At 42.5% G+C, this 425660-nt stretch overlaps 1 protein-coding gene across 1 annotated transcript; it reads right to left on the bottom strand.

The window, feature by feature from the left end:
- Positions 1–942: 942 nt before the first annotated feature.
- Positions 943–289015, bottom strand: fbrsl1 (fibrosin-like 1). Its single transcript, XM_034594905.1, is given in 23 exon segments — positions 943–3426; positions 3889–4159; positions 4951–5034; positions 6278–6355; positions 7080–7212; positions 7993–8064; positions 8372–8401; positions 8625–8696; positions 10288–10383; positions 10596–10646; positions 14060–14310; positions 15977–16236; positions 17102–17217; positions 17278–17642; positions 37169–37217; positions 94948–94977; positions 107589–107618; positions 156624–156659; positions 161088–161189; positions 205562–205786; positions 287707–287802; positions 287804–287840; positions 287842–289015. Coding segments are annotated over 23 exon segments (3945 nt in total). The 5' UTR covers positions 288015–289015; the 3' UTR covers positions 943–2138.
- Between the last annotated feature and the right edge of the window lie 136645 nt (positions 289016–425660).

Genomic DNA, 425660 nt, shown 5'->3' with positions numbered 1-425660 from the left:
ACCCGTTGGAGGAATACGAGGCTCAATTACCGGGGGGCTAAATTGAAAGTGATAGTGATTTAAGTCTTCCCAATACGCCAGCCCCATTCTGGAAAACAGTCTTTTTGAGAAGCCCTTAAAAAAAAAGCCAGCTGGAGTGTGTGAGACAGAGGCGTGCCATTGATTTTCAGTAACATCCCCTAATGACCTGGCCACGGTTTGATCCACGCTGTTATTATGGCCTGATACCGCGGGACAGGATTGGTGGGTCTCACAGCATACAGCAGCGAGATGAGTAGTTGGGGCATTATCAAGATGAATTGGCCGTCTCTGGACAGGCGGCAGGCATAGCCGAGGTCTTGTCAATATTAGGACGGGGCTCCTCAGGGCGCCCTCCGTGGCCCACACCAGAGCGCCTTCCGGCCTCATTAGACAAGCAGATGAGTGTTGTGCATGAGGAGAGGAGGCGTACGAGAGGGGAGAGGAGCCTCCCCTCACCACCCGATAGCCTGCCTCCAAGGCATTGCTCCTCTTAATGAGTCCAGACCACGGGTCAATATGCCACTGGGCTGCCAGTCAATACCGGTTACCTGCAACACAAACACTCAAAACCTGCTTTCATACAAAATCAATGTCCTATTAGTCCCTCCCTGTATTGCCTTGGCCAAGTCTCATCGATCCCCTCTGAGAGCTCTGCAGCCCATGTATGACAGATTATGGTCAAATGATCTGATAGCTTAGGCTACTCTGCCGGCCAACTCTGTTGCCTTTATGATTTCAAAGTAATAGCTTGATATCAGATGAGCAAATACTCTAAAAACTGAAAAATGAGGCACAAGCATTATTGGCAAACCCATCAACCCAACATCAACATTCCACTCAGTAGGTTTGGCTTACTGACAAATTCAGTTCTTGGGAGTCAGCACTGACAATGAGTACCAGAATTAAAGACAGGCAAATGTATGACATTAGGTCCAAACTTTATTCCGTACATTTTAAACCATGAATGTTCATTTTCATTTTTTGCAGGCCTAAAACTCTACTTGCTTTGTATACAACAGTCTAAGAAAAACAACTGCACAACACCACAAGGTTGACAGAGAAAGTCCTTTTGCCGCCCACTAAAAAGTGTCCTTCTTTTCTGTCCGGGGCTGGTCCAGTTTGTGACTTGGAAGTCTTTCAATAATTCGTCATTATTTCATTGGTAAATATAAACACATGTTAATCCAAGTTTCTCTAGGTATCCTCCACTATCGTCCGCTCCCTCCAGGTGATCTCTTCATTAGGGTGCTGTGTGCTGCTTTGCATAGATTGCAGATGATCCTTGTAGGCCCCCTTGCAACACCCTCCTGTCGTACTTCCCATCCATTGGCCAGGCTTGTCTGTCACCATGATATTCAATGGGGAAATGATTCCCCCATGTTTCATTTAATTTTGTTTTTCTAGAAATGGTTAAAAAGCCTAATAAATTTACACGGTAATTTTGCAGCGAAGGAATATCAACAAGATATTTACATCAGTTTTCTTTACAGAGACTGAACGAAGACCTCATAATATATATTTATCTGCATATCTCAAAGGCAAAACAAATGAACAAAATTCGGTAATGTAACATTGTACATTGTCATCATTGAGGATATCCTGGTACCATGAGGTTAAATTACTGAGGGTTGAAACCAAAATCCAGTCTTTACAGTGGGTCATAATGGATATGTCTCACAATCAACTGGGATAAATATTGTAAAAGGTGTGACTTATGCACAAAATACATAAAATTCATAGAAATGATATCTATACATGGAACAAGGATAGGAAATGTACAAACTCATTTCAGGACCTCTCTTTTCGCACAAAGCTGAAAAAGATATTGGATTAATATATTAATAATTATCAAATATTTAAGTCGGATATAAACATACACATATTTGTGTTCTCTGCCGACATTATTGAGCCTCCAGTCCGTTAAAAGTAAAGTCATGGCATGTGCTTGATCGGCCCTACACACCTTTACTTTTACTTTACAATCATACCCTTTCCCTTAGGGAGTTTTGCTCTCCTCTGGTGAAGAGCAGTGCATTTTGTTCACAAGAGGATTTCAGATTAGGGGAGTGGGGTTTCTTGAGTGCGTCTAGTAAGACTTTGTGCACGTTTCTAAGAAGCTACCGAGCCTCTACCTCTTTGGGGTTGCGAGATGGGGAGTAGTCCCGTGGGTCCTGTGTGTTGGTTAGGGGGGTAGTCCTCCTGGGTGAGGCTGGCCTGGCACTGCCGGCTGGCACAAGGGGTGGGGGTGCACTGAGTGCGGCAGTCGGGGGTGTTCTGTTAAGAGGGCCGTTGTGTCCTGTGGAGGGGCTGAGTCTAGGGTAGGGCATGCCGCCGAGGTGGGGCATAAAGGGGGGCATGTGGGGTAGATGGCCCTCCATGGGGGACTGGTGCAGCTGATGGAGGCGTGCTCTGTCCAGCTCCTCCCGCAGGTGGAGGCGCTCTCGCTCCTCCGCCTGCTGCCTCATTCTCTCGTGCTCCCTGCGCACCTCCATCAGGTGCTCGTGGTGAGAGTAGTCATGAGCCTCCCTCTCGCGGTAGGCCCGTTCCTGTTCGTACATGCTAGGGAAGCGATGTCCTTGCTCTGCCCTGAGCTGGAAGTCCATGCGCCGCTGCAGGTCCAGGCTGCGGTAGGCCTCTCTAAGAGGGTCCCAAGGGAAGGCCTGGTGAGGCAAGCGCTCTCTACCTGCCAGAGGGCTCACACCCATAAAGGGAGCCATACGAGCCCGGTCTAGCACGTTGAGACTGCCCATCTGGGGCATGGCACTCATGGACAGGGGCAGAGAGTGTGCCATGGGGACACCGTGCAGCCCAGGTCCTGGGATGTCACTGCCACGCTGTGAGGGAAGAGTCTGCTGAGACAAAGGTGGGTGGTGGTGGTGCGGGTTCATATGTTGGCCCATGGGAACAGAAAGACTTTGGGCTGGTGGGTGGGGGGCCGGCTCAGAGCTCACCACCATGACCTCCTGCTCCTCCTTCCTCTCCTCCTTAATCTTCATGTCATTTTTCACCTTGTGGAGGAGGTCTGCAGGTGGGGGCTCTTTCTTCTCGCTGTCCTTGAGTGTAGGTGGGGGCCCACCTACCATCTTCAAGTTCTGCTCGTTGATCATTGCCTTGGAGTATGGAGAAGGAGAACGTTGACAAGGTTTGATGGAGTCTTCTGAGGTTCTCCTCTCCAGCATCTCCTTCCCAGGGGAGCGGCTCTCTTTCACCTTCACGTCCGACTCTCTGTGGCGCTCCAGCAGCTCCTTCTCCGCCTCACGAACCCGGTCTACGCTGCCGCTGTGATGCCGTCCCGAGTCACTGGAGTTCTGGCTGTTTGAGCGAATCAAGTTGCTGATCTGGTAGCCGACTGGTGCAGAGGCTGGAGATGAGCGGTTGGAGTGTCGGTTGCGATCCACAGAATCCCTGTAATGACAATATAAGACAATTCTGTTGGTGCTAGTTAAAACAAGTATCATGTAGAGGGGTTGCATGTAGGTTACCATGCTCTAATCTTCCTGTGTTCATGGTTTAAGCCTTAATTCTGATAGAAACTCTTGTGTGCTGCTTCTAAATTATCCACGGAGATCCTTCCAATTAATTTTTGACCGATAGCTTCCCTCATAGCTTAATTTTTCCTGTTTGATTTGTGTCTTCCGATTGGATGCATTTTAATTCAGTTTCCAAGGATATTACTAATGCCAGAGGAGTTGTTTCCTTCTTGGGGGAAGCATATAATACTTTGAAATAACACACTGAAGTGAAATTGTAGATACATTTTTTTTTAATAATTGCTCTTTTGGAGAAATAATAATAATTTTTACTGACTCATTTGAAAGCTGAAATCCTATAAATAATTCTAAAAAAGCTGAAAGACCATAAACTCACCTGTCTTTATCCTTCTCCTCTTTGCCGATGGACGAGTCTCTTTTCTCTCTTTCCCTCTCCCGCTCCCTCTCTCTTTCCCGCTCCCGCTCTCGCTCTCTTTCGTGGCTGTTGGCCGAGTTGCTCCTCTCGGTGTCTGCGGTCTTGGGCCACTGCGGTGGGGTGGGGAACGAAGGCGGGGTGCGTCGAAGTCTGTTCCAGGTGTCGTGGTGGGGGCTGCCAAACGTGGGCAGTCCTCCCGGCCCCTCCTTGGTGCCAAACATACTGTTGGACCCTGGAGAGAAAGGGGAGACAGGCGTGGGACCCACTGTAAGTTAATTGGGCACAAAACCTTCTTGAGGACACATAAGATGAGAAAGACTCAACAAAAGCTGCTTTTGTCTTTGTCTCTGGAGGTTCTCTCACTGACGCTGTTTGAAAGAGTTAGAGGTTAATGGCTCCCCCCACCAGTGGAAAGAAAATACTTCATTTGCTTTTGGACTAAAGGGCTTCTCCCCCCCTCCCCTTTTTGCACGGGATGAAAAGGGGAGACTCACTTGCCCTCTGGAGTTGAGGGCTGTGAAAAGCCAAAGGGAGACCTTAGCATTCCACGGCATGTCTATTTCAATCACATCCATTTTCACAACAGGAGTTGGCACACAAAAATAGAAGCGGGAGAGAAAGGCACAGAGAGGAGGATGCATGGGGAAAAGAGAAAGCCCTCCACGGTGGTGCAGAAGGGGCTTGTCAAATAATTAATAGATGAATTGCCACCAAACGACAGACCTGAGAGTGCCTGTTGGCAGTAGTGCAGCCAGATTAAAGCCAGGCTGTTGGGGACATGGTTGGTGGATGAAGTGGAGGCAGGGAGGAGGTCTGCTGTGGTGTGTTGTGCTGCCTTGTTGGGCCTCGCTGGGCTAGGGGCTGCTTTGCCACAGAAACTAGAGCTAAGTGTCTTAATTTTTTCTTTCCTCCCCTCCTGGGCTCTCCCTGTGGTCTAACTCTGTCCTGCTCTGTTATGCCACTGTCCACAGGGGCCAGACTGAAGGGGGGAGCGGTGGAGGAGGAGAGGGGGCCAGCGCTTACCAAGCGAGGGGTTGCCTAATCCTCCGAAGGCACTGCTTGAAAGGTTGCCGAGGCCGCCAAAGGAACTGGAGCGACTGAAAGGATCTGCAAAATGCCAAACAGGGATTAGCAAAAGGGGGGTGGCTGGCTAGCAGTGCTCACCCCAACACCAGCCCATTCCACTCGGCTTTTCTCTTACAAGCGAGCTGTGGTTTTTTTTAGCGCTGCCACCCTAGCTCCCTGCCTGATAATCCTGCCAGGCCGTCTCGATGCTGGGTTCACTGCCCCTAACCGGAGTGCAGCGTCTCTGACCCTGCTGGGTGCAAGTGCAACAACATTGCTTGATGGGGAAATTAGTTTTGAGTTGTTGGAGCAGATCTGAAAATGGACTGTGGTAGGGCAGGGGAATATGAAGCTGTGAAAATGAGGCTAGACAGAGTGTAATGAGTTAACTGGAGAAACGGTGTCTGATGGGATCAACTGGTGCAAAGCCCAGACTCCACAGAGATATAGTAACCGGAATATCAACCCTGAGAAGTCAGTAAACAACATTCATCAACTAATAATTTGCCGTGCTGTTTTAACTAAGCAAAAATCCTTCAGGAAATGCAGACGGTATCAGCAGATTAGGGTTTAAGGATTTTCATCTGTGGGGCTTGTTAATGTATCAGGACAGACAACAATTGAGAAATCTCCTCTGCCTCACGCGTGAATTCCCCGGACAGGAAAATGTTGTTTGCCAAGTCTTCCTCCTCTGTGCACCGTGCATTCATGGGCACAAAATGGATTGACTCAAGGGCTTATTTCATGAAATCAACTTGCCACTCTGAATCCAAACAGGGTCTCAGTGATTGAGTCGTGGTGAATACATGAATGGCTACAAATAATTCCATGCATAAATAAATACAGCAACATTAACTTTGAATTACAAACTTTGCAAGCCAATAGAAAATCAAAATAAGTATCATCTATGCAGCTGCACCGAGTTCAGTTTCCCCCAAACAAATGAGGGGTGTGGAATACAGCTGAAGATTCAACCCTTGGCTCGCTGTCTTTTTAATAGGAGTTATTTAAGGCTACGTTATGAATCATAGTGTCCGATTATATGATGGCTACTGCGGCAGCCGACTGACGGCACTGGCCAACTGGATTCCACATTAACCCTCGAATGAATCTGAGGTCAAAATTGGAAATATCTTGGTTTCACGTTACACCCCAGTGGCTTGTAATGGTTTTTAAAACAAGAGTGGTGCAAGGGAGACAGAGTGAGTAAGTGAGTGAGAGAAAGAGCGAAAGGGGGGGATACATGTATCACAAAATGTTAAAACGTGGGGTTACTTACACTTACCTGCCAAATGGCTAGGAGGCAGGAAGCCGCTGGGATGTGGGGCGTGGCCATAGGGGGAAGGAGCTGGGTGGCCAGAGCCTATCAGAGGAGGAGAACAGCATTATTAGGATCCAATCAGGCATTCAGGCACGGAGGAACTAAATGTATTTTCCACAACGACAATCTCAGCTCTGACCCCTGTGATAGAGGTATTTTTCTTCCTGCAACAGCATCACTAACGTGTTGGATATACCATACTAGATGAGATAGACACAGCTGAGTAATGATAATTCATATTTTGACTTTATTGCAGCTGTTGCATGTCAGTGAGCGATGCTATAGCTAGAGCTGCTTATTGGGGTCACTTGCCAGAAGCTCGCATCTCTCACAAAACGCTGTTACCATCATCACCCACATTCCATGAATGGTTAATGAAAGAACCAATTAGAGGAGTGTCTCCTACACACCACTGCATAATTACCAGTCAAAGGCTGTTCGCCTCTCTGTTGCCCTTCAACGCAGGGCAAATCAGTCAATTACCTAACCGAGAGTCATCCATATTCATTTCTGACTTTACTGGCAAAACATTTGCTACAAAGCTGCTACAATTAAGTGAACATTATACAAGAGGAGGGGTTGGGGGGTGATGCCATTTTGTTACAACGGTGGAGGAACGATTTCGACATGTGGCTATAAATGCTCATCTCCATAAAGACAGAAACGGTGTTGGATGGATCGCAGAATAGAATAATTTGAGTGTTTTTAATGATTTGTCTTGGAAGGTTCATCGCCCTTGCATTGGATGCTGAGAGACCCCACTGACCTGTGGTAGAGAAAAGGGGTCGCGCCAGGTCATGGGGGTACGGGAGCCCTGGAAAGACGCCTGGACCTGGGGGTCGACTGAAGAGGTCCAGCTTCCCATTCATGTCGAGTTTGTGAGGATCCAGCTGCATTTGCTATAGTCAAGAGAGGAAGAGAAAGGGAGATGGAGACATACAAAGGAAATTAGGTCGGTAGGCAACAGTACCAAACATTTCCAACAACAGAGTGAGAGGGATTTATGCTCAGCTACGCTGGGTGAGAGATCAGAGGAAGACAGATACATCAACAATGGCTCCATGTCTCCAATTCTGGCCAACTGTGTTATAACAAATATATGTAAGCTGATTAGGGACACTAAATCCTTGCTAACGGGCATTCAGAGCCCGAGAAGAGCTGACACCACAGGGCCAGTGGCATTAGCAGAGGATCTCCATGGCGAGGCCACACTATCCTCGGTCAGTGAGAGGAGAATTTCCACACAAGCTTTATTTTTGTCTGTGCTCACATGTTGCATTTTTGTCAACACATATTAATTCAATTGTCACTCACTGGTGCAAATGTGATGGTTTATGATCTGCCCCTTTCTCTTTAGGTGGAGTGAGCCATGCACAGAACGTTTAATGAGCTTTAGGGAAAACTTAACAAGAGGAGACAGCATTTTTCTTGGATTTTGTGTCGTTATTAACTTTAACAGCATTCTGTTCCTTTTTCTGCCATCTGACTTTTCCCAGCAACATGATCTTTCTGAATCCAGTAACACGATTATATTATTTAACAGGTAAAGATCCAACTGTGACATGATAAGACCTATCTGTAAGAATGTTATTTGGGGCATTATTTCCTTAACAATATAATGTATCTGGGTTTACATGACAGCAAGACTCCTGAAAGACATCAATATGCATCTCACGCACCTTCATTTTCTGCTGGTGGTGGTAGATCTGCCATGCGATCTGGACATGCACTGCACACCACTTGCCAGGTTTCTAAAAATTTAGAGAGAGACTGAGGTTAGCCTGCTGGCTTTGATACGGGGAGCTAAAAGTGGATTCTGGCAACACGATTTTTCTGGCCAAACTACAAAGTGGGAACTCATCCGAATTTTCAACCAGGCAACGGATTAAGAAAATCTAACCCTGACTTTAACCCAATCGAGACCTCGAATCTAACTGTAAGTGCAGCTGCAACACGCTGCAGAAATTTGAGTGAATGAAGAATTTGCAGTGTTGAGACTTTGTGGCCTGGCCAGAGAGATGACAAGTTACACAAAAGATACACATGGCAACAACTTACCCTAACAGATGTCCTGAATGGATCTGTTATCTGTGTGAATAAACAGACGACCATTACCATCATCAATAAATAATAACACCTGGATAAATGCGTTTATAGGTAGGCACGAGGAGAAGTGTCTCAAAAAGGTGATAATGCAGAGACATGCATTCACATCTCTTTGAGACACATGCTGCAGTGTACATGTGCGGCTTTCACTGGGAGGGACAGAGCAACAGGAGCCTGGTTGGGACGCGATCGGCCTCGTGCTTACCCGTGGATCCTTGTGTAGGAGTGTGTGAGGTACTGCTCCAGGACGTGCGGCTACGTCGATGGAATTAGATGCCTGACAGAGAGAGAGACAGAGAGACAAAGACATACATGGTGATCAAGGGGATCTACTGTCGTTAACACATTTATAGAATATTTAGATCCCTGTTACATAGCTACTCTATGCAGAATAATTCAAAGACAGTACGTTGACCTCATAGAATAACCCTCAAACAGGGGTCTGGCATCCTAAAGGCTATTTTCTTTCCATGTAAATAAGAATAAGTAACATAAGGACTAAACCTTGTGTCCATGTTCTGCCAGTAACTCTTCGATCCTTCAGCTAGAGATGACAGCATCACTGTAACCTTATATCCTTCCTCAGCAGCACTACAGCTACTATATAGCTGATAAAACAGGAGTGATGCTGCAGGCGCTGAGCCGCGTCAGAGTAACGCACCTCGTCTTTAACTCGCTGGGGCACAAGTGCTTAGATCAGCCTTATTAATCCTTCCCTATATCAGAGACTGGAAGGATCCAGCAGGGTGACCAGCCCCCACAAACAAACACACATCCCAAGCTCCTTTCCAAGATTACTTAGCAGGGTCTTTAGACACATAAGATGGTTCCTTGAGCCACCTGGAAGGGCCTGCCACAAAAGGGCCCCTCCATGACAAAGTCCGCTGGGAATAGGGCCAGCGGATTTAGGGCAGCTTTGATTAGTGGCTTACACCGGGTCACAGCCGCTGGGCATCTGCCAGACGGACTAACACCCTCATTCTCCTTCCCATCCCTCACGTCCCTAACTCTCCTGCATCGTCTCTCCTTTGCTCTCCTGAACAGATTTTTGCCTTCCTATCCCTGACATGGCAAATGTCAGAGCTCGGGTCATCACACACTCTGACCCTGGTTCAGGTCCAGTCAAGTCTGACAGTGTATTATCATAACAGATTAAAATGTGATGAGGTAAGGGTTATTAGAATCCTGTTTGATATCTTCAGCAAAGAAAGCTCTGCTGCTTTGTCACATTCACGACAGTATATCTCTTATCAACAAATCTAATGTAATGTAAATATTCATTCTGCATGAATATAACGTTTTTTATTTGCCATTTCTTTTATTAATATATTCTTCAAGGATATTTCTTTAATGAAACACATATAGAGCATACTTGCAGAGCATACTTGCACATTCTGCTTTTTCATCAAAAACTACAGCACCATGTTTCTGGTTACATTTGTGCTTACCATCCATAATAGTGGCTTCTGTGTTTGGTGAGAAAAAAAACTACAGAAGTTGGCTCAGAGAGCCACATGGCTTAGAGCTACTGACACAGTGTATGTTACTACACATCTGATTAAAAACTTCAGAGTGTGCAGAGTCTATTTATTATCCCTTTCATTAATTTCCTTCAGTGAGTGTGTGAAGACATTTTGACTCATGCAAAATCTTGGCACTCTTTATATACAGCAGGGCATTTAAACAGCTTTTTTAAACTGACAAAAGTTGACTTATCCTTGCGTGCACAAAAAAGTAAACTTGCATCTTAACATTGTGGTTTTGCCTTTGGTGTGCTATCAGTGAGCTGTTGTTTTAATGGTGTACAAGCCCATGCAACTTTAAACTGTTTGTAGATCATGGGTTGAGGGTGGGGACGTGGGGCTGACCTTGGGCTGGAAGGCTCCTTGCAGCGAGCTGAAGGGTCCTGAGTGTGGGAGCAGCGGGGGCATGCCTGGCATGGTGGGGGGGTAGGAGGGGAAGAACTGGGGAGAAAAGGGGGGAGGATGGGAAACACAGAAAGACACAAAACAAAATCATACAGAGATACGTACAAGGACTCAAGCGTATGCACACACACACACAAAACCACAGCCCCGATAAATGCTGTCATGGCAACATTCAAATATGTCAAATATTTGATTTGCCAAATGCAAATATGAAAAAAGAAATATTTGAATAACAAAGAGAGACTCACGTTTGAATGTCTGATGAATGGATTGTCCAGTTTGGGGGCGTATTTGTCGAACTGGAAGAGAAGACAAGAGAGAAAAGAATTACAAAACATGCCGTACCTAAATCCTTCATGCAAAAGCCTTTTTAAATAAAACATCTCATTATTTTTACATCATGAAAACATAACATGTGATCAACATCTGTAACTGGTAATAAGCAGGATTTTGATCCAGAGTAATAAGCCCTGGAGTAAAGCAGCTGGCTCGCACTGGTCATGGGTTTACTTAAACTGCATGGTCAGATAGGCAGTTAAATTACTAACAATACAGCCGCTTTAGTAGACTGCCAAGATGAAGGCAGCCTGCATCATTTTCCAATTGAGCATACAGAGGTTGGGCGTGGAGGCCCAGCTTTGGGAATCAGACCATTTTAAAACCAGACCAGTTGTTTCTATTCACTGGAAAATTGGTAGAAATGTGAATCTAATTGCCTTTGACGGCAACGTTTTTTTTGCAACTACAAATCCCCCATAGTATAACTGGGAGGGGAGTACATGGAGACATATAGCTTGAATTGGGTGTTAGAAAACCAGACTTCTAAAGCGATTTAGTCAGGAAAACAGGCCAATTCTCTGAGCATAAAATCATGGAAATAATATATGGAACCTCTTGTGTGAACAGTCCGTCTTTTTACGACTGAAACCGAATCAACTAGATGTAATTTGCAATGGTTAGGGGCTAATTCAGGACAGATCAGCATGAAACTGATATAACTTTAAAACGCTGAACTGATGTGAGGAAACCGATCCTGTGGCGGGCCTTATGCCTACCAGAATAATCTTAATTAGAATTTGCCAGATAAAAAGCAGTGTTGTTTGATGAAAAGAAGGTTTATGATCATATGGGAATCTAGTCAGTAAACTGAGAAGCAGAGTAGGGAGAGGCAGAACGGAGAATGTTTCTCTGTGTATGAATAGGAGCCTTGTAAGTCTGTTCACTGGCTCTCTATTTTGAAACAGGCTAATTACAAGTGACAGTAACTTATTCCTATTCCGCAAATTCGCAAACCATTTGCAGGTACTTTTTGCGAGTGTTTTCACAAAGCTCTCTTGGCAGGCGCAGACGTTTTTTGGGGTTTACATAAAACAAGAAAATGAGTGGGTATGAATCAGAGTTTCTGTGTGGAGCGTGTGCAGCGACACGGGTGGTTGAAGGGGGAGCCGGTGGAGGGTTGGCTAAAGCTGCTGGTGGGGAGGCTGGGTTTTTGGGCCAGGGGCCCTTTTAGTGAACCTGGGCCATTCAAATTTGCACACAGAACGGCAGCGGCGGCAGCGATGGTGTTGACGGCCCTGTCTGTGGGCGATAATGGGCCCAAATCAAAGACAGACAGCCTATTGAGGGGAAGCGGCGATCCAGCTTCCGAGCTCATTAAACGGCTCCTCTGCATTTCTGAAGGCGCGGCCTGTTTAATGTCCGACACTGGGAGAGGGATTTTGGCTGCTTTATGGCCTTGTAAAAAAAACGGAGAAAAAACATAAAACTCTTGCCCTTATAATTTATGGTGCCTGTCACGGTTTTATGGTAAACAGCTTTGGCTAATTAAAGATTAATATTTCATCTTATAACAATTAAGAATATTCCTGGTCCAAAGACAAGGCAGGGGCAAGGTACCAAAGACACTCAATGCTGCCATTTGGCAAGCCAGCTGCTTGAGGGCGTTAAACAATAAACAAATATAGAGGTCTCATAATTTCATTAATTACAGCCATTAGCCAAGGGCTGTTATAGAGTTGAAATGACACGGGGCATCTAGAGAGCAGGGGAAAATAAAAGAGAGAGAGAGAGAGAGAGAGAGAGAGAGAGAGAGAGAGAGAGAGAGAGAGAGAGAGGCCTCATATAGTTTGCCTTTTCATGACAAAACAGTAAGTCAACCACAACATCATCATTACCAGTGCTCTATGAGCTCAGCACAGAGGAGAAGAAAAACAGCATAGTAACAGAGGAGATGAAGGGAGGGGAGAAGGCACAAGTTAAGTATTAACACAGTTTCAATTAAAAGGAACAAAAAAGAGCAGAGGACATAAATAAGAGCAGAATCCGATTGCATCACCACAACAACAGAGGAGTGAGTGGGGGTTACGTACATGATGGGCTACATAATGCCAGCATTAGCAAGATGAGGGCAAATCGCCTTTTATCTTCAAAGAGAAGGACCGTGAACTGTGTATAAATCTGACAATGTCAGGAACTGACTGCTGACCAGATAACGACATGTGTGTCGGCTAAAGGACCGCTCTAAATGGTCTCTACACTTATCTGAGACTGTGCCATAAATACCAGAGCTTTGATTTCAGATGTACAGGATGGGGATAATCTTGGGAGCAGGGGCCTTAATGGGAACACAGGCTCTCGATCGGAGGTCATGACATGATGGATTAGATCTATTAGACTAATGCCAAAAGCTACAAATGGGGCCCCCGTCTGAATCGACTGTCAGCGATTGCTGTGCATTTAAAATAATGATGGATGAATAGTTATAACCTTTTTTCTTCTGAACTAATCCCCCCCCCCCGACTTAATGGCAGTCAAAGCACGGAAGCAATTAGAAACATTATCAAAACAGTACTGCAGTGATGTCATCCCCCACTCATCTGCCACGAAGTTATTTGACTGGCTTTGAATTTGTCATTGGCAAGTATGGTTGCTGTTGAGCTGTGTGCACACACATACGCAAATATACAAGTCTACAGAAACGCACACGCACATCTGTTTGACGCTGCCTTTGTTAACGGGCAAATGAAAACAGTCAGAACCATTTAAAACACATCCATCTGCAAACAATTGAGAAGCCTGCCTTCAGGCAATTCCCCTTTTTTGATCCTCAGCAAACACTGAGCAGCAAAATCTGTGTCAAAGTTAAGAAGAAGAGGAATCATTTCAATGAAATTTGGTAACGTTTGCTGGTTTGGCACACATGCCATGAGTCAGACAAGGGCCTCTGTGGAAAGTGAAGCATATTGTGGATGTACAGTTTCATATGCAATTCCTCTGTGGATGAAGCAGTTGCAGATCATGGAAATAAATGTGTACTTGATCAGGTTTAAGCAACCTCAGCAGCAACTAGCATGTTTGTGGAACTAGTGCTTGTGTGTGTGTGTTAGTATGTGTGTGTGTAATGGGAGGTGACAGTCAGTGGGTCGTATCTGCCTAGCGTTTGTCCTCGTCTCAGTCGTCCCAGTGGAAAAGATGTGATGCTCTCAGACTCTCAGGCAGCAGGACAATATGTAGACATCAAAAAGCAAAATTCAAACTGAATCAGTGTTACATTCTTGAAGGGAGGGGTTCCTACAGCTACTGGACATATTTGGTGAATTTGGGGTAAAGCAAAAAAAGGGAGGTATTGATTGAAGAGGAGATTTGAAGGGGTGACAGCTGGGCAGGTGGGTGGTAAGTTACGGGAGCTTTCTTGTTTTTTACTTATCCTCACATTTCTGGCTTGGTTACGCACCATGGGGGGTGCGGTGGGCGGTGTGAGGATGGCGGCCGGGGGCAGACTGGCGGGAAAGGGCGTGAAGGTGTGCTGGTGGGTGTGTTGGTGCTGGTGCATGTGCTGGTGTTGGTGAAACTCGGCCCTCAGGAGCGACACGGGGGCCAGCGGTGAGGCGGGCGGCCCCCGGCCCCGCTCTGAACTCTGAACCAGGAAGCGGTTGTTCAACTCTTGCCTCAGGAGGTCATGCTCTGCAAGAAAGGAGAGCGAGGAAAACCAAAACAAAAAAAAACAAAAAACAAAAAAAAATGGGGTGGGGGAGGGAAGGACACAAGAAAAAAAAAGGCACGGGCGCCCAGTCAGTCTTCACAACAAGGGTAGAAGAGAAAGAAAATAGTCACCTGGCATTCTCTGTTTCTCCAGCTCATGCTGTGAGGGTTTTCTACGTGGGGACTCATTTGTGGTGGTAAGAGAGTTGCCTGTGACAATGTGCCAATCAGAATCCCCGAATGAGGCTGGCAATACATGATTGGTTGGTTGAATGATATCAACAGGCTGGTATCTAAAGACAAGAGAGAACCAAGAGTCATCCCAGCAGAAAACACACACACTCTTGCCCTCAATTAGAAAGTCAATGCACAACTGGCATATAGAAGACATTTTACTACACTCATCATCGCTGGAGACATGTGCTTCCTTCTACTGCTGCATGAAATCACTGGTTTTGATGAACTAGTTGAGCTTATTATCAAATAGCATATAATCACATATTATTGGCAAGAGAAATTATAAATGGCTGTTAAGACTGCATCAGATTACTGACTGAGTGCAGAAAGCTTTAACACGTGACTGAAATACTTATGTCTATATGCTCGAGATGTCTCCAGCTGTGATGACAGTGCACACTGACCTTTTTCCTGTGATGCATCTAAGCCCTCATACTGTGACCTCATCACACTTGTAAAATGTCTACTACTATTAAAAACGTCTGATGTGTCATAGCAACACATATATGATGTTTGTCACCAGTGAAAAGCATGAAAACATGTGACTATTTAAATCTGATTTATTTACATTCTCCTTTTTCTATTCTCTCTATTTGTTGTTACTCTTCTAGCCCCTAGAGCAGCTTGGGGAAGTAATTGCAGTAAAAGGTAATTCCATATGACTGACTTTATAGGAAAAACTTTGTTTTACATCTAGCTTTAGCATATCCTGTTCCATAAACTTTGGTTTTGAAATAGATAATAATTTACTAGTCAATATTTAGTGTTATTAAAAATAAAGTTAATCCGTTTAAACCTTGTCTGTTCCATGTCTAAAGTCAATCAATTAAGGAGAAAATAAACCCACATAGGTTTAGTGATGAAACACATGTATTTTTTGAAATAAAAAAGTGTCTATTTATATATTGTACTGTGTGGAGTACAAAAGATCAGTATTTTTAATAAAGGAGCACTTACCAGGTCAGCAAATCATAAATGAACAGTTAAACACCATATAACACATATCATCATGTTAAAGACTAGTTTTCCAGTAAGTTACTGTAGCATGTATACGGTAGTTTTATTCTCAGACCTGTAATTCTAACATGAAAAGTTAGAAGAGCTGTGCAGTTAAGTCCAGTACAAATGAACTAATTGGCCACATCATGATATAAACTCTTACTCTGCCTCCACTGAGTATGTATATATATATACAGACTTCGATATATGTGTAAAGAAATGCCAAGAATGAGTACATTAAATTCTACCACTGCAGATTTCATTATTTTGTCCAAATGTGATATAAATATTTCAATTAAATAAATAACCAGCATTGAAATCCAGTGTTGTTTTTTTAAAGCTACCATTTGCCAAAGCAGTCTGTGTTTGCACTGGCTAGCTACCATCCAGCATGCGAGGTGCACGGCTTTACCTGGGTAGGGGGTGCCGGCGGGGTGCCCAGGCACCACTAAACTGTTGGTCGGTAAGGTCGGTGGTGGAGGCAGTGTGGCTGGGGTTGCAAACATGGCCGGATGGCGATGGGCCGGGCTCCGTAGAGAGGAATAATGCGAGGTAGAGAGATTGGCTATGGACAAAGGCAAGGCAGGGGCCGAGGACGGGAGTCCACTGAGGTGGTGGTGAGGGGATGGGGGCAAGTGTTGTTTGGGAAGACCCACTGGACTGCTCCTGTGGCTGAAAGAGACAAACACACACACAAAAATACAGTTCTGTGTTAAAGAGATTGAATACATACTATTTGATTCAGTTAGAATGCAGTAGTTTGATACATTTGATCAAAGTACTACTAACTGCAACTTCCATGTGTTGTATACATGTGTTCACTTGCTTCATTGCTAACTCAGTATTAGTCCAGCTGTATTGATGTTTGACACTTTGCTTTGACATGAGAATTATTTTACAATAAAGCTTCTTACACTGAACTAAAGAAAACGAGGTGAGGGCAGAATCTGAGGGAATGAAATGAAACTGGAAGAGGCTGAATGTGTTGTATCTAGTGAAGTGTTGCTCAGTGAAATAGAGTGAATCTGACAGCTGCTTATTGCAAGTTTGTGAAGCGGAAAATCAATATCTGCTTGAAAACAGTCAATATTGTGTAGAATATCAACTCTACAGTATCTCGTCCCATCGGATTATATTATATAAATTTGGAAATTGCTGCAGTCGATTGCTGTCTCCACCAGACAGGCAGGGAGGCGTTTAAGTGTTTGTGGTGACAATGTAATACTCTGATCTGGTACATAAGGGGAAACACAGCTCCCTGATGAAAGTGAAGACGGCTCCCTGGATACTGAATATCTGCTTCCTTATTGTTAGTCAGCAGCTCTGAGGTCTCTGGTGGTCTTACACAGACATACCTCCGCTGGCCGACTGAGGTTGAAATGTTGCTGAATACACCAATAACCTTACATCAGTAAGATATAGTTATAGCACGAGAATACTTGTTGAATTACACTGCTAATTCTTAGTGGTTAGACATTTCTAATCAAGCACAAGCGCCTTCTGTCTTGTTCCCAAAAATGCCCCTGTAACAACATACCTGATATCGTGGAGGCTGTTGTACTGTAGCGGGTGATGCAGCTGGTGGCTGATTACTGGCCGTGTGTGGTGCTGTGGGGGCAGAAGAACACGTGGCTCCTGGTGCGGGTGAGGGTGAGGCGGGTGAGGGTGAGAGTGAGGGTGAGGGTGAGAGTGAGGGTGAGGGTGAGGGTGAGAGTGAGGGTGAGGGTGAGAGTGAGGGTGAGGGTGCGGGTGAGGGTGAGGGTGAGGAGGGTGGGAGTGGGGATGGGGATGGGGATGGGGTGGCGCCCTCAACAGGGGAGGGGTAGGGACAGGGGGCAGAGGCTGCTCCTTCTTGACGCTGAGAGGAGGTGGTGTGGGGAGGCGCGACCTGGGAGGTTCTGGAGGGGCCGCCGCTGCAGCGGGGGCCGGGGAGCCCGTGGGCGCCGACGCCGGGGTGGGGCTGGGCACGGGAGGCGCGAAAGGCACCTCACTGTTGCTTTGCTCCTGGCTGCGCTGGAGCCCGGATACTTTGGCTGAGCTACAAGTCTTGGACTCGGGAATCTCATTCGGTGGCACACCTGAGGAGAAAAGGAACAAGACAATGTAAGAAGAAAATCGGAAACAGTTGGACCATCTCAAATGTCAAGTAATTTCCTGGTTGGAGTCAAAAATAATGGTTCTAATGTTGGTGCATGATCAAGCAAAACATGTCTCCCTTTCCTTCTTGATAATGTTGTCTCCACATCTTTTGCCTAAGGTTCCTCCTGCTTCCGTCTCCCTAGGTTCCATTAAGTGTTTAATCAGGTCATTTTCATGCTTGACTATAATCAGATGATCCAATTTCTTCTCGCGATCCAGTCAGTATGAATAAATCACAGCTAATTAAAGTTAAATGTCGGCCCCTATTCAGGGCTTTGCTGAGCACACAATCTGGCATGAAATAATTATGTTTCAATTCTGCTGTGAAGAGAGATCATGGCCTCTTATCTTGGCCTCTCTGCCACTGTGCATTTCTATCCCCCCCTTCCTGATCTTTCAGGGGATTTGGGGAACCGCAGCAAAGCACTCTGAACTTGGCCACTTTGTCTTCACCATTCATCAGGGGGCTTTTCAAAAGACAAGAAGCTTTTATGATCACCATTCCACCGAACAATGACTTTTCATACTTGCACTGATGCAATTTAATGACTGCAATTACATGCTGTTGTGGCAAGAAAATGAAAGTGGCAGAAAATGCAGCATCTCGACACCTTTCACATACAAAGAATCTCAAAGCACTTATGAATCTTAATGAAAAAGAAAAGATGTGCGATGATCTTCCACTTCTCTCGGAGTTAAAAGAAAAACAAAATGAGCCACAAAGAGATTGAGTCTGAGGAGATGGCAGTGCTACAACTACAATAGGGAAAACAGTGCTACAGCTTCTGAAGTAATCAAAGCTGCTGGTGGTGGAATTCGTTTTAAGCACAGAGGCATCACACGAAAAAAATCAGAGAAAGAAAATGTTCACACACGGATGGAGACAGATCGAGACAGAGGAAGAGAGAAGACAGGCTGGTGCAGATGAGGCTCTCCAGGCGGCTTTAATCTACAGCTAAGATGCAGCAGTACTTCAGTCACAAGGCTTACTTGCGCCGCAATTAAAAAAGCTCCATGGGCACTCTCAACGGTAACAAAAACTGAGAAGTGCTGGGAGCCGCTGTCAGGCCGGTGAGAACTCGATATGGAGCCTACTAATGGAATATCCAGTCCCTATTAACAGCCTGCTTAATCTTTCAAGGATCCTAACACCCATAAAAAGACCAATAAAAAGGCAGGGCAGAGCTTTTATTTTTTTATTTGTTGAGCTCCCTCTCACTTGCTCCCTGCGTTTTATGGGAGAACTGGGCCTGGCTAAGGTGTCACGATTTTCAAATGAATTCTGGGGTCTGTGTGTCTATAGACCTCCAGATTTATAGGGGTCTGGTATTTGGATTAAACTGTCAGGCTCTCCTCCTGCAAGCGAAGGAAGAATGACGGCAAAGACGGAGAGACGGGCACAGACAGGCAAACAGAGGCGAAGAAGCAAATATCCACAGTCAAAATGTCGCCGCTGGGTGATGTTGCCGTGGCAACCTGTTCTCCCAGACACAATGTGAGGCGAGTATTACGGAATGAAGTCTCGCTACGACCACTAGAAGATAGAGAGGGGCTTCTTATACTAATGCTGGGAAGCCAGGGCCACAGCGAGCGGCGGGTTATCTTAATGATGATTCTAATGGGCTCTAATGGAGGCAGGGAGGTATCAGCTCAAACCAACCCCATCCCTCATTAAAATCACACACACACACACACACACACACACACACGCACACACACACACACACACACACACACACACACACACACACACACACACACACAAGGAGATGGACACTAAGTTGTCATTCTGGGCACATTACACAATCACAAACAGACACAAATATAGTCGTCATTATAGAGTAACAGCAAAGCAAAAATATTTGCTTACTCCAAAAGTATTTACCTCAATTATGTCTTTGCTTCATGTTTATGGCAACGTGCTAGTATGTATATAGAGTTATTGTGTGAAAGCTCCTTAAACTACACTTTCTTTAGCACAATGCAGCAAGTCAAGAGAAGTGAAAAAGTGATGACAACACTCTCTATCGTACCTGCTCACTTACGCAATTCATGCCGCAGCAGCCATTTTGAGAGCAAACGAACACACAGCGATAACAAGTTGACAGGAATGCCTCTCTGACACATGTCACCTAAGGGCTATATGTAGCAAAAAAATCACTGCTGTTTTTCAACAAACACCGTCCCTCTGCCGCAAAACCACACATAACTGTCAGCTGGAGTTACAAGCATTTCAACAAACTGACAAATTTGGCATTGTTTTGTTCTTCTCTTCCTTAGTGCACGTTGCCTGCAATCACACACTGAGGAGAACAGTAGGGAAGCCACAGGCAGTCATGTGAAACAAATGCCATAGTGTCTGTACAAAAAAATGTGCTGTCCTGAAGCCTTGCCCCACAAACCTGAGCAGATGGTGTGAGTGAGTCAAGCAGGTTGGAGTGCAGCCCGGTGGTGGGGGGTGGCCCCCACCACACCCCAACCTCTCCCCGTTAGCTGGGTTAGTGCACCAGGGGGACAGGGACGTTCCCTTGGGGGGTGTTGGCAGGTCTGCTCACCAGATGACATCTCATCCCACTATTGATCTTTTTATAGTTGTTCCTGTGGCCCTGCTTACTCAGGGGAATTGGGCCTTTCCCCGTGCGCACGTGCCTGGGTTTGCAGCAATACAGGGTGGGGGATTGGAGATGCTAAGAGAGGAGGGGCACGGGGACTGAGGTGGCAGACGAACAACAGGCCGCTGGGATTGACTGGTGATGACTGATGTGTCCAGCTGGAGAATCTGGGGTGAACGGAGTGTCACTACACAGCTGTTCCTGCCTCTGATATCCTTCACTTGTGACCCTGTTTGTCTCTGCGGAACATCTGGAGAGCTGGCACAGATCTGGTCCTCTGTGGCCCTTATGCAGCCAGATGGCCCAGCTTGGAATGGCTTGGACCCAGTCTGGAATGGCTTGGCCCTGAGCTGGACAATGATGGGCTAATTGTCATCACCCAGGGGACTCAAGCAAAGGGTAAAATGGCTCCTTGCAGTACCAGGATATTGTTCTAAAGCATGGTCTGATGAGTGATGCTATATCACATACAGAAGCCGCGAAATACAGCACTGTACAATTTTACTTTTACGTGCTTTGAGATCAAAACTGTAGCCTGTAAAAAGCATTCAAGTTGAATCAGTTTTTCTTTAACCGCTTCATTTTAAACACACACATGGCTACCTGCAACTAGTCCCAACAACCACATGAATGAGACGTGAGCCCAAAAGAAAATTCTCATCTGGCCTCAAACTAAACCAAAATGCGAACCAACGCTGCGCATGCAAACCAGCGTGTGACATAAATTACTTGCTCAATGCCAAGACTGATGCCAGTATATACAACTGCCAGAGAAGCAGAACTTGTATGCAAAAAGCTTTTTCAGATTAGATATGAGGGTATGTAAATTCTCTCGGTGACAAGGGCAGGGGGGGAGGTTGGGTGCTACGAGAAGCTTAAGGCCACTGGATGATCTCATTTACAAGGCAAACACTGCGGTTCACTCCCTTCATGGCTTTGCCAAAGCATAAACAGTCAAGGCACTGATAAAATAAGGACACGGACAGATAGATATATAAATAACGTGGCATATCTGCTGAAAGACGTTGGGAGGATGCAGAAGGTATGTGAGAACGCACGCTGCCTTGATCCGTCTCCTGCTGGCTCTGGTTGACAGAATATTCCGCTGCTCTTGACGGTTGAGCTCACAATGATTTGGTTTTTGTACCTCTCTAGACAAGCAATCTGCACAGAGCCAAGGCTTACCTCACGAGTGAGTGACTGCGGAAGATGGCTATAACAGATACTAGCAGAAGGCAGGAAACCGCAGTCTTGCCAATCAACACTTCATTGCCGTGAGGTACTCAGTCATGAAAAAATAGAAGTCGCGGTTATTTCAACAAAACGATTTTGAACGTGCGGAAAACAAAAGGCTGAGCAGTGTTGAATCACTGAGATAATAAAATCATAGTAGAAATTTGCAAATGCTTGCTTTCCCTCACATGATTTAATCTGCCTTGAGCATCTTCAAACTGGTAACGAGGGGAGCCAAGGCGACGTTTTTGCAAATCACTCAGTGTTAATGGGGAAGTGGACGAGGAGAAAGCTGGCCGAGATAGCAAAGGAGTGGGGACAGCTGGCACGTTTCAATTATTTCTCTCTGTCTCTTCGCTGCAGCGGACAAAAGGAGTGGATGGCGGCAGAGCAGTGGGGAGCGGTGTTAAGCTGTCACACGTTTACAGTCAGAGCTCAGGCATAAATCGAGAACCTAATGTTCATTTCAGAGAGCTGGCAGCTCAACAGTGAGATGAGTCAGTTTTTCCTGTGCATATCAGACCTTAATTCAAACTCCAGCCATATGGTGCAGGACACATGCTGTTCACCTCTCATGACACATTTGATAATGATGCGGATGGTAGGTGAATGTTGGGGAGCACATATTCAGGTGAGAAAGGACAGGGGTCTACATGTTGATTGTCCAAATGTTGGCTGTAATGTGCTGCAGAGAAACAAGAGGCCTCCACACTCAGGCTACATCCATACTACGTTTTCTTTTCTAAATATATCAACTCTACTACGGATACGCCTGAGGTCCACACTACTCCAGAGTTATAGAGCTGCTAAAACAGAGAAGCTTGGAAATGTTTGTAGCTTTGAAAACTCTGGCATGTTATTCTGGACGGGCAGAAGATAAGATGTTTGGAATCAATGAGACTCACAACCGCTTGATAATTGGCTATTATGGGTAACGATGTAGCCTTTGCTGATTCATCAGGCTCCTATCACATGATAGGAGCCTATACCAGTTGCTGGAATAAAACAACTGGCATGAGCCTTGGCTACCAACGTATAACATTACATGGATAATCAATACAAGAGATGCTGACCCTTTTGTGCAGTTAAATACTGTATTTCACAATGATACAACTGCTTACGTAGCTAAATAACGACCAAATGCTTCCTGTGTCCACCAGCACACGCACCAGCATGCCCAGTGTGAGTGGTCATGTGATATGCGTTTTCAGGTGTGTTCGTATGGACTGGGATTTAAACCGATAGAAATAGTTTTGTCTGAAAACACTGTTTTTAAACAAAAATGTATTAGAATGGATGAGGCCTCACACTTCTCCCTTCTTCCCTAAATCTCTATCGGGTCCCATCCCCCTGTGGAGCTGCTTCAAGCAGAGCTCATGTGCTCTGGGACAGCCATCAGTCCCAGATTCTTATGAACACAACCGGGTCGTCTAAGGTCAGTGCCACCGGGCCTTCCTAAAAAAAAAGGAGGGGACATCTTGGAACTTTCAACAGAAAAGATCAAGTCTAATGGTTCCTCTGACATGGCCCACCCTGCCAGCCTGGAATTTGACCCCTTTCCCTGTCACTGACCCTGGCAACCCCTCTTACCCTGAGGCCACTGTGGAAAGACAGCCAACAGGCAGAGAGAGAGGGAGGTGGAGTTTGAACTTTAGGGATGAATTTTGTGCTGAAAGGCAGGGGAGCCTTCAGGAGTTATTTGTGCATTACTGCAAGCACTAGCCTTATCATTTCATTAATTAGCATGACACGCCCGCCTTATGGACTTGAACGCCGCAGTGGCAGCTGTCTCAATTGATTACGGCAGTGGACGTGTTGCTGCAATTATCGAGGTGACTGGAGACAACGCCTGCCACTTCTAATAAAGGACTTAACTCCTGCTTCCCACATCACAGCACAGTGGTGAGTGGACAGTAGCAGCCTCCCTGTGTCTCCCATACCTTTAAAACCTTTTCAAAGTCTCTCCACGGGCTGCTGTGGAGCTCAGTGTGGGCTGTAGTTCTTGAGCAGCGAGTCAGCTTTACTTAAGCTTGCATAATGCCTGAACAGTATCACTTTGGTGCCCCACAGGAAACCATCCTCTTTTAGCCCACCAGCTGGCTGAGAATCCACGGAGAATGGAAGGAAAGGAGGCAGCACCGAAAGAGAGATTGAGAAAAAATGAGATATAAAAGACACAAAGGCAGGGAGCTTTTGCCAGGAAGCCTCAAGTCCAAGCAGAGATGGAGGGGGAGAGCGCTAAGCAATGTAAACAGAGGCACTGCTCTCCAGCTTCGTTTCATGTATGAACATGCATGAAGCCCACATGTCTCTAAGTGGATATAATATTATCTTTCAGTGGCGTACTGATTACTCCTCAATGGAAGGGAAATGGCTGGGTGAAAATCTCTCAACAAATCCTAAGTGGCATGACAGTGGGCTGAAAGAGCCTGCATGTTTTTCTTTTCCTCCTCCTCCATCTCCATTTTCACCCACCCCACTCTGAAAGCAAAGCAACAATTGGAAGCTGACAGCTCCTAACCGTTCACCATACCTCATTCTCTGTTTTGACATGTGCAGCCATTGCATTTTAGTGCCATGAAAGGGGGAGGACAAACATCTTTGCAGACGTATCATATTTCCTCAAGTGTTTTGCAGATACAGGGGTTTGTTGGCATGTGTATGGGTACAGGGTCAAGCTGTAGTTTAAACTAAGACGTTGCTTGACCTGCTTCAGGCAAATATAGCAGCCCTATTCATAAAGTCATATAATACCTGCTGATAGCCAAGAATGCTAAGGCAGCTAGCTTTTCCAAGTGGTGGTATTCAAAAGCGGCAACAGCTCAAATCAAATATCCATTCATCAACAAGCTTCCTAAGAGCTGGATCATCAATCAGCCACATTTCTTCTTCTTGTCATGTTTACACGTGGAAGCGTCCTGTTGGTACAGGCCAGAGCTGCTGATCCTCGCCATGCCGATCAAAGCTCAGGGCTACTTCTCTTGTCATTCAAGAGTCTGTCAGTGTACCATGTCTTACACTGTGCATTACAGCACGCCACAGGAATTTCACTGCACAGGGCTGAGCAAATAGTAAACTCAAAACAATCACTGTTACCAACCCATTTGTAACCACAGCATTAGCAAACAGCTGCAGCAAAAACACTAAAGCCTCCCTAGTTTCCAACTTTCAGCCAAAAACGGTTCTGTATAATGTTTTGTTTAACAAAGATGACCTCCCTCAAATTGCAATTTCAATTGTACTCAAAACTCTGAGGCACAGCCCAAAATCCAAAGATATTCAATGTAGAAGGATGTAAAAAAAGGGAAATATTTAATTAGAGAAGCGACAATCAGTGGATGTTTGATGTTTTTACTTGCAAGATGACTTTAATGATTAAAGAAATCAGTGATAATTACCTCCACCCAGGAATCCCCCCCCCCCCCCTGTCCATTTTGTTTTTTGTCATCAGGATTAGACGAAAACGACTGAACGGACTGAGGTTGGGACATGGACCAAGAAACAAGCCATTACATTTTGGCGTGGATCCGGACAATAGGGAAGATCTTGTTCGTCATTTTTGTTTGATAAAAGACAGAAATGATTGACTGATTAACAATTACAACAGTGTTAAGTACCTCCTCCAATTAGGTTATGTTTTCACCCTTATCCGTTTGTTGGGTGCTTTGGCAGGGTTGCACAAAAACTACTGAACTGATTTCCAAGAAACTTGGTGGAGGGATGGGACACGTGCCAAGACAGAAATCATTACATTTAAATGCAAATTCAGACAAAGAGGTGGATCCAGGATTTTTTAAATCAATTTCCGTAACATTGTAAGATAGGGTATTTGGGGCGATTTTCACTGATTTCCCAGAGAATAATTCATGGGTCTTGATGAAAAAAATAAATCATATTTACAGGACTGATATTTATGAGTGACATTTTGTCACATGATTGAATTTAAGGTGGCTGCCTTGGCAAAGGTATGAGCTGTACTCAGTGACATTCTAGTTATATTCGTGATCATATCGATTATTCAGTTTATAATTTTATCAATATTCAGGAAAAATGCATACTGATTGGTAATATAGCTTAACCACTTCAACGGTTGTTATTTTACATTTTTTAAAGTCGATCGAGGATCTCAGAGCATCTTTAAAAGATCTACAGAGGATGTGAATTTTGCCTCACAGAGAGGGTGGATGTGCAAGAGCAAGATCTTAGTGGACTATTTGTCTAAAGATAGATAGCACCCCAGTGTGCATTGAAGTGCTTGGGGTTAACGTTTCACATATCTGTAGGCCCCCGGGGAAACACACTGTCCAGTATAGAGCTACTGATGTAATCAATGCCTCTTCTATAGGAGGATCCTGCTGCTGAGCTGCTCCTGGGGTGCTGCTGGGTAATTAGGCTTACAGATGGAGACCCAGCAGCTGTCGAAGACTAGACTAGAGCTGCCATTTTCCCCTTCTAATGGCTACATGCCAAAAGAGCTGTGTTTTTATGAACTACAAGACTGTTTTTTGCACAGCAGTCGAGTTTGTGATATCTTAAAGTGGACTTGCACTAGTCTGAGGATTTTTTGGGGAGTAGTGCGATGAATTACATGTCAAGGCTGATGACACACTTAGAGGACCGAGGTGGAGATGTTTGAAATAGCTCTCACAAAGAGCTTAGTTAGACAAACAGACACAAAAGCCTCCTCAGAATCACTCCTCACCACCATGTTCTCTCCCAGTGCAGCAAAAAAAGGGACAATTGGGGGGTGCATCAGGTTCACAAACATTCAGTATCCTTCCTTGCACCCCATTCATCATTCGTGATTAGAGAGAGAACATGACAGAGAAAGGGGGGATAAAGTGGACCAGACAGGGGGAGAAATTGGGAGAGAGAGGTTAGTTAATAAGGGGAGAGAGAGCAGAGGGCAGGGAGTTGTGTCAGGTAAACTAATGGAGACAAGGCCTGGATCTTGACCTGTGGGGTGGGGGGGGCTGCTGCCAAACACACCACTGTCTGCTCCTCTAAGCCGTACCCACCCACACCCACACACACACACACACACACACACACACGAGAATCTGGGTCTGGCCCCCTCAGGCTTTAGTGGACAAGGAACATAAAAACAGCCTGCACATTTTCAGCATTTCGCTATGGCGTTCCAAGTGTGGCAAGTGAAGGATTGATTTGTTTGGAGTGTGAAGGCGCCGTGTCAGTTTGGGGAAATGTGTGAATGTGAGTACGTCTGTGAGCAGAGGGGAGAGCGTGGTGAAACAAAATTGGACTCCGAAACGAGCCAAATTGCTTGCGAGATGAAACAGACTACACCGGGAAAAAGAAAACAACAAAACAACAACACAACACAAGGCCCCAGAAAAGTGTCAAGCAAGGCAGCCTGGCACAAAAGCAACAAAAAAAAGAGAAACAAAACAAAACAAACACCCATTTCTTTCTGCTCGACATATTTCAGACTGCAGATGACAAAAACAACACCGAAAGAGTTAGAGGAATCAAAATCAAATCGCCAAGTGTGTCTGGCTGTTTCATGAATCCATGTCGAAGCGAAGGCTCCACACCACATCAAACCCTGTAAATTCTCCTGAAAGCCTCCTCTCTCCCTTTAGCAGCCAGTGCTTAGATTATTGTGTGCTGCTAAAAAGTAAGTGCTGGGAGTGTCACACTTGAGAGCGTGTTTTAAGCACCATAAAGCATCAAGACCCAGATGGCTCATCCTCCCTGAAAAACATGTCCACTCTGCCTAGGCCCCAGCAGCACCTGCTACCAGGATTAGGTCAGTGCTACGCCTGCCCGGCCGGCACACTAATACGGTGTGCAGCAGCTGATAAGAAGCCCTGGGCACTTCAGCGCTTGCCCCGCACTTAACAGCTGATGAGTCAATACCTGTATCATAAGTGATAGCAGTGTCTGTATATTGATCTTTTCCAAAAAACACAGGGAGCCATCATTTTGATGCAATTTGTAACTATTCAGCTTCAACAGATGTGGTCTTTTGATGGTATATCAGTGATACATTTGTACTGAGATGGCTTGACCCAAATATGTTTATATGTTACATTTTTGTGTATTATTTATTATAAGTATTTAAAGATTTCACAAGCACTAAAACAATAAAATTGACCCTGTTGCGAGTATCAATACTAATACAGTCAGTAAAAGTATTATAATCAAAATACCCCAATGTAGGTTAATGGTTTTTTAAAAAGAGACTAAAGAGGAGTGCTGCAATAAAAAGTGAATGTAACCAATAGAACTATTATCAAGAGGTAGAACAAATATTTGAACAAACAGAAAATAACAGCAATACAATGTATCAGTCAGATCCTGGACGATATTGCTGCTGGAGCTCTGTACACACTCCTCCGTGGGTCATGTGGCTTTGGAGCAGCCTCCCTCGCTCCTTCCCAAAGCAAACAGCAGTGAAATCCCAGTCCTGCTGCTCACCCCTCCACACAGCAGCACTAAATTAACAACCAGGGAGGTTGGAGCCAATGCTCTGCTGAATGGGGTATTACAGTCAGTCAGAGGCCATTAGGGGCCCCACCATGCAGGGCCCAGAGCAGGGAATTCACCAGGAGCCAAAAACAACAGCAAAACAGATGACCGCTTGAATATTGGAAGAGACACAACTGTGTGTGTGCTTAAAAAAAAAAAAAAAAACACACCCTAAAATGGCCAAAATGCAGGCCCCTGTGTCTAAGCAAATTACTGCCTGTCCGTTAACAAACACTGGGACGATTAATGGATCTCACGCCCAGTGAAATTCAGGACAAAACACAAGCCGTTTCTCAGCAGTGTGTGTCGGGTTACTGCTTTCACCATGTGTTGAGTTCAGGGCTAATAGCTAGGCTCTATTGCAAACCTCTCCAAAACCCAGCCCTCTGTCAAACATACTGTACTAGTCCAAGCCTGCGGTAATGCTCCTAGACAGAGTGTCTCTGATAAGCCACTGATAGAAACATGGATGCTAATATGCTACCGCTGGAAAGATCTAGGCCTCAGAAATACTGAACAAACAGTGGAAGGCCACACATCTAGAAATACTTGGAAAATACTTTATGGAGTTGATTTTTCTGTTTGATTTGGGATCTTGGGATCTCCTGCGTTCATCTCCCCACAATCCTCTCTGGCACATTCTTCTAATGCGTGGATTTCCTTGTCCATCAAGGAATCTTAGGCATTTTACATCTGCTCTGTTCCTGGCGATGGTTTACCCATCTTTATAAGCCTGTGTGAAATACTTCCCAAAATGTCCAACCCATTACAAGCATGTTTGTAATATCCATCTAGGCTGACGACTGTCCCCTCGCCAGAGATTGTACTTTATCCAAGTGTCGTGTTTGGCCACAATCGGCTACCATCTGGCTTTGTCAATGAGCGTTACAGCCTCATCTGCAAACAACATTGGCTCTGCACCGCACAACACAGATGAGCTTAAAATGCACATAGAGGGAAACTGGGATCTTCAAACAAACGCAGGGCGGGGGAAAAAAAAAATCACTCTTGCTGGCAGGATGACTGGAGCTGGGAATAAAGGATTAAACACAAGAAAACCTGCAAGTGATCACAGGCGACACGCTTTACATTTCAGGCCTGACAGCAGACAGCAGATAAGACGCTGGTCATGTATTCTCACAAGTAAACAATGAAAATGCTTTCCACGCTGCAGCTGGCTGGGCCTTCGTTGGAGGAGGAGGAGGATTAAGATTAGACAGAAGATGTGATGAGAGCTGCTGCTGCTGCTCTCTAGAGTTATCCTCTCTAAATTCTTTTCTTTATCCCCTCTATAAGACAAAAATAAAGAAAGAAATAAAAAATAAGAAGCCTACATCCATTTTTCACCACTGACGCTGGAGTCAAGTTCTCACTTCAGGGGGAGGAGATCATCTGCCAAAAAGTCTTCCCCTCATCGGGAAGCTTCTTATTTCCTCACTCACTGGTGAAGAATGAGCTTCCTACACACGCCTAAAACATTGGTTTGGAGTCAACTAGACCACAGTAACACTGCGGCTCAGAGGGGCTGGGTTCGACACGCAGTGGGATTTCTGTGCTTACAATAGTCATATATTGAATTATCTTTTCTCTGCATACCTTGCAGCTTAGCCAAAAAACCTCATCATATCAAACACTGCCTCAACCTTTTGTCTTGGTTACATTCAGTTTCAACACTGAGGGATGCCCTCTCCCTGCAATGTGCATATGCAACTGAGAGCTTCACAAATAGCAATATGAGCTGAAGGTGCAAGTGTCACCTCTGAGCTACAGTCACAGCAAAGATGCCAATGCTTTTTCTGTGGTGTGGTGTGCACTGCAGCTGTTGGTGTGGGAGCTGAGGTGTAGTAGGTGAGGGTATCGTGAGCATCGAAAAGGCCGTACTGAGCTGGAGAGACAGCACTGAAAGGCCCCAGGGGAGAACTGGTCTCTTTTGTGTATTGAGTTGCGTTTGGACACAATTTTGGAAACTATATTCAGGTTATGTTCCTGTACATTCAAGTTGGCTGCGCTATCTACTTGATAAATTACACTGCACATGCCTGTAATCGGGGAAAACATTGGGCTTGGGTTTGGTTTGAAGCCAAAGAAAGAATGCCTGTCATTTTAGGGTCAGACTTGAATAGTTTTCTCAAGAGCTTGGATGGGTTCGGACAGAAACCAAGCTGCACTCTACTCCGTTTGAACTCTGTAATGACGCCGGTGTCAATGTGCTGTAGACAAAAACCTCCACAACGAAATAACTACATTACACCCTGCCTCTGTCGGCTGCACCACCCCTCACCCTAACATTTTGGAGATTTCTTTGCTGTTGTGAGCACATCTGACCAGAAACAGCCCAGGAATGACACAATTCTGCAATTGTAAACTGAAGATTTATAGTGAAAGTTCAGTGGACAAAATGCTGGTCATGCCCCAGACAACTTCACCTAAAACTCCCTCATGGCCTGTAGTGATTTTTGTAATTGCTCCCTCACGGAAGCTAAAGCTAAATCCATATTCAGTCAATGAACACTGAGCCGCACAATGGAGCCTAATCGCACAGCCTTCAGTGTGACTCCCATTTTCTGTCACAATAGATGATCACCACCCATGGGCTTGCTGACACAGATGGCAGCCGCTGATAAGAGTGACTGACAGGTGTCAAGCGTTCTGACGTCTAATGGCAAACACAGACAAGAGGGAGAATCACATTGACTATCTAACACAGTTTCTATTTCAAGATTAAAGCTCAACCGGGGGTAACTTAATACTCCTAACAGTTAATATTTCATGCACACTGGGCCCTCTGCACTGAACAGACACTTTTCTAATGGACATAATAGTGCTCTAAAGGGGCCACAGAGTGCACAAGGGGATAACATGACATATCAGCAATGACTTTACAAGCTAGCTAATTGCTGTGCATAGAAAATCAGCGCCGTCTTTGAAAACAGGCAGCTTGTAAGAGCTGGTGCGGTTGGAAATCACTTCCTGAATCATACAAAACCAAACAATTCCCTCTGTCAGCTTTTTAAGGTGCCAGCCCATAGAGGGGTTGTGGGTAATGTGGCTTGGTCTCTTTGACTGTCTGCCACTCTACATAAATACTACATGACGCTGTAATCGTAATTTAAAACGCTATAAATATTGAAGAAGAATTAAAATAATTTATGGAACACTGCAGTGTAACAGGATGTGTGTGTGTGTGTGTGTGTGTGTGTAGGAGTGTTTTGTCTCCTTTCAGTCCTCTCTCGCAGCGTATCGTGAAACGATGGGCAGCAGCGGTGCAGGCTGGGAATTCTGTAATTGCTTTTTCTGTCCCTGAAGCAGGCCTTCCTGCTTTAAATCAGAAAAAGGCAATCTCTGTCAGTGATGGCTCAATTAATAATTAAACACATGTCTTATCTCCGCTGAGCTCCCCCTATTTATTTTCATCTCTTCGACAGGGATGGCTGCACAAACAGCATTAGCACTATCAATAAAGGGAGCATTAATATCAGCCCCTTTCTCCAAAAACAAATCACCCAGCTGCCCCAAGTCTGTGAACAGTTATAACCCCAAGATTAATAAAGAAACAAGCCTTTTTCTTTGGTTTCCTCCAATTCCTCACAAGTATTTCCTCTCCCTGAACCTAGAGTGTTAACTAAACCATCTGCCGCCCGTGTTCTGCTAAGAGTTTGTACCTTTTTAATATTTAAATCAAATTGGGAAAACAAATGAGCAAGGGTTCATGCTCAGTAACAAGTTAGCTGGTGTGAGCAGGATGATATCTTTTATGCATCCAAAACTAACCTCCTGCTCCCTTTTGTACACAGTGTGCCTGTCGAATATGAGAACCTCAAAAGAGCAGAGCTTTGACCATAAGTGTTGTGTCAATACACTAACACTGGTCTTCTTGATCAAGAAAGCATTTCCTGCAACCTGCCTGGACTTTGTCAAATAAATCACTGTGGGAGCTGGAGGTGAGATTCACCAGGCTTAGATTCCACAGCAGTGATGGCTGATTCCAGCGCTCACTAATCTGGCTGTGTGAAGCCTCAGCAGCTCCTTTGTTTTCCCAGCAACATATCTGCCCTCCAGTCATACTATAGCCGGCCGGCCAGCCAGCCGCACTCTCCATCAACCTCCACTCTATCCTGATTCAACGGCGGTGAAAAGCTGATTAGTTGGTCAGAGGGTCAACCTCCATTCATTATTTAATGGGTGAGAGGCTGCAAACAGTCAGGCGGGCCGCCGAGGTTAGTGATACATTACACTGACCTGGCCAGAAGAGAGCTGCTTGGCCGAATACAAACATGCTTTCTCATCTACTTCACTATGCCTGAGCTGCCCTCAATCCCCCCTGCCCCTGACCTTGCCGCTCCCTCTCCAATCACCATCCGTGCTCCCTTCTTTGGCATTCAGAATCCAGCAGGTGAGACTGTGTGTGTTTCATTTTGCTGTAAGCCTGCACTGCAGGAGGAGGCATGTGGCTATGGCGGCCCCAGGTAACGGAAGAGGAGGAGGTGGAGCAGGCCATAGCTCTTTTATTGACACATAGCAAACAGCAGTGGCGGAACAAAGGCCACTCAGCACCTATTGAGAGAGTGGGCCTGCAGACAGGGTGGTTGATTAGTGATTCGACACGGGGACCCTGGACTGTGTAGCACATAATGAGAGCTTAGGAAGCGAGCCATGAGCCGATGGGGGGAATGAGGTACGGTGGAAGCGGGATGGAATAGGGGAGAGGCGTGGTTCAACCATAAGGAATTGATTTCCCACAATAGCAGAGATGGATACATAAGTAAAAGAGAACCCATAGAAAAAAAAAAACGCAAGGATAGGGCCAGATCCTAAATCCTTAAGCTACAGCATTGGTAATGTGTTTATATATAAACAGTTAGAGGATAAGCCCTAAATCCACTGCCAAGCTAAATGGTTTATGCATCTTTTTTGTTTGTTTACTTCTATGTCAATTAAGCAAATTGGTCCAACATCCCTGACGAGCAAGGGATCTAAAGTGAGTGGATTTTGCATTCATGTCCAAAAGCTTCTATCTCCCCGAACACCACAGTAACCCTGTCTTCACCTTTCATGTGGCCTCAGAGAGATGTTAGCAGAGTTAGTCGTGCACAATGGCAGTTGTGTGTGCGCGTGTGTTTTTCTCCTCTTCGTCTGCACGCTCTCTCCTTCCTTTGTTCCACTGGTCTAATCCAGTATGTGTGGGCCGGTAAGTTTAATGGAAACAATTTATTAAGTCCGGCTTAAAATGCCATCTGCAGCTAAGCCTCCCAAAGCCGCTAAGCTCCTGGTTTCGCCCCGGAGCTTGCTGTGTTCACGCTTACTGTAATGCTCTGTTTAAAATGAGCACAACGGGTCAAAATTAATCAGGATTACAAGGGCACAAATCCACTTCAGAAATGGGTTTTCTACCAATCTTTCTCCTGCTATCCTAAGATGCCCCAGGTTTGCTGGTAGGCAAACCGCATGGGTTTACTCTCATCCCACGGCAGGTAGCATATAGCACAGAACCGCAGAGCAGAGCAGAGCAGAGCAGAGCAGAGCAGAGCACCAGGGTGCCTTGTTGTATATAAAGCATTTACCTATTGCTCTAAAACCCACATATACAACATTCAACATAGCCACTGCAGATTCCAAAGTGCTCCTCTGAAATATTTCTAACCGCTGGCAGCTAAGTGATAGCTCCCCACCACATCCATAGGCGCAGCATTGTGAAATGTCATAAGAAGGCCTACGAACTAAGTGTTTATCTGAGCCCCGTGGAGGTGCCCTGTACTTGCTCAGCAGCTACATTTAGCTCCTCATTCGCCTTCAAGCAAGTGACAACAGCAAACTCTGACCTGCAATTCAATAAGAGTAGCCCTGAGTGGAGCGCGAGTCTTCACAGCCGCTTTTACTTAAACATGCCATCCTCCAGGAAATCAATAATTGCAGGAGGCTTAAGACAGGAAATAAACAAAAACCAATAACTGTTAGATAATGCCCGCCCTTTGCTGAACCTTCCTACCTTATAACCACCAACACAGGCAGACATTCAGCAGAACTTGTGCAAGCTTTTGGGAAACAACATCCAAAGACGATTGCACAGTGTGCGCCATGTTATTACAGATACTATTAGCTCGGGCTATTATCAGTGCTGTTAGCTTGCATCTATAACAGGTTGTCAACAGACCAATGCAGAGATGATGAAAAGTAAACATGAGAGAAAGACGGCAAGGGTGTCTGGGTTTTGCCCAAAACCATGTTGTATGTGTATAATTACAGCACTCTGCCTTCACTGATTACAATGTTGGTCTTTCTTCTCCTCTATTAACCCTGAACCGTTTCATTAACATGACAGACTGCAGGCCTGTGTGCAATTTGGATGTAACCTCAACTGTTTGTACCCGTAACTGCTCACTAAAATAAGGCTCAGAGCGCCACGTTGAAAAGAAAGGGAGAGGTAAAATAAAATAAAACAACACTGACGATCTGGACAAATGTGCAAGCCAAACATCATCACAGCATTGTATATTTATGTGTGCCATAATGTGTGTGTGTGTGTGTGTGTGTGTGTGTGTGTGTGTGTGTGTGTGTGTGTGTGTGTGTGTGTGTGTGTGTGTGTGTGTGTGTGTGTGTGTGTGTGTGTGTGTGTGTGTGTGTGTGTGTGTGTGTGTGTGCATATGTGTGTGCATCTGTCTGGATGTCTCCCAGCCAACAGCTCGACAGGCCTGGTGATCAGAGGAAAGCGGGCTTTTCATTGATCCCAAAGGACCGCGAGCGAGACCGGTAATGGGACACATACGCTGCATTCTAAACCAGAGGAAAACAGCCTGTGGGCTGCTCTGTATTACACACACACATTATGTACACACAGAAAAACCAGTCTAGGCCAAAAACAAACACTGTCCTGAATCCATTACAGCTCAAAACAACAACATTGGAATAGGAGATGAGAGCTGGATGTTGGGATCTCTGCAATTGTAGCGTGATAACTTCTTTCTTCACGTCCCCAAATCACTTCATCCAACTGCTGAGTTCTTTGCTGCTTTGCCCTTTCTAACCTCTTATTCTAATCTGGTACCCTTCTTCTACATTACCCAAACAGGATCTGCTTGATCTGTGTGATAATCACAAGAGACTGATTGGATTGTCTGGATGTAATTCCAAGGCCCTAATCCTCAGCCCTGTGTGCACATTAGCAAGATCCACAGAGGCCTTCTTTCACCAGCTGACATGCAAGGAGTGTTTGAGTGAATGTGTGTTAGAGACGGCGGCTGTGTATGTGCCTGTACTATCAGCTCTCCACGGCAGTGAATGTTTATATGCAGCCATGTTCTGTACGGGCATGCGGGGGAAAATAAGTCAACACTCTGACAGCTGACAACAGCGGTAGTCCAGCAGCCCGGTGGAGAATAAATGGAGTCAGACGCGGTCTAGTTGTTTTCTAAACCATGCAAGTCTGGAAGTCATTGTCATTGTGAACGCTGGTTTCATGAGGCCGACTCTGGTCACAGGCCATCTACATCACACAGCCGGCAGGCCTGGTTTCTCTCCTCGTTGTCAGCCATGCTTTTCCACTCAGCAGTCACAGCTACTGCACTCAAGCAAGCAACGCCTTTATATGTTAAGAGGGATTCTACAGTAGCTTTCACAGCGGATGTTCTGATCGAGAGGTGAATAAAATGGAGGTTAACAAAACCTGTTACTTGTGAAAAGGCAGGAGGTGGATTTACACTGATGCTACAGCTCTCATAGGCTACATTCATACTAGTACATTTTCCTTTGTTACTCTGATTTCAAACTAAAACAATCTCTGTCCACACAAGTGTTTTGGCTCCATATCAGTCCTAATCTCCCTTTACACTAACATGCCTGGAAACCCATATCACATGACATCATACGTATTCTGGGCATGTGCATGTCAGTGTAAACAGCAATGCATGAACTATTTATAGCTCGTCTCCGACGCATGTAAACAGTTGTATCATTGTAAAAAGCTGAATTTAACAGCTTGACAACTGTTAGTAAAGACAACAGGATCAGCACGGCTTGTAATTGATTATCCATGTTGTGTTCTGCACTGGTAGCCAAGGTTAATGCCGGGTGTTTTCTCCCCCGGAAAGGGGTCATGTGATAGAAGTCTGACAAATCAGCTAAGGCTACGTTGTGACCGATAAGACCCAATCAGCAGTGTTTCCACACATATCAATAGTGTGGACGCCAGGCGTATCTGTGGTAGACTTAATACATTTTCAAACGAAACGTAGTAGTTTGGATGTAGCATTAAATTTCGAAAATAGAGCGGTGGTCCACCAATGTCTTATTTACATATCCAATCTGTCCTGCAGAGACCCCTACCCCTCGAAAAAAAACCTCCTCATACTGCCATATTTTACATTGTTCTGCACTTCCACCTCCTGCTCCCTCTGCTTGTGTTAATAGCCCTCCTTCTTGGTTCCTGCCCTGGGGGGACGTGGTCTGCATGCTGCTGTCTGTCACTAGTAGGCTGATAGCACCTCCCCTCCCCTCCCTCCCTGCATAAACAGCTTGACACCTTTCCCCCTGTTCTAACCAAGAAAGCACACTTCATTTAGTGAATATACAGGTGCAGCTGAATTTCTGCACCTGCATGGTATCTGTGACATGCGAAATATACTTAGTCCTGGGCACAAAAATGCACAAAAATCATGTAAAGTCATATAGCAAAGACCCTATAATCCACATTTGTGTATATGTGAATTCAGACACACAGAGTATGTGTTATCTGGGGGGCTGACAAAGCTCTTTCTCTCTCTTTCCTTTGGCATCCATTATGTTCCAGGCCTGCTGTCAGAGAGCTTGTATTGCCTGAGGGGAAGTTCCCATTTGTGGGAGCATGTGGCAGGGAGGCTCTAAATCCCCTCTAATGAACCAATATGTAGGAGGGCTAAGCCTTTGGCGGGGTCGTCCAAGAAACGCCACTCGGGCAGCCAGGCAAAAATGTATGCATATGTAGTCACCAGACCTTGTTTATGTCTGCTGACATTTAAATCTGAATGGGAGTTGCAGGATTAGAGCAGGGCACATTTGGTCTCATTCGTAGAAAAACCCAGTTGTTGTCATGTGTATAAATGAGGCAGAGGGAGAGAGAGTGAAGGGGGAGAAGAGAAAACAGGGTGGCTGCTTACCTTTGGGTGTGGTGGGGGAAAAGAGCTTCTCTGATCCTACATCAGACACCTGGAAAAACAAGAAGACAGGTCTTTAGTGGAAATGTCTGATGAGGTGAACTTTAGATAATCCTATTAAAAAAATTACAAATACAACGTAAGACTATTTATTTAAACTGACACAAGAACCTGACACATAATGGGACTACAAGCTACAAGTCCAGCTCCCATACACACATTATAGAGTCAATCAACAGCTTCCTATGAGCCAACAGGAGGAGCTCCCGCTGTACCTGACGGTCCCTGTCTGACTTTTTACTGGTGAAGTAACATTAGGTGGCACTGTTGTGCCACCTGAAAACCCTCATAAGAAATGCTGTCAAAGTCAGAGGAAGTCAGTGAGGTGGCTCTGCGGCGTTAGAGCACAAAGGCTCCTGCCTACGTGCTGCCACTCAGAAATCATATTAAGCTTTGCATGGATACGTTGCATGAATAGAATATTGTTATATTCCAAAATAATAATTATTTTTCAGCAAATTGATAAAAAAACCCCAAAAACATTAAGAGCCTCTAATGGAAGTAATCAGATGATCCGTCAACAACACCAGCATTTCCTGGCTGAAAAACAACGATTTGGCTGATGTGACGGTGAGCAGAGGAAACCTGGTAGACTACAAACAGAGGTTGAGTCAAATACATGGGGCAGAAAGACATCTGACTATGAAGTGATAGTGGAGAGTCTAGACTAAACACTGCATGGTATTCTCCTCCCTCCTTTAGATGGGATGTAGATTCTGGCAGGCACCGCCTAAATCAAAACAAACCATACGTTTTTACAAAAATACACGCTCACTGGCCACACAGGATTTATAAACACTGTACGACCCAAAAACTGTGAAATCCACACAAAACCGAGCATTGTGCAAAACACAGTAGCAAAAGGTCGGTGTGCTTGGGATATAATATTAACAATAAAAATCCCCCTCAGCCTGTAATACCAGCCCATGTAGGGCCTTTGTTTCTTTGTCTTAAAGCCTCAATTTTTAACTCCTCTCATTTGGGCTGCGCAGACGTGTAAAAAAGCTGCAAGAGCTGAACATATGTTCCACCCAAAGGGTCTGAGTGTCCTTAACTGCGGCGCTTGTATTTTATGCAGCACAAAGGGAGCATATGTAAAGAATGAACAGTGAATCAGAGTGAGTGAGAGACAGAGACAGAAAGAGAAAGCAAACGATTTTGTAAACACAGATGGCTGTCCTTGGCACCCCTGTTAGTTCTTCACAAGTGTTTTGAGGACGTCCTCTTCTTTCCAAGACCTCCCAATTTCTCCTTCACTGCCACTGTGTTACAGTTCTCCACAGTGTTTGTCTGTCTGCGCTTGATGTCTCGCTTCAGCTCTAATCACAACAGCCAAACAGGGAAAGTGACAACTCAACAATGTGCTTTGTTCTCAGCAGCCATTTAAAACACAGGTAGGAAACCATACAAGGCAGATGGAACCACGTCAAACAACTAAATACAATAATTATATATTATCCTAAATAAAACTCTAAAACATGACTGCAGATGAAAGTGAACGGAAAGTCAATGATGGTGAAGAATTAAGAGGTAAACTGTATAAAACTCTGATGATACAAATTACATTATGAACTTTAGTTTTCTGCAGTGGCCTTGGCTTCTGCTTGAGCATATGTGGCCATGTTAGTTATTAGATTTATATATAGAAAGACTAGAGAACCAGTGCGTTTCAGGTAGTTCAATGGCCGATGTAAATGTGAGACAGGGTCAATAACAACTCTTTAGTTTTTATCTCGGCAAGAGGAACATTCAGAGAAGGGCAAACACTCAGCTGAATTGAGATGCTTCCTGTTTCCTCTTACAGTAGATGAGGTGAAAGACTATTGAGGAAACAGAGTGTTGCGCATTGCCCTCACTCAGTCTCCCAGAACCAGGGCGCCAGGCTACAACACAGGCTCTTTGTTAGCTTTGGACGACATTAAACGCTCCAGTACCAAGCCTCAGCGTAGCGGCAGCACAACCTCAGCCTTGAATCCCGGCCCTGGAGGCCCTGGAAGAAAAATATGGGCTCAGAATGAAATGAAGCTTGTCAAATGGACACGGGAGCTGGCTCAGGGACTCGCTCAGTGTGGCACGGGGTCACAAAAGCAAAAGAGACAGGTTAGGTCATGCCATAACTCACTATAACAGTTAAAACAATTGTTATGACCAGAGTGGTTATCCAGAGAGCAGCGCAGACATAACATGTTACTGAGAAAGAGAACAGAAAATGCTGAGTTTACCATGTGTTGACCTAGATCTCTTTATTCCTTTCCTGGCCATTTTGAGTGTGCAGCGATCTGTTTTATATTCCGAACGTATTCCAAGGAACATCAGCAACCAATATTTAGCTTTTAATGCCGTGTTTTGCACCTGCCAAGTCTGCATGAGTCAGTCACATAATCCACAATTACAAGGCCGGCTTACAAAAGCACTTCTTAAAAAGGCATGTCAAAGCAGAGCCCTGATTTGGCTTGCTGTTGTTTTTGTAGAACTTTCTGGGTTTTGCTGGTCAAGTTGACATTTTTTCACGGGGCTGTGCTGCTGGCAGTCTGAGCTGCCTGCGGTTGTGGTGTGCAGAGGTCATGTATAACAAATTCTTCACACTCTCTTTGTTGAGGCAACCCTGGGTGCCACTAAAAACAGACGGGGAAAGACGAGAAAGAGGGGGAAATATGTATAAAGAGAAAGAAACAGACAATGAAAAAAAGAGGAGCAAAGGCCAGGTTTTCCAAAGGAAACAGGGAAATTTAACCATTTAAAAAAATAATGGGGGAAACTCAAGCCACATTGCCTGGGAGCCAACAGCCCTTGGAGCAGGCCGCAGGAAGCCTGACCTTTGTGGGGGCCGTCTGCTATTTGAGCCTGGGGCTTCAGGAGCCTGGCCTCATCTCTGGAGGGCCGTCAGCAGGCCTCAGCTTTCCTTCCCTATTCTATTCATTAGCCATGCTTTATGATTCAGCTTCCTCTGAGCCACACAAGAGCTCCCTGAGGAAAGAGACTGCTGGAGAGAGGGAGAAAAAAGGGAGTGAAGCTGAGGGAGGGGGGAAAAAGCAAGAAGGAGGTCATAGGGCCCAGCCGGGACCCGGCTCTCAGCAGCTGTGAAATCCTCCCGTTTCCTCGGCAGTCGTAAAAGGAACAAGGGGGAGAAAGAAAAAGAAGGCGGCCAGGGAGGGAGCTGGGCCAGTAAACCCACCATCTGAGTGCTAACTCCCTAAAGAGCCACATGCAGAACCATAATTCCCAGATTTAGGGAATGCCAAATTACAAATTACACTGCTGTTTGTTTTAAAAAGTCCCCAACTTCCCTGAACACCAATGACTTATTGGCTGCATAAATCTCCAGATAATAGCAGAGCCGCAAAGGGAGAGCAGGGAGGCAGAAACCCTTTGCGAGCAATAAGTGAGACATTTACTGCGAGGCGAAAAGCATTTGCTGTCACAGCAGAGAAAAAATATTAACAAATTTTCCATGTCCACATCACTTTTACTTAACAACACACCAAGCTAATTAATTTAGAAAATCTGAGACAAGCTTAATTGCATTTTTTTAGTGTTAAAAAGCTTCCACGCTTAATTTTTGCACAATGGGCCGACGGAGCGAGGCGATGCAGGCAGCGAGGGAGGGCGGCATAATAAACTGGATGACCTTCGGGCATAAATTTATGAAAGGCATTGATCAGTTAAGGCTGTGATTTCAACGAGACAGGAAAGTCAGCAATTACCCAGATTCAGTTAACCTCATTAAGTTAAGACTGCTGAGAGACCAATTTCTCTCCCCACAATCCCCCACCCACCAATCCCCCTGCTTTATATCAAACGATCCGAGCGCTGCCCATCTACCTTTGATTACCTCCTATTGAACGTCCTGCATTACTTGGAGCTGAGCAGATAATCTACAAACAGCAGGAAATCATGCAGCCATAGGTTAGGTATACGCAAACTAACCAAAACCAAATTTGGTAACACAATCCCATCCTGTTGTAGCAAATCAGGTAAAGCCCTTCCCGTCCCTGAAGGGAATATAATTTAGACAGACTGGCTGTGGTATCACAACAGCTGTAGTATGAAAACAAGGGAAACCTGTTCATAGTGTTTACCATCGGCTATACTTAAAATTTACTTGTGCATCATTTGGCACATCCCACACTCTTGACAGACTGAAGAGGCAAAGCGACAAATTTTAACAACATACCACAAACTAAACAAATGTGAGACAGCTTCGTACACATTGGCTTCACTTAAAAAAGGAAAACAAAGGAGAAAAGAAAAAACACTAAATAAATCACTCACAGCTTAGTATGAAAAAAACCATTCAAAAAACAATCCATCAAGACAGATAAAAATGAGCTTGACAACACTGCAGAAGTATGTTATCCTGCAGTACAAAGGGACACAGTATGTTACTGTGCATGCTTCCTTGACAGCCAAACAAGTGGCTCGAATGTCTCGGTGTAGGCGAGGACACTTGAAGGTCCTGTGTAAGAATACATGGTCACTCTGTGCTGTGCTGTACTGATGTGACATGATAACGTTACAGTCAGGCTTTGTCAGGGAGCATGAAAGACAGAGATAAAAAGAAAAATATGAGAAGGAGAAAGAGAAAGAGAAGAAGGGACACGAGCAGGAGGGCATGTGTCCTGGCACGGACGATCAGGCTCTCAATTACCCTGGCTGAACCCTGGCCGTGGATCCACGCCTCACACACACACACACACACACACACACACACACACACACACACACACACACACACACACACACACACACACACACACACACACACACACACACACACACACACACACACACACACACACACACACAGTTAATCTGCTTCCCTACTTGGGTGTTCTATCACTGTCAACTTCCTGCTTCACTGTCCTTGTTTCCAATTTAGCATTTAGCTCTGTTTTACATCTGCATACTACCAATATATTTTTTCTCTCCAGGCAGGTGAAGATGATGTGGATTGTTTCACTACATAATTACTGTTACATTGTCTTAAGGAAGTCCTCAAATGATTTTACATTATAGTTTATGGTTGTTGTTGCTGTGTTAAAAAAAGAAATGGAATGTTTTTACGGTCGCACAATGATCTTGAACAGGACACAAAGAAGGTTATCATATGGTGGGTAAAAACAAATCTTGCAAACTCGATAGCAAGGGCCTGATTTTCTCTGCTCATGTGGGAGTAGCTTGGTGCTTCAATAAACACAGCATCAGCACCCACTCAGGGCGCTCAACCGTTGTCACCCTTTCACCCCAGAAGTCCGCTAATGCTACTTTAGCAATAAACGCTGCATTAGCCTTGCACAGTGGGCCTACAGCTCCCAGGCTGCAACGGGAGACACAAAATTAATTATCTCCCCGCATTTGTCCTCGCGTTGTTCCAGAAACTTAATGACCTCCCGAGCGGTCGTTTATTATAAGCCGCAGCAGTGCCATGCATTCCCAAGGCAGGGAACAGCCACCATCTACCTTACCTCCAATTCCCACCCACCACTGCTGCTGCTGCTGCCACCGCCTGCTTGTCAGAACAGGTGTGGGCCAGCAAGACTGCGAAACCCCCAGCGAGCATGATGGGATATACAGCATGAACGGAAAAGAGAAAAGAGAGTAGAAACCTCCCACGCTACTGTCAACCAGCAGATACTCGCCTCAACTGGAGCATCATTAAGATGATAATGAATTCCATAGTGACCGTGTAGAATAGAGTGGTCTCCCCTTGCACACACACAAAACACACACCTCTTTATGCTTAGCCCTGAGATCCTTTTTTTACAGCCACGAATAATGCATGTGTGTGTATGACAGTGGGCCAGGGATGACGACTCCTGCTCCCTCTCCCCCTAGCAACAGACGCAGGGAAATGAATGCCAAGAGAGGAGCAGGGGGGGCTTGAGCTTTGTGTAAAATATTACCCTTCGTCTCGCTTACCGCACCCCACACCACCTCTCCTACCTCCCCTCCGTGTGCTGCTGTGCAGCAGTTGCTAGCCCTTATCATGGCTGCCTGTCAGTTTAGTATACAAATTAGCAGTCTATCAGGGGAATGCAGGAGCCTGTTTCATCAGTAGGGAGAAGGGCAGAGGCACGCATTGCATTAAAGCCTCCTGCCGCCGCAGACAGAGAGGGTCACAAATCAACGCCGCAGCGGGCCCACAGCCAGCACTAACCAGATAAGGAGAAATGAAGGAAAAAGGACAAGGCATATTTCACCGGAGAGGATCCAGGCCTGCTCCAACTCCCTGCAAGGGCCCAGGATAAAGGATGGAGGCGGGCGGGTGGTGGGGGGTTATAAGGATGGAGGAGGTCACAAATCACAATTTCAACCCCACAGATTACAAGGTAACAGAACGAACATGAAAACTAGTATTGAATAAAAAAAGGAAAGAAATCCCATCTGTAAAATGTCCGGGACAGAGTCAGAGTAAGTGCTTTCAGTTGATTATCAAGTAGGAATTGCAGGAAATTAGAGCTAGCACATTCTCACTTCTTCTCGTGAAGTGAACCTGTGCATGTTAATACCAGCGGAGACAAAACGGCTGCGAAGGGTTCTCATTAAGTGGCATAATGCAATGAGGCACAGTCTAAATTGCAGCAATAAAAGCCGACAGACAAATCATCTCGACCATCGCAATCCATTTAACTCAATTAATGCAACACCAGATCTGAGCTCAGTGGTTTAAAAGCATGCACGGCTCTCCTCCCTCGTCAGGCTTAGGGGGATTGGAGTAGTGGGGGTGGGGGACTGCACCTGAGAAAGGTTAGTGGTATCTCTTTTAGGATGAGTATCTCTTTGAGGTCAGTGTGGCACAGCCGTTGCACTTTGATTAAGCCCAGCTTAAGACCAGGGAAATGGAGAAAGAGGGCGAAAGACAAGAGAGATAAAGGCAATGGGAGACAGGAAAACAAAAGCAGGAGATAGCAGTAGCTCTGCTCGGCTCAGCTCGGCACAGCTGAGTGTGGAACGGGGTGTGGCCTCCTTTTCCTTTTTAATGTCAAAATGTGTGCCAGCAGCGATAACGACCGCAGGTAATCTCCCGCTGGAATCAGGGGGGCTGTTCGTCATTACACTGTGGCCCTGATATAGATCAGAGCACTGGTGGCTTCTCCTGGCTCTCCAGGCTTCTTGGCAGCCGAGATAGCAGATAGCCCTTTAAGACACGGCTCACCGCTCCCCGATTGGCTGGTCAACGGCCACAACCAAATCCTGGCTCCCTCAGGGCCGCTATGAGGAGGTGTGATAGGACAGGTCACGGAAACTCACTGTCCCCATATCCTTTTGTTGTAAAGCCTTTACCCCATTGTCAGTGTGGGTGGTGGAAAGTAAAAAAAAAAAGCCTTTCTGGATGTTATTGTCTGAGAGGCAGGATAACAGACAGGCGGATTATTTCAAAAACAGCTTTCTCCAGAGCTCTCACAATGCGGCACTGTTGTTGCTGTGGAGAGGATCCTGGAGGAGATAATAATAATATTCCTAGTCAGAGCCTTTGCTGCAGTCGAGCAGCCTTCTAACAGATAGATACACACAATTCTGACTGGCCCGCCATGACATAATCGCCCTGCAGAGAGCTGCAGGCAAGCTTGGTAGGCAAACCACCTCTCACTGCAGCTTGTTAAGAGAAAGGTGGCTTTAAGCACCGCTCAATAGAAACTCCTATTGAACTTGTTTTTTTGTTTTTTTTGACTCCATCTGAACAATGTCTAGGTGAGTCATAGCCCACCTCGGGCTACACAAGTTACAGTCTTCCTTTCTTCCTCTCTCTTAAGATTGTACTGCGCTTTTGACTTGGACGAATTTGCTAAGAGGGGGAAAAAAACAAACTCGGCAGGATCTTAAATAATGCAGCGATAAAAAAAAAGAAATTGGTGACCCTTTCCCTTGCCTCAACCCACACACGCTGAATTTCTTCTGCAGAGAAAGCCAGCAGACAAAGAGAAGAAAAGGCAGAGCTGGCACTACATGGAAATGTGTGGTAGGCATCAGGTTTTTTTTCCTCTGGGCACGGACACCTCTAATGAGAGGGAAAAATGCACAGCAAAAGGCAGAGCTCACCCGTACAATGTCTGTGATTTTGAGTAATATGAATCACCTACCCTCTAACACAAATAAATATTGTTCTAATACCAGTGGGAGTTTAAGGTTGACTTTGGGTTAGGGAAACTATGGGGGATCCAGGCTCCACACACCAGCCTCCACACCAGTCATCCCACGGCTTCCTAAACCCTACACCGTTCACACACTAGATGCCCGTGACCCCTGACCTTTAAGCACGGCTCTCTGCTGAGCTCACCACTTATCAGTGTGATAGGGGGTGTGAAGTTGTTGATGCTGGTCTAGTAACAGCATCTCTCCCAAACGACAACAGGAGCAGAAATGAGGCAAAGGGAATTCAGGAATTCATCTGTGCATCCTGCTCATGTGTCAGCTGCACCCATGAAAGTCAAACAGGCTCTCAGGGTCAACAGAGCCACTTGTCCTGCGGAGGAATGAAAGGGGGATTTAAGGAGGACAGGAGGTCGCAAGTGGAGGAGTGGAAACTGGAAATGGGGCTGAGAAGACAGGCACTTTCTGCCAAATGTCCCATTGGTCTTGCACCGACATGCCCTTGTCACTTTCAGGCACACTATCCACCCTGCTAGCACAAACAAACATGGTATGCGCTATATAAAGGAGTCTCAGACCCCCAAAGCCCCCAGGTCATGTTGGAAAGGGATGTGGCACGTTAAGTGGAATTTACTTTTGATGCAGACATCGGGCCTCAAGTTTCTGGCAGCTGTAACCCTAGCTTTTCCCAAGGGCCCCACTGCAGGGTTGGACAGGACATCCAATGCCCAGGCAGTCACCTTTAGAAATACCTTCAGTGCTCAGCTGCCGTTATAAAGGGAGACGACCGGTGGTGGTGGATGTTCGGGGTCACTGTTTCTAAGGAACTGTTTATAATGGACAATTTTATTAATTTGAATACCAAAGAGAGGGAGGAGCGGTTGCTATTGGAAGAAAAGAGAAACATGTTTATTTTTCTAGTATTTACTTACTTCACATATTAGTGGGTTGAGTATTTTGTGTTCTGAGGTTACAGAAATAATTAAATATAGAAGACGGACTCTAGCAGCCTACAGCACGCCCACTGTTTAGTAACAGCAAAGGATCTTTTGGACTTTGATTCTCATTGAAACCTTTGTTTCACCTCATAAATCCTTTTGACTCAGGCATGTCATGTCTCTTTATTACGGAAAAGTGTCGCTCTAAACTGAGCTATGAGCCCTCTGCCCACCCCCCCACCCTTACATCCCTTTCATGACATGGCATACGGCTTGAGCTCTTCTGTCAGCGGCGGTCCAGATGTGTGACTTAATGCGGGGTGGGTAGGAGTGTATAAATAACCATGATGACATATCAGCGAGACATGCCGGGAGCTTTGCTCTGTAAGGGAGGAGCTAACCGCGTACCTCTAGGGAAATCCAGCTAAAGCTAGTTGAACGCCAACACGACAACTGCAGAGGCCTTGTGAGAGAGCTTATGGCTTTAGACTTCACACTTACTGTGTAACTTCATTCTAGCAAATCACACTGTGACCTGACCTTGACAACGACCATGTTGCTGGCAGTTTTCCATTACAGTGATCATTGCTTACTGTATCTGCGTGGGAAAGAGTAATGAATTGCATAGATTGATGATATCTGTGGCTTATATTGCCACGCACAGAGTGGTTACAGCCTGTCAATAAGCTACTTGAATGGGGGACAGTTTTTAACATGAGTTCTGGATCTACATTTTCAGTATTTAGCAACATCCTAATGTGTTATAATTTACCATTTTGTGAGCTTTGTTTCTTCTCATGAGCCCCCGTGAACTCTGTGTAAACCCACTGGCTGTTATCTCTGATAACAATAATAGCACCTGTGGAGGAATTTGATCTGGCATCCATCTGAACATTAAAGCCTGGATGGTGGAGATAGCAGGATGTAGATACATTTGATGTGTTTGCATTGCTACAGCTGATTTATGAGCAATCAGAGAGAACTATTAAAAGTTGCTGGCCATGCCAAGTGTATGCAGAGCATCATTTGCTCTGGATTAAAATATAATGAAGCAAGTGAATGCTACTTTGTCTTACATGCAACTCCTTAAATTATTCAAGTGGAAAGAAAAAACAACAGACAAGGAATGTTCCCTGGAGCACTGATACCCTTTTCTGGTCTTGTTCATGATGGCAACAATGAATATGTTAGCGCTTGTTAAAAGCTTTGTTTTCCTTGGGAGTCTCTGAGCATATGAGTGGACTAAATGAGCAAAAAGAACGCTGAGTCACATGCAGAGGCCAGTCTTCCTCACCTCAGATACGGCTTCAGTGATATTATTGGAGTAGGTGTACATAATGCATTAGATTTATTGTTTTGCGATGCATGGGAAGAGGCAAGGTTAAACAGCTCATTACTGCACCACCACGTTGCCTTAACAAGTCGGTTTCCTGTCAATAAAACAAACCTTACAGTTACACCCCTCAGCCAACCCTTACATGTTGAGAAGCTGACTGTCAATGCTTTCCTGATAACTGGTGTAATTAGCAGTGTCATTTAAAAACCTGGGCTTGTTTTTCCGAGGGTAATTCTATGGCAACCTCTATTTCCTTGAACTTCATTTCAACATCCCCACGTCCAGAAACACTCAGCCTGGCTCAGGTGGCTCCTGTCTGTATTTGAATAAGAGATATGCAAACAGATGAAGTCAAAGCAGAAGCTTGTGTGCTCAAGCAGCCTTTTCTCACATTTGAGAGAGTCCTTGGATTAGTTAGTTGAGGCTCCAGGGCCTTTATACTGCATGCTATTCATTCAGCAGAGAAAGAACAAAGTGTGTTTGCATTTCACGTCTGTCAGTGGCAAAAATGTGTGTGGTTGTACTGTAGAGGCCAATGTAAGCAGTCCAAAATGAAAAAAGGTGAACTGTATAGCCAGCTGAAACCAGATTGCCCATCATGCAGGATCCAGAGGAGAAGCCCTTGGAGCATCTTTCCCTTACACTTATTCTGTCAGTTCAATTAAAGATTTGACTGCTGTAAATGTAATTAGAGACCTTTACCTGTGACCTCTCTCTGAATACTGAGGACATCACCCACGTCCATGACGCCAGTGTGGGGAGGCAAGAACTTCATACCCTCAATAGATCAATACCCTCTGTGTAATTAGAGTAGGTAAAAGAGATGTGCTCTCAGGCTCAATCACCTGACATCCCCTGCTTCCCAACACAGAAATACACATGCAGATATGCTCACAAACCAAAAACAGGCAGGAACCTTGTAGTTCACCCCCTTACTATCCAGACAGATTCTACACTCGTTTGTTTGCAAGCATAGCATGGCTTCCAGCGTACTGGGTCACAGCAGGGGAATGCAGGGGGCATGTGTGGGCCAATGTAGTGGTGACGGGCCGGTGGAAACAGCTCTTCTGTCTCCCTCCTCCTCATGCTGGGAGAGACTTCAATCTGCTTCCCTGACAGTTACACTTGTTCTGTCAGCTCAGCCCCCACCCTGTCACTAACAGGTGGCCTGTCCCTCACAGCAAAGTCATTTGCCTCGCACAGCAGTAGTCGTGGGTAGCCCCAGCCAAGCTGCATTCAGGTTTCCAGAATTACAGCTCAGGCCAAAGAGAAAGGCAGCGGCAGAATGCAGAGGAAAGGGCCGGGGGGAGGGAAGGAAGAAAAACCTCCTCCGATCAAATAAATGCCACTGTAAGCACAAGTGACAAGTCTTGTTTGGGGTTGTCTCTGCTCAGGGCCTGAAAGGCCAGCACTGCCTCCTCTCTTCAGATATGTCTGCAAGCAACGTGGGTGGGTTAGGGAGGGAGAAATGTCAGATTGGTGCCATAGCCAAGAGTGAGAGCAGCCCAATTATATTTCCTATCCCTCAAGAGCCGGTCAGCCCCCTCTGGTAGAACGAAGCTTCTGCCATCTCTTCCCTCCTCACCTCTCAAGACACTGCAGATAGATAAATAAATGACAGCCCCGCTGGGGCTTGGCCCAGCCTCCCAGAATACATTGCAGAGGCTGGCTGACTGCCTGTCCGTTTGCCTTCACCTGGCATTACTGCAGATAGACATTTTTCACATTATTATCGTTGCATCGTCTCCGTTGCCCTGTTCACTCACTGAGTTGTGGTTGATGATGGCGGCAGAGGACCTGAGGAGACTGGAAGGAAATGTCTCTTGTCAAAGTCAGCATAGCCTAGCTTAGCAGAAATTTAACAAGTTCCCTGGGCTCTTTCCATTCACTCTCTGACGGAGCACGGAGCCAGGACATGGCCTGCTGACAGCCCTGGGCATGTCACTGTCACAGACTCTTGATAGGCTAGAGAGAGGAGAGGAGAGGCAACAGGGCTCAACCCCTACAGCACTCGCATTTAACTATAAACTATACAGCTCCGTATTGCTGCTTTGCCTCCAGCCATAAAAGCCCTGTTATTTTGGAAATCTGACTTTATCCAATATAGTGCAAATACAAACTAGCCTTAATCACACACAGACAAGTTGCCTTCCTTAGTTCAATGAGTATGTCTGGGCTGTCACAGTAAATTGCTTACAACTTGACAGAGAGCCAAATATCCCAGGATGTTTGTGTTTTTACAGTAATAATCAGGTAGAAGCCGACAGTGAAATACTTGAGCTTAAACTGCGTGTGTACGAGCATTTTTCCCCCCACACTCTCACCACTCCCCGATGGTTAAACCCAAAACCAGATGTTGTGGATCAGTGGGGATAAAAAACAAGGCGAATAAAAGCGGAGGATGGAATGGTATGCATTAACTATAATCAAAAAGAAACAAAAAGGAGACCAGGATGCTTTAATTACTTCTCACATGTAATTTGGTTTTGTGGGGGCAAGCCATGCGCTGCCAAGAAAAGAAAGATGAAAAGCGACTTAAATTACATGGGGAGAAAGTGCAGAGGCTTTTTACACACGGTCCATCTATTCTCCACAGCTGTAGACAAGGCTGATGACTAGCCCCAAAACCTTGCTGTAAATTGTCCATGGGTATAGGACTCAGATGGAGCCGCACTGGATTTAAATTGTTCAGCATGGCCGTGACTTTAAGAGAGGTGCTGAAATATACTGACTGACAAAAAAAGTCTAAACTGTTTCTCTTTAAAAAGAAATGTGCTTTTTTATGGCATGCACGAGCCTGCGATAATCCACATTAAAATCATAGATTTCTGTTGTTTTGCTTAACTAATAATCATCTAAAAATTCCCTCCAACAATGTCGTTTTAATAATTTCTCGTGCCAATCTGCCAAAGTAGCTGAGGAAATGCGTTATGCTTGGCCACTGGAGAGAGCTTGGATGAGGCCTGAGTGAGGTGCTCCATGAATCTACTTCATAGCCGTCCTCTGTTTGCAGAGTCTCTCTTGACTCGCTGGTGTTGCCACAGTGCTAAATTGCACAGCTGTTCCACAATCTGTGGTGGTGTTAATTACCCAAATGTGAGCGGCAGCTCGTCAGTTCCTCACTAACGAAGGGGCCTGCTTTCCAGCGAGGGTGCCGTATGTTTGGTATGTAGGCCCATTTCCACCCAACGCTCCCCAGGCTGCGCGCGGACCACCCGACACATCCGCATCCCGGAGAAGATGCATCTAATTAAAGCTCAGGACTCAAATCTGCTTACTACGGGGGGAAAACACACGGGCTGGATTAAAAGACGGGGAGAGGGGTGGAGTGGGATGGCGGGCTTTAATAGACTGCAAGTGAAAGGGCTTAGGAGGAAATATGAGAACTCTCAATAGTAAGATCCCAGGCATGGCTGGAAGGAAACGCTGTGTAAATGTGAGCCGATCAGTCAGCGTTTGTCAGTCTGATCCCTTAGCACTTCCAAAGCCTCCAGGCAGAGACAGACAAGCAGGTTGTTTTCTAGAAAAGTGGCTTCTCAACTCCTCTGGTTGGCCCCTCTTCCAAGGACTTGTACATCAATTCTCAACTACTACAACACAGACTGACAGAACTCAACAGCCTCTACTGAATGCCAAAAACACTTAGTGATCCAACAGAGATGGAATACAAATAATGATGTACAACTTTGGTGATGTGTTACAGCAGCTGCATATCAAACATGTGCCTTTCCTTCCTCTCACTCTCTCGCATGATGGCAGTACATGACAATGAAGCCCTCTCCAGTCAGACACTGTAAACTGTTAATGCACTGCATTACTCAGTACATCACCCCACTCCTTGCATGAGATGTTCAAAACAAAGGTGTTAAGAACTCCCCTCATGAATCATACTTGCTGGCTAAAAGCCTAGCTGCAGTGTCCCACCCACCTCCAGTTATACATGAACACCACAGCCTGAAGTAGCACTAGGAGACTACATAATGAATGCATGAAGCTAGGTGTCACGGGGGCTCGCATGGTGCACAAAACGATGGGGCAATTAGGCCCACACGACACCTCGGGATGGCGTGATGAAGGACCCCTGGGCTTGTCTCCTCCGCCTCTGTTCCTCTATCATTAAGGATTGAGCAGCCACATCTGGCTAATGGCACGCCTGGGGTTCCTGCTCAAACACTGTGCCACGCCGTGCACATTTAATTATGCCTCATAAAGGTAACAAAAGACATGGCTTGCTCACGGGGAAGCACTGTTTGGAAACCGGTAAGGGAGACGGAAAGAGAGGGAGATGAGGGGAAGACGAAGAACTGGCCAGCTGCCAAAATTACAGGTTGACCCAGGTCGGCAGCTTCAAAAGAGGGGGAATTCACTCGAGTGTCTCCACCTCTCCTTGAGATGGGTCCCAATGAGCAGGCTGAGAGGAGGAGATGCTCTGTGTGCTGAGAATCAAAGGGTCTCTAGTTTGTCTCCCCGTCTTCTATTAGATCAGCGACTGCACTGGTGCTGCTGTCAATGGCTAATTGTAGAAAGACCGAGAGGATTAAAGGGAGCGCTTCTTTGAAATATGCATTGGTTTTAGCAGCGGTTTGAGCTGAAGAGGGACTTCTTTGTAAGGAGGGACGGCGAGAACAACAAAAACAACATCACAGGAGAATGCGTGTAACAGCGCTGTGGCCTAGTGTTGTGACCCACATGACTTTCCTACCTCTTAGGCATCGTGTTGTTCAGCAGCCCCTTGCAAACAGCTCACCAAATTCAGCCGAGAGCATGAAACACATATTACCCCCTGACTGAGTGACTGGATGACCTATGACTTCAGTAGCACCTGGAGGTATTCAAAAGACCATGGATGGCTGCTTTGTGCGGCACACAGTTGACATTTTGAGCCGAGAGAAAATATTTTTAAAAAAGGGAGAAAAAAACATGAGCGGGGACACAAACCCCAGGTCTCTCTAAAAGCAAATGCCTACATTTAGGAAACGATATCAGATAGGAAGAAATGAGGGACAAAGAGCTGCGGCTCATTGTCAAGGCACTCCGATGTCTGGCAGTTTGAGAACTGGCTAACGCCACAGGAAAGGTCACTGGTCACTTCCATTTGGACCTGCACATAAATCCCCCGCTGTCCAGTGCAGTTAATAACACAGCCAGCTCTGAAGGAGCTGCCATGCAATAAAACGGGGAGGAAAAAAGATGCATTTTGTTTGGCCAACACCTCCCTGTCCCTTTACAGCCACTGGCCTTGTGCAGCCCTTTGCGTTATTTATAACTTAAACGTTAAAAACAGAGACATCTCTGCAGTGTGCATTAAAAGACAAGCCTGCCAAACGCCTTGCTCCACGGCAGCTTCCTCCTCTGTAAAGTCTCCCTCTGCTTTTGGTGTAGAGAGAGTGTTTTATGGCAAGTCCCTTGTCAGGATTAAGATGTAGATCCAAGTGCCACAGGGACAAGCATAAATTCTCCATCTCCCACTGTGGGCCCACAGGTGGTGGAGCTCGGGGAGTGTCCTTGAAGTATGAATAACATCACATGCTATGTGTCATCTGTTATACAGTAATGACATGTCCTCGGAACAATCCACATCTCCTGTGGCCCATAAGTCTAAGAATGCGAGAAATACTCGCTTCCCTGACGGCGAATTTTGTCAGAGGCCATAAACATTATAACAAATACAGTTCATGTTCCTGTTGTAATTTGAACACTCTATTTGCAGAAACAAATTAATATCTAGGGCAGAAGCTGTGTCAGTGGATCTACAGATATCAGATTGAGCACCAGGGAAACATCAACAATATCCTTTTTAATGCAGTGGAGCGGCTATTGTCAAGGACCCGGGTTGAAACTGTTCTGCTTCCAGTAAATCAGAAGGAAACACCAAGCAGAGACACGAAAACACTGAGTACTGTTCCAGAGGTACGGGCCTTAACGGACGCACGGAATGATTGGTACGTTGTTTTTCAACTCTACAGAAAAACACACTTTCATACTAGCAGAGTTTCTTGCAGAGGGCAGCTTAAGTCTCAGAGTATAAGCCAATTTGGATTAGCTCCACATTTTAGACCGGTTCCAGTTGGGATTTACTTACTTTTAGAACACGTTCCTCCCTAAGCACAGCTTCAACTCTAAGTGCATCAAAAACATATTTAACTGACATCTTTCCCCCCTTTTTTTCCCCAACATGATTTCACAGATTGTTGCATATTCAGAGCTTGACTTGACTCTGTTGAAAATAATTTAGCAGGCTTCAGTTTACAATACACACTGATAACATTCAGAGGTTTTTACACACTGTCATCACTACTGAGAACATTGGTGTTGCATTCAAAACGCTTGGGCTATTTTCTTGAATGTCTTTTTGCTCATTTTTCACATCTGAGTTCATGCACGGATCCAGAATAAATCTCCATTTCTTCTTCTATCTCGTAACCAGGCTTCAGGGGGCACAAGGCATTAGTCTCATGATGCTGGGTTTGTCATGTCTTCCCCAGCTGTGATCTGCCTGAACTCTTACATTACAAATAGCTGGAGGATTTTTCACCCTCTTATCACATTTGGCAAGCAGGCCTGTCTCTTATCAGCTTTCCTCTAGAGATAAATGGGCTTTTGAAGATAGGAATAAGAGACGTTTTTGCAAGCTAATTCCAGAGACCCATCTGCAGTAGATTACAGATAGGTGCTGGGGGAGCGGCGAAAGATACATATTTTAATATGTAGGTGGTATAAGTATCAGGTTGAGGAGCGACTGGTATTACAATGTCATATTCGCTGCAACCCAAAGACAAGCAGAACTAACAGGAAATAACAGGAGATAATGGACTGAGAATATTTTATGGAGACTTCATCATTGACCGCATCGGTTACACTGCTGGGTCTGCACCAGCCCTGATGAGAACAAAATGACATTTCCAACGAAGCCTATCTGGAGCCTGCAGCACAGTGAACGACAGTGATTGGCAGGCATAACAATGAATACGCAGACATATTTTCTGTGCGTCTTATCAGGGGAAAAAGGTTCGGAGCATTTAGCAATCAGAAAATGGGATTAATTCAAAAAATATATATTCGTCTACATTTTCTACCCACAGTGCATGGAAGTCAAGTTTGGACTAAAGCTATACCTCCATCTGCCTCAGCGACAACTCATATTTCAACTTGACTATTTATAACCTAAATATAATATATTCAACAATTTACCCTATAGGAAAGATCGCTATTTTATCAATATATTGCAAGAATACAAAATATATAAAAACATGCAGCGTAATTTTATACTATTCCAACTGATTTTTATAACAGTACCACCACCTTAAATCAGTGAGTGTAAACTAAAATTAAATACAAATACCACAGTGTTAGTGTACAATTATTATTAGACATGGTTTTTTAAAAAAAACCATTGTAGGAATATTAAAAGTGATATTAAAGAGAGAGTGAGAAAAAATACACATTTCACAGATTAACGGGGGATAGTGTCACCACTGAACACAACACTCGCAGGTCCCTATGGAAATATTATAGTAATACCCCGGGAGAGCGTAAAGTAGGGCACATCACTATAAACTCACAATTGGGACGCGCGTCTAAGCCTCCATAGGATTATAACGGGGGATAGTGAGTTCTTCTCTAAGGGACGGACTAATAAACAATAAGGCACTTTGGATTTCCAAGAGCTGACTGATGGACTCGCTGGTGTCACAAGTGTTGCACTAATATTAACAGGCGACATGTGATCCAGTCTGACCTTCATGGCGGAGATAGTTGGGAGCGATGAGGGGGAAGCAAACCTAATTAAACAGCTCCTCCCGTGGCTGTGGAAGTCAGACACGGGACGTGCCTCGCTGTCCTGCGCGGCGTGGAAACCGTCCACAACACAGCCTGCTGCAATAACAAGACCTGGGAATAGCGAACAGCTCCAGATCGGACTTTTCTTATTTAAAAGGGTAATGCAGATAATTTGTGATGTTGTATTAAATGATACAATTGTAAATAAATCCATATATATATGTGTTTACATTCTAAAAGGACATTAAGAGTCACAGAGCGGAGGATGACTGATAATATTTTCCATGTAGTATTATTTTTGTCTTTATATAACCTGACTTCCATCAGTTTCAGTGTGCCATGAAGTCCATAATGGATTGTTTTTTTATCTCGCACCAACTGCAAACGTGAGTAAAAGCGAATCTAACAAGGAAAAATGTGTAAAATAAGTTTGAATTAGATTCACGCTATGACTCCATCCTTTTCGCTCACAATACGTGCGGGGCGTCTCGGTGGAAAATGCGCCTGCCACCGGCGGAGACGCGCTACCAGAGGAAAATCCTAACAATGAGGAGCTTATTCACACGGTAACAATGGCCCGTTTCGACGGGAACTGTGCGTTTTATTTTTTCAAATTCACCTTGAGTGAATATTTCAGCAGAAGAACAATGAAAGCAACAAAAGCATCGGTGGAATTTCAGGAAAGCTTACCGAGTCCAAATGCGCTGCGATCGGTCGCGGAGGATATCCAAATCAGCCAGGCTGGAGCAGACACGCGTTCATAAAGGTCTGTGAGCGAGCCTTACTGCGGTTAAATCCAATTTGGATAATAATACAACAATATATAAAAAAGGATTGTTCACGGGTTGGACGATGAGAAAACTCTCAACCTGCCAGAACAATAAATCTTCACTGAGGGGTTGTTTTTTTTCCTCCTTCGTCTCTCGAAAGAAAAAGCGGCGAAACCTTCAGGAAACAGTGAGAAAATGCAGTTTCTTTCACTTGGCTAAAGTTCAGCAGGAAACGGGGGTTTGCGCTCCTGGAGAGAACACGGCGGGTCTTTGTCGAGCAGGAGCCCCGCTCGTAGGATTCCAACTCGGATACGGAGAAAGCGCCGATGACAGATCGTCCACAATAGATTCCCCCAAAGTATTTGTCGACCTCACGCAGAAAACGCGACGAAATACAAATCCACGAGCCGTGCGGCTGCTGGGGCGAGCGTCAGGGGATCAGCTGACGGTTATCCACAAGATCCCGGCGCCGGTTCGGTAAGACGAGAAGTCCCGAAAAACGCAGTGCGCTCCCGCTCCTCTCCGAGCTGCTCTCCGTGCGCAACAGAGAGAGAGACTGGGCTGCTCTGCGCGTCAGCCAGGGTGTGTGTGTGTGTGTGTGTGTCTGTGTCTGTGTGTCTGTGAGCGAGAGCGAGAGAGTGTGTGTGTGTGTGTGTCAGCAGCTGTTGAAAATGAGGACAGGACGAGACCAGAGCAATCAATGTACGAGGGCTTGATCTGATTTGTTCACACTATTCCCCATAACGTAGCCAAGGTTTCTCATCTATTTCAACCCCTTTGTGTTGAATTGTCTTATTTCCTTTGAACGACATGTTCAAGAGAATATATTATATATAATATTTTATAGGAATTATGGATAAGACCTCTTTCAGCATGTAAACATAGTTTTTAGGATTGTAGTAATTGTATACTTAAACTATACATTTGGAGAAGAACTGCACATACAATGATTGAATTGAATATCATTTGAAATTACACGACTGAGGTATTTCCGTTCATTCACGTAATATTGTACCGATTTTTTTATAATATTCATAACCCTATTTTTATATTTATGCTTATGCACAAATGCACCACAGCATTCACAGTGTAAACACACTTGGCAATAAACTCAGATTCTGATTCTAAGTGATATATTAGCAGTAGTTAACCTAACTAATCTTACTTATGAGTCAAATCATATCATCAATCATTTTGCTGTATTAAATCTCTGGTATTACATTACATTACATTACATTTAGCTGACGCTTTTATCCAAAGCGACTTACAATAAGTGCATTCAACCATGAGGGTTGGTATCAAACTCGTTGTATCAGGACTTAAAAATTTAAAGGAATAAAAGAAAATATGTTGTATGGAACATCTATTTTTAAACTGATCATGAAGATGATCACTGAAGTGGATGTAACTACTTGGCAGTAACATACACTTCAACCATGCATTCAATGATTCCCCCATATTGACCCTTCCAGACTGCAACAATTCCCTAAAACTCGGAGTAGCCTAGGGAGTATGGATTGGCATCAGTCCTGACCGAAGCGAGGCTATCCATCTGCTCCCTTTTTCACAGTGAAGATGTTATTCTTAAAATGTACTTTAGAGGAGAACTCTCTGAGGCTAAAGAGGAGGAGGATAGGGCTTTGACGTCTCCAACAAAGTTAGCCCTGTGGTTATACTCTTCACTCTTATGACCTGCGTAACGTAACTTAACTTGAAGTCAGGTTAAAAGAGGCTTACGCTTGCAAAATGCCAAGGCAGAGTAAAGGGCTCCTTTACAACTCTGTCTCCCTCTGGAGTTTTTTGGAGACAAGTAGAAGATTGGTGTTTACTTTCTGCCATGGTGCGTTATACTCCACGGATACCCCTGAGAGAATGGCAGCTCTGTAATGTGTAACAAACCCATTTTTTATAAAGAATGATAAATACGGTATTGTGGATGGATAAATAATACACCCCAAACTGGGCATCTACACATTTTGCCTGCAGGTCAGGCGCTGTCTTGCATGAAACAACAATAAGAGTTATGGCCGACTCTGTGGGTTTGTGTCAGGAATGCAAGACTTGTAATTATTTCCCCGCTGACTGTGATTAAAGGTCATCCCTGAGCCTACAGACTTCCCTTAAAAACAGTCGGTATTACACACACAGACACACAAAAACACATCAGCCCACCAAGCTCCACACGCAGGTCAGAGTAAAAGGTGCAGGAGCATTTGGAATTCTACACAGAAAAGTTAGACGCCACTAATATGGACCTTGGTCAATTGAGCAATTGGCCGTGATTTTGTTCATCCAAGAAAATAACAGCTTATTAAAAGCAGCTATATATCGTATGTGATGTTAAACCATGGGAAACGTTCCAGAATGACATATGGAGCAAAAAAGCAGATGTCGGATGAGCAGGGCATCCTGGGAAACCGGCATTTAGATACTAGGGAAGGACAGAATAGATATTTAAGCCGTAAAGGCATTATCAGTCCGAAGAGTCATATTATATCTGATTCCCCCGTCTCTCTTCCATCCCAGTGAAGAAAATCTGGAGCACACATTTGGGATTGGATTCTCGGTTTTTGTTTCGTAAGGACAGTCTGCAGTTATTTCCCCTTTTTTTCCCGAAACAAAAAAAACGTGCCTACAGCGTTAACTACAGCATATTCACCAATACATCTGAGATTCCTTGGGTTTTCCTCAGAGTTGCAACATTTTGCAAAGCTGGAAACAACATAACGTGCACAGGACTTGTGAGATGCTGTGCTCAGTAACGTAACCCAGCTGTTGTTGGTCAGTGAACAGTTCCAGCTAATTGCACAGTAAACCACAGAGTCTTGTTGTGCATTCCTACTCGTCTGAAACACAGAATACATCGCGTACGTATCACAGTTTTAGAGACGTTGGAATGACACCATTCATGGAGCTTATGATGTATGACAACAATCACAGTAAAGAGTGGATTTTTCAAAGTAACCCTTAACTTTTATTTTGAAAGCTGTGATGGGAGATGAGAGATGCTCAAGTAGGATTCATTCCTAAGCTTGAGAGGCCACAAACAGTTCGACAGGTAGGGGTCTAACCACTACATCACCCCTGGGAGAAAGGTTGGCTGTATTTTCTGTCCTTTAGCACTTTAACAGCCAGCTTTCGGCTTCACGTCCATTCAGTGGTGGGCCGCTAATGCTGCCAGCCTCAGCCAGGAGTACAGTTAATCTCAGGTAAGCCTGTGCTGACTGAGTGGATCTACAGGCTTGGTCAAAATATCTGCCTCGTGGAAATGGCATCTGCCATAGAATACCCTGCTCCTCAACACCTTCCTAAAATAGGTGCACATAGAGTTAAAGCTGTAATGTAAAGAGAGAAGCCAGGGGTGTAAGCAGAAATATTCCAGACCAGATGTTGACAGGAACTATTAATATTGAATACAAGGAGAAAACCTGATATATATTTATTAACCAAAGATATCTGAGGGATGGTATTTTGCTGGTAACAGCTAATCAATGTGTCTTTGAAATACAAGTTAGCTCAGCAGCTGATTTCAGATTTCGAAGAAACAAGGATTCAGTCTATGCATTTCATAAGGCTACAATATTTTATTTATAGTTTTTATAATAATTTTTTGTAGGAATGAACACTCAAGCATGAAGCATTCACTGAACTGAAAGGCCTCATACTGTATCATATGGTATTTATAGGCTCAGCTAATTTGGTTCATAAAATAACCCCTACCTTTTATTGTTCAGTTAAACAGCAGCACTGGGCAGTTATTCTAACTAGAGTTATAAAACTACAGTGTGAGTTTGAATCTCAGCTAGCGCTACTTTGAATCCTCACCATTACTAGTAATGATGGTGGAGAGGCACAACATAGACTGTCACCACCGAAAACGGAACACAGTCATGTTTTATTCGCTTTTATTTCTGCTGCTGTACATTGTAATTTCTATCTGGAGAGCGCCGTGCAGAATCCATGATTTATTCATTATGGGGGGCTCGAGTAGCATAGACCAACGATGTGAGAATGAGCACCTTATTCAATGACTCCCATCTTTCAATACGGACAACATTTCTAGGTCATCCATTTAGAGCACCGGCGTACTCCAGAATACAAGTAGTGCTCCTGAGAACAGAGGCCACAGGATGTCAGACACTTTGAATGACTCTCAGGAGACCCAACTAAAAGTAAAGGACTTTACAGTAATAGAGGAGCTCTAGAGATGCACAAGCGATTGAATAAGATACAGAGACAAAATACTCCATAGGATTATATGTAGGAATGCATTACGCCACTGGTAATGGATTTTAGCTTATGTGCAGTCTCTTTGCAGTCGTATTTCTCCATCTATTGCATGTATAGGGCTTGTCAGGCAGCTCATTTTGAACCATCTTGAAAGTTGTGCTCATCAAAGCCCTCGTGGCAAATGTTTCTGGAGGTTCCTGTTCGACATGAAAAGTCGTCCTGATTGATCGAGGCGATGTAGAACAAAAAGCACCCTCCGCCAGGCACATTAAAAATGAATTTTCTCTGGGATTCAAAGGGCTGCGCTGCTAGGGCAGAGAGAGATGAGAGCTGGTAACTCTGCTAGTTTGCCTCAGGAGCCCCTCTAGCAGCTCGTCCCAGCTGATCCATCCATCAGCCTTCAAGCCCACAGAGGTGAGTGACTGTTTGAAGGCTCTGCCGGCTACCTTATCCTGAGGCTTAACAATCCAATATTGGTTGTTGCCGAAGATAATTACTCTCTATTGATGGTAGAATACCCAGGGCTAGCTGCATCCATTTGCATTGCCCAATAGCACAGATCGATGAGGGAGGAAAAGCAGTTGGGAGCTGATAACAGTGTTACGTTAGACTGGCGTTTCTAGGAGGGATGTTATGCTCTCTCTGGCTTTTATTCTCCTACACCCCCACCCTCTCGTGGCCTTCCTCCCCCACTCCCTCCTCTTTCAGTGAACAAGGCAGAGAATGGCACCCACTGATAGAATCAGCAAGGACATTGCTGTCTTTATTCTCCCTCCAAAAGCATGCACATGTCACCTTGACATTCTTTATCTTCTTCACAGTGCTGGCAGAGGAAAATGTGAAAACTAGATCTTGCTTTTGATACACAATTGTTTATGGACCCACAGCATTCATTTCCCCTCCTCCTGAGCTGTTTGGAAGATTGACGGAAGCACAAACTACACTTTGCTGCTCTTGTCTAGAAAACATGAAAACAGAAGGCGCAGCCTTGTGTGGTCTTGTTGCTGATTTGTCTCCACCAGGGTATAATTTACACCAAGAAAAAAAGATGGAAATTGGAGAAGTGAGATTAGCAAGTAATTTATGGGCACTTAGCAGGGTGCCTGCAATAACAACCTCTGATATGCTTCGCTGCTGTGTTGCATTCTGAGAGGACAGCCATGCCACTTGCTCTTGAGTTATAGAGCCTACTACATACAGGACGACCAAACCCTACCAAATTATGCGTGAACACAGTAATCAGAGCTATCTCACGTCTAATCCCCTGCTTGGGATGTGAAACGGAAAATGAAAAACAAGTGGTGTTATTTTCCCTTGTAATAAAATTTCCATTTCTTTAACAAGATAAAAGTGAATTGTGCTCCGACTCAGAAAGTGTGAAAGACGTTTGGAGATGAATTTTTCATGCACATTGATAATTTAATACAGACTAGCACCAGTTTATTAACTTTCTATGACTTCTCTTGTGCTCTGAGAATAATAACCATATCATCTGAGGCACTTTGGAGGGAAACGGCATTACCGCCTGATCAGGTGGTCAAAGGTTGGGGCTGGCAAATAAAATACTAACAGTCTGAAGGCAACACTGGGAGCTGTAAGTGAATATGATTTTCTAATAACCATATAAATGTTTTGAATTATAATAACACAAAGCTGTGATGAATAAAAAGAAAGATTGACTACATCGTCTGAGCTACTATTATGGAGTATTAACATTCTCTAAAACATGACAATGTGCAGAAAGTAACTAATAAGTGGATGGTGTTGAGAAAAATGGGCAATGTCTGGGCCAACGGAGGCCACTTAAAAGGCATTAAGGCACAGCAAGGTGAGCGATGATGTCCAGGTGCTGGCTGAGAACAACTTGCACAGCCAGACAAGTTTATTTGTTTTAGTGCAGCCAAGTTGCAGAGATAACAGACGCTCTTAGAAATAAGTATTCTACTCTCCATTCCTCTTGCATTAGAAAACAACAGATAATCGAGAGCAGACAAAGAATTTGCCGAGGCTCAGGTGCAACAACGGTTTAAACATAAGAGGGAGAAAATGACAGTTTATTTGTTACCAGGAGGAACAGAGTTGCCTGCAGACACTGGAGTGAGATTAAATATAGGGTTACCACAGCAAAGACCTAATCCATTCAGAGACAAATGCAGGGTCTCTGAAGCACATTTGTTGTGCGGCCTGGGGTTTAGCAACTGGCATTATAACTCCATTCCTCATCATTACCTCCCTGTACTGTAGCACTGCGGAAATGGGGTCGGTCAGGGAAAAAGAACAGTGTGAGTGTGTGAGCAAGAAGCAGCATGAATAAGAGAGGACATACATCTATATATTCCATGCAAATTCTACTTTCATGTTTTGATAGTAAATGTTTAAAAAAACCCTGAAATTTGATGTGTGTGTTTGTGTGTGTGTGTGCGTGCATAATTTGTGTTCGTGCATGACTGCTGGATCACAGTTGTGCACATGCGACTTCTCCCCGGCCACCATATGCTGCCACATTTCTTGGTTGGAGGATTGAATGTGGACACAAGTGCTCCCAGCAGCAAGTCAGCGTCGTGTCAGATATGGAAATCCACCAGCATTCATGAATGATACAAGGCCTGCTCTTTTGCCCCACACGTCAAAGGGTGGATGAGGCAGATGCTTTGACAGATTTAAGGGAACTGGGGGAGGGTCTTTTGGCTTCCCACTGCGTTGCACACTAACTCTCCAGTGTTACAGAAGTGTATAATAAGACCCCTTGAGGAAAAGTGTTGGGGGAAAAAAAGAAGCACCCAGACTTAAAAAGGACAAAAACAACAAAATCTGATTGCATTCAAGGCCTTATTAACATATCCTTTCACCAGCAGAGGATGCCACTGGTTTTAATTCAGTAAGACACAGCTGCTGGGGTCCCGCAATTTCTATTATGACTCTATGATTCAATCAATTATGGCTCTAAAACTATGGCTTAATTAACTCCATGCGCAGGCGGCTGCTTTTTCACAGGAGCCATCAGGAATACAGGGAAACAAAATGGCTGCCGGCTTCCCTCATGCTCCAAAAAGAGGGTAAGATGGTGGTGTGTAGATTAACTATGCACTGTGCAGTTTTATTGATTTACAGTTTTGTCTCATAGGCGATGTAGAACAAGAACATTATGCTCCTCATTGGGAGTGTATAGCCCACTCCTTCTACAAAACAATGATATGCTGCAGTGTACTCTGAATGGCTGTGACCTTGGCCCATTTTCAGACTTGTAGAGGAGTGTTTCTAATAATGACGCTTAGGGCTAAAGATGGTTGATAAAGTTAGTGAGTCTTATGAAGCGATTACCAAACAATGTTTTCAACTATGTGGTGGGTGCAGACTGTCACAGAGTAATGTTTCAATTACATTCTCATGATAGAATCCACGAAGCTGAGTGTGGCATAGACAAGAAAAAGGAAAAATAAAAATACAATAATCTGAAGTAATCTAATATTAACTCAAGTCAGGGGGGGCAACAAGCCTCCATCAAAAAGGAAAATGGTTCGAAAAAGTCCCCTCGGCGAAATCCAAATCAACAGCAACTAAATGAGTTTAAATTGAGTTAGGAATATCACATTATCATGCAAAATAAAATTTCCAACAGTAGATTTCAAATTTAATTATGGACTGAGACGCCAGCTGTTTACACTGATCCCTCTGCTTAACTGGTGGCAAACTTCGTAGTTGCTCAAAACTCCTGTCTACTTTGAAGACTCAAGGAAAGCAAACCACAAGTCGACTAATTGCAGTCAGGTGAACTGAGGATCCCAACACTGGCAAACCATGAGCCAAAGATGGAGCCAATGAAAATCTTCAAAGAGGCTCGGCTGGAATATTGTGGCCGTTTCACAGGCCGCGAGTGTCTGACACCACACACATGAACTATGTTTAATTCAATCAACCAACAAATTGGCATTGCACTGAAGAATACCCCCTTTATACTGGAGGCAAGAGCAGTCCTCTGGAATAGCATCTATATAATGACAATTAATGATGAAGAGACCAAGAAAATTACACAAACAAGATTTCAACCATTTACGGCACATCACCAGAAAATTCTCTTTATTCAATCACATCTCATTATTAGATAAAGTGCAGTCTAACTGAGGCCATGCCCAAGACCACTTTGCTACTCAATATTGACTTCCAATGTGAGGACTTTGGGAAGTAACAGCGAGACAAGAAACACATTTTGCTGCTCTCCGAGTTATCAAACCTCAGCCTGAGTGAAAAAGAGTCACCACAAATGGGTTAAGACATTAACTCCAGTCAGATGGTTTCCATTTTAGCCTGTAATTGTGTGTGTCAGTACCTTAATTCCCATATTTTTAGCCTGAAGACCTATGCCCCTCCAAACTAATGGCTTCCACAGCAGAGGTTAAGGTTCTCAACCTGAATATCTTAACCTAGAAAGAGCCTTAGAGGATATGTCTTCTCAGCATTTCTTGGTAAAAACCCATTTTCTCTCTAGGTCCTTATGCTCCCCCCCAAACTGATAAGTTTTAATTCATTTTGATGAAGATGTCTGCTAATCTGCGGGGCCTTTTTGCATGTAATATGGATTAGGCACATTGGCTGAGGGAGCTCAGTCATGATGCCAGAAAAGCCTCTTTGCTTCACAGCCCCCTCGTTCATCTGGCCACAGGCCTGCCATGACTTCTGACCTTGCCTCCCCTCATGGGGACATACCCTGCACAACCACTCCTTCCATTCCCCCCATGTGAGCTGCCCTGGCTCTCCTAATGCCAGACCCCAGCGGGGATAGGGGGGTTGGTTGATAGAAGAGTGGTGCAAGGGCAAGGGCCTTCCTCGCTAATTACACCAATACAGCTCCAGAGACAGAAGCCGGGAGCCTTTGACATCAGTTTCATATTGGTCTTTTGTTCCTTTGTTCCACTGGGCCTTTGCAGAATTGCTGCAAGGGTGTCGATCATGACTTCCTGCTCCCCAGAGCTTCATTTGATGCACTGACATGTAACTGGGTCCATAAACTCAAAAGAATTCTACTGTATTGGTTGTGAAAACATAAAATGAACGTAATATATAATTTAATATATTTGAACTAATTACTTCCTTCCCCTAACACATAGCACACAGAGACATGATAATGCAGCTCTGTCCAGTAAGACTTTCTATTACAGTTTATCTACAATCAGCTGCACAAAAATCCCCAAACAACTAAATGCATGCTTGCTGCTCTGCATTAGAGTGATGTACACAGAACAAAAATAAAAGTAAAGCAGACATCTTACTGTGCAGCCACAGAAAACATATTTAGTCTGATGAGGAATAGATCACCTAACTATGAAAAAAACTAATCAATATATCAAACCAGTGTAGCTTTTAAAATACAAAATCTTTGGTTGGACTTTGTGTCTTAGTATTTAAGAAGGTCGGCTCAAATCTTTTTTCTTCCACCTTAAAGCTTTTGACTGCTCGTTCCCTTAAAGCCTATTTAATTTGAGCAAGGCTTTTCAAATTCCTGGGATTCCAGAAATGGCTTGATTCATTAAAGAAAACCTTCAAACATCAGGATGTCTCATGGCTCATCATGAGACCTCCATCAAAGAGGGTTGCTTTGCAAACGTATTCTGATTGGCAAAATCAGTTAAACAGCAGAGACAGTTTACTTATTATAGCCTGCAGAAGTTCACAGAGGTATGCTATTTACTACCTCAAAAGTCTACAAAATCTGGACTTCCTCCCCTCTACCAGTATGTATTTCAGCAATAAAAACGGTTGTTTATACAGCAATCAAGCCACGAGCTGGAAAGCAGGGAAAATCTGTGGAAGGGGGAGGGAAAAAAAACTCTACACAAAACCACTCGATCCCACTTTAATAGGAAGCAGAGCAATGGCGGCTAACTGGGTTTCCATCGTAAAGACAAACAAGCATTAACTGGGATGTTTTAAAGGCAACAACAGAGGGTTTTTATTTAATGTCTTAAAGCTTTAATTGGCGCCTCTGTTATTTCCTCTTCAAGGGACTGGGGGTAACAGTAAACCCAGTGTCAAGGAGGAGGGCCTCACTGGCTGTGGTGACCCAGCAAGTGGCTACCCTCATTGGGCCTCTACATCTGTGATCTTTACCAATTGAGCTCAAGAGGCCGTGCTCCCCTGGTCCCCAGCTGCCAACAAGGCAGGCCTCTCAGCCAGGGCTTGGGAGCCTAATCGGCCTGGAAAGGCCCTGTCAACCACTCAGCCTCAGGGTCACATATGGAAGTGACTAGAGCTGTTCTAAGTCACCTGCGGATATTCATAAATCTCTAGACTGTTTCCTGAAGCTAATAATTGACGAGAGCCACCGCTACCCATGAGTTGTGTCTGGCAACATTATGGCAGCAATTTTGCACTTTCCACTTGCTGTCTCTCTTTCTCCCCGTCAGACAGGAAGTAGAAATCTATGGTAATAGTGTTAACTAAATTGCTGCCTAAACAGCCCCAGGTTTAGGTCCCCTGGAGATTACATTTTGGGGAAACCCAACTATTGAGTTCCAGAAAATGAAGACCACCACCTCATGCAGAGGTTCATAGATGGATGTCAAAGCTACTTCCCCCAGAATAGTTTTTGATACATAATGAAAACATTCCAGTCAATGAACTTTATGTACACTGACTGTGTCTTCCTTGTGTTAATGTGCTGAGGGTGGGATCCGGTAGACAGACTGTGGAGCCAGTAAATCTGATACTCTCCTCGAGGAGAACAAGCGCTCTTTTATGCAAACGGTTTACAGCTCCATATGTATTTTCGATTCAGATTTATTTAGTGAGGGGCTCGGTAAGACCCCTGAGGGATCCATAAGCCTTAGTGCTCCATCCTCACCTCTCTTGTTAGATTTACATCCTACAACAACACAAACAAAACTCTTGTTTCTCCCCCAGGAGCCCAGTTGTGAATCAGTGCAGCTTCTCTCTGAGCTCAACATGCAAAACAGGAAGAGGGAGAGAAAGAGAAAAAACTGGCTTCATACCGTCTGGGCTGAACAAAGTAGGAGGAGGTACAAGAGTTGTTGGATGGGGGTGGGAATCGCTGCACTGCAGAATGCACAGATAGTTTTATGGTTGTGACACATGCAAGCCAGTCCATAATCATTTCGAGAGGAGACACAATTGAGTAGGTTCGGCCAAGTGAGGCTAAGCGGGATTGATGGAGCAACACTTCGGCAGTTGCCCAGACTGAAGACACATTGAGGTCTACTATGAATACTGAGCTCCAGCCCAGGCTCACATACAACATGATCTGGGCTTTACACAGTCAAAGCCCTCCATCCTTCCTTGCATTGTCTCGCCTGACACATTGAAGGATGTGAGGGAGTCGGGTGCAGACAAAGGCATCTCCCGACTGGCCCATTAGCTGGAGAGAGCGATGTCCAGGGCGTTGGAGCATGTCCCCTGCTCTCAGGTGGGGGCTGTTTTATTAATGAGCCAATCGAACGGGTGCAAGCTGGGGGCTGGTCGCCACTGACTGTATGAAGCACCTTGGGCGGCCAGCCTGGTGGGTGAGTGTGGCTGGGAGTCAAAAGACCAATCCCTGCATGGGCCCCAGCCAGTAATGTACTCCCTGGCGGCCCTCGGTGGAGGCACATTTGACAAATGGACTCCTTTAGCAGAGCTGTGCTGGGGGGATCTGGGTTCTGGGTGTTAGCTCATGGCTGGTTTACCTGCCCACCGCCATGCTCGCTTCTTCATCTGACCGCCTCCCCTGAGTACAGACAGCTACTGGCTGATAATGAGGCCATGTACACATGAATGGATGGGCCTGGCTACCAAAGACACACAAATGTGCAAGCACACAGACACTGAGCCTGACTGTGCTGAGATAGTGCTGATAGGCTGATGTTGTTAGTAGCATGTGGGAATAATGTAGTTTGAACCACTGCTATGATTGATTATTGTGGAAAAATGTAAAAGCAACCTAATGTAAAATGCAGAAATTAGTATTTGTCATATCTGGATAAATATTTGATAAAAATAACTCACAATAACAGCAATTTACAAAGATTTGACACATTAATTCACATGTGTCGCATATTGTTTTTCTAAATCAGACACAGACAGGAAGTTGGTGCTTTGGCATTTGCATCACACTTCCTTTCCACAGATTAAGCTTGTGTTGATATTTGTCGAGCACAAAGAAAATTAAACAAAAATAAAAATCTTTAACGGACGTTCTTTCTTTTTGGAGGGCAAACAATCTCTTGTTTTCTAGTTTGGTGGCAGATGCTGAGGCGGGAGACAAGCAGTACGACAGATCAGGATGTGTGCATTTGTGTTTTCTTCGTGTGGTGCAGGATTGTGACAAATTCCAGAGCAAGTCTCTAGTGAGTCCCACTGCTTTGGTGTCAGCACTGAGCGGCTGTCTGCGCGTGATGGAGCCGAGAAGCGCTGAGCACCGCGGCCTCCCTTGGGATGCGTGCCGAACAAGATGTCGCCTGTCAAGCGGGGAGCATTTGAAAATAAATAACATCAATGATGATTTCAGTTTACTTGTCACGAGCGTGTGCGCTTTGAGAAGTGATGCCATCACTCTAGCGGGAATGCAATCCCCCCCCCCCCCCCCCCCCACCCACCCACCCCCTTTCTTCAGAGACAGGCCTTGGCTGCTAGACGCACACTACATTTCCTATTCAGATTCAACATCAATCTGTTGGAGGCTCCAGATATCAGTCTTAACAAGCTGCTGGGCGAGACGTGTGCAGTGATCATTCATTAGAGTCACCATAATAACTGTGTGCATCACTCAGTAGGCTCTTTCTAAATCTTTGAACATATCTGCTTTCAAAGGGCAAAGAAGGTTATTTATTTTACCTTGGATAACCTGGATACATATGATAATATACGGATTATGTGCCCTATATCACGCGATTAGAACATAACATTTACGATTTACTTGAAAAGTGATACAAATGACTCAATGCTTTTTGGGAATGCGTATGTCTAATCTAATCAGTGCTATATTGAATTTTTAAGGGAAATTCAAAGCCTGAATGCTCTCAAATCTAAAATGTCAAATGGCAGGACAAATAATTACAGTCTGATTCCAGAACAATTCCAAGGACTATTTATTAGCCTTGACTGGAACTCAGTTTGTTCAATAACTCAAAGCGATAAGACAGGTGAGACCATTCATCACATACCCAAGTGTGTGTGTGTGTGTGTTGTATGTATGCATGCCTCTGCACTCATTTGGCCTCAGTACTTTGGAACGAAGCCCAGCAGGCGAGCCTGAACCGATTGGAGTCTCAAAAAAGACCAAAGAGCACTTGTAACACAAAGAGTTTCATCTCAGCTCCTTAAGGAGAACCATCTGTTGTAAGGCAGCCTTTCTCTCGCTCTCCCTCTCTCTCCGCAGCTCTACAGTCGATCGTAGGTCAAGAGCAGGAAAACAAATGTGCACTGTGCACATGTGTCTGTCTGTCTGCCGTTCCTCCAGCCAGAGATTACATATCAGAATGTTCTTTTGGCAGCCGTGCAAAACAGAGAGAGAGGGAGAAAAAAGGTCCCCAAGGTATGGAGGCCAGATCTGACTTCCTTAGAAAGGCATCATAAATTGTTTGCAATGTGTTCATCTTTTGAAGACTGGGGCTCATCTCAAGTGGAAACTGTGAGGAGGGGAGGTGTTGGAGAATATACAGAGGGACTGGATGAGGTGAAGGAAAATATGGGAGACTGAGGGAAGGGGGGGGGGGGGGTTTGAGCATCTGGGTTTGGCTGTTGGGTAGAGGGAGCGTCTGAACAAGCTTGTTCAAGTCTCGTTTCTGTTGTTTTGTGGCGCTCTACTGTCAAGGTCACCAAATCCCACCTGTCCATGAACACTGGGGCAAGTCGCAGCAGATGTGAGGAGATGAGGGAGCTAAGGCATATTCACCCTTTCACACACATAGATACAAACTGCTTCTATAGTACTTTTCTATCACATCCCATTCAGACAGTAATGGTATAGCCATCTGGGTTCGGTGACTTTGGCCAAGCGGACTTTGACAGGTGGAGTAGAGAAGCCAGAGTTCTAACCAACTACCTTCAGATTAGTGGATGACCCACTCTACCTCCTGAGGCACAGACGTGCATTTCTACCCATCAGCATGTGAGTGTGTGCCAAGGTCTTTCATCACCCCACGAACCCCTCCCCATCTTCTTTTTCCCTAGCTGGTCTGCACAAAGTGAATCAACCTCTTGCTGTGCACCTCAGAGCCACAGGCTTCTAATGCCTCCATGTGTTTCCCTCTCATTCAGCACATACAGTATCTGCCTTTGATTTGAGGCTGGTCTGAGGGCTGATCGATCACAGTTTAAAGGCCCCTAATCAGCAACAGGAAGGAGGAATGAGTAAAATCATACATCATGGCTCTCTGGCCGGCTGCTGGCCTTCTGCTAGTCTCTCTGTTGTACTTTCTCTCTCTTTCCCCTGTCACTCTCATGACTGGGTTTGATGTCTAGAAACAACCAGAGGTGCTAAGAGAAATGTACAATGCCTCTCATGCAAATGATGGGGTCCTGTTACAGAGCAATGTGTAAGATATATGTCAACTTCATTTGACCTACAGTAGCAGTTGCACTATTCACGATACCTAAACACAGATGTGACATGTATCCTTCAGATGAATGGCCTCTGAGATACTGCATGCATCGAACAAGCAAATGAACGAGCCAGTGGAGAAGGGTTGATCTGTAGTTTTCCTCATAATGAAACCATCAAGTAAGACACAAGAAGAAATTTAACATAACCCGTGTGGTGGACCTTGCTTCCCCAAGGCAACTCACCTCGGAGAAATGGAGCATAATCCATGAAAGGCAGAGAATTAGGGGAGTGAAAGAAAAGTAGTAGTGAGAAAATGGAGCCTAAACCCAGAAAACCTTCTGTCACTTGCGGCCCGGCTGAGCTTTTTATCTATGCCTCCTTAGATGGAGTCATGTCGAGAGCAGAGAGCAAGAGGGAGGGTTAATGAGCAGCATTGACTGCTATCAGCCTCAACAGTGCCCGGGCCCTTGGCCTTTATAAAAGAATCATATCCTTTCACCCTAATTAAAAGGCAATGGCTTTACCTGGAGGGTGACCCCTCTGAACCTGTCTCCTCTCTCTCTTTTAACAGCCCCCCCATCCCTCTCCTCACTTTCAATCTGTCCATCTGGTGATTTCTTTTCCTCTGGGTCCAGGTCCTGAGAATACGGTGGACTGGAACTACACTTTCATTTATATTTCTCCACCAAAAATGAAGAGAAACAGGGGCCGCAAAACAAACATGCTTAACAGTCACAGGAAGGCGCAGTAGATCGATCTCTTGGGTAAGTCCATCTCACCATCCTCCCTGTCTTGTTATCAACCCCTCCACTGTGTCCGATCATTCTCACCCGTTGTGGGATTAATTGACTCTGTGCTGTGGTGTTGTGGACTCATTGCTTTGGAAGGCCATCCTATCGGATTACTGGAGAGAGTGGGGAAGTGGGGCCCTCTGTCCCTGAATTCCCCTTCATCTTACCGCCATCTTTGTGTCTCTCCTTTCTTCAAAACACGATGCAACAAAATAACCACAGCAGGCATTATTAATGAACTGGAATGGGTGAGGAGGGAGGAGCTCATTTCTTATTTATGAGACACTAACCAACTGGCAACCTCCCTGACAGTCCTATTAATGATCTTTAGTGGCCCTCAGGCCATTCCATCTCCCTCTCTCTCGCTCTCTGTACCTGTCTGCCGCCCTTGCTCACATCCTTCCAATGTGCTTCCCCCTCTTTGTGAACCCCCCCCCCCCCCCCCCCCCCCCCCCCATTCTGGCCTTTCGTCTCTTAACATGGGATTGAGGCGGGGAGGGGGACTGGAGGGTGAGGATGGGAGGTGGTGCAGACCTGTAATTTGTGCAGGGGATTTAGACATTACAGGGGGAAAAAGGGCTCTCTTGGGACCAGGCAGTTGATCAGCCGTGGCCCCGGTGGAGCAAGCCAGACAAATAACAAATGACAGCTCTGTGATTAAATCAAACCTTCTACTTTAAGTGTTGAAGTATCTGCCTGTCACTAACAATCTAGGGCTTGTTAAAGCTCCCATCCCCTCCTCCCCCACTTAAGAGCCCTGCATCCCTCCTGCCGCCGAGTCACATCAAGCTCCCATCCCCTCGTCGTTCTCAACCCCCCCTCTACCTTCCTCTACCCCCCAAAACACATCAATCACACAGCTCCCTCTGGACACCCTCCCATCTCCTCCCTCCATACTCTTGGCTAGCCATCGCTCTCAGGAGAATGCATGAAGTGACACACACACACACACACACACACACACACACACACACACACACACACACACCTATGAGTGAAAAAAAATCTCCACATACTGATAAAAGAAGTGCTTTAGCCCGACATTTAGAAATTCATGCAAAATAGATGCAATGGTTATTGCAGCAGAATAAAACAATGAAATTATCACTATAAATCTGAAACCCACAGTCAAGCTTTATTGCACCATTGAGAGTCATACCATGCAAACCAAACAGTATGGTTATGTAGTTCAATAGCTGCATCTTCTACGATCTCACAATGGCTCTTTTCTTGACAAACCAATGTGAATATTCATCAGACTAAGTGCTCATTAGGGATGGCCACTAAAATGATGCCTGATTTAAAAATCTTTTCTTCGAATTACTGGCGTATACTACAGCAATTTTTAATCATGTTGTACTGATGAGATGCTGTACATTCAGTTGCCCGGCTTTGGACTGAGCAAGATCAATGATGTTTCTGTTTATACTCTGTAGTTCACAGTGATGGGCAAAAAGTGACGTCTTTAAATCACAACTGGAACTACATATATTATGTTATCAATGAAAAAGAGGTGATAAAACTGAGCTTCAGGATAAAAACTATAACACAACCATGGTATATTTTTGTTTGTGAAAAAGACAAGAGAAAAGATCACCCTGTGTAATTTACCCCTAAAAATAGAATCCAAATAATCTTCCTTTAATGGCTGTGCTGTACACCCAAATCATTTACCTCATGACTTCACACACACATGAATGCAAAGCTAACAATGGACCTAGCCCTGCAATTCAAAGATATAGCTGTAGGAGCTTAGCATATTGTGACGGGAAAGGAAAATGATGGCAACAAAACAGGGTGACATTTGGACCCACATCAAATATAATGCCACTGAGCGAAAATGTGCGTGTATGGTACTGTCGGCTGAAAATAAATCACAGGGAAGAAATCAAAAACCTTTTGAGACATCACAAGCACCAAACAGAAAACTTGGACAATGTTATGTTATTAAAGCTTTATACTTAAAGCTTTAAAGATATTAAAGCTTTTATACTTTTAAAGCAGGACTAAGCCAATAACTAAAGGCAGTGGTGTAACATGTATTAGCATATGGGACATAGTGGTTTACCTCCACTGAACAGACAACAGCTAATCTGGCTCAGCTTTTGCATTTTTGTTTGTGTTTTAAACACAAATGTGTGTTTAATATGCTGCCCGTGCCAAAGCATGCACAAATTATTCGCCATGCACATTTGATAGTCAGGTCTTGTGGATTTTGGGCCCATGCCAGCTACATGTAGTCTGTTTGCAATAGTGATTGGTTATGAAAATGCACAGCATATTTATTGCAGGGTTGTTGGGTTGTTTTCATACCAATACCATACATATTAATTCATACCAATGATTGGCATGTATTTCAGGAGTTAAATGTAAATTGTAACTTCTCAGGTCCAAAAACTAAACTTAACTCCACTAAAACGGCATTTTCATCACCTAAAACCAGGCTAAAATAATTATTTATTTCTTAGACTGGACTGTCCAGTGTTCAGAAAAATGGACTAAAAATCAAAAGGATGAGGTTAACTTAATATGACTACAACTAACAAAGACCATAGATCTAAGAGAACTCATGAGTGAACTTGTGGACAATCAGTGATGCTGTCTTTGTTTCTTTTTTTGGATCCACGTCCTCTATGATGATTAACTACACAACCTGTTGTGGTGAGTCACAACAGAATCTGATGACATTAAAACATGGCACAATGCGCTGCTCTCGTACCTATCTCTGTGACCTTTTCACACAACATTAACATCATTGCACCTTGCAGCCACAAAAGCTGCCTACATCAGGGACCAACGTACTGGAAGTCAAACTGGGGCCACTGGGGGAAGGGTTTGGGGCACTGCAACATTTATGATTTTCATCAGACCCAGCGCTGCCGTCACTGCTGGCCTGACTCTATTAGTAGTTTTTATTGTCTGCTGGGATAATGGAGACGACATTAACCCCTGTGGTGGGCCCATATACTCTTAACAGTGAAGCCAACAGTCCCTGGAATAGCAAACATTTACAAGTGCCATAACCAGCTCGAATGAATGAAGAACGGGAAGAGCTCGCCCAAAGAAGTTACCTGACCTTATAAAATGTCTGGCTGCTCCGCTGCCTGTTGGGCAGGTTGTTGATGTCGGAACAGTGACATGATTTAAGGCTAAATTAGTATTCATCACACCAGTCACAAGCCATTAATCTAATATCCCCAACATGAAATGATATGCAAATTGCTGCCCATTGTAATGCTGCACCATGTGTCAGTGCTTCAAAATGGCCACTGCTGCATTTGCATCGTAAGTCCTGCACAATGAAATAAATATAGGTGCCCTACCTCAGCTCCCTATAAAAATGTAGCTGATCTCAAAATGTCTGGAAACACTTTGAATTTGATTTGACAGAGATGGATATGTTCAACATCAGGAGACAAACTGTATCTGGTAGCTGCACAGAAGCAATCGTCAACTAAGGTGATTTACAAAGGCGTGGGCTGGAAGACACTGTTCACATACTGTATATAAGTGGTGTGTTAGTATAGGTGACACCCTGCCCACATTGTATAAGCGTTAAACACCACAGACTTGAAATATGTCTGTGTAATGGTTTGGACTTTGCTCCCTGATGGAGAACAGTGGCTGCATTCAGCTTGAATCCAGCTGGTTACATTGAATTCCAGAGGTCACAAGCGGATGAGAGGTTTCTCTGTATTCTTCAATCATTTTTTGTTATTTTGTGAAAGTCTACAGAGGACGAGTGTTTACTGTAACACTACTGTTAGCTCAAGCTTTGAGAGTGGAATATCCCAATAGCAACCCTAGCTGCCCATATTCTTAGTATTCACCATGTTTTTTCTATTTATAAGTTGTTTCCACTTTGGGCCCTGTAAGACCATTACGATTTCCAATATGGCTAAAGGACTTGTGTTACTTCTGAAAATTAGTTTTTCTTAAAATCCCCACTCTTCATTGAGCACACTTTCTTGCTATATGGACTGTTTCTCCAGTATGGTGTGCATATTGCTTTTCTGCTTCAAAAAATGTAACCAATTTCTGGTGTGGGAGTAATTCCACACTTCTAATATGCATATAGGATACTGTATGTTAATGATTAATGACCACACAGAGAAAAATTACTTCTGATAAGCCAACTTTCGGCCTGGTTTCTGGAAATATTTGTGTGATCTAAGTGGCCGGTTTAAAAAATGTTTTAAATGTTTCGAAGGCCTTGTCTACACCACTGATATTTCCCCCTTTTTTAAAAATGCCTCTGTCCACACGACCTTCATTTGACAAAATATCTCAGTCTAAACACAAAAAAACAACAAACACTCAAACAAGCATGCCGGGGCCGTAGGGAAGTCTACATCATTGACTCATCAAATATCAGAGGAGAACATTGTCGTCCAAGTAACATCGGGCAAGGCAAATGCCTGCGAATGGCGGTAATGTACAAATTTTAATTAACTTAGTCACACTAACCAAAAGTAGCAAAACCGGTATATAGTGTCTTTGTTGTTTCTGGCACATGCTCATTACACAAAGCAACAGGGGTCATGCGGAAACTAAGCTGTGACGTCATTGTTTCCCCAACGCTCAATTTCACACGTACACAAACGTACGTTTGAAAAAATCTCTGTTTTAGTGACTTAAAACACGTTTGTTTTGCAAAATATCAGCATTAGTGTTGACAGGACATAAATCTGTTCAATAAACAGAATCAGGACTGGCCCCGTTTCAGAGGAAAGTGGATCAGGAGATGTCAATCACTCACACCTGCTCCATTGCACTGATATGTGCAAATTGCAGCACCTGGGAGCCTCTCACTAACCAACGCCACTTTGAGAAATCTGGCAAAACAAATTGCAATTTAACACATTTCCACCCACATCATATAATGTGAATATTAGTGCTGTCAAAAATGGCCAAAGATTAAGATTGATTATTCCTCCCCAAAAACACAAACTGTAGGTTTAAAATATTCAAATATCAATTTTGGCACATTATGAAGGCCGATCATGGCGTGTGTGGAGTTTGCATTTTCTCCCCACGACTGCTTGAGTTTTCTCCAGGTAGTCTGACTTCCTCCCACAGTCCAAAGACATACAGTTTTGATTAATTGGACACTTAAATTTGCCCATAGGTGTGAATGTGAGTGTGGTTGGTTGTTTGTCTCTGTATGTTGGCCCTTTGCTGGACGGGCGACCTGTCCAGGGTGTACCGCACCTCTCGTCCAAAGTCAGCTGGGATGGCCTCCAGCTCCCCTGCGACCCTCACATGATACGTGTAGCGGTAATGGATAAATGGATAGATAATGGATAGATAGATGGATAGATGGATAGATGGATAGATGGATGGATAGATGGATAGGTGGATAGATGGATAGGTGGATAGGTGGATAGGTGGATGGGTGGATGGGTGGATGGATAGGTGGATAGATGGATAGGTGGATAGATAGATGGATAGGTGGATAGATGGATAGGTGGATAGATAGATGGATAGGTGGATAGATGGATAGGTGGATAGGTGGATAGGTGGATGGGTGGATGGGTGGATGGATAGGTGGATAGATGGATAGGTGGATAGGTGGATAGATGGATGGATAGATGGATAGGTGGATAGGTGGATAGGTGGATAGGTGGATGGGTGGATGGGTGGATGGATAGGTGGATAGATGGATAGGTGGATAGGTGGATAGATGGATAGATGGATGGATAGATGGATAGGTGGATGGGTGTCCTTAAGAGGGCCAACCAATACAAGAGACACAATGCTTGTATAGATATATGTATTTCAACATAAAAAGTGCCTACAGATTACTGTGTAAAAGTCAAGGTGTGGTTGTATGAGTGGAGTTCTTGACATTAGGCCATGCTCATGGTTGAATGCAAATTCATGGGCTGGTGCCGGAAGTGTAGGCTAACTGTAGTTTACTAAGCCTGAATATGACTTTACCTTCAGAGTCTACAAATTTCTCATCTACTGAACAATATCCAAAGTATTTTCCAAAGAGGGGTTTTAAAATTGCTTGGAGTGCAGATCATTCTCTCTGCTTCTGACTTGGGTTGTGTTCCCTCTGCCATCATTACCGCACTGATTATTTATTCACTCATTTCAGCTTGACCTACATTTACTTTTCAATCAATGAAAGTGACATTGAGTGACTCCTGTCCATCATGCAGTGCAATCAGTGCAGCGCCTCAGTCCCACGCCAGAACTCGTAAGGCAGACAGCTGCAGCGGGGCTGCTTTTTCTTCGGCAATCGAATATTACTTTCCACAATTGATTTTGTTTTTTACATTTCGATTATATTAATGAATTTATATCAGTGTATGGCTCTGTAATGAATGAATGGACAAGCTGGTTCATCAAGATATACTGATGATTGTGCGAATTCAACTGTCAGGTGCCATTCAAACCATTGCAGAAGAACAGTGTACAACAAGATTGCACAATTAAAAAAGCTCCAGCCAATCAAACCTCAAACAGTGAAACACAATGTAGAAAACACAATGGAAATATGGCATTTATGTTTGTTTCATGTATTAATTTAGGGAACATAAAAGTCCACACAAATACTTGCCTCGGTTTTAAGTCTCGTCAGTGGAGTGGAAGCTTCAGTGAACGACGATTGACGTCATGCTTTTATTTACCGTCTGTTTTAACTAGACTTTGTTAGATTTTGCCTTTATTCCAACAACAACTTAAAAATGTTTCCACAATTAAAAAAAAATCTGAATTGGAAATTGGAAATTGAAAAAGTGCATAGAAATCCAACAATAGTGTGTCTTTGTAATGCTGACTTTGTCTTATATCTACTTTTATGGGCATGAAACCATCTGATATAAAGTGGAGAATATCATTTTGTCATGTAATAGACATTATCAGATGTACACAATAGTAAAACACATACCACATAAGTTCTAAATGTATTTATAAAAAAAACATACAACATAAATTGTATATAAATCCAGTAGTCTGCACCTCAAAGTATTACTATTTTGAGTATTAGCTAGCTAATAGCTACACTCATTGCTGGGAACTGAACCAGGATTCAATCTCGCCAGACAATACATTGTTGGCTTGGTTCGGCAGTTTTTTGATACTTTCCACAAAACAATAAGAATTTTCTAAAACGTGGATGTGAGATATTTGGGTCAAAAATACTCGCACTACTACTCCGTCTATTTTCACTATGCCTATAGTAGCTGTTGTTAGTTTTCATCGACAGTTGTATTGATTTGGCTGTACACAGAGCATCGATGTGCTGAAGATGAGTGCACATGCCTACGGGTGAACTCATAAAAGAATGCATGGTCTTCAGAGGTTACCAATAAAGTCAATATTGCCTTCAATGATGATTAGCTATAGACAGTGAAATACCAATACTGAATTATATTTAGACTACCCCGGTTGGAGCTCTTCATCCGCAAATGGTCCGGCATGTAAATCTAGCAAAACAAACAATATACCTAGACAAGGTCTTTTCACACCTCACTGTAGTAAAAGGACACCAGAGGACAATTGTTTCTGGCGGTGTGCCCGGCTCTGAGGCTGGGGCCAGGGTCTGAGCTGTGTCGGGGAATATGCCTGGTGACAGATGCTCGGGAGACACGGGCCACGGCAAGGTCCAGGGAGAGCAATTAGCACAAACAAAGCGGCTATGTCGTTAGCTGGTCTTTATTAGCTTCAGTGATCAGTTCAGAGGCCATTAGTCTCCTGTGATCAGAGACTTCCCTGGTTGGCTCAGCCCATTACTGGTGTTTGTGATCATGAGTGTACAGTGTTTCATTGTGGCGAGACCCGTGATTATCATTAAAAGCAAAAATGAGCTAGTTACTGGTGCTCATTTCTGATATTATGGATGTGATGCAGTTTAGTGATTACACGCCGAAGAACATCATAATATTGGGTGACATTCGAGAGCTGATAACAAATCACGTTAGTGTTTGGATTCCTCGTTAATTGCTGGTCTTTGATGATTCTGGCATATAAAAGATAGACACATGGCATGTATTAGCATAATCACTAGATTTATTGAAATGCTGCATTTTTATTGCTTCCAATTGTTATCATCCTTTCTTTTGATGAATAATTTTAGAGCAGCTGTGGCTCAGGAGGTAGAGCGGGTCGACCACTAACCACAAAGTCGGTGGTACATTCCGCTAAATTGATCTAGACAGTGTGTGTATGGTGAGTGATAGAGGTGCTGTGTATAGAAACATTGTATGATTATGTGACTTCTACTGAAAATTGCTTTGAGTGATTGTTAATAGTGGAAAAGTGCTGTATATTGTTAAAAAGACATGTTTTTTTTAACAAAATAACGTAAATAAAAAAATACATATACTAAAATCTCCTTTACACCAAAACAAGCAGATACACACAGGTTTTTGAAGTGCCACTTTCAGCCGGATGTCTCATTTCTGTCAGAGCTGATAAAAATCTGTGTCTACTACAAAGTCATTTGACCTGGGAGTGGACGCTGATTGAATCCATTCCCATTGCAGACAAAAGCCAGATGTTAGTGAGCCTTATTGGGTTTTTTGATTTTAAGATTGTTTGCAAATCGTCACAGTTGTGGCACTAAATCTTTCCTGTCTGCCACTTAAACCTCTCCACACTTGTCGTGGTTGGTAAAATCTTTTTTTTATATAGTTTAGTGCTTTGTCTCTGAATTATGTGCTGAGTTAACTGTCTCACTTCTCTGGTTGTTGCTGTGACCTGAAAAAAGTTATATGCACATAGTGGGCAAAGAGAGCCATGATGATTAACCTTGCAATTTATGGTTAACAATCAATAGCTAACTACGCGTTAAAAATGACATTGTATATGACAAAATGCAGCAGTCGCAGTCTGTTATTCTTCTTTTTTTGCCTTTGCTTCATGTTATTTATTTTCACAACTATTTGAACTACCTTGTCTGCTCAAAAGCACCTAACCTGGTGGGAATCGTAGAACAGAACGTCTTGCTCTGTACCTTGTGTGAAATCATGGGCTGGTGGGAGGCTCCGAGAAGTCTTCTTGTGCAGCTTTCTTCTCTGTCCTGAGTTGCATGCTGGGAAATAGCTGCCCTGTGTGCCGTTCCTCTCCTTTGCATGGGCCCTGAGAGACTTCCCTGCTAATGTTCCCCTCCTGTTTTACAGCAGTACTTCCTGGAACAGCCCCCCTACTAGTCATCAGATGCTACATTAAGGGAGCACTCTGAAGTCTTCCTTCACCACTAAGGGCCCCTGATAAATAACTTATGGGGAGAGGATTCAAAACATCTCTCCTATTACTAGACTCGATTCATTTTTTACAGTCCCCCGGGCCCCCCATCTGTCCTGCACTTCAAACGCATCTGAATGCTCTGAGATACTTTTCCTATTTCATCCTATGGGATCCACGTGAAAGAAGGTAGAGAAGGAGGGGAGGTAGGGATGCGAGGGGATCGTGTGGAAGGGAAAGAAAAGGAATATGACAGAGCCAGGAGCTTTGAGCAGCCGAATGTGCCGAAAGCATCTCTCCCATCACCTTCCCTTCTGACTATTCTCCACGGAGGGGAGGAGAGAAAGCGTTTCAAGGAGAGGGACAGGAAGGAGGAGGGAGCGAGAGATTTGTGGTTGAAACGTCATGGTCCGGCTCAGAGCTGCCACTCTCTGTTGAATCATAACGCATCCAACAACTCAGCTTTTTCTCATTCACAATTACAAATTAGTCAATTAGGCTGTCGGCTGCCTGTCCCTTCTCCTCTCTGTGCTGGAAGGGGATGTGTGTGTGTGTGTGTGTGTGTGTGGGTGTGTGTGTGTGGGTGTGTGCGTAGGCCCAGAAGGATGGGCAACGGGAGGAGAGCAGATGGGAGGGGACCTTTCCTGGGAGGGAGATGGCAGTTTTCAAGTCACATAATGAGACAAACAAGCAAACCAACAGTTGTAATTTGATGTGATGTCGACAGTAATTGTCTTTGATGCTGCTGATAGGTGTGAGGGTGGAAAGGGGACAGCAGGTTGGCCTTGAAGTGGTAGTTATGGAATATAAATTGGGGCTGCCTGTTCGCTGAAGGGAGCAAGAAAAAAAAACACAGGGCGGCATTTTTGTGAAGCCGTCACAACAGCGTTTTAGTCAATCAGCCTATCAACTTAAATGGATTTTAAATTAGCGCTAAGAGCAGCGAGAGCCAACAATATATCTCAGCTGAAAGGAGCCCGCTCTGTGGGGAGAGAGGCATATGTGTGACATGTATGGATTTTGATGGAGTCAAGATGGCTTTTCACTGATCCCTTTTATTGAGACCATGACTTTTTCCCAGCTTTAGAATCAGGCCTATTCACATTTCAAGCAAATTCAATTTGAGCTCCAGATCAAAGATGTGCGTGAGACCAATTTAGTGTGAGGTAATATTAACTGGGGGACAGTTATTCAAAAAGTGACAACTTGATTTTACTGCTGTAAATCACTTTAAAAATGTAATTATTGTGCCCGTTCCTTTAATGAATCATCGGGACTTCTATCTAACATGTGCGTTTCTCAAGCTTCCAGCTGGCACCTCTGCAAGGGAATTACTGAGCAAACCCTTGTCTTGCCACATCTTCTCCAATGGGCCTAAAATGACCTCTCTTATTGCAGCATATTCTGTTGCAGATTACTATTCATACAATTCGGTCTTTAACTTGGTAGTCGACTCACAGCTAGTCCAACTGTTTCTCCCTTCTGGCCGCTATTGCAGCCAGTTACTAAATGTCAATGCCCAGATGAGTATTCCTGCCTTGAACGGTACCCTGTGGATCTAGGTGGAAAGCAGAACCTTGAATTAATAAGGCTGGTCTCATTTTATCACTGGGAGAGTAAAGCTAATGAAATCATGCAGGAATTAAGTTGTTTAAGGGCTAAGTTCTGGTTCTTGGCAGACGATAATGAGCATGCTATGTGGGAAGCCCCCTCCAACCCTCCTCGGCCTATATTGAGCTACTAACATTGCTTTCATCCAGACGGTCTAAAAAAAATAAAAAATAACACGGACACAAGCGAGTCTTTCAAAGGACAAATACGGTGTGGGGGGTTTGGTGGAGCAAGGGTGAACTTAACAAGCAGGGTTCTTACAGATTTAAAGGTACAGCTAAAAATTTATGGAGGCATGTTTGGACGGGGGCCATGGCGAACAGCTTGGCCAGCTGAGCAACATCACAGCGGGACGCCTAATAAGCCCTATGCAATTTTTCACCCCATATTTTATCAATAAAAAAGCAGTTTAAACAGCCTCCCCCGAACCGCAGCCGCTGCACTGCCTGCCATCTGGAGCCCTCTTTCATTTTATAATCCAACTGTCATTAAAATGCTTCTTGGCAGTTTACAGCTCGTTCCCCCTGTGCAGATGTGGAAGCGATCTTCAGACGGGGCCCTCTGATCAAAGTGTTTGCTGCTGTCAGACAGAACACTTACCACCCTCAGGCTACCCTCCAGCCCTATCCGGACTTAATGCCCCTCATTATTTATTTATTTCCACACTTCTGTATTTATCAGGTGCACCACTCCCAGCAGAGTGAGGGTCAGCACCAGAAGCTGGCAGAGGTTGCCTCGAGGTTACAGAAGCGGGCTGGTGACTGGTGGAGGTTGCAGGTTAGAAAAGCTGTTAAGGTGCTGTTGGGCAAAGCGAAGCAAACCTTTCCAAAATAAGTAGTGGAGTTCACATCAGCTGACAGAAGATGGCTGAAAGGAAAGGAGAAGGAGAAAGCCAAGCCACTCAGTCCGACTTCCCCCCCCCCCGACTGTAGTGGTATTATTTTTGGTGACTGGCTGCAACTGGGCTAGATTTAACAATTTCAAGATCCAGACACAATAACAGATTACGATCAAATTTCACCTCAGAAGCAGCCATCTATTTCCAATCCAAAGCAGTCACCAACATTGTGAGGATGAATTGGCACCACTCGGGCCTATTAAGAAGCGGAGTATTGTATCTATTAATGTGCTTATTAGAGTGGCATGTTTTCAACACAATGCAATGTTTTTCTGTCTGCCTGTGATTTACCTGATTTCATTACCAGCAGGAAGTACAAACACAACAACACTCTCAGACTGAAGCATGGAGCAGTCACTCAGCAATGATAACTAATATTAAAAAATATTGTGACATATATTATTGCCAGTCAATAACAGGAGATAGATACGAGCTTTGTAACCTAATAACATGAGCGTTTCTGGCAGCAGTCACAAAGGTGATGGCAGTGAGTCAACCCTTTGGCACCGTCTCTGTATCATATCACGCTGCCACATTCACTGTGTGCACACGCATGACTTGCAGGCTGCCCGGCGACCCGCGGCCTTCTCACTGATGTGGCGTGGCGCACATGGCGTTAATGCTCCGACCGGGTGTTGATTGAGCTCCCCTAAAGCCAGTGACGCATGTTGCCTTTGTTTGGCAGCCATCCCGGTGTAAGAACTGGAGCCATATTCCGCCTGTCAGTGCCATGTGTTCGCTCTCCTCACAGCACAGCGGCTGATGCCACTCAACCACCGCCACCCCCCTTCCTCCCACCCCCTGGCATCTCTGTGGGCACCCAAGGCCTAGCAGGTCTGCACTAATGAAGTCAAATTAATTTAATGGATGCCCATGCCGCCCGCGTCTGTAGTGCTTGGCAGGGGGACAGTTATAATGCTGGTCTTTGTCTGTGGTTCCAGACCTCATACATATCCGAGAGCTGCTGCACTTCTTCTGTGTGTCAGGCCGAATCTGACAAGCATGACACCGTCAGTCGTGCCACTGTGCCCCGCATGACTCAGACTTGATCTTCAGTGCCCATAAAAACAAAAGTGGCAGGGAGAGTTCCACGGTTAACTTCGGAGAAAGGCCAGGTGTGTCTACTAATTAAAGCTTGCAGAAAAGACGAAGGGAAAATAACTGGCAAATGAACATGAATGACAGCCATCGTTAATACCTGCTTCCCGCTGCCCCCTGAGCCTAAAAATCCCCCTGTTAACTTTTATGAAGCAGCCTTTGATACAATAATTATTTTTTTTCTCCTGTAATCTTTCAAGCTCGGTACCTTTTCCCCTGGCTGGTGCACATCAAAGCAGGATGGTTTTGTGCATAAGGGACGGCAGAGGCAGGGTTTCTGGCTTAATTGAAGGCAGCTGGCCCCTGTGTGTGTGTTTGGGCCTGATCTCAGCGTGCTCTCCAGGGTTCTCAGCTTTCCACATCACATACACATTCGCCCATGGAAAGTTCCCTCCAGAGCCCAAGTGGGCCTGCAAGGCTTGAGGTCTGGCAGTCGCAAGCCCGTCCACAGGCATCCGAATGTTTAAATTGACTTGGAGATGCTCAAGTGGTTAGTGAAAGAAAGATGGAATATGCTTCTCTCGGTGGGTGGGAGAGCGGCTCAGACTCAGAGCTCACTTCCTTTATTGTCCATCATCACTATTATGAGCACCGCTGATGATCCTGCCCAAAAAGACGCAAGGTTGTGAAACTTGGCTGCAGTGGGGCATTTTTAGAAAATGGAGACAAAATACAGAGCCTCAAGAAATAACAAAGGCCTATGACTTCATGATTAATGTGTGTTGATTTTCCTTAAAAAAATCTCTATAAAAAACATGAATGGTGTTCTACATTGCTGACTGGCTTCTTTGTCTGAGCAGGGAATTGAGGCTCTCTAAACATTCGTGTTGCAACCACAGTGGACCTAAGCTCCATTTAGTACTGATGTATTCACGGCCAAAGAGGAAGCAACGCTTCTTCAGGGAAATATTATCCACAATGGCACTGATTCCTAATAACAACAGGGAATTCTATATTTATCCCTGATTGCATATGCCATTTGTTGTGGAGGAAAAGCAAGTCTTCTTGCATTAGGAAGTCTTGAGCAGACGAGCCAAGGCTGGGACCGACACTAGTCTTGGTGAGCCAGCTCTAAACGCACACAATGTCTGTCTTGCATTTCCAGCCAGAAGAAATGTGTAAGTAATTACAGTCCAACCATGTTTATTGAATAAAAACCCACTTAGGCATTATGTTTATACACAATCAGAAACACTCAAATCTTACATCTTGCACGTACACAAAAACATTTGTGTCTTTTTTCCCCCCGTCTTTAAACAGACCATATGCACCCAATATGGAGTTAATTTTACTTTTATTACTCATGTGGAAAAATGTACATAGTGCTTGGGTTGTTATTCAAACACAGGCCACATGAAAACAATGAATGGTGTGCCATGCTGCCTTGGAGCAGAGTGAACACACGCTGAGAACAGGGTTCATCAGTTTACTTGCCTGTGTAACTTTGTGTCACACAGTTAGTCCCTGGGTTACGGGTTATGCTTTACTTGCTATTCAGTATTAGCGTTCATGAACTCCCATCTTCTTCAACCCCTGGGCTGGAAAGTGTTGCATGCGGAGTCAATGTGTACAGTTAGCGTGGTCACATATTTTGGGCTGCACGTAAACGTCAACATCGGAGTCTGTGCGTAATCTAACTGACATGGGATGACGACTACATTTTCGTCACGAGATCCACAGCCAACCCCAGTGGACTGGTGGACACCAAAACTATGTATTCGCCTTCAGAGTCCATCATTCAAAACATAGAAGTTAATTCAGGTTGACTACATAAATCACGTTTTATGTTTAGTATTAATATTTTGTGATATGGTTATTTTGGAGGGTAGATGATGTTATACACAGGAAATGTATTCTATGTTCATATTAAAAAAAGAGTAGAAAGAGAGAGTCTTTCGCTTACAGCAGTACCATCAAATATATTGTGAAAATAATGAAATGTACTTGTGCAATAATTGTCTACAATACAGTGCAGTATTCTACAGATACATCCAGGACCAGTCAGATGTAATGTGGCACCACACTTACACTTCTCAAATGGTCCGGTTTGATATGGCACGCCACACTTTATCTATCACTGTATCACTGAAGTGACGAGCTCTCGAGCAGAAAATTGTGCAATCGAGCATTTCACCTGGCCGTCGCTGAAAACTCTCAGGTGAGAAAAACAGTGTTTGAGGGCAGCCGCCTCTAAAAATGGATCTGGTCGAGGCGGAGGAAAAACACATACCGAAACGTGGTGTTCATCGAGGCAACAATAACTCCCTCAATAACAATAATGGCACGCTGTTAAACATGGCTGAGTGGTGACAGGATTTTCTCAAAGAGTTCGCAGAGCACTGGTGTTTCAGAGACAGATGGGTGAGGGTGTGTGTTATGATTTTAACAACAAAGGGACAACTATTTGTTTTATTAACAGGCCCTGCCAACACCAACAGCTTCGCAGAGAGGAGGCAGTAAGTGAAAGAAGATTACAGTGTTGATGCCATGCTATGTTTTCACACCTCTGTTCTGAGTGGCTGCTGTGGCTGTGTTTGCGGCAACCCTTCTATTTTCATCTGCCATGCCAACATCATCGCTAACCTTTAAGAAAGAATCTGGACCAGGCTATTGTGGTGCCACATCGATGACGCCACGGCGATGTCGACTGTCCCTGCTTTGCGGTATGACATGCATTGCTAGTGACAAGCCATGTTTGCTGATGTCAGTGGGCTGTCTGCTGGCTGGCCCCGCAGAAGCTCCAAGTCTTTCTCTGTCATCACGCCTCTTCTTCCCAACATGCACTGGGGCTGGGTTTCACCGCTGAACATGCCCTTACACTCTCTACCCTCCAAGCTCGCACACACACAAACACACACAATACAAACTGCTAAGACTAAGGGCGTCCTTCTTCACTACAGAGACAAATCCACACATGCTCCCTGAACACCGCATACTTGTGTGCTTAATGTACAACAGATGAATGGCCTCACGACCATGAAAAGAAAGAGAAGAAAACATTAGCCTTCCCACACAATTTGAAGCTGACCGGAAATGTTGCAAACAGCTCAATAGAAATTAAAGGGATAAATGTTTCCAGGTTCATTGTAACAGGCAGATGTGCAGAACATCATAAGGACACCTGATGGACACATGTTTATTTCTGGCTAATCTAGAATGCCACAAGTGCTCATTACTTTCTTTTAAAAGGTAATTACAACATAAACCTGACTTTAACCTCGAAACTTATTGGAGGCCTTACTTCCGAACGTTACCAAAATCAGGTGGGGATGATTCATCTTTTAAATTGTAAGTTTCTTCAAAATTTTTCCCAACCTTTTTTTCCCACTGTTGTTCTTTCTTTAACCAAAAAGCAGAAACTGCAGTAAAAAGATGAAGTGCCATGACTGAGAAAAAGAAAGAGGGAAGGAGGGAGGGAGAGAGAGACAGAGACAAAAGCAAGAGGAGAAAAATGACATATCCATATTAAGGCCTGTGTTGCCGGTGTCAGTTCTAATTTCACAGTGCCTGTGGGGAGCCGAATGCAACCAGTCAGCTCTGGTCTCATCTCGTTCCCTCCTCCATTTTGACTCAGGGCCGACGAATCCCAAGCTGGGGGGAAAGGAATATTACTGGCAAATTGGTTTTAGATTAAAGGAGGTGGCGAGGCATTCTGCTTTCTCAGCTCTTTCCCAGGTGCACTTAATCTAATTTCATTAAAGAGATGAGGACGGATGATCACTTGTGTCGAAACATTAAGCCCGTCCATTTTCCCCGTCCATAAAAAAAAAAAAACGTTGGGGTTGTCAGCGGCCTGGTGGGTGGCCTGTTTGTTATTGAATATGATGATGCTCAGAGACCAATCTGGATCTTTCAGAGCAGCAGGGGATGTAGCAGGGGTGGGGGCATACCTACATGAATAAATATATATATGAATGACAATTTTTTCTTCCTTTTCCAAGATGCGACAGAGGAGGAGCAAAGCCCGACAACACTGGTATTAATCGATAGAAAGCAGGTAGTAATTAAAAGAGTAAAAGAGTGGTGGTGTTAACGGTTCCATTTAAATCTTCACAGCAGGCTTGTTTTTTTTGTTGCAGATGCACTGCCGGCTTCACAGGGCGTACCCGCCAATACATCAGCTGGGAGGATACCACGAGCTGACGAGCCATTACCGATAAGCCGGCAGAGACGCTCCGACGCAGTGATATGGCATTCATTCTGCACACAGCAGAGAGATAAGGGGGTAGAGGAGGAATTAATGTGTCAATCAGAGCCTGTGCGCTGCCCTGGCAGATGAGTAGACCCAAGCCATAAAAGAGCTCATAGACAGGATGTGGTAATGGTCCTCGGAGACTCCCCCGGAGACAGATACACTCTGCTTGGCAAATATGACCCAATAGAATTAACCGACCTGGGTGTCCTCCGCTGCGGCTATCGCCATGCAGCAGTGGCGGTGGTAATGCACCTTACACGAGGCCGGCGTGTTAAGGGCTGCATGAAATACAGGCGGCTCATGGTAATGTTTCGCGCTCAGACAGACCACGACTGTATTATTTGCACAGCAGAAAGAATATAGAGGTAACTGGATGAGCCTGCGAGGACGGCAAAGTGGGGCCTAATGGAGATAGGATGACACTTCAGGAGAGTGTATGAACAAACTGAGGACAGATAAATTCCACTCTGTGTCTGTCTCTGCCTCTCCAATGAAAGAAAATGACCGTCTTGACTTGGAGTATCTCAGACATGTCAGAGGTTGACAGGATTGGGTGGTTGATAGATGACAGGTGGAGCAGGGAGGGCTGGAAGCTGATTTTCAACAATTGTAGTAGCTGAATAAAATGCTTTGAATACTTCCTGGTGTTATGAAACAGATTGTGGAATTTTTAGGGCAAAATACATTCTGATAAAACCAAAGTTCAAAAAAATAAATTTTAAACCAACAGTAGGTCATTTTTATACTATAAAATAACAGATTCTAAATAATTTAAACGTTAAACAAACTGGTCTGTCATTGCCACAGCATCCCCTGGAGGCCTGGAACTGCACTTAGTAATAACTCTGGCGTATCGTACTGGAACATTACTACCTGCTTTACAGCATACGTCACACACCAACAGCCGGAGCTAACAGCTAGCTATAAGACACAACAAATCAGGGCAGTGCCACCAAAAAAACCTAAGAGGACATTGTCACAGGAAACAAAGAAGAAAGCTGAGAGAGGCCGTAGGATGCAGGACAGACCTGGTGTTGTTATTGGACAAGTAAGACTTCACTTTACGTGTTTGCTTTGTCTTGTGCTGTTCTGCTTGCTAGACATTTGGTTGTGTAAGTGAAGTTGTGGACTCGCTAGATCGACCCTTTTCAAAGAGGTTTAGCAAGTTAACCAAACAATTCGATGTGATTTGATACACATCATGCTCGGACATCGATAACTGCGTCGGCAACTTGCTTGCTGTGTTTCACACAAACCTAGTCAGTTGACGTGTTTTTTTTGGCTTTTGAGGTTGCCAGTTTCTTTTCCATCAGCTTTAATTTCAAGTATAAACCAAAAGAAGAAGAATGAGCTGTTGCCACACTTTTGAAGCAGTTAAACCATAACATTTGACATCGACTCTAATAAACATTCAAAAGACGAATAATACCGAACCAGGCTGTATATTCAATAACACGTCGTATTCACAAATATGTGAAAAAGTTGTGATATCACCATTACACAAGCATTCATATTTGTGAAGAGCTGAACAGTTCACACCTAATCTGGGGCTTGTAAGAACATTTGAATCAACTGACAGTCACACATGAGACATGAGGTGGCTCAAAGTATTTGAATCAAGAATAAAGAATAAATGATGCTCCCAGTGTTGCATCATGGCCTCAAACAGACACAGCCCTTGTATTGCAAGAAGTAAGTTTCTTCATGAGCATCTCATTTAGCATGGCTATTTACAAACACACCAAGTGCTGCTTCAATAACAGTAGAGACAGCCCCAGGGTACAGACGATGCAAAATCAAGGCTGTTCCTTCTAGAAATGAAATCACTTTCTGAATACTTGTCATTGTCAGACATCATGCAATCTCAGACAACAGTCGAGAGTCCTCCCAAGAAGAGATGCCAACGATCAGGACGCAGCACCCAGATTCCCATTGCCAGTTTCTTGTAGGCCGGGCCGACGTTTTTTTTCCAGCTGAACTGGAGGTGACCCGGTAATCTCCGAAGAATTCAAGTCTGACATGTTGTGGAGACACATCACTGCGCGCCATCTCCGGCGTTGCCCTGAAACAGGCGGGCCTCGCGAGGTGCTGCCGATCTGCAGCGACTCCGCTGTCGCAGCGAGACGCGTCACTTCTGTTCAAACACAGTGTAACTGATTGCACCCCGAGGGCACACCTGGAAGCAATATTCTAATTACGTTAATCTGTGAAATCCTGACAATGTGGGTGTTCAGGTGGCTGCTAATCTGATGTGAAAGGACGCTTTGTTTTCATTGGAAAGATACGGGAGGAGCTGGCACCTGTTTCGGCAAAAACGCTGCCGAAAATTATCGCTGTCGAGTTCTCCTGAGTGCGGGCAATTACAAATGACAGTGTTTGTCTTCCTCCTCGTGGAACCCAATCTTTCTCTCTCTCTCTCTCTCTACCTGTAGTGATGGCCTGTCAGAGCATTTCTCCCCAGTCCTCTTGTTTCCCCCCGCAAATTTGATATGGATGATTCGTAACTCTCATCACCTTCATTATGATAATATGTGTTTCGGAGGAAATGAAAAGGTCGGCGGCGCTTCAGCCTTTATCCAGATGTTCTTTTTTCCGTCTCTCTCTTTCCGCGCTCCTGCCAGATAACACGTGCAGCGGTTTTCCAAAAATTCCACAACAGTGAAACTTGTTTTGGAATCGTGCTGTTGTTCGGCCCTGTTTCCTGTCGGCCACGAACGAAAGCTTTTCTTTGTTCAATACCGCTCCTCCTGGGAGCCAAGCACTACCATTATAACAATAGAAAATATTAATACTTACCGTTGGGCATCTATTTTTACTTTGATAATAAGCTGTCAAACAGGGTGTTCACGTTTCATTTGACTGTTGACGTGTTGCTATGTAAGGTGTGGCACTGTTTCCAATTGAATTTAAAGATGTTATTTTGAAAGTGATATCATATTGGCTGCTTTGTACTGCCTCTCATAATGTTTCAAAATAGCATTCTAAATTTGTTATTTAAAGGGTTTTCTGAAGTCTTCTATGATTTTACAATCTTTGTGAGTGTTTTCATTGAGGTTTTTGTGTTCCAGTGTTTGTGTCTTGTCACATGCTGCTCTGCTGATTTGAAGATAAATTAAGCAAATTAAGAGGAATATTTGGGACTATACAGTATTTCTTTTCTATGATAGTTCTGTAGTTAGCTTGTCTGAGATTTGTTACAGACCTGTACTCAAGCCTTGAATCAAAAAAAGGTTCAAGACTGAGCTTTAGAACGTAAGAGTTGAGAATGGAAACTAAGAACTGAGAGCAAAGCTTCAAGAGACAAAAACTAAGTAAAGGATGTAGGAGTGAAAGTCAGTATATTTACACACTGTAGCGAAGGAAACAGATTCTCTGGCTGTAGCCTTGGTTACATCTTTCTTGTTAATGTCCGCAAAATGGCGTCCAGACTTTCCCAGCACTTTGATTTTCACATTTGATGAACAGGGCAGGAGATTCTCTGGTCACATGCTTTCACAACAACAGAGAACTCTCTCGAGTGTTCAGGCCAGGGGTGTTGCAGCAGGCAGAGGCAGGACGTTATTATTAATTCCACTGCAGAGATCACGTGTTTTTGTCTACAGCACATTGACACCGACATCGGCCTGCATCACCAAAAGCTCTTGAATCTTGGTGTCTTTCCAAGTAGACATCTTTGCAGTCTTCTAAATTTATGGCACTCTTTTTCTTTTTCAATCTGACATGTCTGTTTTCTTTTTTTCAGTTTTGCTTCCTTCGCATGTTAGAAACTTCATCAACAGGCCCACTTGCTGGCGGTGAATCCCCCGCATTATCTCCTACTTTATTCTCACATGGGCTCACTCTGACATTTTCTGAACTACTAGTTCTAGGAGGATGGAGGGAGAAACTCTGGAGAGTATCCGCAGCAACTGACTCAGACATTTGTTAGGACATTATCCAGAGCTCAGTACATGTCTGAAAGCAGCTCTGGTGATTACCTTTTTCATTTGCATAGTATTTTGCTGCCTATGTTTTTGGAATTCACATCAATGGTTTAAGTGTCATATGTACAGTATTATAAATAGTTCACTTACAGTCCACTGAGTCCATGTTTCCCTCAGCCTCAATGCATAGTAACATGGAATAAAAGTGGGGTTAGTAACATGACCTCGGTATTTTTCATGTATTGCATATACTGCAATAACTCTTATGAAGCTGTCATATATTTACAATGTAAAACTTGTGTTTGACAAGCTAAAAAAAACACTTCAGGACTTAAGTGTGTGAGAGGAGAAGGGTCTCAATAGACATCTGGCTCTTGACAGTGGGCTGTGTAATAATTGGTACAAAATTCAACAAACATCTGAAAACTTGGCAGCCACGTCTAATAGTCCACCATGTCTTGAACTATATCCCAGTCCACCCAAACAGCCAAATATAGCTGCTGCCAGGCCCCAAATATGGAGCTGTTTTACTGAAGAGAGTGAAGCTAACACCTCAACAGCAACGTCTCCACGAAACTGCCAGCGGATTGCTTGTTTTGTTTCTCTCATGTTTCTTTTAGTTGTGTTGTTTAGTGTAAAAGTACCAAACTTTTACACATTAAATGTCAAATTGTATGACATTTTGTAGAAATGTTACAAGTCTCTGATAACTAATAAAGCAGTAAAAGAAAACAAGGCCCTGCAAAAGAAACACTGCGCGAGCTTCCCTCTTGCTTTCCTTCCCTCTCTACCCCCCACAGTGATGCCAGGGAGCCGTATGGTGACTGACAGGCCCGCTACGTCTCTCTGTCGTGTCAGCTAGCTAGCGCCCTCGGTTCCTTCCCGCTTCAATGAAGAGATTAAAGCCTATTGACTTGCCAGGCTACAGTTAATGCAAATTGGGCCTGCTATCAATGTATTATTTATAGGGAAGAGCAGCAGACATTTCCACAGAACTGGGAGCTAAGCTTACAGGAGATTAGGCATGCTATCTCATTCATTTACCAGGGAGTAATTGCTAAACTGTGGAGGAATTAGGAAACGGTTCCCCGAAGGCGTTTCATCTTGTAACCAGGTGGCTGCCATCAGCCAACCACCTCCAAGTCTGTGATAAACAAACACACAGAGGTGAAACTGATAGACTACATCTGTCCAATTGTCAAAAGCTTAACTCCTGATGACATCACGGGTAGGACATAAAACACTGTTATGCCTTTTTTTTTCTGAAGCACACGCAGGTGCTGGTGCAACCTGCAGTTCTCATTTTCCATGTCCACTGACGACTTCTGAGGAAACATTAAGATTACACTCAATCACATTTAGCCACTGAGTAAAACTAAGAAATGCTTTCAAAGCTCATAGACCTCAAAGAGTGTCTCATAAACTGATTCTCAGTTACTTCATCTCAGCCAGAACGGAAACAGCACAAGTGAGCAGCTGTCCCTACTGGTTTCCATCTCTGATTAGGTTAAGCTTGTGGAACCGTGTTGTAAAACACTTTCTAATCAACTTTGTTAAACAACCGGCTGTGTTTTCAAGATTTTACCTTCATTTTTGTAGAGAAACAGGAACGTGGTAGAGTGACTGAAACATAATCATCATCGCAAAGCTCTCAAATGATGATACTCAAACGATAACAAGGTCAAACTGGAGATACAGTATTGCTGTTAAGTATATGACAGAACCAAACAAATACAGGTGAGTAGCGATTAAATTAAATAAACAAGCATGCACACACGCACAGACAAATGATCCACACCAGATCTATTACGTTTTGCATTGACCACTGGTAATCGAGTCATAACTTAGAAGAACCAATCAGGTCAGTGAATACACACTTTTCAAACTAAATCGGGGCCAACAGCGTTTCCAAACTTCTCCGTTTTAGGCGCTCAAAACCACTGGGCTGTTTTAAAACTGTGTGGATGCAGCCTGAAGCTCAGTTTGTTGCATCTGCTGCGATCAAGGCTACAAGGCAGATTTAAGACATATTCACACATAAAATGCTCCAAAAATAATAGGTGGCATGTTGCTTTATCTTGTTATGCTGCAAAACAAAAAACTAACACTGAAAAACCAGCTTCTACCTGTACCACCTTTTCCTTGTCACTTTCTTTCTCTGGAAGATGCAAATGATCAGGACGGCAAGAGTGTCTTTTTACCCCTCGTCTTTTTTTCCCTGCTAACAGCACACTATGACTGTCTCCCTCCTTTATTCGAGAGCTCAAATTTGTTATTCACATTCTCAGCCACTTCATGTGGTGGGTGAATAAACACAGGAAAAGCAGCCTTACCTTGTCGTCAATGTCACTCTCGCTGTCACACTGTAAAAGAAACAGAGACAGGAAATATAAGGAATTATTCATTTGCCCCCCCACCACCACACACAAACACACACACACACACACACACAGTAGCTCATAATCAGTGCAGATGTTATTTTTGTGTGCAACCTCTCATTCACTGACAGCTTTCAGTGCAAACGGCAGAGGATGAAGAGGGAAAGGAGAGTGTGGTAGTCTAAGAGAGTTTTTCAAGTTTCAAAAGCAGCACACAGCCGCTCAGAATGCCATTCTGGTCTTTCTGTGGCAAATTCAATGCTGCAAATTTACAAAAGATTAGAAAACGAATAATACTATACACTGGATATATTATAAAGAGCCTGTTCAATGACTTTTTGTATTCAGCTGGAGCTTGTCATTTAGCCTTTTAAGGGTGCTTTAAAATTGGACGATAGTAACTCAAGGACACTGAGTGCTTAGTCTATTTGAATACTCAACACGGTGCCTATTAAGTGTGGCATTTCAAACCCGCCTTGTGACAAACTAGTCTTTAATTTGTATGTCAGACTTCTGCAGGGATAAAGGAACCAAATAACAAAAGAGGTTGTATGCTGAAATATGCCTTGTCTTGCGCGGTCAAAGGCCAAATCACCCTGTATTCAGTCAAGAAGTGAAATGGTTTTTTTCTCAACACTTCAAATTTCACAAGTCACAGTACAGAGCGATCAGGCTCAAATATCTTGAGAGGAGGTTCAGCTTTTAGAAAAAGAGAATAAAGTCAGACCTTGTAACTAACAAACAGATGATGGGAATACTGCAGATACCGAGGGCCACAGCCTTTCAGAAATCTCTTTTTAGAGAATAATAAAAGAAAAAGAATAAAGAAAATGATTAGACTCACACACATACTGGAAATTACATTCACTAAGTCTAAAAGAATGTGTGAAGTCAAGGTAAATTCAATAACACTGCAGGCCTGGAGTTCTTGATTGACTTTTTTTTTGTCTTTATGAATAAAGGTGAAATACTGTTACTTTTATATTTATTGCACACATCACTGCATTCCTTCACTTAAATCCGACTCATGACATCTTTGCTTCCGTTTCTCGCACTGCCCTTGGCTGGTAACTCTCCCCCCGCGAGACAGTAGTTGGTGAAGTTTAGGAAACAGGAGTGGACCAACTGCAGGCCGGTCCCTCTGGACCTCCCAGCAGGATGCATGAGTTGCAGAACAATTCAAGCGAAGAGCCAAATAGAGAGGGAGAGGCCCCCGGTGAAAAAACTGCCTTCAATCTGTCAATTAAGTCCCTGTGGCAACATATTTAAGTGGACCCTCTTTATTTTGTTTGACTCCCTTTCAGAGCTGGGCACAATGAAAAAGGAGCTGGGTCAATGGAGGCATAGCGGCCCTTTGTTGCAAGTGCGGTGGGTCCAAATGTATAATTAAGTAACGAGAGTAATCAGTGCAAGGGCTCAGTGGCCAAGTTCTCTCAGGAGAGCAGAGTGGAGGGGGGGCTACGATGCACAATGATTCATCCCATTCCGTAGAGACAAGGGATACAGCAGGAGTCCTCCATGGCAAAAACGTCTGAGTAAAAACGCCCTGACTCGACCCCTTAGGGGGGTTTGTTGTTGTGTTTGCATCTTTATCTGCAGAATAAGAAGAAGAAATGTCTAAGCTCCCACTGTTCACACTGAAGCAGTCTTACACTAGACAGAGAACAAGAATATGCACCTGTCACAAGAAGAATACTTTCGAAATGATGCTTGATATAAGGCTTTCTACTGGCTGAAGAAACTGTTGTTAAAGCTCCTTTCAGACGTGCACTGAAGTCCGGATTATCTCTTGAAAATATCCCAGGAGGCTGTATGTAACAACGCAGATGTCTGAGTCAGTTGCTGCAGACATTGTTTGGAGTTTCTCCTGCCAGCTCCCAGGTAAAAACTCTGGATAATGTCCGAGCGAGCCCATGTGGCATCACAAGAGGAGATTCTCCGGAGGAGCCACCGCGAGTGAAAGATAGCAAGAGCCGGGGTCAATAAACTCAACACAAAAATGCCTGATTTCTGCAGTGGTATTCATACATTATGTCCTGCTGCATTCTTGATTTCCAGAACAGTATGAAAATTGCATTTTGCATGTGTGAATATTATGAAATGTGTGGTTATGTAAGAAAATGTTAGAAATACCATACAACACTATTTAAAAGTGTTTGCTTATTTCAATATCTATTAAAATAAAATAAAATATCTAAATATTTGGCCCATAATAGATTGATGACAAATAATAATAAAATGAGGAAATAAAATTCTCCCATGTTGAACTGCAAGTAAATACCCACATGCACTCGTAATGGGAAATTAGAAATATCGGCCACGCAACATGTCTCTTTTCTTCTGGGGAATGTTTGCAAACCCTAATTTCTGAGATTTCGCTTGTCAAAAGACCTTCATTACAGAGTGTAGGGCATTAAGAAGAGAAAGTGGCTTAGGCGTCTTGTCAATCAATTCCCCATTCACGCTGCAAAGCCTGGACAAATTAATTGTCAGCCATTTCTATAGTGCTTGTTAGGGCCACATCACAACCTGTAATCACCACCCATTTCTTCCCTTACCACTCTGGCATTTTATCTGAAAGGAATCACAATCAAAATAATGTTTCTCTCCATCTGGATCCATCTTCAAATGACAAAAAAAGGGAAAATTGATCCAATCTCCCACTTCGCCCAGCCCCCAGGAAACCGGTGTAAATGTATTGTTAGCATGCGGCTGAACGGATGACAGCGATTCACAGCGGTTGTGAGCTCCTCTCTATTACTAGGGACGAGTTTAAACCCCAGGTGATGGAGATGAACAACTGGCTCGCTCTATTCCCCCGGTGCAAGCTTGGCCTTGTTGTTGTTGCAGTAACCATGACACAAGAGATGAGGCCTCACAAGGCTGGAGCTGGCGAGGAGGAAAAATAATATCAAAAGAGCACAGCATGGTGCTTATCCTTTTACAAGAAGCATACACTGCAGCGGAGCATAAAGAGGAATACTAGCTATGGCTCAGACAGAGAGAGACACAGCACAGCAGGGGGGAGAGAGGCAGGTGGAAAGGGGGAACAAAACAACAGAAAGAAAAGGCAGGGGGGATGCTATAGAGATGAGGGGATGGATGGATGTAAAGGGTGTTAGAGCAGGTTTTGTCAGTACTGTACGTGACTGCCCTGTTGGACTATTACACTTGGTTGAGTCAAAGAAAGGAATACAATGAAGCTATGAAAGTACAAAATTGGAAGAGTGCATGGGTGTTAGAGGAGGACCACGTCACTTAGCACCCAATGCTTCTGCGAATATGTTCACCAGGGTGAAGGCTCTCAGCGAGCCGACACAAGAAAACCAAGTGGTGAAAATCAAACCCCAAACTGAAGCCTCCCTACACAGCACGTCTGGTGGTCAGAGGGGACATTGTTAAAATCGTAGAGATACGCTCTCACTAAGCAGCCTGACAGCAGCCGAGCCCCTTGTGGTTTGTTTCTCTCATAGATGTTCACAAACCCCAAAAAAGAAAAAAAGAAAACTGCCTGGCTCTTCGGAGGCAGGGAGCAAGCAGAAACATCTGCACCTGGCAACCGCCAGCTACGAAGTGTAACAGGGGACCAGCTTCAGCGAATGGCTCCACAACCCTCCCTCCTGGCTCCCCACCTTCTCTCCGAACCCTCCTCCCCACAGCCAGCACATCAGACAGATGCGTTTGACATTTACATAGCTTTCAACACTTCAGAGACTGGAGATTTATTCCAGCGGCGGTCCTGGCAGGAGCCGGGCCCCGACCTGGGCTGGCCCCCTCGACAACCCTGTAGCTCAGCCCTGAAATGAGGCAGGGCTGAGCAGTGAGGAGGAAGAGGCGGAAGAAAAAAAAAACTCAGTGGGAGGGAGGAATGGATGTCTCGATTCTCCTGGATATTTTCTCTGGCAGATTCTGATAGACGTGCAAGGGGAAGACGATAAGCGTTGTGCATCCCGGAGCACATTAAAACGACTGGCCAAATTAATCACACAGTTCCACTTGTCACACGCGGAGGACAGTCTGCCATGAATTCTCCTGGAGAGATAGTGAGAGGGGCCGAGGAGGAACTTGCCCAGCTACGCAAATGCTGGCATGGCGGCAACGACTGTCTGTATGAATACTGATCTCCAACCTGTACTTGCTGCAAGATATCTGGAGTAAAAAAAGTATGTCACTGTCAGCTCCTTCTCAAAATAAACGAAGAAAATTAATAAGATGAGAAAAAATATTTGTATATTACATTTGTGTTTTGACAATACAATTTGAGAAAGAAGGTTATAATCAAAGTCATTGTAAATTGTGTAATCACCAGATTATATTGTAACATTTTGGATATAGCTACTACACCATGATATATGAAACAAATTTACATTGCTTTGTAAATGTTGTAAGTGAGAGAAAAAAAAAACACCATGAAGAATTGAAAATTGGCCACAAAAAAACGTGAGACTGCAGCTTCTTTACTTAATCCCTTGTCCAAGCGAATATGGTGTCGGACCAATAATGCAAAAACTTCCTACTGAGTGGGGAGAAATGGCTTCAGTTTAGAAGACACCCCTCGGGGGACGTAGACTGAGATACCCCTGATGGTAAGGGAGAAAGCACTGACAACCCCAGATCTCCTAGTGAGAGAGCACACAGAGGGGGTAATGGTCCATTTAGATAGTCGAGGACCAAAGCGGTGTCAGCTACAAGTGGAACAACACCAATTTCCTCCTCCAATTTCCCTCCTGCAGAGGCTGGGATGAGGTGCAGGGACGTAAGTGCTGTGGCCACTCTGATGGGGCGTGGAAGCGGAGCCTCAGGTCCACTGGGGGACCTCCTGTCTGGCCCTGAAACATCAGAAGGATATCTGAAGTTTGCTTTGGCCTCGTGGTGAAAACTGAAGCCTTGCCTTAACTTCAGCTTTCCTAATATATCAATTAGGTAGACGGTTGGTTGCTTCCTCTTATGTTTTCATCCTTCCCGGAACAAACTTCAAAAGTCATGAGTAACAAAGGCTGAGGAGGTGGAGTGTGTTTGTACATGTGCTTACATGTGTGTAAGCGTGCACGTGGGTTGGAATCGAAATTGCCACATAAAGAAATAAATATACTGTGCACATAACTGGGGCAAAGAGCCTTTGGAGTACGAGTGGTGGGGCTGTATTAATATAAGGGTTTACATGGCTTACATGTCACCACTGCATATGACTCTCTCAACCACAGAGAGAAAAAAGTGATTGCTCTTGACCCCACTAGCTGTATCTGAAAGCACCACCTAGCAAAGTGATTTGATCACAGGAACAAATCTATACAGCCATTTGACCCCTGACCTCCCCAGCAGGCAGCATGGGAAGTCAGCTGATTACCCTGGGTCAGCCTAGGAGCTCTGGATTAGGAAAGTATTGATCTCAGTGAAGATGTGGGTTCTAGAGGGAATGAGATTGAGAGAAAAAGCTCTGCTGGGTAGAAATGATATCGACCAGTAGGAGAAGCCGAGACAGGCTCGCACGTAAAACCATATTTGAGCTTGGGACCTAGGAGGCTGTGCAAACAGAGAGACGGCTTCGGCAAAAGCTCCTTTCACCGTGGCCCATTGAAAGAGGACAGAGAGAGAATGAAAGTGAAGGAGGATTGGAGAAGACAAGCTCAGAGAAATGCTCTTTGCATTAGCCAGACACAGAGGCCTCTGGTTCAGGGCTGACACACTTCAGGGAAGAGTCAGCAGGGGCCATGTAAATCAAGCCGGGGTGAGGAAAGATATAGTCCTGACTTGGGGCCAAGCTAAGCAGAATTTAACATTACCCAGAGTCCATGTAAACAGCACTGGGACCTGGCAGGACTCTGTTTCACTTCCATGCAAAGTATGTGGCGAGGTCGAAGAGGAGGAAGGGGAGGGGGTCCACGGACAGATTGATGGTGATAGCGGTGGAGGGTAAACTTGAAGAGCTGTCCCCCTTCTTCACTAAATCAAAGGACCGCCTTGTCCTTTCCAACAAGAAATCCCTCAACCTTTGCCTTCAGCACTCGCTGGGGGAGTGACAGAGCCGGCTGGGCTGCCGGTGCGATCCTTGGAGGAGTTGGGCGAGGGAAAAACAGACAGTAATGGCAGATGTACGAGGGAAGAGGGAGCATTTATTCAGCTCAGAGAGAAAGAGGAAAACTGGAAGAAAACCTGAAGGGACAGGGAATATACAACTGTGTTATGAATATAGTCATGGAAGAAAAATGGAGACATAGGTAAGAGAGAATGAGAGAAAAAAAACAAAACTCCACTGATTTATTCTCACATCTCTCTTTTATGAGACTCCCTTCAGCTTCATCTTGTCCCTGTTGACCGTGTGACTGCAGCTAGCTCGCTCTCTTGCCTTCAGAGATGAGCACACACACATATGTACACGCATATACAACCCTCAGCACCTCCCAGTGTTTTGACATGGCCCCGGGCCCAGTGCGGCTGAGCTGTAGCAGCAGACACTGGGCATTGGAAATTTAAGTCGGGGCGTAGGAGAAATTAGGCGAGGAGGCAAGGAAATGGGATGTTGACTTGAAGTGGCCCCGGGGGCAGCTGAGAGTCTCCCTGTGCAGCTCCGCTGGCTGCCTGACAGTTTGATGGAGCGAGTGGAGGCTTCCCCGCGGCCCGAGCCACCGTCTCTAACACTGATGTAGCTCAGTGAGGAACAGATTGAGCCTCCAGGCATCGCTCTGTACTGCTACTCCCCTCCTCTCTCGCTCTTTCTCGCTCTCTGTACTGCTACTAGTAGCTCTAGTCGCACTCTCACTAATCCTGTCAAGCCAACACAGAGACTCGTGTACACGCAGCACATATGCATGCATGTACATACTATATGTGTTCACACAAAAATCACAAACTGTATGCACGCAAAGGTACACAGAAAAAAAACACCCACTGAGAGCCTGGCTCCTTCCTTCCTTCTCTTCCCCACGACAGTAATGTGATGAGCACTACAGATGCTGTTTACTAAGCTCTGGCCGGCGCACAGGGGGAAGGAGGCGGAGAGGGAGGGTGGGATGGAAGAAGAGGCAGAAGGAGGTAGAGTCAGGGGGCTGGCAGGCCACAGCCATAATGAAAAGAATCTGGCGGCAGCCCACTGTGTGCTGGTCATGAGAAGCATGTGCTGCCGGGGGGCTCTACTGCTAATTTCAGGGGGCAGCCAAGCGTTTCACGCTAGACTTGTCATCGGGCCAGAGGGGGCATTCATACTGGGTGACAGCAATTGCGAGAGGGCGGGTAGAGGGGTTTGGGGAGGGGGGGGGCGGGGGGGGGGGGGGGGGGGGGGGGTGTAAAATGAGAGGGAGAAAGCCTCGGCTCCCATCCCCCTCCCTGCACCTCCTGTCCCCTCTCTGCAATGATCAAACGTTGTTGAAGGCAGCGTACAGAATTACAAATGAGTGTCCTGTGGCAATGGCTGGAACTGGATTCAACTCTCTCCACTCTCTCTCCTCAGGTGGCCATAAGGGGCACACCTCATCCTCCAACCCCTGCTGTCCAAATGGGATTTAATACTTGTATTTTCCTCGTTAACATGACAATAATAATTGGTTACAAAAGCAGGCTGTTTATCAGCCCACACACTCCAAAACAGAGATAAGACTTATTCATTTGGCTACGCCCCATCTGGGGAGTATGGATACTGTCACTTAGAAATTAAATTTGATATCACAATTTTAACTTATATTGTGATATAGTAAACATTTTGGAAATCTCTAATGGCTGACAATCTACGATTATCTTATGGTACGTATCATCATTGACTAACCCAAGCCCGACCATGCCCTTGGTTCCTAGCATCTTCCCCTATCTTCACAGGACTGGCAATCTGTTAAAGGTGAAATGACTGACGGACACATCTTTAATCAGTGCCATCAACTGGCCTGAGGATTTGGTGAGCACTCAGGCTTTATCTCTAAACTCGGCTAGATAAAATGAGCACAAAGTCACTGGAAATCGTTAAAGGGTTGAGACCAGAGGAAGAAAAAACACAGACGGGGGAAAAACACCCTGTCAGCCTGACCCCTAGATTGTGGATCCAATGGAATGAGAGAGAGAGGGAGGTAGAGAGATGCAGAGGAAAAAGCAGGGGCTACAGAAGAGTTGATGCTAACAGCTGGGGTGCCTCCCCCTTAAAGAAGAGGGGAAAAAAACTGTCTCTAGTCTGGCAGCCAGGAGATGGAAGCGAGGGATGAGCGGGGATGAAAGGAGGAGTGTGAGATATGAAGTCAGTGATGAAAGGTGGGTGGCTGATGGAAGATGAGTGGATGGGGAACAGGGTGGGGTGTGTGTATGTGTGTGTGTGTGTGTGTGTGTGTGTGTGTGTGTGTGTGTGTGTGTGTGTGTGTGTGTGTGTGTGTGTGGGGTGGGGGGGGGGGTGGGGGGGTGGGGGGGGTTTACCAGCTTGCGAGGAGAAACTTCTGTTCATTGACTCTGAAACAAGCCGTCACACAAGAGAGAAAAGGAATGGATGGGAAACAGAGAAACAGAGACAGGGAGCAGTGTAGAGTGAAGGAGGAGTGAGGGAGGGAGGAGGCAAGCCACATTGCACATCTTCAGGCTGTGAATAATTTAGAGGAGCACTGGGGAGACGAGACGAAGATGAACACAAAACACTGGCAGCGTTTGACCTAGAGCTGCAGCTACATCAGTGCACATCACAGAGCGGAGAGCTCTCTCCCGCTTCCTCCCCTCCCTCTCTCTTTTGCTCTTCTCCTGCCTCCCTCTGTGTCAAGGAGGAAACAGCTGTACGCTATTCTTGTTTCGCCTCACATTCCATGAAACTCAACAGAATGGCTGACAACTCCGTTTCACGAGGATCTCTCTTTCTCCCAGCCTGCTCTGGGCACATCAGACGAGCTGGAGGAGGCTCGCAGAGAGTGGATGTGTGTAACTCCAGGTGATATGGGACAGACACACCAGATACACGCGTGTCTGCACATCCCCTGACACAAGCAGGACTTTAAATGACATCACATTGCACGAGAAGGAACATCTTCAAAAACATCAAACATGATTTTAGCCACCTCGCTGCCATGACTTACGCAATTATCAGTGTCAGCTTAACACTCCACTGGTGCTAAAACAGTTAATTTTAGCTATTAATTGAGCTTAATCAAGCAAAATGTCTTATATTCACTTTCAGCCTCTTATATGTGAGAAAACACTAATCAACAGATTATTATCGCAAAATATTCAACAAGGAATAATCATATACATATGCAATACTTATATTAATACATTTCAAAGCTCAGACAAATTATTCACTTTATTAATCTGACTTGAAAAAGAAATGAAAATAGTATGATAGTAAATAATGTATATGTAATATTAACCACCCAGTACGTGACAGTACTTTCCCATATCAATAAATCGATGTCAGGAGACATAATGCAGTGTGAAGTGAGGGACAGAGCTGTGAGCAGCCAAGCAGTGGAGACTGTGGACAGCAGCAGTAAATAATAGCTGCCCTGTGATTAGGCACAGAAGAGGTTAAACAGAGCTTGTTCACGCCGCCTTTGTCAAGGTGCCATGAATCATCTGACCTACTGAAGTGTGTGGGACTGTGTGTGTGTGTGTGTGTGTGTGTGTGTGTGTGTGTGTGATGAAAGGACCACTGGGCATCTGTGGTGGGAGTGACAGTTGGGCGGACAGAGGGCGGTCTGATCAACCCAGAAGGGAGGGGCCATTTATTACTGTAATTAAGGAACCGTGGGAGGAGGGGAGCGCAGAATGTAAATGCACACTGATCTGCACGTCGAGTAAATCTTTTTTGGGATAGACGTGATCGTATCATGAGAGCGGAGAAGTGGTGTGGAGACGAGGACCACAGATGGAGACCAAACAAAACACGAGGTACCTCGGTTTTCTCTCTGTATTTGCTCGCCCCCTCCTTCCCTCCAACACTCTCTCGCTCCCTCTCTCACCGTCTCCTGCTTGGTCTGCGTGGCTGATATTAATGGGACGTCCCTTGTTTGTAAATGTGCCAAGTTGTGTGCACCACTGCGGGCTGTCTATTATAGCAGGCCTCTGGGGCAGCTTTTCCATATGGCATCACATATGGCACTCAGCAGCATCAATTAATGTTGTTATAATACTGATTTTTATGAGCTCGGGTTTCACTCCTTTCCTCTCTTCTCTACCCCTGCATCACCCCCCCCCCACCCCCCGCCCTCCTACCCCCCCACTGTCGCTGATTCTTCAAACTGCCTCTCTTCGATTCCCGAAAACCTTCGACAACCTGGCTTATGAACGACGGAGCATCTGAAAAGTTTTCCTGTGCCAAATTCTGAGAGCTCCTAGCAGCTCCACTGAACCCCACTCAAAGACCTTCAGAACGACTTTGTTCCTGCTATGCCGCGGAAGAAAAGGTAACGCTATTGCCAGCGTGTCAGAATCTTTGCATCTTCCATGAAGCTGAGAGACTTCGATCAGTGAAATATGAAAGAACACGCGAGAGACAAAAACAGCCATTACACAGACCGAAGACTGTGTGAGATAATGTAACATATTTGCAATCAAACACAGATTTTCTAGCACCGATTGTACTTTTGGTCACATTAGCCCAGCGCCGGGGTCTATTAGCGTGTGAAAATAGGCCTGAATTTATGCACAAAACAATAGGCAGATGGATGTAAGAACAGAATCTGAGGGGCCTTTTTGTTCCCTGGTGCCTTTGGTGGTGGATGTGACAGGAAGGGAACAAGAGCGTAGCAAAAAGCCCCGCTTAAAAAGCTCCGCTTAAAAAGCTCCCAGCCACACCAGCCTTGTCAGCGTTGCCACAATTAGAGACTAGATCACTGGCGCTTCCCAGCGAGAAACATCTCACCACCACTCCTCAATGGAACTCTTTTGTTTGAGGAACACACTCAAAGCAGGGTTTTAAAACGTTTCGGATGGCTAATCACTCTCAGGATGAAAGGCCCTGGCGTGTTCGTTTGTCTCAGCGTGGGGAGCTTCCCTTGCCGTTTCTCTGTCTCTGATTCTGACTGTTTTTGTTCGTTTCTTTTTCAGCAGGCAGGCGAGGCAGGCGAGCTGGCAGGCAGCGCTGTTTGAAGGTGCAGTCAGACCTGAGTGCAGGCCTGATGCTTTGTAGTGATATTTCCAGCAGCACAATCTCATTACTTTTTGACGTGGGAGATGCGTGCAGGGGCGGATTGTCATTTCACGCTGTCAAAAGTTCCGTGAGGGAATGGAGACGGGAATGGAACTTCAATGACCTGCATGCCTCTGGCTCATCAAGACTGAATATATTAAACCAAATAACACAGATAAAAATCCAGTGAACCAGATCCTTGAAGATTTGTGTAAACTTAATGTCCAGTCCCCAGGGGTGCTGAAGGAATTTCTCTCTTTATCTATAATCTATAATCGGATCTGTTTCACAGCCTCCTAAACCTGTCGCTGTACATCCCCTGAACCTAATTAATCTAAATACAGCACTGCATATATATATATACACAAACAGGCCTTTGTGTCTTGAGAGGAAAAGTCCTGAGGGAAGCATCCCACACCTCTCAGAGATGGTGAGAGCTCCTGGACGTTTTCACAAGGGACAATCATTGGCAGCTCCCTCCTTTAAAAAAAACTGGGGGGTATCCCTCGAAGTTGATTTCACACTGAGTTCTTTCAATGCAGAGAAAAACTTTGCTCTGTTTAAGAAGCTGCCAGGCACTGATTGAAGCGCCTGGTTACCATGCGAACCCCGGCCTGTTGCTGGGGTTACTGTCCCAAAGTGCTTCCTGGGTAATTTTCGAGGTCACTGGTTTGTGCACGCCTATGTGGTGCAGATGCGCCCACCCTCATTCAGGGCCCAGCAGGAGCTCTTTCATTAGGCCCAGTGAATGGCCTCATTCATCCCCTTCACCACAATTGGTCACGCTGCGTCTTCGCAGAGGGCCCAGGACAAACTTTTCTCTCTTTCCACCCCCTGATCTTCCATGCACCACCCACCTTAGTCATGCTTCACTTTTGTTTAGAAGCATGAGGTGGCTGGAGCTTCAGGGCTCATTTTTGACTGCAGACTACCATGGAAGGATGATGAAATACTTTTTTTGAATTTTGTAAAATGTACTCAACGCTTGAGTCTGGCAACGGCAATGTAACATGTCTTTAAAAAGAATAACCTTTTATATTTTTGAAGGTGCACTATTTTTATGACTCATAACTACATTAATCCCATTTTCCAGACTCCTACTTCTATCTCAGTTTTGCACAAAATCCCAGAAGATCTGTTCTAGAAGAACTCTGAGCAATTTCAACACTAAGTTGCTTCTCTCTCCACTGAGTCACTTCTGTGACTGCAGTGTTAGCCATGCTAGTGGCTCCTCTACACCATGCCTCTATTTAGTCCTCAAGCGAGTTTCAGCTCTGCCCTAGTGAGAAGTGACTAATTGTCTTGAGTTGTTAGTGTGCCTGGAATGAGTTCCACTCCAATTGCTGACAGGGGTGCGCAATAATTTTGTTACTCCCTTCCTCCTCCCCTCTCTCTCTTTCTCCTGTTTGCAGCAGATTTACCCCCACTGCTTCTCAACCTACTGAGCTGTAAAATTGAGTGGACGGCAGGCAGGATACAGAATGAGACCTGGCATCGTGGACACACTAACCTTGAGGAGGGCCACTGCTGCTGGCTGCACCTAAAGAGATGGAGACAGAACGTCAACCATATTGGAATGAGGACGGTTAAAATGAGGAGGGAGGAAAGTCCAAGGGTAAAGGGAAAGGTGGAGACCCTTTCTGAAAAAGAAAAGCAATATGACAGGCTTGGTAAAAGCAGGTCTTAATCAGCACGAGGATGGAAAAACACAACACATAGATGACAGGATGTCAACCACACAGAGAAAAAGGAGAAAGCATCATCATCCAAACTGACCTTGTCTATCCTTAAATTCCTTGTTCTTCCCCACTCCTTTCTTTAAGATATATTAGAGTATGTTATGCTTATCCCAGTGTACACCTCAGCTGCTGTTGTGCATATCGTTTATACAACATTTGCAAATAGACATCATTCTGAAAATTTAAAATTTCTGACAACATGAACATATTTTGTGAATAAAGTGTAAATTACAAACTAGCCTGGAACCGTTTATGTTTACGAGCAGCTCCAGCTAAACTATCCTTGGTAATGAAATCAACTTGTATAGCTGCTATTGGAACGAATCTGGGCAATCAATTACTACGAATCACAAATATACTAGTTGCGGTTTAGATGTGAACAAATGGAGTCTCAGTCCCTTACAGATGATATTAGTGCTCTGAGCTGCTCTCTCTCCACGAGAGATTAAGCAGGTTTGTACTCTCCCAGGCGGGCAGCGCTCCCCCCCCTCCAGGGTGCTGCACTATCATTTGCAGGAAAATTACTTCAGTAATGAAGAATCCAGGCCCATAAATCCTCATGGCCTTACCTTCCTTCGCCGCCCAAGTCTCAGTGAACAGCCAGTACAAATTCCCTTTAAAAAATTCATAGTGCAATTTTGCTCAAATCCCTCCCAGCAAGCACAATTATGGAACTTTCATCTCAATTGATTTATGTCCTGGGCTACAGGGGGAGGGGGTGACTGGGAGGGGGTGAGGTTGTGAAGGGGGGGAAAAAAACAAGTGGTAAATCATTGTTTTTAAAAGCAAAGGCATAAGGCCTTTTGTCACGTCCCCCTGCATGTGTTTTGTAGTGCAGGAGATAGTGGGATAGAGAGGTGCGTGGATGAGGGGAGGAGGAAGAGGACAGGCAATGTCTGAAGGGTTTGAAAGCAGGAGTGAAATGGCTGGAGGAGGAGGAGGGGAGGGAGATGGGGGTGAAAGGAGCGGTATTCCACTTGATTAATAACACTAATCAAATTATACAGTGTTCCACTGTGCCCTGAAATCTGGGGCCATAATGTCCTCTAATGGCGAGGTTCATGGAGCTAAACTTCAGAGGGAAAACACGGCGCTGACTGCTGCATGCCTTAATGAAGGCAGTAAAACATCCATTTCCAGAAGCCATGAAATGAAAGGCAAGATTGTACTGTAGATGTGCACCCAGTGGCTCCCCCACTGCAAAAAAATGGAAGGCTGTTAACACAAAAGACAGTGTCGGAAAGAGAGAGAGAGAGAGAGAGAGAGAGAGAGAGAGAGAGAGAGAGAGAGAGAGAGAGAGAGAGAGAGATGCAAGGCTTTAAGAAGAGAAATGAGGGGAGAATAATACAAGTGAAGAGATTTAAAGGGCAAGAACACCAAGAGTATGAGGATATAAAAAGAAAAAGGATGATGAAGTGAGGATGGAAAAGACCGATTGGTGGATGCACTCAGTGCTTTATTTCCAGAGAAGTTCTCTTCTGGCATGAAGACAATCTCTGTCTGCTGATTATGGATGAGCCAGCTTGGTTTACTATGTCTGTTATACTTAGTGCTGCTGACAGGAGCCACAATTCATCACTATTTAGTTGCTGATGCACCTAACCACAGCATCCTCCCCCTCATCTATCTCAATACCACTCCATTAGAGTATTCCCTCTGTCCATCCGGGCATGCATTGTGTTGATCTATCCACCCATCTGTATTGCCATCTATCCATCCATCCATCCGTGTGCTCGTCAGTCCGTCCATCATACATCTGTGCGTCTGTCCATCCTTCCGTACATCCATGCATCCATCCACCCATCTATCAAACCATCCAACCTTGTGAAAATATAAAGATCTGACACACCTTAGCTGTCAGCTAGATGCTCAAGGTAAGAGGTTAGATTATGTCTGGGCATTACCTTATGCCAAAAGGCTGTATGACTTCTGTTGGCAGCGGCACACTACTTGTCTAACGTCAAAATCTAAGCATAACACATTAAGATCACTATTGGCACAAAGTGCAGTCTTGCAGAAAAAGTCTGCTGCATTACAACAAACTTAGACTCCAGACACTTATATTTTTACAAAAGCATTATGGTTTGCATTTAATCTACTAAATTGCACATGCTACAAACAATCAAATCAGCCTTTGAATCTTGAATAAAGCAAATGTTGTTAGTAGTCCTTAGGGCAAAATTTCATCTGGAGAGCGAGGGGAAAAAACAACAAAGCTGAGAAAACACAGATTGCTATTGTTATTATTATCATAATTACAGCTGTGCTTATCGTGCAAGCCGCCTCAATCAGGATGAAATACAGTTTCATTTGATGAAGCTTCCTGTTTTGACTGGCTTGAGTTTGGAAACCACACACTTGGCTGGCGTGCCAAAAACTCAATCAGGCGCAATTACATAGCCATCAGATAGAAATGTAATTGATTTGAAAGCTGACATGAGATATAACTACATTACAGTGGAGGCACAGTGGGGAGCCTCCTTGGGGACAGGGCCTACGGGGAGCTCATTACAGCCAAGCTTTGAATTATTGAGTGCTATGGCAGTGACATTGAGGAACAGAGGCGGGCGATTGGCTGTAACAACTCAGCAAGTGTTTATCTCAACTTACAGCAACCTAAGACATCTGAAGGAGTGATCTGCCAGTGCATGCATATTGCAGGGGGAGAAGTTGTAATGGTTCATAACTGGAAGAGTTGAGGCCAAGATAAGAGTGTGCATGTGTGCACATCATTGCTCCTATTTCCCCCTGAACTATTTGTATAGAGTGCAAATACAGTTGCATAGCAATAAACCAGCTCGTCGTCGGGTCACATATTTAGTGGCTTGGTTTGCACTTAGTTTGTGAAGGCATCACATGTCCCCCCGTGTCACAATGACAGCTGTGTTGACTTAGCATGGTGCTTTCCGAAATGTACTCTCACTTAAGTAAAATCTGCTTAGCTGGTTTTAGTGTTGTCTTGTTAGGTTGTTGCTGAGCTTGCTGTTTAGGTTCATAGCTAGCAGGAAAACAAACATAATGCCATACATGTGATAGTTTGTTAAAGTCTCATACTTGTCCTTTTTGATGTAGTGATTCGTTTGTTATAACCAAAACATTTTCATTTTTCCAACTTATTCTTAGCTTTACAGACACAAAGAGCTTAAATTAGGTGGCAACCTCCCTGGAGTCAGGTTTGAGAGTGGGGGAGTGAAGTAGCACATCTCCCTGACCCTGACCACCAGCCTACAGGCCTTCCCTGAGGTACTAGGGGGGACTATTGAGAGGATAAAGATATAAGTCAGTGCAGAAGGGCCTCGGCATCCCTAAGGAACCTAGTGACTGCCTACCTCTGGGAGAGCTATGCCCCCTAGGCTTCTGCCACTGATCTCCCTCTGTCTCTCTCATTCTTCTATCACTCTCCTCTCTCTCCTCACACAGGCCTCCTGTGAGCTTTCTCACAAAAAATGAGAACTCAATTAATTCAGGCGAAATGAGGACAAAAGAGGAGGAGGTCTGGGGAGCCCAGGGAGGCAGAGAATGAACGAGAGAGGGAAGCCTGACAGAGCTGCTTGTCAATCTGCGGCCTGGAAACGGCAAACAGAGCATGAGGTGACTGTGCATGTGCATTAAGTCTTTAGCCAAGCTAATCCTGCCTGCAGTTTAAACATGGCTGATGAACGAACGCTCCTCATTACAGAGGGGGCTGCTGGGTATATAGACAGGTCAGAGGGAGGCAGACAAAGAGAAAAGAGCAAAGCCTGGAAGAGATGAAGACAGAGAAGACGTGATTAAAAACATGCTGACACTCCCTGACAATCCCCTGCATGTTGTTTATTACATGGGTGCTGTGGGGTGTCACATGTTGGCCCTTTATTAGAGTTATCAGTCATCACTTGAGTTGACAGTGTTACTATTATGACACCGTGGTGACAGAGACTGGAGATCTAAACCTAGAATTACCACCTCTGACAACCTATAAAGTTGCAGTTTACATCAATGTCGATCCAAACATATAGTCAAGACTTGTGTGTGTAAGTGCATAGTGTGTAAGTTTATTGAGAGAAACAAAATTGACCAATAAAGCTGATTCTGATGGAACACAAAGTTGTAGCCGTGACAGAGGACAACAGCTGAAGACCAATTGCGTCACGTTGGCATAACCAGGCTGTCCAATTTCAAAGGCTCCTTCAAATGCAGTCTACAAATGCGTCATTTCATCTCAGAGCAACAACGGCTGTGATGGGAGGATCCTTCTCAGGCCAACCTATACCATGATTCACTGCCCTTCAGTGAGGAAACTGTTTTTCTAAGGAGGCAGCAAGTGATGAGACCAAAACGCCCAATGCTTACACTGCACAAATTTAAGTATCAGGCTTCAATACAACCGAACAACTAACAGTATACAAGTAAAATAAAAAAATAAAAAATGTCTTGTCATGTCCGACTACAGCTCTGTTGCTAGGCAACAGCGGCAAGAGAAGCTGGGGACTCAAATTGCAGAAATCCTTACAAGACCACCGACTCATTTCGGTTCGGCCTTCACAGGTTACATGGCTCAAACAGGCGGCCTCCTTTGGTCCATCAATTAAGACACAGCTAATGTTAGATGTAAGGCTGTTGCTGCAAATAAGCTTAGAAATATAAAACATAGATGCTTCACACACACACACGCACACACACACACACACGAAAAATGTATGATTACAATCTCCCCTTCTCTTCTGCAGTCATGACAGTGAATAGTGGCAATAGAAAAGTGTTTTTGTAGAAAATTACGTCGACTGAGGTTGACCTTAGGCATTTAGGTTACACAATATCATTAGTTGTAATATTTGATCCTAACAGACATATACGTGAAATTTTGCGAAAACATAGTTTTTTTAAAGTTCACATTGACCTTGACTTTCGACCTTTAACCTCCAGATTCCAAGTGAGTGTTTGTGCCAAGAACAAGAAACCTACATAGCACCATTATCAGAAATACTTCAGCCTCTGTTTGACCTACTGTAATGACCAAATGTTAATGTGGATGTGACCTTTGACCTGTGACCTTGAGAACATGGGTCCCTTGCTAAAGATGCAAAGTGTGTTCAGATGGACAACAGTCATCAATCTTGCATGTGCCCGGTCACCCTGCTTAATGCTATATTAAGGTGCCACAAGCCACCACTCAGCTCAGCTAATTTTCTCATAGCGTTGCAGAAAAACTGGCAGAAAACCAGCTGTTGTAGGGGGCTGTTGCCAGGTTTGAGGTCACTAGCACACACAGACACACACACAGACACACACACACACACACACACACACACACACACACACACACACACACACACACACACACACACACACACACACACACACACACACACACACTGCAGTATTTCCAAGAGCTACCTATGCTAAATGCGCTAAAAACAAATTGACACTGCAGACCCTTTTTTTTTCATCTGGTTTGTTGCTCAGAGTACACAACTGTTTTCTGTTTGTGTCATAGACAACTAAAACAACAAATAAAAATAAATGACCCATTTTTACCCTTCGACTACTTGTAAACTGTGAGATGTTATCTCCATGCGACGGTGTTATGAAAGTAACCACTTCCCTCTGACAGAGAGTAAATCTCACCGTATTCTGGGATATTTTTATGTTCATTTTTGACTGCAGCGCATATATTACAATGTTTTACCAGTCCCAGCTCTAGGACCAGGCTTGTAAAACAGGCAAGTCAGACAGAGCCAAATTCTCATATGATAAATACCTTGCATGTAAGGAGACAAAGGGACTGTGGAAAATGTGTTTCCAAGAAAATCAGTCTGCCACTAGTACTTATAGTGATTGAACAGCCTGTAAACAGAAGCAGCTGACTTACTTGACGCTCTCTGGGAGATACGGATATAGTGGTGCTTCGAGGAGCTGAAGGGAACGAAAGAGGTCGGGCGTTGAAGTTCATGAACTGAACCGTGGGTGCAGGAGCTTTTAAAATTACCCTGTCTCCGGACTTGGCCTGGTCTCCTAACTGAAGCTGCAGAGTAAAAGCACAAGACTGTTGAGCGAAGTACGTCAAGTCAGTCATAAGACACAGTCGGTCAATGGCCGATAGTGTTCCTCGGATTAGCCCAAATTAAAATTAGATCTATCTTTAACAATCTAATAAAAAAAGCCATATGATGACACTTTGCCTCATTTATGCTTTCCATCTTCTCCTCCGCAAACCTCCGAGGAGAATAAATTCTCCTTTGTTCATGGTGCTGGTAAAAAGATCTTTATGCTAGTGTGCCAGCAACTCCCAATCTATGAAATTTATCACAGTCAGAGATCATTTTCTTCCAGATCTATTTCCAATCAAGAAAGTGTGGAGGCTGCAGATAGTCTTGTTGATGTTGCAGGTCCAATTAGTGGCAATATGAGCATGAAAATGAATTAAGCACACAAGTTAGCACTGCAGATGAAGGCATGTCTTTGTGTCCTCACCACACATCAGCTGACACTGATAATGCATTAAGCCTAAGGATATTACACTAATAAACAACCTAAAAAGAAAGCAGCGTTCTTCTACGGCATGAGTTTGGGGCCTGCTTGTAATGAGGCGTGAAGCTTTTTACCACAAGGTAAACAACACAACATGTTTGTTATGTGAATAAAAGTATATCCAGTTATTCTGCGTCCTCCACAGCAAAATGACTCAACTCTAGTGGCTCCAACAACACAAATGTTAAAGATAAACTGCATGTTAAAAGTTGTTTCACTTTCTTGATGTCAACCATCTCGTGAATAATTTATATTTTCTGAGACAGTGTCAATTTCCAAAGAACTTTGAGAGGGAGGAGGGAGGAGAGGCACCGAGAGTTCACAGTCTGCAGCTACAGCAGTTTGGATGCGAGCCGTTGTAAAAATGTGAGAAAAACCACAACCCATGTGACTATTGTGCAAACATGTAAAACCCACAAAGGATGCTGTGAGTTGCTAAAAGCACAGGTACATCTAAGCCACAGCCCGAACCAGGCTGAGGCTTTTGAAACTGAAGTTTTGTTTTGTAACTGCTGACACGGGAAGATACATGAAGAGAAGAACATAATGACTACACATGTATAAAATGGTTGAATGACTATAAGACTGAATCAAATGATACGCAGTGGTCACCAGATCTCAACCCAACGTACACATATGAGAGTTTTAGGGGTTGCATGTCAGACGGTGCTCTCGTCCACCACCTGCAGTAAGGAGTAAGTCATGTCACACAACACGATTTTAAAACTGGTTTTCCAGCCGAAAACCAGTTTTGGAAGTTGCCAACACAAGCCCCAGATCGAGGCAAAAATCGGTGGTGACCCCCTGTCCCCAGTCAGTCCTGTACAACTCACAACGACTGCAACACTCGTGATCACACAAAACCAAGTTGTGTAGTGCACAGAAATCCAACAACTATGAAAGTTGTGTCTTTAAGATGATCCAGACAACCAGTGGATCAATGATTTCCTTTGGAGGCTTGTATTGCATGTAGTGCAAAAACGTTTTGAGTTAAGTTGAGACAAAAAAGAAACAACCCAAGAAGGAATTAACATTTACTCTATGTTTCTAAAGCTTTTAGACTAGTCCATAGATACTCACTTAAATCGCCAGACACCTGCCCCCTTCTCATCTGACCGGAACCAGAATCCAGGAAAAGAAACACTATGAAACCATTTGGTTTTGTCTGTCCTAATGGGGTCGTCTTGGCTCAGGGAAACCTTAGCCTGGCATTCACTCTAATCCACAAAGAATGCAATGCAGGGCCAGCAGCATACAGATAAGGCATCAACTGATTGCATATCTGAGACAGACCACCGTAGAAGTTTTCAAACGTGGCCTCTGTGACACTGCTAATTTGACGTCCCTTCTCCTGTTCTGCATTTGGCCTCAAGGGTAGCCCCCTGTATCAATTTACATCCAGACGGTTACCTTCAAATAACAAGAGCTGCATCAAGTTAAACGGATTCAGTTGAGCAGAATTGCACACAGTTCATTGGCTATTGGCTGGCGCTGGCGGGGGAGTAAATGACAGCGGTGTGTAGAGCTGGAGAGTATCAGTTGACCCAGACTAATTATTCATAGGGCCTTGTTGTGATGGCTGCTGCTCTGGTGAGGTCAGGCAGGTGCAGCTAAAGGGAAAACAAAAACATTTCCATCGAAAGCAGAGTTGACACCGCTGGGTATCTACAGGAAACTATGAAAGAAAATCTGATGCCTCAAAAGGGGGAAAAACAGATCACCAACAGCGGTGAGCTCTGTGTGTTGTAAATGGATAGCAGTGTGACAGCTATACGTTCCCAAATGGTTGTATTTGATGCAATGGAAGATATGATTTAAGAGGGGTGGCTCATGCATGGTGGATAGAACTGTGGAGCTCTTTAAAAACACTAGTACACAACGTGTCCTCGCAGCCACAGGCAGCATTGCCTTGAAATTTGTAATTACTGTAATTGTGATTTCAACAAATGGGCCTCCAATACGCTCTTCGACGGCAAAAATACAGGTTGCGTTACCCATGGGGAGTCGACCAAAAGCATCCGCCGACAAAGCTTGGATTTAAAAGCTCTTGGATAGAAAGCATTTAAAATGTCCAGATGTCTGCAAAAATATAAAAAATACTTTTTAGATGGGTCTTTGCCTTAAGCAAAGAAACTTTGTGACTCCCACAATGAAAACAGAAATTAAGCTTCACCTTTACATCCATCGGAACTTCTTTCTAACCTCTATTTACGATTAAAATTAAGCACAGAGATGTGTACCCACAAATACGCACACTGAAGGCCCACTTATAAAAAGCACAATAGTGTGGCAATTAGCGGCTAGAGAGGACGAATGCTGGATCTGTTACAGTTGTTGAATGTTAATTACAGCGTTTTACGGTGCTGAGGAGATAACGAGTTAGCGCCTGGTGACAGCAGCGACACGTCCTTTAACGAGAGCCGTGGAAATTTATGAAACTTGAGATCAGGGACAATGAGGCGTTACTGGCTTGTCAGACGCGCTCCTGCTCACCCTCCCTTTGTCCTAATGAAAACAGACACTTGTTTCTTTCTGTTCTCTACTCCTACCAGCGCTGTCAGCCCGGAATGATAATTGTTCATCGAGGAAAGGTAAAAATCAGCAGATTGGGATTCAGCCCATGTCCATTCTAAATACCTTATCATCTAACATCACCAATGCCATTGTCTAATCAGCTTCTGTCAAGATTTTACATCAGGAAAAAAATAACCCGAAAACATGTGGACACATACAGGCCGTAGATAAACATGGGGTCATATTACAGATAATTCCCTGTCTGGGGCAGGAAGCATAGCCGGTAGCCAGACAAATGTGAGTGACCATTCTTTCCCGTCTGTCTAAATAGTGAGGGATCAAGAGCTTGGTGAAATCCGAGGGGTTAATATGGTCATGTTGTGAAGCCTGGTTTGGAATTTAGGTTAATGGAATCATTGATAGGGCTCAGCTCTCATGCCAGCCATGCTTAAGAGGATCCATACTTCATGATTTAGACAAATCCTGGGACATTCTTCAAAGTTTCCCCCACTGACCCTGGCAAGACTCTTTGAAACACACGCACACGCACAGAGAAGTCTGAGGATTTCACTGGGTCTGCACAGCCACTGCTAACCAGAATCCCCCAGGCTGTTTCAACAGCCTAAATGGCTTTTATCGGATATTACATCAGTTACACTGGGGCAAACATGGCCCCCAATGGAAATATAAGGCATAATAAAGAAAAGGAAAGCCTGTTTTCTCTTTTCCCTGGTAAATTACTCTCTCTAAATTACTGAAATGTGAGCAAGGAAGTACAGTAAAGTATAGTATTCTTGAAATTGTAGCTGATGTCAAGACTAGTACCCTGGCAAAACAAATAACTAAGCACTTTATAGTTAAATTCTTTTACCCAACCCTCCTACTCAAATTACAAAGCATTTACTGGACTATACTGAGCCCTTTGTTGAAAAAACAGCTGCAAGGACAAATCCTCAAAAGTGTTGGTAGGTTGGTAAAAGTCTATAAAAGTCTAAACTTTTATATTATATCTATTTTGAGATAGACAAACAATTAGCGCACATTAATGGCGCTTGTAATGGCGACAGACAGCAACAGTTGTGTGGTGCGCTGTGGAGTGTTGTGGTTTTGACTTGGTTATTGTGTTTTTTGTCTGTTTTTATATATATATATATGTCCTGGTTACAACAAATTGCCCCTCGGGGAAAATAAAGACACTTTGACTTTGACTTTGAATAGTGTGAATCAGAAGGGAAACGGCAAAAGTGTATGCGATGCAATGTTTCACATCCAGCTTTGGATTGCCACTAAAAATGTTTGTTGCAACATGCTTCCTCGTGTATTAATGAGGCTTCAGAAGACATCCTTTTCAACAGCACTGTATGGGTGCATATCCTTGAAAATAGTTACAGACTCAGGTATTTTTTGGCCACACAGGGAATTGGATGGTAACGTCAGGGCAAATGCCTTCTATGTTGGAGGTCGTTTCAAATCAGACATTTCGCAGATTGTCTATTTGGGTTCAGGGGTTTCAGAGATTTGTGGTATTTCCAAAGTATTTTACCTACATTTTGCACATCTTGCATATGGGTTTGTTTGTCTACTTCTTCACTTTCTGCATATTATTTCAATTATGAAAATGCTGCTAAGACTGACTCTCACCTGGTCAGAGGGTCACTCGAGACTAGCGGGGTTACAGATGAATACATCCATATTAATAACTTTCCAGCTAAGAATTTTATGAATCAATACTGGATCATTCAAATAAAGATCAAATTGAATATTCATTTTATATCACCCAGACCTACTCATAAAGTTAAAAACATATTTTAAAATCAGTTTTTGCCTTCATCGTGTGCCGTTATATGCCATGTGTTTTTAACCCTTGATGTGTTGTTGGGGCTTAATCCCATTTGTAATGGAGTTTTTTCATCTAATTTTGCAGCCTGTCTTGACCAAGACTCCCTGGCAAAACAGATATATCTCCAAGGTATCTTCCTTGTAAGATAAATAATAAATACAGACAATTAAAACTAAAACATCACTCTGAGTTCACCAGAATTAACAAATGATATTAAGTAATATTAATATCAAAGTTCCTTAATTCTCTTTTAATGTAGCGATTTAAAAATAATCAAGGTGCAATAACAATGCTTGTGCAAATGTAAATTCACTGATCCAACTCCTAATATCCTCAGTGAAGCTGCTGACCTGTTATAAATACATGTGGTGGGAAAAACAGTAATTTATGCAGCTGCAGGAGGAGTGACGAGCCTACTGGAGAGAGCAAGAGAAGATCTTTTAAAACCACTGAAGACGAGGCGCCGGGGATGGTGTTCAGATGTCAATAAAAACAGGTGTTAACCAGCTTAGCTAAGATGTTAAGAGCTTAGATAATCCTAGCCTGGATCCAAGAGGGATCCGGCTCTGGAATACTAATGCTTCGGATGCACTGTTAAATCACACTGAGTTGATTAGGGGGGTAGGTTTGAGTGGTACTGCTGCTAAAGGCTGTCAAAGTTGAATTTGCATCATATGGCAATTACCAAAGATTGAAGAGTAAGAGATGTTCACATATAGAGAACACTTGGTTGTGAGAGGGGTCATCGAGGTCCACACGCAACAAACCTTCTTTTAAAACTGAATATATAATACAAGAGAAAAAGCCAATTATGTAAATTATCATAGATCAAGATATTCAGCTTTAGCATAAAAAACATTTTATTGTTCTCTCTCTTAGATTTTAGTCATGTTCTGCTCATCCATCCATCAAACCCGAACATGTCCAGTTTTGGTGAGCTTTGTCCACTGCAGCCTCAGATTTCTATTCTTGGCTGACAGCAGTGGATCCTGATGTGCTCTTCTGCTGTTGTCCACCGTCCACCTCAAAGTTATACGGGTTGTTCATTCTGAGATGCTGTTTTGCTCACCACAGCTGTAAAGAGTTGTTATACTGCAGCACTTTTGTCAGCTCCAACCAGTCTGACTGTTCTTCTCTGACCTCTCTGACCAACAAGATGTTTCTATCAAAATAACTGCTGCTCACTGGAATTTTTTTTTTAGAACTCTGTTCGGAAACGCAGCTGCCTGACTGGCACCAACAATCATGGCACAGTCACTGAGATCACAAGTTTTCTTTCTGATGTTTGATGTGAACATTCACTGAGGCTCATTGGCTTGCATCTGCAGGATTTTATGAATTGAACTGCTGCCACACGATTGGCTGACTACTAAATATGCAGGTGCACATTTAGTCCAAATAAAGTACTCGGTGTAAAGTGTATGATTACTAAATTTGTCTTCTTGGCTTTCAGATATGTTTTAAACACTAAAAGGATTTTGTTTTTTGTTATTATTACACTGAAGGACACATAAAACTGAACTGAACTAATGAAGATGCAAATTTTCCGCAAGACTTATCTGAACACAAACAGATAGCACCAAAAGCGAATGTGCAACTGAAACTAAAACAAAATAAAAAGCAGCTTTGCATGAAAATGCGCCTAAAGAGGAAACAGCATCAAATTAAGTTTCATCCAGAATATTTAACTCCAGTGTGTAAACACACCCCCTCTCTCCATCTAACCACTCCCACACTGTGAAAACCCTCATCAGTGTCAAAGATGACACCTCAGTTTGGATAAAAATCTAAATAAACGTGACACTCTGTTTCACTTAATCGACTTTGAATGCACCACCTTGCCTGCTCCATACGTTCACACACTCTCTTTCATGCCACCCCATAATCTAATCAGCATCTGGTGTCAGGGTAGCTTGCAGTTTGGGGTGTTCTCATTTGTAAACACCACCTGCCAGTTCTCACTCTCCCCGGGTGACATTAGCGCAAGCGTGAAATGTGATTTAGCGTTGAGCAAACCTCTGCACCGCGCGCATCTGAGTCTGCCCACCTGGAAAGCGGGCATGAATAATCTATGGTGACCTGAGTCGGAGGCAGATTTCATGCATAAGACACCAGCCAGACAGCGGCAGCAACGCAGTCCAGCAGGATAAACTGTGCTGATGAGCCCATTTCATCATCGCTGATGGGAGGGGGGGGGGGATTTTGCTACGCTAAGTCTGTCATTTCTTATATCTCCTGTCATATTACATACAGTTACAGAGGGAAATGTACAATGGAAATATGTGTCATTCTTATCAACGGATACTCTGGGCCTGACTGTGTCCTGGTGTCACCCTTAAAACTGGGATCGATCAGCGCTCCTGCATTTCCCCCTGCTGACCACTTTATTTGCTCCACCACAAAGCTGTAAGACAAGGTCCTTGTTAATCACACACATTTAGCTATTGATGCAAAGCCTTTAAGCGCCAGGAAAACTAAGAAGATCAATCATAAGACAATTTATTTTCATTGGTCAGGTCTGGTTAATACGAAGCCGCTTCACGCCTTCTGCATGATCACACATAATGTAATCAGATTTCCATTGATGGAGTACCGAAGCTATGATTAGATTTCCCAGTGGGGGTAAAGATATACATGTAGACATTCCCTCCTCAGCACTCTACACCTGCTATACAATTGGTGCCAAGTGCACTGTAACATGGAACAGCCGACATATCACCTCTATGCTGCCAGCATCTTGCCATTTGATGAATGTCAACAAAGTGGTTAGCAGGGGAGGAAACGAGAAAAAGAGAGAGAAGAGGAGAGGAGAGGGGGAAAGAACACACAATTATAAAAGCTTCATTTCTTCAGAGAACCATAAAGTCTCGTCCCAGAAGGGCAGCTGAGCACAAATCAATTTCTTTCAGTCGATTACAAGCACTGAGGTTCTAACCTTCATTTGTGAGTCTAATACTCCAACAGTTATGTAGAACACATACCAATTAAGCAATTCTGCTGGAATAAGAGGGCCGTGAACTGACGCGATTATGGAGGCCGGGCCCCTGGGGAGGTCGGGTTATCGGCGCAGGAGCAGGGAGAACGAGGGGAGCAGGGCAGGAGAGAATGGGGGAGAAAGAAGGCAAGGAAGAAATGGAAGCCAAGGAAAAAGCCATTTATTAAGTCTAATACTCTGTGAAATGTTCCCATGGTAATAAGGCGAAGAGATTGCGTTAATATCAGGGAGCCATGCAGAAAAGGTCACTCGATATCTGCACCGCCCACCGGGGTCGCACTGATGGGAGCTGCTCAAACACATCTGATAATGCTCTCAGCGTCGTCGCTCGATGCCAGAGGTCGAGAGGATGGGAGCTTGGGAAAAGATGCCATTTGTGGAAATTGCACTGATGTACCACTGTGCTCTGACACAATTCTCACTGCTGGCTTTTTATGTGCAGACAGCTGTGCGACAAGTGAATGGAATAAGCATGATGACACCCAGTCAAAGATTATCAAGCATAAGTGTACGGCTCTGTGGTGCATTATGTTTTCCGCTAAGTTTTGATTTTGCAATCATTCATCTGCACAATGACATGAATATACAGGCAAGGCAGCCAGCATCCGCATTCTGATTTTCAATATCTGTTTGCACACAAGCTCATGAAAGGAAACGCATTAGAGGCACTCTCCATCTTTCTATTGTCACAAGGTAAATCTGATGCCATTTTCCTCTTGATTTTAAGAGCCTGGATGCATCTCTCCAGATATGCGGAGATCAACACATTGTCATTCACTGCTGCGGCGCACCTTAACCACCGCCCTCGCTGCCAGAAGATTTATGGTAATTCCTGATAGCATGTGATAGGATGCAGCCCATAAACTCATGTGAGGTATGTGTTTCTATGGTAACCCTTCCCTCTATTCTCCAGCCCTATGTGCCTCGGTGTTTTACTTTTTTCCCCTGCATTGTAGGCACTGTCTATTTGGATACCAGTGGTAGGAATGAGATGCAGATTTGTGGCAAAGCAGAGACACAGATGTTTCCTCATTGCCTTTTAATCTCCTATTCCCCCAGCGCCTGGTGAGAAACACTCCCCCTTTAGAATGGTAATTGGACGAGATGAATAATAAACAAAATGAAAACAGGCCGATGTTTATAAGGAGCATTCTAACACTTTGGAATGATCATACTTTATGGCTATTATTAGACAGAGACAAAAGCAAGTGTTGATCCTTCTGGGAATAATAAAGGATGGAGCTTTAACTTGTGTAATCAGTATGAGACCTATCAGGGTCTGGCAGAGGACGACAATGCTTTGCTCATTACGGCAGTGCCGCTCACACTCCATCACTAAATCTCATTTTGCACTCATATCTGCACTTTGTACAACCAACCAGTCTGAAAATACACAGCAGTATTCATGCATGCATACAAACCACATCCACATCTCCTCTCTCCTCCCACATGTCTGACATACTAACACTTAAATCACACTGAACTGAAATCACAGCTCCATAGATTTATTGCTTCTAAATTTAAAATACTGATTTCATCAAGTCCCACCTGACCCAATGTTATATGGTGAACAATTTCCCTCCGTCTCACATCGTAGCCAAGCACCCACCTTAATATCTGGAGGTGCTTGTGTGGTTGTTGACAGCACTGAGATAAATGTGGATATTTCAACACCATGTGAAAAAACTGCTATTTGCATGAAAAGCCTGTCCCCCTCTCTCCCCGGAGAGCTTTATTACAGGAGGATATTTCAAACGCTATCAAATGTGCCAAACATTTACTTTGATAACTCCATCAGATGACTCCCCGGGTTTAATGGCAGCAATCTGAGAGTGCTGAGGCACACACCTACAGCACAGACAATAATGGCGGGGAGAAATACGAGGAAGGGATGAATAAAATCTCTTTAAAAAGTTCATAAATAATGCACCTCGCTCGCGAGAGAGTTGTTGCCTATTTAACTATACATGCCTCTTCCTGGTTTCTGTGCTGGCAGAAACACAAACACAGCATGTATTGTGGGTCAACATGACAGCACAGGAGGAGCACAACCGAGGGCTCCATCAATCCTCTCAGCCTCGGCCTCACACCCTCGTGGAGCAACCCCCCCCCTATGACAAATCTCCTGCCACAGTATGACTGCACCACCTACTGTATTTTCTTGCTGTGCTGAAATACATAATGACAAAAGAGAAATAGCGAATGGCCGACCGCTTGCCAAAATGAGGGAGAAGATTTGAGGAAATGGGAGAAAAACAAAGTGCAGGACTAATTATCCAATTAATGCGCAATTAAGCCCATGCGGGCTAATGGTCTGTGTTGGATTTGGTAATAGCTCTACCAGACTGAGGAGATTATTAAACTCACTGTCAGCTGTTGTACACAGCAGACAGACTCACACGCTGTCTCAGTGAAACGGCCCGATCGTAGGATATTATGTCTCGATTATAACCCAATAAAAAATGCACATACATTGTATTTTCAAGCTCAAGAAAGCTGACTGCAAATTCAAAGGGAAAGAAAAAAATAAAAAACCCAGACACAAAATTCAACAAAGCATTTCATTAAGATTTTCATTATCGGCCATAAGCAGAGTTTGCTAATAAATGCTAATTATATTCAAGCTAATATTTAATCACACACAATTTCTCCAGTAAACTCGGTTTGAGGAAATACTAATTGTAATGAACGCATTCATACTGCAGTTTATGAACTACAGCACGGGCAAAATGAGAGAGGAAACGTGAATGATGTTTGAAAATGCTTTTTTTCAACTGAGTGTTATTAGCTTTGACTAATTTCCAACCCTAATGGGATCCTCTTGGAGGGGTGTTTTTGTGCAATTAATAATGCACATAGAATAATTAGATGATAAATATTTATCATGTTGTACTTCTGGTGAGTATAGGGTATGGTGAGCACAGACAAACCTCCAGACAGAAGCGTTTATATAAGTTAATATTATATGCTTGTTATCATTTGAGTGTCGCAAAATCAGGTGCACGTTTGGAGTATTTCTGTTATCATTTGAAATCAGTTCACATATATTTCATATTAAACTGGTAGTAATCTAGAAGTGTATAGTTGATTCATATTTGCTATTTGCCCATAATAAATTCTGAGATTTACATTAGAAGAGTGTATTCCTCTATTCCTGCCTTCTAAAGAGTAGCGAATGTAGCAATTATGATTTGAGTCGGTTTGCCTTTGCGTATGCGTGCCAGAGTATACAGGAAGCAGATTGTACGAACAAGGAACAACAATGGTGAGAAGAAGGAATGTGGATTTTTTTCTTGGACCGATAATGTCAGTCAGTGTTTACAACATTTTGCTTCACCAGGAAGTGAATGCGGATGACTGTCATCATTTACAAATGTCTCTGTTTTTACCTGTCCAGACTACAATGCAGCCCCGTGGTATTAAAACTAAACCAGGGACAACGATGTCTCCGAACTTCAGCTTTTGTAAACAGCAGGCGTAAACGAGCTACATAACTAAAACATGGTAGTGTGGTTGTAGTCTGAATTCCTCATCTCCAATTGTGCCTGAGAAAGATATGTGTTGTCACACAAACATGTTCAACTGCACAATCGCACAATTGACCAATCTAAACATGTTTCTGTTCATTCAACTGCTTACTGTGCTTGTGATAGAGGCTACACTGCAGCAGGACTACTGATTGGGGGGGTTACTGTTGCTTATGTAGCTTTTGTCCGCCAGTGGCAGCTGCTGAGGAGCAGCTCAGTGACGAGGAAGACATCCAGGGCCATTGTTGATATTGGAATGGTTTGTGTTCCCTGTCGGTGACTTTACATCCACCTGCCAATGATTTTAATCTGCATTACAAGTCACTAAGAAGATTAGCTTTCCTTTGGGGAGTAAATATTGTCAATGTTCTTGCTGTAACACATTTAATAAAAGCTTAAGTGACTGAACTGTTTGTGTTCCATTGGGTAGCCAGGCTTGGATTTGGTCCATGAAAACAGGCTGGTTAATGTGAGAAGACTTTTCTTCTTTTTTTTTTACAAATGGTGAATCTTTTAAATGTCCTGTTGTGTGTTGAATCCATTAGTTAAAAACAGGAAATTTGATTTCCTGATGAGAATGTGACAGGGGTTTCTAGATTAATCCTCACTGTCTGTTGGAGCTGCCAAAGTCCAAACCTACTGTAAACTCACTGAGACAGTTCTTCCACAAACATGAGAAAATTCATCTCAGACATGTTTCTTATGCAACAGAACATCCTGTCCCTGGAGGTGCCCTTGCTTTAAAGACCAAACATACTGTTTGTGCAACAACAATTTGGTCTGTTCATTGTTATTCTGCGATCCAAAACATTATTTCAGTTCGGAGTTGCAGATGCTGGCTATCAACTTGGCACACTTCTAAACACAAACGTTGGCCATCTCTCAAGTGAAATAAGATACCAGCAAGAATAAGTACAAGGTACAACTGAGACAAGGGTGAACTCTCTTTGCCCTTGAACAACCAACACAAAAGGTAAATATTGCTAGAACACACACTCCAACATGAAAATGTAAACACATGAGGGTATAATGTGTAGCCAAACCCAGATAAGACACTCATATAAGCAAAGCATTACTCAACAGCCCTCGGCTGATTATGAACCTTCACAAATTTTATCATTATGCTGGGACAACTGTGCAAATACACTTAAAGCTGCTAGAGATCTCTCAGGGTTTAGTGCAATCATCTACCCCTTAGCTCACTTTTTGGCTCACTCGGGCTAATCCTCCAGGACCCGGCATTCTGGGCTGTGACTCAGCACGAGCCATCAGGTATAGAGCTGCCTCCTCGGCCCAGGGAGGCCAGTGTCAACAGGATTGAGAAGTGGTGGAAAGACAATCAGGGTCGGAATGGGATTTAATCCAGGTTCAGAGCCGGCGTAATGGAGAGTCTATGTCTGGGTGAGCGATGGATTGCGAGGCAGCGGCGTCCCCTGAGCCCCAGGCCCTCTCTGACTTCAGCCATCTGGAGTTGATCTTTGTCTTGTTCACCTCAAACCCAGACATAAAATGGCAGTCATTTGTCCCCTTCTCTTTCTTTTTCTCCGGGTGCCAGGTATGTAAACAATCAGGCACACTTTGTCCAGCCATGTTTCTTTGATTTCTTGTCTCGCTGCATCTAATCAGACCTCTACTGGTTTAATCATCTATTACTTGTGGTATTCGGCCTACCTTGATTACACTCCCATAGGTCGTGTCAGAATCCTGCAGGGCCCCTTTATCTGTGGGTTGCATTTAACCAAACATCAAACAGAGAAAGTGAACTTTCATCCAAAATGTCCTGCAAATCCACTGCGTGTAGCTGTCAAATTGGAGTGAGTTAATTGTGCGTTTAAGTGCCCCGAAAGGAGGAACCCATAGAGGAGAAGGAGGTTAAAGACCTCTGAACCCACGCTGACTGACGGATTTCTCGTAATAACGTTCCCTGAGGTTAAAAGCGAGCTGCTTGACATAACTGTGCTCTGCTGGAGCAGGGCTAGACCAATAATGGTGACTGGGTCACAAAGTGCCTTGCAAAAGCTGGCAGCTTGTGTTAGTTATCAGACTGTTTTAAATACCTCTTTCAATGTGAATCCAATTACCGGCGGCCTTTGTTTGTTCAGACAAAAGCAGCTATGTTCAAGGCCTGTCTCTCTCTGATTTTAATCAATTCTCTGGGGAAGTGTGTGTGGGAGATACAGATCAGGTCTTGCCATACGTCACTGAAAGATGTGTGTGTGTGTGTATGTGTGTTGGTTGCTTGTGCATAGGCTTGTTTGTGTGAGAATGTCAGAATAGCTGAGTGATAGAAACTGTCAGAGAATAACAAGCATAAAAGCTTTTCATAACAGAATTCATCAAAAAGGAATCTGATTCCGCACCAAACTCACTTCACTTTATAATTCCTAAGATGCTCAACTTTACTCTGGTTTTTACGGCAACTTGTGGTTTTACTTAGACACATAGAGGCAAGGTTTGCTGTAGACATCATTTATATTAGATAATTATGACAGATCATATTGTCACCATAACTCCAACGTCTGTTGCTAATACCTAAAGGGGTTAGCATGTCACTTAGCTACAGATGTGCTCATATGCTACGACATGAGTGCAGTTGGGCACAATCCACCTGCTCCAAATTGAAGCTATGCAGCTATCATGCCTGTTGACGACATCGACATTCACAAGAAGAATTAGAGGAGGAGCCCATCGCAATAAAATGAACAAAGTCAGAAGGTCAGACTCATTTCTTTCCATTCCCTTTCAGGGAAAGAATTTGATCCCCCAACCCCCAGACCTCCCCCTTCAACAATGCACGTAGATTTTTTTTTCTTCTTTTTTCTAGTTGTTGTTCCAAAGGGCCGTGTCAACCCTAATGAATACAAAAATGGTAAGATTTGCATTTCAATTTGGTAACCTCCCTCTCGAAGGCGATAAAGTCTCCCGCCCCAAACCCCCGCTCTAAATCACATTAAGCATACAGCTATCTTTTGTAATGCCCCGCAACAATGTCACTGTGGTTCTCCCTCACCATCATTATGCCGGCTGCTTTTTGTCGGCCTGTTTACAAGCTAAATAAAAAGCTACGCAAAACATCTGGAGCCACAAAAGAGAACTCAAGTGAGGCTCTTAAAAACAAACCGCCAAGCCAGGGTAGACCAGGGCCTGCTTTAACCTTTCCAATCAAACCACCACCACCAAAATAAATAACACAAAAGAAAGTTCCATTGTTTTGTTTGCAATAAAGGCGGTTAAAAGACAAAAACACATTCTATCCCTTCTCTGCATATATGCTGCTTTAACAAAGAAATGTCCACAGACAATTGTGTTTATTTTAACGTTTATATATCACTCCATCTGGTCACTAAGTGAACAGCCAATCTTCATATGAGATCCACAGTGTGATACTAGTTACCCCCACTTTTCAGGGTTAGGGTTTATAGTTTGTGCTGTATACTGTGTATAGTAGTATGTGAAGCTGGGTTCTTTTCCAGGAGCCTCAAACAATATCAATAAAAACTGTAGCCAACTATTAAATCCACATCTCTTTGGTCAGTGGTGTGGGTCAGTGATTTGGTGTGGCACTGCCACTGCCCCTGACTACATACAGTTTGAGCAATGAAATCTAATCTGGATGCCGTGTGTGAACTTAATGGTGCGTGGCCCATTCAGCCTCCTCATCCTAGAGGTCAAGCGCACTTTATGAGGTCACCATTCCCGCTTTTACAACCTAAATTTCCCATGACAGCGGCCGTTTCTTTGTGCATCCAAACAGGGCGGCTCGGAGAAATGTGCTCTTTCTGTTGGTTTGGATTGTGACCTGGAAATGTCTCTAAGGGTGCACAGCCAAGTAGGAGGCAGAGGGGAATAGGGGTTGTGTAAACATACCATCAGCTCCAACGGCACCCAGCACAATAACTTACGGGATGTTTCGCATCTCCATCTACGCAGGATGATAAGTCATGTTGAGAGGAGGTGCTGGTGTAATTTGTTATGGGCATACTGCTTGCGTAAGCTGCGCTTCACACAGAAGATTCAGCCCAGCAGTTGGTCACTAAACCAAAAGAGATAGAGTAAGAACCACACAGCATTCTGCAGACGGATCAGTGTGTCTGGTTGGTCATGATTCAGAGCCCTCTCTGAAGACATGATTTGAAGCTCTGAATTTGGACAACAAACGCAATCTGCACTGCATTAATGTTGGTCCAATTTTCTTGCTGAACTACATTAAATGAGTGGGAAGGAAAAACAACAAGCACAAACCTTCCTGTGCCCTCAACAAATGCTTGCTTCTAATAAGCTGTTTGCGTAGGAGCGTGAGATCATTTCAACCCTGACCCTGTGTGCCTATTTTTCACATCTCCGAGATGCAGCAATTGAAAGTGAATAGTTCTTCCAGCCGCTTCAACATAGTCGTGGTGCAGGACGCCACATGGAATTCTGTTAGCAGAAAAGAAGAATGCAGTAACACTCGTAAATGCCTTTAGGAAAATGGTCAAAGTTCAAACATGCAAATGAACAAGTACAACACAATGTCTCTGGCTATAATTCTTAACATCATCTTCAATAAGACTTTCCCCAGACTACTTCCTCGTGATTGGATATCATTTTTAAAGCAAACATGCAAATATGAAGGAGAAAAACACAATTAAGTAGACACCAGACTGCAGATAGGAAATCTCTCTGCGTGAGGCAGAGACATCATCTTTCATGTCCACAACAAAAGGTCAAAGTCTCAGGCAACCCACGTTTAGACCTAACAGCTAATCGCCTCACTCCCCCAACCCATCTGAGAGAATTACAGTGGCTGTTAAGTGTGCATAATGAATGCCATAAAGTTGGCCTATAAAGCAGGCTTTTGGCCAGCCCCTGGCAGTGAGTGGGAGCAGGTCTGAGCATGGATCTGACTCTGCACACCCTCGTGTACAGAATGATTGCTGATGGGTTTTTGCGAGGAGGGGAGGGGCAGCTTCCACATCATTAATGAGCGCTAATATTTCAAAGAAGGACGCAGGGCCTGAGCACTGACCGTTATATTAAAAATCAAACGGTGTGACCTTGTTAAGATGGATGCCTTGTTGCTCTGTCCCCTTGGTGCAGCTGAGCTGCAGACGGCGTACCACATTAAAAGTGGCTCTTTGCTTTTTAAAGCATCAGCTATGGCTGCAGATATACGGGGTGCACCGGGAGCATTACGAGTGGCATTTAATTAAAGAAAAGTAAGCTGTGGGATTTTATAGACTGGCTGGGGATTGCTTGATCTGGTAAGTAAGTGGAAATGAAGGATGCTTGAAAGGTGGCATAAATCTAACACAGTGCTAACTTAACCTTCCTATCATTGTAAAAGTCAGGGCGAGGACACTTTCAGCCCTGCCTGCTGCAGAGAATGTTATCTCATTCAGCTTCTTTTAGCTGTAAATGAGTTTGCTGGATGATAAAAAAGGGAAAATTAGGGATCATACAAAAAACAATATGATAAATTTGATTAATTTATAGCTGAAAAAATTATAGAAAATAACACAGAAAATGTGTATTATTTTAATAATAGTCAAAGCTTAAATACATGAAACAAGAGAAAGCAGCCAGGAGGGATTGAGGTCCTGATCCACCTTAAGAAAACGTAGTTCCTTTCAGCTGCGGCTGGTCCAGGTTGGATTAGTGATTTATAGGCTGCTAATTAGCCCCAGATGACAATGATGAATGTGCGACACTAACACCTTTGTAGGCTGCCTTGTTTGGTAACATCTGAGAAGCCTGACAAAGCTATCACTTTACAGAAAGCTCTTAATTACCCCAGCACAATTATGAATGGACCGCAAACAGACACCCAGCTGTTTTGATGCATTGCGGTGGGAGGAGATGCGGCGTGGAGGGAAGGAAGGGAAGAATGGAATGAAAGCTTTGAATGACAGTGCTCGGTGCAGATGTGCTGCAAGACAAAAGCAGCAAGACAAATAGCTCAAGGACATTTTTTGGTTTCTACACGCTCTGGGAGTCAAAGAAGCCATTTTTCTCAGGGATAATCAAAGATGGGCTGGGTCAAAAGGTGGGAGATAAAGCAGAGGGAAGGGAGGGAGGGAGAGAAGAACAACTCGATTTGTTGCAAAGGGAGAAAGATAGAAATAACCACAGGCCCCATACACCTCTGGCCAAGCTTCAAGTCAAGAGCTATACATATTTAAGACATATCTGAAATCTATTTTCAGACAAAGAAAGGTGGACTACCCAGGGTTTCCAAATCAAGTTTCTGCAATCGATTTCGGGATATTCCCCCATTAATCACAAGTCCTAATATCACAAAGTCAATCTCCTTTAATCAATGACTTATTGGCATCTTACTAATGTCCATATTATAGATTTTGCCACACAGATAATGCTTTATATGTTATAGCTATAGGACTCGCTGGATTGACTGTCCAGCTCTGATTCATTACACAAGAGGAACAAGAAACGACGTGCGTCGGATTGCTTCCCTATCACAGGCCATCGTGCAAATACTGTGAGTGCCATAGAGGAGACGCTTCCTCCTCTCTGAGGCCCCAGGTCCTTGTTGGACACATGGCATCCTGTGCAGAGAGCCAGACCTGCTCTGAAATCAAAGAACACACTTCCATAATCGCCCCGCCGTGTCACAGAGGTCAACAACACGGCTGTCTCCCCCCCACTGCCACACATTTATTTTCTTTTTCCCAGCTTTCCAAAATTAGAGTTTCCGTGCAGGAAGCCGGTGTGGAAGGAGGAGGTCTCCAATTCATCTCGTTCCCTAAATATTTGGATGACTGGTAATTTGCTTTTTGTGATATGAAATGATTTCCTTTCGAGTTAAGAATCAAATAATGGTTTCCATCTGTCTGGGCGCTGTGAAGTGACGCTGCCGGGTTTGTCTGGAGTATGTATGCCCATGTGTGAGCATGTGTGTGGTGTCTGGTGGTGTGTGAATAAGAGGATGGAGTCAGGCGGAGGGCAATGTGACCTGTAACTCTGTGAACTGAAACAGACACAACATGGAGCGAAAGAGGAAAGAACACCAGGGACTAAGATGGACTTTTAACCAAGACAATTTTCTAGGGCGATTCCTATAGCTGCACTCGTCTCTGAACTACATCTTCAATGGTTTAATGATTTTCATTTTTAATTGAACTTTTTGATTTACTTGACTGATGCCAAGTGTAATGGCTCTTGACGCAATAAAATGAATCCATAAGTTATGCTGAACTGTCACTTAACTGTAACTTTTGATTAATGTCTGATAAACTGATGATTAAATGAATCAATGTCTGACTGAAAATAAGATCGCGACACCGTTCATTTCTCAGAGTATATTCTGTCGTGGTCACATTTGGCTGCAGTGCATCCAGTGCGTTGTGTGCCATGTATAAATTCAGACTGAATTCAGTTACTTACATCATCAAGCTCTACAACTACAATGATGTCAGTGACTGCACAAAAGCCAGAGATGATTCTCTGTGAAGAGCTCTCCAGGGGATTCTTTCAAGATATACAAATATTGAAAAGAACATAATTACATTATGTTTGACAAGCATTTAAAGCCATATGTTGGACACAGAAATGTAAATGTATGGTAATATGACTATTCATGGCTCACCATACATGCTGCAGCCTGTGATTGTCATGGGTAACATTACTGCGGTTGTTTGATCAGAAGATAAAGAGATAAATCCATCGGCAAGCACACAATCCCCTAATCAGTACGTAAAAGGCTAAGAGCCCGTAAACAGACTTCCTCATAATGGGTTCTGCTTTATTAGACAGCTCCCTAAGACAGACACATGCACAAGAAATATGGAGGCACATGACAACAGTCATGAGGGGGATTCAAATATGTGGCGTTGAGTCACAAATCTTATCGCCCCCTCAGCTTTCAGGGCACCCTTGGTAAGGATTAACTTAGAGGTCATCAGACACTTTCAAATTCACTCAGTGTGCCGCCTGTACACGACACAAATGTATTTCTCTAGAGTGTGTTCCACTTGAAATCCATTTTCATTTATTCCTGCGTGGGGTCTGTTTATAAAGATATAACCTACAATAGCCTCTATATGCTGCCATTGCCAATTTCATCTCTTTGTGCTGTGGGACAAACTATCGATGAGCTGTTGCAGGCCGTTAAATTAAACTGAACCCCATCCACGGTAGAGGGATTGCTCCTTCAACATGAGATGACACATCCCAGGACTAGTTCAATAAGTCACATCTTTGAATGAAGCCACCGAAAGGCACAATTTTAAAACACAATCTCAGACTTGTATATGAGGGTTCAAGACTGCGACTTGGTAACACGCAGTTCATATTGTGATATCAGAGCAGGTAGTGGTACTTCATTTGTTTGAAGAGTTACCCCATGAAGGGAAAGTCTGTAGTAGTCAAGGCAACACCTGAATTAACAGGACTACATACTATCAGGGTAGAACATGCAAATAAATATTTTTAAAAGGTGAATGCAGATGACATGTAGAAGACACCAATGATATTTCTTATTAAAGACCAGTTTATTCAGAAACTATATGACTGAAGTCCAACTGCACTCAGTTGCGCACAGCATCGCACAGGGCCGGCAAACAACCATTCACACACACGTTCACACCGGAGACAATTTAGAGTCTCCAATTAACCCCAATCCTTATGTCTTTGGACAGTGGGAGGAAGCCGGAGCACCCAGAGAAAACTCACAAAGACAGAGAAGGAACATACTCCACACAGAAAGACCTTGGCCACGCAGGGATTTAAAACTGAACCTTCCCCCACTTAAAAAGCTATTTTTCTAGTAATTGTTCCATTACTTGGATGTTTGACTTTCTCTATGCAGAATCATGTAAGTGGTCTGTATTTATATAGCAGCATTTCTAGTCTTGATGATCACTCAAAGCACTTAACAGAACAGTTTTGCCATTCACCCATTCACACCCATTCATACAGTGCTTCCATGTGCCGCACTTTCTCTATCATAGATCACACACAGCCGTCAGGGTTCAGTATCTTGCCCAAGGACACATTGGCACATGGGATGGGCGATTGAACTGCCAACCGTCTGGTTAGTGGACAACCCTCTCTACCTCCTGATCCATTTTGCAATTACTTTTGGAGACACTACTAAACTAAGAGCACCAGTGCAACTTGCAACCCTCCCTTCTTTTTACATTGATTAAATCGTCATTGTATTTCATGTGAAACAACATGAGGGAGAAATAATTGGTGTATGTGTCAACGGGAGAAAGAGTGTGACATGGGGAGTGATTCAAGTCAAGAGCTAACACGAGGTTCCTTAAAGCATCGTGGGATGAGGATAATGCCGTACAGGATGTCATCTACCTTTGTCCGTTCTCTCAAGCACTATCGCTCTCGCTCGGTCCTTTTGTGCCAATGAAATGAATTATCGATTCACTTTTTCAAAAGAAGCGATCACGCATCCCTTGTGCTCCACAACAGTCCCACATTTCCAATAGGGACAAAAGATCTTGTGTCGAAAACAGCAACAACCTGTTCTTAGCGACAGGAACGGCTCATAGAGTTCACGTGGCGGAGATGCTACAATACAATCACCATGAGGTTTAATGTACTGATCTCTGTGCGGCCCGACATTTGTGCAAACCAAGCTTGATGGCTCGATGTTTAACTTGTAAAGAATGTAGCATTATTTATGCCGGGTCAGATGCACTGAATTGCAGCGCTTCTGCCAGCAGCATTTCTAAGGCAGGAGTCAATATATCAACATTTGCACATCTATAACATTATTTATTAATTTCTATAAATTGTCAGTATATTAAAAACATTTATCAGTAAAGCAGTTAAGATGGAAACAAATATTTAACCATGAATTTAAGTGGTAATTTGTGTTGGTGCTGTATTAGTGTTACTGTTTTCACATTCAAATACGGAAAGTGAATATGCTATGTATGCTATGTACCCATATGTGTTCCCCTTAAATGTGAGATTTATCACATCACTACCAGTGTGGAAGGCAACCATGATAAAATATACAAGATGAAAAATAGTGTAGCAGAAACCTGAATCTTCCGTACGTTCAGATTGGACTTCTGAGTGAAGTAGGGCACATCTTGCATCTGAAGCAGTTCAACTTTTGAACCCAAACATATTAGCATATTTGTCGATTCATGTTTTTCCAGGAACTGTGCTTTACTTTTTTCGGTGGAAAACTCACAGACCAAATATAATTAAAAGCAGAGGATTTTTTTAGATGTGTTAAAATTAAATTTGTCTTTAACATGACAACATGTTAACATGTGAGGCATGAAATGAATGTCAGTTTAAAAGCAGGGACTCTCAATGTAAATGCCTCCGAGAAAACACATTAATTTGTTTAAATTAACGGTTTATCCAGAGATTCTTAACCTTAAACACACTGTGTGGAAAACTACCAACAAGATGGAAGGAAGACAACAACCACTACTGCAAGACAAGAAATAGACTTTCCCACCAGTATCACAAAGAAGAGCACAAAGGTCAAAGGTCAACATCCATGTGTACTAACTTGGTGGGAGCTACACTATATAACTCGGTTGTCCACAGAGAGGCATGTGCAGCTTCTCAGTAATCCAGGTCATGATCTCAAAGTGTCTACACCCAACAGCAAAAGCCATCGATCAAACTCCTTTTTGCCTGATAAGAAGTCAAATATAAGAAAAGTGAAAACAAACCGGCTCATTGATAAGGATGCTTTGATTGTCGACTGTTTATAGTTGACCCACAAACAATTTGAAACACACACACACACACACACACACACACACACACACACACACACACACACACACACACACACACACACACACACACACACACACACACACACACACACACACACACACACACACACACACACCTCCATGTCAAAATGTCAAATTTATGAACATGCCAGGGAGAAAAAGCACAATGCAGACATGTTGTAGCAAGAAAACCACATGGAATAAACAGCCAGAAACCTGCAAGTCCTGTCACAGCAGTCACAACATGAAGAGAGGGAGAGAGAGACAGAGAGAGAGAGAGAGGAGGGGGGGGGGGTTGTTAGATGAAGGGATGCTCCACTCTCTAACCTGCCCGGTGGCAGTAGCTGAACTGTCATCGCCTGGCCCTGTCATTTGGAAACTTTGCTGTTTAGAGGTGACAGCCGCCCACGGACACACACAAGCGCACGCGCACACATGCAGCATATACTGAGGAGAGGTTCGGGGTGGTGAGTGCACACTGTTTGACACTTCCATGTTTGACACCTCCACATCCCTCCGCATGTTGAGGCCTCCGCAGGCTTCTCTTGCTGCGTTGATGTGTCCCTTGCTACTATTAGAGGACGGGGGATCCATTCGATTGTGTGTATGTATGAATGTTGGTGCAAGAAGAGGATAATAGAGCTGCTGGTGTTTGTAAGTCTCAAAATAAATAAATTAAACGTGCGCGCACTTTGCAATTCAGACATTTTATTTTTCGCTCTAAGATATGTTCATAAAAAAATGTTGATAAGAATAACAAAATTTGTACATGTGTTGCAAGAGCTTCCAGAGCAATTGGAGATATAGATTGGACATTTGAGTAACAGGAAAATTAGTATTTGTGTGACACTTAACTGTGTAATTACAGGTGTCCTGGGGGGTGTGTGTGTGTGTGTGTGTGTGTGTGTGGAAGAATATGTGTGTGTGTGTTTGGGGCGTGTTGAGGGAGACAGACGAGCAGGAAGGGGTGATGAGGAGAACAGCGGGGTTTCTCATCAGCAAGTTGTAAATGGTCCCACCACCAACACACCCCCTCCCGCCCCCACCCAACCAACACACCCACTTCAACACACACACACACACACAAACACACACAAACACACACACACACACACACACACACACACACACACACACACACACACACACACACACACACACACACACACACACACACACACACACTTATTCGCATGGCGGTAATTGCCGCGCCGGCTCATTTGAGCTTGTCATTTCTCCCGATAAGACTGCGGTATTAAAGATGACAAAAGATTGATACACACTCTATTTCACACACACACACACACTCACACACAAACACACAAGTCACACAGCGCATCTCCCAGCGTCCACGAAGCCAGGCAAGTAAGGCGAGGGCGGGGCTGTTATTGCAGATTCTACAGGCGAGATAGAAGGGAAATGTGATTTCACACTTTGTTTTTCAGAGCTGTAATGACGAGTCGTTGCGTAAAAACAAAAGAAGAGTCTTGGATGAGAGATGTTTAGGTGCAAATAATGTTGTGAAACCAAAAAAAAAAGGTTTAATCGTTTTTTTTTGGATGAGATAAATGTGGAAAAAGTGCCGTCTGCCGAAAAATCCTAAAGATACCTCTGTCTGTCTGTTGCTGTCTATATGGTCAACAGCAACTTGTTACAAAAAGCTTAACAACCACAGACAACAGCAGCAGGAGCAGCAGAGGGGCGTCATAATGTCACAGCTTGTCCATAACCAGGCATATGATCATCACCGATGTGCTGAGAAAATGGAACAAATAGTCATTCTGACATTGGATATCAACAAAGGCAGGATGAGAGAGCGATACCGGAGTTAATTGGGAGCGGCGTACGGACAGAATAGTAATACGGCGTTTGGCAGCGAGAGCAGAGGAATGAGCTGATGCCTAGTCTCCAAATGGAAGGAAGCAGAGCGTTCACAGTTCATTACCACTTCCCTTCCCTCGCTAATCAAAACGCAAAGCACTACAACGTGTCAACAAGGAAGTGTTGGCTTTTTTACTGAAAATATATACTGTAGATGTGAGTGTGTTTTCTTTGTGTGTGTGGAGGAAGGTGTTGGCTTTTTGCTAGTATGTGTGTGTGTAACTGTGGGAGGGGGTATAGACAGTGTGTGGTTAGGTGTTTGTGTGCACATGTGCAGGAATATACGTGTTTGTGTGTTCGTGTTCCTTAACAGGCAATTAGAGACAATGTCAAAATCTTAAACAAACAAAGCAAAAACACAAAAAAAACTAGAATAGACTTAAAGTAAAACTGTGGCACATACTTGGAGTGACAGATATTTTTTTTGCCGTTGTACAATAAGCTTTTTCTTGTGCAGCATCACCCTCTAGGAGAACATCCATATTTGGGCCCTTATGACACAATCAGCCTCCATCCACTGAGCCGACTGGCTGAGAGCCTCCAGTCGTCTCACACTTCAGACAGGCAGCAGGAGGAGCCCAGGGAGGCCACTACTCATTTATGCCTTTCTCTGGGCAAACTCCGGTTATTAGCTGGAATCAAATGATCCAACATGTCTTGTGCCACAGGCAGGCCCCGCTCTGAGAAGCTCACTGTGTGTTTGTGTGTGTGTGTGTGTGTGTGTGTGTGTGTGTGTGTGTGTGTGTGTGTGTGTGTGTGTAGCATGAGCGAGAGAGAGACAGAGAGAGGGAGCGGAAGACAGAGAGAGAAAAGGAGGACGGGAAAGGAAAGAGGAAGAAAAACCAACAGAGGTGCAAAATTCCATTAGAGGAATCTAAAGGCATCATGCAGAATGGATGGGCAATGATCCACGCCTGAGAAACTGTGACGCTCAAAATTAAAAGTATTTTTCAACTCAGTTTGTGCCCTCGGAGGATGTTCATGGCCCCTGCGAGTTTTCCCTATTAAGATGGCAGCTGATTGATTGTGACTGACCCCGGTGTTGTGTATAGTGGTGTCAACTCATGCTCTAAAGACTCACTTAGAGGTGAATAAGACCCTGGACAAATACTGTATGTAAATGTATTTTTTAAAAAAAAGGTATTTCACTGGACTGTCTCTTTACTTAAAACACAACGCTTAACCCCACCCAAGGAGGAAAAGAAGTATAACAGTATGGTTTCAATTTGGAAAAATGTCTGCAGAGACACCTCTGTGAAACTATATGTAGACAAAGAGGTTTGTGCTAAATGTTTAATGTATAATATTATGCATGTCCTTCATCTTAATTTACTGCTCTAGCATGCGAACAATTACTAATTTAAACTTAGTTCACTTAAGACTTAAGACACTTAAGATGTATTGGGTAAATTAAATATTTGACGTGATGATGGTGCGAGATGAAGAGTGATTAAATGTCACCCGGAGGGGAAGATATATCTTTGAGCCAAATTTGTAAGAAGCTCTGAACAGTATTTGACTTAAGACTTAAAGACAGTTTGGAAACACACTGGACAATTTATGGCTTTTTCTGTTTTGACATCTGTATTTTCATTGTTCAGTGAAGTTGTTGATGTTACGTTTTACATAATGTGGTACGCCACATTATAAGAAAGCCAAGATGCCATGTAATCATTTTGACGCAAGTACATAATAGCGTACAACATATACTAATTTCATGACCAAAAGTTCAAGCATTCCCGTCTGGTGTGTAATTACGCCTGTCCCAACGGATTCCTGCGCCCAAAATCAAAGCCACCTTCGAATTTCTTCCTTGTCATTTGTGCCTTTTGTTTCCACATTCTACTATGTCAGCCACTAAGGCGAGGCGGCTAATTTGCCCTCCAAGGTTGTTATTCCACCTCTCCTGCTCCCCTTTCCCTGCTCTCTCCGGCGGGTTTGGCAGTATCCTCGGTGAGAGCTGGCCCTCATTACTCTCTGCTGAGTCTTTTGGCCTTAAGGCTGCGGTGTCTTGTCCTCCATTCCCCAGACGTCCCGCTCCCCCCCTGTCACGCTGTGGGCTCCAGCCTTATCTCCCTGGTCCACAAAGCTCCTGTGGATGTGTGCTGCTATCCACTTGCAGCATGTTGTTCCCAATCATCTCCTTCCCCACGTTGGGGAAGGCAGAACATTGTGCCGACTTGCCCCCATAACTAGGACAGAGCGACACTATGTGATAGCTGCTGAGCCTGCGAGAGGTTAGGTCAAATGGCAGTTCCCTACATGCAGCAGCTAATTGTGTTTTTTATATTTTCTTTAGCTTCAATACGTCCAGTTTATCCGTTTGACATGTTAAATATAAAATTATTATAATAATAAAAACATATTTTAAATACCATTTTACACAGAATTACATGTGGTAGATTCTGCTCTAAGAAGTGTCATGATGTATTCAATACACCTAATGATAGCTGCTGAATGTGATGTCTTTCCAGATAATGAAAAATGTTATGAAATATACAGGTGTAAAGACATGGCTTAGTGCTCAATGTTGTACTCAAATAAATGGAAAATGGAGAAAATCAATTTCTTGCTGCACATCAAGACTTATTGTAACAGTGAAAAGCTTGCAGCCAATTCATATTTGAGAAAAACACTGTCACAAATGTAATATGGACACATACAGTAAATAGACAAATATATTCTCTCACAAGTTAATCTGCATTTTGCTCGGTCATTTCCGATTTGGCATTCAGCCCCCTCAATCCAATTTAAAGAGAATGTCTGGTGTCAGAGAGAAGGGGAATTTATTCCGAGCCAATAAAAAAGAGGCGCTTGGTGAAAATCACCATCGGCAAGTCATTAAGAGTGGGAGAGGAGCGGGGTGTGTGGAAATGGCTCATCGGCTAACCGGGTGCTACTCACAGCAAGAGACCTGGACACGTAGTCCAGGGCCCTGATGAATTGAACCATAAAGGTGATTGGCTGGAATGAAAGTCTGCGCCTCGGAGGCAAAAACACATCCGTGTGATTTGAATACATGACTGTGCTGAAAGGACGGTACGCGCTCAACCTGGAAGAAAATGATACATGGGCATAAACAAGAGATTTGCACAGTGGCTCAGCGTGGGTTCGAACATCAAACCTGGCTGGCAAGTAAGACAAACCAAGCCTGTGGGATACATAAGCCTTCATTACTGCACTGTTACTGGTTGTCAGGTTACGGATGCAAGGCCTCGGGTGCAATGTGTGATTTTGGAGCAGCGGCTGCCTGCTAATTACCAACCTAGGCAACACGCAGCCATTAAAAAGGCAACCCTGAGTGTCTGCTGAGCTAATTTGTCTAATTACATCTTTGTAACTTATGAAAAGACCTAACATTACCCTGAAGGCTTGCTTTCGGAGAGGGAGCTGTGTAGATAGTAAATGAAAACTTTGCTGTCTTACTACAGCGACACAAGTGCCTTGATAGCTGCGAGGCACAGGGAGTATAGGAACGATTGTGAGGGGGAGGTGGTGGAACCCCTGTTGTGTGATGCTGTAACCATTTCTATATCCCCTCAAGATTCCTTTCCCACGGGACAGCCACCCACGTCCTGTCGACAAGCCGCCTGTTTATTTTTCTCATTATTAATGTGGTGTTTTTTTTCCAGAATTTATCAGCAAAACCAATATTTGGTGCCAGTTAGAGATGCACAGGCACCCAGTCAGTGTAATAGATTGTGACTGAGCCGTCACAGCAACGAGGGCCTATGGCAGCTCCCCTAACAAGCTCCACTAATAGGAGGAGGAAGGGGGAGTAGGGCATACCCTTCGTGACATGTGTCACTTTGGTGAAATTTGAGAGGTTTAAACAAAAAAATATCTTCCAATTATAGCGATTGTGAAATGCAAATATTTCTCCAAACCGAGCGCTGTATTTGGGAAAAATGTTCACTCAAAGAATCCGGGTTTGCCGCGTTTCACATCCCACATATGTTGTTAGGCAAGTCGGATCAGCTTGTTTGTTTGTTAATAACTCAGACACTCCGTCATCTCACCTCCTCGTGAATGACAGCGATGACGTTCGGAGCACATTCAATCAAAGACGAACAGGAAAAATAAATAAACGAGCAGACATGCCAGGCGAAGTCAGAAAAGGAACAAACAGAAAGATGCCATCTACCACCTTCCTTCCCTCTTCCTCCTCTCAGCAACAAGAGCGGTTGATAACATCAGCAGAGTAGCTCCCAGGAGCCAGGCAACTTGGACATTTTAGGGGCAAGCCCTCTTGCCTACGTGGGATCAGGCTCATCTTTCAGCCCCTGGAGTACCCCCTGTTCTCACATGGCTGACCGAAGTAGGCCCGTGTGCCAGTGACTGTAGGAGACTAGTGTCAAGGTGGCACATGCTGTGTTTATGTATGTAAGAGTGTATGCTTTAATTAAGCTTAAAGGGTTACGCTGAGATAAGATTTAACCTGTTTTCAGATATGAAATTCTGAAAGAATGTCCTCACAAATTGGTCAGGAAGTTCTTCGGAGTTTGCCTTTCACATATAAAGAATGCAGCAGGAGATTCTCTGGTCAGTCATGTTCTCAACAACATAGAAATCTCTGGGGCATCCAGGTGAGAAGTGGCGCAGCAGACAGAAGACAGGACATCCTGGATAAATTCTGCTGCGGATTTCACATGTTCTTTTTACAGTGCATCACGTGTCTTCTGTATGTGTGGTATTATTTGTTTATTTTCCAGTTTTGCATCTGCTGTATTAGATACGTCATCAACAGACTCGCAGTGAATCCTTTGCATAATCTGCTGCTGCATTCTCACATGTGAGAACGCAAACTGACCTTGTTTGCACTGAATGAATCAGAAAGGAAAAAAGTTGTTATGATACTTGAACAATCTGTGCCTAAAATTTGCAATCAGATGATAAAGCAAAGCCAGTGTGGTTTGTAATCCGTCAGTCCTGACACAACCCACTCATTTGTTGAGAGCGTGGTGCATTCGGGGCGAGCCAGAGATATGTGAACTGAAACCTAGACACAACCTCAGAGACCCGACGAGGCCCGCTATCTCCTCTAGTTTTTCCTCGCCTTGCCTCAACGCTTTCTCACTGCCTCTCTCACTTTCTTTTTTCTAATCAGGTGAGATTGTATCAGGGCCCCTCCGACAGTAACCGCTATTGGTTGTGAAATTTCAGAAGGCGAAGCGTGTGGGAACCACAGTATCGGTTGTGCTCATCGCCGCCCAGAACCTTTACAGACACGCGGGCGGTTTCTGAAAAGGCGAGAAAAGCTTCACAAAGGGCATATCGGAGGCCGCTTTAAACAAACCGACAGTTGAAATACTTTCATATCCTGTTCAACCTCTTCTCTCGGCTTCCTCCCTTTTCTGTACTTGTTTTCTTTGTGTATCACCTCTGTCACACTGCACTGGCTCATTGCAAGATCAATTTACAACATTGAGTAAAAAACATCTGAGGAGAGACCTCCATTTGCCTGAATCTGCAGATTTGGAGAAGAGATACCAGATGCAATAGTCTGCTGTTTTAGAAATCCCTATCAATCAGACCATTCTTATACATGAATACAAACACCTGAAGGACTAAAATGGAGCTGAATGATGGCCTCTCCCTGTGGGCCCACATTGTGCGCACTATGGCACCATTCAGTGGAAGTATATTCTTTCACAAGCTGAACTGATGCTCTACATTCAATATTGCCATCAGAGTTAATTCTTTGAACCTACAATTGAGCTGGCTTATTGAATTTCAGGGTTCTGATAAATACAGTACGTCATTAGAGCTTGCAGCATGGATGCACCGCAACACAAAGTAATCCCCTGGGCGCTACTGAGACGCACTCTCTCAGTGAGCAGAAAGGTAATCCAGCTGAGAAGCGAGGTTGTGATCAAAAACCTTCAGTCTCAGCATGAGCTGGAAAACTGCGTGGGGCGGGTACGAGTGAAACTTATTCACTTGCTCAACTTAGCTTGTTAAGAATATATATTTTTTAAAACAATCTTCGAAATGTTGGAAAACATTCTCAGCATCCTAATGAATTGTGCAGACTAGTAGTGTTGGGTGATAGAAACAGCTTAATATTTATTTAATCTTGTAAAAAATTCAAACAAATCTTTGGAATAAGCATTTTTATGACCGAACATGTGGTCATCAGATTGAAGTGGAATTCTACTATATAGAAAGAACCCTTTATATTTTGGCACGGATCTGGACAAAGGGCTGGACCCAGGAGTTTTTTTTTGTATAACATAGTAATGTTTTCTATATTGTTTTTAAATTCACCAATTTCCCAGGGAACCATTCATGGATCTAGTTGAAAAAATTCAGGGGAATGATATTTATTGAATACTACATACTAAAAATCTTTCATGACGGGACTATTGGGACTTGGTAGAATTATGCGCATTACTGAGTGGCATTCTAGTTTTGTAAAGTCTTTAATTGTTCATAAACTGAACTGTCTTCTGGGAATTGTATGCCTGTATTAGATCAGGACTGCAGAGAGATGACGTGGATGCAAAGAACTCGAACAAGTAACATTGCAGTTCATGGCCGGTGTCTTAACCCTTAAACCACAGAGGTGACACGTATCCTGACAACTTTGATTGTGACGATCAACTGATTGATTCAAAGCCCTGGAGCAGTAACATTATTTTAGTTTCCAAACCTTCATCCTTAGGATTCATTTTGGAGGTAAGAGAGGAATTTTTCAACTGGGACTTGGCCAGACTTTCAAGTACTAATTTCTGAAAGGTGATCTGTTCATGTCCTCCTGATCCCCAGAGGTGTTGCCACCTCTTTCCTTTCCTCCTTCCAAATACATTAGCATAGCTAGCAGTGCGAGGGCGTCAGTGGCTCCATCAGTAATGTCATGGGCACTTTAACATGATGAAGCACGCCGTGGCCCCGCTGGCATGAATAATTCACATTACCATGCACCCAGAGAGAGAGAGAGAGAAAGAGAGAGAGAGAGAGAGAGAGGGAGTTTGACTTTGCAATGAATTGTGGGAACAGATGTGTGAATTTTAAGGCGCATGGGTCTCTGTTTTGGGTGAGCGGGCAATTTTAATTCAATTTGATATTTCTCTTTTAAAGTGAGTGGAGACCTTGAGCTTGGGCTGGGAAAAATAAATAAGGTGGGATCAGAAGAGGGAGCTGTGGTTACGGAGTGGGAGGGGAGAGGGGAGGAGGTCCCCCTCGTCATCCATCACTGTGGCACTTCAATGATTGTCAAATAAGTAGCCCTGTCCAAACCCATCTTTTATCATTATGTATGAATGAATCTATCTGGGGATCGCATCATCCAGCACATGGGAGGGCTCCATCTCATATACATGATAGGGAGACGGTATGGAAATGGGATACATGATAGTAGAATGGCTTGGATGGGGAGATGGATTCACATCACTGGATGGGAGAATGGACCGCTATCTGATCTCTGTCTATTCCGTCACACTTGGAAATAGCAAACGTACAAGATACTGCCTCCGTTACAGTAGGCACACTCTCAATGAACTGCCACACAGTTTTTCGGGGGGGATGGCTAATATCGACAGCATAGATCCTCAGGTGGCACTGAAAAACCTCTCCCTTCCAAAATGTCTCCCATTAAAAGTCTTGGAAATAACTTAACATAAGATTTTCCATGCTACTAACGCTCTGACATTTAGGCAGTTTGAACACAGAGTATCTCTGGGCCTTGGCTCCAAAGCTGACTTGAGAACTTTAACGTAAATAATTCAGCAAAGGTGGGTGAGAACTCCTGGCACGAGATTAAGGAGGCTGCGCCTGCAAAAGCTGCTCTCAATCCATTTCCAAATTGTCACGGGGGCCTTCTAAGAGGCAAAACAAACCCACCTTAATCTCTGCTAATCATACTTAAGCATGAATGTTTCATGTGGAAATGCCTGGTTACAATTTGCAGGCTTTTTCCTCATTCCTGGGGTAACCCCGCTACAATCCAGAAATCCTTTTGGCCACAACAAAGACAAAATGACATGTAGAGACATCAGATGTGGTACGGTGTACACAGCATGTTAGTAGGAGGCGGCAGATTCCCACATTACAGACACCATCTTTGTTGACTACATGAAACACTGCAGATAATGAATTCAGGCTGCCAAATTTCAAGATGAGCCAAAAGATAAAGCTGTTATAAACAAAGACAAAAAAATAAAAACAATGATAACACCAGTGATTGGCTGTGATTAACATCAGCCTCCTTACTTGTGTCTCAGAAATTCAAATTACAAACCTGATGTAGGCTATGCAAGGGACCAACCTAATATTATTATTATTCGAGACGGAGTATAACCCAACGGCGGGATGATTACATTTGACTTGCAATGATTTCCCCCCCTCTGCATGAGAAAACAACAGCTTGGAAAAACTAATAGACATATTCCCCAAAGTAGCTTTGTTGCTCCTGCCTTGCTTTAAATAAATCTCATCACCGCAGCGAAAAATGTTTTGATTCCTCCTGCATTTAGAGAGCGGAGATAAAAGTCCAACCCATCTGTCCCTCAACTTCGTGGGGTGCAGTGCAGCGGAGGGAGGGATTCATTCGCACGCAGCACGGTAAAGTGCATCTGCATCCGCCACGCTGCTCCCACTAGCATCATTATCCTCGTCGCCTATCACTTCCCCAGCTGAGCCCCCTTTTGGAAACGGGGGCTGACACGTTGACGACGGGTAAACACCTTTAAAAGGATCTGACGCCGTGTAATGGGAGAAAAAAACACTTCCGTATTGTGCGGGACCCCTGGCGCTGTGCTGGGCTTATGGAGGAGTTAGCCATTGTCTGGCGTCACCTAATTGGATCAAGTTTGTATGGAGAACAGATGTGTACGGCTGGCTGAGGTAAACACCGGTCCAGAAGATGCCAGGGCTGAAATTACTTTGAAAATCGTTTCTGCCTCCATAGAAGGAGTGAGAATAACAGAGAAAAATCCACTATAAAAGAACATTTGCAGTGCACTCTGAAAAGTAATAAACACTTTCCCCTTGGTGTGGATTCATAGAGGTCCCTATTTTCCTTTAGTCATCCACGGGCCCAGCCATACATCTGTGTGGAAGAGAATGTGTGGTGCACTGAGATTGAGAACGAGACGGAGGCAGTTAGCATGGCAGTGCTCATAGCGCGAGTGATGATCCTTGGCGGAGGACAAATTATACCTTTGAAACCGAGGATTGCTGATCTAATTAAGAGCTGGCAAAAGGTGTCATCAGGGTCTGACAGATTTCAGCCCTGAGCCTTTACCGCCTGCAGTGAGCCGCCGCAAAAGTGAGAAACATCGGCATGAACAAAGAGAGATGAAGAGAGACAAGGAAGCACTATTTCCAATCAAGCATCTGCCTCCCCTCTGACACAGCTCGATTTAACCTTGAAGAGTAATGAGATCTGACTTGCTTAAATGTTAGCATTCTTAAATCATCAGGAAGTGCCTCCAAGGAGACGATAATCACTGTGCCAAATTGCTGTGCTCGCTAATTTCATTTCTCCCTAGCATTTGCTTGCAGTTAGTGTCGATTATTCAAGAACAGGCATTTAATGCTGCCAGGTCCCAGGGGTATTACATTAAAATGTAATAACTTGCAACATAAATGAAAACAAAAAACATTACTTTCTTCCCCCCGCAACTTTCTTCCCTCCTCCCTCTTCCTCTGCCACCTCTCTCCTCAATCTCTCTACACACCCTCCCTCCATGGTGGGAGTTCGAATCTAATTCTCAGCCCATCTGGCAGGCGTAATGAAGGCGGGCCGGGTTTGTGGTGCCCTGCTGCCATGGCTCGGCAAAGCAGGAGGCTAGCTGGCAGATTGGGCCAGGATGAGTGGAGGGGAGTCGGGGAGCCTGCTGAGTGAGTAAGCCAGCCCAGTTAATCTCCCATGTGCCCCGATGTGATCGGGGCCAAGGCCAAGCGCACGCTGAGGGCACAGCGGACCGGGTCTGGAGTGTGGATGGTTGTGGGAAGAAGACTGGAGGGTGAGTCTGGCATTCATTTACATTTCCTGGCATTTAGCTGACTCTTCTATGCAAAGTGACTTTAAATTAGTGAAACAGCATTCATTTTGAAGACCGCCATAAAACAAAGATCTCGTCAGGGAGAGGGCACAGATATACAGAATTAAACTCCAACCCTAACCCTGTAGATGGTCCAAGGGAGGTTTTGTATTGTTTAACAACTCAGCAGCAATAAGGGACATAAAAGAGAGAATCACATGAAACAGCCGCGTGTGGATGTGACACTGAATATATTTTAAATATACGTATCATTAATTAACACGTCGATCCACAGCTTCTGTAAGGTTTCTGCAGTGCTGAAGAGAGTGTAAATGACATCTTAACAAATAGGGTACGGGCCCAAGGTTGGTCAAACATATGCCAAATGGATACAGTCAAACAGGTAGACTCAACCCCAGCAGGTACAGCCTCAGAGGCTACGAAAGACAAATAGTGTGTTAGCACCATCTGCCACAGACAGAAGTGCATTAGGATTTACATATGGTCAAACATGGTAAACAAACAAGTGTGGGGTTGGGCTGCACAACACATTTACAGCTACACTGGGTTAACAAAGAGATGCGAATATACAAGACAATGTTGCATTTTAACTTAAATGTATTTAATATACAAACTAATGTTATTATTTCAGTCTTACCTTCACTTACAGTGACATATTTGATGATATACTGTATTTCCACTGTATCTCTCAGGACTGCTCCTGCTGCCAGCCAGGACCTACCAAGAGGGACAGCAACTGGGAGAGCGCAACTGCTCGACACTGGAGACCCCATGCAATTATGATTAAGCTCCTTTATCTAAACACAAACTCCTCTCAAATCGCTGCGATCTGTCTGCTGTGTGTGAAAGCACGTAGAGGGGAAGTGGCAAGGCAGCCGGAACCCTGGCACGAGACCCGCAGTTGCAAATACCAGCCTGTGTATGCGTATCAGTATGTGAGTATGTGTGTTTGTGTATACATGTTTACCAATGTGCTTTAACAAGCCAAGCTGCTGTGACCTGCAGAAGCCATCGTTACTTGCAATCCAGTCAGCACCTGCTAGCTGAGCACATAACAGGAAATCTCTACCTGCTTAGCGCCTCTGTTTGCCCAAAAGGAAATATCACAGCATCGGCAGAACAACGCAGACGCACGGCAGCTCAAAGTGAAGGCTCTCAGTGTCGCCGAGGCGTGGGAGAGAAAGAAAAAAACTAAAATCTGATAGGCGGACAGAAAAAAAAAAAGACACTGAAAAGGAAGCAAGGCTGACAAAAACAGCAGGTTTCCCAAAGCTGTGCTCCGGCCTCTGGAGAAACCGCAACACTGTCATTAACAGTTACTCTCCTCATAAACACACCAGCATCAGCTGGAGGTATAATTGCCCCTGCTTCTCCTGTAATCTTATACCTTACCTGCTGTTACTGTCAGACACCTTCTCCACCGAGAGAGACGGAGAGACAGCGGTGAGATAGAAAGATGGGGGGTGAGGAGGGTGTGTGGTGCGTGCATGTGTGTGTGGTGCAGTTGGAGGCAGGGTAGGTGTTGCTTATGTACTGTCAGATTCAAGGTAAGGAAAGTAAAAAGAGGGGTGTAGAGAGAGAAAGGAAAAGGAGAAAACATATGCCAGAAAATCAAATGAGTGTGCGTTGCTCACTGAAATCCCAGGAGCAAGGCTCAGGGGCTGCGATGGAGGGAAATCGTGTTCTTTTCATTGAGTGATTAGAAGACGAGTGGCAGAACATGACCTACTTAGTATAACTTTCTTTTACAGGTTTCGGAAAAGGTACTCGTGCGGGTAGAGTTGGAGAGGTGGGTGGGGGCTTTAACCCGAACAGATTCATAGAAACATTACAGCTAGCAGGAATAACTGCTAGAGGGTGTTTGTGAATATAAAATAAAGTCTCTTCATCTTATGACCTCTCAAACTCAAAGAGCTCACAGTCATCCTCCGTGCTCTGGCATTGCAGCCAAAAAGCAAAGATGGATGCGTTTGATCCTGCAGATACACAAGGTTAACATGCAAAACAAAATATGAATTAAACATCATCTGACACCCTCTAAAGGCTACAAAAGGAGGTTTTAGTACCTTTAAAATTAAACCCAGAATGGGTGGTGGGGGGAATGTGAATGTTAAAAGAGCTGGAAAGGAGAGGAAAACATTTTTGAAAAACCGGCTTTCTCAAAATCTGTGACTGAATATTCCAAAGCGCTGCTTCGTTTCTCTTCCCCATTACAATCCCGTATGGGAAACTCAGCGAGGCCATGAAAAAGGAACACTTTATCTCTGCTGCAGAAATGGGCCTGCCTCTGGCTCCTCTTAATTTCAGGCTTTGTTTGCGCGGTGTCGGGGAGCTCTTGTGGGTTTGCGGGAGACCCGCAGGCCTTTTGTCTCATCGGTAGAGGTGGTTTCTGCTTTGCGCCTGCAGCAATATGCTGTCGTGCGCCTTTTATTCTAACTCTCCATGCCAGATTTGGCCACAGGTCGCAGATAACAGGTAACACAGCCATCACAGGAACACCGCTGTTTGTTTACCCCACAACCATTGTGGCAACACTGGATCATCAAACCAGTCGGAGAAAGAGATGAGTGTTATGAAGAAGCAACGCTCGTATTGGGAAATGACAAGTCTCGCAAAAATATACTGTTTTTCATTAGGTTCTGCCAAAAACTAAAATGGCTTCCTCTGCATTCTTTTCGGTGACATTGGCAACTCTGCAACGGCTGCTTCTTTAAATGACACAGACTAATATTACACTTGTGGCAGTGAATTAATAAGCTGCAGCATGATAAATCTCTATGATTTATCATGTTCCCTCCAGTGTATAATCAAGTTGAATAAGAGAGGGAGAGAGAGTCGAACAGAGGGAGATTGGAAGAGACAGCGACATTGCTTGGTCTGAATTGAGACACAATGGACGAGGCCCTTCCTCTGCACAGCTGAATGGACAGGATCACAATGAGAAAGAGAAGTGTGAAACAGTCAGCTATCGAAATCAGTGGGTGTTGTGCTTAGCAGAAGGAAGGAGATTAAAATACCAAAAAGTTCAATGTGCAGCGCGCCGTGAAATATGACATACGGAACTGCCAAAACAGATATAGCAGACGTTCTCTTCTCCCTGAAAAGGGTCTCTTTCTTTTGGATGCATGAATTCCCCATAAGGACGGTTTATGAGAATATCACACCTTTATCGATGTCTCGTCCCACAATCCACAGGAGGCTTTCTCTCCCTCCTGCCTGCTTCTGGTGGGTGCCATCGTGTTCATTCCCTGTTCCCACATAGATGTTTGTAATTGGAGCTCTAATTTATGATCGGGCCTTGGTGCAGGATAATGATATGGAGCATTGTAATTTGCTGATGCAAATTGTACGTTATAATGGGGAGCCATAAAAGCCCCAGCAACATCTCGGAGACTTGCCAAACACCCTGAGCGTTCATTACAGCCCTCATTAAAACATCCACGTCGGCACTGGGAGCCCTTACAAATGGAAGGAGCATGTAATTGCTGCTTGATTGTGGTATATGTAACATATGATAAAGTGGAATTACCACTTTATTTGTCTACAGTGTCCGTGAAACTTAATGGGGAGAAAGCCTGCAGTAAACAAATCCTCAGAGCATTGTTTGATTGTAACATTATAGGGCTATTTGTTTAAAGTGGGGCAAATGTGAGTTAGGGGACAGTGCATCCAGGACAAACTAAGAGTGATGATAATCAAGGCAGGGCTTAGGGGGATAAAACTAATGCTTTTACCCAGGAGAGCCTGTGTTTCATTTGGACTTACTCCAGCGTGGGTGATAGCATAGAGCTCCATCTGGGAATACATTAACTGGATTTAATATAAGAAAAGATCAGTATTGTTCTTTTTCATTACCAGGCCCCAAAGTCATCACCATACATTTGCTTTGAGGGTGGTGGAACTAGATTGAAAAAAGGTGAGAATGAACCATTTAAGTCACCTCTGCTGAAAAAATATTTTTCTACTAATGCCAATTTGGGCCTTTGGGGCATGGCTTCTAGCTATTTCCAATCGTTGATCTCAATTCAGTCCTAATAAACGGGGTATGTGCAATGCGGCGAAGCTGAACGTCCCAGCTTTTAAGCAGCCTTAAGAGCAAAGCCAAGTGGCAAAAGCAATTAAGAGTTCATTTAGAACAACTGAACTATGCTGGGGCTGGTTTTTTGAGGCGCGGTCAACACTAATTCACAGTGTCGCCTTTTTATTCAAATGACTTCTCCCAGAGTCCCCTTTGTGTTGGTGCCGTTCTAATGCATCTCCATTAGAACAGAACCTGAGCTGCATTGCTGAAAATGAAGTTTGCCTCCTCGACTCTGAATGATAGCAGGCCTCCACCATCAGAGCTGTGTGTGCTCAGCCACTGGAAAAGGATTTTCAACCATGCCATTCAGCCGGGGCCCCTGAAGCCTGCAGCCTTTATCTGCAGACCCGTTGATTGATGTGTTGTGGGCCCTGCTGTGGTTAACAGCAATTTTTATCTGTTGCTAGCGGCAACAGCCCAGGTCCCTGGTGTGCAGAGAGCAGCAGGGCCTGGATCTGAGGCCGGACCGCACACGGGGATAAACAAATAGGTTTTTCAAGGCGGACAGCCCCCATAGAGAGGCCCCTGACAGGCAGAGCCCCACCCAAAGGCCAGGACAATGTCAGGCCCCCAGCCCACTCCAACTGGGCTGGTGGTTTCCTTCACTAATTTTCACCATGTGCCGAGCTAGTGGTACGGAGACACCTGCACACCCGAAAGTAACCAGAGCCAGATAAACAGAGAGAGAGGCAGAGAGAGAGAGAGAGAGAGAGGCAGAGAGAGAGAGAGAGAGAGAGAGAGAGAGAGAGAGAGAGAGAGAGAGAGAGAGAGAGAGAGAGAGAGAGAGGCAGAGACGCTCAGAAAGACGCAGTTACGAGATTTCATTTACTGTAGAGGAACAAACCAGGGTTTTCTGTGAAAGTATAGGATATAATTTACACTCCATTTCTTTCAATTGCTGTGTTTAGCATTTAATCCAGTGAATCTGTGTCGTTTTGTTAAATAAAGCGTGAAGCTTTTAATGGCTTCTATTGTAATTAAGTGACATAATCCTTGTATTCGATAAAGATCTTGTAAAAAGCCTCATCACTCAGACAGGGAAGTCTATTTGCCACAATGTGGAGGCCGTGAATGCCAAATCAATTAAAACAAGGCTGTTTAAGAATGCACAAATGACTCTGAGACTGCTCTGTGTAGAATGTGGAGTCATTTAGCGTTAAAAGTGATTTGGACAGCCCGAGCAGGGGAAATGAAAAACGGGTGTGTCGCAGAGCTCAGAGCACTCTCGCTCAACCCAAACACTCTCGCGAAGGTTTTACTCCCTGACATCAACGACATAAACCCTCCCAAAACAGACCAGTCTGATTATACTGTCACAGACAAAGCTCTGTGTTTTTACCGTGCGTGAAAACATCAGCCGTAGGTCGGCCTTGGGTGGTTAAAAGATGAGGAGTGGGGTGACAGAGGCTCAATCACTTCATCTGGAAAGAGAGGGAGGTGTGTTGTCTTTTTCGGCTCAGCTAGAACGTCTCCTCCTCTATACAGTACATGCAGCCAAGGGGCCGTGACGGAATGGGCAGAGTTGCGGTGAGATTTTTTTTTGTTGACATTTTCCGCATCTCTTGCAGCCCGTATCTCCCAGGCGCAGAGGGGGATGCTGGGTTCTTTATCAAGGAGCCCCTGAGAGGATGATAAATCGCCAGAGCCTGGGCCCATCTCCGCTGGAACAACAAGCAGGTAGCAGCGCAGGAAACAAGGCAAAGATATCGTCTCCCAAACATAGCTGAGGCTATAATGAAGCCTGCACAAAGCAGACAGGAGAGCGTCTGCCTGATAAACAATTCCATACCCAGTCTACCACAGAAGGCGAGATAGCGAGTCTCAGTGCAGCCGCTACGTATCGCTGCTGGACTCAACGGTCCAGAGATTAGCTCTCGCCCCTGAATGGGGGATGAAGGGTTGGGTGGAGGGCGGGTGGCTGGAAGTGATTTCACATCTTGCAATGTCATCAACTGAATCAACACACCATGCTTTGAAAGTATATATTACTTAGGGATAGTTAATCGTTAGCTTACAATGTAAAAACATTTTTTTGTGAAGAGGAGGGATATTAAGGTAAGATATGTACACACACATTTTTTACCTTATCTTTTATAAATGTGCTTTTCTTTATTTTGATTTTTTTTTAATTTTCTTTAGATTTTTGATATCAGCACATCATTGCTTACAACTTCTGGTGTGGTGCAGTTTGTTTATATTTATTGTGGAACTGGTCAATATTTCACCAGGGGTTTTATATATATATTGTAATACAGACCATCAAATCCCACCTTTTTATGTTATCTTTTGCTGTGTGACCCTGCCCTGTATAAGGTCTTGTTTTAACTATTGTTTAGCCTATCATCGAATTATGTTTTATTGATGTCCTGACATTTTGCTGCTTTTGATTGTTGTTATAACTGTGTGTCTTGGAATGTGCCCATAAATAAAACACATTATTATTACTTTTATATCACTGCGTGTGCCTTAAGTTGGGAATGTGAATAGTTTTAGTTCCTTTGTCTGTGTTCACCTTAACGAGAAGTGAAGTAACAAGTATTATTCAGAAAAAAGAATTAAGAGCAGTTTCATTTAATAAACGTTGCTGAAACACACATTACTTAAACCGCTTTTGTAATCAACTAGTTACAAATCAGAAATTAAACCAGGACACAATGTGTTGTGTATACTACAGCCAAGCACTTTAACACACTATGAGGGGATCTGCAGTGTCCAATATACTCTGAGGGCTCCAATTTCCCTTTTTCACGAGTCTGGCACTAAAGCCAAGAAACTTCTCTATGTTCTTGTGTAAACCATTCAAATGAGGCCATTCAAGCCTGGCAGGCAGCATACAGTAAGAGGGGGGACATATGGAAGCATAACCACGAAGAGGCGTCATCTCCCATAGAAGAAGAAAACTAACTGTCAGGAGAGATTGTCTTTTTTTTTACCTCTTAGTGCCTTGTGACAGATAACCAGCCTCTATTCAGCCTCTGGATTTTTTTTTTTGATTGTAAGTGGGGAGGGGATCAGCCCCAGGGGCCACCAGCACATTCATAGTCCTGTCTGTGCTGTTGGTGGCCGGTGGCGCCGACTGGGCCGTTGTGCCTGCCTCATTGACCCTCCTACACCCCCTTCCCACGTTACAACCAGCCCTCCACCCACATACACTGATCAGCCAGTTACTGCTTTAACACTATCTCCAGCCCCTAGCCCTTTCCTCCCCCCCGCCCAATGCCCGCTCAGCCTCTGCCTGGCATTTCCCTGGAGCCTCCCAACCCTGCACCCCCACACCCCGCTTCAAAACCATCATACTGTAAAGCCTGAAGCACTTACAGATAAGGAGACCCCAGAAATCAAGCGGGCCTGGCAGCAGAGCAGATTGAGAGTCAAAGCTCAGCGCCCAGGAGGTGCCCAGAGGCTACAAACGCTGCAGATAGCACCGTTGGAAAGCCGGAGAGGGAGCAAAACAACGTGAAACTTCCCGCCCTTGTTACTGGACTTTACCTCGCTTGCACAATGCCCCTGCCCCCACGCCACCACCACCACCAACAAGCCCCCCCCTCCATCTCCACTTCTGCCCTCTCTCTCTCCGTCTCCCTCCTTCCTCTTTTCATATAAAGAGAAGGCCTTGTTCCCTGCCGACTCAAACTGACAGCTCGAGCCAAAGGGCTCCACAAGCTTTTTTGGAAGGTCTTGTTTGTTTTCATCCATCTGTGAGTATGCGGCCGCTGGGGAATAGGAATGTGACATGTTCTATTAAGACAAAAAAAAAAAAAAAAGATCGCGCAGAGATCAATGCCTTTTGAAGTTAAGCTTTGTTCAGCGCTTTAACTGCAGTCCTTTGAGGCAGATTAACGATGACAAACCATTTATAGTTGTTTTGTTTGTCGGGATGATTGCTTCCAAGCTGCAATAAGAACTGCCATATGCCACTCATCAGCTAAAAGTAGCACACTTTAAAGAATGTTCCTCTTATGAGTTCCCTTTTAAGCAAAGGACATAAAGGACGACCGCTGTCTCTATTACCCAGAGACTAGACACGTCGTTGAAACAATGGGAGGGGAAGAGCACAAATTTACGGTTGGAAAACGCACTGGGGCAAGGCAACAGATGCTTTCACGGGATAAAAATAGTCCTGCACTGACAATTTGTGAGCTGGTGTACGTTTGAAGGGATTTGGCTCACGTTTTCCAAGGCATCTCTAAATATTCCTCTCGGGCACATTTACCTTGAACAACACTCTACATGTTCCATGATAAAGACCATCACACTGACTCCTATTAAAGCACAGCCAGTTCCAGCAAATCATAAGACACGTTTAACTGCAATGAATCTTCCTGAGGGTGTAAATGTACACGCGTTTCTCTGGTGGTGAGAAATTGTATTTATTGCATTGATGTGGGGGCCTTTAAAAGGCTTTTAGGCATATTGTCTGATATGTGAGCAAATGGATCCTCCACTGACAGTCACTGGAGGAAGACATAAAACTCTGACAGGCAAATTGCAGCGCCGTCGAACGGCGCTGATCGATGCCAATAAAACGAGGCTCTTTTCGCCAAGGTAGCACAGGACACCTTCCCGCAATTTAATCAGTCAGTCAGCCAGAATTAATGTTCCTAATATCATGATTTCTCCATTACTCTATTTAACATAATTAAAATGTCGAGCGCTGGGGCCATAAAGCGGGTCGTTGGAGATTGTAATTCTGCCGTAAAGCTATGAAGCATGAAAATGTCACTTACCGAGTAGCCGCGGCCTGACAGCGAGTGAGTGGAACTCTGTAGGGAGAGAGAGGAGAACAGGGATGACCTTTAAGGAGCGTTTCACTCGCTGACACAGACATGATGAAGCTGTGCCGCTTTAATATCAATATTCACGTTAACCTTTTAGCCGCCCTGCCATGTAACTCCCGCCCACCACACATCACTCCCATACATTCTGGCTCCTTCCACCGAGGGTAGATGAACCACACCCGCTATAAAAGCAATCAATCATACCAATTCACTGCAGAAAAAACCTTCATTATTTGGTAAAATTATAGTAGTGTAATATTGCACAATGAATTTTACGAACAGCGTGAACTGTGCATGTGTAAAATGAAAAATGATTCTGAGACACCTATCACAGGATACCTTATAAAACGACTGGATGTTTAATGACACGTGTTCTAATCTTTGCCTGTTGACTTCTTGCAGCCAAAATAATTACTTCTGATGCTTTTATTACAGGCTGTAGATCAGGTGTTGCAGTGCAGGTCAAGATTAAGTGTCAGCTTTTATTTGTTTGACTTCACTCTCCTCTGTGTCTTCCAGAGTGCTGTGTAAAATGGGTAGGCACGCGGGGCTGACTCCATCACTTTCGTCAGTAGATGAAATGATAAAACGCACCTTGATAAAGAAATTGTTGTTTTGAGTGTGAGTGACAGCTCAGGTACCCTGCCAGCGGAATGTGACGGCTTCTCTTATTCCATCGTATAATTTTTCAAGTATTTACTTTGTGCTCAAAACAAACACAAGACTGAATAAATGTAGCATCAAGAGGCTCCATAACTGAGCATATTTCAGCATATGCATATATAATATGCAAATATAAGGCATATAAAAGACAGACATGATAACCAAACTGCTTTATATTCTCAGAGATGAGGTCATGTTATGTTCATCTTTATACATTTATTATAAAAGACAATCCAAACTGTAAAAATTGTACTTTGTCTATGCAGACTTAATTAAATGCTGATTATCAATATAGTCATTACTTTGTGTGATCACAATCATTATGTTATAGCAGTTCTGTATAATAATCTCTTCAAGTATTCAGGGATGTGTTTTGGTCCTTCAAACCCCTCCTGTTTTCTCAGAGAGCAGGAAGGCGACAGAAAAGGCCAGGGTTTGTTGCTCTGGCTCCGTCCGTCAGAGCCTAGCACGAATACCAATCTCCGAATCCCTCCCTCCACTTCCACTTTTCACTTCTTTTATTCCTCGCTCTAGATTGGCAATCTCTCCCCCCTTGGTCTCTGGAGGGGACTTTTCTGCGAGACCAATTTCATCCGTAGGTCCACCTTCAATCCAAACGACCTCCCCCACACCTTCACCGCGACCACCTCCCTTGTTTCGCACCCGCCCAGTGCCCCCTCATCCATTGTCCCACACCTGCTGTAGGCCTCAGCCCTCATCAACGCCTGTGTGCCCCTCTGATTCGCAGGACGGTTCCCGCGGTGACGATTAGGGAGGAGCCCTGCCGCGAACCGGAAAGCAGGCTCTGCGGGAATCAAAAGGCTATTCCCACTCTGCTCAAACCCTCTCCTCCCTTGCCTATACGCAACCAGAGAGGAGACCAGAGCAGCGGAGGGGAGGAACTGAACAGAAGGCAAAATCCGTGGATAGAAAAAGGCCAAAAGTGTGTTCCAGTGAGAATGTGCTCTGTTGTCTGTGTTCATGTTGTGACTGCACTTAAATGTGTGCGCTTATACATGTGTTTGTGTGTGTGCAGCGCATATGTGCATAGGTGGTGGGAGGCCAAGGCCATTTGGAATTAGCCTTACTATGTAGAGTTCATTCAACTTGGAGCATTCTGAGCAGAAAGAGAGGCTTATTTAAATGATAATGAGGGACAATCCATTGGATTTAGTGCCGGTGAAGGGAGGGAAAGAGGGGAGGGAAAGGGGGGATCCATTAAAACGCCAGCGGTTCATAAGCCATAGGGTCGGCATACAGCTAAACACTCTCTCTTAAAAGCCATTATACATGGCTCTCAATGGATTTCTGCAGCGCTTAGGACTTCAAAAGGATTTAAGAACCTGCCCCAGAGAGGCAGTGTGGGGGAGAGAGGAGGACAAGTGTGTGTGTGTGTGTGTGTGTGTGTGTGTCTGTCTGTGTGTCTGTGTGTGTGTGTGTGTGTGTGTGTGTGTGTGTTTGTGTCTGTGTGTGCACCTGCGTGCATGTGGTGAAAGGTTCTGGTAGTTGGTGGTGAGAGGGATGGGGCGGATGCTGGCGGCATTTAAGGGTTAACTAAACAGCCCCAGAGAAGAGAAATGTTGCTAAATCCGCCCCCTAATCCTCTCCCCATTTCCATGCCCCCTCCTCCACTCTCCTTACTTACAAAAAAAAACGAAAGAAAAAAGAAAAACATGGCGACAAGAAGGGAGGGTTTGGTCCATCTTCTCTCAACTCAGACTATTGGTTTTTGTCGTTGCACGAAGGCCAAGAGCCAGGCCAATCGGAGCTATAGAGTATTATGAGGAAAGGGCTGTGAGCGTGTATAGCCTCTGCGGCAGGAAGGTCAGGTAGGTGGGTGGGTTTGGGTGTATGTGGGTGGGTGTGGGTGGATACAAGAGGGTGTTAGAGACCATGACGGCACCACAACTGCCTCCCTCTCCTCCGCAGGACACAGATGCATTGGAACCCACCCCCTCCACCACCTCGCATTTCCCTAATCCCTGTGTGGCTTAGTGCCGGGGCCCCGCTGCACCGCAGGCACAATTACCTAGTCAAAATAAACAGATAAAGACCCAACCATGGCAATGAACAAACAGCATCCCCTGCAATTTTTTTTACCCCCTGCTTCCAAATTGATGCATGACTGTTTTTACAGGCGGGCGCGTCCGCATGTCGCATTTGTCTCTATTTCCTTTGGCGGTAAGACAAGAGAAATCCATTTTACTCGTTGCCGATGCGGCATCATTAGTTAAGAGCTCTTAAAGCTGGGGAGCCACTTTGATGTGGTGGAGTGTATTTTTCGAAAATTAGCAGTGCTCTCAGTGCGGTGGCGGAGATTTCATGGAGCAGGAAAAAAAAGACAACATAAGGGGAGACAATGACACGGTGCTGGTGAGGAATCTTGCCAGGTGTCTCGCGTACTGGCCTCGTCCAGGTGGACGACAGCAGCCGGCAGAGGGAAGGACAGACACACAGACTGATAGAGAGAAAAGGTAAAGACGGGCAGATGGAGAGAGATGGATAGATACGGATGGCGTGGCTACAACGATCAGCGTCTGTGCACCATTTTTTTGGCAGCAGATTAGAGAGACATGCCACATCTAACACTGTCAGCGATTACAGCCTGCAATTTTCATTCCCCCCCCCCCCATCACTGCAAGAACAACCACCTCCACCACTTCTATCCTCACTCCACCACCCCCCCGTCATCCGTGCCCTCCCTCCTTCTCCGTGCTTGTCGTATATCCCTGTCAGAGCTGTCAACCGGCGTCGGTCTTTTATCTGACAAGCCCGCCTCTTCCTCCTGACTTTTTCATTAAAAGACAGCCTTTTACACAAATTCAAGAGAGAGGGGGGACAGGGGGGTGGGGGTGGAGGGGTGGTGCACGGATGAAACAGAGCAGCGAGACTTGGGGGGAAAGAAAGAGGATAAAGTTGGAAAAAAAATTAGGCCGGGTGACTTTTTTTTCTTTCTCCCTATCAGACTGGATTTTCAATTGGGAAGCTGAATAGCTGAAAACAATGTTTTTAATAAGTTCATTAAAATCTTTTTCTTTCTATCATTTCACCCCTGATGGAGAATAGCTGTATATTTCCCCTCCTCTTCTCTCTCTCTCTCTCTCTCCCTCCACCTGCTTTCGTCAGCTAAATGAATAGTCTGATTGAATTTAGTAAGGTTTGGGAAGCCTGCTTGACAGGCATTAGTTAGGAAGCATATTTCTACATTCAGTTAAAATGAGCCACTTGGGATTTTTGCATAAATTCTCATTACTTCCTCTGTATCTAAATTGCATTATTTCATCCCTTATGCTGAACCAACGCCTGGCCTCCATTTTCCTTTGCCACCTACTCATCCTGTAAATGGGTGAGCATATGGTTGCCAGCGTGGCGATAATTGGAACCGTTTCTTAACTCGTTCCACTCTGGGGTCGTAAAGGTCAGCCCACACCTGGCTGATCCGCGTTAGGTCATGTCTACATTTAACCACGCATTGCTTTAAATAATGCCAGGCCAACAAGGTGATGCTCATTTCCTGTCTATGTGCTGCCAGCCAACCAGGTTTTTTCTTTCTTGCAATGCACTGGGGGATTTATGAGGTGAGAGTTGGAAACAGCAGGAGCTGCTGCACTAACTGCCCTCTGATCTCAGCTCAATGTTGCTGTCGTCCACCCGCTTTCTGTTACCCACTTCAGGGGTCCCCTTCCTCGTAGAGAGCCCGTCTCTGTAGGAGGTCTGTGAAAAGGGGAGAGGTCTCGTCCAAGGGCTCACCTCGCTGAGCTGCTCCTTGGAGTTGCTCCTCTGCGGTCGGCTGAGCTCCTGCATCGTCTCATCCTCACTGACTTTGACCGGACGTAGCACCAAAGGTTTGATCTACAGGGGACACAAAAAAAGAGGATCTTCAAAACGTGAACTTCTCAGAACAAAGCAATTTAGGCAAACTGGAGGTGAGTCATTGTTTCCTCTTTAGACATAAATGATGGTACTAACAGTATCATCAGTATGATATAACTGTAAATCACTTATACTTTTTAAAATGACATGGAGGAAGAGTCAGTTTAATGCAAATGATATGGATTTTACATTACTGTTTAGGTGCTACTGTATAAATCTACTCCAAAGTTCCAAAATATGTCTTAGCTTCATTACAAAAAAACTAAAGTTTTTCCAGTATGTGGCATTCATGAGCATAGTATTAGGTAATTATCTATAATTGAATAATTGTACACTATCAGTTACTGATTCATTGAATGTTGTTCAATCCACCAATTGAGAACTTGGACTGTGCATTAATCTTTGAATGACCTCTGATATATAAACAAGTTTATTGACATAATAACAAGAGTTTCATACTGAGGACCAGAACTTTCAATTTAAAGATTCAGTAACGACAATAAATCACACTGCAAAAACAAAACCTGCGATGTAGCAACCAAGGGGCACGAATTAAAGCTCCATCTTGTTTCCCGTCACTCACCAGCATCTATAACTGACTCCACAAGCTCGAGCAGCTACGCATAACAATAAAGCAAAACTAGAAATGGCTTCAACTGACTATCCATGGGCTGTGGTCCTTCTATTCTTAACTCCAGGGAAACACAAAGTCGACGTGGTGCCTCACAGCTCAATGTCAGTTTGTGCTTTGGGTAAATGCAAAGCAGAACTGGCTGTAGCAAAAACACCTGCAACTCCAAAACCTCGGCAGGCTGGTGCTTTAGTCACAGCAGCCGGCAACAGGAGTGCTAAGCGTCAGTTCAGTAAAACCAGCTGTTAACTACATGGAGAGAAATTAGTCCAAGTAATGGTGACAAATGTGTGTTAAAGGATCTATGAATGAAAACAAGATTTACAAATGTGTTAATTTGTTCTGCCTTGTTCACAAATATATTGTCCAATCCATCAACAGATACCAAACACAAAGAACATCTTACGAATAAATTAATTGCAATTTGACTAAATAGCTGTATTTTACATACATATACAAAACTTCACAATTATACGGCAAATAAATTTTGCTTTAGAGATTTTTCATGTGGATATTAATATATATATATATATATATATATATATACACATATACATATACAACAAGAGTTTCCTAACAGAAACAAAAAACATAGGGAGGGAGTAGCAAGTGAAGGATCCCTCTCCCAGTACGGAGAGAAGTGCATGTAGCAGAGCATGTCAAGGATATAACAATATTTAAAACATTCTTTAGAAACAACAGTGTCTAAGATAAGGAGGTGTTAAAGTATTTATGCAAAAGAAAAGTCTGACAGAGATGAAGGGAGCAGCAATGACTATTGTAATGATAGAGGTATTGTCAATGGTGGTAGAATATGTGAGAAGGCATATTGTATATCTAAGAAATCTAGCTGTAATCATAATCCACGATTAGCTGCCACTTTGATGTGCAATCGAAATGCAACATTAATTACAACTAAGAAGTTTAGATCCATTGCTTTATACGGTACGACACCCCTATCCACTACACTTCCTTACAATTTGGCTCAAGCGTTAACAAACTACATAAACCCAACAACGAAATTGTAAACTGCAAACAATGCTTAACATAGTCCCACATTTTCCCACCTTTAGCAACATTTTATAGAATGAAAGACCATACTTTCATTTCGATTTAATTTCTGTTTTCTGCCCATGACAACTTAATAAATCTAATTAATTAAAAGATCAAACAGTGGAACAAACTGCCACCTTTTAGCAGCTTAAATGTAGAAATGTCAGTATGTGTGTTCAGCCACCCACATCACGGCAACCCTAATGCCAACATGGATGACTTGTTTTATTGCAGGCCATCAAAACCCACAGTTGGCGTGCATCCAAATTCCCAGCCAGATGGGAGGTTGGCGAGCTCAGCAAGGAAGAGTCTGCGCTGGTGCAGCACTGGCCAATCACAATGTCCCATGCTGCTTCCCCACCTTGGAGTACAGTGGCGATGGCCGCAGGGTGTAATCCATTTGACTAGCAGTTTGCGTGTAGCGGCTCCCCCGGTGGCTGGCCCCGGTCTCCTGATCTCCACTGTAATTTAAGCAGATCACTGCTACAATTAACCTTTCCCGGTAAATATCAATTATGGCCCCCGGCTGGGCTAGAATTAAAAGGGTCATCAGCTAATCTGACAGGTCCTGTACGCTACCACCTGGCTGGGAGAGAGGGAGGGAGGCAAGGCGGCAGAGAGAGAGTGTTTGTCTACCCTTGTGCCCACCAGCTCTCATGCCAAGTAGACACAATTCCCTTTTAATTACCCTGCCACTGCCAGGGCAAGCATGCTGATTGGCCAAGGGGCATTAGCAGTGCGCTGAGGTCAACAGTGACAGAATGAGGGTGGGATGGGGCGAGCGTGGCGGAGAAGAGGAGGGAGCTACCGCCAAGCAATCACGGTGTGGAGATGGGAGGAAGAGAAACCTGGCAGGTGGGCCTAATCAGGTTTGACTTCCACCTCTACCCGCCTCTCCCTCTGCCTCGCTCTCGCTCGACTAGCTGTCAGCCTAATCACGCCTTGAATCTCAAAATAGACGGTGCCCTTTTTGATTTCCTTCTCTCAAAGAGGGAGCACAAAGGGAAAATTCCTCCTTGGCAAGGCAGGCGGGCATGGAGGCTGAGAGAGAACGCTGAGGTACAGTCTGTGTCACGTCGCCGTCAAGTGCAGCGGTTGATTACTTTGTTTACCCAGCATCAGTGTTGCTGACAAATTCCTGAAGGCGTGCAAAGTGTTTCCGTCTCCTCTGGGGCCTGAAACTACATTACCCAGTCAGCAATCAACTTGGCTATTGATCAGAGCACAGCGTCTAATTAGGCACCTACGGTTAATGATGCAGCGTGCGCGGACCGTTTCCCGAGCCGCTGTTCAACGGGACAGGAGAACAATTGATCTAGGCTGGAATTCACCAACTCTGACAAAAGATTGACAACCCTGACTGCCTGTGATTAAGGCAGGGACTAATTTCCTGTCTGGGGAGGTGTTTAATTGGCCCTAAGCTCCCAACTGTACAGCTTTCATGTGTTGTTTTTTCCCCATTTTGGTCGACTCATTAATGTTAAAGGACAAGGTAGTGTGCTTGAGGGTGGGGCTAATGGTCTCTGCAGAGAAGTGATTGGTTACGACTAGTGACATAGTTCAAGGTCATAATGCCTTTTCACTACCCTTGAGGTAATGCCTTTGAAAAGCACTCTGGGAAGCCCAGAGGGAGCAGGTCCACCTGGCTATTTTAAAAAGGATTTTTTTTTTGGTGCGGATTACATTTGTTTACATAGGAGGTTTAACCCATATAGTATCGGGGTAAGGTTAATCAGGCTGAACATGATTAATCTGTGTATGTGGGGGGGGGGGCAGTTTGATCTGAGATGACAGATAGAAGAGAGATAGAAAAAACATAGCTAAGTCAGGGCCTGTGTTTTACATGAATAATGTACTGGAAATTAGCTCCATTAGTCTCGGTATTGAACATGTCTGCAGTCCCTCTCTGGAGGCTGCCGCTCTGTGCTCTTTAATTATCTTCAAAGGGCCCTCCAGCATCTTAATTTCCCCCCTAAGTTGAGTAGTGTTGACTTGGGTTTGCTCATTTATACCACTCTAACCCTAGGTGAAGACCCCCCCCCCCCCCCCCCTGCTAAGACAGGGCTATTCTAGGCATCGATGGAGACGGTCGTGGTTCACATCAGTTCATGCTAGGCTTGGCTAACTTTCATTTTCCTTTCACTCCTCTCTCTCCTTTCAGTGTTGATCAATCTGCAGCCTGTCAGCAGGGAGCGGGCTGGAGGCTGGCGGGTGATGCTTTGTTGTCTTGGTCTTTTGATCCTCCCTCCTCCTTCACCTTGCAGGAGGTTTTAAGGGGGCATCGGACAGCTGTGCGGTCTCCCACCTTTTCCCTCCTTGAATAAAAGAAGCTGTTAGTCTTGACCCCGCTTTTCCTCTTCTTGCTCCGGCTCCTCTCTCTCTGCCTCGTCTCTCCCCAGCCTGCCGTCACCTGTCAACAGCGCTCAGGGAGTCTGTGCTTCAGCCTTGTCCCAGTGTCAATCCTCATTACCCTAGGATCTTGGACCCTGTCCCCCCTGCCCGCTCTTTCTTTTCTAGCTGTCTCAATGCTCTTCTGCTCCGCACTACCTCACTCAGATCGCTTCTCTGGGTTTCCCCCATGCACAAGGCGGGAGGAGACAAGAGGCAATGCAGGAAAGGGAGGGCTGAAGAGGACGGATACAGATCCTTCCTATAATTTGTTCTGAAAAGTGTCCTGCGCAAAGGACCCTCACCCCCATTAACCCAACGACAGGCTGCTACTGCTGCTCAGGGAGGCCTCGGCAGTGTGTGTGTGTGTGTGTGTGTGTGTGTGAGAGAAGGGGGCCTGGTGGTGCGGCGGGCAGAGGCACCATAGCGCTCAGTGCCGGGCTCCGGCACCGGCTCAATCTATCGGCTCATTATCCCCCCCACCTTGGCTAGGGTGCAGACAAGTGCACTTTAGGGCCACAGGCCAAATTGATTCATCTGCCTTCATTTTCTTCAGGCTCAGAAGTGGCAGCTGCTTGGAGGCAGGGGGAAGGAGCTGTAAGACGTTGAGAGACAGAGACGAAGAGAAGGAAGGAAAGAGAGAGAGAGTCTGGGATAGAGTGAGATGAAGGAGGGAGGCATCAAGAGAAAGAGGTGTTCCTGGCTTAGTTCCCCATCCATGTCTCATTTTACTTTTCCTCCTCCTCCTCCCTCTTCTCTCGCTCTCCCTCTTTCTCACTCTCTCACCTTACAGCACAGCCGACACCTCCCTCCCTTGAAATCGCTATCAAGACATGCACTCACTCCCCCACCAAGTCCCAAGTTGGAAATTAGCCCAAGGACAAGCAAGTGGATTTACTACAGGGAGAGCAAATGGATTTTTGCTTTTATTTTGACGAGTCCCAGTGTATCCATTACGCCTTTTAATCATACATTATTCATAGAGTTCGCCTGATAATAAATGACCACATAAAAAGGGGTACACATATTATACAAGGCCTAAAATGCCCCCATAACTCTCTCTCCTGGTGCACTCAGAACTACATCACATTTGTGAGCTGGTTTACAAATACGAGCCAGTGAAATCGCAGCAAGATGGCGTTTCTATTCCATGCAATGACACAAGGACACGACAAAGCAGTTGGCAGATTAAAAGCAACACGTACAAATGAGGGACATTGAAAACAGATTAGAGGGTGTGACCTATTAGTTGTTCAGCATGTGCCCTGTGCACAAAAATTGCAGTATAGAATGCGGCACAATGTAATAACTAACTGGGGTGGCCACCGCGACCGCCCAGCACTGCAACAAAGCAGTCAACATGAAAGCTAAACCGCCTCCTCGGCCTGATTCCCAGCCAACAGGGACCTCAGGAGAGCCCGGGTGTCCCGCAGGGCCCTGTCTGGAACAGATGAACTAGGGAGAGGAGCACTCCCTTTGGGGCCCCAGGTCTCTCCAATCACTCTCACCATATGCCTCCTGGGGGAGTAAGGGAACAAGGCAAAAGAGGAGGAAGAGGAGGGGCAGCACCTGCTCCCAAATATGAAACCATCCCTCAGCACCTGTCCCGGGGGTCCACTGACAACCACAACCGACAGACACACAGACGCACACACACACACACACACACACGCACCTGTCAGCCAGGACCGTAGGAGCAGTATCTGCCCTGCACTGATAAGCACAAGGCCTTACAGCAGAAACACCCCAACCCCCTCCTCTCCCCCCTGACTCCCACTCCGAGGCAAGCATTTCTCAGAGCTACTAACAACAATTAGGCCGATGATGTCAAAATGCTAATGATGTTATTGGAAGGAAAGCAAGGGGCAACTCTGGATCCGCGTTTTGCTCTTCATTGCTGCAGCCAACATTATGCAGATCTTCGTCTCTTGTTGCTCCGTAAGAAACGCACGCCTTTGATTTCTGAACAAACTGTTAGCGTTGAAAGCAGCGAGTGCGTTTAGCAAAAGATTTATGCATGCTAGCAAGAAAAATTCAAATAGCGTTCACACGGGAGTTTGTTGTATAATTTCTTGTAACTCAACATAATTATTTGCAAGTCAAAGTTCACTTTGGTTTTCAAAAACGAGGGTGGAGAGGGGCATTCAAAGTCGCAGTAAAACAACTTCAGGTTGTGGTACATGCCACTGGAAATGCCACATTTGCACTTAGTGGCGAGCAAATCCTTTTGGAGAGTAAGAGAGAGAAGGATTTTATTCATTCGTTTTCTAGTGTGTGCTGCTGTAACCTCTCAGTGCCATAATTATCTCAGCAGACCTTTCAGTCACTAAGAGTATTTTCAAGGTAGAGAAAGAAAAAAAAACACAAACACACACACACACACACACACACACACACACACACACACACACACACACACACACAAACAAATGTATGTTAATATCGGTTTATTATATTTAATGTTTTTCATTTCTCATTTCTATAAATAAATAAAGTTTAAAGTTTCTGATTTATAATGTTCTTTCATAGCTAATGTTGTTAACACACAACGTCATTACTCACATGTCATTCCACTTCTTTGTCATTCAAACAAATAACTGCCACTATTGTTACCTACTCCACAATATTGGAGCCCATTGGCTACTGTCTGACAACGAATTAGCCTCTGGGGGCAACAACCAATATTTTGGGACTTCATTTCCGTTTCCCGTACACTGTTTGCAGTCGGACTAGTTTCTTTTATCACACGAGTCGAACGTTTCTACACACAAAACACAAACAGTGATACTTTTGGTACATGTTCAGGTCCAGACGACATCTTGTCTAATCTTTATTAACAGCTGTCTGCATATGAATAGATAAATTAAACAAACTATAGCGGATGCATTTTGGTCAATTTGAATTCCACCTCCTTTGCTCTTCACTGTTTACCTGCAGACAACCAAAGCCTGCTCAAATGTGATCGGTGGAAATAGAAACCAGAAGGCCCCAAAATCTTGTCCCTCACCTACAGATTCTACATATTCACATGATGCATCTGTTATAAGATTACCCACAGTACAGCACTAATGATAAATCCTGTTACAGAATGAAAATAATTTAGGTCAAATTGACCAGAGGCTGTGTGCAGCTCCCTATCATCACGGCAGTTCTAATAGTGATAATGTTTATATTTTATTAAGTCAGAAGCAGTTACAGTGATTGATCACTGAAAACTTTACAACATATTATCATAGAGTATAAAAAAAAAAAAACAGCTCCAGGTGGAGCTTCAAGCATCAAAACTGTTTTCTTTCCGTGATCGTAGCAAAATTTCAACCGAATAACTGATTAGATCTTTCAGATGTCTGTATGTGTGAGATAAAATTTCCCTCCACCTTTGCAGGTCAGAGTGTTTTGCTCTACTCAACACTGTGACCATAATAAGTGTTGGTATGCTACATCAACCACAGACTCGGCAACAGTTTCATGTGGAAAGGATTTATCAGTTATGACTCTCAACTCCTTAACCTTTACGTGGACGGAGATAAGGCCGGCGTAAACACCTTTATCAGCTGATAAGAGGCTGTTTGCCGGACGGATCAGCGGTCCAGACAGACGATGAAATGACAGAATGTCTGACTACGCACTGAGGTTTTCACAAGTTTAACTCACAAGTTGGTTAAATATCAAAGAAAATGCGGCTCTCTGTAAATATTAAGCAAATGCAGATGTAGGTCATGAAATATAAAAATACTGACAGCAAGTATTTGGATCATTACAAAATAATTGTGAGGAACTTTATACAGCTCTACCACAAACATTGGAATCCAGCCACTGGGATCAGCTAAACCCTGATTTTAAAACACTCCACACATCATGTTGTATAAACAACAGGAATGTCTTTCTTTCATATAACTTTGCTTTTTTATTTTTTATTTTTTTACACACTTTTCACCACCAATGAATTATTTTCATTGACCACCGAATGCAGTCATGTATAAATGCTATAACACCGTTAATTATTTTTAACACTTGAAAATGATGTTATTAGCAGTCGAAAAAATTCCATTTTGGGAAGTGCAACATTCACACTCTCTCCTGCGACTACACTTGATAACTTGTCACCCTCACACGTACTTTAAGAAATGTTTAATTTCCTCTAATGTAATCTGAAATAATTATCAACTGGAGCAGACGGATCTGCCCCTTTAACAAGTCCACCAATACGCACACACACACACACCTTAAAACTAGCTATCATTCACTACGACATAATTAAAACACTGAAGATGAGATTGTTGGGTAAAGGAAATGAGCAAGTGATACAAAAAAACAGACGCAAGATGAAGAACAGTCTGAAACTTCCATCTGTCTTAACTTTAGCCTGTGTTCTTCAATCACGTACAGAAATGGCTCTTAATGGAAAGTCTGAGTAAAATCGTGACACATTTGTAAATCATGACACGTTTCTTATACTACTGCTTTTAGTGCGGAACCAACGTCCAACTGACCAGTGACCAACAGGAACATTAGAACGTAAAAGTCCTTTTCCACTGGTCCAATAACCCAACATCACGTACAGATCTGGCCTTTGTCTGCAATAGGAATGGATACAATTTGTGTTCAATCCAGCACAAATGACTGCAGTAGACACAGGGTTTTTTTTCCGGCAGTGATAGAAACATGACACCCAGGTGAACGTGCTAATTTGATAGACAGCGAGGTGAGCGAGCGCCTCACTCGTTCTCTACTGGCAATGGCAAAGGAGTCAATCCTCTATTAAGTGGGTTTATTCTCATTGAAAAACCAACGTATACCTGCTACAATTGGAGTAAAAGAGTAATAAGTACATTTATTTATGTAGATTCTTTTTTTTTTTTTGTAGATCAAACGGGACAAGAAGACCTTTCAATTTAATGCGATTTTCTTGATGAATCTCATTTGTTTGAATGACAGTGTCAGTCAGTGATGATCAAGACAGTCTCAGAAACACCGGCTTCTTTGATGGCAACAGAAGGATCTGAATCCACTTCAGGTTTCAGTTATTACAGAGGTGGTAACAGCTGGAAGAATCATTACAATACAGATCCAACTTACAGCCAGTTTCTTTTTAATTAATTTTGATTTCCAGTAGTTGTTATCTTGGCTACAGCTTCTCTACATCGTTGGATTTTAAACCACAAGATAAGGTCATAAAACAAATGTCAGAAATGTGCTGTTAGAGCCAGACACTGGAAACTGGACTGCTTTTAAGCAAATAATAAAATGAAAAACTCACAAAACCACTCATATAATCTACTGGATGTTATTTTTTTATAAGGATCCTTTTCATTTGGTTATTAAAGAATTATGACAGAGATACCGTACTGCACAGAAGATTTGTCGGTCGGGATAATAAACACGTCAGCGGATAAATGATGTAATGGCAACACAGTTTCTAAATAACATCATTATCTTTAGTGTAATGCCTTTTACGTAGCAGCTGATATACTGTATATGCCAGCAACAATATATCTGTGATATTAAAATTGGCCGATAACACTGGCCGCGCCAAAACATGCATTGCACTCTAATTAGCACGAGTCACATGGGACACATAACGTTCTGAGTTTACTCCGACATCATTATGAAACAAAAAAGGGAAAAATTAAATTTAAATATCTGAACGTTGTTTTTTTTATGCTGGTGACAATAGAATTCAAAGGAAGAACACGTGAATCCATGTGGATTTTCAAGACTATTCAGGCACGGTATGGCAAAATAAAACATATTCAGTACTGGTGGAACCATGCATATTTGGAAAAACTTTGATCCAAAACTATTTGTAAAGACACTCCTATATGTCAAACATAAAAATTGTAGCACTGTATGCTGGAGCTCATCAGTCGGACATAGTGGGGAGCTGAGGCATGTCGTCCGAGGAGAGGGAGAGCTTAGAGGAAAGAGACAGGGAGAGGAGGTTTTGAGAGAGAGATGAGGTCGAGGCGAGAAGTCAGGAGGTAGGTTGCAGTCAGTAGCGAGGAGCGAGGGCGAGAGGAGAGAGAGAGAGAGAGAGAGAGAGAGAGAGAGAGGAGAGAGAGAGAGAGAGAGCGGGCAGAGACAGAAGTGCTCTGGGCTTTTTAATAGGAGGCAGATGCAACACATGTAATGAATCAGCTTCGGCTCAACGCGGCTTTCCCTCTGATGTCTGAGCACTCGTCCTGCCCTTGGGAAAACTTCTGGGACGTTATCTCATGCCTGCACAGCACCACAGTGCAGTGAATTTTGGAGGAAGTGTAGATGTGGGGGGGGGGGAGGGGGGGGGGGGGGAGAGGGGGGGATGGAGGGGGATAGGAGGGGGAAAAGGTAGGGGAGTTGAACTGTATGTTACTAGCAAACTTAAGGCAGGAAGATCATATTCATGATTGTTTTGTGCTAAAACACTGAACGCATACTGGATCTGCATCTGCATTTGTATGTGGTCTATATGCTCATATACAAGGATCTGCAAATGTACTATTGTACATGTATCTGTATGTAAATAAACATTTTGTATAAACCATTATAGTGACCCAAAATGATCACAGTTATAAGTATAATAACGATATATTATATCGCGGTATTGTTAAAATGTGCTGTAAATGTAAAAAAATGATGATACACAAACTATAGTAAATTCGCCTACGTTTTATATTGACATAATATATACAACAATAAAAATGACAGATAAGTGGAGGTTTACCTCAAACACAAAGGTATCTGGATTACCAAACACCAAAATGCAGCTTTAGTGTATGAAAGATGTATTTAAAGTTATATTGAACTATTTTGGTTTGGTTTTAGTTTTACTCTGAAGACACCATGACACTGTGTAATGATCTTTCCTTTCATCCACCCTCTCTGCACAGTGCTTTCATTATACTAATTATTATTTCATTTTCTGATAGAGGGTAAAAGACAGGTACAAGTAAGGGGAAGTTTTCCAATAAGGTCTAGTCCTCAACTAAAACCGCTCTTTCAAGTTTTTGGGACATTGTTTGAGGTTTGGAAGCAACTGGTATAAGTGCGTCAACCTGCACTTATGCTAGCACATAACCTGCTGGTAAACAACTGCTGGATGTTGACATATTGGTATTAGCATGTTAACTAGCACATGTTAACATGCTAACACCCTTTCTGATTGCCTTTGGATCACTGTTCATGCGGAGATGAAATCTGACCTTGAAAGACGTGGTGGTGAGGTGGAAAATCTAAAAGTGCCAAAGTCTGGTTCACATCATGGCCTTGAGTATTGAACATGCTGGATTACTAGAATGACTTACTGGGACACTTAATAGAGTAATATTAGTTCCACGTGTGCTTTCCCTGCAATAAAAGGTTAAAATATCTGCTGTGAAAAACATCTAGAGACATTGGGGTTGTTAAAACTTTCTGTAAGCAACACAATTCAGCAGAATAGTTTGTGGGAACAGAGATTCCACCTGTTTGCTGTGTATCCTCGCTACAAACCAACTAACGCTTGCGACAACCAGGCTTTCTATTTTCCTCTTTTTTGATTTGCACAATTTTGGTGCACTTGTGATTTATGTCATTTCTAATTTATTTTCCTTATATCTACAAAATGGAAAAAAAGGTAGAAAATAATCATATGGAAATATTTAAAACATCCATCTGTCAAATTCCTCTCTTTTCGCAAGCAAAGAATCATTGCTCTTTTGACTTGCAGCAAATTGGTAGATTGGTAGTGTATCACAGTGCCGTCACACTCCCTTTTATCTTCCTCCATATGTGGGTCTGCATAAGGAATGTTTTAAATCCCTATAACCCCTGATGCAGAGAGCGTGCAGCTTGAGCACCTGACATGCAAAAATATGAAGGCCGGGGAGAATTATGGGAGGTCAGGAGAGACAGTGAGGAGACGCAGAGGGTAAATGGAGGAGAAGTGAAGGAGAGAACAGTTGAGGACAGAGAAGATAGAGGGAGGAGAGAGGGAAGAGATGATCCATTCTTCCAGTGGTGGCGTCTAGATGATACTTAGGTATACACACAGGTACACAGTATGTAACATATCCCTTCAATTATTTAACCACAGGTTCAATACAACATTAATACAGTAAGTTTTGCATGGGAAGGAATCCCCTCCATTCACTTCCATTAATAAACCTGTGCGCTCTTTGACTGTGAGGTGGAACATGATAGCTTCCCATGCATGTGTTGATTAATTTGTGGATACATGTTGGCTAATTTATGTGTTAGTGAGTGTAGGCTATCTAACGGGGTGTGTATGAGGCCGGGAGGGAAGCATCCCATGAGGGTTTTACTGGCCAATGGGAAGACTGACAAATTCGATTGGGTTGATACTTTACTGGCCCTTTAAAATGAATTTGACTAAACTACTGTATTCTTCCTCACAAAATGAAACTGACACTTAAAGGTTCATTGTGTAGAATTTAATGAAATCTAGTGGTGAAGTTGCATGTTGCAGCTGAACACCCCTCACCTCCCAAACATGAAAGAGAACCTGTGGTAGCCTTCAGTTGTCATAAAAACTCAAAAGGTGTTTAGTTTGTACAGTCTGGGCTACTATAAAAAACATGGCGGCCTCCGTAAAGAGGACATTACTAAGGTTATTTTATATTCATTTCTGCCAATAGATCCCTTTCACTTAAATCTTACACACTGAACCTTTAAAGGAGTTTGTGCCAGATTTGGAATGAGGTAAGCAAGGATAGATAAATAGGGTAGAACTACACTGGAGGCCTCCTCCCTGTCATTTGGTTGTTTGGCTGTGACATCTGCCTCTTTGTTGCCAGTTCCATCACTCCTGCCTGAACCAGAGGAAAGGCTGGTGGAGGAGATCGAGCAGGAGGAGGAAGAGGAGGAGGAGGAGGAGGAGGAGGAGGAAGGAGCAGAGCAGATAAAATTAGAGGATTGCAAAAGCTTTGGGTTGGTATGGAAATTAGGTCTTAGAAAGAAAAAAAAAAAAGAAACGATGAAAAGCAGATGGAATCAGCCGTTGACATGACAGCATCCAGCCTAGAGAGCGCAGATCTGCTGCTTGTGCAATTACATGGCTGCATTTGCATCTATATGATCCCTCAAAACGCTGACATGCACTGGGATTTTCTGCCTCGCTATCTGCGAGCGGCTGTGCACAATTGTGTCTGTGTGTGTGCGCCTTGTGTGTGTGTGTGTGTGTACGTGAGCATATTCACAACATTAGTTGATCTGACAGGCCCTGCTTGTCACAATGTACACTACATAAAAAGAGGATGCAGTCGGTAGAAGAGGATCATGTCCATTGTGTTAATAGGGATAATAGAGATTTAATAAGCTTACAGGGGGATTCAGTGTGCATTCTAATTGGCAAGGCCCCTCGGATGAAGCGGTCCCCTGGACCGTTCCATGTGTTCCCACTCATGGGAATGGGATAAACAAATTCTAAGTGTAAATCTGTGAAATTTAAAGGTGTAGCGTAATCTACACATTCTTGATCTGGGATTGTGTGATTGTGCCACTGGCTGTTAAATAGAAAAATAAACTACAACGTGCTCTTATACCTGTATGATGTTGTGCTATAAAAAAAACAACTATTGCTATTACTTCATAGGTTCTGTAAAATGAAATTATTACCTCCACTAAGACAGTTGTGTTTTCTTCTGTGTTTGTTTGTTTAGTGGGATTACGCAAAAACTACTGGACGAATTACCATGAAACTTGATGGAACGATGCTGTATGAGTCAGAAACCCTTTTTGGTGCGGATCCAGATCAGGGGGCGGATCAAGGAATTTTCTTTCTCTTGCTTTAACATTGCTAGAGCATTTTACATTTTCATTAAAATATGTCAAAGAAGTATTCATGGATCTTGATTAAAAGAATCAGGATATGGGTGCAGATCCAAAATAAAATCTCAATCTTGTTAATTTAAATGTGGTTTTATAATGGGGCCGGTTGGGCCTTGGTGGAGGTATGCACTCTACTGATTCCCCTTCAAGTCTGGGTTTAGTTTTTTCCCCTGTATGGATCAAGAGAATGTTTGGCGACAAGTAAAATGGAAAAATCTAAAGTATTTGGTGTGTCATCATATAATACAGTACATCTGTCTTGTGCCTGACAGTTTGATTTGAATGGCCTTGGATGATTTATTTTTAAGGTTTCCGTTGTCTTGCAGCTTTTGTGTTTGACAACTACCTTAACTTTGAAAAGTATTTTAAAATAGACATTTTAGATGCCAAAATCCAAATCAACAATTGAACCTAACTGCCCTCTACATCACAACAGTCTACCTTAAAAATCTTGCAGTGAACATCACTTCCTACATTATGCGGAAAACCAAAGATGGCCCACATTCTCAACTGGCTAGTTGTGATTTTCCGTTTGTGCTTGCCATGAACCCTCCTCCACCTTCCAGCAGCAAACACTCATTCTTTACAGTATCCAGACTGACACTGCCATTTCCAGCACCCAGCAAAACTCAAATGTGTCACCTTCATGTACATGGGCTTTTAAGTTTATGTGTGTGTGTGTGTGTGTTGGTGAGAGTACGTACATGCACATGAGTCACTTTCCCAGAACCGCTTGATGGCAGTAACACATTGCAACTTTTACGTACACAAACACACACGTGTAAAGTTGTACAAAATACAGCATGTAAACCACTGCCACGGGCTCACAGCATATGAAGTAGCTGGCAGTGCAGGAGGAGCAGGGGAAGGAAGAGGGAGGTGAGCGCTGAATGTGGAAATGACAGGAGGATATCAGGAGGCTAATTGTCTTGAGGAGCGGCCCGGGCAACCTTGGCAGGGTGAGAAGTCAGGGGCTTTGGCCTCCCAGGGCACAATGCTGCCAGGGTAATTGTGCCACGATCTTGACCTTGCATTGCTTAAACCTTACCCTCCCCTCTTCCTCCCTCTATCCTTCTCTCTTTCTTCATCTCTGTCTTTCCCTCGCTGAACCTAGAGAGGAGCAGGGAACTGCTCTCCACTCTAATGATGTCAGCTCCCCAGAGGAGGCATCTGTCTGCTGAATCTCAACAGCTAGCCTTCAAAGTCTCGGCCTGACCCAGAAGCTGGAGGGAGGGGTGTAAGATGGTGGATAGAGCGCGATCTGCCCTGTGCAGCCACAACCTAAACAACCAGCATGACCAGCACTCCTGGAGGGGTCACAGAGGTCCAGACCTGCTCACACTGCTCCTGTTAATCAAGCTCTCAAACAGTCAAAACACAAACATAGGGAAGTAGCAGGAAGCAGATTCAACATGCAAATAAAAGAAGGGAGTGTAAAGTTAATATGTACTATGTACATATTAATGGTTGTGGTATAATAATGAGTCCCACTGTCTGGTTTGACTTACACAAGACAAGACTAAGACTAGAACCAGAGGTAGAACAAAGGGGATCCTGGGAATGTTTTCAGACCAAAACAAGCGCCTCTGGAAATAAAGTCTATTATGAAGGAATTATAATAAATCAGCAGGCACGTATATTTGGCTACTGCAATTTGTTTGAACATTTGTGTCTCAGACGCCAGAGTGTGATTGGTCCGCCCCAGGGTTTTTCTGTCGCTGTTTGATCTGGGATTGTCTTTTATTCAAATCACAGCTAACCCCACCTGCAAGCCAGGCCCGCCTCTATCTACAGAGACCACATCTGTCCTTAAGTCAATAGCAGAGCAGCGATGTGAGGAAGGGAAGGGGTGAAGGAGGAAGCAACAGACGAGGAAATCTGATTCTGCTTAACATTTACCTGGGCTGTGCTCTGTCAATAATCAAAGAAATAAATAAAAACCTCGGTCAAATACCCTCAACCCTGGATTTTATACCTTAACACTCTGCTGCAACACGACCAAATCACAGACACAACACTGGTTCTAGTCATGCTTTTTTATGTCCAGTACAAATGATTTATTTAAGAAAGATGAATCAATCTCAGTTCATTTTCACGATGCAGATACTTTTCAAAACCACCACAGTGGTACTGACAATTCACGCCAAACATGACAAATGCGCTCTCTGACCACGTAGCTGTTTCAAGATACTCATCCACTTTTGGAGACACCCAGCAATCATCTTAAAGCTCAGGAGCACTTCACCATACGTCGCATATCAAATTTCATCAAAGGGGCCAAATCACATAAATCTATAGGCCAGCCGTAGTGTGAGGAAAACGACTCCCACAAGACCCCACTCCTCCTCTAACTCCACCATTACCTCTGTGATTTCTTTCACGTTGCTGCTCACTGAATTTCTGCCAGAACCATTGTCACAGAGATAGGAGATATAGTAAAATTGCCTCTCTCCTTGACCTTCCAGGGATGGAAGAAGCTTTTTATCCTCCACTTTTCTTTTATTCTCTCTCCATTCTTTTATATGGCAGCAGCTGCAAGGCCACAGGCCATCTGTGCATTGCATTTCACTCAGCAAAGTTACTTTGATTGCGAATCTCCTTTCAATGAAAATGCAACAAGAGTGATTTCCAGGTCACATAAACGTACACATTTGTGTTCTGTTTAGCAATCACACTACCAGAGTTTCACTGTAGATATATGATCACTGTAAATGTAGGTTTTCCTGTTGAGATTGAAGCAGTGCAACAGCGACAAGCAACAATGTGTTGCAGCCTTTCAACAGCACATGCATTCACTAAACTCTATAGTATAGAATCCATTTATTCACATTTTTCATGTACTGGATGTTAAAAGCAGAGATTCAAAATGAGGCCATTGAACATGGGCTGGTAATACATGTGCGTACTGATGCTGTGCGAACATGTAAAACTGACACCATGCACGGATCTAACTTCAGTCCTCACCTCAGCTTTATGCTTAACAGCAGTGATGCGAGAGGTGGGAAGGGTGTCGAAACCTTTCAGACTTTTGGGAACTTGAGCACTACCTGTTCGAAACCTTCCTGTTTGAAATGGACTGTTTGCTTGGCCTGTGGTTATGCTGGATGCAGCTTTTTCTCTGAAACTGTAAAAGTGACTGCAGTAATTCAGCTGCAGTGAGTAATGACCAACTGCCGGACTCACCATCACCGCTGCTGTTCTCTCTAAAAGGACAAATGTCTGGGTTCGCTCTGACCATCGGACCAGGTCCCACAGAGTAAAGTGCTAAATGGAAAAGCAAGGATAGTCTTTTTCAGGTCCATTCACTATTAAACGACATCTCTAACTGGAAGAGCCGAGAGACGTATATAGAGAGCTCAACTTTCCAATTGTCTGCAATGTTTCTTCGTATCAAACGACAGACAGACCATTGGTACTATGACAAAGTTATGTGACATGGATGTGCTGTAGTTGACAGTATGAAAGAAGTAGAAACTAGTGAAATATGATAGAGTTGCTCTGGACATTTTGACATGTCTGTTGTGTTGTGTCTGTTGACTATGCAGAAACAATGTAAAGTTACAATATGTATGCATCTGTGTCCAGTGAAGAAGCCATATGTGAGTCCATGTGACTTTCATTTACTTACTTGTGACTGGACAGGGTGACCCCTAAATAAACCAAATGGAATAATGCTGCGAAATAAAACTTCCACTACAGTTTGGACCAAAGAAAACAACCTGCTGATCTCCCTCCTACCCTTTGTCACTGCTCTATCTCTAAAGCCCTGAGTGAATATTACAAATTACCCGCTTGTGCAAACACTCCTGATAAATGGAGCCGGGAGGCCAGGCCTTAGGGAGCTAACAAAGCAAACACGACATGGTGCATTGCTCTACCTCTCTATCCCCGGAGTGTTTTTACAGGGATGTGAACGCCTGGTCGTGTGGGTCAGATCGATGGCACATCGAGGCCCGGCTTAGCTGCATTAACACTGCAGTGAGAGGGAAAATGTCGGGATACCTCCCTCTCTAGCTTTTGACATGTAACTTCAGGAAGACACCCAGAGTTGCTGTCCAGTATATGTCATCATCAAAATCAAATACTTTTTTCAATGAAAAAAAGTTTTATCTTTAAAAATATATTTAAGAAGTCTTTCATCCCAAGAACCATCAAAATGTAGCACAGTGACTGACTAAGTCACAGACCTTGACATAAAAAAAATTGAAAATTTCAACCTGGTGGACAATAAAGATGTATTTTCATATTATATTAATGTATCCTTATTCAGCTTTAAGCACCTTAAAAAAAAATATATATATATATATATATATATATTATATTTCATGTTAGTATTAGTAAAGGTTAATTCCATTTGATTCCATTTAATTTTGGAACTAGAAGCCAGTCTTGCAAAAATATACCCGACAAAAGAGGACAGAGGAGCCACTCAGTTCACACTTCTAAGGCCACCTGAGGAGAGAAGCTGCAATAGGTGCCTGCAGCTGTGGTGCAATAGAAATCCAAAAGACTGACAAAGGCAATGTGTAAACCACTGCATTCAAAAGCTCAGCCCAGTGGAAAAACACCACCTAGTGTAAGACATGTTGTCTACTGTTTGAATGATAGTTATAAAATATGCAAGAGTGAACAAGAGGTAAACACGAGTCTGAATCTGCAAAGCCAAGTGTGCAGCTGCATCAGAGGGGGGCAGATCATTTTAAAGCAATTTTAGGCAGTGATTTAAAAAAGAAAAGGAAAAAAAAGGCAGATTCAAAAAAGGGCTACACTCCAACACATCAATAGGTAACGAAAGTGTTTGCTTCTGTTTTGTGTCTGTTTCTGTAAAAAATAACAACCATATGCAGCATGTTGGCTCATGATATTCTCCAACATGTTGGCTCAATTCAACTCAGTGCTTGAGTAAAAGGCGGAGTTTGTCATATGAACTATTGGTATGTCCCTTAATCAGTGGCATCAGGTTGGATGAGTTTATGGTGTGGCAACGTCATCTGAAAACACAAGTATGTGCAGTACGTGCTGAAAATTCAAGCTGCGACTCAGTCAGTTACGCAGTTCTCACAGGAAATTGTACCCACTTACCAAAGTTACAGAAAGCAAGAACAGATGATCAGGGTGAGACTCTCCCTATTCTAAGTCAGTGTACCATCAAACCCTTTTTGAAGCTATTTTAAGGTAAAACCGTTGCATAGTGTTGCTTTAAAGCCATCGAGGAGCAGCGGTGGCAGCGGTGAACTACAAGTTAAATCAACTATGGAAAACATGATATCAGTATGTTCAGAGCTTAAGTCAACTAACCTGTGCAGGGTTTGTTTTATTTGTTGAACCTACCAAACAGGCTAGAAACCAGATGGAGTGATAGTGCTCACTTTCCCATGGCCCTGTGTAAGATTACAGTCTGGCGTAGGAATGACTTCCTCTGTCCTGATCTGAACTGGCATCTACTGGTCAAACCATCGTGACCAACTGACGCCATTAAAACAATAGGTTCTATAAATAAAGTCTGGTATGACCCTGCATTGCTTGATCTGATGGACATTGACTTATCTGATCCAGTCCATACTGGTTTTCGCAGATGATGTCATGTAGGAGGTGTCCACGTTCAGTGCCAACCCAAACAAACACCAAAATAAATATTGAACCGCATCAAGTTGACAAAAGTAATGACACATAAGTATCGTGGTGGAGTTCTAAATTTAACAATCCATTCATGGCTGTGGCCAGTTTTCAACTCCTCCTTGTAAATACACACCTCCAGTAGTTTGCTTCCCCCTCATGTGGCCTGGGTTGATTTTCTGGTGTGGCATGTGATGAGTGACAGTGTGAGGCCAGCCTACGTCAACGCAATGACACAACACCAACAGCAGTATAACAGTGGTTCAGAGTGCGAGGAAAGATACATCATATCTGTAAGCTGAGGAGAAAGAAGCTTTCCCAAGCTTACAGAGGCTTCTGTGGGCTTACAGCTGCCAGCAGGGGGCTTTCTTTTATATTACTACCACTAGTAAGTTAACAGACAACAATGCAAACATAAACATAAACTAGTCTTCAGAGACAATATAAATATATCAACTTACAAAACTGGTTATGGTTTTATAAGTAGTAGATGTAGTGGATGTGCTAAAGTAGTAGCCTTTAGCACATCCTGTCAGATACGGCAGCAGCCACTCAAGCTATTTCTGGTATGTGGTATGCTTTGTAAACTCATGACATGCTTACTTTGTCTCAACCAAAAGAAAACGTGGCTGGGTATTTGTTCTACCATACGTTATCTCTTCATCAGCTGCTATGCTTTTTGATGGTGGAGAGGCTTTGTGTTATCTTGACTGCTGTTCCATTTGCATTATGACCATAATTATCTGCATGTATCTGATAAGCGCTGTAATCAGCTTTATCTGTCAGGCATTTTGTCCTCTCTCTTGTGATTTAACAAGTTATACAAGAAAAACGACTCCTACCCGGAACATACGCTTGGACTGTCAGTTACTGAGAACAAGGAAGGCTACACATAAGCACTAAAAAGTAACAACAATTTAACTTGTCAAAGTAGTATATGTGAGATAATGTGAGTTTATATAAGGAGCCAGCACAGGACTCAGTCATTATTGTATGGACAAAAGCTGACATGTAAGCACAGTTTGAAACATTGTGCTTTTCAAAAACACCTGCCGCTGTGGTTCTGGTGGTAATCCAATAGCAGATGTAAGGCATAGGGTCTTTGCATCAGAAGGAAAAAATCCAATAGCAGATGTAAGGCATAGGGTCTTTGCATCAGAAGGAAAGGCAAGCTCCCCAGAGCTTCCAGGCCCCTAAATAACGTTACACACGTTTGCTTTAGTTGAAACAGCAGACAAGGGCACACATAAATCCTAAGACCACAGCTCCATCAGCAGTTAGGTTATTCGGATGATCCCTTTCATCCTGCCATGTGCCACCATGGCTAATAAAATGAGAAATGACTGCAGACCCGGGGCACACTCACTTGCATTTTTCAACAAAAGTATCCTCGCACAAATGCATGTACTGTATATTAATTTGCATATATATTTGCATTTGCAAATGTGCACATTATTCTCATCTGCACATGCATATACACTTCTTGCAAATCGCATCATCAAAAGCACACATGTAGCCAATATCCCAAGTCAGACATCTGGAAAATATCTACGCCAGTGAAATGCCTGTATAAGGGCAGCTACAGTCCAACTGTGTAGGCATGTCAGGGAGACTGGAGAACAGCAGGGAACCAGAAGGATGAGGTGAGAGGTGTAGCGAGCATAGTGCCATGTTGAAAGAAATCAGCACAACCTGGGGAGAGAAAGCTGGTACATTATGTCCTACCACTTAGCTTTCATGCTGTTATTTTTGTAGTATTTATTGCCTCTGGCACTGAGTTCCGCAGCATGCTGTGTTAACTGAGCTGCAAGATACTAAACATTAATGTTAACTTATAGTTGATGCTAAATCTTCCTCTTTATTTTTCACAAATGAGCAAATAAACAGAAAATTAATGTACCTGCTATAATAAAAGTTTGAACACATTTTTTTTTAAGATATTGCACTGAGCTGCAAACATATTCCACGTTTATGAAGCATCATTGTCTCAGCTGTTAAATGCATTAGGCAGCTACAGGCCTGCAAAATATATTAGGGAGACTATACAACCTCCACACATAGTAGATCATTTAAGAGAATCAAAACAAGACCACAGGACAAGGCACTGTGCATCATAATTTACACCCTTCAGACAGCAGAGATGGCTGGTTTGAAAGTGGTGTTATGGAGGTCACGCACATCTAGCCTTACTGAAAAGTGGTTCAGGATAGCATTGTCACTTTTAAGATGCTCCCAGTGCTATCGCTATATCATAGCAGTTTCAGCTGGCACCTGAAGGGATGATGGTGGTGAGCAGATGTCAAGTCCTCGCTCAGCACAGAGAAGTTTTGGTTTCGCAGTAGAGCTTGGAGAATTGAGGATGTTACAAATAATGAAATGTAACATAACAGGCCAATCTTACTTCTTGTTCGAACGTGTACAACAATACATGGATGACTGAGATGAATATACACAGACTTTTCAGATTTTCACCTCGAACACTGAAGGGATTGAAGGTTAACGTTTTACTAGACCGTCCAATCAAAATGGACTTGCAGCATAGATAAAAAAACTGTTTATATTCTCATTATTTCCACTGCGACCAGAAGCTTTCTTCTGCTTCTGAACCAATCTCAACAATGACACTTTTCCTTACATACTGTGTTAGATTCAACATACTCCTGAATCAAGATAGTAAAGACATTGAAGGTACAGAAGGGTCTGCTGTAGCTTGGATTTCAGACCTTCTACTGTATCAAATGATTGTCCCAGAGGGGGCGTGGGGTGTAGGTGGGGTCTATACTCTGAAATGACTGATGTCTGGGGGACGCAAGGTGTCAAGGGGGACTTTGGTAAATGGCAGCATGTGGCAAGGTCGCCTCTCGATTTGTCTGCCAGTGGGATGGCAAAGGGCCACTGCATAGCGGAGGCTATAGCTTTGTGACTGGCTGACAACCCCCTGCGGCCCCACAAGCAATGGGGGCCCTCCATCTTGTGTCACTGTGGGGATGTCTAGGACTGGCGTGGTGCAGAGTAAAGTGCCCTCCCCTCCTTTTCAGTGCCTCTCTCCACCTCCCGGAAGCATCCATCACAGCATTCCCCAGTGGGGCGTGGGTAACGGATCGACTTTCCGCCGGAGCGCTAATCAATCCGACTCTCGCTGCCTCTCCCTGGGAACATTTATGGCCTGCCATAAAGCAGGCCTTTGGGGCATTACGGCACCCAGTAATCTTGCTAAGTGAGCAATATTTCCCATCTCTGGGGCTGCAGTTAGATGGGCTTGGGCCATAAATAGCAGAGTTAATCTGTGGCCATGACTTCTCGGCCAACCCTCAGCAGTCACAAACCCACTGGGGCCAGGTGGGAGCCACCCGGCGGCCAAGGTAAAACAACTTGTGAGACAAAACGATGAGATGGCCTTCTCTTGTGAAGGCATTGGATTGACTCGTCTCAATGTTTTTCCTCTCCCTAGTCTGTGTGGTGGAAAGAGTCACTCAGGGAGTAAGCATCTATCATGAAAGATACAGGGCCCAGTTGGAACTGATGCACCACTGTAGTTCCCTCCATTAGCCAGCTAGTTCATAAAGTACATATGAAGAAAAGAGTTTGTCACTGTGCATCCAAAACCCCATTCATTACCTTGGCTGGGTTTTAGAAGCAGCTACCAACAGTAGTTGGATGAAATAAAGTAGGGGAGCATCCAACAAAGATTTTTTTTTGTTTGGGTCGGACACGGCTGTTCAAAGAATATATAAACAGATGAATTTCTTTTTCATAGCAATGCTTTATCGACCTGCCAGATTTTTAAGGGGGGTTCAGTGGGACGGTCAGGGTGGAAGCAGGGTTCACCCAGAGCTTATGCATGCTAACTATGCTGATGCGTGTAAACTACACTAACAACGTTTTAAGTTAACATGAGCTGAAAATGTGCCACTTCTGGAGGCAGGGGAGAACATTTTTATGGAGCCTGACCAGGAAGCCGCGTTACTCAGACTCAACCTTGGTCCATAGTGGCTGCCAGTATCCATTGTAGACATCTTCACCAATGTCTACAACTTGACGTAATGCAATAATTTTACCCCTGAGAGCAATATGAAAGAGAGGAGTGCTCACTGAACGGCTACCTCTGAGGACCAAAACAAATGACGAAAACCACACCAAAAAATGTATGTTCAATTGAAAAATCTGAGGGGTCTTTGATCACTGTTTCAAATCATCTACTTTCAGGGGAGAGTTAATGAGCATACTGTTTAAATATACAGTTCATATACACCATTTTATTAGATGTAAAGTTAAAAGTCAATGACAAAAAGGCAATGTGTGTTTAAAATAAGGCATAAAAAGGAAAACACTAAAGCCAAGAATCTGGTTGTATTCTTTCAGCCTTCCTGCCAAGGTCAGTGAGTTCTCCTCAAAGGGGAGCCACTTCCCCATTTTATGCCCAGCTGAGTTAAAACGGATATGTCGATGTGCTAGTATTTCTTCAAAACATCTTAAAACAGGCCCTTTTCTCTCAGGGCACCAGTGGGAGTTCTGTATAGTAAAACACAGACGATAGAAGGTAAAGCTAGCCTGAGGTTGAGTGTTGCCAGAGGGCTACAGCAACCACCTCCCCTTCACCAATAACTGCTGCTGCTTGGGTTGATCCCATTTCATTTTATTTTATTCCACCCATCATGCATCAAAACGTCTCCCTGAGGTACCTCGGCTTTGAGGAGAGGCCTCTGTCTCTTTTTTTCCGCTGGAAGGCCAAGTCTCTCCATCACACCACGGGTGCAGGAGTCAAGGTCCTCAACCCTCAGCCCTCAGCAGCCCAGCTCTGCTCAGCCAACCCCCCAGGCTGCCTGCTTGTCAGTCAGGGAGGCTTGCTGACTTTTTTAGTCTGTGGTTCAGGTCAGAAACCCGACATTGCTTTCCCATTCAGAGCTAAGCAGAAACATGACAGGTGTCCATGGAAACAACATTTGTGCAGATGTTTCCAGTTCTTTGAAGAATTCAGAGGATGTTTTTAACAAGTAAGGTCAGTTTTCACTGTACTGCTGCACCTCTCGGGCGGAAAAGGGCAGATGGAATCATGATTTAATCAAACAGAGGGCACATGATTGATATTGAGACGACAATATTTTAATATAAAGAAAATATTTGACACTGAGCTCCAGCAGTGCTTTGATGCATTAACCACAAAAGAGAGATGGATTAAGCAATGTGAATAAGTGAATGTTAAACCAGACAGATGTTTATGCAGAAAAAGCAAGAATTAAATATGTAATATGCATGTAATTCAATACATTATCCACCACAGTCGCTGAAATCAATACATGTAAAATACAAAGTCAAAGAACCTGGGGCAACTTCACCCTTTTAAAAAACATGATATGGAAATCATGACCCCTCACATTATTTTTGACCTGGCTTTGTACTCTACATACTGTACTTCACTTCAAACAGTAAACATACGATTTGAATACTGGCCAATTAATCAAACTTAAAGAATAATTTTAGGATTTCGCTTTCCGACCATCTTTCATCACCTGTTTTTGTCTTCCAGGAAATTCAGCTCCTTCCTTGTCAAACTGTGATCCCGCAGAGAGCGAGGCACAGACTCTGAAAGCCTCTGACGTGTTCTTTGATTCCTCCATTTGCTCGATCTTCATCTTATCTTCTCGTTGTCGTATTTATAGTAGCAGCTAGCATGTAGCTGTTTGTGGTTAACCTCCGCTGATGAATCTTGTCAAGCGTATTGTTCTTCTCTCCCCGCCCTCCTCTTTGAAACAGTCTACAGAGGCCTCTTCTCGTTTTCAGACCTGGGCACCATCCAAGAGGTCTCTCTCTTAGAGAGCCATGCAGCCCAGCTCAAGCTCAGTGAGTTTCTGGGGTGGTGACGGGGGCTCTGATTGATCCTGGAGTCCCACAAGTCACTGCTGTTGTTGCTGCCGAATGTTCTGGCCAAGCCTGAGTAATGCTCTGGGGCTCCCAAATCATTTCCACTTGTAGCAGGAATGAACCCCGGCTACAATTGGATTCATATGGTCTGGATGGCTGACAAGAATTCCTCTCATCTTCCACGTGTATGGTAGCTCCCCCATCAGGCAGAGGACTCTATTGCTCTTTGTATTTATGACCAATAAAAGCTCAATAACTGATGTAATGAAAGACATTGGATACAGGGGCTGCACTGTAGCTGGAACAGAAGATTGGACTGTTCCCCTGAAGAGATGTTATCATTGTATGGCTCAGTAACCATGAACCTGTGATCCACTCCTACCCTGTGAGCAGGGATTTCAACTCCCTGACAGCTAAAAGAGAAATAAGGAACATTAACTTTGTACATGGGACTACGCCACAGAGGGGGAATTGGAAAGGATGAGGAGAAAAAGGGATACTATTCTGAGCACTGACAACGCTGCTGCACTCATAAAACCTTTGCTTTATCTCTCCCAACAATCTGTCTAATTATGTTCATTGGAGGAGTCCAATTAATCCTCCATTGTCAGCCGGTGGCTAAGTGTTTCTCTACTCCTCACACTGCCACACGCAGACACTGTGGAATCTACAATTAACACTACCCAAATTTATTTAGCGCCACTTGCCTCAGCTTCTGACTCCCTCCAATTATGCCTAATCAATTCCACCAGGAAGCGGCGGGGGGGCGGAGCACTGGGGAGGTCACTGCCATTTGCTGCGACAAACCTCTCTGCGCCACCCAAAGGCCAGACATGTCAGCGGGGTTGTCATGTGGCAAGACGTGCAAGCGATCCTCACTGAATAGCTAACTAATATCCCAGCTGCCCCTGCCTGTGGTGCCTCGTCTGACTCCATTGTTGGCGTTAATTGAAAAACATGCGATACAGAGTAAAGGTGGCTGCACTTGGTTTTCAATGGTCTCTGGACGAACACGCCAGGACTCGGCCTGGCCTCGTACATACCCTCATCTAATGGCTGGTAATTAAATGCCAGCAGAAAAACTGAACCATGGAGAGTGAAACTGGTCACTAGTGTCAGACTGATAAAACTAATTGTATCTATTATATGAAAATAGCTGTTTTAAGTGGATAGTGGACACAAGTAAACAACAAATTAGACAACATACATTAAGGGTTTTTAATAAATCAATGGTATCAATGTTACTATGACAGATGTACTGATTTAATTTCTGCCTTAAATGAACACCAGGACCTTGTGCTTTTCTTTGTGATAGCATTAGGATGTTTAAACGTTTTATAGCTTTTGTATTTTCTATTTATTCTGTCTTTTTACATATTTAACATACTTTTATTTTATTCTTAAGCCTGTTCAGCACTTTAGTCAATAGTGTTTGTTTTAAACATGCCATAGACACAAACTTTGACTTGACTTTACAGTAAAACTAATTAATCATAATCTATATAATGAAAGCAACTGTTTATAGCCTCAAAATGGGACATTTGCTGTAGAGCTGTTGAATTAAACTGTATCTGACTGTGGAGATTTTTCTGTTGTTAAGCTCACATCCTGTAAGTCCTGTGTTGTATATACGTGACATGTGCTTCTGCATAGTTGCAGCATGTGGGTTAACATATACAGCAGCTGTATGCTCATCTGTATGCATACAGGCATGTGCACATGCACAGACATATTTCTGCAGAATGACAATGTATGAGGAATCTTGTAGCCACAAATGCTAATTTTAACACTGTGTGTGTGTATGCATATGTGCATGTGTGTGTGCGTGCGCGCGTGTGTGTGTGTGTGTGTGTGTGCAGGTATTCACTGCCCAAGGCTCACAGGCCGGTTAGCCTCTCTCAAGCTAACATTTTGTCTCAGTGCTGTCAAACCAAAGCCCCACAGTGGGCACAAACAGTGGGAAGCCAAGCCCACTGACTGGAATAACCACGTTACAAACCCGCCGTAAAACGCCACTAATATTTAATGCCTTGCTGTCAGGTCTGAAGGGCACAGGCACACGGGAAAACTGTGCAGCCAAGTGTGTATTCCTCTCCAAGGCTCACTGCATCTGACTGTGAGCGGAAGGGAAATCTGAACAAGAGTGTGTGTGTCTGTCTGTTTGTTTTTGTGTGGGCGTCGGCCTGACAAATAAAAAAACAACAATTGTGATCTGGCTGACACACAAACCTCACTACCTGAACTTTCTTTCTTTTTTTTCTTTAGCTCACCGCATTAATATTTTCACTGAGCCATGTCAGCTTCCGCAGCCACACTGCAATGCTTTCTCACCACAGAACAGCCGGTGGCAAGTCCCTCACTAATCCACGGGGTGTATCGGGTGATGGAGGCATCATCGCGCCTGATAACATCGCTATGTCTCTGGCAGGATCAGGCTGAAGAGGCACCTAGTGGGTGAGGTCAGGCTAATGGCAGCCGATATCAGATCATGGCCTGTCACTGTATAAACCCAGGGCTTGTGTAATCCTCTGGAAATAGACACATTTAGAGCCGAGGACGCTGGTGAAACTGTCAACATGCCAGCCATTGTGAACCTAATGAAAATCAATGTCAGAGGTGAGGCGCACCGTATGCATGCACTGTCTGTGTCTATGTGTGGTAGATTGATTCACTGTGTATGGCTGTACCTGTACTATGTGTATCTGTATTTGTGAATATATGTGGGTCTTTCAGTGTACTTCACACATATGTGGAATATGAATGTTGTGATATACTGGTATTGAAAATAACTGAGATATTTGAAAAAGGAAATATTCAAATCATGTTAATAATGCACATATGATAGTGGTGGAAATAAGTGATTGCCTCTTAAAGACTTCAATCTACATATTAAATTCAGTTTCATCTTTTAGAAACAATGAGCACAAAATTATAATTTAATAATACAATAGTATAGTCTATATATTATAGTAAAATTCATTCAGATTTACAGACATCGTGGTTAAGACTCTCCACCTTTATCGCAGTCGTGAAATTCTGATAGTCCTTGTGAAGTTCATTGCAGATTGTCGGCCAAGTCGGCAAATAAAAAAATCACATCTTTCAACAAGAGCTGCAGGGCTATGGGCATGCTTGTTTTCATTAGTTTGCTGCCTACAAATTGGAGGTGTCCCTGCAATGTACTGTTCGGGGAGGGTGGAGTAAAGAGAGTGAGCACGCCTATTCTGTGGAAGTAGTTGACGTTTGTGCTGCAAGTTATTGCACAAGCTGTTATTGTTAACGTGCTTTGTCAATCATTTACTTGGCAATATTAATCAAATCTATACACAATCGATCACAATACAATTATCATTATTTCTTAAAAACTGATATTGTGGCAGAATTACTGTAAATCATATGAATATTATTGATTATATGTGTCTATGAGAGCTGGGGGTGGGACGGCTGCCTCTAAAAATAGTATTCGCCTCTTGACCCGAGTGCCTGTCTGAGGTAATTCTCCAGTGTGGTGTATTACTTTCACGCCGACAACAGTTTAAGCACAGAGCCCCCTGCGCTGGCACAGTCCAAACACAGTACCTTGGGATGCCTTCCACTTATAACAAGCAGTGGGAGCACATTAACATTTCAAGGTATTATTTCAAACGTGGGGGGAAATTGCTGCTGAATATTTTATGCACGCCAGCACAAGTCAAATTTATCCCTCTGCGGCTGCGGCGGTGGTCGGGGTTGGCGGTTTGGGATGGAGGGGGTGAGGGAGCGCTGGCAGAGATGAGACCTGTGGGAGATGACCTGGGCATTCGGAACAAGACGGGTGTGTACGGTGCCGCTCCACGCCGGTGTCAGACGGGACCCCACTTTGAAGAGCAATTATACTACCACTACCAGCTCATTAATTAAACTGAGAGCCACCAGGCTAATTCAGCTTTGTGACCCTGCCGAACGTGTTCACAGCTCGCTGCACCGCTCAGATATTATCCAATCAGTATTGCAACAACGCACCGCTAATTGGTGATGTTGTTATGTCTGCAGCTCGGTGTCACAGCTCCAGTCTGGCCTTTTGACTTCAATCACATGTCACAGCTTCCAATTACACCCTGATGTTACCCACTGTGTGCTGAAACACTCCCGAGTCTTAATCTGAGTCCTGCTTCGGAAAGAAGGTCTACCAAATCAAAGTTTCATTTTAAATTGAATAATCTAGAAACATTAACACCAGGAACATCAAATATTAACAATATTACATAAGATAACACACTTTTATTTTGGCTCCTACAAACACTAAATGTCAACCCTATTAAATTATGCCCCCTGTGCCCCCCGCTACAAGTCAACCTGTGACATCAGACTGAACATACAAGGTGCTTCACACCCACACATTAGTGATCCTACTACCCCTTGGGCCATCTCCTCCGCTCAGGGAGCAGGGGTCGAACCCTGACCTTCTTCTCTGGGAGGGGTCAACCACTAGAACCACACCCCATCTGGATCCAGCTCCTTAGGGACGGCCAGGGGCGTGTCAACCCCCCAGTCTACCCCCCTCACCACCTTCGCCTCAGGGTGTACATGCTCTGTTGTGCAAAAGCAATCATTCCTAACGCCCCCACCATCATCACCACACACCCCCAAACACACACACACACACACACACACACACAAACACACACACACACACACACACTTTGTTTTGCAAATGGCCTCTCCCCCACATCTTTTTACATACACACTCCAACCACGGAGCTCTGGGGACCATCCAGGAAGTAATTGTGGCTTTTGTGCGTGTGCCCCCCCCTCCCCCCTCACCACCCTTCCTCAAAGGAGCCGCGCCCCCTTGTCAGCTGTCATCATATAACTGCCTACAGACCCACGGGCCTAATGACAGGATCTATAGTACATGAAAACACAATTATAGCCCTTGGTTCAATTGCTACTGTGTGAATGGCCTTTAAAAGAATCAGAGAGGAGCCCAGCACATGCTGCCTGGTCGCAGGCATATAAGTCTGAACAATATCCCCTAAATCACAACCCATTAAAATGCACAGCGCCTCACTCGGAGCCCGTACACCTTAAATACATCCTGTTTAAGCATCTCTTAAATTGGTGTTGGGCTAATTGTCAGACGTGCTCGATGCGGGGAGATTGCAGACTGATACGAATACATTTGACCTTGTATGGCAGCGCCGCTTTCTGTTTTAATGAGCTAATATGAGAAACGGCTCTGGCATATACAACCCACACACGAGCCGCAGCTCACAGCGGCATTTCATTATCTCTGGCGATGCTGTTTTCATGGCAATATTAAGAAGCCACATTAAGCATCCATTACAAGACGCTGCAGGAAACATGTTGATGGGACCTGCAAAAGATCCACCGCCTGGGTTCAATATTGCAAACCCTCAACATGCTTTACATTAGGCAGTCAAAATGGCAGAAAAGGAGAAGAGAGCCCTCCCTCTATGTTTTTCGAATGGGAACAGTGACCCCCAATGGACGATGCGATGCAGTCTGACAAAGGGTTAACGCAGCATCATCCGCCACTTCCTCGAGTAAGTGATGTGGGTGCAATGTCTCTGTAATGCAGCAGGGGTCAGTGTTGTATCGCAGCAAAACTAAGCACAGGGAGGAGAGGGAAAAGCTGCGGCTGCAAAGATCACATCTGTCTCTGTGACATCACTAATCCCATTTAATCCGTCTGAGTTAATGTCCAGCTCTGCTAGTCGCCAAGCCCCCCTCAGGCACGCGGCTATGAAAACAGGGGCAGGGGCCTCCGCAGATCCCATTAATGTAGTGACCCTAATGGGCTAAAGTGGCAAAGATGACACTTACTCCGACGCCGCCAAGTGGACGAGCACTTAATCACAGCCACACACATACATACACATGAGCCCACATGGCTAAAAATACACAGGGACATGTACACACAAGAGACCACACAGAGGAAGACACACACAGACAAGAGAAACATGTAAATGAGACAAACACACATGCAAAAAAAAACAACAACCCATTTTGCAAGCCAAGCAACAATTAAATGGAATCTAATTAAATAGGTGCTAATTGAGGCGCTAATTATCTAAAACAAATTGATACAACTGTGACAAGAAGAGAATGCGTCCTTTGTAAATGACGGCGGGGAACAATACGAGTGGAGCGCAGCCGTCGAACACTGCAGGAACACATCAGGACGACGCCTGGCCCCTCTATTGTCTTACCCCCTCTCAGACCTGTCAAAACACACAGGCCCCCCAGACAAAAGACCTCTCACAGCTACAGGAGGCTTCTCTTTTCTGTGCAGGCTCAGGACTGCCACCCACTCCCATTCTCCTTGACAAACACAAGAGCCCTGCGTTCTTAAAGCCTCTCGTGTAACGCGGCACCGCAGAGCAGACGGCTGTAACAGTGGTAACCAGGAAACATGACCCCTGACGGAGCTCGGATACAGTCCCGTTTCTAGGGTTTCACAAATGCATGATTTTGAAGGACTATACCGTCGTTCTGTATTAAAGCTATTATTTTTGCTCTGATACTCAATATCTTTAAACAGTATAAGGGTTACGCACCTATTAATTTTTTTCTTGGGAGGTATTAATCATCTGTGAAACAGCAGAGACACTAATGATGCATTAAACTCACTCATATAAAATTTGTGACCCTCGACATTTGTCTAATGCTTAAACGAAACACTGGCACAGATTATTTCCATCAAACTACTAATTCCAGAAATCTCTGTCTGTCAGTCTGTCCGTTTCTCACACTCATAATGTGTATTGTTAAGTGCAGTGTTGAATTTGGTGCAATTTGGACACGGGGTACATTCAATATTAATACAATTTGAATAAACAGGGAAAGAGTGGCTTGATGCTGTGCAGTGGGGGGCTCTGCAGTGTGCCTTCAGTCTGCAGGCCGAGCTGAACATCTTCTTCTACAGGGACAGCGCCACTCTGCTCAGTCTTTGTCTGTCTGTCTCTGGGTTTTATATCTGGAGAACAGTTCATCTCATCGACTTCACACTCTGCATGTGTATTATTAAGTGCAGTGTTGAATTTAGTGCAATAATAATACACTTTAAATAAACAGGCAACCAGCTCTCAGTAGCAGCGGCAGCTGGGACTCATGAACATAAACGTTGTTGACCACGACAGCAGCACGTTCACGAGAACAGCACGTTCAGGACACCGCCAACGACAGCTGGTTCTCCATTTCAGAGTTTTGCAGACTTAGTCCAGCAGTCGGTCTTTACTTTCCACGGCTCAACCACTGCAGGTCACTGTTACAGTTTCAGAAAGAAAGCTGTAACATGCCACATGCAGAACATACAGCCCACAGGCAAGTTTAAAAGGGGCACTGCACTAGTTTTAGTATATGTCTCATTATGCCACTGATTCAACACATTTCATTAAAGCTTTTTCATTTGCGACACTTGTTGCCTTTTTTGTTGTTTCCAGAGAGGATTAACCTGGTGCACAAGGAGGAGTGCATCATCAAAAATAAATATACAAGGTAACAAATCATGTCATGTTAAGTACCATGCTGCACAACTGACAAGGAATATTTAAAACATTTTACAGAACCAGACATTAAGAAATACTAGCAAACACACTTAGATCTCATATGTTATGATTTGCAATAGGACAATGTGCTACTCCACTTTGTAGCCATATCAGCTACTTTTTGACATCTCAACATAACATCTCATTTTCATTTACGTTCACTAAAAGGCCAATATAAGCTGACTCATGCGTACCCGTCTGAAGTGACATGAAAAGCAGCACGATGTGAGAATCTGGGCCGAACGACCTCTTTTCTAACTCTTTGTTCTGCTTTCCTGTGTTGAGTGTGTGTTTAGCTCTGCTCAGGTTCAAAGTGACACTTGGCTTCCAGTGAGAAGATGGCACCTGTACACGTCTTCACACACACAACAGTTAGTTCTTTCTTGTTTACATCTGTACAAAACCTCTGTGACGGGCCTGTTCGATTAAAAAAAAGCATTTCACAATAAATCCGACCTCGCATGACTTGCAGCTCAAACTACGATGAGCTCTTTTACAGAAAGCTTTAGCAGGAAGCAGGAATACGACCCCAGACAGTCGAGATTTCCTGCGGCACATATTTCTGAACCGCTCTCTAAACATTACTGTAATATAAACCACAATGATACTGTAAATCATAAAGCACAAGGTGTAATAAAGTGGTTCTCCCTGCTGTCTGCTCTAGTTAAACATCTACCAGGGGCAATATATCTGTTGCTATAGCTACAGATTCTCTGCTAGATGCAAAACTGGGATATGATGTAGCCTGGGAGGTCCCTCTTTAATAAATTACTGTACATAAAAAAGGAACGTAATCACAACTAGCCAGCTAGCATAGCACAGAGAAATAATGTCCTGACAAATTTAGTATGACAAACGCTTGCTTCCCGAGTCCAAAACCCTAAGACTGCACTGAAAAACAATCTGCACCTGGAAGTAAATAGAAAAATGTAACATTGTTGTGAAATAACGCTCTTACCCTGTACAGCAGCATCACACACTATATCCAGGAGGAGTTTCTCTGTGCCGCTGTTACCTTGTCCATTCCCAGCATGCAATAGCCCCAGCTCCAGCAGAGCATGACTCTAGATCCCTGCTAATTTAATGTTCCCAGGCCTAATTGTCCCCAGAGTGGTTGCTCTGAAGTAGCCCTGCAGTATCTCAATGGCTGTGGCTTGTTAAAAGTGATGGGGATGTGTGTGTGTGTGTGTGTGTGTGTGTGTGTGTGTGTGTGTGTGTGTGTGTGTGTGTGTGTGTGTGTGTGTGTGTGTGTGTGTGTGTGTGTGTGTGTGTGTGTGCACGTGCACGTGCGTGCGTGGACCTACAATAGAGCATCCCGGCCAAGAACCTTACATGGCCTGACATTAATCACTGTGCACTGTCCCATGCAATATTCACCTGGCTAAGCACAGCGGGTGCAGAGGTTGTCTGGGTTCGGCCGCTCTCTGTCATTCTCATCCCTTTATTTCCAGTTCTATTTCAGTCTCTCTCTGTCTTTCAACTGATCGCTCTCGCTCGCTCTCGCTCTCTCTCTCTCTCTTTCTCCTTGTCTACAGGGCCGGGAGGCTGTGGCTGTAGCCGGGGGGAGAAGGAGGGGCGATGGATCTTGAAGAGAAATCCTGAGAGAGCTGAACATTCCTGGAGGTTGCACTTTAACATACTGGCAAAGTCATTTCACTGGTGTTTCTGCTACATTCTGGTTTGTTGAGATAGCTCCTATATGGGTCACATTTATCACAGCCAAATTTACAATCCTGCCCTCAGAAAATATTTGGCGTATCATTCTATCCATCTCTGGAGCATGGATTCATTTTGACAGATCAGTCATAACAACAATATCTGCTTGAGTTTACCTATACAACCATCTGGGACCAGTTCAGACTGGGATCCAGTTCAACTCCAAACCTTTCTCTGACAGCACTCACAAAATCTATGCCCCCCCCACCAGCGCCTCCATTTTTAACACCGGTGGGACTGTTCCCTCATCCCTTTCACTGCTTTCCCCTGGCATCCTGGGCAAAGTCAACAGTGTCTGCCCCAGTGGAAACCCAACAGGGACGCGTTTGGCTCCTCACACTAAATCCACTGTGGTCAGACCGTCTGCTGAGCAAAAATAGATGGCATTTAGGAAACTTGAAAACACACACAGGAGAAAGGTATAAGCTCCCAGACACATATTCATACAGGAAAATCATCTCCGGGGAAGGAGGAATAAAAGTCTACTGACCTTTTTGCCAAAAAAGTACTTCACTTTGATTAACTATATTATACCATTCAATCAGTGAATACTTTCTAAAAAAATATATTTTAAACTTTCCTAATTAGTAGTTCTATATGATCAATGCAAAATATGATTCATTTGTTCTTAAACTGCTGGCTTTTACTTTACTTTTACTTCACACTGGTTTAACCTGGTCTCTTAATGGTGGCCCTATGATACTCTGCCGACCGTTCCAGGGTGTTTCCCACCTCTAGCCCGATGTCAGCTATTGAGATCATTACAGGATGAGCAGTATTGATGATGGATGAATGGATGGATGCTTTAACCACTTTAGGAAAACAACAATTTGGGGAATATGATCTGGATAAGGTTACTGGTTCAAATCCTGGTACAACTGGGAAGTTGGTTTGTAAGGAAAGTCATACTAGTTTATCAGCCACTGCTGTTGAGGTTCCCTGCAGGAAAGTACTACAGTGGTGTTTAATTACATGCAGGAAAGAGGTTTCATAATCTATAACAAAAATAAATAAAAAAACGTACAAAGTACAGAAAAATTAACAAGTTCAGCCTTTTATAATGTTCTATAAAATGATATAGTGCCTAATTAGGCCACTTTGCTTTAAATAATGCTTAATATAATAGGATACACACAATCACCTCTGTTATACAACACTGCAAACAAGGGTTTCAATTCAGAAAAAGCCCATTGTGATGTCAAGAATAAACTATGCACAAAAGACAGACAATCGTATTTTCTAAAATATCTGGAATTGTTCGTCAGGGAAATTATGATTTTCAGAGTCTCTCATAAGTGCGTGAGCTTGTGTATATTCTTTTATTTTATCGAAATATAAATAATCTGATATCGTTTTTATTGAAAGTCTCTCTCTTGTCATTTATCTTTGTCTCACACAGGGATTTGTGTGTGTGTGTGTTCCTTACTTTGATGTGGTAAAGACAATTATCTGCCATGTGATCATGCATCATGTGCATGTTCATTTCAAGCAGCTATCTAATTGATCTGTCAAGGTCTATTACAAGTTACCCCCCCTACACAAACACACACACACACACTCACAAGCACACACTCTTGCATATTCCATGCCTGCAGACACCTCTGCAGCGTGCCTCATTATCCACTCATCTAATAATGCTCTTTGTTAAATTGCAGCGTTCACCTGAGTGAAAGGAGTACAGGCCTCTTCTATCACGTTGCCTCTTACAAGCTTCCAACCACATAATTACATCGAGGTTTTCATATTTTAGTGCTGATCTCATTACAGGTGCAGCAGCAGATAGTGTTTCAGTTCCAAGATCAACCACAACATTAAAAGCAGATTATAGCAAATTGAGCAAAGGGTGTAAGCCTCAGGAGAATAAGTGGAGTAAATATTTATTTGAGGTGGTGAAAAAAAAAAAGAGGCTGATTTCAAATACCGTAAATGGAAAATCTTTATATCTTCACTATATTGATAGGGAAGTTGTTCTGATGTATCTATCAACGTATGACATTTGCTGTTTTAAAGGTTTTGTGTCAAAAGAAGAATAAACGTTTTTTTTTGTTTTTTACTTGAAATAAAGTCAACAGCAGTACATTGCAGCTCAGTGACTTGACCAGGTGGAGATGATTCACCTTTATCTCCAGCTGAAATTGGCTGGAAGCAAGGTTAGCCAGGAGAGATATTGTCTGCTGGGCGTCTCCTGAGCCGAGCTGCTACCGCTCAGGGTCGCTGGTCCCCAGATAACAACCAGCCGGCTGTTATCAGTCATCCTGATCGCCTGGCCGTTACCACCGCCCCACTGCCGATGGGCATCGCGGCTCTGAGGCTGCCCCTGAACTATGCTCCAGTGCACTGTTAATGCCCCACCTAATCTGATCTGTCTCCGGCTGGCTTACTGCTTATAAACACACCTAGATATGAAGCCAGGGCTGTAATCCCAGAGCAGCTCCAGTCTGACAGACGCATGCAAGACACTGGCTCCATGTCCGCAGGCCAGTATGATAGTGAGGGCTTTGCCTGAGGGGGGGTTAGAATAATAGAGTGGAGTGTCCAGAGGTGTTTACATATACGACATTGTTAGCGGGGTGTGTGCTGCACAGGGCAAAGCACTGCACTAATGGACAGACAAGGCAAGGTGATGTGACGTGCATGTGTGGCTTTCAGTGTCGCTTGAGCAAGTCAGCATTATGTGTTATTCATGATTCCCAGTTGAAGCATGCTGAAGGTCAAAGCCATGTTGCTGTGTATCCTGCAAGCTTTTTTTTTCTTCTGGTATCCTCCAGCAGAGAATCCAGCCATCCATCTATCCATCCATTAGCTTTACCACTACACCATTAGCTATGGGGGTAGGGGGATGGGGCTGGAGCCAATGCCAGCTGACATCTGGACACACCCAGCACAGCCACTCAGGCTAACATCCAATTACTTTACATTACCAAGTACTGTAACATTTATGTTTTTAGAATGTAGGAGGAAGCACCAGTACCCGTAAAGACAGGTGAATCTGCAAACTCCAGACAGAAAGACCCAGAGGTTCCACAGAGGTTCCACAGAGGTTCCACAGAGGTTCCACCTTGCTGTGAGGAGACAGTGCAAACCACCACCCAGACTGGTGTGGTCTCTTTTGGTTATTCACCTTAACAAATGTTATATGAAGCAATAACCTATAATGTAAATGACAAACGTGTGATATTGATTTACTTGTTTTGATTATGTTTTTGCTGTGAGTGTGTTTGTGTGTGTCTTCTGTTGATTTCCAAGATGGCTGAGGCAAACGACTAACTGTGTTTTGGTTGATGCTGACCTTCAAACAGCCGATTAGTTAAGCAGGAAGTGTCTGAAGTTTCATGGATAACTGACCCATGTGTATGAAAGTCAGTGTTGAGTTTTTTTATCTTGATACTAAGATAAAATTCACCTGTGCTTCTTTTTTCACAAATTCATTTACATATATATATATTCATTTTTGTGACAAAATGTTACCCAATACTGGCAACTTATAATTATTATTATTTTCTGATTTGAGTAGTAAAAACCTAAAATACTGAGAAGTTCCAAACTGTGATCAATATAGTTGCTGATAAGAGACTTACACATTCACTAATTACTGCGAGCCCTGTGAGCCAGGATAGTTAGTGTGTGTTACTTCATGGGGTCAGATCAGGGTCAATGTGTGTCTATATAGCAGAGGTTACAGAGTCAACAGAGATGAACCCTGAATGCTCAAACGTCTGATGTTTTCAAAGTGATCCCAGGCTTATGGCTTCTCTCTGCCATTTCCTTTCTGCAACATGGAATACCAGTAATTAGCAAACACACAATGTTTGGTAATCAGCAATTTTTATAGCTTGGTAAACTGTGAAACCAGGGTATTGCTGCAACCCTGCTCCTCGTCCTTCGAAAACATGTGTTTCTCTCACACACACACACACACACACACACACACACACACACACACACACACACACACACACACACACACACACACACACACACACACACACACACACACACACACACACACACACACACACACACACACACACACCAGTCTGGAGGTCTTCTTATCAGATCGATAAGAAGATCGATCTTCTTATCGAAGAAGAAGTGTCAAACTCTGCCTTGACAGAGCAGCTCCTGCTTCATTGCACCCCAGGGTGCTTTGAGCAGAGCAGCGCATCACCTCGCCTGCGGATCATAGCGGTGACATGAGGTGGAGACAGCTACTGACTGGAGCGACAGCAAGGTAGAGAAAAATATGGAGGGAAAACTGATATGGATATGCACTCCATATCAGTTCCTGTAAGAGCTTTCAAAGCCGTAAATAACCCTCTCACCTCGATTTCACATCAGATTAGGGAGGAAATCACTGTTTTATATAAACACCCGCTTTAAAGCCCAGGTGGCTGCTCTGTGTCGTCCACAGTTGAATACAGTCTTAATGTGTGCACGTCTGTTGTGTTGCATGGAAGGATCTACATCAGGACTTCATTTGTAAACAGTGCATCAACACTACCATGCGTAAAGTAACTAGCTAGCAAACACAACTGTGAACATTAAACAAACACATGACTGCAACAGAGTGTGTTGCTGCTGCGGCCGAGGCCATTTTCTATGGTCGATAAAATCCACTCCTCAATGAAGCCCAGTCCATCTGCAGACAGACATGTTTATATGCATGCGATTACATCTATCAGATACACTTAGGATGCTTGAAATTATAACATTGATCTTTCTTAAGCTCTTTTACTCTGAGCACTTGCTCTTAAATAGTCACTTCAGACTTACAAAAATAAAATGAAGCTTTGGAGTTTGACTTTTACAGCGGCCGTGATGATCATAAGCTGCTCTGCCATCAGGGTAACAATTCTTTGAAAGGTACACACTTTTTAAACAGCAGCGAGTGAGCAAACACTCAATCTTTAGACACTGGACGCACTAAGAGTGAATCTATGAACACCTCCCTCCCATATAACACAATAACCTGAGGACATGCGTCTGTATTTGTGAGGATAAACAGGACGAAAATCAATCGTATTGATCATCAGCTCCCACAGAGGATTTGCATGAGGCAGGTTAGTAAACAGGCTCGGCAAGACCTTCAGCAGACGTTGGTTTGGTCGTGTAGTAACAAATTCCTGTTATTATGTTATAAGAGCTGGTGGTTGTGGGATAAAACAATAACTCAGAGGATCCATTCAGCTTGTAAAACATGCTTATTCAAAGGTGCAGTTCCACTGCTTCATAATTCATTGTGTTATCTATAATTTATTAGTTATGCAACACGATCATCTCATTAGCCTCATTAATCAGCACTGTGATTATGACTGGAACTGGATGGTGTTGTTTCACAGCGTAATTGTTGGTTCTCACAACAATAATAATAATGTAGCTGGGAATCGAGAGTTGTAGTTAAATATTAAAGGCATATTTTAGCTCTTGTATTCAGGGGACTAAAGCCAGGGGCAGGTTGAAAGATACCTTTGGTGCTTGATCTCTGCACCTAAAACCAAGACGAAGATTAAAGCGAGCAACTGATAAAAGAAGGAAAGAAGAGACGTTAAGTGAGAGCAACAGGGAAGAACCAGGACAGAGGAAGTAAGCAGCGGTTTATCGATCAGACAGTTGGGAAGGGAGATGTCTCCAGTTATCTACGGATCACAAGACTGAGGTGTTTTCTTTTTTTTTAGGGGACTTGGAACAACGCGTGGGGTCAATGTGCCTTGACCAAAGTAAAATGTTGCTCTGAGGAGCTGAGGAGTCATTCATTCACTCAGAGGCTCTGCCTGAGACAATATAGCTGCTGTCACATAAAAACCACATAGCTGCACTTTTGTAGAATTTACAGAACAGAGCTTTTTCTGTGTTGTGTTGTGTTGACCTCATGACTGGTGCAACATGTGGAGAACTGCTGCTGGATTGTCACCATGACCTCTTCTGTGCACTTCGAGTAGTATTTGGCTTTGCATTCCTCTCGTATAATCTGAAGGCAAGAGCATTTTTGGATGCGCCTCAGCCCCATTATTTCAAGCTGCACTAAAGGCTCATTAAAACATGGCGAATAATGTTTCTCAATATGCAGTAATCTTACTTGGAAAGCAAAAAAAACAATACAGCATATGTAAGACACTAGATAAAGCGTATCGGATTCTTTACTTTCATATGATGTGTTCCAGGGACAATATCTTGGTAGAAAAATAAGAACAAAACAGCGTGGGTTTTGGGCTGATTTCAAAATCTCTCTTCTATTTTAATCTCATAGGGAGCATGTGCAGTAAATCTTCAGAGGAAGTTAATGTCGAATATGAGACTCAGCTCAGCAGAAGTTCTATGGTTTTCATGACAGCAGCAGTTTGCTGATATAATGAACTTATTATCTGGAATGTAATGTAGATCTGCTTGAATTAATTGCAGCCTGCTGCCCTTACAATGTGAATGAGAGCCTCAGCTAAATACATAATTTCCAACTGTCGCTTAGCAAACTAAATATCACAGCCAAACTCATTTTCAGCCATGTTAACTTCCTGAGGAAATCTTATCAGGAGAGATATTTTTGTCTGTGGAGGAGACCTCCGGGCTACACAGCCTCATTATTTAGTTTGGCTTCCTGGCTACATTTCCCCCTCTTATCCTCAACAGCACTATGGTGGATCTTGGCCTCAGACAGGAGCATAAAAACATCCTCCCATTTAAACAAACTGTTAACACATAGATGGGCTATCTCGCTGGGACAGACTCTGGGTCTGTGGGCTCAGCAGTGTGCTTGAAGCTGGGGATATTGGCAGAGCTGTATCTGCATAAACAAACAGAGAGCCACTTCTGCAGTCAGGAGAGGAAAACAAGGGTAGGGTGGCAGTTTGAACCCACCTGAAAGCAGCGTGACAACAATCCCTTCATGAAACACAAACATAAGTCATAAATGGTAGAAGGTCTGTACTTATATAGTGCTCTTCTTTGCTTCAAAGTGCTTTACAGTCCAGTTTTGCCATTCATCCATTCACACATGCATAGAGTGCATCTATGTGCAGCCCACAGCTGTGAGGGGCAGCTTGGGGTTCAGTGTCTTGCACTGAGACACCTCTAACCGTGGAACGGAGGAGCCAGGGGTCGAACCACTTACCCTCTGAATAGTGGACGACCCTCCCCCACATCCGCCCAAATATGTCAACCTCAGTAATGCCCTAATGTTGTTGAACTGACTCTTGCCCATGACAGTGTTTCTCTCTTTTAGCAAGTCCTAAAACTCCCATAGTGCACCTCTGTTTTTACTCATTAGGAGGTTTGTTTATCTATGTTTGGGAGTTAACTCCCCTTTCAGGGGACAACTCAACACACCTGACAGCGACACACACCTGAGAGACCAAGGAGTGCAACAGCAGCTGATGGCGCATGGCAACCTAACAGACCTCGAGTCAAGACACCACTCTGGTGACAGTTAGCCAGAGCACAGATTCTATTTCACGACATTACTTTACACTGACGGGGACACTGCCCCATCACTTATGAACTGAAACCATACGACAGCGTCGGAGCTGGCAGAGCTTGGAGCCTGGCGTGGCTGAAGGGGATGCCCAATGGGCAGCGTCGTGGTTCACTGGTCTGCTGGTGGAAGGCCTCTCCCTTATCAGACAGTCTGCCTCCACATAGGTAAGTGAGGCATACGTTTCAAGTAAATCACATACACTGCAGGGACTGAATTAAATGTTAGTTGAAGGAGCGAGCAATGAAATTAGGCCTAGCATTTAATAATAGCAAGCCAGTTCCGTTTGTCTCGTAACAACCTACAATACAGTCTGGGTATTAACCACTCTGCTACTATTGTTACAGGCTGCTGTTGTGTGTCCTCACCACTGTATTAGCTGCAGTGTCACTGCTGTGCTCAGGGTTTTGCTGAACACTATTCAAACTTTGCTTCGCTTAAAAATAGAACAAAGTGCTGTCACCACCAAGCAAATACATTTGTAAATAGACAAGTGCAAGCAATCCACTGGGCCTCAGCGAGTGACTGCATGATCACATTTCTTCTTATCAATGATGTCAATATTTTAGTTTTGTTGATGTGTTCAGGTACTCGCAGCATCTATGAACATGAAAACAATTAAATTTGATTGATTGATTGATAGTAGTAGATAGTAGTGGCAGTCAGCAGAATCATGGGGAAGAACAGAAAGAGCTTTCACCTTAAACAACAAGTGAGGAAAGGTTTCATTTCCAGAACCACTAATTAAATAAGTACATTAACACGGATGCATTTTGAATACAGCATTATTAAAGATCCAGATACAATGACGCAAAAGGTAACTGCTGCTGTTGGTAATCCTGAAAAGCTGGCAAGAGCAGGCTGCACTCTGATACACCCCGCCCCCTCCCATCAGCCCTCTCGTCAAAGCTACGCTTTACCACTTGGCCCTACCTCTTTGTTTTGCGCATGGCCATGAAGAGCTAGTGTTGTCCCATTCTCTATGTAATGTTGGGGTAGTGGCCCTCTATCCCTTCAAACACCACTTCAACCATAGTGCATTCAGAACCCCCCCCCTAAAAACAACGGAGTGGACGGACGTTCCCCAATGCTTTACTAACAGAGCGGGTAAAATGCTCATAAATGCAAGTATGAAATCTTGCACAATAACCATGAGAAAATGTTTAAATCCAGCGGAATATCTTACTTTAATCCAGTAACAAATGGAAATGTCATTGAATCGCTGTGACAAGCGTTTCAGGATAATCGCTATTCACACCGTCAAAACAAGCAAGTAAACAGTCTGAGAGAGAGTAACGAGTAACGTCTGTTGCTCCCATGCCCAGTAAATGTAAAAGTTTGAAAAAAACGTCCCTGCTCATTTCTATGGAAGTTTCTATGGACATGACTGACGTTACATTTAAATAACTAAACACGCCGACTGACTATGTATTGATCAATAGATTAATATGTCCCATCTGTCCTGCAGTTGTCAGATGTGTCAATATCATAATGTTGGTTGATAACGGTTGTTATTTTTCACTGTAATAACAGTTAGCTGCTGATGAAGTAGCGAGTGGTGTTCCAATTCCTAGGGGAAGATTTTCTATCCCTCTCCCAGTGAAGGGCCCTTCATATCGGGGGGGGGGGGGGGGCCCAGGGGAGAGGAATTGGGACAGGGCCTTACACTGGGTCAAACACCTCTATTTCAAACATAAAAAACGATAACTGATAAAAAATGACATAATGACACACATCATTTTCAAAATGACTGAGGCAATGTAAAGTCAATTTTTTGACAGCTCCCAATGGGTGAAAACTCCACATGACAGCCTTCAGCAGGTGGATTTGAAGAAAGTGAGTTTCTCCTCTTCTGAACACTGACCTGTGGTTTGATGGTGCACAGATCGAGGCTACTCAAGTGGTTTCAAAGAGGTGAAGTTATCTCTTAACTACCATGGTACAAAGTCCCTGCTGACACAAGAATAAGTCAAACCACACCTGACGATGGAGTAAGAGACTGTTCATGCTGCTCAACTCTTTTGGAAAATTCCCCAAAGATCTTTTTTTCCACGTTACAGTGAATGAGGAGCAGATGTCAGCTGGATGGAAAGAATATATGTGGAAAAGTAGTCTGTCCTTCCTTCCTTGTTAAAGAATAGTTGTGTAAAAGCCAAAAAGCCAACTTCTCTTTCATTTTATCCGAAGCACAAACCAGTGGTCCATGCATGTAACACTTGTTGAGCTTCTCCAAACAAGATTTACTTGTAAATATGTGACTGACCATTTTGTTCTTCTTGGAGTACGTCTTCTTCAGCAGCCGCTCATTCATCCTCTCTTGCTCCCGCTGGGCGTGATTGAGGAAGCCGTTCTCCAGCGGATCCAGCACGGGCTGGACATTCTCCTCTTCTTCCACCACCTTCTCGTCTTCCTTCTTCTGCCGCTTCGCCACCTTTTTCTCCTTCCACCTCTCCTTCTTCTCCTGTGTCTTCACAACCCTGGTCTTCTTCTGCAGGAGGAAGTAGAGAGCTGATTAGACATCTACATGAATAAATTAGAATGCGTGTATAAATATGGACAGATACATACAGATGATACATACAGTGGAGCAGCCAATGCATAAATAGCTAAAAACTGCTACTGTAGTCACTTATGATATGTGTCTTTGGAATAAAAGTCAAAATGATTAAAATTCAAGAAGACAGTGTTAGTGGAAGCTGTATAACCTTTTGCTCACAGACATTACTTTGGCCATTTTTTTAAAAGCCCTCATTACTTATAGGAATTCTGCACTTGAGCTGCAGTGACACAGCTACTAATCAATACCACACTGACAAGAGAGAGTTGCTGCTTTTGGAGCCTCAAGGATTTCCTTGAATCTTGCTTCTAAATGTTGTCTTATAAATCAGTGTGTTAATAATATTATTACCTCTGCCAAGGAGGTTATATCCCCCTGTCTGGGTGTACTGTATATTCCTTCTGCTATGGAATCTCAATCTAAGAAATCCTCAGTGTCTTAAAGTGACTCAAGTACTATACCTAGTACAAATTCATTGTTATTTACACTTGAGTACTTCCATTCTTTTAAACTTGATACTTTGGAACTAGTGCCTTTATGTGACACCTACAGGTACTAGTTAATTACCTCCACCATGGAGGTTATATTTTCAAACCTGTCCATTTGTTTGCTAGTTTTGTTGTAAGAAAGATTACACAATAACTACCTGACATGTCATCACGAAACGTGGATGTGGTATTGATCAGGGAAGAACCCTTTCATTTTTGTTGTGGATCTGGATCAGGGAGCAGATCCAAGAATTTGTCATCACTTTCTATCACATTGTGTGGCCGTTTTCAAAGAATAATTCACAAATCTTGATTAAAACACAACATCTTTAGAGGAACTGATATTTATGAAGTGTGTGAAATTTGGAGCTTGATTAACTCTTTAATTAAATGAATTAAAGGGGACTACTGGGCCTTGGAGGAGGTACCAACTCTACTCAGTGACATTCTAGTTATTATATGTTTGTATCCCCTTTTATTGACTTTTTCCTTCATTGTTATTACAGCTGGTCATTGTCAGCATTTTTATTTGTTTTGTCTCATTCTTGGCTCATCTGTCAATTGTCAACTGTACTATCCTGTATGAAAGGTGCCATACAAGTAAAGTGTTATCGATTGATTGATTTAACCAATTGAACACCAGGTGAAGCCAGGTCTATGAAAAACCACCCTGCTGCAGCAGACAGATATCTGTCAGACAGACGGACTGGCAGGAGATGAATGTGTAAAAGAACGGAGTGAGGTTGTGCCACAGCTGGCAAACAGTCAAGCACGCAGCCCTTTTCAATACCGGCTCATACAAAGCAAGCAAACACTCGAGCAAAGAGCAGCGACGCTCACTCTCTCCCTCTCCCTCTCTCTAAAATGTTTAATCCTGTCAACAGCAGTACAATGCCTGACTGGAGCCCATAATCACTTTATGGCTCCGATATAATGAGCTTATGATATGAAGTGCTTCTTTAACACACACTAGAGAGAACATAGTTGCTGTACACTTACACTATGACCAAACAATTTCCCCCTTTAACTAATCATTCCTTTCAAGCTTCAGTTACAGCCTATATATGAAATTAGTGTTTGTTTATTGGAATTCAAACACAATTTGGAAATGCATGATACCTCTCCTCCAGCTCACTTTACGACCACTAGATGCTAAATCAAGCTACTTCGCTACAACTTCAATCAATTTCAATGACACATGACCCACAGTGAATGTGTCAGAGTTCGCAGAACACTATAACATTACTTTCACATCATGTCACAACCTTGGCAGGAAAATTATAGCAAGGCACACCAGAGCACCTGGTTTGTTACTTTTGAAATACTAAAGGTTTGACTGTGTGGTTTTCTCGCTTTTTTTCTACTTCGTGTTTTGCTTCTGGACTGGCAGCTCCACTGAAAAGCTTGACAGTCAAAAACATGGGAATCCTTCCCACTACTTCCTTCATTCCATCCTCCCACATATGAACGTGGCATTAGTCATACAGCCGAGGTCAAGCTCTAGATTCTTTGGCAGTGTGGGCAAACGTAAGGACAACATGATATATTGAAGAGGCACGCAAACAAATTGACGCACATACACACACACACACACACACACATTCATGTTTGTACAGCTGTCTTAGTGAGGACACTCATTGGCATAATGTATTCCCTAGCCCTTACCCTAACCCTAACCATCCAAACTAAATGCCTAACCCTAACCCTTAACCTAACCTAAACCTAATTCTAACCCTAACCCTAAAACCTAGTCTTAACCCCTATTAAACCAGTCTATTAAAGGGGGGGGTCACAATGTGAGGACCGGCCAAAATGTCCTCACTTTCTCAAAATGTCCTCACTCCGTAGGTTGTAGGCTCAAACTGGTCCTCACAAAGATAGCTGTACAAGAGCAGACACACACACACACACACACACACACCACACACACACACACAACACACACCACACACACACACACACACACACACACCACACACACACACACACACACACACACACACACCACACACACACAGATCAGTCATCCCGTGGAAAACCCAGCTGCCTAGTGATCGAATTGTAACCTCCTCCTCCTCCTTCTTCTTCTGGCCTTCTGCTGCGTCTTATTTCCAGATCGCATCAGGCCCGAGTGGAGCTGGTGACGCGCCCCTGCCTGGTAAAGCCTGCCGCTGGATTCACTGTGTGTCCTGAGTGGCAGAGGACGACGGCTGCACTGCTTGAAGCTGTGCGGAGTTCAAGGCTGAGGGCTGCTAGTTCACGTGTCAACATCTGTTCACAGCCAGCAGCGCTCGGCCTGACCACAGTTAGCTCAGCACTACGTTTGAATAATCAAATTATTGGCTCCGAGGGTGGGAGGTTAGCAGATGGCTAGCACATTAGCTGAGGGCATTAGTCACGTAACCGCTAATGAATGAACACCTTCTGTGACAAGGAGGTGAGCGCTTGTCAGGCACTACAAAAAAAAATGTAAGTACAAGCTAAGTGTAAGTACACTTAATTGGAAGAGCCCAAGGATCCTAAAACCACCCACACAAACACCTTCATTATGATGTTCTAGTCCAGGAGTCTTGGCATAAATTACTTTGTGCTACACTGAACATGTTTGGAGCTGAAGAGCGTCTTTTTTCTCTTACTCGCTGGTACAATTCCCAGGCTCCCGGGAGAAGCTGTTTGGAAACACGTGTTTCTGTGAAAGAGATTTACTTCTCACTACTTAAGAGGGAAACAAATCGCCTTGATACTTATTTAAGACTGGATACGACACTAGCTGACTGTAGGAAGATTCACTATAGACTTCAGATCAGAATACAGGGGTAAATGGTAAATGGTTTTGTATTTATATAGCGGTTTTCTAGTCTTGATGACCACTCAAAGCGCTTTACAGTACAGTTTTACATTCACCCATTCACACACACATTCATACAGTGCATCTATTAGCAGCATTTTTTTGTCCTATGAGGGGCAATTCGGGGTTCAGCATCTTGCCCAAGGATACCTCGGCATGCAGATGGGGAAGACTGTGGATCGAACTGCCGACCTTCATGTTGGAGGACGACCGCTCTACCCTTCAGCCACAGCCGTCCGTGACAGACAACTTCTCTATAGCTGCCCCCTCCCTCTGAAACTGCACCGACCCGCCCACCTTCAAAACATTGCTCAAAACCCAGCTCTTCAGAACTGCTTTTAATGCCTGTTCAATGATGCACATTTCATATTTCTAGTCGTATGCTCTCTCAGCTTTTAACCTATTTTAAGTGTCTTTGAGAATTGTTCAAAGCACTATATAAATTACATGTACTCTCATTATTATAATATAATCATAATAAACGACTGCTAGTTAATTCTAAAACAATATTTTTTTTTTGTATTGAGCTCAGAGTTCTGACATCTTACTTACATCTTAATTATCTATTCATTCAATTTGTGCAATTTTATTCAGTTGTGTACCACTTTCTAATGTCTGTTTGTAACATATTGAGCTCATTTATTTACTTTAGAAACCCAAAAGCATTTTAAACTGCATTTGTGAGCTGGATGCTACGTAATTTAATTTTAATTATGCATCGGTTTTGTGTGTGTGGGTCTGTGTGTGGGTGTGTGTGTGAATAACAATAAAGTGAATCCTAACAACAAATAAAGCTGATTTAAAAAAAAGAATATCCTCTTGCACATGCCTATGTCACATGCGCAATCTCTCATCTCCACAGCTCATTCTGAAATTTCATCCATTTTTTTACATAGGACATAAGACTGCTCAGCTAACACAGCTGAAAGGCTGACACCGCTTTGACGCGAGGATTTAGTGTCATGACACTGACATCACACAGCAGCTCTTCTCACCTCACAAGGGCAACACATTAATTCCTCATGAGGTACCAGACGCTATTAACAGGCCACTTATCATCCAATTCATAACCTGAGGAGCCTTCTCATAGAGCTGTTAGACCGACAAAGCAGCTACAGCCTGACAGCAGGAGAGGCTGAGTATCAGGTGTTTTTTTTTCTTTGAAGGAGCTACGTTGAGGACTGTCCATCAATAATGATGACATTCAGGCTTTGGAATTTTAAATTTCCCATCTGCTCACTTATTAATAGAAACATGCCATTGTGAGCAATCCTGCTTCGAGTGGTGGAATCAACAAAGTGAGTGGAAATGCTCTTATTAGCATTCTGGTGGGTGTCTCTGTGGTTATCACCCGTCTCATTCAGCCAAGGTGGAAAACACACAGACACACAGGGACTACAAAGATAATGTGACAGCTTGACACTCTTATCTTCAGTTGAACTTAATATTTGAAAAGAGAACTGACATTGGCTTTGTGTGTGAGAATGATTTAGAGCCTTTGCATAGAGAAATCATAGAAGATTAGTATTATCTAAAGTAAAGATGACACTAATAGTGACCTCAAATTGGAATTACATTTCCCTGTATGGTCTGTAGATGGAAATATTAAAGAAAAACAAAGTTAATCTGTGTCTGCTATTGTATTACATTTATTTCTTGTGACAACTCAGTGAGCTACATGAAACATCACTGGGTTCTTTTTTGTCCTTATATCACCAGTTGTAGTCTAGATATTGGTGCACAGTGCAGCACAGATAACAGCAAGAAGGTTCCTGGTTCGATTCCGGGCTTGACTGGGTTCTCTCTGTGTTGAGTTTGGAGTGGGTTGTCTCCGGGTACTTTAGCTTTCTCCAATAGTACAAAGACATGCAAATTGGGTTGGGTAGATTGGAGACTAAATTGACCGTAGGTGTGAATGGTTGTTTGTCTCCGCATGTAAGCCCTCAGACACAATGGTGACCTGTCCAGGGTGCAACACTCCTCTCGCCAAATGTCAACTGGGATTGGCCCAAGTGCCCCTGCCACCCTCAGAATATAATAGCAAACTCCACCAAACACTGAGAGTTAATTCTGGTGCAAAACCTCTAATCACAGAAAGAGTGATGCCACAAATATGCTGTTGTGGTCTTCCACCTTTAAATCAATGGTACTGCCAGACTCTTAAAGGTTCAAGTGTTGAATGTCTCTAAAGGTGCAGTTATGTTCTGTCTTTGTGGTTTAACCAAACTGACAAATGTAATAACTACAATATCTTGGTTTCTAAATCGGTGTGAAACCTGTTTTGCTCCTGAAACGTCTCTGGGTCATCTGAGTATCACATACAGTCAAGGGAGAACAACACTCTCAAGTCAGTTTGAATCATGTGACCTTTCACTCATAACACCACTCTACTACTTGTTCCCCCCCAACACTTTAAACTGTCTAATAAAGCACAGATAGGACATGACACCAGGGGTGTGTTTGTATAAATAAGCTATTTAAACTGGGTAGGTTGTGTTAGAGCCTACAGATTGGTACTTGGAGGAGTTTTTTTCTCTCACTCCAGCTCCATTTAACATCAGCTTGACGTTTCATTCCAGCTACAGCTGTACACCGTTTAAAAGAATGTGCGTGTGGGCTTCGGTTCTTTCACTGCATTGCCTCTAAAAAGCTTTGATACGGGCCAACTGAGGTGATGTGCTTTGTTAAACACCTCTCATGTTTTAGAGCACTACATTGTTCACTGAATAATTAATTTCTTCTGATGTTTTTAAGTGGAAATAATAACAGCAAATGACCCCTGCTCAGGACAAAACTGAACTAATCTTATTTTATGTGACAAAATTACAAGCAGAGCCATCCGTGCAGTCCCTTTTGTTCTGCTGTCCCTCTGTGACCTCATGTGTAATTCTAAAACAAAACACTGGTTACAGTTCATGCCAGTTCAACAGTGCATAATATGGGTTGAGAGAAGAATGTGGGTCTGGGTGTGAGAATGTGTGTCATGCTTCTCATGCTGGTTTTGTATGTGCCAGGCTTCTATTTATTATCACGTCTGAGCTCAAGAAATCAGACTTGGTTTTGAATCTCTGCTCCTGATCTCATAGCTGCCTCATATCTGCTGTTTTCTCTCAGTAAAAAAACACATTTTAATTGTCTATCTGTGTCATTTCCATTTATTCACAGTGCACCACACAGACAACAGATCTATAATAGCTCCAGGAGAGGAGGGGTTATCCATCACTGTAAGTCTGCCAACAGCTTAGTTTTAGTATAATTTCCATATGCCAAAGGCCACAAGAGTTTTTTTTAATGCAACAAAACATAACATGAATAAACCCATTCAGTAGAATATCATTATGAAAGGAAAAAATACTGATGCAAAGTAGATTCTTTACTGCTTTGTTTATGATCTCAGTTAAAGTTGGAGTAAGTGATTCTAATCCCAATTCACTTTTTGTCAAATTCTGCTCATATCTCCTCACGTTCAGTAGCTGTACGTTCTGTGTGTGCTGGAATAGAAATCGTATATATATATATATATATATATATATATATACATATATATATACATATATATATACATATAACATGTGGCGGCATCGCCTGTCACATCTCAAATGAGATAATACAATCATTCATCTAACCTTCTGCTGTCAAGGGATGGGACGAGAACCTGAAAAAGATAACGTACACTGCTAACTTTCACAACGGAACAACTACTGTTAGCCAGTGGACATGCCTTTCTGCCTCTACAGCTGTCTCACAGGAAGTCACACCCATAATCCTTTTCACACTAGCCCTCAAAATGCTAAGTACTCAAGCACCACGGACAACAGTTAACCAGAAGAAGGTAACAAAATAATAAAAGGGTGAGCTGTTTCAACTGTGATCAACAAAAGAGAAGGATAAAAGAGGATGAAGAGGTTGCTTTGCTCACATTTAACAAGTATTATGTTTTCCCCTTTGCCAATGTTTGTGGTGGCTACTTTCAACTTTTGAGATCAGTGGTTCAGCTTAGCATTGCCCGTGAATGAATGTGGTGGAGCATTATGTGGGAGCAGTGAAGGGAGGGGTGTATTTGTTTTGAGTTCAAATATCAACAGTCATCCTCCAGAATCGGTTACCCCACATTTAAGAGCTGCTAAATGGAAAAGGCATGATGTAATCTATTAACCCTCAGTGGCACTGCAACCTGAATGGTCAAAAACATTTAACTTTGAATCTTTCTTCATGATTTCCCAGGAGCAGTCTTTATCTTTCAGTATTAATGGGACTGCCATTCCCTTTTACAGATCTTAATTAGACAGTGATCTGAGTGGTGAATCTCTCTCATTTTACTATGATCAACCTGGGGCAGAAATGTGACAGTGACTAAAAAGTGGAGAAGAAATGGTTTAAGATAGGATGAGCCTGAGGGATGGGGGTGGGGATGAGGGCAGACGACAAGGACGAAGGGGAAGAGGAGAGGTAGAGGAGGACGGACAGAGCCTGGAACAGGAGAGACTGCTCGACTTGTTTGACCCGACCACGTTACCCTAGCAACAGCACGGGATAGCTTTGTTGCCGCTCCAGGCTGCATGGGGACTCAAGTGTGTGTGTGTGAGTGTGCATGTGTATATGGGTATGAGTGCATAAAATCCAACACAGGTTTCCATGCTGGAAACAATGAAGTGCACAGCTTTCCGTGGTTATGCCGGGGCCTTGAGATCCACCGTGGAAGCGCATGCACCTCCCAGAGGAAGGTTCATGCATTCTGCAAAGAGGAATGTCAGCAAAGCCTGAAGATGCTTGCAAAAGGCTAAGGAGGGTCTCCGTGAGGCATGCATAAACCAGAAGGCAAAGGAGTTCACAAATGGAGCCTGGTGCGCAGAAAAATAGACATGGTGTGGAAAGAGAGATGGAGGTATCTAATGCACATCATCGCACTTTCTCCACTGCACGCTCTTCTTTCTAAGGCCAGTAATTATTTAGCAGACACAAAGAGCTGTGCAGGGTACACCTTCCTTGAAATTATCCAGTGCGACAAAGAGATGACAAGGGATCCAAAAACTGTCGGTTTAATAAATTAAATAAACATCTCATCATTCAACTTGACGATAAGAAAATGTGGTGGAAATGTAAACATGAACATTTTTTAAAAGGGAAAATTTGTTCCTGAATAAATTCCTGGGGATATTTAGGTCAGAATAGAAGCAGCTAAACTAAAGATATGCAATGTCATGTACAGACAGTGTGAAATCTCACCCTTAGCTCTAAACCTGGTTTAAACGCCGGGGGGGGGGGGGGGGGGGGTGGTGGGGGGCGTTTTTTATTCAGAGTTGTACAGAAATAAACATGTACAGAATTTCAAAACATACCTTCCTGGGTTGTGTTTTTGCTAGGACTGGAAGTTTACACATGATTATGTAAAACTATAGAACACATTTTTTGTAACTTGGTGGAAGGGTGGAGTCTGGGCCATGGAAGAGCAAATTTAACTTGAACTTTCATTGAAGGATGACAGAGATGGATCCAGCAATTTTTCCAACAACGAGAGGCATTTTTCGATAGATCTGCAAATTCCTGTCGTTTTTTTTGAGTGGTATTTATTAATTAACGGGAGTGGTCTTTTCTATTAAACCCTGATTGGAAAGCTATTTAAGGAGGTAAATACTCAAAAAGTAAATCCTGCACTCTTTCATCTTTCCATTTGACAAGAAAGCAGCACAGTCATTTGTTGCTTCAGCTGTGTTTAGCTCCTTTTAAGCTGCCTGAGGTGTGGTTGTGCAGATTTATTGCTCAGCTGATGGACTGATTCTGTACGCATTACCGCAGCTCTTGGCATGTCAGATAAATCACTCTGACTTGTCATGATTTAGACTGGATTGATTTAATCATGCCGCGCTCGCTGGCTTTTATAGTCCCGCGCATGTGAAGCTCCGCCGAGACAGCCGGGCGCACACCTTCCATGTAATGCTGCTGTCAGCTACATCAAACACACCTTTGATTAACTTAGAGCCTACAATCATTTACCCAGGCTCCCTTGTTTCTCTCAAAGCATGTAATCAGAGCGTTATTGCCTCGCAGAGAGAAAAGAGAGCACATTGTGAGCCAAGGAGCTTATCAGGCTGTGAACAAGAGAAAGCACACATTTCTACAGTGATCAATGTTGCATAATTGGTTAGCACGCGGATTAAATGAACCGCATCCTTTTCACCTTTTGTTAATCGATGTGGTGTATTTTTCCTGTTCATTTGACTTCATGGTTAAAGGCCTAATCCTTTGTGAGGGTAAGCTAGTTTTTTGGCGGTGTTGCTGTGTGTTTTGGGAGGGCAGGGGACTGAGCAGGAGGGGTGAGGTGTTTATCCCTGGCATTTTAGCTCGCTGCTACAGTCGTCCAGCTAACAGGAGCCAACCTGAGAGCAGGCCATCTCCCTCACTTTGTCACTTCCTTCTCTTTCAGCTTCACACGCCACTGCTCTCTTCGCTGCCGTGCCTGCTTTCTGCGGTTCGCAGCAGTGCACACACTGCTGAGTTTGAATCATGTGGGAGAGTAACCGTCAGAATGGTTTGTGGGTAAAGGCATCAACATGAAAACTGTGACACTAGTTATAAGCCGACAACATGATGTTTACTTAAGAGTGTGATAATTATTCTCACACTTACTCTAACCACTGCTGTCAATAAAAGATGACATAAGCTGACACTGTTCAAGACATAAAACTCTTTATCTCTGCAATGATAATCTTGATTGAGGAAGCTAATGTAAACACAGGTATCGGAAGTTTAAAGACAAAGTTAGTAACTCAGTAGAGAATATATTACTCCCTGTGAGCAATCTATGACCTTCAAAGAGCATTATATCCAGAGATCATTTTGAACATTCCTCCTAAATACCCCATACTTTGTCATTTTCATAGTCAGAGAAGAAAAAAGAGGTATGAAAGAAGACAATGACTGATCCAGATACTATACACTATTAAGTACAATGTTTTGATTAGCCACATTGATGCCCCGCAAGGTACTACAATTTATATATGTATATATTTATACTTGCCGAGGTCAAAATAATTTGGGTGCAACATTTCAATTCCTTTCCCTTGAGATTGTAGTCCTGACTACAGCTTGATCGTACTTCAAAGCTTCTAATTGCAGTGGAATGGAGATTTTCTTCTGACCTGGCAACACTGGCGTAGTATGTGTGTGCAGGTCGTGATAGCCCTCCCCCTCTCTTCTCTTATTCCCTGCCCCCTCCTCTATTGCTTTCTACACCCATTTTACAGTATTTTTTTGTGTGCACATGAATTGGAACTGCAGTTTTATGAGCCTTTAAATGCTCTTATAGCTGTGTTTCCTGCTGTTTGTTTTTATGTATTTGTTAATATGTACTATGTATGCATGTTTATACACCTGCCACGTGCATATACACATGTCAATTAATGAATAATGTGTGTTTATAGAGCTGAATCTTCCTAGGACTGTGTATGTGCATGCCTAAAATTCCTGTTTTTGTGCATAATGCTTGAAAAACTTATTGGGTCAATATGGGAATGTGCATGCGCACAACTATTTCAACAAAGTAAAATCCTAAATTGTTTATGCTGCTATGAGCGTGTTAGTATGCTTGTGCATGTTTGTGTAACACACACGTGCAGGAGCTGAATTAGCTCCTGGAGTGACACCATCTGGCCAGCGGGTGCTGAGGGGGGAAAGAATGGGGGGAATGCAGCGATAACAGGGCGGTGAAGCAGAACAATAAACGCCGTCTTTAAATCTGTTTAAAGCTCCTACAAACACTCGGGGAAACTAGAGAACAGAGCGACACACACTCCACATTACAGGAGGGAAAGCAGCAGGGGGTGAGACAAAGGAAGACGAGGGGAGTTCCATCACGATACTTCAACATTTCAAGTTTGTGCTCGTACAGGAAGTGGAGTCTGTTGCAGGGATAAGAGTTTTAAATGTTGCCTCATCTACAGTGCATATTGTAACAATGCATCTCTCTTTCACTCTACTTGTGGTATTTATACAGTATAAATACTGCAAGGGCTTACAAGTCATTATTACTTTTCTTACATTCATACAAACACAAGGTGATAGTCTTAAACTTCACTTGCATAAAATAAATATCAACATAATTAAATATGTGTTACTTAGAGGTATAGCACTTTTTATTTGGTACATGTCCCTTAATCTAATGCAGTATAATACAGCTATTGGGTCTGACCTTCATGATGGTTATTATGCTCCTTTCTTAAAACCTGTTTCACAGAGGTGTTTCTGTAATTTAGCTGATACTCATTAATATACATGTAGTAAACAAAATACAAACTACTGTTTCCAAAATTACCACAAAGTAAAATCAACACCTCCGAGACATATCCAACACAAACGGTGTTTGTATAGTAACCTGGCTACTTTCTGTGTATGTCAAGCAATAATTAAACATTGCTGTTGATTTGATTATTGAAATCTGATCATTTTGTGTCACATACTATATAATAACTTTTATTGTGATATTTGATACTCGGTATTTTGCATTGAAACCTAAAATATTGAAAAATGTTGTACTCCTTGTGCGGATGTGGAAACACTTGATAGTTTTAATTTTGAACTTCAATCCTGGTGACCAGCCTTGAGGTGTTAACCTCATGTGATGTTTCACATCAGCTGAAGTGTCGCCCGAGTGGGCCACCACCAATTGAGCAGTTTATTTCAGCTGTCAAATTCACTTGCTTGCTCCCTGTTGCTGATCACTTTGCTGCTGCTGCAGCTGATGCATCTCTCATCCAGCCAACATCCCAGCATGCAGCTGTGGCTCTGTTTCTTTAGGTCTCCTCACAGCTGTGAGTATTGATCTCATAGCTTCTGGTCGGGTGCTCTTATAGTGTCAAGCCCAAAAAAACGGTCATGCTTACATTTACTTTCAATTAAAATAGAAATATACAATCTTTTCATTTGAATGGATATTTTCCCATTCATTAAAATAAACATCTCTGTCCACATTACCTTTGTTTAACCAATTATTTCCATCCAGACAAGAACACAAAATGACCACAAAAGCTCAAACAAGCATGCCAGGCCAGTAGGTGGCGATACATTCTCCATCAATGATCAGTCAAATACCAGAGGAGAGCACTGCGGTCCAAGTAACATTGTCCGAAGCAGACGCCTGTGAGACATGTGGCTCAGTGATGCTAAATTTAGCTGCAAAATAGAGCTATAGTGCAAACCAAATTGAAACTAGTAATGCCATTGTTGTTTCAGTTGTATGGTCATTACACAAAGCAGAGTGCATACGTGACGTAAGCTGTGAAGTCATTGTTTCCCAAACACCCGTGAACACGGACACACAGAAAATCTGCACTTTGGAAAGCTTTTGTAAAAATCCCACTTTTATCACGTTTGCATGTGGACGAGAGAATCTATCACAGAAGAAAAGACTGTTTTGCAAAATATCTGCATTAGTGTGGACAGGGCATGAATATATTAGCCCTGTGAATTCCCACAGTGTGTGGATCGATAAAGTTGTATCTTATATCTATCTTAACTGTTGAGTCCAATGTGAAAGTCAGGATGAAAGCTGTTACTTAACAAATACCAGCGATAACAAACATCATCTACAAAGCGAGAATATAAACATCTTACTCTTAGGGTTCAAATTAGAGATCATGTGCTGCCAGATATCATAGGTCTCACCCCCCCCCCCCCCCCCCCCCCCCCCCCCCCCCCCCGGCTCTTCAAGAGACTATTAAGTCAAGTGTCTGACAGGAAAGAGACTTTTTGCAGAGGCCAATATGTCCTGTGAACCTCCCACCCATTGTCACAGGAAGCTCCCTGTTTTCTGCTGCTCAGCCCACACACTCGAGCCCAAAATACAGCCGGGTGTCATTCCATGGGTTTCTCCTTTCCTCACACTCTCTCCAGAGAGAGGAAGCGTTGCCTCGGCAACAGCTATTCCCATTGGCGAAGGAGAATGACAAATAAACTCCTACAAATTCGCAACGTCTGTCTCACACTGTCAAACAAATCAGCCCGACACATTTTCTCTATCGACTGCTAATTGTATTTTTCATGGGTAAATCTGCGAAAAAACACACCAGGGACGTTAACGTCAAGCCTCTTCAAGAACAATAAACAGCGAGCTTTTGAATGTGAGCACATGCTTTTTCCTGTCGACATTAGTCAGTGCTCGCAGTTTGACAGTCACTCTCTCGCTCTTTTCACTGGAGAGCCAAATCAAGAAATACAAATTACAAAACGAGTTTCCATCCCACTGCTGACTAACTCAGAAGATGGCAGAAGCGTTTTGACGTCAGCTGAATCTCTGAGTGTGTCCTGCTGTGAGCTGAACCGGTGCGAGGAGTCGGCTTTGTTCGCCCAGCGGGAGGCTGACAGAGCGGAGGAATCCCAGCCAAGGACGACTGACGGGGGAGGAGAAAACTCCGCTCTGCCTGCAGCCTCACACTGTATCACTGCAACACCCATCTCCCAAAATGTAATACCCTTCAACTTCACAGCCACACACGCTCTTTAAATACTTTTCTAAGCCTGATGATGATGAAACTTCATAAATCTAGAAACAGAAATTCAAGTTACAAGGTTTTTTTTCCCATCCTAACCTCAGCTAAACCCCTTCAGACCCAATCCCGAACTATACACGTCAGCCCAGGAGGCACATTGTGAAGCTCTGAGGAAGATGTGTGACCGGTAGAAATAATTCAGCGAACACCATGAAAATGGTGTACAATGGTACAATGGTGTACAACATCAGGAGAATACGCCACCTTCTCACTCACAAGGCGGTGCAGGTTCTGGTCCAGGCCCTGCACCGCCTGGTCTTGTTAATTGATAAAATCTGTTTTAAAACAAACCCCTTCTTGCACTGCACAAGATTCCGTATCTCTGTTTTCCCTGTGACAGTAAGAGGACCCTAACCCTAACAACGAGAAAGCCCAGAGAAACAGCTCAAACCAGATATGATTTTCAATCTCGAATCACTTTGCTGGTATATTAAAGTAACTTTTGAGAGTTCATCAGGACTATCACGGATTTACAGACTCTCCAGAGATAAGTGTTGAGCTATCAGTACTTAGCTGGGTATCATCAATGACCTATGAGGTATGACAAGAAAGATGGGGAGGATGGTTGATAGGCATCCCCTCTATAAAAGCATAACCTTAGATTCCTCTGTCATGTCAGAGAGGTACTTTCAAAATTGAGCCTGCTAAATCTCCCAGGGGGTTTCCATGAGGACATGGAGTAGCCAGGGAAGAGGGAAAGAAGGCAGCCAGGAGGGTCCCAAAAAAAAAGACCATAAAGGTCCATATTTGGTGCCTCTGGTTCTGTTAAATGCCACATTACATGAGCGCACACGCTGATTTTCATTATTACATATTTTATTTAATTCAAATACCTGATTTTAAACATGAAGCAATTTACTCTCAAGGAAAGTTTGGCTTCTTGTTTGTTTAAGCCCACACATCCTGTATATAGCTTTTAGTGTTTAATATTCACTCATGGTTCTGACGCTGACCTGACTGGTTCTTCTACCTGCTCTTCCAAAAAACACATGTTTGTATAATTGTTAGCAAATGAACAGGGATACAAAAACTCAGTCACATAATAATAATAATAATACAATAACTGATGACATTACACATTGTCAGTTCCCATGGCATCAGTTCTAAAGTGAGATATCCTGCTCAACAATTAAAATTCAAACCAATTAAAAGCTGAAATGAGTAATGTGTTCATTCTAGTGTTATTGATGAACTTTCTTTTTTTAATATCTGTTGATTTCCTCTTGACTCTAGCTTTCTTTTGAGTTGCCCTCATCCCCATTTCTTCTCCACTGATATACTCAGGTGTAGCAGGTAAGAATGAACAGCGACTTTGTCACAGGTAAAACTAAAATGTAGGAAAAGCATATATTTAACATTATGCTTCAGAAAGTTCCATTACATCAGATATTATTTTACTTGTCTGATGAGAACGTCCCGTCTGTGCAATCAATGCAGTTAGGAGTTAATTTCGCTGATATTAAGAATGAAGACACCACTATTCTCTATTTGGAAGAATACAATCTCTCTCCTAAGCACGCACACGCACACGCACAGGAAAAGCACAAAAACCAGATGGAGCAGAGAAATGTGTTTGCATTTAAAAACAAAACACTTTTTACGATGTAGTTTGAAGAACACACCATCTTGTCTGCTACACACAACCATAAACCTGATCAATCTTCACAGGCAGGGCAGTAAAAGCTTGTATTATTGCCCCTGTAGCTCTCTGAGCTGAAAGAACTGTTGAGTTGTTGAGTGATTTATCACTCTCTGATGTGTCCTTGAACGTGATCAATCATTTACCTCAGAAACTCCCTGTTAAAGAAAGAAACACAACCTGTCATAAGAGTGGATGTGGACACACGTGAATATCCAGACTGAAGAGAAATCACTGTGATCTTGTTTGACAGGGAGGAAAACGAGCTGCCACAGACAGAGCGAGGCATTGTGCCGAAGTCAACAAAAAGAAGTTGGTGCTAAAAGCCGCCCCAGAGCGCACCCCAACCACTGAGTCAGCCGTGAACTGATGCCGTCACACTGCTCGCTCGATGAATGAGCCTGACGCGCTGTTTGCACACACATATGTGTGTGTGAGCTTCCACACGTGTGCTTCATGTTTACTAACACTCTGCAGCCTTTCACATTATGTGACTGCCAACACACTGACACACACGCACACACAGTCTGTGTGTTTCTCTTTTTTATCGCAGTAGTTCACTTTTTTCTTTGAAATTCACTATGTGTGTGTGAACTGTGCTGATTCCACTTCCACCTATACACCGCCTCTCATTGCACCCTCCATACGCACACACGCACACTTCAGCAGTACTTCTGCCAGAATTTACACAAAGACAGAAAACAAAACATATACACAGACACACAGTGAATCTCTCTCTTTTCGTCATTGTCTGTCACTGACACTGTCTCTCTCTCTCACACACACACACACACACACACACACACACACACACACACACACACACACACACACACACACACACACACACACACACACACACACACACACACACACACACACACACACACACACACACACACACACACACACACACACACTGATGTAACACTCTGGAGGGTCTCACACCATCTCTCCCCTCTTCGGCTGTCAGTCTGACATTCCCCCCACATCTTCTCCTCTTCCTCCTCTTGACTGTTTCAGGTGGTCGACCTTGCCACCTCAGTATGTGTGTGTCATGTAATCGAAGACAAAGGCCACGCTCCTGTTCTCTCATCGGGGGGGGGGGGGGCATGCAGCAGGGCTTAAAAACTTGAACAAAATGTCTGTTTGGGATTATTCTGACCAGTATTATAATTATTGGCTACAAATTAAATCACAGGTCTTGTGGTTCATTCAGATGTTCCTTAAATTAACAGTGTTTTTGTTTACCTAGCATCTACTCAGAGCACATTTTACTGAAATCCTGAAGCTCAGCAGAGAGAAACATCCTTTAACCAACAGGAGAGTCCTCTTCATGCTGATAAACTATTTGACCACTACTGTGACAGATGCAGGGCTTCTATGTTTTTTTAGAATTCTCCATCCCCTTTTTGTCTACTCAGAAAACACAGCTCTAATTACTAAAATAATTCCCTATTTGTTCATGCCTTACCCTCTGTTGCTGTGGTTTGATACAACAACAGGTGTATGTTATGGGTTAGTTATACTGTTCATTATAGAGCATTTATGCACATAAGTCAAAGTTGTTGAGGCTAAGGGTCTGTGTATGTGTTGGTTTGAGGTATTTGTACTTCTGTATTGCTCACAGCAATTTCCGGCTACTTTGACTGTGTCTGTTCTTGATGTTTCATGTTACTTGTTGATCAGTGATGTGAAATAAAACATGGACCCTCAGGTGCATGGGGGAGCATATAGGATCTTAAAGTGGAATGTGCAAATTTTATGTCCTCTATACAAAAGTTATGTCCTATGCACTAATGTGTGTAGAGAGCATAAAATGAAAAGAGCTAAAGTATTTGGCCATCTGTCCTCACTCTCTGCTGACGTAATCTTCCTGTAAGAAACACGCATTTCCAACAGAATTGGGGAGAAACTGGATCAAATATATCAAGCAGACTTAAGTCGCAAAGGTGGAGATGTGGCAGTTTTGATCAAGTTTCCCTTTTACTCATAACTTCACTCAAACAGGTCCTCATGGCTGATTCATAATTGTTATTAACTCTCTTAATTCCAGAGTTTATGTGTAGCTAGTTATGTTCAACTCCTCAGTCTCACTGGATCCCCTTTGACAGCAGTTTTCTAAGTTTAATCAGGTGGACATATGGAAAATCACTCATCCTACTGATGGAGTTTACTCTCTTTTCTCCAAATCACAAGATGTTTTCATGTATTGATTTCTTTCTCCTGGACTCTAAACTAAAATCATCTGCAGAAAAGACACAATATCTCGCCATGGCAAAATCTAATCATGCTACTCTAGGTTTCTGAAAATAGGAAAATTGAAAAACAGCAGAAGCATATGGAACTTCTACGAAGACTTAACAGGTTATATACAAGAGCAAATCTTTAGATTTTAAAAGAGAAAATGATCCAGGTGAGGGGAGTCCCCGAGGGCATTAACTAGAGGGCATGCTAGTGCTTTTGACTCACAAGGAGAAAATGCAATCCTGGAAAATCTCACAAAACTATAATATGAGTATTAAACAATCCTGACACAGCAACATGCATCGTTGTTCTTTGAAACTAAAACTTTACAGATTACTGGTCAGACATCAGACAAGTCACTTGATGAGAAATGAGAAAACAAGGATGGTCCTATTGAAATTATCAAATAATTTGAGTAGTGTTAGGAATAATTAAAGTATGTACATCAAAACTGCCAGCTACCCTCATTAGATGAGTCTGCCACTAAGGCCTTTGATTCACACATTACAGAGCAGATGAAAGCTTCCATCTCTTCACTTCCAAACAATAAAGCCTCCGAGCCTGATTCTATAAACCTTAACAGTCTAGTCTGGCTCCTTCACTTCTCTGAATTTTCAACTATGCCGAGGGAAAGTGAGAGCTTTCCCATTCACTTTGTTATGCAAATAATACTTTGACACTGAAAAAGGATCGAGAACCACCACGAATGTTCTCCTATAGTTTAATCCCACTTCTTCAGATGTACTTTGGTTTACAGACTGTCAAAATACAGAGCTAGTCCATCCCAAGCTATCAGGTTTTCTGCCAGGCCGCCATATTTACTGTAATCTCTGCAGTGTTTTCAACATTATGTACCACAAACATAAAGAAGAGACAGCAATACTCTTTGACACCCAAATTCAATTCTGCATTTCTCTAAAGTACTGAGCTTTCACAGAGATTTAGTCTTAAAAGTGTGATAAAGTTGCTCTTGCTCACCATCTCTCTCACATTTATCAGGATGCCTGCCTGTCAGATTAGATCATAGGTCAATATAGCAGCAGTTCCAATCCTTAGCACAGAGCATGAGCGGTATATTTTTGCAGATGATGTCGCACTATGTATTGCTCATCCATCCCACCCCTCCTTCAGCTTACTGAGCTGTTTGGAAGCCTCTCTGGTTTGAAAATAAATAAGGGAAACCTTAACGATAGAATAGAAAAGAATCCAGACAATAAAAGGCCTGTATTATAATGCCAGTCTGGTCTCCTTTCAACACTTACAACAGAATGTAGAGCTTTAAAATCTGCAAAAAAACTAATATTGCAATCATTTTGGGAATGGGGCCATTTTTGCATTTCAAATTCACTGATGAAAAAATGATGATGTGATTTTGCTGCGACCTGAAACAAACGAGCCGGTTCACTTACATCTGGAGAATAAAAATTGCAGCTATCTCGGTTGCATCATGATGCATCACTTTCAGCTATTTTTTGAACACATACCCCTATCAACAACTTGTAGCTTCTCTGATTTGGATCTGCACTTGACCATATTGTGATTTACATAAAATTGTGCTTAATTAAACAGCACTAACAGACGCATAATTGAGCATCCACACATTATCCACAGCTACCATCAAATACGGAACTACTTTCTGTCAAATATATCTACACACCACATAATCAAGCATTAAATGTGAGATGAGATCCTTCAGCATCAATCAGGCTTTAAGGTCCAAGTTACTTTCCATCATGACTTTCTATAGAAACATAAAAAAAACACGTAATAAACAGAGTTGAACAGGAAGTGTCTGCCATTTTTCTGAAAGAGGAAACAGGTATATTTATAGCTTTGTTCCTGTTCAAAACTGAAACCCTTCTGGTCACTTGTATTTGATTACCTGTCAAAAAAGCATTACTCCAAACCCCACGGTGGCAATATTTGGCCTAATCTCTAATCTAGAGGCAACTATGACAAATTGGATATTTTTCTCTGTACCCTTTTGGCCAAGCATTTTGTTCTGTAGAAAAACCAAGCCCCAATTTTCATATATGGAACAAAGAGTTTGCTAATATGCTTCACCTCTAAATACTTTGAAATACCTTTGCCAATAAGAAGAATATTTGTTTATAGGCAACTTGTTCTTGACAGATGGAGGCAAACTACAGGACCTCTACACAATACACCTGAGATGTGGCATCTGCTGCTCTCTGGCCTCTACATTTTCTTGTATCCTGACAATTTTTCATTCATCATAACTCAATGTTTCTCAGTCTGGATCGGAGAGTTCATTGGGTTTTAGCCCAAATGTTCAGGTATATATATACACAATGTAAATGGGAATAAGTTTTTGTTGCCCCACTTTACCACGATGAAACATTATCAAACGATGGTAGCTGTTATCGTTAGTGTTTTTTTTATACTTCTTTGTCCATAAATGTTTGCATATATATATATATATATATATATATATATATATATATATATATATATATAAACTATAAAAAGATTAGCAAAATAAATAAAAAAGACAGCTCTGCACTTGACAAAGGTCGGCTTTCCAAAATTCTATCTCACTCTACAGCTTGTTAAGACAGTGTTGATAATGAGTGCAATCCTGCTTTTTGTCTAACACAAAGACAGAGAGAGATTTGTTTTATTTCAGAGAGTAATTACTACATAATGAATCTTCTAATGGGTTGAACGTTTTAAAGTTACTGCCTGACAAATTACAAACTAATGTGTTTCTGGCAGAAGAAAGGCAGTAGAAATGAAAATAGCAAGTTAAGAATAACAGCCAGGAGATAAATATAGTCTGATGTGAATAGTGTCTGGCACTCTGGCTGCGCTGCGTGTCATGTCCTGTTGTCCTTGAACTATGTGTATCAGTATGTGCTGCTGTCACTGTGCTTCTGCAGCAAGACAAATTCCTATGCGTTTTAAACACCGGACAATTTAATTCACTATGATGCTGATTTTGAAACGAGGCAGAGAACTGCGCTCTAAGTGTGGTAAAGAATAACAGAGGACACAGGGGCAGCACGGAGCATTAGCGGAGTAACATATTTATCCTGCCTCCACTAACCACAAACACACACACACGAGCAGAAACAAATGCATACACCAGCCGCCCGCTCATCGCTCATCTGCCCAGTGCAGATCCTTGACCAGGGCGCTTGTTTGAAAAACCAGAGGTCAAACCGTAAAGCAATTACGCTGGCAACTCATCAACCAAGAGCTGACAGCAATACAATTACCTCCAGGCTGCTACAGACAAGTGCGCAGAGAGAGAGAGAGGGCTATGTTTAACTCTGGATGTTAACAATGCTCGCTGTATAATTGCACCTTGCCGAGTGCACTTTAATTCTGTGTCTAACAGGTAGAGAGCAGTGCTGAGGGGGAGAGCAACAGAGAGACGCAAAGAGGGAGGGGTCTATTAGGTGTTACCTAAGGCCTTGGAATCAAGCCACTTCACCGGGAGGAAGATGGAGAGCGATATGGAAACGGTGTCAGGAGAGAAGAGAACTCAGAGTGATCTCCCCGCAGTCAAGGCTGGCAATACAGCTGCCTGACAACTCACTCCTGAGGGATGTAAATAATTACTGAAGATGAGAGAAAGGGAGAGGGATGAAGGCTACTAGCGTGTCTCATGCACCCTGACACCATTTACTGTATGCTGAACTTGAAATATTTATAAGTAATGTAGCTATGCAACATTCACTTTTATTTTTCACACAGTTTGAAAGAAGACTGCTGCAAATGTAATCATCTGGGAAGATTTTGAAAGGTATATAGGCATTTCATGTTCATATTAAATCACGCTTGTCTCTCGTGCTGGATGAAGCAGTGCAACGGCAAACAGGTTCTCGTGGGGAGTACAGATTCACGTACAGTTCTGCAAACAATCCATAAGGCTCTTTGAATCCATATAAATAACAATAAGAAGTTATACTAAAACAGTTATCATTGCAGATTTGATTATTATAATGACGCAATTTTCAAGATTGTTCTCATAGTATTGATTTCTTCCACAAGGATTTCGCTCTGGACAAATCCTGTTAAACGTACAATATGTAACTTAGGCCCTGAGGGGGTCTCTCGATCAAATCAATAAGAAAAGACCTAGGGTGATGATGTCATGAGGGAGCGTGGGATCATGGGAGCTGTAGTCACCATTACATTTTTGGTGAACTATCCCTTTAAAGTATGAATCCATATCCATCTCTACACCTACCCCCAGATCTAGATGTGGAAAGAACTAATTCCCATCAGTGCATCTTTAATAAAGACTAAAGATCCTGTATGTCCCTTGAAATTATTTTTCACAGAGCAGAAATGTTGTTATTCATATATCTAACTATCCTTATTTTACTTCTAATATGTCCTTGTGTTGTAAATCACAGTTATGTTATGTTTAATCTACATTCATTGGCTTAGCTTCCATTTATATTCTCTATTTCTTCCTCTCTTAAAGTTATTTAAATGATTTTGCTGCTCCAATGACCCAATTCCCCAACAGGGATCATTAAAGCTTTATCTTAATCTATGTGAAAAACTCTCCCTGCACTGTGGAGTAGAAAGTGAAGGGAACTTCTTTAAATGTATAAAGTTCCAATTACAGAGGAATCTCGCAGCTACAAATGAGAAAAAAGTGACTTGGTCTTTTAATGTGATTCCAGGCTGTAGGTTTTTTTCCTGATTTGGACAGTAGAGAACACAGTCTGGGTACTTGTGTCATTAATGGGTTTCAGAGAGGAATATTTGTGTCTTCAACTTGAACCTCTTATGTAGGAAAAGAAAACGTGAACACTTGTATTAAATGGTATATTACACTTTACACGGTGCCCCTTGGGTGAACCCAAACAGCTTCGAGAGGAGGCTTGATCCAAATGCAAAACCTCAACCCAGAGCTCAGCATTCACATCGGAGACATAAACAACGCTGCAGAAAGATAACATTGTAAGCAGACTGATTAATGAGAAAGCAGATGGGAGGAGGCTGCGTGGTGGAGGAAGTAATCAGCACAAGTCAGCAGCAGCAGCAAGTAGCAGGCAAGAGGCACAGGGAGGAACAGAAGAACAAACACAACTCAGTTTGTCTGTTTTAATCCCCGTCCATACTAACACTTCTGAAAACGCACATCGCATGACCACTCACATACACTGGGCATGCGATGCTATTACATTACACCTCGTCTCCTACCCATGTAAGCAGTTGTGTCATTGCAAAATGCAGAACTTAACTGCACAACAGCTGTTAGCAAAGACACCAGGGGCAGCGACACTTGTAAATGATTATACATGGTGCGTGCCACACTGGGTCATAGGAGCTTGACGAGTCAGTCGTGCCCAAAAGACCCAATCAGTAAATGGTTGTACGTGTCTACATAATAGTTTCCAAAAGCATGCAGCCAAAACAGGGTCAGTGACGTTTCCGAACTTTGTGCGGCTCTACGTGGATGCCAGGCGTATCCCTTGCAGAGTTGATGCACATTCAAACAAAAACACTGTTGTATGGTTGAAGCCTTAACTCTCTGTCACTGAGAGAAACCCCACACTGAGTGTGAACCCTGCTCCCCCATAAGCTGCCTCCCTGCAGGAACCAGCCTGTCAGTCATCCAGTGGGGCGTGCGAAAGTACAGCACCGGCAGCCCAGTGTGATGAGTCCAGTGGGCCTGAATGATGTCCCATCAGCTGCTGTGGTGTCAGAGCAGCGGTGCACGGCAGAGGTGCAGGACAGGTTACCATGTCGCCTGCTCGGGCGCTACGGCCTCTGTGCTCTCAGGTGCGGTGAAACACAACTGAAGCAGGTAACGTGTCTCCGGGGTAAGACAACGGAGAGAAGGCTGCATTGGAGATACATCTGTTAACTTAGTTCAGAGATGGAAGCAGATGAAGAGATGTAACAGGTGAGGTGTACCAGCTGTTTGGCTGACAGCAGTTTGGGACCCATGGGTGAAGACAAGAAACTTGGCCGTTTGGTTTTCTTTTACTTCAGGATTTTGTTGTTATGCACCCTGCTTTAGATGCTAGACTCTCTGCCAGGTGTATGCTCTAAGGAGTGTGTGCGCAAGTGGACGGATTCATGGTACATACGTATATCTACGTCAGACCTGCTTCCACTCAATATGAACAAACAGCAGCAGTGGCTGTGCGCCTCTCGTCTCCCTGGCTTCCCTGTAATGAGGAGTGATCCATTCACCTCCTGTGGAGGAAGGACATGTTTATACAGCTCCTGCTCACAGGCAGCGAGAAGAGAAAAACAGATTACAGAAGCACTCTGGTCAAATGTCAACACAACACCGCACAAGTAGCAAAGACAGACATCAAACGCTGCAGCAGGAGTGTGAACAGACGGCCAGCGCTTAGTGAATCAGCTAAAAACAAACAAACCTTTTGAGTTTACAAATAGAGGAATTTCCTCTGCGCTGACCCTTGCTCAGTACCCGTGGAGGATCTAGTTTATCTGCCCCGTGGTGCTTTAAAATGGGGAGCTGAGTCAAGCCGGTGCTTCGGGATCAGCTTTGACACAAAAAGCAGAGCTGTGCGGCACCGCTCGCTGAAAACGGCCTCACAACTGGGTAGAAATGAAACAGCTGCCAACTCATCTGGCAGCCCTGCGAAGCCCTGTGTGACAGAGGAGCAGGATTGTTGCAGGGGCAGCAATTCATTACAGGGGCACCCCCTACTCTGAGGAAATTAAGAGTGGAATCAGAGCGGATGGCTAACTGTGATTCATCTTGCTGCATTTTTCTATTGGGCACAACTGCTCGCAGGATGAAATAATCACAGTGAATAGGCACTCCTGCACAGCGGGGCACCTGGGAATCTGGATGCTGGAGGCAAGGAACGGTAATTGGCAAACGCACGCAGGAAGGGAGATCTGGCCCACCTGCTGTGCAACTAGGGTCACTCTGTCTGGCCGTCAATAAGCACATGTGAAATTAACGGTGTGAACGCAGAGCCGTCATATATCCACGGTAGTTGCCCTCAGTCAACGCAGGATCTAAAGGCCACACACCTACTGCTGCAAGAGAAAGTTCCTCCAAGAGATCCTGCAGAGCGCTGAGAGGGGGGAGCAGAGCGGGGGATGAGGGGCACGGAAAGGAAGGAGGAGCATGTGAAGACAAAACCGAGGTACGCTTGAGTCAGCCCAGCCAAAGGTGGAGTGTCTGGGCAGATGCCAGATCACAGACAAACTAGGCACAGTGACAGATCTATTCCCCCCGCTGCCTCCAGCCAGCTGTCACTGCAGATAAACACAATGGGCTCCTCTCTCCAACAACAACACGCTGTAATCTGGAATTGACAGCTGATTCTGCCTCACAACTCTGACGGAGCTGAGGGAAAGACACTGTGAGTCAATTAACTGGATGAGATGAATTTCCATTTAGAATGTGGGCTGAGTAGAAGGAGAGAAAATGGTAGACAGCAACAGGAACCTCAGGTGAAGAGAGAAAGTGAGATCACTTTTACAGTGCTGTGTTACAAAGGCAGACTTTAGTATTAAATGCTTGATGTGCAAATCTTACTGGGATCAAATGCAAGCATGTGGGTTTTTCCCAAAATCCAGAAAATACAAAGATCCAATCCCTCAACCGCAGCTCATGTGTTTTGTATGTATTCTCTGATCCAGCTCTGCTCCCAGTCCCAGCAGGTTCTGAATGAGGTGGCCTCAACCCAACAACTCCTTCACCACCGAGGTGTGACACCCATCCAGTGACACATTCCCTCCAACATCGCCGGCTGCCAGGAGTTTAATGCTTTGTGTGAAAACGCTGCCCGCGCAATCACTTTATATGGAGCAAAATGCGTCGTTAGCCTCCAAATCGCTGGCACTGCCAGGTTTCTCTTCAGTCTTTCCACGGGGCATTACGCACAGAGCAGTGGATCAGCGGGCTGTGTGCTAGTTGTGACTGTGTGTTTACGTTTTCACTGGGAAAGCTGGCAGCAGCTGTGTGTCTGGGCATGCCAGTACAAGCGCAGGCCTCAGCTGACCCGGATTTGTGTCTCTTTACACAAAAAACTTTTCACAGCCTCGATAAAAAGAGGAATATCACACATACACATTTAAGCTCAAACACTATCAAATGAAGAAACATATATCTTCACTGACTCTCTGCGGGAGCCACTCTTACCCTCATACATTCATTCTCTCCCAGCCTGTCTTGGCCTAGTTAATGACACCAGGGCACAGACTTTTAAGAGGTCTATTCCCTTTATGTCCAGAAACGTAATATTCAAACTGTCTTATAAAAACCAGTGCTGCCAATCCTGGCCCCATTTCTCAGCCAAATAGCACCTCATTTTATCCCTATCACATTCTGCAGGAATGATGTAACCCCCGCCTCCCATCCCCAGAGCCCCTCTCACAGGCAAGCAAGTCATCCATTCCTTGCAATCTGCTGCTCTTATCATAAATACCTGGATAGTTGACCCCTGTCAGACTTATTGCTGGAGATTCCGCCCACAAATCAATGCTGCGCAGATTAAACCAAGCTCTCATGCACCATTACTGAAGCCGGAAAAAGTCATTCTTCCGTATGTAGCAGATTTCTTTGCAGACCTGGGTCAAATCATTGGAGTTAGTTTTACACTGCTTTGAGTAGCTGGGCAGGTTTGGCCAGCCACAGTGCAGCAACTGTAACAGATTATACAAATATGGGGATCTGCCTATTATTTTATTACTGGCCTGTTGTCATGAACACAACTGGCCTATTAAGGTTATGTTTTAATATGAGTGATTTACAAATACCATCACAGTTTACCATTCTTGTTGGAATACCTGTTTGTTGGCTGTCTGACATATGATTGCTTCCTCACTTCATTTCCTCAGATGCCAGGAGACTCTATTCAATTTCCAGGAATTTATTTTCTCTGTGGCAACAACACGCGTTACATTATCCATCAGAACAGTAATTCTGAAAGTCAGTCTGTAACCTCACCAGGTTAGCAACATTAACAACTCACCATGCGACACTCTTCGGAATCTAATACATTCACTCCTATCAAAGAAGGAATCTACCAGGGACAATGTGCAAATATCTACATGAATGCAGCTTCTTGAAATGGAGTTTCCAGAAAGAAATACTCTCATACGTGGGCGATCATGGTTCAGTCTGTGATTTGTCCTTTTGACAGCACCTTGAATCTACCTCTGTATATGAAAGGTGCTTTATATAAAAAAATGCCTTGCCTTTGACATCCTCCAGTCAACACATTCTTAAGTTTTCAATTTCATCTGATTAGTTTTAAAAATGACAATTAATGACAACAGACTTGTGATATCTTTTCAGTATCAGTATTTAGATATTTAAGCATCGCATCAAAGTCATTATTTTTTTATCATGACTAGTACATCCAATCTTCCTCACAGAGGGTTTAAATGTCAATGTCAAATATGTATTTTTCATTTTGTCATGATTCGCGTGACCCAGTTTAAACCCCCAGCAGCTGAAAGCAAACACAGACTTTATTAAGATGCAATCTGAGGCAGCAGTGTTCTTAAGAGTTGAAGGTGTATTACTGAAGAATGTGCAAGAGGAGCTTTATACCAGATATATACAGTCAACAAAGATTTAGCAGCTACTGAAGATGTCAGGATCCACACGCTCTGTAAGGAAGGCAGAGGATCCCTACAGTGAAAAGAGCAGACATGTAATATTGATCGCACATTGCCGACTCAAAATGTGTGAATGGCTGACCTTCCCAAAAGTTAATGGCAAAAACACAAAATCTCTCTTCAGCACGGCTTTATCCAGCTGATAGTTCACAGCTCACACAAATTACCGTCTCAGCAAGTTCTTCTTCTTTGTTTACAAAAGGATAATGATGATAATGATCACATTCTTCCCGATGGTGTATCCCCCCCCCCGCTCACCAATCCCCCAAACAAAAACAACTTAACCTTCTCATCCTCTTTTCATGGATCGGAAGCAGTTGTGACACTCTGACATTTACCTCAAGTCAAAACGCTGCAGCTCTCTGACCGTCCTTTAAGCAAACGCTCCTCTATTCTCCAGACTCACTCGCTTTAAATGTTACCCTCGTTTTCAGGAGGAGGTCACACACACAGTGTCTTTTCACCATTTCCTCTGAGCGTTGATGTGCGGTGAAAATGCCTCACTTCTCTGTGAGCCTCGTTAAACTCAAATGGCATCATGCCAGGCAAGATTGTATTTGGACTGAACAAAAAGAGACATAAAATGCAGTTATAAGCACACATGTAGCTGATGTTATGGGAGCTACAGTATATTGCCTTTATAAAATGCCAGACACTCTTGTCCAGCTAAATATCTGAATATATTGCAGAAAATCCCTCAAAATAGAATCAACAATTACCATATCGTCTTATTTTATGTAAACATTTTTGCAGTGCAAGAATAATAGTTTAACCAGTGCCCAATGCAAATCATCTTGCTTAAAGTGTTTTCTATAGATCCAATTCTGTCTGATAACAACACATTTTTTCTATGTACCTCCTACGTTTAAGAATGGCACTCAGTAAAGGGCATACCCCGGCCAATCAAGCTGCACCAAATCTTACGCACACCAATTTTCATCAAGATCCATGAATTATTCCTCAGGAAAATCATGTAAATGTAACAAAATGCCCCAACTCGCAAGGTTGCAGAAAGTGATAAAAGAATTCCTGGATCTGCACCAAAATTGGATGGTTTCTACCCTGACACATACAGCATTCTTCCACCAGGTTTCGTGTAAATCTGTACAGTTATTTGTGTGTAATCTTGGTCACAAACAAACAAACAAACAAACAAACAAACAAACAAAACAAGATACAAACGGACAGGGTTGAAAACATTATCCCCTTGGCAGAGGTTAAAAGTTATTTTTGTAGTGTACAGTTTATGTATCACCTGTAAATATTCCCAAAATAAATGTGTCGTGAAATCATCAAAAATCAGACAACTGGTTTTCAATCCAAGTGATTTCAGTCAAATCGCCAGAGCTGCGTGTTCTCTTCATGTAATGCAGCTGAGTTTAAACACGGGAGCAGGCCCCTGCTTTGGCTGACTGCTACAGACCCATAATGAGGCCTGATCCAGGAAGAGAATGGACAGTGATGTGACGGCAGGAGCGAAAGGTCAAAGCGACCTCTGACAGAGCAGAGCGTGCACGTGGAGATGTTTATGTGTTAGCATTCTGGTGTGTGTGTGTGTGTGTGCACGTTCATCTAACACTATGCTACTATTCTTGTCATTTGTCAACCGGTTGAAAAAGGTAATTACTGTTACGAAACATTGACTCATTACAATACGGAGACAAATGGCTCGTCTGTTCTGCCTGAAACATTGACAGTGTAATGACAGACAATCTGCCCCCAACACCCCCCCCCCCCCCCTAACCCGGCATTAAGTGGTCCACATTCATCATACAGTACGGACCGAGTCCATGTAATTCATGACACCAGTTATTTTACTAACAAATCAAATGGATTGTGATGTCTCGATTAGTGAAAGTAACCATAATGGGAGATGACCTTTGAGAAACATTGACTGGAAGCCAAACAGAAGTGAACTGGGCCGCCACTTATTACATTTTAATCTCCACATGTCAGGATGGTCTAGCATTATGGATGATAAAGGAACTGTGTTTAAGAGCAGGATCACATGTCATGTATAGTAATTAAATGGAACTCAAGACAGACAAAAGGCGTCTCCATGCTCTGAAGCTGTAGCCGTAGTCACTACTGTGACTGACAACCTTTTTTAACCCCGTCCTTATAGACCTGCCGTCACGCCCCAGGAATTTGCATCTTGTCTGAAACACCGTGGTCATTTTGTGAGTGAGAACGACTGCTGGTCTCAAGAGCCGAGGATGCCATTTGGAACTGGAGCTCAATTCACTAACATGGTGTATAAAAATACGCTCATGGAGCTCGCCATTTTTTTTTTTTGGGGCTCCAAGAAAAATATGGCAGGAAAGCAGGAGCACAGTGCTGTTATGTGGCCGTGTGGGATTTGTACATGTGTGTGTCTGTGTTTGTGCATTTACAACTGCATAAACCAAGCTTCATGTGTGTTCTACGCACATGTCAGCTTTCCTGTCTGCCTTCATCTCCATCTTGCCTGCCAAGCTGTCAGTCGGTGCATGTGCATAACGAGCCCGGCACTTCTCTGTGTGGGTTGCAGGCATCTGTCTGTCAATAGCTCTTGTTTTGTCTCTGTATTTTTATGTTTGCCTGTCTGCCAAGCTGCCAGTCGGACGCGTTTGCAGAAAGAAAGAAGCCATCTTTCTCAGCTGAAGGACTCCCCACAGAGAGAACTGAGAAGCCCATCTATCTCAGTGGGTATTTGTGATTGCCAGCGGAGTGATAAGATGCCCCCGGGGCAGCGCTCTGTGCTCTGGCTGGCAGGGATCTTACACTGCGCTGATGAGCGCTGTCTAGAAGCTTTATCTGGGACAAAAGCGGCCTTGTTAAAGCTCAACACCAGCGCTTAAACTAGCCGTGAAGAAACAGAGAGCGAGGAATTATGGGGCAGCGGGAGGAGAGATGTCTCCGGCTGAATATAATTACCTAGTTCAAACGACGCTGAATATGGTAAGTAGTACTTATCTCCGCGACCTTCCAAGTCTGTGCATTCCACTGTCATGGAAACGTAATAGAGAGAAAACTAGGTAATTGTGCTGCTCTATGTGGCAGTGTACTTCATCTGTAATGTACAGTAGCTGATAGATGAAGTGCAGTCCAGACCCAGTCAAAACAGTGTCAACTTAACGCCACTAAAACAACAGCACTTCACACAGTCTCTTTAAAGAACGCAGCATGAGAAGTCAAAAAAAGGCCAAGGTACGTGCCGCTGCCTGAGCCAGTCTCATCAGAAGAGAGGCTCGGTTCAGCGTCGGGTCAAATGTCGATTAGCTGACAGGAGCCGAGCGCCAAACAAAAACGTTTCTGTCAGAGAAAAGTACAGAAAGAGTTTGAGCTGGAAATGAAAATTGTCATATTATCTACTCATCCTCACAACAGTCAAAACACTGAAGTGTGTGTTTGGGAATCTAACACAAGGCGGATCTGCAGAAGTTTTATGTCAGCGTTCATCAAAGCGCCTCAGATGAGAGGAAGTATTTAGCTCTCTACACTATCTAAACCTTGACACTGCAGTGCAGTCTGTAGTTACAGCAAAGTGCTGTCTTGTTATTGTGCACAAAACCTCTGCGTAGATATATCACAGAATATACTTAACGCAAAGTTTCCTCTGCAGTTCTGAATGAGATCCAAACATTTATGTGGCACCAAATCACGTCAAACGCTATTTAATTGAAATGATGTGTCATCTCTGCTAGAGTACTAGAAACAGCCTGAACGCCAGCCAAGACACTCACATATTTGGCAATCGACACTATAGAATGAAGCCATAAAAACAACAGCTGTCCAACACAAACACTTTAAAATACAGTGTATCTGAGATTTACACAACCCATCAGCAGCCGTAGAATTCCCACAGATTTATACAGTGATATGCCAAAAGTGGTGTGTGTGTGATTTCTACAACTCCTTTCAGTTTGAAGCAAACAAAATCTCACATCACTGCTTTCTTTTCTTTGGACTTTCCCTGAATGAAGTTTCACTTTCAGTTTAGGTACATTTCTTTTTTTTTTGTACCAGTCACGACTGCTCCTGCAAAACAAGCTCTCAAGACAACAGGTAAATCACTTCATGTGTTCCAGGACATTTTCCAGCTGAAAATCTAAGAAATACCTGCGGCAGTTGATGCAGAAGCTTTTCTGAGCCGAACAGAAAATGAACAGAAAATGAAAATAGACATTTGCTCATTTGGAACTGATATATCTTTAATCAAGGTTTCTGCAGGTTTCAACAGGCTAGATTTTAGACCTTTTTAAGACCATGACGGATGACATTTAAGACCAATGTCAACTAAGACATGAATGTTAGAGTCCCAGACTTACTAACATTTCCCCATTATTAAAGGTAAGGTGAAGTACTGCAGTTATATGCATCAATATTTGAGATATTGCGGCTATACAATATTTTTGCGTGCCACCAAAACATGTCTCTTAAAAAAATACATAAATATATTTAAAGTAAAGTTAAATTAACATTAACAAAATTAAGACCTAGATAAACCTAATAATAATATATGTAATATTTTCATTTATCGGCCCCTCAACAAATCTCCACCCCTGAAACACATGAACGTACACTGACAAACAGTTTTTCTTTAACTCGCTTGCAGGGCTGGATCTACAAGTGGGCAAATTCCTACTCTGCCTACCCAATTGGTCAACTTTATTCTGTGCCATTTGAATCTGCCAATCACGTTTATTTTATCCGCCCCATCAGAACTTCCTGATTTCTGAAATGCTGGTTGCCCGTAGGGCAGGCAAGTGACAGACAGGTACACTGACCACTCCTGTCAATTGGACCAAATTAAACGATTAGTCGTGTTTATTACAGTCCTGCGAGGACCACAGACACCTGTTGTTGTTTTTGTGGAGAGGATTTCAACAAATAAGATTAAAAGTGTTTCAGCAACAATTTACCAGCTCTACTTTTAGGCAAAATTTTTAGATTTTCAGTCTGTTTCAGTCACCCTGTTAATTCATGTTTCCATGTCTTTCAAATAGGATGCTTTTCAAACATACCTGCACGTTCATCTTAAATAGACATTCAATGAAGAAGAAGCAGTAAAAGGGATTGAGTCAAGCTGTGTGAGAGACTGATTTAGAAAACATCAAGTATTACATGACATAAAAGCCTTTGCTCTGTTGAGCCAGTAAAAAAAACAGAATCCTTTTACTGTAATGTCTGTAGCATGACAGACTGATGGCAATGTGAGGGGCTGTGCAGGACATAGTATATTCTGGGCCTCTCACATACACACATTCTGCTTCAAATATATAAATGGGGTTTCTATGTCACTATCAGTGTTTGATGAGTTACAGACACTAGAGTCTGTTGCTGTGCATTGTGTAATTGTCTGTGTATGTGACTCTGTGTGTGTGTGTGTGTGTGTGTGTGTGTGTGTGTGTGTGTGTGTGTGTGTGTGTGTGTTGGCAGGTTAATGAGCTCAGTAGTAGGCCTGCAGACTGCTATTCACCCCTTATTATTCAGAGACTCTGCTGTTTGTCCACACGACTCAAATCTGGAAAATCCCAGGTACTGTAAATACTGACATGGAGCCAAAACAAGAGAAGCCTCTCCAAACACCCTGGTGACAGTGAAGGATCAGGGATCAGAGGATCTAGTGTATGTTGTATTACCATATATCCGAGCTCCAGCTATCATGGAAACAAGCCGCGTTGCATCAGCATCACGGACGACTCATTCAGAGCAGACTATCATCAATTTTTACCGCTGATTACATCATTGAAGTTGGGGAGATTACACTGTTGTTTATGCTCCCATCGCAGCACTACAAATGAGAGGCTTGCAAGCATCCAGCTGTGTACCTAATAATGCAGCCTGTTTAGGACGCTCATCTCCTCCATCAGCAAGCCTCTTACATGTTTCAACAGCTAACACCGCCAGGCTGGCAGTTTACATCGGCCACATAATAGGGGAAGTGGAGCCAATATGTTAACTGATAGGTTCAGACACTGGCGGGGTGTGAAATGCTTGGCACAGCAAACAAGCCTTAAGAGTTTTTCTCCTTTCAGGTTGAGGTGCATTGTGGGTCTTTTTCTTTGTGTTGATACCAAGCGGAGTGCTTTGCCATGACAGCAGATCATACAGACGGAGTGGAGGCAGCATAATCGGCGCAAAAGGCTGTGTAACTAAAAAGATTGTCTACAGGAAACACAATGGGCTTCCAGTACCCGAGAGTACATTAGCTGAAAATAGGCCACAGGCATTTTAGTCCATAAAAGAAGATGAGAAATGAAAATCATCCTGCAGCAAGGCAACTAGGCAGCTTTTAATGACAACAAAAGGATGTCAACAAAGCACACAGTTCAGAGAGTGCTCTAATCAGCGTCACGTCGACATTGTTCAGATCATACGAGACCATTGAGATGCTGCGTTTGACACAACTTAAAAAGAGCAGGATTTTGGCACTAATATAATTTAATCACAGTGCTGCTAGCACGCAGCTGGTATAACAGCTCACGGGCTTGGCAAAAAGCAGAAACAAGCTTAATGTGATTAATTGCTGCTTTTCCTATTTCTATATGGAAACTGTCACTCAAGGATCATGATGGGAAATTAGGTTAATGGTAGAGTGACATACCACATATAGCTTTGTTCCTCTATTCATGGCTCCAGAGATGTTATTAGGAACTGGATTAGCACATGGCACGGGAGTGAGACAATTTGCTTCATAAAAGAAAAGAAAAGTAAGAGCTTAAATGTCAATTACAGATCGACACATGTAAGTCTACTTAATTGCTCACTTCAGATAATTATCAATTGGCAGTTTTTTTCAGTCCCAAAAGTAATCCTGATATAAATCTAGGACTAGTTGTCATGGAATTGATGGTAATAATAGCTAATAGCTAACCAGTGAGGACTTTTTCTGGAGCACTTTTATTAAAATTCAAACAAATATAGACTAAAACCAAGCCCTCAACCAACTGACTGACTCCATGGCAACAACAACCTTCCTCTTTGCATCCCCAGCTGTAGCTAGGTGACGCATACTGTACTCAGAACAAAATGACGAGTAGAGGAATGGACTGTATTTATATGGCACTTTTCTAGTCTCATCCATCACATACGGTCATGTTGTGTCATTATTGATGTTTTTTTTCCCAATTGATTCACATTTCATTGCTTTATAAATAGTTACATGACTTGTTGGTATAACAGTATAATTGTATTACTCCTCTTTTTCTTAACTCCAATGTTCCCATCTCTCCCAAGCCACATCACACTTATTCTATTACAAACCATCCATACATTACCAGGGATCATTGGTTAGTAGTTGACCTGCTCTTTCCCCTAAGCCACAGCCACCCAATAGAAGTAATGAAAACAGTAACACTAATAAAAATCCATCAAAAAGTTTTAAAAAAACGTTGACATCATTATAGTTCACGTGCCACATTAACATCATGAAACTGTGTATAATTGATGTCCTTAATCAAACCTCTCAGAAACAGAAGGGCTACCTGATTAAACTAAGAGACAGTGATGTGTTGGCATTGACGTGGCACCGTCCCAGTAAAGGGCCAAGAGTCAAACAAAGTGGCCCGCATCCTGAATGTGCAGCTCATGTCTTTATACAAATCCTCCCTTTGAAGATTTGCTGTAGCTCAGCCGCTGAACATGCCTGAGCTCGGCAGCCTGAGCGGAGGCACACAACAGTTTTACATTTCGCTGGATCCCTGTCAGCCCTGTCACTACACCTCTCTGTGGCCAGGCTGCTGCTGCTGCAGCTGCTGCTCTGCCTCTCCCATATCATCACTTTTACAATTTCACACCACTGATTTTCATTGCACAGGGCAACTCCAGCTTGTTTTCACCTCTCTGTGTACAGTCAGTCATATAAAATTGATAGAGAACTTATCTCGCGTGTAGGGAAATCACAGCTGACATCACAATTAAGACAAAATTGAATCAAACACGCTGAATGGAATGCTGAGCAGTCAACCCACCAAACGCAGTCTTAAAGGAGCAGTTTTCCACTTTGGGAGACAAACCTATTTACTTTCATCAGCTTGTTTTCACACAAGTAGAACCAGACTAACCGTTCCCTATACTGTTTCCAGTAGTTATGCTAAGCTAACATCTCCTGGCTCCAGTTTGGCACTGAAAAAACATGAGATGGATCAATTTACTCATACAACTCTCGGCAAGAGGTCGAATAAGGTTATTTGTTTAAATGTAAATTTATTCAATAAACATTCACTGTGTACTGACAAACAATTCACCATCATATGAAAACAGAATGACTTATTATTGGTGGATTCTCATTCTGCTTTAGGCCTGTGCTGACTTAACAATAAGCCATTTAAAGACTGTGATGGAGAGTAACACTATGAACTGGATTAGTGTAACTCAGAGCAAGAAGCTTTAATCTTTTAACAGTAACTTCTTTTTTTTTTTACAATTACCATTCAATTGTAAATACAACTCTGCTCCTGAAATCATAGCTGGAAGGCAGAGTGATTCATGAAGCCGTGAAGAGCAGATCAAATGCCCTACAAAACAGCTGCGGCTCATTTGACATGTAGTCTGCCTTCTGTTGGCGGAGTTTCCTGAGCAGACCTTTCAATTCCCCTTTCCCTCGGCAGGCTGGGTAATGAAAGGCCGTGGCGGGCTAAAGGTAGTTGTGGGGTTCATACATTCCTCTTCCTCTCTTCCCACACAGTGAAAAGCATGGTGAGGCTGATCCTCATGGGCTTTCTTTTTCTTTCTTTCTTTTTTTCTTTCAGAAAGCTCCATGCTCTCAGCAGCCACATTCATCAACAGGAATGTTTGGTTTTCCAACTGAAAGGCCTCCTGCTACAATGGTCAGGTTTGGCGCTTCCCTTGTGGTGAAATTAGTGTTTTTTTTATATTCAGTGATGTTGATACATGGTAAGCTGCTGCCGGGTTCATAACCCACTGACTCGCGGTAAGATGGGTTTAATGGGAGATGGCAGACAGGATTCTCTGACATATGTTTGATGCATGTCATTGAATTATGAAAGCCGGTCTGAATTACTGAAAGCACAATAAAGCCTTGCACAGCCGAGAAAGAATCAGAGATCAATCACCTCGCAGAATACAAAGAAAACAAATCATGTTTGTGTCATACATCCTCACACTGTTTGTGGGATTTTTTTTTTACTGTGAAATCACTTCCTGCGAGCTTCACACGCTGTGTGTAGGTGTGATAATGGGAAACAATGTGATCTTTGCATTCATGCTGCAACCAGCAAATTTGCAATGCAATCTGCGTGTTCTCTGTGGCCATCTCGCTGTTTGATGTGGGTCATGAGGCTTTCATGAGGCTACTGCAGCGCCGAGAACTGACAGGCGTTCTCTCTATAACAGGAGAACGCCAGGAAATTGGTCTGCATCGACTTTGAAGGTCTGAGATGTAAACTCAACCCAACAAGCTGCGTGTGATGTAAAGGCTCTGCTGAAGGTAGACACTAACAAAGGAGGTTCAAAGAATCCTCCCTCTTAAAGCACACGCACACACACACACACACACACACACACACACACACACACACACACACTCGCCTCTGATTAACAATAAAAGGTTGTCAAAAGATTTGAGGTGAAGCATCTGAGGGTAATCACATCTTGTCCAATTTTAATAATGAAAGTCAAAATGAAGGGAGCGTGCCAGCAATATCTTTTTAGAGTATCTCTATTGAGCGTACATCTCTCCCGGTGCCTGGAGCTCTTGGCGTTCTCAGCACGATGTGGAGCCTCAGCTGTAAGACGTTTCAACGAGCTCTGCCTTCCTCTCTCGAAAAGGCCTTAATCAGGAGGCAACAATGGCAGCCGAAAGTCATCCCCACCCCTACAATACTGCTCTTTCAAAGGAGGCAGCCATTAATTGGTGCACAGCACATTCCACCCTGGCAATTACACTCTTGTCTCTTGTCTCCAGCACCGCCTGTTTCAAAGGGCCAGGAAGCGGAAGTCCTTCTGGTGCTAAAAGCACAGCAATATCCTGACTATGTCTGGCCTTGACTGGCAAAAGCCTGCAATATTTATCACAGGAGGGAAAGAGAGTGTCGTTCAGTGCCAGTGAGACAGTAACTCCTCAGTAGAATGTACTGGAAGAGGGAGCCGGGATAACACGTGGCTGCAGTTGGGAGAAATGAATTCCAGCTGCTGAAGCCACTGGTGGTGGGTCAACATCTGGGCTTCGAAAACAAAACAAAACTCGGTCAAAGAAAAAAGAGGAGCAGAAAATGTGATATAACAATCATATCTCTATTCAAGGTTGAAAACTGTCCAGGTCTAATCCATTTGTTTAAGTTTGACTCCCTCTCACATTCAGGCTCTTCTGCTGCTCGCCTGCAGGGCATCTGCTTCTCCCTCCTACTGAAATTTCCCCTGCAAACTAAATAAAAAGAAATACCACAGAATTTGTTCGCAGCAGTTGTCTTTCACCTCGGGCTACAAACATCCTCTGCAGCTACAGGTCAGTGTGGGGTCAACGCTGCTCAGTGACAGACAGCTGACCTGATAACCAGGAGCAGAAATGTCTCTTTATACACGGCGCACTTCTCAGTGTCGACCATGAACTTAAGCTAAATAAGCAAAATATCATTAACTCATTCATCCATTCCTAAACAAAAAGGTTAATCTCCCTTTTTCATTACTTCTGCCAGGTTTTTGTATCTTTACCAAAAGTATTCTGGTATACGCAGTACTCTACAGACAAATCGGCTGGGAATCAAACCTCAATACTTTTTGATAACAAAAACTTTTCCACAGCATCTCAGATTTTATGATTTTAACATTTTTGGGTATTTTATGGCCTTCAGCTTCAGTGTCTTGGTTCATCACCGCTCTTATAAGCTATTATTCCAAGCTATTAGTCCAGCACCAAAAGGAGCTAAAAGTTCCTAATACTAACTTAAATGGTGATAAGTTGCCAGTGTTGTAGTTACTGTTTTTATGTCCACTCCCACAAAATCAGTAACCATAATGCCACACTAAGTCACATACTGTTTTCTGGAAGGACACTCAGTGTTTGTGTCGTCCAGCTAACTTCTAACATGTCAATCTGCTGTGGAGCAAGGTTTTGGATGGAGGCTCCTCTCTGCAGTTGTAAAATACCAGACATCTTCTGATGTTTCCTGCCTTTGTTACAAACAGGACAAAGAGGGGATCATGGAAAAAATGTGCATTGCAGACCTCTCGGGGCTTTTTTAAAAACCCACTGCAAACTCAGTTTCCTCAATCATCTAAGCCTTACCACATGGACTGGTGTACCATACAAACCACTAAAGGCCTCCCTCATACTTGTCCAGCCGCAGCTAATTCAATCTGGTCCTAATCTGTGCAGGGTGCAGCTCCTATGCCCTAGCAGCTTGCCATGTGCCATTAAATAGAGGAACAAGCATCTTGTTGATCTGCCTAATGTCAGCGTCCAGTGGTTCATTGCTAATTCCTATCATTAGTGCATATTGATGGTGTGCAGCTTGGGGGGGAGGGCTCTGTCCAAAACAACCAGCAGCCAGCAGAGGAAATGAGGAGGGATTGATGGTCACTTCCTGCATCGCTCACTCTGCTCCAGAGGCAGCTGACAGCGGCTTCCTGTGATTTCTGTCAGCCGCTGGCAGAGAGGGACAAACAGATAGAGCAGGATAGAGAGAGAGAAATGGCTGAAGCAGTCCTGGTGGCAGCGCATATCCACTTGAGGTTCAGACAAACAGGGGACAGGAAATTCATCAGATGTGCTGTGTATGAAACGTCCATTTCCTTTCTTTAATAAAAAGGATTAAAACTCTGACTTCCGTTTTAAATAATTGTTCGATATACAATGAGTGGGGTTAGATTGTGATAGTAAATTCAATCTGACACCAGACATCAGTTTTACTGTCAAATCTCACCTGTGAACACATGCTTAAACCTAGCTAACCTTGTTAAAAGGGATGTTTTTGGTAGTTGTTCCTCACTGTTGTTGAGGGTTAAGGGCAGAGGATGTCGTACCTTGTTGAGCACTATGAAACAAAGTGTGATGTGAATATGAGCTTCACAAATAAATTTTGATTGATTGATTGATCGCAATGTTGAACTTAGCATATAATATGGCATAATCACGTCTGGTGAAGCTTGCAGCCACAGTATGAGGAAGTCATAACATTGAAACTACTGGAGGAAGTGGTTTATAAACGGCTTTTGCAACAAACCGCAAAATGCAGCAGATCTAATACGTTCAAAAGAACTCAGCATGGTGTTTCAAACTAAAGGGCAAAGAAGCCACATGCACTTGGTTTGTACACAGCGAGAGAGCCAGGATGGCAGCCAGGATGGCAGCCAGTTCACAGCTTTAAGGGTAATTTATACTCAACCTTATACACATATCTGGATTCTGTCTGTATTCTGTGCCAGGGTCCTGCACTGGGATGGGTACCCACACGTAGTAAGTTGTGTAACACACGGGTAAAAATAAACTAAACACAGGAAGGCAGTAGGTGAAAACTGAAGTATGCTTTCTATCTGGAGAAATGAGAGATCCAAATGATTGGACAGTATTTTTTAAATCTAAATCAGCTTATATGAAGCCTAGTCAGTCGTATGGATTTGCTTTATTGTGAAGGTCTATGACACCACCGTTGACCCCTTCACTTCCGCTCAGATAACTGTCATTACAGACAGCGAACTAGCTGGTACATCAAAATGGATCACATAAAGACAAAAAACGCCAATGTTAAATATGTTCTCAGTGTCTTTGCTGCTTGTAAAAAGCGCCAAAAAGTATTAGCTTAGGATAGCCGAAAGCTAGGCAAGTCGTCTCTGAGGAAACACACTGACGGCTGCATGAGATCATGTGCCGAGATACTTTTCCAAGAACACAACTCAACCACCAAAACGAGAGGACAGGGAGGCCATAACAAATTTGATGTGAGTGACTGTGTATGTAGCATGTGTGTTAAATAAGGGGTGACGGTTTGGATTGCGGGTCATATGTTAACAGGTCCTATCCGGGTGCGGGTTTGCAAAAATGGACTTGTTTATATTTGTGCACTTCTTCTCAAACATACGAAATGGAGCAGTACCACCAGTAATCGTGGGGGGCAGTGTAGCCATATAATTCAATCGAGACGATAATAGGAAACAAGGTGGGAATTTCAACAATACTGGAACTTTTTGAAGAGAGACTCTTTGTAAGTTTGACCATGGCTGTTACCAAAATGTCCGCTTTTGCCTCTTTCTTAAGAGGTTGTTGTTGTCGCAAACTCTCAACTCTATGCTGCCCTCTAGTGGATACATTGCTTAACCATAATGCCAACATAAAGGATGCATGGAAGTATGTGACAGCTACATCATTTGAAACAGACCGTTTTTGTACTTAAAGGCAGCAAACATTAGGCTATAACCTCTCTGGTGCTTGTGGGACTCGTGGTTAATCATCAAACAGCGATAAGAAGAAGTGATTGTATCTACACAGAGTCAGGTAATACTCTGCAGAGAAAATACATTCACATCTGTTAAACTCTCCACACAGGATATTGTCTGTTTTATTCAATGCTCCAAATTCTGTTGAGTGAAATATTTGAATGAGTGCTTTATAATGAAAGATGGAGAACAGATGACACTTTGGAAGCTGAGATGCGCTGAATGATATTTAGCATATTAAGTCATCAAGCTCGCCACAGCATATTTTCTCCTGTCATTTCATGAATTGAACTCTTAAGCCTGACAATTCCACTGGTACCCACATCCTCTTTTCCTATTGCCTGTCACTTTCAACAATCTAATGCGATACCATATCTTATTCACACCGAGGGACATGATATCCTGGTCAATGCATCTTTGCTGAAGGAGATGAGAGCCTTTCACAGTGTGCGCAATCAAGGCGTATAGTTAAAATTTAATGTGGGGGGCCTTAAATATAGAGAACAGGGAGGAAACCATCTCAAAGAGCATGTTAAGCAGACCGAGCGAATCATGGCAATTTTCTCAGCACATTACGGATAGTCAGGTGCTTCAGTTATTTTTAGGTTACGTGAGCTTCTTGCAGTAACCTGATATCATGCATGTCATGTGAATGAGAACCCCAGTTCTCCTAAAATACAGGTTTCTTAGGTGCGTCATCTGTGCCTTCTTTCCCTCTGAATCCAGCAATCCATAGTTAACACCAGGGTGATCTCTTCTCGAAGAAGAGACTCTAAGCTCCCTTAAAAATCTCTCTTTAGTCTCCAGCATTACAACTCTCTACTGTTAGCACACGGCTGCACCCTCACAGACAACTCAGTGGCAGATCAGATGATTATCAGCTGAAATGAGAGTGATAAGAAATTGAGCCAGATAAGATCTTATCATAACATACTGTACGTGCATGTCTTAAGGCAACATGCCAGAGAGGAAAAAGTCATACCTTATTAGTCTCACTGTCAAATCTACTTGCAGCACTGAGACGCTGTAAAAACACTGTTGACTAAGGAGTGCTGTTTAAACAAATGTATCAGTACAGTTTTTCGGTGGTGTTAAGCAAACAAGAACGGCCCATTGCTAAACTGAAAATGATTTTTATTTTACTTTGTGAGCCTATTATCTGAATTTCAAACATTTCAGCAAAAAAGGATTTTATTTTGCAAGACTAGTGCTGCTAATCTTTGAGGTATGACATACACATGCAACACCATGCAGTACAGTTGTTATTAAAAACCATAACATTTGCTCTCAGTTGCTGACTTAGCTGTGCTGCATGTTGTTCCTCTAGCTCCACTACTTTACATCGCGGGAAGTAATTTACTACATATATTTTGTAACTGTACCTAAGTATATATTTCAGGTATCAGTACTTAATTTGATTACTTTTACCTCTTACTTCCTACATTTTAACACTATCATCTGACTTTCTTTCAAACAGGCTTTTTACATTTGTTTTAATGCATTTGAGGGGAATTGTCTTAATTTTTGTATCAAATTCAAAGAGTAATTTAGGTAACAGTCTTTGAACCATATAATGAGACACGATACAAATGTTTTGCACAGATACAGATGATGAAATTACCTGCAGAGTGAAACTTTTTACTTTTATACTTTCATTTCAGAGTACATTTCAGAGCCTGTATTTAATTATACTTTAACTAATGTAGTGTAATGCAATATAATTATGGTGTCAATAAACTACGTTGGCCTGAATGAGAAGAAAAGACAGAAGGGTTTAAGGAGCAGACTGAGAAACTACAAACTTAATTTGACTATCGGAGAAATCCTTAATAGCGGATTGTGTTAAATGAACATGTGTAAAGTAGATGTCATCAGGCCATTGCTCTGAGAAGATGAGTTAAACATATTTCAGTGAAAAACAGCACAGCTTTGAATTGATATTTAATTGGCAAACCCGAACAGATGGCAGCAGTGGCTGTAGTCACTTTGTACCCATGTTTAATACCTATTTTAACACTGATGCTATTGCAGCGGTTGCATTTCAGACAAACCAGTTGCAACCTGAACGATTCTCCACATCACGACTTCCACAGTGACATGAAAGGCAACAGTGTGGCAACTTGTGGTTTTGTGTACGTCGTCTCAAAACAGCTTTTTGTTTTCATATAACATCACCATGGCTGCATCCTTGGAAGAAAGAAAGGATGAGTCACTGTCCTGGAGGTAGTGAAGTACAAAGAGCAGTTGTTGTTGTGATGTTGTGCTTGATACTATGAGCAGCCTTGTCCCACTCTGTCTTCCAGTTTTAGCTTAGATATGTGCAACAAAAAAACCCCTCAAAACTCCTTTAATGTCACACTTGAACGCAACTTCTTCGTTCACTTAGAAATACACCAAACCCTAGAACTGAAATGAAATACCACATCTCAAATCATATAAATCTCAGATTTGGTACTTCAGCAGTTCTCATTCCTGGCATGATGTTATCTGATACACCCCCATTTCTTCCCAGCATATAAACTCTGAAGCAATGTAACTCAACCAGTGATGCTACAACGTCCTACAGCCCTTAACAGCTCTCAAAGCAGCCTGGCCAGTACAACAAGCACACTCCAGCAGGCGGGGTCAAGAGGTTAATAATTATTTCTGAGAGTGACAGCTGTAGGAGCTCAGCTGGAGTAGGCCGACGTGCCGCAGTGTGCAACCAGCCGCAGCCTCGTTCTGGCTCGTCGTGTCTGCAGAGCCCCCAGACAAGCCCGGCATTAGGAAGAGTCCACTGTGACTCACTCGGTTAATGGCTGTTAAGGTTTTACTATCCCAACCCAGCCCTGCTCCGAGACAAGATCAGAGCCGCCACAGGAGGAGTCCCCGGGGACGACTCCTTACCCCCTCCACTCCACCGCCTCCTCCCCCCTCCGCCTCCCACAACCATGATAAATGACTTCACACTTTCCACCCAGCAGCTGTCTTATTTTTCCTCCCTCTCCTCTATCAGGCTTACAAGGGCTGATATTTTACCAGGGAGATTGAGATTTGCAAGATATACAGTATGTGGCGCTACAGCTAAGTGCAAAGATCACATGATAGTACAGACAAGAGCTGGAGAACAACCCCCCTTCCTTGGTGGAAATGAAAAACGTTTCATTGTGTTTACAGTCCTGACATGAGACGGATTTCAGGAACTTACTAAGATGTGTTTCTGACTTATCTTTAATTTAACTGATACAGCGTGTTTGTGGGTTGGAGACTCTCACTTAAGATCTATTTTGACTGTGACCCTGAGCATATCTTTACGCTTCAAGTCTATTATTTTCACATCAATATAGGATCTTGACATTTTAACCCATTCTACTTATTTAACACCAAACAGTATTTATAGTCTTTTTTTCTCACACTGACTGATCGAGGCACGTGCACTGGTAGGGGGCTGTACAAACATTTTGTTCTTCGGATCACTTTATTCAGATCCATAAGGACACCTTCTGACTGGCTGAGGCTGGATAAGAGTCACCCTTCATATAGCTGATGGTATGTCAATATTGGCCATGCCTCATTTCTTATAAAAGAGAGAGAGATATGTAAGCCTACACAGAGAAGTAGGCAAACTCCACTACACCTACACCTGTTGACTCAGAACAAAAGGAAGATATTTTAATATCTTTCTCTTGTAGGAGTCTGTTATAACTGTGAACTCACCATTGAGTTCATATGCTTTCCTTTCCTTTACTTCGAAGTTGTTGATCCTCGAAAATCTAGCAAGAGCAGGCTACACTTTAAAACAATGCAACCGGTACATCCCATCCTTTGAAAGGGCCAATGGGAGGGCCTGGTCAAAGCTACGTCACAAACACATGACAGCTCACTGCCTGAAAACTGCTAGAAGCTGACTTTACCCTTACTTGCTCGCTAACTTCTGCCTTTCATCTCTGCTTCAGCTGTGTATAACTATCAAGACTCTGAGCATGTGCAATGAGAGCACGGGCCGGCTGCGCACAGGCAGGCAGGTCGGATAGTGACATACAGGTGCATCAGCAAATCATTTCATTCGGTCTGAATTCAGACTATAATGATTGGTGGTGTTTATTACACTCCTGCAAGGGCTCACGGATTTTTTTTATTGATAGCTATCGGGACGTGAAGAAGATTCCAACAAATAAGATGAAAAAGTGTTTCAGAATAAATTACTGACCCTACTTAAGACGTATAAGAGCCCAGGTCACATGTATGCAAATGTTTCAGTGGCAAACCTTCGCCTGCCGTTCACTTCCAATCTTTGTGAGCAAGGAGGTAAGTAAAAGGTGTACTTCCTGTGGTGAGAGAAACCGCAGCGCTGCTTTGCAAGAAGTTCAACTTTGCATTCATGTGACGAGGCCCAAATACAAACGTGCGAATAAAGTAATAAATTACTGATATATATTTGGTCTGTAACTCATACTTATTGTCGTTATTGTAAGTTAATGTAGTGATTTATTTTTGGATTAATCAGACATTTATCGTGTGTTCACGTTTGATCTGAATCTGAAAACTTGATTATTACATAACCTCAGCTACATATAAGACTCCAGTTTGGCTGTTGGCATTGTCAGTGACGCATAGCTTTAACTTAGACTGTACTAATCTTGCACCTGCTCTAATTCCCTCTGGATGAAAGCATCTGCTAAATGTACGAGGCAGCAAGGTCTCTAGTATTACATAAATCACTGCTGCAGGCCCATACACTATCTTCTAACTGTTAAGTGTAACTCAAGCCTTGGAATTGTCTATTTCAGAAAAGGCAACACAAAACACAGCGACATCACAGCACAAGAGCTTTAGTCATCACAAATGATTATGATACTCAAACTGAAGTGTGCTTTGTCCTGCTCCAACAAATCAATGATCAAGGGCTAATTCTACTGAACAGTTCAACAACTGACTACAACATGTATGAGGATGAAAGACAATTACTCTTATAGATGAAATGGAAACACATGGGGACTGGTCCTGTGAGGCATTTTGTTCTGCTCTGTCTGACAGAGCACCAGCATTTCCTGCTGCAGGGTCACTTAGTGCTGAGTCATTCAGCAGAAAAGTCCCACAATTCCTTTTCACGCCTACCGCTACCAGCTCTGGAGACTGTAATAGCTGATGCTTACTGCTACGAGAAACAAAAAGATCTTTGCAGCAGCTCAGTGAGTGGGCTATTTCTGCTGCGGTTTTTCTCATAATGAGTTTATCAATTCAACTCTTTATAAAGATAGAAAACATCATCCACGGACAAAAGAAAATTGTTAACCACCTTATAAAAAAAATTGGTAACACACAAATGAATTAGGTTTGGTCTAATTCAAGCTATCAACCTCGTTGATGTAACTATATAACTTTCATTTGAACAAACACAATTGCTCTGTTTGATACCAATTAAAGTATGTTTTAAGTTTCTTTTTTCTGTGTGGAATTAACATTGAATTTCAACTGTGTGAAATACTGAAGGGAGAAAACAGAGGTTGAGCTTTGGAAAACCATAGCTTTGCACAACTGATGAGCTACTTGCAAGTAATAATGTGAAAAAAAATGAAAAGATGAAGTTTCTACTAGATTAAAAAAGGATCCCATCCATCATGTGGAGAAAGCACATTTTAAAATATATAGTTATGCATAGAAAGTCAAAAGGCAAAAAACGAGGGCTCCAGGGATACTAACTGCACAGATGTTCATGGTATTACATTTGCCCTCAAATGCCCTTGTGTGGTTACAAAGGTGAAAGATGGATACCCTGTCTTGGATAGCCAAACCAAAATAAGACATATTTTACTTCCGACCAAAAAAGGGAAATTAAAAGGGTCAATTTTAAGAATATCTCTTTTAGGAAGTAAAAAAGTTTGCCCGGAGCAACAGCAACTTAAAGTGCTTCTCAAGATCAGGATGTGATGACAGATTATTAAACTTTGAACTGTTACACTACTGTATAACAACAGATTTACTGCACTCTGTGTACAGGCACACTGAGTTATTCCCAACAAGGAGGTTTGCGGAAATGAAAAGAGATTTATAGGGAGTTTATTAGTTATTAGAGTTTATAAAGAGGTCAACTCAGCAGTTAAGGGATTAGCAGAGTCACTGAGCAGGGACAGCTGAGCCTCTCCACCTGATGAGGAACAGCGAGCTCACTCGACACCAGACACTAAATATGTATTTCACTAAATCAGCAGTCGGCAGGAAGAGTCTCAGGGAATGGGCCGTATATTTTGTAGATTTAGAGACTTGCTTTTTGACAATCCACAGGCAGTGAGGAGGTTCAGTGGATTTGGAGGATAGGTAGCCTCTGCTGCGCCTAAATATGTTTAAGTAAGTGGAAATAAAAACTCATTGCACATGAACTGTGCCTGTGATTCGGTGGAAACACGTCCACTTACATGTCAAATGAGACTGAGAATGAGCCATACTCAAAAACAGTCTGCTCAGTGCTCAGTGAAAAAAAGGAAAGTCAGCCAGTAATGGAAAGCAAAGAGAAGGAAGCAAACGTACGGGTGAAAAGAGTGTTTGCTAAATTGCTTTTGAAAATACCTTGCTCTCACAGAGAGGCTGAAAACAAGTGGTCTGCTTGGCAGCATTTGTTTTTGGTCAACAGATCCATTTTTCAACAGGATCGTTGCGCTACAGGAAAAAACATACTTCGCAATCGCAACGTTTTCCACTACACCCCCTCCTCTCAATTACTGCATTCCAAAGAGGCTTCCTCAAAGCCCATCATATTGAGCTGAGCCCAGCTTTATTGTACATGGCACATCCTGGAAAGGAGCCATTGTGGGCTGATGAGTGTATTCTCATTTCATCCAACTAAGAGGAAATCATCAGGTCCGAGGAAGCCGAGCACAATCCAACTCTCTCCTGGGGGACCGCAGCGGGGTGAGGGGGTCGAACCCTCTGCTAATTGAACCCGTTGCAAGTGTTATTGAGGCAAGGGGAGTGAAGGAAAAGGGTGACACAGCAGAGGGGGTTAGTATTTGAGATTGTGGTGGTTGTGTGTGTGTGTGTGTGTGTGTGTGTGTGTGTGTGTGTGTGTGTGTGTGTGTGTGTGTGTGTGTGTTTGTGTGTCTGTTGTGGTTTCCCAGGACCCAGCAGGCCTGGGGGCAGGGCATATGTCTGGGGGAGTGGGTGAAGTCGGGGCGAGACAACCTTCAACGAGGCGCTGACCTACATGATCCTACTCGTGCTCCTTGGGGAACGCCGTATTATCAAGCCAAAGACACTGCATGTGTGATCAGGGTAATTAAATAAAAGCTATTGGTCATGGGTGTTTGAACATTTCACAGTTAACGTGTGGACACAGACAGGGGAGAGCAAACACGCAGCTGTCAACAATAATGTGCTGAAAAGGCATAAAAGAGCATTCAGTCAATTATCAACACAATGAACAACTGTTATAAATTACAACATCATCATCTTCAAAGCTTCAATCGACACAGGATTCAGAGATGTTAAGCAGTGTGTCCTGTTCTCCTGGAGCTAACATTAGCTTAAGCAGCTAGCTACCGGGCACACTCTCTCAAATTTAGCATTAAATGGATGATGTTGTGTCAACAGTCTGATATCACCTAACAGCAAATTGTTACTATTCCTATAGCTGGCCCCTGCATGGTGGCTTCATTAATAAATATAATACCAATATGCATCTCCACTTCAATTCAATAAATTGTATTTGTATAGAGCCAAATCACAACATACATTATCATGTACATTAAGGAATAGTAAAAACTAAAGAGAAACCCAACAATTCCCTAATCCAGATATGAAGCCAAACTTTACAGCCTGCAGCGATCAGGGGATGGAGCCGTGATAGTGAGGTCCCACCAGTACAAACGACTTGGCTGTCGACCATGACATTTCAGCCTGTTTTAATAACATCAAATAACTAATTACAACCAAACATACCAGGAAAAGGAACACTTAAAAATACATCAGATCTAGCTAAAATGTCATAAACCGTCTTCTAAACAATCTTCGAAACCATCATCTGTCTACTTAGACTTTCAAGTTGGGTGCTTCCACTAAAATGTAGGAGGTGGGGTTTATGACATATACTACACACAGCCACAAGGGGGCGATAATGATGCTTTGGCTTCACTTTTGGGGAGCAATCATGGCAGCCATCTTTATATACAGTCTATGTTTTTACCCAAGTTAGCAGCATGGTTTAGGGAATGCAGTGTTTTGACGGCTTGGCCACCAATGATGCAAAAATCAGGTCAAAACCAAAACCTTAAAAAAATATATATAAATTATAAAAAAATGCAAATATTTTTATTAAACATCCTCATTTAATGTACCTGCCTAACACTGCATAAGACAGTCCTTCTTTACTCCCAGACATTAGACTCATCATACTCTATAAACAATGTCCCAGGGAAATAGAAAAGCTGTGTTCCACCCAATCTTACTCACTGCAGCCAGTTGTAACAGAGCTTGAGTGATTCTCTTCTGGCTCTGACAAAAGACTTTGAAGCCAGTGTGCAAATCACCCCGACTCCCCCCCATGTTTGCCAACAAAAGCCAATTGTGGCAGCCATAAATACTTACAGATACCAGCGTTACAAAAGACCTTTGGTTTCTCTCTGCTGCCCCAGTGAAAATCTATGCTCCACGAGACCGACCGAGTGCATTCAGTGCTTCTTCACTTTCTTAACCTGGAAGAGCGGTTGGTAAACAATCCACTTCATTGACATGTCCAAACAGCTGAAGACATAATGTGCCTGCAGATTTAGAGCTCTCCAATGTGCTGTGATTATACAGAAATACAAAAAATTGACTTTTATGCTCGGCTTGGTGGGGTTCTGGACAATTGAGCATAGTGTATTCCATTAAAACGACAAACGCCACTGCTGGACGCTGGGTCCTAAATCGTCAGGCCCCGAGAACAAAACAAGCCTTTCACTGGCTAACTCTGCAAAATTGATTATTGCTTTCTCTTTCAAGTGGCACTGCTGCTTTGTGACTTCAGAGCACATGACTTGGCAGGAAAGGGACAGCTGGCTCTCCATTCTGGGTCTTATTCACATGACTGGTGTCCCACAAAGGAGGGAGGATGTAAGGCTGCAGGCTGGGCTAGATTTCACTCACAGAGCTGGGCCGTGGGTGACAGTACAACTGCATGATCTTAAGTTATAAGAGAAAATGGTTAACAAGTCTCTGGTGAATATCTAATACTTAATAAATAAGGAGTAACATCTCCTGAAAGTGACAAACAGTGTGAATGTACATAATGGAATGACTGCGGAAAATGGCTCAAATCCAATAAATTGTTTTGGCTTTCAAATATGACAGGAGGTGATATGTGTTCCTCTTTATAACCTCCCTCTAAAATTGAAATCGGTTTTATGCCTTCTCTTACTATTAACATTTGCTCGGAAGACAAAGCATAGCCTTGAGCCTTAGCTGAACCAGACTACATTAACATCTAAGTGCGAGCCAGCCCTTCATACTCACACCCACTCATTATTGTCATCCAGGCAACTCAATGCTCATTACAGGTTATGTGATATTTCACTTCTCCCCTGCCTCGCTACATGCGCTAATAACCCCTTTAAACTGATGGAAAGCTTTATTGAGTATCTCCTTGAAAAGACCCTAGCAAGGGGTATAGAATGCACATCTTTACGGCCTTCAGGAGCTTCAGCCAGCTTCACAGACCACTAATCCTGGACTCACAAATCAAGACTGGGTCAACTGCATGTTTGAAGAGAGCTAAACAAGAATGCTGCGTTCCTGCTGTCATATAAAATAACACAGCTTTCACTTTGGCCTCTATAGGCTGGTGACTAATAAGACCCACCAGCAAGAGAAGAAAGAACAACAAAATCAAATTTCTGTTATTACTGGAACAGGAGATCGGCGACAACCGCTTGTTGCTTGCATTTGATATTTGAGTTCTCTTCTTAATTCCCAAAATAATTGCAGTTCTCCTTGTTTAGCAGCATGTTGCTGCTTAGCCATGGGAGGCGGGAAATGAGTTGGAAGCCAGTCCTTTTAATTATCCTTCAAATGCTTCCTGCGCTCAGCAGATGTTGGGCTGCAGGGCAGGCAGCCGAGCAGCAGGGCTGTCTAACACTGCACATACAGATCAGGACTTGGCTGCTGACTCCTCTGCTCCTCAGACTGGGTGGTATACTGTATATTTGAAGAATATTGCTATGCATTTACGTAATGCATTTCCACATTAGGATCAACAACACTGATTACTACTTATTGCGGGTTATTTTTACCTATCTTTTAAATAAAAAATTGAAGCAGAATTGAAATATAATTGGAAACAAGCTTTCCAAATAACCCAAGTATGTATGCAATGCTGAATGTGTTATTTAAGATTCTAGAAAAAAAAAAAAAAATCCTGTCCCCTTAATGACACTGTCCTCGTTTCTTGGCTCTTTTGTGTTCTTGTTACTCATATCCTACTCCACTCGGCCCTCACCACTCTTTGTTTGGCTCGGTTCTCGACCTCTGAGTCACCCTTGGCCTTCAGCACAAATCTACCTCTAATCAGCTCCTTGTGTCTAGTGACGATGGAATCCAGTGTGTTGAGGGGGGAAAGGTGAGTGGAAGAAACTGATGAAGAATATAGGGCAGATGTGTGTTGAGGGAAATGCATGACTTCACACATCAAGTGTGATCAACAAAAAGGCAGTTAAAATAAAGGCAGACATATTGACATGTATCTTTAAGGAAATTCAATATCATATACACACCCTAGATTAAGAACAATGGCTATTTCCACTGTAAATCAAATACATAAATGTCTGGGGGCCATTGAATCCAAGAGACAGACTTTTTCCACAGGTCCCATTGCATCTTTTTTTCCATTTAGAAGAGCCAGAAAAATCCAATATGGCAAACACACCAACATATGCTATGTGAACCAGTGCGCTCCTCAGTGCAGCCGCTCAAATTTGATGAGCCACAGTGACCTCGACTCTAGCAACACAAACCCCATGTAATGATCTTACAAGGAAATTCTGATACTCCTGCTAAAGGCTGAACTACAATTTCCATTCACGATGTAGAGTATGAGACTTTTGCTTTGGCTGAATGGAGCCCCGATCTCCCCCATGGGGCCACCCGCTAACATGAGAGCAACTTACCAGCGACTGCAAGGTGCAGCCGTGTTATCTGCACCAGGTCAGCTGCCATGTGGGTCCACATACTGGAGATGGCAAATGAAGCCGTCCTGACAACCACACTTTAACTTGTGTGCTCTGTGTGCTTTGGCAAAACAGAGAACCTCTTTTCAGCTGGAAGAAAAAATATCTCCTGAGGTTTTGAGAGAGCTGAAATGCTGCCAGTTGTGGAGTTCATGGGTGAAGCAGCTGTCATTCAGAAGATAAGTCTGTGCAATGCTGAATAAATACCACAGGCCTCATCTAGCGCACTGTTAATCCAGTCTGACTGGGCGGGTTTTCCATGTTGACCTGTTATCAATGAGCTGGTTTTTATCTGATAAAGTGTTTTGAATAGTGCCAAACTGTGAAGTGAAGTGAAGAATGATGCTCTTCAGTATGCAGCCTATCTTCTGTTGTATAACAGTCACATGCTATTTATTTATCTGTGTATTATTTTAGGATAGTTATAGCGGCCAGTTCAAAATTAGAGTTATTAACAAATGGCTGAAGGCGACTTCTTTATAATGAAAATGAAGATTGATCTGAATGTGGGTTAATCTTCTATCAGCCAATTTACTGGTGAAATCATCAGTTTTACATATGACACGCATACAGAGGGTATTAAGAGGAAGGTTGAAGTAGTGACAGATCAGTTTACTCAGCGTAAAAATCTGTGCACTTCCATCTTACCTTCTGAGTGAAGGGGCATCGGATAAGACAACCTGATTGATTCAGTCTGTGAAAGGCTGCTTTGTCGGAGCCGCTGCTGGCTACCGATGACAAATTGAGACACGGGTTTTATCCACCCTGCTGTGAATACATGACACCGTCGACGCTAACGATCTGATGGCATCTCGAAAGCCACCGGGCTTAGATTAATCTGAGAACAAACATCACCCCGTGTGCAGGAACTTCAAATGTAGCAAAAGCAGCTCTGCCAGAGAGAGGCGTAGGGGTGGGTGGGGGGGGGGGGGGGGGGGGGGGGGGGGGTGGGTGGGGGTTAGTCAAAGCCAGATCTGAACACACATGCAGTCTCTCTTTTTTGCAAGTCAAAAGCCAGCAGGCTCACATTTGGCTGAGGTGCTGTTACTGCTCTATAAACAGGTGGTGCAGTAAAATAATTAATCCTAATCATGCCATTTTTTAAAAACTCATTTGCAATTTGACACCGCCTCTACTGCTCTGAATATGCTAAACGCTCTCACCGTTTCCAGAGGGTGACACAAACTGACAAAGGTGCCACTTGTATTTGACACCTGCTTTGTTAAGGAGTGTGTGAATGTGTGACTGTGTGCGTGTGTGCACGTGCAGCTGCAGAGTCGGTGAGCCACACAGTAGTAGCTCCCTGGAGCAGCAGGGAACTTAGGCAGCATGTAGGTAAATCAGTCTATTACTAACACTGCGCTCGCCTGGAGGAAAGCTCCTGGGAGGCTGCTGACAATACACACGCGGCCTGCCTGCTGGAGCATTCATCCATAGCTGGATAAACATACACACACACACACATACACAACATGCTCACAGCATCACTGGGCTTCCACAGACAAGCACATATGCTTATGAATATACAGTGGGGAGCCGGCACACATGTGCTGAACATGATCATCCGCACATTTGACAGTTTGAAATAAAACTAGAGGGAAATGAAATGAAAACCTGGTAATAAAAACACATTTTTAATGATCACTTTGCTTTTCAAGGGGAAAAGCCAAATCCTCTCTGTACATTTTGGATTTTTGATATTTAAGGGTTTGTTGCTTTCCTATATTGAATTAATTGTAAAATGAATACAACTTTGGGCTCTGGATTATTGGCCAGACCCAAGAAAAATCTAATTCAAAATGTCACCTTGCAAACAAAGAATGTTTTGATGTTTCTACTATTTCTGACATTTAAGCAGCACAAGTGGTCCAGATCTGTTGTATGTAAATATATTGGATGATATTAGCTAACTGCTGATTCAAAAAAAGTACCAAACACTGAAGTAAAGAAATTGGAAAGATGTTTATAATCGTTGTTCTATAGTTTGTTCACCAGTAAGGTTTATTGTTGTTATTGGTGGTGTATCGACTGATTGATCAATGTTATGATGTCTTGAAAATATCAATATTGTAATTGGCTTCATAAATCCTGTAATTGTGTACAGGATCCCCCCCAAATAAGATCATATATAATCTTGAAATTCACGACAATAAAGACCCCAGGGTCTTTCTGCAGGTCACTGTCAGAGGAGACAATGCAACCTGACAATCTAACACCACTTATTAGATCTGTCTGCTGATCTCAGGCACCAGGAATTGATGTTGCACTTTTTTTACTCCTGGGTAACATTTCTGTGCATGAAACTTGCTCATGACTGAAGCAGAACAAGTGCCCTTAAAAAGCAACAAGGGACGTTGATTATGCAAATGATGAAATCCAATGAAAGTGCACATTCTCTTTAAAATGTGCATTCATCAGGCTGAAACAAGTAATTAAAGAAATTTCTGAATCGGATCACAAGCAAAGATGAAAGATGAAAGAAAGACAGGTTTAGGAGAAAAATACAGAGGCATGGGGCCAACACTCTTCACAAAAAAATAGAGAGACTAGAATAGCACTCAGTAGAGTGTGTACCACAGACAGTATTCCCTGGGAAGTTGGTGAAAATTAAAAAAAATAAGCCTTATCTTGCAAAAAGTGATAAATAAAATTCTCCCTCAAATTCACTGGGTTCTTTCTTGATCCATGTCCCTTCCTTCCACCAAGTCCTGTGGAAATGCGTCAAGAGGTTTTTGCATAATCCTGCTAACAAACAAACCATCCACCAAACAAACAAAACGCTCAGAGGTGAAAACACAACCTCCTTGGCAGAGGTAATAACAGCACACTAGGCCCACTTACAGACACTAAATCAGCAGCGTTTCAGCTGCGCGATTAAGCAAACTAAGCAGACATTAAAATATGTCACTTTATACAACAGTTTTATTACCTCATAAGAAAATATGTTTGTCTCCCTGCCAAGCTCACAGGGAGAAATCAAACATAAACAGGAAAATGCTACACCAGCAGCCCTGGCAGTATGAAGTCCCAAGCAAAGTGCACACAAAGTTGTAATTACACTGAGTGGGGGGCAATTAGATGGATCAGGGGCTAGCCCATTTAAATCACACTTTGGCTCATTCATTATGCTCAGAGACATAAACTGAGACTCTGTCAGATGTCCTGGAAAACCACCGTAGAGCCTCCAAAACTGCATGGTCATCAGATCTGCCTCTGACCCCCTTCTCTGGCGCCTGTAATCAAATGAGGCGCCGTGTGAATCATGCAACGTGATACACACTGTGCAGCCAGAGCTGCAGCCGGCAGTTTCGAGCACAAAGCACATTACCATCATCATAATGGGAATCCATACTGCAGCAATGATTGTGATTAGTTGAGGTGGCTCCTGCAAGCTCAATAGGCAGGAGAGACCACTGATACTGTGAGCACTAAACCCCCCCCACACACACACACAACATAGCCTATATTACTTAAGGAATTAAGCCTTTCATTAAGTAACATGCAAATAGGTTAAAACGACACATATACTTTGCTCCACTGAAGCAATTTCTATTTGTCAGGGTCGAGGCGGTCAGCAAGACTCCTGATTTTCTTCCTTCAGCCTAACGCTAAATGACGGATAGGAAAAGCGGAGGAACCCTGAAGAGTCAATTTGGAGCTGGAGTGGCATTTCAAACCCTGCCACTAAAATGTTACAGAGAGGAGGGAAAAAAGGCGTTCAATCAGACACCACGCTCGGCTCTGGGAGCTCTCCTCGGAAAAGCAAAGCAGCTTTCCCTGAGATGGTGTTCGGTGGCTGAAAACGATATGCGGAACAGAGCGGTTGTTGAATGAGCCTGCTGAGCCTGCTGATGGCTTTTTTAGTGTAAATGCCAGCACAAATTAATCATTCAACCATGTTTGTGTGAGTTAGGATTCATAGCTCAAGAACAAGAACACATTGTACATTGATACTATAAACAATAGGTTGATTTATGAATGAATCAAGTGGCAGATAATTATTACGTCAAAAATAATCATTATAGAATTTTTCATGATCCGAACATCGTCTCCAAACTGTCTTTGGGTTTTGGAAACATTTGTTGGACAAAACAATGACCGTGAAGACGTCACTTTGGGAGCTAGAAAATTTAAACAGGAATGTTTCACTATTTTCTTCAGGAAATCAATCTATCAATTGATGTACCCTATTTAAGTCCTATAATATTCAGTGTCTGCTGATAACAAGTTGGATCCCAGTCTTCTAAATACTGAAACATTGAGTAAATATGTGCCTGACACACTGAGACAACGCGGCTGCAAAATTTTAAATGTGGCATATCTTATTTTTCATGGGCTACCTAATCCAAATCCTACAGGTTCTGGTTCAGAAGCATTAAAAGGATGTCATGATGCACTCAGGCAGAGAGTTGATGCACAAACAGGGGGACAGTGGTGTTAAGGTGTGGAGATTCTTCCCTCACAGATGATCTTTGGCTGCCTACATTCAAACTCACTTTTCATTCATAGTTTAGTTGCAGCCTCACATAAATAACGTGTGCACGGGTACATTTACGGCAGCGTGCATTTATCTATGCATGAAATTTGAAACTGACTGTTTGAAGTTCTTAAGTTGAATGCAAAGGTAAATCACTGCTGCTGGTGAATGTGCGGCAAAGCGTTCACAACCACCGCACTGAGCTGTAACCCAATGCCTGAGCAGTATGAGCAACATCGGGAATCTCCGACCCCCAATTCCTCTAATGCTCCTCTTCCCTAAACTACACAGTGACAGCACAGTGAAACTCTCCTGGGGCTTGGCTGCAGCAGCGAGCTACTGGACTGTCATGTTTAAGTCCCAGTGGAGCGTTTGCAACCCATGTAAACACAAACACTCGCAGTCCTGTCCATTCGTGTATGCGCAAAATGCCCACAGGTAAGCGTGAGCACACACACGCACTTAACATACCTGCTCTGTGTGCTTCAAAACACACGTACAAATAAAAGTAAAGTGCACTGTTTTCTCTGTATGCGTGTAATCCCACTGCATTAAAATTCCCGCAGCAGCCCACAAAGCACATGCACATACACACCATGACTTCCTAAACCAAAACACATGTGGAGGGTAATGCGATTACATGGCTCTTTGACAGGAAAACACTTCCTTGCTCAGCTAAAACGCCAGCAGTGACGCAGGAAGAGAATGGGAGAACACTCCCCGTCAACAACAACAAACAGAAAGGAATCACAGCAGCAAGGTCAGACAAGTATTCCGTCACCTAGATTAAACAAGTCAAGGCGGGGAGTTGGGGAGATGGGGGGTGCGGGGGTGTTAAGAAAATATTCCAGCCATTTTATCCCTCCTGCTGCCATCCAAACTCATTCTGTCAGCCTCTGAGTCACATTATTTATAAGGCAGGGAGACAAACTATTGACCTCGCCTCTTTTCTCCATAGCATCAGCTGACTCTGACACTGACAAGGACGCTCGGTGGAAGAATGCAAGATGGGTGAGTGTGGGGAGAGAGCACAAGTAAGAGGGAGGGGGAGAGAGAGAGAGAGAGAGAGAGAGAGAGATAGAGAGAGAGAGAGAGAGAGAGAGAGAGAGAGAGAGAGAGAGAGAGAGAGAGAGAGAGAGAGAGAGAGAGAGAGAAAGCCACAAAGGAGGGAGAGAGAGGGACAGAGACGAGAAATGAAACATCTTGTTAAGATTTCAAGCAGAGTAGCTGGCTGCAAACGCCGCCTCCTTTCAACAGATAGGAGATTTATATCAAAATATTTGTTTCATACCCCAGTGAGTGAGTAGCCTTAGGAGGAAGTCGGAAAGAATGTCTTCCTGCAATTGGAAAGAAATTCTCAGGGGAAAATTAAGGGTTTCTAAAACTTTCAGTGAGGCCTGTCTCTACGTGCTTAGCTGCTAATGGATGAGCACATATAAGAGGCAACAGTTCAATAATGTTGGGATCTCTGATGTCCGGCTAATGATTCTGTAGTGCTTTCGAAAACCCGAAATGACTTTAGGGATGGGCAATAAAACAATATCAATTATAGCAGTTTTATTTTCACCAATAGCAATAAAGGAAAAGTATATATATATATATATAAATCTATATAGCTATATATAGATATAGATATATTGCTTCCACAGTTCAGTAATGGACAGTTTGTCACGTCTCCGAGTATCAGGTGGCTAAACGCTGCATGGGATACAAGAAATCTCTCTTTTTATTTGTTGACTTGAAAATAGGATAAGATGATTATGATGGAATTTGACAGAGTCTGACATTCAACTTCCAACCTTTACATCGGTACATGACCTGCAAATTGATAAATAAAAACAGGGGCTGGAACAACAGACAGCAGGGATCGATTGGAATATCATCTGCTACATATGGAGCACAAACCCCCCAGAGAGATACGGGGAATCGTAAGGAACGTATAGTGTAAAAGACATAACATTATGAAGTTCATTTGGTAAAGCACCCTTAACCCAGTCAAGTCACAAGTGCTTTACAAAAGTATGATTGTTAAAAATAAGCAATAAAACAGCCAAACAATAAAACATGAGCACCAGTATGTAATACTAGAGTGTTAAAGAGCAGCCCCAGGCCAGTTGAATAAGTGAGTTTTCAGCTGCTTTTTAAAAGGCGTCAACTGAGACTGCAGATCTTATTTCTTCTTCTAAACTTCTACAGTATCGGAGTCACATTCTCAGTCATTATAACATATTAGTTACTTGTATAACTTATTAGTTTTAGCACTTATTAGTGTTTCAAAAAGTTTTCTAAAGATTTTTAATAATTTTGTAGAGATTTTTAAATTGATTTGATATGATTTACAAAACTTGATCAACGCTAAAGAGAAAACATTTCAACAAATCTTGTGAAGTTATGCCAAAAGGCCAAATACACTAGTTGTCACCATCTTGCTGGTTGAAAAACATATCTGAAAGGTTTTTGATTGAATGTGGTACAAACTAATTCAGAAGAAAGACATTTGTTATGGTGACACTTGGCTTCAGTCTCCAGTGCAGGAGCCAAACAGATTTGACACAGTTCGCTCCCATCTGTTGGAATGATTCCCAAATAATCCTGACAGAAATTTCCTGTTATGTTTATGGGCTTTCTTTCGTCGGGGTGCTTTAAAACGTTTCCAGTGTCATGACAAAGCATGCCGTGTATTGTGTTTTATGAACCCGGATCATTTTTAATCCTGCACTTTTTAGAGTGTTGTCAGTCAACCAGACAGACACAAGACAGTCTCCAGTTTCACCACTAAAACCACAAACCCACATCACCAGCATGGCTCTGGAAAACTGACTCCCAGCTCCTCATCTAAAACAGTACTGCTCACTAACAACAGTGCTTCAACAGTGTGGGAAACAAAAGACAGCAGCAGCAGCAACAACAACATAAAAGTTGCCTTTGTCACAAAGCACAAATGAGGCGAAATAATGAGATGATGCTATTATCACAGGATATGCAAATGACAAAGTCCACTAAAGCCACAAGTGAACATAAAACTGAGGCCTTGAATAACCCAGAGCCGCCACAGCTGCAGCCTGAAAGCTGCTTGCTCTGAGGAGTCGGCAGCAGCAGACTGAACAAATTTAATTAGCTGCTTTCCATTGAGTTAACACCATAATATTTTAAAGGCACAATAAAACTCAACATAATGAAGCATCTTAAAACCCCACTGTACCAGTGTTTGGTCAGTAAGAGCAAACTTACACTGTGCAGAACAATATTGTAATAAAAAACGTATTCTAGTAAAGAGCACTAAGTTTTCAAATATGTCAGGGGACTTTGGATAAAATAAAGCACTGGATATATATGAATTGAATGTTGCACCCTCAAAAAAACATGCCTTAGAATATCTGTCATTCATTATAATTATCATAGAGCTTCAATTAAGAGTTAAAACAAACTGACAAATGTATTACATTTTACATTGTGTAATAATAATTAATAAATATTTATTATTATACATGTGTACACACCACATATATATTTCCAACCTTAACTACTACTTCATGAGAAGTAAAAGTAGATAACCTGGATACTCGATGATGAGGGGGTTAAGACCTTCTTTCATACATATCAGTGTAATTCACAGGAAATAAAATCCAGTACAGAAACAGTGCTATGACCAGTAGCTTATAATGCTAATACTATCTTATGTTACATAGCTTTAGATAGATACTGCATGGGTGTGTATCAAGCATTACTGAATCAGATTGTTGACTTTAGAACAAGTGCTTCTGTCACAAGTACCTTTAGCATCAATCATTATCAGATAATAGTTACTTAAAGTAAAGCAGCATTTTGCAATTGTTTTGCATTGGATGTTAATAAGAAGAGAGGGACAATAAATTAGCTAAAACTATAGAACAACTACAATAGTAGTCAGTACAATGCAGACCTCCACTGTCAACAAGATCATGAATTACTCCTTGGGCAATAAAAAAAACACCTCTTGGATCCACACCCTGACCCATAATGCATTCTTCCACCAAGTTTTGTGGCGAGTCAAGTCCAGTAGTATTTGCATAATCTTTCTACAACGTAACAAACGTAATAATTACAGAGGTGTTTGCATCAAAAGTATCCAGAACAAATCTGATTATTAGCTCTGGATGAGAAACCTGCATCATTTGAATATTTAGTGTGTACAACGACACCTCCATTAGGTAATAATGTTGCAGTCCCACAGCTCCTGACAGACACTGCCGGTGACTGCACACATTTTTATGTAATACATAGTGGCGCTGGCTCCTGGGTTGAGGTGTATTGTACCAGTTACACCTCTGCTTTGTGTTAATGACTTGTTGCTGGAAAGCAAATTACCCTTAAGGGATAATAAAGACATACACTGAACTGTTCTGTGCTACCACCGCTGCTCTTTATCTCCCACATATCTGTGGAGGTGATCACAGTACCAGCATAAAGCAATATGACCCTTTCACCACATCACATCCAGCAATCAAACCACTGAAACATTCCAATAAGATCAAGAGCTGGCAGTACACTCAGGTTCCATCTTATAAAGGCAGGTTTTCATTGCTTTTATTGCAGTTTTTTTTATGTCTGACATGTGTATGTTGTAAGGGACAATTTTTTCTGTGTTTTAAGCAGTGTTAATCTCCACATGGGTTATTTGTTAAACTACCACTCATCTATTTAGTGCTCCATATTTTTCTTAATCTGGTCTGTATCCTGTGTTGTGCTGCTGTGATGACCCAATTTCCCCGGGACGATCATTAAAGTTTCATCTCATCTAATGGACTTTATTTCATCCTTTGTAAATCACTATTTTGAACAGTATTAAACAAATTGTTGTCATGATTATGTAGCCTTGACTCAAATTAAAATGTGCATGTTGATACATATATTAGTGATGCTAGATTGAAGCGCCAGAAAATTAACGTTATTTATTATCTTTGAACGTGACAATTGGCTCATCGAAAAATTACAAGCATATGTTTTTCTACAGAAAATGATTCTTGCCTATTTGAAACAGCATTCAGATCACAGCTATCCTCTCTGAGTGTATAATGATATCATACTGTTTATTAGAAATGAATGTATATTAAATTCATACTTAGGGTTTACCATTAAAAAAAGGTGGTGGCCGATTGTACAACAAACACAAAATCAAACAATGGAAAGAAAATCAATCCAGGGTATATTACACTGATGGGGCAACCATCCAGACAAAGTTAAGTAAACAAGGTCATGAGTTTTTAAAACCCAAGCTGTAACCTGCAGAGGACCTAGTTTGCAGATCCTGTTTGATGTTATGGTGAGCATAAAAACAAACATTGCAATGTGCAGTTTAAAAATAAACATTATTCATGTTTAGATATAATAATAGAGGGCCTCAAATTAATCCGTGTGGGACCCCTCTATCAATTTCTTTAGGACTTAATCTGAAACCACAGGCAACAACAGTCTAAACTCTAGTGTAAATATATGTATTGAGTTTCACTCACTATAAACCAGCACATTAAAAATAACATCTCTACAGTACATCTGAAAAAGCTGGAGGGAGGCAGTGTCACTGTTCACAGTAATAGCACAATATTGTAGAATTAGGTGGAGACTACCCTTAGCTCAAAATTACTTTTGGCTATAATTCATAACAAGTAAAAATATTTCTTCAATTTGTGGTTCTTTCAGATCTCTCAACTCCTAAACAGCATGGAGCTCATGTTTATATATTGTTGAACAATAATCCCCAGATGATGAATAATAAACAAATACACCAACATTATTCAGCCTTGGCAGAGTGACTGCTGGGTATTATTATGATGCCTCTCATTATTACTGCCTCTGCATCTGCATATTACATTGGTTCAACATCTCCTTCTGGTATTACCACATAGCTGTAATCCACAGTTATGGCTCTATGAGCGTGGACTAATGCCGGTGTTCTGCAGCCTGGCCTGCTAACAATTACAGGCTGATTAACAGCAACACAAGGAGATGTTTCAAAAGGAGGAGTGGGGGATGGCTGTTTCTGTGAAGCCAAGGGTGACCTGGTGGATTAGGTCCTTTACACACACAAACTCACACAGCTACATATACAAACACAGTAGACCTCGGTTCAGATCTGCTTATTGTTGGCACTGCTCAGCCGTGTCATGGTGACATCTATGTGCAAGCAGGCGAACTATCAGCAGACTCACCCTTCGCTACACACTAGTGTGCTGTTCAGTCTCCAGCTGATGGGGACAATTATGTAGTCGCCTCGCACTGCGGCCACAGCTGATTTAAAACCACTTAAAGTGTGACGCTTTGCCTAGTCCAGGTGAAGGTGTGATTAATGATGGTCATGAATGGCACCATACTACACACGTGTATGCTCCTCGCTTCACTCTTGCTTCATATTTTACATACCAGACATTTAGTACATGCTGGTATCCCCAGCAACTAAAGCAACACAACTAAGGATATATAAACATATAAATGTGTTTTAGTTTTAAAAGCAAAAACCTCTCGGTCCAGACAAACATTTTAGCTCCATAACAGATGTAATCTTCCTCCATACTAACATGCCTGAAAACCCATATTATAGGAACACTCACAGACAGGAGGAAGATTGTCTATTTGCAGTTGGGTGATAAGTTGTGGAAAACACAATGCATGAACAAGGTAAAACTGTTACTGAAAGTAAATGTTAGCAACGCTTTGCATTCCCCATAGGTAGTCAAGTCTTGACTGATAAAACCCAATCAGAAACCAAAGGCTGACTGCATCATCTTTCCAAATGTCTCAGAGTCTTCAAACTAAAATACAACCAGCAGCTCTTAGTTTTAAGGCATGAAAACTCTTTAGTAGTGTGGACACAAGGCGGAAATGTAGCAAAAATTCTGCACGTGAGAACTAAAATGTATAAGTGTGGATTTAGCCAAATAAGTCTTCCTCCATGCCAACAGCTTTTCGAGGGTGTACTAAGACACAGCAGTATTTTGAGCGAAATGCTTACTTTAGCATGGAATCATGTTCACAATGGTAATTCAAACATACTAATGATCAACTGTTCACAACATTATCTATTATGCTTCGCTAAATCAATAATAAACACAAAGTATTAAATATCTTTCTGGTGGTGCTGCTGGAGGTTAAGTCAGGGCATCACAAAATCATTTATATTCATCCTCTGGAGACAATGAATGTCTGTCCAAAATTAAATGGCAATCTGTTCAATAGTTGAGATATTTTATATTAAAGTGGTGGACTGTGCAACAGACAAATCACTAGCATGGCTAAAAGGACTGTGACAATTCAATGACAATGTCAACCTCATGTCAGTGGTATTGTTAGTAATGGAGCACATTCCCCATAAAGAACACTGCTTGACTTTGCTTAAGGAGATACATTTGTTAGAAGTGGTTATCCATTTGAATGTCCTTCCTTTCAGCTTCACTAGAAAGCTGTATTTGAGTTTGCACTGGAATTGAATGTAGTTTATCCTGGTAGGCAGTGTAAGTAATAAGTACCAGACAGGAAAAAGACTTCCTCCTTCTCATTTTTAGTCCTCTTGTAACAACACTGCACTACAAAGAAGAACTGGGGAGAAGCAGAGGGGGGTGGGGGGGGGGGGGCAACAGTTCATCTTGTTTGAATAAATGTCTTTAGGCATCCAGTCCCATTAAAGCTCCCACGGAAGGACTGCAGCACAGAACTGTATCTTTGCAGGTTCAGTCAGAGTCACCATTAACCAAGCCTTCATTAATGACTTGCCAGCAAAACTGGTATTTCCCCTTTTTTACACGGAGTACAACATGTATGTGAGAGTTTGTTTCCCTGTCTTTGTCTGTGTTGTGTGTGAACCACTCTGCAGTTCGGATGTCTGCTTTTAGCTGCTCGTTGTAGGCTGATTAACTTTGACAGGCTGCCTCTCAGACCCACCACAAACACTAGCAGTAAAGACACCAGGCAGCATTTCACCACAGGAGAGTCTGCACATACAGCCTGGACTTGTTGCTGTCCACATTTGGGGGATTCTAACAACTAATCCAAAACTAGCCAGAACAAAAAAAAAAATCATCATAATGATAAATATGTTCTTGAAGCAACATTTTCTTTGTTAGTACCATGATGCCATGCTATATTCATGCCTAAAGACTCTAATGACTAATAACATAGCTCTAGATACTCAATTAGCCACAACTAGCAACAGGTTTACAAACCTATATGGTCTGCGATACTTAAGAGCGAAAGAAAGAAGGTCTACAACTTTTTCTGTGGGGATTTTGCCATTAAATATTTTATCTAACCACTGTTAAAGTATTGAACTTGTATCTGTTACGGTTTGTCTAATGTTCTCCTGAAGACAATGTTTGTTTCTCAAGGAACAGGCAAAGCTGAAGGACTCCTCATCAGCCATCCAGACTGTGTTACCTGTTAACTTAAGCCCCTTTTCCACTGGTCAAAAACACATCTAAAACCCACTAACATCTGGCTTTTGTCTGGAATAGGAATGGATACAATTGGCATTCACTCTCGGGTCAAACAAGTCTGCAGTGGACATGGGTTTTTATTGGCTCAAGCTCCGATTGGCAATGTTGGAAACATGAACCCCAGGTGAAGGCGATAATTTATTTGTCTTTGTTTTGGCAGTCGAAATGCTGACACTGCATTTTTTATGCATGATGTTATGATGCGCATTCAACTTTGTGGCTATGAAAGTTGCGTAACAGTTGTTTTTTTTTTACAACTTGGAAACAACGTGCAACAGAAATGTTATGCTTGTTTTGTGGAAGTTGCAATACTGGCAAGACAGCGAGGGGAGACAGGTTCTCAGTTTCCGGGAAGTTTGTGATGTCGAACATCACTCACTGGGGAAAAAAAAGACAAAAAGGAAAATTCCCTTCAATGAGAAAAGAAGCTAACCACCTTTTTTTGCCAGCTTTAGCCGCATTTAGAAAAACCTGTGTATACCCACTAATTTCAGTGTAAAAGAGGTATCGCAGAGCTGTGATTTTAAGCCATGTACAGTGTGTAAACAGAGTGTGTATGGTAAAGGCCCATTCAACAGCAGTTAAAACAGCCTCAGCCTGTTCTCGCTTGGTGAAGGAATCTCCAGAGACAAAGGATTGCAAGTTGTTTACTTTATTTCACTTACTAACATCCAGCAACCCCTGCTGATATCCGTGTTCTATCACACTACAAGAGAGCAGAAATAACACTTAAAGAAACTTAAGTCATAGTAGTGTTACAGGACAGCTGAATTTCATTTGGGCAAGTGCAGGAATCGAATGCATCTAAATTTTAATTTGCTGGCAAAACGATTGAATTCAACAAATCCTTTCTGTGCAATTTCAAGCTTTAACAACTCTGAGATATTAAGCAGCAGCAAATAAGTTATGTGTCAGAACTGTGTAACCTGCAATCGAATCAATATTTCCACCGGCATATTATGAGGTCACACCATAAATGAGAAGAGGGCAATTTGAATTTGAACTTTTGTTTCAGGTGGGATATAACCTTTTCCACAAAACCTTCCACGTAGTATATTAAGTGTTCTCTAATATACTGTAGATCCTGTACTACTGCATAACAAGCAGATGAATGATAGCCTGTGGTCATAACAACATTTCCAGCATTGCTTGTGCCTGAGGCTGTACAAAACAGATGGAGATGTACGCCAGCTAACAGTAGCAGTGGTGATAGTTGCAGTGGTCTGTGCTCTTTCCCTAACAATGTAGGAAGGCTGTGTATATCGTTTTTAAGGAATAACCAGGGTCATTTGTTATATATGAAAAGATGGAGGAGAAACAGAGCTGAGTTGCAGCACTAATGGCTAAAGGAATTATATTAAACTCAGAACATTTGACTAAATTTCTTTGACTGCCTCCAGCCGCAAGAAAAGGACAGCAGTAGGGGAGCATCTCCAGTCCTTGACCTTCTACATGCAAAAAGAACATAGGCACAAAGGAGAGAGCTTAATGCACAGTTATTTGGAATCTAAGTTCCAAATAAGGATTCAACCAAGCCTCTTTTCCCACTAACATCTGGATGCAATGTGAGTGGATTCAATCTACATTCTCTCCCTGGTCAATGACTCTGCAGTAGACACAGGTTTTTTTTTTAAATCGGCTCCGGCTCCCATTGGCAGTGATGGAAAGGTGAGACCCGGGTGAACACGCTAATTTCACAGGACAACGAGGTGAGAGAGCTCCTCATTCAATTTGTAAAATCAAACTTGATGCACAGAGGGGGGAGAAAATGAAGAGAGGCAAATTATTCTACTGGATAATGAAAAAGGAGTCGATCTGCTCTTTTAGTGAGTTCATCCGCTTTTAAAAAAAAACTAATTATATGCCAGTTAATTTTGGTATAAATAAGTATTAGATTGAGGGCTTCAGGCAGATAGAATTTTGAGTAAGAGGTCAAAACCTAATTAACACAAACTAAATACTGTATATCAGTGTTTGTTTTCTGCTTCTTAGACTAAAGATAGATTACAGTGCAAGAAAATATGACAAATAATATAATTGTAATAAGATATAAGTCAGATAAATAACTCTTAGGATAAAAACTGCTCTAACTCCACACTGTTGATTTGCCAGTATCACGTTGGAGGTTAAATAACCAGAAGCATCGCTCTAACAGGTTGCTTTGTGGGCACGTGCTCCCCCCCTCCCTCCCTCTTAACACCCTCACTTTCCTCTGCTTGACAGGCCTTCACTTGTGCTGGTGCTCAACAGAAACACCATTGTGCCTTCCACTGGCAAACAATGCCTGCTGTTTTTGCCGAAGGGCCAGAAAACAACACATTAGCTCACTTTGCCTCTTTTGTCTGCCGTAGATTCAAGTCATGGCTCTGTTTGCAAGGCCAGTAAGTAAGAGAGGACTGTTAATGACAGTTCAGGGAATGTCATAATGTCAAGTGCATAGTGGGTGCTGAAGTGCTCTTGGGCAAGACCCTGACTCCCTGCCAGCGTTGGAAGTGTGGACCTGCACCTTGATCTGTCTGTTGACAACCTGAGGCAGAGGGAAATGATAAACCTTCTCCCTAAAACCAAACAGCATGGTCTGACAAACCCTTATATCATAACCCAATGAAGGCTAACCACTATGTTTCAACACAACTTATGTGGATGTCTTTATTCACATATAAAGCAATGCAGGGAGGCATACTCTACCTTTTTTATAAATCCACAGCAGTATATCTCAATTCAGCAGCAGCACAGACACTGCCGAACCTGCCCTTGTTTTAACATTCCTGCCTGCAGCTATAGACGCATGGAGAGGCCTCCAGAGGTATGTGACCCTCAGTTACATTTATATGCCTTCAGAAGTGATAAAGGCGATGCCAAAGGCTAACAAATGACTGGCATCTACAAGAAATAAAGGCTTGTGCTGCCAGTCATAAAACACTGTTAAATGGCATATCAATCAATGGGAGGGTGGGGTGTAAAGAAAAGACGAGGAGAAGGATAGACAAAGCAGGAAGTAGGAATTTGATGTTGATGAATTTGAAGCTGTACGATAGATTTACTAACGAGCTTAGTGGTGACCGATTTCAGCCTCGGACAAATTAACTGACTGTTCAATTTGGAAGGCACCACCCAGTATAAGCATAAAGAAAAATAAAACCGACTGACGCCCACTACCCCCATGGTGTAGTCTGTCAGTGTGTGTAACCGTTTTCCACCTCATGCATTATTGTGCAAATTGAAAACCTGAGGAGAGCCATTCACACACACACCCAGAGAGGTAGTGGTGTGTGCGTGGGTTTGTGTGATCAGTGGGAGTGGGGGTTGGGGGGGGGGTGCCGCCATCTCCCTCTCAGCGTCTTGGCAGGCGGGAAGGGGAAATATGATATCCGGCGGGGGAATTGTTTCATCAACACCCTGGAGCAGATAAATGAAAATAGGAGGATTTATGTACTAGAACAAGCTTACCTCTAGTGCCAGGAAGCAATTAAGCAGAAAGCTAGAATACCCCCCCACCCCTTATGCTCTCCCTTTCTTCCCAGGACACTGTTGCTTTCCAACTCTTTACCTTCCTTATTGTGTCTCCCCCCCTCTCTGTATTTGTACGCTCGGTGCTCACTTCACACCGGTGGCGCAGTAGGAGAACTAATGGCGAGCCTTAGGGAAGGCCAGCTGGAAGAAAGGGAAGGTATTCATTCCCACAAAGTGTCTCATTAAAGGCTGATAACAAAGTGGCTGTGAAGTGTTGTGATCTCATTTGACTCTATGTTGGGGGGAGCCGACGGAGGCTCGCCTCCCGTGTCGCTACAGATAGACAGCGCAGCTTGTCTCGCCTTCCCGCTGTGACCTCGGAGCAGAAAGAAATTGTAAATGTAATCATCTGAGGGATGTGTGGCTCCATCTTAAAAAGTGGTGTTATTCTTATTTTGTTGCAAAGCTTTGGCCTTAAACACCCAAGACAAGTGAATTTTTGCAAATATAATTTTATTGCATCTAACTTAAACAAATCTAGGGTCTGCAAGGACTAATGCTGGATGTGTCCTTTTCCATGATGGACTTGACTGGATTGACAATGGCATCACAATGAAGCCATTCAGATAGTATAATGAAACGCTGGCACACTGACACAACAAACTACATTGGCAGTTTAAAAACTTGTGCTTTGTTGGAGACAGTAGTTGTCTTCAGAGTTTGATATAAGCAATAGCAGCCAATGTCCATTCACCAAATGTATTGAAAGCAGTCAGGGGGCCATAACACAGCGAAGTTCAACAGTCATTTTGCTCTCGGGAAAACCGGTACAGATTACACTCAGGAAGATTTACTATGTTATATTGAAGATTCCTGCACTGTGATGACAGTTACATCTGCTGAGCAGGAGTCTGCAAACTCAGCAAAGCCTTTAAACACTGAGAGGGAGGATATAGCTGGGGTTAATTAAATTGAGACGGAAATTGTGGCGACTACTATTGAGACATCACTTCAACATCATACTGAAAAAGCTCCAGACTAACACAGAAGCTGTAAAAATGCTGCAAAATGTCATTGAGGAGAGGATTCCAAAATTGCCCTTTTAATGCAATTTACCAATTTTCCGTTCTTCTTCTTTACATAATGTCTTCAAATTACATCAAAATCATCTCATTGCCTCTCGTTGATAAAGTAGCTCTGTCTGGGGCTTTTGTCATTCAGGACGCAGTACTACTTTAGAAAACCTGCATCAATTTACAAGCAACAAAAATAACACTTACAGCAACTCTGAGGTCGAATAAAGCTGATAAGATAATCCTTTATCAGTCTACTAATGGGAAATTTGCCAGGTTCCAGCAGCAAAGGGGGTAGATAAAACATAGACACTAAGGAAAAGTTATAAATGAGTAAAACTATAGGGCAAACATAAGGGAATATAAAAACATATTATACAATAACAGGCTGTGTAGTATTTACTTTGCTATAGTTTCCACAGCCTGGTATTTTGTTTGTAGATAATATGAAGCTATGACAAGTAATGTACACAAGCCACAAAAATCCATCAGCGACCAGAGATAATTTCTAGGCAAAACAGAGATTGAGCTGATGAATGTGCCAAAGTCCTCTAAATGATATGTAGACCAATTAACAAAGATTAGGTATCAGGGTCAACTGCAGGCTAACCTCCTCTCTGTGAACCTGGCTGATACTCAGGCCTGGCTCCGCGCTCAGTGCTGGCAAGCATCTGTCATGCTGATGTATTCTGGAGCCAGATCCTTTCAGTTGAATAATGAGAAATTATAGTATGAAAATTAAGTTGAGTGTGGTCTGTCCTTATTCACAAAACCAGATACAAGCTTCATATTAACATTGAAATGTGCTTTAATTCACTGCAGACACTGACCCAGAAAAGCAATCACTCAAGTGTCTCCATCAATGAAAATTCTAAACTGTATCAGTTTTAAAAATGATGGACACCTTACCATTATTTTCATGATTACATTTGCAGGACGCATTATCAATACACTGTCAAAATCCAATACATTAGAATTCCAAAACTCTGTCGTCAATGCCTACCCAAATGTCAACAGTGGGAAAATGCATTTAGGACTCAGATATACATCCAGTCTACCACTAGTGTTGGTACTAACATAATCATACATTATTCATACAAATGTACAGTTTATCTTTAGTATATATTCCATGCAAGTGTTTCCACTGTGAGTTGATTAGGCAGCACAATATGGAATCAAACAACCTGCTCCATGTCAGTGACTGGGCTGTGTTTACTCCTTAATTAAAGGCCATACATTCAAATCATAATAGCATAGTGGCTGTGAATGGTGTGGTACACAGAGCTAAAGCAGCTGCTGTGCTATGAAGCCCAGAGATGTGGAATGCAAACAGTAGCTTGGCAGAGTTCTGTTTATGTTCCCTCACTCTCACACGCTGCCTGTTTTCTTTATTGACTCAACAACTGGCCTTGTGCTCGGGCTCCAAGGCGTGTGTGTGTGTGTGTTTATGTGTGTGTGTCTGCGTGTGTAACCTGTTCAGGACCTTTTCAGGACCAGGAGACCTCATTGGTACCAAAGCCCGGTACGAATGAGGCAAGAAATCATTTCTGAGCTCCTGGTTAAGGTAAGGGTTAAGATGTGAATTGTGGTTAGGTTAAGGTGAGGCTTAAGAATGAACTGGTCATAAACCTGGGGATATGGTTTTTGGTTTAACTGTCCATAATGAAAGGAAGTCAATGTAAAGTCCTAATAAGGATAGCTGTGCAAACGTGTGTGTGTAATTTTGATCTCATTCCATGCATTGGGTAAAGCCCTGCTGGCTCTTGGTGCATGTCCTGGTTTCAGACACACTGACAAAGTGGTCTCACTGCAATGAGTCTCTCTGTGTGCAGGAGCAGATGCATTTTATTGCTTATGATCTAGGGTAAAAGAAACAGTGGATTAAAAAGAAAACATAACTGGATGCCCATGCTATCTGTAGAGTATATAAAAAAAGGGTAGCAGTCAGAGTGAGGAGATAGACAGAGACAGAGAGTAGAGGAGACAAACTCTGACAATCCTCTCCTTTGGCAGATCTGTCAGCCTCGTCTCACTGTGTGTGACAGAGCTTGTCTTGCCCTTGCAGGTTTTTACTGCAGCGGCTATGTTACACACACCTTATTATATATCCCATTATATTTCAAACACTTTCCCCCTCTTCACTCGGCTGAGCACAAGGCTGCAGCGTTTACTTTCCCAGATTCATGAAGTGAGGAGAGTCTGAGATGGCAACAGGTCGAACCTGTTAAAAACTGATGATACAAACTGTGGGGTGAGACTGAGGTGTAAAATCTGCTTCCTGAGCAAAGGTTTTGACCAATGTAACGACCTGAATTTCCAATACCCAGATTTATGGAAGGTCTTTTTGCACACACCACACTTATACTCACTTAAAATATATATATTTGTATGCCAAATAAATGCATACAAATACAAAAGGGTTTAGTTGCTGCAATATAATCTTTGCAGGGTCAACAAGCCTCTAAACAGCATATATACCAAAAGCCTCTTCTACAGTTTATACCACTATAAAAATAATAGTAGTATGAATCAGGCAATAGATTTGGATGTTTTCTTTACTGCATCTTAAATACAGTCATATCATATGTTAACATTCTCTAGTTGAGAATGTTGTAGTTGTCCTGCACTGCAATGATTCTACCCTGTGACTCTGCCCTGACCACATAGCTTCATATTTTCAGAGGAAACACCCAATATCCATAATCTCTTGTGTTTAGGTTAGTGAGTCCGACTCCGACTTTGGGAAATGAAGCTCATCTCAGTGAGTAGACCCAGACCCAAAATAATTGTCCATTACACCGAGTGTATGGCCCAACTCCAGCTGCCTTTTCCTAATTGGGCCTGTTTGAAATGATGCTTTACAGGTTCAATATTTACTAAGTACATTTCTCAAGGAGGCAGACCCTTCAATTAGCAAAAACAAAATGACACCACTGTAGTGTTCATAGTAGCTGTGAAATGTGCTGCAAGACAACTAAGACTAGAAGTGAAGGAGGATTAACACCACAATGCTCATTCTATACAACAATCTATTTCAAAGACCAGACAGAGATAATAAGCAGTAGCCAAACTGAATGGTTATCATTGTCTTGGCAGTCACATGTGTGTTAGGAGGATCCCTTGCTCCCCTGTGTTAACATCATCAAAGCACCAACCAACACATGACTGTCAGATAATGTTGCTGTCATACAGGTTTTCATTATTTACTTAGTCTTTGAGTAATCACACTTTGCCCAGCAGTTGTCCAACATGCTCGATGACTACATGTACCCACTGCACCAGAAAGAGGTGTGAATCAGAGCTGAAGCAAAATGAGTCTTACTTGTTTCTGTTGTTAGCAGAGCACATAATAAGGTTTTTAAGCTTGGTGATTGGATATTTCTTACTGAACAGCACTTTTGGAATCGTAGTAAGCTTCGGTCCTTTTTTATCTCCTTATTATTACGTACAAACACATGTTCCCCTTAAATCATCAAAGAAACAGATGCGCTAGGATCTTGCATATGTTAATCTTACACTGATTATTTGACCAGGAAAAACACAGTACAAGTGATAAAAAGCAGGAATCCGCAGCTTTCATTATTTGCCACAGAACAATTTCTATCATTAAATATGCTTTAGTTCCTCCACTTTGCAACTTTATATGTGGAATATTACCGTGGGAACAAAAATGCATCTGTTTGAATGCAGGTTTTGTTCCCACTTCACCATCCTTCACTATTAATGACACTTAAACCATCTGTGAGATATTTGAAGAAAACAAATGATATCTCCCAGGAAAAGCTGTGACAAGAGAATAAATCCAACTATCTTTTCTTTTCTATAAAATATAATTATATATTCTACATAAAATACACCCTATCTCATATAAACAGGACCAGCTGATGTATACATTAGGGAGAGAGGGTAATAATCAGTCTGATACTCTGACAAATCTATAGCTGCTATGTCACAAATGACAAACTCCCCCTCATACGCTCAACCTGCCAAACGGTGATTCAGATTCCATGAGTGTGGACGGGTGACAAGGTGTTTCATTTCAGCAGAGAAAACTGAGCATGGCAGCTCAGCCCTGAGCTGACAGGCAACTATCATTCAGGACAGTGAATGGAGCAGAAGTGGCAATGGGAAAAAGAGAAACACACACATTGCATAAACAAACCTTTTATCTAAGTTATATTATCTTGGCCATGGTTTGTTATATGGCTGCCAAAGCTATCACACAAAACACTGAAGCAACAGTCCTTATTTGGTTTCACCCGCACCCAAACGTAAACACATAGAAAAGGCTAAATGCTGCGAATGCAATCATCATGCTGACAAACAAAGAGCTGTACTAAACTACGGACTTAACATATCACTGTATCTTATTTTACACAGGGAGCTGAGCACTGAGCAATTATTGTCAGCATCACTTGGTCTATAAAGACTATTCCCCTCAGAGCTGGTGTTTGTAGCGAGTGTCGGTAGAAGAAGAACATTGTCGACAACTGTTAACGCTAATTGCTTTCGCACCAAGAGCGATCTATTAAGCAAACATGCAGCAAGACCCGGTGCAATGTCACGACTGTGTGAGTCATGCCTCTGAAACCGAGGCCCTCCTTAAAAACATGACCACATGGGACTGGAGGCTGATTTGTAATCTGCAGTGTTTTGATGACTTTTGATTTTGCAGCATTAACCATGACGCAGTTTTATCCCTGGGTCTATAAAAGTCTTGCATTTTATTATCTAACTCAAAGCTTGAATCCAGGCCGAATATTGTATTTAGACTGAGTTGTAGGGCTGTGGCATCTTTATCCTCTGTTTTTGGATGTTATTCAATTCCGAGGCTTCTATCTCACTCTATCTGGAAAAATATAGAGGTTTTCCAACATGTTGAAATGTGACTTCAGTAAGTGAATTCCAACACAGATAGGTCCAGTGTTTGAGCCAGGATTGTCCTGGAGGAAGTCAGACAGGACCATTAGGATTAGGACGTCACTGATTCATCAAAGCAGAAACATTCGTTTGGGAACTCTACACTTGCTGAGGGCTACAAAAGTATTGCAATGATACATGAATTGATATGTTATTGTATATTAGACATGTTTAGTTTTACAAAATTGTAAGAACATATGGATTAAAAATAGGATCAGAAAAGTTCCCTTCTCAGTAACTGGCAGTATTTTTAACCTGTGTTACTTGAAGTCACTTTACGCTCAGGCTTTCAACCAATTTCTTGAAATGATATTCGGGTTTGGATCTGGTTCTGTCACATTGACTACCATGTGGACTATCTACTATTTTTTCCATGTGGGTTTAGTCAGGAAAAAAAAAAAGTATTGGGCTCTGACACACAAAAAACAGAATGCCTACTGGGTTTGGGTCTGGCTCTGCTAATTTCCACTCAGGCTCAACTGAGTTTGGACAGAAAATGAAGGCCAAGCCCAAGCTGAACTCCAGTAGGCAGTTTACGCAAGATTATTTGTCACCTGACCGACTCTCTCTGTGTCTGTCTTTGAGAACATCAGAAAAATGCAATCACCAGCTCTGGAAATGATTACAAAAATACATATTTCACTCTTTAATTGACACCCCTGTGTCCAGACATTATCTTCAAATGCACATTTATTAGTCACTTTGTAGCTTAGTTACTCACAAAATAATGTTGAAATCTAAAAATCTAATGCCTGCTAACAACTCTGATTCAGCCCACAACTGGGTGAAGGGAGGTTGTGGTGAAAATACATTTGGTTTTCAAAAGGGGTCGTTGTCACAATAGTTATACTTCAAACATCTACAAATGTTGTTTTTTTCCCCTTTTGGTAACATGGCCAAGCGAACCACTTTATTGTAAAGTGTTCTCCTTGGTTTGCAGCAGAGAATTGTTCAAGTGACTATTAATACTTCCCCCCACACGCACGCTGCTCAGTAAGACTAGTCAAAGCACCTTTGTGCTGAGTGAGACTGCAGAGCTGGAAAAAATGACCTACCCTTGCATGCAAACAAATTGTTGAAAAGGGATTCAAGTGATGTGAAGGTTGAAGTAAGCTAGACTCGCAGAGGTTTCTCTTCGCTGTCTGTCAGCAAAGGACATGACTGAAAAGAAAAACAGCCATTACTTAATGAGCCACTTACAGGGTGCCCTCTCTATTTAGGTCTCATTATTTTTACTGTAAATCCTTCACAGCTTTCGTCGGCAAGTCATTCATTCAGAGCTGCTGCGTGCGCTCTTATATGTTAAACAAAATAAAGGGGTTTGGAAAATACCTCCAGCTGAATGATCAAATATGATTACGATGAAGTTATCCGCTAATAAATCCTTTTTCTCTGAAATGTCTTTTGTTAACATTGTTTAATAACACGCATTCATCAAGCAGTTGAGGAACCGGAAAGGGGTTATGAAAGGCAAAAGGGGGTGGGGGGGGGGGGGGGGGGGGGGGGGGGGGGGACAAGTGAGTAGTGGATAATTAGCGGGGGAACGTTCTAACAGTGCAGCTCCTAATCCATCGCAGGCTCAGAGACAGCATCTTAATCACAGCATAATTACATCCTGTCATTCACCGGAATGAAAACACTGAGACAGGAAGATGGAAGACGGCTTGGGATGACAAGCAGGAAATGGATATATACGTACGCCTGCAACAAGCGACCCACATGCTGATATGTGTCACTTAATATGTGTCAGCTATGTCGTGCTGCTCAGCAGTTCCTCACAGTTCACGATACCTGAACACAAAGAGGCTCTAATTTGCATGTTTTGTTGTGTTGGTACATTCAGTGTTAAGAGTGATACCTCAATATTCACAATGGACAGTACAACTCTTTAGGGCCAGCGTGCAATCATCCTGCTGCCTTCCAAAAAGCTAAACTAGTGCTGCTGGCTGAAAGACGACAACATACAGACACATCTCTTTTCTGTTTGGTCTCCACTAAGGCTGCATGGGTATAAAACTTCAATATTGTTTTTAGCATTGACTGAAGTGTGTCCTTGCCACGGACTTTGAAACCTGCCAAGTACCAAAAGCTGGCAACGAATGTGTTCTCAGATCCAAACTCTATGAATCAAATTACTTGATCAAACAGTAACTCATTTAAATCACAAAGACGAGAATGAAGAAGACAGATAAAAGGATGCTGGTGTAAATGTGCTGTAAACAAAAACATGTGATTTCCACAGCAGAATGACTATGTTTTGTCCTGCCCCCTGCACGCTTTACCCAGGCACCACCTCTCACTTGAATGTTCCGGACATTTTCCTGTTGTTGTGGACTCATCTGACTCAGACGATCTCCTGCTGTGTGTTCTTGTAAAGGAAAAGCTGTATCCAAACATGACCGCCGGGAAACGTCCGGAAAATTGGGTTTGGAAATGTTCCATTGTCTGAAAATGGTTTTATAGTGTCATTTCAAGCAGTAAGGCCATCTCCCAGATCTCGAGGCTTGGGCTACGGGAAATTGTGAAAGGTATTGTCTACTTTTTATAGACGTTTGTATAGATGGACTATGCAATCAATTCATTAATCAGCTAAATCAGTACTCTAAACAAAAGCATTTTCTCTCATTTTCTTTGTGTGTCATCCTCCATACCTGAGGGCAAGTGTTAAAATAGAGAAAGTGGAGCACGTCCACATGAACAACACATGCACCTTCCTCAGATGGATATATTTAGGTCACTGGTCAATGGCTAGAACAGATTAACAGTAGAAGTTCAACACTGTGTGTGTGGGTGTCGGTGAAGGAGAGAGACAGCTTTTAGAATGTGACCATGCATTTATCAGCCATGCTGTCGCCTACAATGTGTGACAGTTAGAGAGAACCAGGGCCGGGGGACGTCCCACTGGCATTAAGAAAGCTCTCTCCGTGGGATGCGTCAGCCAATGAGCAGCAGAGCCTCGGGGGGCTGCCTTGTTAATTAAAGCCGGAGCTGTTTGTCAGTGCCGGCATATGATGCACAGCACTATCACCATTGGGGGAAAGAGAAAACACAAAGCATGATTGCTGCAACCCCTGCAACAAATCTGCTGCCTCACCATGGAAGCAAGACGTCTTACTACAGCAACGACTGCTGTGGCTTTGAGTGTCAGTATCGGTTTGCGCTGTGTTACTCAACTGGAAATCAGATACTGTATTTGCAGAGCAGAAGCACACAACTGACCACAGGGAAAAGAAGGGATTTGCAAACTACCAAAGATTTTGTCTAACCTGTTCATGTCAAGAAAGCATTAACTCCAACACAGGACGCGTATGAGAAAATTAGCAACCCAATGAATGTTTTGGGACTTCAGCTGGAGGTACCATAGGAAATAAAATCTAAACCTTTCTTCGAGGTTGCGCAGTTTTAGGGATTCATTGGAACACTGATGAAATACCAAGACACAAACTTGTAACTGGCTTAGATCGACACACCAGCTGGCAAATCGCAAGAGGAGAAAGTGAAGCAGCAGCTCACAGCTTCCATAACAACCACTATCAAGCTCCCCTTGGGCAAGGGACTTAATTTTCTCATATTGCTTTGCAGGAGCTGTTCAGTGGCCAACAACCGATGATGATGGCTGTGTAAAACTGTTGAGAACAGGGCCATGCAGAGAAAAAGCTAATGTGTTCAGCAAAACAAATACAAGAAAAAAGAGAGACAAACTCTAGATCTCATCACAAGCTTCAATATATGAAACCCAATTTGCCTGACTGACCTTTTAGCTTCCTGCCCTTAACACTGTTGTAATATCACTCAATCAACCAAATCTAAATCCCCATTACAGTGAATTTAGAAACTCATGCTGCGGAACGAAAAACCCAAACAAATCCAAATTCATGTCAAAGCAGATGAACAGAAGGATTGTGGATTAACAAGAGGGGATTTGCCTCTCCGACGTCACTCACAGAGCAAATGGAGCAAATCAAACATCTTATTAATACTGTGACAGATGGATAATTGTGTCATTTTAATATCTGCTTCCTTGTTCAATGCCCAGGGGGAGACTTCTGCAGGGTTTAAACCACAGTGGATAATTGTTTTGTGGCACTGCTGTCAGGTGAAAACCTTCCATCTCTAGGAAATCGACCTTTCAGCAGCTGGGAGAGCTGCCAAATGCCAATCATTCTAATATTAAATCTAAATGCGCTATAGTTAGTTTTAAAGTAGCACCTCGAAGAAACAAGCAAGACTTGAAACATTCTCTCAGCTGAAGTGATGATTTAATCCCCCACTTTTCTCCTTCAACAGCCCACAATCGCAGCAGTGCTTGAATCTAGCTAAAATATCCCAGGCAGTTTTCTGATCACGATAAGGTGCCCGTGACGAAGCAGGACGGCTGGGGTTTGTACAGTCGATTTGAGCAGGTAAGTAAACGGCTTTCCTGTGAGAAACCAGGGGATTCAAAGCGAATAAACACGGCGTAATCAAATGTGGCCGAGGCTGCAAATTGCTTTCGGCTGTAATGACACAGGTTACGGGGAGCGGGCTAGATCAACGTACAGCCTAAGCCCTCATCAGGGGAGCCAGATCCTATCAGCGCAGAGCTGGAATATCAACAACACCAAGCGGCCGAGTGCGTTTAGAGTCAAAGTGCTGTGGGAGAAACCCATAACCCTCAGGCTCTTATGAACAGACTGTAGCAGCTGTGCACAAGTTACAGACTAAATAGGACAATCAAACGGCAGTGGCAGCAACCCAAAGGTGACATGGATTTTAGGAAACCTAATCATCCTGATGTCCTGTAAAGAACCGCAAAAGTCTTAGATTAGAGATTGAAACAAAACAACATAGAGATAAATATTGGTTTGTTGGCCACGTGGGCTCATTGAATCAAGGGAGGATGGGACATTGCATTGACATTGGTAGAATGCTAATGAGTACGAGAACCTCACACCGTAACACGACCGTGCTGGCCATCAGTCACTGCAGAGAGGGCAAGAGGACCACACACTCCCTCCGACAAGGGTGTGTGAGCTTATCAGAGCATGATGCAATAGGTCAGAGCTATTCCCTGGCAAATGTTGCTGTGTCCACCTCATAATTGATGAGCAATTAGCACAGGTAGCATAGGTCACGAGTTCCACTCAAGCATACAGTAAGTAGTGAAAGCATGAGCCATGACTGATCAGGAGGCATTCAAAGCCTGGGGTTTTCTCAGCTTATTAACAGAAATCATGTAGGACTATTGTTTTCATTTACAGCATACAAGTATCTGAGATTAGAGAAAAGTCAACATGTTCAATTCAGTCAGCACAAGTTGGGAAATCAAGGGGGAAAGCACAAAAAAAAAAAACTGTTCCCGTGTACAACCCTTCATGTAATTGTACCAGATCCACCAACATCATTTAATAAGCACAGTCCATTTGCATGCAAATCAGACCAATTACCAAGTAGCTGGCATGTGAGTATCATTTCACATAGAGGCGTATCATGCCTCATTTGCTTAGCCTTGAAACATAAGCCTCTATGTAGAGCACACAGTTTTCTCTGTGTTCATTCAACATGGATTTAGCACTTGAGTAAGAAAACTATTACTGCTGGGTGGGTGCAAAACAAGAATTATAAGGATAATTGTCTGACTTAATTTCCCTCTCAGACACAAAGAGGCATCGTTTTTATTAAGATAGAGCATCTGAAGAAAAACATTTTCTAGAAACCAACCTGCAAAACAGCAACCAACCAGACGACAACAGTAACATGTGAAACTAAAATTACCTCTAACTGCATTAACGTCCCTCACAGAGGGGAAATACCTTCTGTACGTCAGTGGGACAGGACACTGTGTTGACAGCAGTGGAGACACCAGCAAGCTGGGAGAAGATCTTAGTATAAGAAGCACTTTGCTGCTATGACATCTTCAAAGTCTTTCACAGTCAGCAGCTGTCAGAAGTGGCAGCCAAGCAGCACAAGGGGCAGAAATACTCACACGCTCAACATCACCGCATGCTGCACTGGTGCAAATCGCCAAGACAGGGCAGACGCACTCTTTTTATGCACATTTGATAACGCGTAACAAGTTTATCTCAGGGAGGCACTGCTCTAGCCTTTCTGTGGTAGCAACTGGGGAATTGTCCAGCTTTATAAAGATATGGTTTCCTTGTAGGGATTTTGAGAGGTGTGATAGTTTTAATCCACTTTAGCTACATAGTTAGTGTTTAGTTTCTTGAGATAATAATAGGATTACACTAGTTCTTAATGTTAAGTGTTCATGCACACATCATACTGACAACACACCCCCTTCTCCTCCTCTATCTGCTCTCACACCCACTCTAAGCACCATGAAGGGCCGAGCTAAGTAGAAGAGAAATATAATTTACAACCGATGACCCGGACAGGTTAAACCTTTTAACAGATGGAAGGTGGCAAATTGATGATCTTCCATTCTGTGTATGAGGGTGGACATTATATTCCATACCACATATATGCATCCAACCATTATACCCACTAAGCACTGTGTAGGAGGCACGTGTCAATGATAAGTGATTAATACTGCTGCTAAGCCTACATGGGTGGTTTTCATTGAAATGAGGCGGCCTGTGGCACGAAACATGGGCTTTCAAATGAGGTCACCATCTTAAAATACATTCGGACCTTAGCGGACATCTAATACATGAGCTATGTTTATTAAAACTTGTGATTTATAATCAAACAACAGCAGAGTTTCCACTCCCAGAATGAGCCATTGAATAAAAACAATAAAAAACAGAGCTGCCTGTCTTGTCAGTGTAACATCCCACAGGGAGCTATGTTTATTTGTCATTTGGAACGAGACAAGATCAGAGATAAGAGGATGTCACACGAGAACGCTCTTTTCTTCCTGAAATCATTCCTCTGACATCAGACGCACCACGCGGTAATGAGAGAAACAGTTATCGGCACACGGCGTATTTCAGCCCGCGACAGATGAACGCTGCAAAAGGCTGTTTATCAAAGAGCAAAATGTTAAGAGCGCTGTGACAACTCGTAGTGAATCAGAACATAAAAACAACACAAGGCAGGGCTGTTCCTGACAGAGCCACACTTCTTTATCTTCCTCAGCAACCAATGTGCTGCCAATGATTAACATCTAATTCACAATGCCTTCAAACTTGTGCTGTACCGAGTTGGGTGCAGCAATGGCAGTCAAACACTTCATGTGGAGGACTTGGCTGACCTGGAGCCCGATAAGAGGACATGTTGACCTGTAGCAGCTGTCAGTAGCTTCATATGGGGAGAATCAGACCAGGATTGATCTGGGACACCTTCAGGTGGTGGAGGGGGTGGATGGACCTCTAGGAATCTACACCATCACATGAGTACAGGAGTCAACATTATCCTCATCAAGACTGTAATTGGTGTCATCTCAAGTGAATTAGAGACAAATTAGACTAGTTCTCGTGGTGTTGAAGGGAGGGGGCGTTCAAGGACCCCTCCAGCTTTGACAGCCACTCCACTGATGAGGAATGCAACGCGTGCACGCACTCACACTCACACACGCACGCACACAGGTAATGATCCGCCTTACCTCCAGACGATCCAGACTGATGAAGCTGGCTATAGCAAATCCATCAATGATATCCTCCTCCTGCGAGCTGGACTCCCGTCTCTTCCGCCGGGGGGGGACGCGGGGCTCTGGCGGCGGCTGCGGGGCGCGGCGCCTTTTTTACCGGGCAGGGAGGCGGCGTCCCTCCCCGGGCTGCGTCCCTCCCTGTCGGAGCAGGAGGAGTTGGGGTCGGGGCTGCGGGCGTCCCTGCTCCCTGCCTCCCGCAACCTCCGCACCCTCTCCCGCTTCTTGGGGCGACATCTCCGACCCTGCTTCAGTTTGCCGTCCATGTCGCTGGAGGGAAGCTCGCGGGGTCAAAAAAAAACCGAAAATATAAATGTAACTCCACAGACAGTAGGTGCTCGCTCCAAACGCCCCGCTGCACCGTGTAATAACAAATAACACACACACACACACCGGACCGACTGCGCTGTAACGTGAACGCAGCGCTGCGTGTGTGCAAATAACAAGGCAAATAGAGCCTTACACCACTCAATGACCTTGACTATAAACCTCCCCGATCTCCATTACAACAAGCAAATGTTCAAGTATCCCGCAGAGGCGAGACACACGGAGCAAAGCGACGCGGATCCACGCGTTATTTTGTCACGAATCGGCGCCGTGTCGACGCGGAATTCGCTCAAGCAGGTGCAAAACGGCCAAACGGTGAAAATCCACGCATTACACTCGCTTAGTAACTTTTGTTGCATCGGCACAGGAACAGGCTGCGTTGGAGCCTCAGCTCGCTGCATAGCGCAGACAGCGCGGAGGAACCATGTCGCTGCCCGTTGTTGTTTTCCAGCAGCCCATGATCCAAGGCTGTCAAACACACGGAGACTATCCGTCCGGAACAAACCCGCCTGGCGAACAAGCACGGCTCGGTCGTGGCCGTCGGATGAGTGAATAATGGTAATAATCCAGTATGCCCGTTGAGTTTGTTAAGCCATACTCCTCTCTGCGCTTCAGGGGCAAAGAGGATCCCAAGTCTGAGAGCTACTTACGCACAATATTTTCCTAAATGATCCGAAGCGTCCGAGTGAGACAGCCATCCGGTGTGTAATCAAACTCCATGAGGCGATGAAGCGGTCTATTCCAGCTCAGATCATGTGGAGTTTTCCCTGTAAATCCACTCCGGTCCGTCCCCTGGCTGCTCAGTTGCTCAGCGGCTCGTGGTATTTTCTATTCGCATAATAAGGCTTTGATAAGTGTCCTTAAAGCGACAGGAGTGATTAAAATCTCCTCTCCCCCTCTCTCATTCCCTTCTTCCGAAATTAAGAGACACAGTCAAGCTTCAGAGAACCCACAGAACTGACGTATTTCCGCCACCTCTGGCCTACGATTTACCATAGGAAGGAAGCTGGTTTTTTTTTAATCATTCTGTCTCACTCTCGGGCACACTTTGTCACATCGGGCACTACTTTCGTCTGTCTGTCTGCCAGAGCTGATGCCACATCATGCCTCTCCCACTGTCACTGCTAGAAACACACTCAAACTAGTCCAGACATTTCCCAAAGGGACTGTCTGGGACTATGCAAATGTCCAACTCAGACATTTTGCAGAACTTTGAACTAATAAAATGTTTAAAAAAATGTCAGAGTGAGAATTCAGCAGGGAAATTTCCAAAACGTTTACAGCGAGCAAGTGGCCGTCTTGATGATGTTTCTATCATACATAAGACCCATTAATGAAAAAATTAATATATAATAATTATTATATAAAATGATATATCAATACAATTTTACAGGAGAGAAAAAGGTGCCCTACACATGGACGAAGATGTCAACTTGGGAAGCTTTTCATGATAAAGGCAGATGCTTGTGTGGATTTGTAGTGGAATTTATACGCCATGTCCTGCCTCCTGCTGCTCTACCAAGGCGACACCCCTCGCCTGAATGTTCCTGAAATGTTCCTGTGGTTGTGAGAGCATCTGACCAGGACAATCTCCGGCTGTGGTCTTCATATGTGACAACCAAACTCCCGAAAATGTCTCAACAATTGAGCCTGATCATGTTTGAGAAAAGCTACAGTAAATTTGCTTTGCTATCCTTGTTGCACAGCCTAAGCCAACCCCTACCCCTGACCATGACCCGAAACCTCACCCTGACCTTACCCATTCAAAACTAGCATTGATCCTCAAACTTAACCCGAGCCCAACAGCTACTTTGCTTTCCCAAAATGTCCTCACTTCAACGTTCTATAAAAAAAAAATAACACAATGATCCTCACAGTCAATAGCAGTACAAGTGTACAACTTCAAAGTCAGATAACCTTCACAAGTGTAGAGTAAATATTGAGAAAATGAGTTGCTATACTTCCCCCAGCTTTTTAAACCCTGGAGCAGTGTCAGTGTGTTTGTCAGTCTGCAGTGTATGGACGTCCCTTTAGGAGTTCATGGGAGTCCTCTACAAAGTAAAGCGCAGCTTAATTTATCAATTTCGATTAGCTGAAATTAGGGCAATGGCCTTATATAATCACTGTATTGTGTAACAATTATTTCAATTATAGGTTCCACTGCCCCAACTGTGCCTAGAATTCCACCTACACTGATGTGGACCCTTACGCAACCCTTTATGAATGTATACAAGTGTTCTCAATGAGGCTGTTAAGCTTGTGTGGTGTAAAATGGTATTGATCCATGGGGTCCTTTATATGCAGAAGTGTGAAGACCACCACATAGAACACAGTATGTATTACACAGTTCGCATTGAGTGTTGAGAGAATTTAATCAATACATCAAAATACGTGGAAATGATAAAACTTCTTCTTCATAGGACAAATCCCTGTAACATTATCCCACATTTCAGGGTATGTATATAACATATAAATGATAAAACTGAGTGACAGAAGTAAGGGAGAAGTGACAACTGCATAAATGCCTGGTTACTGTTTGTTTAGTGCTTTGTTTAAATTGGAACTTACCATCTTGCTCATAGCTTGAATGAAAGAAGCTTACCTGCGGCCTTTCACTGTCTGCCATGTTTCATTCCTGCTAAGATTATTTCTAACTTTACCAGAGAATATACAGTATCCTGTCACGCTGCATGAGACTTAATGGGTATATCAGACTGTAGCAGAACCTCAGGATCACCCATGTTTCACAGCCTACGCCCTCAGAAGGCACTTTCTTTTATGGAAATACAAAGAAAATTGCAAAGAAAAATGACAAAGTATAAAAAGTAATGAGGTGTATTCACACCCTGTTTGATGCAAATACAACCAAACTGAGTCAGCAGCTTATCCTATTGGCTAATCCAATAAGAATGACGCATATGAAGTGCATCATTACTATTTGCAGTTCTTCTAAGTAAGAGTGGGAAGAAGCAGCAATGATGAACAGTTAATATCAGAGGCTTAGGTAATGATCTCATATGAAGCCGTGCGGAGCGGAGGAGAAATTACAATATTCAGCCAGTGTGAAATATTTCATATAAGAATTCTCTTGCTGGTGATTTGATCTCCACAGCACAGGAAGCAGTGAAAGCAAAGCTGCGAGAGCCAAACTTAAATATTCAGGCAGTCGGCGCCGTGGTTCAGGTGTGGGAATTTTTCTTTATGGTGAGAATCATCAATGAAACTGCAAAGCAACACATCAAAATGCAAAATGAAAGTGCCTTTATGCAAATATAGTGTGCTGTGGGGTAAATTATCCAGAGCACTGTACGTGATTTAACCAGAGACTGCACAGTGTAAGCGTTATGAAGTTGTTATGGTACAGTGCTGCATCAGGTTTCACTGTAGTGTAGTCTATAAGCAAATATCAAAATGTTACATTAACTATATGGTTGTGGTTAAACCTAAGCTCGTTAAATGCTTTTTGGACTTTTTAATCACAGGAACAAATTCAAAGATATACTGCACACTTCAATGTGTTTTAGCTGTCAACTTAATTATATTACTCTACTTCACACCCATTTCTGTCACAAAAGTATGTGCGCTGCTACTTACGTCACAGACAACCTAGATGACTTAGCTTTAGCAAGCTAATTGGTATGTCATGTGTGTGTGTGTGTGTGTGTGTGTGTGTGTGTGTGTGAGTACGTGGGGGCGTAGGTAGGAATGTCTTAGCCCCCCCCCCCCCCCCCCCCAGCACTGCATTCTGAAGGCTTTTTTTTATTATTTCCAGGGAGAGACATTTCACACAAAACTTATGGGTGAAGTAACACTTTAAAGATGGCAGCAGGCATATTTTATCCGTATGTTGCTTTGGAGAACAATAACCAAGGGATCAGTGCATCAATCTTTGAGCGAATGGACCTTCAGGGAGCTTGAGACATTATCATTATCATGTTCCTTTAACCTCTGTCACCACTATGATAAAACCCCTCTCTGTTTGAGCAGCTTTGCAAGAACTAATTCAGTAAGGAGATTAAAAAAGGGGGGACCAGGTATGGTGAGAGGGCCGTGGAGGAGAAGGAAGAGATTACCTCTGTTTCTTCCATGCTTCTATTTGCTGTGAGGTTAATCCATAGCTACAGTCTCTGAGCTCCCACATCGCAGTCATTCAAGCACTAGTCTTTTTGAAACGCTTAGCCCCGGCTGCGCTGTGAAGCTAAGGGGAGGGAGTCAGTCAAGCTTTTTATGATGTTTAAGCAGCACAATTGTTTTTCTTTGCCTCTGCCACCAAGATAAGGATTCATTTGATGTCGCTGGGGTCAAGGTGCCTCTTGCCTACAGGGCTGTTTGCCGTTGAGATGGTTGTGAGAGTGTGCTGTGTGGTGCAGACATGGGACTGAGAGGTGAGGGATCTGAAGAAAACAATAGAAAGGGATCTGTCCTCAAGTACACACCATATCCTTTAAGAATATAGCCCCACAGAAATCAATAAGCCTTGATTTCACAGTACAACACCAGGCAGCTGTAAGACACAAATCCCTACACTGCTGTAAAGAAAATGAATTCTGTTGGTCTCACAACATGCTGTAATTTGTGCACACTCAGTACATTAGGAGTGTAGTCGAATAGGAAGCCATCTGTGCTTTTTCAAGGTATGTTAATGGTGTAAATGGTGGATTTTATTTATCTGGATGGGCTCACAAATGTTCGCAACTCAGACATCGCCTACGTTTTCTGAATGTTCTGGTCTGGCATTCTACAATATCTGTCAATGACAAGTATGTCAGGGTGAGATGTTCAAGATACTGTATGATAGTTGATATATATTCTTTGAGGTATGCAACACTGAAGGTCATGTACACACTGTGGTTACAGTCAATAAATGTGTTATATCAAACATGTCAGATACAGAGCATGAGATACAGATTTGTCCAATACATATAGGAGTTTCTACAAAACTCAGTTATAGAGTCTATGTAGAACAACGTGTCATTATATTGTCATGACTCAAACTGCTTAATCTGTCAATGAATACGATCTTTAACTACTTTATGTTTACTGGTTTGTTTGATTTACTTTGACATGGGTCTCCACACAGAAAAGAAGACAGCTTAACTTGTTTTGACATGTCTGTGGTTATAGTTTGTTTGAGCTCAAATCAAAAATCGACTTGGTTAGGGAAACAAGCAAATGGATTAATATAGCCACCTAATTTGGTTTATAGGACGTTGGTCACCATGATAACAATAATAATCTTTTCTGGACATCTATTAGATCCACATTTTAAGCTACACACTGGCACTGTCAGCCTGTTGGTCAATAGGTCATTCTACCAGTTTAGATTAAATTGAAATAGTTCAACAGGTATTTGATGGATTGCAACTGAATTAAGTAACATGGAATCATTATCACCAGAAGATGAATGGACTTTGGTGATCCTCTATCTATTCTTGTAGCACCATCAGCAGGTTGAAATTAGTAAAATGTCTTGATAACTTTTGGAAGGGTTGCTGTGAAATTCTGTACAAATATTCAGAGGATGCAGGTTAGCCTCTAATGTTTCCTCTGGCGCCACCAACAGGTTAAAGTTTTTACTCAATCTGTGAAATATCTCAAAATCTGAGTGACAGAAAGGTTTGTAGAGACACGATTAACACATAATGATTAATAGTTGATGACCGTTGACCTTTCCTCTAACACCCCTATGATGTTGATATTTGATGTTTTAAGTGAAATGTCAAAACAACTATTGGATGGCTTGGATTGAAGTTAGCAAATACTGGGTTGTTATCACCTTTTCATTCGGCATCATCATCAGTTCACCCGGTTTTTAACCAAATACCAACAACACTAATAGCATTCCAATCAGCCTCAAGTGCATGTTATTATTAGTGCTAATTAGCATATGTAAGCATGCTGACACGCTAGACTTCCATGGTTATCATGCCAACGTTAGCATTACCTCAAAGCACCACAGTGCACAAGATCTAAAAAGCCTCACAGAGCCACTGGCATCGCAGTAGAATGTAAGTCTTGAATATGCAATTTCCCTGACAAATTATCTCAATATTTTCCCTAAAATGACTTGCCACTGTTTGTTAAACCAGCAGCAGTGTGCTCATTTATTCAATCCATCAGAAACCAAAGCAGCAATGGCAACCAGCTGTTTTGAATATAGAGCTGTTGGACTCTAACTTTGACATCTCAATTTGCTGCCCTAGCTGTCACAGAGGAACTGCTGTGAGGGAAAACATAAGTCCGTGGCTTTATGCCTATAGGGCTTTCAGCCTGTGTGACACATCATGGAGTAATTCACTAGTTTGGTGGCAATTTACAGGCAGACTCAACAAGAGACCCGCTCGGGGGCCTCGAGCAACAAGCTCTCTCTCGGGAAGCAGTGACCAGCTATAGGATCGCCTAGGCCGTGCCAAACCGCTGCATGAAAAATTAACCTGCCCACTCCGCAGACAGAGCTTACACATCCTCCCTGCCTGAGAGCCTGCTTACACACTCCCTTCATCTCTTGCCCTCTTATTCTCTCACACTGTCTTTCTCTCAGCCTTTCTTCCTCTCGTTTCTCTTCCAGCGTTCTATCTGCACAGAGCCAGCTCTCTGTGCATCAAAGACAACAGCTGCTTGTTTTATGTTGAACACAGACAATTATTTATAGACGGGCAGACTTAGCATGAGCCTGTCGAATATTTCATGTGTAATGTAAACATGTCCATACCCACTGCCATCAAGAGTGAATCGCAAAGTCGAATGGAAGTCACCGACTAAAATAAGTGAGGTAACTACACAGGATTAGTGAGGAAACTGATAGCAAAGGCAGAGAGGTGTCAATAATTTAACTGAGTAGGTTGCAATTCTAAGTGCCTTAAGATATTTCATACCACTGGGGAGCAAAGTTTAATCAAACAGAAAGATTGGCCCCAGAGCTGTGTGGGTGAGAGAACTGAATTTATTGGCAGCCCTCGAACCTGCAGTAGGGTTTTTATTACAGGCATCTTTCAAGGAAAATTAGCAATGTGACCTGCTATTTTAGTGAAATAAATTGAGTTAAGAGATTGATGTGGATAAATGTCACGTTAAATGTCATCATAAAAGACTGTTTCTTGGAATTATTGTAAGACCCATGAGGGGATATGTTTCCGTTCCCATTCTTTTTTTTCTCTCTATCCTTTTTTTTCTCCACTCAGAGAATCCTTCAGTCAAGCATTCCCACATTTCTTGTTTTTGGTTCCAGGCATTGCTCAACAGTTTGAGCGAAATGTCGTAATGGATTTTATTGATCCTTGATGTCTGGTGCCTTCTCTGACACTAAAGTAACAATGCTCTCTGCTTCTGCACATCACATCAACAGATGTTTGGACAGTGGAGCTTTTCATAAAAGACCCTGAAGCCGGTCGATACTTTCCCGGAAATGTGCTTCGATTTCTGCCGGATGGTGGAAGGGTAAAGTGAGGATGTCATTTGACTTGATCACTGTGACGGCTATACTTACTACACACCTGGAAACAACATACAGTCCAGCAGCGTTACCTTTCATATAGGCTATTGCCTTTCAGTTGTGAGGGTGTATACTAAGAAATTAAGTATAATAAGTATAAAATTATTGCATGGATAATTTTGCTGTCATGTTGCACATTTGGAGCCAGAGTCTGTGCAGTAGTGATTGGTGGATGCACCCGTGGAAGCGAGGTCCCGCCGATACACTTGCTTGACCAATCACGAGTCAGTCTCAGCTGTCAATCATTTCACCTCATTTTTTTATAGCATCAAATAACTTAACTAAAATGAGCCCTTGGACATACATCAGTGTGATAAGAAGTATCTACAATGATAGACACCATCTTTAAGAAACATTTAGTTGACGTACACTTTTACTTTTTAGTTTGGTCTATGCCCCATCCATTAACATGGAGGAGGTGGGATTTGTGTCTAACAGTACAGCAAACCATTAGGTGGTTATGGAGACGCTTTGGCTTCACTTTTGGGGAGCAGTCATTTTGGCCATCTTTAGTTAGAGTCTACGATTAGTAACATTTTGGCAGCATTGTTTATTTGTTGTAATCTTTAAACAGAGCCAGGCTTGCTGTTTACCCTATTTACACTCTTAATGCTAAGCTAATTGCTACATTTCTCCAGAGGTATCAAAGTCTCAGCCCTTTAAGAGAGAAGTGTATTTCACAGAAGGTCCCAAGCTATTCCTTGCACTATGCAGTTTTGTGGTTTAACTTCATCCTGAAACCACTGGAGCACCAACACTCATTTCATCAAAGTTTAATTAATTAAAAAAAAGTGCATTTGCTAAAAGGTCAGTACTTTGCTCTGAGCAAAATGGAGTGGATTATATAAAATATAATTTTTTTCAAGTATCTTGTAATATATTTTGCATGATTTGCATGACAGGGTACTGCTGTGTGACCTGTGGCTAAGCTGATAAGCAGAGTCAAGGAGGGGGAGGTACTCCCTCAGGAGTTAGTATCATAGTTTCACAAAAAGAGAGGCAGCTACGGATATAGTATGAGTAACTGTAACTGTTGTTCTTTTAATGCCCGACCCCAGTTTACAGCATAGAACTTTCTAAATAAGCAAAGACTGATGGGGTGTGAGTGGTTTCTTCTGTGTATGCAACGTCTCATTTCTCTGGTGCTTTGTGAGAGACAGAAATGCATTCCCACTGGTCACGCTGCAATTAGCTCCCAAGCCACCAAAACCCCAGACACTCAAGCGATCACTTGTGCCAAGTCCCCAAACAACCACCTCCCCAAACCTCACTCTCACACACACACACAGACACACACACTCAGGCACATTTCAACATAACATGGTTCTCACTCTGGGTTTCTCCAACATGCAGCCATGTGGTAATGTACCCTCTTAACTGTTCACAAGTTGTAGAGACTTCGACCTCGAAGCCTCTGTCACACAAAGCCACATTAGCAGAGGTGATGTTTTCTCACTGGCACTCAATAGGCTGACACAATGTGACAAACTGTCACAGGGGAGGGCTTCCCCACCCAGGACTTAGACGTTAGAACGCCTGAATAGGTGAGCGAGTGACGAGAGAGGGAGAGAGAAAGAGACAGAGAGACTTCTGTCAGCTTGTTTCCCGTGCATTTCTGCAGCTACGCAGTATAATGAGCACAATGTTAACAGAGAGGGTAAACAGAGAAGGCAGCACGAACAGGCTGACTACAGACAGCAGTGAAGGCTGTCTGTGTTGTTTCTGTGTAATGAAGGAGCTGCACTGATGAGCCTGCATCTGTCCTCGTGGTCTGGAGAACATATAGACAGAGGACCATGGTCACTTAATAGAGCAACTAAAGCCCCTTTTTCCACTGGTCAAAAAGCCCACTAACACCCACTAACATCTGGCTTTTATCTTGGATAGGAAGAGATACAACTTGGCATTCACTCCTGGGTCTTGTTTTTATCAGCACTGATAGGCAGTGAAGGAAACACCCTGAGCTACTTTCTTCTTCTTCTTTTTCTTTATTTTGGCAGTCAAAACGGTAACGCACCACCCTTTCTGGTGCGCCAATATGACGGGCATTGAACTTCCGGGTGCCAATAAATGTTTGTGCAATACAAGGAAAAAGCTTCTCAATTTCCGGTACGTTGTTAATGTTGAACATGTCACGGTGGAAAAGAAAAGAAAACACCCCCCCCCCCCCCCCCCCCCCCCCCCCCCCCCCCCCCCCAAAAAAAAAACTGGAAGGCAAATTCCTGTACTGGCAATGGTAGAGGAGTCAATCTTTGTTTTTTTGCGTAGAAAAACCAGCATATACCGGCTAATTTTAATGCAAAAGATGTGTTTGAGTCCTGGTGGGAGAGTTTAATGACCTTTTTTAATCTCCATTGGTGCAGCACATTCATCCAGGATTGACCACTGAGCAGTTGTTAGGGGCTGAATTCATTGCTCAGCAGCCATTCATTAGTACCTGTAGAAGGAGAATGAATGATGCATTACATTAACATCCACTTTTTCTCCAATCATGTTCTTCAGGTAAATAGGGAATTCAAAGTCAATGTCAGACATTCATGTTGATAAATGTACTGTTCAACTCCAGGAAGGTTGAGGATCTAAACATTGAGTCAATGGCCTGTCACTTGTTGAGAGAGAGGAGACAGCTAATTTACTACCCTGTACTATGTCTCTTCTTGACACAGGCAAGGAGCTTTTAAAGTGGATTAATATTTAGTTGAAACATAACGCCCACCACATCGTTATTCTTTCATGCCAACCAATGATGCTGCAAAGCTACAAATGCTACAAATCTTTACAAAATCAAACCCCCAAAAAATGCTATTAAACTTCGCTGGCATGCTGATATATTTGTGCGATATAAATGTTCGTATATGATGCATATACGAACATTTAAACAGCAACTGAGAGGCTTGTGGAATCACAAAGGAATGGGAAGAACACAAAATAGATGGCCAGGCAGATTGGAAGTTAAAAGGCTGTAAAATGAGTGTGTTTTCGAATAGAAAGAGAGAGAGAGAGAGGCTGTGAGCAGGCGTATTATACTCCTATAATGCTCCCCTGGCTTTCACAAGGCTCTTGATTAGCAAACAGCAACCCCCGAGATAAAACACACTCATAGTCACGGACTGGATTTGCATGTAAAGAGATTCGGGAGCTTTTCATGCATGCGCGTCTACTCCAGGCAAATGAGAGAACATGGTGCTTTAGATGCTGCTCCCTCCTGCAGGAAGGCCTCTCTCATTCCTTCTTTTGTTTTAAGTCTTTATGGGTCAACTTTTCTTCTTACAACACGATATTTTTAGTGCCTCTAACAAGTTACACTGAAACAGTCGGTGTGGATACTTATGTACAGTACTGATACATGTTTTATAGTACAGTCATTATTTTTTGACTTTGCAGGTTCACTTTGTGAAATGTGACTGTTAAGAACATGCTTGGTATAGATTTATGACTCTAGCTCCTTATCGGTACTCACATTTTTCAGGTCACAGTTGATTACTCATTTGAGGCAAAAGTGATAGATGTATAATAAATAAAAGTTTAGATAATCGTGACTGCATTCTGTAGCCTTGTAAATTAATATTTGCACAAGCTGGATTTTGCACTCATGCATTATGTAATTCCTTAATGTTTACATGCAATGTTTGCAGGCATGTAAAAGGCAAACAAACAAGACATTTAGCGCTGCAGCTGCACACATGACTCCACTCCACAGCGTTTATCGCTAGCGTGTGCTCAGACAAGATGTTTATAATAAAACAGAAGGGCTGATTAAAAAGTACCTCAAGAAAATCTGCATAAGCTGCGAGAAACTGTGAGTGAATATATGGATAATTTGGTTTATAAATGAAGACATGCTGAGGCAACGCAGCTTATTACTTTCATGTAAGAGAAGCAGTCGCTTCTTGACTTCACCCCTCGTAATGACTTGGTTAAATATAATTTATGACTTGCATCATAAGTTATTCAGCAACTTGCTGATTAATTATGTAAGCCTGAAATGTAATATCTCTGATTATGTGTGACAGTAGATTTTCATCGTTACAGATGGAGGGAGTTTCTAACAGCGGGTTTATGCTAAGCAGCTTTCTTTTGTAAATTGATATAGATGCATTTGGGCAAATGTGGAGAAAGTGTTTATCCTCTTGCTTGATGGTATAACACTGAAGGATTTTCTTCTGCAATACTATGTATGCATCCATTAAAAATCATTACTTTAAGGTCATCATTTAATCCCTCTAAAATGTAGAGGATCCCGTCTGTAGACGCTAAGCTGATTTTGCTCTACTCTCATTTTTTAAGAGTAAATGCCACTTCTCTTCAAATGATTGAATCTCATTTTTTAATAGAAGTGAATTTATAGCCCTGGAGCAAAGGAAAGTCATTCTATAATGATAACATATACAGGGAAAGGATATGGTCAAAACCTTTCATCCATTTTTCATGCTTGTTTAACTTTTCCTCTGCACCCCACTAAATCCATTTTCCACACGAATTTTGGAGAGCCTTAGCCCAAGATTTGTGCAGACAGCTTGTTAAATATGTATTGCCTGAGCGGTGGGCAACCAGCAGAAGTGGCAGTGTATCTCATCTCTAGTTGAACAGTGTGAGGGAATTCATGATAAATCCAGTGAATCTAAATTTCTGTGGCCTTTCAGAAAAAGGCTGGTGTGGCACTTCTCAACATGTGTAATTGCAAAATATGTAATATTACACTGATGTGATCTAGGCCATAGCAGTAAGGATGCATATGCTAGCAATGCTGTAATATCTCCATGAGCATATATCTGTTTTGGTAGTTTGCCAGGGGAAACCATATACTTTTTATAATTTCTGTGACATGTGGAGTGACACAAATTAAATTTCTCCAGCGATTTGCAATATGTCCATTGTAGCAGGTATACCTGCAGAAAATAATGTTTTCTTGAATTTCACCCTCTGCATTATGATTTTTATTTAATGAACCTCAAGGCAGCTGACTTTCTCACAAGCGAGATGGCGGCATCTGTATCTGAATACTACTGTATAACAGGAGGAGATGGACATGTGTTATCTACAGACAGGCCGATGAGCTATGAGCTATGAGCATCCTATGTGGGAGGATCTACTGGCAGCTACTAGCTTGTGTTTGATGTGACGACAGCAGGACACATCTGTTCGTTAACAACAACAGTGGCCACCACAGAGGTTAGCCTAGATGCTGCAATAGCATCAGATTTGTCACAGATGGAGAGTATTTCTTCATAACAGAAGAGCAAAGAACCTAACGGATGTTTTTTCTCAATTTGCAACATCTTTTTGTTCTTCTCCAGATTGGTCTAAGAAAGCGTGACACAGTGATAGACAGATGGTTCATCCAATCATCTGACAAGTATTGATTGAAAGCATGTTCCTCTTTCCAAACAGTTTCCAACAAAGTCAAAGTTCTGAATGACAAAACCCTCTGGTGCGGCAGTTTATTGTATGTGTGTTTCCCAAACCCTTTTTGTCATATCATAGGATACCCAATACACAAACAGTGTCATATGTCATCCACTGTTTGCCTCTCTCTCTGTTGCTGTTTAGTCAGTCACTGCCTCTGCAGTGCTGTCTCCCAGCTGATCTGTAGTTAATCTCTCAGTGGTCTCTGGTGGCAGGAAATGATGAAGGGAGGAAGAGAAGGAGAGAAATGGAGTTACTCTCTGCTGCAGCCTGATGAGCTTCCCTCAGCTGGTGCTCCCAGGGGGGTGTTCAAATATTCAAAACCCTTGCAAGGCTTCACCGACTCAAGTGATTATGGTTATAGTGTGTGTTTACGTGTGTGGGCTCGTGCTCAATGTTTACTTACAGACTAAAATATACTCGAGGATTCTGACATTTCCGTCTCAATATCTCACAGGCTACCCACAGAGCTGCAGGGAGTTGATGGGTTTCATTAAGTCAGACTGATATTAAAGCATCAACGATTCTACATTTAAGGAACTGCAGCCTGTTGTTGAATCTGTGTGTGAGTTTCCTCAAGCCTTAAAGTCAAGAATGTCTTTTTTCTTTATATACAACATCACTCTGTAATTTAAAGTGACTTCAAAAGAAAAATCAATAACTTTTAGTGAGTTTGTTTCATAGAGGGAAGGTTGACTTCTTACTGTTGGGGAGTTCGTCAAACAAAGAAATTCTCAAAGTCGGTCAACAAGTGGGGCCCAAAGGATTGAGGAAACAACTCTGTTTCTGGAGATGCGTCTATTTGGTGGGCGTCCAAGTGGCAGCCAAGCCGACAAAGCTGGACTGCTCCGCTGCAAGCTCTGCTCACTGATCTTCTCTTTCCTGGGACGTGGTTCGCCTCCAAGCCAGGGAGATGTGCCTTGGGAGAAAGACGGAGAAATGTTTTTCTCGACTTTCTGTCAGCTGATCGTGTTTGTGAAACAGCGAGCAAGATGAAGATCAAAGTTTTATCCCAGCATAAGTGAAAATAGGTAGATACACATTCATAGACCGAGCAAATGCTTTCACACATGATATCCCAGGAATGCATACTTTCTCAACCCACTGTACCTAAAGGAGTTTACACAGTTTGTACAAGATGACAGAGAGAGAAAGAAAGAGACAAACTGACAGAGAGAGACTGGATATATCCACCTGACTTCAGTTCTCCCTGGAACCCAGAGGCTTCTCCAAAGCTTTTAGTAAAATGTGGAAAAAAAGAAAAACAAGCGGCTGTGTGATGGATCAAACAGCCGCAGCAGCAGCAGCAGCCACTTCCCAACCTACCCAGCAGACTACTGGCTTTGATATTTCAGTCACTATCAGCCCCTGTGTAGTGTCTGTTTTATACACTGCCGGGTAAATGAATCTTTTCCTTTGGTCCTCACTTCTCCTTCTACTGCACCGTCATTCCCCCTCCATCACCCCTCCTTACACTCCCACCCCCGACCACCCTCCAGCTACCTCCCTCAGTCATCCCCTGTCTCTCTCTACAATTTGCTACAGGCATCCCCCTTTTCCAAGATTGACTGTTAGTAAAGCGCGCTGTGTTTTATGCTTTGGTCCTGGCTAAAGGTGAGCAATGCATTTGCCCCTGCAATTACAGAGAGACCTGTAGGCAGAAGGCAATATTGGCTTTCAGTCACTTCATTTGAGAATGTCTGAATATGTGGAAGTGGAGACTTTCCATTGAAGCCACTCACTTCTTCGTACCTTTCCCGCATCGGGGCAAACTTATCATGACATGCATTGCTTTCATTGCTCAAACGTGAAGATACGCTACATGAGTTTTAATTTCCTTTATCAGTTTATGGGTGAAGAGTGTGAAATGTGCCTTGGACGGCAATCTGGAGCAAAGCACCAAAATTTAGTCCGACCAAAAGAACTTGTCTCCGACCAGATCAAACTGAACACCTTTTGGGATAGTTTGGACTTTTGGAAGTTGAGACAGCATCAAACAATAGAAGAAGAAAAAGAAGCTGAAGCTGACCAGGCTCACAGGATGACTTGCAGTCTTCGCCTCTGACAACGAGAATGTTCATTCTGTGAATTCGAGCTAAAGTCCAAGACTGCACCTGAAGCTGGGGATTCCGTCAGAAATACTATGATATGACAACAAAATGCAACAAAATCAATGAAATGAAAAGTTATTTTTCTGCACTTAAACTGATAAACTATTCCCCACCAAATTGAAGACATGCCCCTCTACAAATATATCAATGTAAAGGTAGATGCAGACCATGTAGGCGATGATAACAGTATGCCATACAAACGTCCTTAAAATACAATGTAAAGCCAAAACTAACTGGATCAAATGGAAACAATGTAAGAAAGATGTGAGCCTTGGTTCAGACCTTGGTCCGGACCTTTAGTTGAAAAAAACCCACTCTCAATCTCTTGCCAGTGAGGAACATGTTGATCTTATTTTCAATACATCTTTTGACCGAGTCTGAATCTTTGATGTTTCCTTTTAATTTAAGGTCTACAGAAACATTGGGAGTAGAGTAACACAGATGTGGTTACATGTAGGCCCCTCCATTGTTCTCTTTACCTGGCTTTAGATCCCAACACAGAGATAGAAGTGAAATGATGGACCTTTGTCCAATCTCCATATTTGGCTTGGTTGGAAGCTCATATTTCCGATGGATTGAAGGTTGGCATAGCTTTGGCATTCAGACATTTAATGTGGAAATTCAATGTAAACTCCTTGTCATATTCTTGGTATTGAGTGCATCATGTTGAGCCTATTCAGACTGTGCAGTTGAGCAGTGTGTTCCAAGTCTCGACAAAGAGACCACGTTACACATATTTATATTGCAATTGTTATTTTTTCATGGTTTCCTAAAATTGAGTGTTTTCTGAAAACTTATTTTTGACACAAAGCAAAGAAGCACTTCAGCAATACCAGAAAAAAACATACTGTACTACCCCTGTGCCTGGTCTAATTTAACACCTCGCCCTCTGTTGGAGCTGTAGCTCAGCTTCAAACTGTGCAGAAAAGTGGAGCCAGGCTGCTCAGAACACACTTTTCCCATAGCACCCTGATTTTAGCTTTCTTGGGACTGGTTGCCAGTTTCTCTTGGAGTTCATTTTAACCTCTTACTAACCACATACAGGGATTTAAATGGCAAAGTCTTGGATTACATCAGAGAGCTGCTAACTCCCCACTGTCCCAGAAGACCAAACTAGAGCCAGGCCAGAGTCCAGGTTAAAATTAAGCAGTGATTAAGGTTCTGCTGTGCTTGTACCTTGGCTTTGGAACTGTTTTCTATTAAGTCTGCTGGCAGTGCATTTACATTCAGCCTCAGAACGCTATTTTATGGAGTTGTCTTCATGAAAAGTTAATAGATGTTTCTTGTTTAAAAAATACTGCTCCACAATGTCCCTACCATGGACAGTATATAAGGATGTATGACATAACAGCTCCTGAAAAGTTAAGTCAAAGTACTGAAAAAAACATCCCCTGGTGGCCAACTGCAGTGTAGGTCAATAACCCTGCCTCCTCCATGTAAGTGAATGGGTCATGAATATAACTAAAAAGACAAAGTACACCTCAAATATGTTTTTCTCAACGATGGTTTCTGTCATTCTAGTTGGTTTTCATCACACTGAATCCATGAATCACTACTGTGCAGACTCCAGTTCCAAATTACGTCACTGGCACAAGATATCTGGGGGATTTTAGCTGTATTTCTGGATAGTGGGAGGAAGTGGACGTGTCATCCAGCTTTATACACAGTATTTGGTCCCCACCAGTCTTTGTGACTACTTCAGTGTTCCTCTTTATCTTGTTTATATTTCTATGATAAGTCTTTTAGACCATTTATATTAGCTTTTTTATCCTTGTATAAATTGTTTTTACCTTGTGTCTGAGTCATTGCCATTTTTTCCCGCTTTTCATGTTGTTGTTGTTCTTGTACAGTCGTGCCATAAATCTTGATAATGCCCTTTGTTTTCAAAGCCTTTTGGGGTCTGAGGGCGAGTTTTCAGTTTAAAGATGATATATTTGCATATTTAAAAGACCTCTGTGTAATTTGTGGTTATATAGGGTTAGGTGCAAGCATATGCTTCAAAAGGTGTTTTTGAAACACTATATTTACCCAGGGATTTCAGGCGTGCTGTGCAGGCATGTGTGTATTATGTGCATACATCTTTATCAGCAATTCCCAGCTTCATACTCAGTGACTTTAACACCTGGGAGCTGTCCAATACAAACACACATTCACCTCAGGCAAGGCACTACTACTATACTGCCAGGACTGAGGGCTGGATTTCAACTGAGACAAGTCATAAAATGTGGATCTGCACACCTTTAATAAAGCATATTGTTGTTTTATTCTTTCAATCCCATGTGTTTGCTTTAATAGCCATTGTATTTGTTTATCAGAGTAGTATATTGACTTGATTGTTTCCTTAGTAAGAATCATATGGGGTAAAATTATGCATGAGTCCATACAAATGGGTCTATGATTAAATACTGAACCGTCCAATGATACTGAAAAGAGAATAATCACATCCTGACAGAAGACAAGTGGCATCAATGTCACCAGAACTGAGAAATCAGATGTGATTCATGCAGCACATGTGCTGTGCTGAAAAGGCAATAACGTAGAGCTTGTTTCAAACCCAATTACACCAAACATCACCCCATCAATGATCCCTTATCTCACAGATTTGCTACAAGGTAACAATTGGAGAGTAATGACCCAGGGGAATTTGCCTTGTATTGTCACAACCTCTTGCTCTCTTTATTGCTTGCTCTCTGGAGCTCTCTTTCAGTCAGGAGGCAAATTTGCACTCAGGGTCAGCCTTTCAACATCCGGCATTTCAAAGAGCTAAATGAGACTCTGGCTGTGGCCCCTGCCATCCTATTGATCTTGCTCTCTAGTGCTCCAAGTGGAGTTTATGCACTAAATTTAGTTTAGTGCAATGCCTCCTCGTTAATAATGGATCCATCAGCGGGGGGAAAGAGGGGGATCACTGATTAATTTCAAACAGTGAGAGAGGGAGTGTGTAGGAAAAAGAGTCAGAGGAAAAAAGACAGAGACAAGAGAGAATCAGGTTAGTTTACGTGAGTCACATCCCCACATTAGTCTGAGTCAGCTGTACTTCAAGCCTCCTACACGCACACACACACACACACACACACACACACACACACACACACACACACACACACACACACACACACACACACACACACAAACACACACACTCTGTACAGTACATGTCAGCAGTGCAGTCATCCATCAGCACTTTCATCTTCAAATTCCAGCCTCAGATTCTTTATGCTGAATATTTGGTGAATACGATTAGAGATGAACGTAAATGCAGCAAAAAAGAAACTTGGATAGTGAGCAAAGGCCTGTGAAATGCTGAAGGGGCAACACGATTATGTAATGTTGCATGCAAATGCACCTTTTGTGATTCTTACATTTGCCAACAGATGGGATGCAAATTCAGTCACACAGAACAGACATATTTTCCACCCTTCAGCAATTGGATGGTTGTAACAAGCCTGTTGACCATCAGTCACAAACAGGCATGGGTGGAAAGTGCACTGCAAAAGTATACTTGAGTAAAATAAATATAAAATCTGCTGCAGTAGAAGTAAAGCTACATTTACTCAGGGAAATGTTACTGCTGATAATATAATATTTATGATGAAACTATTAAAGTAAAGCACATCCCTATACTAAAAGGCCTGTGGTATGGAAAGCAACATGCAAATTCCAGTCAGGTGCCTGTAGCCTGTGCACACAACTGATCATAACAAGTGTGTGAACACCACTGTGGCTGTAGAAGTCCCACCTGAAGGATCCACCGTCAGCATTTTAGCATTCACCTGTTAATCACGCAACACGGTTGCTGTGTTTGATTTGGGGAGCTTGCTGTGGTCGCAGCTTGGTGCATTAAATCAGCAGCCTTCTGTCTGCTGCAGCTGCTCATTTGAATGAATAATATTGTTTGTGTTGTTTCAAGATGTCACTTGGGCTTTAAACTCAAATCACACAGAAACGATTTTGACACTGATCAAAATTATATCATGCAATGCCAAACGCTGTATTGGAAGGATAAACTAATGTGATCTACATGAGGAAAAATACATTTGTTTCAGGATAACAAGCCCCTGATTCAACTGACACCATTGTACAGTTTATTACAGACAATAAAGACAGGATTGATATACTGAATGAACGCTATAACTAACAATACTCACAATAATAATAGCAGATATTAATTCCTTGTCAGCAAGACAAGGTAAATTATAGGCTCAATTACGGGCTTCCATTCCGAGACAGTTTAAAAATAATGAATCACATGTTACAATAATTAATTTGAAGACTAGCAGAGATACAGAGCTGTTTGCTGATGTCATGTTTCTAATCTGAGCCTAAGAGCAGCCTCCTGTGCAGTGTTGGCGGAGGCTGATGGACACTTTGATAGCTAGTTTAATAAGTATTTACTGTAGATATTAACCAAAATGGAGCAGCCTGGGTTTAGGTGGGGCAGCCAGTTGTCAGAGGGGATCTTATTTGGATTGGATGTGGCTGCCTTGCCAGAGGGTGCAGCTATAATGACAGGCCTTTCAGCAGCCACACAACCACACTGAGCATGGCTCATCACAGACAGCAGCCCTACAGGGGAATTATGTGGAGCGACCTGGCACCACAGCACTAGATTTTCCAGCAGACTGCCTCTTGGGTTGTGTTGACAGTGAGTAAGCCTTGAATTTACTCTGCCAGTCAATAAATACCCCCCTCACCAAACCAATGGGAATTGATGGATCATTGGAGGTGCTCTTTTCTTCCTGTATGTTGCACTTGTTTTAAGTGAAGTGCAGCTGTGCTTGGTGTGTTCTGTGTGTGTGTGTGTGTGTGTGTGTGTGTGTGTGTGTGTGTGTGTGTGTGTGTGTGTGTGTGTGTGTGTGTGTGTGTGTGTGTGGGTTTGTGTGTGGGTTTATGTGTGTGTGTCCACGCACGTGCAAATGAGCATACACCTGTAAATCCAAAATAATAAATCAGGTATGCTAATGCATGCAGTCTTCAGGTACAGAACACAAAAGGAATGTGAATGTATCTTGCATTAAGATATTTTCAGACATCTTTACTCTTTCAAATCTTTTTATGTTGAGGCCTTATGCTAAAATAAGAAAAGGAAATAGCCATTAATGAATAAACAAAAACATCAAACCCTCCACTATCTGTACCTATTGGTCTTTAAGGCCGAGTCACAGATCTGGGGAATGTTTTGGGACATTTTGTTTTGCTGCACTGAAGATTCCCAAGAGCCACATTGGCCTCCATGATTGTTGAATGGAAGATGTTTGGAACAACCTTTCTAGAGCCTGTCTCTTGGCAAAACTGAGCAATCTGGGGAGAGGGGTCCAAAGATTTACCAAGAACCCAATGGTGACTCTGGCTGAGCTCCAGAGATGCTGTGTGGAGATGGAAGAAACGTCCAGAAGGTCAGCCATCACTGTAGCACTCTACTGATCTGAGTGGCCAGACAGTGAAAGACACGTTAAAACAACTTAAGGACTCAGACAGTAGGAAAAAGGTTTCACTGATGACACAAGGTTGAGCTGTTGGCTCTTTAGTTAAATGAGGCTGTAATTGCTACCACTGAATACTTAAGTTAATGTGATATTTCAGTTTTTCTTTTTAATACATTCGCAATCATTTCTGTATTTGCCTTATCCATATGGGGCATTAGTTGTAGATTGACAAGAGTAAATGTATTTTTAGATTAAAAGCTGCAACATACCAAGAAGAGAAGGGGGCCTCGATACTTTCTAGGTGTACTGTACTGTGTACCAAAGAAATGTACACATGTGGATATGGTGCATCAATGGTTGGCATCTGTGTTTTAAATCAAGCCCCACTTTGATTCCCATGAAACCTCATTCATCACAAAGGCCTCCACGGCAACATGTACATGTGTGTATGTGTTAGTGATTGAAGCTGCTGGAACATGGTGTTGAACCAATCCCCAGTTCAGCGCAGCAGGAGGTGAGCTGTGTTTGTGCTTCTTCCAGATCAGCCGCCTGCACAGAAAAAAAGCCACTGGCTTTGTCTCATGTCCCTCTCTGTCTCTGTAGATAATAGGACACATGCAGCCATGCTGCTTTAATTCATAATAATGGGCTGACTTGTCAGAATTATTAAACTCCTCGAGAGTTAAAACTACCGTAAAGCAGAGGCTTGTACGAGCCTTGTGGGGAGCCGCACATTCAAAAGCCACACATTTGATTAAAGTACTGCCGGTGTTCCGAGCCGAGGCCCCTGAGTTCAGATTGTTAAGCAATTACGGCTGTGTGAACACTCAGAAGTAATGCAGTGACTGGTGCATGTTACAGCTGTTCTCTCTCTGAGCGTGACAGGTGTCAGCACAGATCTCAACCTCGCAGATCTGAAACAGCTTGCCTACCCGCCATTTACCAACATATCACACCGCCTGCTGCGGCTCCCCTTTGAAAAGAGAAGGGTTGTGTAGTAGACGAGAGAATAGTAAAACTGAATTTAAGTGATTTGAATAGAATAAGAGCCTGGATGGTATAATGTCAGTGAACACTTTCTAGAGTTGCCTGTCCTTAATATACTGTATTCATTTCACACAGAGCGATACAAAGCCCTGTTGAACTGACCTATTTAGAAACACACTGCTTAATCCCAGCCTCCTTACAGAAGTACATTCAAGTTGAATAGTTCTGCAGTGCATCTCACTGTACATCCAACGCCAACGTTCAGTGCTGATTCAGGAACCTGTGTGATGTTTCTGCAGCAGAGTAAAAAGTAAGGACGTGGAGATGTGTTAGCCTCAGGCACCACAGGCTTTTGTCAACATCCTGTTTAGTGAGTGGGCTGCCTCCTTAGACAAAGCTCTTCCAGATCTAGTTGTGATGATGCTACAATCTTTAGTATAGTCTTCTGTATACACATTAGAGTCTGCAGTTTGAAGTGCATATAGTGGGTCGTATTTGTGGAAGTCATGTTCAGAGATTTTTCATATGCAGCAACATTATTGGAACAATAATGAAAAAAATAGACCCATAAAAAAACAGCAAAAGCAAAATCAACACCGGCACCTTTGATGCAAGCAGCAACCAAACATCCTGTCTAAGCAGGAAACACATTAACCACATCAATTCTGCTACCTTGCATCAACTTAAAATCCTCTTGCATGAATTTAAAAAAAAGATTCAAGGAAATTGAAAAACGATTTTTTTTACAAATTTCGGGGTGAGAAGGTGAGAAAAAAAACATTGGGAATTTCAATGGACCAAATCACTGCAGTCCATGTTGTGATCGTCCTTACGTCATTAGTCCACGCTGTTGAAATGAAAAATGTCCCTCGTGAGACCTCAGAAGTAATACACCAAAATTGACTGTTTTCTAATTTAAACTCCGAATCCTAACCTTTAACTGATAAATCGTACACGGGCCGTTAATCCCCTTTCATTGCGTCATCTGTTTTTACAGTGACAACTAATGAACCAATGCAAAACTCCCCTGGTACCCCGTGGGAGGGAGGAGGGGGAGAGCTGCCTCTGCAGGGCTGCAGCAGGGCTGGCTGGTCTTGTCAGCTGGCTGTGTTAAAGTGTCAGCTCGGCTCCCTGGATCAGCTTGCTTTTCAATGGCACCACCTCCCCTCTAATCCCTGCCTGTCATTCCAGTGCATTCACAGCCCCAGCCCTCCCCTGCACAAGCCCTAAGCGTAACAGACTTCTCAGTGTACTCACACCATCCATCTGCCTCTCTGTCCTGCTCTCTTTTTCCCACTCAGCTCAGTTCAATTCAGTCTGATTCTGTCTTTTTTTTTGAAAAGCTTAAACTGCTGCATGCTTTACAGAGACAGCACTATTTGATTCCACAGGGTCGTTTTATAAGCAGCAGCCAATTAAACAAAAAGCAACAACCATATTAGAAAATCAATTCGAAGTTCAGTCGATTCAAGTGTTTCCCACTCTGTCATACTTCTCCCTGCCTTTCTCGCTTCACCTTAAAGTCTCAATTTGCTCACCAATATGATTTAATGTCATGCCAATAAAACATTTTTAAAACTCGAAAAGCTCTGGCTGCAGCAAAACGATATTATGTGACTACATTTCTCTCTCCCTCTCGCATGGTAATGTAAATTCCTGCCTCGGTTCAGCTGCCATGACAACTCCTGGGTCCTCTCCTCATGCAGGATTGTGGGACTGGAGGGACTTTAACATGAGTATGTCCTGTACTTTAAAAAGACAGCGCAGACGCCTCAGCCGGGGGGAAAAAGCCTATTCACGCGTCAGGCACGGAGGCCATTATGGAACAGGTATGATGATAGTTCTCCGTGCTATGTGAAGTGACATGTGCAGCGTGTCATGTGATGATTTTTTTTGTTTTGCTCACAGAGTGGAAGATTATGTGCAGTGACAGAGTAGTGGATATTTCATAGGGGAGGGATTTATACGGTGTTCTGCAGTGTATTGTTTCGAGGTGCATGTGAGTGTGTAATGTGCAAGATGTGGTTTAATAATATTATGTATACTAGTATGGTGCCACTGGTCTTGGATCAATGACATTGCTGTTCAAAAGTATTTCTGGCGCTTCTGACAAAAAGTCAATATCGAATTTGTAGAGATTCAGCATAAGACCTGCAGATCTATTTTTGAGGGCTCATTTTAGATTTATTCATTTTTCTTTTCATTCTTTTTGTATTGTAAACAGATACACTGGTCTCACTGGATCAATGGTGAATGTGATAATTTTGTTCATGTGAAGTGAAAGCTGTTTTTTACTGCTGAGACAAAGGATTTAGGAAGCAGGTAAACATTCTGAAACGCAAGGAAATAAAAGATGTAACAAGCAATATCCTTGCATCTGTCCTATTGCAGAGTAATTTGTAACCGTTAACCAAGTTTCTTCTGACAAATATATAACTTTATATTTGAGTTTCTGGTCTTGTAAATCTACAACTTTATTTTTCTCACATTACCCTCCTCACCAGAAGGTGGGAGAAAGAGGGAATGTAATAGAACTGTGACTATAGCTGCTTGGTAAAAAGTCTTCACTTCTGCAGGCTCACATGTTGAGAGAATTGTGTCACTTTGCAGTTCACATATATAAATATGTGAAAGTCGCCTTTACCATTAGTAGCAGCACGTTTGGAAGAATCCCACGCAGCCTTAACAAGCACCTCGTGTGTCAAAATCAGGCTACGTACTAATAGTAGTACAATTAACACATGTTTGAGATGAAATGTTAGTTTTTTTTTAATATTTCAGGTTTGCAGTACAATGTATTACTTAGTCCCAACAGAACACATGTAAAGTGTTGAAACTTGTGAACACAGCTGATTAAAAACCAGTGTGTGTGTGTAGAGTTTGTGTTACTGGCAGTGCTGCTGCTGCTGAATGTTCGATAAATCCATCGCTTTGGATTCCCAGCTGGTCTGGCGGCTCCATTAGCCGTTTAAGAGCTTCTGCAGTGTTGGCTGACAGCTGATTCAGTCAATGTTGCTTTAGATAGGTCTGTCAGTGTGGCAAGGTGACTGGGGCTGAGAGCAGAATGGGATTGACCTTTGACCCTCCAGTTACTCAGCTGTGATAAAATGCTGACACAATGGACTTCCACCCTACCCCACCCCCACTCACGAGTATCTCTCTCTCTCTCTCTCTCGCCTCCAAAGTCCAACCCCATGTATTATCAAGTTGCTTTAAGAGCCAGCTAATTAAATCACACATCGTAAACACACACCTCCTGACTTCTGTGTGTGTGTGTGTGTGTGTGTGTGTGTGTGTGTGTGTGTGTGTGTGTGTCTATCTTTAAAACAAACCACACACACTTGGAAAGTGGCCTACTGTTGCCTGCCAAAGACATTAAGCAGTGAATCTAAACTTTCTATGTGTGTGTGTGTGTGTGTGTGTGTGTGTGTGTGTGTGTGTGTGTGTGTGTGTGTGTGTGTGTGTGTCCATCTGCGCTCGCAACCCGTGAATACGTGAGGCTTGTGAGCTGCAGTATGAATGAGGCGAGTGGAGATTCTTGGCGGGGCGATGTCTCTGTGATTAACAGCGGTGCAGATGGTTTACAGCTGCCTTTTACCAAGGGAATTAAGTCTTAATATTTACAATGAGGCCAATGCAAGGCACTTGGCAGATGCTCTGCAGTGCTCGGGTACCAGGAACAAGTAGGACTGTGCAGAGCCTTTCCCAGGGCAGAGATCAAACCCCGACCTTTGAGCCTGGTGGATTTTAGAGGATGAGTAATGATCATATTCGTTTTTTGTTTTAAAGTTTAGCTGTGAGCAGCAGCAGCAACAAGCAAAGCCAGAGATAGCAGTTTCTGTGTAATTACCTAAGTAGGATTACATCTTATATAATGGACTGGAGAGGGTAAACGATGTGTCAGATATAAAGTGAGAAATGTGTATTTTGCTTTTAAAATAAACTGAGGAGATGTAGTTCAAGTAAACATAGTTTCCCTCTGCTTATTATTCATTGTTATCACTGTTCTCCAAAACACATAGTTATAACGGGATGCCTAATGGTGAGATATGCTCAGTGTAGAGACATCTGGGCAGCGCTACAACACAAACGCTCTTGGAATCAACACACCGCTACAATAATATAGTGCAGCTAACCCTCATAAAATACTTACTAGATTTGTAAGAGTGTGTAAAGTCATTAAATCAAGCACCGCACTTTCCAAGTTGGCCAAAGTGTGTAAGCTGTCTTGTTTAATTACTGCTTAATGCTGAGCTCACAGTGTAGAGATTTGTTTTTTAGCCACAGAACAAATTCAACAGTATTGAATGCTGCAGGATAAATTCTAGAAGGTAACAGGACGTAGACTTTGCCTCTGACCTACTTGCTGAGCTGAATGTTAACATCCTGATGTTTAGCAGGTGTAATTAGTTATGTGTTGGTATGCAATTGGCTCCCGTGTGACCTTTATAGGATAAGCAGTATCGATGGATGGATGCTAATTTGTTTCTGCACACTAAACACAAGTAGAGTGGCATTATTCAGGTGTTTGAAACTAGCTTGTCCCCTCTTCTAGTGAATAAGTACAGAACTATAACATTCACATCCTATCTAATGCCCACTTTCACAATGTTAAAGAAAGAGATTTAAAACGGTATTTGCTCAAAAAGAATGGGCTCATGCCCCACCCCTTCACACAATGTCATCCAGTTATTTTTGAGCGATTCCCCCTTCCCTCTCTCTGTCTCCCCTCTTTTCCACCCACCCCTCCTATTGCCCCCATTTTCTCCCCCTGGTCGAGGCAGATTGAGTCTGGTTATTCTGGAGGTTTTTCTTGCTAAATGGAAAATCTTTCTCTCCACAGTCACCAAAGTGTTTGCTTGTCGTTATCTCTATAATACTGAGAGGTCTTGACCTTGTTAGGTGCCTTGAGATAATGTATGTGGTGATTTGGCGCCATACAAATAAAACAGAATTGAAATCTTGCTGACAGACAAATAAAAAAGTGAAGGAGATTATGAAAACACAATGAGCCAAGGCTCAACTATTGATAAGGTACTTTAACTTCTAATTAATCTACAGTTATATATTGTACACACTCCAACTACTTGTTGCTTTGCTTGAGTCACATTCCAGGTTCTTTTTATGCCACTGTGGGTGCATAGCTTAATATATACAAATGCAGTAGGAATGGTGCAGACCTAAATGTCCTTATTTCATCTTGTAACACACCGCGTCCTAATGTACAGAGTTCTGAGAACTGCTGGCACTGAAAAATAGCAACCTGTGGGTGTACTACAGTCACACTGGGCCCATTGTGTATGAACTGTTTAAAACGTCAGCTGGAGAGCCATTAAAATGCAGCTCGGCCCACTGACCAACCTGCTGTTAAATTACTGCGAAGAGGGAATATGTGTTTAAACCTGCAGTGCTAAGGCATGTGTCTCTCATGTTGTCACACTCTAAATCAATGGAATATCAGTCAGGAATATACAGAAAAAATACTGACAACTCACTTATGCCTGTGGATGGTAAAAACTAGTGACGCTAGTGACAGGCGAGCACAGTGTAGCGGTCATGCGATCTTTCAATGACACCCGGTCCTGTCACCATAGCCCTCGGAGCGTGTAACTGCTGAAACGAAAAGGCGAGGGGAATTATTAAGTGCAAATCACCATGATGTGGTCCTGCTGAGAGCTGCGCTAATCACAGTAAATGATGACTTTAGCAAAACACACAGCGTCTGTTAGGGCGGGGGGGGGTTAGGGTGGTGGTGGTGTGGTAATGGTGTACAGTTCCGATGGGGTGGAGGGGTTAAGTAGGGGATGCAGTATATCGCTTTAATATTCCAATGAATTATTAGTTGGCCGGTTGCAAATTTAATGCAGCACCATTGCGATCAAACGGCTTCACCTCAGAAGGCTGAGTGCTCATTGGAGCTGTTATTTATCGTGTGTGTTTTCACATAAAATCGTAAAATCTGCTTTTGCACGAGTATTTACCCTAATTAAATATATGCCGGTGTGTTGTGCTGTAGGTGTGTATATATGTATATATTTGTATACCTCTGCCACATGCACTTCACTCATTGTTATTTACAGTAAATGTGTTTACAATGTGCAGTAAATATTTATGACTGCAGTTCCGTGTGTGTGAGTGTGTGTGAGTTATCTATAAAAGAGAAATAGAGTGGAGAGAAGACATGAGACCGTTGCTCAAGACTATGGGGGTGTTTTGTCCATTATATTCCTTTAATACAAGTAGATTAATACAAGTAGTACACATACACACATTCACACATACATACAGATTAAAAACAAGAACACTATGCAGATTATTTGTCTTTTAGGTGACTCAAATTGCCACAAACACATATTAAAGCGACAAAGTCCTTCAAAGGAGGCAGCAGATAAAAAAGCTCCAGATTAAACAGTGACATGTAAATCATCCTGAATACTATATGAGGCTTTATAAAGTCATCATTCCAGTCCCAAAATTTATGGACTGTCCAAGAATATTAGCCCTAAGGCAAATGAAGTGTTTTAATGGCCGTTGGAGAGAAAAAGAAAACTGGGCGAGAGCGGGCCGGAGTTTTGTAGTTTCCAGATAAGCTCCTCAGAGAGTCTGAGAGGGACCACTTCCTTATCTGCCACTCTTTTATTCATACACTGCTGTATATTCGCTGCTCTTCACAAGAGACAAGCTGAGGCTGCAGAGAGAAATGGGTCACTTTGAGACGCCACTTTAGAGACAGAGAGGAGGAAGTGAGGAGGCCTTTGTTCTCTGCCAATTTTCTGTTGGACTTTTTCCCCCCCTTCCTATTTCTTATCAGCTCCAGTGACCTCAGTGGCAGGGCTGTTAATCAGAAACAGGATAACCAAAGCTGTATGTACGAGCCATCGCACGAGAGTTGAACACGCTGCAATCGAAAACATGCATCCTTTTTCTCTAGAGCTACCATACGGCCTCGGGTCATGTGACAGTATATGTGCTGGTCTGTTTTACAGCACTGAGAGATCTCCAACTTCTGTCCGTGAGTTTCTGTCTGTGGCACATACTGGAAGGAGTGAAAGCCTCTAATTCAGTGTACCGCTGTCGAAAGTTACAGAGTATTCTGCCCAGTAGTCAGCCAAAGAGCTGCAGCTCTCCAAGTCTCCCAGAGTGAAAGACAAAGTGGTGAGGAATGTTCCTCAGCTCAGTCAGAGCAGAGTGGTGATGATGATAGCAATAATGATAATGATTGAGATCATGAATCAGAGCGCTTCAAGAGCACAGGCGAAGGCGGGGGAGTTTAGCACGTCTATTATTCTTGTGGATCAGAACAGTAGCTCGGCTCGTCCCTTCTCCCCCTGACACTGTGCCGAGTGTCTCCCCCCTCTCCATCCAAACCACTGTGTCTTTATAAAAGTGACACATCAGACGGCCAGAGGGTTTACTTGATTGTGTTTTACAGCTGACTTAGAAAGTTTATAACTACAACAGATGTGACTAAAACAAAGCTGACATGCTTATTTTAATAATGTATGCATAATAGAACCACAAGACTCATGGCTCAAAGGTGACAGATTCAATTCAATCTTGAGGTGCAGTTGTGTAGTGTTGTCGTCCAGCTACTGATCTGCTGAGATTAAACAGCACATTAGCTTTTCAGGTGTAATTCATGAAACTAAAGCAAGCTGTCATATAGTGAGTGCTCTGAGTTCATTTTGTTTCTCTAAAACTGAGCAGAATATGAGGTGATATGAAAAGTGTAGAGAAAATGAAAAATGAAGTGAGTGAGACAGTATATATCTCTACAGGGGACCTGCTGCTTGTATGCCTGTGTGGTACGTGCCTTAAATATTCATCCAATCAGGTCGCACCGAAATACATATATATAATATTACTGCTATGGAAAACAGTAATGTGCCAGCATCCTAATGCATGTACCAAAAGAAAAGATACCAAAAGAAAAAAATGGTCCAGTCAAATGCGTGGAACTACAGTAGATGGGCACTGTCATGAACTAGCTCACAGTTCCGACAAACAAAAATGGATATAGTTATGTAATGTTTAGAGAAACAAACTTGAATTACCGCACTGCGGTTGTATGCCTCCGCCAACCAGTGCAGTTTCCATGTACATATTTCAATATTTATTTCATTGTGACCTTGACCTTTGACCACCGAAATCTGATCAGTTACTCATTTAGTGAACATGTGTATCAAATGTGTTTGAGAGGTCAGATTGACCTTTGACCCCCAAAGTCTAATCAGGTCATCCATCAGTCCAAGTGAATGTTTTCACCAAATATGAAAGAAAAAAAAAACTCACAACATTTTTGAGATATTGCGTTTCACAGGAATAAGACGGACAGAAAACCCCAAAACATGATGCCTCTGGCCACTGGCTGATGATCAAGGATTTCTTATGCCTTCATGCTGGCATAAAAAAATCCTTGATCTCTTCCCTGGCCCATACCCCACCCTCCCACCAAGTTTCAAGAAAACTGATTCAGGAGTTTTTTTCATAATCCTGCAAACAGTCAGAGAAACGATGAAAACATTATCTCCTTAGCAGATGTAATGAATTCACAATCAGAATTGTATGTATGTTCACTAGTTTAAACAGCAGCGCAATAAAAGTAAAAATACAAAACAGCAAAATCCTGACATCCAGACAGAGACATCATCAAATATTAAGAAGGTACAACAGTGGTGTCCTGATGTCTCAGTGACAACCACTGCTACATGTTAACAAAAGAGCAAGTTGTGACTGCTGCACATGTGTGTGTGAGCAGAAGCAGCAGTTATGTGAGAAGCATCAGTTCAAGCACGGCAATTTGGTCCAGATGAAACAGTAGCTCACTCCAGGAGAGGAGGATAATTTGAAATCACATTTGAGAAGTGAAATTAATTACATGAATATTGAGCAGTGTGAGCGTCTCATTAAGTGGGAGTATTGTTAGTTTTTGTTTTCCTGCCTCAGCAGAAGCTTTATCCTGCATCAAACAGATATGAGAATGTGAGAGTGGCTGTTACGTCCACTGTTCAAATTAAAGAGACAATAATACGACAATCAAGAAGTGATGAAGTCAGAGGAAAATGAAGATGAGTGCTAAATAAACTGAAATTAATACAACAAAACATCAATATGACCGATTCTTCCACTAGAAACAAAAATGCAAACAATAGGCTGAACTGAAAAACAGTACCAGAGGGTCACCAACCAATTAACCTAGTGTTTCTTAACAAAAAGTGACCTGGCAAAATGTACCGAGCACCCCAAACTTAACCAAGTCCTCCAACACCTCCCAACACAATTACAGGTCGGACCAGGGGTGGAGAACCTTGTTTCTATCAAGGGCCATTTTAATTTTCATACCATCCTTTACGGCCAAGCTAAATTATTGTTTATCAGAAACACATAAATCACACCGGGGCTCCAGACTAACTTTTTACATTGGTTGCACTGGTGTGTCAAACTTCTTCATTTAGGTGCACCAGCACATAATTAAGGTGCACCCAAAATCTTTCACTGTGCCTTTTTGGAATCCAATAATACACATATTAAACCTTTTCTTGACAGTTCCCATATTCATTGGTAATTAGAGCTGTATCGCCACTGATTTAACAATTTGTTGGACCATATATCGTCCTGGAAAATATTGTGATGAATGATGTTATTGTTATCATTTTATACCACTGATAATGAAATAGCATGATCATGCAAGCAGGCTGCACCCTTTCAGAGAGCAATTAACTTAATCCTTGAGAATATTCATTCTGACATTTCAATTAGAATAAAAATATTAAAATATCCAAAATACACAAAACTTTAATATAATAAACCACACACACACAACTAAAACAATAAATAAAAATGTACTCCGTCTCTGTTAACAAAAATAGCTCTTGAATAAACAATAAACATTTGGCACAGGATAAATGTTACCAGCTCAGTAAACCGGATGAGAAGGTTATGAGCTTTTTAGGTCTGTATTGTTTTAGGTTAGTATTCCAGCGTTTCGCCTATTTGTGTGTGTGTGTGTGTGTGTGTTTACCTGTCTCGTGAACTCTGGAGCGAATCAAACAAACACACAGTAAACGTCAGCACTGCTCAGGTCCTAATACTGTAACTCATGATGAGTGTCTGTGTTTATTGTCAAGTGTAAAGTGAGGTCAGCAGGAGTGTGGAGGGAGGTCACTCACACCGAGAGTCGGTACAAACCAACCGCTCGTTCACTATAACGAGTTTTCCTCAATCATCTCCCCATCACCTTCTGTTTCTCCCTGTGTGAGTCAGTGGGCCGGTCCGGGGACTGTGTGTGTGTGTGAGTGCAAACTGGTACGAGCATGTGAGAATATTTTTTTTAAATGTATGAATGGCCTCGCAGGCCGGACGTTCCCCCCCCCCCCCTGGGTCACACTGACAGCCAGACCTCCAGAGACAGAAGTCTTCAGGTGTGATCCTTATATTGAGGGCCCTGGATGTTGATTGGCCAGCTGGGAGTGTGGGGAGCCAAATAGCAGACTTTACAGGTGGGTGGGTACAGTACGATCAAGCTTGTTAGCACCTGGAGAGAGACACGTGGGGGGGTGGCAGTGGGGGAGAGAACCACGAGCAGAAAGAAAAAGAAACATGCCGGGCATGTAACAGTGGCTTTAATGTTTCTTTCAAAGCTGAACAAGGTCTTTCACTCTCTGACAGAAAGACACATTGCATTTGTTTTTATCACCGTAATGCAATTTGATATATTTGAATACCTTTTTTACACCATGTTCCTTTTATTACATTTTTCCAGTTGCTTGCACCTATTCTGTTTTGTTTGTACTTAGTGTTTTATTTTCTCTTGAACAGGAATATGTGGAATTTGTGATGTTAAATCCAAAATAGCTTCAGAGAGGGTAACACAGCAAGTTTTTTTAAAGTGAAAAAAGATTTACTTCATTCACAGTTTCAATGAGGAACAGTAACAACGTGTGATTTCAGTAAAATGTTGCAATGAAGTAATAAAAAGCTCCACATGAAGTTGAACCTTTTAGAGTTCTAACAGCCTCTGTGACTGTTACAGTTGACTGAACCATGTTGTAAATGGACACAGACGCTTGTTCAACTCATATGAAGTGTTCCTATTGTATTCATGATCGATTCAATGTTTAGGTCGGACGAAGGACTGATGTAGTTGATCATCTCTTATATCTTAGGGCACTTTAACAACTACCTTCTTAGGTCTGGACCTTCTGACTTTTCAGTTACCTCCGAACCAAAGTAACTCGTGTGAAAGGTGCCTCAGAACAATAGACCAAGATTTTAACTGACTAAAGAAGGTGGTCTCGGTCCGGATCAAATTGAACGATGGTTTTGTTCGCTTGTAGTGTAAAAACATGTTTTCGGATGAATGCATGAACCAAATGCAGGAAGTTGAGACAGTATCAACCTTCGCAACTGACGAAATAATGTTTGAACGACAAAGACACATATTGACTAGTGTCAAGTTCTGCGCCTGAAGCTGGTTATGCAACATAATGATATTACAACTAAATAATTATTTGATAATAATTAAAATGTTCTCCATTCAAATGGAAATAAGTACTTATGAATTGACAACATGTCGACGTCAGACGCATGCCCGTCTCCAAACCAATCAATGTCAAGGATGACGACAGTTTGTACATAGGTCCAAAGGCAATAATTACCATTTCATGACATTAGTCCAGACTTTCAGGTGTGAGGGAAAGGGTAGGCGTGGTGTTGGTGTAGCTCAGGTGAGCAGCTCCGGCTGCAGCAGGAGGGGGATTAGCTAATCTAGTTAATCTATCTGTCTGCCCCATTAAAAGGTCCAGTGTGTAGCATTTATGTGAAAGGGATCTGTTAGCAGAAATTGAATATAAATTAGTGGGTAATCATCTAAATTGTATTAATCTTAGTTTTCTTGACCCTAGAATGGGCCCTTTGTATTTAAATTCTGTATATTTCCATCGGGAGCGGGTCTTCTCTATGGAGGCCACCATGTTTGTTTTCAGTAGTCCAAACTGGGCAGACTAAAGAACTTTTGTGTTTTTATGATAACTGAAGGCTACCACAGGTTATCTTCCATGTTTGGAAGGGGAGGGTGAGGTGAGGGGTGTTCAGGTGCAACATGCAACTTCACTACAAGATGTCACTAAATTCTACACACTGTACCTTTAAGCAGGAGAGTGATTAACTAACTGGAGTCAACTAATGCTAATCACCTGGAGCCCACAGTGAGCTGAGCGGATACTGTGTTGACAAGAGTTGTTCCTGTGCAGGAGAGTTTATGTTTGGGTTACAGGATTTATGTCTGATGCGTTGATTAATGTTAATGGTTAATGGTTATGGTACCAGTAAGCACCTGTCGTCTGGTTGGTGTTGAAAACACAGCAGCAGGGGATTTTGCCACAATGCCCTTAAGGCATAAAGGCAAACAAAGATCCAATCAATCTATATCTAACATTATCATTGTTTTTAGACCAATGTCCTATTAAAACGCTACTGGTTTGACTCCTGAGGTCTTGCTCTCAAATTTCCAATTATATTAGAGAAACAATAATGATCACACTTAATTCATCAATTCAGCAGCCCTTGATTCGGTACAACATGATTGCATTGAAAGCTTGCAGGCAGCACAGTGCATACATACATCTAAGCAATGTCTCCGCTCTATATAAATAAGAGAAGAGAACAGGATGGCTATTTACTGTTATGAAGGAAGCATAACAGTAAACACACAATATGCTGCCCCGACCTCCTCAGAGACAACAAGCTACAGAAGAATACTTAACCTGAGTGCTGCAGACATTATTCACAGACACTCCTGCTGCAGTGCTCTGGCTTTTAAACAGCAATTTGCAAATGAGAACGCTACTCATATATCTTCAAGATGACTTGTAAGGTTCAACTGTCTGTTTTTAACTTAAAGATCTTTCATCAGCTCAGCTGTGATCCATTGTCCTCCTCCTTTATGAGAACACGATTTAAACTGCACCTTTCAAAGCTGCAGAGGAGCTGTCACGGTCGGACAGATTTCCTCAACCCTGTTATCTCACAATCACAATCTTAATTATCTTGTTGTCTCCAGATAACAAGCTCTTCCCCTGTGACCACATAATTATTATCTTGTCATCCTGAGATAACAAACTTCACAAAAGCATAGCTTCACATCTGGCATTCAGCGCCAACAGATATAGAGAGATATTGACAGATTCCTTTGTTGTCGTTGCAGAGTACAGCAGAATTTGTAGCAATCCACAGGTGCACTGACACATAAGACAACAAACTGTACTAATCAAAGTGTACAAGTAAAAACCTGAGACAAAAGACAATATCAAAAGAGATACAACACAATACAAGCTGAATTATTGCACTTGGGCTTTTGCACATGTGAGAGATGAGAGGGCAGGTGGTTGCGTAACAATACAAAAAACTCTAAATATATCTTCATTGCATCAAAAAGCAGAGTGCAGAGCCAGCGTCTGGGTACATCTCTAAATCCCTGAAGTTATACACATTTCAGTATGTGTTGAACAAGTCAAAATTTGTTATTGTAAATAATTCATTACTTAAAACACATTGAAAAATATATAACATTCCCAATGTCTTCATGAACACAGAGGCATTAGGCGATGTTGGCACCTTTTGCACCAAACAAGTCTGGAGCTTAACCTGGGGTTGGGTGATATCACTCTATTGAACAATCTCTTTGCATTCTTCATAAGTGACAGACAAAATCTATGTCTGTAACAGCTTCAGTGACTCATGTTTGATCAGAAAGTGGGGTCATGGCGGTGAGGACCTGTGAGGGCCCCTGCCTCTGTGAAAGCTGCACCCTTCAGACAGGCAGCTCCTCCGAGGGGCCCCAGCATGCACGAGCTGCTGAGGCTGCAACAATGAAGAGGCAGGTCCCCAGCAGCAGCACCAGAGGCCATTATCCCAATGCATTGTGTGATCATGTCTGCTAAAAGAGAGAGAGTGTGGTCTGGCTGGGTTACTTTGTGCGTGTGTGTGCGTGTGTGCATGTGTGTGTGTGTGTTCATACAGCTGACCATTGTGTCTTCTCCTTATAATTGACCACCTCCCAGCCCTGCCTCCTATACAAAACGCCTAAGTGATCACTTATAGTTGCCGTGCTAGTGCACAGGACCTTGATTAATGGTGTTTAGATAGACGGCCTCGGTCGGTTCACTCCACTAAATCATAGGGCAGAGGAGGCTTTATTAAGCAAACTAGAGGAAAATACAAGTGTAATGGTGCAAACTTGCAGGTTCATGAACACAACATGGGGTGGCTGTGGCTGAGATGGAAGAGCGGTTGTAGATCGGTTGTCCTCACAATCAGAGGGTCGGCGGTTTGATCCCAGTCTTCCCCAAGTACATGCCGAAGTGTCTTTGGGCAAGATACTGGACCCTGAATTGCCCCTAATAGAAAAAAAGTGCTGCCCATAGATGCACTGTGTGCGTGAATGTGTGAATGGCAATCACCTGTACTGTAAAGCGCTGAGTGGTCATCAAGACTAGAACAGTGCTATAAAAAATACAGACCATTTACAACATGTCCTTTTCTGTTAATCATTTAAGCTGCAGCAGGGCAGAAACTAAAAGTGCTGATTAAATACACAGTTAAGAATTTGTGCACATCTAAAGTTATCTCAATAAAAAAATGTAAGAACTCTTCAGTAATGTTGAACGATTTATATGCAGAAAATCCAAACAGCATTTCTTACTGCTTGAGTCTCCAGTGTGAAATGTGTCTAGTGAATGCAGCATGTGATTGCTAATCAAAGTCAGTCAAAAAACCCATAAGCTTGAGGCATCATTTCCCACACTGCTTCACGAGGTTATTCTAGGTGCATCTTGAGGTGTAAGCCACTTATTTCATGTTTCCACTCTGCCACTGAGAGATGTCATTATACTGTCAGTCTAAAGCTTTAGCTGTGGCCATTATTTTTGCAGCAATAGTGTCTGTCCCTGACTGAGGCAAGAACTCATGAGTGGAAGCAAGTTCACTGATAAGAAGCTTTTGGATCAAGTGTTCTCTTTTTTCCCTCTCCAGATAAAGTACAAAGCACAGTTCATGAGGGGACATATTTGCAGTGTTGTGCGATGGATGTGTACGTTTTACTCGGAGGTGTTTGCACACTTGTCAGAACGTTGGCACACGTATAACATGAGGACTGATTAAGGCTTCATTTGCATTGGTTGCTGAATCTTAATCAGCCATGAATGTGGGGTGTTGTCGTGAGACTTAACTGTCATGAATAAATATGATGGCAAGTGTTTCGCACTTTACAATATGTCGAGGAGGCCATAGAACACCTGAATGCAGCTGCATTTCCAGAGAACCGCTGGATCTTCCAGTGCAGCCAACCAAGAGGATGTGAACCACAAGCTCTGGCATCACTGGGTGACGAGCTGATTCATTGTAGTCAATGTTGAAGCTGTTCTCACTGAGCTCGTGGGGCAGGACCATGTCACAGTATGGGTTTAATAATCAATCAATGACATTTAAAAAAGGATTTAAAATATAAACTGTAGCCAAACACCAGGTGGCGATCAAGATGCTTTGCTTCGCATTTGCGGAGAAGTCATGTGGTCCATCTTTAAATGCAGTCTATGGTTCGGACGAGAGCAGACCAGAGCTCCAAAAGGGCTTCAGCACTTTAGATGAAGATCCTCATCAGAGCTGTTCAATAAAATTATTTATCAGAAATCTAAGAATAACTAGCTTAAAACAGCTTAAAGAAATCCAGCAGAAGTGTATTCATTTTCTGCCTGCTGATTTCGCTTGAAACGCTAATCAAAATATTTATCAAAATCATATTTCATGTTTCTTATTAGTCAATTATGGCTCCTTTCTTCTCTGAGGATGGGATTATTTTCCTCTTGCAATTTTTAGATTTGCATTTTACATCTGTTCCTTGGATTTTGTTTGTATGTTGACTGCCTGTCACACGTGCTGTTATTAGCATTGCTTTTTAGTATAACATTAACATGTTACTTAGAGGAAATCCCAAATTAACTTTCGGTTGGCATTGCTCTCACACAGTCACTAAATGTTGAATGCAATGTACTAAATATAAAGTAGTACTTCTAAATCTAATTTAGTGTTAATAGTTTCCTTTTACTTTATATTAAGTTATCTTTATATTAAGTATATAATAATAAAGGTCTGGGTTGTAAATGTGTTAGGAAGGTAAATTCCTGGACATATTCTATACTGACTGTAATTTCAGATTTTCTGAATTTCGGACTTGTCAGGAATTTAGAAAATGTTCATTATTTCCCAATCAACATCCTCAATATGAGTTGTATAATTACCCTTTTCACACACTCTCCCTTGAGTTGTAATTTTTTTTATTTAATGGCAGATTCTTGGCTCTTGATGCCTGTTCTACAAGTGGTGCACAATGCCAGCAGTGACAAAGATGGAGATACAGAGTTATTCCAGGACATTTGAGAATATGTGGGCCTATTATACTGTGGAGCAATAGGCCGACTGCTCCACTCATCTCCTTTCGCTTCCATTATTTTCCACTGATAAATGACTGCTGCAGCTGCCGCTGATAAGAGCCTCCCCTGCCTATTCATCAGCTCTCAATTCAAGGCTTTACACTCGCAGCAGAGAAAGATCTACAGTAGTGGAGCTGGTGACTCATAGTTCACTATCAAGGAATGAGCGAGTTGTACTGTTGTTCATCAGAGTGTTGACACAGACCAGCTGCATGTTACCAGGTGCACGCAAACTCCTTCAGATATACCGATGCATTCTTTCTGTGCCTCGATGCAGATTGTGTTATCATGCTTGTATTTGAAATTTGAATTGTAAAAAAAAAAACACTTGGACCTCAATGTGCCTAGAAGTGGTTGCAACTGATTGTTACAATATTTGAGTACATTTTCTTTCAAGTGTTTATAGCAGCAAAGCTCTAAAAATGGCAACATCAGTTGGTTTGCCATGGTCTAGATTGAAATGTTACAATGAACATTTGGATGGAATGTCGTGATATTCATGGTCCCCACAGGATGAATTGTAATGTCTTTGGCGATCCTGTGATCGTTCCTCTATAGCACTATACCAGCAGGATGATATTTGTGGTTCAGGTTGAATATCTTGACTATTGGAGTTGAAATTCGGTAAAAAAATTCATGGTCCCCAGTCCCCATTTTGATGATCTGCTTTTCATCTCAGATCAGATCGATTTTCTCTCTTTGTTGGAGCGGCAAATATCCAAACAGTTATGCCATTACATTCTCCACAGATAGTCATGGTCACTAAGGGATGAATTCAAATGACAGACCATTGCGCTAGTTTTCACTTATTCATGAAATAGCTTGAAATCTTCGACATGGATTGGCACAACATTTTGTTGAGACATTTAACTCTAGCACACTAAATTAAAATGGTGAACATTCAAATCATCGACACGTTGGCAAACTAAATATGTCCTGGTTATATTAAGTGCAGTTTAGTCCTATCAGTCTCAAGGCAATCTCTTCGACTTCAAGCATATTTCCTCTCTAGAAGAAATATTGAATTATATGCATCTTAGTAAAGGTCTGATTATTTCTAAGCGGAATCCAAGAGGAAGGATAACATCGATGTTTTTAAGTATCCCTGGCTCTCACTCCCATGCTTTGCAAAACTACCTTTTAATGTACAGACACCTGAACTGTAATGGGAAAGGAGCCTTCCCCAAGTTCTGACTCCCAACGTTTGCATTGAGAAGTAAACATATAGTGAAGTACATGGCAGTGTGAGGGGGTGGGCAAGTTCTTTTAGCTTGGCTTGCCTCCACTGACACAGCCAAGAAGCAAACGCCTTGCAGCCTGACTCACTGGTAATCCAGGATGGAAAGCGTGTGAGCGACAGCCTGTATCTGTGCTGTCACATCCCATCGCTCAGACAATGTATCACTCCATTCATAGCACAACTGCGCTTTGATGTGCCTTGATACACCCAGTAACACTGTCCTCTTTTAAGCTGGTAAGTGGGTGGATGTTGCTGAGTCTTAATCTGTATATCTACATGGTTCCCTTCTCTGTGATCAAGCTTGCGAACTTCAAATATGAGCTGCGGGGCCCGTAAGTGTGTTTGGCAAGGGAAGGGCATGGATTTATGAAGCATAATTACCGTTAATAACCTTAGGGCTTGCAAGGTTTCTTTTCAACACTGCTTATGTAAATATTATCTTAAGGCACTCGATAAATTAAACAGCTCCACTCGTTGGCATAGCCTTGTGCAGACGTGTGAGGAGGCAGGAAGAAAGGCTCGGAGGAGCCAGATTATTGTACAACAGAATGACGTGCTTGCTGTGGACAGAATGAAAAGATAATCTATTGTTGTAGCTGGGTGAGACAGTGCTAATACCTTCACAGTCTGGATGGCCTATATTTTAAGGCGAAAGAAAATAATGAACTTAGATTAATGATTTTTCTCCCAAAGCAAATGTGTATCATTTCCAAAATTAAGTCTGCCTGTGTCCCATTAAGAGAAAGAGGTATGTGTGCCTTCCTGGTTTGGCTCTGGGCATGTGAAGTCATCTGTATGCTATTTTGAGAGCCCAAACCAGATCTAAATTATGGCCTGAACCCATTGTGCAATAGTGTGCGTGCTTCTTTTCCCCAGAGTTATGCAAATAGTTTCAGTGTATAAGGTGGAGTTTGTAGTTAGCAGTCAGTATTTAGAGCCAACCAGGCCTGCAGACAATAAAAATGTATTTTACTGTTTAGATGAAATGGTCCTTATTGTGTGTTTTCTCTAAATGCCGTCTCGCCAGAGAAAGATCAATAGCTTTGCTGTTCCTATTATTCCGACTCAAGCATCTGGGATGTATGAAGATTGAATTAATGAGCGCGACATGCAACATTCTACTCCCACCCCTGCTCACCATTGATTTAAGCTCATCAAAACCTCATTGTGAGAAAGTGTGGTTAGCTTCAAATGATCTCAACTGGCTCCAGTCAATTAGGCTGCGAATAAGCCTTCCTGTGGCTGACACTTCTTCTTGTTAAGATGACAGTGATGACAAGGGACATCGAATAAAAGATATTGATTAAAAGCATGTTGATTAATACGTTAACAGCCGGCTGGTAAACAATAAATGTCTGAGTTGTGTTGATGGCCCTGTGTGCATTCATCTGTTGTGAGAAAATATGCTGAATCACCAGAATTTGATTTTATCTCAGCACAGCAGAAGTGGCTGCACATGATAATAATTCAGATTTATTAGAATGTAAGGACTTATTCCCCATTATTCCACCACTGCAACTGTTGTCAAACTGTACAAGTAGAGATGCTGCCAACTCTTTCAAAATAACTTTTTTTGGTTAGATTTACCAGAAAAAACACCTCTGACAATAACACAATACAGAGGAACCACAAACAAAAACCTCCAACTTGACCACAAAGTTGTATAAACTCCTCGCTTTTACAGTTTCAACAAAAACATTAAAAGCCTAATAATAGTAAGATTTATTGATTTATTGCATTAACTTTAGCTACGGGTAGCAAAAACCCCCTGAGTAGAACAGCAGTAGAAAATAGCAGACAAAGAAAGGAAAGGACACCGAGAAATGTTTAATCGTGAGCCTATTAATTACCTTGCTGAATAATCTACCTCAAATATATAAACTAACCCTTTTAGCTTTAGCTTGGTTTCATACGTGGTAATTGTAATAATGCTCTCAGATCTTTAGATAACTGTTGCAACAATAACTTTGTTTAAATAGCCTGAATTATTTTCTCATCCTCAGACCACAAAAAAAAGACACACATTAAGTATTTTCACCCAAATGAGTAGAAGAAGGGAGTTCCAATAGAGAAACAATCTTTCTTTTCTGTAAAAACATAAAGGACACCAAACTTAATATTAGTGGGTCACCATCATTTCAAAAAACCTGCATGGATATGCTGAGCATTTATGACAACATGACAAATGTGGTTCATCATGTTTCCTTCATTGTTTGTCACCGTCTGAGATTTGACAGGAACTCGTATCATGACACCTCCCTGCACCCTCCTCTACTGTGATGGTTGAACTGCATCCAACTGGAAAATTGGCATCACCAGCTGTTTAACAAACCAACCCCTAATATTAACAGACAATGCACAAGGTGCATTTATATCCACTATATAAATACATTGAATGGAACAATAGCTACTGTGTTTAACAGCTAAAATCCAAACTCAAGTTTCCCATTGACACCGTTCATGATAAGGTTAAGCTCCATGTTACACAGAGGCATGTGAGCTTCTATCGCTAAAGGCTGTGCAGAAGATAATAAATAAACAGAGCGCTGAAACAACACTCTGGATTGTATCGACAGAGCAGGTTAAATTAATTAAATAAATTAACAATTAATTTGCATGAATTAATTCAACAAATTGAGAACACCCCTGTGCTAAAACACAGGAGCTAACCCACTGCTTACATCCTGCATGCTTCGCAGTAATTGCATGAACACAACTACCAGTAAATCCAGTTCCTGCTGCTACAATAACAATATTAATTCAAGCGAGCAATGATGAGTGATAAGTGATGTTTGGCAAGCACACAAACACAAGTGTGAGGACGATGGGATAAAATGGTTCCTACAAGTTATTTTCCACTCCCATCTCAACTTGTAAAGCATATTAATTACATCCAGATTGTGTGTGGTCGAATTATTTCCTAATTGTACCTTTTTAGTTTTGAAGGCAGGAGGTCTGACCTCTAAACGCAACATCAGCAGTTAGAGAATGAGATGTAAGCTGAAGGAGGGAAGAAATGTACAAAAAAAAAAAAACACAAAGCAATTCAGAGAGAGCCCAGGGAAACTACTCCCTCCCTTTCCCAGACGCATTTGTCTCCAAACAAAACAATAAAACCAGCCAGCCAGTAGCTGTTAATTTCCTCTTTGCTTCAATTGACTCAATAAGCCTTGCTCTCCCCTCAGAGACAGCAGCAGCTACTCTACAGGTGAAGGCAGAGAAAAGCAAGAGGAGGAAATGGAGGGAGGAAGAAAACAATAGGATTGAGTGCCAAAGAGAAAATTGTCTGAGGGCTTGACATCTTCAGGGTCTGTGTAAGGCAGCAACAAACAGGTTTTGTCAAACAACAGAAAAGTGGGTTGTAAACCACTCAAACAAATTGGAACGATTAAAAGAATTTAATCTTTTTTCAAATCTGTTTTTCTCTCTTGAAATACTGTGTCTGCTGAACCTGCTGAAACATCGTTTTTACACAGTCAGCAGCTTTTCTGAGAAAGCCTCATAGAAACAACTTTACACTTGATACTGAAACAAGACAACAGCTGAAGACATTTTTTCATCAAACATCACCATTACACTAAACAGAACATTTAAAAGGGCCATTTAACTATTTGACGCTTGGTGAAATGTCACGATACCATAACAGCAGAAATATTCAGGGTGTGGATGAAGAAACGTAGAAAATCAGTTTTAACTGACTGATAACAACAGAAGCATGTAAGATAATGTATAGATATAGATAATCCTGAAATATAATGCTGTGAGAGACATTCCCTCTGGTGGCTGGCTGCAGCAGGTACTGATTGTTTCAGCTCATAAATCACACCTCCTCCATGTTAGTGGGTGGGAAATTGGCCACAAATCTAAGGACACATTAAATCATTCTTATCACACTGATGTTTATTCAAATTCTCATTTTTCTTTTAAGTTTGGTCTTAATTAGTTATTTGATGATTAACAATCAGGTGGACCATCATGATTGAAGCCTACTGACTTCTGAATGGTCAAGTTCAGTATCGACAGTACCTTGATACCACGGCTCCATGCTGCTGTGCAGAATACAGCTCCAAATGACGTCATCGCTGCAAGATGGAAGTGCTCATATCAGGGTTCGTTCAATTTTCATTCATTTTTCCATTTCTGGATAGTGGTGAGAAGCAGCGGTGGGTGGTTAATACCGTGCGCTGGGGCGCCGCCCCCTGCAACATCCTGAGACAAAAAAGTCTGTATAAAAATGTTAAACATAATTTAATTATTTAATAATATTTTACTGGTACAATGCTCCTGGTTGGTCGTAAGCGCCTATGAGCATTCAATATAAGTTGTTTTCAAATTGTATTTGGTATAAATACATAATACTTCCGGGTTGGGGATGTGAATGTGGGTCCTGAAAGTTTGGCAACCACGAGACCTGAGGCTGCTCTTTAATTGGCTGATGCAGAATTTCCTCGGGACTCAGCTCCCTGTGCCACGTAGTATTTTTAAATCTTATGTGATTAGTCGACCATTGACGCTGTCTCAGGTATGTCCGCCGTCAATCAGTTACTTCAGCTGCGAGCTGACCGGCTTCAGTGGAACTGCGGCAAATCCGGTGATATCTTTACAAAAACACCCCAACAAGAAAAAAAGAGGATAAAGGAGCTTGGTCTGAACCTACCTCATTTACAGATTCAGCTGTAAGTGATGAGGACGACCTTACACCCGGTGCTCCTCCCGCTGTTGTTATGAGAAACAGAGGTGACTAACTGGATGTGGTATAAGTAATGTCTTTTATTGCTTCACCCGTTTGCTGTTTCAAAGTGTCGGCACAGAGGTACAATGGACGACGACAGGGGTGCGAGACCTAAACATCTCCCTGAATCGTATGTCATGTTGTTTTGTAAAACAAAAACAAAAATGCAAACCCCCAATAAAAATAAATTTGATCACCAGCCGCCACTGGTGAGAAGGATGTGTCGTCGATCTATATATACAGTTTAGGTCTTGGCACAGCCATCTTTGTGACACACCATTCTCATGATCAATGATGTCACTTACGCTATAGTCTCAGCCCCAATACTGTGGAGAGCTGTTTGTCTGCTTATTCAAAATTCATTAGTAATGAACGTGTCACACTTTGTCCAGATTGCACCAAATTCACGAAGTTAGAAGTAGTTCAGATGACTGGTCCTTACAGACAGAGATTCCTCACATACATATACGACAGGGTTCCAGTGTTCTGGTGTATACACTGTACAGTCTATGTTTGTTCTCATTCATTTGGACCTGTCGTCTACCCCACTGTTATTTAAATACGTCTGACAAATGTAACCAAACATAAAGGAAGGCAGAATGGTCTTTAGCCCTGCAGTTTCTCAGTCGGAAGCTTCCTCTCCTCCACCACGTGTTTATCATTCAGGACATGCCAGTTACATCTTAGAAGAGTCACCCTGGTTAATACTCCTGCCTTTTAGCTGGCGTCAATGTGATCCAGGAGTTTATGCTAATTCTACCACAGGGATCATTGCAGCAGCACAAGAGCATTTACTAAATACCTCATCTAAAGACAAGCTCGATGTTGCTAAATGCCACAGACCCAGTGTCCTGCCAAATGAGGTATCACACATACCGGCTCCGAATTTGAAATCCTTCCACACCAGTGTTATGGGGCCAAACCTGCACTACAGTGGCATCATGACCTGCTCCCACTGAACGTCTTCAGAGCCTGACTCATAACACATCCGCTGTTGTCTGTGAAGGGAAGTGTGAACTCTCATGATAGCAGAGCTGGTGGAGGCCCAGTGCAGAATTATAATCAGCTCTTTTGAACAGAAAATTCCTCCTGCACTGTGGCGTACTCCTGATCCTTGGCAACTTTTAATTAGTGTTTGTCCTTCAAGCCTGCGCTCCTCACAGCTATTAAGGCCCTTAAGCCCTTTGCAAATTAATTATAAAAGACTAAGCAATCATGGTAATTCAATTTGGCCCTCGGCATCAGGCCTGGTCTTTGACCTGACTCCAGTTTGCCTTTCTGCGGGGACAAAGGGTGTAGTGGGGTGATAACATAAAAATAAAACTACCTTGTTGTGTTCTGATCTACAGCTACTTCAAATCACACATTTAACTACCATTTAGCCAGATACCTGATGTACTCATCTATTTTTTATGATTGGTTGCATTTGCTAGTGGATGTAATAAACATGTTTTCTTAACAGACTGTCATATTTTTTTACTTTGCAAGCCTGATGATATTTCTCTTATTTTCCTCAAATCGAAACTGAAACTAACACTTTATCCTGCTGTGTACAGCCTGTGCAGCCAAAGCCTGATCAGACAAGTTCTAGTGTTTTTAAGCCAAGTGTATTTTTGCACATCGAGTTTGAACCTTTATGTACAATAAATAGTCGTAAACCTGGTCACTAATTCTGACATTTGCCGAATGTTCCCTTTCTCCCACCTCGCTACCAAACTTCCAGTCTTAAAATTAAAGCATCACAACCTTAAATACTTTTACAAATTCAGTTGAGTACTGTGACAAAGTTCAATTTGCTGTGCACGGGGCAGGTTGTCCCAGACAGATGATACATGTTTTCCCTCTGGGTTAACTGTACATGTTTCTGTGTGTGCTCGCTGCTGACACGGTTCAGTGCTACAAACCTGTACCAACCCATGTTCTCCACTTTGACTCATGCTGGCTGCTGCTGCTGCTGATACCAGCTCTCGTACAGATTTGCTGTAGCCAGTACGCTAAAGAATGGTTAATGGTTATTCTATAAAGAGTCGAGGCTCAACAGATCTGCTCAAGTACCAGAATCAGACAATACCCTCGGTGCTCATAGCCTGTGAGATTGTAAGCCTGTTTCAACTGTGGACTATAGAGACTAACCCTCCCCTGTAGAGACTCACTGCTGAAGTTCAGTTCACTTTAAGTGCCTGTTAGTGTTGCAAATTGGTTTTATTTTCATTTAGATTTAAATACTTTCATAATTAAAAACTTAAAGGAATATTATAATACTGTTATCTCCAGACTATTATTTATTTCTAATAATGTCATGATACTACACACGTATGAGTTTTGTAGTATCAACACAAATAGACAGGTACTCAGTTGAGTACATATTTACCTTTATACCCTTAAATTCCTACACACAAACTTTACCAAATTCTATATAATACACAAACATTTCTAAATAGCCATATCTCCCATTGTTAAAGAAAGTAAAAAAGAAGTTAATGGATTTTTTGCATAATCCTGCTTATAGACATACAAAGAAAACATGACCTCCTCAGTGGAGTTGATTGCCAAAAAGTAAAGTATTAAATTAAAAACCATCAATTGATTTCATATTTTATCAGCTTTTCATGCAGAAAGATACATTATTTTTATTTCTGATTTGTGAGGCGAAAGGTGTTTTAAGGAATCATGGAGCAAAGTCTGACATTAATAAAATACTAGAAGCAATGATCATTAAGGATCAGGCTAATTACTGCAGTCTAGCTGATCTTCAGCAGCAGCTGGGAGCATGGCACGCACACACAAACACACACACACACACATGCGCATATATCCGCGTTTACACACACACACACACACACACACACACACACACACACACACACACACACACACACACACACACACACACACACACACACACACACAGGGCCTCAGGGGAGAATCATCTTTTTCTGGGTCTCACCTAAAGTTCCAGCTACAGTTAAAGTTCATTCATACATACAAGGCTCAACTCTTAGGAGCTTTTTGCTGGTTGCTGAAACCTGCAGAAAACCTAAGAACGCAAATTATTTATGACAAAAAAAGGGAAGGTAGAAAGGCCACTGAAAGCAGACAACTACTAATATGTACTGAAATAATTTGTATATAAAAATAATATAGAAGAGCTACTATTAGGAAAATAAACGAGTCTGATTATATTCATGTGGAGTCATGTCCGGTCTAGTTGAGCAGTGCCCAACAGGAGCTGAACTGCACACAGCAACACAGTGGCTACCACAGGAAGGTAGGCGTTAAACTAGGCCAATTTGACTTTGGGGATTGGCTGGTCTGAGCTCAGGTGGTGGAAAGGCGGTGACATCAGAACCACGGACCTGGAAGTTACACCACCCCACAGAGTCCTGTTCTAGTTATGTCATTTAAAAATGTGCGGTGTCTGAAAGGTCCCCTGTAGCAAAATGTTCAGTCTGCCCTTCCTCTATAAAACAAACTGTAGAATAAAGGAAACGGGTCTTTGTTAGCTTTCAGATGCCACTTTCATGAAGCAGCAGCTCATTTTCAAACCCAGCTTAGTGATGAAGATCACTACACTTTTCAGCAGGGAATGAGAAAAGTCTTGTTCTCAAGCCAGCAAAGATAAATGACTAAGTAGCATCAGTGTATCTGATTTTAGCCTGTGATATAAAACAAATTTATTTCATGTTTCTATTCGCTCTCTCCACTACTTGCATTTTACTTACTGCTTTAAAAATACGACTTTTATGTTTTGTGTCAAGTGCAAACTAGGACTGTAGCTGACTAAGAACTTTGTCAGACAAAAAACATCCGGCAGTTCAATTTGAATATTTGACAATTTGTTCATTTCTTTCATATAACACTGTTTTATGGATCTGACAGATTGTAAAATGGGGTTTAATGGGATGTTTTATTGTGACAGCAACTTTCATGTAATATAGTCACTCCAGAGAGCAGCGTGACAGCGAGGAGGGCTCACTGTGCAGCTACTTATGGACCGAAATGTCCTCATAAGCACACTAAACACTGACGGAGAGAAAACTAATGCTCAACTTAAATCACCCCTTCCAGGGGGAGGTCAAATGCAATCATATTTAAAACTAAAATTCTGCAGAACACATACCTCCGCCAAGAACAAACAATCCTTCACATGTATGTGCAGCTCTTCTAAACGTAGGAAGGAGAAGAAAAGAGAAAGTGGTCTCAAAATCTATCACTGTGAATATGTCTTTTTTTAACATCAAAATCAATACACTATTTCCTGGGATGTTGACAAAAAACTTGGCTAAAAGAATTGTGGATCTCTTTCTTTAACTGGGTCTATGACAATTATTCCATGCAGTCATCCCTGTTCAACGTCTGAAGTTTGGTGCTTATTGGTTGATGACTTTTTGCAAAAGAACACACGTGTTCCAATGTCACCTCATTCCAGTAATGTTCAGCCTGGTTTAGGTCTCTATGTAGCATGAGGCCGTGCTTCTGTCCACAATTCACAATCAAATGTTATGTACTGGAAAACAATAGTTCACTGTTTCTAGTACATGTTTGACGTTACTGATAAGACAGAAAGCCATTACAAACAGCCAGCATCTTGGTATTTTATGGTCAAAAAAATGGCTACTCAATTAGTGGAGCAGAGATAAATGGGATCTACAATGTGAGTCGTCTGCCATGTGAGGATTTGGGTTTAAACACCTATAAAAGACAGCTTTTATAATTGGCTGGTATTACACAGAGTTAACTTGTATCACTCAGCGTTATCCTCCTCGATGCATCGAGCATCAAACACTGCTTGTGCTGGGTCTCCTGAGCCTTCTTTCAGCAGCTCGCTAGATTTTACATCAGACTGACTGCAGTTCTTTATCATGTGGTAGAAAACATATCCCCCCCTAAAAAAAGGTTCTGTGGTTTCCGTACAAATTGCTGGTGATCGGTTTGATTTTTGGACTCTATAATCATGTTGATCGTTTTGACCTTGGAGTGTAGTGAATAGGAGCTTTAAACATTTTAGCGTAAGACTTAAAGACATTATGGTTTGTAACTTATAAACAGTGCATATTATCACAGTCAGTTTGTAATAGTCACAATTTTACTGTAAATTCTGACTAAAGCTTGTAAAATGTATAGGTATTAGCTAATAAATACAATTGGAATGAATGGACCTCCACAGATAAAATATATCAATAAATCATAAAAACTCAGATTGTATTGTATTATAATGTGCCAGTGAAAAATTGGCAAGTTTGATCATTATGTAACAATGAGAATTTTGAAATATCAGGGGAGTTTATACTGTGTGAATATATAAATGCAATGGGTGTCTGTATATATGAAGTTTGACAGTTATCAATAATAAAAAAAGGTCTAGCAAATAATTACACATGATTTGACTCTGTAGCATTAAAACTGTGGGAAGAAATCAATGGGTTATTTTTTAAATTGGCATTACTGAAACATAGCACCAAATGTAGATATCAATCCCTATTATTAACTGCACCAGCTACATTAGGTCCATTTAAAAAAAAATTCATATATAGATTTTGAAATCATAAATACTTTTTAAACTATGCCTCCGGTAAATAGTTGATGTTTATTATTCACTAAGAGATATCAATTTGTCATATCCATATGCAGCTAATGCAGCAAAGGAACATTTTAAAATCAATATTTAATCATTTGTTAATGTCAATTATTTGCTTTCCTTCTCATATTAATCAAGAACTTTAATTAAACGTTGGCTGAGAGAATAGATTAACATGTTATTGTTCTTAAAATGATGTGCACGAGGGGTGACATTGTCTCCATATATTTTCAAAACTGGTCCCCACCATCGAAGTTCAAGTTTAACTTCGGTCAGATAAGTAGGAGCACATGTTCATGCACGATTTGGTTATTTATTATGAGTTGCAGTTTATAAGCGCTGTTGTCCTTTGGCATTTATGAAAAGTTTTTAATAGTTCTATTTCACTCTGACTTTTGTGTGGCACAAAGTCACAGGACAGGGCAAGCAAAACACAGACAGGCAAGGGACACACTAGTCAGTTAGCAAGACAGAGACTAGAGTAGAGAACAACACCCAACATCCCCTCACGTTTCTACCACAGATAAACACTGATTTCATACATTGCCACTCTGGAATCCCAGTGAAGGAAAGTGGTCGAATCGACAGAGAACTTAAATCCCTGTCCATGTATTAAACAAGGATCATCAGCAGGTGACGAGGCAGACTGCAGCATTACTTATCAAAGCATGATATCAAGACGAGCCAAGAAAACCAATATTTAGAGATAATGTTAGCTCTATTAACCTATGAGCAATAGCAGGAAAAGTCTGCCTGGGACAATTGTCATTTCAGATAAAATACATGGTCTCTGGGTATGAAAGGAGAAGCTTGAGAATTCATGTTCAAAACACTTGACTGGGACAGTGAAGTACACGCCAGTGAACTTAGCAGGAGGATTAGTAGTAGCGCTATCAGTCGCTGCAGTTGCTTCTGCTTGCCAATCAAGAATGACAGGGCTCTATATCTTTTAACACTGTTTAATACTGACTTGTAGGACTCCTCCATCCTGCTTCTACTCACCAAGAGAACTTCAGTGTTTCGCAAACACTCTCTAGTGTGAACAAAACTAAAATGTATGAGTAATGCCGGAGCTCAAACCCTCCAAACTATTAAAAGTGCTGGTGAAAAACATTGGCTGGCACAACGTAACTGTCAGTGATCGCTATGGATTTATGGAGAGTAATGTAAGACAAATTGCCCGAGGGAGTTTAATCAGAAAATGCATTGTTTTACTTTGTCGTCAATGTCATCGATATTTCCGATGATTGACAGAAAGCATGCAGATACATCTTTGCAGTATTATGATCATGTCTGAAATCGGTTCAGGGGGACAGCGTTCAATACATTTCCTTAACAGTCGCTCATATTAATGGAAAAGGTCAAATGAGGACAACGTGCGTCTGCATGTCTGCATTTAAATCTGCTGCTTTCATTAAGGACCAAGTTGTTTCCAATGGTTAACTCAGCCCCTGAGTATAAACCACATTCTGTTATACATACAAGAATATATATAAATATATCCATAACTAATAACCGCTATAATGACCATGTATGGAGATATTAGATAAGAGAAATAATAGAAACCTTTTTTTTTCTTCACAAGAAAGAAGTGTGAACGTGTGTTTGTGTATGTGTGTATCAGCCCCATGAGAGGAGGCGATTGTTTGATTGCAAAGCACAGATATGTGTATATAGCAGGGCCTGGAGGTCAGCGCGGTAAACAATACTCCCCATGATAAATCCTCCTGTCGGCTCTCTCTGTGTGCCTCGCTCTTTTGATTTATTCCTTCAGAGAGCATGAGGAGAAGGCAAAAAGAACACAGAGATAAATAATTCACAGGGACATTAACATCAAAGAGGGCCGCGGGGAAACAACAACACGACCATTTGGGTCGATGTGCCGTTTTGGATTAAACCAGACATAGTATATGTGTGTGTGGCTCTGTGTGTTTAATATGGCCTTGCTGAGAGAGAGGCTCGCTGCAAGGTAGGTAGACGTTAAAGCATGCATGCTAACACACACACACGGGATCCCCTGCTCTATTTCACTGCAGGAGACAAGGGTGCAGATCAGAGAGGAGAGCAGGACTAATTGATGCCTATGTTTTTGAATTACTTCAGTTACAACCGCTCATTCCCCAAGGACGACAAGGTGTTCTCTGACCCACGATTGTTGTGATGATGATAAATAAGGAAAATTAGCCCCCAGTTGATTGTCTTGGTAGTGTACATGCCCACAGGGACGCATCTCGATGGTGAATTGCTCCGTGTGGTGGCAATGTCTCATCAAGCACTGTCATAACATGCCCATCCAGTGCATTAGAAGGGTCCTCGCTAATTGCCAGAGGCCCTGATGCCTCTCTCCTTGATGCTTTCCTTTCCCAAGTGTCTGTTGGTGCGTTTGTTTTGTGCAAGGAGAGCCTCTGGCCCATATGGAAATGAAGACTAATTATGGACCACAAGAAGCCTACTAGGCTAATTTGGCTGGAGTAAACAATAAAGGTTAATTAAGCCCAAAATGATGTCATGTTTATTTTTTGTGGGTGTTGAAATTCAGGGGTTTTGGTGAAAAACAGAAGTGACAGATCAGTTCATCAGAGAGATCCCCCTCACCACTGACTTCTCCTTTTTCATTCAATCATAGGAACTTTAATCCACCTACCAATTCCTCAAACTTCTGTCTGTCTGTCTGTATGAATGTAGATGGAACATATATCTCAAGAACGTTCATCTCATCGGCTTCACACTTGGCATTTGTGTTATTAAGGGCCCAAGGAAGTGTAGTGTCGAATTTGGTGTGCTATAGACACACAATACTTTCAATATTCATATAAACTGAAACTTGCGTCTCAGAGGCCAGAACTGACCGAATCAGAAGTAATAATATTTTTATTTTTATTACACAAAATCAGACTGACACAAACATTCACAGGGGTCGCCGGTGCTGGGTCTCCATCATGGCAACACCATTCATAGAATCACGTCCTGTTTGGAAATTTGTGTTCAAAGTAAAAGCACAATGCTTTTATCTTGAAAAGTTTTAAACTTGGGTCTGGAGATCGTTTCATTGTTTTACAGACCTCTGAAATAGTTGACATGCAATGTATTAATAAATAACGCCAATTAAGTAAACTGTTTAAATCTGTATGAAAGCCACACACGTGAACAGTAAAAAAAAACTAAATCTGTTTCATTTAAAAAAACTGAATCTGGTTGATCGTGGACGCACAGCAGCGACCAGTCCATTTCAAAGAGGCAGGTTTAGAAAGGGCAGTGCACTTGTCCCTTTTAATTCCTCACAGACAAATTTAACTAATTTCAATGGTGGTTAAGACAAACATGCACTGGAGGCAGCTGGAAGAAGGCGAGCTACTATTTCACTCACACACGGCTACAGCAAATACAAAGGGCAATGCTGACTTAGTATTTACAGCAACTCAAACATGACTTGTGAAATGCTGGTTCAGTGATTATAAATTTTTTGTAAGTATGGCTCAGATTGTGCCCCCCAACACTTGCAGCATGTGCTACGAAAAAATTAGGTTACCAATAAACAACTCAGATAATAGTCTGTGACCCATGGAGACCATTAGGATTGAATGTAATTAGTCTGGGAACTGACTCTACACATTTGTTTATTTTGCTGTGGAAATGGGAAAAAGTGGTGCGGGCACACACACACGCGTGCGGTTATGTCCTGAGCAGCAGCAGCAGCTGGTCTCCGTTTAAAGCTGTGACTCAGTCTCTGTTCTGTGGGTGACCTTGAGAGGTCTCAGCGGACGTTCACTTATTCATCCATCCTCACTGAGGCTGCTCCTCTCTGATTGGATGGCTGGCATGAGAACCTGTGCATCACTCTCTCTGACAAACTCCTTTTATTCCTTTCGACTGTTGGATTATCTGATGCTTTCACGTCACAGATGACTAACTGGCTCAAACCTGAGCCTTGTAGGTAAAATATTAGACGACTCGTATGATTTAAGTGGGGGGGGGGGGGTACAGCTTTGAAAATGGCAGACTTGTGGTCAGTTCATAAGATCATGTTTGTCCACTAATTGTTTCCAGAGCAAGTTAGTGTGACAAATACTGACCAACGCAATCATACTCCCCAGAGGATGATCACTGTTGGAACTACTTAATAATATAGATTCATTTTTTTGCCAAAACAGTGTTGAAGCTCCTTAAATTGCAATTCCATTCCTAAAGGTGGTAATTTCTATTTTTCATATAATCAACTAATAAAATGGTGTATTTCTAATTAGCCTGACAAAGCAATGGGACTCTTTTCATTTAGTTTACTGTGGTGTAGCAGGACTTTGCATACAAGCTGTACCAGTTGGTTGCATTTCTCTCAATGTGAATAGAAAAACAGTGACTATAATTAATTTCTCAATCAATCTGAGCTGAAGAGTAGAATCATGCTTCACCTTACATCAATAATTCCTGGTTACCTCCACCAAGGAGGTTATGTTTTCACCTGTGTCTGTTTGTTGGTTTATTTAGTCGGTAAGAATTTCGAAAGAATTACTGAACCAATTTCCACCAAACTTGGAGGAGGAAATAACTCACTAAAACTTCGGTGGCGATGCAGTTTAAGTTGAAGATAGTCCATAGTTTGTCAGGTGTTGGTGATGTTGAAGTTAAAATGTGGGCTCTGGTTTTAAGTCTCCCGAGTTTCTATCTGCGGTATTGTGATCAACTCCTTATTTTCTCATTCCACACCTTTTATAGTGGCCTTTCTGTGGATGGCAAAGATGTATTTACCTTTGTTTCTCTATGTGATGCTCACTTCTGGCCATTTTCTTCCTGAAGGTCTGTGGGCTAAATCCAGTATGATGAGATTAAAAGGAAGATTTACTTTCACAACACATTTATGCTGTTCTAGTCTAATATCTTTGGAGAGCTAAGTTATTATCTACAATGATGAACAACTCTTGCCTTTAACTAGGCAATTTGAATTAAGGATATCATGAAATGATACTTAATTATACTACTACTATACGTCAATTAGTGACTCTGAGTGTAAAGGTTTAGTTTGAGGTATTACAGTGAAATGTTTTTTATTTGAATGTCAGGTATGGAGTTATGAATCAGAAACTGTCCCACACCCCAGTGAAATCAACATGGCTGCTCAGAGTCTCTCCATCATAACTCACTCTCTTTAGCAGCCCCCAGACCTCTGTAATTAATCACTAAGATCAGGAGAGACTTGTTCAAACTGCCAAGTTAATACTCAGAAGAACAATTTCATACAAAGAACACAAACTTGAGTTTCTTTAAGGTCTATGCCTCAGTATGTGAGATGCATGTGTGTTTCCATAATCTCAATTTGAATACATGTTGTGCGTTCTTAACAATTTATATTGTCAGATGTAGAGGTTGGATTCTTCCTGTTTACAGTGCACAGCTTCACACATCTTAATTCCTACATGCTGTGTATTTTCTGTGCCCTATTATTTCTACTAATGGAAAAAATGGAACGCACTTCAGATTATCCATCTCAGCATGCCATAATTTCAATATTGTGATGATAAGGATTAACAGACTCTTCCTCTGTGTTTTAGGATTACTTGTGCTTGCTATTGTGATGTGGTTCGAGAACAAGCCTGGAGTAGTGATGGTATTATGGGTGACAGATTTAAAAGGATAATCTCCCCTAAGGGTTTAACAACAATTCGTAGAATGACTCATCTCTTTATCCTGCTGCATTAAAGCCTATAGGAGTCCCAACATAATTGACGCTGATGATCAATGATGGTGAACTTCAGAGAGGTTACAAAAAGCTTCAAAATCATCCATAAAAAAAACAAAGAAACAGCTAGAGGTCTGTACTATGATAGAACTGCAGCGGCCCATGCAACTTGCACTGTTGGTGGTCATTTTCTGACACTGGGATCTACTGTATTTCCATTATCAGTGGTGCATAGCCAGAGAAAACAGAGTGTGGTGCTGTGGCTTTGGGTTATTTTGAGATCAGAAGCGCAGCTGAAAACAAGAAGGAATACATTATCGGTGTGGGAGGCCTGGCTTTAATCATGATCTAACAAAACACTTTCTCCTCCTTTTTAAAAGCAGAGATTACTCTTTTAGTCACAGTGTGACTCTGGTTTAAGTAGAAGAGTTGCTGAATGTAGGAAAAGGTTCAGTAATGTTTGACTTGGAGCCAAACTGAATAAATGATAGGAATAATAAGAGGGAGCCAGTTCCTGACACTTGCAGAGGATACAACCGACTCCATAAATCATATGCAGGGTTGATAATCACTGACAGTGCAGCCACTATGATTATTGCATTTTGAATAAGAATATCAGAAAATTACATCGTATAAAGTTGGCCAACAAATAGAGGTTTGTAAGCTTTTGAGGCTTTACTCATGTCACGAAGGTGGTAGAGTAATTTGACCACATTGACCTGGTTTATATAGAAGAGGCACGTGACACAGTGGAAATAATCCAATCCTTGGCAGCAGAGTTGCACTGCAACCCCTTGAACACCACAGACACTGAATGGCAGCCACGGCCTTCACTGGCACTTTACTTCAGCCGAGCCATATTTATGGTGATTCATGAAACAAGCATGTTAACATGGGTTAACAGTCACGTTACACCTCACTGTTTCAGCAAATGTTGGAAACATGCAAGAGCCTTAAAAAATATATATTTGGTGTAAAATTTTGATATACCTTAATATTTAACACCAAGCTGTGTTTCTTAAATGTTTTTTGCATGAATCATAAATCTGACTGATTGATACTGTTTTATGCCCAACTGAAAATAAAGACTATGGTGATGCTCGTGGCTTTGTAAGGCTGCGGCACAGTAATGCTAAATGCTAAAATTTTAAAATATCAAACTCACATGTTTTGCCATGTTCACAATCACGGTAGCATGTTGGTATGGTACTATTTACCGATCAGAAAGTGCAGCTGAGATTGATTGTAATGTCGTTTTGACCCAACTGGCCCTAACCTGTCAGAAACTGTAACAACTCTGTCACAGTTTCTGACATTTTTTGCATTTGATCTGTACTGTTGCTCTGTCAGCAGCTAAATGTGATGCTGTTGGGCAAATTAAAATGAATGAAATTTGTAAGTTCAAGGAAACATTAAATTGTTGAATCTTGATGCGATGCTAATTAGTCCCCAAAGTGCTCAACAAGGAAATATTAGAACACATGAGAAATGTTCTGAATTAGATGAGGAAATCAACATGCAGCTGCCGTGCTTTAACTGAGAGACAGAAAATTCATCTGAGGAAGGAAGAACCAGAATTTTCACTTTGTGTTGTATTTTTTTTCATTCTCTGATCTCTTACTGTCTCACTTCCTGGCCCAGAATCACCATCTGGCATAATCCAAGTCTGGTGAACTTGGCCGGCTGTGTACTCTCAAAACAAGTGAAATCTTAATTGAATGAATAAATAAGGAGACTTTAAAGAAAGCAGAAGATTTCCTTTACTTTTCTACAAATGTAGTGTATTAGCTGTGGTTATCAGTTTTTATGTGTGTCTGTCCGTCCTTCTTCTTTTTATTATTATCATCACCATTTCCTCTACTGCCTCTGTCTCTCTGTGATTCTCTCTTACACATATAAACAAACAAACACACGTTCACTGCAGCACGAGACACAATTGCTCGCTCATAAAACGCACAACGTCTGTAATGATGGCAGAAAATGGCCATTTGTACGTAGTTTAGCCTCTCTCTGTTGGCCCTCTGCTTCCCTCTGTGTGTTTATGCGTCTCAATATTCCTCCTTCTGGGCTCTTGTATTACACCAAGCCCCGGAGACGCTGTTCTGGCCAGAGACGGCATCCTAAAATGCCCTGCGATGCTGTTACCATGACAACCTGGGCGGGAAAAAAAACTAAAAAAGGAAAAAAAGAAGCCAAACCTCGTCCAAAATGCATCCCCGTATTTTTGTGTTTTTTTACCTGTTCAGCGAACCTCATCAGCTCCATGAAAGCTGCACCTGCAACAGCACTGCTATTTTTGCTGCAGAATGTGTTGTCTGAATGTGCCAGTGAATCTCCCACAGGAAAATAAATTAGCTGGAGTTTTTGTATGTTATCAGAGGGTTGGTTGTTACTCTCAAATCTGTTAGGGGCATTTATATCACAAAAATTTAACAATAATTTAATCTGAAGAGGCTTTTCACAGATTAGCTCACACACCACTATCACCACAACGCTGGCTGCATGTAAACATTCAAATTATCTGTTGTGTTTTCATGCCACATTGCACACTGATGTCTCCAACAAGCAGACGTGTGTAGCTGTGATATCTGTGTAATATCCACTGCAGCACGACTCTATTTGCTGAAAAGGCTGAAAATGAAAACACATAAACAAATGTTGTGGCGTGCATTACCTCACAGGAAATGTAAGTACTCCATAAAACAGCACAAAGCTGAGAAAAAGTGCTGTCTTCAGGGCAAACTCAGGAAACAAACGTCTGTTCCTCTTGATGTTTGTCCATAACCTGTGAGTATAATGGAGTGTAGCTCAAACACGAGTAGCGACAAAAGCTGATTGGGTATCAACAACTGCATTTATGAAGCGATGTCATCAAATTACATAATTAACATTGTCAACACGAAACAAACTGTGCAACAAGCATCTGCAGATGGACATAACACTACACTGCACACAGGCTCTACAACACATCATTATATTATATTATACAGTGTTTCCCCTAGGTTTACAGCTTTGGGGGGGGGGGGGGGGGGGGGGGGGCGGCGGACACGGACACCCCCCTAATATAATGGTAGGGGAAACACTGAGCTACGACCACTGGGCAGAGGGTGTGCTTGCCACTCTCACTCACACACACACACACACACACACACACACACACACACAAAAAGAGCTCATGGGACCAAAGCTCGGTTCTAATGAAGTAGACCCCCCCCCCGTGCTCCCCCTTCTCCCCCCCCTCTTTCCTGCATGGTCCTCCTCACACACTGGCTGCTTTCACACCAAGAGGACAACCTCTGCGACTCATCTTCTTATTTTTTATTCTTTTTTAACAGTTGTGACAGAAAATGGTTACAGAAAACATTTCATGCAGACTTTTTTTTTTTGTTTGGATGTGGTAAACTGGAGCTCCCAGAGTGAATCCACACCCCTTCAGTAGAAGACACGTATATGCGCGTCCTCATTTGAAGCAATAGCATTTCTACCGTTTAAAGAATCTGCTCAAAGAGGAGAAGAATCTGGACATTCTGCCGGGTTTTTTGGACATGTGGCTTTCCATAGAGGCGGCGATTATTTTCTCGACCTCTGGTTCTTTTCGATAAATGGAAAGCAGCAGCGTTTCTGGACAGTCCCACATCTTACACAGGTCCTTGAACACGGCCTTGTGGAGGACATTGATTATATCTGGGGACATGTCTAAGTCAATGTCTTGGACTTCGGCCCATGTTTTTTCAAACAGGTATTGAGTGAGGTGTATTGATTCGTCACACAAGTTCACTTTGGACTTTGCATACACTCGAGTGACGAACTGGTCGATGACGAGATTGACATACATCTTTTTGCGGGGCTCTGCCCGTTCCGTTGCACTGTTGATGTCTGAGACCGGAGATCCTACGATGGGCTCAATCTCCATTAAAGCGGAGGTCACCCTCTTGGTGTAGTCACCGGCCTGTTTTGAGAACCACCAGTTCATCAATGGCAGGAAATTGATCACTCTCTCCTTTATGTCCGCGTACATCTTTTTGTGGGACTTAGGAACAGACACTTTCGTCCCTTCAGCTGGACTCACCACTAAAATGTCAGTTGTGACGCACCTATAGAGGACATCGGTAAGGACGGGGGCGTTTGCAGGTGAAACTCTGTCCTTGGTCTCTGTCAGAAGCAGAGACTCCACACTATCCATCAGAGACTTGACTGACTCACTGCTCGGGACTTGGGTCTCCTTACTGAACTTCTGCCTGACTTGTGTCCCCATCTTGAGCATCGATGCTGTGGCCAAAAACTTTGCAAAAAGCTTCTTGATCCTCTTCCCCACTCCTTTCCAAAACCTCTTGTTGCTCTTTGAGGATTTGGAGCCTCTACTCGAATCAGATGATCTGACGCTCTCCTCTTCACTAATTATCTGATAGATTTCATCTGCAGCAGCTTTAAACTCCAGAGAAGATTCAGATATCAGCCCACTCAGGTCAGATTCGGACATTTCGTCCACAAAGGGCTCGATGATGTCGCTCACCTCCTTCCCGATGATTTCCTGGACGGCCTCACTTGTCCTATAGTCACTGCTGCGGACTGATGATTCTGAGGATGTTCGTCTGTCAGAGCAAGAACTGCGTGATGAAGAGTCAGTGCGTGAAGAGGTTGGTTTCCCCCTAGGGAACTCGTTTATCAGCTCAAATGTCTTTTGACTGGGTAGTTTCGGCTTGAATGAGCCCTCGATGTCGCCGGCAGATTTCTTCAATACTTTGCAAACACAATTGACCATTTTCTCAAGTTTGTTGGCTGTGGTCTGGTGACACTGTGGCAGTCTGGTGGAGCATCCGCTGGTGGAGCATCCGCTGGTGGAGCTCTCAGACCGGCAGGAATTGACCCTCTCTGTCATCTCCTCTGCAACCAACTCAGTGAGTTGATCCAAACTCACAGACTTTTTTAAGCTGCCCGGTGCTAAACTCTGACGGAGAGCGTCTCCCAGACTGGACTGGACACTCTCTGCAGTAAAGGGAAAGTCGTTGTGTCCATGTGCTGTGATCAGGTCTGAGGACACAGACAAAGTCATGTTCAGAAGAAGTTCTGCCAACAGAAACCTTGTGACGTTGTCTGGTGTTTCTGATTTTAACAGTTCCCACTGGTCCGCAGTCAACTTGGTATAAAGATCCTCAATCTGCATGCGAATAGTTTCAACTGTCATGCTGGGAAGCTCCAATGCATTAGATGTATCCATGGTGAGTGTCTGTATTGCAGTCTCCTCCATATCTGGGTTTAGGTCTATTTGATCCGTTTCTTTCCACTTGCTGACCATGGTAGTACAAAACGCCCTTGATATGGAACATGAAGGGTATCTTCTTCCAACCATAAGTCATAGACACATCAAAGACATGATAAAGAACCAGAGACAATTTTAAAGATCTCAAATAATGTTGAAGATCAAAGCCACAAAAAGATTGACTCTAATACAAAGCCCGGCCTCTTGTTCAAAGACATTGTTATTTTAAGGGCGTTTTCAGTCATGAATTGCGGAGGATGTCCGAGCCTCTTCTTCTTCTCTGTTTGGTTTATTGGCGGGTAGCAACCAATGTCAAGGTGCATTACCGCCTTCCACTGTGTGTTGAACCCTTCACTTTAATAAGTGTGTTCGAGAACGAGAAAAGCTCAAGAGGAAAAGTGCAAAGCAGAGAGGAAGAACTAAGCTTGGAAATAGTAGTTACCTTTGGAATAGGGAGTATGTTCCATTAGCTGAGGGAGACAGGATTGGACAAACTGATTTAATATGAGCTAGATAACTCTGATATACACTCCAACACAGGAGGTTGTCACCCGCCACTCAACTGAACGAAGGAGAAGCTATCAAATATCAAGGGTAATAAGAGATACGCTACCGAATGGGGAAGAAGAGGAAGTAGGATATTGACACACACAGTAGAGGGCGGTAATGCACCTTGACGTTGGTTGTCACCTGCCAATAAACCGAATAAAGAAGGAGAAGAAGACTTGGGACTGGACTTTCTCTGGCGATAGTCTTTCACACGTGAAGAACGCAGCAGGAGGTCCTGGGCTCAAACTCTTAAATTCAAGGAAGCACAACAACGAGAAACAGAAAGTAAATCTGGACGAGTTGTGTTTCATGCTGTACTTTTCTTAAAATAAAAATAAAAAAAACAGATCAGAGATCAGGAAGTGTGTGTGTTGTTGTGATGGACACATGTTTGAGTAGAGTAGAGAAGCTGCTGTTAAAACAAACCCACATTTCTTCATGAGTACTGGCAGAGAGGTCTGTGGATGGAAAGCTACTGTTGGTCCAGTGTGTGGAGTTGTTGCAGGGAGTTGGTGGGCGTGTCCGCCTCACTCTTTGTTGTTGTGGTTGTTGTGTATGTGAAAGTTCAGTGTTCAGGCTCCACGTCAAAACACTCTCAGTTCGTATCTGCACTCTGAAATCAAGGTTCAGGAATTTAAAGGAAATAGCTACAGTGTTTTCCCTAGGTTTACAGCTTTTGGGGGGGCAGGAGAGTGAGTGTTGCCATCTTCACCACCCTGGCGTTCACCAACGTGAATATTTTATCTGCTTTTCAGGTGGTTGATGCGACATGTTTTCCGATGGATGCTCTCTGTCCGCTGGTGGGACTGTGCTCACCTGTGTGTGCGCGCACGTGACAGTGTGTGTGTGTGCTCGCACGTGTCTGTGTGTGCGCGTGTGCGCATCGGGATGGAACTCCGCCGTGCGCGATACAGAGAGCAGAGGAGAAATCTAAACGCGCGACCATGTAGAGACAGAAATGACATGCCGTCGTGTAAATAAGATAAATAACATAAGGCCATTTAGTTTGTTTAATAAAAGAGCAAGCTATAGACCTGTTTTATAGGAAAGGTAACCTTAAATGACTTATGTTGAGATCTGGCGCTATATTAAAAAAATAAATAATTACTTGACCTTCCAGGGGGGGCGGGGGGGTGCCGTTGGGGGGGGCGGGGCGCCCCCCTAATATAATGGTAGGGGAAACACTGTTATATATTGTTTAAGGGAACAGCCTGAGAGGAAATAACTGTTCTCTGACCTGAGAGTCACTATCTCTGCTTTGTTGCTAGAGAACTGGAAGTTTAGCCTTTCTTCACTTCTTTTGTTTCCTAAGATAGGTTCACATATGCATTGTGTTAACGCTTGATTGTGAGCGTGTACCAGACAACAATCACAGTTACATATACTTGGGACAGAAAATAGCTGTCTTTCATGCTTAGGTGCCATGTTATTGATTTCAAAGCAATGCTAGATAACTACACAGAAAATTAAATCCACATCAAGATGAGAACACACCAGGTTTACTTGCCTCCTTTTTTCGCATTGGCCTGATTACATTGGCTGTTGCCTCCACTGCCTCATGAAGAGTGGATGTCTGTTCAGCCCTTTACAATGCAGGCAACGTCACACAATGGAACCACAATGCAGTGATGACAACCATGGCTCTTAAAGCAGAGTTAATTATATTGTTCATGTGCAGTTACAAGAAAAATGTTGCACAACACACATGCTCGTGTTCAAATTAGACGTGTACACTCGACTACACTGCTGCTTCTCATTATGAGTTCTTGTTTTCTGGTGCCTGATGATGTGCTTCCTGTGATACAGTCTCACACATTGTTGCCAGTTTCATCTCATCCACATAGTAAAGTCCTGTAATAAATCTTTCCACTGGACCATCATCCACCCTATAACCCAAGGTTTCATTTCACATGTATGATTTCAAAATAAGAGACAGCACAGACAGACATATGCTATGATCAAGGTGCAATCAAGCTGATCACCGCTGTAAACTGTAGTTGAGTTGTTTGAACAGCTAATATCAACCTGAACACAAAATCAATAGTACATTTGATTAAAATGATGCTTAACGAAAAAATCCAACTCCATTAATTGTACTTAAACTGCTTCTTTTTGTCACTTACTGCTTCAGCCAATATTCAATGGCATCCTTGCTCAGATTCTTGCCCTTGTCTCTAAGTCCACATGAAATCCTTTAGTCTCTATCGTCTGAAAAACGGTGACCTTTCCTGCAGGTCGTTGCAGCGTACCACAGACAAGGCAGGCTGCTGCAAGGCTTTAGCTGCGATCAATACTAATCAATTTGTCAGTCTGTTAGCTAATAACAAGCTAAGAAGCTGCAGCTTGGAAAAATATGGCTTCCAGACCTGTTTAATTTGTCATAATAGAAGGGCAGAGGAAGCAAACCTGATTATCTGGCTCTCTGTCTCTGACTCCTCATGTGTGGCAGATAAAATTTAAAGATAAGGTGGATTATTTATGGAGGCCCGCTGCCTTTTTCTATTTTATGCAGCCAGGTGGGTATGATTTGGAAACTGGACTATTGCTAATCACATTTTTGCACCAGTCAACCTCTGATGTTTGTGAACACAGAGTGAAAAATAAACACCCTGAACATATTTTGAATACAGATTAAATCGACAACATGTGATGTAAAAATAATCTGTTTGTCCATGGAAACGGTTGAGCGGGATGCCTTTGAGCTCCACTGCTCGATTTGTCAGTCAGAAAACCTGGATCACACAGAGAAATAAGCATCCTGACACATGTCATAGATTACAAGCGGAGATAGGTATATAAAAATACTACCAAAACCTTGTTGGCCGGTTTGATGGATTCTAAAGGCAGAGGCAATCCTTCAAATCAGTTCAGTGGCCCTTGACTAGGTTCGGCGCTTTCAGTTCCAAGATGAATATCTGGAAGGAGGACGTATTGGTCTGTGCTGGGTTTTTTAGCCTGTCACTTCAACCCTACAACACCCAGCCGCTCCCTGGACCTCTGCTGGAGCTGCAGAGCAGAGTGCCCATTAATCAAACCCCAAAGGTCAGGAGCTAAACCCAATTTACCCACACGCTCTCCTTGTCACTCACAAGAGTAATGAATACATTGGTGGCAAACCAGGAGGAGCCCAGCTGAGAAACTGTTCAGAGGGATTTAGTCTCTCTGAAAAATGTAGCACGGTTCATCTGCGGCCGATTCTTTGCAGGTGGGAAAGAGAGGCAGTGTTGTTCTGTAATTAGCTTCCCATACTCCTCTCTTTTGCCTTTGTGTTGCTCATAAAGCAGAGAGGATGAAAGTGAATAAGGAGAAAATATAACCCCCCCCTCTCTGATTTGGTTTGTAGTCACAGAAAAACAAAACTCCGCTGTGAAGTTTGGAGGCTTAAATATTCATCAAAAGCAGACAGAGTGAAACAAGCTTCACGCTTTGTTGTTACATGATATCGGCAAAAGTAAATTGGCATGGGAAATATGGTGTGTTACTGTACAGTCTATGTGATTGTGCTACATACATTTACAATTCATATAGATTCATGCTACTTTAGGCAAATGGCACTTTAGTCTCATAGTACCGATTTACCCATGGTTACAGTTATGGTATATGGCCTACTTTGAGCGGTCGAGCAAGTCGTGTGCACCATTGTATCCGTGGCCTGTCACTATAACCTTCCTGCACCCAACTGACATTAAATCAACCGGCAAAATCAATGCTTTTAGTAGAATATTCATTTTTAGATCTAATAAACTGTATCCCCATTTATTTGTGATTTAGCTAAACTAAAAAAATGATCTTTTGTTTTTTGTCTGAGAAAAGTGAATCACTAACCATAACGTGTGTATTCAGTGCGTACTCTCTACACGATGAATTATTTCTGTAGAGTTTCAATATTTAATATCTTAGAGAGGATTATGTATGTTTTTGCTGTTCACAAAGACCAATGGAAGCCCCAATTTAACATGGTGTTTTCCTGGTTTCAGTGATTCCTACACATATGATCAAATAAAAAGGAGACAGAGCCGCTGTAGCATTTAACTGATCCCTGATCAGGTTAACCACTGAATGGTCTGTGCGGGTGAGAGAGCACAGATCTGCACGGGTAAGGGAACGGCAGGAATGAGTCTCGCTCATAGTTCTTAAATATGATTTTGCTTTAAGTTAAGGATACTTTTGATCGAATGCTCACTAAACTGGTAGATCTTTAAATGCACTGCTTTAATGAAGTACTCTAACTGAAGTGCAGACATTCTTTTTCAGTTTATTTGGCAATTACCAAACAGCTTCAGATGCATTTACCACCAACCTCTGGACTGGGGGAGGGTTGTTCCTTGGACAGCTAACCAAGACTACTGTATACGTGGCAAAGTGTGGATTTAACCGTCTTAAATCTCATCTGGATTTGATCTGACTTCGAGACATTCAAAATAACAAGTGTAAATGAGGATAGAGTTACTGTTCTCAACAGGCAGGCAAAAGCTGGAATAACATTGGTTGTTTCCAATTAAGCTGTGCACGTTCCCGGCAGGCAATGCGGTTCTCAGCAGGCAGGCAGGCCTTCGGGTGAGCAGGAGGACAAACAGAATATGTATCCCTCATCAGCCTGTTTCGTGAAAAGTACAAAGAAAAATATTTGTATTCTAACAAATCTAACATTAATTTTAGTATTATTTTATTGTTAAGGCACTTCAGTATTATTATTGCAGTATATCATAGTAATGTTCTCCTAATTTTAAACAGCAGCTCGGTTTTGGTCAATATTAATTATTATCAAGATATAAGAGAGGCTTTTTTATCTGTGCCACAGATCTCCCCTCGTCCGCTCGCCCATCCTTCAGCTGTCTGCTTGTTTGTCATGTGTCTGCAGAGAGCATCCTGTCACTACTGTCGGCTTCCTCTCAGCGCTGAGAATCCAATGACTTTCCCCTCATCCATAATTGAGAGGCCACACTAGGTGCCTGGAGAGCAGAAATGAATTAGCTGGAGGTATTAATAGCCATCTAAAAATACAGCTGCGGGTCTATTTCCAGGGGCCCTCAGAGGCAAGGTGTTCCTGCTATTAGCGGCGTTTGAAATCGCTGCCACCCTCGTTGGAGACATAGCGCGAAGTGACAAATGTGTACAATTATGTGAAAGCTCTAATGTCCTGACATGTGTATCACAACATCAGCAGGAAAAACATGCACTGGAGATAAATGCTTTTTTTTTTTTCAAGCTGGAGAAAAGGGGAAAATGAGTAATGTTGAAAAAATACTCCTTGTATCAATATGACTCTTAAATTAATTCTAATTCTTTTCTATTCAATGCCGTTCGACTCCTAACCTCCTATAATTAAATCAACTCACCTTTCTCCACTCACAATTCCACAATCTAACGCGCCATCAAATGCCACCCACTCAGTCTAATAGAAACAAAGGAAGATCATCGGGATAATGCGGCCGGCTTGCAGTCTAATGAGGCAGACACATTTCAGCTCTAATGATCTAAATGAACTCGTCACTGTCTTTCTCCTCTGTGTCTGAATGCCTCCTCTGACCTGCTGTAATTACACCTTTCATTAGCCATTAGCAGGGATAGCCTCGTAGCCCTGTCGGATTGATCGGGCGTTCGCAGGGGTGCTGTAAGCGACACTGCAGAGGAGGACAGCACCGTATCCTGCCGTCTGATAACGGCAGGTACTTCAGGCGAGGGGGATGATGGGGGAGATAATGGTAGTGAACTGAACTCAATATCTCTGCAGTGAACATTATAACTATCTCGGGTAACACTTCATATGAAGATTATATCAATAATATAGATCTATGGCCTCGCTTTAGTGGCATTAATAATGATTTGCTTTTATCATTTCACCCTTAACTGTTCAGGAAAGGGTTTTGCACAAAGCACAGCTCTACTTTAAATAGCTACAACACTTGGGAGCTATAGCATTCTTTGGATTCAAATAGCTGTAAAGGTTGTAAAAGTAATCTGAATGACTGCATACTCAGAGCACTTCCAGTAGTAATAAAACTAGTGATGATACTCCAGAAAGTTTGCCCTGAAGCACTAAAGAACTCTGTGAGCAGTATGACCACACTTTCCAATAAGTCCGGGTATACAATATATTTGACTTATATTTCAGTTGTGATAATGCTCCACACTTAGGTTTCTCCAGGTGGCACTAAAACTACTTCTGATAGTCTGGTTATTCGCCATCGCCACAACTCGACCCATTAAGGAGAGGCAGTTAATATTAGTCAGAGACTTTATAACGTGGTATTAAAACACTAGACTAATAACTCAGGAGCAGCTGAATATAACATAAAGTAGTGTTTTGTGGGAATCAATGCTAACTTTCTCCCAGAAGCTGTACATTTAAACTGCTTCCTCTCTTCTTTTGGAATATGGAAAGTAAAGAATAGTTGTAACTCCTCTTCATCCTCAGATATTTGAATTCCTCCCATGTTGCGTCCTTTTTTACTGGGGGCTGGCAGGATAAAGTTATGGAAAATGTTGGGACTAACTAACTCCAATATTTACGTCCTCAAAAATAGCCCCTCTGGAAATTTCAGGATAATGGACTTCAGTTCATGTCTGAAAGCAGCTTAATATTGGCTGCATTTGCCTGCCAAAAATGAGGGGAATTCAAATTTCAGTTTGGCTTGTATTGATGTAATAAACTAAACTAAATAGATATAACAAACCCAATAAAATAAAAATAATTATGTTTGACTGATACAGTGAAATGGATATCTGATTCCAGCAGCATTTTAACTGCATAAACTACAACAATACACAGGCTGCCCCTACAGCAAAACCTCTTCCAAATAGTGAAATGATAGACCATGATTTCTGCATTACTGAAAGTCTTATATTAATATCCCGTAAACCACTGAAAACTTTCAAACACAGTATAAACACTGTTTTCATGGGGAATTTTCTGACCTCAATGAGGGGTTCACTGCCAAAAGAGCATTTGGAAACCTGTATACTTTATTGAGAGGTCAAACCTCTAACAGACTTGAGGGGGGGAAATCTTCTCTTCACATTTCAAGAGAGTTTCCATTCTCCATCGAGCAATTTTACGAGATTCAAATGTGATTTCACAAAGCTGCACACACATCTTCCAGTTAATTCCATGGTTGCTGCAGAACTTTCTACAGCGCAGCTAGTATGGCACCAAAAGACTCTGCGAGACGCCGTCCAAGAAAAGCAAAGAATATCTGTAGCACCAAGAGCTGTCATATCACATCACCTCGGAAGTCATAATATCCACAGTGTGTCATGAGTCATGAGTGTCTTCTAAATGTTGTAATGCAACATGAGCCGGTTGAGAGTGTCCTCAACCATGCTCATAAGCACTGGAACCACCAGTAAGAAAAAAGAAGGGATGACATCAGAAGACAAACATCCACCGATAAGGATAAACGAAACAATAATTCTATTGTGATTAGTTATGTCAGTGTCATCCAGTTCTCAAAGCTGTTTTCAGTTCTTAAATAAAAATAATTCTTAAAGAGTAAAGCTCACTCCTACTGATCTACTGTTTACAAACACGGATGTGAAAGAAAAGCCACATCTGAATCCACAACTCAACTTAATAATAGAGAGCTATATAAACTGTGCATTACTTATGCTGCTGTCAGACATGCACTGAACTCCACAGATGTCTATGTGTGAGCGCAAATGTCCGGGTGGGACCCCCGGAGTTTCTGCGGACTTTCTCCACCAGCCTCCCAGTATAAAGTCAGCAGAAACTCTAGAGGAGCCGCAGTGAGAAAACTGGACGAGATCGTCCGCAGAATTTGCTTCAATGACACTAAAGCTGTGTTATAAAACAACAATGTATGTATAAATGATGGGTTTGGCCTTGGATCATGACCTTGGTCACAGAAAATCTCTGTCTTCTGTGTCTCTCGGCTGTCATCGCTGTTGCTCTACACTCAAGTTTATAAAGTTATTCATCAGACGGCCCTTAAGGCAAGATTAACAAAGAATCCTATCCTGTTGTGCTTGTGCAGACCTGATCATAATATGTTCAGCAGCCCTTCAGTTACCCATGTAGAACACTGCCAATATGTAAACACTCAATGAAAATCCGAAATAGCTGTGGAGGGATCAGCTTCTCTCTCCGTGCTGAGCAATTCTTTATCCTGCCAAAATTCATCCGCCATGCCTTCCTTCTCCCTTAACTAAATCCGTCAGCTCTCTTACAATGTACTGACAGGCCCCCTCATTCAGCATCATTCGATTATCAATTCTCATTTCACGAGCCGCGGCTAAGCTCGTTTCAGATTTAGATCCCAGACTTCAAGCAGCCATAGATCACCTGTCACTTGTCAGAGCTCCGTGGCAGAAAAGGACAGAAAACCATCAGTGGCTTTTGGGCAGTCTGCCAACGATGGCAGAAAAATGACTTCATTTTATGTGCTGGAATTGGGACCTAAAACGGAGGCGACAGAAACCAAATGACTTCTACTTGTTCACACTGTGTTTGCCTCTGAATGTTGGAGGGTGGGTGTCTGGGAGACTCCCGGTAAAAACAAATTGTGTGTTTCTTTTGCAAAATGACAGCACATCAACATAGAAAATCCAATCAACTGCTAACTCTCTCTTAATTAGCATTTGGCAGCAGCAGATACATGCAGTCATACAAGTGGAGAAACCTGCAGAGCTAAAACTGTAGAGTGGCTGTCAGTCCACAATCAGGTCTGACTGTGTGAATTCAGCGATTGCCAAACTTTCTGTGCCACGAGGCATATCTCATTTAAAGGCTTAGTCCTAGAACTTGAGTTCACACACAACATTATCATGATTATGTACCACTTAAGGTTTAGTAAAAACACAACAAGCCCCACTTCTGGTTTCCCTTGACTGCATAAAATGCACAGAAAGCCTTTCCGTCGCTCTCTCTCCAGTAATGGTGCAATTGAGAAGATGTGAATTCATTTCTGTGGCAGCCTGAGAGTGGATTGAAGAGCTTCTCTCATCCCCTGTCACTCATCCTCCCTGATGGGCACGTCGCTTTCCTCTGGCCTCGCTTTCTTCTTCTCTTCCCCACCTGACAGACAGCTCCTCTGTTCTATTACTCCCCCTTCGCTGTAATTTCCTGTCAGTTGACAGGAAAAAGACCTGTTTACAAATTTAACACCCAATCTTGACACCTAAGCTGCAGCTGTCAGCTGCCGCAAACCTGCAGACTGGAAGAATGGCGAGGAAATGTTGCGACATCGATTTTCACGAGGTTTAATTGAAACATTTATACAAATCCAAGCCAGCTTGCGCTCCACTGAATAAATACTGCTTGTTTTCCGCCCTGTGAACAAATGTGTTGGATGCAAACATTAATTTGCAGCAAGCATCCTGCTGAGAGAGAGAGACAGAGAGACAAGTGTCGCCTTTCTGCTCGGGGTTTGTGTACAAGCCCGCCCCATATGTTAAAAAAAGAGCGCCTAACTTTATTTATTCATCTCTTTACGCCACTGTGTTTTTGTTTATTGGCACTGGAGGCAGACAGCAGGATATTGATTGTACGCTTTCTTCCACGGTTTTGTGTGAATAGGGGATCCATCACCTCTCCGCAGCCCACCCAAGAGAAAGGCCAATCCCGGGTTCTCCAGGGTGGGCCCTTCAGGGTGCACAAAGGCCCTCTCCATGTCTCTCACTGGACCTTTTTAAAGAGCCAGAACACTGCACAAAAAACAATCCTTAATCCAGCAGCGTAATCTCAACCTCAATACGGCTAAAAGCAACATCCACTGTGAAACATTGCTTCAATAGGGAATTAGAAAAATTGCCATTTCCTTGAAAGGCACTGTGTTATGATTCGCATGGAGTGTTTGTCAGGTTCAGAGGAAGAGGCAAGTGGGGGGCAAAGCCAGAGGAAAAACATGTCAACCCCTAATCCATTTTTTCCATTGATATATGTACAGCAGGCTTAAAAGAGATTTAAATAATTCAAAGTGCTTGGATTGCCAAAGCTTCATAATCAGCTTGCGAGCTCAAGGAAGCAGCACGATAAAGTGTACAGTACTATACAAGGAGAATGATTGCTCAGCCCACATGCATAATTAAGCAGAGGTGGGGGTTCTGCTTTGGAGGGAGAGCCCTGTTTAATGACAGATCTGAGGTCAGCGAGTTGTGGAATATTTCTACATGGACGAGCCTGTTTACACAGCTGCATAATGATCTGAGACGTGTGGATGTGGAGCGTCTTGTCAATGCCGTAGAACACTGTCAGCAAATATGCAGTCCCTAATAAGAGTATCTCAGCCGGGATTTATGGCTCCATATGGTTCGCATTAGTGAAACTCGGTAGATTATCACAGATGGAGTTGTTTTAAGCCTTATTAGTCAATAGGACAGGGCTTACTATATCGGTGGCTACTGCTGACACTCTGCAGTTGAATATTTTAGCTTCCTACAGCACACGGTCGACTGTACGAGACTCAACATCAACGTTCATCAGATTCAGTAAGCTCAGGTTCACGTGTAGATCTGGTTCATGTTTAAATCTTAGAGTATGGACAACTGTGTTGAATTGTTTTTGAATTTCATTTAGTTGAGTTGAGTCAGGCTTATTCGGACCAGAAGACGACCTCATCCAAGTTAGTTTGGACAGAAAGAAGGGTTGACTTCTGGATAATTTCTGAAATCATTTTATGATTCACTATGAACGCCACACATCTGATTTTATATCACAGATAAATTCTGGCTTTTAATTTTTTTATCTGACACCTGAATAAACCTGTCCAATCCATAGATGTATATATGTATATAAAGATGGACGTCAAGACTGCTCCCCAAAAGTGTAGCCTTAGTGTTTCGTTCACCCCTGGTACTGGCAGCATTTTCGGCCTTAAACCATGCCTTCTCCATGTTTGTGGATGGGACACAGACCTAAATAAACAGTACATATTAGACATGTACATTTTTGTTGGTTGGTTTCTTTGTATGCAAGATTACACAAAAACAACAGATTACCATCAAATATAGTGGAAGGGTGTAGGATCAGTCAGGGAAGAACCTTGGTGGAGGTACAGGCTCTACTGTGTGCCATTCTAGTTTCCGGTAGTTCTTATCACACTGATTTTTATTTTCCCTGGGAAGTTTGGTTTTAATTAGTTATTTGATGCTTCAACATGGGCTGAAACATCATGATTGACAGCTGAGATGGACAGTTTTTGCACCCATGTGTCATTGGAACCTCGCTTCTGCTTATTTTAGCTTCATTTCTGGACAGTGGGAGGAAGTCAAGACATGTCATCCGTCTTTATGTACAGTCCATCGTCCAATCCAGACTTGCAGAAAACCAAGATTCCATCAGTAAAAAAGTTTTAACAGTGAGTCAGTCAGTAACACAGGATGTGTATGATCTTAGCCCACATCCTCCCATTGGCCCATCCCTGTCCTCCCCCTCAGTGCAGGGACCTAGATAGCATGAGGCAGCAGTGACCAGGGAGGAGGCCTGTCCGCCTGCTAGACTGACAGCAGCTTGGTGCCAGAGGCTCATTTTAAAGCAGCAGCCACATCAACAGGGACGACAACAGCCATGCACCCTCTGCGTGCATGACTACACTGACAAAACACAAAAACACAACCCACCTGTAACCACTCGATGCTTCTAGTAAGTGGCAAAAAGGGTCTTTTTATAGTAGTCTGCTGCTTTAGGGCATATTACTGAAAAAAATCCACCAGACCATGAATGAATATGAACTCTCTTTGAGAAGTAAATGGAAATTAAAGAGGATGTATTCATCCATAGGTCAATTTGTATGCTGGAGATATTGAATGCCGAGAATTAGTGTGACAACATCAACAATATTTCCTCACACACTTGACACTGACACTAGCACCTTCACAAACAGAATCCACATCTTGTGACACATACCTGAAATAATGGCCATAAAGAGGGAAATTAAATTATCGTTGTGAAGTAGCACGCATCTTAATCTTTGCACCGTTGACTGTTTTTCTTACTGCCGTTACTTAACAAGCCTTCTAAGTGTGGAATGCGAACAAATTATTGCAGCCACTCAATCATCTCACTTGGCACCAAGGCACAGAAGCAGATTACTTATGTGGCACATTAGAGCTGGTAGAGGAAGCTATGAAGCTTGATATTCAGTTAAAACATTTGCAAGCCATCTGCATAAATGATTTTCAAGCATCTGAAGGTTTTTATGTCATCTTGGTTCTTAGTGTTTACATCTTATTATGATGAAATATAAGCAAAGACACTTTCTGCGTAGTCTTGTGTAATGAATTTTTTTGGGAATAACTGGGGGTGAAGTACATCTTAATAAATGTATTTAGTTGCAAGTTGTTTTTCTCGACAGGAAATATACAAATGATTTATCATACGGAGGAGGAAGACGATGATAATGTGATTCACAGATTTATTTCACACAATTTGGTTTCCTCCAGACTCCTGCTTTCAGTGCACAAAACAAATGTGTAGGAATCTGTCTAGTTACAGAGACATCCAAGCAACTTCCCAAGTTTCCAAGAGATGACAGGTTGTCTGATAGAATGCAAACAGATGGTGCAGTACGTACAGCAGGGAGTACAAACAGAAACATACTGAGCTCCAGTGAACAGCATGAAAAGCTAAAAATAATTTCATACCACAAAACGTTTCTCAGAGCCGAGTTGTTTTCAGGCACAAAGCTGTTTTTGAGAAACAATCTCAACGGTTGCATTAAACTATGATTTCCAGAAAAAAGAATCACAGTGTTGGAATTTCTGAAAATCGGCTGTATGGTAGAGAAGTCATTTATGATTTATTTTCAATGAATAAATGTTTAAAACAGACATGATGCATCTGCAGTCTTTAGTACAGGGCAAACTAATTTACTTGCACGACAAAGAATGAAGATTTAATGAATGTTTTTTCTGTAACATGATTATTTCACTGAAACTGTCAAACTATAAAAGTTACAAAATGACACCTAATTATTAATATGTATAAATACTGAGAAGGTGAAGAAGTCTTCAAGATACATCCAACAATCGACTAACTTTGCTTAACACAGACACTAAAAACAGCTCACTGGCTGCTTCCTTTAGAGAATAAGGCTGGAAATATGTTTTATTGAACTAAGAAGGGGAGCCACAACCAAGCCAGATATTATTATACTGTATATGATATTTAATTATTCCTCTGATTAGAGGTCTTCATGCTTCAATACAGCTTTGAGAAACCGAGACCCAATGGGGTACCCAGCTACTTAGCACTGATGATTTGAAAAGTATTATCTTCTGTCTATCTACCAGCCAGATAACCACAAAACGTTACAAAGGAGGTCAGAGGTGAAGCAAATGAACCAACTACTTCTGGAATTAGTTTCTATGACTTTATATGGGAACTAGGGGATTTATTAATTCTACCAAGGAGAGTATGTTTAAACCCTGACCATTTGTTTGTTGGTTGGCTTGTATGTTTGTTTGTTTGTTTGTTAGTTAGCAACATTACAGCAAAAATGTATTAACAGATTATCACGAAACTTGGTGGAAGGATGTGGTATAGATCAGGGATGCAGTGTGGATCCAGCCACATATTTTTATTTAAAAAAAATTCTTATGCATTGCAAGATAGGGTGTGTTTTTAAAATGTTAATTGAGTCAGGAGTCGAACAAGTCCTCATACATCACAATGCTCTTCTTTCTGTCTGTCCATCCATCCATCCATCCCAAAAAAAGCTGCATTGCGCATGTCTGATAACAGACCTTCTTCTCAATAAATGGGTGATAACAGCCTCCTTAACCTTCTACAAAGTTTAGCAGGCACAGATGTATGTTTATGTATTCAATGGCCTGATAGCAGTCAAATCAAGTGGTTCCACTGAAGTTCATCCTTACCAATGAAAAAATGTCTGCTTTTAGAGAAGCTACCCACCCAAAATGCTGAAATACCTCAAAGCTCCACATGCAGATGGGCACACACACCTTTGTACCTCCGCCCTGTGTTTGTTGACCGTGTGCTGTAAACTGGCACATTACAGATTGTTATCTGCGGATGAGTCACAGACAAATCCTGGCACGCTTGTTGCTCGGCAGTGCCTGTGATGATGTCAGCACCGAACCAGCCAATCAGGTGAGCTCGCTCTCTGAAATAATACCAACCCGAATTAAAACCCATAAACATTCCTTCGATACAACAGTCACATACATATGAGTGAAGCATGTACAATCTACCCAATGCATGTAGCCATGTACAAACTGACCCATAAATACACTCAGGCTGAGGACAAGCATGATCAAGGAAAGTGATGAGACACTCACAAGTGCTAAGAATACACACACCGGGGAGCATAAATACCCCCCCCCCCCACACACACACACACATACACGACACAGCTGTGGGCCCAGAGCAGCACTCCAGCAAGCACAGCAACAGGCCTGCCACTGACTGACAGGACCTAAGGGCTTTCCTGCCCTACAATAACATATTTTCATAATCATCCTTCTTGCGGCTAATAATAACCTTTTGGGGGAATTGTGGCTAAATAATAAGGGTAACAAATACACCTCCGCACCTCTGCTTGGAGAGTGAGCTTGGCAGAGGCCTTGGAGTTGTACGTGGAAACGCAGGATTAGAAAACAAGCTCCAGGCTGCAGGCAGAGCTCTCATTTACAAAATGCTCAAACATACCCACCGTTACATGTTATTCATTCAAAACACTGCTTGTGATACTTTGTCAAAATCAAGATTCGTTCAAGACCGTCCTCGTTTAACTTACAAAGTATATTCACTGTGAGAGGCGGGGGAAAGTGCAATTAGTTGTTTTTTTTCAGGCAGCCACATTCTTGTAATTACATGCCAGTCTACACTAAAGACAACATAGGTTTTATTGTGTGTTGTGTGAATGTTCTTTTACTCCTACGTGTTATAGTTTTTAAAACTGTATAATTTAGCACAGGAAGTCACTATTTCAGGCAATGCAAGTGTTTCAGTGAGTGGTGGTGGTGGTGGTGGTGATGATGATGATGATGATGATGATGATGATGAAGAATTAACAATAGCTGAACTTCATGGAGTTGTTTTGGTTACCATGTCCTAGCATTTTGCATGCTGGACCACTAAGTGCATTTCCATCCACCTGTTTTTATGTGCATTTGCAGACAAAAATCACAGTATTGCAGAAATAAAAGTTCATGTTGGTTGATAGGTAACTTTGATTCATCAATGGAACCCAAACACAACAAAGTGCAATGAAAACAGACATATGAATATATCATGATGCAGACGAAACATCAGAAAAGACCAATTAGTTGACTACAACCTTCTTCACATCAATTAAACACATATAAATCATTTTTTTCCCTTTGATGCTTGGTTGGCTCTCTTTGAAATACAACATCATATATCACAGCTCTTTTTCTGCAATGGTTTCATGCCACCAAACTGGGGAATAATGCAACCAGCTGTTAATTAGGATGAGCCCGCCTGTGTGCACTAAGGTGTGATTTATTTATTTTTTGATGATTTGCTGGAAGCTCAAAATTACATAAAAACCCAACCACTGTCTAAGTGGGACACCTGATAAGAACAGAACCATTATCATAGTTATTTAAGTCTTATTGGCCGTGAACAGTAGATTGTGTGCAGCTTTCTTTACAGTGGCATGGTCATAAATAAGTACACACATTAACATAGAGCCAAAACAGGCCTCGCCCCATCTGTACTGGTAGCAGCACACCCTGGCATGCAGGACTACAGCAATGCAACAGAGGAGATTCTGGCTAGACTAAATCCCTGTTTTGTGGAAATTGATAGTAAAATGGGGCCAAGGTTGAAATTTGTTGCGAGTTGTGCTTGCAGATGGAACCTTTCTTGCATTGGTGATTCACATCCTCTGTGAATTCATTATGGATGAGGTACTCTCTGTGCTTTCATGACAGCCTCTTGATCCCCACAAAGACCAGAGAACTTTGAACTCCCCTCTCCCCGCAGCTTCGACAGTGCCAACAGCAACAAAAGCATACAGCTTCTTTAGACTGCACATGAATGCTGGTGGAGCTCTCCTGGCAGTTTACAGAACATGCTACCATGTGTGTGTAAAACCTGTGTTCAGCAGCTCTTAATTAATGAAAGCCCTGAAGATCTGTATTGTGTTATTCATGAGAGTAAAATTGAACTATGAATATATTATCCTGTATGTTAAAGCCACACTTTGCTTTGTAGCTAGAAATGCCAGAGCGTGCACACGCACGGACACACACCCGCTCCTTTATGAGGAAATTTATAGATGACAGAATTCCGTCTGCGCTTGAAAAATGGGCAAGTAGAGCTAAGTGCGGCTTTCCAGGGAGTGATTCTTTGAGTCTGTGGTCCTTATGTCGATGGTTGTTAACGGCTCCCTCTATTGCAAAGTCAACATGCAGCTTCAGTCTGTGAGTGAAATACCTTCGCTGTCGACATCGTAAGTCTGTCGGAGGAGACTTGAGTTATGGCTCTCCTTGGACCACCTAAGACTTGAACCCAGAATAAGTGCTGATGTTTGTGTTGCAGCTGGGGAGTGCTGCAGCATTTAGCTCAATCATAGCAGTACCCTCTTGTTCCTCATCGTCATCTGCCTCTTCTCCATATGCCTCTTTTTGTCTTTTCACCACTGCGTCCACAGTGTGGACACCGCACCAACGGAAGACCTGTTTTTGCGGCAACAGCTGATGAATCCATGAAGAGATTACTACCCTACAAAACCCCGGCAAAATATAAAGGCTCCAGTATTGATTGCACCCTGGTTGGATTCCTCCTTGTTTTCCACCCACTGGAGCATGCCTGGAATATGAAGTCATGAAAAGCCCTTTGTGCTCATGTTGGACTGATCACTAATACATGTGTACGGTTTTTTTTTTTCCTTCAAAAGTTTCGCTCAACGTAAAGGTTTTCCATCCGCCACCCACTCTGATGTCGTACCTGGATCACAGACAAGAGGATACTAAAATTTGGAAAAAGTAGTTTGAATTTAATGGTGGTTAAATATGCCAGTGAAAGAATGTAAAGGTTAGAGGAGTAAGCTGGTAACTGGAAGATCGAACCCCGGACTGGCAGGATTGGGACAAGTGGGAAAGCAGCTCTTATCTATCTTTTATCAACCTTGGTTCCTTTGAAATTAAAATGACCTACGTTGTTTATCATGGCTGTATATCAAACAAAGGATTTAAATTTAGATTTGGCAAAATTATTTGCCATCTCGTTGTAAGAGGTTTGGCGGGTTGCTCAAGGTTAAAGGTTTATGTCATATAGTAAATAAGCATGTAGCTATCACCCCTATGTAGTGAAACTTTTGTTTTGATACTGACACTTTTTCAATACTTTTCTTAAAAAAAAGAGTCACCCTATCTGAGCCAGTGGCACCAGAGTTTTGTAGTAAAAAAAATGGGTAATACAAATTAGGGTAATAAATTTGTTATAGCAGAGGGTCTAACTATTTTGTGAGGCTACCAGTAGTGTGCAGGCTAATGCTGAGATTGAGCTTCATCACCATGAAATGCAGGACTTACAATGTCATTTATGTTCATTATTTCCATGGTCAATAGAATTTTATCTGTTAAGTGTTTTCTCATTTGTTAGTTTTCATGCATGTAGGTGGGTTTTTGACAATGGATAAGTAGCCTTCACTTTAAAGGATTAGGCTAACGTGACTAAGATGAGCCGCGATAAACGTTGTGTACAGCATTTAATGTCCTGCGATCTCCGAGCCTGAGTGTGTCATCTTCAGCTAGCGCCAGTAGCACCTTGCTAGCACCTCCAATAGAGCTCGGGGGAGAGCGAGCTGAAATGGCAGCGATACACCGTTCTCGCTGGCATTCAAGTAAAAGTTAACTAATTTGACTTGTCAGTAGCCTGCACTTTAAAGGATTAGGCTATATATAATTTGGATTATTGTAAAGATCTTGGTCATAACTTCCTAACTTTAATAACATAACGTGTTATTGAACCTTTAATAAACAGTAATCTTATGCCCCCTGTAGCCTACTTGAGTTTGTGATTTCTTTGACAGTTATTTAAACTTTATATTTACAACCAAAATATAAGGATCTTATTCAACTGTTCTTTTATCAATACACCATCTTGGCATGTGCTCAATGGAGCGCATTCTAGTAATGCTCTTCTAGAGATTCAAGGTCTCGCTGATTCATTCCGTGTCTCGCTGATTTGAAACCACGTCATGCAGCCATATGTTGATTTGATATATTATTTATATATTATTGCCTTATTTTGTGGTAATTCTTAGTATAAAAATCGTTAATATTATATAGTAAATCAGGCAAGTGACCCCTTCAAGTAAACGGCAAAATCTGCAACAACGTATTTTTATTTGATGAACAATGGATATCAAAGAGACTTCCTTGTATTATGTTGTAGTGAGCTGTAAATGTACTAATCCTAATCAGAAGGAATAAGATAACATTATCTCAGAGCCTGATCGGGCAGCTGGCCCCGTCTTAGTCAGACTTACCCTAGGTTCAGGTCCACAGCTGCCTGTACCCGTCACACATCTTCACCAAGTGGACATCACGACTTGACATAGTGGAAAGATTTACCCTCGAGAGCAGCATTAAAAGAAAGGAGTGCTCACTCTGCAGCTACTTCTGGGGACCAAGATGTCCAGCAGTACAGCGAACAGTAACAAAAAAAATCCTTGACTTGAAGAATCTCCAACTGATGATCTAAATCTTCAGCTTCAGGGGCAGACTATATTATTTCACTGGTGTAAAATCTGACTTTAAAAATCCAAATCCTGCAGCATGGAGTATGAATAAAAAAATGTGCTGCTTTTGAAATATCCAATGGTCAATGAACAAGTTTCTTTGTCTGTAGAGAGCTGAGAGTGAGGAAGCTCTTTACGACAGTACACAGTCAGGAGTGGAAAGTGCTTGACACATGCCATTAGTGTTTTCTTTTGTTATTGTTGTGTCAGCGAGGTGCCCTCAGCTGCCCTCAGCTGCCATCACATCACAAGTTATCTGTGACACACCAGTAAACACCATGACCTTGTGACCCCTGGCGGACAGCCACCCGCCAGCTGCAGAATTCTTCACCTGCTGCTGTTTCCCCCACTTGGAAGGTCACAGTCTGTGATGGCGTATGTGTGTGAGAGAGATCGTTAGTGTTAAATTGTTTAGGATAAAAAGTTCTATAGAAGGCTTTTTTATTAATAATAATGATAATAATAACTTTATTTGTATAGCACTTATCTAAACCAGGTTACAAAGTGATTCACACAAAAGTCCATGGCAAAATTAAGATTCGATTGTAATAAAGTATATTCTGTTCAGTCCAATTTAAGAGCCAAATCACAACATAACAAGGTCCATACCTTAAGTTTATAAAGAAACCCAACAGTTCCCAACAGTTCCCAACGATGTCTTTGTTTGGGTCACTTCTGTAACATTCAAAGACTCACTGAAAAAATATGTGTGTACAAACTACCCTGTAAAACCAACAACTAGGGTTGTGAGTCGAAAACTCGGTTCCAAATTAGAACCGAATCCAAAATGCCAAGCCTTCATGCATGGCTAACGTGGCTAAGATGAGCCGCGATAAACGTTGTGTACAACATTTAATGTCCTGCGATCTCCGAGCCCGAGTGTGTCATCTTCAGCTAGCGCCAGTAACACCTTGCTAGCACCTCCAATAGAGCTCGGGGGAGAGCGAGCTGAAATGGCAGTGACACACCGTTCTCGCTGGCATTCAACTAAAAGTTAACTTATTTGACTTGTATAAATTATGTCAGTAGGTTTACTATAAATAAGACGTACAACAAGCAGCTCAAAATGTTATTATCCACAAATGGTTCAACTGCTACTGATTTCCACTAAGTTGTTATGAAATATATGAGAGATTAATATCCATTTCATATCTTAAAGTTGACAATTATTGATGTAACATTACTTTACAGGGACATGTTGATGATGATGTGTTGTTTGGTTAATTTAAACACCAGTATGTTTAGGCAAAAGGTTTCAACATTGCCTCTATCTCAGTTACTTCTAATTTACACAAGTGGGTGAAAGACATTGAGCATGTCTGATAAGGCTCTAAAATTTGTTGTGTGGGTTTTCTTTTGTAATGTTGCCTTTGTACCACAAGGCGTTACCACTGCTGCCCCGGTGGAACATGAAGCACAGCTACTGTGCATCGGTCCTGTCCAATAAAGATATTTTTATAATCTAAACATTTTACCTCTTTTTTTAACCATTTTGGAATCGAAATGGGGAATCGATAAGAACAGGAATCGATAAGCAGAATCAGAATCGATAAAATGTAAATGGTACCCAACCATACCCACAACACTAAAAGTTAATATTGAATCATCTCTTCCGAGTTCAGATTAATGTATCTGTAAACTTAGGTTTCCTCTTCTCCCAGCCTTTTAGACTTGCATACTTTTACACTTTGACAGCATGATCCAAACAGAAGGACCTGATCCTATTAATTATATTCAGCCTGTCATCGTATCAGACGGAGAATATCTCATTTGCAGCTCAGCAAAACCATGAAAAGAATCTTCCAAATGAGAATCAGCTGATAATGTGTCATTTTATCAGTTTAACTTTGGCTCCAATCCACACAGCCTTCTACAGAAACATGTAGACTACAGATTAAATTTTACAGTGTACACATTGTTTACTGTTCTTTCTTACTTTCTTATTTTCAACTCTCTTTCTAAAATGATTTCATTTAAATCCAGGAGCTGCTTTACAAATTTCAGACATATTTTGAGATTTTAATGACAAAACATAAACTTTCTACAGAAAATATAGTGAAGATTACTCATGTTGTTAAGTAGGGTTGTAACAGTACACATATTTGTACTGAACATTTCCGGCAGGGACCTTTAGGTTCGGCACGCATGTGTACCAAATAGATGCAGCCACAGCATGTGTGTAACTTGTTGTGTGTGTGGCGCTCAATGTGACACTTCTCAGCTCCCCGTGGTATTTAAGCAGCCTCTTGCAAACAGTTAGGGCCAAAGTGATGACAAACGCCATGGTGTTTATTTAACATGTGCAGCCACACTCTGTTGTCGAGAAGACTCTAAAAAACATGCTGAAATCAATCAAGCCCCATAAATAGATAATTATTTATTGTTCAGAGAAACCACACAGCTCATACAGGATTTGGAAAACCTACTGTAAATGTGAACAAACTATAGTTTAGGACATAAACTTTTTTCCAGAAGAAGCATTCATCCAAGTCAAGTGCAGATGAATCAATGAGTAGACCTTTGACTGATAAACTCCCCCTGGAATGCCTTAGACGCCAGGATGAACCCTACAAATCCTGACTTTCTCCACTGCACAACCACCACCAGATGTGGTGGGTTTTCATCAACAGTGAAGTGAGGCAAAGGGGGGGAGGGAGGGTCAGCATTTCACATCATCTAACTGCATGAATTATGTTTTCTCTATATTATTTTTCATGTCCTCTGAAATGTATGATTTGTGTCTAGTCTCCTCATGTGTACAGTAAATGTCATTCAAATTCATGTATTACATCTGCATTGCAAGAATTAAACCAGCAACACATGAATGTATTTCAATAATGAAACACAGTGCACTATGACACTGCATCAACAATTGACTCATCTAAAGACCATTCAAAGATGGAATCGCACCAACCAAGCCTTGCAAACTTTTAAATGTTTAAGTAAGACTAATGACTGAGAAAAGGCAGGACATGATATTTTGTTGATGTATTGATTAAATACATTAAACTGACAAACTAATATTTCTGTATCAACATCACACTACAGACTAAAACAGATTTCCTTTGACCTCTTTGAGACTGATTTAGTTTCCATAAAGAAAGCTTTATAGTTTTATAGCTTGTTGTGTCATAGGTACAGATAGTGGTAGAAGAGTGCTCTGGAAGTAAAGAAAGAGGGCCTGTGACCCCATGATATGTCTATCCCACCCGACACTACACCCTAGTATCTTTAATTCTTTGTTTTCTAATCTCTATTTTGGGTTCTAAATGTGAAAATGCAGAATCTGTAGGCGAGGGACAGGATTTTATGACCACTCACGTTTGAGCAGGCTTTGGTTGTCAGTAGGTAAACAGTCTGTGTGGTGAGCAATAGAAGCAGAACACATTGACTGAAATGCATTGTCTATTGGCTTTGTAATTTGTTTGCATGTATAGACAGATAGTCGTTACTAGACGTTAGCCAAAACATAGTCTGGTCCTAAAGCCCCTAGAAAAAGTATCACTGTTTGTGTTTTGTGTGGAGAAACGTTCGACTCGTGTGATAAAGTAAACAGTGTGCAGCAAACAGAAGATTGAGATATCAAGATCTCCCCTGTCTACACCAGAAGCCCCAAAATATCGGCTGAGAGGCTAATTTCGTAATCAGATGATAGCGGATTGGCTCCAGGATTGAGTGTTGGCTAAATCTGCCTCATATTATCAAACAGAGTTCAGACGCTGCTTCTGAACTTACCTAAAAATTCACTCTTCATCAAACACCTTCATGTACGTGGCTCAGATTGTGTTTATGAGAGAGGGAGAGACAGGAGGTGAGGGTAAAATGCCTAAAACCACTGCCTCTTTTATTACACATGACCTATGGACACACACATTTGCATCTGGAAGTATGCTAATATCAAAGAGGCCTCTGTTTCAGCCGATGACAGTTTCCCCCTGGCTACTAGGATGAATCCCACCCACAGTGTGTGTTTTATCCGGACAGAGAAATGCCATTTAATTTAGTCTTTATGACAAAGAAATCAATTCATGGCACCATTAAAAAAACACTGTGTTGTAGATCACTTACAGCAACAGATTAACATTTCCCCAGGTCCCACAGTGGCAGCAACAATCCACCTTCACACTTACTCCTATTCCCTCCTCAGCCGTCCTCCCTCTCCTCTCCAGTCTCTGTGGTCTGTTTAATGAGCTCACTCTGAGCCATGTTTAAGCTCATTAACCTTTGTGGGTGGCGAGTCTCACTGAGAGGGAAAGCCATTGATACACAGACGCAGAGGGATTTTTTTTTTTTTTGGACTTAAAATATATACCGATTTAAACTTAACATTCCACAAAGTATACAGTTAATAATAGTTGACAGCTTAAAAATATGACGACTTAATATTGAATAAATGTAAAAGGAATTCAAAACACTTAGGAACCTAGAATTTTAAGTTAATATCTTACAATTGTGTGCTTTACACGACAGCTTAATTTTCCTTTATGTGCACTTTTAGAGTTTAATTCTCTTGAAAATGTAGGGGCAAATAAAGTATGATTATTGAACGGATAATTATCCTCTAATGGAAAATTGTTAATAACACAATTGAACGTTCGCTTAGCCCTGATCTTCTTCAATTACTGTTGCCATGTTTTAAAAGCTCATTCTGTTCTCAACCAGCATTTATCGTTTACAATAACAAGTGAAGCAGATTTTCCGTTTTTTAATGAATTGGTCCTTACTTTCAGTCAATTGTTATTGGCAGATTTTATCAACAATACTAGTAGGCTACATTAGATGACATTGGTTTGAAATCCAATGAAGTGCAGGACATAAACATTGGCATTAGCCTAAACTTTGATAGCATCTAGGACATGTGCATGTATGAGCTCTTCATTTTTTTGGGCCCATTATTCTCCATGTTTTGCTCTCTCTTAAAGGTTCAGTGTGTAGAATTTAGTGACATCTAGTGGTGAATTTGCATGTTGCAGCTGAACACCCCTCACCTCACCCTCCCCTTTCAAACGTGAAAGAGAACCTGTGGTAGCCTTCAGTTGTCATAAAAAAAAAGTGTTTAGTTTGTCCAGTCTGGGCAACTGTAAAAAACATGGCGGCCTCTGTACAGAGGACCTGCTCCTGATGTAAATAGAAAGTATTTAAATATAAAGGGCCCACAACAATTTGTACAATTTAGATGAAACACACTAGTGAAAACATCACTAGGATTATTTTATATTAAATTTCTGCAAATAGATCCCTTACACACTGAACCTTTAGCACACAGACAGTATCTCTATGCACACAGTAGTAAAAGCATGAGTTGTGGCTCTGACATCACATGCTCTATTTCCAGTTGGCATTATGCCCTGGTTTGGAGCCTCATACAATCCTCTCACCAACACCAGGCCAAGAAGAAATAGAGACGTCTTCTCACTTCTGACCTTACACCTCAAATGAAGCAGCTGAACATAAAGCGCTCTTACCTCTTTTTATCAAAATGTCCACTGCAGTATTCATGCCGAAGGGAAGAATGTTTTCATTACGCAGTGTTAAAGTGTTCCTACTTTCATCGTGGCCAGGCTAGAAGAGGTTAGATTGGTAAATGTTTGAAGTAAACTACTGGGACCTACGCTTGGAGCCGCTTTGTTATATTTCCTTTTGCCAGCACTGTGTTCTTCCACTCATCTTTCTCATGCAATATTAGCATGGAGGCTGTGAGGTAGCATCAGTAAATAAGAGGCGTACATATTAAATAAGTACATAGGCCGACAATCCAGTGAAAAAAGAAAGCTCTCTCTCCCCTCTCACTCTCCACTCTCCCCTGGGACTTGTGGTTATGATGCTTACATGTTTCTTCAAGAAAGCCTGGATGTTTCCATCCCTCGTGATTGTCTTTTACAGTCACTGCTCCCTGGGGAGGAAGCTGTCGTATTGTTTCTCCCTACAGCAGATGCTCACCTCCTGCCATAATCTGTCTGCCGCTGAGCCAATATTATTAAGCGCTGGTTTTTACAGTGGGGGTGCATATTCACATCTTCATAGCGCTGTTCTCTTACTCGGTGGCAGAAAAGGTTAAGAGCCAGTGAGACTGGAGGGGAGGATTAGTGCTGTGAGAACTGCTTTTTATTACTGTTAAGGTCACAGCCATATTTAAAATCCATGAGAGAGCTACGTCGCTGGATGTGCGGTCAGCTGGGAGAGCTCGTCTCTGCTGCACGGCAGGATCAACTGTGACTTTGATTTCATTAAAGAGGCACCGAGGCCTCTTATGAATATGAGATAGCCGCGTATGAACGGGAGATAACGGCAACAATAGAATCAGCAATCAGTGGAAATCAAAGTGTACCCACATGGAGAGGAGCACAGAGCCTGCTTGTGCCTTATGATATAACTGTATGAAAAGGATTACATCATCGTTTGAGATGTAGGTGGGGGGGCTGGAGAGAGAAGACCTGGACTGCCACCTGGTGTTCATCTCATCAAGTACACCCTCCTCTGATGTGAAACAACCAGTGTTAAAACAAAGCTCCCAGTGGATGCTGCTGAATGAGAACATTTGTTCTCAGAGACGTGCTACATGCATTACCAGCAGCACCGCTCCTCTATGCTAGATGAAACAGGAAAGTGCCCGTACACCGGGAGAAACTATGGCAGCCATAGTTTTCCATATGAGAGCATGGTAAATGGTGCTTGCCCGGCCCCCATACATCCTCACTCCGGCTGAAGTGTTGCCATTGTCGAGATGCCATCAGACAGCTGCGCTGTATTTGCAGAGCTGCAGCATAATGACGCACAAGGCTGTGTTTAGTGCTTGTCATTACTCAGGGATTAGGACTCCTCTTTCATGTCGACACATCTCAGTGGAGCCCACAGCGTGCAGCCATGAGGGAGCCATCGGGCTCTTTTCTGGTGATGAGGCAGCAACATGTTCTGACATATTTCCAGCGCAGCGAGCATGTTTGTGTTTGTTCGCAGCCAAATTGGGAGCAAATCTCAGAAGAACCTCTTAATGGCACTTCCAAACTAATAGCAAAATGGCTTAAAAGCCTCTGCTGCTACCTCAGAGTCTGGGAGAGGCACTCTGCCATAGCAGCTGGAGGCCTGTTTCTTGGCTCGATACTCATCTTTTGGTACCTGTGGTATAGTTGGTATAGAACATTAGTGATGTGAAAATCCAAGACGACCGGGAATAAACTGAGAACCAAGGCTGGGAAACTCTTGTTGACCCTCTAGTGGCTTGTCGTTTTATATTAAGTTTAATGTTTGGCTTAGCTTGTCTTTTGGGACACAGGGATGCATTTTCATACACTTCTGTAGCTGTCAGGTCACTTTGCCTTTTACCTCTCTAATGTGGTGTGCTTTTTAAGGGTGAATTAAAAAGTTTCACTTAATCATGTTGGTTATGATTCCTGCAGATATTTTTGGTTTTATTCTTACAGATTTGGAAATATTCATCTCTGATTCTGAAGGAGTCACTTCAATACAGTGGAGCCGGGAAAAAAAGCATCGGAAATTACACTTATAATAAATAAACAGTCTTTTCAGAAACATGGTTATGGCAACTCTGCGTGTACCAACTTTTCAATGCTTATCATCAGCACCAGACTCATAACAATAGTCAACTTTTAGTAACTGTCATTATTTGTTTATTTGTTTATTTAGATTATGAGAGGAAACAAGTATTAGTGCTGAGGTACTTGAAATGATAATATGCATTTGGGCTGTCGCCATATTTGGGGCGCTGAACCTGCAGCAATACTTAGGCCAATATCATTTTATATTCATTGAGTTCACAGCCCTGCACCGCGTCCTGTCTGAAATGTAAAAGCAAAATTGTCTCTCGAATACTCGAGTGGTTTTTGAGTGATTTTGTGATTTGAAACACTCGCTGGTTGAGAGATCCCAGCAGCGGCATAAACCATGTCATCCTGGACCTGCCACACCGCTCATTCTCAAAGAAAATGTAGCTGAACTAATAACCCCCCAAATGTTAGCTCAATCATTCACAGCGACTAACTGCCAGCTCTGCCAGCTCCCAACACTCGGCAGCAGACAGGGATATTTCATCTATGTGTTGTGATTTCACAGCCACCTTGAAAATGCTGCTTATGATCTCATTTTAATTGCTAATGTATTACTGTTGTTTTGTCTTCTCTCGACTCGCTTTGTTCTGAGGCTGGAAAGTGTTTAGTGTGCCAAAGTAATGATTTCTGAAAAGTGGTGTTTACAGGCTTGAATGGGAGCAGTGAGAGCAGAGCGGGGGAGGCCTCAAAGCTGTATGTAAATTTAATTAGCTTTTCAATCTCTACCGGTGATTTTTGCCCCTCTTTCTGCCTGGGCATCATAATAGAGATGAATGCCATGCAATTGATATTTTTACAGCAGACAATGTCCCAAATTAACAATATCATTTGTAAAGCATGAACCCTGTTGAGCTGAGTTCAATATACTGTGACTAGTGCTCCTTTACAGCCACTTGGAATCTGTAAACGCATAAATACTTCACATGAGACATCGAAGAGAGAACCATTTCAATGAAGCAAAAAGTAGATTAATCTGAATTTTCTTTCAGAGTACAGTGGTCAATTGCATAAACTGTATTTGAATAGCTGACGCAACACTCAGTATGAGTAAGTGTTGTTTTCCTGAGGTTAAAAAAGCAAATAATCTTGATAGTACAAAGAGATGATCTTAGAAGAGGACACTCAGTCGTAGCATGAAGTGAGGCAATGCTAAAATTGTTATTCAGGTCAAGTAGTGCACTATGGAACTGAATGAGCACATTTTAATAGCGCAGGATCCCCGAGGCAACAAACTCCATTCCCATTCCAAACACGGCGGCTTCATTTACTGACCTTGAGGAGTCTTGTTTATACAAATTGAAATTAAACAGCAAAGATGAAGAAAATCATTCCCCGCTTTAATTTACCTTCATGAAGTAAACAGATCACACATTGAGAATATTACTTTGCCCACAACTGAGATAATGAGCTTCATTCCGCTGACAGGACTGCTTGCATATTCCCTGCATGATCACGCAGAAGGGCCCCGACCCGTGAAAACAAAGAAGAAAAACAACATCTCTATTCAGCAAACTAGTAGAAAATGGGAACTGGGGTGTTATAATTTGTAGTATTTGAGTTCTGATGGTTATAAAAGTTGCAGTAATGGAAATAGTTGGGTGGTACGCATGGTGTGTAAGGATGAGGTGGATGGCGCATCTCCAGAGCTGGCTGTAAAAGCCTGGATCCCCAGGGTCTTCGATATGTCACCCGGCTCCGCATCTCTGCTGCTGCACACACAGGCCAACCTTTTGAAATGTCAGTGTGATAAAACCCGATGGATTCAATGTGCTGGACCTGGTGGTGTCAAACGCCATTAGTTTTAATCCTATTTGCGGTGAAATTGCTCTTGAAAGGTAAAGGGATCTATAACTGTCTGGGCCCCTGGGCTAGGCCATTGTAAATCTCTCGGTGTGCTGATGACTCCTCTCCGCTGGTTTATAGGGTTGGAATGAGAGTGTCTACTTGCTGTGTGGAGACATCGTGTCCCAGCAAACTCTTGGCTAAGTAATGGAGCTGTAGTGGATTGTGGGAGGTCATGCATCTCACTGCACCGTGGTGTATTCCAGTCGCTGAGAAAAGAGCTGTCCTTTCCACTCTGCTGCTCCTCTTCTATGAGGGCCGCTGGAGCGCAGAGATTCATTGGAGCTGTGATGACTCTATATGCTCTGCTTTGCTGCGGTCCCTTGAAACTCAAATTGCTGCTGTTCACTTCTCTTTGCTCCGTGACAGAGATGTGGAGAGGAGGAAAAAGCGACATCGTGCAATGGCAAATGTTCACTACCGGAGAACAGAATTAAATGAATGCAATACAAGGGGAAATATACGTCGGGATAAAATTCAACAGACTTGAATAGAATTTTTTTTCTTTCGAGGAATGTGGCCATTTTCAGGTTAAGGTTTTATGCCATTTCCAAAAAGGAGAACCCTGGAGGCACAAAAACCTCCTGAGTTCAATTAAACCAGTTTTCTGTCGTGCCACGCATGTGGCACATAGCGTATGAAGACGGGGGGACATTTTGTACACACTGACTTGAGCACTGAAAGAAAAAAAACATAAAAAATGATGTCAATAGGGCTTGAATATTTTTTGACTCACTCTAGGACGGTGCTTTGAAACTTTCCCTCTGGCTGAAACTAGATTTATCAATAAGATAATAAAAAGGTGTGAAGACTTGAAACTAAAGACACGTATCATTTATCTCATATTTTAAGTTAAAATGAATGACAATAGAAACATTTTTAATCATGGGAATGCAAGTGACATTAACTCTAAACTAGGTGGTATATTTTAACCAAATCAACGCAAACAAATGTTAAATCTAAACATAAAACTGTCCAACTTTACGGAGACACAACAGTTTCATACATGCATCAGCAGCAGCCACAAACAGTCTCTGGTCATATCATACTGTCTGAACCACTTCCTCTCTGAGACAGAAGGATGCTGAAAGCTGCTTTCCACTTCCTGATTCTATGATGAATGTGGTTTCCGGTGTGACATTGACACAAAGGTAATATGACTGTCCATGATTCAGTGTAGAAAGAAACTGAAACATAAGAGCAACAGAGTGCACAATATAAACGTAGTATAGCAACAAAATATAACTGCATATAGTTTTCAAAAAAGCATAGACCGTGATTATTCTAGGAAAAGGGCTGCTATTTTATTTCTCCAGTATTCTTTTGATTATACCATTAATTATTCGAATAATTGTTTAAAAAATAATTTTGTCTCATTAAACCACTTCATTATAATCATAAGAGCATGCTAAATCTGACGCAACATAGTCCTGCTGCAAAAACAAGTAAAGGTCAGAAGCTCTGCTAAACAACATATTCACCTAAACCAGGGGTCTGCAAGAAAGTTTATCTGCTGAGTCACTGTCATCATCAAATCGTGTTGTGCTTTTCGGACACAAACATCTGTGCCCATCTGTGGAGTCTCCTTCACGCCATCTACTAAGGTGACCACTGAGCAGTAGTCAGGTTTGAATAAATAATTTCAATCAAGGATTTTTCTTAATCGAGTAATTCAAATTAATCAAGTAACCGTTGCAGACCTATGTAAGAATATGGAAAGTATGTGAGGACAAGGTCTTTGTTCTGTGGCCTTTGCACTTAGTCTCTGCTTGTAGTGTGGCTGATCAAGTTATTTTGGGGAATTAAAGGCTCTGAGTAAAAACCTTGTTCAAACACTTAACATGCAAATTCAATTCATGTGTTAGCTGGAGAGGAAGAACAGTTTCTGGTTTCTGCTTCACCTCTCCTTTCAGCACACCCAACACTTATTTGGCTGCACCCACTGACGCCCTTGCTGCAGAACATTATCCAAACAGCACGCTGTACAACACAAGCAGGAGTGCAGCTGCTGGCTGTTTTGTGCGGCAGACCTCATCATGCCAGCCAATCATGGGTGGCTGCTTGTTTGTGTTTCCGTGCCATCTCCCCGTGGTCGTGATTACATTTGAACCGCTGCAAAAGCGGCGTCAGGAAGAACGAGTCAAGCATGTCTCTCTCGCTCTCTCCCTCTTCCCAATGTCCCTTTACACTGCAGAAATGCTGCACAGGCACTTAAGAAACCAGGAAACCACCACCGACTGGGATGGACAACATCCTGTGGCTGTGGGTGAGCCTCTGTATGTGTGTGAGCATGTGGTTGTCTATGCTATGCACTATATGTATCTCAGTGTGTTGCACAGGCCAACATCAGTCGAACATGAGGCGTGAATGTGAGGACATGCCGCAGTCGCAGGCCACAAGAGCACACTGTGGCATCATGGTAATGTAACTAAACCTCTCTAATATAAAATATCAAGGGGAAGCCACTGAACACCAGATGGTCCCTCCGCAGCTCGATCACTGCTGTACGGTTTTTTGGACTCTGATGTGATTCTGTGAAAGTGGGCTTTTCTGGCAGGCCTGCACGTAAAGCCAGACCGGAAAATGCACAAGAGGGAATTTCCACCATCCCAAAATGTTAATCTGCGCCCATGTTGGCACAAGCACAACAACAGCAAAAGCACATGAACGCAGCAGCTTGGGCCCAAGATGAGCCGAGCTTTATTTGCATTGTAAGCAAGCCATAACTAGCCCTCGAAGGCAAAATGAAAATACTCTGGCCCGTAAATCAGTTGTGAAATAACACTTTTTCCCCCTGGTGAGTTAAACAAATAGCCATTAAATATAACACAGAGAGAAATGCACGCCATCACAAAACTAATCTCATTTAAACCTAAGTCATTCAGATTGCAGTGTCAAACGTATTCAAATTCAACATCAGAGATGCAGGCAGATCTTTCCACCGTAGTACATGACACTGAATAAAACATTTCTGCTGCTGCATGCTTGGCTGTGGGTGGAGGGAACAGGGGGTGGAGGGTGGTTGGCGTGCACTGGTGGAGGTGTGTTGTCGGGGTGCAGCAGATTCTTCCAGAGAACTTTAATGAGGCTGGAAATGAAAACAATTCATCCGCAACCCTGCTGTCCGTCATCTGCAACACTCTCAAGCCGACGCACAAATAGGACAGGAGAGATAATTTACTCACCTCTTACGTGTTGTTTGGTTTGCTCTAAAGACGAGTGACATTTGGTGATTCTGTTATAACTCAGCTCCATCTGTTAGAATTTGAATTTATGTTGCTGCGTGCATCCTCGCTGAGCACAGCAGTGTTGTTTTTCTTTGTCAGGGGGCTACCCATATTAAAAAGACAATTTAATGTGCATACTGAGTGGGTTAGATCATGTGACTGGAATATATATAGCTTATATTGTATATCTTTATTATATTTACCTTTCACCACACAGACCAAAATAAAACATTAAAACACTAACAAAACATGCAGTACAGTCCAAAAATACAAAACCATAAAAGGCAATAATCATAAATGACTACAAAAGAAAAAAGCTAGACTGGACAGAGATAACTGCAACGTCACAGCCTACATCAGTAAAAATTAGTCTTGATGACCACTCAAAGCTTTACAGTACAGTTTTACATTCACCCATTCACACACCCATTCATACAGTGCATATATGTGCAGCACTGTATCTATGGGAAGGCACAATTTGGGGTCGAACAGCCAACCTTCTGGTTAGAGGACAACCGCTCTAACCCCTGAGCCACAGCTGCCCACATCAGTCAATCCTTCAGAGATAATAAAGCATATGCTGAGGAATAGCCAGGTTGGATATCAAGCAAAATTCAGGGTGTCATTCGGGGAGGATAGGCTGCCTAATAATTGGGTCCCAGAGCAGCCAAACAGGGCAACCAGTGCGTCAGGTTCATCTGAAGATCATATATTTTAGAATACCATTAAAAACATATCCTGTCAAAAGGGGACAATCTTAGGACAAAGCCAAAAAGTGTTGAGTGCCTTTAAAAAAATATATTTTTCCTCTCCATCCCTTCCCTCCACATCTCATCGGTCAACTCCACACCAAGATCTTCCTCCCAGGCAGATTACATATGTTTCATGAAACAAGACATATGAGCAAATAGTGACACACATTTTGAAAGAAGATGTTTACAGTTAGGATGCTGTTTCATTCAAAAAATATATTTTTATTTCTAACTAAAAGAAACATATAAAATTATGTAGAACATCAATTTGTCATGTGAAGAGCCTTAATCTTGTTTAGATTTTTTAATTGAAAAAACTACATTTATTATCCTACTTTCTTGCCTTGTCATTTGGTCTGTACAGCAACAGATAATAGGAACAAATGCTGAAAACAGTTTCAAATAGTCACAAAACGTATTGCTTGTGAGTCCATCAGAGAGAACAAAGAAAATAAGCAGATCATTGCACTCCAAGTTTCAAGCTTCTGCCTGAAAATCACTCAAACTATCACTCCGATATATCAATTGCTGCCAAATTATGTTTCTGTCGACCGATTGCACTATTCAGCTCAAATAAAACCAGCATCCACGGTTACATACAAGTCTCCATGGTGAACACATGATTAATGCCTTGCTAAAGAGAACCGCGACAGGTGTGATGGAACCAGCAAAGATTTCTTCAGTTATTAATCCATTATAATATCCCCTGAATGTAAGCGACTGTTTTCTATTAGCTGTCAGGTTGACCTCTTAACACGTCTGCAGTTTTTGAGGAAACGCTGACCTCAAGTGTTTGTTTGGTTACACAGCAGTCTGACTGCACCACTGCAGATCCTGTGAGGAGTCATGCTCTGCTGCAGCTCTGTTCAACAAGATAAAGTGATATCTGCCATCACTGATATGAGCAGCAGAATTGCATCCTCCTTATTTGATCAAGTGACACTGACGTCCAACAATATATACGGCAGCTACAATGTAAAGCTTTAAGTCTACTCCCAACGGAAAAAGAAAAAAATAGTTTCAGTAAGTAATGACTGATGCTGAATAGACGATGTTATTAGAAACAACATTTTTAATTGTCTCAATATCTTAACTTCACCTGGTTGAGTATTGTAGCAGTTGAAAAGTCACACACGCTTCTCCAGCCAACATGAATGTAAATATAATCTAATAACACTGTATAACACTTTACCTTAATTGATTATTGTTACGTTTAAGATCCTGACAACCAAAACTATGAAAAATACAATACTGTCTAAATGAATTGAGTGTAGTATATTTCCGTTTTTTAAATGTATTTTAGCTTTCCGTTTTAAACAGAAAATACTACTGTAGAAGACCAAGTTTCACGTCACAGTATGGCTTCATATCTAGTATGTCAAAGGGACATAAATGCTGTGGGAATTAAGGGGAAATGGGAAGAACACGGCATATGTGAAAGTGACAACCACCGTCATAATTCCAAACTTCAGTACAGCATATCTTATACTGTTACTTACTTATTGTGTTTCCCAGTATTATCAATTACATAAAGGAATGTGCCAAATCTTACAACAAAAACAGAAAACTGTCACCTAGGGTCAGCAGGGGGCAGCATCTATCCACCCTGTGTATCAGCCTTCCTTACATTAACCACCTCACTGTTCTCTGCTGCTGAATGAGCTCTCCTATCATCATGCAACAATGGGCAGACTGCTGTTGAGCATGGCTGCCTTCAGGCATGGTCTGAAACATTGTGTTATAGCTGGGCCTCCACATGAATGAGCTAACACAGTGTGAATGGGAAAATCTGGATACCATGTGATAACTGATTTGCTGAGACATTACATGGAGATGGTAGTGAGCGTGGAAGCAAGGCCAGGAAGAAAAAGAAATGGAAAGACAAACAACACTGTTATGTAATGGGATCCATTTAGTTCTGCTTCCCCAATGAAAACCGGCTTGTTGAACCTGGCGGTCAGGGCTGAGGAGAAGCACTTATACGCACCTTTTGACAGCTAATAGGCTTCCAACAGCTGTCTGTTTGCATGTAGTTGTCCTCTCTCTCCACTCCACCTCACCTCTGCCTCTCGCTATAAAATCCCTGATCTCATTATGAGCACAACTGATCAGTGGAACCATTTCTGCTCCGTCTTCAGTAACGGCTAATTAAAAGACACCTATGAAGCCAGTGAGACTACTCTGTGGCCCCTAAAGAAAGGAGCCATTAACTGTCTGCTTAGAGGAGATGGGGGTGGGCAAACCAGAATATTCTAATATTATACTATAATAACTGGTGTATAACTGGTGTTTATAAAAAGTATGACCTTTAACAGAAAATAAATATCAAAATGTGTCAAGTCAAATAAAGTAAATTTGATAATGAAGTGAACAACACTACAGCATATATATATATATATATATATATATATATATATATATATATATATATATATATATATATATATATATACATTTGTTTTTGTAGATACTTTATTTAAAAAACAAAGTAAAATTACTGGCCTGTATTTCTCCAGCAGTCAGTGCCGTTTCGGCTTTCAAATATTATTTGTAAGCCAAATCTATAGACTTTAAATATTATTTTCAAGATGCCAAAAACATGTCTTGTGAGCCTGCCGCGACCTTGACCTTTGATCCTCCAAATCTAATAAGTTACTCCGTTAGTCTAAGATATTGCATTCACAAGGCAAAACGTTTGCTTTACGAGGTCACAACGACCTTGACTTTTGATCTTTGACCACCAAAATCTAATTTGTTCACACTGGAGTCAAACTAAACATTTCAACGAAATTTGAAGAAATTCCCTTGAGATGTTAAGATCACAAGAATGGGGTGGAAGGACAGATGTATGGACATACATATGGACAACCTGAAAACATAAAACCTCTGGCCATTGGCACTGAGGCATACAAATGAACCAAAATCTATTTGTATCTCCTTTGATCAAATAATGTTGGCAACACTGAGACTTAACATTGAAGTTTCTAACTGTTATAAAGTCACAGCAACTTGTGAGATAAGTTTTTTTTCTGAAGAATCTCAATTTGAATATTAATGGTGTCAGGGCACAAGTTTCCATTTATCTCAGCGATGAGAATCAAAAACAACACAAAAGTTGAAAACAACTATCATATCTTATCTTCCACAAACACTGTGTGCTTAAGGTTTGCATGGCTTGAAATGCAGAATTGTGATCTCAGAACATTTGGGTTAAGCAAAGGTTAAAAAACTGTTCCACTGAAACAACTAAGTTTGCGCATCCTTCAGGAGGTGTATGTGTACTGACCACGGGGCTACATGTTGCTGTGTGGACGGCTGCAGCGCTCTGAGCTGCGGAGATGCAGTAGTTCACACTGAGCCTGAGGTCAGATCAGACTCAGAGGAGGAGAGGTGAATTCATCAGCCCACGCAGAGCCTGTGAGGCACACTGGCCTTATCCATCACCACGCAGCCCTGCTGGCTTTACTGGGAGATGAGGGGGGAGGAGGACATAGAGGACACAGTCACGGCCTCACTCCTACACTGTAGAGCCAAAGGTTTGTGTTTTTACAGGGTTGCTGCAGGTTTTAAAAAGTTACATTTTACACTTTAAAAACACCTTTTGTGATGTAAGATCTATTTCATGTCCATACAATACGAAAGATATGGGGGAAGATTAGAAACCTCGCGCTGAATGTACCTTCCTGGAGCCAGATCTCACAGGACTTATTATATATCAGATGAAAGCAACATGAACAGAAACAATTTGAACGTATTACCTGTAGAAGTAGCTGGGGTTATTTATGAGAGGAGATCACTCACATGCAACATTTCAACACACTAGCTGAATGTGCTCTAAATAAATCTGACCAGGCTGAACAGTTTCCATTAGTGGCTTGTAGTAGATTGTTACACTATGAACAATATTATTTTTAACCCCAAAAACATAGATTATTCAAACAATTTAAAGACCTGTCAAAATCATATTTATGACATTTGGACACATTTCACAGCCTAAAGTTCAGATAATTGGATTTTAGATTTTTCTAAGAACCTCAAAAAAACATGTTTGACTTAATGTAGCTGTCAATAGCTAGGATTTAACAGCAGTCAATATCCTACATTTTAAACTGTTTAATGCTACTTTAAATTGATATTCTTCTCAGAATAGATCGGTTTCACGTTTAGAAAATCACGAGACAGTAAGAATCTGTGGAAAGAAATACTAATACTGTCTTTCAAGTGTGTTGAAGCCCCTAGGCAAGATGAGGCAGGTTATATTCCAGGTTTTACAGAATGAACCTGACCCTGAAGATGATGAGTAAAATTCTCCTGCACAACTGTCAGACACTCAATAAAGTGTAAAAAGAAAGAGTTTCTAGCTGAGGTGAAGGATAAACTGCCATCATATCAAACATGCAGAATACAATAGGATTTATAAAGAGATTAATTCATACACATTCCTATTTTTGTGCCATCTTTGATCCTGAGTGATTGGATATTATTAATATTATTTTGGATTTTGGAGATTTTATCTAATAGATTGCATTCATGCAGCATTTTTATTTTCTTAACACTTTGCCTCCCATTCACACACAGGGTGATACACAGATAATGGCAAGAAATTATTCATTACATTCATGATATTGCTCAAATACTCGACCCTGTGATGAACAGGGTACGGTCTCCCATAACATTACTGTCAAATGCTTTAGTCCGAGGTTACCTCAAAATTTGATTTCCATCGAACTTTCTGCAAACAATACAAGTCCCTAAATTGAATTGTGACATTTTGACGACATCCTGACTTTTCCTGCAGAATAAATAACAAAATATAACAGAAAGGTACTGAACAAATTCATGCTGCCAACAGAATGAATCTGTATATCTCTGACACTTAATGCGAGCACCACAATTTTTTTACTTTGCAAAATAAACTATCAAAAAGACTGACCGTGATGAAAGTGGATCAGATTCATGCAACCAAGTATTTGTATTTATCACAAAATAATCGTGATATTCATTTGAAGTCATATAACCCAGCCCTGGTTTCCCAGAAAGCTGTGGTGCATGTAATATTGTCTTATTGTAGAAATACCCCAAAATACGTAACTTAAACTCCTTACAGTAATTGTTGGCTGACTATGATCTGCAATGTACAGTTGCCACAGTACTGCAAGCTCACATTTTAACATATGAATGAAGAAGCCAGTTAATTATAGCAGGGGTGTGAGAGAAACATCAAGTGCAGAGATTACATTTCCTAGACCAAAACACTGGAAAATTGCAGCCCTATGCTTTTAGATTTTTTGGCATGAAAATAAAATGTGTTATCTTGCTGGTGACTCATCCAAAGCACTGTCCTCTGTATTCTTGTATGGTTTCAAATATACAGAGGTATTATAGTCCTATTATGCCATGGGGATAGAAACAATTATTTCCCCTGTTCCTATACACAGAGGCATCCAGTGTCTTATCCATGAGAATCTCCTCACCACAGGGAGGACTGCAACATCTGGCCAGCCCTACCTCCTTCAGGCATACAGAAAGTGGTGGACAACATGTCTCAGTGGGGCCCACCATCACATTAGTTGTCATTCGCAGCAGGGTTGGCACTGGGAACAGGCCAGAGAGCTGTGGGGTTATTAAGGGACTCAGCTTGGCATCACTGAACTCTTTGGCTCCAACCTAGAGAAGGGCTTACACTGAGCTGATGGGTTTGAGGAGAGAGGGGAGAGGTGGGGAAAAAACAGCATGTGTGGTGTATTTGGTGTCAGCTGTGAGGACTGATCCTAGACAGACCTTTGTTTTATTAACGGGATGATGGTTATGGGGACAATGTCACGGATTGGAGCATGGAGCTCAAAATGAAGATCTTAAAAGCAGACACTCAGGTCAGCAGGTGCAGTTAGGGGACTTTTATGATGGTGAAGGAGATCACACAATCCAAACAAACAAATCCAATTGCCAAGGCAGAAAGGCAGGTCACACACAGATAAGAGGTATACTGGGTTGGGGTCACATACAGGAAGTAACAGGATCAGGTGTCTGGAAAGCAATGGCATGAGCGACATCAATAATCTGGAGAGGAGTGATTGAAACGTAGTCGGTACAAGTAGAGGGAAGATGACACAGGGAAAATGGTAGAGGTGAGTTGTGTCATTCACGTGCATTCAGGACAACTGATTCTCCAGTTTGGGGTTCTGCATACTGAGCCCAGCTTCACTGACCTTTGAATAAACAGGTGAACAGCTATTTGCGCTGCAGTGGAGGTACAGCTTCAGGGTTCTGTGGACTGAGTCCAGCATTCGGTCTCTACTGTACATACAATGGCTCAATTGCTGCAGGCTGAAGTCAATATCAAAGCCACGTCAGTAGCATGGCTAAAAATGAACCTGAGAAATATATGTTACCCTAATGGCTAAATGTGTGTGTGTGTGCGTGCGTGCGTGCGTGCGTGCGTGCGTGCGTGCGTGCGTGCGTGCGGACGGACGGTCAGACTCTGACATGCCACGTCATCTTGTCTACGTCTGTCACTGTTTCTTTTTACCTTTCTGTCTCTAGAGAGACTATGGTGACATCCGACCAAAGAAAGCCTGTGGCTCCGACTGTGATGCACGCAAACACACAAAGTCTTCCCTGGTAACTTCCTGCAGTAAAGAGTCTCAACCTCTGAGGCTGCACTCTGAGCGTTTATCCAGTGTCCAGAGAGAGAAAGAAAAGGCTGTCATGGTTTTGCCAGCTGTGATGAGAGTTGAAGGGCAGGAAGCGAGGGAACATGAAGGAGGAAAGTAAGGAAAGAGGCAACAAAATCCAGCCTGATGCAGCCATGCATACACATATTCACTTATTATCTTTGAAGAGATTGAAGAGGTTTTCACACCTAGAAGTCTGGACCAGGGTCTGAACCAAGGTTTGTCTTTTTTGCATTGTTTCCATGGGATCCAGATACTTTTGGTTTCATATTTTGTACCAAGGGAACAACCTTAACTCTTGTTATCAGCACCAGTCAGTTGGCTGCATCTACCTGACATTGATTGGTTTGTAGACAGGCGTGCGTCTGCCTGTTGTCGATTCAGCGGATAGTTGTTTTTCCGTTTGAATGGAGAAAATTAAGGATCTGGTTCATGTCCTTAATTTCATTGCTACTGAAATAACATGTGGTTTTACTAGTAACAACTTCAGGCACAGTAATCGACACTAGTACCATTATAACTACATTATATCCTCGGAGTCAAAGATTGCAAGCAATCCTGTGAGCTGTGTCTGCTTCCTTTTTCTTCTTCAATTGCTTAGTGCTGGCTCACCTTCCTGCAAATGGTCCCAAAGGCCAAACTTTCCCAAAAAGTGTTTTTACACTGCAAACAACCTGAACCAGGTGGTTCAGTGATCTTACCAAGACCATCTCTTTTGGTCTGACTAAATTTTGGTCCGTTGGAGGCACCTTTTACACCTGATGTTTTGGTGTGGACTAAACTGAAAAGTCAAAAAATCTGGACCAAACTAGGTAGGTGTGAAAGTGCCATACGTTTGATGCAATCTGTGTCAGGTAAGAAAATAGAATATGAAAAAAAATCTCAATGTACATAAAAAAAAGATACCACAACACTTGTATGTACAAGGACTGTCACAGGCGCAGAAAGATTGCACAGATTCCTTGTCTTTGTCTTAACATTGCTGAACCGAACTAGCATGTAAAAACACAGCAGAACATAAAAGACACAATGAGATGATGCAACCAGCGATCTAATGTGCAATTGAATTAAGCAGGGTGACATTTAGCTCACACTCTAGCAGCACTGTCCACCACAGGACCTCACTGGAATGAGTCTGTACCAGCAGTATGAACATAAATGCAGCAATGTGCCGAGAAAGCCCACAGCAGCAATAACAACCATTATGAGAGGAAGAGCAATTTAGCAGTGCTGTCGGTAGCACAGTAATCCATGATGATACAGTGAGTGTATGGGGATGGGGTGTATGGTGCAGTGGAGATGAGGTGCCTGTGTGAAAACTATAGGAACTTGGCTTCACTGAACAAACACTATAGGAGTGTTAAAGAAGGTGACAGCTCTGAGGACAAAACTGTCTTTTTTATATGCAGCTGTATAGGAATCTGTAACGTAATGCTGGAGACATGTATTTGCTGTCGAGGGTTATATCCTTAGAACTGCTGATGTCTTTCCACGGGCAGGGAGGGCTGTAAATATCCTCTAATGCTGGAAGTTGTGATTGAACAATTTCTTGGGTGGTTCTGATAACACTGAGAAGTGCTTTTCTATCTGCACTGGTTCAGCTGAAAGTGACTGTGACAGCACATCACCATATATTTGATGGGAGACTGGTAAAAGTTCTCAAGGAGCTTTTTGCAGGAGTGGTGCTCTCATCAGTTGCCTCAGGAATCACAGGCCTGTAAAGCCTTTATTGATCTTTTTCAATGATGGCAATGTGAAAGAGAAGGAACTTGAGAACAGAAAGCCTTTCCACCTTCTGACAGAGACGAGGTGATTTTGGCAAGATTTTGGGATGTTCGTGGAAAGTGAATGTTGCTGCTAAACAAGCTGTTTGGAAGACAGTGTGAAAAGAGTGTCTTGACCATTTACAGGTATGTGTCCATACAAGGATGTGGTTTTAAACTCTTATTTATGGCGGACAATGAAAAAAAACTATGATGTGTTGTTCCTCCTCACTGTGCAACTGTACCAACAACATATGTGCCCTTCTTCTCTAAAATTACAACAAATGGAGTATAATTTTGTTTTCTCAAAATTTGGTTCAGGAGTAGTTTGGCATAATGGTAAAATAATGAGAACTATGTTATGAAATAGCGTTAAATAATGTTTAGCAGGAATTGTAATGGCTGATGTGATTTTCTATTTTTAGTTCTTTTGTGCTTAATTTTAGCAGCAAAACTGATTTTTTTGCACTGATATTAAGCGATGGTTTTCAACTTAAGCTCAAAAAACAACTGACACATGGGGAGATTAAGGATGAGTGTCCATTAACATGAGGACAGGAAGATGGTGCTAATCTGTAAAGGTATTTAATGCGAAGGTAAATGCTATTTCTTCCCATTATTGATCAGTGGTGACATTGGGAGGCACAATATTATCTAAAGTGCCACACTTGGTATTGAACATTAGCTCTAGATGTGTCAAGAGTCTTTTGAAAACACAGAATTAAAAGTGGAGGGGATTAAAAGTGAAAGTTTAAACACACTCTAGTTGATATTCCATTTAGAAAGCATGAACAATCTTCTCCAGACTAGTTTGACAGCAGTGGAGTACAACACAATGGCAACAGCAAATTGAAAAACCTTGCTGTCATTTTGCTCTTCAGGTGAGATAGATACTTAGCAGCAACAAAAGTGCCCATCTCTCTTTGGGGAATAAAACAGGATTGATTTTGATGGTACATGTCAGCACCTTGGAAACAACAGGCTTTAGTAGTTTTTACTTTGTGCATGCTGAAAGACCCTGAAGGCCACATGTCAAACGAGAGACATTCAAGGACAACTTTCAATACATATCCGATGACTATCAATACTACATGGACACTTGACCATACTGACCTTGCTGTAACTACACAATGTAATAATTTAACAAATACTATAGTAACTGTAATGGAAAATTCCACTGACCGGTGTCTAAAGGGTAATGGAAAATTCCACTGACCAGGTGTCTCACTGCTGTGATACTGTCTACCTGACAGGATGGAACTGCTGTGACCTTGACAAACAGGGTGTATGCCCTTATTCGGTAATGTTTTCTTCCAACTGCTACAGCGGACGGACACAGCAGATAGACACAGATGATGATTTCATGTCTTTTTTTCATGTTATGTTTTCTGAAACGCCTCTTTGTATAAGTACTGGCTTTTTTTAACTTTGGGGCAGTTCCACTTTGAGCACCCGTGCTTGTTGTGTAACCTCTGCAGAGCTTACTATTAAAAAGACTCAAAGGCAACTCCAGTCTGAGAATTTCATTATTTCAAATCTCAAGATGAATTTCCATCACATAACATTGTTCAGGGGATAACATTCTACATTTTTGTGTGGATTGAAGTAGTTATATTTGATCATCTATAATATTGAGGTGTGAATTTATCTCTACGCTTGGGGAGATGGTGGTAGGGTTGTAATGGTTAAAAAAAAGGTGGGCAAACTATAATTTTCGGGCAGCTCTCGCATGCTGTTTTAAAAAAGTGGATAAACTTCCGTCACCCATATACGAGACTAGATATAGACTATGAGACGAGAACAACTGAAATCGAATCGTACATTCTTATATATATATATATATATATATATCATTTTATGATTATAATTGTTATTGTTGTCTATTTGTACTGGTGTGGGGTAAACAATGAGGAATGTAACTAAGTACATTTACTCACTTACTGTATCCAAATTTGAGGGACTACTTTACTTGAGTGTTGCAATTTTGTGTTACTTTATATGCTTAATAACAATCTGATATATAAAATATATACATAACATATATAATAGTATAACAGTCACAAGTGCCATATTTTTGCATTGATTACATAAGCTTTTAATGAGTATTCAACAATCAATATTCAATTAATTAACTGAATTTCAAATGTGAGTCAAAACTCTTTCCAAAACTTCAAACTGTACACAAACACAAAATGTGTCAGGGGTAGACAAATTACAGAAAAATCAGCCAATAACATGTTTGAAAACCACCTTAAAAAGGTGCAGAAACACTACAGGCCCGGATGGTGGTAATTTCAAAGAACGGTGAAGTCATAATACAAACAACTCGCAATTTGAATCCAAATCAGGTTTGTTTTAATAACTATGCACTCAAGCAATTAGGATTCGAATGAAGAAGGTGCTTAATTTTTTATAAAAACAGCGAGTACATGTAAATGGATTTTGGTGGATTTACTGTCACAGCCCTGCAGCTACAGGCCTACACATCCTTTAGCAGAATTCCTTTCATGTAAAAATATTTTCCAGCCTTGCTTTGATGCTTTGCTTTTATGTTTCTGGCCTTGGTTTTTATATCCCTTACCTTGTTTTTTCTGCTTTCGCTGTGGATTTCATTTCACTCTGTTGCAAAGCACTTTGTATTGTAACTGTGTTTTGAGAAAAGTAATATTTGTATTATTATAATTACAGTCTTGACTTAGCTGTGCTGACTTCTTAGCTGATCTAAGAAATTCCTCATCATCTCCTCAAGCTTTGGTAGCAACATGTTCAGTACAGACAGTACTGATGCAACTCAGAGACATCCTTCAAACTGCACTCTGCCTGAGATATGATAAGATGTCCAACCCCATTGATTGAAGGCTGAGCTGGAATATATCTTTAACTATCACACTTCATGCTCCAGGCTGTCATGAAATAAACACAGCGTCTCCTTCCTAATTTTTTTAATCTATCACCACATCTTAACAATGACCCAGTTACTCTATGTGCGTGTGGTTTTATGTCTGTCTTGAAAATGTCTTCATTTGCCAATTTACTAGAGATCTGTGTTTTATTCAGTGTGTGTTAAATAATTAATTCCCAGACCTTCCTAAAAAATCAAATCAAGGTATTTTCAAGAAACCTTCTCAATCCCCTTAAATTCAAAGTCCAGCATGACATAGACTTAACCATGAATCAAGGTCAATTACTGTAACATAACTATATTTACTATAACACTCTTTATGATGAGAACTATCAGTCTTTACAGAGGATCACAGACAATAAATAAAAGGAGATGCGAGCATGTCTAATTATATTTTTTGAATAAAGTGGAAAAGTCCTCACCCAGAAAAAATATAATTAAAAACAAATATCCTACATTTTTCACAATTTAACCTCTTCTAACCGAGAAAATCTGCCATTTACACCAGTCTAGATTAGATAAAGTTGAGGGTGGTATGAAAACCAAGAGTACATCAACAACAATACGTAACTGAATGGATCGAGAAAGGGAATTATTATTAGAAAAATGGCTATTTTCCTATTTGAAATCACAATTATAAAAACATTATGTAGCCTTAAATTGTAAAAGGTTGCAAACAATATACAGTATATAAATGATATAGTCTTGCATTCAGTGCTTTCCACAAGTACCGGCTGTTGGTTATCTACCTCAACTGCAGACGGTAAAAGGGCAATATTCAGGGCAGAATTATGATGATCTTTATTTCTAATTCCCTATGTGTGGTTTGCATAATTGTTTAAATAACTCACAAATCGGTTTGACATTTTGACGAGCTAAATTTATGTGGGTGGTTCAAGCAGGTGCATATGCTGGCCTCTCTGTGCTCCCATTTTCACTCAATGATCTCAGTTAATTTCTCACCTTTGTAAACACACTTGTTTGGACTAACATATTGTGACAGCCAAAGCATTCTGTGGCAAATGATCAGCGACACGTTGGGCTGAGCCAAATAAAGGATGGCCCAAAAATGTGTGATTCATTGATAAATGCAGCTCAAACATATTCACCTGACTGAGGGGACTCTATTGAATAATAGGATATACATAGTTTATAAAGACAAAAAGCAACTTTGCTCACCCTAACTAAATAAGGGGTAACTTATGTATTGACTTGTTCCATTGCTGAGGCATATATGGGCTTGATTGCTGTGCTGTGTGTGTGCAAAGACAAATAATATATTGACTGTGAGTTGAGTGATATATACAGAGATTTATCTAGCTGAAGAGCTGAGAGGCGACGGGAGACATGCAGACTGCAAAATGTAGTCTATTAACACACATTTCTGTTTTTGCACAGAACACACAAACACTTTCTATGACACATTTCTATTTATGCCAACTTCAAACATTTAAAATGTCTTGATTTATCAACTTTCAAGGATCTTATGGACCTTGGTTATCCAGTAATTAGGAATCCTGTAAAAAGGTTTAGCACTACTTGGAAGATAAAGTAACCAGGTAGTGGTCAAAACAAATGTTGGTCTTCTTCTTTTTCAGAATGATACCAGATATGATAACATGTTGATTATATGTTAAACTGACTGGTCATGAACCCTCGTCCCTGAGTAACTACTGTCAAATGATAGCTTAGCAACTACAAACACGCACTGCAGTAGGGCTGCATGATATCAGGAAAACATGGGATATGCGATAACGCTGTTGAATGTTGCAATGATGATATGACTTGCGATAAATAATCATTAAGTCTTTCTGCTTTGGTTTCACTGCTAACATACATTGAGTAGCCTATGCAGACTGAAAAAAAAGGAAAAGCATTATTTCCATTCCAAAAACATGGTTTCATTGAAAAAATTCCACCTCACTACGGACACAGGGACCACGGACAGCTCCACAGCCGACGGAAAGGGCGCACAGCCCGGCCCGTCATCTCCTCTGGCTCTCCATACGTTGTCTTAGTTTACAAATTAGACATCAATTTGGACCAGGACAAACGTGATGATCAGAATATCTTTAATTTATTACCTACTGCAGTAGGGCTCCATCAGATTGGCCAAATATATTGACATGCAGAGCGTGAATGCATGGCACATGGGACACCATTTATCGCAGTTCAATAAATACAAATGAGAAAATAACTGGAAGAGTTACACCCTCAAAAAAGAGATACCTCCACCAAGGAAGTTATGTTTTCATTACCAACTGTATATTCGTCTGTTTGCAGGACTTCTCAGAAACTACAATACTGAAGGGGTGGGGAATGAACTGAAAAAGAACCCATTAAACTTCAGAGCTGATCCAGATAAATGGACCGATCCAGGATTTCTCTTTCACTTTCTTTATCATGGCAAGATAGTGTGTTACGGGGACATCATTCTTCAGATTTTTTTAATTGACTATGTACTTTTGTGTGTATGACACAGCTGGTACACACTGTATATATGTATAGGAAATGGTCTCTCCTGAGCCTGCCACCTGCTACAACACCAGCCCTCTCACATGCTGCACTTCTCTGCCATGCGCAATTCTATGAAGGACACAGCTGGGTGGAGTGGAGGCAGTTCGGCTGATGCAGTCAGGTGTAACAGGATTTTTCTGCAACCTGCTCAACCTTCCCTCAACTCGTGCCTTCACCCCTGCCCTGGGTTACCAACACCACCATCCACATACCTCCCACCCATGTCCCCTGCCGTACTCCTACTCTTACCACACAGCCCTACACCTCAGGACACCTGAGTCCAAGCCAGCAGGGGTAAAACCAGCTGCTGTATTTTAATGGTGCACAGACAGTGAAACAGATGAAAAACATTATGTCTATCCTCTTCTCTGCTGCTCTATGAGCCCAGAGTTTTGAGGTGATTGGATTCCAGTGCAAATTGATTTACAATTGCAACCCTGTCACCATTACTGAAGCCTTTTGCAGACTCTGCACTCCCTCTTTCATCTCTATTTCCCCCCTCTTTCTTTGTCTCTTTCATTCTCTTCCCCTCTTCCTGACGACAAACTGATTCATTCATAAGAGATGGAACTAGTCCTGTGGCTTGCCCTTGAGAATCATACAGCATCTAAACCCTTGCACAAATTAATTCTTTGACCCCTCAGCCAGCACAGCTTGACATTTGAATTATGCCATTCATAGGCAGCAAATCATGAGAGAGCACCTTGTTTTCATCTTGAAAAAGAATCTGGCAGGATGCTCCATCTCCCAGCACACTGAATAGATAAAATTGTTTAGATTGTTAGCCCCCAAACAGTTCAGGAAATCACTTTTCATTTCTCTCTAACACAACCCTCTGCCACCTGCAATCCATTGGTGGCGTCCACAGTCAGTACCCTCAATGGGCCTAGAAAAACTTGATTTCCTTTCCACATCAATAAGTGGGGGTTTATTCGGCAGCACGGTGGTCTGTGCGGACTGGCTGTCTGCCCTGGCTATGAGATTTATTAGTGGGAAGGGATGGTGAAGTGCACTGAGACAAGAAGATGGATGCTGCCATGTGGATAAGGAGCAACAACAGATCAGGGCTTTGCAAAATGACCAAAATCTCATATCCCAATATAAGTGATTTCATATCCAACAATTTGTTGTATATATTGTGCATCCAAAATGAAGCAGCCAAAATTGTGAAATGTATTGTAAATTATACAATGCAAACTCAGACCATGTCTTTGCAAATATAAGTCACAATGGCAGTCTTTATTTCCTTACATATTTTGGGGGTTTTATTAAGGCTTTTTTAAAGCTTTATTAAGGCTTGTCTGCCTGGGGCCGTTAATTATTGTGATTGCCCATTCAACACGCATGCATGCAGGTACCCAGAAAGGGCAGGCATTATGCTAAGGTCTGCTGGCCTGCTGAGAACAGCATGGCCGTTGCAGGAACAGACCCAGATTCAATGGAAACTACCGATTATACGCAAGAGAGAGGGAGAGGTAGAGAAAGGGAGCGAGAAGGAGGGAGGGAGCAAAAGCGGCAAAGTGCACTGCACACAGCAAGAGAGAAAAACAATAAGTTTGAGATCTTGGATATCAACTCTTATTTCAGTGAGTTTTCAAGCAAACACTGCAAATACTATCTGCTTCTTGTGAGGATTATCTGCTTTCGCCATTTTATGTAATTGTAAACTGAATATTTAGCTTACTATTACTGAATAGTAAAATGAATATTCACACTTTGGACACAATATATTTAAGGAAAGAAATAATACACAAATTTGATGATAATCAAACGCTGATGTGTCACTGATAATTAAAACATTTCATTCTAATTGTACAGATGTAATGTGAGACAGCATTACCACCTTCCTCACTTTTTCCTAAAACTGCACCTCCCTGGATACCTGGCCTTCCTCCTGATCCCTCGGTGCCAGGAAAATCAAGACACAACGACAGACATCATAAAACCGACAAAACTCCTGACCTACAGTATATTTAAGGATTTTTGAAATGGAACAAACGATCCTATCCATGATGTCAATGCACACTATAAAATAAAATAAAACTCTGCATGAGAAGGCGACAAAGTGACTACTCATATTACAGGACAGCGAGGGATCGGGGTCGTGGCGTTTTTTAATGGCATATTTAATCACTATTTCACTTGGCTGAGCAGACTGCTCTGTAAAAGTCAGCACTATATTATATTTGCTTTTAGCACCTGAAGCAACATTTTGTCAGGGTGAACCCGGTGATGGTCCAGTATATTAGATTATTTTTATCTTAATATGGTTTTGAAGCGTTTACACATTGAGTCTCAAGGAGAAAAGCAGCAACCAAAGGACAATCAGGGCAGAGACTACGCTTCCTCTGTTGAACTGAAATTTACTATTCATTCTTTGTGTCCAAATTAAGTTATTATTCTCAATTTAAACAAATAAAAATGGCAGGCAATGCAAAATAAGCTGCACGTTGTCTGCTAACATTTGTACACTACACACGGCAACTAATGATTTACATCATGTGCTGAGTAAATAACGTAACATATTTACTTATTTTATGCAAATATGTTCATTTCCATGTGTTAGTGCGACACCATTTGGAGTTTCCCTTGTTAATGACACCTTTAACATACAACAGATATGAATAATAATATGACTTGGATGTCCCCAAGCAGTCGACAGCTGGGAAGGCACTGGCTGTAATGGGAGCCAGATTTACTCATAAAAGCAGCATGATGGGAATAATTATTCTGTTACGTAACATTACCAATAGCTTAGAGTCGTGTCTTAGACTCATGCTTTAACACGCTCAACTTCATATGCCTGGAAACATGTGCATTTGCAGTTTTCTTTTTTGAACTCATATTCATTTTGTATACCATACCTACCTATAAACTTATAGTCTACATGGATACGTCTATTTCAATATCTCCATACACTGACGCACAAATTCAGTTTCCATCCTGGTGCAGTGCATTTCATTAGAAACAATGTCCCTGTCTTTAGTAAAAGGGGACTGTATATTCTGTGTGTATTTTTAAGCATTTGTATTCGACTTGTTTTTATTATATAGCCTCTCTATTGTCTTGTCTACTTCATTCTGACTATCTGCTGCTGTATCAAGTAAATTTCCCCCGGGATCAATTCAGTTTTATCTTTATCTTATTGAGTCACCAGAAAACACCTCAATATAATGCCAACAATCTCTGGACAATATGGAGGCAAGAATACACACACAGGAACAATTAAGAAACTCACACTCACGTTATGACTTTTCATATTTCACCACTGGCAAAAATGTCACTGTCCCAGAAAGGTTTTAAACCAATAACTAATGACGGCCACCAAATATGTTACAGCCCCTAGCATGTTAGCATAAAGTAGCAGCAGCTTACCTTGAGAGGTGAAGCAGTGAGCCATGATGATGCTATTTAGCATTTTAGCTAAATTAGCTTCAGCAGCCTGTGGTCCCCGGCAGCAACAACAGCACAGAGAAAACTTTAGCTTCTGTTTAGAAGTAATTGTCTTGCGTTAATATTTCCTTTACTTTGTTTAAATAACACAACATACTCAGAAGAAAATAACCAAACAGCATATTGACAAGTCCTGTGGGGTGGTCCCATGGTTTGTGCCTTCCAGCTGTGTGCCTGTCAGGTCACGTTCAGGGTGAAAGGAAACCCACGCGCAGCTTCTCTCTGCGTCATTGCTAATAGGTGTCATGGCGGCCGACAGAAACAGGGAAACAGAAAGTGGCGCTTTTCGAGAGAAAAGACTAAGATTACATCACACAGGACTAAATGACTCCTGGTTTATAATTGGGAAGAGGAACAGTGACAAATGTAGTAATTGTGGGGTTAAAGAAAACTCTTAATATGTGATCTTCCATTGTAACCTGTGGAGCAGAAAGACAAAGCTTCCAGGATAAAGTGGGACAGTGTGGAATAGGAGAGGGAATAAGAAACATCAGGAGGAACACATTACTTTTTTAAAAGACACAAGGCTGAAATGTGTTAAATGCTAGACTTTACACAATCTTGTACAGTAGGTGGCGGTATGCACCTTAAGTTGTATGCGATACGACAGTAGACCAAGAGGAGAAGAAGAAGAAGAAAAATAAGCGAAAAGTGCAAACGGTTATAAACCCGATATAGTGATAACTTTTAAAGGATTGTCTTATTGTTAAATTTTCCAGGTAGAATGGATCAGTGATATGTTATAAGATACACAAAAATACATGAAGGACACAGCAAGACATTTCCAGTTGTACTCTCTGGCTTGAAGCTTAATTCACATTTTTGTCCATGGGATTAATATTGAGTTTTACAAGAGGGAGGGATTGCTGACTCTCCAAGATGTTGTGACTAAAAACCATGTGAGAACCATCATCATCAAGCTCCTCACTACCATCTGACATCAGACACATCACCAGAGAGAAGAAGTTCTTTCCGTGGCATCAGAGAGGTTAGTGCGATGCGTGTTAAATAATTCAAAATACAACCTGCAAAGGATGTTATAAAAAAATGAAGTGCTCTTCTTGATGGGAAAAAGGTTGCCCCCTCCTGAACTACTGTTTCGGCAAGATTAGCAAAATCAGCAAATAAGAGGGTGTGTTGAGGAAGCTGTGTAGGCTGAATATTGCAGTAGAGATGCCTGGGGCAACAAAGTTCATTAACTCAAGTACCTAACATGAATATTTCTTAAGTAAGTGAGAAATATTATATTTTTTCTCCTAACAATATGAACGGGTCCTTGTATAGTTTAATTTTACATTCAAAACATGGTCAACAAAGTATATGACATTTTAAAAATTAGATCAGACCTGCTCAGACTGAAGATTGAAAAAAAAGCCTGAATTTCTGCCCCCGGTCGCTCAAGTCCAGATGCTACTCGGAATATAAAAGTGTAGCTTGCACGACACTAACAGGTGCATAAAGAGAGAGAAGCATGTCAACCAGGTCTTGTCTGAGTGTGCACATGCAATTATGAAGAGAGGTCTAAACATGCAAAATAACTGCTCAGTTGTGGGGCTGCACCTCTAATGCAGAGGATATTTATACTTTATAATTCTGTTCAAATTAGATACACAACTACACTGAAATGCTGCTCTCATTTCCATACTTTAATAATAATAATACAGTATTCGATATACTAATCTGCATCCATATTCGGAAGGTGCCGTTCTTTTTAGGATCTTAGTATCATACTTCTGGAATGCTACTCAGGTCATTCAAATGGAGGACGCAGGATGCAACTGTTTTTCAGGCACTGTGGATGTGTCACATTTGAAGATAATGTAATTTCTTTACAAACACATAATATTTCATATAACTTTTAAAATGGGATCTTTAAATAACTTTAGCGCCGTGACATTTTGGCCACTTTCAGAAAAGCAGGTGAATTAAGGAGGTAGTGAGAGTTAGTCTGGCTGAAATGTCAACTTCAGTTTCCTTTTCTTTGCAGAGCAGTGGCCCAGAGGCCAGACATCCTGTCTCACACTGCCAGGTCGCCGTGAAGGGTCCATTGTGTTTGTCACCAGCTGTCCAAACTTGTCAGACATGTTGTCTTTCATTTGGAGGTCCCGGCATCAGGTCTGTATGTGCATGCGCACCAGTATGAGGGTGTGATCTGTGGCTGCACACGTACCTGAGTGGTATGGATTTTCTGTGTATGTGCCTGCACACGCACAGTCATGTGTTCCCTGGAGCAGGCATCTGTCAATCCCAGATGCTGTCTGAAAGAATTGTGTCCTGCATTTAAGACTCCTCCATCTCCCTGACATCGCAGACTGGGAGACGAAGAATCACACCCCTCCTCACTCTTTATGTGTAGCTGCTGATAGTATTCCCTGGCTACTGTGGCACTCAGAGAATAATGTGTGAAATATGTGTCATTTTCCATGATGAGAATTTCGATCACGAGTTGAAAACAGTCGCTGCAGGAGCATGAAAAATAGCAGAGAGCTCCTGAAGGTATTCATTGATATTCAAATTTTATTAAAAAGGTGCCATTCTAGCAGCTCTGCCATTACTGCATTTTGAAGCGGCTGAATGTTGCATTTTTCACTCCACGACAGGAGAAGAATAGTTTTTATAATATTTATTGCAAGTCATATCGTCATCGCACCATTCAACAACATTATCGCATCTCACACATCTTCCTAATATCCTGCTGCCCTAGTTCACGGTGCACACACTGATTGATTTAAATAATTGATAATGGGCGATGCAGTCAGCTCCATGGTTTTGGATCTTGCATCCCTTCACAAATACTGTATATTCACATTGAAATACATACACACACTGAATTGTGCACTGTCATTTATAATACTCCCTCAGAGGCCACAGGGGATAAATAATATCTATTTTTCATGTCACGCTTGTAATAGATTCCATGAACCAAAATGATTTGTTTTTCCCCCAAAAGCAAAAGCAAGAAATTCATGCTTTGGATTTGGTATCGATTAGATGTGCCTGGGTTTTCTCATTTCATCACGCTCTATGTTTACCCCAGTGATTTATAGTGTCCTAGCTTGTCAGTATATTTTACTTGATTGACTGGAACACCTTGAAAAAGAATTAGAGGGTGAGAAAAAGATAGTGGGGGGGGGGAGCAGAGTTCAACATCAACCATTGACTGACGGCCCAGGGCCACAAAAACTTACTCTGTGGCCACCCAATATCCCATGTAGGTGGCTGTCTGTGGCCACCATACTGGGCAGTGCAGTTTTGCAGTCATTGTTACACACTGTGGGGGATTTTTAGAGGGTTGCAATTCCCTTAAACCAAAATTACCAAAGATTCATCCCCAACCTGTCAATTCTGCCATCCCCACTCAACCATCCCCTCTCAGCCATCCCCCTTCCCCTATGAGAGAATTCTGTATTGTGTGAACAGGTGAACATCCTATAGTTAATGCTGTTAACTAAATTACAGGATCTGCAGTTCATTTAAAAAATGTTCAAACCACCTGACAATCAAGGGGAACAGCTCCAATGTTATTAATCTGGAGATGCTGTCCCAAATAATATTCACACCAGCCCAAATTTCTACAGTTTCACAAATACCTCAAATGATTTTTTTTAGTTCAACCTGCGACACTTATAATCCTTTTATTTTCATATTTTTTTCCCTTAATAATCTGTTGTTTTATTCACTGTAATCTTTTATATACTGTTGATACTTAAGTCTTGGAGCAAGCTGGCACACAATTTATTTTGGGGGGATTAATAAAGTCTTATCTTAAAAAAACGATTGGTAGTCATGGTTGATCAGTGACATGCTAAATATACCCTGAACTCATTTGTATACAGTTATATGCCGCAGGTGCACTCTAGAGAGGGTGTGTGAGAGGAGGTTAAAACTGGAAGTATTTCTTCTGCTACTGCTCCTTTTTCCCTGTCTTATTCCACACTCATCCAGGGACCATGTTGGGGGGGGGGGGGATGCTTGTGAGACTGTGAGAGAAAACACAAACCATATGTTCACAAAAAACTTGAGCTTTAAAATTGAATTATGATATATTTTTGTTATGTTAATGACTGTAAATCTATTTCTTTAATTTGTTTATGTGACAGACCACATTAACTAACATAGTACAAAACACAGAATGAATAAATGTTTTTTTCAGACTTGAATTAGTAGCTTGGTGGCTATATGAGCGGTTGATTATATAAAATAATTATGAAGCTTATTTATGATAGTCCCAAAACCTGAGGGAAAAGACACACACACACACACACACACACACACACACACACACACACACACACACACACACACACAAACTGTGGGATCGGTCACACATGTGAAAACAGACTGAGTAAAAACAACAGTATCTGTCAATGTAAGGAGAGCGGGGGAGATGTCTGGGCGCGCTCGGTTCGGCTTGACACAGTTGAATGAATGATAGTGACAGAGAGGAGCAGTAAATTACTGACAGAGCTGGTAAAAACTGTAAAACATTACTTTTCACGGTCCAAACATGTAGAAAAAGACCCCAAATTGACACTGTAATTGGACTTAGTGGAGCTGTGCATGGCTCCCTGGGTGTCTGCCCAGGACTTGGTGGAGCTGTGGCCGGGCTGAGTGCCCTCTCCCTCGGGCTGTGGAGCTGTCCATGGTCCCTGAGTCCGTAGCCAGGTGAAAATAAAGTGTTTAACTGTCTTTTTAAACAAACTAGTGCAGTACCACTTCTACAGCTGCCTGTTTGGATTGGTCTGTTTGATTGGCCTGTGTAAAGGCTGTGGAGTTACTTCAGAATTATTCCTTGTCGTATGTGAGTCCTCTTCAAACAGTTCTACAGAATACCGTCACTTTTATATTGTTTGTGTGCTGGATGTTGTGTGCAGTGGTTTACAGTCTGTGGTGCAGAGAAAAGTTAGAAAACTTTGTGTTCATCCACATTGCATGTTGCTATTTCATAGGTCGGTCAAGCAACCGACACAATCTTCAGGCCTAAATTCACAACTTTTCAAAGTAAGAGCTCTGTAATTCAGCTCTATATAAAGCATTGCAGCAACAAAAGGAATGTTGTGTATTGAAGACAAATTGCTAAACAGACTCCTCGTTAATAATTCTTATGAAGATTCAATAAAAGAAAAATTAGGATAAATCAGCCACAAAATTGCTATTGACCAGTGATTGGCTGAGTTCATGTAATACAAACAATGTGTGTTGTCCCTCCCTACAAATCTCTGTTGCGGTCAAAGCTTGTGTCATCAGTAAACATGTATTTGTATCAGTCAAACTGCTCCACAGCTTGGCCTTTGACAACATTGGCATCTGAAGTCGATCAACACGTCCTGATGCTAAGCTGCAAAAATGAATTCTCACACCACTGAACAAAGTCCAGCGGCAAGTCCATGGCTGCCCATTTATGCTGTGGGAGTATATTTGTAGAGAGGGATATGGATGGTGTGCTGTCCATCATCTGCAGAGGTGTAGTGGAGGAGCGCAAAGCTAAACTGAATTCAATCATATAGTCAGGTTCATATCAATCTTTTAAGATGTACATACAGTATATGCATCGCATATGTCACTATAGGCATTATTAAAAATTTATAGCATTTTGCTCATCGTTTAAAATGTAACAAATTTACAATATAACAAATTTTGTGTGTGCATGTGAGTGAGAGAGAGCGCTCTCAATGTGTCTTTGGACTGTTATCACGAAGAAAAATTCATTGAGCCAAAAAAGTTGTAGTGTTGTTTTTTTATGTTGTGTTATTTGTTGTTAGACCAGTAGCGTCGCCATCAAGCTCCAACAAACCAAAATAAGGAAATCTAGAACATAAGGTCTGCTCTATACCCCAGTGGGCATGAGAATGTGTGTGTCTGTGTGTGCATCTGTGCCCAGAGCTCTGTAAGCATAAGAGGAGTAGTGTCACAGAAAGTAGGAGAGGAGGATGAAAGTGCACGAAGTAGAACGATATCATAAGATACTGGAAACTAAGGGGTGTGGGTGAGAAGTGTAGACGTTTCAGGAAAAATACAGAGGGATTAGAAAAGTGGCTCTCAAATTGTAATCCATGGTTGAGCTTAGTTCAGCATAAAGATAAGAAACAGGAGAAAAAGCTGGCCTGGCACTGTTCAGTTAAAAAAAAACTGCCTGTCCACACTTGTTATTTTATATCTTTCTTGTCTTTAAGCCATTCCCCAAAATCGCGTAAAGTTCTTATTTTTCAGAGAGGTTATGAGCTGAGCTATTATCCTGGTGTCTATAAGTTTATTAACATGTTAAATGTTGACATTTTAAGGTGATATAGTTGTATTGTTGAGGTCTGAACTAGGGCATTCACGACAACTGCATTTTAGTATTTGTTAACTATAGTCCCAAAAGTAGCTGCTGCTAGTGTATGCAGCTGTAGCCATAGATGGTCATGCATAGCACTGGTATTATTTTTCTAAGGCAGCCTTACATATATTGCAGCTGGCAGTTTTACTTGCCCTGCAACTGCAAGTGTTTTCAACAAGTTTGTTGATTTTATTCGAGCTTTAGAATCTGGTTTTACGGCCATGTTTCTTTCCAGATCTTGCTCTTGCTGCTTTAGCGCCCATGTTGCAGTGTTTAAGTCACGCATGACGACTGTGACTTGTCAATAACAACAGCATATCTGCTGTAGATGCCACAGCTTTATTACTTCACTGTGCCAAACCCACAGATTAAGGACTAGTCAACAACGATACACTCTGTCGACTAGTCCTTTTAGTTTAAGAAAGATTAAATCACAAAAAAACAATGGCAACAAAGGTAAGCAATATTTGAATAATAATAATTTAAGTTCAGCCACAATTCTATAAAAGAACCAGCATGCATTAAATATTGTTTTAAGATTGATATAAGAGTTTGTAGAGTTGAATATGTAATTCAGTTTGTGTCATGACATTTTGTTGAAATCGCCTCTGACAGAGAAAGCCGATGGTCCAAGAGGGGCGGTTTGTTGAAGCTGTCTGTGAGAGGCAGTTTATGAATCTAAGAAATAGACAGAATTGTGCAGAAATCTAATATAATTAATACCAGTTTTACGAGGACCTGAAGAAATCCATGCAAAGTGAGCATTTATAAAGACTATTAAGAAATACTTCCTGAGGACTTAGTCAGCGAGAATTAATAACTCTCTGTATCAGGACCTGGAGAAAACCACGGGAGCTGGAGCATATTCTTGGAACTGATATTAAATATTTTTACACAAGGACTTAGTTATACCAAGCACAATATTGAATAATACCTTTTATCTTTTCGTTTTATCTGGACCTGAAGATCAGACATCCATACATATTTCTGCAAAAATGTAGATGGCCATATTTCAATTGTTCTGTGGGGATATAAAAACGTGTCATTATAATAAAGAGGAAAGCCGACTAACAGGCTAAAATCAGCCCTGCTCTGAACATGGTGGTGTTTTTATTAAGCTAAGTCAATCACCTGCTGACTCTGTAGCTTCTCATTTAAGGCCCGGACATGAGGAGGGTGTCATAATTCTCCTTAAGTGAAAACCACTCACAGAAAAATGTGTTTTATCGTTCTATTGCTCACAGTCATAATAAAACCTTACAAGCTTTCTCTGTAAACGTATGGGTTTGATGTCGAATAATTATATAATTGCATCACTGTTGGCTTAATTTAGTTTCTCCCTCCTCTGACCCTGCATGCAAAACAGAATAAACTCCGGAAGTCAGAGCAAACCCCCGACACGTCTTTAAGAGCAGAGCGCTGCGCTCAGCTCCTGCTGCCAGCTCCTGCTGCCAGCTGTGAACTGGCTGTGATAGCAGCCCATGAGAAGTTGAATAAATGATGGTGCTCTTCTCTTTGTAGTGGGAGCACAGCAGCTCCAGCACCCAGTCGCTTGGTGAAGGTAAAATACCTCATATTGCTTTCTGTCTGTGAGGACTTGTCAAGACATGCCTTTTGTAAAAGAGATGTAATAATATCCGAGAGGATTATACCTTCCATTGCCAGTAGTTAATGTGTATACATAATACATATTCATGCATTAGAGATTGGTGGTTATTTTTCAGAGAAATTAAGAAGTACGTTTTCCTTTTCTGGCTCTGAAGGAAACAACATCCCACAAGGGGGTTGGTGTTTTTATGCCTAAAGCGACATTGTGAGTGTTCGTGTGTGTTGTAAACCATGGATATGATTTCCTCTGGATTGTTGCTGAAGGCATCCGTCTCCCCCCCCCCCCCCCCCCCCGTGTGCTGAGTGGACACCTGCCATCCACAGCTGAATCTGCACTCTGGAGCTTAAAGTCTTTATCTCTGCCTTCCCCTCTAATATTTAGAAGCTTGGAGCTATTAGTTTACAACCCCTCATCCAGCTAAACCCATAAAACAAACCAATCAAAAACCCAGCACAACACTGAGGCTTACAGAAATCCATAGGCTTTCCTGGGCTATCGATCTTGCCATCAAGAGCCAAGGCCTTTCTATAGCTCAGAGGCTTTACAAGAGAGATAGAGACACATCTACGCTTTCAGTAAAAAAATGACATTGATTTGAATAGAACTGCTTACCTCTTTGAGAAGCATCAATTACCTGGTGATTATTAGCAGATCATGAAGGGTCATGCAGATGTTGGAATCTGAAATGTACCAGTTTGAGATTCTTTTATGGCTAAGAAAAAGTCAGGTTTTGCCCTCAGCAGATTTTAGTCAAGCAGCTGTAAACATATGAAAACCAACTGGCTGTCCATTTATATCTTATGGGTCCTGCATGCAAAAATGACGCGTGGACAGTGACCCATTCTCTGAATGTGACAACAAGAAATTGGAAATGCAGGAAGCATGTTGTGTTGTTATTCACAGGGGCCTCAATGGTGAATACACATTTGCATGTTATTAATATATGGATGGGGGGGAGAAAATGGCTGAGCACTCAAGTTTAACTCATTAGCAAGCCCAGCAGGGGCATTTGTTCCACCGCTATCAAGGAATCCTAGGCTGCTTTTCATTATGCATACTCTCCTTATGCTTCCAGTTTCTATTTGGTTGGATAAAGACCATTTAACTACTAGAGATGGATGGGGTAAATAAATGACACTGCCTTCAAGCAACATACTATAAGAGATTTGTTGTACTTAAAAAAGCTGTTATTTGTTTTCAGGAAAAGAAAAATTAATTCATATCTTTAAATTGTAAATTGTGGGAAAGTCCTGAGCACAGTTATGTTACTATGGTGGTTATTTGAATATTATGGGCCAAGCACAGGATCGGTAATTGCTGCAATAAAAGTATGGGCCATTCGTGACATTTCAGAAATCAAGGATTTATTTATTCTGCTTCCTTCCTTTTCCATCAGGAAATGATTTTGAGTGCTGTTAATGTCAGACCAATAAATTATCATACACTGTTATGAGAAATAGTCATAACCTCAATGACATCCATCAGTCTGCTGTCTCTGAGCTCGCAAGCCGAGTAGATCGTTGCTATTTAACACAAGTCATGAAAATATGAAATGATGTCTTAGTGCTGTTGTTTGTCTTCCAGCTTATAATGATGACACGTGGATTTCTCTGTGTCACTGCATTGCAGCACTACTGTATGTCTGTATAAAAGTGTGAATGGATTTTGGATTCAGTTTGACAAATGTCTTGGCAGGCGGCAGCCACATGTTCCCACCTCGTTCCCGTAAGGACAATGTCACCGTGTGAAAAGGCAACGTGATAGGGAAAGACAACCACCTCTTTGCAGACTGTGATACTCGGGGGATCGATCAAGGGCAACACTGTCTGTGTTTGGTTTGGGCGGCCACTCTTCTCCTGAGGTCAATATGTATCTGTTTATGATGCTATGAAAAGAGCATTTCAACTTAGTGGTTCCTGTGGCCAAGGACACAGTTCATCCTTTTAAAGGGTTATATCCACTAATACAAATCACATTACATGCGTGCTGTCTCCTGAAAGTCCACTAACTATAGTACATCATATATAAATGGGATATAGTGTCTTAACAGATCTAAACCCACAAATTTTAACAGAACTCTAACAGGCCTTCTTTCACACGAGACACTGGTTTAATAATCGTATGCATGACTGGGACTCTTGACTGGAAACGAGCCACTGGGCCATTGAGCACCAGGGCCTTTCCTACTGTGGCAAGTCAAAGTGGCTGTGTGTCCAGAATCACCCACTCATTCACTACCCCCTACTCACTATATAGAGGACTATATAGTGAGAAAAGAAATAACGCTTTTGGAAAGTACGCTGGAGTCAGTCAGAGTTGGGGGAGCTGAAAGGACGATATATAATGACGTCATGTTAAATGCTATGCAACAGCCATGGTTGTTGTATTCATTTCAATGGCCACATTTTTGGAACATTTTACACTACAGCAGACATCAAACTTGAACACCAACATCCTGCTTGTCAAAGCACCATGACACCATATTCAGCTTTGGACAGTTGCCACATGCAATGCAGGTTTATTCCTCATCATAAGACAATTTATTGTTGACTGAGGCACAGCAACGCTAAAAAGAAATCAGAAATATGATTTGAAGCATGGCGGTAAAGAGACGCCATTGTTTTGTTAGCGACTGAGCTAATGGGAGGTATTGATATCTGACAGCTTCTTTTCTATCTTCAGAAACCTTTTTATTGAATGACATTATGATGAGTCCTTTTGTTTGAGACGGTGCCAGGCTTAGTTGCAAGCTGTTAGTTAATTAGCCATGGTAGTTCATCATTTACTCATATTCCTTATGTCCCAAAAGACCCTAGTATCGATTATTTTGTGAGAACACATTGATATACTACTGGGCTCTTACTCTGAACTGGCTGATTTATACTGTGGCTACCATGCAGGGACTAGGCCGTGTTTGCACTCTCTGCAATGAGTAAAACATGTCCTTGTTGGCCCAAAAGCCATGCTATGGTTGTGTCTTTCAAATGAACATCGTCAACACCAGTGGTCTCTGAAATGTACCTTTACTGTATGCATGCAATGTACTGTAGCTATGGAGTCTTTAAAATTGCACCGAACATAAATTGGAGTTTGATTGTATGTGAAGCCAGAAATCCATTCCCCAGAAACGATGTTGAGAGCAAGTAGCTTCCCCAGTTTCGGGAGTTTAGTTTAATGAACACATATTCTCATGTTCTATCTTGGATAAGAATGGAGTGCCAGACAGCTTGGCAGATGGGTACAGGCACAGTCCCTGTAGGTGTGTAGTTGGTGTGCAATATGGTAGTGACACAGAAGCTGGAATACTTTTTTTTGTGTATTCCTACTCTCACCATATGGCAATAAGCATTGTGCACTGACCACAAGGATCACAGTCTTGGATACAATCAGCTAAAATGTGTTTCTTTTGCTTTCTTTTTGTCATGAGCAGCGTGTGGGAGAAGCTCAGTTAGCAGGGGGCCGCAGCCTTACTGAAAAGAACCAGTTGAGATACCATGGGCATCTGATTAAGATGTCCCCCTCATGCCTCGGTGTGGAGATACGCTCGGCACAGCAAATTGGGTAGAGACCCCCGGGGAAGACACAGAACACACTGGAGACGAAATCTGTCTCCAGTATATGGAGACACAGTGGAAACCACCAGAAGGAGATGGAGAAAACAAATGTCAGCACTGCTTTGCTTAGTTGGGTGCCACTATTACCTAGACCTGTGGATACAACAAAAATGAATAGATGGAGGGTGAATATGTATTTCAGACAGATTATCTCTACAATATATTAAAGATCATGTAATTTGTTTGGGTTAAATAATGTGACTTTATTTTATTAATGTTTTTTTTCTATTAATATTGAATACTGTAAACTGTTCCCACAAAGGTAATTTCCCTTTGCTTGCTGGTGTTATTTACTCTTTATAGTCACTCAGTCTACACTGGCCACAGCAGAGATGACATAACAGGTTTCATGAGAATGTTAAATTAATCTGCTTCAAAGAGACTATGGCGACGCTGAGGTTGTCAGCAATAATAGGGCCTGGGTGAAATTCAATTGGATGAGATGAGTTGCGACAGTTGATACAGAGAGCTGTGGGCCTGATGAAATGGATTCATTGTGACGGCTGAAGATAATGAGCTTTACTCAATCAGCTTGAGAGGGCAACCAACTGCTGTTTCAATTGCTACCTTGGTGGTGTTCGGAGTCTATTGTGGGAGACGCAGCCCAGACAGGCAGAGCGCTGTTGTCCAGCTGTGGCCTGTAGAGAGACCTGCCACGGTGCAGTGAATCACTTCTCCGTAGGAAGCCCAGCTCACTGCTAAGCCCCTCGTATCTCATGTTCCCCATATTATACTGTAATTGAGTAACTTTTATGTGTTCACACTTTCTAGTGGGGCTATTGTAGCTAATTGACGTTACACAGGTCATTGTTTCTATATTAACAATGGATGAAAGGGCTTTGTGTGAAGGGGGTTGCTTGTAGTGTAAAAAACTAACAGAGATCCATGGCAGAGAGCTAAATATCAGCCAGCTCTTTTTATGATTTACAGCCCACGAATGTGCTGTTTTGGCTCACACTCACCACCCGTCAGTCTGGTTTCTAGCATCAGGCTGTAACTAACAGATGTTTTAAAGAACTCCATGTCTGGACAGACACACGACTTCAAATCAATGTTAATGTTGCTTCATGTCTGCTAGATATATAAATTGCCATTGTTTGGTAGCTGACTCGTCATTCACTATATCCTAAACCCTAACCATGGAATTTAAATGTGATATCAATTTTTTGATATTTTGTATCAGCTATTTTTGATTAAAGTAAGTGGGTTTTTTTTATATCAAATAATAATTATGAAATTTACAAGAGCACTGAAGACAGCAGCAGCATTTCTAAGGTGTGAGGAACTTGCAGTAACACAATCTTACCCAACTGGCCTTATTTGCACTCTCCCCTTGAGAGCCGCATGAGAAGATGTGAGTCTCATTTGTATGTAACAGTATCTATTAGTCAATAACCCAGCCTCAAAATGGATTCACATCTTTCTTTCCGTTTTTTTACTTCATCATAGGTGACTAACTGTAAAATCATGGGATTGAGATGAATATTACATTTGACTCTATATCTCATCTTCACATTCACATGTGATAAAATGCTGGAGTCATTTTCTTTTTGTCTTTCTGTCTAATTGTTGCAAACCAGCAATTCCTTCGCCTTTGAAACAAACTTTATATTTATTTCACTTACTGAACAATCTATGATCACAGGATTATTGTCACTATAGGAACATTTTGACCTTTGCCCCGTTTTTCAGTATTTTAAGTTTGTGTGTGTTAGAGCAATGCATACTCAGATTTTGCACTGTCAAACACATAAGCAGCAAAACCCAGGAATATAAATGTTAACATTGTATTTTTTTAGGAAACTCAATGTACAAAAAATGTGCTGTTACAAAGGATTTAAAAACAGTTGCTTCAGCAATACTCGGTTCACCATTGCTTATTCTAATTTTGCAACACATTTGTGCTGCAGGGTAATTTGTTTTAGTTCTGCATCCACCACTATTTTTGTCCCGAATGTGTTCTAGCAGTTTGCAAAGCTAAATATGTTCATGGAAAGATATATTTTCAACATTAACATTGGACTCTGCCACATTTTATGTGCAAAAATATTGTTAAATTATCATGGATACAGAAAAAACTGTTAATTTGTGGTCTTGTGGCAATTTATAATGTCATAATCTTCTTCTATTGAAATATCATACAGTTATTACCAGCATTTAGAAGGCTCACTTTGATGCTTGGTGTAAAACTCAGTCAGCAGTGAACCGTGTGGGTGCACAGGATTAGCAGCAAATACAATACCTATCAAAATATTTCAGCACTGCAGGATCCTGACAGTTTCCTTATTGAGAAGACAGTACAGAGCAGAACTGTCTCAAAAGCTTCTCCAAAGAAGAGACAGATGTGTGTGTGTGTGGGAGGTGCAGCACCAACACAAGCAGATATAGTATACAGCACCTTAAATTAGCCGGGGGGGAGATAATGCACAGCTTTACTTTATTTTCCAGGCCCAAGGACGACAGGATGCACTGTCCAATGAAGGGAAAGGTTTAATATTAGGTGATGAGCCAACTGGCTGCAGAGTTCTGATAGAACCAGGGAACATCCCTCATGTCTGACATTTTTAAACAATCCCAACAATTTCACATGCTCTCATTTAGCTGTATATAGTTTGAATGAAAAATTGAGGGGTTTATATATCGAAATCAGTTTGTTCATACTACACCACGTGGTAGGGAAAAACCCAAATATGGAAGATTGTAAAATACTAGTTAAAGGAGGAAAAGATAAATACTTGACATAATACGTTAGTTGTATTACACGTTTGACCTTGTCTGAGCAGGTGGCAAAAGCACAACCCCTGGGGAGTCCTGACATCATAAATTTGCACCGAAGTATGGCTCTAAATATTACAAGCACATCCATTGCAATTTGTTTTGACCTTGTAGCTTCCACAGTTTGGATTCTCTATGTGGTTGTTTGCATCTCTTTGTGGTCATGTTGTGCTTCTTCGGATTTGTGATCATTAAGTGGCTGTGCATTTTCTTCTTGCTTCTTTTCTTCATTTGAGCAATCGTTCCCAGAGCAGATGAAATTATTTCCAAATAGTGGTTCTGTCCCAATGATACATGAAACTCTTATCCAGAGTGCTGCACAGCTTTAATTCTACAGAAACATTTTAAGCTAATTCAAATTCAAAACATAGCTGCTCATGCTGAGATAAATGCTACATTTGCTAAAGGGGGAAAAATATCACAGAATAGGAAGCATTTCTTTTGGCTTTTGAAAGGCCACATTATTTACCGCTGCTGCTTTTAACATATTATGTTTTCTCACAGTGCTGCTACAAAGAACTACCCTCTAAACTCCCTACACTCTTCCGCAGAGAGGAAACAGCCCTGTTACATTGATTCCTCCTTGATGTTAGGGGGTCATCTGAGGTTTTCCAATGTGTTCAGATAGTGCAGAGTAGAATAAAAACAGGAAAAATGCTGCACATCCATAAGATACAGGCCCCACTAGTGATGAATCCACCTTCTTTAATGTACCCAGGCGTGCATCTCAGTAATCATGGAAGAGTAACCTTATTATAAATGTCCTGTGTCCTGAACTATACAGTGTGTGTTGTCCAACACATCAATTTAGGCAACACATTTAGAGTTGCATTTAGACCAATTGGCAACAACCCGGGCTTGAGCGATGAAGCCTGTGCGGAAGTGCAAATAGCTTGCAGTTCAACGAGTGGCCACTTGAGGCTGGCTCCAAGAACGAGTCAATTCCAATTGACTGCCATGTTAAAAACCCAAACTTTAGAGCAGAATTACTTATTCTTACTCGCTCGTTAAGATAATATAGTGGTTTGAAATTATGCATAATAATCGCTAGGTGACGTCACGTCATGATTTATTCCCAGGACCCCCTGGTTTGGGAATGGGTCACACAATGATTTTCTGAAATGAAATACAATTAAAAACAATCATAAATAGCATATTTTAGCCATAATTGCTAGAAAAGTTAAAAATTGTAGTTACATTTAAAATAAAACCATGCTAATTCAAACGTAGGACATCAGGCTTCTGATTTTCTCTGATTAGACAAGAAACAGGAGACATATGAGTATTAGGATGTTTAAGCTACCAGGGTTTTTCGCGTTTTTTGCGAACTCCTGATTCGCAGCTCAAGGAAATTGAGTTAGTGGAAAGCTCCCAAATTCCCACAATGTGCATAGCAAAATGACAACCTTATTATATCTGGTTTATTAAATATTTCATACTCATGTTCTCTGTTCAAGCCCTGTTCTGCCACTCAAGCCTTGTGCAATAAGAGCAGGCTGTGAATATAATGGGAAGAGCCAGGAAGGTTAGTGGTATGAACCAGATACAGGCAGATATTTTCTGTGAGACCGACCTGATCCTCCCCTCAAGCGGCAGTTTGAACTTCAAAGGCATAAATCAGGGAATCATTTCATTGAGTCACTTCAATTAGTTCAGTTGGTATGGATAAAAAAAAAAAAAAAGATCAGTCACCCTAATGTGTTTTTATTATTTAAAAATCACATTTTATAACTAGATTTGGACAAATGATGAATTGAGTAAACCAGAATTCAGGTCACTCACTCGTACGACCAACAAGCTGCCGCTGCAGTCGTCCACATCAGCTCTTCGCGAACACACAGCTCAACGTGCTCAAGCAATCTGTGTTGGCCAGCGCTCTGTGGTTTTCAGTGGAGTGCTGGGGTGGAAACATCAAGGGCAGGGATGCAGACCGGATTAGCAAACTGGTGAAAAAGACATGGCTTCGTTGGAGAGCTGAGCCAGGACACCCTCGAGGATGTGAACTGAAGTGAACTCTATCGTCGACAACATAGGATTCACATTTTCACACCAAGCACAGCCCCAGCTCTACATATAGAGATTTGCTTCTTCAGTGTCTCTCATTTATATAATATCATACTTTGTTATTTTATTTCCTCTACATTCCAATGACCTACAATTCATTTTATATGGAGGCACCAAAGGCATCTAACCTGGTTGATTCACTTATTTCAGAGCTCTTTCATTCATTTTTCTTCGTTTGGAAGATCAATCTGATTTGACCCCCAGGGATGAAACAAATACCACAAGACAGAGTAACACCCTCTGGTCTCTTCAGATTTTGCTGAGGTGTGTTTTTTGTGGATCAGTAATGTTGTCATTGAAAAATTACTGATGGTATAAGGGATCTTGGTATTACAGTAACCTTTTCTAATATTAAAAGTTAAAATACGCTGTGGTATAAATTTCATTACAGAGCAGCACGTTGGAGCTGCCATGTTTCACACTGTCACCACATAGCAAGAAGGTTCCTGTTTGCATCTTTTCTTTTTGGAGTTTGCATGTTCTCCCCATGACTGTGTGGGTTTCCTGCAGGTTCTCTTGCTTCCAACCAAAGTCAAAAGACATGCAGATTGAGCTTAGGTCGGTTGGAGACTCTGAATTGTCCAGAGGTGTGAATGTGAGTGTGAATGGTTGCTTGTCTCTGTATGTTGACTTTGATATATGCTGGGTGTACCCTGCCTCTCATCCAATATCAGCAGGGCAAGGTTAAAGCCCCCCCCATGTGACCCTCAAAAGGATGATGGATGGATGTTCGGTTTGTCGGGCGGGTTGGTGGTTGGTTGGGCTCATTATTAATTCAGTCATTCCAAATTGTTCATGATGGAACATAGAAGTTAGTTGAGTTGGACTGATCTATCACACATTCCTTCTACATTCCAGACTCACCATCTGTAGATTGAGCATCACCTGCACTGTGCATTTGTTTATACAGCAGTTTGCTCCAATTTTCTCATTATGATTGAGTATAAACACACTGGCATGTAACTTACCCTGGATGCCTGAAAACAAGACAGGTGTAAGTGGAGGGGAAGATGCAACAAAAACATTTACTCCAGGAAAGAGCAGGGAATAATTACCTGTGTGTGTGGCTTGAAATGGAGTAGCCGAACAGTGCTCAGATTAGAGTGCATCCTCCAGTGGCCATTAATCAAGCACATTGGAATTAACTTTCAATTGACTTTCTTACCTTTCCGCATAAAATAGATGCCACGGGTGAAAAATGGAGTAAGCAAGCAATCTGTAGTTCAAACATGGTCTGTCACGCCGGTCGAAAAACTCAACAACAAAGCAGCTTCGATTTTCATTTGGGTTTCAAAGAGACTTATCTGAAGCCCCAGTGGTGCTTTCATTTCATGAGGATTCTCCATAACAATGGGCAGCACATTAAATGATTCAATACCCATGAAAATAATTTGTAATTTTGTTTCTGAAGATCCATCATCCTCCCTTTGTCTTTTCCTTTTATTTAAGCCCTCTTTTAATAACCATTTCTGGAGGATGTGCACATATAAATCTACGAACTCTTTTTTGTATTTTCATGGCAAAATCAAGCCAGACGCTATGCTAAAAATACTTAAATGTGCAATCGCATTCTTTTGAATGGGGCTCTCTGTGACTGAAAGAACTTTTTATTCAAGTGTTCATCTAATGACTCTTTCAGATCATTATCACACCTGTAAATTTTAAAGTTATGACGTGGCTTTAACATTTATTTAGTTTCTAGGTGCTGGTAAGCAGATTTTATTTCCTTCAGACAGAGACAGGATAGCTGTTTCTTTATGCTTTATACAAAACTACCCTGCTACTAGCTGTAGCCCTATAAAAGTAAGAGTGGTTTTGATCTTCTCATCTAGCTGCAAGAAAAAAGAGAAAAATCTATTTCCCAAAATGTCAAACAATGCCTTAAGTGCAATGTGATGCATGCAGCAGAAATGACTATTGATCACAGGTGCACTGAACACATAAACCTTTCTGAAAGTATAACGATCAAAGTAGAAACAATCTCACATATATACATCCAAAATTACATTGAATATCCTGTAGCTATGGAGTTGCCCTTATTCTTTACAGTTGCAATTGTGTTTTTGTGTGTGTTTATAGTGTATCGTATTTCTAGGGTGGATGATGGAACACCCTCCTGCTCTCCTGGCTAGCTGGTTACTACCATGGATCACTATCTCTCATTATGTGGACTGTTATGGACTACTGTGTTGTTATGCTGCGAAAACGTCAATGACAAATCAAAGCTACAAACACATGAGAGTAGCATTATTGAGTGTTGTGAATCTACATTATTGAGGTGGCTCTGCTGCCAGGCCAACGATTCAAATACCCGCCGATGATAATTTGAAAATATTACACATGGAGTTTGGATTTGCGGCTTCAGTTACTGCCAGTCGTTTCTAGTGGACCAAAGTTTCATCCTATACACTTTGACAAAAGACGCCCCTTTACACATACCCAACCCCCTACTCTCTGTTTCTCTCTACCTTTTTTCTCTCTCTGTCTGCCCTCTAATCAGCCATCAGGGAGTGTGTGTGTGTGTGTGTGTGTGTGTGTGTGTGTGTGTGTGTGTGTGTGTGTGTGTGTGTGTGTGTGTGTGTGTCTGTGTGTGTGTGTGGTGTGTGTGTGTGTGTGTGTGTGTGTGTGTGTGTGGAGGAGTGGAGGACAGTGCAAAGAGAAGCAATGACCCACAGTCCTCTGCACCCACTTCGACCTCAGCCGCTGCAGTCCCCTGTGGCTCGGCTTCCCCTCTCTCCACACACTCACCTCAGCCACTACACTGCCTCTCAGTCGTTTACCAGCCCCAGCCCCCCCCCCCCCCCACCACCACCTCCTCATCTCCTCTCTACACCCACCCACATGCCCTCTTCACTGGCAGAGCCACGTAATTATTTTCTCTGGGAGACATACTGCTTCCGTGCGCCTCTATCTTTAATTACAATCGAGCAAAAGGGAGCCTTAACAGGAGGGACCAGACACGTCGCTTTGATGTTTTCTGCTCATGGCCCTCCACTTCTCTTTTTGCTCCTTTTTTTCTGGCAAACGGCAGGATGCTTCCATATCAACCCTATTCTGACAACACACCATCACATTCTCTCTGGCAGTGATGGGATGTAAAGCACGGTGTCTTTGTCCAAAAGCAGATTGGAAAAAGCTTGGACCTGGTGCTGGTTTCCAGACGGTACCATTAGCTTAACAATGGCCAGTGTGTTGTTCTGCTCTGAAAGTAAACTCCAGTCTGGCCATCTGCACGCTTTGATCCCCAGTGCCAACAATGACTTTGTTCTTTTGGAGGAAACACTGAGAGCAGGAATTAGTATGTGTGGGCAGCAGTCCACTTGTACTGTAGATTTTGAGTCTCTTCACTTAAAATGTGCATACTCTCTCTTCACAGTTGTATTATGCTGAGGTTAGATACAAACATTAAACTATTTTAGATCAAAGTGAAATTCAGCATCTTTGAAATTGAGCACATTCATGCTAAATACTCACAAATATTCTGTTTTTTTTCTTTGGAGTGTGTTCCTGTTGGCACGGGAAATGGGAATTAGACAGTGTTGAGCATTAACACAGCCAATGGCTTGTATGCACATGCATGCAGGCTTACTCGTGTGTTTGTGTTTGCGTTGCCTGATTAGTGTCTAAGGTCTGTGATGCTCCTGTGAGTCTGTGATTAAAACATTGGCCGGGATGTTGGCTGCTGGTTTCTTTTGGCCACAAACGGACAAGAAACTGGACGGAGTCTGCGACTCTCAGGTCTGACACCACCCAGTGAACGAGTCAGCCTGCTAATCTGTCCCTGATGCCCTGAACTCATCCCAGCAGACACTTTGTTGTGTAAATAAAATATCAAAAATGAAAGCTGAAGCAATCTCTGCTGTCATTTAGAGCTATTATGTGAGTCAGTTTGTGGAAATGGGCCTTTGATGTCCTCCTGGTATCACTTCAGAATGTATCAGACCATGCTGCAGTTTAGTGACGCTGTTACTCTTTAAGGTTTTATTTATTTTGTCTATTGTTGAAGAAATGCCTCACTCTTTGGCATTAAGTTTCATGCCGGATTTGAGTATCTTGCTTGAGATATGCCATTCTCCTTGTTTTGTAAGCTTGAGCCTGCAGATGGTTATCTTAGCTGTTTCTATCAAACACCTCAGAAGTTAACTCATGGTCACATTAAAGTCACTGTGTAACACCGAGCAGCACCCGGCTAATTGTCTAATTGTCTCCCTGTCTTTGTGTTCACCGAATTTAACTGACTTTGCCCATTGTTAAATCCAAAACTATTTATTTTTATTTTATTTCACTTTTTTGCTATCAATGTATTTATTCTGGTGTCATGTCTCATAGACTGTAAATAAAGATTGATGAGAGTCCTCCACTCTCCCACTATACAGAAATGAAAATATCCTTCATACAAACGCTGCCATCTTCTGCATTTTCAGTTGGAGTCTGTGCTATAGTGATCTGGGGATGGAGCTAGACCAATCTTGAGCCAGTCTCATTTCTTTGACCAATTTCACATTTATTTCTTTCAAAATATATTGAGGATTTATATAAATGTGGCGGTGCGGTGGTACAGTGGCCAGTATAGTTGCAACTTAAGCAAGAAGGTTCCTGGTTGAAAATCCCGGTTTGGCCGGGGCCCTTTGTGTGGACCTGCATGTTGTGCGCAGGTTTTCTCTCGGTACTCCGACTCCCTCCCACAGTCCAAAGACACACAGACTGTATTTAGGTTCATTTTAGACGTAAGTGTGTTTGTCTCTGTATGTTTGTCTCTGATGTCAGCTGGGATTGGCTCCAGCCCTCCCTGCGACCCTCAACGATGAGTGGTGTAAATGATGTTTAGAATCCCGGGGAGTAAACGGACATGCAAACAGAGTATAGAATTGAGCAAAAGATAATTAAAGCTGACTCTGCTTTAAAGTGATGACAGTATTGAGATTCTCACAAAATTTCCAGCAGCACACAAAGTTTTGTGTTATTGTCTGCAGTGTGTGTTTGTGTGTGTGTGTCTCTGTCTGAGCTTAAATGTATTGTTTTTGGGTGCATTTTTATAACATTTGTGTATTTTTTGGTATATCTATCATCAGCTGTTTTTCTCAGTATGACAAAAACACATCCATTGTCTCAGCCAGACATTGAAAACATAAATTGGAGGAATGCTCACAGGCCATGGAATATCAATCAGTCGGCAAACAAGTCGGAGGTGCCAGCAGAGTTATGGCTTTTGTTTGAGAAAGAGTCCATAGCTGACACTCACAGGGATTTAAAACAATATTCTTTCCGGCATAATGACTAGGTAATATGGATAGTCCATTTATCTTTGATTAGATTTTTTGATGCAGGGATTCATTCCCTCGGCTCCCTGTTTCATTATTCTTTCTAATTACCTGCACCGATTCGCCCATCAAGCATCAGTGCACTGGCAAGATGTAATTGCTTCTGCCATAAATCAAGAAACATTTGGAGGTGTCTGGAGAGTTCCTGCTCCATTAATACAAACACATTGAGAAGCCGGGCTTATGTTCATATTGATAAATCCAATCATTCATTTTGACATTTTGATATGTGATGTGCTCGGTCTCCAGCTGAATGTTTTGGTAGTTCTTACACAGATAAGCCCCGTCACAGGTTTGTTTGACAGCATGTGTACAGCGCTGATGTCCGCCTCTGTCTCCATCTCATTAACAGGGTCAAGAGTCGCCTTGTCCCCACTTGAGGGAGGGGGGAGGAAGCACTTTGCATTTGTGATTGGGATGCCACAGTGATGCATTACTGGTGCAGCCAAAGTTGTCTGCCAAGGTCAAGGAGCGCGTTCAGTCTTAATGAGACCCGAGCTCTGATAAACATTCAGCTGCATGGCCTCCACAGTTGCCTCATCATCATGTTTTAAAAAAAAAAAAAGCATGTAAAAACTTGCCCGGAGCAGAACACCACATATTCTAGTCTGCAGGGTTATTATTCTAATTTAGTTCAGGCATTAGGCAAATCAACAGCCCCCGCAGCAGCTCAGTGGGGAGAAGTGGAGGGAGGTGGAATGTGAATGAGCGAAGTTAAGGCAGACAGAACTGGGGCTTAGCTGTTAGCCTCAGGGTCAAGTGATAATGCATGAACTTAGCTCTGACAGGCAGAGGGACAGCATTACATTAGTGACCAACGAGTATCTTTGAGTGGGCTCTTTATTCCGAAGGCGACACACCAAGTCTGCGTGTCAGCTGATCCGGGGACAAACACGGCGTAAATACTCATCTACTCCCTGTTTGTCAGTTTGTTTGTGACTTTCTTTTCCTCCATATTTTCACAACGGACACACTGTCCTTTATGTAGCTTGTGGCATTTTAGATCATTTGTGCTTTTGCTAAAACGTTACGCATATTAGCCACTGTGAACACAGATGAAGGACACATTTTTTTCTCTCAGGATACAAACAAGCTTTTGTGTTTTTAATGAAAGCTGCAGCACAGTCAAGACATGCTTTAAAGGTTTTCTTTTTAAAAACCACATTGGGTTCACACTTTCTAATTTTAGTTTGCATTTAACTGAATAGAAACTACTGTCAAAGAAATCACGATCAAGATCTTGGTTTTTATTATATTCAACCAACAAACGCCCAACGGTCACTTTTATATTCTCTGAGATTTAAAGAGAGACTTGCCATGTGGCTTGTCGAAACCTGGATCAAATGTTAAAGAACCAGAGACAGAAAAGCTGGCAAAAGTTTATTTTGATCTCTTACTCTGCTGTTAAATTTAGTCCTGCAGTGTAGGAGATGTGTGTGATCTGCTGACTTCTGGCTGTCCTTGCTTAATAGCATCTTGTCAGAACATATCCCCCTCTGTTCAGCCACGTCGACGGCCAGTGAAGAGCAGCCTCGAATGACGAGAATGCCCAGTGCACTAAAATCACTGGAGCGTAGCAAAGTAAATGGTGCCCAACAAAGCACTTACTACACTGTGTTTTGCAATGGTTTCTATCCTCTTTGCAGCCAAGACCTCTTTAGGCTCGTACCTACCTGTATTTACTGCATCGGTCTGTTTACGTGCTAACAATTTGGAGCTGCGCTTGAAAGGTGTCAGGCATATTGACGAACCCACTTAAGACTGTATGTATAGACGGACAACGTGTTCTCCACTTCCTCCCACCATCCAGAAATGAAGCCAAAATATCTTAGATACCAACGCTGCCATCTTGCGCATTTGGATCCAGAGTGTTCACAGTAGTGATCAGGAGATGGAACCGCAATTGTGAGGTCCTGCTGATACAGGCTCTCGACCAATCATGAGTCAGTCTCAGCTGTCAGTCATAATTCTTTCACCCCATTTTCATGGCATCAAATAACCAAACACACCAGAAAAATTTTAATAACAACTACTGAAAATTATATTTTATGTGAACTCTTGACTTTTTAGTTTGGTCCATGTCCCATCCACTAACATGGAGGAGGCTGGAGTTATGACTTGTATTGCAGACAGCAACCAGGTGGCGATCAAGATGCTTTGGCCTCACTTTTTTTTACATGTCGTCCATCTTTACATACAATCTATGAGCCCACAGAGAATCATCATCCGCAGTTTCTCAGTGCTTAGCATCTTTCTGCGCTTTGTTTTGGTGACCTCCTATTTTTCTCATCAACCTGATTTCCAGTCAAAAAAGCTCTGTAGGCTACATATATTTCATTAAGCATTATTAGACAACAAATTGTAGAAGAAGAGGGAATGTCAGACTTACAGTTATCAGGTCTCCTGAAATGTGGCTCCCAATGTTCCTCTATATCCAATGGATGTGGAATAAAAGGAGAGTTTTGGATTGTTTACTTACTACATGTTATTTAAAAGGGTCGGCTTAATTGTTGGACTTATACCTAAAGGTCAACAGTCATCATCACACTGATATTTGTGATAAACACATAGCAGATTGATTCTCATACATAATTTGTTCTACTTTCTTACAGCTGAGATACTGTGGGAGCTCCTGCTTTATAATTCCTTTGAACGCAGATCTGATGAGTACATGGCTATAGATATTTTTGGCCGTCTTGCAGCAGTGCTAGATGCACAGTTTTATCCAACCTGCACACTCCCACTGAATATGTTCAAGTGGCTTAAGTAGAAACACTGAGTGGGTTGACTAAGGTGCAGCTGGCAGTGACCCAAGTTAATATGGTTAAAACCCTTTAGTGCCAGTGTCTGCCGTCACAGAGGCACGCAGGGTGCTGAATGCAAAAAACAGCACTGAAGTCTTCAGGGAGTCTTGCACAGAGTCCAACTGAGGAGTGTACGGGGCTGTGATACTGCTAGCAGGTGTGCTGAGGTCTGCACGGTGGCTGAGGTGGCTGTAACCGTGATTTCCCCACAGTCTGTCTGTTTCTGCAGAGCTTGAATCAAATCAGCACATTTTGTAATGGGACTCGTGCAGCGGGAACCCTAATTAAAAAATGCATGCAAAGCCAAATACTTGAAGTGTACTTGTCATACTGAGCTGAGAACCACAAGAGCTGCAGGCCTGGTGGGGAAGCACATGACCTACTATCATTAAAACACAAAGGGGTGATAACAGGAAATGCAGTGTATCATCACAACACAGAAAGGAGAAGGATCGCTGTGGTTGTGTGTATGATTTCATGTAATTACCAGCTGTGACAGCGGGGCTGGTACTGTTTTCACCTTGTCAGTCTGTGGGTGTGTTTGTTATCCTGGCAGAATGTGGTATTGGAGACACCTACTGTGGGAGGAAGTACCACAAGGCTAGTTCTGAGTTAAGGTGTTTAAATGTCATTCTGTGGGCAGAATACAACAATCGTGACACTACCATTTAATACAGTCACAAGTTCCGTCCGATGACTACTCATGTAGTAATGCTACTGAACAGCCTACTCTGTAATAAAATAGTGACTATTGAGTATTTGTGTCAAAAAGTAGTAACAATTACCAAGTATTTGTGTAATTATGTTGTAAAGACTACTGAGTGTATATATCATGATGTAGTAATGGCGATTGAGTACTTGTGTAAAAATGTGGGAATGGCAATTCTCATATATGAAATAGTAATAATGAGTACTGAGTGCTAATGGTTTGGAACATAAATCCGCAAGTGTCCTTGGGTCTCTTGAAAGGCGCTATATAAATGCAAGATATTCTTATTATTATCACAGATGACCATGTTTTGCGTTGGACTGTGGAATATATGGACCACTGAACCTCCCAGCGCTCTTGTGCGTGCTTTGTTTGTGTCTTGATGGAAATGATGAGGCCCCTCTCTTTAAAGAGAACACCCAACACCGCAGTGCACCACTCTTCTCCAACTCTGAAACTGATCTCCAAGGGGATTAAACGTAAAGCAAACCATCAACAGTTCTGAGAAAACTTAGAAGACCACATTCTTACACCAGATGTCCTTTGACAAAGAACTCTGCTGTCAATGAATCTAATTAATTATTATTATTATAATTTTTTTTAATTAACTGCCGCCATCTGTCTATAGTGAAACGGCAAACAAACTGAGGGGTATAAATCTGAGATGCTCTGGTTGGTGTGAAGTGGGATCAAAGTGCTTTAGGCAGCCTGTGCCATGTCTGGGTTTGCTTAATCAAGTGAAAGTACACACTGAGACTGAATCTCCTTGTTCGTGATTCATTTGAGTCATAATTCATTTGGAATTGGAGATGAGGAGCAGAGGGGAGTTTGAAGTATTTGAGCAAGTGCTTTGAACATGTCTGCTGATGGCTACAATCCTTTGGTCTACACTAGCCGTGCCCTTAAAGATCGTGGTTTTTAGCTGGCGGTGTTTTGCATTGCACTTTGCAAGAGGTCAGTCAACAGTGTGGGTTGCAGTGCGAGCTGGATATTCCGGTTATAGAAGTAGATCTCTTGTATGTAAATATCTTCTTATTCCACAAATGTCTGTCTCTGTCTGCCCGTCTGTATTTGGAACGCAAATGGACCAACCATATGGAACGTTTTGTAAATTGCCAGATAAAGTGCAGTGTCAAATTTGATGCCATTTGGACACGCGATACGGTCGATATGAATAAAAACTGAATAAATAGGTGACTAGTGCTTTTTAGCAGTCAGTGGGGGCGGGGCAGTGCTAACAGTCAATCTGTGAACCAGGTCAAACATGTCTTCTCATCCTCAGATAAACTACAGCAGTTTGTCAGCAACTGAGTCAAACCACGGGTCAGAATCAACACCAGCTCATTCTGTCTTCAAAGCAAAAGCACAACATTCGTTTTGATGCTGCAATGCTCCCTACTGAGTTCAATTACAACGCTTTTATTTTGAAAAGGTGTGTATTTGAGTGGGAAGATTGTATGGATTACCGAACAGACCCTTGAAACAGCTGACATGCAATGTATGAAAAAACAACAGCAGTTCAATAAATCATTCAATGTAAACCACACACAATACGTGATTTAGTAAATTTAAAATTTTATTTTATGAAAAAAAGATAAACCAGGTAGCATGAACACAAAGTTTTCTAACTTCACTTTGCACCATATACTCTTTATAAAAAGCTCTGCACACAACATCCAGCACACAAACAATAAAAAGTGACAGTGCATTGTAAAACCGTTTGAGGAGGACAAGGAATAACTCTATCTGTCTGGAGCATTAACACAGGACAAGCAAACACACATTCTGAGATGGGGCACTGCACTGTAGTACATGTCAATGCATTCTACCTCTTTTCACAGTTGGTTTGATTCAAATGTGTGATTTATAATTGATGTAGCTCACATCTGATGAAGTTTTAACTCTGGCCAAGCATGTGATTGGTGAAATGATGCTTCTCCTCCTGAGGTTGACCACACATGTATATATGCAGGGGGCTGTTACATAGCTGTGCACATTAAAAAGACTACAATGTGTAACATGGATGTTGAGCACTTAAGCA

This window comes from Hippoglossus hippoglossus, chromosome 9 (assembly GCF_009819705.1).
Source record: "Hippoglossus hippoglossus isolate fHipHip1 chromosome 9, fHipHip1.pri, whole genome shotgun sequence".
Lineage (NCBI taxonomy): Eukaryota > Metazoa > Chordata > Actinopteri > Pleuronectiformes > Pleuronectidae > Hippoglossus > Hippoglossus hippoglossus.
This window is presented reverse-complemented; position numbering and strand designations above follow the sequence as displayed.